General features: G+C 36.2%; 3 protein-coding genes across 7 annotated transcripts; all 3 read left to right on the plus strand.

Annotated features, from left to right (window-relative positions):
* Positions 1–32,132: 32,132 nt before the first annotated feature.
* LOC138692956 (uncharacterized) lies at positions 32,133–422,233 on the plus strand. Of its 4 annotated transcripts, XM_069816368.1 has the most exons (6): positions 32,133–32,280; positions 105,795–105,844; positions 220,224–220,415; positions 404,614–405,740; positions 414,190–414,472; positions 421,480–422,233. In XM_069816368.1, the coding sequence occupies exons 3-6, from the start codon at positions 220,226–220,228 to the stop codon at positions 421,638–421,640; spliced, it is 1,761 nt and encodes a 586-aa protein (XP_069672469.1). In that variant the 5' UTR covers positions 32,133–32,280; positions 105,795–105,844; positions 220,224–220,225; the 3' UTR covers positions 421,641–422,233. The 4 variants fall into 4 exon arrangements, with proteins under 4 accessions (XP_069672469.1, XP_069672470.1, XP_069672471.1 ...); XM_069816370.1 differs by lacking the exons at positions 32,133–32,280; positions 105,795–105,844; positions 220,224–220,415 and adding exons at positions 355,168–355,488; positions 359,033–359,633; XM_069816369.1 differs by lacking the exons at positions 32,133–32,280; positions 105,795–105,844; positions 220,224–220,415 and adding an exon at positions 313,000–313,133.
* An 18,208-nt stretch (positions 422,234–440,441) lies between these two features.
* exu (maternal protein exuperantia) lies at positions 440,442–452,929 on the plus strand. 2 transcript variants are annotated; one of them, XM_069816393.1, is made up of 4 exons: positions 440,442–440,621; positions 443,747–444,034; positions 446,881–447,207; positions 451,808–452,929. In XM_069816393.1, the coding sequence occupies exons 2-4, from the start codon at positions 443,762–443,764 to the stop codon at positions 452,459–452,461; spliced, it is 1,254 nt and encodes a 417-aa protein (XP_069672494.1). In that variant the 5' UTR covers positions 440,442–440,621; positions 443,747–443,761; the 3' UTR covers positions 452,462–452,929. The 2 variants fall into 2 exon arrangements, with proteins under 2 accessions (XP_069672494.1, XP_069672495.1); XM_069816394.1 differs by lacking the exon at positions 440,442–440,621 and adding an exon at positions 440,747–440,903.
* Positions 452,930–456,390: 3,461 nt separating this feature from the next.
* Positions 456,391–463,719, plus strand: galla-1 (cytosolic iron-sulfur assembly component galla-1). The gene is made up of 4 exons (XM_069817026.1): positions 456,391–456,877; positions 457,456–457,535; positions 458,499–458,682; positions 463,340–463,719. The coding sequence occupies exons 1-4, from the start codon at positions 456,682–456,684 to the stop codon at positions 463,435–463,437; spliced, it is 558 nt and encodes a 185-aa protein (XP_069673127.1). The 5' UTR covers positions 456,391–456,681; the 3' UTR covers positions 463,438–463,719.
* The last annotated feature ends 3,737 nt before the right edge of the window (positions 463,720–467,456 follow it).

A 467,456-nucleotide genomic window follows, 5' to 3' on the forward strand; every position in this document is an offset into this window, starting at 1 on the left:
ATTATCTTCAGAAACACATGGAGTTTCAAAAATTGTGTTCGACAAACTCAGTCAGGTATTACAGAAAAATTCCGGTTACAAAACACTGTGTCAAATTTCTAAAAAGCTTTCTGGTGAAGAAACAAGTATTGAAGAGGAATTCACCGAAGAATTGTGGTATTTTCACAAGTGCCTGTGACATCATGCGACGTCGAAAAAACATTTTCACTGTACAAATCATTCTTCCCTGACAGACGCAGGAGCTTCACACAGGAAAATCTCAGGATGACGTTCCTTGTATACTGCAACAGCCTTTAATAAGATAAGGGTTCTACGAAACAAGTAATTTATCATCATATTTCCGTGTATTCGTTTTTGCTTATTTTGGTGCTTATTTTCACCATTTTTCGTGCTTATTTGCTTGCTTATTTTACTGTTTGATTGTGCTTAGAAATCCGGGCTTTAATTATTATTATTATTATTATTATTATTATTATTATTATTATTATTATTATTATAAATAATCTGAACCCAAAAATACAGCCAACCATCCCAGAAGTTCAGTTGTTTGGGTTAACCAAGCGTTATTGACCTAGCATGGTAGGAATCGTTCAAGGTCTTCTTGAGCAATACGTTGGAGATTCTGTACTTCTCAACACACAGCCGAAACAATCAAAAGAATTGTCTTGGGAAAGTTTTTCTGCAAATACTTCGATTTCTTCTACAGTCTCTCAATAAATAGGTTGCCTCGTTACCTCCATATGGCTAATTCTATTGTGTGTAATAGAATCTGCAATTAAAAAGTAAGGGCCCCATCACTTCAGATTGCCGTCTTCGCCGGGTGCACTACTTTTCACCTCTCACTCTGTCAAGATGCACATGCTGAATTACCGATGCGCTGCACTCACTTCGTGACCGCTGGGGCGTGGAAACCGGGCAAGGCGCGCCCACATTCCGCAGTTCCTCGCTTTCTCGAGAGGGTCTCTGTTTCGAGGCCCGGTGCAATACGGAATCACAATTAGCCAGAGTTGAAACAATGACCCATCCAATGTCACCAACAAGATGCAGACTCATTGGAGCGAGAAATAGCACAAAGTAGGTTGTGTCGTGCGTAACGGCGTAGCTTCGGTACTCTTTGACGTACGACTTTTTGTCGTTATAGCCTATCTTATTTTGAAAATTAAATAGTCTACGAGTATGTACATAGTAAAATAGGAAAACTAAAAAAAAAAATACATAGCCGATTACTGAGACAAGAGGAATGAAAAGGAAATATTAGAGAAAGATCAGAAGAAAATAAAAATAAAGGCATCTATCTATCTGTCTGTTTGTCTGTCTGTATATATAAACAGAGTGTCCCATTTATCTTGTGCACCTATTATAACTTTTTCGTTTGGATAGGTATTAGAATTTTTGTTTTTGATAGTTATGTTAGAACGAGAGGCTAACATGAGTGCAGAGATTTGATGCATGTAACTACATTATGGTACCGAGATACATGTGACGTCATCAATTTTTCAAATATCTCTACATGCTTTAATCATGTTACATTGATTACACACATTAAGACGAGTTCAAAAATGTATCACGATGTCACCTTCCCAATCAATAACAACAACGAAATGAGAAATGAACGCCATCAGAATGTGCCGTTTGTTGTAGTGCCCCATTCATCTTGTGCATTAACTTACACAAAACGAAAGACGACTGACGTCCGTACATGTCGTCTGTTGTGTGTTTGCTGTCTTAACATGTAAACAAAGCACAACAACTGTTGACGCCAGTGGCCCGCACGTTCTCCGGACCTATCGTCACTCGACTTCTTCCTGTGTGGATCTGTAAAGGACAGTGTGTACCGGTACCAGAACATTCTGACAACACCAGACGACATGCGACAACGCATTCGATTGGCTTGTGTGTCCATTCAGGTCAGCAACATGCCGGGCAGTCATACTGTCTTTCGGGGAACGCCTTCGAATGTGCATTAATGTGAATGGTCACCATTTTGAACATCTGTGACTCTCAAAGCATAACATTATCACATTGGAAATACGTTTTTGTTTCGTTTTGTTGTTATTATTGATTAGAAAGGTGACATTGTGATACATTTTTGAACTCATCTTAATGTTTGTAATCAATGTAACGTGATTAAAGTATGTAGTGTTGTTTGGAAAATTGATGACGTCACATGTATCTTGTACCATAATGTAGTTGCATGCACCAAATCTCTACACTCATGTTAGCCCCTCGTTCTAACATAACGCTCAAAAACAAAAATTCCAATACCTATCCAAACAAAAAGTTATAATAGGTGCACAAGATAAATGGGACACCTTGTATATATATACAAGGTGAACCTTAAGTAATGCCATTAATTTCAGGTTACTCTTTGAGCTATTTAAAACAAAAAAGTTTAATAAGATTTTGCTCGTTTTTGCTTCCTTTTCGATATAAAAATTGTTGATGTAATTCGGAGATAATGCGATGACATTTTAGAGAGATGAGTCCAAGTTTTCGTCATATGATCGCCTGAGACTCACCTTACAGCTGACAAACTTCGCAAGAAAACCAGATAAACAGCATAAGCGATATTCGAACCTAGGCCCCAGCGCAGTCCCAAAGCACGACTTCAGTTCCCTTCCCCTAGGGCACAACACCTGTGGCCTTACCGTGTGAAGAAGCGAAATTGCCCCAATAGTCCGAATAAAAAAGTTCAGAATTCAAGCTATATTTTTGAAAATGTTTTTGTGACACTGTTCGTATTGTGAATTATTTCTTTAATTTCTGTTAAGATTCGTGCAGTACACGACTTTGCAAGAGGACCGTGATCTGTTGATTTTTGCAGAATTTGTCTATTGATTATGCCTCTACTTCACAGATAATTCTTAGGGTAACAAAACGCATATATATTGTCTTAAATGAAAGGACATCGCTTCTACTTGGCAAGATCACCAGCAGTAGTATTCCAACTTTCAAACACGCGTGTTGAATTCGGAACGCGATCTCTGCCCTTGAAGTGACTCACCCTACAGCAAGTGCCGATGCATCACTGTAGTGACTACAGCAGGTCAAATCACCATTTTCAAGTAACAAACAGAATTAATGATTCGCTTATCCTTTCATAATCATCCTCTCAAGCTTCTAATCAATATACAGAGTGATTCAAAAGTCCGGCGTCATAGACAAACGTTATTAGGAAAACCAAGAGGGAAAAGTTGTCAAAAATATGTAGTTTTCAGTATAATGTGCTTGAATTTTCAACGTAATACCACAGTCTAGTCTCTTGTATACACAGTCACGAAGCTTCAGTTGTGAGGGTACTAGGAACAATAGACTGTGCAGGTACTATTTCGAATTGTCTGTGATGAGGCGACAGTAGCGATCTTAGTGGTTAGCAACTATCTATGGATGCATATTTACTACGTATTGAGCTTCGTGACTGTATTTAGCCTACTAGACTGTGGTAGTACACTGTTGAGGCTGCACACTAGTACGACACAGCCGCCAGTCCCAATGCTTCCAAATTAGTGACTTTTCCACTAGTTCTACCGGATTTTAGATACTGTACGTATTATTTTACGGAGAAAAATGGTTGACATGCAGAATTTAGCAGTTATTTAATTTCTCACAGCATAAAGAAACATTTCTTTACATTGATAGCGTAAGAATTCAGGGAAATTTTAATATTGATTGGTGGTTTTCCCTAAACTTGTATTGGTAACACTGCTAATTATCGTCATCATTTCGTAATTTAGCCAGTACACTACGTATTTAAAACCCGGAAGAGCCACTAATTTGGCAACATTGGAACTGGCGGGTGTGTCGTACTAGTGTACAGCATCAACGGTCTATTCTGCGTTGAAAATTCAAGCACATTAGATCCAAAACCACATATTTCCAACACCTTTCCCCTCCTCTTTCCATTTTTCGCTATCTGCACTAATAACAGAGTTTGTCTATGTCAGCGGACTTTTGAATCTTGCTTACTTACTTACTTACTTACTTACTTACTTACTTATTTACTCACAAATGGCTTTTAAGGAACCCGGAGGTTCATTGCTGCCCTCACATAAGCACGTCATCAGCATCGGTCCCTATCCTGTGCAAGACTAATCCACTCTCTATCATCATATCCCATCTCCCTCAAATCCATTTTAATATTATCCTCCCAGCTACGTCTCAGCCTCCCCAAAAGTCTTTTTCCCTCCGATCTCCCAACTAACACTATATGCATTTCTGGATTCGTCCATACGTGCTACATGCCCTGCCCATCTCAAACGTCTGGATTTAATGTTCCTAATTATGTCAGGTGAAGAATACAATGCGTGCAATTCTGTGTTGTGTAACTTTCTCCATTCTCCTGTAATTTCATCCCTCTTAGCCCCAAATATTTGAATCACTCTGAATAGTTATGTCATGAATAGTCTTCAACAGTCAAACATATCTGAGAGCTATAATGGTACAATATGTAGGTACGTACGTACATATACAGATACATAGGCTTACATAAATACATATCAGAGCTATACCAAAACTGTTAAGTTGTGTGAGTTTGCACTATACAGTATCTCTACCGAATGAAAATAATAGCGTATCTCTCAATGTCAGTGAACCAAAACGAAGAACATGTACAGCCGGATGGTAAACAAACATGTGCTCCAATCGTCCACAGCCTTAAAAAAAAGAAAATAATAAACGTTTTTTTTAAGTAGATTATTTTACGACGCTTTATCAACAGCTTAGGTTATTTAGCATCTGAATGAGATGAAGGTGATAATGCCGGTGAAATGAGTCCGGGGTCCAGCACCGAAAGTTACCCAGCATTTGCTCATATTGGGTTGAGGGAAAACCCCGGAAAAAACCTCAACCAGGTAACTTGCCCCGACCGGGAATCGAACCCGGGCCACCTGGTTTCGCGGCCAGACGCGCTAGCCGTTACTCCACACGTGTGGACAATAATAAACGAATAATATGAAAAAACAATAATTTGTAATTATAAACTTCGTAATTCCAAAAATAAAATAATTTACCTCTACATATAAAAATAACATACAACGTATACAATTATAATTCTAGCCTCATTATAACAAATAACAATGAACATTTTCATTGTATCAAAAGAAATACTCTTTTCAGGTTCAGAAAAAAAGCAATATTTTTACTCTTAAAATATTCGTTCTACATCACAAGGCGTTACTGAAGAAAAGTGAAATATGATACAGTATATCTTACTATTATCAAGTGAACAACTACTTTGTGTGAATCTAATAGTGTATCTCATATGTGGGACATAATATTAAACCCATAATTGTATTCAAGAAAATGTTTCATTTCTATTATAAGGCAGCTAGGAAGTTCGTATCGTAATTCCGATGTTGAACTTGGAGTGTAACGCAACCGAATGCATAGCAGCACGAGACGTCAACATTTAACGAAGAATAATCGGGGAAAAATAAACTTGTTACAATACTCCTGTTTGCATAATTATTTAATAACAGATGAGTTTACTTTTTTGGAATCATGCATAATATTCTCATTACGTAAATAATATAATAACAGAATAGCTCACTTTGTTCAGAAAATAAAATAGTAATATAAATTAGCAATATTCTTCAAACTATTCACAATTCTACACAAGTCCACAGAATGTCACTATGCGTTGTTTATGTGTACATACTGTCTATCGCCTGTAGCGAAGGAAGGGGAACAGGGCGAGGCGCGGGTGACATCTATACTCCTCGGTGTATTCATCTGAAATCTACTGTTTTGGTACGATCTTCCTACCTTTGATACATACATACATACATACATACATACATACATACATACATACATACATACTTAGTTATTTACTTACACACAACACACTCAAGCGTATAAGGATCGATCAGGAATAAATGGGTAGCTTAATATCAAAGGCGGACATCTGACCTTCAGATGAAATTTAGATAATGTGGATTCTTATACATTTTTTCATGCTTTTTTTCAGTTATGGTGAAACTATATACAAACTCTAACACTACATTTATAAAAATAAATTGTGTTAAAATACTACAAAGAACACTGTGAAACAAAAAAGTGGCTCTAGATCAAAACTATGGAGACGACAGATGTCCGTCTTTGATATATTAAACTACTCAAATAGACTCTCGATATTGGTGGCCACCTGTTGCATTGTGTAATTAGTTTATTCATCCCTGAAAATGAACTAGCCTTCGCTACCGGATGTCAGCAACATTCCAACTGTAATTGAAATTCGCGTTTTGATTTGTAGTGTGCGTGAACTTTCTTTACGACCAAACTCTATTTAGACTTCACATTTTTTGATTGTATCATTCTTCCATTAATTCACTGATTAACCTGTGCTTTAATTATTAACTAGTTGATTAATTATTCTTAGTTTTTAGTTTCTGTACTTTTTGGTTCCATTCGCGTTTATTTTCTTCTGTGTAATGTATTTATTTCTCTTTATTCAATTCTTCATTTTATTTCCTTTTTACCTCTTCCATTTCCTTGGCTCTCAATCTCATTATGCGGGGACGGGAGTGTTGACCCTGGCAGATAATTAAAGTCGGTACCACGTGACAGGCGCGGTTCCCACCTCGGGGAAATTTGTGTGATGCAGAAAAAAAGATTAGCGCAGTAATTCAAGCTGACGGCTAGCTCTGCCCGACTACTTGACCGCTTCCTGGAGCGAGCGCTTTGAACGCTTGCAACAAATCGAATGTCTCCAATGAAGAGACGTTCACGATCGAAATAGAACTGATAAATGCTGCGTAAGGTTCGAAATTGTTTCGTAATGCACTGGTATTAAGTAATCTTACAACATATTTTATACCCATCTTTGTTCCGATATGTTACATTGATTTATCAATGTTTTTTTTTTTTCTAAAAGGCCGTCATAAACGTATCCTTTATTTTTTTGTTCAAATAGAGATAGTATAATTTAGCCTGACTGACGTTGATGTATTTTATACCCATCTTTGTCCCGATAAGTTGTATTGATTTATCAATTTTTTTTTTCTAAAAAACCGTCATAAACTTATCTATTAGTTTTATGTAACTTTATTTTTGTGTTCAAATAGAGATAGTATAATTTAGCCTGACTGACTTGATGAATTTTATACCCATTTTTGTTCGGATAAGTTGTATTGATTTATCAATGTTTTTTTTTCTAAAAGACAAGTTTATGACGGTCTTTCAGAAAAAAACATTGATAATTCTTACAATATCTTTTTTTTTTTCCCCTGTAATTGTCCCTTGTCTTGCACACAAAGAAATCAAACAGTTCTCAGCTCGTATCTTATGCTTCAATTAAATCAGTAGCAGTAATAGTAATGGTGTTAATAGTAAAAGTATTAGTAGGCCTAATAATAATAAAGCCACCGGCGTAGCTTGGCAGAGGCTCTTATCAGCTGATCCAGAGCTTCGCTCGGGCATGTGTTCGATTCCCACTTGGGCTGAGTACTACCTGGTTGAGTTAATTCTGAGGTTTTTCCCAACCGTACGACGAATGTCAGATAAAGTAGCCTATGATCAATCCGCGATCTCATCTCGCTAAAACAATCGCTATCACCATTTCATTGGCGCTAAATCTGTAGTGCTCGGGAAAAGTGACACAAGTCAGTTTCCACAAACCTTTTTTGATAATTTATTGACAACTTACGGAACATCTGTTCGCTTGGAAAAAAATACATAAGTATTCCTCCCATTACAGTAATTCATACAGAAAAAAATCAAATCGATATAAACCAGTGTAAGTTGCCAAATTATCAAAAAAGTTTTGTGAAAACTGACTTATGTCACTTTTCCCAAGCACTGCAGAAATAATATAGTTAGTTGATACATCGTCATTAAATAACCAACTAAAGACAGTAATAATAATAGTAATAGTAAGAGTAGTAATAATAGTAATAGTACTAATGGTAGTAATAGCAGTGGAGCTAAATAACAGATGTGAGCAGTATGGAATGAAGATAAATGCCAACAAGACCATGGTCATAGAAAGAAAAATAAAGAAGGTGAACTTGGGAATTCTAAATGAGGCTGTAGAGCAAGTGGACAGCTTCAAATGCTTGGAGTGTACTATAAGCAGTAACTTGAGTTGCTGCCAGGAAGTCAAAAGGAGGATAGCAATGGCCAAGGAAGCCTTTAATAGAAAAAGGAGCATCTTCTGCGGACCTCTGGAGAAAGAACTAAGGAAGAGACTAGTGAAGTGCTTTGTGTGGAGTGTAGCATTGTATGGGTAGAAACATGGACATTACGATGAAGCCTTTTGATTCACCTTATTCTCCTCTACTTCTTCCTTCTGTTGCTCCTACTTTCTTCGCCATCTTTCACGTTATTCTTCCATTCGTCCAGATAATTCTCCATTTTGTCATTTTCATATTAGTCGCTCTTTTTTTCGACCATGTGTTTCTCTTTATCATCCACCTCATTCTCCTTATCGTCCATGACATTCTTCTTGTTATCCATGTGCTTCTCTTTATTGCCCACTTCTTTGTCCTTTTGTCTACATCATTCTCAAACGCCCTCAACGTCTTTCTCTTCTTTCATGTATTTCTTCTTCACGTCAACTCCGTTTCTCTTCTCGTCCTTGTCGTCTCCCTTGTTTCTGTTATTCCACATATCACCTTATTCTCTGACACAAGAGACCAACATGAGCAATGGTCTAGTGGAGTGCAGAACCTACATCAGTCTTCTAGATCTAGACTGTGGGCTACTGATACAGTATTGAGTTTCTGAACCCTTCTCTTGCTTTATTCTTCTCAGAGAGCGTATTCCGAATCTCAGCGGTGAGCAATCTGATGGCATCACGGTGTTCCGAATTTCACCGATGGCGACACTGATGCTCCACCGGTGTCGCACCGGTGCCATCAGCTTGCAGAGGTGGTGACAGTCTCCATCAGCCGCCATCAGTGAATCTGATTGCTTCTTGTATAGGGCGGAAATTAGCAGACGAATGACATGGTGCACTGTTGTGTCATGGCGGTGTGTTCTGCTGTATTGTTTATAATGAGCACAAGGTAAAAACAGTACGTTAATGGCTTATGAGCGAACATGTCAACGGACCAGTTATTGCTACCGGTTCAAGAAATAAATTGTTTATGCTCTCTTTCCTTTGAACGAGATGGTAGTACGGAAATTTCGCAAAATTTTGCTAGCGTAGCACAGACAACAACTTATACCGTCCCCATGACAGCCATAGATCCTTCCAGCAGTTTTGTTCCTATTTCGCTGCAGCGTGACGTCATTGTTGTCCACCGGTCCGGTGAGATTCGGAATACGCTGAGAGCTTACCTGTAACAGTTGACAGTACCTACAAGGTAACTGAATAATTTTCATATCTGATTCCGTGTACTTTTCGTTGTATGTGACAACTCAAATTCCTCGTGTCTTTCTCGTAGTCATCATTTATGAGATATTTAATGATCTACTGCGATGTAATAGAATTTACTGCACGGCTCTGGTCTGTCACAAATTCGGCAGTGTTAATGTTTGTGTTTCCGTGCTGTGTGTAAATAATGACTCAACATAGGTTATAAGAGGGTACTGGCCTCTAAGTGAATCCTAGACTCTATGCCTCGGGGTTTCATCTTCTTATTGAGTGATATCTTCGAACATCGTCAAGTATAGTTGAACGTAAACTGATAGATTCTCGCCAAAAACGCAGGGATTTTATTTCCGGTATATTACGAGTATAATGGATATCATGATCATCGGATCTGGTTGCCTATCACAATTTTATTGCATAATTATTTATTATTTTATTTTCATATTATTTTGTGATATACGAGTATTTGGAGACGGACTTGTGTTTCACTGTATTCGACCACTATTGATCCATTATGCATATACATAACCTTCAGAATAGAGGAGAGAGATGAATAAAATGATACGCGAGTTTTTAGTCTAAAGATACAGCAGAATCTATATGATGATGATGATGATGATGATGATGATGATGAAATGTTAATGTTATGTTTTATTTAACGACGCTCGCAACTGCAGAGGTTATATCAGCGTCGCCGGATGTGCCGGAATTATGTCCCGCAGGAGTTCTTTTACATGCCAGTAAATCTACTGACATGAGCCTGTCGCATTTAAGCACACTTAAATGCCATCGACCTGGCCAGGGATCGAACCCGCAACTTTGGGCATAGAAGGCCAGCGCTATACCAACTCGCCAACCAGGTCGACGACGATGATGATGATGATGATGATGATGATGATGATGATGATAACTATTTGTAAGCAATGTCGGTCAAGTAGACCTTTCCTCTTAACCTACTGAGTCCTGAGATATTTGTTGTTTTATTTTTAAAGTTCAATATAATGCTATACTTAAAATAAAATCACTGACGAGGAAAACTGCTGAAAATTTTCTGTAGATTATAGTTAGGCCACAAATGCAGGTATATTATACTATACTTCGGGTCTCTGCACATACATCTTATATATCAGGGCTGGGCACCAAGAGCGGATTCTACTCGCTCACGGGGAGCCACATGACTTCTCTTCAACCCCTTTCTTCCCCGCCGAACACCGCGCAGCGTTGATGCCGTGACGGATGAATATTAAGCGTCCCCGTTTAGATTCCTGTTATATATCATAAACATGTATGAAATATATCATATGGTATAATATATTATGCTTTCAGGACTCAGGACGTTAAAATATGGTGTTGGGGTTGGTCTGCATTTCTAAGAGAAACTCTTAGGGCCATATTCATAGACATTCTTAGCGCGGGCTTCCGGTGGATGATCAGCGAACTAACGTTTTTCGTATTCATAAACCAGTGTTAGCGATATGATGTGATATGATATGATATATGATATGATATGATATGATATGATATGATATGATATGATATGATATGATATGATATGATATGATATGATATGAATCCTGTACAAGTAATCAGTCGATAGCCGGGGCTAGTTTAGCACGCTCGTAGCGCGGGCTAGCGAAATGTCTATGCATAGCACCCTTTAACATTAAATAAAGTATTTTAATATAGTTTACAGTCTTCATTACTGTGTCGATTTCAAAACAGATATCTCACACACACACATACACACGATCAGCTTTAGCAATTCGTCTTCAGATGGCAGCAGCAAGGCTCACGATCAGCTTTAGGAACTTGCCTTCAGATGGCAGCACCAAGGCGAGTGGTTCAGCTTCCGTAACCTTCTCTCAGATGGCAGCATTTCACTCGCAACGTTGGAAACTGACAGCACCTCTGGCGGCACTCACGTCAGAAGTCCGAATGATATAGATGCGTTCATAAATTTTCTCTCGCGATGTCGCCACTAGTTTATCAATTAATAGCCTTGCCGATTGTTAGAACAAGTGGCTACGTTCAGGGTTTCACTTATTCTCCTGTCAAGTTGGTAACTGATTTTTACCGGGGATAAGAGGTGATCGGAGGGTGGTGCCGACCACACCACCTCATTCTACTGTCAAAATCAAGAAAGCCTGGAACTCCACCTCCATGGCCCCAAGCGTTTGCATATCGTCCAAAAGGTCTCATCACTTTACGTTTTGTCTTTTCGATGGACTGATAAGTTTACCTTTGTTATTTAACGACACTGTATCAACTACTAGGTTATTTATCGTCGATGGGATTGGTGATAGCGAGATAGTATTTGGCGAGATGAAGCCTTAAATTACCTGGCATTCACCTTAAGGTTGAGGAAAACCTCGGAAAAATCCCAACGAGGTAATCAGCCCAAGTGGGAATCGAAGACTGATAAATTCTCAGCCTAGCATGGAAAAAGTAATTTTATCTCAAAGCAAACTTTTGTTTATTCAATACAATCCCCTTTTAATTCTGTTCACTTAAAACAACAATCATAGAGCAATACAGCATTGGTTACCCAGAACTGCAAATGAAAGAAGAAGAAGAAGAAGAAGAAGAAGAAACTTATTTGATTCTGAAACTGAAAGCAAAATTATTGTGACATTGCATTAAGATGATGATTATTGTGAAGAAACCAGGGAGAGAAAATATAGGCTAAAGGTTGGTAATACTGTTATACGAGTAATATTTTGATAGTTCTTTTTGAGAATTTATTACAATTTTACTGAGCGAGAGAAGGACCGGTTTTGTGCAGCAACTTATCCCGAACATTCCCTTAATACTTTGACGCAAAAACCAATCTTCCTCTCGCTAGTAAAATTATAACAAGTTCTCAAAAAGAACTATCACAATATTACAGTATTAACAACCTTTACCCTATTTGAAAATGAACTTGCGATCGATCTTGCAATTATATTTGGAGCTACGGAAAAGAAACTATGTAAGGTCTAAGCCGGGAGCTACTTGTCTCACTCCGTGGATCGCCGTTTCATTTAAGAAACTTAGAAAATTCTGAACATGAAAAGCAAAATATGAACATAACCCAATTATATTAGGTAACACGTTTTAGAGGTATATGTTGCAGAGCTACACCTAAGTTCGATTTTGCAACAGCAGAACCGGATAACCTGTAACCGTAACTAGGTAGTTGTGAGCATCAAAATCTCCACTAGTCATGAGAAACGTGCTCTTAGATTCATTGTGAGTGAATAAAGACTGAAATTATCTCGTCCAGAAGCCTTCGAAGGCACGCAAACCAATTCTTTGAGAACTGTAGACCTACTTGAACGAAAATGTTTATTATCTGATATCTTCTTCTGCCCCGAACTCTTCTTCCGTTCACAAATTTCATAAAATGCATAGCAATAGCAAAATTAAAAACTTTCTATAGATTGCGTTTCATATTTTTATAGTGATTATTAGGGCTAGGATTTTGATGAAATTGCATCTTTATTCTAGTAAACCAGAAACATAGCTGCTTTAGTATTTATATGTTATGTGATAAACTGAGTGTTTTAAAACATATTTGTTAGGGCAATTTTTTGCATTTTTCACCTCTTACAACTCGTAAGAGCATTTTTTGTTTTATTCGCTAATTTTTTAGGTATTTTCATTTAATTTTGGCCATAATCCCTATTATTAATGTAAAATATTATTTATTTCCTTTCATATTTTCTCTACATATTTTTTCAATTAATACCCATTATTTTGTATATTATTTTAATCGTTTTTCTACACAAATATTGTCATTTTAACGTAGTTCCACTCCACATAATGGATCAGTCCAACCACCCCTTCAATATAGACTCCTCTATGCCTGCTAGTTCCGGATGAGTGGCCTTGTGGTGAACTACATGGAACTACATCAGGTAAAATAATTAATTAAAATGTACTACTTAGAAAAATTGTGTAAAATTAAATAAACTAGAATGTTGGTACTAGAATTTAATTTAATTACTAGTCTAAATATTAAGATTCCTACTAAGTCAATTATGTAAGATCAATTTTTAGGGCATTTTTAAAGGCATTTTGAAAGATTTTTAGTTCATAAATTCATTGTTTTCAGGACATTTTTTCATGATTCATAGGTCATCAAAATCCTATCCCTAGTGATTATGTTCCGAAAAAGAATTAATTAGTGTTTTGAGACAAATAAAGAGGCAATTTACGTCCACTTTCGGCTTTCTCTTTCAAAATTCTCTAATGTTCATTGATAAGGAACGGCGAAAATCGAAGGTTTCGAATTCACTTAGACACTTCCTTTCAGGCCCAATTTCTCTTGCAAGGACGAGTTTCCGCGTAACCTTCAATTTTTTTTTCGTCCCATTTTCTACATTCATTTATTCACTGGAATTGAACGATGAAGCGCTCTTTGCTCAGAATATTGCTCAAAAGGATGTTCGTATTACACCTCTAATGAAAATTATACAAGAGCTTCTTAGAGTGTTATTTTCATTAAAATGTGCAACAAAACTATATTCTTCTTTGTTGGTGTGGGATACACTTGAAGAGCCATTACCTGAGTCCATACCCACATTTTTTATTTTGTAATTACGACGGACACATGGTGATCATAATCGTCGCATCAAGGTTTTGAATTGTTCTTTTGCGTGACACCGGAAGTCCAGGAGATTTATTTCGAACGTTGTTGGACACGTTATAATTTTAACTTAAAGCAACAGCCATACATAAAAAACTATGATCTAATTTGTAACGATATAATAATGAATACAGAGAGTAGGCCCAGCTAGACTCAGCGAGATTTGGGTTTCACTAAAAACTTACACACTAATGGGTCCTTGTGTAGGAACATAGAGAGATAGCTGACAGTGATCGGCGAGCTACAAATGAGGGACCATGTACTGTACACCTTCATTTAATCGTTAATCCAACGGTGAACATCTTATCGTCCTCTTCATAAACTTCATTATGGTTGTTGTTAATCGACTCTTGCTCTGCTTTTTTTGTGTAATGAAGTAAATATTTTACGTACTTTTAACATTGTATGCTTCTGCACTTAGGATGATTTGAAACTCGATTTAGTACATCTTGGTTTTTTGTTAGTAGTAAGGCTAGTAGTTTATTATACTAGTAGAGTCAAAAATTAACCGAACATGTGTATAAAACTGTTGCAGATGACATAACCATTTACACAACACCACCTTCAAAGTACGCCCCATTGGCAAGGACACACTTCTGCCAGCGTCCATACCACTTCTCGAAACATTGCTGCAGCACATCTTTGATCACTTTCACATCCACATCTGTGCGTCTGGCCGCGAAACCAGGCGACCCGGGTTCGATTCCCGGTCGGGACAAGTTATCTGGTTAAGGTTTTTTCCGGGGTTTTCCCTCAACCCAATATGAGCAACTGCTAGGTAACTGTTGGTGCTGGACCCGGACTCATTTCACTGGCATTATTGCCTTCATCTCATTCAAACGTTCAAACCTAGGATGTTGATAAAGCGTCGTAAAATAATCTACTAAAATAGGTCACTTCCCGCAGAGCGCGCGTCGCATGAATTTTCACCTCTTCGGCTAACGCAAACCGCTGTCACTTGACCTTTGGAAATAGGTAGAAATCTGCTGAACCAAGATCTGGAGAATGCGGTGGCTGTGGAAGGACATGTATTTTGTGTTGTGCGAGGAATTTGCTCACCAAGAGCGACCAAAGTGCTGGTGCACTGTCATGATGAAGAACCTAATTCTGTCCTTGCCACAAATTGAGTCTTTTTCGTCAAACTGCATCACGAAGACGTTGAGGAATCGCAAAATGCGTCTCCTTACTGACAGTTCGACCCTCAGGAATAAACTCGAAATTTACGAGACCGTATATATCGAAGAATACTTCAAGCATTATTTTCCCCTTTGATCGATCGGCTCACTGAACCTATACGCCTGCAGAGTAGGCCACATACCACATGGATATGACAGAGAAGTTGCCTATAGAGCATGGCGTTGCCACCCGAAGTTCGGGTACTTTCTGACTCTACTAATATTAAATTACTTTGACAAAGCATTATGATAAAATATTTTACCAAAAATTTTTGATAAAAGATAGGATTTAGAGTATAATATACTTACTTACTTACTTATGGTTTTTAAGGAACCCGGAGGTTCATTACCGCCCTCACATAAACTCGCCATCGGTCCCTATCCTGAGAAAGATTAATCCAGTCCCTATCATCATATCTCACCTCCCTCAAATCCATTTTAATATTATCCTCCCATTTACGTCTCGGCCTCCCCAAAGGTCTTATTACTATATAAAATATGTCATCAGCCTCTATTTATAGTAAAATAAAATATTTTTCAACACAGGTATGCATAAATAAATGAAGAATGGTACTAAGTTTGTTTAGCAGCAATTATTTCAAAATTTTACAATATTCGTATTGCTGAAAAAGAAGCAGAAAAGGAAACGCCTGTGAGTTAAACCGTAGATTGTAAGATGTGACAAGAAAAGTTTTCATCAAAACTTACTAAAAGAACTGTAGTGCGAGTACTTGAAAAGTTACATAAATTATTAGAGAATTGATGAAGATAATTTGTAATTTGTCCAGGTGCATCCTTCCTGTACAGCAGTTATAGTCTCTGTTATTTTGTATACACTTCTTGTCTTTTATTTATGTTTTTGTAGTCCATGTGCCTTGTGTTATAGTATAATATTTCATTTTCTTCATATTTTGATAACATTATTTTGGTCGTAGTAACAGTGCAAAAATATTTACATTCCGTCATATTAGTTTCAAGCTAGTCAGATCTATTGTAAAAGATTAGATTCACTTACATTTTACAAAAGATCTTTTATCAAATAAACTTTTGTGAAAGAAAATCCATACACTGTCACATATTTTATAATATATATTTTGTAAAAGTCTTTGACATATATCTTTGATAGTTTAATACCAGCCTAACATCCATATTTTCAAGGAATGATACATTGAAACCTGAATAATTTTACCTATTCATTTATAGTGTTACCAATGCATGTTTTGTGCCTAATTGGTTTCATCCCTTAAAAACAAGAAAAACTAACGATTTGTTCGTATAGAAGATGAAAAGATTACTTCTATCTTTGTTGTAATCATTGTTTATATTCGTACTTTGGCCAACACTGAAAAAAGTAATGCGATAGCAAACGTATTCTTCATCTGAACGTTTGAATATGCGTCAGCCTTATGCATGCGGCAACTTCTCTAACAGTTCACTGATGGGTTTAGACTACCTTCCAGAATATGCGTTGATAATCAACAGGGAAAGCACAAAAAGGAAAAGCCAAAGGCAGGCTTAATGACATTTACATAAATAGTCCCAAAATCCCAAAATTAACATTTTTTCTTATCGTGTCGAAATGTCCCTATACGACTCTAATTGAAATAAATGGAATATAATGAAGAAGAGAAAAGTGAAATGGGGAGGGAAGAAATAAAATGGAATAAATTGAAAGAAATGGAACAGTATAGAGAAGTGAGGAAAGAAATGGAATAAATTGAAAGAAATGGAATAGAATAGTGAAGTGAGGAAAGAAGTAGAGATAAATGGAATAAATTGAAATAAATTAAATAGAATGGAGAAGCGAGGAAAGAGATAAAGAGAAATGGAATAAATTGAGAGAAATGGAGTAAACTAGGGAAGTGAGAATAGAAATGGAGAGAAATGTAATAAATTGAAGGAAATGAAATAGAATGGAGAAGTGAGGAAAGAAATGGAGAGAAATGTAATAAATTGAAAGAAATAGAATAAAATCGAGAAGTGAGGAAAGAAATAAAAAGAAATGGAATAAATTGAAATAAATGGAATAGAATGGAGGAGTGAAGAAAGAAATGGAGAGAAATGGAATAAATTGAAAGAAATAGAATAAAATGGAGAAGTGAGGAAAGAAATGGAGAGAAATGTAATAAATTGAAAGAATTGAAATAGAATGGAGAAGTGAGGAAAAAAATGGAGAGAAATGGAATAAATTGAAAGAAATGGAATAAAATGGAGAAGTGAGGAAAGAAATGGAGAGAAATGTAATAAATTGAAAGAAATAGAATAAAATGGAGAAGTGAGGAAAGAAATGGAGAGAAATGTAATAAATTGAAAGAAATAGAATAAAATGGAGAAGTGAGGAAAGAAATTGAGAGAAATGTAATAAATTGAAAGAATTGAAATAGAATGGAGAAGTGAGGAAAGAAATGGAGAGAAATGGAATAAATTGAAAGAAATAGAATAAAATGGAGAAGTGAGGAAAGAAATTGAGAGAAATGTGATAAATTGAAAGAAATGAAATAGAATGGGGAAGTGAGGAAAGAAATAAAGATAAATGGAATCAATTGAAAGAAATGGAATAGAATGGATAAGTGAAGAAAGAAATGTAGAGAAATGGAATAAATTGAAAGAAATGGAATAGAATGGAGAAGTGAGGAAAGAAATGGAGAGAAATGTAATAAATTGAAAGAAATGAAATAGAACGGAGAAGTGAGGAAAGAAGTAAAGAGAGATGTAATAAATTGAAAACATAGAATAGAATGGAGAAGTGAAGGAAGAAATGGAGAGAAATGGAATAAATTGAAAGAAATAGAATAAAATGGAGAAGTGAGGAAAGAAATGGAGAGAAATGTAATAGATTGAAAGAAATGAAATAGAACGGAGAAGTGAGGAAAGAAGTAAAGAGAGATGTAATAAATTGAAAACATAGAATAGAATGGAGAAGTGAAGGAAGAAATGGAGAGAAATGGAATAAATTGAAAGAAATAGAATAAAATGGAGAAGTGAGGAAAGAAATGGAGAGAAATGTAATAAATTGAAAGAAATGAAATAGAATGGAGAAGTGAGGAAAGAAATAAAGATAAATGGAATAAATTGAAAGAAATGGAATAGAATGGAGAAGTGAAGAAAGAAATGGAGAGAAATTGAATAAATTGAAAGAAATGAAATAGAATGGAGAAGTGAGGAAAGAAATGGAGAGAAATGTAATAAATTGAAAGAAATGAAATAGAATGGAGAAGTGAGGAAAGAAATAAAGATAAATGGAATAAATTGAAAGAAATGGAATAGAATGGAGAAGTGAAGAAAGAAATGGAGAGAAATTGAATAAATTGAAAGAAATAGAATAAAATGGAGAAGTGAGGAAAGAAATGGAGAGAAATGTAATAAATTGAAGAAATAGAATAGAATGGAGAAGTGAGGAAAGAAATGGAGAGAAATGGAATAAATTGAAAGAAATGGAGTAAACTGGAGAAGTGAGGAAAGAAATGAAGATAAATGTAATAAATTGAAAGAAATGAAATAGAATGGAGAAGTGAGGAAAGAAGTAAAGAGAAATGGAATAAATTGAAATAAATGGAATAGAATGGAGAAGTGAAGAAAGAAATGGCGAGACATGGAATAAATTGAAAAAAAAATTAAATGATATGGAGAAGTGAGGAAAGAAATAAGGAGAAATGTAATAAATTGAAAGAAATGAAATAGAATGGAGAAGTGAGGAAAGAAATAAAGATAAATGGAATAAATTGAAAGAAATGGAATAGAATGGAGAAGTGAAGAAAGAAATGGAGAGAAATTGAATAAATTGAAAGAAATAGAATAAAATGGAGAAGTGAGGAAAGAAATGGAGAGAAATGTAATAAATTGAAAGAAATGAAATAGAATGGAGAAGTGAGGAAAGAAATAAAGATAAATGGAATAAATTGAAAGAAATGGAATAGAATGGAGAAGTGAAGAAAGAAATGGAGAGAAATTGAATAAATTGAAAGAAATAGAATAAAATGGAGAAGTGAGGAAAGAAATGGAGAGAAATGTAATAAATTGAAGAAATAGAATAGAATGGAGAAGTGAGGAAAGAAATGGAGAGAAATGGAATAAATTGAAAGAAATGGAGTAAACTGGAGAAGTGAGGAAAGAAATGAAGATAAATGTAATAAATTGAAAGAAATGAAATAGAATGGAGAAGTGAGGAAAGAAGTAAAGAGAAATGGAATAAATTGAAATAAATGGAATAGAATGGAGAAGTGAAGAAAGAAATGGCGAGACATGGAATAAATTGAAAAAAAAATTAAATGATATGGAGAAGTGAGGAAAGAAATAAGGAGAAATGGAATAAATTGAAAGAAATGAAATAGAATGAATGGAGAAGTGAGGAAAGGAATGGAATAAATTGAAAGAAATGAATTGGAATAGAAAAGTCAGCAAAGGAATGGAAATAAATGGAACGTATTGGGGAGGAAAGGAATGAAATGCAGGAAAAAAGAATGGAGAGGAAATGAATGTATTGGAGAAAATAAGGAATGAACGGAAATGATAGCGAAAGAAATATATGGGAAAGGAAAGGTAATGAAGAGAATGTAGTGTTTTATAATGAAATAGAAAGGAATGGAGATGAGTGAAAATAATAAGGTGAAATCGAGTGGGATGGAAAGCAATGGAATGTAAGGAATGTAAAAATGAGACATAATTAGAATCGAAATGAATAGACAGGTGAAATAAGTGCGGTATGAGAAGACAAGTCAAGTAAGGTGATGGAAATAATTAGTCACGCGATAAATAACAACCATAGCGATAAAGGAATATGTAGGCCTATGTTTTATATTGTCGTTTTTTCATTAGAGAAATCGTTATAATTATGCAAAACTTAATGTCTCCTTCCGCATATGAGGACAATATCTGAGGTGGAATGGCTTATTGAGCTTACATTGATGAAGATGAGGAGGAGGAGAAGGAGAAGGAGAAGGAGGAGTACGACGACGAAGACAAACTTATTTCAGCGTCCCGAATACCGAAGAAGTGGTTTTGAGGCATGAGGTCCTTCGAAATTTCTGAAATGTTTAGTGCCTTATTGTCTGCCTATGTTGAATACTGTATTCAAGCCCCTGTCAATCTGCAAATACAAGTCCACCGCCGCTAGCACATACGAGGGACGTTTTCACTCACGTTTTGTGTCACATGCAGAATTACAGATCGCACTCTGCTTCCTGTTGCGGTTCCTCGTGTGATCCGGTCGCCCACACTGAGATTGTTCCGTATCGCAGAGTTTGTCGCCCTCTACGATCGCACTTGTGACCTTATGCAGGGACTTCTGTTCCCTAACCACGTGACCAACGATTCACATCGTTTAAGGCAATGTTTTTCAGTCGAAGCTTTCTGGATTGGGCATAAAAACCGACGACGTTTCCTGGTCGTTAAGTCGACGACTAAAGCACAGGATTTCCGCGCTACAGATCCAAATTCAAATCCCAGGGGTGAAGCTGTAATTCTGACGAAAAAAAAAAAAAACAGATTTGAGACAGGTTTTACTCGGAATTCTATCGTTTACACTGCCGTGTTTGCAATATTTCTCCATCATAATCAACATTATTATTATCATATCATCATTATCATATTCTACAACCTACAGCATAGGCTCAAGGCCTGATTCAGCGTTTTCTGGGTCGTCCAATAGTTCTTGTTCCATACGGTTTATAATAATTGTTAGTTTGGTAAGACTTTCAATTGGCATTCTGTTTACATGTGACATCCAGTTTTATATCTGTTTACTTTATGGGCTGCTGATTCTGATTTTTAACACTGTAAGTGTTATTTTTATTATTATTATTATTATTATTATTATTGTTATTATTATTGTTATTATTATTATTATTATTATTATTATTATTATTATTATTATTATTTATTACTTATTTATTAGTGATATCAGGAAATATATAATTTTATTAGTGCATAATTGTTGGCATATTTTTAGGTTTTAAAGGCATATTTGCATGCATGTTTAGTAGGTTTTTAGAGCAGGAAGTTCCCGATCCTTATTATTATTATTATTATTATTATTATTATTATTATTATTATTATTATTATTATTATTATTGTTATTATTATTGTTATTATTATTATTATTTTTTTTTAATATTATTATTATTATTTATTACTTATTTATTAGTGATATCAGGAAATATATAATTTTATTAGTGCATAATTTTTGGCATATTTTTAGGTTTTAAAGGCATATTTGCATGCATGTTTAGTAGGCTTTTAGAGCAGGAAGTTCCCGATCCTTATTATTATTATTATTATTATTATTATTATTATTATTATTATCATCATCATCATCATCATCATTATCATCATTGTTAGCAATAATATTTGTATTGATTTTCTTTCCATTTGTTGTAGTTATTTTCTTCAGTAGTAGTTTTATATTTATACTTCTAATTATATTTATACTTGTATTTGTAACTTATTTTGTATTGAATTTCTTTTGATTCCTTGTAGATATTTTTACTGATTTTTATTTTATGTATGTATCTGTATTTGATTTGTATTTGTATCTTTGTGGGTGAAGATTTAAAACTACGATTTAAAGCTACACCATTATAAATAAATAAGTAAATAAATAAATAAATAAATAAAAAGTGAATATATCTTTGTATCTGAACTTAATCTCTTCTGATGACTCTCGCCGTCCGCAGAAATCTCATCTCTGGTGACTCTATTTTATCAATGCATTTCTTGCAATAAGTTTGTTTCATTCTCACATAGCATCTGTGGTATAGTCATAAGTTATAAAATCTCAGCTGGATGTCCTTTCTAGTTTTGGTTTTAAAGGTCATATTTATAGTCCCATATATATTTTTAAGTAGGTTATTTTACGACGCTTTATCAACATCTTAGGTTATTTAGCGTCTGAATGAGATGAAGGTGATAATACCGGTGAAATGAGTCCGGGGTCCGGCACCGAAAGTTACCCAGCATTTGCTCATATTGGGTTGAGGAAAACCCCGGAAAAAACCTCAACCAATTAATTTGCCCCAACCGGGAATCGAACCCGGGCCACCTGATTTCGCGGCCACACTAGTGCCGCATATACTAGCTATGAATCTATAAATTCGATTTGTAATCTCTGTGTCATTGGACTTTGTTATCTTACTATCCACATGTCTTAAGTGTCATACCTGTTATAAAACTTGATTTTTTTAATTATTTTGGCTCGAATATGATCTCGACCATTAAGAGCCATCAGTTCAGTTTTGTTTTATGATTTTAAAATTATACAGGGTGGAAGTGAAATAAGCCTTGCAGATATTTCTCCGTACTTCACACTTATTAGCCTGGATCATATGTTGACAAAGCACAATATTCACCGCTGGGTAAAGCCAAGTAACATAATATGGCCTTCTCTTTGTAGTATTTGGTCATCCCTGATCTATACTTAGCCAGACATTTCATCCTGTAGAAGTGATAATCTCTGTTCGTGGTGTACGTGACGCATACGGCTCGCAATTATCTCGTTGAGTGCGTCTGTAATACGAGTTCCTTATTCAATTGCCTAACACTGCTATCGGACTTTTATAAGATGTCTGATAGAAAAACACGCAAAACGAACTTGTTACATTATTTGTTATATATTAATTTTAAAAGATTTGTGTGTTAATACAAATATTATTTTAGGCCTATACAATGCTGGGTGAATAGATTGCAGACAAACCGCAAGCTAGCGATCCGTCTGTCAGCCAAGTCGCTCGCAGACTCCGATTATGAAGAGAGCTTTCTATCGGTAATAGGCACGAAATAACGCTAATTCGATACACGGCAACAATACAATTAATGTGCAGTATGTGTATTGGGTTATTTTACGACGCTGTATCAACATCTCAGGTTATTTAGCGTCTGAATGAAATGAAGGTGATAATGCCTGTGAGATGAGTTCGGGATCCAGCCCCGAAAGTTACCCAGCATTTGCTCATATTGGGTTGAGAGAAACCCCGGGAAAAATCCTCAACCAAGTAAATTGCCCCGACCGGGATTCGAACCCGGGTCACCTGGTTTCGCGGTCAGACGTGCTGGCCGCTACTTCACAGATTTGGACATGTGCAGTATTAGAGTATTATTAAATGTAAGTATCCAAATTAAGAAAGGAGATATCTGAACTGGACGTCTTCATGTTGTAAAGATATTTCACACCTGTTTGAGAAGTGATGCATCATTTGTCGAAGATGCCATTGAGAATTGGAGGCTATATTTTCCAGGATGGTATTTTTTAGTTCCTTATATTATTATTAAGTTATTATTATTATTATTATTATTATTATTAATTATTATTATTAATTATTTAAGTAATTTTCTAATTAACAGAACAGATTTTGTAAAAGATCTGGGAATATTCATTGATAGTAAATTGTATTTTCATAGTCACATTGATTACATTTACAATCACGCAATCAGAATGTTGGGAATAATATGATCAATAATTTATTCTTTTTGCACGCCTGATTCTCTCTTAATGCTCTACTATACATTGGTGAGATCGAAACTCGAATATGCATCTGTAGGTTGGAACTCGATTACAACTACAGATTCGGCTATATTAGAAAATATACAAAGAAATTTTATATCTTTATGTTCATTCAGATTTCTGCCCATTAATTCCGGGTACAGTTACGAGAGAAAATGCGAATATTTTAATTGTCAAAACCTACTCGTATATGCTACACTCCATGAGCTCGATTATCTGTTCTTTTGTAAGGTCGTCAAAGGTGATATATCCTGTGACTCCTTCTTGAACAATATTACTTTACGTATTCCGTCGAAAAATATGAGAGCCCACAAACTTTTCTATAATAGAAATTCAAAATTTCTTTCACCAGTCTCCAGATTCATTTAAAATGGCAACATTCATGGCTGAAAATTCGATCCTTTCAATGTATGGACTTAGTTTGCTCTTGGCAATGACTTATCACTTGTGTATTCTTTCAAAAATTATACTTGATTTTCATTGTGTCGTTTCTATTATTCTCATAGTATAATATATCATAGATTAGAGAAATAATTTTTCGTTCAACATTGTTTATTCTTATTTTATTCTTATTGTTATTTTTATTTATTTGGATCCAGTGATTAACATTGAAATTTAATTTACTTACTTTAATTTTATTATTATTATTATTATTATTTATTAATTAATTGTATTCAAAATTTAATTCTGTTTATTCTTTATTATTATTGTATCATTTGTGCTGGGCTATCATTGGCCCATTATTGTTAACCAGGACATTAATATAATAAATAGAATATTAGTCCACCCGCAGCCAAGTCCATCTATAATAATATGTTGGACCATAATAATAACAAACATGGCACCACTGTAGACTGAAGGTCTGAGCATTTTTACAATATATTTTCTTAATGATTTAATCGCATGTTGTTCAATAAACGGATATTAGTGCTATATCGAGCCGGGTAGTTACGCGGTCTAATGTGCTCTTCATAGGGTCATGGGTTTAATCCCTACTCGGGCATGGATATATGTTCCTTGTTATTGTTCTGTCCTGTGTGTGTCCCAGTGGAGGCTCCTACGCTCTTCTAACCCCAGACTATAGCAAGACCACAAATGTGTCGATGTCTAGTGTGTATACATAGATTCGTCCCCTGCTTCACAGGCATGTAACATTTTATATAAAATTCCTTTGCAGAACGAAAAGTTACACTTGTTCGGATCAAATTACTGCACATAGAAAGGACAAAACTGAAATTATTTCAATAATTTATTATCATAATACACTGTTCTCTTAAATTGATTGGTCATATTGAGAATTCAATCAACGGTTTTTCCCAAACAAGCTATGAAATGTTTCATATAAAAGAATTTTTTTTCCAAATCATAAGAAAACTTTATTACACAATTATGTACAATACAATTGTGCTTAAAATGATAAATACTGTGCTCTAAAAGCACACAAGAAACATGTATGGAGGTTGCAGTCTTATGACTGTCCTCTGGCAAAATGTGAAACAAAACAAAAATGTTAATCTTCAAACAACAGATCAGAGTGTCTTTTTCTTTTTAATCTTCTCATTTGGCGAGGCGGTGGAAGTTGTTCTGGGATGGTATTAAGGAGTTCATTTTGATGGTTAACCATTGAGTGATGAAGTCGTACGTAGGAGCTGCGCAGGGTGGATTCAACTGTAGACACGTTCAAGTCTTTGTGTAGGTTGTCATTGCGGATGTACCAGGGTGCATCCAAGATTAGACGAAGGACCCGGTTCTGTATTGTCTGAATTCGTCTGATTTGGGAATTGGATGCAGATCCCCATATGCCACAGCCATACATCCATATAGGTCTGATCAATGAGAAATATATAAGTCTTTTCAAGTGTAGCGGCAGTGGTGATGAACCCTTCAACAGATGTTTAACTTGATATAATTTATGTCGAAGTCTTTTCACTAGGTTGCTTATATGTGTATTACAAGTCAATTTTCTGTCCAAGTACAGACCTAGGTACCGCACTGACTCAGCATGTGATACTTCTTCTCCTTGTAGAGTAATGGACTGATTTTCAGTTTTTCTTTTATAGGTGAACTGAATAACATTGGATTTTCTAGGGTTCATTTTAACTTTCCATTTGTTACACCATATATCCACTAAATTTAAAAACTGTTGCAATTTATAAAATAATTTTGACCTCGAAAAAGAAGCAAAAACGAGCTAAGTTGTATTAAAATTTTTTGCGGGGCTTTCCCTTAACTTATTTCACCGCATTATCACCTTCACCTCACTCAGATGCTAGATAACTATAACAGTGGATACAGCGTCGTAAAATAACTAATTAAAACAAAATTTTAAAAAGTCTTGACGTCTTGACTGTGCACTGTTTGCAACTAATTCCACACGGTGTCTGGGTGAACAGGACCGAGCTGTAGTAATCACACACGCAGTATAACAAAACCCATTTTTAAGATGTTATAAACATATATCCCGTAAAAGATTTCAAAGTACAATTTTTGCGACATTATAGTAAGCTCGACATAGTCCGTAATGTGAGAAATAATATTTTTTGAAAATGCCGGTTGGTGGAATATATACCGGCTATGTTGCAAGTTTTCCGCGAGCTACCCGACTTGATGGCTTTTTTCTTGAGATTCTCTTTGCAGATCATGTCACACAGTTGGGATGTGTTCTATTTTCAAAACTTAACGGCAGGAGGCCCCTTAGCGTTGGTCGTGTCTCTCCACCGTACCGGACAGCGGCGGCCGATAAGGAAGGAAGCTCCACGCCCACACAAAACAGGGCATCCGCTAGGGACGAGAGCATATTCTAGTATCCCCGCTCATGTTGCAGTGTATCCCCGCTCATGTTGCAGTGTTATCGAGAACATCTACCGTAATATAAAATAACTCTGAGCTATTTTTGCTTTCACTGTATCCGAAAGTATAATATTTCGATGTGTTTACCACTGATGAAATAATTAACATAGTGAAAGATTGTTTGTCATTCTTATAGTAACTTACTTGATAGTATGTTAAAAGACCAGAGAATTCAGGTTCGAGTCAAGCGAGGAATGTAAAGTTTCATCTTCCTCCAACAAAGACCTTGAGTTTATATTCTTTTCTTGTTCTTTTTCTATGCTTTCGTTATAATGATAATTCAGTAGTATTAATGACCATGATAATGATGAAAATAATAATAGTAATAATAATAATAATAATAATAATAATAGTAATAATAATAAATGTTATTATATTATATTATTACAATAAAATTCTCTCATTAAAGGAACTAGCAGAATCGGAAAAAAGCTAACTATAATAGCGATAGTGGTATAGCCTTAATTTATTTTAACGAGGTAGACTAAACATGTAGACATTCAATGCTTCTCAAATAATTGTAAATAAGTTACCTATAAAGGAACTATTGTAATCAAGATTTTAAGCAATATTTAATAAGAAGGTGTAGGTACGAGGTTAAGAATTTGTCACCAGCCAGCGAGATGTGCTTGAAGTTAGGTTAACATGCAGAGAGGAGAAAGTCCCCTTTATCACATAAGAAACAGTTCAAGAAAAGCAATAAATCTCACGTGTTATATCAGAGGAAGAGTATAAAAACAAAAGAGATGTAGGAAAAGAAAAGGACGATTTTGAAGAGAAAATATGGAGTAGGAAGAGAGAGCAGGGAATAGGAAGCGAAAAAGAGGATTAGGAAGGGAATATGATAAGTTGGAAGAGAAAGTGAGGAGTAGAAAGAGAAAGGGGGGAGTAAAAAGAGAAAGAGAGGAGTAAAAAGAGAAAGAGAGGAGTAAAAAGAGAAATAGAGGAGTAGAAAGAGAAAGAGAGGAATAGAAAGAGAAAGAGGGGAGTAAAAAGAGAAAGAGAGGAGTGGGAAGAGAAAGAGTGGACTATGAAGAAAAAGAGAGGAGTAGAAAGAGAAATAGAGGGGTAGAAAGAGAAAGAGAGGAGTAAAAAAGATAAATAGAGGAGTAGAAAGAGAAATAGAGGAGTAGAAAGGGAAATAGAGGAGTAGAAAGAGAAATAGAGGAGTAGAACGAGAAATAGAGGGGTAGAAAGAGAAAGAGAGGAGAAAAAAGAGAAATAGAGGGGTAGAAAGAGAAAGAGAGGAGTAGAAAGAGAAAGAGAGGAGTAGAAAGAGAAAGAGAGGAGTAGAAAGAGAAATAGAGGGGTAGAAAGAGAAAGAGAGGAGTAAAAAGAGAAATAGGGGAGTAGAAAGAGAAAGGGAGGAGTAGAAAGGGAAATAGAGGAGTAGAAAGAGAAAGGGAGGAGTAGAAAGAGAAAGGGAGGAGTAAAAAGAGAAATAGAGGGGTAGAAAGAGAAAGAGAGGAGTAAAAAGAGAAATAGAGGGGTAGAAAGAGAAAGAGAGGAGTAAAAAGAGAAATATGGGAGTAGAAAGAGAAAGGGAGAGGTAGAAAGGGAAATAGAGGAGTAGAAAGAGAAAGGGAGGAGTAAAAAGAGCAATAGAGGGGTAGAAAGAGAAAGAGAGGAGTAAAAAGAGAAATAGAGGGGTAGAAAGAGAAAGAGAGGAGTAGAAAGAGAAATAGAGGAGTAGAAAGAGAAAGAGAGGAGTAAAAAGAGAAATAGAGGAGTAGAAAGAGAAAGGGAGGAGTAGAAAGAGAAATAGAGGAGTAGAAAGAGAAATAGAGGAGTAGAAAGAGAAATAGAGGAGTAGAACGAGAAATAGAGGAGTAGAAAGAGAAAGGGAGGAGTAGAAAGAGAAAGGGAGGAGTAGAAAGAGAAAGGGAGGAGTAGAAAGAGAAATAGAGGAGTAGAAAGAGAAAGGGAGGAGTAAAAAGAGAAATAGAGGGGTAGAAAGAGAAAGAGAGGAGTAAAATGAAAAAAGAGAGAACTGGACGAGAAAGAGAGGAGTGGGAAGAAGAAAAGGATGTACGGTATTGAGAAGTTAAAGACAGGATTGAGAATAGAAAAGGGAGTATTAGGAAGATAATGAGCAGGAGAAGAAAGTTTAAGAAGAAAATGTAAAGTGAAGAAGCGGAGAATAATACGAAATTATGACAACTGTATTTTGGGCAGTAGTTATTAAACAATTTGATTATTTTGAAATGATTTTTATTGATTACTTTTTTATATAATTTTATCATTCTATCGATCAGTTCTTTAATAAATTTATTAATTTTCGTCTGACCTAAATTTCTTTATTGTTGCCGTATCTATACTCACTACAGCTCAGCTCTACAATATTATCCTTCTCATTGTTGAAGCCGTTAGCTGCCCCTTAGTGGGAAGCGTCACGCAATGCACTCTCTCCCACGGACTGATGGTATCACCTGTGTTCGCCTTCACTGTCATTTCACGAACGTCCGTGTAGGACGTAGGTTGTTATGTGCAAGTAAAAGTGCTAATTATGTTGCAGAAATCTTGACAGCTGGTTAATTAGGGGTCAATGTCACGTGACCTGCAAAATGTCCCGTTCAGTTTGTAGGAACAAAACAGAGCTCTTCAGCAGCTAATTAAAATGAGGAAAGTGCAAGATTGACAGACACGTAACTCGCAACGTTTCAAGGTTCCAGAGAGGTGTTGTTGTGAGCAACTGCATCGTTTTATTGCTTACATCATCTAAAACTTATTCAGGGTCAATGATGTAGGACGAATACGAGTAAAATCTGTAATTAACACTGTAATTTTCTGGTTATATCATTTTATTACCGAGAGAAATAATATTATGATGATCACCAGACTTAGGGGTTCTTAAGCAGTTAGCATCAAGTTGTCTACACTTAAGCCATTACGACAGTACAAAGAAGTCAAAGAACGGGCATGTAATCAAGAAAAACAAGCAGCGAATGGTATGTACAGTCGAGTTAATAAACAACAGAAAAATAGTTGGGCTATTCCATATGAAATCGATCAGTAAAAAACCTCGCATTTTTTTATACTCTAATTTTTTCCCTGTTTATAGAAGGTGCTGAGGAGAGTGCATTTTCAAAAATATACTATCGAAAGTCAAACGGTTTTCGTATTATTGAGCGACAAATTTAGCTTATTTTATAAAAACAAGCCCGTTTCAGCGCTCAGAACTCTGGAACCATTTACTGCAGAACATTGAACTAGAGCTTATTTTGAAGCTGACATTTGGTAGGTTATGTTAAGAAGTAATCCTTATTTTTATTGTTCACAGGGAGACAGATAATCTGATTTTACTTACATTTAGGCTTTTTGCTAATTTGTAAAAATGTAAAAAATTATTGAGAAAAAAACCTTGCATTATTAAGAGGGATTCGGCATTGTTTGCTTAGTGGTACGGCAATAAGTTTCGAGGGTATTAAATAAATTATTATCACACGCCTAGACTTGAACGGCGCAGTATCGCACGCACTGGTCGAAGGCTGAAGATAAGCGAGCGTTGGGCGTCATTGTACTCCTGTGTTTATGAAAACCTGTGATAAAACTAGCACAGTCATAACTGCTAGACGACACATCACGTGTTTATGTCTCCTGGCCTTGCTTATCTCGGCTAGCTCCCGCCTCACAGTCAGGTGGTTAGTTCACGTGCGTATTATTTATTTCCTTTATTTGATATTTTCAATACTTTCTTATCAACGTGCCATCAGTAAAAAATATGTGTTTATTTGTACTTTCAATGCGGAATCTAACTATATATTTTTTCCTTGGCAAAAGCGTCTTAATGAGGAAAAATCTAAATTTCTCCATTTCCATAAAAACTAAGAAAATCTGTTTATATGTCAATATAAACTTTAATTTCTCAGCATCAAAATAAACCATGATTTTGATCATTGTGTGAAAGGGTTTCGGAGCTACAACAGTTTAAAGTTGCAAATTTTATGAAAATAAGATAAATTTAAATATTTTTAATTTAAACACTATGAAGTTCTGACGCCTCAAACTTTGCACAACGCATTGTATCACGTACAAAAAAGTTTTATTGTATTTAGAAATTGTAAGGTCAATTTTCTCTATATTTCGGTCGATTTGAGATGGAATAGCTCATTACTATCGACTATACTAAATATTATCACATCTTTACATAATTATTTGGTTTGAACTTATTTACAACATATTAGGCCTATGCAATATATAAGTTATAGACAATACATAAAAAATTTACAATATGTACAATATGAACAGTGTTGCATTATTAATAGACACTATATTTGCAGTAAGGATGAGACTAGTGAAGTGCTTTGTGTAGACTGTAGCATTGTATGAGGCAGAAACATGGACATTACGACGAAGTGAAGAGAAGTGAATAGAAGCATTTGAAATGTGGATATGGGGAAGGATGTAGCGTGTGAAATGGACAGAATAAGAAACGAAGCTGTGTTGGAAAGAGTGGATGAAGAAAGAATGATGCTGAAACTGATCAGAAAGAGGAAAAAGAATTGGCAGGATCACTGGTTGAGAAGAAACTGCCTACTGAAGGATGCACTGGAAGGAATGGTGAACAGGAGAGGAGTTCGGGGCAGAAGAAATGTGATAATAGACGACAGTAAGATATATGGACCATATGCGGAGACAAAAAGGAAGGCAGAAATAGGAAAGACTGGAGAATGCTGGGTTTGCAGTGAATGACCTGCTCTTGGGCAGAACACTATGACTGAATGAATATTTGCAGTATGAATACGTAAATATTTGTATCTTCCATTCATTCATATTATTATTATTATTATTATTATTATTATTATTATTATCATCATGATCAACAATGTGCAATTATTTAATGGATTTCACAATTAAGTACGCCTATTACGAATTCTAGTTTATATCTGTATGATACTCCATTCTAAACGTTTGAGTTGATTTTTCCAGTCGTAATAATTCTATAAAATATAAACGTATCTGACCGTTTGTCTCCTTTTGTGTGTTTATTTTGCGTTGTTAAGCGATGGTACTGTACCGTTACTTATTCATATATGAATGCTTAGAATTTTAGCAAGCAACTTCAACAGCACAATGCTTGTGGCTTGTAAATATTTCAGCATAATAATAATAATAATAATAATAATAATAATAATAATATGTTATATAACTTCGGGCATTCATTTTATTCACTCATATTATATATTTCAAACAACACTTTTACTGTTTATTTTCTTTCTCTTGCTTCATGTTAAAAGATGTTATTTTTCACCATTGTTAATCTGTAATTTCACCTGTCTTCATAAACATATCGTTGGAAATTTCTAACAGTCAACAATAATAATTTAATTACGTATAATTTAGTGCAAATCGGTGAAACTGAATTACTGTTCTACTTACGTTCCCAGACTGTCACTCATGTCTTAGCCACATTGAACAAAACACTCGACATTTTTTTCCCAGGGACGATGTTTTGTCTGGTGACAGTCATTATGAAAGTTGTGCGAGTGTTCGTATGTGAATACTTTACATGTTCTTTTTTTTTTAACTCATAAGATAAAATTCTTTGCTCTCTCATCATATCAACAAAGATTATTGTTGCATACGTCACACACACAGCTGATTTCAGCGGCGGAAATATTCGCTCACATTGTTCCGTTACGTCACGACGACAGGAGCGCATTCTAGCGACAGTTTGAGTGAGCTCAGTGAAGACGGGCGAGCCGCGCGCGCAGTGGATCGCAAACACAGTTGTGGAGCGGTTGTGAGAACGAATCAGGCGATTGTTGTGTTTTCAGGGTTACCAACTGCGTGTTACTGGAATACTACGTACTACTTACCGGTGAGTGACAACACTTCGTTATCAATAAAAGTCCGGGTTTGAGGTTAGGAGGTCATGTGTCAAGTCTAAACTAAAGAGTTTATCGGTGTATATAAATGTTTATACTTTATGTGTTTATAATGATGTGTCACTAAAGATGAACAACTTAGTTTGTGTTATCACTCCCGCCATTTTTTATTCACCTCCAAGAGGGACCAAGTATCAACATCTTGCTTTGTGTCAATTGGTTTTATCGTTTCTACAAACAAATATCTGGCTTTCTTTGAAGTTAAGTGTAGGTGTAATTTGTATACAAATTCGCAATTGGAACTGAAGGTCAGTAAGCATGTCTTGATTATTCAATTAGACCATGTCGAGCAGTGAACTGTATTATGCATTGTTGAATACGTGAATGAACGACGTGGAAAGAAAACTAACATGCTTGGATGGAAGTGAGAAATATAAAAACAATTAGAACGAAAGTTTTAAGGACATGTAAAGAATATATCCGGAATATTAATCACAGTATATATTCATGCAATATAACGTAATATTTGTAATGTATTTAATTAGTTGGTCTGCATGTGCAGAATGTGTTTTATGTATATGATGATGATGATAATGATGATGTTTATTTCCAGAAAAAAACATAATGCAAAGAAATTTGAAATATGCAAAATTCTAGCACCCCCTCGAAAGAGTGCTTATATAATAATAAATTGCATTGAATAATTTATTTGGAATAATCTTGTAACTTGTAAACATAAAGGGAATACTGCGTTAAGATTGTTAAAAATAAACTATAAACCTTATTACCGGTTTTATCAAAACAGAAGGAATTAAGATCGAAATGAGAATTAATGTGATCGCTCAAACTAAATTTATTAGACTTTATTTCATGTGTAAATGTAAATCATCAGTGAGTGTGAAATATAAAACCAGTTATAGCTTATAACCAAATGTTACATACATTTCTACTTTCTGTTATGATTGCGAAATTTAGATTGGAAATTCAAGTATGAAATTTAAATTCGTAGGTACATGTTACGTAGCTCCCTGAGCAGGCTGCTGCTGACCAAGAGGCCCTAGCATGTTGCGTCGTTTGACAATTTTATAAATACAAAACCGGAAAGGTTCGGAATGTTTATCTTGTACTTCACATACAACCAATTCACTGAAATGGATATTATTTTAAAGACATTTAATATACAAAAGTACAATGCGTCATGTACAGAACGTTTAAAGTGTAATTTTAATCGTATGTTAAAGACGATAATGTGCTCGATGCATGTCTGTCCGTTGTCACAGTGATGTCCTTTGTTACCTTCTTGATGACCGGACTCGACTTTGTGTATACCTGAAGTTACGGGATCAGTGTCATTTGCCCGTTTAAAATTTGCGTGGAGTGTTTACGAGTGTAGATAATGTACTAATTTTTATGCCAGTGCTGTCCGAGGATTCTAGTTCTTTATAAAGTATCAACTGAAGAAGAAAAAAAAAAATTGTTCCTTGTGAATGCGAACGGAAATGCTTCTGTACTTACACATACATAACTCATCCATTATGCTAACGCAACCCATAAGAATGTGCCATGGGTTACGGTTGGAGGTTGGAACGCGCTCACCTGCGCTATACCTCTTGCATGGGCCAATTGTGCGAGCTCTGACTTTTTACGTGGGCGAAAAAAGGAGTAGCAAATTATGCTTGGAGCTCTCTGTCAAAAACAGAGATTTTACGTGCCGTAAATCTACAACATGGGACCTGTTTTGCAACTGTGCTAAGGATTTTTATAATATTTAATATCCATTACTCTCAACCAGATTTAAACCCAGGAATATGTGCTCAATAGGGCTAGGATTTTGATGACCCATAAATCATGAAAAAAAATGTCCTAAAATAATGCATTTATGACCTAAAAATCTTTCAAAAATGCCCTTAAAATGCCCTAAAAATTGATCTTACATAATTGCCTTAGTAGGAAAAGAGGTTTTGTACTACTTAATTTTTAGACTAGTAATTAAATTAAATTTTACATAATTTTTTCTAAGCAGTACACTTTAATTATTTTATCTGATGTAGTTTCCATGTATGATCGTTCACCTCTGCGTCGGCATGTGGACGTGAGGTCAGCAGTCGGCTGGTGGTTTTGGCCCTTCATGGGCTGTAGCACTATGGCTTTACTTTAGTTTTAGTTTCCGTGTAGTCTACCACAAGGCCACTCTTATCTGGAATTACCATGTATAGAGGAGTCTATATTGAAGGGGTGGTTGGACTGATCCATTACGTGGGGTGTACTACGTTAAAATGGCAATATATTTTTTTTCGTTGTTGGTAACTATAACATCTATTAGAAGCGACAATATTTGTGTAGAAAAACGATTAAAATATTATACAAAATAATGAACATTAATGGACAAAATACGGTATGTAAAGAAAATATAAAAGGAAATATACATTATTTTACATTAATAATGGGGATTTATGGCCAAAATTAAATGAAAATGCCTAAAAAATGACCGAATAAAACAAAAGATGCTCTTATGAGTTAAAACAGGCAAAAAATGCAAAAAAAATGCCATAACAAATATGTCTTAAAACACTCAGTTTATCACATAACACATAAATACTAAAGCAGCTATGTTTCTGGCTTACTAGAAAAAAAGATGCAATTTCATCAAAATCCTAGCCCTAGTGATCAAATAGCATGCATTATAATTTATAACTGCCGGATCACCGAGAATGTCTGATCTATGGTTAAAGGGTTATATGAATAATGTATTTTCACTGATAATTGGAACTTCGATCTCGCTACGCACCACACATAGGCCTACCTAATTTTCGTTAGTTTTTTCACTGATGGCATGAGACTGAGAGATGGAGTATTTTCACAAATGAATCGGTTATTTTTTAAACCCCGCAAGCCAAGAATTGTAAACAAAAAAAAACAAGAAAAATTATAAACTGGGATGTGCTAGGATGGGTGAACATTATAGAGCAGAACAGGTTTCACGGTCTCGCGCGGCTTGAGTTCCCACTTCCGCGCACATAGCCAGCCGGCCGGCCGGCCGTGAAACCTGTTCTGCTCTATACTGGTCACCCAATATTTGTAAACATTTTTGCTTCTGGAAGTTAAATATTGAGTGAAGAAGTCACGGAAGCATGTCAGATGTTGTGACGTTAAGGGAAGATAAAGGATAGCGTTTGTGGAATATAACGCTGGAGATTGTAAGAAAAGTGGGAATCTCGGGGAAAAGAACCCCCCCCCACCTCGTCTTCCAAGAATTATAATCTCGCGACCTACCACCGAGCTACTAGAGAAAACAATGGTTTACTTACAGTGTTAGGTTTGACACTGCCTTTATAGTTATGTGTTTCTCATTACTCATTAGGTGAGGATGTTCGTCTGGAAGATTATTCTTGAGGCACAAGAGATTATCATAGCCAGACAAGCGGAGAAAGTTACATAATGATGAGCTTCACGGTTTTATACCACGTGGAACATTATTACAGTGGACGAGATACGAAGAGAAACAGGAATTTTGTATAGAATAAGAAAAGCGAGGGACGGTTGTGAAATTGAGTATAGTCCAGGTAGGGCTATAGACAAAACTACAAAGTGCAAATCTGGCTTTCAGGTAGTAGCTCCCTGTACACTCAAAGTTGGATTCTGGCGTCTTGTCAGCTCATTTGAGTTGTGCGGATATAAAGGAAGAATTGTGACGGTGTCGTGTATAGTTCAGTCGGAAGAGCATTCGTGTGCTAAGCGAAGGGTCCTGGGATCGATACCCGATCCCCGGAACAATTTTTCCTTGAAATTATTCAGAAGTATAAAGTGTTCAGGCTCCAGCTCCTTTTTTCAGGAACCACCACATTGTACCCACATATCCAATGAAAAAACATTCGAGCAAAGATACACATTTACTAAAATGTATTTTAATATATCATAACTAATTAATAAAACACATTAAACGCTTGAACTTCTTTCTGCGACTGCTTTTGTTAACATCATGTATTCAGTCGTAACGACACGAAAGAAATCGAAGTCTTAAATAAATTTATTGAATTAAATAAAAAAAAAAACATAGGCGCCATGACGATCTGGCATCCGGGATTTGTCTATCCCTGGTACGGCCTACTTGAAAATTCAATATTTAGAGTTTATTTTGCAGCAGAGAAGTCGGAATACGATGAGATAAAAACATTTGCGAAAATGTAGCATTATCCGAAAAGAACAGATGAACGGAACATAATGACCAAGTATAACAGTTCCGAACACGCAGAAACATGATTTGGGTAACCAGACTCCATCTTGACAATGTTTTCATGCTTTCTATCTTACTGAAATATGTTGTTGTTCTAGTGTGCTGCGTTTGACTCAAGCCATTAGCAGTCTTGCTCTCCAGTATTTTGTAACCAAGAATTTTCTCTTTCCACCGACTTCTAGTGTTCGTCCAATTCTTCACTGGGGTGGTTAAATTTTGCAGCTGCTGATTTGTGTGTGGTAGGCTATCTGGAATTTCTCTTGGATTATCTTATATAAGTTCCCATTTTTATTGGCTGCTGCTTTAATTCTTTAATAATCTAATTCTTATTGAAACGTGATTCCCACCAGATTGTTTTCGGCCTGGAATCGTATGTAAGTTCATTCTCAACGACGTGTTACCACAGTCTAGTATATACAGTCACGAAACTTAAGTTGTGAGGTTGCTAGGAACAATAGACTGTGCAGGTACTATTTCGCATTGTCTGTAATGAGGCGATAGTAGCGATCCTAGTGGTTAGCAACTATCTATGGATGCATATTTATTACCTATTGAGCTTCGTGACTGTATATACTAGACTGTGGTGTTACTTCATACGTTCTCTTAGATAGAACTTCTTCCCTGACGACATAGTAGTGTCAGAGTGCCATAATAAAAATAATTGAGCTATATAAGACATGAATCGTCAGTAAAGAATTTAATCTGTTGCGTAGCTGATGTTTCACTCCAAATATTTCTTGAAATAATCTTTCAGTGCACTTACGGGAAGGTCATTCCAATAATCAGTGGACGAAGTCTCATTTTTTACTACTGAACCTTTCTCTTCAGTACTTTATAAGATCTGAATTTAGGAACCCGCAATTCTGATGTCATTATTACCTACTAACAGTTCACCGTATGTGGGAACACTGCAGTGAATTTCAGAAGACCTGTATTTCATTTAATCTAGAAAGATTTGGTAAACATATATTGCAGATCTTCAGACACCGAATATTGAGATCTAAACTAAACAAAGTTACGAATTTGTTACAATCCTTCGTACAATCAAAATGAATTCTAGTGAGACACAGCAAATTTGCTTTGTAATGAATTTGAAGCAATAGCCGAAAATTATTATTGTTATAGTTGAATTTCGTTAAACTGATACGGAGATTTAAAAAATAGAATTTATAATATTTAAAAATTCGATAATAAAAAGTTTTCCTTTTCTATGTTGAGAATAGATTTGCTCCTATCTTAAGTCTGATTGTTGAAATATGTTACTTGTCAGCGATATTTTGCAATGGAGAGGGAAAGGAACTAGCCACCCTACCCCATTACTTCCTGGCTTAGTTGCCTCATGAGTGATGTCTTATTGAAGTCAGTTATGAGGTCCTAACCAGTCTTTGGACTGTTGACTAAACATAAATACATCTTCATTCATTTCAAATTAGTAAATTTTCGATTAAGATACAGAAATGTGTAACTCTTGCGTAATGAAAAGCATTGCTTGAATAACGGGATTGAAAATGACGCACTCAATTAGAAAACATAAAACAGATAAAACACAACACGTCACACTTTATTCGTTAAGTATATTCTTTTAATCACATAGCAGATCACTTTTTAAATAAAGTAGTTAGTAATTATTTTATTTTGCTTAGGGTTGGTTCTGATATTTTTATAAATACTCTTCTGTTGCTGAAAATTCTTCCATTAATATCCGAGAATTTGAATGGAACTGACAGCCAGAACTGTGTTTTTTTCTATTCTATTACTACCTACAAATAAAATAAAACGTAGTTATATAGCCAAAGAGGACTAGAGTAGAACTAACATTTACTCGACCAGCTCAAGTTGCGTGGGAATTACACAGCCCGTCCGATATGCCCCACACAAAAGGTTATTAATTTTTTATTTTTAAATTTGGCTACAGAGTACAGACACACAATTCAGTGACAAAAACTATGAGTAGCTGCAGGTTCGATAAAAACTCTTCCTAGTCTGCCTGGGCTGTTCCAATTTCAACGCAGGGATGTAATGTTAAGGGGACACTTCTGTGAGTTTTAAATCTTTTACAATTTTCATCCAAAATTTATTAATTTTAAACTACATAAACATACCTACAATACTATCATCTGTACAAAATTTGATGCCATTGGGGCTAATAGTTTTGAAATGATATTTTTAAATGTATTTTATATTGACGTCACCAAAAAGGCTCCTTGCATCACAATTTTCACATTTTTTTTATTCATTATCAGCTCAAAATCTTGAAAATAGTCATAGGAACATAAATTAATTAGCTTTTCGAGCTCTGTCTAAATAGAGAGCCACAATAAATTTTTAAAACGATTTTCTTAATTTTTCACCATTATTTCACCATAGTGTCCCCTTAATTTCTAACTAAAATAAATCATTGCAACGAATATATAATAATTGTCTTTTCTGGACTGTTTTTATATTTTCTGAACTGAAAAGTTCGCTATACAGGCATTTCTTGACATTAAAAATGGTAGGAAGGCCACCGGTGTATCACTGGGGCAGCGAGTGAGGTTTTTATTCCGAGACTGCGCTCTGGCTTGAGTTCGAATCCTGTTTGGGCTGATTACTTGGATATTTTCAAGGTTTTCACTAATTGTAAAACGAAAGTCGGGTAATTTCGTGGCGAATTCACTGTCTTAACTCGCCAAAGTAACGCCGTGCTATTACCGGCGCCAGATAACTCGTGATTGATACAACGTCGTTGAAATCAGTAAAATACGTTCGTAAAAGTGAAACATTTATTACTTGGGTACGCGCTGTAAAAACACTTCACTACATCGAGAACAGTGATTCTAAGTGTCTTAAATAGCTCTTTTTTTTGTACACCAGTTTTTATCATTAGTGAAAATCGTTCATAATATGTCACACTATTGTACCCGTGCCGTAAAATATTACCATGTCAACTAAAACGTCATGACTTCTATTATGACGAAATTGCTTGTGCCATAAAGTTTGTATTATGAAACGATTTGCCGTATAATAATATTTAATACACAATTATTGTCATAGCAACTCCTTTCTTCATAGACTATGATATCAAACTATCATTCCAAATTTGATATGTTATTTCGTTATTAATAAAGCTGTCGTACGAAAAAAAATAATGTATGAAACACGTTTATAGTGTTACACAGTTTCGCATTCGTCAAAACTAGGAAAATCGTTTCCTAAACATTGACTCATGCGGTAAAGTGTAACATTATAAACTTGTTTCATAATATACTACCAGGGGGAATACATAATTCACATCGTTGTAAGAAACTATCATTCACATGCATCAGTTTCTCTGCACTAATAGAACGATTTTGTGTTCGAATATTTCAAGTTTCTCCAGCGTATAAAGAATTAGTTGCGTACATTTAATTTTTAGTATTCTCTAGAAATAAAAGTGATGGGCCCAGTTTCTTGAACCTTTGTTAAAATGCACTTTACATAGAGTTAATTAATTGTAAGTTAAAAGTATAAATTGCTTTTAAAAATATTGCGTTTCTTCAACATAACATTTCACATTTTAACATTCTGCTTGTTAACTCTTTGTTAGGACCAGAGATTTTAGAGTTAACCATAACCTATAACCAAGTATGGGCTCAATTCTGTTTTCTGAACTCTGACAATTGCGATTCTCGCTTGTTTCCGTTGTTTGATTCAGAAAGGATAGAAGCATAGTCTAGTACATACAGTCACGAAGCTTGAGGTGATTTTTTGCACTTCTTACGATACAATGCTCCAAGCGATTAGCAACTGAGTGTACTAGGAACAATAGACTGTGCGATAGTAGTGATCCTAGTGGCTAGCAACTAAAGTTCAACTGTCATTGGATGCATATTCCCTATGCATTGAGCTTCATGACTGTATGTACTAGACTGTGATAGAAGTCTTTCTATCCTCTCAGGTTTAATTTATGCTTCTTTCCATAGTCTGTATCACAGTAGCGTGCAGCGGGATATTGGTATTGCTGTTGTGAAATGGAAATCACTGGAACAAGAAGAAATCGTGGGACTAATTCTCTTCGTTCGAGAGAAGCCTTCTGCTGAAAATAATTTCTGACTATAAACCAATTATTGAGAATAAACAAACAAACGGATCTATGTTGAAAGCGAAAAGTGAGGCTTGGCAGAAAATAGCCTATACCTTTGTATGAACTTCTGTTCTGTCAGATCACTGAAGTCATCTGCTCTGTTTTTGTATTAATAAATATCATATCCTAAACAATCAAGATATAAAAGTTCAACATCTAACACACCAGCCATATTGAATACTTCTATGCTAACAGAGAGTTAAATGATTTAACCGCACGAAATTGAGGAGTTAAATTAACATGGGTTTTAACAGCCTGTTAGTACTAACAGTAGTTGAAGAAATGCTTCAACTGTTTACAGTTAAAATGGAATAACACACTGTTATAATTTAAGCAAGGTTGAAGAAACCGGGACATATTATGTTAGGTCTGGGGGAACGAGTAGGCTATAACACCATGCTAATAATTCTACGGCAAAATGTATGAATGTTATATTAATAACATAGTACGTAAGTTTTAATCCGGCAAAACGCGGTTAAGTTCCTGGCAGTAGCGAGAGAAACCTGTCTCTGGTAGGCCGAAAGAAACACCAGGAACATTCACTGGGACTCACTGTAGCCCTATAATATACACTAGTGTAACAGATAATTAATTTCTAAAATCTCTTTCTAATCACAAATACTATTTAGAGACGATGAGATGATGATGCAATGTTAATTGCTCACTGCTGAACAGAAAGCTCAGGAAAAAGCTTGTCTCACTGCCGCTGCGTTTCCCATGTCTTACAAGATCTCACAGAAATCAATTCCTGACCTCATTTGTAAGAAACCGTCAGTTGACGAATTGCTGTGCAACTGCGCTGTAATTTCTATCTGCCAGTTGTAAACAGGGATAACAGCGAGGAAATTAATGCGGAGCTGGAAATGGAGGTGGAGTCCTTTCAAACTCTTGATAGTTATTGTTGTCCGCAAAGCTTGTTTGAAATTGCATCTGACAGCATTTAAAGGTAGTGAAAGGCATAGATTGTACCCATACACACCCTTCCGCCGGAAATGTTATAAACTAAGGTTATGTCGCCACTAAATGTATATCCTGATGATGAGGTTTCCAGTAATAAAAATTTCTATTTGGGATTTATATCTATTATTTAACGCTCTTTTGGTGACAGCAAGATGCTGTTTGAAAGGATCTTGTCGAGGACTCGCCATGGGTTTGTATAACAGTTGGAAAAAATCTCTTGGGGGTGGGGGCAAAAAAACGGGTAATCTGTCCAAGCGGGATTCGAACCCACGTCCAAGCGCAACTTCGGAGTACACTTCGAGTTCGTTAATATCATAGTTATGCCATATTATTGTTTTTTTTTAAGATGAAGTATTTGGTTTTTGTAGCCTTCTAAATGTTGGCATCTATTTAACTGATTCCCGAACACGAATGCTCGGGATTCACTGTATTTTAATGTGTGCATTTTTTTAAATAAATTATTATTGTATTATTATAAATGCAATAAATATAGTGTAAAGTGTGACGCATCTGACTTGTCTTCGTTAACTGAGATTAGAAAGGTTACTCAGGTACTAGTAATACGGAACATTTTACGTTAGTTCTATATTTCAACCTACTTTTTGAGTCTTTCAATTTGTATTCACAGATTGTGTTCTTTTACGTGATTTTGAAAGAGTGTTTCTTCCAGAAGATGTCTATGTAATAAATGTAGGCCTAATATAAGCAATCGTTGTTTTTAGTTGGTTATTTAACGACGCTATATCAACTATGAGGTTATTTAACATCGATGGGATTGGTGATATTGAAATGGTATTTGGCAATATGAGGCCTAGGATTCGCCATAGATTACCTGACATTCGCATTACGTTTGGGGAAAACCTCGGAAAAGCAGGTAACCAGCGAATCGAACCCGCGCCCGAGAGCAATTCCAGATCGGCAGGCGAGCTCCTTAGCCGACTGTGCTACACCGGTGGCAGTAATCGTATAATAACTATAGACCTATTGATAATAATGATGATAGCTAATGATAATGCAACTCCCTTCTGAAAGTCTGAGTGATTTTTAAAAGTTTACTCCACAATGTAAGAAATAGAATAAATATTCCTTCTTACTTACTTTTTGCCTTCAAAGTTTCGCCCTGATAGGCAGGACCGTAAAATTTAAATTACAGTCTTAAAACTAATGATATAATAAAAGAAATCACATTTCATTGACCCGATGAAAGCATGTAACTGAGGTCGAGACACTCCCGACAAGGCCAGGATAGGTAGAAAGTTGACACCATATAACCACAATAATTTCTTATTTGGATGGATTGAAATAAATGGCCGATAGTAGAATTCTCTGTGCCGAATTCCGAGTCGATTTCACTTAAAATTTACCTGGATCCGTCCTGGCACTTGCGCCACATCCTTAAGGAAGGAGGCAGTTTCAGATCGCCCTTCCTCGAAAATAATTGAAACTCATTTCCTTGAAACAAGGTGCTGTGCAGTGAAGCAGATTTGTAGAAACTGGAGTCGGAACACAAAGTTGTAATTTGATCATGGCGGAAAGGCTTGTTTATTACCTCTTATAACACGCTCTCAGAGGAAAATAATTGGGCACTTTCAGAAGAGCGTGTGGGCTTCATAATCAGGCACACAGATATTGTTTCAATATTCGTTATATTTTTACTATTATTTCTCTTGCATCTCTTTCTCATTTCTGTCTCACTTTCCTTTGTTTTGCATACCTACTTCGTTTCTCTGCTTTCCTTTTTGTGTTTTATTTCTCACATATTTTCTCCCTCTTTTATTTACTTTAAACTTCTCTCTTTCTCTACTTCTCTTTCTTTGTATCGTCGTTTCTTGCTTTGTTCGGCTTTGTTCTCTCTTTTCCTTCCAATTTTTTTCCATTATCTCTTCCTCTCGGTTTACCCCTTCTTTTTCTCTCATATCATACTCTCCATTTTCTGTTCCTCTTTGCTCGTTTCTATCTTTTTCCTGATTTCCTTTCATTTTTCTTCGTTTTCTCTTTTCATATATTTACTTTCATTTTCTCTTTAATTTGTCTTTTCTCTTTCTCTTGTTTTGATCTCTAATCCTTGCTTTTCAACCTTTCTCTTCATTTTCCCCCTTGTCCCGTGTTTTTCTCTCTTTACTCTATTTTCTCCCTTTCTGTTGATTTCTCTTCCTATTTTCTTTATTTTATCTTTTTTCCTTTTTGTTTTTATTTTTATGTTTTTGTCTTTTCCGTTTTTTCTCTTTTTCCCCTTGCTTTCTCTCCTTTTCATTTTTTCCCTATATTTTCGTCTTGATTTTGTCTCTCTCTTGTTTTCTCTCTTTTTTCCCTCTTTTCTTTGTTCTTGTTTGTAGATTATCCCTGTTTGTCTCTCTCTATCCCTTGTTTTTCTCTGTAAATTATCTCTTGATTTTTTCTGTATCCCTTGTTTTTCTTTGTATCTCTTGTTTTTCTCTGTATCTCCATTTGTCCCAACTTCCCTCTTTTTTGTTCTCAGTTCCCCTCGTTTGTCTCTGTTTCCCTAGTTTTTCTCTGTTTTCCTCGTTTGTCTCTGTTTCCATCGTTTGTCTTTGTTTCAATCGTTTCTCTTTATTTCCATCGTTTGTCTCTTTTTTCATAGTTTCTCTCTGTTTCCCTCGTTTGTCTCTGTTTCCCTCGTTTCTCAGTTTCCCTTATTTTTCTCAGTTCCCCTCGTTTATCTCAGTTTCTCTCGTCTTTCTCAGTTTCCCTCCTTTTCTTTCTTTTCTCCCTCTTTTCTTACTTTCTCCCTCTTCTCTTGTTTGTTCTCCTCATAATCTTGATTTTCTTTCTCTTCACGCGGTTTTTATACTTCCCTCTTTTTTTCATTACATTTCATCCCTTTTCCTTTAAGTCTTTCATTTTAACGTTTCACTTTTTTTTTCCGTATATCTGCTTTGTCTCTTCTTGCATTAACTGTGTCTTCTTTCTTCTCTCAGTACTTCTTGTCTCTTTCTTTTTTGTTTTTGATACTCCATGACTATTTATTAATCATTATACACGTCACACGTCAAATATTTAATATATTACAACGTTTGCTGTATAGAAGACGAATGGGATAGTGACATGTTACGAGTTCTTCTTTCAAAGTACAGGGTGAAGGTTAAAAGAAAACGAGAAATAAATTCTTCCAGGAGAATCTGTTCTCAGATATAAATCTGAACATGCCATACTATAAAGGAAGGTCATGAATAATTCCATTCAGAATAATGTCTCTACCAGGTCCAAAACCCTACACAAGATAGAGTAAAACATTGAGCTGCTCCAGTCAGGATGATAGCTTGATTTGAATGAATCATGTCACTGTATGGTTACGAAGAATATTTATGTCATATAAATATGTATTCGTTAGGTATCTGTACCGTTTAAGAATTTCCTGCGAAATATTAGTATGATATGATGAAAATGTATGAAACGAAAATAAGACTTCAGCAAATTTTGAAAATCTTAATGAATTAAAAATAAGAAATACTTTCTTCCAACAGCCAGAGGGAGATTTATTGGTTTACATGGGCTGCAAGAGACACTAAATCTATTGTAGATTATGTCCTTGCAAATGTCAAACAAGCTCTTCTAATAATAGATACGCGCGAGTATAGTGGATATGATAATATCAGGAACGTAAAGCAGGATTGAAATGGTCTTAAAAGAGTTAATAATAAAGATAGAAAATGAAATATTAGGAAAAAAGTGCTCTAAGAAAAACAGAGGAGTTCTTCCGGTTTGGAATGACATAATCATCGACTAAAAAGGCATATTTTAAAATATTTGCAAACCCAGAGAGAGCTAGAACAGAATACAAACGAAAATTTGCTATAGCTAAAAAGGAAGTAAGAAAAATTATTTAACCGGGAAAAACTGAGATAAACGAGGGGAACAGAGAAAAATGAGGGAAACAGAGACAAACGAGGAAATCACAGACAAACGAGGAAATCTAATATAGAATACGACGCCCATGTTATACAAAAAAGACATAGAAAATACTGAAGCACCTTAATAAATCTTAAAATAACCCAGTTTAGCTTAATAACATAACGAAAAAAGAGTGGCTTAAATATTATAAACATTTGGGATTAGAGCAGCTATAACTATTAAAACAACAATAGATGAAGAGTTTGCAAATATGAATCCAATAGAACTTTATGAATTAATTACAAGACCAAGAAATCTTTTAAATGGAAGAAAGCCGCAGGAATAAATATAGGGATGATTAAATATACCCCTCAGGAAATAAAATAAATGTTGCTAGATAATTAATATACTGGTACACACACAAAATATCATGTGAATGGGGAAGAGGAGTGACATGCCCAATTATTTAAGAAGGGAAACAGACGAGATTGCAACAGTTATAGAGGTATGTCTCTTGAATGTGGCATATAAAATATATGCAAAGATTAATAATTACTTGGAGAATCAACCTAATCATTGAATATATCTTAAGAGAATAACAATGCGGTTTCAGGAAGGGGCGTTTCTGCTCTGAGGTACAGTATATTTGTAGTACAATAACTAGTGGGAAAAGGAGAGAATATAATTTTTCAGTGTTTATATTGTTTGTAGATTATGGGAAGACTTTTACTAGGATAAACTGTTATAAAGTATGAACTATAATGTAAATGGACTGATATATAAAACATTTTAAAAGCAATACAAAGTCTCTACTCGAACACAAGAATAAAGTATTGACAAAGAATTAGCAGCAGTTAGCAGTACCATAAAAAGATGAACGAAGGTGTTAAAACAAGAATGCGCTCTGTCTCCAGCATTGTTTAACATTTATATTGACCATGCTGTTAGCAAATGGCAAGATGCTTTAGTTGAGGATTTAAAAATAAATCACATAGTTTTAAACACTAGTTTATTTGTTGACCAGGCTGTTCGTAGTACATGAGAAGATAATCTCCGAATAGTTGCATATAATTTAGAAAAGAATAAGTAAATAATGTATTCTTATTATATCATGTACAAAACAAAAGTAATGGCATTTCAAGGAAGATATAATCTCAGCTGCAAATTAATTATAAAGAACGATATTATTGAGCGAGTAAAATCCTTCAAATGTTTAGGCTTTAATATAGAATACTGCCAAAAGGAAGATGCAGTTATACTTCTGTAATTTTATAAGAACAAACATAAGAAACAAAGAGGGACAAAATACTCAACTTAAGTTTTATAAGGTTATGGCGATTTACATGAAAATGTATGGCAGTGAAAATTGAACTCTGACCCGAACGGATAAGAAGAAGATACAAGCATAAAAAATGAGATTCCTCCGACCAATTGCGCCATATACTCTTAAGGACCAGAAAACAAGTACAGAGATAAGAGAGCAGTGAAATATTTTTAAATTGAGTATAAAATTAAACAAACAAAGACAAAATTGGTACGAATAATTATTCAAAATGACAGATAATAGAATTCCGGGAATACTTTTCAATTCTACACCAATAGGATGATAGAATTCAGAAAATAATTTTAACTGTATTCTACACTAATAGGATGATAGAATTCAAAATACGTTTTAACTGTACACCAGTAGGATAATTCAGAATTAACTATGTAGGCCTATACACCAATAAGATGATAGAATTCCGAAAATAATTTTTAACTGTACACCAATAGGACGATAGATTTTGAGAGTGCTTTTTAACGATACACCAATAGAATGATAGAATTCAGAGAATACTTTTTAACTATACACCAATAAGATGATAGAATTCAGAGAATACTTTTTAATATAATTCAGACAATACTTTTTAACTATACAACAATAGGATGATAGAATTCAGAGATTACCGATGCATACCGATAGGATTTAGAAGACAAGCAAGACCAGTTACTAGATGGAAGAACTAATTCCCTTGAAGTGGAAACAGGCCTGAAAAGCTGAAAGGCCTAAGCCTTAATGTAAATGATGATGATGTTGATATTTTTATATTAAAAACATTCCTTCCATCACTGAGAGTAGCAGAGTTTATACACACAGTAAGAATGCTTCTTTATTCTCGTTTTAGCTACATTAACGTAGAGAGATCTGCATTTATTCCTAAAGATGTTGATATTAAACTGTAGGAATAATAAACTGTAACAAACAAGGAAGTATTAAAGTTCACAAAACCAGTGAAACACCGGACGGACCGTAACATATAAAGGAAGCTCAGCATGGTTTGTGGTCGAAGAATTAATACATACATACTGTATAACAGAGAAACGCTTTATAGGTGAGAGGGAGGAAATGAGCTGGGTTTAAAGGATTACAGGGAATGAAGCACGGAGTGTGCATTAACGAATAACGTCCAAAAATGAAAACGTGCTTAATTTCTTAAGTCCTTTTCGTAATATGTGCCAATCATTAAAGAGTGGCTCAATTTCGAACAAAATAAATGCCATTGTACCAACGTTCGCCGCATCATACTCGACTTGTATGCTTCGTATTTTACATCATTTTCTTTTTCTGCACTTCTCTTCTATTTAGTTCCCTTGTTTTGTTCACTTATCTCCATCACACTTTTTTTTCCACTTACATCCTCTTTTTTTCAACTTCTCATCTTTCCTCTTATCTCCTCTTCTTTGCACTTCTCTCTCCTTCTTTCCACTTATACTTCTTCTTTTGCACTTATTTCTTCTTCTCTCCTCTCATCTCCTTTTCTTTTCACTACCCTCCTCTTCTTTCTACGTCTTTCCTATTTCTATTTTCCATCTCTTCTTTGCAGTTCCATCCTCATACTCATCCTCTTTCACAATAGCCCTGCCAAGACTCTGGAATTCGTTACCTGCTAGCATCAGGGACTGTCGAAATAAAATTCAATTCAAACGCAAACTTACTAGGCACTTGGTCAGTAATTGAGACTCGTTCAGACATGGTTTCTTGTAAATAGTTCTTTTAATCTACCACAAAATATCTCAATATCCGGTAATTTCATCACTATAGAATTTTGTTATTGTAGGTTTAATTTGTAATTTAGTAAATACAAAAATATTCTTTGTTCTTAACTTCTATGATAAAATGTCTAGCTTTCATTAATCAGGTATTCTTGTCGTACTTTAATTTTTATTGTAATTGTAATTGTAATTGTAAATTTAATATTAATTGTAATCTTATTGTTCATGTTATAGTTGTAATCCCCTGGTAGAGGGGCAGAGAAGGCCTGACGGCCTTATCTCTACCAGGTTAAATAAATAAATCTAATCTAATCCTCTTCTTTCAATTTCCCTCTCCTTTCCACTTTCCTGCTCTTCTTTCCATTTTTCTTCTCTCTTTTTCCGATTCTTTCCTTTTTTTAATATTTCTGTCATCTTTCCACTTCTGTCGTCTTCTTTTTAGTTCTGCAATCTTCTCTCCATTTTCCTCCTCTTCTGCGCTTTTCTACTCTCGTCTCCTCTTCACTTCTCACCTCTTCTCTACACGTATCTCTCCGTTTCACCTATACTCTCCTCTTTCCTTTTGATTTCATTCTTTGCTTCGCTCTTGTCTCTTTTGATATTTTCTTCTCTATTTATGCTTTTCGTCTCTGGTGTCTCCTTTCCTCTCCTCAGCTCTTCTCTCTTTCTTTCTATTTTCTTTATTTTCCACGTTCTTATTCTCTCTCTCCTTTTCTTCCTTTTTCTCTCTTTTCCTCTCTCCTTTGTTCCTCTCTTCTCTCCTCTTCTCATCTTTCGCGACCTTCGCAGTTTTTGTGTTTCTCGTTTCCTTGTAATGGAATGGAATGAAATTTACGGGAGAGGGGCATTATGGCCCAGCTTTGCGACCTGTTACGTTCTATTGCGCTAACCGTCAAGCTAGGCGCATTCCCAAACCCACACCGGCTTACTATACTAAGGTTCGCTGCGTACCCTTGTTCCTAGACCAGCATTCGGGGCATGCTATGAAGTGATGACGAAATGGTGAAATGGTGACGGAATGAAGTATATGCCTAATATGGGGGGAAACGGGAGCACCCCGAGAAAAATCCCAACTGCGACCTAGTCCGCCACAAGTGTCGCTGGATTTTTCAATTAAAAATCCCAAACCTGACCGGGAATCGATCGACTGCACGACAGGCTTGAGGTGTGACCACTCAGCCACCGCAGGATTTTCCTTTCTTTAATTCTTATACTTTTTCGGCATTATACATTGGTAACAATCTGGTAAGTTCACAGAAAACTATTTTCAGGCTTCATCCAATTTCAAACGTGTACGTAGTGGAACTACTACGACGTAGGACCAACGCCAAAGAGAATAGAGAACATCACATTGCGAGAGATTTAAACCGAGGACTGTGACTTTCACGCAGTATTAAAACTGTTTTCACTAAACAGTTTGCTCTTCTGTTGTGAAGACACAAGTTTGAATCATGGTGAATCTCTAGATCTGGAAGTTATATTCGACAAAGACGATGTTGGGAAAGTTTTCCTGGGTTACATCCGCTTCCTTTGCTATGACTTCATTTTTTCCCATAACACGATACCATTTACTCATATCATCGACTGACAAAGAAGTAGAACTTTATTGCATTATATTTTATAATACCTATGTAAGTGCATGCAATTTTTTACAAAGTAGGTCTGCTTTTAGTAGGACAACAAATGCACAGAAATTCCTGAAGTTCGTCCCAATATGTACTTAAAAAAGAATATCATACAATATATTTCAAGAGTCATCCCGTTTGATTTCCATCTATAAAGCAAACAGATCCGAGTTTGGTTCCTGAGACAGTAGTGGAGATTCATCTCCCTCATTAAGTGCTTGTGGTGTTCTTGAACTCTATAATCTTTGTTGGTTTTGAACCATTCAGACCATATGACCACAGAGTCTGTCGACTTTGAATATCTAATATTATTGGTCCACTACGCTTTGGCTGTTCACACGGTTTGTTTTCTTCGAAGATTTGCCTAACTAAGGCAAAAGTCGGGTAATCCCATGACTAATACTCAGACTCGTCTCGCTAAAATGTCAACTCGTTATCACTAGTTTCACTGATGCTAGATAAACATGTGGTTAATACAGCGTCGTTAAATAATCTGTAAAAACATAATCATAATCGTCACTGAGATTCAAACGAGCTAAATCGCTTATATGTCAAAGGGATGATGATGATGATCGTCATCATCATCATCATCATCATCATCATCATCATGCAGAAATATTTATGTCACTGCAGTAAAACTCCCATAATGACAATGAAATAAGTATTTCCCCGAACTGAACTACGCTCCCCACAAGTCACATGTATTTCTGTGCAGCAAACAGGGATTGATAATCGTTTTACAGCCTAATTTGAATTTATATCTTGAGACTCTTTTAGTATAAACCTAAAATAAAATTAAGGCCATAAACATTTTCCCGAATTATATTGCACGAATATTAGATCCGCCACGTTGGTCTGTGGCCTCGCCCTACCACGCATATAGAAAACTGCTTGTATTGTCATTATTGCATCACTAAATTCTTCAGCGACGGATTTATGAGGTAATTCTTTTCATAAATCTGTCCTGAGGCTAAAACTCATAACCGAAACCTTTTTGAAGGATATACATACATAATGTGAAGCAAGTGAAGAATGTTTATTATTGTTTCATGGCTGGTCGTGATCCGATAGCTCTGACGATGGGAAACTGAATTCTCAGGCTTTAAAAGAAAAGTTTGTATACCATTATTACAATTATTGTTAATATGTGTATAGATCCTATTATTATAACTTGACCACTAAGTGAGTTCGTGTAACAGACAAGGGCGTTATTCTTATGGCAAATCGTATTTCGTGATCTGTGTGTATTTGTAGCCTTAAATCTTAGACAAAAAATGTCCAGTTGCCATACGCTAGGTGCCCTTCGGAAACTTCGGTTGATTCCGTGAGATCTTAAGGTACGGTCACACGTCGCTACTTTTGCAGCGATGCAGTACAAAAAACTGCGCAACTCTCTTACTCCTACGTGTGAACAACGGTGCAACCCGAAAAGTAGCGGCTGCCGAACCTGCTGCTCGCTACTTTTCCATGCTGCGCGCAGCTTAAAAGTAGCAACGTGTGAACAGGGTTCTCAGGTTGCAGCCGCAGCATTTTTGATATCGGTTTTGTTGAAACTTTTGCTGCGGTTGCGACCAGTGTTGCCACCCAAATGTGCCAATGATATTTTCATTGTTTGGATGTATTTTAATGTTAGATGTGATGAAAATAAATTATTTGTAACAGTTATTAAATGCACAACACAGTCTGAGCATATTTGCTGACGATATAATTCACTTTTTTAATTTTCTGTAGCGTAGTTTCAAACAGGAGGGTTGCCAACATTGATTACGTGAATACGCTGTTGGTTATCATTTAAGTATATAGGCGTTTTTAAAAGCTTTATAGTAAAAATAAAGCCAATTTCTGAATACTAGTTAGGACAGAAAAGCAAATAATAGATAAGTAAGCTTACGCATGAGTTTATTAATAATGCGAACATAACCACAAAATGTATATTGACAAGTCAACACGGAGACGGAAACCTGCAGCATGACTGCGGCTGCAAAAGTAGCGCCTTGTGTGTGAACAGACTCGCAACCTCCAGTTGCAACTTTTGCTGCACTCGGGTTGCGCAGCACGAAAAGTAGCGTGCAGCGCGCTACTTTTGGCTTACATGTGAACACGACACGCAACTTTTGCAGCTGCAGTACAAAAGTTGCGCAGCAAAAGTAGCGACGTGTGACCGTACCTTTAGGTTTGTTTATACGTCAATGAATTTCTTATGTACTTCTCCTGTTTGTTTTTTCTTTGTTTTGTTTGTTGCTTTTTCTGTCTGTTTATAGGTCAAGTGTTATTACTAATCTATAACAAAGATACATGTATTCAAGGGTAAATTAGGTGCAAAGTAAACATCCCTTGCCTAGTCGTGTGAACAGGCGCTGCCCAAAGCGGACTTCGACAAATTAACGCTACAGGAGATGTCATTTTTTGTGCCTAAAGCTGTACAAACAACATAAATAAGATAATTACACAGATTAGGATCTGTATTCATTTGCCGCTAATCTGTCCTTTCCAATGAGTGGCAGTCGAGATATTTCTATTGTGTAATTTCAGCCTCTTGGTCTAGCTAGTGGTTAGCGACACTGGTTCCTAACCAGAGGTTTCGCCTCGGGTTCGATTCCCGATTTTGCCAAGTGATTTTGACTTTGTTATGAATTTTTCTTGTTTCTTTCTTTTGTTACTTCAACTTCTGTTACTTTCTTTTACTACTTAAATCTATTCATTCCTTCGACTGCTCCAACTTGTTCCTTTCTCCTACTTCAATTTGTTTTTTTTTTCTTTTACAACTTCTGCCTTAGTTAATTCGCTTACGCTTATATTTGAATCAGGGCGAAATGAGTTTATTCGAGTTTCATGGACTGTTGATATATGGCTATCATTCCATGAAGAAACCACATAATATGTCAGTATAGCCGTCTCCATTTGGAGACCTGTGAAATCCTGGAAGCGCGCAGAAACAAATTATATCAAAGACATGTGCCGACACATTGGTTCCGATTCCAGACGGCAGACATCTACGACACAAGGATACAAAAATTGATCCCACTGAATGGCAAATGTCTCAATTCTGGTTGTGAATACGTTGAAAAATAACTCAACAATTGCTATATGTTCCAATAAAACTTTCCATGAAATTTTGTTCTCTTTCTGTAAACGGCCCCAGGGAAACTTATTTTTTATGGCCCTCGTAATTGCGCTCGAGTGGCCAAAATCTGTGTAAGTACTTCTTTTGACATTATTAAAATGATGGAAGAAAAAAGATTAATTTTTTTATCTGCCCCCACGAGAATGTTTGATTGTAGGCCTAAGTATAAAGGAGAATACCATATTTACATTCTTCATTGGTCTATCCAGACAAAATCGTGCCAATTCAAAGAGAAAAGCTTGACGATATACGCAAACTAATGCGTTACATACCACATGAATATCAAGAATTTTACAATAATATTCTACAGTGGCCTATTGTGGAAAAATAAATTCATTTATATGCTGAACTTATGTATTAAGTATTATTATGCATATATTATATCCTTAATTTGACAAATAAACTTCGGTTGAACTGAAATTATTGTACTACAATTTTGAATCATTGCAGAAACAGCACATGTCAAGGTAATATATATATATATATATATATATATATATATATATATATATATATTTCATTAACAATTCATTAGATTCCAATAAATTTGGTATAAAACGACACATCTATTAGACTTCTGTCTGAAGAACCCAGTACTATAACCAATGATGTGATCTACCACCAATAATACCGTTTTTTGTGTCTACTGAAAAAATTTAGTTTTCATGACATGTGCTGTTTCTGCAATCTCCGATTCATTTGTTACTTCTTCTGCACCGAATTTCTGCTTAAGTGTGTGCTTAATGGCGGACCCATTTCATACGCATGATTTCATCTTCGGTCGTAACTTTAATGGATCTTTAAGCTGCACGTTAGCTTTCGTATGCACTAATATAAATATTGAATAGTCAGATGTAATGTCAGCACTCTCTTATAAACACAATCATATTGATTCCCATTGCTTATGCGCAAGTGTTACATTTATCTATTCTTTCCAGGTATGTTACTACACCAAACAAAACAAACAAGTGTTTGTAAACTCAGCATCCTCGCTGTTACATAAGCGACTGGATCGTTGAACTGTTGAAGGTTGCGTACAGATTAGGGATTATATGGCTCCTTTATTACACCTACTCATGGGAATCCCGAACGACCAGACCGCACGTTTGAAAAGCTCGTTTTCCTCGATGGACGAGCAGAGTTGCGCGAGTTGTTCTTGAATTTCATGCTGTTATAGAATTTCATAATCACGTCATTAAATTTCGTAATTTATTTGCTTCTAAAGGCGTAGCCGTGACTTAGTAGATTACTGTTTCTCAAACTGGGGGCATATCTTGGTGACGGCATCGTTGCAACAAGCGTTGTTGGATGACGTGCTCTGAGACGAGCGGTGTTACAACCAAGCACGCGGCAAAAATGTGCACGAAGTGAATAATGAATACGTGTAGTCGTACGATCGCTTTGGTACTTCCGTCGATAGAAACATTGTCGCTTAGCGGTGTAGCGAACTTGAAACAAGAAGCAGGTTTCAGAAATAACTCAAGACTTGCATTTGAGTAGCATTTATTCTATAGGCTACTTCTGCAATACAATTGAGACAGCTCTCCATTATTTTTCTCTAATCGTTACATAACACTAAAAGTATAAAAATTATCAAAATATCGGAAGTAATCGACCATCCACTCACAAGTTTAAATAAGCCTATAAACTAGGTTGAAAGTTTATAAAATTCGAGCTCAACCTATCCTAGCCTGTAGGACTGAAGTATCGACTTTCTAAAAACAGATGGAAGATGTCTACAACTTTCGAAATGAGGTTTATGAGAAGCACAAAGTGATGCATGTAGCAGTTGTTTTATTTTTATTTATTTAGGCCTATTTTTTCCTGTAACCACTACAGGTTGCCATTGACAAAGAGTACATGATACAATAAATATAGAGTAAATGCCTTGAGGCTTAGAACATTGTTGTTACAGTAAAAAATGACAATTTGAAATAGATTGAAACACAAAATAATATACGAAGTAACGTCAAGAAGATGTGAATTAAAGACATGATCCATATGTATGATACCTGAAAATAGCTATTGATCCTTTGAGTGTTGCAATTGTTAGATCTCTTAAAATATCTTTATGCAGAAGTCGACTAGAAACCGGGGTACGGTCCCACGGGCTCCTATCATTAGTCCCGTAATGACGATGGATTCCAGATGGTATTTGTCCTTATAAAATTGATGGAAGGTTCATATATAGGCCTATTCCTTTTTTTTTCTCGTGTACTTCTTCTGGCTGATGTTCATGCTATTCAAATCTCACAGTAGGGTCTATGATGTAACCTTCAAGAGAGGGAGGTTTAAATGCAATTATGTCGAGTCTTCAATTACTGCCCTCACTGGATATGCCGTGTACTTCTTCATATCCTGAATAACCTTAGAAGAAGTTATTAGAATAACCAAAAGTTTAATCAGTCTTGAAGTACATACATAGTTACAGAAATAAATAGAAACCATATGTAGATAGAATGAATGTCAATCAAAACTGATCCTATGATATAGCCCCAAATGCCGTAGAAACCCATGTAGACCCAAAAAGAAGGTTAAAAAGGCTGTAACAGATCACTGAAGTTTAAATTATTTTCTGGTGGTGGTAGTGATCTAGATTTGTGGATTGAAGATAAACATTTTGCCTTCTATCTTATGATATTGAAGTATTATTGATAGAACGGTGTGGAATTTCAAACGTGTATGTTCGAGGTACAAGATAAAAAAAAATTGTAACGTTTTGTTTTGAAAAGTTTACTCTAATCATAGAAATATTAGGTTTATGCGTTATATATATTCGATGTGTTTTTTGGGGGTTATGAGACCTAGGGGTTTCACATTGTCATAAGAAATCTGGTGTGTAAAAACAGTGAAGAAATAAGTTAATCAGTGATCCATGTTTATAAATTAGCAGATTTTGACAATTTGTAAAACAAGATAACATCATTTATAGTTGCTAATTGAAGGGTTCAGAGCCATAGCGGGCCAAGCGCCATTATTAAAAACGGAGAAAGCAAGGATTAAAGTTAAGTAAATACCATGATTTAATGAAGATTAACATATCATTTAATTGTAATATGCATACTTTATCTTACTTGCTATATGTTTCGTTAAATTATGGTAATCACTTAATTTTAACTCTTGTTTTCTCCGTTTTTAATTAATGGCGCTTGGTCCACTATGGCTCTGAATCCTTCAATTATAAGTCAAAGCCTGATGTTCTCTTCTTTTGAAAATTGTCAAAGCTTCATAATTTGTGAACATGGTCTACTGATTAAGTTATTTCTTCATATTTTTATACGTAGGATTCTTATGGAAATATTAAATCCCCATGTCCTATACCAAGAAAAACAGACGGTATGTACAGAAATATAAAGTAAAATACTATGTGTTAAAGCACGTATACTCATACATATTTCACACAGCCTTTCTTTAAGCCCCTGTCAATTTTTACAAATAGGCTATATTTGAATGATAGTATAAAAACAATTGGTAGTAGATAGTCCTCTAGTTAAATTGCGAATCAAAAGTTACCAATCTACCTCTATCATGATGTAACATTCGATATAGCTTTATTAGCCTAACAATATTTGATAAACATGATGTGGGTCCGATAAGCAACTTTAAATTCCCATTTAATTAATTTATTAGCAATAAATATGAAGGTTTAAAGATATTGACAGGATAGAATATTTTACGTTTTGTTTCAAATCTATTTTTTCTGTCTTACATATCGTATTGGCAGCTCCGTTTCTTACGTCACTTTTTCTTTACACTATTCATCTGTGCACAAAACTTTTTGAATGAGGATTTCGGCCTGACGTTGCGTGTGTTTCCCTTATAAGGGAATGTAGCAAATAGGGGGCGAGTACAAATAAACGAATAGTCTGGAGTGTATCCGGAGATGGATAGCGACAGAGTGTATAAAAATAAACTCTGATTGAAAGGATATGACTATACTTCTGTTTAAAAAATGGAGTTAGTATAAACTTCTAACAATATTTAATATTGGGTTATGGACGACTGACTGAACTCTCTCTCTCCCCCACACAGTCTCTACTGTACCATCTCAGGTTCACTCTGCGTTGTTTTGGAATACTTTCAGATCTGTAGGAGTGAAGTTTCATCTCCAGATGTCTACATTAAAATACTGTAGTCCCCTTATTTTGGTGAATACAATACGGAAGTTGTAAACCCTCGTCGACGCACAGACAATGCTCCATTATGTCAGCGTTTCTCATTAAACAAACGGGAGTTTATCTGCTCCATGCGCAGCATTTCCCCCTGATTATTCACAGTTTGTGTCCCAAGTATTCTAACAATTTCTCTGATGGAAGTATACAGCCCGTATCAAAAGGAAGTGGCTGTGACGTCAAGAGTCACGCGTGTTGCATCACGACACCTTGAATAATTATTTTAGACAAGGAAGACCGAGCTGGAAATGGCAGGCAGTCTCTCTTCGTGATATGTCGGTATCCAGCGATCTCCACGGTTCTGGGGTAGTACAAGGCTCGGCTTGTGATCGTCCAGCTGATGCTCAAGAACTATGCGTGTCTCCAAGGTTGTTTTCTTGTATCATCATCATCATCATGTCCTTATCTTTGATCTTGTTAATTTTCTTTTTTGTTTAGAACTACACTATTATGATTTTAGTTGGTTATTTGGCGACGCTGTAACAACTATTAGGTTATTTAGCCTAGATGGAATTGGTTATAGATGGTATTTGCCGAGATGATGCCACACTATTATCTGACATCAACGTAAGGAAAGCCTCATAACAAATCCCATCACACGTAATCAGTCAAACTGGAAACTGAACCCACGCCCGAGCGCAGCTCCGAATTACCCTAGCAGCCTACCGCCTGAACTATGGCGGTGCATATTTTAAGTTAACTTTTCATCCTCGATAATAATCATTATACGAGTAATTACATCGATCGATCTTTGTCTTAATTTCATTTTTCAATATCTTCACTCTGTCTTCATTTTACTTCAGACTTCTTTTCATTTTTATTTCATTTCTTTTCTTCTCTGTTCTATTTTATTTTCATTTTCTTTAGTTTTCTTCATTCCACCATCGTCATCGTCGTGACCAGTCTTTTTTTTACAGTACTTCTCTCTGTTTAACCTTACTGCTGCTGTTACTACTACTATTACTACACACGTCTTATTCAAATCTGTTGCTTTTTGCTTATATTTCTTTTTCCTTTGCTTCTTCTACCAAAACTTCCATTAGTTTTATTCTTATTTCATCTCGTACTTACATTTGAATTTTTCCAACTTTTCTAATACTTTTACTAATAGTTCTTCTATTTTATATCTCTTATACTTTTCTTTCTAGCTTCTGTCTACACTTCCAGTTCATAGTCTATTTTGTACCGGCATTTCTTCTAAGTTTCTCTTTTTTGTAATACTGTACTTAAACTCTGTTTCTTTCTTGTATTCAATTGCTGTTTCTTTTTTTATTTAACTTCTGTTTCTTGTAAGTTACTTTAACTTCTGTTTCTTTCTTGTACTACACCTTCTGTCACTTGAACTACTTCAATTTCTGTTTCTTTTTTCTATTATTACAGCTTTTGTTTCTCTCTTGTACTACTTAAACTTGCTTAAACTTGTTTCATTCTTGTATTACCTCACTCCTTTTTTCTCTTGTACTACTCTAACTTCTGATTCTATATTATGCTATCTAACTTCTATTTCTTTTTTTACTGCCTGAACTGGTTCATTCTTGCACTAAGTTACCTCATCTGTTTTTATTGTACTACTTGAAGTTATGTTTATTTCTTGTACTACTTAATCTCTTTCTTGCATTACCTCACTTCTGTTTTGTCTTGTACTACACTAACTTCTGATTTTATATTATACTTCCTAGCTTCTGTCTCTTCCATAACCTAACTTCTATTTCTTGTATTACAAGTTCTTCAACTACTTCAAATTGTTTTCCTCTTGTACAACTGCAACTCGTTACTTTCTTCTGTTACATTCCAAGTTCTAACTCTAATATACTGTAGACCTACTTAAACTAATATTCGATTTTTTATTCTCCTTCTGCTTTTTTTACTTTTTTTTATACTTCTCTTGTTCTTCTACCTCTGCCTCTACCTCTACTTCTACTGCTTTGTCTTTTCCTCAGTCATTTACAAAATTCAGACCAGTTGTACCAATCCCTTTTCTCTGTCGTGATAGTGGCTCTCGTACTCAGTACCAGCTTTCGATCTCCGGTAGATTTTATGTAAATTGTATCAGACAGGGCCGTATTCATAAACATTCTTAGCGCGGGCTTCCGGTGGATGATCAGCGAACTAACGTTTTTCGTATTCATAAACCAGTGTTAGCGATATAATATGTTATGAATCCTATACAAGTAATCAGTCGATAGCCGGGGCTAGTTTAGCACGCTCGTAGCGCGGGCTAGCGAAATGTCTATAAATAGCACCCTAAGTGTCGGGCCGAAATCTCTCCGAATTTTTCGGTTTCTCATTCCATTCGCCTTCCATAATTAATTTTCTCACCGACAGTAATACCCTTTGTAACTGGAAGGTGTCTTTACATAAACTAAAGCAAAGGAAAACTTAATTATTTATTAAAGAATATTTCACACCTCGCTTAAAGCAATAATTGGGTTTTAGGAACCCCCAAGTGCTTTATTGTTTGACCACATAAGTACGATGACAACGCTTTCCTTCGAGATTTCACGTCGTCTTCGTCATCTAGTGGTTTTGCGGTCGTATTACAGCCACGTTACTCGCAATTTGTTTTTCCGTGCCACAAACTAATGCGTACAGCAGCGAGTCATTATAGTTGTACAATTCCATGAAGAAGTGCGCAGTCATAGCTCTGTTAGGGGTTCACGTTACAAGTAAGATTGATGGCGTGTTTATACCCTCTCATCGAACCTTATTCTCGACCACTTGAGAGTTACTAGTCCCCTCTTAGTGCTCAGATTTCATTCTTCATAGCTTCCCTCTCACTCGATCGTTTTATTTTTAAATTCATGTTCATGCACTGGATGAAGGCCTCACAGGATGCGTAACCGACTGTTTCAAACACAATTACGAATTATGAACTTCAAAACGTTATATATGGATGTGGCCTTCAAAGTAAGAGAGATGTAACCCAATGTCTGCTTTAAAGTTAAAAAAAAACTGCAGTCTGGGCTTTGTTTTATAACATTTATAGTTTTACAGGTGACAGAAATTGTCCAAAAAGTTGGCATATTGACAATTTTGTGTTTCATAATTTATCAAATCTTAGGCTGCATACTACTTCAGGAAACAGATAAAAGTTATTATTTATTGACAATCTACAAATATGTAGAATTGTTCTTACTGAACTGACAGATAATCATTCATATTCATTCATTCATTCATTCATACTGTTCTGCCCAAGAGCAGGTCTTTCACTGCACTTTCTCCAATATTTCCTATTTTCTGCCTTCCTTTTTGTCTCCGCCTATGATCCAAATATCTTAATGTCATCTATCATCTATCTTCTTCTGCCCCGAACTCTTCAGTAAGCAGTTTCTTCTCAACTAGTGACCCAACTAATTACTTTTCCTCTTCCTGATCAGTTTCAGCATCATTCTTTCTTTATCCACTCTTCCCCACGCAGCTTCATTTCTTATTCTGTCTGTCCACTTCATACGTTCCATTCTTCTCCATATTCACATTTCAAATGCTTCTATTCGCTTCGTCGTAATGTCCATGTTTCTGCTCTCCTACAATGCCACACTCCACACAAAACACTTCACTAGTCTCTTCCTTAGTTCTTTTTTCAGAGGGCCGCAGAAGATGCTCCTTTTTCTATAAAAAAAACTTTCTTGGTCATTGCTATCCTCCTTTTGACTTCCTGGCAGCAGCTCATGTTACTGCTTACAGTACAACCCAAGTATTTGAAGCTGTCCGCTTGCTCTACTGCCTCATTTATAATTCACTAGTCTACCTTCCTTATTTTTTATTCCTATGATCATGGTCTTCGTCTTATTTGCATTTATCTTCATCCCATACTGCTCACAGCTGTCATTTAGCTCCAGTAGCATATCCCTTAGTATCACCTCCTCTTCTGCTAACAACGCCATATCATCAGCGAATATTATGCACTTTATTTTTCTTCCTCTTACAATCACTCTTCCCATGTTCTGAAAACAGTTCACTAAATTCTCAAAGTAGATGTTGATCTAGCCAGTAATTTGTAATATGTATGTTACTTGGCAGTTTATTTTTGAGAATGTTATGTAGCCTAATTTAAAATACCTTGTTGATAATGAACACTATAATGCTTTTCACGCGACTTAGTTCATATGTCTCATATTCTTCGTGGCTATAATATTTTGTCTGGGCACATTATAATATTTAATTTAACGTAACTAACAGCGATTGAGTCTTAACAAAACAACTAGGCAACGTTGTTTAATCGCGAATGGCTCGTGTTCTGGGCATGAACTAAGTCGCATGAAAAGGAGTATACTAGCAGCATTAGTAGCAGTAGTGAGAGTGATGAAGAACTAGAAATGGGACCATACCGGAGTATTAGGCAACATATTAACCAAATCTTCAGTTTCAGTGACTTATGCTCAAAGAGAAATTTCGTATATTTCCAATGGCCTTTGCTTTTTCTGCCGTACTCTTTCAGGCTTCAGCTTTGCTCACGGCTGAGCTCGGAATAAAATTTACCAAAAAGCACATCCTTGTTCTCTCAAAGCAAGTTTAAAATCTTAATCTTAAGAAGATATTTGACATTCTTTGAACAAGGTTATAATAATTTCAGTTTTACCGCTTAATCACTTTACTTTCAACAATAATTAATCGATTGTTTGTGCATCACATTCAATATGATTCAGTGTTGAATTCAATTATCGAACGCGCGGTTTAGTGCCGTCTATAGCGTAATAAAGTAAAGTTCATTTAAATCTTTTCAGTGTCTATTCATTTACACGTGAAAATTAATGTTTTAAATGGGCTTCAACTGTCAATTTTACTGTGTTAATTTCGCATCTTTTTGCAACTTTGTGTTTTTAATAGTACCAAACAATATATAATATTTTGCTATAAAGTGTAGAAAAGTTAGTTTCATTGTATTGTACCAGTGCCAAGTTCTGTTAAGGTAAGAACTATTTTTTTTTTGTCTTCAGTGTAAAAAATTGAATTATCCAATTCTTGCATCAAGTAAGCATTTTATGACGATGACAAACTGTTTAATTAAACAAAGTTATTAATTTCTAAAGATTTATTTTCTTTAATGTGATGTAAATCTGCTCCAAATGGTTTAGGAACAAAGACATTTTTAATATTGAAGTAGGCTACTTCATATTTTCATATTTTGTCATAATAAATTTCATATTTGGCAACAATTCATACTTATTGTGCCGGTCTGTAGTTCTTCTTCTCTTTCCATACAGGCGTAACCACCTGTTTAGAGGTAAATCAAGACTTCCCTAATCTCCAATCTAATCTTTCCACCTTCTTTTAGGCCGATCTGGGCTTCTTTTTCCTCTTGGGATATTGTCCCTTGCAATGCGTACAGTTCTTTCAGCAGTCATCCTGGATACATGGTCATTCCATTATTTCTTTCTTATTTCTATCCAATCTGTCACAGGCCGGATCTTACATGTTTCCCTTCATTTCTGACTGTCATTCAATGTCTTTCCAGTTATTTTCCTTAATACTTTCATTTCTTACCTCTGATTGAGGTTCTGGCTGATATATTATCAGGCAGTACATCTCACATGACGGTATATGTCAGAGGAAGAACAATTGTTTGTATGCATCTGAAGTCTGACTAGTGTAATATGTAACTAGTAGGTGATGTATGCAATGGAAGGGGAAGGAACTGGCCACTCTACCCCATTATCTCCTGGCCTAGTTGTCTCATAAGTGGTGCCTTCTTGATACCACTTGTGGGGTTCAGACCTGTCTTCGGACAGTTCACTAAACAACAACTACTTTCATTTCAGATATTTCTAGCATTTGTCTTGTATTTATGATTTCTACACTTCAATTTCATGTTGAAGTTTGCCGATAAGCTATTAATGTTTGACTATAATTATATGTGTACAAAACCGCCTTTGCTTATCATAAAATAAATAAATTTTCATTAACGTTTTCGATACTTGTGTATCATCTTCAGATGTGAAATGTTAGATTAATATGATGAAAACCTTGCCTATTAGATGGAACTTAATGTGGTAATTTTCGGGTCATATTAATGTGATTGCTCGGACTTAACTTAGGTTGATTTATGATATACATGCTATGTTAGGTTAAATCACTACGAGTCATATGATATGATCTAAAATATAAAATAAAACTGTTTAAGGATTGTAACCACTATTAGCGTAGTTATTGAAATGTGAACACTTTGTATAAACACTTTAAAAGTTTAAATCACTTTGAACATGTGTTGGCTGTATTTGCCGATTTAAATCACTGCAAGTCTTGTGATATGATCTAAAATATATAAAAATTAAAACTGTTTAAGAATTGTAACCACTATTGGCGTAGTCATTGAATGTGAACACTTTGTAAAATCACTTTGAAAAAATATAATCACGTTGAACATATGTTGGCTGTATTTGCCGATTTAAAGTTCGTTGAATAGGGCAGTTTCTGTTGATCTTGATGTTTGACGTTGAACTAAAGCGCAGTGTCGTTTTGTCACTAACATGTTTATATTACCACATTAAGTTCCGTCTAATAGGCAAGGTTTTCATCATATTAATCTAACATTTCAAATCTGAAGATGATACACAAGTATCGAAAACGTTAATGAAAATTTATTTATTTTATGATAAGCAAAGGCGATTTTGTACACATATAATTATAGTCAAACATTTCTACACTTGTTTTCAAGGCTTAAGTCATTACTGGTCGGATAACTGCTTTATAGATCCTTACTTTTGTCTCTTTCCTCATATACGAATATGTATTTATCCATACCAAATCATTAATGCATCCTGATATTTTAGCTGTTTTTATAGGTGGTTTGGTGTTATGACCATTATTTTCTACTACACTGTAATTTTTCCTCTAAATTAAAATTTCTTACAATGAAAAAAAATGTCAAATTAGGAAATCTTTTTCCCTACACGAGCATGAGTGTAGTGTTAATCAGCCCTCGCTTTTCATCTTCGATAATAAATGATCAAACTGGCTATTTTCCTATAAAAAAAATAGCTTTAATAACATCAATCGGATAAGTGCAGATGTGATCCGGGCCCCCTTTCTCTTAAGCCTAAATTTAGAAATCAGAAAAACGTTCGTTTGTTCACGTCGCCAGATACTGCGGGCCACTCTCCCCTCCCTCCTAGTGGCGCCATGGTGTGCAGATGCACTTGCGGGAGCTGTAAGCCTCTTATTCCTGTCGTAAAACAAGGCCGGTATTATATCAAAACCCTCAGGCCTCCAACATAATAGCATGGAGCATCTAAAAATAACACTTTTTATCTTTCACATTCATGCGTGAGTTTATTTACGCACGCTGCGTCATCTGCAGAAGCTACTGTATTTTTTACAAGAGGTAGATTGAATGCCTTTTGAAGTAGCTACGGGGTAAAAAATTATTTGCGTGAAGAGAGGGGAAAAGAAAGAGGGACAGAGAGACAGGAAAACTAGTGAGGACAAAGAGTGTTTATTTATAGCTTTTCAGTCCATAACCTGTCCGTTAAAGAAGGTAAAGGAATAAAATACAGTTGAAGTACTTGAGTGTCAAAGGGCCTAATGCTACTGTAATCCCGTAGATTTTACCCTTATTTTATAATATGAAACGTAAACATATTCCCAAACAAGGAGATAACGTGATATGTAAAGAATTTGTCAATTTAAAATGGATATAAAAAGAGTTAAGCTAATATATTATGAAAAATGTGTAGCAAAAATTGTAATACATCATCATAGTGTATTTGGGATTTGCCAGGCCTCTGAAGAATAAGACAATATGCATTTCATTATTGTATTAAATATATGAAGTTTTCTATTTTTATTTATATGTTTATTTCAAATTATAGAGTTTAAGCCATTTATTGCTTTTCGGGATTGAGTGATCCGTTTTTTTTTTGTTTCTCTGTTATGCGTACCATCGCTATCCATTTTAAATCCCAAATATTTAAATTCAGAAACAAGTTTTATGCACCGCACTTTTTATCAACTATCCTAAATCCCATTTACAATATTCTTTCTTTACTTTACGTGCCATATTATTCAATGTTAACCTGTTCTTGGGCAATAATTGATCACCTGCAAAATGAAGAAAATTTGACACCCTTTCACCTTTTTCATTTCAAAATTGTTTGACTTCCTTCAATGCAAAGGCTGCAATCGGAGTGAGACAAGTGCGCTACCGGCTTGGAGGTGAAATAGATTCTTTACCACAGCCCCAGATCCCCTCGCAAGGATGCGCTCTTCATGTGCCCTTTAGTTGTTTTTCCCTACCTTTATCCTCATCTATAGCCTACATTCAATACATTCATAAGTATAAAAGAGATTAAGAACGCTGCTAACTTGGGTGAAATTCTCAAATGGAAATTATCATAAATTACGGACCTACAGATTACTTGCACAGAATTTCAACTTCACACCAATTATTTTATAAAAGTTAAATAATTACAATAATAATAATAATAATAATAATAATAATAATAATAATAATAATAATAATAATAACGTTGTATTAAAGGCTGTGGAGAATTTGAGTATTTGTGGGTTAGAATGGATAAAGAAGATAGACAAGAAGCTGATAATAGGAACAGAATTACTAAAGGCAGAACAGTAATAGCAATTTTTAATGGTATTCTATGGGACAGATATATAACAAGAGAAACTACATTTCAAATATTTATTTCAATAGTCAAAAGTACTGTTACATATGGTGCTGAAAGGTGAAAATTTAATAAAAAGTTAGCATCAAAACTTATGACAATGGAAATGGATTGTTTAAGATCAGCGAGACATTCGAAATTAGAAAAAATTAGAAACATAGTCATACGAGATGAAATGAATATCCAACATTCTGTTTTGGATTATGTGAGATATAGACTTGACCTGGTATGGGCATGTGAGAAGAATGCCAGACGAAAGGTTACCTAAAATGGTGCTGAATGTTGTCCGCCTGGGAGAAGAAGGAAAGGGAAACCTCGAAATTCGTGGTTACAAGAGATCAGAACAGGGATGAGAGACTGCAGACTGAACGACATGGATTGGATGGACAGAGAAGAGTGGAGAACAAGAATAAGAATTAGGACCATATTCATAGACATTCTTAGCGCGGGCTTCCGGTAGATGATCAGCGAACTAACGTTTTTCGTATTCATAAACCAGTGTTAGCGATATGATATGAATCCTCTACAAGTACCAGTCGATAGCCGGGGCTAGTTTAGCACGCTCGTAGCGCGGGCTAGCGAAATGTCTATGCATAGCACCCTAAGACTTTAGGCACAGAAAAATGTGTAAACATTAGAAATCTGTATGTAAAATGATAATAATAATAATAATAATAATAATAATAATAATAATAATAATAATAATAATAATAATAATGTAAAAAGGCAAGGCTGACTGCTGGTTTCATGTCCACATGCTTCAGCAGAGATGAACGATAATGTAGCCAGTACGGGGGTTAACATATGTTTACCACGATAATACCTATAGCTATCTCGCGGAATCCAACTCAATCTCTCCAAATCCACCACAATGTCGGGTGGATACCGGTTCCGTACACTGGCCGAAATTTCATTAGGAAATATTAGTAATTGTAAGTCGAATATATAGCAGTGGTAAATTTTACCGTGAATCATCAGGCTAGTCTTCAGTTTTGTAATCTATATAGGCTATAATTGTAAGTATACTGCTTTTTATAAGCATCTTCAAAAAGAAACTGTCAAAATACTGTTCTCCTATTTCAAATGGTTAAACGTGTTGCTGCAAGTATAACGATGCTGGCAGCTGACCTAGTAGCAACGTGTCAAAACGTAAGAACATTTTTAAATGCATATCGAGATCGGAGTCTGGAATCTACTTATATTTTCTCCGACTCCACCCAGAATTGCTTCAGAATTATAGGTTTGATTTGGAAATACAAAAAGACGATGGGCGGACGAATTGAACTTTGGCAGGCAATTGTCTAGAATAGTGAATTCTAGTGAAGAATGAAAGATCATCCTAACCTTTTCAATATCGCTATCCAGAAATTATATTTGTAAACCGTCTTACTTACTCGTAAGAATATGGAAGCAGAAATCAGAACTTCTAGGAACAGGATCGATCTTGTACATTGCCATTTAAAATTAATAATGTGTTAAGACGAATATTATAGCTACAATTTTTAGCTGGTAACATTGGCAACATACACATGAGCTTATTGTTTTCTTTCGCGTATATGTGTACTAATGGTCATACCTTTGGAAGTCATTCAACCCGATGCTGCACCAATTCACCGGACTTGAGATATTTTAGGACCAACAGCGGCGCCACTACATTCTAACTTAATGAAAACAAGGAGATTACGAACATCAGTTAGTGTTGGTGGGTGACTCACGATGTTGCACCGAATTCGCTAGTGGGGAGGCGATGGAGATACGTTGAGATTTTATTATAAAAAACAGCGGAAACCACATTTCTGGTCTGCTACCATTCCATACACATCTGCCTGTCTTTATATCGCCACTCTTTGATGATAAATGCTTCCTCTTGCTTACATTTTTAGACATAATGGAAGGGCAGCTAATTCACCACTCCAAATGATTTCTTCTTCTTACTCCACTTCTTCTTCTCCCTTCCTTTTAATGTGTGTACTAGGATATTTCATATTTCTGGTCGAAAGAGTGGGCATTTTCTCATAAATCAATAAGTGTGATGATAATGGTGTAAGTAAAAGAGTATTCCGAATGAAATCCGCTATCAGACACCGACTTTGAATACCACAAATATCACTTTGACTTGGAAAGACGACGCCCTAATCATTCAGAATGCATCACCTTTCAGATTATGTGATTTATCTATGACATTAATCTTCACAGACAAATAATGAAGATGATTAGAGACAGGATTTTAAAGGGAATCCCTTTTTTTATTTCAACACGAAACATGAAATAATTAATTACGATGTTCAAAACTATCTTATACCGATCAAATTATGAAGTTTTTACTTTCCTTTTTTCCCCTTTTTTAAGTCCATATTCCCTTTTTCCCCTTTTTAAGAATAGCTCTTATTTTAGTCCTTTTTTGACAGAATATCGCAAACATTTAGATAATTTTCCTATATTTTTCCGATAGGCCTATAATTTCCTGAGCAAGCGAAAATAAATATCGTTCTTCTTCTGATTCCAGACATTGAAAAACTAATAAAGTGTACTCATTTAGAGTTCAGGATAAAAAGAAAATTTTTACCTCTGCTTTCAGTTGATGTTGAGCGGTCATTTTCTGTTTATAAAGACATTCTGTATTCCAAGAGGCAGAATCGTATTGAACATATTGAAATGTTGAATGTGATCAAATACAACACTTTCCTTATGTTGTGAAGCGATAAATATAAGCTTGTGTGTGCTATGTATTTCCATGAATGTGCTGAAGTGTGTTTTCAATTAAAATAGCACCCTTTTGAGGGAGTAATATAGTCCTTTTTCACCTATATCAAATACAGCATTTTTCTTATGTTGTGAAGAGATAAATGTAATATTGTGTATGTAATGTACATCCATGAATGTGCTGAAATCTGTTTTGGGAAATAATGTAGTCCTTTATTCAAGTCCTTTTTTTTTTGCCATAACTTTCTCTTCTTATTCTTTTTTTTTTTTGTCCTTTTTAATAAAAAAATTTTCCCTTTAAAATCCGGTCTCTAGAGATGATACAGGACCTGTAATGTGTGTGCGGCCGTTAATAAATTTGCAACATTCAAAAGGTTAGTTACATAATATTTTTAATGCCTCACTTCTGTCCTAAAACTAATATCAGCTTGCACATTATAGGAAGTGTCAATTTGTTAAAGAGTTAATATCCTCAAAGAGTGTTATGGAGTAAAGGAAATTATAAAGTTCGTCAGTGGAACTGAATATACACTTCTGGATTAGAGAAATATTAGAATGGGCTTTAACATAGAATAATAGTTACTTACGATACAAGTGTAAAAGATGGCATTTTATTTTGTAAGTAGGGATGTTTGCGAAACGAGACCGCAGGCCGAGTGAAGAAACCCTATAAACAAAATAAAATAATTTCTAACAAAAGTGTGTTACATTATTTTTAGATAGGCCTATAAAACATTTCCCCCGACTTCTCCACTGCTGTATTCCCCTTCATTGTAATAGTGAAGCTTTATCACATTACTCATAAAATTAAGCGATTGTATATATCAGTAGAGCAATGGATTGAAGATTGATAGATCATACCCGGTTGTCCTCTAATTTTTATAATTACATAAATCATAATTGTTTCATACTTACTGGCTTTTAAGGAACCCGGAGGTTCATTGCCGCCCTCACATAAGCCCGCCATTGGTCCCTATCCTGAGCAAGATTAAACCAGTCTCTATCATCATATCCCACCTACCTCAGATCCATTTTAATAGTATCCTCCCATCTACGTCTCGGCCTCCCCAAAGGTCTTTTTCCTTCCGGCCTCCCAACTAATACTCTATATGCATTTCTGGATTCGCCCATACGTGCTACATGCCCTGCCCATCTCAAATGTCTGAATTTAATGTTTCTAATTATGTCAGGTGAAGAATACAATGCGTGCAGTTCTGTGTTGTGTAACTTCCTCCATTCTCCTGTAACTTCATCCCTCTTAGCCCCAAAATTGTTTCATACAGTAAAGAATAAAATAGTCGTTGAAGCAATTTATTTAATTTGTGTACCTTTCTTAACGAAAACAGCCATTTTTTAAAATAAGCCAGACAAGCTTTATAGATCATTATTGCTGTGAGTCATCGGGTAGGGAAACAAGAGACATTTAGTGCAAACACTCGAAAGTCAGAGATAAAAATAGTTTTCGCACTAATTTTAACCTACTTTTCACACGCTACAGTATAATAATTTGAAAGAAAGAAAGAAAGAAAGAAAGAGAGAAAGAAAAAGTTAGTATGAACAACTACTTTATGTATCTACTGTGGAGATTAAACATTGTGTGCAGTTTCAGGAGAGGTTTGGAAATGAGCTCATGAATAGTTCGCTACTTTGCCTTAATAGCCATTCGCTTTTATCTTTTGTGTTCTTCTTTTGACGTAGACAACTTACGTTATGTTCCCGCTGCAAATGGGGAACCAAATGTACTGAGTGTCACGAAATTAGAAAAGTTCAGAAACTCCTACTGTAAAAGGACTAATAGAGATATTCAAATAAACTAAATTGCACTTTAGAGTATAGGGACGAATGTTTCTGACACGCGAGGTCCAAGCTATGATTCATTGCTATAGGAGTAGACAAAATAAAGGGAGAAAACGTCACGTGCCATTAAACGGCCATAACTCGTGAACTACACATCATTCAGCGTTCGTTTTGGTGTCATTCAAATCAGAATTGCAAGTTCTATCAGAATAATAATTTCTGAAGCTTAGAGAAATGTGAAAGAAAATGAAATTGTCGAGATCTACTTTCAGTGAAAGGTGGATCATATCATGTAGGCCGATTTTCACCAGTGTGGAGCTTTTCAGTGATAAATAGGCCTAAAATCTTGTGAAAAACGTACACTGTAATCTCATTCTTCTATTTTAGCGATCTCATCAGATGTATTCTACGCGGAAGCATTCATAGCCCCTATTATTATTATTATTATTATTATTATTATTATTATTATTATTATTAGGCCTATTATTATCATTATTATTATTATTATTGTTATTATTATTATTATTATTATTATTATTATTATTATTATTATTATTATTATTATTATTATTATTATATTTAATACTTCTGAGTGAGACCACTCACTGCGAAGTAAAACAAATAGCCCGTAAATATATATTTGTGCGAGATCGTGCGTATTTGCTTGGTTTCCGCACAAAACCAATCCGCGGTAAGTCTAAAATTCCACATTCAGTATTCCCAACCTAACACACATAACAATTTCCCTCTTCTTACCGCTTAAGTGACATATTGATTTTACTGCTTTAGGCTTCTAACATATTATTTTTAGAGACGTTCAATATAGTAATAATTATAAACTGGAAACTTACCACTGCAATTTCCCTAAATTGCACTGTTAATTATTGTTTTTAAATATTTGCAAAAATTAAGTAAACTCTACAACTCCACTAAAGTTACTGCATTCGTGATGCAAGTAACATTAAGGAAGCCGTGAAAAAATCAACAAGATTCCAGGTGCCGATGTTATTACTGCAATATGTTATATAAATAATATTGTTAAAATATTAAAATGAAAAATAAATCATTACATAACTTACCGTTTGTTTTAAGTTCGCATTTATGGACTGGGTGGGGGGGGGGAAGACAGACGTATATCACGGCTTGCTGGAGTATAGTAAACACAGAAAACATTTTAAAGCAACAATGTTGAAGATAGATATTTTTGTTTTGCAAATTTGCCGTCAGTGAACAGAAACCAAGATGGAGATTTCATTGCAACTAATTAGAAATTCCTCTTTCAGATACGTAATAAACGATCTTCGCACAAAATAATGTACGATACACGAGCGGTATGTTTTCTTTCAATGCTCGGAAATTAAAAAAGCTCAACTACGTTTCGCTTTTTCAAACTTTTCCTCGAACATGAAAACTTCAACATACCGCTCTTGTAACGCATATTACTATTCTGCCTCTCTTTTCATTGATTGAATACTCCATTCGAGTGGGTACATATAGAAAGCTGCAGGTAATTAAGCAGTTGAAGTACTTACGTTTTCTATATGAAATATGCCTATATGCAATTTACTTCCTCTGAAAGCGTGTCATCTTTACATTCAACATGCTGCGACGTCATTAAATTTTGAATAAATGAAGTAATTGATATAATGAAGACACCGAGCTTGTTCAGGCACTACAGTCCCGTAACAAAGAGTAATCATTCTTTCAGTCACATTCACTGTCACGGCTTCCTACCTATCGTGTCGTTAAACAAAAGACTGTGGAGTAACGATTTTCCTGACATCTCGTCACGTGCTTCAAATAATTAAAGAACTTGTAATTTGTGATTTAATTAGCACTGCTCTCTTCTGCAAGCAATTAAAAAGTTTCTCAGAGATCCTTGTTAGAGAGAACTTTTACTTTGCCGGGCATTTATACGCCCTTTTCCCCTTTATTTCAGGCCCCAACGACGAGAGGTCTTCCCCTGCATTGCTTTATACCAACTAATTACTGTAACTCAAACGCAGGTTCAAAACAATTAGAATTAATAGGCAAAATTACGAAGATTTGTTCTATCAATGAGAGATACCTTAATAACGTAATGTCATGCCTGTTCACAACTCACTTTTCAACGTACTAGAATTTTAGAAAATGTTTTCAGTTTCACTATAATGACGAGTTCAAATTACTGACTTCTGCTTAAAATGGTGATGTGAAAAAAAAAACATTCGCGACAATTGAGACTTTTGTAAATACTGTACGTCATGAGAATTCTTGATTGTAATTCGAAATGGTTGAAGCACGGATCCCATCCGTTCTGATTTTTACGAGACAGTCCCGCCACGATGACAGCTAGGACACACTTTCATTGCCCCGAATTTTAGGACTATTTTAATTTAATTCACTGAAGTAATATTGCCTGTTTTGAATCACATGTAATTTATTGTAATATTTGGAAATTCTTCTGTATGGGTCACTTACTAATAAGAAGAAGCAACTCGCTCCAGTGTTACAAAATCATTAGAAAGATTTTTTTATGAAAATGTTATCCTTTTTCTTCAGAAGAACTTCGATTTCTCTGAAAACAACCTCTGCAGGAACTTGAATCATTATCATTAAAAGGAAACGGTAAACTTTATTTCAGAAACATTCTAGGAGCAGCTACTGTACTGCACACTTAGGCCCAATTGTATAAAACTCCCTGACTAAAGATCAATTTTGATCGAAGATCGGAAAGTGAACCGAGTTCAGACACTTCTTCTATTGTATAAAACTTTTCTGCGATCAAATTACCTTGGTTCAAATGCAATCTAAGTTCACGTGAAAAGGACTTGGCAACATCGCATAAACAGGTGAAGTATGTGATGCGCGGGCCATGTTGTTCAGTGTAACCAATTTAGCGACTTTAACTCTTTTTCGACGACAATTTCTTTTAACTTTTATATTGCTTAAATAGGGATTTTTAGCACCCCATAGTGACAAAATTTAATCTTTCTTTGTTGATAATAAGAAATCTAGCGACTTTCCAACTACTTTTTGGCGTCTTTCCGCACACACTGTCGGAGACACTGGTTTGTGTTGTGCGTTGTAAATAATGGCGGACAATAAGAAAAAGATTGACCGTTCTCCAAATTGTCATCATGTAATGGTGTTTGATACTGCTGAACATAATAAAGCTTTATAAAACGACAATTTTCGTTTAGTAATACAGTTAATTGAAAATTTATGAATGTACCTATCATATCCATGAATAATTAATGGTTGTTATAAACATAATATAATTATAGGTTATGTTATTTGATACTGCTGAACACGATAAAGCCTTATAAAATATAAGAATGTTTGTATATTAAGGCAAGAAATTGAAAAATTATATATATATATATATATATATATATATAAATGTATCTACCATATCTATTAATATAAATAATAATGGTTATTCTTTTTGTACAATCTGCCACTCGTATACTTCAAACAGAAAAGAAATAACTGAACTTGGATCATATAACTTAATCGGAGAAATTTCTTCAGTCAAAGTTGACTTTAGTTTAAGACAAATTAATCTCAGATTAGACTTTATACAACACAAAATTCCAAGTTCAGCTAGAACGAGGATCAATTTAACCTCTGATCTAAGATTAAATGGTTTATACAATCGGCCCTTAGTCAGTTTGGATGTTCTGTTTATAGATTATAGATAATCACCAAATATTACCTATATAAAGACAGGCAGATGTGTATGGAATGGTAACAGACGAGAAATGTGGTTTCCGATTCTTTTTTATAATGCAATATCTACTGTATATATTTCCACCGCCTCCCCGCTAGCGAATTTGGTAGAACATCGTGAGTAACGGATGTAATCTCCTACTTGTTTTGTTTCCATTAGGTTAGGACGATTAGTACATAGTGGCGCCGATGTTGGTCCCAAAATATCTCAAGTCCATTAACATAATCATTCAGGCCGCATTGTGGCCCTGAGGTTCACTCAAAGCCTTAACAGAAGTGAGTACCACAGGTATTTTCTTAGGGGCAAAGGCGACCAGCATGTAGGACATCCCTACTGCTACTCAGTGCCGATTTGTCTCTAATGGTATAGCTTTGTTTGTTTAATCTCGATTGATTTGACCACCTGTATTTAAAAATGTAATAAATGAAGTCTGTTGAAGCTGTTCTTTCATACGTAATTCCTTTTCCATACATATATATTACTCATAAATTGATTTCTGCCCATTATGCATTAATATTCTTATCTTTGTAAACACGCTTAAAATAGCATACTTTGAATATTTCTATTCTATAACGAATTATGGATTAATATTCTGGGGCAACTTACCTGGAGCTAAACATATTTCTGTTTTACAAAAAAAGCTAGCAGGTGTGCTTAATAATATTTTTCAAAATTTAGAAACACTGACCCTACCTTGTGAATACATTATTTCCGTAGCAGTGTTTTAAGTTAAAAACCAAGATACATTCAGTACTAGTCAGGACATTCATAATTTTAATACAAGACACAAATCAAGTCTCTATTTACACTCTGTTAGTCTCATTTGTTTAAAAAAGAAGAGTTCATTATTCATGTATTATGGTTTTCAATGCACTGCCTAATTGTCTTAAAACTTCGAAGGGTCAAGAGAAAAGAGTCAGAACAAAATGAAAAATATTCCTGGATACTCGTACCTTCTACTCAAGTGATGAATTGTTTATGCTTATAAATTCAAATTAATCAGCGTGCCGTGTATTGTACGAGTATATTTTTGTACAACTTTCGACTTGTCCCACATCTCAAAGCTATTACAATGCTAATGGAATACATTGAAAAAATAAATCCTCGGTCTCATGTGACTGAATGCACGGTTGCCACTTCTTCCTGTCACACATTTTGTTACCGATCTTTAATGAAATTACCACTGAACAACGTTAAACAAGAAACAAATAAAGAACACATTTTTTTTGTATTTGTTGTACAGAATCTCTCAATATCATCTCTCATTCCTGGAATACTCACAACAAAATTCAACTAAAAATGATACTTACCTCGAAACCCGTTCATACTAGGCCACAATGATATTACTCTTTTTTGTTTAACTCACTATTCTGACTCATGTCTCAAAAGGACCCTATTTAGTCCTCTTCCATCTAAATATTTCAGAAACGTAGACGGTAAGCTCTAACATATGGTGGAATACCAAAAAAGGTGTTTGTGATGCAATCAGAATATGAAAGCTTAAAATCTTATATGAAATTCTTCGTCTTCTTCTTCTTCTTAATTCAGCTATCCACTTTTCAGCGGTTGTTTCTAATTCCTGTCCGCCATAAGGATATATCATTTCACTGTCCATCTTCTAAGTCAAATTTAGTCATAACTTTTTTCACACTACCACACCAACTTAAACGAGTCCTTCCTCTTTTCCTTCTTCCTGTGGGGGACCAATGAATTCCGTCTGGGCCATCTATCCTCCTACATTCTTTGTACATGTCCGTACCACTGCAGTATCCGTTCCTCAATCCTGTTTACTCCAGTTTCTCCTGCTTACATCTCTGCTCTAATAAAATCATTTCTTACATGCTGCAACCGAGACACTTACACGAAATTACATTTTATTTTTGTATATAATCATATTTTAACGATGTTCAAGCTATTTTATTCTAACTTTTCAATTAACATTATGTTTTTTGATTGATTAATTAATTTAAAAATTTCGAAACGTGTTATCAAGGAAACGAAGAAAGAAATATCTGAGCTAGACAATGATGCATTGAACTGTACTTAGTGATTTCACATGCATATACGAGTAAATCCAATTCACACAATTATTAAAGTAAGTTCAGTCAGACTAAGGCGCAGATTGGAAGTCGTGAATGTCAACATTGTTAAAAGCGAACATTTATCTCTGGAAGATGCAGGATGCTATCCGCGTACATTTGCAGCCTCGTGTAACGCAGGATGTTAGGTCGCAGTGTAATAAAGTTTCCCCAGTCGGAGAAAAAATTGTTTGCCCCTAGAAGGGTGGTGAAATATTTCCAACATGGACGCATTTTCACTGCGTAATATAGCTAGGGGACCGCGTCGTGATGGTGCGTGGTGGAATAATTGAGGCGCCGCGCCGCCGCAAGGACATAAAAATTAAACAAAAAAAAATAAATTAATTTTTCATGTACTCGTTAACTTTGAAATGCTACCGTCGTAGTTCTAGGATAGCGAGCTAGACTCGTGTTCCAAAACTGTGACCTGACTTGGTTTCGAACCCCTGTTAGGCTTTTTACCAACTATAAGGCAAGTATGTTAATCTCATTGCAAAATCTCGGACTCATCTCTCCATAGATCATCTCTCTGTCCCAATTCCAAGGATCCTAGGTAACCCTGCAGTTGATGCAGAGACATTAAATAACCGACTAAAAAACTTCTGAATAGTCATTTCGAACATCAAGCAAGAGATTCCAGAAAATATAGAAGATTAAGTTCAGCTATTAAGACTGATAGGGAGTACGTATAGATCAATTTCCAGTTCACTGCAGGCTAAAGCAAGGAGATGCACTATCACCTTTGACATGAACATCCACAAACTATTAGGGAAAACACGGGAATTTTACTTGAAGCAAGTTAGGAGATTGGTTTGGAAGTATATCCCGAAATAAACGAAGTGTATGTTTATGTCCCGTGACCAGAACAAAGTATGAAATGGAAATATAAAAAATGGAAATTTATCCTTTGAAAAGATGGAAAAATTTAAAATTTAAGTACCTTTGAGCAACAGTAACAAAATTATAAATGAACTCGAGAGGAAATTAAACGCAGAATAACGCTGTTATTCGGTTGAGAAGTTTTGTTATCCAGTCTGCTCTAAAAAAACTGAAAGTTAGAATTTATAAAACAGTTATATTACAAGTTGTTCTGTATGGTTGTGGAACTTGGACTCTCACTTTATGAGAGGAAATGTGTTCGATAATAAAGTGCTTAGGAAAATATTTGTGGCTAAGAGAGATGAAGTTACAGGAGAATGGAGTAAGTTACGCAACACAGAACTGCACGTATTGTATTCTTCACTTAACATAATTAGGAACATTAAATCAAGACGTTTAACATTAGCAGGGTATGTAGCACATATGGGTGAATTCAGAAATGCATATAGAGTGTTAGTTGGAAGATCTGAGGGAAAAGACCTTTTGGAGAAGTCGAGACGTAGATGGGAGATGGATTTGAGGGAGGTGGGATATGATGCTAGGGACTGAATTAATCTTGCCCAGGATAGGAACCGATGGCGGGCTTATATGAGGGCGGCAATGAACATGCGGGTTCCTTAAAACCATTTGTAATTATGATAACATTGTTGTCTAGCTATTTTACATAACACATATATTTTCTTCTTTGCCTCTGTCTCAAATGATACATAAAAAGCAGTGTTATTTTACACTGGGATAATAGAAACAAGCTCATTGGCTTCAACGAAGTTACCGTATTTTGTAAAACACATTAAATAACGGTCAGTGCTGAGAGGCACTGTTTTTCAGAATAATGCTTAACTTTTAATTCAATTTAATTTAATGTCATGTATTATAATTACTTTTGTTTAATCAGTGATATTTCAGTGTTCTAATTGTATCATTGTGAGTGAATATATAATTTACCTCAAAATAAGAAGTAATTTCTCTTCAGGAGAAATGCAAGGACGTATATTCGTACCCGTTCCAGTTATTGATGATAACAAAGCATTAAAAGGATCATGAAAGATTTCACAGACATTCCTGCAAAGTTGACAAATTTATTTTCATATTTTCTTGCGCCTTTGCAAAATGCAGTAAATATTCCTTTGCCAACCATTCTTGCAGTAAAGTTTTTTTAAGGTAAAAATTTAAAAAATAAATTATTTACTGTACTGTACCCAGTATTTTCTCTTTTACTGTTTTGCAGACAAATCACTATGGCAACTCCACGTCCATTCCTCACTGCAGAATGTCGCATGTTGGTCAGTTCGTTTGGTCGCTTGATTTCTGGTCTCTTAGGGCCATATTCATAGACATTCTTAGCGCGGTGGATGATCAGCGAACTAACGTTTTTCGTATTCATAAACCAGTGACCAGTGTTAGCGATATGATATGATATGATATGATATGATATGATATGATATGATATGATATGATATGATATGATATGATATGATATGATATGATATGATATGATATGATATGATATGATATGATATGATATGATATGATATGATATGATATGATATGATATAGGCCTATGATATGATATGATATGATATGATATGATATGATATGATATGATATGAATCCTGTACAAGTAATCAGTCGATAGCCAGGGCTAGTTTAGCACGCTCGTAGCGCGGGCTAGCGAAATGTCTATGCATAGCACCCTTATCGACCAAGACAAATTTATTTTCATATTTTCTTGCGTCTTGGCAAAATGCAGTAAACATTCCTTTGTCAACCATTCTTGCAGTAAAGTTTTTTTAAGGTAAAAATTTAAAAAAGAAATTATTTATTGTACTCAGTATTTTCTTTTTTACTTTTCTGCAGACAAATCACTGTGGCATCTCCACCTCCATTCCTCTGAATGTCCTGCAGAATGTCGCATGTTGTCAATTCGTTCGGTCGCTTGATTTCTTGTCTCTTAGGGTCATATTCATAGACATTCTTAGCGCGGGCTTCCGGTGGATGATCAGCGAACTAACGTTTTTCGTATTCATAAACCAGTGTTAGCGATATGATATGAATCCTGTACAAGTAATCAGTCGATAGCCGGGGCTAGTTTAGCACGCTCGTAGCGCGGGCTAGCGAAATATCTATGCATAGTACCCTCGACCAAGTCGTGCGTGACTAGTCGACAGTGCTTAATAGCCCTTAGTATGTCCACATGCTGAAGATTAAACGATACAACATTCTTGTATAGAAAAGATCTGTAAAGCCTAACATCATCAATAACCTTGTAAGAAATTCAGTACAAGACAATCCAAGATGCTGGCTATCTTCTCACTCGTGCAATTTCACAAGAGATCCGCTGGTATAACCACGGAAAGAATCTCGTGTTGATTACGACCCGTGCCTTACTCGGAAGTTGGGGGCAGAGAAAGCTCCGTCCCAGGTGAGGAACAGGTTCTCAAAACAAAACACAGTTTTGAGGTCAACATACCGGCAGGCGCATCGATACCTAATTTGATGCAAGACTTACGGAGCAAGACTGGGCGAGGCGATGTCATCTCGCAGCTAAAGTATGCAAGTATGCGGCTTGTGATCTGTCACGAGCAGTTGTTCCATAGCGATATCAACCTCGTGACACTTGTCTGGTTTACGGACTATTTCCTTCTTAAAATACGTAGTGGTTCTAATTTGATCCGGACCTCAATTTGTGCTAGGATAAAATTAAATTTAAAAATCCGAGGTCCGGAGTAATGGAGTCCAATTTTTATTTATGCTCGACCATGCCGAAATGTAGTAATTATACACCTGATAGTAGCCCTTTAATGCACCTCATTAAAGTACACCTATTCATTATAGTTCAGTTGTTCAGCCAATGAGAAATCACCATTATAGCATTATAAAAGCGCAAGTATCGATTATTCTCGGATATGCAATCGAAAGACAACTAGCGAAACGTCACGGAGGGTGGAAATCCAATACTGTTGCAGAAGGTTATGTTCTGTTACTATAATAATTAGCGTTAATTGTAAATAATATTCAAATAAATTCAATTTGTCATCTCGTTTTTCAATTCTAAATCAATTTCTAGGTTATATAAAAATTAATGTTCATGTTATTATCTAGATTATATCAAGGTCAATGGCATTCGTTCCTCGGAAAAAATCAATACTTTCGCGTCTGCGCACATCTCACAATTTAGGTCAGTTCCGCTTCGCACTTACATAACCATAACATGAATACTTACGAATAATTTCAAGTTAGAAATATGGTCGAGCATAAAAAGTCGTATGAAACTTGCCTATAATGGTAATTAAGACGCTCGTATGAAAATTATGAAACTCGCTTGCGCTCGTTTCATAAACAAACATACACGCGTCTTAATTACTACCATTATAGGCTCGTTGCATAATATAGACTACTATTATGAATTTAAATTACAATAAAATGTGTATAGGAAATACCCGTATGAATAATTGAAGACCTCCCCGGAATAAAGGATGTAACACTAAATTAGTGAAATATATTGTGACTTAGATGGAAAAAGGTAATTTTGAAGCGTTCATTTATAACGACTATTTCGTTTATATGACGTCATTCGATTTTCGGCCAATGAAGTGTAATGAAATTTCGAAGGTGACTTACGCGACAGGTGCTTGCATTCCCAGTACAGTATTATGCATTGGAATACGTAAGCTTAGGTACCTGAGTTCGATACCACTGCAGTGTGTGTATTGCGACAGCAACACGGCTGCGATGATGTCTTCATGTTCCATGGTTTGGTGCTCGTAACGGTAAAAAAAATATAAAATGCTGATTCATGGGCCCATGTGTCATAGAATGTACCGTTACTTTACATTCTTTTCCGAGATGTCAAGTAAATGAATTATGCTATACAGTAAATTATGCTCCCGATGTACACTACAGTACTGCCTTCCCAAAATATGACACGTGTGTTAAAATTAATTCTCCATAAGAACGTATACCTGCGAGGCTCTCCACTGTAGGACAAAATAATGGTAACGTTTGCCGGATAACGTTCCAGTGAATCTGAGTTTGCTGACCGGCAGTCAAGTGGACATTCTTCTCTTTTCCGTATAGACAGTTTGTCTGTATCTTGTATTTGACTTGCACGAGAGCCAAAGAGTTCTTCTCGGTGATAAAGTAGTTACAGTTTAGTTCTTGGATCCGAGAATAGCGAGTTCAAACCCGACCGGGAACTCTTAATTAAAAAGAAAAAAGAGATAAAATCCTTACCATGGCAATGTTGTCTGTACTTGTAAATATTGAACACTAGGTGTAATTTTAAATGTCATTTGCTATTTCATCATTCTTATTATATTCCAACAAATTATAACCAGCAGATCTCCTCAAACATCTCATTTGTACAGCCGGAATTTCCTCGAATAGGAGTAAAATAGGTTCAGAGGGGGTAGATCTTAATGCTGATGGATTTTTACATTGAGTAGTAGTAGTACTTTATTTATTTATTTATTTATTTATATATATATTTATACTGTATTTATGTGTTGGACAACAGTTCTAGCTTAAAAAATAAACTAAAATTGCGCCTTTTCCATTAAGATTCTTTCAGCTATAAGCCCTTTTTCTGCGATAGTTTTGTAAATATATTTCTTTTCCTTCCTTTCCCCTTTTCTGTTCTCCTGATCACCAGATGAATTTATTATCATACCCCTTTTATTGTGGATTTTATTTAATTTTCGTATTTTTTTCTTCTTTTGTATTATTATTTTATTACATTCCCTTTTCTTACCTTCTTACGTTTTCCATATTAACTATTTGTACTAAATGAGTTGCTTTTATTATAGTCCAATGTATTTTACTTTCTTTTTTCTATTATGGTATTATCTTCATGTTGCTTAGTGTCGATTTTGTTATATTATTATTATTATTATTATTATTATTATTATTATTATTATTTTTGTAATGTCAGTATTCTGTTCTTTAACCTTTGTTAAATTTTCACTGCTTGTATACTTTGTGACCTGGTAGAGTGTAAGAGAAGACCCTATGGCCTTAACTCTGCCAGTATAAATAAATATATTATTGTTATTATTATTATTATTATTATTATTATTATTATTATTATTATTATTATTATTATTATTAACAGCCATTGGCTAATAAAAGTCCAGCACACTGATACAATTAATACAATAAAATGAACAACTATGGAACACATTAACTAAATAATTGAGATAATAACAACAAAATGAATAATAATAATAATAATAATAATAATAATAATAACATTGTGGAACCCCGTTTATCCGACTCAATCAGGACCGCGTATTGACCAGATGACAGAAAATCCGGCTAAATCGGTAAACTCAAACGCGTTCAACTGCATTGGGAGGGGGTATCTCTTGCCTACACCAAACATTTACAGACCAAATTAGAGCTATTTTTATTTTGTTGTTTAGTCAACTGTCCGAAGACAGGCCTGACCCTCACAGGTGATACCAAAAAGCATCACATTTGAGGCAATTAGGTCAGGAGATAATGGGATAGGGTGGCCAGCTCCTTTCCCCCCTCCATTGCATACATCGCCTATTAGCTACATGTTACACTACTCGTATATTTTATTTAGTTATTTATACTGCCAGAGTTAAGGCCATAAGGCCTTCTTTTACACTCCACAAATACACAATATGAAGTAGTCAATTCAAATTTAATTAGAATCAAGCAGTGACATTAAAAGAGAAGAGTACAAAAATGCTAATATATGGTATTACAAAATAATAATATAATTGAGATTATAGGAAATGAAAACAGTACTCCAATACAAAAAAATAAATAAAATACAAATCTGTAGACTGGAATATAACATAACTAACATAAGTAACTCAGTACGAACAGTTAAGAAGGAAAACAATGAGAAACACAAAAATGGAATGTAATAATTATTGGAATAATAAAAACAATAAAAATCTGGTGTACTGTACCAAGATGCATTAGCACATCGCTTTCGTCACTGTCTGTAGTCCCTATATCCAGATATATCATCATTTATTTGTCCTCCAGACCCTCGTCTATCGTAGTTGTGAAGGATTTTTGAAGTACTTGCATTTGTTCTGTTATATTAGATACACTGTTTTACTTTTTACATCGGAGTATTATTTTCATCCATTCGAACCGCTAGACACTACAGTTTATATCAGATAAACCTTTTGTAATTAACTTTGTTAAATTATTATTTTTCCGGGTCCTTTTTTGTGTATCTTACTTCATATAACTCAATTAACATTGTGCCGTGCCTTATCGACGACCAAATACAATAGTACACATAATTGATATTTAATTTTTGCATCCATCATTCAGCAATACACCTTTGGCACATCACAATGACAACACAATTTCACACATCTGTTACTTCTACGGATGATGTTGAATAAATTATAAAAACAAACCCCGATATTCTTCGTCTACCGCAAGTCTCAGACTCTCGGAGGTTTTATGTTGGATCCTCGACGTGAAAAGCTGACAATTCAACCTTCGATGAACGGTAATAGGGCGTTGAGTAGGGAATTACTGCTTACCTTACATTATCGTGCGGCGTAAAAAGTTCAAGGACCAGAACGATATGTTGAGAATCTTCCAGCCCGGATCTCAATTAAGAAATCAAAGATGGATTAGTTTGGAATGCGAGCCGGTTACGTCACACAACGACACTAGCATGACACAATTCGACAACAGGTTGTTCGGATGCACCTACATTCCGCGTGCCTTGACCCTGATTCCGCCTGCCCCTAACTCGTTCTTTACGTAACTGCGCCAAGGCCGGGTGTCTGGTCTATATTCGGGTTGTTTTGAGCAGGGACTCTGTGCCGGGCCCCAACGCAAAATACACGCGGTCTTACGCATAGTGGGTCACTGACTTTCCGTTGCTAAAACTCACATTAACTAGTTATTATCCAAATCTGCCACTGAAATACAGTAAGTGCAGTCTATTTTTGTATCAATGAAGATGTTGCGTATAGGCGGCTGCATACTTATGTAGTTGTACGCACATAGCTCCGAAAAAAATTTTGCGCCCCTCATCAATTAGCTTAAGTAAATCTTTGACATTTAATAGTTAAACTGTAAAAAAGTGGGATGTAACAACAATGTAATATATGCTACTATCTAAAGGAGGTATCTGCGAAGTAGGAAAATATCAAAAATCATTTTCAGCTCGATATTTTCCGTTCTAAAAATGTTGCCGCCCCTACAAATTAACTGTGACCTATTTAAATACGGACCTGTACATAGGCCTACTTGTGCGCACGTGTTTTTTTGTTCGTATTAATTTAAACCATGCCCATGAGATTGCTTCCATTAATTCTTCCGGTAAAGGCTTTATAGTCCATCTTATGATAGCTACAATTATGATATCTTTATAATGATTTTAACTCTTGGAGAACTACCTCGGTCGTGTTGGGCAAGCCTATGGTTTAGGCAACACAGTGTTTTCTCAAGATACTCTGGTCTTCTGTGACATCCCAGCAATCCTCATCGTCGTCATCATCATGATCATTACGAGTATAATAATAGGCTATAGACCTACCGCCTGTGATGTACTCTAGATAATCTCTGACGAACTAAGTGGTCTGCGCTTCTTGGCACCAGCGACAGAAATGAAAAATATATTACTTACCAAATTCTTCATGAATTGGACCGGTTCACCTCTTCCGTCTTCAAGAATTTGAAGCGCAAATTGGCCCTTTCAACGCATCTTGGGACGTCCTTGGATCGTCTGCCTGTTGGCTTGTAATTAATTATTTTGTTTGGGATTCTGTTTGGAGGGATTCTGTTTTATATGTTGAAACCAATCCGTCCGGGTTCTATCTTGAAGATTATGAGTAGTTTAAATGTCTTCAGAATGGAGTACTAATTCATCGCTGAGTAAATTTGGTATGGGGTTGCCATCTTGAGACCTGTAAGCATGCATCTGCTTTTCTGTCTGGGTTTGCTCCCATAGAGTCGATGGTTTCGATTTTAGAGAGCCGGATACTCGCTCTCGTCTTCTCTCGTCTGCTGTATATTTCAATTATATTTCAGATCCTAAACATGCATACAACCCCAACTATATTCACAATAACAATCGCAAATAGCATAAACGTTTCACACAATTATAGGAGTTCGATGAATTCCCTGTCATTTCTTAACTACCACTCACCGGCGTGGCTCAGTCGATTAAGGCGCTTGCCTGCCGGTCTGAAGTTACGCTCGGACGCGGGTTCGATCCTCACTTGGGCTGATTACCTGGTTGGGTTTTTTCCGAGGTTTTCCCCAACCGTAAAGTGAATGCCACGTAATCTATGGCGAATCCTCGGCCTCATCTCGCCAAATACTATCTCGCTATCACAAATCTCATTGACACTAAAAAAACCTAGTAGTTGATACAGCGTCGTTAAATAACCAACAAAAAAAATTCTTAACTACCGAAGCTATTCAGAGGTTACCATTCGATTATGTAGATGTAACGGTTGTAAAGTAGTAAAATACAGCAATGTTAAGAATTTCATAATGTCAGCCCGGAGTAGAATTGTCTCCTTTCGTGAGAAGGCTTGCTAACAATGTCAGAATTAAGTATCCTGGAACATGACATTTCGTATAGCCCAGCCAAGTTCCGATTACCGACGGCAAGTGTCCGAACTACTGAGGTCGTTGCATGTTTCCTGTTTGTAGCGATAGCAGCGACCTCATTTCCATCGGTAATAAGAAGTTGGTGAGCCTTTAACTATACTTATACAATTTCAATCATCGGGGCAGATATTATAGGTAAAACCAGATGGGTCGCTTACTCTGTTAGGCTTGTTACGCCAAGCTAATCCGAATACTTAAAAGCCTCATTCTAAGCACAGTCACCTTGAAATTCTAAAATAAAATTGTCACAAATTTTTTGAACCGACCTTTGTGTTGGATTGAATTGATTCCCAATTTATTAAGTTTTCTTTGAGAATAGTGTAGACGATTCTTTAATCAACTTTAAGCCAGGCGGATGGTCGTCTTGTGTAATTGCACAAGAGGCAAGAAGCAAATAAAGAAATATGTTAGAGGTATCTAATGTTTGGAGCTCTTGTGGTTTGAATTTTTTTAAGTTGTCAGTATCTTGGATGTCGTTAACCTATGCTGCAAACGATGTCGTTTACATGCACGCTAGTTTATGGCTATAGATCATTGCCCCAGATACCAAGACACGCCTTCACACGTCGTTCAAGTACATCTATGGATTAAAATAACGAAAAAATATATATATTGGATTCCATTTAGACGTTTTATCATAAAGAAGAAAGAAGTAGTACCCAACAGATAACAAAGATCCTTGTTTCGAAACAAAATTATATAGATTTTTGATTGTGTATGGATGTATGCGTAAATAATTATCTAGAATTTGAATATTCTCCTACAAGAACAGAACAGGAACATGTGCTGTAGCATACTTCGAGGAATTCTGACTATTCATAAGATCTAACCGGATCTTTATGATTATAACAGTTCTACAGCATCCTCTTAGTTTAGAACCATTTATTTCACACTTTTTCTTTCTCTCCTTTCTTGTCTCTACTTTTTCTATGTTTATTCACTCTTTAAATTTACTTTGTTCTTTCTTTCTCATTCTTGTTTAATTTTTCTTATGGTTCATTTTTACGTTTCTAGCTTCCTTTTCTTCTTTCTACTTTTTATTTCTGTAATTTAGTTTTCTCTTTACTGTTCTATTTTTTTATTTTTGTCTTCTTCATATTTTCCTTTCTTTCCCTCTTCTTTCTATTTTATTCGGCTTTTAATTACCGTAATCTTCCTTCCTAATCTAATGTAATCTCATCTAATCCATATTAAAAATCACCATCGATATATATCTTAACTTGCGTTATCTATTTATAATTTGCGTTCCTTTCCTTTTGTACTCTTTATGTTTTATTTTTATTTTTTTCCTTTCTTTTCTCTTCCTCCTTTTCTTTTCTATCCTTTCCTAATTTTTATATTTTTATTTTTCTCGCTTTTCCTTTCCTTAACGTTTCTTTTCATTTCATCCCTTTTCATTTTTTTCTTTCTTTCTCGATCATTTCCTTCTTTTTTTCATACATTTCATTTCTTACATTTAGTATATTTTCTGCCCTTTTCGATTTATGTTTCTTTCTTATTCTTTCTTTCTTTAATTTCCTTCCCTTATATTTTCTTTCATATCCTACCCACATCTATGGCGCTACAGCCCATGAAGGGCCAAGACCGACCAGCCGGCTGCTGGCCTCACGTCCACATACCGAAGCAGAGGTGGACGATCATCCAACAAGAATGGCGGTATCGTGTGGTTAGCACAATGATCCACCCAGCCGTTATAGCTGGTTTGCGAAACCAGATTTCCGCTACCTATCGTAGCTCCCCAAGTGCATAATAATGCTGGGTGGACACCGGTCCCATACACTGGCCGAAATTTCATGAGGAAATTTCTTCCCCCATTAGGACTCAAACCAGCGCGCATTCCGTAACGCGAGTCCTAGGCAGGATGCCTTAGACCACGACGCCACGGCGCGGATCTTTCATATCCTATACATTTATATATTTTATTTTGTTATCTTTCCTATGGTTTTCTTCTTTTTATTTTATTTTCTTTTCATTTAATTTCCTTACCTTCCGTTTCCTAGAAACATTTTCTTTCCTATCGTTTCCTTCTTTTTTACTTTTATTTTCTTTCCTTTTCTTTGCCTTTCTTTCATTTCTTTATCTTTTCTTTTCTTCTCTCATTTTTCTCATCTTTTCCTTTATTTTTATTTACTTTCTCTTCATTTTCTTATCTTTCCCTTCCTTTCCTATTCCTTCCTTTATCTTTCTTTTTACCTTCTCTTATCTTCTTTGTCAGCTATAAAATCTAAAATTTATCTTGTACTAACTCCTTAACTTGACCAAGATTAGATGGTAGAACTTCGACTTCGCGCGTTTCAGTTTGAGACAACACATAATATCACGTTCATAATCAATAGATAGACATCCATAACCTAGACAGGATTCAAACGATGTCGTCTTTTACGTTGCCTTTATTCGTGACCTGTCTTTCCAAAAATGACGTTTGGAGGAACTAGGTCCAGAAATCTTTATTATGATCTGCATAAGTAGAGTACAGTAGTGGAAAAAAACCGGACCGACCCTTGTAGCTGATTTCAGAGCCTTGATCACAGTGACAGCACGATAGACTGGTAACTAAGACTTTCATGGTTCGAATCCTGCCTGGGAAGGAAACATTTTTTTGTTCCTTATTCAAATTTATTCCCAATACTTTTCGATTGCTGGTAAAATTCATGTTCTGGGAATAATAAGTTAATTAAGTAGTAAAATATCGTTGCAATCGAAAAGTATTGGGAAAAAATTTGAATAAGAAATAAAAAAATGTTTCCTTCCCAGGCAGGATTCGAACCACGAAAGTCTTAGTTACCAGTCTATCGTGCTCTGGAGTGAACAAGGCTCTAAAAATCGGCTACAAGGGTCGGTCCGGTTTTTTTTGCCACTGCTGTACATAAAAGGAATAACATTTCTTCAAGTGTATCGTACTAGGTTATAAGTATGAAGGTCAATCTCAACGAGGTTTCCAAGGTCATTGGAATTTAATTTGTATTGTTATTCTTTTTATACCCATCATTTTCGACGGAAGCTTTGTGTTGCGGTGTTGAATATTACGTAAGTCAGAGGCGGAGAGTTCCGGGAAGAATCCGACGCGACAAATGTATCACCCCAACGAAGCGAAGGAAGTTCCTGGGAAACACAATTCGCAACCTTGGACGCAGTGCCCACTCGATGCGAGCGAGCGTTGCAGATTCTGATACATTGAATCATCGTGCTCCGCCGCGGGGCTGTTGTGCCCGTGCCAATGAGTGCACCTACCTAGGCGGGCGAGCAGACCTTGATTTTCAGGCTCGGATCGCTCCAAGTTGTACGTGTTCATTTCCTTATGGTTATAACATCACGGTCATGGGGTAGCGTGACTGCTTCGCATAGGGAAGGTCATGGATTCGGATCTCTACGCCGGTTCCGTCGCCTGAAAGTGTTTGTCAGCTTGGCAAAGTTCGAGATTTGCCTTTAGCTTGTCATGTTTGTAGAAACTTTGAAGATTCTACGTGATCATGGAAGACAAGATCGATATGAAGAGTTGTTCTTCATGAAAGGACAACGTTGAACTCTGTTAAAAGTATTACATCATATAATAATAGAGAATAAACACGAGAATTTTACTGGAAGCAAGTAAAGAGATAGGTTTGGAAGTAAATCCCGAAAAGACAAAGTATATGATTATGTCTCGTGACCAGAATATTGTACGAAATGGAAATATAAAAATTGGAAATTTATCTTTTGAAGACGTGGAGAAGTTCAAATATCTTGGAGCAACAGTAACAAATATAAATGATATTCGGGAGGAAATTAAACACAGAATAAATATGGGAAATGCCTGTTATTATTCGGTTGAGAAGCTTTTATCATCCAGTCTGCTGTCAAAAAATCTGAAAGTTAGAATTTATAAAACAGTTATATTACCGGTTCTTTATGGTTGTGAAACTTGGACTCTCACTTTGAGAGAGGAACATAGGTTAATGGTGTTTGAGAATAAGGTGCTTAGGAAAATATTTGGGGCTAAGAGGGATGAAGTTACAGGAGAATGGAGAAAGTTACACAACACAGAACTGCACGCATTGTATTCTTCACCTGACATAATTAGGAACATTAAATCCAGACGTTTGAAATGGGCAGGGCATGTAGCACGTACGGGCGAATCCAAAAATGCATATAGAGTGTTAGTTGGGAGGCCGGAGGGAAAAACCCTTGGGAAGGCCGAGACGTAGATGGGAGGATAATATTAAAATGGATTTGAGGGAGGTGGGATATGATGATAGAGAATGGATTAATCTTGCTCAGGATAGGGACCAATGGCGGGCTTATGTGAGGGCAGCAATGAACCTCCGGGTTCCTTAAAAGCCAGTAAGTAAGTAATAATAATATAGAATTGATTCTGTTACCGCATGAAGAAGAGAAACTCCCGAAACAGAATAGCGCATAAGAAATTATGCGGAGGTGTAAGTGAAAATAATAATTAAAAAAATGGTACATCTCTGTTCATAGTTAAGTCGAGATGTGAAGAGGAAGTCAATTTATCAACTTTGGCTTGCTGTAAGTTTTAATAAAATGTTAGAAGTCTCGTCGTGTTACAATAATGACTACATAGGATCATTCATTTCATTTAGTGTTCTGCCCAAGGGCAGGTCTTTCACTGCAAACCCAGCTTGCTCTAGTCTTTCATATTTTCTGCTTTCCTCTTTGTTTCCTCATATGATCCATATATCTTAATGTCGTCTATCATCTGATATCTCCTTCTACCCCGAACTCTTCTCCCGTTCACCATTCCTTCCAGTGCATCCTTCAGTAGGCCGTTTCGTCTCAGCCAATGACCCAACCAATTCCTTTTCCTTTTCCTGATCAGTTTCATCATCTTTCTTTCTTCACCCACTCTTTCCAACACAGCTTCATTTCTTATTCTGTCTGTCCACTTCACACGTTCCATTCTTCTCCAGCTACATAGCATAAGGAAAATATTTTAGATTTAACAAGGATTCACTAGTAAGTACGGTATTAAGATTATGAAGTACAGGAGGTAGGGACTCTATTTTTTGGTAATAGCGATACGAGCAAAATTTCCGTGATTATTTCCTTTGTTACAGTTACCCTTCAGATACCTAAAAAATATATATTTAAGTAAAGGAAACTCGTAAAATAACGCGAAATTTGGATCGGTGTGTGAAATATTTCAATAACCAAGAAATACACTTCGAAATCCGGTTGCGTAAGCCAGCTATAACGGCTGGGGGGATCATCGTGCTAACCACACAATACCTCCATTCTGGTTGGATGATCGTCCACCTCTGCTTCGGCTTGTGAACGTGAGGCCAGGAGCCGGCTGGTCGGTCTGAGCCCTTCAAGGGCTGTGGTGCCACGGATTAAGTATATTATTATTATGATTATTATTATTATTATTATGATTATTATTATTATCATCATCATCATCATCATCATCATCATAGTCAACGTCGTCGTCATCATCACCTCATGAAATTTGACGGTCGAATTTTTCTGCACACTCGATATAAATATTTCACATGCATAAATTAAATTGATGAGCATGCACCACTGTTTCCGACAGCCAGATTTCTTTAAATTTCTCTTTCGACATAAAGCGTTGTTCAATTTTTATGTCGCATGTTCTTTGGTGTGTTAAAATCATGTTTTTAATTTCACTACTAACTGAAAATCAATAGGGCGTGGCGTCTGATATACTTCGTAGGAAGTATCGAGCTAGTGGAACTCGACAGCTGTTCCTCATTAGACTGCGATCTAGCCGCTCTCAGTTCCGCAAGTTATACCATCAAATTCAGCTCTGTGTAAAGTGGCGCACATCCTCTGATATGCATCTGTGACCCCTGCGTTGTATAGTCTGTCTGAAGTCAACCTTCACTGGGATTCTGTTCTAAGTTGTTCTTAGAAACAAATTTCAACTCTATAGATTCGGTGATGGAATAATGACTGTATGAAAATTGGATAGAAGTTGATGTAGTACTCGAAAAAAAAAATATCCAGAGTCTGTGTCTAAGAATTAAGATTCAATGATAGATGGAAATAGATGTACTACTCTTGAAGGTACAAGTTTTCAAATTAATTATAAATATGATCCCATTACTTTATTTATATTTTTGGTTCCAAATAACCTCACGAATCACCGCTCTAAGCGAGGGAAGAACTTCGTAATTCACTCCGTATAAATGTTTATAACAATAATTGTCATACATCATAGGCGAAACTTCGGGGTGTGCCGAAGGTGCCTGGGCACCCCTAATGAACTTGTGAACCCCTGAAGAATATTTTAACTCTAAGGTACGCCTCGAAAATTTACCAAATTCGGACAAACTTGGCTTCACCCCCTCTGCTAATTAGACTGCTTTCCAATATGAATTTCATTCAGCAATCTCTCTTTACACCTGTGGAGTAACGGTTAGCGCGTCTGGCCGCGAAACCAGGTGGCCCGGGTTCGAATCCCGGTCGGGGCAAGTTACCTGGTTGAGGTTTTTTTCCTGGGTTTTCCCTCAACCCAATACGAGCAAATGCTGGGTAACTTTCCGTGCTGGACCCCGGACTCATTTCACTGGCATTATCACCTTCATTTCATTCAGACGCTAAATAACCTAGATATTGATACAGCGTCGTAAAATAACCCAATAAAAATCTTTCTTTATTTCCGCTTAATTAAAGTCAGATGTACGATAAGTAGGCCTATAATATTCAATCTCAGTGACAAATAGCGCATATGAAAGGGTGTTTTCAAAACTCATCATAGTAAAAAGCAAACTAAGAACAATCCAAAAACAAGAGAGGTTGGAAACATTGCTGCTTCTGAGTATGGAACAAGGATTGTGGCGCTCATCAGTGCAGATGAAGTCATTGATGAATTATTTAAGGACATAGTTCCTTTCCAGAGGTGTCTTTTTTGTTATAATGGCTCTTAGTAGTCTAACAAATAATTGTCAAAAAGTCTGGTGTTCTTGTTTTGTATATTTTATTTCTCTTAATCTTAATTTTTCAATCTATGTTTATCTCACGGTAGTATTTATCTAAATAGTTTAAAGAATACAACAGTCATTCCAATTTATAATTCAGGAGATAAAAACAACATGAATTTATTTTAGACCCAATTTTTCTTACATCAAACTTGGCTAAAATTCTAGAAAAATACATTAGGCCTGAACATAAGCTATAGTTCGTCCCAGGAATTTGTGAAGTAACTTCGTGCATATGGGGGCGAAGTCTATCTGTATCGGAGAGTATTGCGGGCAGCATCAGCTCGAGTCCGTTAAGAGATAAGATGATCGTGAGAGTAGAGTTCAGATAGAAATTATCCCCTCCTGCAAGCGATTGCTCGCTTCGTTCAAGCAATGCCTTGCTCGGAGGTCTTATTTCGTCTTTCTACTCCTCACATTCCTGGGACGGACCATAGTTAATTATTTACATAAACATAATATTTTATTAATATTTACAATTAATATTTGAGGAGAAAAACTCGCTCCGGCGCCATGTTTCAAATAACACAGACGATAAATGTACTAGATGCGGCAATAAATGTTCAGGTAGGCCTATAGCCTATGTTCTTTCAGTATAGAGATTGATGCTCTTATTATAGAGGTCTATTGCAAATATAAATATTTCCTTACTATGTTGGACATAAAAATGAGCAAATACAATATGCATACAGACAATTTTTTCCACGTCACAAAAGTTTCGGATCGAGGGGTCGGCCAACTCCCCAATGAAATTCTCTAACTTCGCCTACGTATGCAGAAAGAAATAACCAAGAAGCAATCATCAGGGAAAGCAAGAAAAGGGGGGTGTCGCTTTTGTAGTCATTACCAATCTTGATAGCCTACTCTTTATTCTTCTCCTGGGCAAGTATCATGATAGAAGGAATTCGCAGTCAAATGGGATTTCTACTGAAGGATAATTTCTGCCACCATTGAAGGTAACAAATTCCCATGCTCCAGGAAGAATTCGAATGATGCATTATCATTCATCAAATCTGTGACTCACTTGCGTGTACCACGCCCGGCACGTGTAAATTTCAGCCCATGAAATTAAAATTGCTTGCGTTAGAGAAGGATCATTGAGCAATCAAGAACAGCTGACGTTTTTATCACTTTCTAACGTTACCGGTCCACTCATTATACTGACGCGTGCAATCACAGTAATTTAGCTGGGGTAGTAATACTAGGAAGATTATGTGGGGAAGGGTTCCAGGAAAGCCACGTTTATTCCTTACCGTGTGTATTGCTTTCCCCCCTCTGATTCTGTGAAGCTGTCAGTATGTTTTGCAAGTTGTTCTTCCATACAGGAAGTCTGAAATCTCAGCCATGATGTTTTTGCTTGGTGATACCGAGAAATCCAAGCCTTTCAGACCTGTCAAATCTAAGACAATGATGCGGTAAAATTGCTCTCTCTCAAGTCGTTCTTCAGCTGTTAATTTTCCTTTCTGTCGTACACCTTGCTAAGTAAAGAATCCAGTTCATGTTGTACGATATTGCAGATCTCATTTCTATTCTATCTTTCATTCCTCGTTTTCATTGTCATCCATTTATACTTCGTGGTGTTTGTCTCCTGTCCATCACTACTTCGAGTAGTGTTCTTCTTTTTCTCCTATCTTCTGTTAATTTTATTTTTCGTTTCCTTTTCTCATTTTATACTATGTTAATCGCTTCTTTTTTCAATTACAAATTACTTATTTCCAGTTTTTATATTTTTTCCCCGCTTCCTTTTATTTCTATCATAATTTTTCTTGTACCATTCTCTTTCTTTCATTTATTTTCTTCTTCTGTTCTTCCTGTTGTGCTCTTTTTCTTAATCCTTTGTATTTATTTCTTGATCTATTCTACGTTTTCTTATCTTATTCACATTCTTATTCTGTTACTTTTCATCATTGAATTTTTCATTTACATTTCTATGCTTTCTCTTCTAGCTATTTTTCTCTGTCTTCTTTTCTTTCTCCTCTTCTGTTCTCCCTTCTCTTCTTCTATTCTCTTTTCCTCTGTTCTCCTTTCTCGTCTTCTCTTCTCCCTTCTCGTCTTCTGTTCTCCCATCTCGTCTTCTGTTCTTCAACCTTTTCTTTTCTCCCTTATCTTCTGTTCTTTCTTTTCGTCTTCTGTTCTCCCTTTTCGTTTTTTCCCTTATCGTCTTATATTCTCCCTTCTCATTTTTCTATTTCTCCCTTCTCTTTTTCTGTTCTCCCTTCTCATCTTCTGTTATTCCTTTTCGTCTTCTGTTCTTCCTTTTCGTTTTGTGTTCTTCCTTATCGTCTTATATTCTCCCTTCTCGTCGTCTGTTCTCTCCTCTAGTTTTCTGTTATTTCTTCTCTGTTCTTCCTTCTCGTCTTCTGTTCTCCCTTCTCGTCTTTTGTTCTCCCTTCTCATCTTTTGTTCTCCCTTCTCATCTTCTCTTCTCCCTTCTCGTCATCTGTTCTCCAGTCTTTTCTTCTTTTCTCCCTTCTCATCTTCTGTTCTTCCCTTTCGTCTTCTGTTCTCATTTTTCGTTTTGTATTTTCCCTTATCGTCTTATAATCTCCTTTCTCGTCGTCTGTTCTCCCTTCTCATCTTCTGTTCTCCCTTCTCGTCTTCTGTTCTCCAATCTTTTCTTCTTTTCTCCCTTCTCATCTTCTATTCTTCCCTTTCGTCTTCTGTTCTCCTTTTTCGTTTTGTATTTTCCCTTATCTTATATTCTCCTTCCTCGTCGTCTGTTCTCCCTTCTCCTCTTCTGTTCCCACTTCTCATCTTCTGTTCTCACTTCTCATCTTCTGTTCTCACTTCTCATCTTCTGTTCTCCCTTCTCATCTTCTGTTCCTTTTCGACTTCTCTTCGCCCTTATCGTTTTGTATTCTTCCTTATCGTCTTATATTCTCCTTTCTCGTCGTCTGTTCTCTCTTCTCGTCATCTGTTCTTCCTTCTCTTCTGTTCTCCCTTTTCATCTTCTGTCCTTCCTTTCGTCTTCTGTTCTCCTTTATCGTTTTGTGTTCTTCCTTATCGTCTTATATTCTCCTTTCCCGTCGTCTGTTCTCCCTTCTCGTCGTCTGTTCTCCCTTCTCTTCTTCTGTTCTCCCTTCTCATCTTCTCTTCTCCCTTCTCATCTTCTGTTCTTCCTATTCATCTTCTCTCCTCCCTTATCGTTTTGTGTTCTTCCTTATCGTCTTATATTCTCCTTTCTCTTCGTCTGTTCTCCCTTCTCATCTTCTGTTCTCCCTTCTCATCTTCTGTTCTTTCTTTTCGTCTTCTGTTCTCCCTTATCGTTTTGTGTTCTTCCTTATCGTCGTATATTCTCCCTTCTGTTCTTCCGTTCTCCCTTCTCGTCATCTGTTCTCCCTTCTCATCTTCTGTTCTTCCTTTTCGTCTTCTGTTCTCCCTTATCATTTTGTGTTCTTCCTTATCGTCTTATATTCTCCTTTTTCGTCGTCTGTTCTCCCGTTTCTTCTTCCGTTCTCCCGTCTCTTCTTCTGTTCTCCCTTCTCTTCTTCTGTTCTCCTTCTCATCTTCTGTTCTTCCTTTTCGTCTTCTGTTCTACTCTATCGTTTTGTGTTATTCCTTATCGTCTTATATTCTCCCTTCTCGTCGTCTGTTCTCCCTTCTCTTATCTTCTCCTTTCTCTTTTCTGTTCTCCCTTCTCATTTTCTGTTCTTCCTTTTCGTTTTCTGTTCTTCCTTATCGTCTTATATTCTCCCTTCTCGTCGTCTGTTCTCCCTTCTAGTTTTCTGTTATCTCTTCTCTGTTCTCCCTTCTCTTCTTTTGTTCTCCCTTCTCTTCTTCTGTTCTTTCTTTTCGTTTTCTGTTCTTCCTTATCGTCTTATATTCTCCCTTCTCGTCGTTTGTTCTCCCTTCTAATTCTCTGTTATCTCTTCTCTGTTTTCTCTTCTCTTCTTTTGTTCTCCCTTCTCTTCTTTTGTTCTCCCTTCTCTTCTTCTGTTCTCCTTCTCTTCTTGTTCTCCTTTCTCGTATTCTGATCTTCTTTCTCTTATTCTGTTGTAATAATTGTTTAGATTCTTTTTCCCTATTTTTCTCTCTTTCTTCAATTGTCCTCCTTCCTTTTTTTCTCCTTTCTTTCTTGCTTGCTTTTTCTCATTTCTTCCTTGCTTGCTTTTTCTTCATTTCCTACATGCTTTCCGTTTTCTCCATTTCGTTTCTTTGTCCTTTTATTGTTTACACTTATTACTGTTTTTATAATTTGCACTGTCTGCATTGGAACCTGCTTTGTTTTTTTTTTGTATGAAACTTATGAGTTGTATATAGTCGCACTTACGTAATACATGTATGTATGTATGTATGTATGTATATATGTATCTCGTATCTGTCGGTCTACCGGTGCATATATAATATATAAATGTGCCTGTATGTGTGTATATGGTATATATCGGTGGGAGGTTGGATGAGAGAGAAGGAAGTCTACTGAAATTCACTCACTCGTTGCTACATACATGGAAACAAAATATTTGTAATTAATTACTAATTAGTATAAAATTATTTGAATATTCCGTGATAGCGTTTCAGATATAAATATAGTAGGATACGTTGCACCGCTTTTTGCTACTCAGCCTTGCGTCTCATAACATAAAACACGCTGTCAAGTTCCCGACCCTCCAGAAAAAGCAGGCCCTACTTCCGCGGAAGACTTCAGCGTTAGAAAGTGCAACAAACAAATAGCGACTTTCATGTTGTAAATTGTTTGAACAAGCGCGACACAGGGAACAATGGCACCCTCTCGTGGGGAAGACTGCGGAAGCGACTGTCGTTTGTTTGTTGCCACGGAAACGCGTGTACTCACGCACCCAAGACGCATGCGACTGCCGTCTGTTTCAGGAATGCTAAACGCGCTGCGAAGTTAATGAAATGCTTTGTATTTCTAATAACGATAACATTCCTGTGAAGTGGTGTGCATTTCAAACTCATTTTAGTCGTCATTTTCAATGGCTTCGTCCCCCATGAGCAGAAGAGAGATCGGCTTGATTAATTGGCAACTGGAACAACCCTCCAAGCTTGTTCTTTGAGCGCGCAATATCTCCACAGTTGCGGTAGAGGAGGGTTTGGTGGATATTAATATTAAAGTTACTTGGAATTTTATGGTATACGCATTTCTTAATACCATATAGCTAGTATATACAGTATATTAGCTTGAATACAAAATGTTTCTGTGATAAGAAGAGGGGAAAGAATTATTAATATGGAAGGAAGTAAAGGAAGATGGAACTAAAAGAAAGGAATATGAAAGAAAGAAGAAAACTAAAGAAAGGAGAGAAGAAAAAGAAAGCAAATGAAAATATGAAAATGCAAGAAATCAAATAAAAACATGGAAGAAAGGAAAGATAGCAAGAAAATAAAGAAGAAAACGAAGCACAGAATAAATTAAAAAGAAGGCAAACAAGGAAAAAATGAAAGGAAAAGAGAAGAAAATAAAGAAAGAAGAAATTGAAAGAAAGTGAGAGGAAGGAAATGAAAGAAAGTAACAGGAACAAGAAATTGAAAGAAAGTGACGGGAAGAAAATTAAAGGAAGATAAAAATGAAAGAAATATGAAGAAGACGAAAGGAAATAACAGAAAGAATATAATGAAAGAAAGTGACATGAAGAATAAAATAGAGAAAGTATCAGGAAAAAGAAAATGAAAGAAAGTGAGAGAGAAAAAAATGAAAAAGTGATAGAAAAAATTAGAATGAAACTAAGTGACAAATAGGGAAGCTAAAGAATGTGACGGAAAGAAGAAAATGAAATAAAGTGACGGAAAAATAAAATAAAAGAAATTGCCAGGACAAAGAAAATGACGAATTGGAAGGGAGCAAAAAAGGAGAAAATAAAATGAAGATAGGAAAATGATAATAAAAGGTAAGAAAGGAAAGAGAGAAGAGAAAAGTAGTAGATAATTAAAGGAAGGAAAAACGAAGAAGAAAATGAAAAGAAGAACCTATGAGCACTCCATAAATTAAAATTGACGCGAAGTAACAGAGCAGGAAATAAGGCCCGTGAAATAAATACGTTGAAACGCCCACAAGTTCATAAAAGTCCCTGAGCTATAAAGATCAAACTCTGAAGCACAATCTTGTTTGCAAAAAAAGAAAAACAAACAAAAAACTGACAATTTCTAATGCAGAAAGAGCATTGGATGAATCATCAACTTCAAGATTTGTAAACATTCAGGGAATGCGGATGTGTTCTGTCTGCGAAGAGAATTGTTGTAGATATACATTTGTGTGTTTCTTGTGAATGTTGGGTGCCCGATGAATGTGTAGGTCTCACTGACTTCATATACCCAAATTGTGTTCAATACTTATCCTATATTCTTTATTGTGGGCCTTATTGTCTGTCATAGCAGGATATAAGGCCCAGTGACATGACGTTAATTTTCATTGCTCACAGCATTTATTTATTTATTTATTTATTTATTTATTTATTTATTTATTTATTTATTTATTTATTTATTTATTCTGATGTAGTTAAGACCATCAGGCCTTCTCTTCCACACCACCAGAGATACAAATACAATAACAGAAATAAAAAGGAAAAAAAAAAACAACACTGTAAACAAAGTAAAGTCACACAAAAATATACACAGGTTGCAGTCACACAAACTTTAAATGAGTGATTAAGTATAATTAAATGTGTCTGTTTGAATATTTATGTGAAATAAAATATTATAGGATAACTATAAAAGTATGCTATTCCATTATTTAAAAATTGCTAAACGTCTTCATTTCAAAGAAAGAACGTTCTACTCCGTAGGTAGGCCTTATTACCCCCGGTTACCTTATTAAAAAAAAGTCTGCCACGTCATATCTCCCAGCTTTACCCTATAGCTTACTATTTTTCTTCTACATTTTAAGAACAAAACAAATCGGTGGAGACAGATGGTAGGATTTTATTGCGATCATCCATCATTCCTACACGTAGCCTACGAAGTCTTTCTTGTTTCGCCCTTGTCCTCATTGAATATTGAGTGAAATCTTAATCAAGACAATTTTAACATCAGTTTGACGAAGACTTTTGCAACATATTGTAGCCTCGGGCGAGTCAACCTGGACGAGAAAATTTGCAATTGCGACTTTCTCATACATGTTCACTCTAGATTCGAACAGGGTTCCATGGGAAAGATATCTTGCTGTAAAAAGCACAACTACTATGTAACTGACTTGATAATTACATCTGCGGAATGTCACATTCTGACGAATGTAATAGAAATGGAATTTCTTTGATGTCACAGCATGATCATCACCACCGAATGCTTTGATTGCAGATTGAAACAATGCGTACGCATTCAGAATGCTGAGATCTACAATTTGATTCAGCTACAAGCGAACGCAGTTCAAATTATAACATGTGGAATCGCTTGTGGGCATGGATCCAATTTATACTCAAGTTACATACGTATTTGTATTATTATTGTGAGGAGCTTCCTTTCTTCAAGGCCATTGATGTAAGTCCACAGAGAATTTATTCTGCTCGTACACATGTTAGGCCACTCGTGACTTGGGATTGGCACTAAGCCGGGCATCTACCTAAGAAAAGCGTAGTATCACTTCCATTACAGACAGGTATTCTTTGCTGTAGGTGATATTCGAACTCACTATCCAAAATTTCCCTCTTTGTTTCACTATAATTTTCCCTTCTCATGCACTAATTTTCACTGTATTCCACTGTATTTATTTTTATTTTTTGTTTCTTATTTTTATTGTGTAATCGTGTTTATTCATCACTTAGCACCAATATGTATCCCACTGTGTTGTTTTTTTATTATTTTTTATTATCAGTATATTTTTTTATTGTGTAAATTTTATTCAGTTGTCGGTTTCTGGTTTAATTACGTGAATCCTACTTATTTGTAATCTAATACTAGTATGTATTCCAATGTATTTATTTTTATTTTTACTGTGTACATTTTTTATTGAATTATCGGCTTCTGTTTTTGTGTGATTCGTATTTGATTCTGACTACAATAATATGTATTCCACTATGTTTATTTTTATTTTATGAGGTAAATTTTTATGTAACTACCTCTTTTGATCTCATTATATACCTAAATCGTATCAGTATGTAATTACTTAATTCTGATCTAGTTGTATGTTCAATTATGTAAGCAAGTTTAATCCTGGTTGAGTGTAACAGAAGGCCCTTTGCCAGATTAAATAAAGCCATTATTATTATTATTATTATTATTATTATTATTATTATTATTATTATTATTAATTTCTCTTACGGTAATGTTGAACGTAGATATGTATCTATTAGTCCCCTTGAGGAAAGGGACACAGGCTGGGAATTGCTCTCGCACTTAGGCCGCTTGGATGAACCCATTGTACTACCCGGAATGGAATGATGTTCATACCCTAAGGCCCCTTGCGCTACAGATTGTATTGCGGACTGCCCCCGTACTCCCCTACAGCCTACAGAATCCTCCCCCTCATTTCCCTATAGCCTACAAAATCTCTTTACCTTTCCTTGTAGGCATCCCCGCGGTCCCTTAACCCCAGGTTCCACGAGAACTATGAGTCCCAGGGGATAGCCTACGTTACATAGCACTACCACCAACAACTAATGACCACATACCACGTTATCCAAGTTCGGTGGCGATCCTCTACCGACTGTACATCAAAGAAAGACTGAAATATGGGAAAGAAACGGATATGTTGAAACAGGGGAAGAGTAATTATGACGATGGAATAAGTCCAACGTCGAAAGTTGCCCAGTAATTTTGCTCAGTTGGTTCAGGGAAAATCTCGATGAAAACCTTAATCAGGTAACTTGTCACAAACAGGATTTGGATAACGGCCCGCTCGTTACACGATCAGACAGAAATGGACCGAATCTAGATTGCTGGATTCCGTTGTGGTACAAGAAGAGCAAATATATGTTGATGTTGTTAATCCACTCAAATAACAAAAATCTTACGCATAATGCTAATGCTGTTAATTTTACGGTTACATGACGTTTTCTGGCGATCGAGGGAATCATGCCAGAATAATGTATCAAAAAATCTGCAATTTTACATTCATTAATTCATTCATTCATAGTTTTCTGCCCAAAGGTAGGTCTTTCACTTCAAATCCAGTATTCTCCAATCTTTCCTATTTTCTGTCCCTTGTTTGTATCCGCATATGATTCATAGGCCTATACTTAATGTCGTCTATCATCTGATATCTTCTTCTACTCCGAACTCTTCTCCCGTTCACTATTCCTTCCAGTGCATCCTTCAGCAGACAGTTTCTTCTCAGCCAGTGACCCAACTTATTCCATTTTCTCTTCCTGATCAGTTTCAGCATCATTCTTTCTTCACCGACTCTTTCTAACACAGCTTCATTTCTTATTCTGTCTGTCCATTTCACACGTTCCACTTATTCTGTCTGTCCATTTCACACGTTCCATTAGAGCCATGAAAACATGGAATGGTTTTTTTCTTTTCTTGTCTACACAACAAGCTACTTTCTTTGATTTTTCCTTATGTCTATTGTAATACTCAAACGATGGTTTTCAAACATAAAAGGGTTCTATTACAAATACCTCTATCACAAAATTTGTTGATATGACCTCGATATGGAAATAATCTTAAGAATGATCAAATAAATTTCTTCAGATGAATGAAATGACCATGAAAGATGGTCCTTTATTAATATTGTCCTGTAAATGTTTTGAATTCTCTGTGGATTTTGATTAAGTTGTTCTATAGACAAAATTTGTTGTGAATTGATGTAATGAGAACCTTGTTAAAGTAATAGTAGACCACAATACAGCAGTTATATTTTCTAATGCACTTGGCTTGAAAGGATTCCGCCGACAACTCTTGTTATAATTGATATTTTCACTTACTGTCGCTGTCCAGGAATGAATTATTAAAATACGTTGTTGCCACTCCTATTCATTGCAATTTGCATTCAGTCTGTGTTCATTCATGTGATAATCAAGTGGCGACCGAGGGAAATAACATTGACAACACTGTCTTATGCATACCAATATAAAGAAGTTTACCCAGTTAACCTTGAGATCAGGCCAGATCAGTTTGTAATTAAAAGTATTTCTGTTTCCGATTATAGAATGTTACAGCACTCGAGGATATGAAAATTACAAATAGACCTACTGAAGTTGATTAATTATCTTATTACGTATAGTAGATCAATGGATAAAATTCTTCTTCTTCTTTTCCTTAGTTTAACCTCTTCCTTTTAGGTTCATTTACACGACCCACGCCATTCGGGCCTTACAGGGAGAGGAATTAATCTATGGATCACATACATACTTTTTTGACCACACAAGGACATGGAGGGCCTCCCCGGATGAGGGATCAGCTCAATGCCAGGGCCACCTCCGATACAACACCGATGCAAGATGCAAGAAGAAGAGACGATGCAAGGAGAAGAGAGGCGATGCAAGGAGAAGAGAGGCGATGCAAGGAGAAGAGAGACGATGAAAGGAGTAGAGGCGATGCGAGGAGAAGAGAGGCGATGCAAGGAGAAGAGAGACGATGCAAGGAGAAGAGAGATGATGCAAGAAGAAGAGAGACTAGGCAAGGAGAAGAGAGACGATGCAAGGAGAAGAGAGACGATGCAAGGAGAAGAGAGACTATGCAAGGAGAAGAGTGGCGATGCAAGGAGTAGAGGCGATGCAAGGAGAGAAGGGAATGCAAAGGAGAACAAGGAGAAGAGAAAAACAATTAAAACAAGATGGTTGCATTTTTATGTGACAGTCACTTCTCAAGTACCCAACTATACCAAACGAAGAAAGAGATGTAGTTCTACGTCAGAAAGTATAATCCTAGATCATATATGTCACATATATGATCTAGGGTATAATCATCAAAACTATCGGAGTCGAATTCGAGTCAGCTTAGTTTGTAGTCAACATGGTTACCCCTCGACTCGCAACGAAGAACACCAATAAACGCTCAGTAGTTACAATGTTTTAATGAATAATTTGCATGTGAAGTCTATAATTCTCTCGAAGTTATGCATATAATTCTGTCTGTAAGGTCGTTTTTCTCTTTAAAACGCTTTTAATATTCTTCCAGACAGCACAGGGCTGTCTCTCAGAACGAATAGCTTGTGTTTCTTATCTGTCTGCCTAGCAACGAGGTCGTCCTTGTGCTCATTAGTTCATAAGCCCTTCAATCATCTTGTCAGTAGGGAAAGATTCCCATCGTCGCGGTCGAGTGAATATATACGTATCTGTTTATTAACAAAGTTCTTAGCTTAACGCGTAATTAATTTTATTTATTACCTCGTTCAACTAAAAATATTATCTACGACTGAGAAATATCACTAATAAGTAATTAAGAAATGGTCTTCTAAATATCACATGCATGATATATCGTAATGCATTTCATGAAGGGGCGATTAGTAAACCTCATTAGCTATACCGGTCTTTTTTTATTTTTCTTCTGCATTTTTAATCTGATACTAGACACACAGACTGTAGGGTTACATGACGTGCTTGAAAGAATTCATAAAATAATACATGAAAATTTGTTTTAAAAAATTAATACTGCCTATAAAAACCATTCGTATTGATATGATGACAAGACGAGAAGTCGGAAAGGATAAAAACTACTCTAGTGGCTACATCTTCTCCAAACTTCTTATGTTGTGGTGGTAATGGTAGAGGTATTGATAGTAGTAGTGGTGTTGGTAGTGCATTAAATCAGAATATACTATTAAGAGGACAAGTAAAGAACTGTTTCTCAGCCACAGACAAGAAATGTTCAGTTAACTGATATACCATACAGCATGTCGCAGTAATATCGTCCATTTATTCAAGTTACAGTATACTGTAGTATACTCACATGGCTCACGTGTCAAGTTAGATAATTTTTAAGGAGTAACAAAAGTGTTGAAAGTTGTATTAAATTAAGATTTATTTTCTTTTTGATATTAAAAGTCATTAAATCAGCACATTTACCCATCCCTGGTGGCGTGATTTGAATTGCTATTTGAATAATGCGAATGGCGTTCCTGGGACACTCTGTATATAAGCACATGAGAATTTCGTAAATATTCTTATTGTTATTTATTCATCTGTATGTGAATAATGCCAACTCTGTATTAACTTTCAATGGTTAGACATGTATTGTGCACGCGTTTGTTTCGTGTTCGTGTTAAAGCACATATGATTTTTTCTACTGTACCTCCGAGTACGAGCAATGCTTATTCTGAAAGTACTATTGCTTTGTCTTTTTTGCTTTTACTGTTAGTTTTATTATTGAGTATTTGTATTTTAAAATTAATTTGTAATTTTAATAATATGAATATGAATATATATTACGAATGGGTAAATATGAATTACGAAGAAAATTAGTTACCATGAAATTGACTTGAAATAAATATTTTTCTAAACATTAAAATATATCGTTACCTATTTTTTAGTATATTTCAATCTGTCATTGATTATAATGGACTTCTCCAAGTAAATTATGTACAGTTCTATACCCATTTTCTTAAATACATTGCAACCCATCTTAGATTGTAATGAACTCTTCTAAATAGCTTATGTATACATGCGGATTCCCCTTGTATATAGGAATGGACTCGTTTTTAGTTTATCTGATGTGATGTAAAGATTTACATAGCGGCCGAAATTGAATGACGCCAATGTATTTTCCGTTCCACAAAATTCTTTTTCGTTTTTTTTTTTTTTTTTTTTTTAATTAATGTAGGTCGAGTATATATATATATATATATATATATATATATATACATTAAGTATGAAAAATCTCTACTGAGTTTCTAAATAAGGATCTTGCTAATAATTAAGTTAAGAGAGAAGCATTTTAAGTGAAGCGATCGATTTTTATATCATTGTCGAAAGTCGTGGGTCTGATCTACATATATGTGTAAGCCATACGGCCCGAGGACACTTTCCTGACTCTGAAACTTACCTTACTATCCAATGGGTAAGGGAAATTAATATGCAAGGTTCAAGGATATCTATAAGATGGTCACGAACAATTTGTTCAACATAACTTTATACAAATAAGTATTACTTACTGCACAATATGTGTTATAATAAATTATGTCACTTAACAATGTTTCTGTTTGATTCACATTCCAGATCTTCCTGGTCGTTTGGAGAGAAATTGCAGTCTTCTGTCTACAACACCGGTATGTAGGCTATCTTTGCAATTAAAACGTTTAACTCGATGTGCACTAGTATTTATTAATTATTCTGTTCAAGTGATATTACAGCTGCGATTAATAAATATCGTAAAAAGCAGAGCATGAAAACCTGTTAGTTTTAAAGTCGTTTAAACAAGAAACCTGTACATAATTCCATAAACAGAGAGTTAGAATTCCAGTCGCTGCAGAAAATATAATGATAACCTTTACACTTCTTAAATCATGCATTAAGCTTTAGGCTTGTAGTGTCCCACTAATGCTTTCTTTATTTTTCACTTGGTCTTAATACGGAATAAGGGAAAAAATGTAGACATTTTTAATTTTTAGGAGAAAGGAGTCAAACAAATTACTTAAGCCTATATTGTTTTACAGCCTTAGGTCCGAAGTGCTTTCATATAATACTGTGTTAAAATGTTTGTAGTGTGGGATTTATTTTACGATTACTAATAGCCACTGAAAGAGTGCTAATAATAATTGCTTCATTTTTTGGTACACTAGAGATGTTTCTAAAGTGCGGTCACCGATTTCGGTGTGAAGCTGTAAACAATTGTCACACATAATGTGATATCTGTTCATATGATGTCTGAAATATGAGCAAAAAATCATTTTCATCCCCTCACTTCTCTATCATTAAGTTATGTGTTCAATAAAATTTCGTGAAGATCCAACGTTGTTAGTTGTTGTGGCCTAGGAAACCAGCATAAAGAACCTACTTGACATACTTACTGTATATGTAAAGAAGCACTCAAAACCCATTGGTACCTAATAAAATGCTTCTCTTCATCCTGTTTATCACCTAAAAAATTGTCGCATATAGTTTCTTTTCACTCTTGGCATTGAAGTTTTATAAAATAGCTTACAGATATTGCCTCATAAATAACGTCAGTTTTGGAGCAGAATTTTAGGTGGAGTGTGTTGTGACAAGAAATTAATGTAATTTAAAAGTAATGTGCTTTAGATTCTATGTTCTTGAGTCATCTTTTAGCTAGGTTTGATATCCCGCGAAAGTACCAATTTATGACTTTGTATGCAAAGCATTCGGTGATATCCATTTCAACGACTTCCGAGTTTTGGAAATTTTTTCCACGCAGGAAATGGGCCATGGATCGAAGCAGATTGTAATCTGAAAACTCAAGATCAGGCCTATATTCCGGGTGTGGTAGGAGTTCGAATCCTTCCAACTCCTGGATTTCTTCCATGTTGGAATTCTCGCATTGTCCTGTTGCAAGAGAATTCTGTTTGAATTAACTAATGCCGGGTACCTCTCTCTCAAAACTTCATGAACTCGTTCCATCTATTGAGAATTAAGATCCGCATTGACTGCACTTTTGTTAAATAGAAACTCTCGGTGAATCACACTTTCAAAATTCCACCAACACATAACATTACTCTGATCCCGAATCAACCGATTTCCTTTAACGACGGCTTTGCCAGGCTGATGGGTATCGAGCCACTTTTTTGAGGTGTCAAGATTGCGGTAATATATTCATTTTACATCACATGTGACAATACTTACTTACTTACTTACAAATGGCTTTTAAGGAACCCGAAGGTTCATTGCCGCCCTCACATAAGCCCGCCAGCGGTCCCTATCCTGTGCAAGATTAATCCAGTCTCTATCATCATACCCCACCTCCCTCAAATCCATTTTAATATTATCCTCCCATCTACGTCTCGGCCTCCCTAAAGGTCTTTTTCCCTCCGGTCTCCCAACTAACACTCTATATGCATTTCTGGATTCGCCCATACGTGCTACATGCCCTGCCCATGTGACAATTCTCGTGATAAATCTATCGTCGTGGGATTAGCGATAAGCTGACGACAGATATCCACTCTGCGTTGAGTCTGTTCAGGAGTCAGTTCATGGGATACACTACAACTATTGTACGATTTTATAAGCATCTTAATGTGGCGATGTATTTTATGTTTTGAAGTGTCAAGTTCTTCTCACAACTTAAGATTATTTTTTGTGGATTTTTTCTTCAGTAGTCCTGAAAAGAACTGTAATCGAGGACCGTTTTTGCAAATTTGCTTTCTGTAAAAACTAAATTTTTACAGGAGACACAAAAAACTGAATGGAGACAAGTAGGTTATAGGTGCAAATTTTGATTTACACTTTAGCAAGTTTCACACTTTGATACACTACTATGAAGGCAATAATCAAATTTGGCTAAAACGCCTTTAACATCATGTAGGGTCTGCCTTATGTTAATTTATCTTAAACTTCATCGCCTTCATTTTATATTCTTTGCATTAACAATTGGCGACTGTCACATACAATACGCAGTAATAACCAGTGTGTCCTGTAAATTGCATTGCCCAACTAAAGAAAATTGTTAAAATCTTACAAAACACCAAATTTTTAAGTTATTTATGACACAACCTAATATTATTATTTATTTTGTTCGGATACATTTTATGATATGCGCGTCGTAGCGTCGTGATCTAAGGCATCGTGACTTGGACTTGGGTTACGAAATTAGCACTGATACGAGTCGTCATGAGTCTCATGATATTTCGGCCACTATGTAGGACCCAGCATCATGGTGAATTAGGGTAGTCGCGATATGTAGCGAAATCCAGTTTCGAAAACCAGATTAACGATTGGGAGGATCATCATATTGATGCCATGTTATCCTCTTACTGGTTGGATGATCGTTCACCTCTCCTCAGTCATGTGAACGTGAAGACAGTTGCCGTCTGGTCGGCCTAGATCCTTCATGGGTTATCGCACCACATATTACACGACATTACTATTTTTATAATACAGTTCATCGAAGCCTCCCACTGCCGCCGTTTCTGGTTGATATAGTCGTCATTTTATAAAACTTGAGCCCTTTGCATTATTGCAATACTCGTTTGAGTTTTGCACAACCAGATGTTTGTGTTGGCAATGCTGGACACCTTTCGCTGTCTTATCAGCCATTCCTTCTCTCCGGTTACACCGCGCGGGAGACAAACCAATATTTCTCTCCCACGGTTTCATTGACAGATCAGATAAACGCATGACCAGTGGGAAGAGAAACTGCACTGGCTTACCGGGAAAAGTTTCGTTGCGAAATGGACTCGTATTTTAAGGGTGTATTACCTGGAACTGTGACGCACACACATCAATAAATCTGCTACGGATACAGACACACTGTTCGTTCGCCCCTTGATTACATGTGGTCGGAAGCTTACAGACGGATTAATTTCATGCCAAATCAGTCATTCGTCAAATTCGGAGTAAATTGGATACCTTTTAGAACTAACGCACAACTTTTTGCAAGCATATGTTTTAATACCAAAGGGTAATCTAATCGATATTTAAAAATATGTACACTAACAATGATAATTATTTTTTAGTTATACAGTATTTTTATTTATTTTTTTACACATTTATGTTAGTAATAGTTGTAATTCATTGTATATTTCAGTGGCGTAATTTATTATTTATTTATTCATCATCCCCAATGATATCATTGTCAGTATTGCGATAATCGCCTTCATCGTTGTTACAATTATTAATAATGGCAATCATCACCATCATCATCATCGTCATCATATCGTAGTTTTCATCGTTATATCGTCATTTTCATTTTAGCCTCCTTCATTTTTGTCATCCTCATAGCTGTCTTCATTTTCATCATCGTACGCTCTTCATTATTGTCATCATCGTAGCCGTCTTCATTGTTGTCGTCATCGTAACTGGCTTTTCACTATTATCATCGTAACTTTCTTCATTGTTATCTTAGCTCTCTTCATAATTGTCATCATCGTAGTCGTCTTCGTTGTTGTCGCATTGTAGTTGTCTTCATTGTTATCATCGTAGCTGTCTTCATTGTTGTCATCATCGTAGCTGTCTTCATTGTTGTCATCATCGTAGCTGTCTTCATTGTTATCGTAGCTGTCTTCATTGTTGTCACCGTCGTAGCCATCTTAATTTTTGTCGTCATCGTAGCTGTCTTCGGTATTACCATCATCGTAGCTGTCTTCATTGTTATCGTAGCTGTCTTCATTGTTGTCACCGTCGTAGCCATCTTAATTTTTGTCGTCATCGTAGCTGTCTTCGGTATTACCATCATCGTAGCTGTCTTCATTGTTGTCATTGTAGCTGTCTTCGTTGTTATCATCGTAGCTGTCTTCGTTGTTGTCATCATCATCGTAGCTGTCTTCGTTGTTGTCATCGTAGCTGTCTTCGTTGTTGTCATCGTAGCTGTCTTCATTGTTGTCATCATCGTAGCTGTCTTCATTGTTGTCATTGTAGCTGTCTTCATTGTTGTAATCATCGTAGCTGTCTTCATTGTTGTCATCATCGTAGCTGTCTTCTTTGTTATCATCGTAGCTGTCTTCATTGTTGTCTTCATCGTAGCTGTCTTCATTGTTGTCATCACCGTATCTGCCCTAATTGTTATCATCGTATCTGTCATCATTTTTGTCATCATCGTTCTCTTCATTTCAGTGATTGTTGAAGTGTTTATTGACATCGTCTGCAACATTTTCGGCTTCATCTGGGTCTTCCATTATTTCTTGTTCCATACAGTTTATGGCTAGTTTGGGAAGACTTTTAAAATTGACATTATGCTTACAGGTGACATCTATTTAATTTTATATTTTTCTACGTTATGGACTGCCGATTTTATTATTTTTAACGTTGTAAATGTATGTATGCATTTATTTACACTGCAAGTGGGCAAACGCCCGGTGGCAATGGTAACTTAGTTACGTACAGTATTAGAATTAAAACACAATAAAACAATTATACACAATAAAACAACGTGTCTTCGTTTCTGAACATATTTCTTCTGGATCTGGTGCAGCCTTTCTTCACCCGAAGAAATCTCATCTCCCATACATCTACGTTAAGTCTTTCTTACTTTGAGCCCATGTTTCACTCTATAAAAGGGATGTGATATAACCATAACGTTATAAAATCTCAGCTGGGTGTCTTCAGGTTTTATTATTGAGCTATATTAAACCAGTTTGCTTTTACATCCTGAAGAGTAGTATTGAGTATAAATGTGTTAAATTTAACCCTAATTTATCTCATTGCACGAGAATTAAAAAAATTGCTACACATTTGTATCATAAGCTTCAATTTTACCAAGCGTAGAAAATACATAATCATGTTTTATATTTTTTTTTATTAGTCATTTATATATTCCTCCCTTCACTTACAGAATTTGTTCATTGCTGCTTCCAGTAAATGTGCCACATGCTATGTCTCTACACCTATGTATGCAAATGGCTACTTTCAGTAAAGTAACATTACGTCAACAGTCCAGATAGTTTCATGGCCACTCTGGAAATAGCGCGATTATTACTTTATGAGGATCGTTGACCACTTTATCTGCTCACCATTGCATAGTGCAGAACACAACAATTTGGCATGTTCAACTTCCATGTCGTTAATAGGTTTATTATCTTTGGAACTGTCAATGTCTTTACCACACAAGACCAATGAACTTGTGTACTTCTATGGTTCAAGTGTTTAAAGAACTACAGCCTAAAACCGACGGCTTTTGTTATTAGAGTAGTGCCAGCCGTTTCTTACACTGGTTCTTACCAAGTTCTATTTTCGGTGAATCCCTAAGAGAATTATAGCGGCCAAGGATTCGTCATAGATTACCTGACATTCGCCTCACGATTGGGGAAAACCTCGGAAAAACCCAACCAGGTAATCAGTCCAAACGGGAATCGACCCCATACCCAAGCACTGCTCGGATTGGCAGGCAGGCGCCTCATCTGGCTGATCTGCTCCAGTGGCTGGACGGTGGTAACATGATATGTGACAGAGGTGAAAGAGGGAATATTAAATTTAAAATATATGTCGTGGTATGGGGCCCTAAGCATAGAACGTCTGAAGAAGAGAAGACGGTGGAGGTTATGCAAATTTACAGGAGAGTATGTTACATTAGGCCTAAGTGTTCAAAGTTTTTGCCATTACCTTGATTACACAACTCAAGTCGTCTTCGAAAGGTGGCATACCAGTGTAAACAAATGAAAGTAGCTCTCTAAGTGCTTCGACAGCTGTTTAAACTCCAGGTGGATGGACAGTAATTTGGTATTGCATAGTGCCGAAATTACTTGTCGAGGACCCTATTTTCCGTTACATACGAGTATAATGTTGCTTACACCTAACCAGTCATCCCTAATATTTCGGAACTTATTCCTGAAACACCTTTTGTATAGAGTGGGCGAAAAGTCGTTTTTCCCAAACACTTCCTTACATTTAATTACATTCAATTTACATTTGATTACACACTCCTTTACAAATATTGTTTAAAATGGAGGCCTGTTTCTCGATACACAATTCACAATGTTTAGGCATTGATTTACAGATGCTAGAATATAACTGACGACTTTCATCGATTTTCACGAATGGCTGTTCGTCATCTATCGCAGCGGTCATCAGCACAGTGCATCTTCGGGCTAGCGTCTCTTAACCGCGGATAAGAGATGCACTAGCGTGCATCCGTGGCTGCTGGTGGGTATGTTTTCTCCCCCTTCCTTCTGGACTAAGGTGCATATTCCGATACACACCTTACCCTTTACTCATTTTAGCAAGTGCTGACGACCACTGATCTATCGAACTGATGCAGATCCTGCGGTTTCTAAGTAAAAACATCATTTTTCAAGATACCCCACAGAGAAAAATCACATGGCTTCAGGTCGCATGATCTGGGTGTCCATTCTGTTTTGTCACGACGGCAAATCCATTCATGGAATTGCTGGTTCAAGAAGTCCCTCACTCCACCAAAAATGAGGTGGTGCTCCATCCTGTTGCCATATCAACTGCGTATCGGCAAAACGAGGGCTGTTTTCAAGTTCAGGAATAATCACCTCTTCTAACATCTCTTATATCGGTAGATGATAATCGTTCCTTCAAAAAAAAAATGATCCTATGACACCAGCTATTTGTTAGTTCAAGTTATGACATCTGTAGGATGTGTATTTGTATGAAACCTAAGAACAAATATTGGGGAAAGCGACTTTTAACCCACTTTATCTATCTATGAGGAACAGCAGATCATCACCAGAGATATGGTACAGGGATTTAAAGGCTGGAAAGGAGTCCGTAGTATGGTGTATGTTGAGGCCGCAACATAATCAGCACCATAGGTAGGAAGTTCGTACCAAAATAGTAGATTTCAGTTGAGTACAGCGAGGAGTATAGATCTCACCAGCCTCTCTCTGCTTCCGCTCGCTACAGACGATAAACAGTTCACATAAACAACGCATAGTATCATTCTGTGGAGCTTGTACAGTCGTGAATAGTTTCAAGAATATTGTTAATTTATATTAATATTTTAGGTTCTGAAAAAAAGTGAGCTATTCTGTTATTATTGTATTATTTACGTAATGTTAATACTATGCCTGAGTTCAAAAAAGTAAACTCATCTGTTAATAAATAATTATGCAAACAGGAGTGTGTAACACGTTTATTTTTTCCAGATTATTTTCGTTAAATGTTGACGTCTCGTGCTGCTATGCATTCGGTTGCGTTACAGTCCAAGTTCAACATCGGAATTACGATACGAACTTCCTAGCTGTCATTACAATAGAAATGAACAATTTTCTTGAAAACAATTATAGGTTTAATATTATATGCCACATACGAGATATACTATTAGATTCACAAAGTAGTTGTTCACCTGATATAATAATAAATACTGTATCATATTTCAAATTTGCTCCAGTAACGCTTTGTAACGTAGAACTAACATGTTCAGAGTACAAATAAGCTTATTGTTTTTTTATTTTTTTCCGAACATAAAAGGACTATTTCTTTTGATAAAATGAAAATGTTCGTTGTTATTCGTTATAATGAGGCTATATTTCGTATGTTACTTTTTGTATGTAGGGGGATTTGAGGGAGGTGGGATATGATGATAGAGACTGGATTAATCTTGCTCAGGATAGGGACCAATGGCGGGCTTATGTGAGGGCGGCAATGAACCTCCGGGTTCCTTAAAAGCCAGTAAGTAAGTAAGTAAGTAAGTAAGTAAGTAAGTAAGTAAGGGGTCAATTATTTTAGATTGGGAGTTGCGAAGTTTATAATTACAAATTATTGTTTTTTTATATTATTTGAGATTATTTTCTTTTTCTAATGCCGTATATGATTGGAGCACATGTTTGGTTACCACCCGGTTGTACGTGTTTGTCGTTCTGCTTCATTGACATTGAGAGTTGCGTTAATACTTTTCATTCGGTAGAGATGTAGTCCAAGCTCACACAACTTCACAGTTTTGATACCAACTTCCTAGCTCTGATCAACACATAACTTAATTATTCTTTCCATCGCGACTGCACAAAAAGCTTCTTGGACTTACGTGAATAGCGATGCTTCATGTTCCACCTGAGAAGCACACCTCTACTTTTGTCTTATTGACTGTAAGAATAACAGTCAGTCGGAGGATAATAATAGTAACAACCGTGATAGGACAAAATCTTGGAAGAGTAATTCTTTCCGTTAGTGACTGTTTCATGTCTCTGTCGCGATTCATTGCAATTACAGTACATAGTTTTTTTTTTCTTCAAATTCGACCATTGCTTTACGGACATATGCATATACAGTAATTCCACCGCTGTTCCATTATCTTTAACTACCGATGCTTAAGTCTCTGCAGTTTAAAAGCGTCGTTGAATAACTGAACAACCTACACAGACCAGCTCGGGGAATCCCAGACTCATAGTCTGTGACATGTGAATTTATCACAAGTTGGCGAACCGGCCGTTTCTATAGCAACACACACACGCTACAACCAACGCCATTCACTGGTCATGGACCAGGGCGGTGTATAACACAAGACAAGCCCAAATTGTCACATGTCAGAAAGTAGGCGCGTTCACCCGGGCGGGATCGGGCGGAACGGGATGCGACCCTGGGAGCCCACAATGCTGGATCAAGGGGCGTGATGTTGTAACCTGATGGCGTAGAAGAAGAACTAGACTCTTCCAAAAACGACAGTATTGTTTCGTATTAACGGTAATAAATAAACGTTTTTTATGCACAACATGCGGGACTTATGGTACTAGTATACAAAAAGGCTCAGCTTTCATACTTTCCTATCTGCATTACAAGGAAATGGGTGGAAAGATAATCAAAATCTACCTTACTACTACTACTACTACTACTACTACTACTACTACTACTACTACTACTATTGTATTAACTATTATTACACTACATTAAGTTGTATAATTTATCAGACAGGTTATTGATAGCCTATTGGTATTGGTAATTATGGGTCAGGACAAGGAACACTCCTAAGCATTTCAACTCGGATAGGCTTTTTGTGCACATGTTATGTAATAGGTTGTTCTCCAATTGTGCTGCTAGGCTAAGCAGGTTTCTCCATCCGCTCCACCACGCATTCCTCTCAGGACAAGTAAGCCCTCACTCCTTCGGCCTCAAGTTTTATCCAGCGAGTTCTAGGTTTGCCAACACTCCTTCCTCTCAGCGTATAGTCGAGAATCGCTTACGATATGCCTGCTATTGGTGATCTTTCATGTTTTAAATGTGCTAGTACCAGTTTTATTTTTGATTTAATATTCTTTCAGTTATGTTAAACATGTTTAATTCATTCTATTATAATTCGGTCTTACTTACCAGTTAATATTTTACGTATAATTTAGTTAGCTTCATTTCAGTCTATTCTCTTATATAGAATTTTTAGAATGGAGAGGTGCTTATAATTCTACTGTCACTAATATTTATTCAGAAAATAAAACCTCTTGATACATTTGCTCACTGATTTCTGTGTTCTTAAAATTAGAGAGATATACTTCTTTATTAAACTTTGTACATAAAAATCGCAATAAATTCAAAATGTATCGTTATAAAAACGGAAACAGACTTAATATGACTGGAGGAGCCAATTTTTAGTGACTGAAACAAAATGTCGAGAACAGCTCACAACAATAAGGAATAATGAATAAACATCTGCGCATCTCGTGACAGGGAATCAAAACTCCAGCTTAATTTGACGTTAAAAACTGGTAATTAAATGAATTTCAAGCCGAATAAATAAAGAATTTTCAACATTTGCTATGGAGGTTAGTAACCCCCAAAAGACATTCTATATTTGAGGTATAAAAATTGTGACTAGCATCATTCGTTTTGAAATAAAAAAAGGAAGGTGTTAGTTCTACAGGGACATTATTTTATTTTTACTTCAATTTTTATTGTACCTGAGTTCTTGAATGTACTTCACTCCCACCTCCTCTACTAGTAAACTTCCAACAGTTTTCCACACAGAACCGAGGCCGCGTATGCAGTACTGAGTTGGTAAGTATAGTACGTTGCAGAAATATGTTCGCGTTTTCCAGTGAGGAAAGAGCTTTCAGTATTGAATCATATTTTCGCACAGGTACTGTCGTCCGTTTGCCTACGTTGCATCCCGGTTTCCCCCACCTGCTTCTGTTCGTCCCTCTGTAAAATCTAGTAGCTGGGCTGTCTTAGCTCTTTTCTGAAAACATGAATTTCTGTTAGGAATTGGACGTCTACGTAATATTATACAACTGTTAAAATTAACTTAAATAAAAGGGCCTCGTTAAGTAATTAACTGTCACGTGATTTCCCCCCTTGTCTACGACCCTGCGACAAAACCACCTGAACGGACAGTAGATAGCATGTCTAAGTAATTTTATCTTTTCGGATCGGGCAGAAGTGAAGATTAAATTTACAGTACGTAAGGTATATAGAAGTAGATATAGAATTATTTCAACATGAGTTACTCGTACGAAGGACGAAACTGGTAATTGGAATTAGGTACAATAGTCTATAGTGCGATAATATGCACAAAAGAACTGAAGCCTGTATCGAAATGAACGGCCACCATTTTCAAAAATGTGTTTAAATGTTCATGTTATGATTATTTTTCAATTTAACTTCATTCTCTATATTGTACGCTAATGTGCTGTAACAGTACAATATACTCGTACACTGCATAATTAATACGTCCGAATGGATAGCTCAATTCGTGAGTAAAAACATTAAGTGTTAATATAGTACTGTATTTTGATTAAACAAAAACCTAATGAAAATTATCAAACTCAAAATTGCGATATTTCCTAGTTTACATAAATGGATGAACTACTTTTCTTCCCTCTTATACCTAGTAAAGTGATTTGTATTTTACGCCAGTAACATCGAACTCCAGTCTTGGAAGGGGGAGCAAGCGGTGTTTCCGGTTCTAGACCTTTAATCCAAAGATATAGCCAAGTTAATATTAAAAATGTTAGTAAAAATAAAATGATGTCCCTGTATATAAATCACTCTGTATTATTTTTTCTATAATTTGTTGAATGATGAAGGCGTCGTCGCTGCATAATCGCCACTTTCTGAATACACATTGCTCTTTCTTTAGTTTGATTTTAGTATTTGTATTAAGGCACAGAGGTATTATTATTTATTTTGTTCTAATTTTACTATCTTCTGTTCATCCACACTGTTTTCTGGCACGCAGAAATTATTGTCCACCCTTTGACATAACCTAAACTGCTTATAAAATTGTCTAAGAATGTGTCAGTATAACGGACTTAACATTTATCTTGCATAACTGAAACTGTATGATCATAAGTTTTTTTTTTCCTGTAGGTATAGGACAAGAACTTTCATAGAGGTTTTTCCACGGATCATTGAGGTCTCGTAGCCTACAGTCTGAGAACCACTGGTCTGCATCAGCTCATTTTCATGTATAATACTGTGGCGTCAATGACACAGCAGAGCCGGACGGAAACACGTTGTCATGGAAACAGTGCTGTACCGCAATGTTTCGTATCACAGATGGCGCTGTCAGATCACTTTTCGACAACAAAATGGGAGGTAACGGGTTCGAAACCGTCCAGTTACATCACAGTTGTAATCTCCAATTCTTTAGAGTTACAAGCCGAAATTATGCTTGACTGCTGCTTCTAATCCACAAATCATTTGTTGACATCTCGGCATTAGTATCATGCGCGATGAGTGGGTTGTTCACAGCACATCCTGAGTTCACGTCCCACATTATAATGTTACAACGTCGGCTTTGGTGGTATAGCGGTTATTACGCTAGCCGTTGCTTCCGAGTTTTGCGAGTACATGCCCGGCCGAAGTGATAAAATTTTTAGTGTGACTTCTTCCGGTAAGAAAGGAAAGCAGGGAGACCCATGACAAAGATTTTCGATATGTAAGAGGACTGTTTCCTAATAGAAGACTGCAAACAACTTTTGTCGGTCATTTCTCACCCACGTTGAATTTAGACGTAGAATAAAATACACATGCAGTCGAAAAGTCGTTACATGGAATATTAAAGTTGTTGCTGCTACTATTACTATAGGCCTACAACTGGCAAAACTCCGTTGTAGGAGGTTACCAAACCTTACCGCTGTGCTGGAGGCGGAGTCTGGAGTTTCCCTCCATTAATCTGAACCATTGTCGCTACAGATTGACAAGTCATCTGACGCATCACTGTTATCAGTACGCGCTACTATTGGCTGACAATTAGGAAGGAGGGAGTGAATAGTATATTGTGTCACTCTTTAAGATTGACGCATGCGCAAACCAACGGAGTTTTGTAAGTTGTTCCCCTATAATATAATAGTATAATACAGCCGATTCTGCTCATATAAGCCTACCTGATTTAATAATAAAAAGAAACATGGGTGTGTGCTTAGTAATGTATATTAAAACTATTCTCTATCGTCATCATCATCATTGCTCTGTACGAATTTAGACCTGTTTGGTTTTGTCGCTACACGAATTTTGTCTGTCTATCTCTTCACAGCCAATTTTGTTGTGTTCCTTTATTACTTACAGTACAACAGTTATATTACTGGTTCTCCTGTATGGTTGTGAAACTTAGACTCTCACTTTGAGAGAGGAGAGATCTGGTAGAACGTCCACTGATGAGTTTAAACTTTATGATTTGCTGATGATTAAAGGAAAACCACATTCTTCTCACCGTGAAATAGAATCTATATTAGATGTCTCGAAAGCAACGGACTGAAGAATATTGCACAGTACTAAATATCACCTTTATAGAATCCAAATGTTGCAGGAGTTAATGGAAGACAGCTTTGATAGAGAGTTGCAGTTCTCACCATTAATTTATATATTCATTCATTCATAGTGTTCCGCCCAAGGGCACGTCTTTCACTGCAAACCCAGCATTCTCCAGTCTTTCCTATTTTCTGCCTTTCTCTTTACCGCCTCATATGATCCATATATCTTAATGTCGTCTATCATCTGATATCTTCTTGTCCCGAACTCTTCTCCCGTTCACCATTTCTTCCAGTGCATCTTTCAGTAGGCAGTTTCTCCTCAACCAGTGTCCCAAATAATTCCTTTTCCTCTTTCTGATCAGTTTCAGCATCATTCTTTCTTCACCCACTCTTTCCAACATAGCTTCATTACTTATTCTGTCTGTCCAGTTCACACGCTCCATCCTTCTCCACATCCACATTTCAAATGCATCTAGTCGCTTCTCTTCACTTCGTCGTAATGTCCACGTTTCTGTCCCATACAATGCTACACTCCATATAAAGTACTTCACTAGTCTCTTCCGTAGGTCTTTTTCCAGAGGTCTGCAGAAGATGCTCCTTTTTCTATTAAAATCTTCCTTTGCCATTGCTGTTCTCCTTTTGACTTCTTGGCAACAACTCATGTTACTGCTTACAGTACACCCCAATATTTGAAGCTGTCCACTTACTCTTCTGCCTCATTTAGAATTCGCAACCTTACCTTCTTTATTTTTATTCCTATGGTCATTGTCTTCGTCTTATTTCCTATTATTTTCATCCCATACTGCTCACAGCTGTCATTTAGCTCCAGTAGCATATCCCTTAGTTATCATCTCTTCTTATGCTAACAGCAAATCTTATGCACTTTATTCTTCTTTCTCCTGTCATCACTCCTCCCATGTTCTGAAAACAGTTCTTCAATGTATATAACATGAACTCAGAATAGCTTGAATTGGTGTTTATTTTAATTGTCATAGTAATAAGACAATAGTGAAAACAGGAGTTTCTGTGAAAATAGAATAATTTTTGCTGAGTTTTGAATAATCGCAAATTATCTCTGACAGTATATTCACACCAATTAGATTTTCTTAAAACTGCCATTAACATTATGACAATGATATAATAAAAATGGCACGTAGAACTGAAAAACGAAATTTGTGAAAAATATTTTGACCCACAGCCGCTTTTGCCAGTAGAAATATGACATGAACTGCCCATGGCCGAACTCCTGCTTCTTTGGTAAGACTGACCGTCAGGAACTAACCTCGAACTCACTTTGATGTTGGACATTTAAATAAGCCTTACTCCAAGCATTGCAGTTTTCTGGAAGTGACGTGCTTTCCTCTACAGAAAGAGTGCAGTTCAGTCCCAAGAAAAATGTTTACGTAGAACTGATTGTCAGCTTTGTAAAACGTAAACTCGAAGCTGTGGGTCGCAGATAATGACATGTTGGGTGAGGTCCCACGTGGGACGAAATGCAACCTTGGTGCTTCGCCCCCGAAATCGTCTCAGAAGGACATGTGTTATGTCGCGAGAGGGGCTCATCAACAGACCGCGACGGATCGGCGTGGAGACGAGAAGCGACTTGAGTAGCCCATGCCAGTGACTCATGCTCCGGAACCGCCCCGACTTCTCCGTGCAATAGTGGTTTAAATGCTCTTCTCTTAAGTTGCACTTTCTTAAACTGTTACATTGTTTTGTCACCATAATAGTAACCGCTCTAAAATTCCTAAATGACAACAGTTAGAAACACAAGAAATGTATGTACATATATTAGTTTCTTATTTTGTAGTTTTTTCTGAAGTTATGTAGATTCTTTTAACTAGAAAGCCTTGAATAAATTACAAAGGCGTAAATTATGGATACAAATAATTTCAGCCACGTGGGCATCTTATTTCTGCGCTCTTTACTTAAAACGTTTGAATGTCAATGCGAAATTTTTATAGCTATTGGTGATTTCGTGACGCAGTATTAATTTAAAGACTTGATACCAGTGGCGGCTCTTGAATAAAATAAGTATATGTTGTATAATGCATGTTATTAAAATGAAACTACCTATAATTTTATTTTTTAATGTATGTTACAATTTTTGTCCCTTTAAAATATCAAGTTATTCATGTGTGGGCTCTTGCAGATTTCCTTGGCACAACGGTCTTATTCATTTTTTCTGAAATACTAAGAATTGTAGCGATCAGTTATTAAGTAAAGCCAGTTTATTTTCACACAATTGAAGGGTTCAGAGCCATAGTGGGCCAAGCGCCATTTATTAAAAACGGAGAATGCAAGAATTAAATTTAAGCGAATACCATAGATTAATGAAGATTAATATATCATTTAGTTTTAATGTGCATACTTTATATTAGTTGATATATGTTTCATTGAATTATGCTATTCACTTAATTTTAGCCCTTGTTTTCTCCGTTTTTAATATATGGCTCTTGGCCCACTATGGCTCTGAACCCTTCAATTGCGGCCAGATTTTAAATTCATACCGGTATTAATCGCTTTTACGTAAATAAGTTCCAATCTTTTATGAATGAAATAGTGAAGCTTTTTAAACAGTGTTCCAACAAATTTAAGTTTATTTTAATAACACTGTACAGAATATTAAGATGGGCGGGCAACACAGATAGTAGAGCAACTGATACGGACTAGAATGTTCCGGGTTTAATCTCGGATGATGGCTGGTTTTTTCTCGTTGCCAAAATTTCCAGAACAGTCCCGAAGTTCACTCAGCCTCCTGTCAAATTGAATACCGGGCCTTTCGCGGAGATAAAAAGGCGGTCGGAGCGTATACCTACCACACACCACCTCATTCTAATGCCATGAAGGCATGGAGTTCTACTTCCATGCCACCAATGCGTCTTCATGGCGCCCAAAGGTGATAACATTTACCTTTGCATTACAAAATATTAAATATTAACCAACCTTAACATTAAGTGTGAAACATTCTACAAATTTATAAGAATTTAATGAATATAAGCGAGAGAGGAGAGCAGTTCGGAATTTAATAATTTTGACATCTCTAACTATAGGAAAATGATGCTATTTTAAAATAATTAAACGTAATATCACTTGAAAAAAATCAGAATTACGAAAACAATAAATTGTGTACAACATGTTTATCGAATGAACAATGGAAGAATCCTTCTACAAATATTGAATAATAAAATTCTACTGGTAGGAGACGACGTCTCAGACTAATGAAAAGACTAATACAGTAGATGAAACCCATACAGATCTATTTAGGTCATATTCGTGATGATTAATGATGATTATGATAATTAAATGTCTGTACGCACTTATTTCACGAAAGGACACTGTAGTTTCTCTCTAAAAATGCATTTACGAAAGTGATTTTCATCGGCATGACTTGATCTTAAATAATTTCACTGAGATTTGTTAAAAGAATATGAAGAAATTGTTCAAGATTCAAGGTTTTGTCGTTATTCTCAATAGTATATTAAACTGCTCGAAATTTAATCCATATTTTAAACCGTGCTCCATATTTTCAATAAATTATTTCTTAAACCTAAGTCTTGAGGTTTTGAATTTAAATTATTCAGTTGGTAATCTCGTATTTCTGATTAATTGTTAATTACTGAAATTATATGTTATTTTTAATAAATAATTTTTTTATCTTATTTTGTATTTAAGATCAATATTTTGCTTAATATCTTACAAATTAAATAATAATTATTGATTATATTCTTGTTATTGCATTATGACGATGCAGCAGTAGAACAAAAGACTGAGATCAGACAATTTCATTTCTTCGGTTGTAGGCATATGACTGGTTTGAAGTATAATTGTATTTAACAAAATGAAAAAACAAAAAACAAAAACAAATTGGCTAAAAATTCAGGGAAGGGGAATGCAAATTTATTTTAGAACTAGTAAAGGAAAGAAAGTACATTATAGAGAACAAAAAAAAAAACTGATTTGGTCACAACAAAAGAAAAAGAAGGGACATGGAAACATCTTGCTGAAAAGTTCAATTAAAAGAGTGTAATATGCAGAGATTAAAAGACTATTAGGAAGAAAATATAACATTAAAAAATACACGTAAAAAGTTCACTGAAGTAAAAATGTACATTTGAGAAGTTGATCATGGATCCTTACAGATTACGATCCAGGATTTGGAATTAAACTATTTATTGGGGTTGCAGGTGGACGGCGCCTAAACCTATTTAAAAACCCATTTTCATTCCCTTCTTGAAAATGACTTACTCTTGCCCTAAAAGTTCTTGCCTTGGGTAAAATATTATACCTTCATCTTCAATTTCATTAAAAGTTTCCCTGAATTCCTTCGCCACTAACAAATATTAGCAATATTTTTCTCCAATAAACAGTTTATTTTTGAGTTATACTAAGAAGTTTAACTATTTCGTATAGTTTAAACCAGCTATCATCAGCACAGAGCACCCTGGGGCTAGCGTCTCTCACCCGCGGAGAACACACTGCACTATGGTGCATTCATAGCTGCTAACGATTATGCTCTCTACCTCTTCCTGCTGCACGACGGGGCACACGGGACGGCTCCGCTTACTTTACCCATTTCAGCGAGTGCTGACGACTACTGGTTTAAACTTTCGAAATTGGTGGTTGAAACTGAATTAATGTTTAAACCAAGGAAGGCAGCTAAACTGAACTTGAGATTAGAGAATACCGTTTTTTGTTTAAAACACAGTTTAAATTTTAATTTAAAAGATGGTTAACATACTATTGAGATATGACCCCTAGAAGAATTTGATAAAATGTTTGAACTCAGTTTTTATATTTGAATTCAGATATGAGACATTTACATGCTGTACAGTCTTAGAAAAAAGTTTCGTCGCACAAATATGAAGTTTCAGAAATGAGGCAGTGCGCATGATCAAAAGACGAGCGATCTAGTTCTCAAGAGGACTAGTTGAGGTAATAAAATTCGTTCTGTTTCGTTGTATGTCTGATCATGCGCACTGCCACCTTTCTGGGACTTATAAAGTATCTGTGTGTAAAAACGTTTTTCTAAGAATGTACATAATATGATTTTTACGTGAGTGTACGAATTTTGATCGAAAACTTGGAATAATTTGAGGAGAAACAAACCACAGACTTGACCTTAAAATATTTTGAGGTTTCTCAACTCATAGAGAGTTAGTGTCATGTTACATCATCAGGATCCTATTCCCCAATACCTGCAAGCAATTTCGAAACATCTGATAAAAAGAGGAGGAAAGTCCCAACACGCTATATTGAAAACCGCAAATATTCTTCATTATCCAATTACCATGGTAACTTGAGAGATGTCTTCTGTCTGTGAACAATATCTGTGGCCCTGAAAAGAATTTGATGCTGCGGCACTGTGAATCACCCACTCCATTCTACTGTTATTGTGAGTAAATGGAAGATTACTGCTATTCTAATACCAGTAATAACGAACGCTTTACTCTCCAGTGTGGTAATGACTATACAATAACGGTGAATCATCGAGTTGCTAAGCTAAACTCTTCGACAGATATTACAGTGCAGATCCCAGTTCTACGACTTTGACAGAGAGATCTGTCTATCTGTGCAGGGTAAGAATTGATAGAAATTGTCCACCGCTTTGAAGTAACCGCATGCCTGACCGTGAAACGAGCGGGTTCGGGTTCAATTCCTGGTTGGGTCAAGTTACCTGGTTGAGGTTTTTTCCGGAGTTTTCCATCAAATCCAATAAGGGCAAATGCTGGTAACTTTCGGCGCTGGTTCCTGGACTCGTTTCGCCGGTATTATCACCTTCATAGATAACGATAGGAGTTTATGAAGCGTCGTAAAATAACCCACTTAAAAAAAGAGATAGCAGAAGATACGGGCTCTATAATGGTCAGGGCCGGGTATTTATGAAGATCGCGAAAATCACGACATAATAGATTACAATAGATTTTTACTAATCTTTACAAATTAATTCTTGATTCTGATTTATAATGTGCGGATAAAACAATCGCGACAAATCGCGAAAAAAGAGTTCTAATAGCGAAATATGAACACATTCACGAATTATTACTATTGCGTCGTTTTATAGCGAATTTCATATTCTGAGTTATTTTTTTTTCAGATTTTTTTTCCATTTAAATTTATTATATCCAAGTAGGCTACATTACATGGTGTTCCAGTTGTTCTGCTTACATTAGTGAACTCAAAAGACGGAGAATTCAACATTTCACTAATAATTTGAAAGTGTTAATTTGAGGACTGCAAGTTTTTTCGTATTTAATGAATGTATAATTAATTAATAATTTAAAAATCTTCTCACCATTCGTGAGCTGCCACAAGGGACAAAGAGTACTTAACCATATAAATGTTTACAAGTTCATTGAACCATTGATTTTGTTTTGACAAACTCCTACAAGTACATAGCTGCAAATACATCTTGAGATTAGTGGAAATATACCTAGTTTTAGAGAGGTAAGTGTTACAAAAAAGTTAGTTTCATTTCGAATAAAGGTGATGCTTCAGGAGAGCAATTGATCCTTTCAATGCAACTAATGTTACAATCGGAATAATAGATGTAGGTATTCCAAGCCTCTTAAACACATCTTTCATGAAGAGAGTAGCACTACTTCTTGCTCCAACCAGAAGTCCGATTACTTCAAGCTCTTTTAGCTGGTACTTTTGGAGGTAATAAGGAATGGTAGGATTGTAGATATTCTTTTTCCCTTATCCACTTCTGCTGGCTGTTCCTCACTCGTTTCGAAACGCACAGTGGGATCAATTATGAATCCAGATCTCCAGATCTTGTAGATTCCTTGAAAGCTGTTATATCTATGCACTGTGTACTGCCAGTGACCATGTACTTCTTCAAAGGTGTTGTAATCGGCAGCTTTAAGGGCAGTGGCTATAATTGATCGTACTTGGTGGTGTCTAGAGCTTCGCCGTGCGGACAGGATCCCAGGACGTGTGCAAGAGTTTATCTCGATGTGACAATGCCTACAACGGTTGTCCTGAGATCTTCCCGGTACGTACTGCAGCAATATTTCCAACCATTTTAGTGCCATTCGCTGTTGGAGAGTCCTTCGTGTTTACAAATCCATTTACAGTCTCAATCCAACAAGTGTTGTCTATTGGACATACCGCATCTTTACCAGAATCCAACGAACCTGTAATGTTAATTATTTGGAAAGTAATATTCATACTGAGTTAATACTCAAATTCCAAAATAATTGTATTTTCCAAAATTTCCATTAATCTCCGCCAAGAGTAAAAATCAATCTCCAACAATCTCCGTCGACACCAGTATTAAAAAACACAAATGATAAAATTAATCCCCATAAATACCTGTTCCTGATAATGAACATTTGAATAGGCTGGAATAAACAGTTTACAGTATAAACATCCTTTGTCAAATTCCTTATAAATAAACTTAATTTGATGGATGTTCCAGCCACCAGCGTAACTCAACTGGTATGTCTGTCTGCTTGCTTATCTGAAACTGCGCTTGGGCGTGGATTCGATTGCTGCTTGGGCTGATTGGTATTTTTTCGTGGTTTTAGGCGAATGCCAGGTAATCCATGGCGAATCCTCGGGCTCATCTCGTTATCAATTTCATCAACGCTAAATAACACGGTAGTTGGTACAGCATCGTTAAATAAGACCAAGAAAATAACATTGCCGGAGTTGATTTGGCGTGGATCAGAAGAAATTAGAAGAGAGAAGAATGTGGGTGCAGATCTTTGTCGCGTGATAGGTTACTGCACATTATAAAATTGAACTCCGGATCAAGTCACGCTACAAGATAGAAGACATTCCTGCAGGCACGTGGAAGTGAGAGAAAGATATTGGAACTGAGATGGAAATTGTTCCAGACGTAATAGACTATATAATCATTAACAACACATTTTATCACAGTAATTGCGAAGAGAGTTGATTTTTTTATTTACATGGAAAGAATCCGACATAATATTATGTTTCTTGCAATAATGTTATCCGCTAGAAGAAGGTTTGTCGAGGTAATTTATTGGTTACTTTTTCGTAAATTACTAGTAATTTACTTCGCTTAGAAAACAAGTTTTTTTTAAGTAAGGAACTAATTTTTTGTATTAATAATATGAAACTATTTAAATTATATTAAATTTAAAGCTTTAATTTTCTTATATAGGCCTATTTTAGCATAAAATCATTATTTTCTTAAAATTATTTATATAGCCACTTATTAACGGATTGTTCAATTTTTTAGCCTATACAAATCTGACTTTCAGGTATAGCTCCCTGTAAAGCTGACTTAAATAATTTTAAGGGTAAAAATTGTATACGCTACTGTTCGTTAACAGAAGACCACAAATTTAAGTCGCACAGAAAGTGTGCACTCAATGCTAGGCTCTGATGTTCTGTAAACGCACTAGAGGTATGTGGATATGAGAAGAATAATTGAGCCGGGTCTGGTACAGTTCCTGGGTAGCTCAGCCAAAGGTCTCGGTTCGATACCCGGCCCTGGAACAATTTTTCCCTTGAAATTATCCAAGTAATCTTTAATACCTGAAAGACAGATTCGGCCATCTATGGTCAAGAACAGCGAAAGACCGACAACAATGGAAACTAATCACAAAGTGACTTGCAACCCAAACAGTGACTAGTGAACAGTGGACTCTTCAGTGTTAATCCAAACAGCATCCCAAACTATTACATTACAAAAGTGACCATCATTCCAGGAGTGGCTAACCGGGAACTGCTTGATAAGCCACCCTGCAAAGTCAGGAGGCCCTGCCCTTCACGGGATTTCGTGGCTAATTCTTAATTCTTAATTCTTAATACGTACCTGAAAGTCAGATTTGTGTATTCGAATAGTTGTTCACGATTCGAGATCTATCTCGAGAACTTGCAAGAATCAAATAATCCGTATTTTTTTTATTCCTATACTCCCATCACTAGAATTTATTTTAGTTGCGTAACCTAGTATATGAATGCATTCAGATTTACTCATTTCAAAGGCATCTCCCGATTCCATTGTCAGTCAGCTGTAACTCTTTTCTCGGTAAATTGCAGACTTGTCATAGTCCTCGGGGGACAGTGCCTCACTTCCTGCTACTGCCTCACATTCCTCAAATTCACGGTCATCAGACCATTACCTTACCGCTACAGAAGCAATGCGCTTCACACAGTGCTAAGTGAATATATTGTGGCGGGAAGCACTGAACTGAATGATGAGACCAATGCAGATTGTGGGAGGACCGGCCCAGAGGCACCGTTCTCTCATTGAGGAAGCATTCCAATTCCCGGAAGATTCTGTGATATTGATGGTGCATAAAGCGGTTGTTGATGGATCGTAAGCAAACTTCCCACAATGTAATCTCATGTTAGATTCAGGAGACTACAAATGGAACTTCATCATCTTTATCCTTGTATGTCTTAAAAAAACCTTTTGGTCTGTTACGGTCTTTTTGGACGTATTTTTCAAGTGGTCTTCCATATATTTTTCATCACTTGCTTCGTAATTTAGGTGCTTTATACATGTTTCTCCAATTGAGTATTTATTAACATTTAAAATGTGAGTGGTTCTATCTTTAAATCTTGCAGCCTAAAAAGTTATGTTTTATTTAACGACGCTCGCAATTGCCGAGGTTATTTCAGCGTCGCCGATATACGGAATTTTGTCCTGCAGGAGTTCTTTTACATGCCAGTAAATCTACTGACATGAGCCTGTCGCATTTAAGCACACTTAAATGCCATCGACCTGGCCCGGGATCGAACCCGCAACCTCGGGCATAGAAGGCCATCGCTGTACCAACTAAGCCAACCAGGCAGACCTTAAAGCCTATCCGTATTAATTGTTATCTAATTGCTACTAAAATAATGTTAATGAATGCAAATCTAGTTTTTCAGATGAAGCTCCCTGAATAATTTCAAGGGAGAAATTGTTCCGAAGCCGGGTATCGAGAAATTAGATTTGCATAATATATACGTTACTGGAGGTACGTTAACAAGAAACCACAATTTCAAGTCACACAGACTTGTGTGCACTCGATGTGGCGTAGCAATATTTTGGCGGAATGCGATCATCAGCATATATCTACTATTTGCAATACTGTTTTATTTGTAAAATTACGGAAGTCAGTGACAACTGGAATATAACTCACAAATATGTATGTGTGTTTGTTTTGTTGCTATGTATGATATGTAAGGTATGTATATATGTATGTGTGTATGTATGTACGTATCGCAGTGCTTGGTTATAACCACATCACCTCCACTTGATTACGATGTCTAGAAAGAACCCTGTACACGGATATTTAATATACCTAGGCTCTATGCAATTTCTCAACCAAAGAATAGATAGCATGACCTCAGCGATGCTGTGTGTATTATTATCGTCAACAATGCATTGTTGTTTAGTCAACTGTCCAAATACTTTAATGGTACACTAGTGATACCAACAAGGCACCACTTATGAGACAACTATGCCAGGAGGTAATGGGGTAGGGTGGCCAGTTCCTTTCCCCCTCCATTGCATACATCGCCGGTTAGCTACATATTACACTAGTCAGACTTCAGATGCATACAAACAATTGTTCTTCCTCTGACACATATCGTCAAGTAAGATGTACTGCCTGATAACCAGGCTTCGGCCTAGAGACACTGAGTAACCAGTATGAGGTTTAGAGTACACGGAGTGTAAATGACGTCATGACCCGTGTGGGGTGACTGCAACAGCACAGGTGAGTCCGTAATGAGCATTACCGTTGTGTGTATTGCTGCTTGGCTGCGGTACGTGTAACAGGCTTCGGCGTAGGGACACCTGATTGAAGGTTACAACTCACGTTAATACTTTAATGGTAGACATTTATTGTCTACACTAGGAATGTCCTGTATATACTGCACCTGTACAGGGTGAAATATATTTTGTGCCGTACTATGACGGACTGTTTACATGTTGAGACACGAAGTAACGGCCCGCTCCATCTCCCACCCCACTCGACCAACAGAACACTGTCGTCCCTGCGTTCTGAACTTCATGCGTTTCTGTGCCCAGGACCGAAACCTGCTGATAATAGATGCACATATCAGCCAAAACCTCAATCTGAGGATAACAACGATATTAACATTGAAAAATTTGGATATTTCTATCTTCACTGCTTCAGTATTTCTTAACTATGCCAAGGCATTCACAAGCACATAGCTCTCCTTGGCTATGTGTTCAGGGTGACGATGAAGGAAAGGTATAGTTCAGGACAAATACATTACAAGGGACACATGCCCTGTATCTATGAACTTGGATAGGTCCTAAATTCGTATTTCTATGCAGGGAATTAAACTCATGTCCCAGATTGTAACCGGATATATGCTACCACTTCGATATGCAGTTTACTGCAATATGTGGTATGGCTTAAATTAACAGCTGGACTTAGGCATACTGAGGTGGATTCCTAGTACAGCAATTTTCGTAAACGAAGAGCGAAAAGATATTTCACTGAAAAGATTCTCGATGTTGACCATTCCAGGAACTGCGGTGATCTCTCTGCCCGGAATTCCCAGCCGAATTATGCCGGTTCTACAAGATCCTCATCTGAGGAGTAGATTAAGAATTTGTTAATGTTAGTGGGCTCAGAGAAATGAAAGAGAAGTTTCACAGTCCTTTCTTCTTTTTTTTTTCTGAAGAGGAGTGGCGCCCCCCACGTGCAGCGCAAGGCCGCCTGAAGGAAGGTGAGCGCGGCAGGTGGCCTTGTTACTTCACCTGCCCTCATCCGTCGTTTCCCGGGATATCAGAGAAGCGGCATTCAATAAAGTGGGAATTTAGCTCCGTGAAAAATTCCGAATCTCTTCCCCATGTGATTTGAATCTATAATGTATTATTTATACTGAAGTGTAGAAGTTATATTTGAAGATACATTTGCTTTTGTTTGAAGCTCAGAATTTGGATATTGGCACCGATTTGTCTGATTTCTTACGTAGCTTTTTGTTTTGCCATTATAAGAAATATATTGTGTTGTTATAAAAAAATCAATTTTGTTTGCATGAAAATAGGTATTTTAACTATATCTGGAAGCGAAAAAAATTGTCTTGAGCATATAATAATTTTTTCTTAGTTGTGATTTGTTCACATTCAGTACCTGTACGACTACACTATAGTAACCTAATCGCAGAAAAAGATTTTAATTATTGATGTCCACACCTGTGGAGTAACGGGTAGCGCGTCTGGCCGCGAAAGCAGGCGGCCCGGGTTCGATTCCCGGTCGGGGAAAGTTACCTGGTTGAATTTTTTCCGCAGTTTTCCCTTAACCCAATGTGAGCAAATGCTGGGTAACTTTCGGTGCTGGACCCCGGACTCATTTCACCGGCATTATCACCTTCATTACATTCAGACGCTAAATAACCTTAGATGTTGATAAAGCGTCGTAAAATAACCTACTAAAAACTACTAATTATTGATATGAATTTTATAATACATTAAAAATGTTTCGATTGTGCAAGAAGTGTGATGTGGTCGCTTTTAATGTTGTAACAAACATCTGAAGTATTTTAGTTGCTTTATGAAAAGTGTGAAATGATTTATTTGAAAATATGTTATGTTAATAATATTACGGTGTAAGTTTCGCTTTCTTTACAATGAATGAATTGAGAAGCCATGAATGAATAAAGATACACACACACACACACACACACACACAAAGAATGAAAGAAAGAATGAATATTTTGCTTTAATTACAACAATTTCATGTTAAAATACGTAATTTTTGCAGTTCCAGTGTTTTTGTAAAAGTGAATACCAGGACAGGGAAAAAAAATAATCTGGCGAAGGTAACGAGGCGGGAACCAATAGCCTACAGGATTGGAACCATTAAACAGCTGATATCTGTGAGGTTAAACCATTTGAAATTAAATGGACATGATATGTAAATTTGCTACTCACAATTTTGAGATACTAGCTTAATATTTCTATACTGTGTTCCATAATGTCTGACAGGCGACGTAAACATTGCCGGATGAGAAAGATAAAAAGATAATTGCTATTCAACCAATGACAGAGGTCACATAGCACGCTTATCTTGAAGTTGGGCTATCTCAAGTGTTTTACCTTCGTCCAACTTCAAGATAAGCCTGGAATGTGATTGGTTGAATAGCAATTACCTTTCTCTCTTCCTCTGTCGGCAATGTTTGCGTCGCCTGGCAGACATGCAGTACAGTGGCGAGGTGTGTTAGGAGGCCTGGATTTCAACTTTATCAAGAACTCTTTCCGCAGCGTCATCTTCCCGCTTGTTCAACTTCTGTCGTTGTTGCCCTGAAATGGCTACTACAAACATGACATTTTAATATGTATTAACATTAAAATATACGAGAAAAAGAGTGCTTTATTGAACTTATTTGTTCAGTTGGCTATACTATGTCACCTGTCCTTTAATGTTGCAGCTTGTATGTATAGTGCACGCACTGTGCATGTGATCGTAAATTACATTTTGAAATATGTATATATTTTTATCTGTTGTATAACGACGCTGTATCACCTGCGAGGTAATCCAGCGTTGGCAGGACTGGTGATGAGATAATATCCGTTGAGATGAGTCCGAAGAATCTCCATAGGATTTCCTGACATCTGTCTTACAGTTGGGAAGCTCTAGGAAAAACCCCACCAAGATAATCAGACCAAGCGAATCCAAACCCTTACCCGATTGCAGCCACGGATTACCTTAAATAAAATTCTTGAGACATACCTTGAAGTCTTTAGCCCCTAAAAATCTGTACTTAGCTATCATGAACTGAAGAAATAGTTGATAATTAATTTACTATAAGATAGTCTAGCAAGCATTATTTGCTTTCAGTTGCCTAATATTTCTCTTTTCCTTGAAATTCAACCGAAATTTTTTATCGATATTTTTTCACTTCTAATTCTACTCTGATTTGAAAAATACAGGCTTAATCAAAACTCTGGAAGCATCTTATTATATGTCTGATACTGTATGTTAAGAGAAAGAATATGTTCGTATTTATTATAACACCAATTAATCAACCAATTACATAACTATGACACTTCGCCATCTTCAAAGTCGCCATATTAGATACAACTTTGAAATTTCAAATGGAAAAATGGTCGTGAACTACTCTAAATTGTGTAAAATTTTATCATTAAACCAAATGACAAAATCGGTTTTACGATGCGTCAATACTTGTAGGCTAGAATAAGTTTTCCACAAATAAGAATACAACTTTGAAGTTCCAATGGAAAATAAATTATATGAAATGTTAACTTAAAACAAGCATTTTTTTCTACGGGAATTGACATAACCTTAAAATTGATTTTATCATTGGTTTTGTACCAAAGTTTTACACAATTTTGAGTTGTTACACACCACTTTTCCGTGTGAAATTTCGGAGTTTTATCCAATATGGCTGTTTTCTCAAAATGACGGAGTGTTACACTTGTGTAATTGGCTGGCTTTTTGGTGTTACAGGACCAATAAATGGAAACATCTGTATTCACCTAACATACAGTATCATACATATAATGTGGTTGGTTCCGGACCTCTGATTCATTTTGTAGAAAGGAAGCTAATAACTCGAATAAAATCTTCCCCATAGTAGCTTATTACAAATTGTGCCATATATTGTGAAGATTTACTCTTTTTTAATGATATCAAAAACCACCAACTGACTGAAGTATTGCTGCATAAAATAATGTGATAGGTATAAAAGGGAAATGAAATTGTATCTGGCATTACTACAAATTCCTCCTTAGTTTCGCCGTGATTTGAACCGCGGTCATCTGCTACTCGTAGTTTTCGCCTAGCGATGCGATTATAATTATTATTATTCTATTTGGCGGTAAAGATTGAGATGAGGACCGACCTCGGATCCTCACGGGAGCGTACAAGGCTGCTACAGTTGGCAGCTCCTCACAGAACTTCCGTGACAGTAAACTGGCCGGTAATTGCATTGGTGAGGGCATCTGCTTCCGTGGTAATCTTTCTTTTCAATCATACACCGGAAATCCGCCCGATTGAGCATCAAAACACTGCAAATCACTTCAGTGCTCTGCCGCAGTGAGTTATGTAAAAAAAAAAGTAACTATTAATGCAATCAGAATTATACTGTTATCAGTAAATGTATGGCCATAGGTCTAGCTCAGATGTAAGGAGCTGGACTCCTGATTCGAGGCTGCGCTCGGGAGTGCGGGATCCTTGACAATCCCGCAGATAATACAGCATCGTTAAATAACCGATTGAAACAAATATCACTTCAGCTGTGTTATTTAGAAAAATCTTCATTTATAAATGCGTAAATATGAAAAATACAAGGCAGACCAGCTGAGTGCTGGCCTCACGTACACACTCTTCAGCAGCGGTGAAAAAGAAATCATGTAACCAGTGAAGGAGTAACGTGTGATCAGCAGTAAGATTCCCCCCCCCCCCCAGCCGTTCCAGCTGGCGTACGAAAACGGGGTTACTCTACTTACTTTCCCAAATAGTTCATGCTTTTCGATGGGCAACTGTCGAAATTGCATTAGAAAATTCCTTCCCTCATCTCCCTTCCCCAATCCTCGAACCAATGCTTGTTCCGTGCGGTCAGTCCAATATAAATGTTCCGAAGTAAATATTACCACTGTCTAGGCACAGGAACAGCCAACGTTTCAGAGTCAGAGTGTGGAACTTGTTAATTTTTATGTTAAAGTTGGTAAACAGAATGGCGTCGCATCGAAATGCGCGATTAGGTGTTTGTTGAATTTTCTAGCATTTATTAAGTTTTCTGTTTAAGAAATATAATGAATTTAATAACTTTGAAATTAAATCAGTGATATAAGGGTTAAGGTAGAATATTTATTTTAATACAAAATTTCATAATTTTATTCAGAGTTATAACCTAAAATACATAGTCAACTCTGGATATAGTGAACATTCGGCTATAGTGAACCTAAATCGTTGGTTCCGACCCGCATACATTAAAAAGTACGTTAATATTTCCGTTTATAGTGAACACCCACTTCGGTTATAGTGAACTAAAACTAGAACTTCCCCAAGAAAATGTAATTTTAAAATGGCCAAAATGGTAATTTAGGAAACCCTTTCTCCTATAAACTTCCAAGAATATGTTCAGAACAAAATTTCAAACCTTTTTTCTATCCCTTAAGTGCATTGAAAGACAAAGGATTCGTTCAGCTTCCTAGACAGTTTGAAACATGTTAAAAAGAATAGTGTACGCAGTGAGGATAAAGGAAGGATTAGTTCTGACCCCTTTAAGAGAGGTTATTAGAAGAATAGAAGAGAAAGTGTTTTCTTTTGTAAAAGGGAGTAGAGTGGTGACCAAAGGGTAAATACAAGAAGGATTACAGTATAATGGCCTTCAACCCTTCCTCTCACATCTTTGTAAAAGTGAACCCAGGGAAATTCCAAGGCCGAGTAAATAGCAGCATACCTCTAGTGGGAAGAGGTGCGAAATCGGTCAGTGCCTACTACCTACATGGCCAGAATAGATGCAAGTTTCTGTGAACATCAGGATATCGAAGCGTAAAGCGTTTAAGTTGGAAGATAAAGCGAACATTAGTACTGATATTGAACGTGGTCTGTTCCAAGCGGGCATTAATATTGTATGTATAGCAACGTCAATAGTTATAAAAACAGACACTTCGGTTTTAGTGAACCTCGGATATAGTGAACGAAATATGCTGGTCCGCAGAGGTTCACTATAACCGAAGTTGACTGTACAGTAGAATTCTATTTATTCGGAGTAATTGAGGAATGGAACGGCCCAGATATACAGAAATCCGGATGATTGATTCAGCAGTGAAAAACACTCTAGCCACATGTTATTGTGAAAGTTGATTATTGCATGCATTAAAAAAATTACGAATATTTTAATAAAAAAAAAGTATTTTTAAAGCAATGAAACAGTAAAAGGAATTCTTAATATTGCGGGCGTGAAAACGTTCTGCAACGTATTGCGCAGTCATTTGGAGTAATTGACTGAATAAATAATTTATAGATTTAATGAAAATTGATCCGGATGTATGTTGTTCGAATGTTGGAGTTTTATTGTATTCGTACATATTACTGCCAGGTTTTATTTTCGAATATAATTGTCATTATAACATGATGTTGAATTATTCAATTTTATTTTGGATATCCGTCAGCTTCGTTCAAAGAATGATGGAAATCGGAGCTTTTTTTTTACGTACCAATCGCATTTTTGTACAGTATCTCTCTGTTTCTGCATATGGCTTTTAAAGAGGGTGTCGACCTGACGAAGTGCTAGTTTTTCTCTTCAGCTCACTGTTTACCAGACCTTCCAGGATCCCATGTGCCTCCAGGCTTATTACTAAAAACTATGTTAGCTGAATTATCATCAGACATCCTCCTTTGGAAAAGGATCGTTCCACAACAAAAACTGAAATTCTAATAGTAATAAATTACTGTAATTGCTAAACCACGTTAATTGATATGCAAGTACAAATTTCCGTCTTGTTTATGTTGTTGTAGCAAGTTTTTACAACGTTGCACTTCCCTATGTAAAGAGAATGACCTTTGATTCCGGGCCTGTACCAACAATTGTGCAAACTGTTATTGTATTTATGTGTTTCATAACAGATACGGTGAAATCATAGTCTGTTCCTGTGTGACATCAGGGCCACACCCTGACGGCCACGTGACGGCAGAAAAGTACGGTGACCGGCACTTCACATGCCTGGGACCCTGTTCGAGTCCGCGTGACTGACGTCAACTGCCACTGTTCTCAGTCGGTGGCGTTGGGCACATCCTTGAAACATTTTTGTGTAGGCTATATAAAGCAATGCTTCAGTTTTTACCTTGGGATTCTTGCAGCCTGTATTAGACATGGAGCAAGACAGGTGACATCTATGATTGTGATTTATTTCTAAGTCACCAGTTTTGAGGTGTCTGAAAAGGACATTTCTATGTTCGTTGTTCTTTCTTTAATATACAGTTACTAAATTAAAACGCCTAGGTATTCAGCAAGACTATTCGTAGGTACAAATGAATCCGCTGAAGCTTCATGCAAAATTATCTTAGGTTCATACACCGTCAGATTCCATGACATTCTTTACCCCCTAATAAATTCTCTCTTCATATAGATTTCCTCTACGTTCCTTCATATAGTTTTATATTAATTATTTTTAACGACACTGTGTGAAAGGTGAAGTTTTCTTGCTTTCGTGGAATTGATAATAGCGACATAGATATCCTGTTAGATCTAAGATATTAGTAAATGGAAACATTTTAGAACAAGTATCCCACTTCAGTTATCTAGGATGTGATATTAGTTTTAATTATGAGAAAGATATTGAGAAGAAAGTTAATAGATTTCAGATGATATGTGGAACAATTGGAAGAACTTTAGGAAGAAAAACTAGAAAATAAACTCAAATGCAATTTTATAAAGTTATGGCTGTACCTACTCTTATATATGGCTCTGAATCATGGACGATAAAAAAAAAAAAGAAGAATCACGTATACAATCAGCAGAGATGAAATTTATGAGATACGTAAGAAGATGCACTAAAGCCGATAAAATAAAAAATGAAACAATAAGATCAGACCTCAATATTTTCTCAGTACACGACATGGTAGAAAAAAATAAAACAAAATGGAAAGATCATGTTGACAGAATGGTAGAGAATAGGTTACCAAAGAAGGTAATGAATTATCGCCCGATCGGGAAAAGGGATCTGGGTAGACCTCGCAAGAGGTGGCTGGACGATAGAGACCGGAACAGGTGATATCACCTAATCCTTGAAGGGAGAAGAAGTAGAAGAAGCATTTTGTAAAAATAAAACAGAACCAGATAATTCGAGAGATTCGACCCCATGCTCGAGCGCAACCTCGAAAAGCGAGTCTCGCTTCCTATCCCTGCGAGAGTCGGTTGCTCCTTGTAGTAAATTTTCTCACATTTCCGTCGTAGAGGACAGAGTGATACAGATTTCCTGGTTTCTCATTTATATAGACCCTGTGAGGGGTAAAAGCTACCTCCCTCCCTTTCACAGTAGCTTTGCTCCCTTCTACACAGTGTTGCCAACACCGATTTATGGAAAGCCACCAAGAAACATTTTCATTTTTCATTTCATTTATTGTATTCCATAGACATTACATTAGCAATGAAGCTTTAAGATGTGAAACAAGTCAAAATTTTACAAGATTACATACAATTTTTATCATTTTTTTTTTTACAATTTCAATTTCAAATTTTTTACAATTTTTAGGCGAGATGTAGTGAGATGAGAAAAAAAACAGTATTCTGAATTCATATATTGTCAAATACTTTTACCTTCCTATTGAGCAAAAAATTCACTAAATTCCGATAGCAGCAATAATAAACTTTTACATATTCAATGCTAGATGAAAGCTGTAAACCCCCAGATTTGGTGGTAAACCCCTGTCGTTGGCAATACTCCTCCTGCTTACCACTAGAACTTATACAAAAGTAGGCAGTAAGAGTCATTAGTCGTCGCCCAACAAATAAAGAGATTCGGTGAAGGTTTATCAGTAGTTTGAGAGGCTGGAGTGGATGTTGCGAACAGGTTTTAGAAACCGATATAAATGAAATGAACTGACAAAAGAAACTGGTGGTAGAGCATAAATAACTGAAGAAAAAAGTCAAATAATGTTTTTCTTTAACTGCCGAGGTTTTCCCAGAAAATAATTTTTGAGTCCAACTTTTTTTAATGAGAATAAATAGTTATTATTTACTTTTCCCGATATATACGCTGAAGCAGTCGTTTGTTTATACTTATACTCTCTTGTATTGGTATGTGTTGGGCGCAAGGTCATTGGCAATTGCATTCACGTTCAGTCGAAATGTAAACAAACAACTACAGTATTACTATTATCAGCCTTAAAAACTTGGTGTTTTACAAATTAAAAATACAATTATAAGAAATAATTAAATTTGACTAGACATTTTGTTCAGTAAACCGATATGTACTGTCTATATAATTTTTACAGTTTGTATCGTTTACACCCTGTAGAGGGAAGAAATGTAAGTAGTTCAAGAACGGCTGGGCGAACTGTAGTACACATGAAAATGATCACTTTAAGCAAAACAGCCAGAGCACATTAATGAGAACACGAAACATATTCTGTTAAAATTTGTTAATAAAAATAGTCATAGTTTTTTGCTACACAAAATATAAGACAAAATACTAATAATAATAATAATAATAATAATAATAATAATAATAATAATAATAATAATAAATATTATGAAGCAAGTTAAGAAGTTAAGATATCTATAACACTTATTAGGAATTTAAACCAAATAAAAATGGAAACATTTAACTATTTGAATGAAACTATAAGAAGAACACTACAAAATAAAATGAAAGGCACTATATAAAATCAATGCCAAAGCTATTAAATGGTACTGAGAAAAATGAGGATGGAAAGGGACAGAAGAAACTCTAAACAAACGAAAATAAATATTTCAGGATAATATCAGAACACGAAAAATACGTAAAGAACTAAAATTGAAAATGACAAGATAATGAAATATACAAGTAAGTCTATGTGGATATCCAATGTCTAAAGAATGGATGTACAGATACATGCACGCACGCACGCACATACATACATACTAGTGTTCTGCCCAAGGACAGGTCTTTCACTGCAAACCCAGCATTCTCCAGTCTTTCCTATTTTCTGCCCTTTTGGCTTCTCATATGATCCATATTATCTTAATGTCGTCTATCATCTGATATCTTCTTCTGCCCCGAACTCTTCTCCCGTTCACCATTCCTTCCAATGCATCCTTCAAAAGTCAGTTTCTTCTCAACCAGTGACCCAGTCAATTCCTTTCCCTCTTTCTTCATCCACTGTTTCTAACACAGCTTCGTTTCTTATTGTCTGTCCATTTCACACGCTCCATCCTTCTCCATATCCACGCTCGCCTACTTAGGCCTAATACAGTAATATGAATTTTGTGAGAAAGGATTTGTGATAATTCACATCTTCATTCTGAATGCATCACGAATCTCGATTCATGATTTTACCACATTTCACTTCTATCTAAATTATCATAAATGATAAATATCTCGATAAGGAATTGCGAACTAATTTCTAGTGCGTCCATCAACACTAGCCAATAGAACACGTATGATTTGATAGGATGGTATAGGAGTTTGTGAGACTCCATCCTTTGTTTACCTGAATATTTTTCTTACATGTAATTCAGTATAGACCAAGAGACTAACTAAAGAATCGCTTCTGTCCTAAAAAAATATATATATCGACTAATAGAAGAAGTATCAGGCATCCAAGAAAACGATGTAGTATTGGTCATGATAGCTACAGGGAAAAATGTTAGCTAAGGGGAGAAGGATGATAATGTTGATGAAATTCTCTAGTTATCCAATTGAATAACAACAATTTTCATTAAATTCCACTTATTTAAGTTAAAGAATTTTCTATAGCAACTGTAAGAGAGAATATACAACGTCCTATTTACTATAAAGCAAACAATAAAATTGAGTCAATCGTAAATTCCATTAAACTGCAGCCGGAGATTCTCTGTGTGATGCATGTATATCGTGAGTTGGTCTGATTGCACGTGACGGCTATAAAAGCAAGGTACGAGCGGCCATAGCAAAGACGTTGGCCGTAGCTCTTCATTTGTCTTCTCTTTCTACAGTTCTGGACTGTATTGCAGGTGGCTGAGAGTCCCAAGGTCCTTTAATGGCCGTCATTTGTTTTTATCGCGGAAACAGAAGTGTCTTAGCCTGTCTGTTGCGTAACAATGTTGCTATGAAAACAAATTGTTATATCATTCTGTTATTTAGGAACTTATAAGGCATTTGCCACGGCATGTGTGACGTCGGCATTTGGAATGAATAGAATGTTAAGGAGTATTCGAATTCCTTACGAACTGTACGAGAGCCTACGTCAAAGGTATAAAACTATTAATGAATTTAGATGCTTGCGAATTGTTTTACTATTCGAGATCAATAATAATCCGTGGCGCTACAGCCCGTGAAGGGCCAGACCGACCAGCCGACCAGCCGGCTGCTGGCCTCACGCCCACATGCCGAAGCAGAGGTGGACGATCATCCAACCAGAATGGAGGTATCGTGTGGTTAGCACGATGATCCCCCCAGCCGTTATAGCTAGCTTTCGCAACCGGATTTTGCTACATATCGTAGCTCCCCAAGTGCATCACGATGCTGGGTGGGCACCGGTCCCATACAATGGCCGAAATTTCATGAGAAAATTTCTTCCCGTTCATTAACAATGTGTTGATGTTACGTGTTGTTAACCCAAATAGAGTGGATATATCAAAATTGGAAATGTATCTTATTTTTCTTTTGTGATTCTGTAGTATGTACGGAAGATTTTGAACTGAAATTTCTCTAGAAAACAAAGACGAGTACCGTCTTCGTAACATGAAGGACGTAAACAGTTTTGTATCAAGTGCTGATAAATTCTTGGAAATGGTTTGCGTACGTAAAGAGTAAGCTATCATAGCTATGTATATAAACGGTCTGCCCGGACATCCTTTCAAACTCTTTTATTAAATATCTACAACACAAATAATTAAACCTATCTAGTAATATCCGTGGGAGCGGTATGACCCATATACCATATACAATACAATGGACCTATTTTTAAATAAACACTAGTACAAAGCTATCATTATCATTATTATTATTATTATTATTATTATTATTATTATTATTATTATCATCATCATCATCACCATCATCATCATCTTACATTGTGGCACATCTATTTTACAAAACGCGTGCTAGCCTAGATCTCTGTTAAGAATGTGGAGTCGACCTGGTTGGCGAGTTGGTATAGCGCTGGCCTTCTATGCCTAAGGTTGCGGGTTGCGGGTTCGATCGCATTTAAGTGTGCTTAAATGCGACAGGCTCATGTCAGTAGATTTACTGGCATGTAAAAGAACTCCTGAGGAACAAAATTCCGGCACATCCGGCGACGCTGATATAACCACTGCAGTTGCGAGCGTCGTTAAATAAAACATAACATTTAAAGAATGTGGACTTCAAATGGTCCCAGTCGTTTCTCATCACTTCGTCACCAGTCCCATTAACGTATAATTGATACATTGATGTTATATAACTTACCTAAAATAGTACATTATGCAACGAGCCTATAATGAAGGTAATTAAGAAGTGAGTATGAATATTTATGAAACGAGCGCAAGCAAGTTTCATAATTTTCATACGAGCTTCTTAATTACCATTATAGGCGAGTTTCATACGACTTTTTATGCTCGACCATATTTCTAACTTGATATTATTAATTTTATTGTATCTGACCTGGAGCAATGTCCCGTATGTTGTGAGATGTGCGCAGACGCGAAAGTATTGGTTTTTCCGAGGAACAGATGTGCACATTGACCTTGTTAGGCCATAAGAACCTACAGAGATAACATTGAAATTAAATTAGACATTGAAAAACGAGATGACAAATTGAATTTATTTGAATATTATTTACAATTAACGCTAATTATTATAGTAACAGAACATAACCTTCTGCGACGGTATTGGATTTCCAGCCTCCGTGACTTTTCGCTAATTTTCTTTCGATTCCATATCCGAGAATAATCGATACTTGCGGTTTTATAACGGTAGAAAGCTGACCTGTCATTGGCTAAACAGTTGTAACCTGAGTCGTCATTGGCTGAAAGACCTGACCTTTAATGAGTAGGTGTACTTTAATGACATGCATTAAAGGTCTGCTGCCAGGTGTATAATTACTACATTTCGGCATGGTCGAGCATAAAGAAATATAAAAGACGAATTCTATTACCTCAAGCAGTTTTGATAACATTGAGAAGATAACATATTTGTCTTACGTGTAACTTTAGTCACAGAATAAACACAACTATCTGTGCACCTATTATTTAGGTTAAATTCAGGACTGGTCATGTTTGTTTCTTCTGTTCTTTTGGATTGGTAACAGATCAGGACTTTTAAACCTACGATTGTAAGAAAAGAATTTCCACTTAAGTGAGCATACATGTGTGCAACCCACTTGCGGTGACTGCCAATTTATCATTAGAGCACAGTTACATCTTTCCTTCACAGATACCTCGCGACCTACGATTGGGGTCAACTTTACGCTCTGTTCGTCTCAAAAACCCACTAACACCTATCAGGAAGTCCTACGCTCTGGCTTAAGTTTTAACATTTCCGGCTTTGAATCTGGGGATCCCTGGATCGATTCCCGAAAATTAAATGATAATTTCTCTCAATTCTATGATAACGAGTGTGTATACATTTTTCTATGTTATCTTATATTGTCTCAAATTATGAGCTTAGCCTTGGTAATCACTTTCTCAAGAAAATGCTTTACTTGTGAGAGTCTAGTGTCAGTTAATATTCTGAATAAATATGATTTTTAATCTTTTATTTATGAACTACTAGGTTATTTACCGTTCAATGGAATTGTTACCCATATGGTATTTAGAGAGAAGAGGTCGAGGATTCGCCAGAGATTGCTTTATATTCGCCTTACAGATGGGTAAAAGCTCGGAAAAAATTAAACTATGTGGTAAATTCGAATAATAATAATAATAATAATAATAATAATAATAATAATAATAGTAATAATAATAATAATAATATAATAATATTATTATTATTATTAGTATTAGTAGTAGTAGTAGTAGTAGTAGTATTATAATTATAATAATAATAATAATAATATTATTATTATTATTATTATTATTATTATTATTATTATTATTATTATTACTTACAAATGGCTTTTAAGAAACCCGAAGGTTCATTGCCGCCCTCACATAAGCCCGCCATCGGTCCCTATCCTGTGCAAGATTAATCCAGTCTCTATCATCATACCCCACCTCCCTCAAATCCATTTTAATATTATCCTCCCATCTACGTCTTGGCCTCCCTAAAGGTCTTTTTCCCTCCGGTCTCCCAACTAACACTCTATATGCATTATTATTATTATTATTATTATTATTATTATTATTATTATTATTATTATTATTGAAACGCGTTGCGATTTTTCTGCGTAGCACCCTGCAAGTAGGACCTTTAGGGAGGCCGAGACGTAGATGGGAGGATAATATTAAAATGGATTTGAGGGAGGTGGGGTATGATGATAGAGACTGGATTAGTCTTGCACAGGATAGGGACCGCTGGCGGGCTTATGTGGGGGCGGCAATGAACCTTCGGGTTCCTTAAAAGCCATTTGTAAGTAAGTTGTAAGTAAGTACCCTGGAAGTAGAAACATTCAAAGGCTAGTAGCTATATATCGATCCCGTCATCACTGAAGACAAAGATAGGACAACGGATCAAACAAAAAGGTTAGTCTCTTTTGCTTGCTTTCCTTTGACGATGGAATCGATGCGTAGCTCGTATTGGACGTCCATGATGATGATTAGGGCTAGGATTTTGATGAAATTGCATTTTTTTTTCTAATAAGCCAGAAACAGTGCTGCTTTAGTATTTATATGTTATGTGATAAACTGAGTGTTTTAAGGCATGTTTGTTAGGACATTTTCTTGCATTGTTTGCCTGTTTCAACTCATAAGAGCATTTTTTGTTTTATTCGGTCATTTTTAGGCATTTTCATTTAATTTTGGCCATAAATCTCCATTATTATTATAATGTAATGTTTATTTCTTTTGATATTTCCTCTAGGCCTACATATTTTTCCCATTAATACCATCATTTTGTATAATATTTTAATCGTTTTTCTACACAAATATTGTAATTTTAACTTAGTACACCCCATGTAATGGATCAGTCCAACCACCCCTTCAATATAGACTCCTCTATACCTGCTAGTTCCGGATAGGAGTGGCCTTGTGGTGGACTACATGAAAACTACATCAGATAAAATAATTACCGTAATTAAAGTGCCCTACTTAGAAAAAAATATTTTAAATTAAATAAACTTGAATGTTGGTACTAGAATTTAATTTAATTGCTAGTCTAAATAGTCAGTATAAAACCTCTTTTCCTACTAAGCCAATTATGTAAGATAAATTTTTAGGGCATTTTAAGGGCATTTTTTTTTAAAGATTTTTAGTTCATAAATGCATTGCTTTTAGGACATTTTTTCATGACTTATAGGTCATCAAAATCCTAGCCCTAATGATGATGATGTAGGTCTATACATCTGTGACTCATTGAAAAATCTTAAATTTCACACTTAGAAGACGAAAACTTAGCAAGTTTCTTTAAGAGTTGAGATGTTGAGATTCGTACTCTGCTGCTAAATTGATTAGCATTGTACTCTGAGAAAATATAAAAGATTAATTTCTTCTCGTGAATTCAACAAACTCGCCTCAAAGTGAGGATGGCAAGTTTGGAAGGAAGAGGAAGTGGCATGCTTCCATCTGAAACATCACCGGGTTCTTTCTGCTAGCCCGAGGCAAAGCCACAGGAAATTCACGTCCTGGAAGAAATTTGGACGTAGTATTCTGCTTCAGTTACAGAATTACTAAGAACAGAGTCATGTGGAGTTTAGTGAAAATACATATTAAAGATCAGCCTGTAGCCAGTCGAGACAGAAAGAGATTAGGAAATTTATTATTACGAATAGTTATTCTCTACAATTCTCAAGTAGTGACGCTCCTGAATATCAAACTGGAGACCTAGGTTTGATTCCGGTGAAAAACTCATGTTCCAACCTGTCTTCGGACAGTTGACTGAACAAGACTGCTATTATTGGAATAATAATAATAATAATAATAATAATAATAATAATAATAATAATTACTTACTTACTTACTGGCTTTTAAGGAATCCGGAGGTTCATTGCCGCCCTCACATAAGCCCGCCATTGGTCCCTATCCTGAGCAAAATTAATCCATTCTCCCTCAAATCCATTTTAATATTATCTTCCCATCTACGTCTCGGCCTCCCTAAAGGTCTTTTTCCCTCCGGCCTCCCAACTAACACTCTATATACATTTCTCGATTCGCCCATACGTGCTACATGCCCTGCCCATCTCAAAATAATAATAATAATACTTACTTACAAATGGCTTTTAAGGAACCCGAAGGTTCATTGCCGCCCTCACATAAGCCCGCCAGCGGTCCCTATCCTGTGCAAGATTAATCCAGTCTCTATCATCATACCCCACCTTCCTCAAATCCATTTTAATATTATCCTCCCATCTACGTCTCGGCCTCCCTAAAGGTCTTTTCCCCTTCGGCCTCCCAACTAACACTCTATATGCATTTCTGGATTCGCCCATACGTGCTACATGCCCTGCCCATCTCAAACGTCTGGATTTAATGTTCCTAATTATGTCAGGTGAAGAATACAATGCGTGCAGTTCTCTGTTGTGGAACTTTTTCCATTCTCCTGTAACTTCATCCCGCTTAGCCCCAAATATTTTCCTTAGCACCTTATTCTCAAACACCCTGAACCTATGTTCCTCTCTCAGAGTGAGAGTCCAAGTTTCACAACCATACAGAAGAACCGGTAATATAACTGTTTTATAAATTCTAACTTTCAGATTTTTCGACAGCAGACTGGATGATAAGAGCTTCTCAACCGAATAATAACACGCATTTCCCATATTTATTCTGCGTTTAATTTCCTCCCGAGTGTCATTTATATTTGTTACTGTTGCTCCAAGATATTTGAATTTTTCCACCTCTTCGAAGGATAAATCTCCAATTTTTATATTTCCATTTCGTACAATATTCTGGTCACGAGACATAATCATATACTTTGTCTTTTCGGGATTTACTTCCAAACCGATCGCTCTACTTGCTTCAAGTAAAATTTCCGTGTTTTCCCTAATCGTTTGTGTATTTTCTCCTAACATATTCACGTCATCCGCATAGACAAGAAGCTGATGTAACCCGTTCAATTCCAAACCCTGCCTGTTATCCTGAATTTTCCTAATGGCATATTCTAGAGCGAAGTTAAAAAGTAAAGGTGATAGTGCATCTCCCTGCTTTAGCTCGCAGTGAATTGGAAAAGCATCAGATAGAAACTATCTATACGGACTCTGCTGTATGTTTCACTGAGACACATTTTAATTAATCGAACTAGTTTCTTGGGAATACCAAATTCAATAAGAATATCATATAATACTTCCCTCTTAACCGAGTCATAAGCCTTTTTGAAATCTATGAATAACTGATGTACTGTACCCTTATACTCCCATTTTTTCTCCATTATCTGTCGAATACAAAAAATCTGATCAATAGTCGATCTATTACGCCGAAAACGCACTTATGATCCCCAATAATTTCATCTACTTACGGAGTTAATCTTCTCAAAAGAATATTGGACAAAATTTTGTACGACGTCAACAAAAGTGATATTCCTCGAAAGTTACCACAGTTGGTTTTGTCCCCCTTTTTAAAAATAGGTACAATTATGGACTCCTTCCATTGTTCTGGTACAATTTCCTTTTCCCAAATAGCAAGTACAAGTTTATAAATTTCGTTATATAATGCACTCCCACCCTCTTGTATTAATTCTGCTGGAATTTGATCGATACCTGGAGACTCGTACTTTTTCAGATTTTCTATCGCAATTTCGACTTCTGAAAGCGTAGGTTCGGGTATAAATGGCTCAGCAGTTTGTATTTCAATTCCGTCCCGATCATTTCTATTTGGCCTATGTACATTTAGTAGTTGCGCAAAATAGTTTTTCCATCTGTTTAGGATTGATGGAGAGTCTGCAAGCAAGTCACCATTCTCATCCTTGATCACGTTTACCCTTGGCTGATATCCGTTCTTAAATTCCTTTATACCCTTATATAAATCTCGAATGTTTTTATTCTTACTATTTGTTTCTACCTCATTCAGTTTTTCCTTCAAGTAACCTCTCTTTTTATTCCTAAGTGTACGACTTGCTTCCCGTCTTTCATTGAAATAATTATCTCTCTTCTCCTCAACTGGATCCTGTAAGAATTTCAATTTTGCCTGTTTCCTTCTTTCTACTACCATGCAACAATCATCAAACCTCGGTTTCTTTTTTTTAGTTTCATAATAACCTATGCTCTGCTCAGCTGCAATTTTGATACTATCTCTGATATTTTCCCACACGCTATTAACATCTAATTCTTTCTCAACTTCGTCGGAACTTTCTAAAGTGGCAAACCTATTCGAAATTTCGACCTGATAATTTTGCTTAGCTTCCTCGTCCTTTAATTTCAAAATATTGAATTTAGTAATATTAACTTGTTGCTCTACTCGCTTGGCTACTGATAATCTTTCTCTTAATTCTCCAATCACCAAATAATGGTCAGAATTACAGTCTGCACCCCTGAAAGTTCGAATATCTACTATACTAGTATGTCTCCGTTTATCTATCAAGATGTGATCTATTTGGTTGTGTGTCAATCCATCTGGAGAAGTCCAAGTATATTTATGTATATCCTATATAATGGATATAATGGCAACTGTTGGAATTAATAACTACTGCGAATTGTATTGTTCATTTTAAAAATCTGCCGTACATTCGTGATTTGTGCAGGCGAGTGTTAGGTGAACCTCTTACAACTTAATGGTTGTTTCGTTTGAGGAAAACAAACCTTATCCAGTTGAGTAAATTTGGAAGATCCGGCAGATAATGTCAAAAGGCGCCTTAACCCGATTCACAAGACACCTCGTCCTTAATGCGTCTCAGTCAGAGGCGGCTCTCTTATGACAGTGCTTCTAAGCCTCATTCCTCAGATGACTTAAACACCTAACGGCAGTTACTTCTTCTTCTTCTACATGCTCCTTTGTTTTGATAGTTGCCACGTTTCATTTGATCTGCGATGAGATGATGATAATGGAGCAATGACAATTCTTCAGTTTTTTACGTATAGAGAGCAACACTTGTAATCTGCAGTATGTTCATCTTCGATTGGAAGCGAAGAAACATTTCACAAAGGCATTTTCTTTACTCTTGAAATCATTTGAAACCAACCCAGATCTTCCAGAAGATGTAGAAGGTAAAAATCAGATTAATCTGTGCGTGTATTGATGAAGAAAAAACGTATTTGGAACATTATGAACTTCAGAATAAGATACTAATTTATTACAATGAAGATGAGTGCTAATACTACGTTAACTGACATTTTATTATATGTAAACAACTCATAGTAAATAACCTATTTATTACATTCAATCATTTTATTTTGAGACACATGTTCATTCATTTTTCTCGTTATAATATAAGTTAATATACAGTATGAAGTTCTCATTTCCGAAATTCATCCAATATTTACAGAAATATCGAAAACGCTAGTGAACTTTACCACGATACCTAAATATTTGTAGAAACATGTTTATATGATTTTTCCCTCGACTAAATGTAAGGGAGATGACTCCCGAAGTTCATGAGTATTACAGAATAATTTTACTATTTTTTTATTATGTCTGCGAGTTTAAATTTACTTTCTGATTAATTTTCATTTTATTTTTGTGCTTTACTGTCCTGTAAGTATGTTTTTTGGATGTATGAAGGAATTTTAATCACAAAAACGTTAAATATTTGCATATTGCAATGCTGACGAGACGCCACTGGATTAAATTAGTGGTTTCCCATGTCTCTCTTTACAAAGCGCGTGTAAATCAGTTCTGTGAATTCTCCCGCATTCCATTCTTCTCTTGTTACTCTGCTGTCATGACAACGGACTCGTCCGACAGATCTGTTTCTTATTATCAATCTGCCCATCACTTCCGGCCTCCGGTTTCAACACAGGCTTGCCAACTTTGTCCTACCGGAAAATTTGCATATAGAACTTCGCATTAACGTCTATTATAATTCTGTTGAGTCCAAATTAAAATTCTTGGCTGTAATACCTTTACTGTGCTTCCGATGTCGCATTCTATACTTTAGGCAATGTAATACTGGTAATTTCAAGTTTCTGAAGGTTATATTATTGCTAACTTCTTAGTGCTTACAGCTCATGTGATCAGTTTATACTCGTACGTAGAAGTAAAATCTCGTGGAGCATCATAATATGCTATCAGTTTTCGTAAAACATGTATGTATGTATGTATGTATGTTATATATATTATGTATGCTATATATATGTTATGTTAAGTGTGTATAGCATATTTATATATATACTGTAGCCTATATTATGTATGCTTTTATGTATATGTAAGTATTTGTGTATGTGATAGATAGGTAGATAGATAGGTAGGTAGGTAGATAAGTAGATAGATAGATAGATAGATAGATAGATAGATAGATAGATAGATAGATAGATAGATAGATAGATAGATAGATAGATAGATAGATAGATAGATAGATAGATAGATGGATGGATGGATGGATGGGTGGATGGGTGGATGGGTGGGTGGGTGGGTGGGTGGGTGGGTGGGTGGGTGGGTGGGTGGGTGGATGGATGGATGGATGGATGGATGGATGGATAGACGCAAGCCCATACTTGTGAGCGAACAATTTTTAAGTGACGGCCTTGAGAATAATAATTTTGCATAGAACTATTCATTTCTCGTACCCAGATCAGGACTGTGAATGCAACACGCAAAGCATTCGATTCCGACACTTCAAATAGAAGCCCTACGTATGTGTTATTTAGTGTCATGCAATGTTTGAACGTGAAAGAAGCAACCATGACATTAAAACTTTGTCTTATTTCATATGAAAAATTAATAGCAAGATCTGGTTAAAACCCTTAAGCTGTTAATCGACTTGAAACGAACGTAGCGCCTATAATGCACGACGCTAGTGGGTAATAGTAAACCTGTGTAATGGTAAATGGTTGTCATGGTACCACAATACACTTACGACCATCTTAATTACCTAGCTGCTTTTCATAATATAACATAAGAATAAATCTAATGAAAATAAATCATTTCTTAAAAGTACAGGAGTTAGTTACAAAAACTATTTCCACACCAATGCGTCACTTAACGTCTAGAACTCTGAGGCTGCCGACAGCTCTCTTAGTAGAAAAATGAATAAAAGAAATTTGTTCTTAAAAGAAACGGCAAAGTCGAGTTCGATACAGCTTTACATGATTATGAGTAAAGGTAGGAATTTATACTACAACATTAGGATATTAGGTTAATTGTGCTTAGACTGTCGTTACGTCATGAATGACGTGAAGCCTGAGGTATGGCTAGGTTACAACTGAAATGTGTTTTGTATCGCAGCAATTGAATGAGGATATGTTTCTCGTGCGTACAACGAACACTCTATGCATACCTAACCTTGTAGTCTCTGTGGGCAAATTCCTATATTTATGAGGTATTTCGTAAAGTCTACATGAATCTTGATATATATAAATCCTGAAGATCCGAATTCGATTTCCGAATGACATAAAAATTTATTTCCCTTTCTATATGACATGATTGTGTATTGTCTCCTTCGTTATGGGTTTGCTGTCAGCTGTTTTCCAGCTTCTGAGTTGCAGTGGTTTTAGTATTGGTCGTGGTACTGGTTGTGGTATTTTATTACTTAACGACGTTCTCAACTTTAGCTTTGTTTAGCATCGAAATTCAACGTGGGAGAGTAATAGTCAAATTTTTTTTCCTAGAGCCCTTTACCACGAACAGGATTATTATACGCGCCGTAAATCTAAGACACGGATACACAGCTTTACTTCCCTCCCAGAGGAAGCTATGCTAAAAGTTTTGACAATACACCCAGGGAGACTTTAAGCTCCTTATGCTATTCGTGAAAGTGTCATGCTAAGTAAGAATCTGAATATGCATATTCGACAGCGAAGCATTATTATTATTATTATTATTATTATTATTATTATTATTATTATTATTACTTTCATCATCATTATGATTTTATCATTATCATCCTTGTCGTATTCAGTGTTTTGATATCACGAAATGTTGAAAAATTTGTTTGCTTTCGTTTTGCAGAAAAATCTGTCTTCGCCTTCATTTCTGCTTTTATTACTTAAATTCTATCCCTTGTCCATTTATGTTTACATGTAACAGTCAATAATCATACTACTACCTTTCACTTGCTTGCTCTTTCATCTTTCACCACATCTCATTAACTCTAAATATCCACTGTAGTTAAAAAGAAAAGCTTCGACAATAAGCTCATAAAACAGAAAAGTATATGATTCCACTTTCTTGTTATTTATGTGTAGTAGATCTATAACTTTGTTTTGAATTAACTCATGTGTTCAGCAATAAAGATGAAAACAGGAAGATGTTTGGTGTTTCCTACGCGGTCCGCTCTGTTAACTTTTAGTGCTGGAAAGCGAAATTATTGCACATTATCACTTAACATGTTACACCGTCAAGAATCTTAAAGTGTACCGTTCCTTTCAGGTCATTTGCACTCAATTAACATACGCTTCACTTTCTTTTCCGACGCCGAATTACACGTAAAGAAATTGTAATGTTATCTTGTGTTCTTCCTCAATGCTCCACCATGAACAAAGCGTATGTGTTGTCATGGTTACAACGCTGTGCTCCGCTTTTCCACTGCTTTGATAAATGACGTTCCCGTTGGTAAATGAACGTTGAAAAAAAGAAAGTAATGTTGATTCAAAACAAAACCGGAAGTAGCTTATAAACAAATATCATAAGAAGCAATGTCAAGGCTGGATGAATGGATGGAAGGACGGACGGACGGACGGACAGACAGACAGACAGACAGACAGACAGACGCCCACTTTATAAGATCCATAGGAACCCATTGTCCAACTTTCATAGTTGAATACTTACGTTGACTATGAAGTGCTGGTTAATTTTGCGTGAAATCTAATCCAGGAAAAGTATTCATTTGCGTGTCATAAATCCATGACTTGAGCATCATAGTATGATATTGTTTTTATTGCCTATCATCCACACCCGGGTGTTAAACCGCGAACACCGATCTAGTGGTAAATATGATGAGTTTTATACAGTAAATAAAATAGTGGATAACAATCAGACTATGAACTTAACTATTTATTAATGGACTGAATAGCCATTATTTTTAGTTAATCATTTTCTGACAAAATACTTATTATGTTTTCGACTACCTCACAGTCATCAGGTCTACGAAGTAATACATGATTACATGATTAATACATGTCACATTCTACACATAACACTTCACTAGTTTCTTCCCTAGTTCTTTCCCCAGAGGTCCGCAGAATTTTCTATTAAAAGCTTCGCTTGCCATTGCTATCCTCCTTTTGACTTCCTAGCAGCAGCTCATGTTACTGCTTATAGTGTTGTCGTTTAGTCAACTGTCTGAAGACAGGTTTGAACCTCATAAGTGACACCAATAAGGCATCATTCATGATGCAACTAGGCGGAGATAATGGGGTAGGGTGGCCAGTTTCTTTTCCCCTCCAATGCATACATCGCCGATTAGCTACATATTCCACTAATCAGACTTCAGATGCATGCAAATAATTGTTCTTCCTCTAACACATATCTCAGGTGAGATGTACTGCCTGATAATAGATATACATATCAGCCAGAACTTCAATCAGAGGTGTACATCCCAAATATTTTAAGCTGTCCACTTCCTCTATTGCCTCGTTTCCAATTCGCATTTTTATCTTCTTTATTTTTCTTCCAATAACTATGGTCTTTGTCTTGTTTGCATTTATATTCATCCCATACTGCTCACAACTGACATGTAGTTCCAGTACCAGATCCCTTAATATCATCTCCTCTTCTGCTAACAACACCATATCATCAGCAAATCTTATGCACTTTATTCTTCTTCCTCCTACTATCACCCCTCCCATGTTCTGGAAACTGTTTTCACTAAATCCTCCAAGTAGATGTTGAACAAGGTAGGTGATAAAAGTCATCCAGTTGAGGACAGGCATAAACTAGACGATTATCTAGAGTCAATGGAATTGGTAATTGGTGAGATAAATTAAAACCGCTGTGGGATTATGCCTGGAAGTCTCTATAAAGTTGGGAGAAACCTCGGAAAAAGACCAGTTTGAGTGGGACGTAGCATGAGTCGCACTTACTACTGTTAAACTTCATGAATGAATATGGGAAATGGGATGATAAAGTTTTTCGCCCAGATATTTCTTTATTCGGTGATCCTATAAGTCTACATTGTGATATCGAACCTCAGCTAGGTCATCTGCAATTAGAGTTTTGTTAACTTCAATGTGATTCATCCAGCAACACATCTCAGGTTACTGGAGTTGACTTTTGAAAATTGCTGCGACCAGAATGTTACCCACTGCTGTTAAATTGGGCTGTCTTTGTCCATTTACGCAAGCACCCGTATATGCGAAGCTACATTTCATTCAGTGGCACATATAAAATCTAAGAATAGAAACAGACTTTCAGCTACCGTGTTATCATAATCACATACTTCGAATGTCAACCTCACAATTATATGCGGATTTTAAATCAATGCATTCTCATATTCAGAAAATACAGTGTTCTTATTAAAACGTGTGTTGAAGGATTTCAGTTAAACATTATGTTCCACAAGATTGTTATGCTTCTTTCTGCTGAAAGAGGAATAGTTTTGTCTATTAAACTACTATTTTCTGTTCAGTAATAACAAATTTCCATGCATCTGTTCTTTTAACTAAATTATATGCATTGTATGAACTTGTATTTTTCTTTATGCATTGATAAAACTAAACTTACAGCGTTATCTGGTCCTCCAGGAGTATTAAGTTGGCCATCCCGCTCCAGAGTACCGAGTTGGCATGCGAAAGCCAAGGCTCAGTTTTCAGAACAATTTAATTTGGAAAATGCAGACATTTACGTGTGTGTGCGCGCGCATGTACGTGTGAGTGCGCGCGAAGCAGTGGGAAAGTGATAGTGAGGGGAGAGAGGGGATGTAGATCCGTGGCTCTTCCCAGCGTTTGTTTCAGCGCCTTAGGAAAACCATGAAAATCCATAGGCAGTATGTGTGCCATACCACTCGATGACTCGAGAAAAGAGTTATTACTGAACACTATATCGTATCGTATCGTATCCTCCGACACAAAGACGGTTTTCGTATACCTTAAAATTTAAAAAGAGAATGAGAGACATCGAGCTCCATCATGAGGGACCACCATATCGATTCCTTGCACTTACAAGGAAAATTGCAATGAGGTTATCGTTGCGAAGTCCTTGAAACCAGGACGTTACTATACGGGTTTAGAAAGGTCGTGTCACTGCCTCCTAAAATGAACTACAGTACTTCCTCCCACAACCTTCCTGATAAGTCATATCTGGAAGGTTACGAGCATTTCATTGTCAGCGTACACTGTCGCTTTGTAAATAAACAGTTATTTAAAATAAATTGTATGTTATGATGGATATATACTCTCCCTGTTTTTCAATTTTTTGCAGTTTATTTAAATTCTAATAAGAGTTTTCATATGTTTTATTTGAGGTAGGTTTGTATTCTTGCTCTATATAGCCTACAACTATAAATTGTACATTTCATGCAGTAATTAAATTGATGTTTTACACAAGTTTATCTTAAATAAATTGTGTATTGTCTGAGAGATACATTTCTCTTCCTAAATTCACAAGTCTCTTATAATTTTTATACGGTTATTGTAGAAGGTTTGTTTCACTTCAAATAAATAAAATAATCGGCGTCTTATGAATGACACATATTTACTCTCTTACTGAAGATTTAGCATAAAATGAGTCAAATGAATTGTACGGAACAAAATATTTTCCAAATCTTTCTCTCGCAAATCACAACATCCCATAATCTTACCACAGTTAGGGCAAAATGATCACTTGAGTGGAAGGAAATAACAGAAAGTGACAGAAAATTTTTAAATCCTATTAATTGTTTGACTACCTATGTATTTATTTTTTGCTGTTATTATTTTATTAATTTATATTATCGGTATATATAATTTCAGTGAGATGATTATGTGGATTAATACATTGTTGTAGATTTATTTATTTTTTTATTAGGAATATTCCATTATATAATGGGTCTCTTTCAACCCAAATCAATCTGCTGACGCCAGAAGCACCTGTCCAACATATTCATGGTCTACTCCTTCCTCTTGTCCCTTCCGCCGTCGAATTTATTTTATGTATTTGTTTATTTGTTTATCTATTTTTATTATATTATATTATATTATATTGTATTATTATTACACAAATAATTGTATGTATGTATATACATACATACACACATACATACATACATACATACATACATACATACATATATACATACATACATATATTTCATATTCGCTGAAGTCTATTCAAGACTATATTTTCAGTATCCAATAATAATCCCATTTGTGTCTATACATCACATGGTCTAGTTTATTGATCCTTCTGTCATAGATATGGTAGAAGGCAAGCGAACACTTCATCACAATATGAGTCCGAGATGTAGAAATGAAGACCTGAATTGACAAACATCTCAAGTCCATTGAAGTAAACTTTCCAGGAGAATAAAGAAACCATACACACTTGCAATATAAGAGTATTGAAATCAATATTTGTATGGTTAAAAACACAGGCTTAGGAATATTATTTTTTACAGGATGGTAGCCTGTGCAAAACACGACATATTTCATGTAAAAAGTTAAATTCGGTAAACTTTGGACTTGGAATTTTTGTAAATTCAGATATTCAAATATAATACATAATAATTTCTGTGCAAAAGTCTTCTTTTGTGCACTGGATTCAACCCTTTCCGTTTGTCATTTTACTTCATGGAAGTAGAAACATTAAGGAGGATATGGCGTGAGGGAATTCTTATTAATTTGTTCTTCTGTGTAATTTGTCACTAAAAACTGATTAATTTTTAGTAAAAGTGAGTTTAGAAAGAAAAACTTCATTAATTAAAGTCGTCTGGTAGACATCACAGGTGACCATAAAAGATCCAGAAAAAAATATGCAATATAAAAATACCGCTTTAAAGAAATAAAACATAATATCTACGCAAATGACAAGATTTGAAAGACAAAATTTTAAAATAATAATAATAATAATAATAATAATAATAATAATAATAATAACAATAAAAGAAAATCTACAAGATTGAAGAATAATTAAAAAATTCTAAGTACAGTACATAGAAAGGATTATGTAACACACACAAGGAATCATGAAAGATATGTGTATAAATTTTAACAGTGATTTCGTTTGAAATGCCGAAAAATTATTTGTGAATTTAAAGCTAGTACCTCGAGCGCCAAAAGGAGACCCTTTACTCTGCAATTACAGATAAGTTGTAACTCTCACTAAGGTGAAGGATTCATGAGAGAAATATGATCTCCTTCTCTGCACTCACTGTATAGCTTGATCACCATTCTCATCAAAAAGAAATGCTGGGTCAAGAGGTCTCGTGGCTACTATATCAGCTTGGCGATGACTTCCATCTATATCCGAAGCAGTGTACTTCTTCATATATTTTCCAGTCTTATTTTCTAGGGCTGTGACAATGGCTGATCAGACTTTGTGATGACGAGAATTTCTTAACAACTCTGTCTTTTTGCATTGCCCAAAGTCTTCTGTTCTTCACAACTCGGATTTCTACACAGTGATGTATCCTTACTTCTTCCGGGTATAGACCTAACCCTGATGTGTTACAGCACATTTTCATGGCATAATTCCCTGACGAATTGACTCGTAGATATTATTTATTAACAATAATTTAGGAAGAAACTCCGTAGATAGTCGTGCTCAGAGACACTTCCTCATTAATCAGGAATCTACACAAGCTCGAAATATAATTTCGACAGCATCACAATATTTTCTCTATATACTTCTTAGGTGTCGGATTTCCTTGTTTGTTAAAGCAATTTCAAAGAGTCTAAAGTGGGGTACCTGATATATTCTTCACAAATGCACCCATTTAGCCTCTAGATATTCTGTCATATTTCTATAATTGACAATTATCCTCATCACCAGTGCAGAAAGCAACGGGAAACTATTGTACCGTAGCATGTTCTTACGAGGCCATCTCAACGATTTTTTACGGACATTGTTTCACGGAAAGTAACCGTATTATCTGTTTACTTAGTGTTTTATTTCACGACTCTTTCAACTTCAGAGCTTATTCAGTGTTCAAATTCAACGTGGACGTGCCTGTAGCCCTCTATCAGGAACAAAGTTCTTTAAATCTACGACACGACCCTCCTAGCTTTACTTCTCTCTCGGAGGATAGCGTAGTAAGGGTTTTATATTCGTTTTAAAATCGTCATCGTCATCGTCTGGGTTTTAATCAGTGAACTCCGTAACAAGCTCCTGGCATTGAAAGTGTACCAGACCACCAAGGACTACTTACTTGTGTACGTCTATCTGTCTCTCGGTTCCTTTCTGTATTTGCCTGTCTCTCTCTAATTTATAATTTAGTTAGTATTACAACCGTGCGCCGAAATTGTTTTACTGTTTCTCGATTCGTCAGTAGTATTGAAAAAGGAAACTGATTACTCGGAAAGGTAGTCTACTGTGTTAAATTTCTTATGTTCTGACATCCTGGCAAACACTCATACACTGAGTTCTATTCACTGTATTTTTAATCGAATCGGTTATTGTTAAAAGGCATAGAGTCAATTTTGACGGCTTGGACATTTTGTTGGAGTTCTTAATTTTTTTCTGCATTTAATAGAGAATGAAACAAACAATTATTAGACTTCGTTGAATTGCCACACGCACCATGCAATCAGGTTGCCGATGTACGATAGTATAGAGGAGGTGAGCGACCGCCCGGTCTCGTAGTATCAGCAATTCATGTTAAGAGATGTAACCGGTCCAAATAGAGCAGCTACAGCTAATGTATACCTATGTAAGCATTTTTTTTTTCATTACTGTAGTTGGAATAGTCAAAGCTTAACATTTGTTCAGTGCAGACAAGAATTCAATCAAACATACCACATTGAGAGTGTTGCTGTTCCAAACAATTGCCCCTGGAATACTCTTACCCCCTCAGCCAATCTTGACCCGTTGGAAAACGTGGTTGGATGCTGTTAATTATTATGCAGAATATTACGGCAAAATAATGGAGGTAATTGATGCATTGGATAGCACAGACAGTTCCGCTGTTGCAGCTGTAAAATCATTGCCTTCTGAACAGCTATTGGAAGATATTTTGTTCATTGATTCTAATTTTAAAATCGTGTCCAAAAGCATCATCCTGTTTGAATCGTCTAAACTACAACTCTCAGAAGCCCTTAATATAGTGGATAAAGTATCATAAACCCTTATCCAAAATAACAATTCACTAATTTCAGAAAAAGTGAAATGTAAGATGAGAAACATAATTGCTAAAAATTCTGCCTATTTACAATTTCGTGTTATAAATGATGTACAATCAGGTCACGACAAGACGTCTGAAATTGGTGTACTAAAAAGTAGTGACTTCCCGTTCTTCAAATATGCACCTATTACATCGTCTGATGTTGAACGTACATTTTCCCAATACAAAAACTGTTTGAGTGACCATCGGAGGAGGTTCACTTTGCAGTCGCTCAAAATGTACGTAACTCTTCACTGCACATATTCAAGGATGATGTGAGTATATTACATTAAATTTTAAGAGTTAATATATATCACTGTAAAATAATTGTGTATTTACATGTTTAGACCTTTCCTACTTCAATGATCATTCAATATATTTCTTGAATGCAGGGTACAGGTTTTATTGTGACCGCAATGTACTGCTCAGTGTTTACATCAGAGACATACTCCATCCTTTGCACGTCCCCTTCTCATACAATCTATACCGCGTGCGCAGTAAACCTTGCGATTCTCGTGGCAATTCCACGAAGTCTACTAATTATACTCCAAGAGTATGTTTAAACACAACACAAATATAACTTTACAATTCTTCGATTATCTGAATACTGAAAAAAATGACTGAGTGCCTTTTAGCAATAACCCATTCAATCTTGATATCAACATATAGCCTACACGTGTATTGAGCAGCCAAGAGACGAACAGTACCGGAATCAGGTTGCTACTGTAGATTTATTGTCTTTTTGTGTTAAATTACAGACCTACCAACTTTCATGCATAATGCGTAAGTCGCCCGCAATTACCTCACGGTTTCCGCTCTGCCGCAATGACATGATAATCACCGGGATTTGAGAGATGATCGCATAACTTTCGTGTTTAATGTTACGTCCCATTTGCTACTGTATTATTATTATTATTATTATTATTATTATTATTATTATTATTATTATTATTATTTAGTAAACTGTTCGAAGACAGATCTGAACCTCACAAGATACGAACGAGACAACTAGGCCAGGAGATAATAGAATAGGTTGGCCAGTTTCTTTCACCCTATTATTATTATTATTATTATTATTATTATTATTATTATTATTATTATTATTGTTTAGTCAACTGTTCGAAGACAGGTCTGAACCTCACAAAATACCAACGAGAGAACTAGGCCAGGAGATAATAGAATAGGGTGGCCAGTTTCTTTCGCCCTATTATTATTATTATTATTATTATTATTATTATTATTCCAGAACGTTCAGTTATCTGAAAGACTGAAACTTCGATGCCAGATAAGGACGAAGAATGCAGTTCTCTTGTCTGCTTCAGTAGTTGTCTTTGAACTTATGAGTACGTATTGTCGGGGCTGACCTTGTTTCATTCATTGACACCAACTCCACCCCAACACAGCCCTCTTCCCCCTCCCCCTTCCCCCCCCCCCCCGCTGGACGCTCCAGAGAGAGAAGTGAGTCATGAGGCTGTGGGCGCCCTGATAATCCGGGATCTGCCCTCATGGAACGCGAGCCACTGACTGCGACCCGGAAAAAGAAAGCGGTCACGTGACCCACACAGAATGCTTCATTGCGTCCTAATGAGCAGAAGTATGGTCACCTGACTGTTCTAGTGGAAACGTTCCTATGAAATGCGATGCAATGTATTGTTACATAATTTACGGTAAAACAAATTCTTCCTTCTTTTTTACTGTTTGTTTGAAGACAGCGACTTGTTTCGAGCTCAAAGGAAGGTCGCGGAGTATACTTCAACGCACATAAGTTATAGGAGAAAGTAATCAGACGTTTTTTGAATAATGATAATAGAAATATGTAGTGACATCTAACTCAACGCGCGGCAACTCCATAACGAACCAAATGTGAAACGTTTTCGCGACGTTGTCAGCTCGCTCAGGCTCAATTGGCAGCGGCCGTTTATATCTCGTTTGATGTGATGTTCCTTCCTCTATCAGTGGTATTTGCACTATTATTCTGTCTTTTGATTTTCAAGCTGTAACGGCGAGAGGGGGTTTAATTTTTATGTGGCGCTCAATTTCCAAGGTATCTCCCTCCATATCAAGGAGGAGAAAGACGTAGTCCAATGTAAAAATAAATGCTTTGCCATTGTTACATTTCTTGACTACACATCAGCTGTAACTTGTACTCCATAAACTACTCTAGTCGATGGATTATGCCGCAGATTAGTAAGCATGAGTTTCTGTGGTCGAATCTTCATCATTGTTCTGAAGTGGAAGGGTGAATTCCTACTAACGCTACGTCTGTTACACTACCTTCGTCTAGACCAGCGGTCATCAGCACAGAGCACTCTGGGGCTAGCGTCTCTTCCCGCGGAGAACATACTGTACCATGGTGCACTCGTAGCTGTTAGCGGGTATGTTCTCTACCTCTTCCTGCTGCATGCGGGGCACACGGGACGGCTCCGCTTACCCTTTACCCATTACAGCGAGTGCTGACGACCACTGGTCTAGACGCATTATCACACATACCAAATGAGTGTCGTAAAAAGTTTCGCTATGCGTCTAAGTTTCATGCAGGCTTCCCCACATGTCCCTAGTTCAGTCCCTTCCGTGAGTCACCAACTAATGTTCGGAGAAACGTTATGAATATGAGAATGGAATAGAAATCTGGCGGGTGATGTTCAATGCCTATCATGGAGGAATGGTAGAACGCCGAGAAAAATCCCAATTACGGCCATGTCACTATGGATTTATCAATTATAAATCCCATGCCTGACCAAGACTTGATTCCAAACCACTTACATGACAGACTGATAGTTTTTTTTTTGGCGAGTTATTTTACGACGCTTTATCAACACCTTAGATTATTTAGCGTCTGAATGAGATGAAGATAATAATGCCGGTGAAATGAGTCCTACAGTTACCCAGCATTTGCTCATATTGGGTTGAGGGAAAACCCCGGAAAAAAACCTCAACCAGGTAACTTGCCCCGACCAGGAATCGAACCCGGTCCACCTGATTTCGCGGCCAGACGCGTTAACCGTTACTCCACACAGACATGGTACTGACCGCGTAACCACTGTAGGGATTATCGTATTTCCATACCTACAGTAAATAGTTTTCCGTTTTCTTTCTTTTTGTGGTTTGTTTTTACTCTTAAATGAATTTATTTATACTACCGAAGCATCATTTCTTTAATTGGCTAATGTTCTGAAGCTAAAAATGTGTTGTTAATTGCTTTGTATAGATTTTGTTTTTCAATTTTTAACTAAAATTACATAATTCTTAATTCTTACGCATTTATAACAAAAATTGTTACAAGTCATACGACTTTAGGAACTTGGTTCTTTACAGTTTAATTATGCATCCTAATGTACAGTCTTAAATAATTTACAAGAGTGGAGTGATTTGTAACAATTGTTGTAATAAAGGCGTAAGAAAAATATTATTTTGTAGTTAAAAATCAGAAAAAAAAAAATCTGTACGAAGCAACTATGGAATTCACAACACGTTTTTAGCTTCAGAATATTTGCTACGAGTAATTAAAGAAATGATATTTCTGAATAGTTCATTCTTTATCTGTAATATTTTTTTTACCCTTAAAACTAAAGAATAATGTGTGTGTGTGCGTGCGTGCCTACATGTAGCGATTTAAGACTTCAATATACTCATAGGAATTCAGGAGCGTTTGCTGAACATATTTTTCCATTTTATGTTTTTATAATAAAATTATGCCACTGATACCTGGCCATAATATCAGAATATTCATTGTAATTTCGGCTAAACGAAGTTCGGGTTAAACGAAACTCGGTTTCTAAATATAAATCAAATTTGGTATGTTGTTGCAAACTGCTTTACGTTTCGTGGACGAGAGAGAAAATTATTCATCGGTAGATGTACTAATAAACATAGAAACAAAAGGAAAACTTGAAAATAAATAGAAACCAAAATTTTCGACTGAAAATATGTATAGCATAATTTGCAATTTCTTAATTTTTCATTGGATATATTTGAAATGAAACATATATGTTATAAATACTGGTTTTTAAAAGACCTATAAATGCTTTTGCTTATTCGGAATCGCTTTAGTCTCCATTGTTTTGGATATGCGAGGTTGTATTCGTACTGCACCTATCACACAGTCATACGAGTAACATTCTATATACACTCTGGCACAAAAAAAAAAACCGGACACTTCTATATTTGCCTGTATTTTGTTGCCAATTATTTCAATATGAAACAAATCCCATTTAAACAAAATAATGTTTCATTTAGCACCTTATACGACAACATTTGAAAAAAAAGTCTCTGATGAGAAAATTTATAAAAAATTACAAAGGGCGTATAACTATGGCATCGTTTGGTCTGTTTTTTCATTTTATGGTGCCTTAAACATTAAAAACTGTTTTTAGTAACGGGTATTACCCCCTCTGGCTTGAATAACTGCATCCATACGTCTTGGCATGCTCTCAATTTGGTTAGCAATGTCTTCTTGAGGAATAGGTTCCCATTCTTCGCCAAGTGCTCGCCTCAACTCTTGTAACGATTCTGATCTCGGTCGTCTATTCTTAACACGCCGTCCCAGCATGTCCCACACGTGTTCAATTGGGTTTATGTCTGGACTCCTTGCTGGCCATGGAAGAACATGGATTCCCACTTCTTGGAGATAATCTCCGACCGCATGGGCAATATGCGGCCGTGCATTATCATGCATTAAAACAAAATTATCGCCTACAAATTGGCCAAATGGCACAACATGATCAGCCAAACATTCATTTATATACCTATCAGCTGTTAGTCTTCCATTTTCAACAAAAACCAACTCTGTACGACCATCCGTACACGCTCCTGCCCAAACCATCACTCCACCACCTACATACGGCACATTTTCGGAAATGCAAAACTGTGAAAATCGTTCTCCCCTCCTTCTCCAAACTCCTTCACGTCCATCAGGTGAGCACAGATTGAAACGGGACTCATCGGTAAACAGAACACAGCTCCACTGTCCATTTCTCCAATCCCTGTGATCATTTGCAAAACGCAGTCGTTCAACTCGATGCATCCTGAGAAGTCTGGGACCAGTTGCAGGTCTACTTGATATCAGTCCACTTGCTTTCAACCTCCTTCTAACTGTTTTGGCCGAAATTGGGCGTCTATGCATGTTAACAAATTGCTGGGCTACACTAGTAGCTGGCAGGTTGCGCTCCCTAAGAACTCTCAACACCATATACCTGTCTTCATTTGGATTTGTAGCTCTTGGACGACCCGAACCTGGTCTTCTGGTATATTCTAGGGCCTCTCTATACCGTTTTATGGCATCATGGGTTGTGCTTCTAGCCATATTCATAACTTATGCAATGTAACGTACACTGCGTCCATCATCGTAAAGGGCTACAGCTCGAGCCACATCTTCAGGTCGCATCTTGTTTTAAGACAAATGTTACAACCCCACTTAAACTCAGAAAATGTAAAAATAAAGAAATAACGAATGATAACGATAATGAAACACAAAATGGTTGAGACAAAATTGTTATAGTTGAGACTCCGAAAGCAAAATTGGAATATTTGGTTGTAATGGATTGTTTATAAAACAAAAAACAATCAACAATGTATACACGTCTCCTTAACAACAGATGGCTACCATAATATTGTATGAGAAGATAATGTTTTGCAAAATACCAGCAAATATTAAAGTGTCCATTTTTTTTTTTTTTCTTCCCCCCCTGAGTGTATAATACAGCTTTCGAGGGCAGCTTATTGGATGTGTTTTAAGAGTATATGAGCTCTTTAATGTTCTATATAAATTAAATTGTCCCAATGATGTTTGTTAGCCGGAACATTTACACGCACGAGACACGGTTCGTGTGGAATGTATCATGAACACAAACTTTTGAGGTATGTTTTCTGGGTGTAATTCCGTTTTCTCCGTTATCGTCATTTCAACAAGGGGAAATTAATGCACCATACCATTCAAAGAGATTTTCATGGCGACTGTTCCACCTTAGCATCAATCTTAAGAATGTCCATAGCTTATGCTGAAGTTTGATTGTACCGACATTGCACTATGACAGGATTGCTGTTGTTTGTCAATATTCAGAAACTAAGTCCACGGATCGTATCTTCTCAAGACCTTAGGGATGCTGCGTAGGTTCGAACGATCATGCAGGATCAAAAGAGATCCTTGCCATTACACGCAGTTTCACCCTCTTCTTATCAACCCCTACACATGTTCACCCCGTTGGGAGCCGCAAATAACTTTTCTCCCCACTTAAGAAGTTTTTCCTTTCTAGATTAAAAGTCTGTTTCATTGTAGGACCCCCCCTAGGGATGGGGGCCAACTATGGGCTTCACAGCAACAGTGAACTAAGTACGTAAATGGGCATGTCTATGCAGATGCCACGCCCTAGATTGCGTCTGCTACTATCATTACTACTACTGCTATTATTAGTTTTTGTTAAGGTTGTTGCTATTCCTATGCCTCAGATTTGTTTAACATGTTACATATATGTTTCTATTCGTATTAGGGAAAACACCGGAATTTTACTCAAAGCAAGTAATGAAAGTAAATCCTGAAGAAACGTATATGATTATGTCTCATGACCAGAACATAGTACGAAGTGAAAATACAAAAATTGGAAATCTTGGAGCAACAGTAACAAATATAAATTACACTCGAGAGGAAATTAAACGGAGAATAAATATGGGAAATGCATGCTATTATTCGGTTGTGAAACCTTTGTCATGCAGTCTGCTTTCAAAAAAACTGAAAGGTAGTTAGGCCTATATTATATTGGGAAACTTTGACTCTCACTTTGACAGAGGAACAGAGGTTAAGGAAAATATTTGGATAAAGTTACAGGAGAATGAACGAAGTTACACAACGCAGAACTGCACGCATTGTATTCTTCTCCTAACGTGATTAGGAACATTAAATCCAGACATTTTAGAGTAACAGGGCGTGTAGCACGTATGGGTGATTCCAGAAGTGCTTATAGAGTGTTAGTTTGAAGACCTGAGGAAAAAAGATCTTTTGGGAGATCGAGACGTAGATGGGAGGATAATATTAAAATGTAGTTGAGGGAGGTGGGATATGATGGTAGGGACTGGATATATGTTGCTCAGGATAGGGATCGATAGTGGGTTTATGTGAAGGAGGAAATGAATTTCCGGGTTCTTTAAAAGCCATTTTGTATACTAAGTTAATTTATGTTTTTTTTCCTTACCTCGGTTTCAATGTTTAAGATAATTTATACTAGATATAAACTTTTTGGTTGAGTGAAAGATAAAACCTTCCGGCCTTAACTCCGCCAGGAAAAGTAAAGAGTTTTTGTCGTTATTATTATTATTATTATTATTATTATTATTATTATTATTATTAAATTATTGATAGCTTAACTTTATAAGGCTTACAAATGCATATTTTGATATCTCGGTCATATTTGTCAAATTTTGCAACACGAAACTAATTTGATAATATTTAGCAATATTTCCATAAGAACAAACATCTGAATAATGATTAAGACCGGCCACCGGGTATAAAAGGGGAGATGCATCACATAATAGCATTAGCACAAGGAACTCCGAACGATGTAAAAAGCCTGCACATTGAAGGGTACCGACAGTGCGAGTGGAAATAAAGTAAATTCGCCCATGTACCGAAGGCAATATAAGAAATCCATGGCTCCTAATTCGCAGGCTTTAATTTGGGAAAATGCCGATATTTTTGTGGGAAGAGGGATCTGAATCCATGGTCCATTTCCTTCAGGGCTCATTCCGACATTTGTCTTAGCATCTTAGGAAAACCATGGAAAACCCACAGGCAGCATGACTATGAAAATCGCGGAGGCACATTACATTGAGAACTGAGCGAGACGGACCGCGTAGAAAACTATTTATACTTCTGTTTCCATGGTACCACTAGTAACGTCAGAGTAAACTTTTGATATCGAAACGTTACACTTTTTTAAATTTTGTAGCTACCTCGAACATAGACATTTCGCGTCGAATGTTTCGGAATACATAAATTATAAAAATTAATGTTTGAAAGAACTGCGATATAGGTCTACATTAACTCTTCCTTTCCTTCTTCCCCATCATCATCATGACATGCCTTTAAAGCCTGACTAGATTCGTCCTTATTTTTAGGAGGGTTCTGTACCAACATTAGAGATTCACACGTAGCTAATAGAACTCCTTGCCATAAGGTCAATATGTCGGAAGATTAGTGCTGAAGGTAAATGTGATATTATTTCAGATATTTACGATAACTCTCAAATATATAGGAAGTCTCATTCTCTTTATAGTCGAAGGTTGGACTTTATCTGCACGGAGGAGATGCTAGTCTTCTGTTGTAGAAGCGACAGATAAATTCTAGCCCGGAGATGCTAGATCCCCAATACAGACCTTACGAGGGGAGTATAACGTAGCTCTTGGTTCGGCGTAGTGCTCAGTGCACGGAGATCCTAGATCCTATAACACAGATGTTGCGCTTGAAGACCCTGGGAGAGGGACGACTGTTGGGGCTCATTCAGTTCTGTCGCGGTCGCGTTCGTATCGCGATAAAATAGTGTAATACAAGTAAAGGTAATGTAATTTTATGAGCAATAATGAAATTACTTTTTTAGTTTTAGTGCCACCCTAGATCATATGTCATCTCTATGTTAAAATCGTTTGCGCACTTTGAAGAGAACAACCGCCAGGATCGCTACCCCTCCGCCGTAAACGAACACGAGATGGCAGTACAGTCGCTAATGCAATTCAAATGGGAATTATGACGTGACTCCTTATGTAACAACTAGATGACAGCGTAGTAAACCTGACAAAAGTTGTTAACTTCAAAAGCTATAAGGCCGACCTATCTGTCTATATATGATCTAGGGTACCACGCATGACAAACTATAATCAAATAGCCCCGGACAAATTCTAGGCCACGAGACGCCACTGCATTTAGTTCAATTGGATCTACATTTCCGTCCTCTTATTTGTGACTGGAAGGGAACCTTATCGTTTGAGCCACAGCAAGAAACATAAATTAATTTTTACTGACTTTTTTATTTGAAAATCTGGATAATTTATTTTTTTTTATTATCCAATTTAATAAACCCTATTTCACCCTGAGGTGTATTAGGGTTATAGTTGGCATCAAAATACATATTTTATAAGCAATAAACAATAATAAAATTATAATACAAAATTGTGGCCAAGGTTACAATTCACATCAATTATGTACAAGAATGCACCTTAATGAAAGAATGGATCGTTTCATAAAGCCTCAAGGCATGTCTCTATATTTATATCTAATGGTTATAGCAAGAAATATATATATATATATATATATATATATATATATATATATAAACTAGCTATTAAACATGTTATTTTAGAAGCAATAAATAGCTATACTAAGAGATGGCTTAAAATTTACGAATTAAATACATTATTTAGTAACAACAATTGACAATAATCAGGTATTACAAGAAATGGCTCAAAATTAGAAATCAAATGCCTAATTAAAATAAAAATTAAAACCAATAGTACAATATTATAGTATGCGAAATTGAAGACTTACAGTTTCATTATAGTTGATTAGAACTAATACGATTTTTTTCCCGGAATAATTTAACATTTTACAGTTTCACGAATATTCTATTCAAGAAGGACATGAAATACTTATATGATTTGGAGTTGGTAAGTATATTGGTTAACGGTTTGGTAAATATATAATTTAAAGTGTTCAGTAACAACTCAAGCTCGTATCTTTCACGGCAAAAGACTGGACAATCATATAATACATGTTTGACATCTTGAGATTCCTGTCCACAAATGCAAGTTGCATCGTCTTTAATATGGAATCTATTTAAGTATTCCCCGAATTTTCCATGCCCAGTCAAAAACTGTGTCAGTACGAAATTTGGCGTTATTAAATACATTTATTACGATCATAGACCGTTGGAAATTATTCACACTGGTTTAGTGGTCTCTATATAAAATTGAATCAAGCTAAAAAATTCTTCCTGTAAATTATTGCTGAAGTGTTCTGTCTTCCTACACATACAAACAGGAGAGAGGAGGATAAGTTCGGATTGGTTCATTAATACAGCCTTCACTATCGCCAGCCCTTGCATGACGAACGCTGACACATTGGAATGCAAGAATCATCGGCATCCACATCGGTATCCGCTGCCGAACTGGTGACTGGGTGACGCAATGATTCACCGCAGACGGCGATGAATGTAGATGGGAAATAACAACTACGCATTAATTACACAATTCGGCCAAGATGAGGTAAAAGAAATGGAGTGGAACCTCGTTCAAGGCGCCATCCTGTTTCCTGTTTTATGAATTAACTTGAACTGGTTCCCACACGAAATACAGCTTCGATCATAATTATGTACAGTAGCAGCAGGGGTGTAGTCTTGCCAGGGCGCCGCCCCGGTACTTTTTTCTGCAACCTGGGAGCGCCCTGCTTCTTTATTTTTACTTTTTAAAATAATAGTCTTACTTGCGTCTTACTCAACTTTGTATTTTATAAGTATGGATTAGTAGTACTGTATGTAAAGGGTGCGTCAGAAAGAACGGATGGATTTCAAACTATCGATACGCAACGAGGAGAGAGATATAGTGAGGGGGACCACGACTGTTGGGTCAGCCATAGAATGCAGTTTCAGTTGAGAATATGGTGTTGGTCTGGTGTACAACGTGCTTTCATCGTAGAGACATTTTTGAAAATGAAGAGTCTGTGATCGCCACTCAGGACTCATTTCGACATCGGATGTCACGCTAGGATTCCAACTCGGAATACAATTTTGCTGTGGGTGGCTTCATTTCGTATCACAGGTTCAACATTAAAGAAGAAATCACCTGGACGAAATTCTATTGCACTGAGATTGTCCGGGGCTACGGTAAGATCTCGCGCCCTGCGACTTCTTTCTTTGGGACCATTTGAAGGCGTAAGTTTGTAAACATCGATCACATACACTGGACGAACTGAAGACAGCTATTCGTGAAGAAATCGTGGCAATTGCACCAGCTATGACTGTGAAAGTGATGGCGAACATCAGAAAACGCCTCGATGCCTGTATTGAAAGCCAAGGACATCATATGGATTATGTTGTTTTACATAAATAAACTGCATGTTTTGGTGAATATGTTGATAACCAGGGAACGGATTTATATGGACTAAAAATATATGAAATATGTAAATATATATGTAGTTATTTTTACCAAAATATGGAATTAAATATGGATTTTTACCAAAATATGGAATTAAATATGGACTTAAAATTATAAAAAAATGACTATGTACGTTAAATATTGGTACATTTTAATCAAACTAAACAAAAAATATAATGGACGTACCTTATCTTCCAATGTAGTTTCAACAAAACACAATTTTTATTGTCTGTTACCATAACAATAGGTTACAAACATTTCTTTCAAGTGCTGAAAAGTGAATCTTCTTCTATTGTCTCTGAGGATAGATTTATACTGACTAAAAGAGCGTTCGACGTCACAAGAAGTAACTGGTACATAATTCAATTTCACAATGTCTGCTGGAGATAAGTCCAAGTTAATCTTCACTGTTGATTCACCACTCATCACAGCAACAACCTTTTGTAGTTCTTCATATCCAGGGTTTTTTGAAAGTACAGTGTCCACCTTAGCTCTTACTGCATCTGCAACTTTACCTCTACCACGATTCAGTTGTTCCACAGTACTATTTATAATTTCAAAACTTTCAGATAGTGAAAGGTGCCTATTTTGGAGACTTTTGAGCGTTTTTATGATGCATGAAAATGTATGCTGAATGTGAGCTAAGTCATTCTTCACACTTATGTCACAGGTAACTGTTTTCGCAGTATCAATTGAGACTGCATCTTCAGAGTCCAATGCAAGGAGAACATTGTTAATAGAGTCTATATGTTCGGCATAATATTCAACTGCTTCTAGCCATGTACCCCATCTAGTTAAAATTGGCTTTGGTGGCAATGGAATTTCAGGGTACATTTCTTTCAACACGTTAACTCTACTGGGAGCTTTGAGAAATACTTTTTTCACTGATGAAATCAACAAATCTACTTTAGGGAAATTGTCTCTGACCACTTCTGCCACACGATGAAATGCATGCGCCACACAAGTAAAATGAGTCAATTTAGGATATACAACAGATAATGCTTGTCCAGCTTTGACCATATAAGGGGCAGCATCGCTAATAAAGAATAACACATTATCGTACATAATACCCTTTGGCCACAGGATACCCATAGCTTCGTTGAACAGTTTAACTATAGTTTTGTTATTGCACTTTTCTAGAACATCACAATGTAAAAGAATTCGTTCAGAATATTGTTCACTTAACAAACCGATAACTACATTACCAACAAGTCTACCTTCTTTGTCGGGAGTCTCATCAATGGAAACCCAAATTGAACTATCTTTAATTTCATCTCTTATCTTCTGTATTGTCTCATCGTAGATGGATGGAGCATACGTCTTCCTAAGTGTTGATTGTATGTTGAGTATATTTTTCAAGGAATTCCCTGAAGACCTTATTCTTTAGTTTGTAGAGAGGAATATCAGCAGAGATGAGAGAACGGCACAGGTCGATGTTAAACTCAGATCTTACATTCGATGTTGTTGGTTGTGTTAAAAACAATTGTCTCTGCTTGGAATTTAGTTGTTTGTTGGCCTGATGTTTACTAGTTGTAATGTGTTGTTGCACCAGGAACTTTTGTGTAGATGATACTGCACACTGACACAAATTACAAAATAATATTTTATTGTCAGTTGATAAACCATCTTCTTTAAATTCTGAAATGTAACTTGTTAGTTTTGATTTTAAATTGACTGAATGACGTACTTTTGGCATATTTACCGTCTTTATAGTATGATTTACAAAACTGAACCTATGTGTACTCTGACTGGCATTTAACTGTTGAGCTGCACAACTGAAGTCTGTTAAAAATTTTAAATTAAATTAATACAGTTTTGTAACTTACTTTCCCATTGTTGATAGGACTGCTAATTTTCAAATAACTCTGATGTTAAAGGGATTACTGAACATGTGTTTAAATCTCTATTGTTGAAATGTATTTTTAAAAGTTAATGGAATTTTGTTTTGTTTTATTGTTAAACCTAATATAATATGGACTGTTTTATATGAAATATGGAAAATATATGGAAATTAACGAAAATATGTACTAAACTCTAAAATATGGAAAAATATGGAAAATAAAAGTAGGATTTTTCAACCCTACACATTGTGAAACATAAAGATAATGCAAAATATAAATTATATTAGCTTTATAAGTAAATATGTATTTACATATAAATCCTTTCCCTGTTGATAACAATAAATTTTTGATTTGATGAATCTTTACGATTTTCTTGCCATGTGAAATCCATCCGTTCTTTCTGACGCACCCTGTATAATAGTAGCGGCATTACTACTACTACTAATGATGATAATAATAATAATGATATATGAATATTATTATTATCATCATCATCATCATCATCATCATCATCACTAACTTCCTCTGTTTTCAATTCTGAACTAACCTGTAAATATTTTAACTGTTCTAGGCTGGTATTCATAGTCGACACTTTCGATTAAAGTGTCCTTTGGAAGACGCAAAGTATCACTTTTCCGTTGCACAGTCGACACTTTGGTGCAAAGGAACACTTTGAATGAAAGTGTAGTTCCGACCACACTTTGAGCCGAAAGTGGCACTTTGTATAAAAATGGCGGACGTCTTGGAAGTTGTCGAATTATTAGAACGTGCGGAAGAGATGGCACAATTAGTGGACAATGTACAAATTAGAGATAGGCCTAAAGACAATCCCGTGGAATTTTATAATGATATAGAATTAAAAAAAAACGGTTCCGATTTGATAAAGAAACTTATTGAGATTGCTTATATTTTCGATGACTGGTTGACAAAAACGAATAATAGAGGTTTGCCAGTGCCTCCAATAATACAGTTATTGACTGCATTAAAATTCTATGCTACAGATATGTACCATACATTTATATATATATATATATATATATATATATATATATATATATATATATATATATAATATTATAGTTCAGGTATTTCTGTAGTAACATTCGTATATTTATAACCTCAATTCGATGAAGTGATATGTAGGTAGATATGCCTATATAACCTACTTTCTATTACTGAAACGAATTTTTTAACTTAAATAATATTAAACTAACTTCAATCTAATGTAGGCATAATTATTTTAAATTAGCATTGAGAGACCTCACGTGCCTGCCTTCTAAGCAGATTCCATAATTATATTGGGTTTAAAATGATTTTGATTTTTGTTGACTACCTGTATTTTGAGATAAGATTTATCTTGATGTTGATATAATCATTACTGTTTTGATACCGGTAATATATATTTTCACGCCGGTAATCAATACATCTACTGTCTCTAGTTCATGTGGTCATAACCTCACCATGAAAAGAGATCTCATACTATTAGGCCTATTTTGTTTTGCATTATAGGAACATTTGGCATTCAAAATATTCCTGAAGAGCAGGCAATAATGGAAACGAGAGAGAGAAAATAGTAGTAGTAATAATAATAATAATAGCAGTAGTAATGTGTTTATCTCATTCTTTTTTTACTTCTATTCACTATTCACGAAAAAGACAAAAATGAAAATAACGGAAATAACACGATATATCAATGAAGCAGATACGTATAAAACCTAACCTAACGATATAAATTTAATGATTTTTTATATATATATAAACTTAACCTACTCAGTCCAACTTAACCTAACTATATAAACTAATAGAAGATATGTAGGCTACAAAATCTAACCGAACTGTATAAATCAGTGGAATGGATACATACAAAATCTAACTTAGCGACATAAATCAATGAAAAAGATATGTACAGAACCTAATCTAACTATATAAATTAATGGATCAGTTATGTACTGTACAAAACCTAACCTAATTTCACCAGCAGTATCACTAACTATTTAATAAAATGTTATATATCTGAACTGACTGAAATAATCTGAACTATCGGCAACAAAAACTAGAAACTGAAATAAAACAACTTTAAATATATATTTTCTTCCTCGCGCAATCAATAGGCTCCCAATTCAAATCACAAGCATTGTAATTTGTAGGTTATACGTCATTAATTTGTTATTGTTTGTTAACTTGTTTTGAAAGGCATTGTGGGACTTCTATTACCAACCAAATTGTAACTCTACACTTTGCTGGCGTAAAGTGACACTTTGTGAAGTGCACTTCTTCAATCGTCTATGAATACCACTAATATGAAAGAGCCACTTTCGTCAAAAGTGTCACTTTGCAAAGTGGTGATATAAAGTGTCGACTATGAATACCAGCCCTAGTCTTTATGCCAGACGTCTGGATCTTGATTACTTATTCTTTTCTAATGCTATAAAGAGTGACATTCTTTGTAAAACCATCATAAGTAATATCTACCTTCGGATTCCTTCTAAAGGATTAAGATTTCAAAAACTTTTTTATACCAGTAAGTCTAAATTTCTTCCACATAAAACTTGCCAATTTATATGGTATGGAATTGGATCTTTTTAATATATAGTTTGAAAATTTTGTTGTTTTAATATTGGATTCAACTTTAACACATGTTTTGTTACTATTATTTCAATTGAGTTATTCTTCATTTTCACATCTATCAATGAACGTCTATTCATGTACATTTATTTCAGTTATTGTCATTATTTTTAATTATTGTCATTATTTGTCATTTTTGTCATTAATTGTAATTTTTGTTATTATTTGTAATTTTTATCATTTGTGCTGAACTATTATTGGCCTCTGGCTGTTGTACAGCACACAATATTAGTAAATAAATAAGTAAATTTGGGAGGCCGGAGGGAAAAAGACCTTTGGGGAGGCCGAGACGTACATAGGAAGATAATATTAAAATGGATTTGAGGGAGGAGATATATGATGGTAGAGACTGGATTAATCTTGCTCAGGATAGGGACCAATGGCGGGCTTATGTGAGGGCGGCAGCAAATCTCCGGGTTCCATAAAAGCCAATAAGTAAGTAAGTAGGTAAACAAATAAATTACATTAGTAATAAACTTTTCGCGAAACGCTCTTATATTATTTTATTTACGACTATGCTCTTGGCTAATAGTAACTGTCTTCATTTATTAACTAGGAAACGATTCAGTTTTCTTATCTTTTGCTATAGCCATTGATGATGTGTATACAGCATACAGAATATTTCAAAAGTGATGGTAAAATTTAGGGATGAGAAGTAAAAACGAAAATAAGCAAAAAAGTTCCTGTAAACATTAGTCCGCAAATCGTTTACGAGATAATGCCATTTTGTGCAGGTTGGGGCCCGCTGGATACTAAATATTAATTCCAACAAATGCAGTGACAATTTTATTAATTTATCAATCACGAGACAGTAAAATTCGTAATTTTGGCTTCAACACTACATAAACATGATTCAACATACATAAAAGAAACTTTTTGTTTGAAGAACAGTAAAGTTTGTGGATAAACTAGGTACAGTACAGTATGAGCATGTTAACTGAAGAATTTTACAGCAGGTGTTTGAAATGATGACCATGCACTTGAATGCATCTGTCTAGTCTTCTCCGCAAAGACCCAAGAATGCGCTCGAGTAATCCTGGGTTATTCTTCATTTGCTGGAAGGCATCTACAATCCGATGCTGCAGTTCTTGAGACGCTGTATATATGTTGTGTAAACTAGACTTTTTACATATTCTCAGGTCCTCCTCTACCTATCAATAGAAAATAAACAGAAAAATGCGTCACTGAAGTGACCTTGGAATTTTTCGCAGTAATAGAGCGGACATCATCCCTATCATTAGCGGGATTCGAACCCATGACATGACTTTCACCTTGTCCGTTATGTACATCACAGAAGGCATAGTTTGCAAGGGTACTTAAGTGAATATTATAGTCGGATGCTATCACATTGTTGACATTGATAACTTGGACAAAGGCACTTACATCACTTCGACACGCAGGCCCTAGTGAGAGATAGGGTCACTACCCTGTGTCTTGGGGATGTGGTACTTCGCTACATCGCCGTCTAGTGTAGAGGGTCCGCACCCTCGACGCAGCCTCCCCCTCACGTCGCAACTATAATCGTAAAACTCTGCCGCATGAAGAGGAGATCCAGCGATAAATCGATAACTGGCTCTAGTCTGATTCAATCGATTAATCGCGTACACCTCGCAGTGATTTTGTTCATTTGTAATCTTTAAATAAATCTTCCTATTGATCGATACTTCTAATAGTTTTCTCTTACAAAATGGAATGTTATAGGCCTACTCGTAGCTACAAAGTGAATCTCTCGCTAGAAGTCCCAAGACTATATTACAGTATATACTGGGTGTTCAGTTCAAAATGTGTCATGGCTCGCTGTATGCCGTCATGTGGCTAGCCGATGAGCCTAGAGAATTCAATCTTCCTACACTTCCGCAGAGGTGCATAACCTAAGAGGCAGAGAAGTTGCCTAGCAAGTACGGCGTTCATTCTGAAGAGTACATACCGATACGTACGGTAACGCCGGTAGTGGCAGGAATGTGAACTGTTTGGAAATATGTACTGTCGGGATATGGGGAGAGGGTTAAGACGATTACTTACGTATTTGTTGACATTAACTTCGACGGTGAACATGGACACGGAGCATTTGATTTGTGTTGTGGAATGTTACCGTACGCAACCGATGATAACAAATACCCTGCGTACGACTTGCCGGCGCAAAACACAGTTCGAAAGAGGTTATGGTAGCACCCAGACCGTACAGACCGCCATCTGTTGCTACGACGTTCAAGTTATACCGTACACGTTCTCAAGTTCAGATTGAAGAACGCCTTAAATAATAGGCAACTTCTCTAACATATAAGCTGAAACTCGCTTCAAATCGGTGACCCAACAACAGTGACGTCATGACACACTTTGAAATGAACACCTAGTAGTATTATATTACAGTATACAGTATGCAGATATTTAATTCGAGCAAAAGTAACATTATAAAATTTCTTTGCAGCAGTGTATTATGATAATAAATTAGTGAAAGAATTTCAGTTTTGTCCTTTAAATGCGCAAAAATTTGATCGGAAGAAATGTAACATTTTAAAATTCCTTTGCAGAACGAAAACTTGTATTTATTCGGATAACATTTCTACACATTTAAAGGACAAAGCTAAAATCCTTTAATTCATTTATTAAACCATAATGCTCTGCTCTCTTAAATTGACTGAACATATTCGTAATTAAATCAATAGCTTTTCCAAAACACGCTATGAAATATTTCATATAAAATAATTTTTATCTCGGAAAGGAATAAAAAACGAGCAAAATTGTATTAAACTTTTTTGTTTGAAAAATTCAAAGAATAACACCCTGAAATTAATGATATTATTTACGGTTTACTCTATATATGTATGGATAGATGGAAAGAGAGAGAGTTATTTGCTTCCTAAAGACCACAAAGCTGTATTTTATTTAATGTAATATAGAGCGGCGTCCTATTGGTGTTCCTGGATATTTTACGTTACCTGTTGACTGGTATGGACATTCCTGAATCATCTCTTCGGTATTTTCGGGGCTGTAACGTCACCCTTTCCATTCATCTTACTCCTACTTCCTGGGGATTGTATGCACAATGGATTTACATGAGCGGTTTAAATGCCCAAGTACTTTCTTGTACCCGCTGAGTACACGCACTCACAAACTGTGTATCATGCTATTTTATAGCAGCCTACACGCAAGATAATATTACACTAAATTATACTATAATAGTCTTATTAATTGCAATGTAATTTACGTAGCGTATATTTGAGTAAATTATACTGGTATTTGTTCTTGCATACATCCTGGCTGTAATTTAAAGTTTGTTTCCTTTTTCGGAACGCTCCCTATTAAACATAAAAACAAAATTTATTAATAGAATTTAATGAGTTGGTCGCTGTTGACTCGGGTTTCAAATGTAGTCATGTTGCCTGATTTCTGGTGAGCTCAGTGATTTGTAAAGAGCCTGTAGCAATGAGTTAATAAACGGCAGGAAATGAGCGGTTCGATTATAGGCCAGCTATCGAGTTGCTGCTGCGATTAATCGCTAACAAGTTGTGTGGCTAATGACTCGTCAGTAATGCAGTAACCACAGCCAACCACTTCAATGGCTTTGACCGCAGTCTTGAATATTTCTCGACAATGTTGCGTGCTATTCTTTAGCTCTGATAAACCGCCCTGAGTGCGCGTGATCGATATTGCAAGATCGTATCTATAACTGGATCTATGTCCGTTATATTTACTTGTAGAGCGAGTTACCCGACCTTGAAATCCAGAGTTCGATCCTCGCTATCGATTATTATGAATTAGATCCTGGATGTCACTTAATAAAGACTTTTCAATAAATTGTAGCTGTCAGGCCAAGTATACAAATCATGTCTAGTAGATAGATAGATAGAAACAGATCACATAACAGTCGAGTATAAAGAAACAGCTACACAGTGTGTCTGTACAATGCTCCGACAAACTTCGGAAGGTAATTCTACATATAAAAATAATGAAAAAAGAAGTTAGATGTTGAAACTCCCATTCAGAGCAATGTCGCCATTTTACACAAAGGCCTTCCTGCTTTCTCGACTATGCTTCATAGGATATAGTGTATTACCGGTAGGCCTACATCACACAATGGAATGCATGGGATCGAAGTATCACATTTTATTTTTTTGTTTTTACTTCAATTATTGTTCAGTGCTTATTAATTTTTATCGGTTATTTAACGGCTCGGTGTAAACTGTAAGATAACTTAATCTAGTATCGGTGGCAACTAAATAGAGGAATATTCGACCAAACAAAGAAAGCCAATAGAATCATTAACTACTCTGGAATATTGGAGATACGTGTTCAAACAAGTGCGAATCTATAATTATTTTGGAATATTAGAGACGTGTACTTTAGTATCACATAGAGAGAAATTTATCATTTGAGAGTACGAGGTTCCTGTATTTGCGGAGAAATTTACAAATGCAAATTTTAAGATTTTTACAGAGCATATATTCTGCAAATAAGTTTCACTAGAAACATTTTCTGTCTAATAAATAATTTTAATGCACCGAACCAATGCGATAGAATGACAGACACTATTGTGCGGTCACTCGCTGCTTTTACTGGCGAAGGTGGCGTAAGTGCCAATGACATATTGCATCAATCTGCGCGATATCCGCTCTCAAATTGTAAATGGGTATCTCCGTACTTCGGAGGATATCTGTGTACTTCGGAATATTCGAAACATTTTAACTTGCGTGAGTCAACAACAGCTGCTTTAGAATATTCGATACATGTGTTTAAACATAATTATATTACTCAAGAACTACTTCAGAGTATTTTAGACGTGCTGAAGGATATGTGAATCAATAACTACTTTGAAATATTCTCGACATGTGTAAATCAATAACTACTTTGGAATATTCGAGACATTTTAACTTGTGTGAGTCAACAATAGCTGCTTTGGAATATTCGATACATGTGTTTAAACATAATTATATTAATCAAGAACTACTTCGGAGTATTTTAGACCTGCTGAAGGATATGTGAATCAATAACTACTTTGAAATATTCGACATGTGTAAATCAATAACTACTTTGGGATATTTGAGATATGTGTTAAACATGTGTCAATCAATAACTACTTTGGAATATTCGAAACATTTTAACTTGTGTGAGTCAACAACAGCTGCTTTGGAATATTCGATAATGTGTTTAAACATAATTATATTAATCAAGAACTACTTCGGAGTATTTTAGACGTGCTGAAGGATATGTGAATCACTAACTACTTTGAAATATTCTAGACATGTGTCAATCAATAACTACTTTGGAATATTCGAGACATGTGTTAAACATATGTGAATCAATAACTACTTTGGAATATTCGAGATTTAGGTTTATCATATGTGTATCAATAACCACTTTGGAATATTCTGGACATGTGTTTAAACATGTGTGAATCAGTAACTACTTTGGAATCTTCGAGACGTGTCAAACATGTGTAAATCAATAACTACTTTGGAATATTCGAGACATATGTTAAACATGTGTGAATCAATAACTACTTTGGAATATTCGAGATGTAGGTTTATCATTTATGTGTATCAATAACTACTTTGGAATATTCTGGACATGTGTTAAACATGTGTGAATCAATAATTACTTTGGAATATTCGAGACGTGTTTAAACATATCTGAATCAATAACTACTTTGGGATATTCGAGACGTATGTTTAATCATATGTGTATCAATAACTACTTTGGAATATTCTGGACATGTGTTAAACATGTGTGAATCAATAATTACTTTGGAATATTCGAGACGTGTTTAAACATATGTGAATCAATAACTACTTTGGAATATTCGAGACGTATCTTTAAACATGTATGAATCAATAACTACATACAATATTCCGAGACGTGGTTGAACTTGTTTGAATCATTTACTCTTTGGAATATTGGAGAGTTGTTTCAGCGTATATAAATCAATAAAGTAACAGGAACATAATGTTTATACAAAGGTAATTGAAGAGTGAATAAACTAAAAAGCGTATGACATAATTAGAAATATGGGATTCGATGCTAGGATCTCGCGTATGGCAGTCTGTGTTATATTCAACCTAAGTATTTTCTTGTCTATAACCTAGATGTGTTGGAATTTATTCTTCAAGCGCTACAACGTGATAGGGTTTCATTGAAGTATAAAGCTTTCTATTGCAATTTTTTTCATTTGCCAGTCTTGTGCAATCTTATTTCCAATGCGGTTGTATCTTCACAATCGGTGTAGTTTGAACCTGTGGTTACATGAAAACATCAGCTTCAGGAACAAATTCCGGCCTTCTGAAACGTTCCTGTTGTTGCCTCATGGCTGACTCATATATCGGCACGCGGATCCATGAATGGAAGCTTGTTTTGATCGAACACATAATTCGTCTGCCTATAACTCATATCGTTGTCTAAAAATTGCTCACTACCTTGCCTTCTATGTCCAACGCCGAAACGTCGTGATCAAAGGCATCATCGCGTTACGGAATGAGCTTTGGTTCGAGTTCTTATGGGGAAGGAATTTTCTCATGAAATTTCGATCAGCGTATAGGACCGGTGTCCACCCAGCAAGGTAATGAATTTGGGGAGTACGATGGGTATTGAAATCCTGTTTCGAAAACCAGCTAAAACAACTGCGTGGGGAAGGGGAGTAGGCCTAATCATCGTGCTAACGACACGATACTTCCATTACGGTTGGATGATCGTTAACCCCTGCTGAGACATTGGACCTGAGGTCAGCAGTCGGCTGATTGGCCTGCCCTTCATGGGCTGTCGCGCCACGGATTACTTACTTACCTTGTCTTCTATGTTCTCTGACGTAATCTGCAGCATTTTTTTTTTTATTTTAAGCTCGTTTTCAAAGTGTAGGGTCCCTTAACTTAATAGTGTATATCGTCATTATTATTATTATTATTATTATTATTATTATTATTATTATTATAAAATACTTTAATTTCGAAATAAAATTGTGTTTTGATAGAAAAATTTTACAAATATGATTAAAACATTTGCATTGTAATCTGTCGTTAAAACTATTTATTTATTGGTACTAACTGCCGTTAGAAGGCATTAAAGAAATTACACCAATTACAGGATTATGAAGATGAAAATTTACAAGAAAGGAAAAATCCAAAATGGTATAGGCTAATTAGAGAAAAAATGACATTTTTGTGCCTATATATTATACTGTACTTAACAATTAAACTGACATGGGCATGAAAAAAGGAGAGTACCAAAGTGGGCATGGAGAGTACCAAAGTAATTTTGGAATGATATTCGAAGGAGAGAAAAACTATTAAAAAAAGAAACATATAGCCTACGAATATGAAAAAATAAAAATCGAATTTCCAAGAACATCACAAGAAACTGGTTTTGATGCTGAAAATGGTAGGACTTTATTATAATCATTAAAATTTATCTTTAAATGGTGGTGGTGGTGGTGGTGGTGGTGGTGGTGGTGGTGGTGATATTGTTGTTACAGTGGAATATTGAAAGTTTCAGTAACTAACTGGAAAACAATGCAGACTAGAGGATAATCTAGCAAGTGTTTTTTTTTCATATTAATTAATTTGTTTGTTTGTTTGTCTGTTTGTTTATTTATTTGTTTATTTCTTTATTTCCTTATTTATTTATTTGTTTATTTATTTGTTTATTTATTTACTTATTTATTTATTTATTTACTTATTTATTTATTTGTTTATCTATTTATCTATTTATTTATTTAAACTGACAGGATTAAGGCCTTAAGGGCTTCTCTTCTATCCTACCATATAAAACATACGAATAGGCTGTAACAAATACAGTGACAGTAAATAATGCAAATTACATTATTAAAGTCCAATGGGTGATGAACAGGATCACAAGAGAATACAAAAGAATACATATAAGCAAATAGAAAAAAAAAAAATAATAATAATAATATAGTAATAATGATATTACACATTTTAAGGGTAAAACTGTTGACATGGACATTTTTATCAATGCTCATTGCTGGATTTCTCGAAACGTAACAATTTAACGGACACGTAGCGAGAGTCCATGATTTGAGGTCAGCACTACGTCGGACCTCCGCTTAATACAAGACACCATATTTGCAACCAGAATACATCAACATCTGAGGCTGGATTCTAACCCATGATCTTGATTTCTGCGTAACTTTAAATCTATACCTTAGTCTTAGCCCATACGTACTAATGGACGTTAAATAAATAAATGTTGCAGTGTTATTAATTTGTCTCATTTGATTCAAGTTCGGAAAACATCGTGTGAATTTATAATTCGATTTCTTGTTCACATTTTTGTGTTTGCACGTCAGTCGTTTATATAAGGCTATAGTGAATTCCTAGCTAGGTTTGGGCAGATCGCTACCGTATTAAGACCAGGAAATGAAGTTGCCAATTCTCAGGGGTTGATATCTCTTGTATTACAATTTCCTGGCAGAGTAGAAGCACTTGAATACCGGCTAAGCGCCGACTTCTGAAAGTCCGTCACGTTAGCCGAGCGGACATTAAGAAGTGTTAATTACGTCGGATCTTATCGACGCCTTCCTTTGTCCAAAAACTCTGCAGACTCTCTCCTAAGAGAGGGTAGCATCCCCCGATGTGAATTTCAAGTAAGGCGCATCCCCTGCAATGGAGGGAGGGGATATTCTGCTATGGAGGAATCCGCCCTCGTATAGAAGACAGGGGTTGCTTTGTGAGGGGAATATTAGTGTTGCCCGAGGGGTAGATGCTGGGTTAATTTCACCCGAGTTACATCGATTTATTTTTCTCAGAAGCAGAACATTTGCGTCATTTCCTTGATCTGGAAACCGCAGAATCATCTGCGAGATGAGACGCCGGCAGTCACATTCCTCCGGTTTTGATGACTTAGTCTGTTGGTAACACTGGCGCCGACGCTTGGCGAACGCGTGGGAGTTGTCTGTGGAAATCACTTCTGAACTTCCTTGAAAATCCCCTCTTGGGCTTTGCATTTCCCCAAACCACAGTTTCGTATGCTCATACCATATTTTCTGCACCCTCCCCTCAGAACGAAGTAATACTAGAAATTAGGGGGACTCAAGGTATGTTCACTCACATCAGAGCGACCAGTTGAAGCATTCTCATCCAGGGAACCGGGTTTTGATTCCCGACAGATCTTCTGAGATTTCTGATAGACGAGACTAAAGTGAAGCAGTAAGGCTTTTATTTCTTCTATCCTTTTAAGATTTTCTCCGTCTTTTATTGATGTACTGTTTTCTTGCCATCTCATCTATTTTCAATAACATTTATCACTTAACATTTCTTATGAAAAGGATCAGCATTCGATTTTGATGTACCTTTTACGGTTTATAGTTAACAAATTAAAGGTGTTATTACTACTACTGAAATTTTTTTCCAGCCTTATTCACGAGGAGTTAACGCCACTTACGGAATTTATTTCTGAAGACATCCTGAGCAAAATCTGTCATATAAACATGTGTCCTGTTCTCAATATTTTCAGTTACACCAATTTGAATTTGTTAAAATAATATACCTTTTTTTATTTAATTTTAGCTTCAGAATATTAGTTAATTAAGGAAAGTATAATTCTGAATAGTTCATTCTCTAATTGTAACATTCTTTTGCCCTTAAAACTAAAGAAAAAAAAAGGTATTTTTTTAACAATTTCAAATTATTGTAACTCTGAAAATATTGAGAATAGGATCGATGTTTATGTGACTTTTTTACTCAGAACGTCTTAGGAAATATGCTCCGTTAGTGGCGGTAACTACTCATGAATCACTCTGTATAATTTAAGGGATGAGAATGATATAGTCCTAAGCCACACATATATTTTACAGGAGAGCGTATTGAAAGTTTGGAATCTATTGCTATTAGGTACGGTATCGTAATTTCTTCAGCTTATATTTACGTCATTTGTTGAGTAAAGTATGTAATATTTTGCTAGTAGCTTCCCCATATGTGCAAGAAATGAACTCGCACAAAAAACTATTTTTGTTATAGGCCTAAGTGTGGCTTTGCAATGTTTCATTCTCACCCCTTCAGTTAACCATTATGTCATTAAAATGGCTGCTCTAGCCCTTACATAATTTATAAAAAAAATCAACTAAAAACTACACTTTCAGCCAGCGCAATGGATAATTGGAGAAAGAAAACACTCCGTAGTCTGTACACTCCCCTTACGGGCCAACCACACGGGGAGGTAAAGAACTTGTGACCTCGAGGAACTGTTTACATTTTCCAGATACCCATTGCACTGGCTTTACACACGAGCCTGTAAGGCCATTCGTGCTATAACTATGCACACTTTAAAAGAGATACAAAAAAAGTCACCGTGAAACAAAAGAAAATTAGCCCCTAATAGGCTCTGGAATAGGCTATATGTACTTTGCGGTAGAGGCGAGACTTCGCACCATATTTTGTTAGTGTGTTCAGCCACAGAAACTCTCAGGAAACAATACCTCTCAGATTCCTTCACTAAATAAAGTACTGGTAATGCCATATGTTATTACAAAGTGCTTAGGAGTTTTTTATGCAGAAAAAGAAGACATTTCGTTATTACCACCAAAACATGTCCTGACAACTTGAAAAAGAGGGTATGTTCAGGGGCAGGGCATGGCTGCACCCCACGGTCAGGTAAGATGCAGCAGATAAAAAGGGTCCCTGTTTTGTAGGCATAGTTGCGCCTCCTTCCCATCAGGTAGAGAAAAAGGGCATGGCATAGTTGCGCCCCGATGAAATAATAAGACATACCGTGAAGACTCCGTTTCTTAAACCACGTGATCGAGGAATTCAGAAGAGGTTAAATGGACAAATACATGTTCTTAAAAAATGCAGCTACTACTATAATATTTTTAAGTAATGTATTTATTTTATGACAATCACTTTTGTGTGTACTATGCTCTCTCCATTATGCTACCTGATTTCAATGCAGCTACAGTACAGTACCACTATAATATTTTTAAGTAATTTACTTTATGACAATCACTTTCGTGTGTACTATGCCCATCGGGGCACAACTATGCCATGTCCATTCTGCTACCTGATTTCTTCGGAACGCAACTATGCCATGCCTAGGCCTCCCAATTGACCACGGGGCGTAACTATGCCATACCGAGTCTAGGGAAATGAGAACATTATGTAATCCTAGTCGAGTATAACTTAACGTATGCCGCTTCTGCAGGCATTTGGGCATGGGGAAGTGAGTGGCATTGTTGCAGACGTCACGTGGAGACGACTTGGAGTGTCAACTCGTACTTCCTGTGAGATGTGCCGCCATATTTAGCGCTAAGGAGGGACCGGGAGGAGCGAGCGGAATAATTCATGCGTCTCCAGCACGCATAGAGAAATGCATTCATGCCGGCCCGCGACTAAAAACCGTAGGAATACGATACATCACAATCCATTACTCAACTTTACGACTTCCATCCGTGGTCCTGCGCGTGGCGTAAACAAACACGGCGCGAGTGTCCTCTCCTATCACGGTCCAGGCTGCTGGAGTTAGTATGGCAAATGGAAAATGCATACGGACGGATACATTAATCGCTCATGTTGGGGGTGTCCACTGAACTGCCACTGATGATTCGTAAACAGTCTCTCCCTTTATAAACTTTTAGTTTTTCGTCTCTCCTCCTCAATGAGATATTGGGGAGGAGGTAAGCTTATTTAGGTATATTTCTTTATCGTAGTTAGGACCTACAGCTTTTTTTTGTACGCAGCTCTGTTAGTCTTTTATATGTACAAAACTATTATCTATTTATATTCGGTTGTCGAATTTTTATTTCCATCAAGGTAATGTCTTGTCAATTAAACCACTTCTCTTCTTTCGTTTACTCTTTTCACTTCTTGACCCTGAAGTTTGCGCCACTAACATAAGTCAATATTCAGGACTTTTTCTTTCGATATAATATGGAGGCATAGTCTACAGAAAAACTTTCACGACAAAACGTTACAACTTTTTTCTCCTTGTAGGTCAAGTGTAGACGTTACACGTCGAAAGGAATATGTTACCTTCAACTTCTTATACAAAGCGACAAACTCTGTGAATGTGATTTAGATACATACATACATGTTTTTTTTTTATTTTAGTTGGTTATTTAACGACGCTGTATCAACTACTAGGTTATTTAGCATCGATGAGATTAGTGATAGCGAGATGATATTTGGAGAGATGATGCCGAGGATTCGCCATAGACTACCTTGCATTCACATTACGGTTGGGGAAAACCTCGGAAAAAACCCAACCAGGTAATCAGCCCAAGTGGGGATCGAACCCGCGCCCGAACGCTACTTCAGACCGGCAGGCAAGCGCCTTAACCGACTGAGCCACGCCGGTAGCTTACATACATATACATGCATGCATGCATACATACATACACACACACATACATACATACATACATACATACATACATACATACATACATACATACATACATACATACATACATACATACATACATACATACATACATACATACATAGGCTACATAGATATTGTTTTGCCCAAGAGCAGGTCTTTCACTCAAACCCAACATTCTCCAATATTTCCTATTTTTTGCCTTCGTTTAGTCTCCGTACAGGTAATGATCCATATTTATCTTAATGTCGTCTATCATCTGATATTTGCTTATGCCCCAAACTCTTCTTCCTTCACAAATGTGACTCGAATTACTGTAATTTATATTACGTAGGGTAATGAAATAAACATATCCGTACAGAGTTCTTTAAATTATAGGGTGCTATTAACAGACATTTTGCTAGCCCGGGCTACGAGCGTGCTAAACAGGATTCATATCATATGATATCGCTGACACTGGTTTATGAATACAAAAAACGTTAGTTCGTTGATCATCCACCGAAAGCCCGCGCTAACAATATCTGTGAATACGGCCCTAAATGTTTTACTGTCGGTATTTCGACGTTCATGTAACTAAAATTGTAGCAGCAGACCATCTGGCCATAACTATAACTAAAGATAACAAGAGAGCCCTCGTGTCTAGTTGTTCGAGCAACCGGATGTGACGTATGAATGCTTCTTCAGATCTTGAACAATATGACCCTGACAATGGGATCTGTAATAGTAGCTTCAAAACTTCTAATATGATAATTTCAAATTAAAGGCCTGACTTGACAAACCTCCCAAGTCCAAAATTAACCGAATTTTACTTTCCACCTGAAATATGTTGTGTTTGCATGGGCTACTATTCCGTAAAAAGGAATATTCCAAGTTCGACTCTAAGTTTGTGTTTTTAATCATACAGCTATTTATTTCAATGCTATTTATATCGTAAGCCTAGCCTATATGAGAAGAAAACTTTCAAAACCTAACATGTCGCTTTTCAGAAAACGCTACAAATATGAGTCTCTGTAATAAACCAATTTTTTATATGGTGAAATTTGATAATTTGTAGCAAAATATATATTATTAATCCTATAGATTCAAAATCCCCTATATCACTTTTACAAATTGAAGGATTTTGACAGTAACTGGTTCCAAATAGAGAGAATTTTGAACCTAACAGTGACTTTTAACAAACCTTTTGCTTTAAATTTAGTAGCTTTTTGAATTGAAACTATATAAATCATTAGAATTCATTCTTAGAAATCAATATGTGGGCATAACTCAATTATGAACAAAATGGTCTTTAGATGCTTCTGAATATAGAGGATTCATATACTGTATAGTCTACATTTAATATTTCACCACAGAAAATATTTTGTTCACTACAGAGATGTAAGTTTTTGGCATCTGAAGTGTATTTTCTAAAAATGGACATGTCAGGTTTTAAAAGTTTGCCCCTCGTATAGTTTCTTTGCTCTCCTGAAAAATGTACATCAATGAACTCGGGATGTTTGTCAATTAGGGTCTTCATCTATTCTTCACAGCACAAGCTCCGCAAAGTCTAAAATCTCATACCAAGGCAGCATGCGTTTCTGTTATTAATACTCACGAATTAGTGATAGACGCAGAATTTATAACAGAACAGTCTTGAGTCCTTGGATTATGGTCCTCTGTTGTACTGTAAGGTTTGTTAACCCCTCGTTCAGTCTTGCTGTACAGTTGGCATTGTGTGCGCTATATAAGGACGTAATTGATGGTTTTGTATGGACGCAGTTATTAGGTTAATGTTTTAATATTCCGCTTTGCAGCCTGCATGCTTGTCATACCTGTGCTCGGAGCGTAGGACGTGCATCCCAGTACGGGTGTAAGTATTTGCAGATGTCATTCCTGGCGAAGGAAGCTGCCGGGCCTTCGCCTCCGGCTACCCCACGCTCTAGTGCCTCTGCAGGAAACCCTCGCGTTTGTTCTTACGAGACCTCGTTTTTATCCACTGAAGAATTCTCCCGATTGTCGCACGTAACGATCAGTTTGATAATTTTAGTAGATGAACTGCGAAGGCAATGCAAAAAACACCTGCTTCTGCAAGCATGCAGAGTTCGATTCCTGCTACAAGCGTGCATGTAATTTTCTTTGTTGATTTACGGTAGTTTTTAATATCCACGTCCGCCGCCAGTCGGTGGTAGCGTGCAGCCACGTGTTCGCTTTCCGATGAGGGAAGTAGATATTTATCTCCTTGCCTACGGGTGTTCGTCCCTAGCCTTATCATTATTTTGTACGTCACAGGATAATCTTATACAGAGACGTCATTACAATTTCCACAATAATACGAGTAGTTAACCCATTGGTAACGGTATTCAGTTTTAGGAATGACCCGTCCGTTGATTGGTTATTCTGTGGTGTTTGGATAAAGGGAGATAAGTCATAAACATAAGTTTGGAGAAAAATGAAAATTAAACTTCGAACCCTTATTGCAAATAATTTTCTACACAAATAAAGCACATCAACTGTTGGTATTCTTTGATTTTTGCACACTCACTTGTATAATTTAACTTGTGTGTTCATCTGGGAAACAAAATTTCATCTGGACAAAAAAATGACTTATCCCCCTTTACCCGAACACCACAGATATTATATCATTAGAAATCCTATTTTACAGTGAATAAAATCTTTAATTTCGGTAGATATAAACATTTTGGTGATTTCAGTGGTATTTCGCATTTAAGAAATATAACTTTTTGACTTTCGACGTGCAAAAATACATTATTGTATATTCCTAGAAAGAACAGAGCTCTGTATCATCAAAGGAATTGTAAGGTTCTTTGAATATACAATGTGAACAATACTTAGGCTTACTGTTTTCTATCGGCACTTACCTGTTGTATAGAGAAGTTTGTTTAACAGTCTCCCATACTGTGTGAATAATATAAACTGATTAGACACCACAAAACATTTAAGCTGTTTCTACTTTATTTTGAAAATAAAGTCACTTGAATTACGGTTTGAATATTATAATAATAATAAATAATTTATTTCCTTTCGATTATAAAACTAGTACACCGCCGAAGGAGCAAAGTTTGTGCTCGGATGCAGTTCAGTTATAATATTTGTATAATACAAGTGAAGTATCAAGACATATTACAGTGCATACAAAATGAATTAGAAACAATACAAGGATAATAATCAAGGTATAATATAATACTGTATAATATATAAAATACAGTATAAAAGTAAAAATTGAATATAAAAATCCGCCGTCGTCGTTCAGTTGGTAGCGCGCCTGCTCGCAGATACGTCGCGCGGGCCTGACTCCCTCTTGGGCCGATCACTTGGTTGGGCTCTCTCTGGGGTCTTCTCGAACCGCAAAAAGACAGTCGGGCAAACCGCGGCGAACCCACGGTCTCATCTCGCCATCACCAAATCCATCAATACCAAATAACTCGGTAGTTGACACAGAGTCGTTAAAAAACCAAGTAAAAACAATATAAAGAAGTGAACAAATACAACATATACGAACTTTATCAGAGACAACACAAAGATAACAGTGAAGATATTGAAGATATGATGACAATATACAAAATACAGTATAAAAAAGTGAGCAACATAGAATATGAATAGGCTACTTGAATTAATGTCAATCACAATAAACAGAAAAATAAATAATATTTAAAAATACCAAATTATGTTACTTATAATATGTTTAAAGAAATTATAATATAGATTAATAATTATAAGTTTTAATCAGTTCGAGTATTTTCTTTTTAAATATTTTGTTATTCAATAACTTCATATCCGGATTTGACTTAATAAAATTATTATACAGCCTTCTATTAGATTCAGAATTCTGTATTGAAATAGGATCTGTAATATATTAAATTCAAAACTTTTGTACATAAATATCATTATACTTCAATTACAATTTTTAACAAAATTACGCTATATAAATAATAGTAATAATAATAATATAATAATAATAATAATCTTTGACGCTATAACCCTTTAAGGACACAGATCGACCAGACGGTTGCTGGCCTCATGTCCATATGCCGAAGCAGAGGTGGACGATCATCCAACCAGAACGGGGGATATCGTGTGGTTAGCACGATGATCCCACTAGCTGTTATAACTGGCTCTTATAACCGGATTTCGCTGCCTATCGTACCTTTCTAAGTGCAGCACGATGCTAGGTGGGCACCGGTCCCATATAAGCTTACTGGCCCAGATGTCGTAAGAAAATTTTTTTCCGCCATGAGGTCTCGAACCAGCGCACATTCCTAACGCGAGTCCTAAGCAGGATGTCTTAGATCACGACGCCACGGCGCGGAACTGATTGTACTGCATAATACCTTTACTATACATAGTACTGTAGTCTATTGCTAATCCTTTGATGTATTTTTATTTATTTATTTATTTATTTATTTATTTATTTATTTATTTATTTATTTATTTAACCTGGTAGAGATAAGGCCATCAGGCCTTCTCTTCCCCTATACCAGGGGATTACAACTACAATATTAGCAATCTATAGCTTCCCACTGCTTCTAGAAATTTCTTTCCTGAAGATTAAATTTTCTTCATAGTGTGATCCATATAACAATGTTGGAATTGCCTTAATATTATTCAATTTGATTTGGTTACCTTTTATTATTTTATTAGTTACGTTGTTCTTATGGTTTCGCAGATGCATTGAATGTCTTAGTCTCACGTATAGGCGAAAGAATAAATTTTTAAACTTCATCTGTTTGTTTGTTATCAATGATAATACGAACTCTAATGTGATTTGTTATCTAAAAGCCATTACTTTCGTATTAGTGTTCGAAATCTTCATTTTGAATTTTGATGATGTTACATTTCAATTCATTATTCTGAAGCAGTTTTTTCCAATCATTTGTCTTTCGTTCCCCTTAACTAGGCTTTTACTGAAACTGTAGGCCTACACCAAACTCTCTCCTCCCACACCATTTTTACCACACCGCTTACATAAGATATAGGCTAATATAACGATTTTGTATAACTAGGTTAGTTTTTTTTTTTTTTAGTTTAAAATGATAGAAACCAATATTTATTTTACTATTATCTGAAAATAATATATAATGACAACCAATAACTCTGATAGTTATTTCATTGACATGTGTTTATAATATTATTCTATCAGACACAAATTTGACAAAATAATGTAGTAACAAAATAAAAAGATTATAATTACGAAACATATTTAAAATAATTTCAGACTTATCTTTATTTGTATCATCAGGTATTGCATGGCACGAGGCAACAAGATGTATTGTCTGCAATTATCAATAATTATCTTTGGCGTACCCCTAAGTTTCCCGACGCGTACCCGCAAGTGGTCCGAGTACCTCAGGTTGGGAACCGTTTTTGTAATGGAAGGATTCATTAATTATAATGTACACATGGTATCATATTCATATTCCGTAAGCATCCTCTAATACCCAAGATACGAAGTAGGCCTATTGCTTTACGACTGCAAGCACCAGGAAACCAGAAGCTTCAAGGTTCAAACACGGAGCTGCGCGGCGGTTCAAGTTCGCGTTGCTGCGGTTGGTTCAGACAAGTCTGGCCAAGCGTGCGGCTCTTATTATCGACTTAATAAACAACAGTTGACAGCTGCAAGAGCTATATGACTAATGCGGCGGAGTGCGAAATACTTTCATTATAGATAACGGGCCAGATGTCCACTGCATAAATAAGCACCGATCTTCAACAGTCGTATTCAAGACAGAAGTCCTCGACCCCGGGTCAAATTTCTGCTTACTACAAAGTAATAGCCTATGAATTTGCTTGTTTTAAAACTGGATTAGAGAGCTCTTGAATTATGGCTCTCTTCTGACCCTGTTACTATTCATTTACCGTCTCTCATCCCTCTGTTTCTTGTCCTTGTCATCCTGCTCTTTCTTGTCCTGGTTCTGCATCTTTTTGCTTCTTTATCTCTTCATCTTTATATTCCTATCCCATCTCGTGTCCATACTCCTGTTTCTTCTCGTTGTCATCTTTTCACTCTTCTTAATCCTTATGAATGTTCTCTTCATCCTTGTCTTTCTTCCTCTAAATTTCACTTCTTCTTGTTTTTCTTCTTGTCTTCATTCTTTTGCTCCTTTTCTTCTTCATTCTTCTGCTCCTCGTATTCTTCTGTTTCTTCTCGTATTCACTCCTCTACTTTTCTTCATTCTTCTGCTCCTTTTTATCTTCATTCTTTTACTCCTCATCCTCCTACACCTCATCTTCAGTTGTCTTAGTTTTCTAGTCTTTATTCTTTTGCTCTTCCTGTTCTTCATTCTTCTGCTCCTCATTTCCATTCTTTTACTTCTTGTCTTCATTCTTCTACTTCTTCTCATTCTCCTACGCCTCGTCTTCATTCTTCTGAGCCTTTTCGTCTTCATTCTTCTGCCTCCTTCTAGTCGTTTTACACTTCCGTCTTCACCATTCTAATCCTGCTCGTCTTCATTCTTCTGCTCCTCGTCTTTTATCCTTCTGTTCCTTTTCGTGTTGATCCTTCTGTTTCATTTAGTCTTCATCATTCTGCTCCTTCTCGTCTTCGTTCTTCTCGTTTTCAACATTCTGCTTCTCGTTTCGTTCTTCCGCTCCTCTTCTTCATTCTTCTGCTCCTCTTCTTCCTTCTTCTGCTCCTCGTATTCTTCCTTCTGTTTCCTCTCGTCTTTATTTTTATGTCCCTTTGCTTCCTCTCATCTTCATCCTTCTGCTCCTTCTCGTCTTCATCCTTTTGCTCTCTCTCGACTTCATTCTTCTGCTCCTTTTAGTCTTCATCCTTCCGCTTCCTCTCGTCTTGATCCTTTTGCTCTCTCTCGACTTCATTCTTCTGCTCCTTTTAGTCTTCATCCTTCCGCTTCCTCTCGTCTTCATCCTTTTGTTCTCTCTCGACTTCATTCTTCTGCTCCTTTTAGTCTTCATCCTTCTGCTTCCTCTCGTCTTCATCCTTTTGCTCCCTCTCGACTTCATTCTTCTGCTCCTTTTAGTCTTCATCCTTCCGCTTCCTCTCGTCTTCATCCTTCTGCTCCTTCTCGTCTTCATCCTTTTGCTCCCTCTCGACTTCATTCTTCTGCTCTTTTTAGTCGTCATCCTTCCACTTCCTCTCGTCTTCATCCTTCTGCTCTTTCTCGTCTTCATCCTTTTGCTCTCTCTCGACTTCATTCTTCTGCTCCTTTTAGTCGTCATCCTTCCACTTCCTCTCGTCTTCATCCTTCTGCTCTTTCTCGTCTTCATCCTTTTGCTCCCTCTCGTCTTCATCCTTTTGCTCCCTCTCGACTTCATTCTTCTGCTCCTTCTAGTCGTCATCCTTCCACTTCCTCTCGTCTTCATCCTTCTGTTCCGTCTTCATCCTTCCGCTTCTTCTCGTCTTCATTCTTCTGCTCCATCTCATCTTTATTCTTCTGCTTCTTTTCGTCTTCATCCTTCTGTTCTTTTACGTTTTCATCATTCTGTTACTTCTCGTTTTCATTCTCCTGCTTCCTCTAGTTTTTCATCTGCTCCTTCCCGTTTTTATATTTTTTCTTATCCTCGGATTCATTCTTCTCTCCATTCCTTTTATTATCTCTCTTCTTATCCTCCTCATGTTTAGTCTTCTCCTAATTTTTTTCTTCTCTTTTCGTCTTCTCTACAGTCATCCTATTATCTTCCTCTTATGTTTCGTTCTCGCTTTTTTCTTTCTAGCAATACGTTATTTCCCGCTTCATATTTCCTACTTTGAGTTTCACCGCTGCAGCAGAGTGATCTCACAGCTACTTCTTTCCATTGTGATGTATTTTTCGTTAGCATTTCATTTCCAAGAACAGAAAACGGATTCTATAATCAGAGGAAAAAAAAAACAGTTGTTTGCCTTAACTACACACTTAACACAATTAATGAAACTGTGTTAAGTTGGTGCTATTAGCCTGCAGTTACCTCAGTATCACGTTAAAATCGGCGTAAAAACAGCGACCAAGGAGATCGACTAACAGTATCATCAGCCCCGGCTGACACACAAACTTGTCACACACATGAACGTCGGTCGGGTGCCTTGGTGATCGGTGATTGTTTCGTGTCAGTAACTGCATCCGTTATTCCTATTGCAAAACTGCTTGCATGACCATCTTGCTGACTGGCATATGAGTAGATAATTATCTACATGCGATATCAAGTTTATTAGTTCATTTAGCAACGATTTATAAAGTATTCACTATTGTAAAAGTTTTGCGCTCGTTGCAAGCATAATGTAGTAATTGGAATTATTATTGTTATTGTTGCCAAGAATCAAAAGGAGAATAGCAATGGCAAAGGAAACTTTTAATTGAAGAAGGAGTGTCTTCTACCAACCTCTGGAGAAAGAACTAAGGAAGAGACCAGTGAAGTGCTTTGTGTGGAGTGTAGCATTGTATGGGATAGAAACATGGAAATTAAATTAAATTATTGTTTATTTAACGACGTTCGCAACTGCAGAGGTTATATCAGCGTCGCCGGTGTGCCGGAATTTTGTCCCGCACGAGTTCTTTTACATGCCAGTAAATCTACTGATATGAGCCTGTCGCATTTAAACACTTAAATGCCATCGACCTGGGCTGGGATCGAACCCGTAACCTCGAGCACAGAAGGCCAGCGCTATACCGACTACGCTACCGAGGCCGACCAGAAACATGGACATTACGACGAAGTGAAGAGAAGCGAATAGAAGCATTTTAAATGTGGATATGGAGAAGGATGGAGCGTGTGAAATGGACAGAGTAAGAAACGAAGTTGTGTTGGAAAGAATGGATGAAGAAAGAATGATGCTGGAATTGATCAGAAATAGGAAAAGGAATTGGCTGGTTGAGAAAAAACTGCCTACTGAAGGATGCACTGGAAGGAATGATAAACGGGAGAAGAGTTCGGGGCAGAAGAAGATATCAGGCGATAGACGGCATTAAAATATATGGATCATATGCGAATACAAAGAGGAAGGTAGAAAATAGGAAAGACTGGAGAATGCTGGGTTTGCAGTGAAAGACCTGCCCTTGGGCAGAACACTATGAATGAATTATTGTTAGTATTATCATTATTATTATTATCATCATCATCATCATCATCGTTAGTGGATACTATGAAAATGTCACAAGAACTAGAATTATGCAGAGAAACCCTATCTCTTGGCCGCTTCGTCCACCACTGATATCTCAGAATCCACAGGGCACTACAGAAGTATTTGTCAGTGATGTGATGTCCAACAATTACAGAGAATATGTAATATGTTTGTGGAAGGGAATAGGAGACATTCGCCTGTTTGTGGAGATAGAATGTGCTTTATTATTGTAACTTTAGATACGTTTATCTTAATAGCGTAGTAATGGTTTTTCAGTATTGATAGTTTGTTTTTTGCTTCGGATCGCGTTGACGCGTTGTAGTGGGTTTACGAAGCAAGAAGACATTCTTGTGGTCTTCACAACGGAACGACGAATTCAGGGCAGTACGAATTCAATGCAATAATGACTTAAATACCGGTACCTCCAGTTAACGTATAATACAGTATTTTAGATATAGGAAATATATTTTTCCAAGGTAAATTACGGTAAGAAGCTAAAATATGATAATGATGATGTGATGATATTGAGATGATATTGATACGATACAGCTCGAATTTCTGTGACTGTATTTTTTTTTCTGATTTCCGTTCCTATGTTTAAGTAATTTATATGTAGCCTATAGAAAAGTAGATAATACTAAGGGATTGCTGCTGGAGTTAAATGACAGCTGTGAGCAGTATGGGATGAAGATAAATGCAAACAAGACGAAGACCATGCTTGTCACAAGAAAAATAAAGAAAGAAAAATTTGCGAATTCTAAATGAGGCAGTAGAGCAAGTGTACAACTTCAGATACTTGGGGAGGGAGGGGGGTTTAAGGTTTACTATAAGCAGTAACATGAACTGCTACCAGGAAGTGAAAAGGAGGATAGCAATGGCCAAAGAAGTTTTAGTAGATGAAAGGAGCATCATCTGCGGACCTCTGGAAAAAGAACCACGTAAGATACTAGTGAAGTGCTTTGTGTGGAATGTGCCATTGTATGCAGCAGAAACTTGGACATTACGACGAAGTGAATAGAAGCGAATAGAAGCATTTGTAATGTGGATATGGAGAAGAATGGAGCGTGTGAAATGGGCAGTTATAATAAGAAATGAAGCTGTGTTGGAAAGAGTGGGTGAAGAAAGAATGTTGCTGAAACTGATCAGGAAGAGAAAAAGTAATTGGTTGAGTCTGTGGCTGAGAAGAAACTGTCTACTGAAGGATGCACGTTGGTGAACGAATAACTGAATCTAGATTAAATAAAATACATGTTTTTCTTTTTATTTATTTATTTATTTATTTATTTATTTATTTATTTATTTATTTATTTATTTATTTATTTATTTATTTATTTATTTATTTATTTATTTATTTATTTATGTGCATAACCGAGTGGATATGTGAAAAGGAATGAGTTGACGAGAGATAAAGAATGGCTATTTATATGATAAATGAGAAAATGAGTGGATGAGTAAGTGAATGACTGGATGACTAATTTGAAGAACAATGAGTGGATGAGTGAATGAATGAGTTAATGATTGAGTTTAAGAATGAGTGGATGAGTAAGTAAATGACTGGATGACTGATTTGAAGAACAATGAGTGGATGAATGAATGTATGAATGAATGAGTTAATGACTGAGTTTAAGAATGAGTGGATGAGTAAGTGCATGACTGAATGACTGATTTGAATAACAATGAGTGGATGAATGAATGAATGAATGAATGAGTGGATGAATGAATGAGCGGATGGATGAATGAGTTAATGATTGAGTTTAAGTATGAGTGGATGAGTAAGTGCATGACTGAATGACTGATTTGAAGAACAATGAGTGGATGAATGAATGAATGAGTGGATGAACGAATGTATGAATGAATGAGTTAATGACTGAGTTTAAGAATGAGTGGATGAGTAAGTGCATGACTGAATGATTTGAAGAACAATGAGTGGATGAGTGAATGAATGAGTTAGTGACTGAGTTTAAGAATGAGTGGATGAGGAAGTGCATGACTGGATGATTGAGTTGAAGAACAATGAGTGGATGAATTAATGAGTTAATGACTGAGTTTAAGAATGACTGGATTACTGATTTGAAGAACAATGAGTGGATGAGTGAATTAATGAGTTAATGACTGAGTTTAAGAATGAATGGATTACTGATTTGAAGAACAGTGAGTGGATGAGTGAATGAATGAGTTAATGACTGAGTTTAAGGATGAGTGAATGAGTAAGTACATGACTGGATGACTGATTTGAAGAACAATGAATGAATGAGTGATTGAGTTAATGAATGAGTTAATGACTGAGTTTAAGAATGAGTGGATGATTAAGTGGCTGAATAAGTGGATGACTGGATGGATGAATGAATGAGTGAATGAATTGTTGACTGAGAGCAAAAACTGGATGAACTAGTGGAAGAATTTGTAGATGTGTAAGTGATTGGAAGACTGAGTGGATGACGTGATGAACGGAAGAATGAGTGGATGGAGAAGTGAATGATTTGTTAAGGGGATGGTTGGATGAAAGTGCTCGTATGTGTAAATAAATAGGAATTTGATTTCAAATATCCCGTATGCTCACGTGAAATGGATTCCCTGGCAGATGTTACAATGCATAATTACCTGTTACGAAATATGTTGTACCAGTGGGAATAACACCACCGTAATTACATAGGGGACACGGCGATAAGATACCCGCTATTTTCTACAGCAATCAGTGACGGCAGTCGCGTTATGTAACGTGACTGCTGGCGTGGAGAAATAATAGAGCCCATCAAGACATTTCACCAACGACATCACATTCTGAATATGGATGAGAAATATCCAACTTAATATGCCGTCAATATGGCGCCCACTCTTCTTAATCTGTTGTGATTAATGGGACGATAGGTCAAACCTTCAAGTGGCGAGCGGTGCATTTCTATTAAGGCTCATCGTAACAGACATAGCCTTGATTGAAGCAGTCGGTGTACTGTACCACGACGAAGCTGTTCCTCGTAATGGCGACTTTTCTTCTCCTTCGAGAGTTGTCATACTCATGATGGGATTTTATTTAACCTTCCACATCAGGCTGAGCTTCCATTTTAAATTAGCACATAGTAAATATTGTTAAGTGGAAAGTGATCTACAAGAGTATAGCTATCAGTGCAAACTGTGAAACATTAGAAATTGGTTTAAAGCAAAGCGTAAAATATTACATTTTATTAGTAATTAAGTAACCTTCCTAAGCTCAGTTGGTAGAGCAGCTGGCTACGGACTGGAAGGTCCGGGGTTCGATCCCAGGTGGTGACAGGATTTTTTCTCGTTGCCAAACTTTCAGAACGGCCCCGAGGTTCACTCAGCCTCCTATAAAATTGAGTACCGGGTCTTTCCCGGGGGTAAAAGGCGGCCAGAGCGTGGTGCCGACCACACCACCTCATTCTAGTGCCGAGGTCATGGAAAGCATGGGGCTCTACCTCCATGCCCCCCAAGTGCCTTCATGGCATGTTACGGGGATACATTTACCTTTTTTACCTTACCTACTTGTCGCTAGCGAAGGCGCACACGTACGGAGGGGTTAGACGGAGATTGGTGTAACTTGTACTAGACTGCTGTAGAACAGCGCTTAGAACCGGTTTATATTCGACCAGTCGGAGAACAACCGGCGAGGTTAAACATCCGACCGAATATCTGATTTCAAGCGGTTGCGCCTGTTTTGCAGGGTAGAGAGAACACCAGGCGCACTTCACCATCCAAGAACTCTGATGACCAGGGAACGGATTTATATGGACTAAAAATATATGAAATATGTAAATATATATGTAGTTATTTTTACCAAAATATGGAATTAAATATGGATTTTTACCAAAATATGGAATTAAATATGGACTTAAAATTATAAAAAAATGACTATGTACGTTAAATATTGGTACATTTTAATCAAACTAAACAAAAAATATAATGGACGTACCTTATCTTCCAATGTAGTTTCAACAAAACACAATTTTTATTGTCTGTTACCATAACAATAGGTTACAAACATTTCTTTCAAGTGCTGAAAAGTGAATCTTCTTCTATTGTCTCTGAGGATAGATTTATACTGACTAAAAGAGCGTTCGACGTCACAAGAAGTAACTGGTACATAATTCAATTTCACAATGTCTGCTGGGGATAAGTCCAAGTTAATCTTCACTGTTGATTCACCACTCATCACAGCAACAACCTTTTGTAGTTCTTCATATCCAGGGTTTTTTGAAAGTACAGTGTCCACCTTAGCTCTTACTGCATCTGCAACTTTACCTCTACCACGATTCAGTTGTTCCACAGTACTATTTATAATTTCAAAACTTTCAGATAGTGAAAGGTGCCTATTTTGGAGACTTTTGAGCGTTTTTATGATGCATGAAAATGTATGCTGAATGTGAGCTAAGTCATTCTTCACACTTATGTCACAGGTAACTGTTTTCGCAGTATCAATTGAGACTGCATCTTCAGAGTCCAATGCAAGGAGAACATTGTTAATAGAGTCTATATGTTCGGCATAATATTCAACTGCTTCTAGCCATGTACCCCATCTAGTTAAAATTGGCTTTGGTGGCAATGGAATTTCAGGGTACATTTCTTTCAACACGTTAACTCTACTGGGAGCTTTGAGAAATACTTTTTTCACTGATGAAATCAACAAATCTACTTTAGGGAAATTGTCTCTGACCACTTCTGCCACACGATGAAATGCATGCGCCACACAAGTAAAATGAGTCAATTTAGGATATACAACAGATAATGCTTGTCCAGCTTTGACCATATAAGGGGCAGCATCGCTAATAAAGAATAACACATTATCGTACATAATACCCTTTGGCCACAGGATACCCATAGCTTCGTTGAACAGTTTAACTATAGTTTTGTTATTGCACTTTTCTAGAACATCACAATGTAAAAGAATTCGTTCAGAATATTGTTCACTTAACAAACCGATAACTACATTACCAACAAGTCTACCTTCTTTGTCGGGAGTCTCATCAATGGAAACCCAAATTGAACTATCTTTAATTTCATCTCTTATCTTCTGTATTGTCTCATCGTAGATGGATGGAGCATACGTCTTCCTAAGTGTTGACTCATCCGGGATTGTATGTTGAGTATATTTTTCAAGGAATTCCCTGAAGACCTTATTCTTTAGTTTGTAGAGAGGAATATCAGCAGAGATGAGAGAACGGCACAGGTCGATGTTAAACTCAGATCTTACATTCGATGTTGTTGGTTGTGTTAAAAACAATTGTCTCTGCTTGGAATTTAGTTGTTTGTTGGCCTGATGTTTACTAGTTGTAATGTGTTGTTGCACCAGGAACTTTTGTGTAGATGATACTGCACACTGACACAAATTACAAAATAATATTTTATTGTCAGTTGATAAACCATCTTCTTTAAATTCTGAAATGTAACTTGTTAGTTTTGATTTTAAATTGACTGAATGACGTACTTTTGGCATATTTACCGTCTTTATAGTATGATTAAAAAACTGAACCTATGTGTACTCTGACTGGCATTTAACTGTTGAGCTGCACAACTGAAGTCTGTTAAAAATGTTAAATTAAATTAATACAGTTTTGTAACTTACTTTCCCATTGTTGATAGGACTGCTAATTTTCAAATAACTCTGATGTTAAAGGGATTACTGAACATGTGTTTAAATCTCTATTGTTGAAATGTATTTTTAAAAGTTAATGGAATTTTGTTTTGTTTTATTGTTAAACCTAATATAATATGGACTGTTTTATATGAAATATGGAAAATATATGGAAATTAACGAAAATATGTACTAAACTCTAAAATATGGAAAAATATGGAAAATAAAAGTAGGATTTTTCAACCCTACACATTGTGAAACATAAAGATAATGCAAAATATAAATTATATTAGCTTTATAAGTAAATATGTATTTACATATAAATCCTTTCCCTGCTGATGACATTTTCTGACTACACAAATGAAGTAACAATTGAAGGATAATTTAATTTTCCTAATTAAAAGTAGTGTTAGCTTGAAATGGGCTTATAATTATTCATATTAATTATTCATGTTATATTCATAACAATGTATGTTATATTCATAGCAATGTAGTAATTTTCTATCATACTGGTTGAGTGGAAGAGAAGGCCGAATGGCCTTAACTCTGCCAGTTAAAATAAATTATTATTATTATTATTATTATTATTATTATTATTATTATTATTATTGATGGATACTTTGGTACATTTATCTTCATGACTAATATATAGGTCCACACCTATAGAGTAATGGTCAGCGCGTCTGGCCGAGAAACCAGGTGGCCCGGGTTCGAATCCCGGTCGGGGCAAGTTACCTGGGTGAGTTTTTTTCCGGGGTTTTCCCTCAACCCAATACGAGCAAATGCTGGGTAACTTTCGGTGGTGGACCCAGGACTCATTTCACTGGCATTATCACCTTCATTTCATTCAGACTCTAAATAACCTAGATGTTGATACAGCGTCGTAAAATAACAAAAAAAAATATATAAATCAACTAATGGACCGGTAACAACAAATAAAATAAGCGTAATGCATACATAAAATATGACATGTAAACAAATGCAAGAATAAAATAAAGTACAATTACTTACAAAATAGAAACGCAACTGACGATACCTAACTGCAATACCTGAATGAATTAATGAATGAATGAATGAATGAATGAATGAATGAATGAATGAAGAGAGAGAAGGAAATATCAATTGAAAGGTACACGATGATAATCGCGTCATTGCAACCATTTCTGAAACTTCTGGATGGTTCAATGTCGTCTGTCTTTCATGATCCAGAGTCGTCCAACCGGAAAAGACTCGGGCATCTTTCTGTTATAACTAATATAACATCGGTTATGAAATACGACCGTACGACCGTTTTTCATGCTGCTAAAGCGTAATATCTATAAAACTATCTTGACATATTTGCTTACAAAGGAAATGTATAATTGGTAGCAACATTAAGTGGAACATTTTGAATTCACATCAGTGTTTCGTTAGAAGACTATTATTTCTGGCAAACTGAACAGAAAACATGGAACTCGCCTATGCAAGCAGAAAATTTCAATGTAAACCTGTTAGCAGTTGTGGTAGAAATTCAGGGGTCGTTTACTATATTTTTTATAAGAGAGGAAGGTAACGTGCACTGCTTGCCGATCGCAAACATGGCCAAGAACAAACATGTGGGCTCCAAGAGACTTCTGTGTTTAAGGAACAAATTAAACAGGCAGAAAGTTCGCGCTTCTACGGAGCGTTGAATCGGCTTCTAAGAAATTTATGTAGCGTCAAGGTAGAAGAATTTTGTCTCGACACAGAAGAGCTTTCATTCAAAGTACGGACACACAAGTCATGACGTAAATAATAAATGCTCTAAAAATATAAGGGGAACTTTTGTTGGTTGGTTCCGCGAGCTTCGCAACTGAGTTTTTGGTTCTTAATTGATTTTAGTGGGGGAGGGGACGTTACGACCCATTACTTAGTCCAGCAGTCATCAGAACAGTACACCCTCGGGCTAGCGTCTCTTACCGGCAGATAAGACATTGCACTAGCGTGCATCCGTGACTGCTGTTGGGTGTGTTTGATCTCTCTCCTTTCTGCACGACGGTGCATATTGCGATACACTTCTTACCCGTTACTCATTTCAGTGCTTATTTATATTTGGGAAAAGGTGATAACCTGGAGAAAAGTACAGTCTTGTCCATCATTAAGTGCCACTATACATATCTATATATTTCAAATATTTTTTCAATTAGATATCACAGGATTGTTCAGCACCCAAAGTCTGACCTCCTGCGGAAGAGGTTTTTAGTCTATCTTTCTGAGTCCTGAGAGTATAATATACTCTACTTCATACATGATTATGATATAAAATCTATGTGCAGAGACCCGAAGTCTAGTGTAATATACCTACATTTGTGCACAAACTGTAACCTGAAATATTTTTTCAGCATTTTTCCCATGTCAGTGACTTCTTATTGAAATGTAGAATTAAGTTGATCTTTAAAAATAAAACAAGAAATATCTCAGGACTCGGGAGGCTGTGTTTCTCATCCGTCTGTAAACGCATATATTTTAAAAAATAATATTATTCAGTTGTGCTTTGACATGGACGCAAAACAGACTAGTATACGATACCCGTACATGCGAACTATAGAAAGTTAATACAAGCTTGGCATTACTCACATACGTTATATATGGTTAAATATCAATAACAATATTTAAGGGGTATTCTCATATGCTTATGTAGGGAAAAGGTAATATAATATCTGATAGTTCTTTTTGATAATTTATCACAATTTTACTGAGCGAGAGGAAGATCGGGTTTTTGGATCAACATATTAAGAGAATGTTCGTGGACAAGTTTCTGCACAAAACCGGTCCTTCTTTCGCTCAGTAAAATTGTAATAAATTCTCAAAAAGAACTATCACAATGTGACCAACCTTTACCCTACAGTATAAATTAATTGTCTGTGCTTTAAAAATAGTTCTTTACTTGTCCTCTTAATAGTACATTCTGCATTATTATTATTATTATTATTATTATTATTATTATTATTATTATTATTATTATTATTATCTTCATCGTCGTCGTCATAGCTACCGCTCTTCTGGAGGATTTACAATAAATTATTTAACTGCAATAGGGAAATAGGTCCGATGTTCAATTCCCGGTGTGGATAATGAAAGAAATTATCTCCCGTCCACAGGACTGGGTGTTTGTCTATTGTCTTGTGATTGTGATGTCTCTAAGGTGCCCTAAGCCATGCTAATTCCATGACCAGTGAGGCCCCAAGTAGAAAAAAACTATGAACTTTCTACCAATATATTATAGTTTTTTGTTACATACAACATGAACTATTCACTGTGGAAATCTGCAAAATTATTTCACTTCCATCCTGTATACTTAACCTACTTGGTAGAGTTTATTAAAATCCATAGGGAGTTGCATTATATTTTTAAAAACATTATTCAGTTGTGCTTCGACTTGGACAAGAAACAAGCGCGTTAACTGTGGAAAGGTAATACAAGCTTGGCATTTCTCGCATACAGATGGAGGACTGACTGTTATTCATAGCTTATTTGATTTATATAAAATATGTGTCCATTAGACACATTTAAAATGTTGTAGCAAATTGTAGCTACGTATTTATCCTAATTCCATTACTCTAATTCCTATATAGACTTTACACACAGTCATAGATACTGTACTTACTTACTTACTTACTTACTTTTAAGGAACCCGGAGGTTCATTACCGCCCTCACATAAGCCCGCCATAGGTCCCTATCCTGAGCAAGATTAATTCAATCTCTATCATCATATCCCACCTCCCTCAAATCCATTTTAATATTATCTTCCCATCTACGTCTCGGCCTCCCCAAAGGTCTTTTCCCCTCCGGCCTCCCAACTAACACTCTATATGCATTTCTGGATTCGCCCAAGAATACTGTATTTCTTAAAATTCCCTATTACTTTTTTTGCACTCCGTATAACATGAAGCACATTAAAATATATTGATTTATACTGATTTTGTCGCTAATTGACATTTCTCAATAGTGACTCTTTACCCGCAAGTTGACCACTGCTGGTAGTTTCACTGTCATCTCAAAGTTAATTGGTCCGTCCTGTGTATGCAGATATTATTAGTTTTAATTATTATTCCTCTGTACCGGAAGGCAAATAGATCTCTATGGCAACCATTCAGGTGGCAAGTGGTAGCCGTGACTAATATTTGCTGTAAAGGAGGCCATGACGAACTAATCCTTAGGTACATGGGACGCTGCATGAAATTGCTTTCGGTTCAGTTAAGCCCAGGTAAATACATAGTCACGAGGCGGGGATAAAGTAGGACGAAAACTTGGCTTCTTGCTGCTTGCCGGGTCGTTATTTCTCCCGCATCAGTTTGATTACAGAAAAAGAGGCGATAACCTGCAGACGTCGTTAAGAGGGCGGTGGTCTTCATTAGTGAGGTCAAACAGAAAAACATGCGACGAAGAAAGCGTCGTTACATTCTCAACTTTCGGGGCTTATAATACTTAATATAGTTTTTAATTTTTTCTCGAAGTGAAGTGCGTGTAACTTTCGCAACGTGGGGACATTGTGAAGTTGGTATTATTCTTGTAGTAATCATATATCTTTAATTTTCCGGCTGCGGTGTACGCAACAGTTACGGCGCAGTTTTAACGCTGCCTGAAAGTCACAGTTTGTGTTGGAGTTCCTTTTGTATAATGTACGTTGTTAATGAGAGCTTGCCTTAGGTGGAGACACGGCGGTGTGCAGATTCAAAAATAAAGTTAGTCCCACTGTGTAGGCCTAGGCCTGCTCTAATGTTATGATCCAGAAAAATTCAGATGTGGACTTGAACCAAGTCCCAAATTGGGATAGCAGTTTCTATGACGGAAATTTTACGATCCGACGACATGAAAACATATTGCGCAAGTTCAAAGTTCAAAATCATACTTAAGGGGAAAGGATGGTATTTTTTTTTTAACTTTTTTCCTATTTGATGTAAAATATTAATTTTTTGTATGTAGAGAGCTCATAGCTGTGGCAACTCAACCAAATAAAATATTTAAAAAAAATTATTTTAGGGCCCAAATTTGAAATGTTGTATCTCTCTGTATTGTGGCAATGATCGAATGATATAAATTCAGTTTGATATTTATGGTACAAATTCAAAATTGTGTACATATAAATTTGTTTGATAAAACTTTAAATTCTTTGTATATAATATGAGTTGGATAATCAAGTTTTCTTCTTAAACTTATTTTAATAATTATTTTTGTAATAGGCCTAATATTAATGGGCGAAAAAAGTAAATTAATGATTTAATTTTTTAAGTAGACCTACCTATTAGGTTGATGCAAAAATGTGTTGCTTTTTTATTAAATCCAGTTTTATTTTACATAAATAAAATACATAAACTAATCAATAATATATTCTCTTGCATTGTTTATGATTCACTCCCAACGTTCTGGCCGAATAAATCCGGTGATTTTTAGTTTAAAATACGTAAGCCAATTTTCAAAAGCACCTTCGTTATTAAAGGGGATTCCCCAGACATTTTTGAATGCAGATCGGAAAAGATTAAAATCTGATGCAGTAAGATCAGAAGAATAAGGTGATGTGGAATAAACTCCCAACCGATTTCTTGGATTACAGCTTTTGTTATCTTAGCAACATGCGGACGGGCAATGAAAGAAAATACAGTATCTTAATTTATTGGAATAAATAATAATAATAATAATAATAATAATAATAATAAATACGTGAAAAGGTTAGGTTACAGTGTACATGTAAAATGCAAGTTCATTAGATGTTAAAGCCTGTATAAATAACCTTAATAAAAATGCTATGACATTAATTATATCTCACAAAACCAAACAAATTTCTTACAAAAGCCCTATTCCTTTGGAAAACAAAAGCGCCACGAACTTATGTATCAGCCTGTTATTTCTTTTTTGCATACTTTTATGAACATTTACTGGATTTATTTTCAAACTTTGTCTACCTACCTACTTACCTATTAATGTACAGTACATGCGTGTAGGGTTGTATTCCACTTTGGTTGATTATCTGGTTGGGTTTTTTTCGAGGTTTTACCCAACTGTAATTTGTAGGTAATCCCATGGCGAATTTTCGGACTGTCAGCGCTGTCGCCAATTCTGCCGATGTTAGATAAGGGTATTGTTTATACATCTTTTTTAAATAACCGATAAGAGAGTCTGCATTGATAACCTCTTGACTAATAATTCACACTTCTACCGAGGTTTATCTTTAACTCATTTTGAGCATTCTATACCTTTAAATTAAGAATTACACGAAGGGTCTCCGTGACGTGGAACGGCATGATGCAGGGTTCTCCATTTCAGCCATCACGGGAGATCTCATTAACATTTAACATCCATTTATTAGGCATGATTTGAACTTGTGGTAAACGCGGCCTTTGCACAGTTCCAAAGTGATGCTTTAATCGCTGCCCACCCCAGGAACGGCCGACTGAGGAATACTGGATTAAAATAACCGAGAACAGTAACAAGCAAAGGGGACTTTGAAGACCAGTACGAAGCGCTGATGGGCGTGGCAGACTTACCTACGTAGGGTAAAGCCGAACAACATGAGACGTTCGGAATCAAATAGGGAAGCGTAAGACCACCCTAATGAAGAAATACTGGTAGCTCTAACACGGGAAGCCTCCGGCGCTATCGATTGGGAAAGAAAGGAAGTAGCAGTTTCGAGACTGAATCGTGGGGATATGTGACAACATGAAATCAAATGTTATAAGATCTTACCTGAATCGAATTGTATGTGGATCATCTCAGTCATTCTACATCAACTTCAGGCTCAGTCGTAGCTCAGTCATCTGATGACCTTCCACTAATGGAACTCGATTTGAATCCGGGCTGTACCTGTAATACCGTATCTGTCATGGCACAAGAGTCGTAGAAAACACTGTCCGAGTAAGCTTATATCGATTTTTCTTGTCATTTTCTTTTATTCCTTAGGTTCCACATAAATCGAGTTGAAGCACTGTAAATAAATGGCTAATTGATGGATGGACAGATGGATGGAGTGATAACTGCATGGGTGAATGAGTGATCTAGTAGATAGATAGATGGACTAGTGTGTGGGTGGATGGATGGATAGATGGATGGGTAGAATAATAACTACGGATAATGAATCGATATACTGACATGAGATTCGTCGACAAACTGATGGTTGTGTATCGATGGTAGAATATTTTAATTTGTGGACTATTGTTTAAAAATCATCGGACCGAAAGATAGATAAAAAAATTATGATTGGGTAGTTATATACACAGATGTATATTGCTGATTCTAACTCAGAGGAGTTTTACTTTATGTTCATATAGTGGGAGGTGGAAAGAAAAAACAGAATTAATATAATGCGCCACGGGTAAATGGGTCAGCATATGGACTGTTAGATTGGCTGACGGATTGACGGGTAGATTGTTCGACGGACTGGCGAGTAGACTGGTGAACGAACTGACGGGTAAGTTGGTCGTCTGGACTGACGGGTGGATTGATCGTCGGATTGGGAGATAGGTTATTCATCAGATAGGCGGGTAGTTAGGTAGTCGCACTGACGGGTAGTTAGGTAGTCGAACTGGCGGGTAGATTGGTTGTCGGATAGACGGTAGATTGGTCATTAGATTGGCGGGTATATTGGTATTTGGACTGGCGGGTGGATTTGGTATTCGGAGTGGAGGGTAAATTGGTATTTGGACTGACGTGTAGATTGGTATTTGGACTGGCGGGTAAATTGATATTTGGACTGGCGACTAGATTGGTATTCGGGCTGGCAAATAGATTGGTATTTGGACTGACGGGTAGATTTATATTCGAACTGGCGGATAGATTGTTATTGGGGCTCCCGAATAGATTGTTATTTGGATTGGCGAGTAGATTGATATTTTTACTGGCGAGGAGATTGATTTTTGGACTGGCGGGTAGATTGATATTCGGACTGGCGGATAGATTGGTATTTGGACTGGCGGATAGATTATTTGGATTGGCGGGTAGATTAGTATTTTTACTGACGGGAAGATTGGCATTTAGACTGGCGGGTAGATTGGTATTAGGACTGGCTTGTAGATTGGTATTTGGACTAGTGGGCAGATTGGTATTTGGACTGGCGGGTAATACCAATGAATATATGTATGAATTTCTGGAGTATTGGATTTGTGCATAGAAGAATATTGGTGGGTGGATAGTTGGAGGAAGGGATCCTACGTGTAGAAGAGTTCTTCTTTGAGTCCATGTAGTCTCATGTCAGAATCTCAGGAATTCCTACAAACATCATGGAATAGTAATGGTAATTGAAAAGATAAAATAACTGTACTTACAGCGGCATCAATTTCATATTCAGCGAGGCTATGAATTAACCATCAGTTGTTGAAAGTGAATAAAAGTAACTGAACTGTCAACAGGACATGGTGTCGATATTACAGAAAGCTGTATTACAGAACTTGGAGCACTGGACTGCGACCTTGCGCAGTATTTCTCACGTTTTAGGCGAGCGAGACACAAAAACAAGTGAGCGGTCATCGCCTCTGCCCGTGAGCTCAAGAAGGGCACAAGGCACTGAAATTGCCTTGGTCACAGCAGCGTGGCGACGTCATTGGAATCCCTGATGCGCTGTTCGTTTCAATCGATAGTATTTCGCTATACGTTAACTTTAACGGTTTGTTTTATGTGGCCGTTTGCTACGTGAGCATCGGAAAAGCGAATTTATCGGATTTGTAGATATAAAATATTTATAAAACCAGAGCCATTGCACGCGTCTGATAGTGTGGACGGGTGATTCAAAATTGCATTAATACGAAGCTGCAAGAAGATTAGCATCGAAGATGACGGTGGACTTTTTGAACATGTTCCGTAAAGAAAAGTACACAATTAAATAGAACATGAGGTAACAATACGATGAAAGAGTAATGGAACGGAGAAAAATTATCTCCGGCGCCGGGATTTGAACCCGGGTTTTCAGCTCTACGTGCTGATGCTTTATCCACTAAGCCACACCGGATACCATCCCGACGTCGGACAGAATCGTCTCAGATTAAGTTCCAACTCTTGGGTTCCCTCTAGTGGCCGCCCTCTGCACTACGTCATAGATGTCTATGAACGTAGGACCGAAGTCCACACATGTGCTGAGGTGCACTCGTTATGAGTGACTAGTTGGCCGGGATCCGACGGAATAAGCGCCGTCTTAAATCACGAAGTGATTTACGCATATCATATATATTATTTTAATGTACCGAAGTACATTATATTTTTCTCCGTTCCATTACTCTTTCATCGTATGATGACGCAGAATATATGCATGGAAATATCATATGTACTTCGGTACATTAAAATAATATATATGAGGTAACAATGTTTTAATTGACTATCACCTACGCTTTTCCCGTTCCCTTCTCCGAAACCGTTAAGAACAGGATATATGTTTATATAAACTTTTTGTTCAGAATCAGCAATATTATCACCCCTGAAACCATGTACCATTCCTCCTGACTCACCTTCTATGTACATATTTTCTGAATTTTAGCCAGTTGAATGAACCTGTATAAAAATTGACTTAGTATTCATCTGTGACAGACATTTTTTAATTTCTTCCGGAAAATACTAAAAAAGAGCTGTTGTTTAGAATCGTGCAAATTGAATAGCATGTTTGCAAAAGAAATTCACTATTTGTCGTAGCACACGTAGCTAAATTTTCCAAGAGTTCTTTAATGCACTGAAATGCATCATATTCCTTTTTGTCAAGTGATGTCGACCAGAAATCAAGTTTCTTTATACATTTTTTGATTTGGCTATTATTATGTTAACATCTTGACCTTTTAAATTAGTACTATTCAAGATATTTAAGTGTCCGAAATTACCAGCAAAATAGGCTACTAAAATTATGTTCATGTAATATTTCGACATCAACTTTTGATCAGATATTTTGTATTCGACAGATAATGGAGAAAAAATGGAAGTATAAGGGTACAGTGCATCACTTATTCATAGATTTCAAAAAGGCATATGACTCGGTTAAGAGAGAAGTTTTATATGATATTCTTATTGAATTTGGTATTCCCAAGAAACTAGTTCGATTAATTAAAATGTTTCAGTGAAACGTACAGCAGAGTCCGTATAGGTCAGTTTTTGTCAGATGCGTTTCCAATTCACTGTGGGCTAAAGCAAGGAGATGCACTATCACCTTTACTTTTTAACTTTGCTCTAGAGTATGCCATTAGGAAAGTCCAGGATAACAGAGAGGGTTTGTAATTGAAAGAGTTACATCAGCTGCTTGTCTATGCGGATGACGTGAATATGTTAGGAGAAAATCCATAAACGATTAGGGAAAATACGGAAAGTTTACTTGAAGCAAGTAAAGAGATAGGTTTGGAAGCAAATCCCGAAAAGACAAAGTATATGATTAATCTCTCGTGACGAGAATATTGTATGAAATGGAAATATAAAAATTGGAAATTTATCCTTTGAAGAGGTGGAAAAATTCAAATACATGGGAGCAACAGTAACAAATATAAATGATACTCGAGAGGAAATTAAACACAGAATAAATATGAGAAATGCCTGTTATTATTCGGTTGAGAAGCTTTTATCATCCAGTCTGCTGTCAAAAAATCTGAAAGTTAGAATTCATAAAACAGTTATATTACCGGTTGTTCTTTATGGTTGTGAAACTTAGACTCTCACTTTGAGAGAGGAATATAGGTTAAGGGTGTTTGACAATAAGGTGCTTAGGAAAATATTTGGGGCTAAGAGAGATGAAGTTACAGGAGAATGGAGAAAGTTACACAACACAGAACTGCACGCATTGTATTCCTTACCTGACATAATTAGGAACATTAAATCCAGACGTTTGAGATGGACAGTGCATGAAGCACGTACGGGCGAATCCTGAAATGCATATAGAGTGTTAGTTGGGAGTCCGGAAGGAAAAAGACCTTTGGGGAGGCCGAGACGTAGATGGGAAGATAATATTTAAATGGGTTTGAGGGAGGTGGGATATGATGGTAGAGACTGGATTAATCTTGCTCAGGAAAGGGACCAATGGCGGGCTTATGTGAGGGCGGCAATGAACCTCCGGGTTCCTTAAAAGCCAGTAAGTAAGTAAGTACTCGTAATATTTGATGTCATTGTTGCGTTCTGTTCTTCTGCTTTGGTCGCTCTTTGGGTGGTATCCACTGATTTTGAGTAAAATTGTCGTTGTTTTCGATTTTACAGGGATTTGAATTTTCGAATGGGGTTAAGTACCTTATCAGTTCGGTAGTGGAGGTTGCGTGCAGAAATCTCGTCCAAAAGTGAGTCGTGCCTTCAAAACGTTTGGGAACCACAGATTTAAGCACTAAGCCAAACATTGAATGTACAATATGTCTAAATATTCTGGCAAATAAATAAATACTTGGTTGCTAGACAAACATAGGCAGTAGCCGAGCCATAATTTCAGTAGTACCTGTCTTTGCGCGTACCCTACTATTCCATTGATTCCAACTATCATCTCAAAAAGTTGGTTTATGTAGTTTTTCTTCACTTTGTAGTTAATTAAAGGACGTCATAATCCAGAATATTTTAAGATGTGAGAGATGTTTTGACGCCTCTGCAGGAGATAGTAGAAAACGGAACATCGTTAGCTTCAAGTAACGACAAAAAATTAATTGCGCCATAAAGCACAGGCACTGTCCAATCGACAAGAAAAAAAGCCGGGGTCGCAAGAAGCTACATCGGGGTGTCGGGCGAGGCCACATTTCCATCCCAGAGCATGCTAACCGCTCGATTTCACAACCCCGCTTCCACACGTGCATGCTCCGCATACCATATACGAAGTACGCCACGCTTCAAAAATACCAGAACTCTTTGATCAAAACCACATGGCAGTATGTGGTCTTCTTTCTTGATCATTTGATTTTTGTTATTAGCCTACAGTTGTGTAGGAAGGCCTACTGTTACAGGAATTATATTAGTAATAAAATTGTTGATTATGATCATTATTATGACGACTATCATCATTCATGATTATCGTCAAGAATAGGTCTCATCAGATCATTCCACCTCCAAGAGAAATGTTTAAAACTTATCTTTCGAACGTTTGGATGGTCTTCTTGATCTCATACCTTCGGGTTTGAGCTATATGAATAGGTACAGTATAATGCGATATCTTTCTGATTTTATCCTCGTCACCAAAATCCTACTATCTCAATTGATAATCATCTGTCCTCTTTCTTTCTTTCGTTCGTTCTTTATTTCTTTCCTTCCTTCGTTTTTTCGTTTTTCTTTCCTTTCTTCTTTATTTCTTTGTTTTATCATTTTACACTAATGCGGTGTAGGGAAGGGTATACAGAGTGTCTCTAAACTAGACCGACAAAATTAAGTAGCAGATAACCTTCGTGGAAGCATATTTTGTTAAGGAACCCATGGGCTGCGACGCTTCGTTTCAGTGCAAGAAGGAATTACAGGTAGGATAAAGTAAGTAGGTATGTGCAAATAACAAGCGATTCTGTGTCACGTGATTCTGTGTGTTAATCCAAACAAAGAAAAAATACGTACAGAAAAACGAAAGGAAAACACTCGCTTAGTGTTCAATAATGGATGCAGTTTAACAAAGTACTTCTGTGTGTATACCAAGAAAAAATACTGTCCTAAAAACGAAAGAAAAACACGGCACTTGGTGTTTCAATGTACGTACAGTGTGTTCCAGCACTTGTTGCTGTGATGAGACAATACAGTACTATACGTATATTAAAACACCAAGTGCGTGTTTTTCTTTCGTTTTTCTGTACACACAGATAACAAGAGATCTACCAATGGAAGTAAACAAACTGGGCTCCGGACGTAAACAAACCGAATGATAGTAGTAATGACACACCCCTCTTGGACTGATAAGAGTGATTATCCTTTCCCCCTTCTTACAATGAAACGAAGCGTCGCAGCCCATGGGTTCCTTAAAAAAATATGCTTCAACGAAGATTATCTATCTGCTCCCTAATTTTGTCGGTCTAATTAGGGACACCCTGTTTAATTTTACAAACACAAGACAAATTCACATAGCGGGCCCATAGGTCGTGGGGTTGGCACTACACCGTACCATCGCGGAGACATTACAGGACAAACAAGACAAGGGACAAGCACCCAGTCCCTTGGAAATGGAAATAAATCGCCGCATCCGTCCGCAGTCGGGACTGCTTGGTTTGAAAAGACGTGCGATATCTACATAGCTACAGTGACAGATGATCATGTAGCTTATTCAGTGAATTAAAAATAAGCAGCAATGATAATAAACGAGTTGCATGCCAGTTATGAGTACCCAGCGGGCTGGTTCCGCTGTCCGCCACATCTCGGTTCCTCTCTACCTGCATCTTTTAGCCTCTGCGTCGTCTAGAACCGCCATCAGTGTCATCTACCGATCTTTGAATATAACATGAGGACACTCTTCCTCGTGTTATGGCGGGCGAATGAACACACAAAGAAAGGCCTCATATTTTTTTATTTCTAGTATTTAATACTCCATATAATACAAAACAAATACATATTATGGCTGTAGCGCACACCCGTTTGAGCAAGTAACCATAAAAGATAATAAGAAGAAATATAGAGGAAATTTTTCTGGTATGAAAAAGGTAAAAAAAAATATATAAAAAATATTAGCTTTGTCTTTCACGAATGCCATTTGGCCCGAATCGGGGATTGACCCAGGCTCGCTTGTTTGGCAGCAAGGAAAGCGGAGCTTTCTTCCAGAAGAACTAACCATTACCGCTTTTATTCTCATGTATACATTGAAAAATTTTATGATATCCAGTGGCTGTTCCTCCATGGAACAGAGGGAACAGGCTGTTCCCTTCCCTTCCTCCCTGCCCCCTGAATTGAGATTGAGAGATATATTTTATACTTCATTCTAAAAGATAGGCCTACTTGCAGTTTTCGAAAAGCGAAAACAGCTATCGTTAGCAGGTTTATTGCAGTGAAGTGAAAACGACTCAAGCCCTTCTCGCCTGCTGTGCGTGGGAGTCGCAAGCAATGTTTTCTCCGAAGCAGGCTCGAGCGGACACGAACTTACCCGAGTATCGCTGGAAGCTGTAAAGTTACCTCTTCCCTCGCGGAGTATTGAGAAGTGTGGAATATACTGTTTCATCAAGCTAGTTTATTTATATAGTGATAATTCGGAAAACAATTAAGTTCGAAGAGTTTTTCGTCTGACATGATATAGTGTGTGAAATCATACAATAAGTCTTAAAAAATCCGTACGATTTACGCATTCACGGCCTGAGGGAAATCTGACGAAATAATGGCAATGGAACAGGTGACTCCTGCCTGTTCCAACTTCAACGAGACCGAGCGCAAGCGCCCTGATGCGAACCAAGACAGCGAGTGTTGTGTTATCGATCAGCTGAAGTCGAGAGCGTTTAGTTCGACCAATTTTGTTGAGAAAAGCGCGGTTGTTTTGAATGGCAAACCTACACGTCTTTTTACAGAATTTAAAACTAAAACAAAATCTTATACAAGACATTTTCAAAGTAGTTACTATAATTCTGTGAAATGGTAAAGTGGGTGCTCGTCAAGCGGTAAATTGTAGGTTTAATTTAGGTTTATTTATTTTTAGATAACGGTATTATATGTTTAGGCCTAATAATAACAATAATATTATATGATTAATTTGTTTTATATTAACATATTCTTTTTCTGATTAAGTTGTAAATGACGTAAAATAAAAAAGGAATTGGTAATGGTGCTAAATCATAATACATACTAATATTATTGTTAATATTAGGCCTATTATTATTATTATTATTATTATTATTATTATTATTATTATTTCTGACCTGTTCCCCATCGAGAAGTAGCACCGCACGCCACTGATGATATCTACTGTATGTCTTCAAGGTACAATGATACATGGGAATCTAAACAAATTGATTAAATTTGTTCTGTTGTTCTTCTTAGTATAAGTTACCCAGACATCACCATACAAGTCACACACACATGGCAATCATTGGTTCTTAGAATGACTTGTTGCAGCATATTCTGTGATGGAATCCAATGAGTCTGGTCGTTAGGTGACGGAGTTCGTGTCCTGTTCCTTTCCACTCGTCAATCAGCAGTGCGATGAATTCTTGCCACTTTCGTTCTTTTGTTTTCTGTTTCTCAGTACTGAAGTTCATAGAAATACAGGACATGTTCCACAACCTTTCCACAATACTTATTGATGTCGAGCGCCTGCAACAGTATTTAGACGTCCCGCTCAACACACATGGTGGAGAAGTTGCGTTGTAGTTTGGAGAACCTTGTACAAAACTGTGGGAGAACCTGAAGTGTCAATTTACGAATAAAATACGTGATTGTAATATGAATGTGAAGTCAGAGGTCAGAATTACGAGTATAAATATATTGTATATAAGGCTTTACTAATAACCAAAAATGTATTTAAAAATAGGCCTAGGACTTTACTAATAGACGGTAAGTATATTATACATACTATTTAAAGGTTGTATTGATATTTTGTTATTTGAAGTATTGTATCAGTGAAGAAGTGTGTTGTGTCAGTGAAGCGTGAAGTGTGTTTCTGTCAGTGAAGTTTTATAGTTTATAGTGGCAGTGCAAAGTATTTGAACAGCGGAATGTTTTTGAAGTGTTAGTGAAATCAGGATAGAATCAGATAAATATGTCGTAGTTCCAGTGCAGTGAGTGAGTTGTCGGCGAAATGAGTGTAACGCTGAAAGGTACTTGTGCAGGTATGAACATATACTCGTGGGTTTTAGTTCGAACTCAGGGTTAAGATACAAATTAGATTTACTTTAAATGTTATTTTGCGTGATCGTGCTTCATTTAATTTAGGATGCTCCCTGTATTATTGCTATTATTATTATTATTATTATTATTATTATTATTATTATTAATTATATTAATTGTATTTTTATTAATTGTGTTTTTATTGTCATTATTGAGTGTAATTGGTTACCTCTGCCACCTGGTATAGGTATACCCATTTGCAGTGTGAATAATCATGCATACTTCTACTCCGAACTATCTGTTATCGCGCTTTCAATTTTTTACTACTCTTCGAAACCGGCATCACGCACTTCTTTCTATTCCTCATCATAGAAAGTCTTTATACTCATCCTCCTATACTGTAGAAATACCTCGCCTCTGGAATTCGTTACCTAATGACGTCAGGGACTGCCGGACTTTATCACAATTCAAAATTAAATTGGAAAATTTTGTCTTATTTAATGTTTTTTAGGTATTTCTAGAAGTGTTTATTTGTATGTTTTTTTTTTACTCTAGATTAAAATTGCAAGTTTCTTGTTTAGGCCTATTTAGGTCAAAATGTCATCAATTCTTACTTTACAGATTAATTGCTGTTTAATATTGTTGCTTATAATGAAACTAACATCTGTCCATTCTTATTATTATCATTAATTTCTCTTAATAGATTTACAAAACCTCTAATGGCAATTACATTAATATTCTAATTATAGAAATATAAATATATATATATATATATATATATATATATATATATATATATATATATATATATATCCCTGTAGCATAGTCCTAGTAAGCTTATATTAAATTAATTTTCATCATTTTACTAGCTATCTCAAATCTTAAATTAATTATAATTGATTGAATTAAATTAGCTCATAAATTAAGTTACTACTTTACCTTATAGGCTTATCTAAATTTAAATAAATATGTAGTCTACTAGTGGTTAAAACTTAACTTAAGAATATTGCTGGAGAACCTTTTAAGTGTAGTGTAAATATTTGTAATTTAAATATGTATTGTATTGATTAAGGCTGGTTGAGTGGAAGAGAAGGCCTTATGGCCTTAACTCTGCCAGCGAAAATAAAACATCATTATTATTATTATTATTATTATTATTATTATTATTATTATTATTATGTTAATTAATTAGTTAGGATACAATTAATTATGATACTTATTCACTCATTTAAAGTTTGTGTGACTGCAACCTGTGTATATTTTTGTGTGGCTTTATTTTGTTTATAGTGTTTTTTTCTTTCCTTTTTATTTCTATTATTGTATTTGTATTTCCGGTGGTGTGGAAGACAAGGCCTGATGGCCTTAACTACACCAGAATAAATGTATAGGTATTAATAATAAATCTATAGCCGAAATTTTTCTGGTGATTTTCGATTTTCCAAAAATAATTGGTCCTAACATATATAATTAACCACCCTGAAACCGAAAATCGCTTTTTTGAAATTTTTGTTTGTATGTCTGTCTGTCTGTCTGTCTGTCTGTCTGTCTGTCTGTCTGTCTGTCTGTTTGTTACCTTTTCACGCGATAATGGCTTGAACGGATTTCGATGAAAATTGGAATATAAATTAAGTTCGTTGTAACTTAGATTTTAGGCTATATGGCATTCAAAATACATTATTTAAAAGGGGGGTTATAAGGGAGCCTGAATTAAATAAATCGAAATATCTCGCTTATTATTGATTTTTGTGAAAAATGTTACATAACAAACGTTTCTTTAAAACTAATTTGCGATAAGTTTTATTCCTTCAAAAATTTTGATAGGACTGATATTTAATGAGATAAATGAGTTTCAAAATTAAAATAACTGTCGTCTAAGGCCGTGTAATGAATTAAAAAACAAATGACTTCGTCTATAAGGGGCCTTGGACAGCAACAATCGAAAGCTATGAAAGATAGCCTACAGAGAATGTTTCTGTGTTTGTATGAAGTAATATCGGAAGCTAAATTAACCGATTTGTATAATTAATTATTATTTCACCAGTGGAAAGTGTAGTTTCTCTAGATGGACATAATGCTATAATGTTATTACAGTAACTTCTGATATAATATAATATAATATAATATATATGTAATGTAATATTATATAATATAATTTAAGTTATTTGAAGGGTTCAGAACCATGGTGGGCCAAGCGCCATTTACTGAATACGTAGAAAACAAGGGTTAAAATTAAGTTATTACCATAATTCAATGGAAACCTATAACAAGTAAAATGTCCACACCTGTGGAGTAACGGTTAGCACTTCTAGCCGCGAAACCAGGTGGCCCGGGTTCGATTCCCAGTCGGGGCAAGTTACCTGGTTGAGGTTTTTTCTGGGGTTTTCCCTCAACCCAATATGAGCAAATGCTGGGTAACTTTCGGTGTTGGACCCCGGACTCATTTCACCGGCATTATCACCTTCATCTCATTCAGACCTAAATAACCTAAGATGTTAATAAAGCGTCGTAAAATAACCTACTAAAATAAAAAAAAGTAAAATAAAATATACACATTAAATCTAAATTATGTCAATCTTCATTAAGCTGTGGTTGCATGTAATAAAAATTAAGAAACATGTTAAAAGAATTGTCATTGCACCCAAATGAGTGTCTCTGGACCAAAATGATCGCATTTTAATTATTTGGATGCAATTTAAATTAAGTAACATATTAAACGATTTATCCTTCTATCAAACACGAATATTCCCTGGATCAAATGTCCTATTTTAATTATGTAATTACTTTATATTTATTTCTAACGGGTGCAGCGGAGCGCACGGGTACGTCTAGTAAATAAATAAATAAAAAATAAATACATACATTGTAGGTTTTCATGCATGAACTTCAGGATTATAATATCCACTATACCAAGGAGAAGACAGACCGTTTAAGGTAATAGGAGATAATATAAAACAAGAAACACAAACCGAGCTCACTGAATAGGAGATAAATCTCCATTTCCCTATCTGAAATCGAACACATGTCCACCAGGATTGTGGTTATAACCGCTATAACTTGAACCAGAGCGAAGGCCTGCAGAAACTGGATGTTTGTGTACAATAAACCATGTGCTCTGCTGTTCCAGGCATGGTGCTGTTCCGGGTGTCGGAGCGGCCCCTCACGGCGCTGGACAATGGAGCGCCGCGCCTCCTGCGCATGGCGCCCCTGCGCCACAGCTTGCGCGTCTCCTCGCAGCTCGACGCCCAAGACTGCGACGACACGACGTCCACACTGTCAGCACCGGGCTACGGAGAGGAGCACGACGCCGCCAGCAAGGGTGAGTACACGTGTTCAGTGCCAGGAATATTCTCGCGGTCTTTCGGAATGTAACCGATATCTGTTTCTCCCATACGGTTGTGTGGTGTATTGTTTATGTAGACTGTGCAATTAGAAAATATTTTAAGGGGCGATTGTGAAGCTATATACTATTGTCTCTTATTTGTAACTTTTCAGGACACGTGCATTCGTAACACATATCAATGTTAAATAATTTATTTGATATGTAATGTTGTATAGCAGAGAATTACTTTTTATGGAATATTATAAGCACTCTAAACTGGATTTCGGCGCAATTTGTTATCGTTTTATTCTTATAGTATACATATTTTTGACGCGTGTTAATTGTTGTATAATAATACATTTCCACAATTTGATTAGTACAAAGATGTGAGAATTTTTAAAATATTTTCATTTTCAAGGGAGTGCTAGAATTGTGTGTATTTTTCTAGCAATAAATTTCCTAACAATAAATAAAAAAGTCACACTGACATTTTAAGCATAAGTTTTCGTTTTATTCTTACAGTAGATATATTTTTGACGCGTGTTAATTGTTGTATAATCATACATTTTCATAATTTGATCCGTACAAAGATGTGAGAATTTTTAAACTATTTACATTTTCAAGGGAGTGCTAGAATTGTGTATATTTTTCTAGCAATAAACTTCCTAACAATAAATAAAAAAAGTCACACTGACATTTAAAGCATAAATTATCGTTTTATTCTTACAGTAGATATATTTTTGACGCGTGTTAATTGTTGTATAATAATACATTTCCACAATTTGATTAGTATAAAGATGTGAGAATTTTTTAATTATTTTCATTTTCAAGGGAGTGCTAGAATTTTGTATATTTTTCTAGCAATAAACTTTCTAACAATAAATATAAAAAGTCACACTGACATTTTAAGCATAAGTTTACTAAAATTCAAAGTTTAATTATTAAATATCCTGAATTAATGTTGTCCTGGAATTTGGTACAGTGATTAGACAACACTTCTAAATTAATACACAATGTTTAAAATGAAATATATTTTTTTTTGTTATAGATAATTATATTTTTAAATTGGGAGTGCAGTATATGAAAGGAAATGTGGTTTACCTTATACCTTGTACAATTTTTAATTTTTTTTTTTTCAATTTTATTCATCACGAGTGTGTTGACAAATCCTGCCCTCAGTTGAATACATAAATAAGAAATTTGTTTATGATTTTTTTGACATGAATTGTAAAATTTATCTTTTTAAATGAAGAATTGTTAATGATAAAAGAACTTGAAATGATAAAACAGCTTCCCGATTTAAAGAGTCGTTAAATAAAATCTACTACTACATCAATTTTTAGGCGTTCACGGTGAATGTGATCAGAAATAGACTATACTTTTGCGTATTTCACTGTGTCCTAAAATTTAGCATCTCCAAAGTTTCAGAACTACTGTAGATACAGTTCCACAATCAGGGCAGATTCGAATGACCAGAGGGGTCGCCTGCTCTGTTGGGTTCGTTATGTCTGGCTCATTTGTTTGGAGCAGTCATACAGTATATAACGAGCTCAGCGGAGTAGGAAACCACCCCTCTGGTCATACCTGTTTACCTATTTACCCTGATAATGGAAGGTGTATGTAGTTCCGAAACGTTCGAAATGTTAAGTTCGTGGACACGGTCAAATACTGTATTCAAAAGTTTCTCTCACTACTACTACTACTACTACTACTACTACTACTACTACTACTACTACTACTACTACTACTACTACTACCACCACCAGCACTACTACTACAGCTACTACTACAGCTACTACTACTACTACTACTATTGTCCGACCAAGTAGTTACGTCGCATCTCGATTTCCTCCACCCGTTTCTGCTGACCTCTCTGTAAAGTCTAGTGGCTGGGTTGTTAGACTCTTGCCGGAAAATATTTGCTGTTCGGAATTAGAAGTCTACGTAATTCTACGTAATATACAACCGTTTAAAATAATTTAAAGAAAAGGATCCTGTAAAATAAGTAACTGTCACATGTCTTCCCTCGTTTCTCCGACCCTGCGACATAACCACTTGGTCGGACAATACTACTACTACTACTACTACTGCTACCACTACTACTACCACCACCACTACTATCACTGCTACCACCACCACTACTACCACTACTATTACCGCTACTACTACTAGTACTACCACTACTACTACTGCTACTACCAACACCACTACTACCACTAATACTATCACCACCACTACTACTGCTACCACTACTACTACTACCACCGCTACTACTACTAGTACTACCACTACTACTACTACCACCACCACAAATACTACCACTACCACCACTACTGATACTACTACCACCATCTACTACTACTAGTACTACTACCGCTACTACTACTACTAGTAGTACTACCATTACTATTACTAGTAGTATTACCATTACTATTACTAGTAGTGCTACTACCGCTATTACTACTTCTACTACTACTACTGCTACTACTACTACTACTACTAATAATAATAATAATAATAATAATAATACCACTACAACTATTACTAATACTACTACTACTACTATTATTACTACTGCTACCTACTACTAATACTAAAATCACTACCACTACTATTACTACCACTACTACTACTCGTAGTACTACCATTACTATTACTAGTAGTACTACTACCACTATTACTACTTCTACTACTACTACTACTACTAGTAATAATAATACCACTACAACTATTACTAATACTACTACTACTACTAAAATCACTACTACTACTGCTACTACTACTACTGCTACTACTACTACTACTACTACTACTATTACTACTAGTTCTACCACTGCTACTACTATTACTACTACTGCTGCAACTGGTACTGATATTGCCACTACTACTATTTTCCTCTTTCATATTATTTATCTTCCCTCCCACCTGCTTCTTTTCTTTACATTTTTCGTCTTTTTCCTCATCCTCTTCTACCTACACTTCTTACTGACGCGGGTAAGGATATTATCTGATCTCATACGCCTTTAAAACCTGTACGGGATCAGCCTGTACTTTTATTCCTAGTATTTTATTGTGGATTGCGCCGACCCATCACTGTTTGCAATATGCATAGAGAGCCCGAGAGATGTGGTGAAAGTACACAATGCTTTGTGTACCCAAATATGGAGGAAGGGCGCTCCCACGGGGAGGCGTGGTGTTTAGCATTTGCATTTATCTTGCGTGGAAGTCCTCTTCCTTGAGAAAAATCTGAACGCATACATTATATGGTCATCATTGCATTCCTTGTGAAGATAGGTAGGTAGTTATTTTGTATTGACCCTTTGAAACTATAAAAACATTTCGTATAGGATTGGTGAAATTATTGTGCTTGGAGAGAATCTATTCGATATTTAGTTCATCCACAATAAATCACACTATGTCGAAGATCGAATTCCTACCCTCTTCGGTCAGACTGCTGCGATCGTTTAAACTAGCATATTACCCTAACATTTTATTGATATAAATTCAAAAGTGTTGAAGAAGAAAAAGAAGAAGAAGCACTAGATGATGGATACAACAGTTCTAAATTGTTGCTTGAAAGTGGAACATAGTTTTTCTTCATTTACTTCTCATACCCCTGTCGACAATTTGTCCTATGCCCATATTTGGATTTTTTCGATCTGACCAGTGATTCTCAACATTTTTTTTTTCAATTCATGTTCCTTTGTATATCAACAAGGTAATTTGTTCCAACCAGAATTTGAAACCGGAGCCCGTTAGTTTCACAGTCAGACGTGCTAACCGTTACTCCACAGCGGTGGACGGAGAAACTTGTTGGAAATGGGTAGTTTTCAATCTAATGTGCTTTAATTTTCAACGTAGAATATACCGTTGAGGCTGTACACTCGTACGGTACACCTATCAATCCCAATGCTGCCAAATTAGTGGTTTTTGCGCTAGTTCCAGCTGATTTTAGATGCGTGTTATTTAATAGTGAAAAATAATCTATATGCAGAGATTAGCGAGTGCAAAGACACATTTCTTTACATTATTAGCATAAGAATTCAGAGTAATTTCATTTTTGCATGATGGTTTTCCCAGAATTTGTATTGGCAACACTGCTAATTATCGTCATAATTTCGTAATTTATCCAATATACTATGATAATTGCGATAACGTACGTAAATGCCCCCTTTAAGGACGAAGCATGTGGTGACAGATATTTTCCATTCTCATTAAGGCTCGTACCAGTGCACAATTTCAACGATGCATTCTACGTTGAAAAGTCAAGCACATTAGATTCAAAACTACCTATTTCAACTTTCCCCTGTTTCAATTTTTCGCTATCTGCGCTAATAACTGAGTTTGTCTATGTCGCCGGACTTTTGAATCACTCTGTATTATTTCTTCTGATTTTCATATGCATTCCCATGACTTCGCTACTTCTGATTACCTTCCAGCCTTCTCCCCTGTAGACGATATACTATGGGATTCTGTGACGTCTTATGCAGTTCTTCTAACGCAACATTAAATATGAATATATACAGAGTGAACTGTAAGTAGTGTAATTAATTTTAGTGGGTTATTCTTTGAGGTATTTCAAACAAAAAAGTTCAGTAGGCCTACAATTTTTCTTCTTTTTTTTCCTTCCTCTTCGAGATAAAAATTGTTTTATATGAAACATTTCATATCGTGTTTTGGGAAAACCATTCAGTGAATTTCCAATATGCTCAATCAGTTTAAGGAAGCATTGTGTTACTGTATGATAATATTATATGATTGAAAGAATTGTATTTTTGTCCTTTAAATGTGCAGAAATTTAATCCAAACAAATGTAACTTTTTGTTCTCCAAAGGAATTCTTCAAGGTTATATTTGTTCGGACCAAATTTCTGTATCCTGTATCCTGTTTTCTGTATCCTGTATCCTGTTTTTTGTAAAGCGTCAAAGATTATCTGAAACGAAACGTTCTAATAAAAAATATCAATTTTTCCCTCGAAATTATTCAAATCAACTTTACAGGGAGTTATACCTGATGATTTGCATAATATACATTACTGTTCGTTAACAGAAAACCACAATTTAAGTCAGAGTTAGTGTACACTCAATGTTGGTTGCTTGACTGTTGTCAGCCCACTTTGAGGTCTGTGGATATAGAGGGAAAAATTGGATCGGTGTCTGGTAGAGATCCCGGGTAGCTCAGTTGGTAGAGCGTTGGTACGTTTAACCAAAGGTCCCGGGTTCGATACTCGGCCCCGGAACAATTTTCCCCTCGAAATTATTCAAATCAACTTTACCTGAAAGTTTGATTTGCATAATACACGTTACTATTCGTTAACAGAAAACCACAATTTAAGTTAGTGTGCACTCAATGTTGGTTGCTTGACGGTTGTCAGCCCACTTTGAGGTATGCGGATATAGAGGGAAAAATTGGATCGGTGTCTGGTAGAGATCCCGGGTAGCTCAGTTGGTAGAGCATTGGTACGTTTAACCATAGGTCCCGGGTTCGATACCCGGCCCCGGAACAGTTTTTCCCTCGAAATTATTCAAAAATATCTTGTCGTTCTGATACTAGTCGTTGGATTCGGAATTCACGAAGGCGCGTATTTTGTAGGACATTGGGTCTCCTGTCATAGGTCTATGGTTTGTACGGAAAGAATCTGACCAGTGATGGAAGGCTACACGAAAAATGTGTCTGCCATTCCTCGGCCACGTTGAATTTCGACACAGAATAACCTCTCCAGTTGAAAACTCCGTTAAATAAAATACCAAAACTCTTCATAGATTGTAAAAAGTAAGGAAGAAATTGATCACAAAGGATCCGCTCATACATCGTCTATAAAGAAAGAAAATCAATAGGACTGTTAGAAAATACAAACGTAGATTATAACCGCTTGAGTTTTGGCATACGTTTGAATGGAATACCACAATAGTCTCTCTCTTCTTTTCTTTATTTTTCTTTTCCAATTCACAAAATCTCTTGTGAGCAGTTCCAGCTGAAGGGGTAGTGTGGAAGGTTCAGGTGAATAAACCGTTGGCTGTGAATTATAAAGAGCTGGGGCACCTGATCCTCAAAGTTCCCACCCCCACTTGAGTGTAGCGAACGCCCATCAGCGTGAAGCGATAGTAGTCTCAAGGGCCGAGCCTATGGGTAGAGGCGGTGCAGCAGAGTCGAATTTCAGAGCCACCGTTGAGAAGTGAACATTCCACGTGTTCCCATGGAAACAAGCGCATAAACCTGCAAGGCTGTTGGTATAGGAAAGATGCCTGGAAATTTAATGTCGATATATCAAAACACTATAGGCTAAGCCACATTCGTAATAATTATTATCTGATTTAAGAAAACTGACTCCATACTATATAGTCAACATTTCCAAACATCTTTATACCAGTAGCTTTGCAGGTTTATCTGCTTGTTTACATAGGAACACGTGGAAAGTTCTCTTCTCAAATTCTGTGGATTATCTTCTAAATTAGGATAATCGAACGAAATTTAAGTAATGATAAATAATGGAAAATTTCAAGATTCTACAAGTTATATCGATATCTGGGATTATCTAATTTAAAGAAAACTCACTCCGTAATGTATGCAGTAAGTATTCTTTCAATCAGATATTTGTCAGTTATTGATGTAGCTTATAGGTTTTTGAAATTTTACTAAATCTCATAAGTACTTAAAATTAGTTGATTTGGGCATCCTAATCTACAGCAGTGGTATTCAATCTTTTTTGTTAGCGTACCCCCAAAATACATTTTTCTTACCTTCATATCCATAAACTCCATTGCAGTTATATATCAAATAACAAAGGACTATGATTTATATTCTATGCAAAATAATATATTATTATTATTATTATTATTATTATTATTATTATTATTATTATTATTATTACTTATCATTGTCTCATAGTATTCTTAGTTATGTATTTTAAAGTCATCCATTTTTTATCCATTCATCGTCATTATTGTAATTAATTGTAATTGTATTTATGTGTAATAATTATTTTTGTATTATGTTTTTGTTATATTCTTTGTGCTGAATTGTAATTGGCCACTGGCTGTTGTACAGCACATTAAATATAATTAAATAAAATATAAATAAATAAAATAAATAAAATTACCATTATTATTATTATTACTATTATTATTATTACTATTATTATTATTATTATTATTATTATTATTATTATTATTATTAATTATCATTGTCTCATAGTATTCTTAGTTATGTATTTTAAAGTCATCCATTTTTTATCCATTCATCGTCATTATTGTAATTAATGTAATTGTATTTATGTGTAATAATTATTTTTGTATTATGTTTTTGTTATATTCTTTGTGCTGAATTGTAATTGGCCATTGGCTGTTGTACAGCACATTAAATATAATTAAATAAAATATAAATAAATAAAATAAATAAATAAAATTACCATTATTATTATTATTACTATTATTATTATTATTATTATTACTATTATTATTATTATTATTATTATTATTATTACTATTATTATTATTATTATTATTAATTATCATTGTCTCATAGTATTCTTAGTTATGTATTTTAAAGTCATCCATTTTTTATCCATTAATCGTCATTATTGTAATTAATGTAATTGTATTTATGTGTAATAATTATTTTTGTATTATGTTTTTGTTATATTCTTTGTGCTGAATTGTAATTGGCCATTGGCTGTTGTACAGCACATTAAATATAATTAAATAAAATATAAATAAATAAAATAAATAAAATTACCATTATTCTTATTATTACTATTACCATTATTACTATTATTATTATTATTATTATTATTATTATTATTATTATTATTATTATATGCAGTAGTTATTGATACAATAATAATAGTAAAGAATTTTATAAAATGCTATTGAAGCAAAGAAATATAAGAGTTGATGTATGAAAAGCATGTAAACTGCAATAATTATCAACAAATATAATAAAATAAATGTCAGCATTTTTGCAAATCTAGTCAGTGGGATGCGTATCCCTTCACACAACCCCGCGGACCCCCATGGATTGGGTACCATAGATTGAATGCCACTGATCTAGAGAATAATCCTTACTTACTCAATTACTTACTTACTTATTTGCTTTTAAGGAACCCGGAGGTTCATTGCCGCCCTCACATAAGCCCGCCATTGGTGCCTATCCTGAGCAAGATTAATCCAGTCTCTATCATCATATCCCACCTTCCTCATATCCATTTTAACATTATCTTCCCATCTACGTCTCGGCCTCCCCAAAGGTATTTTTTCCTCCAGTCTCCCAACTAACACTCTATATGCATTTCTGAATTCGCCCATACGTGCTAAATGCCCTGCCCATCTCAAACGTCTGGATTTTAATGTCCCTAATTATGTCAGGTGAAGAATACAATGCGTGCAGTTCTGTGTTGTGTAACTTTATCCATTCTCCTGTAACTTTATCCCTCTTAGCCCCAAATATTTTCCTAAGCACCTTATTCTCAAACACCTACCTATGTTCCTCTCTCAAAATGAGAGTCCAAGTTTCACGACAGAGAATAATCCACAGAGGAGGAAATAATCACTTTACTGAACTTCAGATAGATAAATGTGTTCTTGCAAATAGTAGAAGAAAGATGGCTTACATTATTTATTTCAGTCCATTCTAAGACTTGTTTTATAGTCTGTCAGTTTGTCTGGTCTTTCTTATTTCTGTTGGGGAAGTTTAACTTCAACGCGCATTTTCAAAATCCATAATAGAAAGGCGTGTAAACGGCCGTTTAGAGCATTGTAATATTTTCAGCTTATCTTGATCTATTGCATCTGATCGCGCGTGTCTTTGAAGTGAGCAGATTTTTATGTAAGTAGTGTAATTGTATCTTGACATGTAATGTTTCTTATCCATCTTCGTGTGGCGTGGCTGCACATGGGCTGACCACTTGCTTACAGTATTGTCACGGCCTCCTGACGTGACCGAACTGCTAGATCAATATCACTCTGATCTCTGATGCATCAGGCCTTTCAGTTCTGCAACCAGAAGCAATTGTCTTGCTGCAGTGCTCACTATGAGGGCTTTGAACTTTGTGGAATGAAATTCTTCGAATGTGTAACTCAAACTAAAGGATGGCCAACCAGCTAATGTCTCTGGTAGGTTAATGTTGTCGGCAAGCACGTGTTCTTAACTCGACCCCAACTTAACTGAGCGAATGGGAAAGAAATTACCTAATTTCTCCAACAAAGATTGCATCAGTTTGGGTTGCGACAATTACTTAACGCGTTGCCGAATTTATATGAACTTTGAATCAATTTCTATGAAGTCAGATACATTCCCTGGCTTACTGAAGTCTGATTATAATTTTCCATGAAATACTATTAATGATTGATTTATAACTTGAAATTATACAGAAATGTTTGGAAAAATTTAAATATAACGTCAGATAGATATGAACGAATCGTTAAATCTCAATATTTGTACTTTATGGATTGCTGACGAGGTGAGGGGAGGAACATGAAGTGCACATCCAAAACGCCATTTTACCTGTCTTCTAACATTTCTAAATGCGCCAGGTTTATACATATTATAATCGCCAGCAGACATTCTACATCCTCCTGACATAATGAACAACGTAATGGAGCATATGCGACATCTGGCCAGTGGCCCCTCTGGCAGCGCAGTATCTTTCTTGTTTTAGACCTACAGCTGACCTGCTGACGTTTGCTGCATAGAGTTCATCTTTTCCAAAACAACGAATGGAGTCGAATCTTTCCACTGACACCTCAAATCAAATTTTTATTCGCCCCATACATCAGTTTTCACGTAATTATATTCATCCAAAAACACATGCAGTAAGAAACCTATTGGAAATTAAACAGAACTTCAAAAGAACAAAATCTCATAAACTTTTGGGGGGGGGGGAATACATATGGACCAGTAATGAACAGTTTTCCCAAGACAGGGAGTTCTTAAAATTTTTTTAATGTATGACACTGCAACATTCACTTGCTAACCTGCAAAATTAATATTTTATCTACTGAAGATATTTCCCTATATGAAGAGGTGGATTCCAAACTAGCCTAAGTCCAAATGACAAAGTTATGAGAAAACTGATAAAATAAGTTTGACGCCCTTAGATCCGTTTGATAAATATATGCAGACACTAAGTCAAGACTTGGAGAATCTGTTAAATTAACTTACACAGTTATACATAGGTCTGAAAGGAATAAATTAAAACCTGAATAGAGCAAATTAAATTCTTTAAAAAAGGACTTAGAACAGTTTGGAATCCAGCTCTTGATATATGGTAATTACATTTTTAACCACACCTGAAGCTCATACACAGCCATTTCTAAGTCTGGAAATACTGTAGTTGGGAATAGAATATTGTGTAATTTTTAACACCGGTGGTTTTGATATAGCCTATCTAAACTGGCGCTTTCAATGCACTAAATCCGACGCTTCTAGTATGCCACAATGATGAAATTAGTGCTTTCGAAAAACACCGCTCACTTGTGCTCATTCTGCTACCTTAAAATTTTGATGTGGACAAGAAATGGTCGGTAAATTTCGTCCGGAGCCTTCTTATTCATGGACAGGATTCTTTTTGCGTCGTTACGACACGTTCAGTGAGTTTTTTAATATCCAGGATGACCTTTATGTACTAGGATCGTTTAGTAAATGATTATCTTGCTTACAAGTGTCTGTTATGTTACATGTTGTCTCTAGAGTCATAGCGTCGTGTTAGTATTTCACTATTTGTCCTGCTTAGTCTAAGAGACTGTGAAGTTATTTTATAATTAATCTAGACGTCATTTAGGACAGAATTCTTAAATTGAAGAGGAGAAAGTGTTCTTGAAAAAGTCCAGTGAATCATGAAATGATTTACGAAACACCTGGAGCTTTTTCTCTTGACCGCATACCAAAACTTTGTCATCACAGCCTAACTATGTGAAACATTTGACATAGATCGTGTATCTGTTTCCATCTTCAGCAATAAAACGTTGATTGATCTGTAAATAGTTTGCATACCCCTTGATTTATGATACTAAAACCCATAGGTTATCGTTATTGTTTCGTTATTCAATTGTTATGTTAACGGCTACTTGGTTACCCCCCGGCCCTTGACACAATAAATCAATTTATACTCCTCACTGGATTTATTGTGAGCGATGCGCCACATACAATAACAGCGGTGATTAACAACTGGTTGTAGAACAAGGCTAGGTCGCTTCAGCCAATGAAGATACAGGGACACAGAATCTAAACGTTGTTTTATTGCAACGATGATCTGTATATTAAAGGTTTTTCTACTCGTTTACCTTTAACACATTTTTGGACTTTCCAAATTCAGAGTGAACGGTCACGTCAAACTACTCTCGTGACTTGGGGTCAGCATGACTCCGGGCCTCCACGGGATGTCCGTCGTATTGACGACAGACAAACAGCCGTACTATAGTTGAGATTCGATCCTGCGACGTTTAGAGCTGTGCGCTTTAGGCTTTGCTTACACCGCGGTCAGTATGACAGTCACTATATCATCATGATGCCATATTTTTACCACTATCGTCGTATTCTTTTTATTTTTACTCAAGTATTTAACGGCGGTGTATCAACTGCTAGGTTATTTATGATAGCGACATAGTACAGTATCCTTGCTAGAGATATACATAAATAACACCTTATTATGCGAGAAATATTTGCGATATTTTCTCAAGCGGAAATCGAACCCGCGTCCGATAGCAACTCCGGATCGGAAGGCAAGCGCCCTAGTCGGCTGAGCTACGCCGAAGGCTCTTAAGTAGTTCAAGAATGTAAATAAATGTAAATAATGAATGTAGATAATATGGAAAACGGTAAACGATACCGATAGATATCAAGTTCATTATCGTCTTGATTTGACTTCGCATATTCCAAGATCCCTGTTTCAAAATGTTCTGTACTGTCTATTGTTAACATATGCGTACCTTACGTACACGGAATCCTTATTTCAGTTGTTTTCATTAAGAAAATTAATACCTCTAATTGAGGTTTTGGCTGATATGTGTATCTATAATCAGGTAGTACAGCCCGATTATTTAGTCCTGATAGCTCAGCGACGCGAAAGAGGGGAAGTAATAGGAGTAGTGGGGAGAGTTCCGGAGTAGAGATAAGGACGAGCGGTCGGTGAAGGAATGAAGTACAGCTCAATTGTACTGGAAAAACAACGCTATACCGCATGTGAGACATCCGATCGCTTTGACTGCAGGCAACACACTAACCTGAACATCCCTTGGCGTAACTAAATGGACTCGCCTGACCCAGGCGCAGATCGTCGGCGACTGTCAGGACTAAATGATTGTACTATTATACATGTCACTTGACGATATGTAGAAAAATTGTTTGTAGACATACGAAGTCTGATTAGTGTAATATGTTACTAGTTAGCGATGTATACAATGGAGGGGAAAGGAACTGTCCATTATCTCCTGGCTTAGTTGCCTCATTAGTGATGCCTTATTGGTGTCAATTTTGAGGTCCAAATCTGACTTCGGACAGTTGACTAAACAACAATAAAATTAGCATTCCGTAATTATTTGACATGTAGAGAAAGAAAAGAACTGAATTTTCAGTGCTATTGTTTTTTAAAATACCTGGTGCGTACTTTTTACAACCATTCCACCTCCCAAGAGATCTTACTGTTAACGTGGCGTAGTGTAAAAATGAATAAAACGAACAAAAATTACAAACGTCGAGTGATTTGAACTATATATGAGACTATACAATACAGCATAATGTGTGTGACGTATTATATTTTTATGATTATTTTATCGACGACTTGGTTTCAACTATATACTGTATTGTATAGGACAGTATAATGTGACTCTATACTCAATGAATAGTGTGGATAATGCCAAGAATAATTCCGTGTTACGCCACTGAGTTTCGTGAAAAACTGATTTGGTTGATTCGAATCTTGTATAGTTAGATTTTTTTTTAGATTCTCTTTGAAGTTTGATTTAAAAAGATTCTACTGTATTTTATCTTTTTGTGCATTATTCTTCAAAGTGGTTTTAGTAATCCTTCCATTCTTGCGCTTCCTTTGAGGTATCCATTCTAAAACAATTTTTGGTATTCTGTCGTCTTGCATCCTTTTTAATTGACTGTACCATCTGAACAGTTTAAAAAATTGTAGATTTTACTCCTATCATTTGTCTAATTGTGTTGTTCTTAATTTTACCTTTTCTTGAAACTCGAGCTACTACGCTAAAAATTTATTTCAGTTGCAAATAGTTTAGACTGAGTTGCCCGTTCAAGTGGCCAAATGTTTGCCTTTGAAAGTTACACTTTTAATGGTAGTGTGACAAATGTTCATCATTTTTTTATCTTTCACTTACGTTTATAATAATAATAATAATAATAATAATAATAATAATAATAATAATAACTTAATAATCATCATCATCGCACCGACCCAGGATAATTTTTGTAGTTAATTGATATATAATGTGGTTAAACGTCAGTCTTATGTCAGCCGTTACAGATGTAGTTGAATGAAATCCGACTGTCACAACAGCAAATCCAGGTCTCATAGAATAACCTACAAGTGTCTATCTCATTGATTTTTCTGGTTCCCTCTCGTGGCAATTTCGCGAAACTCCCATCTTTGTTTGCATTGCAGGTGAAGCGTGACTGATTCGTGGCACGCGGCCAGACTGGCCCTCCCCCCAGTCTTGGGTTCAAAACCCCTCGCAGCTATGAGCCCCACAACCGCACATCGCGTGAATACTGGGAGCACTGATTGGTCTAATTGGCGCAGATTGTCGCTGCCGTCTTTATATAATAGGAGAACAAGTGTCCCTTGAGGCCGTTCTTTGAACAGCGAGTTCAGCATTAGGCCTATCCATTATGGGATTAGTGTAATAAATATATATGTCGTGGCGTACGCAAAGGTCACCACGCGCAGCCTTAACATTGCATGGAAGTTAAGATGCCGGATTCGATCCCGAAAAATTTCAGACAAGTGCTATGAAGCGCGTCGAGAACTATGATCCCATCTAGAGCATAGGCCTAGGTGTTTCTTCCGTTATATACTAAGGGAAGTCTGAGTCGTGCTGACCTCATATGGTATGAGTTTCGCAGTGAGTCTTCTGAAATAGTATAGGGTTTGAAAGATCCACACTTCGTAAACATACTGGGTGGATGGTAACCCCTGCACCAAAGAGATGATTCTACATGTTAAATACACTTTTATTACACTTTTCCTTCTTTGAAACACCGTTAAGCAGGAAAATAATAGTCTTTGCCCAATATTTGCAGCGCTGTAGTGTGGTAATGGCCTGAGAGAAATAGCTGATTGCTGTATTTGTTTATTTATTTATTTATTTATTTATCGGTTTATCTATTTATCTATTTATTTATTTATCTATCTATTTATTTATCTATTTATTTATTTATGTATTTATTTATCTATTTATTTATATATCTATTTATCTATCTATTTATTTATCTATTTATTTATCTATTTATTTATTTATTTATTTATTTATTTATTTATCTATTTATTTATTTATCTATTTATTTATCTATCTATTTATATATTTATCTATTTATTTATCTATCTATCTATCTATCTATCTATCTATCTATCTATCTATCTATCTATCTATCTATCTATCTATCTATCTATCTATCTATCTATCTATCTATCTATCTATCTATCTATCTATCTATATATATATATATATATATATATATATATATATATATATCTATTTTGCTAATAATTGTAACATAAAATATAATATGTACAGAAAAACTTAAGCTCGTCCCTGAAAGAGTAGAACTCGTGTCCAGAGGCGAATTCCTGAATTGAAATTAAGAAGTATATAATACAATTTGTCTTATGTCTACTACGCAATAAGAATATATAAATTTAAATTTACAATTTTTCTATTTTTATAAAATCCATACATAAGTTTTTAAATTGAATACTAGAACTATTAGAATTGACAAGATTAGGATATTTAAATATAAATTTGTTATATATTCTTGGGCCTAAATTATTACTATGATTAAATACTGTAGCAGTGTTGCATTTTGGTTCAAACAATCTTAAAGAATTCATACCTTTTGTTTCATAACTACGAGAATACAATTCAAAATTATTTCGATTTTTATGTATGAATATAATAAATTTGTCTTATTTTAAGAACATTAAAGTCTAAAAACAATTTTTGAGATGGAAAATCAATAGGTTTATGAAGACATATTTTGATTATTTTCTTCTGTAATAAATAAATTGGATTAAAATTGGTTTTAAATAAGCTACCCCATCCTATAATTCCATACATAATTACCGATTGAAATAAAGTTAAGTATATTGTGCGTAATCGGACATTTACACTGTATAAAGGCAACAATTAAAATTATGTAATTTAATACTTAATATAGATGTAGGAGGTTTGTTACATTTTTCAGATAATGAGAATGGAATAATTATGGTTTTATTTTCGTTTTTATTAATTTAAGTCCATTATTTATTATTTAATATAAACAAATAGGTAAAAATAATCTGAACAGTTAATGACTTGAATCTTTTTTTGCAAATTAAACCGTTTAACCATGAATTTGAATTGAATAATAGCGAAAATCGTTGAAATAAATCTTGCAACGCAGCGCACATCGCGTGTGATTGAGTACAGCAGAGGAAGAGGGCAAGGAGTGCAGACCGCGATTGCTTAGAGTTATTGCAGCAGCCGTGATATTGCCAAATGCTTCATAGCAACATAACGATTTCCTCTAAAACGGTGAATGTTAGAGAAAAAACTTATTGCGATTTTTCAAATCTCTCTTCATGATCTATTACCAGTTTTATTTTTGTGTATAGGTTTCCATCCACTCTGTATTTCTCTTACTTATTGAAGGATCATACAGAATATTAGGTTTATTTTAAGGATGAATTTTATTGTCAGCGATTTTTGACTTCGCTGAGAATGGACAGTGGCTTGATTCTGGCATGACTCAGACCCGCCGCATTCACTTTCTGTGCCTATATGGAAAAACACATCACATCATAAAAGCCGACCAGTTCACTTCAGATATTGGAACTCTACTCTCCCTCGGATTCATTTTGATGCTTGCCTTTCTTCTGCTCTTACTAGCTAGCGGAGTTCTTGTCGGTAAGCCTGAGGGGAGGAAGGCCATTAGAGAGCCCGAAACGCAGATGGGAGGGTAATAACGGCATGGTTCTGAGATATGCTGGAGGCGAGGCCTAGAACTGCACACTGTAGGTTCGTACGAAATGTGAGGCAGGTTCCCTTCGAATACTTGGACTTTCCCTACCATTTTTATTCCATGATTGCTTTCTAGTTTCAGTATAATTATGTATCTGGGGAAGAACTATAGCTGAAACGTAGCATTACTTTATTATTTGAGGTGTGAGATTATTACGAACCAGTATTGCCGTCTATTTTATAAAGCTATTGTGCTTACCATCCAGCTAGGCGCATTTCCAACCCTCACCAGTTGACTACATTAAGGTTCACTGAGCATCCAGGTTTCCAGCAAGGTACCCCACTCATATCTTTACAAACTACCTCCATTCTAGGTCATTCAGCCACCGCAGAAACAAGGTAACATCAGATAAATGAAGACTCGTATTCGTAATTTATTTGCTATAACTTTCAGAACGTTTCGGATATTAATCAACATCCCATACAACTGAGTACCGGATTTTTTTCTGTAGGTACTGGCTCACGTCTCCCTTCGGTATCACCGATGCTCGTACAGATACGGAATTAAAATTGGTGCTAGTTTTGAGTCTACCTGTACAGTATGTAAGAACAATTTCACACAAGTGTCCACTAATAGCATATATACAGGGGCTCTTATTTAATGCACATGCGCAGTGTCTTGTAAGCGAAAACATTTTTGTCTCGGAAAAAAAAAGAACAAAATTATATTTAACTTTTTTGTTTGAAATAGCTCAAAGAATAACACCCTGAAATTAATGACATTACTTACGGTTCACCTTGTATATAATCGGTTACGGTTCCAGATTACTCGATATCTCATGGAATGGACTGCCTTCATGGGATCTTGACACAAGAGATTATGGTACGAATGGTGTTACGGATATAGAAGGCTGGAGAGGAATGCGTGATCCTCCGAATCGATGAACCAGTTGATGAACTCGTACCAGGCTGATTAACATACTACTTTTTACTTACAAGAGATCTGACATATTCAAAATTGACATAAAAATTTTAATATTTTTATATAAAATAGGTTATATGTGAAATTACTTTGCCAAATAGCAGTAGGTAAAGTGCTATGTCAATCCACCCGGAATCGATGAACTACATAGGTGCACACAGTTTACATGCAACTGAATTCACATGTGTACAATAAGCCTACTTAGCTACCGGAGTACCTTAGTCGGTTAAGGCGCTTGTCTACCGATTTGGAATTGCGCTTGAGCGCGGGTTTAATTCCCACTTGGGCTGATTAACTGGTTTGGTTTTTCCTAGGCTTCCCCAACCGTAAGGCGAATGTAATCTGTGGCGAAACTTCGGCCTCATATCGCCAAATACCTCCTTGCTATCACCAATCCCATCGACGCTAAATAATATAGTAGTTGATAAGTTTTTAAAAAGTACATCCTTTAATACATTCTTTAAATCTTCATGACAAACAACACATTCTTGTATATACTTCGAAAGTTGTGCATAGCTTTCCGCAATAAAGTGGGATCAGTGGCTCTAGTTTCATTGGATATGCTCACTTTTAACTCCAGGAAGGTGTAAGGTCTATTACTGTACACTTTACTTTTCAAATATCAGCACAGGAAGTAGTCGGGTGCCATGAGATCAGGAGATCTTGGCGGCCAGTCGACGTATCTAAATCGTGAACTGATGAGTTTACAGATAATTCCTGCAACGAATAATGAGCCTTTCACTACATTCTTCTTCTTCTTCCTATCACGTATTATTATTATTATTATTATTATTATTATTATTATTATTATTATTATTATTATTATTATTATCACGTATTAAGCCTGGTGGCCGTTACAGTCTAACTCCATCGTTTCAGCGGACGGCCCAAAGATCTTATTCCTAAAGGGCAGTAACTTAGTGCTTGGCGTAGCTTTCAGTAATAGAAGAAATTTCGTACCTTGAAGTTCATATACAGTATACAATAGTGCTTGCTTCCTTACCCACACAAAAACGCTAAAAACAGCTGCGTTCTAAAAACTGTCATTCCATTGCCCTGCCCGGTATTATCAAGTAAAAATATATGCAGTGTGTGATCATTGTGATGAAAATATCCTGAGATCATTTCTTAACTCTGTGGAGTGAACGGGGCTGTTGGACGAATTGCCATCCGATGCAACTGCCACGTGTACTGAGCTTGGAATCTGATCGAGGTTTGATCTACGGTCTCCTGCGCATGTAATTGACGCTTGTTTACTCTAGCTCCCGTTTCGTGAATCACCAGCAGATGTGAATACTGAATACAGAGCCTTCTAGTGACTCACAGCTATCGTATTGCAAGCAATCAAAATTAAGGGTAAACGTTGGCCACACAACCAGCTTGTTTATGCAGGCGTGTCACCGGAGAGACAATAATCTCTCAATTAACACAATCTCCTGTAACGGTAGTGTATTATGTGACTTAACGCCTTCGAATGCCAAGGTAATGTCGATTCCTATTATTATTATTATTATTATTATTATTATTATTATTATTATTATTATTATTATTATTATTATTATTATTATAATCATTGTCATGATCGTCATAATAATTATCTTCATTTAGGGTTTCCTACTTTGGGTCTGTGAATTCCAGGACAACTTATACGAGGCACAGATAAAAGAAAGTTCTTAAAGAAAAATCGATCGTGCGAAAATCTATTTGAATGAAGATGTTGACCGTCACAATTAGTTTACTCGTATATGACATATTTTAATTAACATGTTGATTATCTAAAACTACATGCTAATCATAGTTCAAATTTTATTTTAAGTGAATCTAATTTTTTCACTTATTTGTCACAATTGGTAATCAACAAATTAAGAGTTAACATGCTGACAGACATAGCTGGCAGATATCGCAGTAGAATTTTTGTACATTCATTGTTTTGAGATTTGATTCTCTTTACCACAAATGCCATACTTTTAACATAATCATAGAATTCAGTATATAACATGTTTAAATTTAATTTCACCTGGATTTCTGAGTATCACTTTTTTGTGGTGTCTTTAGACTAAAACAAAAAAATCCTTTTACATTAGGCATAAGCATTCAAAACAGACACTAATAAAACAAAAAATAATAGTTTTAAAAGTTACTTATATTCTCGATTTTAAGGCATTTCTTTATTGGCCTACATCATGTTCATTGAGAGTTCCTAGTGAAATTTTAAGAATACAAGTAGTATCATTATACAAATTAACTACATGGATATTGATCTGAAGACCATAATCAAGATTTCTATGTCACTCCACGTGAGTAGAGTTTTTAAAGACAAAACAGATATTAAAAAGAAGAGAAAAAGGAAGAAAGTTGATAATTCAATGGTACATCAATTTTAAAGATACCGGTATTGTAAACCTTTGTCAAAAAGAAAATATGCTATTCACTCGAACTTTCTACATCACTCATGCCCTCCGGGACATAGCATACGGTTCGTGGTCAATCCTGACGAATTCTGGACTGTTGGGAACCCTGTATCAATTATTATTATTATTATTATTATTATTATTATTATTATTATTATTATTATTATTATTATTAGACTATTATCACCGGCGTAGTTTCAACATACCCATTCTTTAACCTCTTCCCTTACTAGGCCTATATATTTTTACCAGTTTTGTGAAAAAAAAGTGTCATATTCTTTCATTTTTGTAAAGAGGTCATTTAATATTGCAGAATCACTGTACATCACTAATTTTCTTACATACCTAAAAAATCACTATGAAATAGACATACATTCATACCTGAATTATTATCCCGAGTTATCTCGTGCACCTTGATTCCAGCTCTAGTAGTTGTCCCACTTTGATTTTCTCCTGAACTATTTACCAACTTATGTTTTTTTTTTTATGGATTAATTTATGAGGTACAATACCAGTGCTGTTATCAAGGCATTAAATGTTGCTTGTCGTGTGATAGACTCGAAAGCAGCGTATTACGCACAGTGGCACATTGCATTCCGGACAGTAGTATCTGCTCTCCTATATGAGAGCGTTTTGGGAAGAATGGTGTAGCAGTCATTGAATATTTGTACCAGTACATCTGTTCTTCAGGTTTGTGAATAATGTTCTGCAGTATCACTATGCCCAAAAGTACACCTATTTCAGAGTCTGTACTAGGCCGCCACGAATTATTTTCAGCATTCTGTGAACACTTATTGGCATGCCGAATCGTCTCCTCGAATATCATGTTGATGAGGTCATTATTAAAGAATAATTTAAAAAATTGAGAATTATCGTTATCAGAAACAATGTTAAAATTTCAGAGAATGGGAACTCCGGAGGTGCAGAAGAAATGGTGCCAGATGTCTTCTATTCAAACCACTGTCGAAAAGACGCGACATCAACTGATGTTTGTTGGTCTATAACTTCGTCTTCTGATACCGATGTTTCATTTCCTAATCTTCTACAGGAATATATTCCTGATCAAAAGTTTCGGAATCACTAACTTGACCCATCTTTACACAAAACAGCACAAAAAACACTAAACACAAACAGAAATCGCCAAAACTATCTAGCATCTACTCACTACTGTGTGTGAATGCTATATGAGCATAGAATTCCACTGGCAAGGAAGAAGTACAAAAAACACCATCAGATATAGCAATATCATTAACTTCCGTAGCCATCTAGTGAGGAAAAGGTTAATGAAAGAATGGAATCGTATATATTCGGGATATAATCCTTAGCAGCGAAAATAGGACTCAAACGAGTTAACTCGGGTTAATAAATTTTGACATAAGTCAGCAACCCGAGTTAACTCGGGTTAATCAGGGAAGTGGTTAAATTTCGGCGGTCTGATAGCAGTTGAACCTGCGTTCCTCCATTGCTAAAACTAAGCTCATTTGACTCTCTTAAGAATGAGTAGTGATAATGGATAGTTCAGTATTAATTTATTTTAAAAATCTTTCCGGCAATTTTAAATCATCAACATTCAACCTGTCACCATAACTTCATAATACAGAAAACATCACCAGCTTCTGTGACTGCGAACCCTCTTGTCTCTTGTTTGTATAGATGTTCTTTTGTTAAGATCCCTGTAGCTAAGGAGAGGCTGTTAGGCAAGTTGCTACTTCCGGTGGAGTGGCATTTGTTTTCGGCAGCTGCATGGAACAGGTGAACAAAGTGTACATCGTCAGATGAGAATGTTTTTGTCTCGTTTTTGTCAGAATACACCTGGGAACACTACAAATTAAATTAATTCCTAATCATGTAATGCAGTGCCTTTCATGAAGTATTCTTCAGAAGAAGTATGAACAAATGTACAGCCTTAGACAAAAGAAGAGGAGCGCTCCTTTAAGTGCAAATATAGTCAAGTTCAAGCGGGATCCACAGTAGGAAATACCTGACTGGAAATCCACAACTCCCGGACTACTTATACCATAATGTGATATACACACAGTAGTCTATATTCGCTGTCAGTTGAATGCCTTTTGGTGTTTTATTTATTTTACCTACTTCATGATTTCCGTAACAATGCACTCTTTTACTTCATCATCTATAGGCCTACTTGCTGTTTTTCTATTTTACCATTTTTGTAATTCGTATGAGTATTTTGTTAGGAATGTGGACACAAAATATGTTTAGTAATTGATATAGTGTCGTTAAATAACTAAAAAAACTAATACAGGTTGTTTTACTTGAATGAACTTCAATAGTTGGTGTATAAATTTAAATTTTATATTAGGCCTATATTTTACATAACATAATTTTAAGGTATAAGAAGTGTACATGCCCCCTTAATTAATTCAATCGTATTTCGTATCTTATAACCAGGGAAAGGATTTATATGTAAATACATATTTACTTATAAAGCTAATATAATTTATATTTTGCATTATCTTTATGTTTCACAATGTGTAGGGTTGAAAAATCCTACTTTTATTTTCCATATTTTTCCATATTTTAGAGTTTAGTACATATTTTCGTTAATTTCCATATATTTTCCATATTTCATATAAAACAGTCCATATTATATTAGGTTTAACAATAAAACAAAACAAAATTCCATTAACTTTTAAAAATACATTTCAACAATAGAGATTTAAACACATGTTCAGTAATCCCTTTAACATCAGAGTTATTTGAAAATTAGCAGTCCTATCAACAATGGGAAAGTAAGTTACAAAACTGTATTAATTTAATTTAAAATTTTTAACAGACTTCAGTTGTGCAGCTCAACAGTTAAATGCCAGTCAGAGTACACATAGGTTCAGTTTTGTAAATCATACTATAAAGACGGTAAATATGCCAAAAGTACGTCATTCAGTCAATTTAAAATCAAAACTAACAAGTTACATTTCAGAATTTAAAGAAGATGGTTTATCAACTGACAATAAAATATTATTTTGTAATTTGTGTCAGTGTGCAGTATCATCTACACAAAAGTTCCTGGTGCAACAACACATTACAACTAGTAAACATCAGGCCAACAAACAACTAAATTCCAAGCAGAGACAATTGTTTTTAACACAACCAACAACATCGAATGTAAGATCTGAGTTTAACATCGACCTGTGCCGTTCTCTCATCTCTGCTGATATTCCTCTCTACAAACTAAAGAATAAGGTCTTCAGGGAATTCCTTGAAAAATATACTCAACATACAATCCCGGATGAGTCAACACTTAGGAAGACGTATGCTCCATCCATCTACGATGAGACAATACAGAAGATAAGAGATGAAATTAAAGATAGTTCAATTTGGGTTTCCATTGATGAGACTCCCGACAAAGAAGGTAGACTTGTTGGTAATGTAGTTATCGGTTTGTTAAGTGAACAATATTCTGAACGAATTCTTTTACATTGTGATGTTCTAGAAAAGTGCAATAACAAAACTATAGTTAAACTGTTCAACGAAGCTATGGGTATCCTGTGGCCAAAGGGTATTATGTACGATAATGTGTTATTCTTTATTAGCGATGCTGCCCCTTATATGGTCAAAGCTGGACAAGCATTATCTGTTGTATATCCTAAATTGACTCATTTTACTTGTGTGGCGCATGCATTTCATCGTGTGGCAGAAGTGGTCAGAGACAATTTCCCTAAAGTAGATTTGTTGATTTCATCAGTGAAAAAAGTATTTCTCAAAGCTCCCAGTAGAGTTAACGTGTTGAAAGAAATGTACCCTGAAATTCCATTGCCACCAAAGCCAATTTTAACTAGGTGGGGTACATGGCTAGAAGCAGTTGAATATTATGCCGAACATATAGACTCTATTAACAATGTTCTCCTTGCATTGGACTCTGAAGATGCAGTCTCAATTGATACTGCGAAAACAGTTACCTGTGACATAAGTGTGAAGAATGACTTAGCTCACATTCAGCATACATTTTCATGCATCATAAAAACGCTCAAAAGTCTCCAAAATAGGCACCTTTCACTATCTGAAAGTTTTGAAATTATAAATAGTACTGTGGAACAACTGAATCGTGGTAGAGGTAAAGTTGCAGATGCAGTAAGAGCTAAGGTGGACACTGTACTTTCAAAAAACCCTGGATATGAAGAACTACAAAAGGTTGTTGCTGTGATGAGTGGTGAATCAACAGTGAAGATTAACTTGGACTTATCCCCAGCAGACATTGTGAAATTGAATTATGTACCAGTTACTTCTTGTGACGTCGAACGCTCTTTTAGTCAGTATAAATCTATCCTCAGAGACAATAGAAGAAGATTGACTTTTCAGCACTTGAAAGAAATGTTTGTAACCTATTGTTATGGTAACAGACAATAAAAATTGTGTTTTGTTGAAACTACATTGGAAGATAAGGTACGTCCATTATATTTTTTGTTTAGTTTGATTAAAATGTACCAATATTTAACGTACATAGTCATTTTTTTATAATTTTAAGTCCATATTTAATTCCATATTTTGGTAAAAATCCATATTTAATTCCATATTTTGGTAAAAATAACTACATATATATTTACATATTTCATATATTTTTAGTCCATATAAATCCGTTCCCTGCTTATAACGTTCCTTAGGCCTACAGAAAATTTGCATCGAATCAGCAACTAAAGTGCCAAGAAACAAATATATTCTTTTGTGCTTTAATATGATTTTCGTGTTATTAAAAATGATGTAAAAGGGATACATTTATCCATGACTGGTATCTAAACTGGTCTTTATTTCACCGTCCTTAGCAATGCTTAAAAGTTTTCTAACTTACAGCAGTGAATTAAATGTTTTTAAATCACTCTCTACATGACAACCAACATATTAGCATTAATTAAAATTTATGTAATATGAACTTCTTCGCCAACAACACATTACAAAGAAAAGACCTATAATTTAAAATTAAATTTACATACCAGTTATGAATGAAATATTGTATCGCACACTAAAGTAAACATATTTTATGCGCTCGTGGAAATTATCACCCAAGGCGAAGAGGATAAAATCTAATTTTACTCTCTTGTACTATAAATTGCTGTTCAATGATCCCCGTTCTTGTAAATGCACATGTCAGTGCTTTTGACCCACTCAGCTTGTACTGCGTGTAGTGTCTGGACAGGGAATCGAGCACATACAACGTTGAAAGTGGCAAAAGTCCCTAATTTCAATGATGAACTCTTCCAAGTAGATTATATTTGTGCTGATTTCCCTTGTGTATAGAAATGGATTCGTTCACATTGTTAAACTTATCGGATATGACGTAAGCATTTTCATGGCAACCGAAGTCGAATGACGTCAATGTAATTGCCGTTCCACAAAATCCTTCCATTTTTTCTGTTAATGTAGGCCTAAGTCGGATAAAGACACCACACGTCAAAAGGTACTCGAATGCAGATTTTACGCTATTTTGAAAACGATTCTTTGTAACTAACGATTTGTACAGGCGGCTAACTTTTGTATTTAAATTTAATAAGCAGTACCTACACGTACTCTGCTTTCCTCTGGAGACATGTTTATGAATGACTGTTACACTTTTACTACGTCACACTACTTTTGACCAATAAAACGGTACGAAAGGACGTCTTTCAACCAATCATGGCTGCTCATCGCACAATTTTATCGCGTCCCTAGCATTTGTTTAATTTTATCACGTCCCTAGCATTTGTTTATTTTTATCACTACCCTAGCATTTGTTTCTTTGTTTGCCAACATTTCAAACTGCACTCGTCTGGACGTCAAAAAACAGAAAATTACAAACCACTCCAATCGATGCACAGCACTTTCAAATATGACTCACATTGGCATTCAAGAACAAGAATTAATAAAGATCACTGGTCATAGCTATGCATCTTCCCTGAAACCCTATTTACAAATAAATGAAGAGCACCATTCGGAAATCCTGAATAAGTTGAGGGATACACCATGTAGCCTACATCAACGAGTTCACTTCTTTTACGCACACGTCCAATATAACATCAACTGAACCACCAACCACTAAAACATTCAAATTTGAAAATTGTACTTTCAATAATTGTTTCTTTCAAAATTATTCGTGTTTATTTTTTATTTCATCATCGTTAATTAAAACGTTTCTCGTTTATTTCATCATTCCTAATTAAAACTTTTCTAACACTTGTTTATATTATTTAGGTTATGTTTGTTATAGCTTCTGCTATATGATATTATGGATAGTCACGTATCACAGATTGTTTAATACTAAGATTTATTGATAATCTTTATATACTTCCTTCTAATCGTGTAATAGTCAATTAAATCCCACTCGAGTTTTGATTTTCTCTAGATAAATCAAAACCTCTGGTGAGATTACTGTTGATAAAATACTCATTTTGTTATTGTAAAATTTCATTTTGCAGCGGAGTAGATAATGTCGGGTTCACTATTCTCACACAATGAGAATAGAATTGGTCGAAGCACCAATCCTTCGGTGATAGTGCAAATTATAATCTGCACAACGATGGATTTCTGACCGAGATATCGTACATTGAAATACAGAACGCATTTATCCTTTCCCTTTGGCTCCCTTTCTCACATGGCTTCAAGACTTATGTTCTACACCACATTTACACCAAGACTGGATTGCCTCGCTATGAATATGGATTGCCTCAAGGGTCCGGATTTCAACTTACTTGAGCTAGTGTCCCTGTTGCACAAACTTGAGCCAGAGGTGTGAACCCGACCTGTTACAACGTGGGCTCTCCCATGAATCACGTGACTAGGGGGTGTCTCCCCACGGCATGTCTCGGGGACACATAAAATATATACACAGCCCAAGGGAGAATGCAACGCAATGTCTGTCTGCTTGCAGGTCTTCAGCATGGAAGTCGTTTGTAAGATGCTTGTTGCCGAGGTCCAGAATGTTGTTCGTGAACCTGCTGTGTTGAGATTGGACTCAACCTTCTGACATAGAAAAACCCCACATTGAATATCGAATAGTAATGGTAGTGCACCAGATTCTCGCTAATCCGCTCTCAGTAATCCGGCCTCTCAATTACCTAGCCTCTTCCTAACACTTCTATTGTAATAGTTTTCTGGGAAATTTACACTGGTGTTATGTGTTATACTGAATTACTTATACAGTACAGTAGCGGCAAAAAAACCGGACCGACCCTTGCAGCTGATTTCAGAGCCTTGTTCACTCCAGAGCACGATAGACTGGTAACTAAGACTTTCGTGGTTCGAATCCTGCCTGGGAAGGAAACTTTTTTTTTTGTTCCTTATTCAAATTTATTCCCAATACTTTTCGATTGTATGTTCTGGGAATAATAAGTTAATTAAGTAGTAAAATATTACTGCAATCGAAAAGTATTGGGAATAAATTTGAATAAGGAACAAAAAAAAAAGTTTCCTTCCCAGGCAGGATTCGAACCACGAAAGTCTTAGTTATCAGTCTATCGTGCTCTGGAGAGAACAAGGCTCTGAAATCAACTACAAGGGTCGGTCCGGTTTTTTTGCCACTACACCCGCCGGCCACGTGTGGAATGTTTCTAGTTTCGATTTAGAATTGAAAGTAGTGTGGTTGGCGCAGCTTATAACATTAAATTTAATCAATTTTAAGGACTCTCAGTAATCCGACACCCCTCTGTGCAAGGAATGGCCGGATTAGCAAGAGTCTACTGTCCTATCTATGAAGCACGCGGCTGGTAAGGTGAAGTTTCAACGTTGTTTGAAAGCCACGAAGCCTGTGATTTAACGTTGATATCCATATGTTAGAATATACTTGTCGGGATTATTTCTAGAACGAATGGACGGTGTTACATCAATGTTGACGATATTTGTAAATCTAATGGAGTCAATTTTTGCACCATTTTGTACTGTAATACAATATTTCAACTTCATTACAGTTCTACAACAGTGATTAAATGCAGTGCAACTGCCTTTTTTTCTAGTGTATTCCGTAGTAAATCATGTCTCATATTTTCGAATGCCTTAATATAATCTTTAAATAATATTTTAAAACCTAAATTGACAAACATCCCAAATCCGTTGAAGTAAATTGTTCAGGAGGGCAAGAAAACTAGACAGACTTGCAATATAAGGGTATTGAAATAAATGTTTGTAATAATCAAAAAAACACAGGCCTAGAGTCAGAATTGGGGTCTTCTTTTGTTACAGTATATAATATAGTGTTTATATAATTTTGGCAATTTATATCGTTTGCACTGTGTATGTAAATATATACTTTGCAATTTTTTTTGCCATTTTTATACTCGGCTGCGTTCAATACTAAGTATATTTTCTTATTTTTCTAGTAAGTGGAATGGAAACTCTTAAGAACAAGTTTTGTTTCTGAGAATTTGACAGATGTGTAGACAAAATTTCTGATAAAAATGTTTTAATTTGTGGAAAGAGTATTAGTTTTTCAAAATGTGATCTAATTTACAAAAATATTAATAATTCTTAGGTTTTTTAACCAAATTAGATGAAACATTGTGCAGAGACCATTTATATGCAGCGTAATAACTATACAAATATTCAAGTCTCTAGTTCGAATAGTTTAGAAAATTGAAATTTCGCCTCAGAGTATCCTTAAAGACTGTATTATGAATATAATAGTTATGATATAACATGTTGCAATACGCTGTAATGCAGGCAGGATTAATAATGAATGAAGCCTCTGAGAATGGTTGAGAGACTGCGATAATCTGTGAATCAAGGCAGACCCCATTGCTGGGAACACGACACGCAAGTCGGCTATGCCTGCGAAAAGATCCATTCACGAAATAGCGTTTCGAAAGTAAAAACGTTGCACCCGTGACTGAAACTTGGCGGAACGTCTGCTGCTACTGCTTGTTGACAAAACCAGGGACTCGTGACCATTCCACCTACTGTGTTAAAATTTGTTATACCTCCACCACAACTACCAACACAAATCGGAAATTAGCTCTAATTTGTTGATCTTTACTCAACGTCTGATACGATCAAGAGGAGCTGGTAGGATGGCGATACAATGATAATGGACCAGAAGTGATATGGGAACGGTAAGATAGTTCGAAGTTTCTGTAGAAAATTTGTTTCGAAGCCGATTTGTCGACTTCTGATTTGACGAAATCTGCTTGATTCGAACTCGAGACTTTTTCGTTCAGAAGCAGACTAACAGAGTTATGAATGGATTTATTTTTATCCCGGGATTTGTAATTGAGAATTATTTATTGATCCAGACGTTTGAGATGGGCAGGGCATGTAGCACGTATGGGCGAATCCAGAAATGCATATAGAGTGTTAGTTGGGAGACCGGAGGGAAAAAGACCTTTAGGGAGGCCGAGACGTAGATGGGAGGATAATATTAAAATGGATTTGAGGGAGGTGGGGTATGATGATAGAGACTGGATTAATCTTGCACAGGATAGGGACCGCTGGCGGGCTTATGTGAGGGCGGCAATGAACCTTCGGGTTCCTTAAAAGCCATTTGTAAGTAAGTAAGTAAGAATTATTTATTGAACACTCCTTTTGAAGTGCAAAAGTATTTGACATATGAGTGATAATCAGGGAAAGGAAGTTAATGCCGTAAAAACCTGAAGAATATGTATGCATTTATGCCGTAAAATAGGTAAATATGCTACAAAATATGCATTATCAGTCTGAGATTATTTTAACAGAATAATAAGGTAGGCCTATACGTAACTTGCCTCATTGCCGACTGCTCCATTTATGCTGTTACAGTTCACAACTGAGCAGTGACGTATGTTTTCTGTTGTCATTCTTCGCCTGTTGTCTCTCAGCATAGCTTTGCAGTGCGAAAAACTTCGTTCTACGTCACAAGAAGTAAGAGGGGCTTGCACAAAAGCTATGAGCTGTTCTATAGAAAATTTTGTTGGTTTTTGGGGTGTTTTTCCTTCGAGAATATCTTTAATTTCTTTAAGTTGATAATAGCCAGGGTTTTTGGAAAAAAATATTGCTGTTTTATTTTTCACTCTATCTCCTACATTTCCTCCTAGATGTTGATACAGCGTCGTAAAATAACCCAATAAAAAATACATTTCCTGGAACTGATGTCAAACTGGATATTGTTCTATCGAAATCTGCTAAAGACTGCGGCAAATGAATACCAATTGCTAACTTGAGAGGCTCCCTATGAGGGCGTCATCGTTACGTTCAAAATTCATAAACATAAATTAGTCGTGTTTACGAGGTTACACACTTTTAAAAATGAGGAAAAGACAAATAAACATACATAAATGTTAAAATATGACACTTTTATAAATAAAGGCAAAATATGCATTTTTATGCACAATAAAAATAATATCACTGTATTCAGAAATTTGTGATTCATGTAGATAATCTTTCAGCATATTCACACAACGATACAGAACAAATAGGCCTATGCAAATGCATGAACTTCCTTTCCCTAGTGATAATATAGCAGTGTCCTCTGATTGAGGTTCTGGCTGATATGTACATCTATTATCAGGTAGTACATCTCACTTGACGATATGTCAGAGAAAGTACAATTGTTTGTATGCATCTGAAGTCTGATTAGTGTAATATGTAGCTAGTCGGCGATGTATACAATGGAGGGGGAAAGGAACTGGCCACCCTACCCCATTATCTCCTGGCCTAGTTGCCTCATAAGTGGTGGCTTCTTGGTATCACTTGTGAGGTTCATACCTGTCTTCGGACAGTTGACTAAACAACAACAACAATATAGCAATGAGAAGTAATAATAAAATTAAAGTGGTAGATAAACAATGTAAAGGAATGTCTGAAATATTCTTTTAATCGAGGGGGAGGGGGATTAGCGTGTACATATACGTGCATATTTCATGTTTTGCAAATGAACGTTTTATCATTTTTACCTCATAAATGCATGGATATTTAGGTGACTTTTAGTGCATGTATATTCGTTCCCTGTTCATCATCATAGCGGCGTGGTTTAAGTCATCATGCCTGCGTTACGGAATGAGTCCTCATAGGGAAGTAATTTTCTCATGAAATTTCGGTCAGTATATGGGACCGGTGCCCACCCAGTATCGTGATGAATTGGGGGAGCTATGCTAGGTAGCGAAATTGGTTTCGAAAACCAGCTGTAACGGTTGGAAGGGTTATTGTGCTGACTAGACGATACCTCCTTATTGGTTGAATGATCATTCATTTCTGCTGAGATATGTGGACGTGTCGCCATCTATTGACTGGTCGGCCTTTGCCCTTCGTGGGCTGTCGCGCCACGAAATTTTATTTTTCTATCTGTCTTCTTCTTACGATTATGAGAGGCTTGTTACACTTCACTTTTATCAGTTAGGAAACTTTGAGTCTGATACGAAGTTCGCAAGATTTACACCCACGATACCACATGTGTGCATGACCCTTTGTCAGAAGAAAGTTGAGCATATTGTTTTATTATATCATATAGTAGACATCCAGATCTAATCTCTGTTTGTGTACACCCTGTGGGACCCGCACCACCACAACAATGACAAGACGTCCCGTTGCAGCGACACTTGTTACCGTTACGTCAATTGTTCTGTATCAAGTTCCTAGTGGTTTGCGGTAAAATTACTTCATCTTGTTCGTTTATTTTAAATGTTGTGTCAGCATCTTGCTTTACACAGCTGAAAAGTTTACCGGTGTAAGAATTAATACAGTTTGTTGTGCTTATGAAAAATTTCTAGCGCTGTGAAGTAGTACAGACAGATAAAGAATGTTTAAAGTTAGAGAATTACTCTGAATGGCTATCTTACGTTAGCTTCCTGAAGTAAAGCGAACTTTATTCTGAAGATCTCCCCCCCTTTCGCATTCCACTACGTTTTTCCAGTAAAGCTGGTTTCATTTTTTTTCTCACTGTCGGCAAGTTCGTATAACACTCACTATTCATAGTATAACTATCTTCTAAAAACACATTATAAACTAACCATGTAATATCTTTTTATACAGTGATTGCAACCTTTTGAGCGTTACAGACCCCTTGAAGCCCATGATTACTTCATTTTGTTGGATCCATAAATTACTTTCTGTAATTAGAGACGTCAAAATTCGTGACTCGCGAAATCGCGAAAAACCTAAAAACCAAATAAGCATAGTTTAAATTTTAAAACATAGTTCACATATAAAATATATAATTACACATATATTATTATAATGTACCGAAGTACATATGATATTTCCATTACTCTTTCATCGTATGATGACGCAGAATATCTGCATGGAAATATCATATGTACTTCGGTACATTATAATAATATATATGATATGCGTAAATCACTCCGTGATTTAAGACAGCGCTTATTCCGTCGGATCCCGGCCAACCAGTCACTCTTTACGAGTGCACCTCAGCACATGTGTGGACTTCGGTCCTAGGTTCATAGACATCTATGACGTAGTGCAGAGGGCGGCCACTAGAGGGAACCCAAGAGTTGGAACTTAAAACTGAGACGATTCTTCCGACGCCGGGGTGGAATCCGGTGTGGCTTAGTGGATAAAGCGTCAGCACGTAGAGCTGAAAACCCGGGTTCAAATCCCGGCGCCGGAGAGAATTTTTCTCCGTTCCATTACTCTTTCATCATATAATTACACGTTTCAACTCGCGAAAAATCGCAAAAAAATCCTATGACTCGCGAATTTAGCATATTTTCTGTCGTTATTCTCGAAGAGACGCAATTTTTCAGCAATTAATACATTATCTAAATTTGGAAATTTTAGAAGTTTTGTTTAAAAAGTGCACATAGTTAAAAATAGTCCTGGGCTTTCAGTGCGAGAAGGTTTGCGTTACGTGAAGATCATAGTGATTTTGTGGACGGAGCACTCCAAGCTATATGGGTTCCAGTTTCTAATGTTGGCTGTGAACGTTTTTTTCACAGTTCTCGTGTGTGCTAATAAATAGAAGAACGAACCTTACAATGACAAATTTAGAACTGTTGTCTGCGTACAACTTTGAATGTGAAATAATGTTAAGTATCTTAGAATTGTTGTCAACGTAAAACTTTGAATATATAATTATAATTGTCAATTATCTTAAGCAACATAATAATTTAATAAAACAGGGTGAAAATTTCAGGTTTACTCAAGAAATTTTCGTTTCCACTCAAGAATTTTTATCCTTTTTAACCAAGAATTTTAACCCCTTTTATTCAATAATTTTGACTGACTCTATCTATAATTTAGGCTGGTAATTATGTTCTACTTATTAGACATTTGCATAATGTAATGAATTAAAAACTATTAATAAATTGGCAGCAATATTAAATTTCATTTTTAGCTTTTGAATATAATTGGAAAATACATATTAATACAAAGTTATTTTATGTTATATCTGTTTTTGCTGTGAAAAATGAATATGTTTTTTTTTATATACTTTCAAAGATATCGGACGAGAATTCATTATCATTTGTCGCTACAAAGTCTCCGCAATTAATAAGTGAAACGAATTCTCGACCATAAGTTTAATTTCTTTATCGTTGCTTCAGTCTTAAAGCTGGTCCACAATAAACCGGGAACGGAAACGAGAACGAGAACGAGAACGGAAATATTGTTAAAATAAATGTATTGAAATATGAGCATTCACAATTAACTATCCACAGTTGTTGTTGTTTCCGTTCCCGGTTTATTGTGAACCAGTCTTTATCCTAAACGGTGAACACGAAGTTGGACTCTGAAGATTTGAATTAAAAAAAAACTATAAATATCGGATGGGTGTGCAAGACTTGCAAACCAGGAGAATGTCTCTGAGGTGTACTTATTCTCGTTAAACTATTACACGATTAGAAGACAGTATATAAAGATTAGAAGAAAGAAAGTACTCTGATACAATAACATATTAATATTGACTTAATAAAATATGTACTAAATCGTCTTCAAAATGTATTGTATACCATCTCATCATTACAAATATTTAGTTAGATGGCAGTAGTGTGTTATGATCTGCTGTGCCAAGTATACAATCTTCATTGAACTCTGTGGACGAATACTAGTCAAGAAGACTTTTTTGATTCAGTTTCATTTTTATTAAAACAGTTGCATTCCACTTCAATTATCAATATATATTAAACAATCTCTGATACGTGACTATCCATAATCTCATACAGTAGAAACTATAACATACGTTAAATGATATACTAAACAAGATAAATTATAGAAAAGTTTTAATTAAAGATGATGAAATAAACATGAATCATTTTAAAGGGAATAATTATTGAAAGTACAATGTTGGCAAACAAAGAAACAAATGCTAGAGCGGTGATAAAAACAAACAAATGCTAGGAAGGTGATATAAAGCAAATGCTAGGGAGATGATAAAAATTGTAAAACAAGCAGCCATGATAGGTCGAAACACGTTATTCCGTACCGTTTTATTGGTAAAAAGTAGTATGACGTAGTAGAAGTGTAGTAGTCCATATAATAACTTCATAAATATAATGTAGATTCCTATCTTATAAACTTCGGTGCCACTTACAATAGTGGAATACACATTATAATCTCTATTTCCTTTGAATTTCTTGTTGAGTAGGTAGAATGTTCCCTTCCTGAAGAATAAGGGAAAGTGGGAATGAATAGATTGAAAAATTATAGAGGCTTTGTTGCACTTGTTACCACGAGCTTCACTTTCCTTGTAGAATATGTAAAGCAAGCTCAATTAACATTGCAAAACACATACCATATAATTTTTTGTATACGTGTTCAGAAAAAGGATAAATCCAGCGTGCGGTGAACAATACAAAGTAAAATGTGTTTTGTATAGGCCTATAAGCACGCGCAGCTCATATTTCAGGATGCAGTGAGAAAGAGATCAGTAAACAATGAGGGTCTTTACGAATCTGGCGGCCGGCGCGGCGCGGCGGTGTGGGACCCGTGGGAGGAACTCTTTTTAAGCGAAGCCCGCCAACAATAAAATCCCGAAGCACGGCCCTTCCGTACCTAAAAGGGGAACAACAGCTAAGTCATCCCTACTGATGAGCTTTTTTGCTTCCTCATCTCACGTTGTATAGAGAGAATTGCGCTGCTAGATAAATTATCTTTCAATATTTTGTCGGATATGCACGTTTTCAGCTTTCCTGATACCGAAGCAGTTGTTTATGACACTGAGATAAACTTTATTGGGTTAAAAAATCTGATTGTGTTTAATTATTTTACAGAATTTGTGTGACTCTAGTCGTTTATGCCGAGGAGTAAGAATGATCATAAGTACCAAATCACATTGCTGAATGAATTTATTACATTACGAATGGGAAGATACCCACCCGATGGTAATTTTATTACAAAAGAAATGAAAACACAGTTTACACTAAAAACGAATACAAAATACAATACAAAGAATACAACAAAATTCAAATACTAAACAAAATACAAAATAGCACTTCAATACAAAACAAATGAAATACCACAATTACAAAACAGTAATGGGTGTCCATCATGAACCTGACACATTTTAAATTGCTATATAATTCATACTGCTTGGGGTAAAAAAAAAGAATGCATGCAATATCAAGAGTAACTCGCCAAGTTTTATTAAAAAAATCAGTACACCTCAACCTGAGATCCTCTCGTTGCACGAAGAACATCTAGCCTGAATTCAATTTCCTGCCAGGTCTTCTGAAGCATCTCGGGCGTAACGGAATTGACGGCATCTCTTATGCGGCCGCGTAGCTGTTGAAGATCACGAATTTTGTGGCTGTATTCAGTTTGTTCTTGACATATCCCCACAAGAAAAAGTCTAGAGGGGTAATATCCGGTGATCGAGGTGGCCATCTTGTCGGTCCATCACGCCCAATCCAGCGACCGGGAAATTGTGTGTCGAGAAATTCTCGAACGATCAGGCTCCAATGTGGTGGGGCGCCGTCCTGTTGAAAGATGACGTTCGGCTGCAAATGCATTAACTGAGGCACAACAAATTGATCCAACATGTCGAGGTAGGTATTGCGCGTAACTGTTTGTTCTGCAAAGAAAAAGGGGCCGATGATCAAATTGTGCATCAATCCGCACCACACATTTAATTTCGGGCTGTCACGAATGTGTTCCACAATGCAGCGTGGGTTTTCTGACCCCCAAATACGCGCATTATGTGTGTTGACTTTGCCCGATAAATGAAAAGTGGCCTTATCAGAAAAAGCAATGCGAGTTAAAAATGTTGGGTCTTCATCAATGTGCTGTAACATGTCGATAGCAAATGCCTGCATCTTATTACCGTCATCTGGTTTCAGTTCATGAACCAACTGCAATTTGTAGGCATGAAACCCAAGAGAGGGATGCAGTATCTTATGTACCGTGGACTTCGGCATCTGCAGTTCTCGTCCCGCTCGTCGAACTGACTTGCGTGGACTTCGTTCATAGCCTGTCTCACTGCTGCTACACGCGCACATTGCCGCCACCATGCAATGTCACCACACTTCCCGTTGCCAAAAAGTGCTGTTTCCATGTCTTAATGGTGTTCCGTGATGGTGGGTCCTTCTGGAACACGCGCCGAAAGTTTTGTTGCACTTGAATCACCGAATTTGTTTCAGCATACCACCAGATCGCTTGTGCTCGCTCTTGCGCTGTCGCCATTTTGACTTAAGCTACCAGCGCCACGTACAACCTCTCGCGCGGGTTTTTAAAAATAGCCAACGAAATTTCCACAGTTTCTCTACATATTGCAATGCATGTTACGAACGTATTTCCATTAATTGATTTTTGGCAGCCAAATGAAATGTGTCAGGTTCATGGTGGACACACTGTACAATAACACATACAAAACAACACAAATACAGAATCACAACATGGACACAACTCACAACACAAATCATCTTTAGCACTAAACTGAAGAATGTACTAAACGCTGCAATTTTTACTCACATCTTTACCCATTTGAACACTTCGAACACTTACATTGCACTTATTTATTTCCAAAACCTTTCGCAGCACTAAACACGTCCAATAAATACAAACGAATCAGCAATATAGAAAACACAAAACAGAAAACTAAATATAGTCTAAGGCTTGTATATTTTCCACCTGGAGGCGTAGAACAAATATTTCCTATTTTTTAATTCATTTTTATGGTGAAACATTATCAATATGTCCTTTTAATAAAGTAAACGCTATTAGGACCCAAAAATGTTTGTTCGTACAGGCTATACTCTATATACAAATAGGATATAAAAAGAGCCTTCTACTAATGCGTTCTTTTATTTCTTGAGTAGGCGTACAGCCTTATTGTTAGACAAAAAATGATCGATCTCCTGTAGCGTGAATTTGTCGAAGTCCACTTCGGGCAACGCCTGGTTCACATGGCTAGAGAAAAGATGTTTATTTTGCACCTAATTTACACCTTGGGTATATCTGTGTTATAGATTGATATGATATGATTTTTATTCCCCAGCTTTATTATTCCCAGGTTGTGATGTGTTATAGATCAGTTACAACACTTGATCTGTGAACAGAAAAAAAAAAAGCAGACAAAACAAAGGAAGTCGTGCATAAGAAATTCGTTCACGTGTGAACGTAAGCTCTTACGGAATTAATCGAATTCTCCCGGACAGAACTTCGCATATGGCAGTCATTTTTTTTTCTTTTATCTAAGATTATACATCCGGAAATGATTTACTTTCTGTGTTTTAAAATCAGTTCATGAATAACAGTAGCAGCAGTAGTATATTATTTAACGATAATAGTCTGAGAGAACCTGACCAACACAAGTTACACAGAAAAGTAGGGGAATCTGTTTGAATTACGCACATACCGTGGTGAGAATTCGTCACGTGACTGAGCTATGGCCGGATCTTAACCTCAATATGAAGTATAACAGTGCTGTGCAGTACAATTTCCTCGTGCTACTGCATTATATGCAGTCTTTTACATTACGTGAACTTGTAATGAAGCGTTGTTAAAAGAACTGCAGTATGGCACAATAAACAAGCGGTTCAGAATGCAACTCACATAGCTTTTAATAGAGCAATTCATGGGCGAAATGCCGTTACATGTTGAGGTTATGTTGGCACGTAAAGAACCAGGAGAAGAACGACCGAATTAATGCAGAAACATCAAATCCGTTAGCAACAATAAAATACACACGTAATGCTCCCTTATTATACGTAATACTGTGTACATCAGCGTTCTTAATGTTGAAATCAGCAGCTTCAGTGGAAACGGTAAAGAAACACTCGCGAGGCGGAGGATACAGGGGTGGCGTTTTCAGATGCAAATCCAGCGGAGCCGAGTTTGATTTCCGCCTGGTAGGCACTAAACAAATGATTAGAGAAAACATGGGGATTTTACTTGAAACAAGTAAGGAGATAGGTTTGGAAGTAAACCCCCCAAAAAATCAAATATATGATTATTTTGGAAGTAAACTCCGAAAAAATCAAGTATATGATTGTCTCGTGACCAGAACTTAGTACGAAATGGAAATATAAACATTGAAAATTTATGCTTTGAAAAGGTGGAAAAATTCAAGTACCTTGGAACAACAGAAACAAATATAAATGACACTCGAGAGGAAATTAAATGCAGAATAAATATGGGAAATTCCTGTTATTATTCGGTTGAGAAGCTTTTATCATCTAGTTTGTTCTTGAAAAATCTGAAAGTTAGAATTTATAAAACACTTGTATTACTGGTTATTCTGTATGGTTGTGAAACTTGGACTCTCACTTTGAGATAGGAACAGATATTAAGGGTGTTCGAGAATAAGGTGCTTAGGAAAATATTTGGGTTTAAGAAAGTTACACAACGCAGAACTGCATGCATTGTAGCCTACTCTTCACCTAATATAATTAGGAACATTAAATCCAGACGTTTGAGATGGGCAGGGCATGTAGCACGCATAAGTGAATCTATAAATGCATGTAGTGTTAGTTGGAAGACTTGAGGGAAAAAGATCTTTGGGGAGGCCGAGACGTAGACGGGAGGATAATATTAAAATAGATCCGAGGGAGGTGGGATAGGGTAGGGACAGGATTAATCTTGCTCTGGATAGGGACCGATGGCGGGCTTATGTGAGGACAGCAATGAACCTGCGGATTTCTTAAAAGCCATTTGTAAGTAAGGCCCTGAAGGCATACGATTCACTTACAATACTCGTAAATTTCTCCATGTAACGCCTTCCCTCAGTTACTTTCATGGATGCGTTTGAAGGAACGAAAAAAATACATTCACTGTCTTTTCTATTTAAAATCATAGGATATCCCTCATCACAACTTTTTTATACTCATCCTCCTACGCACACTGTAGAAATACTTCGCCTTTGCAATTCTTTCCCTAATGACATCAGAGATTGCCCGACATCACAATTCAAAGTCAAATTTAAAATTGTGTTTTTTTTTCATGGTATTTACGTATTTACTCGAAAATAAGACTCCATCGATTATAAGACTCTCAATTTTTTAAACTATTGTTTCATAAAAAATATTTTGTATGCGAATATTAGACGTATAAGAAAATACCGGTAATAGAATTCTAGTACCGTATTCTAAGTGAGACAGAAACTGTAAGTTTTTCAGAAAATCTTTGTGAAGAGAATACAATATATCCCTAAGTCAATACCATTAGGTCCAGCCCAGTGACAGACTTCACCCTCTTTCAGTAACTTTTAGCGAAAACAATTAGATCGCAGGAGAGTGGAAGCTGCCCGTTCCATTTATCCTTTCTACCTGATTATCCCTTTCAGTATTGCAGCTAATAAAATCGTCATAAACATCTAAATATCTTTAGACTTAGTTTGTTAGTATAATAAAATAATCTTCACTTAGTTACAATGTAAGTCCTCAAATTGAATTTTCATGTTTCTATATACTCGATTTTAACACCCGATGCGAATATAAGACCCTCCCAAATTTAAATATAAAAATATGGTAAAAAATGGGAGTCTTATTTTACAGTAAATACAGTAAGCATTACTACATGTGTTGATTTCTGTTTATTCTTTAGATTTAAAATTGCAAGTTTCTTGTTTATGTTCGTTAATATACGAGATATGATCCTTAAATTCCGAGACCTGTCCCATAAATGGAAATAAAATTACGCGAATTATGTTTGGCTGCCATCGCCTTCAAAGTAGTCCCTTGGGAAGCTATACACTGATCCCAGCGCGTCTCCTGATGCCTCCTGGAAGTCGCGTTCTTGAAGCCTGTCAAACACATTTTGCTATTCGCGTTGGATCTCCTCCACAGTGCCAAAACGGCGACCCTTTAGCTTGAATTTCATCTTCGGAAACAAAAGTCGCAGGGGGCCAAATCTTGTGAATACGGGGGGGGGGGGGGTGAGGAACGATGACCATCTTGTTACGGGTGCATAACTGGCGTGTTGCGAGAACTCTGTGAGCTGGCGCATTGCCGTCATGGAGCATCCATTTGGATGTGGACGTGAGGATCATTTGAACTTCCCCATATGACATGTTGACAATGTCAGCAATTTCTCTGATGGTGATGCGTCGATCACCATGCACAATTTGTCGAATTTTTTCGACATTTTCGGCAGTGTTGCACGTGTGTGGTCAACCTGGCTTCTCGTCGTCCTCCAGCGATGTTCTGCCATTCTGAAACGCGAATGCCACTCAAAACACGTCGACCGACTCACTGCTTCATTCCTGTAGGCTTGCTTCAACATTCCATGGGTTTTGGTTGCCGATTTCCCGAAGAATTTTATGTTGGCTCTCAGCTCCAGTTTCGAGTATATCGTGATTTCGCAAATGCACGTGCTAACAAAACCTTGTATAACACAGGTCTCAATGAAGATAGCGCTTTGAAACTTTGTGTCGCGTCTCTTCAAGGTCGTATAGCGTCACACAGTCTCGAAATTTAATGATCACACCTCGTATTAGCTCTGTTAATTAACTAGGATATAATTATGGTATTAATAAATTTATCCCCACTCATTTAAAGTTTGTGTGACTGTTGCCTGTAATACATTTTCATTAAGTGGGTATGTGGATGGATGGATGGATGGATGGATGGAGTTAGTTAATGGGGTTTAAAAAGGGCGCGTCAGCTACTATGGCTATTTGCGACTTATGGATGGATGGATGGATGGAAATTAGCTTGTATCTTCTGAGTGTCTGCTCTAAGTCACTCTTTTACACAATGTCCTATGCAGAGATCTAACAATGTGGCCAGTTTGAAGGGAGGTTTCGACATGACCTCATTAACAGCTCCATTGTAATGTATGGACCTCTCTGTACAGAGAGAGAGAGAGAGAGGCCACCATACAAACGACTGAAGTGAGAAGAGTTTTTATGATTTTGTCGTTTCATCCTTGGAGAAGAGTGTAGGGGTTGTGAACAGAAATCCTCAGAGTGGAACATTACCGCCGTGCCTACGAATATGCAATCTGGTCAAGAAGCGTGGAGAGCAGCCCTGCTCTGTTTGCGTGTTTATGGGAAACTCTGTGATTGAAGAGATGCAATTGAGCCGAGGATGAACATTAAGTGGAAAGTTTTTACAGCTCCGCCGTGTATGTTTAACTTCCGTGAGAGTAAACAAGTGAGAATCAAGACTCTTGTCTCCTCTCACAACAAGAGCAGCACAAGTGACTCGACAAATGACGTTCCTGCGCACACGAGAAAGAATGAGCGCGTGTTGTAACTCATTTTACGACTACACTGCTTCACTTTTTTCTATTTATTTTTAAACTGTCGGATGACTCTGTTTAGAGAGATCAGTTTCGTTTCGTGCAAGAATATCAATTAATCAGTTTTTTATGAAGAGATGTTCCTCTTTTCACACTTAGAGCAATAACGATGTAAGGAAAAAACACAGCGTCCTCCACTGTGGCTCCAAGTTACAAATACAGCAACGCCGGGTTCGTTTCCTGGTGGGGAAGTAGGGCTGTAGTCATACGATCTGAAGAAATTTTGGAGTCTGAAGCAAATTTCAAGTCGAAGCACGAGTTGGAATCTTGGAATCGACAGTTTTCTTATGGAATCGAATGATGGGGTCAAACGCAATTATGGATAGTCGTGGATTCGAAATCAATGTTTGAAAAGGCTGGAGTCTCGAGTCGGCAGAAACTTAGCATGGAATCAGAAGCAATTTTGGATGAATTGGAATCATGGAATCAGAATAAATTTTCCATGGAGTCAGAGGCGTGGAGTTAAAAGTAATTTTAGATAGAGTCGGAAGCAATTTTGGATAGAGTCTGAAACGGTTTTGGGTGCAGTTGGAAGGAACTTTTGGTGAATTGGAAAGAAATTTTGAATGGAGTCTAAAACAATTTGCAGTCTGTAGCAGATTTGGATGAATTCGAATCGTGGAATGAGAAGCAATTTTCGATGGTGTTAATTTTACTTGGAGCCGGAATACGTTTTTGATGCAGTTGGTAGCAATTCTGCATGGAGTCGGAAGCACTTTTGTATATAATCGGAAGCAAATTTTTATGTAGTTGAAACCAGTTTTGCATATAGTGAGAAGTGGTGTTCGATGCAATCGGAAGCAGTTTCGAATGCAGTTGGAAGACATTTTGGATGTACCTAGTCAGAATCAGTTTTGGATATAGTCGGAAGTAGTTTTGGATTAATTCGGAAGCACTTTCGTCTGCAGTCGGATGCAGTTTTGGATGCAGTTGGGAGACATTTTGGATGTACCTAGTCAGAATCAGTTTTGGATATAGTCGGAAGCAGTTTTGGATTAATTCGGAAGCACTTTCGTCTGCAGTCGGAAGCAGTTTCAGATGCAGTTGGAAGACTTTTGGATGTACCTAGTCAGAATCAGTTTTGGATATAGTCGGAAGCAGTTTTGGGTTAATTCGGAAGCACTTTCGTCTGCAGTCGGAAGAAGTTTTGGATGCAGGCGAAATTAATTTTGGACGGATGTCGGAAGCAGTCTTGTAAGTCCGAAAAAGTCTTGGGTGGAGTTGGAAGCAGTTCTGAGTGGGATTGGAAGCAGTTCTGGGTGGAGTCAGAGTCGTACATTCAGAATCAGTTTTGAATGTAACGCTTTTCGTATAATTAAAATAAATACTGTATACATATGTCAACATGTATGACATGAATGACGCGCACTTAGAGCACTGTTATGAATCCGTTGCACGTACTATCTCAAATTTCGACGAGGGCAAAAATTATCGATAAAATGTATGTTCTCTGAAGCCTTCTCTCAGGAACAGAGTCCTTTTACATGCCGTAAATCCACGAAACGGAATCCACAGTTTTACTTCCCTCCCGGAGGAATCCATGCTAAGGAATTAATAGTCCTTTAAAATCCATTTCCTCCGCTGTGCTTGAAGTCGCGAAGCTCGGATCCAACGATTAGTACAATGACTCCTAAACCTCCATGGACGACCTTGGCTTGGCTTTACGTTTAGGCACATTTTGGCCCATTGTGCGTCTTATATATGCGATGATTGTCAAAGTCCGCCAGGTGACCCGAGTGGCACTCGTGAATCCGAACCTGACAGGTGGGCCATCTTGCCTCAGCCTCAGATAGAGCCAGTCCACCTGCTAGTAGCTTGATAGGGCCCGGAGCCCCAATCCCTTCCTATGTCATCGGGAATCCGTACTACCCCCCTCCCCCCAAGGCCTCACTCCAGCCTATTTTTACTATTGAAAATGATAGATGAAATTAGGAGGTGGAGTATGTTGGTATAATGATAGAGGAAACGGAAATATCCCGAGAAGAACCCTCTACAACGTCTCCTTTGTCCACAAATTCCATCGCGATCTGCCGGGGATCGAACCCGGGCCACCTGGATGGAAGACGAGCGCGCTAGCACTTGGGACACAGATGCGGCACATGCTTACCTTTGAGGCCAGGTTAATAATTTATTTATCCACTATTTAACTCGTTGCAATTCCATCTGTGACGCCACGGCTTAAACGGCGATTACAGAAAAAGATCTCTTAAAATGCTTTGCTTCAAACGCACCGCTCACCCTTGTTCACATTTAACTTTAAAGATGTTTTGAACCGACTATAATTTTGAATTTTTCTGTTTGGCCATCCTTGCAATAGGAGTTATCTTGTGTGAAATAAGCAGATAAGGCACAGTGATTCTGTTTCCCAGCTAAATACATTGTTAGAGCTTCTGTCTATTCTTTTGACATTCGTATCTCTCCGCATTTACGCATGCTTTGTTCCTGTCTTCCATTGGTACGGAGGATCTCGATGTTCTCCAAAACTAACAGGCAATAAAACACTACAACAACAATGCGGCAGGTTTCTTCGTCAGTGATAAAAAGAAAGGAACTGGAAAAACTACATGAGGCGATGAAGCCAGTTTTGGAAGGATTCCAATATATTCGCCGCGTAAACACAAACAATGCACTTGAGTGTATGGGGCTGTAAGAGCTGCAGTGTTTTGTTGCAGATCAACGGAGCGTGTAACAGGGGTGGGTTAAATGTGGCCTCCAGTGTTGAGCCTACTCAGCATGTGCGTGCTGGAATATATTACAGGGGTAGGGTGGGGGGGTAGGCAAACTTTTTTGCTGTCACATTACACTAAGACCAGATAAAGTATACAGGTAATTTTAATTTTCTTTAGTTGCTAATTTCTCCATGAGTAGGACTACATGGTTTTCCTCAGCATAAAGATACAGATTAATAAAACTTTAAATCTAACAAAATTGTACACACATAAGTAGTTTTCATGGCGTGAAATAAATTAGAAGTTTTACAACGAGGGTTATAATAATAATAATAATAATAATAATAATAATAATAATAATAATAATAATAATAATAATAATAATAATAATAAAGGAGAATGTGGTAATATGGGACAGTCTTTTTCCACAGCCTCTAATTTGAAAACTAAGTTAAAAGTGGGATTTGAGGTGCTTCCTTGTAGGAATATCATTTCTCCGTATGTGTGCAAAGTCACAACATGATTATATCAAGGAATCAGGTGTTATGTTTTAGGAAGTGCTCATGCCGCATAATTGGACTTCCAGAAAATAAGGTTGCAATATGGGACAGACAAACTGTCTGCGCAAATTCTGAAAATTAAGCCTGGAATCACATACAATGCTTAAAACATGAACACTGGTAACACATTAGACACAGAATTCATGTGGAATCTGTATCTTGATAGTTATATAAAAAACATGAAGTTCTTCGTTTTCCATAGGTGAAGGCCCTAGTTTTGTCCTCAACACCTTTCATGCGCGTTTATCAGTACCTTACACACAAATTAGAAGGTTCTAAGACTAATTTTGTCCTGAACATCTATTTTTATTACAGGAATAATAATGTTGTAATATTATGGGATAACCCTGTCCCATAATATCACCACTCATACCATAACATAAAACCTTGGATAAATTTAATTTTCAATAGCATTTGATTTTCATGATGCTGGGCAACGACACACAAATTCATGCTGCAGGAGGGCGACCATTTTCCGTGTCATGAAAAATTTCGAGAAAAAAATATCGAACCCGGGACGTTTCATTGAGCGCGCCCACGCTCTACCGACAGAGCTATCCAAGAACTCTACCAGACTCGGACTCAGTTATTTAGTGCTGGGTCTTTGACGTCTTGTCAACCCACTTGAGGTATGTGGGTATAAAAGGGAATAACTGAGCAGTGATCTGGTAGAGTTCCAGGGTAGTTCAGTCGGTAGAGCGGGTTCGATACCCGGTCCCGGAACAATTTTTCCCGTGAAATTATTCAAGTCAGCTTTACAGGGATCTATTCCTGAGAAGTCAGGTTTGTGATGTACCTTCGTCTTCAGGTGAAATGCTAGAACGAGGATATTCTGTTCATTGGTGTCGTTACAAATAGCTAAATCCGAATGCCGAATACAGTGAATCCCAGCGAACGTTCCCGGTGTTTCTGTGGGCATGTCCTTCCCCGCTCCACTCTGCTCGCCATAGCTTGCATCTGTCGCGAGTTTTCAATTTTTTTTTTAATCCCATGGAAACGCACCGCGTTGAAAACACTTTTTTTTTCTCCCATTTGAGGATTCGTTGATGAGTCGAAATGAACATCGCGACCCGGACTAAGTTAATTAAGCATTCCAGAGTTGACGCCAATTACGAAGGTAGCAGAAATGTCTCGGATATTTGTGTACAATTTAATCTCGCCGCCGGTGTTGAATTTTCCTCCAGCTATCTAGTTTTTACTGCTCTCGGTTGTGTCAGTCGAAACAGCTGAATATGCGACCTACGAGGTGATGTCTGTCACTTAATACAGCAATCAGCCGCTAGGTGAGAAATAGCGCCGTCACCGCGTGACCACGGAGTCGGGTTTCCATTGCATTCGGTTCTATTATTTACAGCTGTGAGTGGTTCGAAATCACACTGACCTGTCTTCGTTGTTTCCCACTCTGCTAACATACTGACTAGCCAGATTGACACTAAATCTGCGAAGTGCATAGGTTCGCAATGTAATCAAAACAGTCACTGAATAAACTAACACTAGGCAACGTATAGGCCTACAGGAATAAAGCGATATATTATGTGTTTGTATTTTTTCAATAATTAATGTACTCTAAAAAAAAGAGAGACAAATAGTAAGTGAATAGAACGAAAGAAATATAAAAGTAAAGCAAAATTGAAGAAAGGGATGAATAAATAATAAAAATGAATGGTGAAAGAAAGAAAAAGAGAGAAAGAGAAAAAAGGAAAAGGATAGTTCAAAGAAAGTGAAGATGAAGAGAGATACTGAGAGAAAATAAGAAAGCTCGCAAGAAAGAAAAGGAAAATGAAATATGGAAAGCAGAGAAGAAATAAAGGAAGAAATTTGTAAAGGCAAAGTTGTAGAAAGAATAAAAAGATTAAGAAAGGGAATGAAATAAATGCGCGAGAGTTAAATGAAGGACTCGAGAAATTATGCAAGGAAAAAGAAAGAAAAATTATTAAAAGAAAGGGAAAATGAAAGCAAAAACTGAAAGTTAAAAAGAGAAGTGGAGTAAATGAAATTAAAAATCAAAAGTAGCACAAAATAAAGTAAAAACGAAAGGTAACATAAATGATAAAGGTAGAAAAAAACAAAATGTGTACAAAAGAAACAATAAAACAAACCAAAAGGTAGTCAAAAAGAAAGTTACAAGTAGTCAAAAACGAAAGGTATCCAGAAAGAAACAAGAATGGAAAATAAAGGCAGCCAGAAATGAAAATAAAGGAAAAACGAATGGTAGCGAGATATAAACGGAAAGCATGAACGAAGGTAGTCAAAGAGATAAAGTAAAAAGTAAAGGAAGCCAAAAATTAAACAAAAACGGGAATTGACCAAAAAGGAAAGAAAATAACAAAATAAAAAGAAAGGAGAAGGTATGTAAGCCAAGAAGTAAACTAATACGAAAGTTAGGTAAAAAAAAGAAAAACTGTAATAAAAATAAGCAAAAAGAAAAAGGAAGTAAAGATTAAGCCAAAAAAAGTAAATAAAAATGGAAGTTAGCCATAAATAAAGTAACAACGAAAGCAATTTCAAAATTAAACAAAAGCGAAAGTTAAAGTAATAGCAAATGTAACCAAAAACAAAAAAAGTTAAAAGAAAGGAATCCAAAAATAAATAAATCGTAAAATAGCAATAAAGAAAGTAAAAACGAAAGTAAGGCTGTAAACTAACAAGAACGAAAGTTAGCCTAAAGGGAAACAAATTCTAATAAAAATATTAACCAAAAAGAAAAGAAAAGTAAAAGGAAAGAAACTCCAAAAATAAGTAGGAAATTAGCAATAATGAAAGTAAAAACGAAAGTAAGCCCGATAGTAAAGAAAAGCGAAATTTCGCCAAAAATAAAAACATAATAATAATAATAATAATAATAATAATAATAATAATAATAATAATAATAATAAAGTTACCAAAAAGAAAAAAAGGAAGGTAAAAAGGAAGGAACCGAAGAAGTACATAAATCGGAAATTATCCACAAAGAAAGTAGAAACGAAAGCAAGTCTAAAAGTAACCAGAGAGAAAGATGCCCAAAAAGAAAAATAAATAAAGTATGAAAAAATTACCGAAAGAAAATGGAAGTCAAAAGGAAGGAAGTGAAGATATAAACAAAAGCAGCCATAAAGTAAACAAACACGTAAGGTGGCCAGTAAAAGTGAACGAAAGAAAGAGGAAGGAAACTAAAGTTACGCGTAAAGAAAGTACAAACGAAAGCAAGACTAAAAGTAAAAAAAAAATAATATCAAAGTAAGAACAAAAGTAAACAAAAATTGAAGTTAGGCGTAAAGAAAATAAAAACGAAATCAACCTAAAATTAAACAAAAATGAAGAGGCCAAAAAAAAAGAAAGTAAAAACGTAATGAATCAATAAGAAAAAGCTAAAACAAAGGGGGGGGGGAATGAAGAAAGAGATAGAAAAGGGGTTAAGAAGAAAAGGGTTAGAGAATTAAGGCGGGGGGAGGGAGAATAAAGCAAGAAAAGTAGTAGAAAGACAACAAAATGTAAATAGAAATAATAGAAACAAACAAACTGTTAAATGGGCGAAAAATAAATAAAGAATAAAAAAGGAAATATAAGAAGGAAAAATGACTAGATTTCTGGCATAAGCTGTAGGTATCGTCTCCGTCACAAATTTCTTGATCATCCGCAATTTTTGATACTGAAGACATGCTGTCTTTTCCTCTGAGGATTACCTTCATCTCTGCAATTGCTCAACACGCCGGGTTGCTCTGAAGGATGTCATAGATCGCAATGACTTAAAACAAAGCGGTGCGATAAACGTCTCAACATTGTTGCGATTCACTGACTGGAAAAAATGAATAAGATGGCGAAATTAGTAATTACGTCACTGTTAGATTAGTTCAATCATAGAAGTTATGGTAGGCTGGACATGTAGCTCGGATGGTGGGAAAAGACGTGCATAACGAATTGGGAGGCAAATGTGGGAGGTTATATTTTAATAGAAATGACGGTAATGTTTGCGAAGGCGGGGACTGGATTCAACTAGTTCAGGGTTTGTTTGTATCCTTTGTGTTTAACCTTGCCACTTTTGCTACGCAGCTTTCATAAACAAATAAACAACTCATTCTTAGAAAATTAAGAATTTATTAAGCATATCCCTCCCCGTTTGTTCTAAGTGGTGGCGTTACAAGAATCAAAACCAGCAGACGTTTGTTCGATTTCCGACAGAGAAGTGAAAATTTATTTTTTAAATCGAGAATGAATGTATAACACTTGTATTGTATAAAGCTGTATTTGTGTGAACTTTGTATCTGTGTTGTCTCAAGCGTTGATAGATGATGAAACATAAAATACGAGTCATGTGACATTCAGTAAATTCCTCGTTATGTGTTATTATCGAAAAACCAGAGTACCAATACCACCATTTCTACGACCATTTCTACCATAGAACACCCGATTTTCTTATTATACCAAAACTACCCGATCGGTTTCTACATTTCATCGATATTCAAGGAACATATATTCGTAAAAGGAAAATCCCCACTGACTTGCACTTTGCTGAAAGAGTCTCTTGGCAGAATTCTGGAGCCATCTCTACAAAAGTATACTATTTTAAAATTGTCCTTGGATGTGAGGTGCAACAAAGTCGAGTCAATACAGAATCTGAGTTGTTGTCGCAGTGTGGAATAAACAGTGCAGTAATTATTAATTGAATATACGAGGCTGAGTCAAAAAGTAAGTTTATATCTTCCCCTTTTCAAACAAATAAAAACAAAAATATTAAAATCAGGTATGATATTACCACAATCTAGTATATACAGTCACGAAGCTCAATACGTAGTAAATATGCATCCATAGATAATTGCTAACCACTAGGATCGCTACTATCGCCTCATTACAGACAATGCGAAATAGTAGGCCTACCTGCACAGTCTATTGTTCCTAGTACCCTCATAAACTCAAGCTTCGTGACTGTATACACTAGACTGTGGTATTACGATATACAGTAGATCAGTAGTGTCAGAGTTGTAAGCTCCGAAACCGGTTGTGGTGCTAGAGACGTCCAGTCGGAGCGTGAACTTGCTTATGTCTGTGGAAGCACCGGAGCTCGCAACGAGTTATAGTGGAGCGCTCCGCTCCGTTTAGGCTGTGTCTGACAACGCTGCAGTAGATACTCACGTAGCATGCTGATGACTTGCGCATGTACACTGAACAATTAACACTGCAAAAACCTCCTACCAGATTTTCACATTAACACAAATCCTTTTAGATTTTGACATAAGTATAGGCGGAAAGAATATCAACAAATACCAGAAAAGCTAGAAATATATACATATTCAGAAAAGGTTGTGGTTCGACGTGGTTTGTAGATGAATGCTTGTTTCATATATTGGTGACATAAGGCTTCAATTGCTTATTCTTCTGTAGTTCATATGAGAATTATTATTGTTCCTAGTAGATTAATAACTTTAAGTTATTGGCGGTTTTGTGGTAACATTGTTGAATACTATTGTAAGACTGACTGTCTGACTTTGTTGTAAATTTTCAAAACGATGCTAGTGTCATGGGTTTTCGAAAATGAAAGCTTTTCTAATGTTTACTTTATCGCTCATTTTCTCGGAAGTTCAAAATTCACAACATACATACCTTTTCCTCAGAAACTAAGAGAGCTAGAAGCATGAAGTATCTCCAGTATTACAGTTCTTATATTTTATCTCTGCCTCGGTGCAACGTCACATTTGCGGTGGGGAGGAGATAAGATGGCTGAAAAGTTGTAATGATTTTTAATACGCTGACGCACACGACTAAGATAAACCATTAGGAATTTAACGGTCACTGACCGGCAGAAATAAAATGTAGGATCTGTACATTGATTGCAGAGCTATAGTTTCGGATCATTCGGATAAAAACTTTGTTGTTCATGAATATTAATGTAATTTCAATTTTCTTAAAAAGGTGTCGGTTATATAGAGAAAATCATTATTTATAATTTTCACAAAGTTCACTTACTAAACAAGAGCTCAGCAATTTTACGTTAATAAAGAATCTGTAGTAACATTTTAATAGAGATGGCTGTAATACTCTCCAAGATAAAGGGACTTATTAGGTGATAAATTTAACACGGTAATATAGGACCTCTGATTTCTTCTCACTTCCCTGTCACTTTTTACTGTGACAGGGCTTATGATGCGAAGAGATCATTTCACCTTCACCCTGCGTGATACTGCTTTCTTTCCGCGAAACATTAGTCGCTCTGTTTTTGCTTCGCTATTTTGTGCATCAACAACTTTTTCTACACTGTTGATACTTCCGTGTGTATAGAAGGAAAAGAAGTATAGTGACATCTAGCGGTGCATAATGCTCACTACATAAATGCCAAGTATTTATTCTCAGCAGTCAGTAATAGCATTTACCGCAAGATGGGAGTAGTAGCTGTGTTCGTCGGAGCATGTTCGAAGATTGCGTTGCGTGTAACTTTTATTTCTGAGAATGAAATAAATTAATTTATTACTTTTTAGTTACACTGTAAATGTGAACGTGTTGGTAAACATCAAGGCCTTATTATTTATATTATATACCTAAACTATTATAAGATCTTTAGGTTGTAGGCCTAATTCTGTGCTTAGGCCTGTTAAGGCTTACACTTTCACATTATACGATGCTACAAAGAATCGAATATTTCTACATTTCATGAAGATACCTGTACAGTATGCCTGATATCGGATGAGTCTAGATGGATAAACTGTAAATTATCATAAAGAGTAGACTAAACGCACAGCAAACTATAACACTACACGCCGTTCACATATCCAAAAGTAAAGGAGGCTGCTAATGAAAAGTCAGAACTGGAAACGCGGATCGAAAAATGTTGCTAAAAATGTAATATCGGAAATGGAAACGCGACTAAATTGCCGATATAATTCGCTGGGTGGCCAGCTTCTGGGTTGTAAATTTAAAACTGTGCTGTTATCAATAGAGAACAGTAGTATTATATCATTATAAAGTTGGGAACAGAAATGTTGAAGTTGATATTTCTCCCTTGGTAGTTCATTTGGCAGAGTACTAGCTTATGACTGTGGACCTGAGTTCGAATCTCTGCGATAACAGAGTCGTATTTGTGTTAGGCAAATCCAAGCTTCTTGAGGGTTTCTCTCGAGGTTCTCCAGTTTCCCTCCATTGCTCCACCGTCACTTCCTTATTTCAAAATTTCACCATCATCATCATTATTATTTTAATATTGTTACTAGAGTTGCGGCTTGTAGAATATTAGTTCGGTAGTTTTGGCAGAGTACGAAAATCGAGTCGCCCTCGGTTGCGCAGTTGGTGTAGCACTAGCCTTATATGCTTGAGGTTGCGGGTTCGATCCCTGCCGAGGTGGATGGCATTTAAGTGTGTTTAAATGCGACAGGCATATGTCAGTAGATTTACTGGCATGTAAAAGAACTCCTGCGCGACAAAATTCCGGCACACCGGCGACGTTGGTATAACCTCGGCAGTTGCGAGCGTCGTTAAATAAACCATAATTATAAATTATACGAAAATCGAGTAGGCTATTCTGCGGTAGAAATGGTCGTGGTAGTATTGGTCAGAAAGAAACTTGAATGCATGTGTAGGAATCTAAGTTTTTTTAACTAAGGATTACAGAATCATATAAAAAGCAACGAAATATCATTGGATGATATTGAAATAGGGTTCTCAGCTGGTTATGAGTGTTATAATAATGATGTGAATGGTTATTCGGACGTATATGTAAGAGGTAACATAACAAATATATATGACACTAGAGAGGGAATTAAATAGAGAGTAAATATGGGAAATGCGTTTGTTATTCGGTTGAGAAACTTTCATCATCCATTCTGCTCTCGAAAAGCTAAAAGTTAGAATTTATAAAACAGTTACTTTACCGGTTGTTCTGTATGGTTGTGGAACTTGGACTCCCAGTTTGAGAGAGAAACAGAGGTTAAGGGTGTTCGAGAATAAGGTGCTTAGGAAAATATTTGGGTCTAAGAGGGATGAAGTTACAGGAGAATGGAGAAAATTACACAACCCAGAACTATAAGCGTTGTATTCTTCATCTGACATAATCGGGAATATTAAATACATGTAGCACGTATGGGTGAATACAGAAATGCCTACACAGTGTTAATTGGAAGACCTGAGCGGAAAAGATCTTTGGGAGAGCAAGACGTAGATGGGAGGATAATATTAAAATGGATTTGAGGGAGGTGGAATATGATGGTAGGGACTGGATTAATCTTGCTCAGGATAGGAACCGATGACGGGCTTCTGTAAGGGCGGCAATGTACTTCCGGGTTCTCTAAAAGCTATTTGTAAGTAAGTAAGTGCTGTTTACTTTGCGGTTTGTACTTTTTTCAGTAATTAATTTTATTTTCATTTGTGCGATGAATTGAAAAATGATTTGAATCAAACTAAATGGATAATGAAGAGTTGTCGGTACTAGATGCAATTGGAAGCAAGTGAGATACTGAAAGTGATAGTAAAGGAAAAACAATTAAAGTAATTAATTATGTTATGGTTATGTTATAACTGGGTTTAATTTTGTTTTAAGTAACTCCTCAAGTGATAATCTATTTTTTTATGTGTGCAGATTATAATGCGATTATTAATAAAACATCATAAACAGTAACATATGAAAACAGAATAGAATATAAACTTTTATGTCCTTTTTCAAAGCATTATTGTAATTATTTATAATGAATATTGATAGAGAATTGTTAAATTTGTGTAACAAGTGAAAGTAATAAGCAAATAATTATTTTAATGTACACTGACTATATTTCCATGTGAAATATTTTAACATTTTCAGTGGACAAGTGAAGCAAGGCCATGGTTTATTTGACATTATTTAATTTTAGCCATACATTTTGTTTAGGTATTTATATTCCTATGGTATATGCAAAAAGGTATTTCGTGTTTATAAATAAATGTACATTGGATGAAAAATTGTTCTACTGATTTTTGTGCTCAATTTTTTTATAAACCAAAAAAATATCTCGCTAATAGTTTCTGTGGACTTGCACCACTTTGCCTACCTCATTTGTAAGTCCTGAATCTCTCTCCCGGTTATTTGCTACATGTTATATCAGTGTTGCCACAACCTATTCGCGAATATCAGGAGAAAACAATCGAAAAAAAACAGGAGATTACAGTAGATTAATTAAACATTAATTTTCTCTTCTTGTAATATTAATTACAAAAGAGTGTATACTGTAAGAATGATGATACTGTTTTATTATTATATAGCACATCCCTAACCAATGAAATGGAACAATTTTGCTAAATATTACTACTGTCATCTTTATTCAGCGTATGTAAGTAAGACATGCAATTTTGTTTTTACACGGTAATGTCTCGCTGACAATGTTTCCCATTAAAATATATTAATCAGGAGTTTTTTTTTTTTTTTGTATATTAAACTATTTTCTATAGAACGAGATTTATTTTAAAGATGATATTAAAGACAGTATTGCATTAGCTGCGATTATAACAGACGAAAAATTATTCCTTTTCCTGTTTTTGCATAACTACCCTTTAAATTGTTCATAATTTTCCCACTCTGATTTATAATTCTGGGAAGGAGTATTTATTTTTTTCTTTCTTGCTGGGACATTTTCACTCATTTTAAAGATCACTGTGCACGATATGTAACACAAAAATGTCATTACCTACACTTTACCCTCTCACTGTTTCACGTGTTCTTGCGTCTTTAAGCATCATTGTGGGGACGCGTTATGAGCAGGGAGACACAACGAGCTAGAAGAATATCCTTACTTCTTGCTCGTTGGGGGACAAATGAAAACATTGTTTGACTTGTGTATAAGATGCAAAAGTAAGACATGGTGACATAATATAATATGTAATAAATTGAAAATCCGAGCATAGAACTAAGTGACTGCAGCATGCCAAAAACGAAGGAGAAATTCGGACTTTTTACAAAGAAAGAAGTAGAGTAGTAGATTCAATGGAAAAACAGGAAATCTCCTGCTTAATCAGTAGCTATGGCAACATTGTGTTATATATGTATATTGTTTACATCTTCATAGTCACGAAATGATAATAAAAACTTATATATTTCTACAATTACATCAGACGAAGATAATATGAACTGTCAGTCACCGTTGTAATCTGAACCTTGATAGGTAGAGAGTCTGTGATGTGAATTGCCATTAGGAGCTTTGAATAAGCACTCCTTCCGCTTTTCGCTTGTCATCTGTTTTGAACTATTGTCACTTGTCTTCGGCACAAGACGCGATGCTGCTGACCTCTGACTGTCAGATACGTCGACCCCATCACGTGACCTTGTCCCACAAAACAATCGCCGGAAAGCTCTCGCATTGTCATCTCTTCATTTTAATGAAGTCCCGGAGGGGAATCACAATGGTTTGCAGGCCGGCGTCTTTCCTTTGTTTTGTCACGAAATTGAAAATCAAGTTCCCGCGCCCGTTGGTGCGTATCGACTCGATCAGTTCGATTAAAATTTATAAAGCTCTCTCGTCTACTTCAATTACCTGACGCAGACAAATATAAGCTCATCCCTGCATCCCACTCTATTCAAGTGCTTCCTCTGTGTTCTTCGTGTACTATTTCCAAACTCCTACTTGATTTTGTAATATTAAATAAATACCCATAACTAAGGTAATATATAGCCGCGGCGCTGTTATTTCCGGCGTGGTTCCTTCTCTTTATTTACGTCTTAAGCTGCCCGCTTTGTTGCATATTCTATAATAAGTTACCTGCTTGCCGCCGAGCAAGACAGTACTTATATTAATTAGCAGATGTTTACCGAATGTGGCAGTAGTGGAAGTGCATAACGTCATCAGCGGCCTATGAAAGATGTGCACGTTTAAATGTAGCTGAGCTGCAACGTGATTGGCTGCCGGAAATAACATAGTTTATTATAGGCTAATTCTTCTTGCGTTCTTCCATTCTTTAACTTTTCATTCAGCGAATAAATTTTGAATTATTTTACGTCTCGTCCCCTTATTTGATGGTGCATATAGTACAGCATTTCATTGCTGTTTAATGTATCACTTCTCCATATTTATTGTTTTCCCCCATGTATTTCTTAACTTTCTTGTCCACGTCTCTGATTACCTTGGATCCGGGGTTCAGCGGTTCAAACCCTGCCAAAGACGATGCATTTTAAAAGGACAAAAAAAAAACCTTTAGCATGGTTTTCTCCGGGAGGGGAAGGAAGTGGGTTCCATGTCCTACGTTTATATTTAACACGACATGACAGAGACACAATGTCAGCCAATTTTTGCCCATGTTCAAGTAGTTTAAAACTTCGTTAAATTAAATACTATTACTGCTAACAACGTCTGCGGCTCGCGATAGCGAGTCGAAAGGTCGCGGGTTCGATTCCAGATGTGATCATGGGTTTTCTCCATTGATCTAATCCAGGAATGTCAAAGCACCTGAACTGCGTGCTCTCAAGAACACACTCATCATTTTCTTCAAGGCGATTTTTGTACTTTATCTTACTAAAATGTGAATCTTGTTGGATTTGTACTGCTTGAAGTATGTGCACTTAATACAGGCGCTTTGACAATCCTGATGTAATTATTCTGACCACACTTTGGCCCTGGGGTTTACTCAGTCCCTAACAGCATTGTGTATCAGGAGTATTTTCTCGGGAGTAAAGCATGTAGGACTGACATCCCTATTACTACTATAGTCCCGTCGCTCTAATTTCCGGCAGCCAATCGCGTTGCAGGTCGGCTACATTTAAACGTGTGCGTCTTGTGATTCGCTGAGGAAGACGTTATTCATTTCTTAAGGCTCGATAAATACTTAATATAATCGCTCTTTCGTTGGCGTTCGCAGAAAGCACACGAAGACGTTATTTGCCGCTCAATTATTCAGGGTTCAGACAGTTCATACAGACAAGCAAAAATTAATCAGGTATTTGCTGAATTACAGCGCGTTTGATTTATTATCATAGGAGCTACTACATGACATTGTTTAACGGTGTTGCAAATAGATTCCTCGTATGGTAGCTCGGTACCGAAAGAGCAAAAATGGCGAACGATACTACGTACCTAGACTTTATAGAGCTTTTCACTTCCTAAGACGTAAGCAAAGAGGAGGAGTCACGCCGGGAATAACAGCATCGCGACCATAAGAGCGATTGTCTAGAGAAAGTTGAAGAAGCTTTGACCTCCCGCTATCCTTAGGGTCTTTGTAGTCTGTAAGAAGGATACTTCTACTGTAGCCTATCTTTTACTAACCACCCGTCACATATATAGAGAAGTATTCACTGAGAGATTAGTCTTATGTCTCAACTTATTACGTAACTTCACATGAAGACATTCGCGATCCTTTTAATATAAAAACAGGATTAATGCCATTTTCTAAATTTATTCACTAATCTTGTTTTTTTTTTATTTCAATTTATCACAATTTTTCTGAGAATTTTATGTAGAGCCTATAATGTCGAAATGCATTAATATATTTACATTAGTCTTTTGCTTACTTTGTTATCTATTTCAAAATTTCCTTTTTATTCCCATTTTTAAAACAAGTTATGTATAATTTTAGTGTCCGTATGTATGTATTTTTAGTACAATTTCACGTTGTAATTCTCTTACACGTTTAGTATATTATCGCAGCTCACAAATAGTATGCTTGTATTAATATTTCCCAGTTGTCTCTTTGTAACGTTATTGCATCGCACGTATTGTTAGATTTATTTTAGTCATGTCTATGCTGTTCTCATATATTATGCTGCGCCTCATGTATCTAATTAAAGCTAGAAACTTGTTCTAAAACCTGGATAATTAATTAATACTGTGCTACATGCTGAATATGCATTACACATACATTTATAGCCGGTGTTCAGTATGTTAAATAGATTCAATAAAAGAGAATTATGATTATTAACCCACATACTGAAAACTGATAGTTGCTTCAGGCTACAATTCTACCGGCAAGCACACCTGTAAACATTCGTAGCGTGTATGTAATTTGATGGATGTAACCGTCACGAGGCGTGCAGGAACTTTCTTCAGAGTGACCCAAAGGTCAGAACTCACAGGGGGCGCGACGCGAACCTCAGGTTTCGGGATCCCAAGTCTGAAAATCAAGGCCGGATTTGAAAGGAGAGTCTGTTAAATGAAAACAGCTGTTAATCAGTGATTGTTACATCTTCCGATCGTGATTTGACATCACGCTGTATAAATGTCATGGCCGAGTTACGAACTTTTTCACATCGTTCCATAGGTTGAGAGCTCTTCCTTTGGCGCTACATAAGAGTTCGTACGTAAACTAATATCGTTTGAGATAACGTGACATTGCTGAATAGTGATTGCCAGGTAATTGTAGCATAAAGTATTTTACTTATTACTATAACATAACAGTGCCTCTGCGGTGGCTGAATGGTCAGACTGTCACGCAGGCGGCCTGGGTTCGGTTCCCAGTCAGGTCTGGGATTTTTTCATTGAAAAAATCAATAGTGACACTTGTGGCGGACAAGGTCGCAGTTGGGGTATTTCCCGGGGTTCTCCCGTTTTTCTCCAAATTAGGCATTTACATCATTCTGTCACCCATTTCTCCATCTCGTTATCATTCCGTAGCATTCCCCGAACGCGGTTGGCAGCGCATGGAGTGTGCTGGCCTAGGGACGAGTGGGGTTCCTGGGCACACAGAGAACCTTAGTGTGGTCAGCCGGTGTGGGTTTGGGAATGCATCACCAGAGGGTCAGCGCAATAGATCTTAACAGGTCGCAGTGCTGGGTCATAGTAACCCCCTCCGTTAAGTTCAATTCAAATAACATAACAGTTTAGTGTATGAAAAGTAAGTCCTTTCGAACACTTTGAGATAAAGTTACTTAACCGCACACTTAACCTGGTTGAGTGTTAGACTTCCTGGTTGAGTGTTAGAGACGGCCGTATGGCCTTAACTCTGCCAGGTTAAATAAATCATTATTATTATTATTATTATTATTATTATTATTATTATTATTATTATTATTATTATAACCTGCTCCATTATATTCGTATCCTCCCTCTTTTAGATCAATATTATATCACTTGTCGCCATAGAAAGAAAGTAGAATAGTTGTTTGTAACGATCCCGACGAGTAGGCTAACCTTCTAACCCCTTCTTTGTTTCACATGACTAAGTTCTCTTTATTATTATTATTATTATTATTATTATTATTATTATTATTATTATTATTATTATTAACTTTGCCCTAGAATATGCCATTCGGAAAGTTCAGGAAAACAGAGAGGATTTGGAATTTAACGTGTTATATCAGTTGTTTGTTTATACGGATTACGTGAATAAGGAGAAAATCCACAAACTATTAGGGAAAATAGTAGACATGTTTATGTTATTTAGTCATAATTCAACATTGTTTTTCATTAAATTATTAAAGTGTACATAGTATTAAAATATAACAACATTAAGAAACACTGATATTAAATGGCTAAAAAAATGTGTATAGGTTATGTAAGACAGAATAATTTGCAGATAGATTTGGGATAACACTATAAAATATTTGATTCAGAGAACCTCCAATCAGACATTTCAGTTTCACAGACATGACGTTCGTGAACAGGAAAGCGGTGATCAACTGTACATTCTTGAAATGGAAGATAATTTTGTGAAACACCCAGTGTGTGTCGAAACAATGAACAAAGACCAATTAGGTGTTGCTTGGGTATCATTTTCTGCATGGCTTGAAACGCAGGATGCTAGTGTCTTGGACAATTTAGAATAAGCTAGAGGAAGACCAACTTATTAATGTTAACATCAGTAACATAACGTTAGTAAAATTTCTTGGTAGTGGTGTTATCAGTATGTTGGTAATTACATCAAGTTTTTCGGTTAGTTGACTCAGAATTTTTATTTCTTTTTGTCTGATGATTCATCGTTCATTATTTAATGTCCTTTTCATTTATGAAGTCTGTTCAGGAATGGTGAGATGATAACATGGCCATATTGCAGTAACCGTACGATGAAAATGTCGGAGAATACTGAAATATTCAGATAATTTTTAGTCTGTTATTTATCGACAATATATCAAATACACAATTATCTAGCGTCGATGGGATTAGTGTTAGCGACATGTTATTTGGTTAGTTCAGTCCGAGAATTCGCCATACTATTTGTGCAATGTACCGGGCAGATGACCGGTCTGTCAAGTAAGATGTATGATGATAAATAGAGTGGAATGGTTAAGAGAAGGATGTTGATGAAATGTCATTTTTCGTTTAACTTTAAAACGATGCCCTGTAGTACAGATACGGAATTAAAAAATGGGCCGAGTCTTGGTAGCAGTCCTCCTTTGTGTAGGCAACAAGCTTCGCAAGACTGTCCACAAGTAGCATACATTTAAGCGTCCTTGTTTACTGCACATGCGCAATGCATTGTATCTGGATCTTAGTATAATTAGATGGCTCAAATTTTGTTTCTGTGTCTGTACAGTAATTCATTTTATGTTATAAGTTATAACAAAACGAAATAATTATGATGGATTTTTTGCCATTTTTGTACGATACATCATTTTTTGTATTTTTGGAACAATTAAAAATCATTTTCTCCAACTCTGATTGATTTTTATAGCATTTTTTTAAATTCTATTTTATTTTCCAGCAATCTTTCATAGAATTCATAGTTTCTACTTTTCTACTGCTTAATATTTTTCACTACTAAAGAAACTGACCTTCAGTCGGCGGTCACAGTGATAAGATAAGCCGACAAAAAATATGGCGAGGATAGATTTTATTTGGAAATAACAATGTTTACTGTACTTTGTTACTATTGTTCAGCTCTCGCCAGCAAGCGCGTGAAACCTCAGAACTGATAGTTCAAAATTTCCTGTAGTGGTAGGGGAAAGTATAATAATGAATAAAAAAAAAGATTATTTTTTATCTCATCGATTGAAAATAGACCATCATAATAATTTAAGTAATAGAAACATTAATGCATTACATGTATGATAATATGTTGTACATGCATTTATCGAATACAGTTTATATTCAAAAGCAAACAATTTTATTATTGAAACCATCAATGAAATTACAAGTTACACCACAGTAAACTGTGGCACTCTGCAGTTCAAAATCGTTTAGAGCATGATTTTTGTTCCATAGCTTCCATATATTACTCCAGAGTCTAAAGGAAGAAATAAAAGCTTTTATAGCAAATTTTGTTATTTTCCTTACCATGAATAAATGTCGGTTTTACTTTAGTTTAAAAATCATACTTTATTTTGTGTTGCAGTATACAATTATGACCATCCGTGAGAGTTTGTATAAATTGAGAATTACTTAATATAAGAAAAACAGAAACAAGGAACCAATTTTCATTTCTTTTAAAAACCATCCGCGCTTTAATATTTATTACTTACACACACAGTACCCTGCCTTTACTCTATTAACTTTAAGATTTTTGATTTGTTAACTTTTAGGACTTTTTATGTAAATTCAAGGGCATTTTTCTCGTCTTTTTTTTTAGCTGTTTTTAAGTCATTAACATCTGCTCCTAGTAATGATGAAGGGTATAGGATTGGGTGGGAACCTTCGCAGTGGTTTATGGTGAAGCGTGGGCTAAGCCAGGGTACCTGAATTTATAATTTTGTTGGGCAAACCCGTGGTCCAGACAACACAGACATTTTCTTCGGGTACTCCGGTTCCCTTGTGACATCCCAACAATTCTCCATCATCATCATCATCATCATCATCATCATCATCATTCATTCATTCATTCATTCATTTTTTTGCGAGTGTAATGTAGATGTAGATGGGGTGCACACTGAATGGTCTCTGATGAACTAAGAGGTCTACGGTACTCGGTTAGGCTAGGTTAGATTAGGTTAGGTCACGGTGGCTACGGACGATTTAGGACGACCCTTTGCACGTCGGCCATACTGAGGCCTATTGTGTACCCCGAATTGTATTGGATGAATGAGGATGAGGGTGAACCAGCCCACCGGCCGCATGTGACCCCTCACCCACTCACCCAATGGGGGGGCTCCTACCCTCCCCCGTACTAAGATCATACCGCCAAGGTGACCAACCAGCAGAGGATCCATTTCAACGGCCCTTCTAAGGTGTCGAATCACCCTTGGAAGCGATCTTAAGGAATGAATCTTGGCAGATATATTGGTAGGCCTACTATCCCCGCCATTGCCTACAGGGACTTGAAAAACCACGAAAAATAGAAGTTTAAGATAGCCAGCCGGTCCTTCGGATCGAATTCCGCGTCACTCAAGTATAAGCCAAACACGATACCACCGTGCTCGGTGTGTACGAGTGTGACATACTTCATTTCCACATAGGATAGGCCTATACTCTTACAGTATATTAAAGTAGACTAATGATGGTGATGGTAAGTAGTAACAATGATAATAATAATAATAATAATAATAATAATAATAATAATGATAATAATGATGATGATGATGATGATTTCACATGGTAGTAAGAGAGAAAATATAATTTCGGTCTAAGGTAGCCACATTTTTCGGAGTGAGCGGCATTCTCTTTTCTTTGCACAATAAAATTCTATTACCCGCAGAATTCCAACTGTTCTCACGGAAATATTCTTTACTGAAGAGCGTGACAAGATACGTAAATGTGTACCGCAATTAGCTGAATAATATTGCTTGCGAACTGGTCGGGGCACCTGTTACATTGTCTTGAACCATTACTAAGTTAGGTACATACTGTAGAATCTTCTGCATTCCTGTGAACCCTACACGCATTGCCTTCTGGACTAGCTGGAAGTAGCTTCAAGAATAGAACAGAAGTGTTGGCAGATTTTTTAAAAGGTGATTTAGGGATACCGGTTCCTGGGCTAGATGAAGGACCTGTTGGCTGTGAAGCTGACGGTGTAGTATGTGTTGCAGGAAGGTCCTCCGCTGTTGCTGTTTTTTCCTTTTCTTTTCCATATTCTTATACTTTCCTATTTCCTTACCTATCTTCTACTGTTCATGTTTATTTATTTCTTTTCGTCGGTCTTCATTAATTGTTTTGCTTGCTCATCATCTTTTTTCTTCCATTCTTTTTCTGCTCTTATTACTTTTATTCTCTTTTCCTTTGTTTCTTTGTTGCCGCTTTCTGTCTTTCTTTTTCTCCCTTTGCCTATTTTTTAATTAATTCTTTCCTTTTTTCTCTCGAGTCGCCCCACATCTCTCCTATCCTTTGTTTTTTTTTTTTTTTGTTTTTACTTAGTTATTTAACTATGCTGTATCAACTACTCGGTTATTTAGCATCGATTAAATTGATGAAAGCGAAATGGTATTTGGCGAGATGAAGCCGAGGATTCACCATAGATTACCTGATATTCGTCTTACGGTCAGAGAAAATTTCGGAAAAAACCGAATCAGGTAATCAGCCCAAGCCGGAATCGAACCCGCGCCCGAGCGCAGTTCTCGATCGGTAGGCAAGTGCCTTAGCCGACTGAGCTACGCCGGTAGCTTCGTTTTTTTCTGTAATACAATGTTTGCATGGATTTCCAAGTGTTGAAATAGATCCTGAAGGTCTAAATATTGATACGGAAAGGAACAGAGAGGAGAAGATTGACGAATTTACCATTTTTATTCCATCCTCACAAATATCTTTTCAGTAATTGTTGTTACCGTTTGCTTCGTTGGTAATCGTTACTTCATAATAAAATTCACTACCTCCTAACCAATCTTCGGAAGTTAATTCTGCAATTTACCCTGACTCTTCAGAGAGCTGCGTCGGTTTCGCACAACACCCGTGGTCAGTAGTTGGCAGCCAGGCTGTGCCTGACCCAGTCCGTCACTCGCGCATTCTTGTGGTCTCCCCCGTTTAGCGCGAAATGTGAAGGCTGCTACTCCCACATTACAGTAGCCCGTGTAATGTAACAAGCGTGAGAGCACCCGACCACCTGGTCGAAGGTAACCAAGGAGTACAAGCCAGAAATTGTCAAGTTCACTGCTGTGAAACAGAGTAGCGTTTCTACGATTTTTTTGTTTCTACAAATCGCTTTCGTCTCTTTCATATTTTCTTTCATGCTTTCGTTCATTTCCCCATTTATTTTCTTGTTTGTTCCATTTTTCTTTCTTTTCCTTGTATAGTTCTTTCCTTTCGCTTTTCCCTTCATCTCCGTTTCTTTCTCCCCTAATTTTCTTCTTTTCCCCCTAATTTTCTTCTTTTCCTTTCTTTTTCCCTGTCCTTTTTTGTTTTCATTTCTCTTCTGTCCTTTGGTTCTTCTTGTTCTTTGGTTCTTCCTTTCATTTGATTCTTCCTGTTTTTCTTTTCTCCTACTCTTTGGGTTTTCCTGTCCTTTGTTCTTTCCTTGTTTGTTTGTTGATATGCGGAGTCTTCTTGTATAGAATGAAGAATAGGTGTCAACTTGAAGCTCTACCAAAATCCCTACAAACATGTACGCATGTGGGTCACTTCTGGCGAATTCGTTATTAGCGCAGTTGCTGATAATATTGTAGGAAAATGATCACCAAAAGCTGTGTCGCGACACATGCCCCTGCCTCCATTTAAGCTTAACCATGGTATCATACCCCCACCCTCTGTTTACAGCCATCACTTCAGTATAAGACAAGCCATTTATCAGCAGCGGACATACACATGTAATGTTACAAGTGTGTAGGATAATATGATTCGATGTCTTTTCCAAAACAGAAAACAGATAGTATGTAAACACTTAATTTTAAGGAGCATGGGAGTAAAAGTATTTCTATTGTGCAGATGGCAAAAATATAAGAGAATTTGTTGTAAAATTTTAAATTAATTATAAAACAACAATACGTTGTCATTAGTCTTCTTGATACAAAGACTATTACGCCCTTACCTGCAATTTGAATATTTCATTAATAAACAAACAATAAAAAGTATTGGATTCTATATCATAATCGGAGTAAAATTCTTCAACGTTTTTTTTAAGTATGTAGTGTAATTTACAATTTCGTGACCAGCCTGGTACGTTTTTCTAATTTAAAGTATCTGCTGATGTAGAGTACACGTTCTTTTTATGGTAAATAAGAAAATATATTTTATTTTATTAATAATACAAAAATAATGAATAGGAGGATGAAAGTTAACACGGAAAAAAATGTGTGTAGTTAATAAGTAGAAGAATATTATATTGTTTTTGTTTTCTGGTCACAGTCCGTCTCTCCACTGTTATTCCCTGCATTAATACCTGAGAAGATACTCCACCCCTCTCCCTGCGATAGTGGTGTGCGGGTTGCATTTCTATTACGTCACACTTTCGTGATGTTTGGCAACCACTGTTCTAGGAGTTTGGACATTGCTTTTACCTACCCGATTATTAAGCTCACAGAACCCCTTGGAGTTTACATCCGTCCGTACAAAGAAATCCAAACTTGGTCTTCGAAGCCGGATCTGTGAGTTGAGAAAGCCGATGCGATAGTTATTCGGACAAGGGCGCTGTTAGATGAATTACTGTAATAACAAGGGTTTTAAGTTAAAAAGCTAGGAGGGAGCATTTGGACCCGGTCGTGATCCGATGACTTTGAAGGCCGCGCTGCAGGTCGAAGACATCGCGTGAGATGGGGCATCCGGCTTCACTTCCGGCCAGGTGCCGCCGTCTGCATTCTCGTCAACCAGATAACGCACTCTCAGCCAACTCATCCCTGCCTGGTGCCAGGCTTCCACTGATTCCTTCAGTACCTAACTGGGAACCTGCAAACGATTAAGCTAATATTCAGTCAACTGCGACAATTACAACATTGTTAGTTGACGCCCAGTCTACGTAGAATAACTATACTGCTTTCGCTGTAAGAAAAATCCTAATGTAAACATAAACACGTTCCTGTCATACCCGTGATTGGCTCCCAGTCGAAACACTCACATGACGCAGGAAAATATAGTTCGTATTTGGAAACCACAATCTTGTATTATTTGAAAATAAAAAGTTGAATTCTAGTTGTTAAACACGATGAAATATTTAACTTCACTCATGTGTAAAACGCTATGTAAAAGAAAAGCTGCTTTTATATTTTGTTATGTGCTTTGAACGCGTATGAATACCAACAGTAATACCGAGGTAGTCTGTTCTTGTAACAAGCTGGTGTCACTTGAGCTCGTAGTTGTTCACGTAAGCACGTGGTACTGAAGTATGGCTTCGGTATCCTCAACTGTCCACTGTGAAGACATAAGACTTAAAAATAATTTAATTGCAGTAATTATAAAGTAAATGTTTCCTAAGCAAACGAATGCAGAGTAGTGAAGTTAGGCCTACTTGATGAGTAACGGGAATTGTTTAACATGAAACAGAATGGACAACTGTAGGCGGGAACACGTACTGAGAATCTATGGCGCCAAACAATGGCCAATGAAGCCTCACTTCAGTCACGTGCTATTGTTTACATTAGGATTTTTCTTACAGCGAAAATATTATATAGAGAAGTGTGTGCATGCATGTGTTTCTTACGTCTGTTTCATGAAGTCCATGAATATATCAACATGGTTATATCATTTCAACTTTCTCATTACATAAAATATTGGAGTTCTTCAAAAATATTTTTCAATATTTTCGCAGAGATACAAGTTCTCAGGATCACTCAGGCCAAATTGTGGTTTAGAGTATGCCATGTGTTTATCTGGATGTCCGCCCTTCTTTATACAGATATTTCTCCTCAAATTCGGGACGAATTTCGTTCAGAATCAGTAGACCTATCTACTAGTCATTTATCCGGGAATGAGCATGTCCTTTATCTCCTAACAGGAGTACAGGTCGTCCACAAAGCCTCTGCATCGGATTCTATTCTGTGCCAACTTCATCTCCTTCCGTATTTTCCATTCCTTCGTAATTTCCTCAATAACTTTCGTCTCCATGTTTGTTTTGGTCTTTCTATTCCTCTATTCTCTTGAGAATTCCAGTCTAAAGCCATCTTTTCATAGATCAATTTACCTTCCTTTAATGTATTTCATATCCATTCCATTTTCGTTGCATTATTTCTAATTTAATTTCTTTTTGGCCTGTTTTTCCCTGTACGGTATATCTTCATTTGAGATTTTTTCTAAATATCTGATACTTAATATATTTCGTAAACATCTGTCTAGTCCACCTCTGTGGAGTGACGGTTAGCGTGTCTGACCGAGAAACGAAAGGTCTCGGGTTCAAATCCTGGTTGGGATTTTTTCCGGGGAGTTTTCTCTCAACCAATTGAAGCAGAATTGTTAGGTAACTTTCAGTGTAGAACCTCGGACTCGTTTCGCCATAATTAATTCACATATCACCACCATCCATTCCGCCCGGGTTAAGTTCACGTTGCGGCATTCTGTAGGCCTACTTGTGCAAGAGCGCGGCCGTTCGGCTACTCAATTATTTACAGAATAGGAGTGGTAAGCACAATAAGCCTCAGGCTGCAGTGCAAGTCTTCGTGTCCCTCCTGCGTACAAGAGAGAGAAAAAAAACAACTATCTGTTCGTAAATACTTGCAATTCATTTTCTATAATTTGACTTGTCTTCCATGTTTTACGTCCATAGTAAAACTGAGTTGACGTTACTATTGAAGATATTCTCTTTAGTACGCCTTGATATGGAACTTTATTTACAGATAGGACACTAATCGACAAAGGCACTATTAGTTTTTTTTGTTTCATTTATAATATTCAGAATGGCTCCATCGTCTATGATAATTAATTACATTTTTCAAATATATGAATTCCTCGGTTCTTGCTTGTCGCTTACTTTTCTTTTGTTCTTCCATGACGAGCTCCGCAAAAAGTATGTGAGTGTCACATGGAAATTTTTTAAGATTTCTATCAGAATATATATATTGGGGTGAGGAGATGAAAGAATCCTGTTTATTTTTTAATGGAATCCTTCGCAACAGTTCGTAGTTCTTGATAATGATGGCGTAAATTCGGCCCAAATTGAAGGTGGAAATGTAGATGTAGAAAGGATGTAGTTGTCTCTCAAATAATCCATCACTTATTCCAGGCGATAGCCATGTGCTTGGTTGGCAAGCAAATAAAAAACGAAGCAATCTTCTACCTCATAAGGGGACAGGTAATAAAGACCGAAAAGTGATTTTAGAAATTCACTGAGATGAGAATCTTTGTAAATTTTAGTTAGACCAAGGTTTTGTATATTTCTGAAGCAAGTTTGAGGGCCGCAATATACGTACCTTGCCGTTTAATTGCGGCCGCAATTTACGCTTTGCCGGTTGTTTACCTGCTAGTGGGCCCGCAATATACGTGAAATCGAAAGACTTAAATGTAATAAGAAATTGATAAGAGATGAAGGTAGGAGTAGGAGTAGTGAATGTAAAGGGAAGTAGTTTTAGTAATATGGAGATATTGGTACAAAGGAAATAGATGAGTTGATTGGAGAGAGGGAAGTGGTAAGGATGAGAATTAATAGTAATAAGAGTGAGGGACGAAATTGGTCACGTAACGCATAAAAAATGTTAAAAGTAATGTAAAGAAAGGAAATGCTGGCTCGTATATAGGAATGTGATGAGGAACTAAGTGAGTTGTGGACAGTAAATCATATATCAATTCCAAGTACTGGTCCCAATGGACAACTGCTTGGTTATGCGGTCAGCATGCTTCAAGGTTGCCCGTTGAGACAACACAGAATAAATACAAGACAGGGGCACGCCCACTCCGTATGGGAATGAGATAAATCTCCACTTCCCAGTCAGGAATCTGCCGAATTTGGAATTGATACGCCTCACCACTTGAGATGGTTATCAAGACATCGGTGTTGTTGAGCAGTGGTGGCCTGGGGCTATTAGCACGCAGCCAGTGCTTCTGTGCGATCATTATGCGTCGGAGGCGAGTGGAGGTCGCTCCGGTCAGTAGAGCGTGGCGCAGGAGGCTCTGGGCGTATCGTCCGACTCCTATGAATCATTCCCAGGACCGTGTCTGCCATCCTTTACTTTACTAAAGGGTTACACCGATGATTTTACCTCCCCTCTGCTCTGACTTGATCACAGAGGAAAGGCTTTTGATGGAGCATTTTTTGCTACTTCTCTTACAAGGTATCCGCCCTCTGGAACAAAATGATTAGAAGTTTAAAAGAGCTCCAAATTTCCATATAAATAAAGAAGAGGGAAAGGTGACTGCCTAAGTTGCTTTCTGCTTGGGCGCGATGTATAGTGTTAGGAAGTCAGGAATGTGCTGCATGATCTCTTAAAGCTCATTCACAATGAAAATTAAACATAACGTAAGCGTTAACTTAACGTTACAGTAAAATCAAGAAGTCATACCATCATTCACGATGGGAACATAAACATAACAGCAAACATACTTGGTAACCATGGAAACATAACAACGACGCCATTTCCTCATATTCTGTCGTATGCTTCAGCGCTCCACGATTGTGTTCTGTTTGCAAATCACGTAAGCATAAGCATGAAAGTTTGGAGTTTGCAAACTTTCATGTTAACGTCTTACGGTAATGTTTATGTCAATGCTTATGTGAATCATTGTGAATGATCCCATTTGGTAGCCTGGGCGCAAACTGCCGTGTTTATGTTACGGTTATGTTTAATTTTCATTGTGAATGGGCCTTTAACATTGGCGTTGCCTTAGGGCAGTGGTTCCAACCTTTTTTGACTGACGACACACTTTACTGAACGCCCATGATATCGCGACACACTTATTTGATTTTAATAATAATAATAATAATAATAATAATAATAATAATAATAATAATAATAATAATAGTAATAATAATAATAATAATAATAATAATAATAATAATAATAATTTTCTGGAGAAAAAAGTGGTGGAACTTGTGTAGAATATTTTATAGCGGACGGGGAGATAACTGTTCACTGCACGGGAATTTTGTCGTTTTTAACCTCCTTTTCGTCCAACTAAGACTTTCTAGATCTAAGCGGAATTCAAAGAAAAATTATATTAAAAACATAGTGTTGTTCACACATATTTCGGCTCCATGATGAAAAATGCAACAGAAAGGTGCCGGAACGCCGTTCCAGCGCGTTCCGCCGCCAGAAAAAAACACTGATAACTTCTATATAGTTTCATATATCCAGTGTTGTAGATAGGTTGGTGTTAACACGCAATCGAAAATTGTAAAAGAACAAGCGGCGTTAGAAAAAAAAACAAAGGTATGTGTCAAAAATCCCAACCTATCTATGTGGATGTTCGATAAAAAAATTTATTATCGTTTCTGAAAATTCGCCTATTTAAATTAATGTGACGTCTGCGCTTGGTGAGTTGCACAGACTTTCTCTATACGTGCCCTTATGATTGAAAACTGAACTGAGCATTGGTGCAGTTCACGTTTCATTGGTAAAATCTATTTCAAAATAAAATGTATCATATCAAAGACTTCATTGCAAATAAAAATGCGTTGTAAAGGGACTTTCTGGATCGCATAAAATTTATTTTTGAATTCCAAAATTTCGCGACACATTCCATGGAGCTGCGCGCGACACACCGGTTGGGAACCTCTGCCTTAGAGGATTTTCTTTTCACAATTCTTCAGATTTTGTTCTTAGATAATCTGTACTATAGCGTAGGCCTACATAATTTTATTATTTTACTGAATCTATTTTTCCTTATTAATGTCTGATGATGTATGTACAGTATGTATTTATTAACACTACAATTGGGTATATACCCGGTGGCAGTGATATATAATATACAATAATTACAATTACATGAAATAAAATAAACGTAAATGAAATAAAATAAAATAAACGTAAATATACAGTATAAATAGTAGATGCAATGAACCTAGGACTATAAATAAAAACTATTCTATAATAACGCCTACGATAAGCAAAGTAAATCATAAGTACTTCTATTTCACCCAACTATTACCAATTTAAGTAATTACACAACACCTTAATTAATTACATACCAACTTAATTACATATCATCTTAATTAATTAAATATCACCTTAATTTATATACATATCAACTAAATTACATATAATCTTAATTAATTACATATCAACTTAATTATTTATATATCAACTCAATTAATTACATGACACAACTTAAATAATTACATTGCACCTCCAATTACATTTTCAGTCTAATCTTCTCAACCTCTCCTTAAATGTATTCATTTTAAGAGGACCACCCTGAAAGATTGCCGCAGGTAAGCTGTTCCAGTCTATTATTGTGCGGTTAACAAAGGAAAATTTTGCCACGTCCGTTCTTTGTTTTCTACATTTAAACTTCCTAATATGATCAGCTCTTCCTAAGTATGATGGTGTTGCTAATCTAGCATTGATATCGGCCCATGCTTTGTGTCCCATTTGCGCCTTAAACAATGCGGTGAGTCTGGTTTTTCGTCGCCTTGATTTGAGAAGTTCCTACCCTAAGTCTTTTACTATCTCCTCACCATGTCCCTTCCCCATTTTGACATATTTTGCTGCCTTGCGTTGGATCTTTTCTATTGAATCGATTTGGTTTTGTCTGTACGGATCCCAACCTACTGCTCCATATTCCATAATTGGGCGAACACGGGTTTTCTACGTTAATTCTTTTGACTTTCGGTTAGATTTCTTGAGAATACGCATAGAGATGATGGAGTGATCATTATCATTATAATCATCATCATCCATGTATTAGGCATCTTCTGTCTATAACAACTACACTTGATCTCTCCAACGTTTTACTCGTCTTTCCATGTCCCTCTTGCCAATCTGGTCGTAATTCCAAAACTGCAGTGAAAGTCTGATGTCCACCCTAAATCCTATGGACACAGAAAACCTGACTTAAATCTTTCAAGTTATATCGGACCGTCGAACTTCGAGTACCTTTACTTAGAAACCGCGAGCTGATTGACTCTGGTTGGACCAAAACAATGGGAAAACTTCGATATCCGAAATCTGGCACACGAATATGCGGGATTGGGATTGATATTCAGCTGCGAGTTGCGGAAGCTACGCGTGCCAAGCTCTGGGAATCGAACCCCGGTTAATTAGTATGGCGCGGGTGCTCCAGCAGGTCATGACCCCACTGCGTGCCTAAATGCGTGTGCAGCACTTGACCGCAATAGTGGAGTAAGTGGACTTCACTTAGTCCTCAACTACTGTTCAAATTTTGAATCTCAAACTTGGCATTCGTCTGGTAGTACCAAGGAGGTCTTGATTATTTTAGGTTTTCTGGACCAATAATTTTTTTAATCCTAGTCGTGCAGAGTATCATCAACATTGTTTTCATTCCCAAAAGTAGACCTATTAATACCATATATTATATGTTTCAGCCTATACAACAACAAAGATTTTATTTTCACCGCTTTGTATGAATATAAATTGTTGATTATAAAACGAATTTTGAAATCTTGAAAATGTAAGTTTAGGTATCTCTCTCTCTCTCTCTCTCTCTCTCTCTCTTTCTCTCAACACACACATATATATTATATATCGTACATACACACATACGCAATATTAGTGAGAATGAACTCCAGCGAGTATCCGCAAGACTGTGGTGCCGAGAGACGGCAGGAGTGCTCATCCCTTAAGTTAACTCGCTTTATATTCATTCATTCATAGTTTTCTGCCCAAGGACAGGCTTTTCACTGAAAACCCAGCATTCTCAAGTCTTTCCTATTTCTTACCTTCCTCTTTGTCTCCTCATATAATCCATATATCTTAATGTCGTCAATCATCTGATATCTTCTTCTGCCCCTAACTCTTCTCCCGTTCACCATTCCTTCAAGTGCATCCTTCAGAAGACAGTTTCTTCTCTACGAGTGACCCAACCAATTCCTTCTCTTCCTGATCAGTTTCAGCATCATTCTTTCTTCATCCACTCTTTCCAACACAGTTTCGTTTCTTATTCTGTCTGTCCACTTCACACGCTCTATTCTTCTCCATATGCATATTCCAAATTCTTCTAGTCGCTTCTCTTCACTTCGTCGTAATGTCCATGTTTCTGCCCCAAACAATGCTACACTCCACAAGCGAAAAAAATTTCCCTGAATCAGCTACAGTGAGGTTAGAATAGCCGTGCAGAGAGACAGCCATTTGACCATTTCTTGGGTAGATGTACGTTTTTAGTGGGTTATTTTACGACGCTGTATCAACATCTCAGGTTATTTAGCGCATGAATGAAAATGCCGGTGAAATGAGTCCAGGTTCCAGCACCGAAAGTTGCCCAGCATTTGCTCATATTGGGTTGAAGGAAAGCCCCTTAACAAACCCTAATCAAGTAACTTTCCCCGACCGGGATTCGAACCCGGCCCAGCGTCGTAAAATAACCCAATAAAAACAAAACATAATTGTTGAAAATGAGAAATGCATTTAGGCTACGTAGATACTTGAATGAAAATAATTTCTTAATCAAGATGCTGAAGGTGCCTTTTTTTAAACATTTCTTTAGAGTCATCCCTAATTGCACTTACTATTATAATTTCCTCTATATCTACCTCATGTTCTTAAAAAAAACTGCTAGATCCATGTTATCAGCCATCTTGGCTTAAAACGACGAAATGACATTCTGTTATAAAAACCATTGAACGCGATATACCGCAAGGGTCAGCAGAATTTCACGCACAGTACGTCGGATCCGTGGCTCTTGAAAACACCGCTTTAATGTTCGGTCCATGTTGCCGAATCTGTAGAACCGAAATTCGCTCTGCGGAAGCAGGTCTGTCATGTTTGTTCAATCTTTCCTCTTATGTTCGGTGCCTGTCTCCTTAGTTCTTCCCCTCCCGCTCCTTTTTGCTTAGCTGGATAAGAATATCAGGCACCTATCTTGCGAAGTTTCGCATAGTGATGACCTGACGAGTATAGCTACCTAGTTTTTGTTATTGGTATATGTACGTGAACGACCACAAATATTATCAGAAAATGCAGGCTTTAAATTTCTAAAATTTCGTAAGAAAATGAACTCTCAATTGGACAAAAATTACAAGGTACCACAACAAGACTTATTAGAACTTAAATATCTGATAAAAGTATTTAAAAAAGTTACTAATAATATTTTTAATTTTTTTTTTACTTTAAATTAAATTTTTCAACATTTGAAAATTTTCACACATTATTTCATAACTCCACAACCATTAGAGATAGAATTCTGAAATTTTGTACACTGATTTAACATGCATTTATGCAAAATACAGCCTATAATAATGCCCATATCTTTGAAAATAGAAAAATTAGATCACAAAACATTATGTAAATTTCAATATATTTTATATAGGACAAATAAAAAATTAATTGTATTGAAATAAACAATTCTACAGTCTGAGAGTAGTCTACTTTTCAGAAATAAGTGTTTATTACATGCACAAAAAATATTAAAGATGTAAGAGAGACCATAACAATGTTATGGTTACCAAATGATGTAACTGCAGAATTGAGGACCGTTTTTGCAAAACTTGCTAACTGCAAACTTTGCAAAATTGAGATTTTGGTGGATTCGTTAACATAAAGCAGGCCTCTACACGATGTTAAAGTTACCTTAGTAAAATTGAATTATTTATCTTCATTATAGTGTGTCAAAGTTTGATGGTTGCACCTATAACCTATTTGTCTTCATTCAGTTTTTTGTCTCTCCTGTAAAATTTAGTTTTTCAGTTAGCAAGTTTTGCAAAAACGGTCCTAAATTCTTTTGTTTTTTTTCATACTTTGATAAAACTGGTTTAAAAATATTATTAGAAACCTTTTTTATACTTTTATCAGAGATTTTAGTTCTAATAAGTCTTGTTGTGAGACCTTGTAATTTTTGTCCAATTGTGAGTTCATTTTCTTATAAAATTTTAGAAATTTAGAGCTTACATTTTCTGATAATATTTTTTTGTGATCGTTCACGTACATATACCCTTAATATGACTGAATATTCATAAACATATTATAAATTTACGTAGGCCTATAAGTAAATAGGATAAAAAAAGATATCGTGACTTAATTATATTATGTACATTTCTGTGGATATTTAAACACATTTTTAACAAAAATTATCTATACTAAAACATTACAAAATTTGTTATAAATTCCTTACACAGCTAAAGCATGAAGGGTGAAGAGGGGAGGATAGGGCAACAAATTTGAAGGAGCAAGTTTGAACGAACATGACGGACCTGCTTCTCCAAAGCAAACTTCGGGTTTTTGTCATACTCGAGAAACTTGAACCGAACATGGCCTGTAATGCACAACGCTATTACAGCCACAGTCTGACTTACAATAGTCCATCCGGAATTGACGCATGAGTCACAATGTGATCACAGTGCATGTCACGTGCTTGTCTTAGAATGTTACTAACGTGGACTTGGTAAGGAATAAGTACTTCAGTGAATACTCGAGTTGTTCATTTAGCTAAGTTCTTTACATATCAAAGTGTGTATAAAACGCTGATAGCGTGCGTTGTTTTCCAGTGTGAACCTATGCCGAAATGAGCGCATTGTGTCTGTCATGTAAGCCTATATCTAGTCGCAGAATTTCTCGTGGCTTCAGGTTGGTAAATTAAGCTTAGAAATCACACTGGCTTGCGTATTGTAAACTGGTGCCGACTCTGGGGGGAAATGAAAATACACCCTACCCTTGCGGGATTCCAGTTTCCCAACAGCTTTACCTGCAACATGTTTCCACAATTATCCCACATCTAAAGTATTGAGGTTACACGCTTCTCTAGCCTTATTATACATACAAGTACATTTGTATGGCACCCGAGTAAGTAGGCAACTTATTTGACATTCATGTACCGCGTGTAGTCTAAACAAGCAGTGGAAATGGTTACTCAAAGTACAGTATGTTCTTGTACTATAATAATAGTTATTTGTTTGCCGTTACACAGGTACAGTGTGTGTACATTAAAATTGAAATAAATAACATTATCATTAATAGTATCCTTACATTAACTCGGGTTTTACAATGAACAATTACACGAAATAATAAAATGTATACAGAGATAGAATATAGGCCTAGGTGTTGGACTGCGAGATTACAAAGTAGTTTTCTCATGTTTGTATCGATTTTATTTAGTTGATTAAGTGATCAGTGCGTTATATTAGAATACTGACATTACGGTAAAATGTTCGTTATATTTAAGGTAAAAAATTGTTTGTTTTTCTCATGTTTATATCAATTTTACTTACTGTTGTCACGCCAGGAGAAGGCGGCTGAAGTACTTAGACGGGGCGGAGGGGAAACAATCGCGCATTCGCACCGCGCTGTTCACTGCAATATTCCTGTTTCACAAACATCTACTGCACGTGTCTATGAATCTTTGCGACTTTGTGAAAATAATAGTGGGGTTTTTACTGTAGTGTTTTATTAGTTTCAACAAGACAATTGTTTTCAGTATACCACAAATCTTTTATTGCTTTAGTTATCCTTTGCTTTTCGTGTTAATAGTGTTGATAATAATACAGTTAATAGAATTTATGTTATTGTATACTGTTATTTAGGTTTATAGCAGTTTTTTGTTTATTGTAAATATGTCGAGAAAGAGGAAACAAGGATTGACAATCTATAGCGAAGAAAGGAATATTATTAGAAGTGCAAAATAATTCTGTGATGAAGAAAAACAACAACAGTGCCTTTGCATTCCTCTTACGAAACCTACAGCAAAGGTAGAAAAGTACTCTAATCTATCCACAAGAACAATACAGCGTATAAGGAATGAAATGAAAGACTGCACAGAAGAAAGTGCGTTGTCGACACCTGAGGGAGAAAAAAAATGTAAACGTCCAGACTACCGAAACGCAAATGTAGATGACTTCGACGGGAGATTGACAAAAAAAGATATAATTGAGAATTTTTATTTGAAAAAGAAAGAGGGCCACCGGCGTAGCTCAGGAGGTAGCGCGTTTGCCTGCTGATCTGCAGTTGTGCTCGGGAGTGAGTTCGATTCCCGTTTGCGCTGACTACCTGGTTGGGTTTTTTCCGAGGTTTTGCCAAGCGGAAGGCGAATGTCAGGTAATCTATGGCGAATCCTTGGTTTCATTTCGCCAAATACCATCTCGCCATCATCAATTCAATCGACACTGAAGAAGCTAGTAGTTATTACAGTGTCGTTAAATAACAAGTAACAAAATAGTACCAAGCTGCAACAAACGTCTACCCTTTTACAAGAGAAAACTGATTTGAAATGAAAGACAACATTAAGACGAATACTGAAGAAAAAGGATTTCAGGTGGAAGAAGTGAGCAGCAAAAAAAATTGAGGAAAACACTGTAAATTAGAATACGTGAAGATATCTACAGCAAATAAGAAAGCTTAGGAAAGTGGAAAAACCGATTTTGTATCTGGACGAAATGCGGATAGATAGGCCTACCAATTTAACGTTTCCCAAGTTCTGGCACGATAAAAATGTTACGGGAGTTTTGACTACCATAAATGTGTCCAGAACACTCATTGTTGTCCATCAGGATGGGGGCGGTGGGGCTAATGGTTTGTTGAGAGATTCGAATTAATATACACGGCTGGAACATAAACAGACGATTATCATGGACAGATCATACTCCAGAAATTTTGAAAAATGTGATAATGATAGTCATAGCGACAGCACCGAAGATGCGGAATCTTTTATGTCTGACTCCGTTCCCGTGTAGCCAAGTAAGTGGACGAAGTTTTCAGGTCAGAGTGTAGCGTAAAGTTCCCCCGTCCCGCCTATCTACTCCCCGCGCCAACTCGTAGCGCGAAGACAGTAGTTGATTAAGTGATCAGTGCATTATATTAGAATACTGACATTACGGTAAAACCTTCTTTATATTTAAGGTAAAGAATTGTTTCTTTTTCTCATGATTATATCGATTTTACTTAGTTGATTAAGTGATCAGTGCATTATATTAGAATACTGACATTACGGTAAAATGTTCGTTATATTTAAGGTAAAAAATTGTTTGTTTTTCTCATGATTATATCGATTTTACTTAGTTGATTAAGTGATCAGTGCATTATATTAGAATACTGACATTACGGTAAAACGTTCGTTATATTTAAGGTAAAGAATTGTTTGTTTTTCTCATGTTTATATCGATTTTACTTAGTTGATTAAGTGATTAGTGCATTATATTAGAATATTGGCATTGCGGTAAAATTTTCGTTAGGCCTATATTTAAGGTAAAGAATTGTTTGTTTTTCTCATGTTTATATCGATTTTACTTAGTCGATTAAGTGATTAGTGCATTATATTAGGATACTGACATTACGGTAAAATTTTCGTTATATTTAAGGTAAAGAATTGTTTGTTTCTTACAGTAAGTTTTAGAAGAGAAGCCAGTTTCAGTGAACTCTGAATGTATAGTTGGCTGCCTCTTTTATCCACCGATGTCATACACAACATGTGAAATCCTTCTAATTTTGCTGTTTACTTCATTCGATCATGAAAAACTTTTGCTGTGTGACAGACTCCGTAGGGACATCCGTAAACGAAGCTGGAAACTTGGGCAAGGTAATTACAATTTTTTCTGAAGACATATCTATCGACATGGCTCTTTTACGTTATGTGATTTACGAAACATGAACTTCCTCACTTCATGCTATGACTATTTGTCATTTTTTAAGAACTCGTCACCCTCGACCACTTTTGAATCCTTTAATATCGTTTACATTGGTGGAAATTATTAACTGGAAATCATTCAGAACGTCAGCATTCGGCCTCTAAAATATAAAAATCTTTGTTTAAATAGGTAATGATTGTACTAGTACATCAAAAGTTTACTTATTTGTTTGCGACCTTCTTTGTCTCCGAAAGGAAAAAGACTTCTAAAGTTGTGTTTTTCTTCTATCTTATCATCCCTCAGAATTTGTGAAAGTCGTTTTTCCGCACTCTGTGTAATATGTTTGCACTAGTGAGAAGCATGGTCAGAATGCTCTAAAGCGAGATTCTGTGCTTGAAAGGTGGTTGGAAATCTTCCAAGGATTTTCGGCAGCGCAAAATTGGGTCCTTTAATGCCCGTCCAGCTCTATCAGCTTTCATTGATCGTCTGTATAGCAGACGAGTGAATCTTTTCTATAGTGAGTCGGTCCACCGTCCCCGAAGATCATTAGCTCAGTCCGCACAACAAATTGGTAATAATAATGATTTTTTTTTCTAATGCCACCGGGTTGTCTTTTAGACATTTCTGAGCTTCTCTCCTAGCTTAGGTGTAGCATAACCCACTTCTGAGGTTAGGGCGCCAGAAAAACGTAGGTATATTACCCCGTAATAATAATAATAATAATAATAATAATAATAATAATAATAATAATAATAATAATAAAATAATGGTGATCCATCAGACCTTCTCTTCTCCTCAACCAGGTTGAAGGCAAATACAGAAAAATTCATATGCTAGTATTAACTTAAGAAAAAAGATTGAATACACATGAATACAATGACAAAATTAATGAAAAAGCACAATTTGTATAATCAGTATGGATTATAATGTATTCGAACAAAAGTCGGACTGGTTGGCGCAGTCGGTAGAGTGCTAGCTTTCTGTGCCTGAGGTTGCGGGTTCGATCCCGACCCACGTCGATGGCATTTATGTGTGCTTAAATGCGACAGGATCATGTCAGTAGATTTTCTGGCATGTAAAGAAATTCCTGTGGGACAAAATTTCGGCATACCGGCGACGTTGATATAATCTCGGCGTCGTTAAAGAAAACCTAATTTAAAATCTATATTCGAACAGTGGCATTTAGGAAGCAATCAGAGTTAATGAATATAATAATTTAATAATAATAATAATAATAATAATAATAATAATAATAATAATAATAATAATAATACTTACTTACAAATGGCTTTTAAGGAACCCGCATGTTCATTGCCGCCCTCACATAAACCCGCCATCGGTCCCTATCCTGTGCAAGATTAATCCACTCTCTATCATTATATTCCACCTCCCTCAAATCCATTTTAATATTATCCTCCCATCTACTCTCGGCCTTCCCAAAGGTCTTTTTCCCTCCGGTCTCCCAACTAACACTCTATACGCATTTCTGGATTCGCCCATAATAATAATAATAATAATAATAATAATAATAATAATAATAATATGTAGCTAGCCGGCATTGTATGCAGTGGAAAGGGAAAGGAACTGGCCAACCTACCCCATTTTCTCCCTACCTAGTTGCCTCATAAGTGGTACCTTGTTGGTATCACTTATGAGGTACAGACATGACTTCGGACAGTTTTATAAACAAATAATAATATAATCCGTGGTACTACAGCCCTTTAAGGGCCCAGACAGACCAGCCTCACGTTCACATGTCGAAGGAGAGGTAGACGATCATCCAACCAGAATGGAAGTATCGTGTAGTTAGTCCAGTGATCCCCCCCTCCAGCTGTTATAGCTGGCTTTCGTGATCGGATTTCCCTACCTATCGTAGCTTCCTATGTGCATCACGATGCTGGGTGGACACCGGTCCCATACACTGGCCGAAATTTCATCAGAATTTCTTCCCCCATGAGGAGCCGAACCAGCGCGCATTCAGTAACGCGAATCCTAGTCGGTATGAGTTACACAATGGCGCGGGACAGAGTTAATGAATACAACAGAGTAATAATAACTATACATTAAACATTCTGGCTGCATAAAAATAAACTAATTCTGTGTATTAAAAATAATTTTAAATAACCTAGATTTAAAGGACTGAGGACTAAAACTACCCTTGATGTTTAGCGGTAGCAAATTCCACGAGCTGGCCGTGGCTGTCGAGGAAGAACTTTAGTACGGAGATGTTTGATGATGTGATTGATAGCAACAGATTGTGCTGTGAACGAGTATTACGATTAGGGTAGACGAAGGTAATTGTAAACAGGGGGTAACTGTAAACAAATGCTGTGAGAAGTACAAAACTGTCAATATAAAAATTTTAATTCGGGGGAATATTTAAATTAACATGTTGGCTAACCTACAAAGCAGTTTGGCGCCAAATAGGAGTAACTGCTTAGTTGTGAACGAATGTTTTGTAAGTCTACAAAAAACGTTGAGAAAGAATTTTGCTTCACCTTCATTTTTGGCATTGTACGTAAACGTACAGTGTTATTTTTTAAGAATATTTTGTTTTTATGAGTAATGTATAGTAGTTAACATGTTTACAATGGTTTTGAGATCTCCCATAACCTCGGTTCATTAAATTATGACGTGTTTACATTTGCCCCATAGTTTTAATTGCTTGGGGGTAATTGTAAACATGTTTTACAGTGGTTACATTTCGTACTTTTCAGTAATCAAAGAGATCCCCACCCAACTACACTGTAGAGCAGCGCCGGGCATGAGAGCGGCTCCGTATAGCCGACCAGAACTGCTCTCGCTCAACAAGCCTCTTCAATTCCAAGCCGGAGCAGAACGCTCACGCAGTGGCGGACTTACATTACAGCTATCTTCCCTGCATTAATATAACAAGAGCCACGGTTGTTCTATTCATTCATTCTCTCAGTAGATAATAGTTTATAAGGATATTACATCAATCCATTGTAGTCTACAGTACAGACTTTATAACACTCTTATTAATTTAATGAAATAAACATCGCTCTACACATACACACACAAACACGCATGCACACACACAAATCATTAGGCTTATTTACACAATATATATATATATGCATAGTGCTTTACAATTACATAATGGTATTAATAATATAAACTTATCTAATAAAGGATTTTAATCAGAAACAAAAGAAGAACATTTATTAATAATAAACATTCTCTTACACTTTTTTTGCATGAATAAACTATTGTAAAATATCGTACTTCTATCAGTCTGAAATCAATAAATATTTTCTATTGAAACAAAACCTTTTGAAACTTAGTAATCAAAATAACTACGTGTTTGTTTTCCGAGACTTATGAGGTTGTGTCATTCGCAGAAGTCATTCAATGCTTGGAACATATGAATTAGCTATGTTCAATCTCAAAATATAATTTAGGTTTTCGTCTGACATGCAATTTCTCAGGCGGGTGCACCTTCAAAGTTCGCCATCCTACTGCAAAGTCACCACTGGAATGACAGCGAGTGACGAACAGTATGCAAGCATCACACCGCTCGGGAGAGTTGCTCTTCAAAGTAAACAGCGCTCATTTCTCAGAATCACGTAATGTGCCCACCCCTGCTGTAGAGTATTTAGAGAGGGTTGTCACAGATGTGAAAAATAGGAACTAGAGTTATCGTGAAGCTCAAGAGAGGTACTGAGTTCCTATATCGTCATATGTCATAGATTAAAGGAACGAAATGTACCAGTGACCAAAATTGGAATTGGTAGGAGTAGAGCCCCTCTCAAAGGGGTAAATGTAAACAGGTGGGGTAAATGTAAACTAGCAATTAAACGGCGAAAAAAGTCAACCTTATTATTTTAAATCCATTTTCAGGGAAAAGAAAATCTAAAAATGACACAATGTTTCTTTGTCATGTTTACCGTTACTGGGGGCTGTGTAATGTGGAAATATATTTGAAATCAGTGAAAAATGTTTGCAATTACGCTGGTCCACCCTATGATGTTAAATTAGAGACGCAGATCCAGAGGCGAGATAGTTGGGTGTGGAATTATATTCGATATAGCAGGCAAAGAATATACTTGACCAGCGTTTCTCAAATTATGGTCCGCGGACCACCTGTGGTCCTCGAGGTCTGCCCTTGTGGTCCTTCAAAAAGGACAGAAGAAAAAATAAAATTCAAACGAATTGCGTATCACACCATAGCTGAAAATCTCAGAGTTTGGAAATGACACATGGTAATCACTTTTCAATTTTTCTCTCAGTATTGATATTTTATGAAATTTATTACCGCACCTGTTTACCGACTTCCCACTCTACTCTCAGCAACAAATGAGGGATTTAAAGCACTATGAACGTGGTGTTTCTCGTCATCTTTTCCCTGCATATCAGCTGATGACATGTGGCTAAGTACATTGGCATATCTTTCAGATGTATTCTCAAAAATAAACGAACTAAATCTCTCTCTACAAGGTAATTCTTTCACTGTTCTCAGTGCGCATGAGAAAATAAAGGTGTTCGAAAGGAAACTTGGTTTGTGAGTCAGATCCGTAAAACAGAGGATTTTTTCACTATTTCCAAACCTAGAGACTTTTTTGGTTGAAAATGATCTCGTTATTGGAAAAGAACTATGCAATGACATATGTTCGCATCTCGAAACTCTGAGGTCACAATTTGAAACTTATTTTCCAAGTAAATATGACGAATTTTCATGGGTTCGTGATCACTTTCATTGCAATATTGAATCTAACAAACTTTCATTGAGTGAAAGAGAACAGTTAATTGAACTCTCGAATGACACCGAAAAATGAAATTCCAAGCGGATGGTATGGTTAATTTCTGGATCTCATCACAAGTGAAAAGAGAATGTTGTGAACTGTACAATGGTGCTTTTTTAGAGATTATAATTCAGTTTGCTTTCATGTATCTGTGTGAGAAAGGGTTTTCATCACTAACTCTAATAAAAACAAAGTACAGAAATCGACTCGATCTATGTGACGATCTCCGACTTAAGTTTACCAGCATACGTCCAAATATAAAACAACTGTGGAAGAATGTGAGTACCAACTTTTTTTTTTATTTTGTTTAGTTAGTAAGTTAAATATTACCCGAACTCTAACAGCCTTGATTTATTAAGAAACGAAAATGATTTTTTTCTATTAACATTAACTTAATTAGTTAATACTAATATAAAATTAAATGAATTAAATCAATTTTAAATAATATAAATAGGCTATACCTACTGGTATTAAAATATGCTACAAAAATGATAAATTTACTTTCGATGGGAACAAGAGTAAGGTGGTCCGCGGAACTGTTGTGGCTTAAAGAAGTGGTCACCACTTCAAAAAAGTTTGAGAAACGCTGTGCTAGACTGTACACGTCAGTCTTGCAAGCGGAGCCAGAAGAGCATGATCATGTCGGCGGATATTGAAAATAAAGCAGACGCTTTTGCCGATATATTTCATTTTACAGATAATATGAAGTTGTGGCAGTGTAGGTCTAAATGGAAGTCCCTAGAAAAAATCCACCTCAACACTATATTTGACCACCACAAAACCGACTTGCATATTTCAATATTGAAATACGATATCGATGTGGAAAAGCGACGCCCTAGCCGTTGCGTATTAGTGAGCCGCTTGTGATGTTTCCGATGTAGCAAAATTAGCTTTTCTTTGTTTACTTCTTTCGTCTGTTATAGATTTCAGATACTTAATGCTCCGTTAAGACACTGTTGCACGAATGCTCTCCTGCACCGTTGCATGGCAACACATCGGTATTAGGGGAGGCTATGAGGCTGTCCCTCGAAGGGAGAAGATATTTTTGAACGGCACATGTGCTCGCCATTATTATGTGTGGTCATGTATTCGCATTCCGTTAGATCAGCAATTATGACAGTGCTGCCAAACACCAATAACTAAATCCCGTTACATTAAGAATTACTAATCCTCTATTAACTCAACAAGAAAGAGGACGGAAATGTATATTTAAGACCCAACATTGAGTCATGTGGATGCAGTGTGCGAACAAGATGGACGATCATATACAGGATGAACCGTAAGTAATGTCATTAAGTTCAGGGAGTTATTCCTTGAGATATTTCAAACAAAGAAGTTTAATACAATTTTGCTTGTTTTTGCTTCCTTTTCGAGATAAGAATTGTTTTATTTGAAACATTTCATAGCGTGTTTTGGGAAAGTCACTGATTTAATTACCAATATGCTCAGTCAATTAAGAGAGCAGTGTATTATGATAGTAAATGATTATAAGAATTTTAGTTTTGTCCTTTGTGTGCAGAAATTTTATCCGAACAAATGTGATATTTTAAAATTCCTTTTAGAACGAAAAGTTACATTTGTTCATATTTAAAGGACAAATGTAGATCTTTCAATCACTCATTATCATAATACACTGCTCTCTTAAATTGACTGAGTATAGCCTATTGGAAATTAAATTAATGGCTTTTCTAAAAGTAACTATGAAATGTTTCATATAAAACAGTTTTTATCTCGAAAAGGAAGCAAAAACTAACAAAATTGTATTAAACTTTTTTGTTTGAAATATCTCAAAGAATAGCCCCATGAAATTAATGGCATTACTTACAGGTCACTCTGTACATCATACTATTCTGGTTTCTTACTCGAAAATTTATAACTTTTTTAAGTTTTTCGGAAATTCTAACTATCTACAGCAAAAGTTCCAAAATCCAGGTTCCAGAAAACTGGATCACCCTAGGCACCGAACTTTTGGAAACTCTTCAATCTCTTTTTTTAATATAGCGAAATTTTGTGTATAATGTGTGCCTACGTGACTTCTGTTTTCGGCTGTATACCTTTTTTTATATTGTTCATTTTCGAACACAGTTTCAAGCATTACACCCTTTTTGTAGTGAAAATGTTATGCTATTTTATCTTTGTCAGATGTTGGCTTTATTTTTCTCTAAAATTACTCCTTTTTTATAAATGAAGTGCGCCTTATTTGCTAATAAATAAACTTCATAGTCATCACTTTTTTACTTCATCTTACATTTTAGTTTTAAAATTACTGTTTGAACATTCGGAAAATGCGAAAATTCTTATTGATATAGCTCCCGAGAAGTCCAGATTTCCGCTGTACTCCTGTACTCACATATCTCTTCAAATATTAGGACTAATTCGACCTTCTACGAATTTCATCGTTCTACCCAACTCTTTCTTGAAAAAATTATGGTTTGTTTAAGGACGCTCGCAACTGTCGAGGTTATAACAGCGTCGCCGGTGTGGCGGAATTTTGTTCCGCAGGAATTCTTTTACATTCCAGTTAATCTACTGACATGATCCTATCGCATTTAAGCACATTTAAATGCCATCAACCTTGGTGGGGATCAAACCCGCAACCTCGAGCACAGAAGGCCAGCGCTATACCGACTACGCTACCCAGGCCGACTCCTTTCTTGATCTTCAGCGTTTGTTCTACGTCGGTGTTGTTTAATAAAGGTTTTGTTGTTTTCACATAGATCATGTCAGTTCATGTGCTTTTGAGCAGTTATTTCGTTAATATCAATACGAGTAATTACCCGATTTTGTAGCTTTATTTCCCAAACTAACTCCTAAAGCCGGAGCTACAAAATTAATGTGTCCTTCCTCGTTTTATCTTTCAAGGAATTATTGAGTAATTGTATTGTCTTCTCCAAACATTTATAATTTTAATTTAGTTTTATACATCTTCAGTTTACCTCTTTTCTGTTCGTTTCTTTCAGACTAATCTCTTCCTTTACATTATCTGTTCGCGTTTTCTATGCAAAAACTTTTATTCTTTACATTTATTTCCAGTTCAAAATTGGTTTAGTTACTTTTTGTACTAAATTGACAAATTTTATAAAGATTAACAAAAAGTATGATAAGGATGTCTTCTTTGCCCTATTTTATTTAAAATGTATAATACAAACATCATCATATTGAAATGGAAACATAAAGGATGTTAATATTTCAGGAAATAAAGAAATTCAGACCATTTTATTCGTAAATAACCAAGTTATAATAGCAGAGTCGAAGATATATTACAAAGGTCAATACACAAATTAGAAACATTAACATATAGCTATGGTTTAAACATTTCTATTTCTAAATCAAAATAAATAGCTTTCAAAGGAAAGGATTCAATTAGAAGTAAAACAAAGTGCAATAAGTAATAAAATAATTCATCGAATAAATACTTTTAACTACATTGGATATACAATTTCATACCAAAAAGAAAAAGTTATGGACAGAAAAATTGCCAAGTTTGTCTAAATAACAGATAGCATTAACAAAATTCTACTAGCAAACCATCCCATATTCAGAAACTTCCATATTGAACAAATACAACACTTTGGCTGTATCTGCACTTGTATATGGATGTGAGGTTTGGGCAATAAAATAACAAGATAAAGATAAGATAGGAGCAGTAGAAATGGAGTTTTTAAGAAAAACTGCAAAATATACAATAGGCTGCATGGCAAGACTCCAAAACAAATCAATTTCATCAGAACTCCGTCAACTCTTTTTGAACAGAAGAAGATCATCACATTTAATCCTGAAATACTATCCCTTTGGAAGAAGTTAAGATCGACCTGTCAAGAGACTTCTAAACTGACGTGTATGGGATCGTAACAGGCCTTGGGACCTACTACATCTCCGATTGCATGAAGATGATGATGATGATGATGATGATCTTGTGTTTCATTCTTTAATGTTAGAGTCCAATATAGGGCATTGTAGATTACTGGAACTTGATATTTAATTGAAGGAGATAATCTTCTGTTCATCCTTAAGAAGTTTGTTTGAATTTGACTGCTTCTTGTCTATATAAATCATTCGGTCCTTCTCTTGCATGTTTAAATGTTATATCAAAACAACGGCTGAACATACATGGTCGCTCTTGAATCCATAGTACTTGATAACTAAAAACGTCTGTGATTATTATGTACCAATTGTACCATATAGAATAAGGCATGTTCAATGTTTTCTTTTTTGTTTTTTTTTTCTTTAATATTATTTTATGAACGCATCGTTAGTCGAACAGCTAGAGCGTTGGCTTTCCATGCTGGTAAGCAAAGTTCGAATCTTAGCGGATTCAAGTGGAATTTATGGTGAATAAAGAAGGTGCTTAGTGGTAAGTTTTCGCTGGGTACTCACGTTTCCCCTACCGGAATTCCACCATTGCTCCATTATTGATCATGAGATGATATGTAGTTCGCCTCCCATGGTGCAGAAAGAGCAACACTGAAGCGGTCGTAGAAATAACTACAACTTCGGTACGTCACTCTTAGATGAGGACGCTTAGGTAAAGTACCCGTCTTCCAAACGCCGTCAGATGAGACCCCATGATCCGTAAGAATTACTGTAGTCGATAAAATATTGAGTAATAGAATGAAAGTGTGTCCTTCTGCATATTGTAGGGAATTCATATCTGATCAGCCACATGAGTTTAAAATGAATAGAGAATTAAATGGAATTTGGCAGAAATAGAATTGAAGTATATTTAGAACAAATAGAGGATTTTATTGGAATAAAATTTGAATAAAATAGAATAGATTTGTAGAAGAATACTACATTAGAATTGAATAGAGTTAGAAAATAGTAGCACAAAATAGGGCAACATGATTACAGCAAGATAGAATATAATCGAATTAAAATACGTAGAATGGAATACTATATACGTATGATACAATATAATTTATTAGAGCAGAATGGCCATGCAACTTGAGATTTGTTTGCGAACTTGCCGTGCGTCGCGCCTGTGTGAACCGGCCTTAAGGTGCAGTCTCTGTATTGTTTTAATTGCACCGCGCCCTGTGGGGCCGATAGGGGAAAGAGGCCCAGGCATGTGGAACAGGAAGGGTTGGGACTGCGAGTCCAACTGCAATTACCGAGCTACAAGACCCCGCGGGACGGGGTGCGGACCCGCAACGAGATGAACAACTGCAGCTACCGGGGTACGCGAGCCCACGGGACGAGGAAACTTGTGCCAGCCAGCCCTGCTGAAACAATTGCGATTATTACACGAGCAGCGGGCGAGCCCAGCGGGGCGTGGGAGGAGTCGGAGTGTGCACTACTCAGTCAGGAAGAACTGCAGTGGCTATTGACAAATAGCTGGGTCAGAATGGCTGGCTGGCTGACTGACTATAGATGTACTGACTGACCGACTGATTTAAGCGTATTGGCTAATTGACTGACTGATTTGCTGGAATGCTGGTCATGGACTGAATGACTGACTGACTGACTGACTGACTGACTGACTGACTGACTGACCGACTGACTGACTGACTGACTGACTGACTGACTGACTGACTGACTGACTGACTGACTGACTGACTGACTGACTGACTGACTGACTGACTGACTGACCGACCGACCGACCGGCTGACTGGATGGGTGATTGACTGACTGATTGACTGACTGACTGACTGACCGACTGGATGGGTGATTGACAGACTAACTGATTGACTGACTGACTGACTGACCGACTGGCTGACTGGATGGGTGATTGACTGACTGACTGACTGACTAGATGGGTGATTGACAGACTGACTGACTGACTGACTGACCAACTGGATGGGTGATTGACAGACTAACTGACTGACTGACTGACTGGATGGGTGATTGACAGACTAACTGACTGACTGATTGACTGACTGACTGGCTGACTGGATGGGTGATTGACAGACTAACTGACTGACCGACCGACCGACCGACCGACCGACTGACTGGCTGACTGGATGGGTGATTGGCAGACTGACTGATTGACTGACTGACTGATTCAGTGACGTACTAGACTCGACGACTGACTGATCGACTGACTCACTAACCGACTAATTGACTGTGCGACTGACTGGTCGACTGATTGACTGACTAATTGACTTAGTGACTGATTTATGTAATTTACTAGACGACTGATTGACTGCGCAACTGGCCGACTGAATGATTGATTGATCAGGCTACTAACAGAATGATTGACTGGCTGATCATGTGACTAGGCGACTGGCTGACCTGATTGATCAGGCGATTGGACGACTGAGTGATTTATCAGGCGACTGGGCGACTGACTGATTGACTAGTTGACTGACCGATCAGGATACTGACTGTTTGACTGATTGATTAACAAACCGATCAGGCGATTGATTGTCTGAACTGACTGAATGATTGATTGATCAGGCTACTAACAGAATGATTGACTGGCTGATCATGTGACTGGCGACTGGCTGACCTGATTGTTCAGGCGTTTGGACGACTGAGTGATTGATCAGGCGACTGGGCGACTGACTAGTTCACTGACCGATCAGGATACTGACTGTTTGACTGACTGATTGACAGACCGATCAGGGGATTGATTGTCTGAACCGATTGACCAGGCGACTGTTTGAATGACTGACTGACGGACTTACTGATCAGACTGACTGATTGATTGATCAGGCGACTGGGCGACTGGTTGAATGACTTGAGGTACTTATCTACCTTTGGAAAAATTTGTAATTTTTATCCACTTTTTAAAAACTCTTTTCTCCCTGATTACTTGACACAATATTAAGTATTTTCACACAAAATAAACCTCTCAAGTGTTTTTGTGTGAGCAAGGGGGTAATTTTTTAAAGCGAAAATTGAAATTTGTTTGTTTTAGTCCTTAGTCCACAGTTTTTATGTTAGAACAGAATTTCTTTCGCTGTCTTATTCCTAGAAGAACACAGAATAACTTATGAAAACAGATTTTCCCCATCTCATCCCTTTGAGGGAAAATGTCATTTTATTTTTTGAAATTTTCAAACAAAAATAAAAATATAAGATATTGGAGTTTTAAATTAACTTTCTTAAGCAGTAGAACACTGCTTGTAGTTTGGCACTTAGCTACATTAATTAGCTTCATTTTGGTGCAATAATGATGAAAATGTCTCAATCCTAAGTGCACTTTGTGTTAACGTTAGTGTAGTAAAATGCTGTAAAGTTGAACATGGAGTAAAATCATCTACATCCTGAGTGTATGAAAAATTGTAAGAAACAAACACACAGCTTTCTGACTGTATGAAAAATGATACAGTCAAACTTTACTGCCAAATTCGAATTGTTATTACACGAAATATAAAATTGGCAGAATGTGGCGGATTGACACTTGCAGAACTGCACTTCCGGTTTAAAGAAAGGGTGTTCCCGGTCAATAAAAACTCAGGTAATTAATCAACCAAACATCATAGAGACAAACTAATAAATGTTTTAAAACTAGAAAGTTCAATCTTCCAGATAACATAAAAATAAAAAAGAAAATCAAATTTGTTAAGTAAAATTAAAAATTAAGGGTAGATGAGTACCTTGACTGCTCAGATGACTGATATGACTGATCAGGCGACTAACTGGCCGATCGATCGACCGACCGACCAGGCAACTCACTGGTTTACTTTATGAAAATAGTAAAAGTTTGCAGTTGATGAAATTATACCGGTATTATGAAATTATATTATGCGAAAGAGCGTTAAAAGCTGAGCTTTTATCTATACACTCGATTGACAGCTGTAATTAAAGAACACAGACATACTATAGTTTCATTCAACATACTCAAAAATGTCGGAGACAAGATTTCCAAAGTTAATACTGAAGTCTGAAACCAAAGGAAAAATGTATAGTTCTGTATAAACAGATCCATGGAAGGATGTACTCAGCAATTTTGAAGACGTAACAGGCTAATGCTTAATCCTTGATAAATCGAGATGATGACAACTTGAAGTTAAGGAGACCCAGACGTGAGTTTTCTACATTTTCAACATATACCTATAAGTTATATACTCTATATACGTTTTATTTTTTTCTCTCTGGAAATATCAAAGATATCTCCATGAAATGTTTCATGTAAATTTACTATAGTATAATAAATATATATTCAAAAGTACATTGAAATTGTTTACATAGTTTGATCACACTACAAATTTTAAAATACAGTGGAAGCTCTTAAGTTCGACAGAAATCAAGTTCGACATCCTATAGCTCGACTGCTTACGTAGGAGAATTAGACACGTCCCTATACGGGCACTAAGAAATGGGTTTGCCATTTGAATGGAAATTGGTCCTGTGTCTTGTAGTGATAGTTTTGTTAAAGGAAAACAGAATATTTTATTGATTAGAACATCCATATTGATCACTGATTTTTAATTAATGAACTGTTCTTTTTCTATTTGAGAATTGTGCCGTTTGTGAGACGGAACTGTCGAAACCCACTGTGGTACTAGAAGCGCATACACAAGTCTCGGGGCGGACAGGAAATGCAAGTATAGTAGCCTACTACTGTATTCGTTGATGCATAACCAATAAGAATTTGTATTCATTTCACCTGCCACACCCACTACCCTTATTGGTCATAACTTTCAATTCTGTTCTGTCGAACTTAGGAGAGTCCACTGTATACACAGAAATTGAAATAACGTTACATTAAAGTACTAATATCTATTAAACTCGTGGAATTAAAGCTATAAAATTTTGCATGACATTTGGAATTGATTATATCTTCATTTTTTGCCAGTTTTACATAAGGTAGATGGAAAAACTTGCATTCAGGAAATAATTTTTATTGAATAAATTGATTAATTTATAATTATAAATTTTCCTTAATTGATTTTTCATGTGAAATGATTTCAGTAGTAGCAACTGTAAGGCATACAATAATTTCCTCCTTATTCTTGATGCAAGGAAACGAGCAATTCTTCCATGTGATTCATATATCCAGAGATAATGCTACTTTAATGCAACATTGTTTTATTTTCTTTATCCAGAATTAAGATTTGTATTGTGATAAAACTAATTAACCAATTTCAGTGTAATTTTGGATATTTATTAATTGTGCTATGGCAAAGTTACTTGCAATATTTCATGTAGATATCATATATGTTGAAAATGTATAAAACGCACGTCTGGGCCCCCTTAAGGAGAGAGGATGGTATTTTTTGGTGAAAAATGAGTAAATTTTAAAAATCTTTAAAATACCCTGTGATATGTGTGGAATGCATAGCATAACATTTTGTGGGTATTTGTGCCCTAATCGGATGTTGAGTCGCCATTTTTAAACTTCCTGCGTTAGGGATTTTTAAATCACTCGCCCACTTTTATTGTTGTTTCCGGTAAATTAAATTTTCAAAATTTCTTTTTTCTTTAAAATACTCTTTGATATGTGTGGAATGCATTGCATAACATTTTGTGGGTATTTATGCCCTTATCGGATGTTGAGACTTCATTTTTAAACTTCCTTCGCTATGGATTTTTAAATCACACGTCCGCTTTTATCGGTTTGCAGTAACTTCATTTTTTTTTTTTTTTTGCTACATTGCCAGACAAAAATGGATATAATTTCTGAATTATTAAAGATACACCCATGAAATTTAGAAAACATATTCTTCAGACTCTTAGGAAACTTTTCTCTGTAACAGAATTTTGTTAATTTCATTTTAAAATTACGTCCGTTTGTTTCCAAGAAATGAAATCAGAAATATGTTATTAAATTTTAATTGTTTATTTTACAAACGTAGGGACTAATATCAAAATTCTGTTATAGACAGTTTGTAGAACATGCTTTAGCAAATACATTGCAAAAAACTGTGTGAATCTATCTTTAAAAACGGTTTAGATATATCGGTTTTAGTACAATCCTGCATTGAGTATATATATATATTTTTTTTCAAATTTGGGCCCCCAGATATTTTTTTTTTTTTCAAAATATTTTTATTTGGTTGAGTTGCAACAGCTATGAGCTCTCTACATACAAAAAAAATAATATTTTACACCAAATAGGAAAATAGTTTTAAAAAATACCATCCTCTCCCCTTAAACATTGAGCTGAGCTACTGTTGGCAGCATAAATTTTGGTACGGTACGGTGCGTTGGGTTAGGGCCCCGCCTTCCTAGTGTGCGGTGCCGCCCATCCTTGAGAGGTCAGACGGGTGACAATGTAGCGGAGCGTGCAGTGTGCTCCTTGCCGCCATGGTGTGCGGGTGCTGTCAGTGGCCGCGGGCATCCAGGCACTCCCGAGGAGACGAACACAACATGCTGTGTGACGTGTGCGACATCGGTAAGTCCGCCTCAGCTTGATAGTGTCACTGTCGGCTCCTCTTGTGTGGAAACTGGGCCACATCGCCTGGCGAACGCGTTGTTGTCTTATTTGTGCCCAATAACTTCGACTTTTTCAGGTGATTTCAATGCAAACACACAAGACTAACCCAGTGAACGTCCACTTTTGATATGCTCTGACTTCGGTCGCCCTCGGTTATCTACTGGTTAGATTATCTACCATAGAATCCGAGGTTCACGGGTTGAAACCGGGGTGAGAGTTATGGATATTCACTGCAGAGGATCCTTAGCTTAGCTTCCTCCTGAAGGAAAATAAGCTGAGGTTCCATTGTTGTAGAATTACGGCAAATAAGAAACTCTGTCCAATCAAAATTTTCCAACTACGAGTATTTCCCATCCATGTTAAAATATGAACATGCTGTTTTCGCCACGTTATAACGCCCACAATCCCTGGACGACGAACTTTAGCATTTCTTATCGCACTAGCCAACAAAGAATTTGTATAGCCTATCTGTCTGGGTTGTTATTTAGTGGACTCCAGTCTGCGTATAACTGATTTGCTCTGATGCTATAGAGATTGCACACAATAGTGAATAGTTTAAAGCTACTATAGGCTATATCAAATTTGTTCAGCCCTAGGTTAGATGTTGCACCAAGCGAAGAAGCTGACGAATAATCGTATCCTTTTTCCGAGATAATTCCGGTCAAGAAATCTTATTTTGTTTAAATAGTCATGTCAAAATAACGTTTCTTAAATATTATAGGCCTACTGCTTAGGTGCCGAACCATTGTAGCCTAGTTTTTTTTTTTTCTTTTCATTTCGTTTATTGTATTCCATACGAGTAGATCTTACATCAGCATCGAAGCTTTAAGATGTGAGACAAGTCAAAAGTTACATAATTTTTAAGTTGATTATTTAACGTCGATGAATTTGGTGATAGCGAGACGATATTTAGCCTCACGATTCTCCATTTGATCTACGTTTGGAGAAAACCTCGGTAAAAACCAAACCAGGTAGGTAGTCAGTCCAAGCGGGAATCTAATCCAAGCCCGAGCTCTGCTTCGGATCAGCAGCGCCTCTGCCGACTGAGCTACGCCGGTGGCTCTATAAATACAATACATAGAAAGCAAATCAATTCAATTTACAACATAAACATTTCATCAGTTGAGTAGAAAATTTTTTATTTTTATTTTATCAACAGCTTTATCAGCAGCTTAGGTTATTTAGCGTCTGAATGAGATGAAGGTGATAATGCCGGTGAAATGAGTCCAGGGTCCAGCACCGAAAGTTACCTAGCATTTGCTCATATTGGGTTGAGGGAAAACCCCGGAAAAAACCTCAACCAGGTAACTTGCCCCGACCGGGCCACCTGGTTTGGCGGCCAGACGCGCTAACCGTTACTCCACAGGTGTGGACTGAGTAGAAGATAGAAGTAGAAAGTTTGTTAAGCTCGTTCTAAAACTCTTCCCTTAGGCCTTCATAGCTTCAAGACAAGTTAGTATGCAGTGAATTGAAGAACGCTATTAATAAATAGGGAACATCTTTATTATAACAATTGACTGAGAGAGGGTAGTTGGAGAAAATTTTAATGTTTTGTGTCTTTTATTAAAATTGTGTTGTGCTTTGTACTAAATACGTTCATTCGTTCATAGTGTTCTGTCCATGGGCAGGTATTTCACTGCAAACTCAGCTTTCTCGAATCTTTCCTATTTCCTGCCTTTCTCTTAATCTCCGCATATGATTCATATACATATTAGGCCTAATGTCCTCTATTATCTGATATCTCATTCTGCCCCTAAGTCTTCTCCCGTTCATCACTTCTTCCAATACACCCTTCAGGAGGCAGTTTCTTACCAGCCAGTGACCCAGCCAATTCCTTTTTCTCTTCCTGATCAGTTTCAGCATCATTCTTTCTTCTCCCACTCTTTCCAACGACATCGTTTCTTATTGTCTGTCCATTTCACACGCTTCATGCTCCATATCCACATTTCAAATAGTTCTAGTAGTTTCCCTTCACTTCTTCGTAATGTTCGTGTTTCTGACTCATACAATGCCACGCTCCACACAAAGCATTTCACTAGTCTCTTCCTTAGTTCTTTTTCCAGAGGTCCGCAAAAGATGTTCCTTTTTCTATTAATATTTTAATATAAATTTAAGCTGTTAGAAACGTGGTAACGCTGATGTTAAAATCACAACAAACGATGTGTTATATAAAGTCCTGAACGTCTCATTACATAGCACAGACTAGCACAATTTGCTTAAATCATTATGCCAGCTGTGCGAAGAGTTGTGCCTTTCTTAATTCATAACAAAATCTTTTGACTTCAGAATCATTAGTTTTCTTTTATTGCCATCGCAATAAAATAATTAGAAACAATGTGACTTCTTCTAGAATTATAATTTTAATGTGGAAGTCTTCATTCTTCTTGTGGTCCCATTTAGTGTATCCTGCCATTCTTCCCATAAATCTCATCTCAGCCGCGGTTATTCGGGTCTCATCTCTTTTTCTAATTGTCCATGCTTCGTAACCGCAAGTCAGAACTGGTATATCATCCTAGGCCTATCATCATCATGATCATCATCATCATCATCATCATCATCATCATCATCATCATCATCATCATCATTCCAAGTTCTAAATTCAGCGAACCCAACTTCGATATTCTACAGGCACCTGGAAATGTATCTCCCCATCGCTGTCATTGGGCATATATTTATTGTCTTGTATGTGTGCGGTGTTGTCTTAAACGATTACTTTGCACTGTGCTAACCACATATTAGGGATTCCCATTTGTGAACATCTGTTGCGTTTCATTTATGGTCATAAAAGTGACTAGATTAGCGAAATGGTTCAATAATAAAATAAGTATATATAAATTTCAATCATAAGACACATCTGTTTTGCAAATGTTTATTTGCTATATGAATATGGAATATATTTACGTTTTCGCCTTATTGGACATCATCAGATATAATAAAATATGTAATCTGAACCTTGATCAAATTGAGCAAATTGAGCAAATAACAAATGGTTCAATGCTTGAAGATTTACTATTATTATTATTATTATTATTATTATTATTATTATTATTATTATTATTATATATTACTACTATGTTTTATTTTATTTCTTCCTTACATTTCTACGAAATGGTTCGATATTTCAGTACGTATATTACAATAAACTACTATAGAGTCTGCCGTGTATGAAGAAATCGCCATACAAGGAAGGTGTGGAGGATGACACATTGCTGGATTGTTTACGCTAATTGCTTAATGTTTAGAGAGTTAGTTGCCCGATGAGGGTGTCTGGAATATATATATATATATATATATATATATATATTAGTTTACTAGCAGCTTGTTGGTAATGAGGTCAGTTTTCTGATCTCTTCTACTAGCTTGATTTTTTTTTTTTCATTTATTTATTTTATTCCATAGATCTTACATGAGCAATGAAGCTTTAAGATGTGGAACAAGTCAAAATTTTACAATATTACAATTACAATTTTTACAAATTTTTATAATTTTACAATTTAGTAATTTTCTACAATTTTTACAATTTTGTGCAATTTTTTACAATATTTGGCGAGATGTAGTGAGATGAGGTGAGGTCCGAGGATTCGCCAAAATATTTCCCGGCATTTGCCTTTTGGTTTGGGGAAAACCTCGGAAAAACCGAACCAGGTAATCAAATCAAAGGGGGGCAATCTAATCAAAGGGGTTGATGCCAAGGACTCGCCATACACCATCCGGGATATGCGGATTCTACATTATTGCTTAATGGCTTTTCCACATTTAATATGGAGACCACTTTTGGTCGGTTGCATTCAGTAGTGTATTCCATCTGTCTGCAATGACTGCATATTATTTTTCTATTTTTATCTCTCTGTCACGATACAGTAGGCTACAACTTAAACTGTTCATTTTCGAGGACATCTTTTGTCGTGTTCATACTATTGTGTTATCATTACATAGTCTGACATGATAGGCAATCTTTTCATGCACAACCTCGAGGTATGAATCGGGTTGCCACAATTCCTTAGCAGATGACAGCAAATATACTTTTACAATAGCCTACACATATATCTATATGTTTGGAACAAAGTGTGAAAATGGTCATTCGTCGTTTATTTTGGCCAAGCCTAGGTTTGGACGTCTAATATTTGCCAGAGCCCGAAATACAACTTTTATTGGTACTTTGGACTGGTCAATATGGTCAAACCTAGGCCTGTGCAAGCGGGGAATGTCCAGTGTTGGTTCCACTTTTAACACTAATATCTATTGAAAGGCATTACCAAACTTTTGTTTTAATATTTTCATTAGAATGAAGCTATATTACTTTGAAATTTTACGAACGCTTAACAAATTTTGTGAAACAAAAAATAGAACGAATAAGAATACTTTTCAAGAAAACACTGACGTGCCAGTGTTAATATTTGCTAACAAGTTATTACTGTCCAAAACATTTAATTTATCAACTTTATATTATTTAAGTTATTAAAATATCTCACGATCTTCTACATCGAATTAAACTTAGCTCTTCATGAACAAACTCCTAATTACTAGGAAACTTAATGAATAATTATTACTTAATAATTTTATTTATGCGTGTGGCAACGATGCCAGTATACTCAAGAGGTCACGTCGATTACTGAGTCATAGCTTAAGATAGAGCAACGCCGGTATAGTCTACTTAGAGTATACAGTAAAAGTAAAGTAATCCGTGGCGCTACAGCCCATGAAGGGCAAAGACCGACCAGCCGGCTGCTGGCCTCACGTCCAAATGCCGAAACAGAGGTGGACGATCATCCAACCAGAATGAAGGTATCGTCTGGTTAGCACGATGATCCCCCTAGCCGTTATAGCTGGTTTTCGAAACCAGATTTTCGCTACCTATTGTAGCTCTTCAAGTGCACCACGATGCTGAGTGGGCATCGGTCCCATACACTGACCGAAATTTCATGAGAAAATTTCTTCCTCCATGAGGACTCAAACCTGTGCGCATCCCGTAACGCGAGTCCTAGGCAAGATCCTTAGACCACGACGCCACGGCGCGGGACAACTTATACAGTGGCAGCATTATAATAGTCTATTTTATTACGAACTTCCTTATTACACCTTGCACATTTGACAATAGGCTTCTGGACTACTCGTAGAGAGAGGGATGAGAGATGAGATGCTGATTGACAAATTAATTGTTTCATGAAGAGGTAAGAGATTCTCTTTCCATCTTTTCATATGTTTTTTGGGAACTTATACAGTGCATTTATTTTGCTAGGGCCCGCTCACGGAAGCACAATACATGCGACATTGAAGAACGCAGCTACCCACACGCGAGTGTGAGTCAAGGACACGCGTGATAAACCGTTTTACGGACAGTTTTTACAATTTCAAATTGAAAAAAAAACTTGCATTTTCACAGATTATATTGAAAGTGATACCCACTTGCTGCGAGGGAGGCATTAAACACATTATGATTCATACATTGCAGCTTTGCTTCCGAAATGTTGGTTATTTCTCTCGTATGTTGTTCTGTGACGTCTTCGATTTGATTTCTTGTCCAATACTGATCCCGTAGTTTTAAATTTGTTCGCTATTTTATGAACTGTTCTCATATTATATTAATCAATCCCAGAAAATCGTTCCTGAAATTTTCTACGACACTGGGCAAGTGATTCGTCTTCTAAAAAGTTAAACAAAGGAAAATTATTTTTTCTGTAGTAAATCTTAGAACCAGGTGGCAAACATTAGACACACACAGAAAACTAAAACCTCTCTGCACACGTCTCTCAAGACAACTGACTTACGCGTCATGCCGCCTATCGCTACCTGCTTACTAGGCTTGTGCTAACGTAATTTCCGCGTCCGTATTCTATATACGAGTAGTAGCGAGCCCAAGCAAACTAAATGCAGTATACTTTAGGTTGGTCCCAATCATACGTTGCACTCAGTATAAAATGTAACTGGTACGCTTGATTGCCAATGTATTCATCATATTTTTTTGATAAAGGAGTAGGTACCAGTAAATAACACTCTTATTACCTGAAACCTTTCATTCATTCAATATAAAATAAGTATAGGCTAAATTCCGTCGAGGTATGACAGTCATTTACATTTACAGAGTCAAAGGCAGCGGGTTGACATGTAAAAATTTTATCTTCTCATTCAAAACGGTTTGAAATAACCCCAATCGGAGGTTGAAATCTCGATCTATAATATACGGGGCGCTTTACCCTCCATTTAATGGATCCTATTGTTGTACGGGGATTAAATAGCATTCCAGATCTTAGCGTGGGCGTCACAATGTGCGATCCTGTGGGGAATGGCCTGTAAATGAGGCATGGAAGAGAGGTCTGCAGGTCTGTATTGTCTTCGTAAATTGGCAGACTAGAAGGAGTGAATAGGGATGAACCCATAAATATAAGAAAGTGCTGAAATTCTGGGCATAAATTGCGCTTCTACACATAGGTAGTTGTATCATAAATTCTAATTACGCAGAACTCTGTAGCAAAATACTATCCAAGTGTAGTAAACTCGGTCGGTAGAGATTCTGAGTGAGGGCAACCAGAGGTTAACGCTGCGGAGGAAGTAAATGTTGCTATATTTTATACAGACCCGCGAAAGACAACTACACTGCTACAATAGTAATATGCGTTACAAGAGCGGTATGTTGAAGTTTTCATGTTCGAGGAAAAGTTTGAAAAAGCGAAACGTAGTTGAGCTTTTTTAATTTCCGAGAATTGAAAGAAAACATACCGCTCGTGTATCGTACATTATTTTGTGCGAAGATCGTTTATTACATACCTGAAAGAGGAATTTCTAATTAGTTGCAATGAAATCTCCATCTTGGTTTCTGTTCAATGACGGCAAATTTGCAAAACAAAAATATCTATCTTCAACATTGTTGCTTTAAAATGTTTTCTGTGTTTACTATACTCCAGCAGGCCGTGATATACATCTGTCTTTTTTTTCCCCAGTCTATAAATGCGAACTTAAAACAAACGGTAAGGTATGTAATGATTTATTTTTCATTTTAATATTTTAACAATATTATTTATATAACATATTGCAGTAATAACATCGGCAAGTTTAATTTTGCCGGTCAAGGAGATGTTTAGAAATGGAAAATATCTTTGACATCTAATTCTGCACATTGAAATTAATTGTTACGTTTGTGCAGTTATTCAGAGTCACTGGAGCACCACCACCAGTTTGTTCTATTGTGAAACAGTTAACAGTGCAATTTAGGTGAAATTTCAGTGGTAAGTTTCTAATTTATAATTATTACTATATTGAACGTCTCTAAAAATAATATGTTAAAAGCCTAAAGTAGTAAAATCAATATGTCACTTAAGCGGTAAGAAGAGGGAAATTGTTATGTGTGTTAGGTTGGAAATACTGAATGTGAAATTTTAGACTTCCCGCGGATTGGTTTTGTGCGGAAACCAAGCAAATACGCATGATCTCGCACAAAATATTTTGTTGTAAACGATGTTCCTCCGTTCCAATGCATTTGTCCAAGTAGTTGTTGCTTGGCTACTAATTGTGACATACTGTATACATATGACTGCTACAAACAAAATATACACACAGTTGTGTATTCTTCAATATGCGGCCCTCTTTTAAATTGAATGCATTGTATAATGCTAATTAAAGTCAACTTATAGATAGATCACCGTGAAAATAATCTTGTAATTACAAACAAGCGCTCTAAACGGGTTGGTCAGAGGATTTATTTTTGTTCATATATCCGTACAGTCAACTCTCGTTTATCTATGACAATGATGCAGACAGAGGTCGAGGTTAAAACGGAATCACAGCTAATCCCAGCGTATTTTTAACTGTTGCAGATGATGGATGAAATGAGGGAAAGGTAGTGTGTTAGTTGAATGATAGAGGGCTGCGAGAGTGCCCAAAGAAAAATCCTCTGCAAAGTATGCTTCATTTATCACAAATTCCGGGGGTCGATTCCAGCTGCCCTTTATGCAAGACCAGCGCGTTACCGCTTAAGCCACAGTTATTTATTTATTTATTTATTCATTCATTCATTCAATTATTTGTTTTATTTATTTATTCATTCATTTATTTGTTTTATTTATTTATTCATTCATTCATTTACTTGTTTTATTTATTTATTCATTTATTTGTTTTATTTATTTATTTATTTATTTATTCATTTATTCATTCATTTGTTTTATTTATTTATTTATTTATTTATTCATTCATTCATTTGTTTTATTTATTTATTTATTTATTTATTTATATTCACTCGGTACCGTCGTGATTAAAATGTTGCATTACAGGTCGGAAGGTCGCTGTTTCGATTCTCGATGGCGTCATGAATTCTCGCAATTGATCTAATCCTTTCGGCTGCATTATGTCTCTGGGGTTAATTTAGTCTCTAACAGAAATGAGTACCAATGGCATTTCCTTCGGGGAAAAGTCTACAACCTCGGAGGACTGACATCCCTACTACTATTAATGTCGATTGTGTAGAAAAGTTGAGAACCTTAACCTCCCGTTACCGTATAGGTCTTCATGGCGTCTAGTGAGCAACTTCACTATGCGTTTATGTTTGCCCAATATACCGCGTATTATTAATTTTTATTGTAATTTAACATCATGCAGCGCTTATTAAACAATGTTACGGCTAATTACTTGTTATTTTTTTTTAAACCATTTCTAAAAATTTCGGTCTGAACCCCATTGGAAGTTTAAACTTACAAGAATTTTATTTAAAGTTTTTCCTCATCTTTTCAAGGAATGATCGTAATTTTGCGAAGTTGACTAAAGTTTCCTATAAATCCCTCCGCCGCCCCGTTCTGATTAACAGAAATTTCGGACGTTTGGGGTTGGAATTTGAGATTTATAATCTACTGAATAAAGGTGAAACTCTTTCCGAATGGTTCTGCATTATACCATAGTTCAATTTTGGAGGACAGTCCTTAGTAACAGATCCAACAGTTATGTTGCCTTTTCTTTGTCTTTTCTGATAATGCACGTCAAGCTATACCTAAAGCATATTTCGTCATCTATAACATAGTGCAAAAAAAAACCTCTCAGATATTGTCACAGTAAAAGTTGTATTGAAACTTCTGTATCCTGCCGCAAACGACATTCACCTCTGATTTGCGTTATTTCATGATCAAATGAAGTTCAGAGATGGAATAACTTCACAAATATACACACGGCACAAATTAAGCATAGCCTATATAGCATTTCTCATATACCTACTACAACTTCGCAATTCTACTCAAGAATATTTCATATAACTGTTACATTTTGAACAGTTGTGACTATACGTTACTTACTTACAAATGGCTTTTAAGGAACCCGCAGGTTCATTGCCGCCCTCACATAAGCCCGCCATCGGTCCCTATTCTGTGCAAAATTAATCCACTCTCTATCATCATATCCCACCTCCCTCAAATCCATTTTAATATTATCCTCCCATCTACGTCTCGGCCTCCCCAAAGGTCTTTTTACCTCCGGCCTCCCAACTAACACTCTATATGCATTTCTGGATTCGCCTATACGTGCTACATGCCCTGCCCATCGCAAACGTCTGGATTTAATGTTCCTAATTATGTCGGGTAAAGAATACAATACGTGCAGTTCTGTGTTGTGTAACTTTCTCCATTCCCCTGTAACTTCATCCCTCTTAGCCCCAAATATTTTCCTAACAACCTTATTCTCAAAAACCCTTAATCTCTGTTTAATCTCTGTTAAAGTGAGAGTCCAAGTTTCACAGCCATACAGAACAATCGGTAATATAACTGTTCTATAAATTGTAACTTTCAGATTTTTTGACAGCAGATTAGATAACAAAAGCTTCTCAATCGAATAATAACATGTATTTCGCATATTTATTTTGCGTTTAATTTCCTCCCGAGTATCATTTATATTTGTTACTGTTGCTCCAAGATAGGCCCATTTGAATTTTTCCACCTCTTCGAAGGATAAATCTCCAATTTTTATGTTTCCATATCGTACAATATTCTGGTCACGAGACATAATCATATACCATACTCCGCAGAGAAACCTTGAAACGCGTACCGTAGTGCTACCAGTATCTGAAATTATAAATAAGCTAGTTTTCGTCAGATCGAGGATCAGTGACAGGTTAGGTTTGGTTTGTTCAGGCATGTCGTATGCCTTGCATATACGCTTTTCGGCAGATAGACAATAAAAAGCTGTACCATGAACCATAATGAAGAAAGAAATATTTACCCTAGACCATAGCGTAGATAAAGGAGTGTTTTCTTAAGATGCTATGATTATCAGAGATGTACCCTAGAACACTGCAAAGAAAGAAGTGCAACATCATGTTGTGTAACTGGAATCCACCATCATTTTGTGTTAAAATGTCTGACAAAATCATTAGTTGGGGTATAAGAAAGAACGGAAGGTTTTTATAGCGGGTTGAGTGGATTTGTAGCTTTCGCAGTCAAATCTTGTATCAAGTATGGTTTGTTACAATTTAGAGCTTATTTGCAATGGTTTAAGTGCGAGTAACTTTTTTCTTCCTGTTTCGTACGGCGAAGTATCAAAGTTGTATGTCATTTTAATATAGAAAAATTCTCTGATTGCGGTTCTGGCTGATATGTACATACCTATATTATCAGGCAGAGGAAGAACAATTGTTTGTATGCATCTGAAGTCTGACTAGTGTAATATGTAGGTAGTCGGTGATGTATGCAATGAAGGAGGAAAGGAATTGGCCACCCTACCCCATTATCTCCTGGCCTAATTGCCTCATAAGTAGTGCCTTCTTGGTATCACTTGGTGAGTTTCAGATCTGTTTTCGGACAGTTGACTAAACAACAATATAGAAAAGTTTAACATAACATAAAACAAAATAGGAAACATGGACTATAAATTAAGACTACCTATCATACGAAAAGATCTAACTGATCTTGCTTACAATAAAATATATAATCTAATATCGTGAACTTTTATATATGAGAGGAATTTGTATTCTTCACTTTCCGTACAGCTGGATACGAGAAGTGCCGCACCTGTTGTTTGAATAATATTTTACGATTTGTAATGTTTCCAACGAAGCGTGTAAACTGTTCCAAGTTATCTTATTTGCTCTTCGCGATAGCTGTCTCGATCTAAAGAAGTCCGACTTTTTTTAAGCCATTGCTCACACATTTTCTTGTGCTGCAGTGCATGTTGTCTCATCTATTGTGACGTAATGCACAGACAGTTGAATCATGCTCCCATAGTTCCATTGTTTGCTGCTGCTCGTCTCCTTTTGTTTTCGCGGTGAGAAACGGTCTCAAAATGGCCTTCACATAGCCACAACATGGCCAGTTTGAAGCAGGTAACTGTGTACAGTTATGTCTTCGGCATTATACGCTGATGATTCACGAAACAGTAAGTTTCTGCTGTTTCTTTTATGAGATGCATCATCGGTTTTCGAAGTTGGGTCTCCTTTTTTATTGACAAGAAAATAAAAAGTCTTAGCCTAGTATTCACTTTAATTAACGTATCCCAGGATTTACTTTTGCGTTTGTTTATAGGATAAGTAGCTACTTTTGGAATTTCTTCATTAATTTAATATATTATATTAACTTAAGGCAGTGGTACTAAACTTTTTATAAGCGAAAGGCAAATTGTGATCACCCAGACGACCGCATAATTCCTGTGGAAGGTATTCTAAATGAGTCTGATTTTTAATAAAAAAAAACCTATCATTTAAAATATACATTACTACGAACCTGGATAAAAAGCTTAAATTTCTCTTTGTACGTGCGAACTTACTTACTTACTTACTTACTTACTTACTTACTTACTTACTTACTTACTTACTTACTTACTTACTTACTTACTTACTTACTTACTTACTGGCTTTTAAGGAACCCGGAGGTTCATTGCCGCCCTCACATAAGCCTGCCATTGGTTCCTACATGCGAACACAGGACATTTTTTGCAATTCCAAAAAGTCATAATTAATATATCTCAAAAGTACGGTTTAGTAAGAAGAAAAGAGTAATTAATTATATGATTCACGTAAGATAAGTATTCATAGGTTATATTGTAATTATTTCTAATGGTATTTTTGTGTTTGGAAAAATAGTTTTCAGTCCACGTTTTCATCATCATTTACATTCACGAAGTAAGCTTTAGTGTAGACCCAATCCAATCGCGTCCAGTAGTCGTTTTATATATCTTTCTGGTCGTCCACTTGTTCCAAAGTTCTATTAGTAAACCTATTATTTTACTTCTTAATGGGTGTTCATCAATGAAAGCCATTACTTCAGATGTTCTGGTAATATTTCCATTCTGAAATCCTTTGCTATGATTTACATTTTAAAAATCTCCCTTTGTAAATTGTCTTCTCAATTTGCGAAAAGAAGATGATCATCATCAATGTTATAATAATAATAATAATAATAATAATAATAATAATAATAATAATAATAATAATCCGTGGCGCTAAAGCCGGTGAAGGGCCTAGACCGACCAGCCGGATACTGGCCTCACCGCCACATGTCGAAGCAGAGGTGGACGATCATCCAACCAGAATGGAGGTATCGTGTGGTTAGCACGATGATCCCCCCCAGCCGTTGTAGCTGGCAATCGCAACCGGATTTCGCTACCTAGCGTAGCTCCCCAAGTGCATCACGATGCTGGGTAGACACCGGTCCCATACACTGGCCGAAATTTCATGAGAAAATTTCTTCCTCCATGAGGACTCGAACCAGCGCGCATTCCGTAACGCGAGTCCTAGGCAGGATGTCTTAGACCACGACGCCACGGCGCGGGACCATCATCGTTGGCTTTGTAAAAAATGTTCTTTTAATTATATCATACAGTATTAAACTTTTCTTTAAATTTTATTTCTTTTTATTGGCTACTTAACGACGCTGTATCAACTGGATAGTAGGTTATTTAGCGTCGGTGGGATTTGTGATAGCGAGATGAGGTCGAAGATTGGCCATGGATCGCCAGACATTCGCCTTACACTTGGGTAAAGTCTCGGAGGAACGAAACCCAACCAGATAATCAGCTCAAGCAGAAATCGAATATACACTCGAATGCAACTCCGGATCAGAAGACAAACGTACAGTAGAGAAGGCAAGACCTGTCCTGTGACATTATCATGTGCCGTGGCTGTATCACCAATGGGTATGGAGGTGGAAGATGAGTTTTAGTCTGAGATGTCGGTAGATTCGTATAATATTAACCATCATGAAACAAATTCTCTTTCTGATATCCCATTCTTCCCTTTCTCGCATAGCTCACATGCCAGGTCTGGCCTCCTCAACTGTACTTACCGTATTTGCTCGCATAATTTGCGCACTTTTTAATCTACTTTGGCTGTTTGAAAAACTGGGGTGCGTAAAATATGCGAATTTTTAAAATTAGACTTTTTGATCTGAGTTTTATTCAAGTATATAGTAATTAAGAATACAGTAATTTCGTCACTTATGACTACTGGTAATCTTAAATTATAAATAATAACTAAATCAGTATTATGACAATCATAATGAATGCAAAGTATATAATAGACGTAGCATTCTCAACAAAATTAGTCTTTAATTGAGTACATTGTGCGAGTTTATAGGATTATAGGTGGTTGATCGATGAATTCTTCACGTTACGGTGACAACTGCACGATACCTATTAAACAGTAAAACTTGTCACAGTCACCGCCCTTAGGGGTAATTTACAAGGACAAGCATCAGTGTTGAAGTAACGTTATGTAGGGTTTCTTTGTGAAGCAGGTAGTTGATTTGGGTACTCGTCAATGAACAATGCCGTGGAATGCATGTATTGGCAATGGAATTTAGGAAAGGAAAATTCATACTACACTGAAAAAAAAAAGTACGTAAAATGTGTGCGGAAAATACACGGAGCAAAATTAAAGTTCATAATAATTCTTTAAAAATTAGGGTGCGTAAAATATGTGGTGGCGCAAAGTACGCGAGCAAATACGGTACTACTTGCGCTACGTCGATGGTTAATTAGATCATTAAATTTAAAATATAGCCAAGGATTTGAAATCACTGACCTGTCCTACAGGAACGCCTGCTATTACTACTTTTGCTCCTGTCGAATGTTTTTCTATGAATGCTTGTAATATACGAAACAAAGTAGATAACATTAGGACGGGCACAATGTCATTAGGTTGCATGTATCCGGAACTGAAGGCGAACGAATCTTGAAGAAAGAAAAATAGATTGCCTCTTTTTAAAAACAATCTCTTTCTCTTGAAGATATTATAATTGACCTGGATATGAACAGCCTCAGCCTTGAACATTACGAATACAAATCAGTAGTCCTAACTCCCAAATAGCCATATGAAGCCAGCTCATATAATTTGTACCCGGTTACCTCCTTATAGATGCCAGGTCGCTAAAGTAGCGATTCCGGTTCTGTAGTAAGAGGAGGGGGGAGCGGATATGCCCCCGGCCTCACCTCCAGGGCTTAACCAGTGCGATCACCCCTGCCACGACCTCTTTGAGTTTGCGTAACAATGGCATCGTTTCCAGGAAACGGGCGATCACGTCTTGAGAATGTGTGGTACAATAAAAGAATATTACACTCTTGTGAGCAGTTCAGCAGCAGAGCACAAGGGGCGAAGTGCCTTGTTACGCATAGATCACGCTTATTTCAGGGAGGTTACGGTGCACTGCGTGTGAGGATAAGGGACAAATACCGAATTTTGCAGATGACACCCCGGCGAGTATATGGCGTGAAGATCCACAGCGATATGAGAGGGGAGTGAAATTCCACCAGGTGACTCATAATGCAATAATGAGCATGGGGGGGGATCTTTGATGCATTCCTGCCCACTGTGCGATGTGGAGTAAGTGATAATCATCATTCTGCGACCACTTCACCGTCACTAAAGTGCCCGTTTGCGGAACTTGGGGGGAATGATGGCAGAAATATTTCGATTTAGATCTGACTGTAAATCTATAACCTTTTCAACCTCCATTTCGGATATCTAATCTCAGTTTCGGAAATAGTTAATTCATATTAAAAAGAATAAACTTAATTCCGGAAAAGCTAACCTCAATTTCGGAAATTCTAAATGCAATATCGGAAGTGATACCAATCTCGGAAAAGAATTAAGTCAATTTAGGATTTTGAGGGTTTTCTCATATTTTCAGCTTTATAGTAACACTGTACAGATACGGAATTAAAATTTGGAGCAAGTCTTGTTGGGAGTCCACTTGTATGTAGGCAACAGTTTCACACGACTGTAGCATATACAGAGTGATTCACGAGGATTTACCGTCCTTTACGGAGCTTATTTCTGAAGACATTCTGAGCAAAAAATGTCATGTAAACATAGTTCCTATTCTCAATATTTTCAGAGTTACACTAATTTATGTTTGTAAAATACGTTTTTTCTTTAGTTTGAAGGTAAAAGCATAATACAAATAGAGAATGAACCGTTCAGAAGTATCATTTCTTTAATTGGCAAGTATTATGAAGCTAAAAATGTGCTGTGAACTCCTTAGGTGCTTCATACAGACATCTTTTTCTATTTTTAACTAGAAAATTACATTATTCTTACGCACTTATCACAATAATTATTAACAAATCACACCACTTCCATTGACTTAATTATTTGCAGTTCAATTTTGCATCCTAATTTACAGTCTTGGAAAGTTTACAACACATTTTAAAAAATGTCGCCGTCCGCTTGAGTACACTTGGCCGCACACTTGTGAACTGCACTCGTCGCTCTACGTAACTGTATACGGCTATCTTTGATTTCCGTAGCGCTCGCGCTGGCTGCTGACTGCACGCTGACCAAGATCACGCGTTCACAGCAATGCGTTCCAATAACGAAACGCAACTCTGTAAATATTGAGAATAGGACCCATGTTATATGACACTTTTTTCTCAGAATGTCTTCGGAAATAAGCTCCGTAAAGGACGGTAAATCCTCGTGAATCACCTGTATAAGCCTACAGGGGCTCTTTTACTGCACATGTACAGTATGTTGTAAGCGATACTTACAGAATAAAGGAGCTGCAAATTTTATTTTCGTATCTGTACATACAGGATAAAAGTGATATACTTGCGCATTCGAAAAGTAATGGCAACATAGTTACTGCTTAACAATAAATTTATTTAGGTTACTTTTGACATTACATATTTCAAATATAGTCTTCTGCCATGTCAACAATACGTTGCCAAATTCTTGGAAGACGGCGGACTCCATCTGCAGCAGAATTTCTGGATCTCACTGATCAATCTAAAGCTCTTCGGATGTCAACTCTTGATTGAAAGCGAATGCCTTGCTTCCACCAAACTTGCAATAATTCAGTATGGTAGGACTTCCCTCCCACAGGCTTCTTGTAATGTCCTAAAGCACTGAGTTGTATGTTTTTCTCTTGCAACTTGGATTTTTATGAAGCATCTTGGTTCGTACATGTAGGACTGTATTGTTTAGTACAAATCAGAAACAACCACTATATTTACAAAATATGGCTACTTCGAGACTTTCAATGTTGCAAATTTATGAAACAATCGCTGCTCTATTACGAAGTACAAGATTTCTATAGTGATATAAATAATATTAATGCATCCAGAAATTAGATTTATCTTTTCCGAAATTGAATTTCCTTTTTCTGAAATTAACTTTTACATCTTCCGTCCGATCTTTACTTATATTATTATTTCCGAAACTGAAATTACTTTCTCCAAAATTGTATACACTTTTCAGATACACTTTTCAGAATATAATAATTGAACATTTTCCGACGTTGAGATTGGAAACTTATAGACTTCATTAAACAAATAAACCAGTGGTCCAGATAGTAAGGCTTTTCTCCAAGTTTTCCGTTTCCCATTGACATTGCAACAATTTTCCAACACCATTATTATCATCATCATCATCATCATCATCTGCAATGGCATATTTGATTTAACTTGTAATAACTTTAAACTTTCACATCTTTGCACAGCCTCTTACATCATTCTTAGATAAAGAAGTGATCCGTTATTAAACTGGATTGATACCGTATCTGTGCGTTTTAACGCACAAGCTTAAAGACGAGTGACGACAGGCTCAACGGTAACAACAAAAGATGCTATTCATGAGAGGAAGTGAGTTATACAGCCCCTTGTAACACGAGCCATCCTTGGCCCGCCTTCTCCTTCCCACGGGTTTCACATCCTGCAAATCTGAAGGTTTAGAACTAGTTTCGATGTCTAATAATAATGACGGTGAATTTTCACTTTAGAATAGAAGAATATGCATTGTCTCACCAGTTTTACATTCATTCCATGGACGTCACAAGAAACGTTTTTAAGGAGGAGGGACATATGTACACATACACACACACTGTATATATGAAGTGTTTGACCCAGCCTGTTCTTCGAAAATAGTGTGTAATAGAGAAAGACTCTAAAAGACCAAAAACGTTCCATTTGAAGGACTACTCAGGAAAATTACTGGTTTCTTTCTCAGTTCATCGTGGTTTACGGACCATCACCATTGAATGGTGTAGACGGAAAAATATTGCAATTAATTGTACAGGGTAAACATAAAGTCTTGCCCTGATTATAAACATTTATTTATGAAATCTACGCTGCATACAGCGACGCGGTTTTGAGGGGAGTGGAAATTTATATAAGTTGTCCCCCGAAAATCTCAAGGCTTAAAAAAATCTCTGATAGCAACTTTTATTAAGCACACTTATATAGCCTATCTAGAGAGTGAGTCGTAAATAATGCCATTAATTTCAGGGAGTTATTCTTTGAGATATTTCAAACAAAAATGTTACATACACTTTTGCTCGTGTTTGCTTCCTTTTCGAGATAAAAAATGTTTTATATCAAATATTTCATAGCGTGTTTTGGGAGAACCATCGATTTAATTCCCAATATGCTCAGCCAATTCAAGTGAGCATTATGTTATGATAATAAATAATTGAAATAATTTTAATTTTGTCCCTTAAATGTGCAGAAATTTGATCCGAATAAATGTAACGTTTCGTTCTACAAAGGAATTTTACATAGTTACATTTGTTCGTATCAAATTTCTACACTTTAAAGGACAAAACTAAAATTCTTCCAATCATTTATTATCATAATGGATCTCTCTCTTAAACTGACTGAGCATATTGGAAATTAAATCCATGGCTTTTCCAGAACACACTGTGAAATGTTTATCTCGAAAAGGAAACAAAAACGAGCAAAATTGTATTAAACTTTTATTTGAAATACCTCAAAGAATAACTCCTTGAAATTAATGACATTACTTAAGATTAACTCCGTATATTCTGCTAGAAATATTTTTTTTACCTGTTTTTATATTTGATTGTATAAAATAATTTTTACTTAGCTCTTGAGGAATAATCTGAAATAAGTAACTAGCACATTATGTTTCAGTGAGTTTGAAAGGTATGTGGTCCACCGCTGTAGAGTAGCGTCTAGCATGTCTGACGTGAAACGAGCGGGCCCGGGTTCAAATTCTGGTCAGGACAAGCTATTTGATTGAGGTATTTTTCCGGGGTTTTCCCTGAACCATTAAGATCAAATGCTGGGTAACTTTCTGCGCTGGACCCTGGAGTCATTTCGCTGGCATTATCATCTTCATTTCACTCAGGCGATAGATAACCATTGCAATTGATAAAACGTCGTAAAATTAACCAATAAAAAAAAGCCATGGACTATGTAGCAAAGTTTCAGGCAAAACTTTTGAAACTTGGGAGTCGTGATTTTTTTAAATACAATTCACTTATACAAAAATGTTAGTAAATCATATAATTTTGAACCAAATGAGACGAAACTTTGCACAAGGGCTATATACAGCATGATATCTGTACAGATTTTCAAAGATGCAGCTCAAACGTTTAAGAAGATTAAGATTTCACCTTAGTGCATCCTTAAAGTGAGGACAGTTAATTAAAATCAATGAAAACCGTAAAATATATTAATACAGTAAAACCTGTCTGAAAGACCACCCCTATTGAGAGACCACTCCTCCTAAAGACCGATTTTTTAAAGAACCGAATTAAACATCCATAAAACCAATGTAAATCACACCCCTTTTAAGACACCACCTCTATCCCCGACCACCGACCACTGATTGAATAGCCATTTTCTTAATTTTACCCCTTTTAAAAGACCATACTCTTTGTTATTTTAATTTACAATTTAGTATTTTATTACATTACTGTAGCCTAAATAAACTCCAAGAAATTCGTTACAGTACTAGAAGTTAAAATGAAGTTTGGCAAAGTTATTAAGTGGTGCCGTATTCATGTTGAAGCCCATCTTTGTCCTTAATCCCTTAAGGAATGTTGGGTATATATTGCTAGGAAAAAAAGATGCAATGACCGCTTGCAAACGGCTTCCGAGGTATGACAAAGGGTTATTTGCACCGCTGTTTAACAGTTTTTTGGGAGATAAGATTTCTCATGCAGTATGACGGTTTTACTTTTCATTTAGTACAAGAAAAATCAAATCGTTACTTGTTAATTACAGTACAGTACAGTGATCATACCACCGATGACGAGGTTAAAGTCAAGAGAGAATTTCAATTGAAAAAATTGTCACTAGAAGAAGCCTTATGTAATATTGAGCTAATTCAACAATCGGCACCACTGAAAGACTGCATGATTGGAGAACATATAAATGAACTTTTTTAACGCGTTAAAGGATAGTTTTGAAAATTAGGTTGTAAAAACGAAATCGAAAAAAAAAAAAAAATTAAGGAGAGTTCAATTTATGATTTTGTGAAGCAGAGTTGGCCTATGTAATGAAGCAATATTCCCACGTTTTTTGTCATTAACATAGAAACATTTTAACTAATTATTTGTGTAAAAGAAACTCCCACTATTGAGAGACCACCCCTTTGAAAGACCAATTTTTCATGGAACCAGCAGTACTTGTTTAATACAGGTTTTACTGTAGGTTAAATATCTTTATGCTCGACCATGCCGAAATGTAGTAATTATACACCTGGTAGCAGTCCTTTAATGCATATCATTAAAGTACACCTATTCATTAAAGTTCAGGTTTTCGATTATTCTCGGATATGCAATCGAAAGACGAGGGAAACGTCACGGAGGCTGGAAATCCAATACTGTCGCAGAAGGTTATGTTCTGTTACTATAATAATTAGCGTTAATTGTAAATAATATTCAAATAAATTCAATTTATCTCGTTTTTCAATTCTAAATCAATTTCCAAGTTATACATTCTCTGCATTACATCAAGGTCAATGACATTATTGTTCCTCGGAAAAAATCAATACTTTCGCGTCTGCGCACATCTCACAATTCAAGAGCTATGAACAAGGTCACTTCCGATCTTCTGTCAGATACAAATAAAATGTATACTTCTGAATAATTTAAAGTTAGAAATATGGTCGAGCATAAAAAGTCGTATGAAACTTGTCTATAATGGTAATTAAGACGCTCGTATGAAAATTATGAAACTCGCTTGCGCTCGTTTCATAAACAAACATACTTGCGTCTTAATTACTATCATTATAGGCTCGTTGCATAATGTACTATACTCTGGGATATAAAAGAACACCAATTCAAGAAACCAAAGTTAATTTTATTATTTAATATAGCCTGTGTGTGTGTCTTTTGAATTTTAGTTGAACCAAATAAGCAACATGATTTGCAACATGATAAAGGAAGGAATTGCTGCGAAACATAAGAACTATGAGAAAGTGCTGTGTGTATGGTCTTCATTACACTAATTTATTTTACGCTTCATGTACTCTGAATAGACTCCATAGTTCAAAAGCTTCGTTAAATACCAGAATAATTTCTATAAAGGCCTAAGTTTGTTCAGCCCTGACGTACTGCCACGAATTATACAGTCTTACTTGTCTCCATTATACCTCATTGTTTCTTTTTGTACGTCTTCTGAGAAGTTAGATCTGAACGTTGATTTCTCTGACGGCAGGCGATTGTCTCGCTACACTGCTGCACTCTGTCAGCCAACTCTGAAAGCGGCAGTGGTTTTCCCACCAGACTCCAGTTCCAGAGCGACTCTCGGTCGAGTCAGCTGTATTTCGGACAGGCCACGTGGTATACGATAGCGTGAGAGTGAATCAAATTCCTGAAAACGCGTAGCGCTACACAGCTGCGCCTTTTGGCTCCGCGCCCGGACCGATCAACCCCCGCGGGATCTGAATGGAAGAAGTGCGGCTCCATTGTGTGGGCAGAGTCGGGCTGCTTTCACACGACAATTGTCCGACAAGGGCACGACTTTGAACCGTTTTCTTTTATCTTATTCTTTTCTCTTTTCTTTGTTTTTCTAGCACATACTCTTATTTGCCTCTCTTCTTTCACATTCTCTCATTTTTGTGTAATCTAGCCCGTGTTTCTTTTCACCTTTCCCCGGTTTCTTTTCACTCTTCTTTTGATTTCTTTCACCTCTTCGTTTCTTTTCATCTAATTCCCTTCGTTTCTTTTCACCCTTTTCGTCGTTTCTTTTCACCTTTCTCCCGTTTTGTTTTCTTCATCCTTTTCTTCGTTTCATCTCATTCTTCTCTTCGTTTCTTTTCACCTTCGCTTCGTTTCTTTTCACCATTTTCGTCGTTTCTTTTCACCTTTCTCCTCGTTTCTTTTTAATTTTCTCTTCGTTTTATATCATTCTTTTCTTTGTTTCATTTCAATCTTCTCTTCGTTTCTTTTCACCTTTCTCTTCGGTTCCTATCACCTTTCTCTTCGTTTCTTTTCACCTTTCTCGTTTTGTTTTCTTCATCCTTTTCTTCGTTTCATCTCATTCTTCTCTTGGTTTCATTTCACCTTTCTCTTCGTCTCTTTTCACCATTTTCGTCGTTTCTTTTCACTTTTCTCCTCGTTTCTTTTTATTTTCTCTTCGTTTTATATCATTCCTTTCTTCATTTCATTTCAATCTTCTCTTCGTTTCTTTTCACCTTTCTCTTCGTTTCTTTCACCTTTCTCTTCATTTATTTCACCTTTCTCTTCGTTTCTTTTCACCTTTCTCTTCTTTTCTTTTCAGCTTTCTCTTCCTTTCTTTTCAACTTTCTCTTCGTTTCTTTTCACCTTTATCTTCGTTTCTTTTCACTCTTGTCTTCGTTTCTTTTCACCTTTATCTTCGTTTCTTTCCACTCTTCTCTTCCTTTTATATCATTCTTTTCTTCGTTTCTTTTCACCCTTCTCTTCGATTCTTTTCACATTCCTCTTCGCTTCTCTCATCTCTTTGTTCATTTTACTCTTTCCTTCGTTTATTTTCACATTTCTCTTAATTTCTTTTCGTTAGTCTCTTCGTTTTTAGTTATTCTCTTAGTTTCTTTTTGTTCCTGTCTTAGTATCTTTTCATTCTTCGCGTTTCTTTTCATTCGTCTCTTTGGTTCTTTTCACCCTTTCTTCCTTTCTTTTCATTCTTCTCTCACTTCTTCTCACCTCTCCCTTCGTTTCTTTTCACCCTCCTTCGTTTCTTTTCACCCTCCTCTTCGTTTCTTTTCTTCGTTTTTTCACTTTTTAGTTTATTTTCACCCTTCTCTTCGTTTTTTCATTATTTTCTTCGTTGTTTCTTTTCGCTCTTTCCGTTTCTTTCCACTCCTCTCTTCGTTTCTTTTCACTCTTCTCTTCCTTTCTTTTCACTCTGTTCGTTTCATTTCACTCTCTGTTCTCTTCTCCATTTTCCTTCACTCTTTGTTACCCTTTATTCCTTTTTCTTCTCTTCTGTTTTCTTCTCTCCCGATCCTTCTCTTTCCTTTTTATTTCCTTGTTCTCATTTTTTCTTTTCCTCCCTTTCTTTTCTTCTTCCCCTACATTCTTCTCTACTGTCTTTTATCCCCTCCTACTTTTTTTTTGTTCTATCCTCCACTCCTTTTCTTTTCGTTACATTTATTTCTTTTTGCTGTAGGCTATTTTTATTTGCTCTTCATCTCTCTACATTGCTTCTTTTTCTTTCTTATGGAAAATAAGTCCCCGACTTTCTCATTGTGCGTTAATAACTCTAATAACTCAGACCGCAGGACTTGATGTGACTCCCTGAGGACTGACGTCGCCAGGATTACAGACGAGCACTCATTACGAAGGGATTGCTGGGAAAGACAGATTTCTGACCCTTCTCGCACAGAACACAATGGCGGGCTACTTTAGGGAAGGAATTGTACTATGCTCTTCCTGCCTTAGAATTGTGTCTGAGAAGACTTTTCATATGTGCACGCACATCCAGATCCTTTGTAAGCTCTCGCTTTGCCCCCTTATTCTACGATATAACCGGCCAGAATGAACACAATTTAATCTTGTTTTCTAATGTGGGTGACATTATTCATATTTAAATAATAAAGTCAAGTATTATGCTTATGTAGCATTGTCATGTAAGCTTCAACGCAGAGAACCTGACATTCTTCCAAAAAGATGATGACATTAGGCCTAAGTCATGCATAGCCCATTTAAATATAATTTCATGTTTATTCTGAGAGAGACGAGAGTAAAAGTGGATGACGGGTAGTAAGCCATCTCCAAATCAAAACTGTGTTCTTCCTAGCTTTTGTATTCTTCTGCCGTGTGAGAAAAGAATTAAACTTACGCCCTTATTCAACGAAACATTGTAGCATTTGTCCAAACTACTTATTGGCAGATCTTAAACTCCATAAAAATTTAATAAAATGAGTATTAGTAATAGCATTAATAATGTTTATTGTATTATCTGAATGGGAGAAGAGTTCGGGGCAGAAGAAAATATCAGGTGATAGACGACATTAAGTTATGGATCATATGAGGAAACAAAGAGGAAGGCAGAATGTATCGTCTTTTAACCCACATTTTGATATCTTCATTTCCTTCATGTCCCTATTCTTTCCGTAATTTTTCTTATTTTTTTCTCGTGTTCATTTCTCCATTTTTTTTCTCATTTTTACTTCCTCCTTATTTTTCTTATTTCATATTTGTAATTTCTGTTCTCTCCTGATCTCTATTACTCTTTCTTCTTCCTCGTGTTTCCCACTTTTTAGTCTCCATACTCCTTTCCTCTTCTAAGCATGCTCTACCATCTGTTTCAACAAGTCACTATCACCATCATCATCATCATCAATCATCATTAATCATCATCTTCGACTGGTCTCGTATGGAATCCTCTGTTTCTGATACTTAGCACGAAATTTAGTCAGTTATGTTATCAATAGCAGAACTTTTCGTTTAGAAGAAAGTGACCACTTTCCTAAAACTGTATCGCATGTAATATTGTTCTTTCATCTTAATGCACTTAATTGAAAACAATTCAAATTTAACTGGGTATCCTATCTATATCTTTATTTGCTAAATCTGGCAATTCTATCATGGGAAATCCGTCAAACATAGGAGATCAGTATGCACAATTTTATTTCTCAGGGGAATACTCACAAATAAAATCGATTCTTCAGATATGTTGAAATTAATTCCCTTTTATAACTCTTTCGTTTTTACGTTTTATTTATTTGATATATTTTATTTATTTGTATACTGTATATGCAAGATGATTCACGAGGATTTACTGTCACTTAAGGAACTTATTTCCCAAGACATTCTGAGCAAAAATATGTCATATAAACATGTGTCCTAATCTCACTATTTTCAGAGTTACACTAATTTCAACAGTTTTTTCCTTTGGTTTTAAGGGTAAAGAAATATTACAAATAGAGAATTAAGTAATCAGAAGTATCACTTATTTAATTGACTACTGTTCTGAAGCTAAAAATGTGTTGTCAATTGCTTTGTACAGATTTTGTTTTTCAATTTTTAACTAAAAATTACAGTAAGAAAAACGTAATTTTGCATTTAAAAATCGAATATATATATACACGTAGCAACTATGGAATTCACAACACATTTTTAGCTTCAGAATACAAGCTAATTAAAGAAATAATACTCCTAAATAGTTCATTCTTTATCTGTAATATTATTTTGTGCGAGATCATGCGTATTTGCTTGGTTTCCGCACAAAACCAATCCGCGGAAAGTCTAAAATTCCACATTCAGTATTCCCAACCGGACACACATAACAATTTCCCTCTTCTTACCGCTTAAGTGATATATTGATTTTACTGCTTTAGGCTTTTAACATATTATTTTTAGAGACGTTCAATATAGTAATAATTATAAATTGGAAACTTACCACTGCAATTTCACCTAAATTGCACTGTTAATTATTGTTTTTAAATATTTGCAAAAATTAAGTAAACTCTACAACTCCACTAACGTTACTGCATTCGTGATGCAAGTAACATTAAGGAAGCCGTGAAAAAATCAACAAGATTCCAGACTCATCATAGACTGGGGGGGGGGGAAGACAGACGTATATCACGGCCTGCTGGAGTATAGTAAACACAGAAAACATTTTAAAGCAACAATGTTGAAGATAGATATTTTTGTTTTGCAAATTTGCCGTCATTGAACAGAAAGCAAGATGGAGATTTCATTGCAACTAATTAGAAATTCTTCTTTCAGGTATGTAATAAACGATCTTCGCACAAAATAATGTACGATACACGAGCGGTATGTTGTCTTTCAATTCTTGGAAATTAAAAAAGCTCAACTACGTTTCGCTTTTTCAAACTTTTCCTCGAACATGAAAACTTCAACATACCGCTCTTGTAACGCTTATTACTATTACTCTTAAAACAAAAGAATAATGGTATTTTACAAACAACTTCAAATTAGTGTAACTCTGAAAATATTGAGATTAGGACACATGTTTACATGACATTCTTTCTTCAGAGTGTCTTCGGAAATAAGCTCCGTTAGTGGCGGTAAATCCTCGTGAATCATTCTGTATATAGGATGTATTACAGGACATATAATACAGAGTAATACATCAGACTACAGAATATAATTACAACACTAGAAATAGAAATAAAATAATACATCAATATGAAAAGAGGATACAATGATATTAACCAAATTTGATGACCGAATGAGCAGTGCTCGTGTTCGGTCGCAGTTCAGATATGTTATTTATAGACTATAAGAGGAATATTGTATATAAATAAAATAAATACGTAAAAAGTACTTTTGCATATTCCTAGATCAAAGACAGTGAGTTATAAAAATTCGCCCCTAATCAGAATGTTGTCCCTTTATAATAAGTTAAATACTCCGAATGATATTGATTTATTTTCAGGAACAGATCATATATTTAAAAAAACGCATTTATGCAAATTTGGTTAATTAAGTGGCTATTTCTCTCTCTTTTATTATATTCGGAATATTCACTTCACTCGTATATGTTATAATACTCTGCTGCAAATATAAATTTATTTTACATTAGTAACTATTTTCTTCTTTTTTCTTGTAAAATAAAAATGTTACGAAGGTGCTTTAATGGGCAGTAATGCCTGTGTACTTTCAAATAAATAAATTGGCAGACAACCGCGCGCAAAATTTGCAATATTTACGGCTTCCTTCAGAATCAACAGTCAGACCCTCAATCTAAAAGAGACGATAAATAAAGAATAGCCAATAATAATGTTACTTAAACGACGGAATATGGCATCTGCGTGTTCGTCCCTGTTACTGACAGTAACTTTCTCTTGTGTAACACTGATAAAATGAACTCGTAGTGATGAAGAAGAACGCTGCTGCAGCAGGAAGACCTCCTCCTGCCTACGAAGTCATCAAGTTTCTTCCGCATGGCTTAGCTCTCTGATCTCTTCCACTTGTTTGGGTTTCTGAATCTCTTCCATCTTTCCGGTCTGCGTGGCCAGTGCGTGGAACTGCTTCCCAACGCACGTCCGTCTGTCTGCCAGCTGATCGTGGCCGCTGATCTGCTCGCTCTGCACCCACAACTGAGGGCTCTTGTGTTCGTGACCACTATTCGGAAACGGACAGTTTCACACGGTCCAAATAGTATCTCTCGCTAGAGTACTCCCGGTACGGATTGTCCAGTTACGCGCACTCTAGTAAAGCAACAGATTACCCTCCCTCTCGTTAAATTTGTGGAAATGCATGTATCATTAATAGTTCCGAAGATGTGTAACTTTATGTATGAGAATAAAAAAAAATGAAGTTACGAGAAATTACAGTCAAAGTTTAGTGTCATTTATTAACCCTGTACACCAGAGCTTTAAAATGATGTCATAACAGTCTACAAAGCCATAAATGGGCATTAAATTCGATATAATATGTTTTTCGCATATCAAAGAGTAGCCTATTAGAAAGGAAAAAAAAATGGAACATTTATTGACTTTTCACCATCTGTATTTAAGCATCCTCTAACCTTGAATTTCTGTATACTACATGATTCGACATTGTGAATGCTGAAGAGTCGGTAACATACTTATTTCTGTAAGTACGATAATAAAGTTTTTCACATTTTTTTTTTCTTCCAAGATATTGACTGGTGGGAAAGGGAGAAGAGCGATACACACATCTGTAAACAATAGCGTTGGTCATTCCGCCGTTGCTCTTACCTGCGGTCAATCACTGAATTAGTATGAAATCTGGTAACTAACAACAATCCTTTTCTGTCCCACTGCCTGTCGATTACCATGAAGTCTATTAATAGACTTTGAATTCTTGGAAGTGTTATTAAGACTATGGAACTGTGAAATTTATAACTTCTACATTTTTAAATCAATTAATCTGAAACTTTTACCACATATTTCTCACAATGTTGACTTGCAACACATCAATTTTCACTTTGATAATCCATTTAGTTTACTTATAATTAATTTTTGTTGATTTTTAACACTGAATTAGGCCTATAATTATCCCAATTTTCAAAGTTTACATAATTATTATTTTAATTTATATTTAATTTATTTCTGATGTATGAAAAATATGACACATACTTTTCACATTTTTCCAATTACTTTTTGAGGGAAAAAATATTTATCCTTTTAGTTTTTAATTTTGCAAATTTTTTAAAAACTTATCACATCCTAAACACATGGTGATTTGAATACTTTCAATAGCAGAAGGAAACACATGTGTCAGTTTACTTCACATGCTTTTGTGGACTTCTGTGAAAAATTTCACTGATATTGGAGAAAAACTGCATTCATTAGACCATTTTGGAAAGTTGAAAAAAAAAAAAAAAAAAAAAACGAGTATCAAAGTACAGCATGTATATTATATATAGACTATCCATATCCTTCCTTCCTATACAGGTCTACCATACACATTTTTCTCCTACATAACAGCGCGAAAGATAAACTGAATGAAAAGTAATGTTAGTTACAATGAAGAACAAAGTCTGCCAGAATGGCAGCTGAGTGTCAGTTTAAAGGGCTGCAGTTCCACGCACGCTCTAGTTCTCCTGAGGGGCTTCAGATTATCATAGGGTCAGAATAAGCACAGATTTAGAAAACTGAAACATTATTTTATTTGTATTTGTATTTTTTTTCCCCCCGATCCATAGCTTTAACCGAGATTACTACGGAATACTTTGGTATTTTCTCTAGAAATCCAGGTTAGACACTACGTTTCTGCGACTGTGACACGGTGCAAAAGCCGAAACATCTCGCACTACTGCTACTGTATCTTAAGGAGCAGAAGAATATAGGAGAATTTCGTGAATGTCAAATAATAATTAATATGGTGATGGATAGTTACGAAATGAGATGGACGCTAAGCGACTATTGTACTCCTTATGGAAAGTTGTCGAGGTGGAAGACCTAAACAATAGGTTCAAGTACAGCTCATTGCGTGAAGGTCGTGGGATCCGATCGGTTGAATGAATTGGACGGTCTGTCGCGTCGATTGGCTTGCTGCCCAGTATCTTGACGCGTCATTTTCGTTCTTTTATTACAGTTTGCTGCACTCGCCGCACCGTAGTTAATTCACGGTATTTAAACTTTGCTTGAAGCTATATAAAAATACCTACATTACAATAGTTCTGTTGAATCAGTTATATTTACTGTTTTAATTAAGAAGAGTTACGGGGAATACCAGAGATACAATAGCACATGTTCGGCTTTAAAATATATGTGTCTTTCTGCACCTATGTGTGTATGTACTGCACTATGTATGTAGTCTATGTATGTATGTATGTATGTATGTATGTATGTATGTATGTATGTATGTGTGTATGTATGTATGTATGTATGTATGTATGTATGTATGTATTATTTATACTGGTGGAGTTAAGGTCATGGGGTCTTCTCTCACACTCCACCAGGTCACAAAAGACACAACAGTGAAATTTAACAAAAAGTGAAAAGAACAAAATACTAACATATTGCAAAAAAAACTAATAGCATAACAAAATTGGCACTATACAAAATGAAAATAATAACATAATAGAAAAAAAATAAAATGCAGCCCTAAAGATTGGAATATAATATAAACAACTCAATTAGTACAAATAGTTTAGAGGGAAAACGTAAGGAAGAATACAATAAATGGAATGTGATAAAATAAAAAACGAAATTTAAATAAAAGCTACAATAAAAAGTTTATGATAAGAAATTCATCTGATGATCGAGGGAGTGTAGTGTTGGTGAAATTATTTACAAAGTTGTTGTAGAGAAAAAGGGCTTATAATTGAAGGGACCTTTAATTGAAGAAGTGTAATTTTAGTTTATTTTTTAAACATGATAATGTCCGACATCCTCTGACATGCTTTGGTACAGAGTTCCAAAGATGAGCTGCAGAGACTGTGAAAGATGAAGAGTAGGAGGATGTTCTGTGTTTAGAAATGGAGAGCGTGATATGATGATGTGAGCGAGTATCTATTGTGTGATATGAGGACATATTTTGAAAAGGAGAAGCTAAATAGCTAGGGTTAAAGTTCTGAAGAATATTGAAGAATAAGATGAGATAGTGACCCAGGACAGCATATTTAGTGAAGATGAGATACGGTCACATCTAAGGAAGTAGAAAATAAATAGAATATATGCATTATGAACGCGCTGTGTATGTATGTATGTATGTATGTATGTATGCATGTATGTATCCATCCTAAATAACCTAGCCATCTTATATAGCCTACTTAAATCTATGTCTCTGCATATCTCATTTATATAATCTACCACTTTTACTATATAAATGATCTTAATCTTGATATTATCTAGTATACTATCTGACCATTTATCTAATGTGTAACCTAATTATGGATAATATGAATCCGTGATAGTGACCTGCTTCTGAGCCGTTGCACATAACAGGACCGACCAACGATTTGAAGAGCTATAAAATGTTACTGCTTGCTTCATGAGGGAAGTAAAGTTGTTCCTCCCATTCAATACATTTATTTTTATCCTAATCTGTATTCAGTTGGAGTAGCTGGAACCCCTATTCTGTGCCAATTGGCTAGGTCTAGCGCTCCCTCATGTTGCCACGGCATGGGAATAGTGAAGTTTGGTGGAATTACAAACATAGCTCTTCAGGATGAACCTTCCTATGTCAATTTAAAAGAAAAAAATAAATTTGAACTATCTCGTGTTATAGTTTTGGGATGAAAAGCAACTAGACTTTGGTGTAATTATTACTGTATTAATTGGTGAAGAAGAAGAAGATCATGATGACAATGACGTCGACGACTTGTGTGCTAAGCTATCGCATAGTAGATTTCGCGAGATTTGTTAACATGGGTAGGGCAAAGGCCAGCATCAATATTCTTCCGCTTCATCTGTAAGACAAACAAAACACTACATATTATTATTATTATTATTATTATTATTATTATTATTATTATTATTATTATTATTATTATTTACCTTATATTAAGGTAGTTCTACACTGGCCCCAGAAACTCGTGTAATCTTGGGAAGATAAATTTTCTTTATCCTTCTTAAGGAATACTATAGAAACAATGAAATTTTCTATAATTTTTTTCGATACAGCTTTCATTTTTGGTACACATAATATGTATCTTGGCAACCTAATAAAGATGTCATAATTTAACTTTCGTCATAAACTTATTTTTTCTGTTATTCAATTTTCAAAATTCTACTCCTCGAACAAATTTCATTCAATCAGTCTGAATATATGTATTTGTACATCACCACTGTTATGCTATAGGAAGAGAACTAGTCTTTTTTTAATTATCTCAGATTAAAGAGAAAAAAATAATTAGTAAAATAACAACTTTTTAAAATTCTTTTGTTAATGTTACATACATTCTTTTTCTTTTAAAAGTTGAAAAGGTGTGAAAAAAATGCAGGCATAAAATTGTTAAGTGTGGTATAGGGAATATATAGAACAAATTCAGACTTTTAGGTATAAAATTGAAGATCTCTCCGGAATACGGATGTAACCAACAAAACTGAATTCATGTTTCAGGAAAAAAATAATAATTTCAGGGGAATATTTAATTAGGCCTATATTTACTGTCACAACCATTCGACTAAACAGGATAAAAGTTTATTCAGCCATTGAACGCAGTAATTAATTATTATAAATAAATGGTTTAAAATTATTTTTTCCACCTACATAACACATTTCAAGAATCTGATGTTACATCCCTTTTCCGGGGAGATCTTCAAATGTGGAAGCCTTAGTGATTTGGATGAAGAGAAATGTACAAAATATTACAACGGAGAAAAATGACTGAAGTTAGCACTTAAAGAGCGGCTACCTGTACGGTCCTTTCATATGATGACATTAGGAGGGTTTCCAATCGTCTTCGCACTTGAAACCTGTAGAATAGGAGATTAGGAACTATTTAAGAAAAAAAAAGTTTTTTTTTTTTTCAAAAATATCGTATTTTCTCTATAGTCCTCACTTAAGTAACTAATAAAATAGTAGTAGTAGTAAGTAGTAATTAGTAGTAGTCTGCTAGACTGAAAAACAGTAAGACACTTGCCACATAACAGTGAATAATGTACTATACGCATCATGGACTTAATTATTTGATAAAGCCTGAAATGCGGCCCAAAAAGGAACCTTATAATACAACTTTAGTTTGCAAACGAAGTTAATTAATGGAGATAATGGAAAGGAAATTAAAACGCTGGAATTGCAGCTTTCATTGCTCAGTATCGATAAAATTGGAACGACTATATAGCAACAATGAATTCTAAAAGAATGCCAAAATTGATTCTAAAATATCAGCCAAATGGAAAAATAAATGTAGGAAAACGCCTAAAAAATTGGATTTTCTAATGTAATAGGTATACTCAACAAATCATCTTTATAGGCCACCTTAATGCATCTCCCGTGAATGTATTTAATAATTACACCTCCCCTCCTTCCTGAAGTTAGCTTGAGTAGCAATTAAATAATTAACATACCGCTCACATTGCTCACATTGTTAGGTCTTTACAGCAAATAGACAATACAAAAAATTAGCTGTCCGAACTAATTATAAAGTTTCGAAATTGAAGCTTAAAAAAAGCTAAATAACTGAGTAGGTAATCCTCGGGCATTAGTAGTTAGTGCTTACTCAGCTGGTAAAGTGCATTGAGTGCACAAGGTCATCTCGCATATCACGTGGTAGCCTGGGCATTCACGGAGGATGACAGCTCAACTACTCTCTCCAAGTGCTCGCCGTTATTTCTTAATACAAGATATCAAGTAAATTTTCACACTCTTAGAGTTTGTATCGAGCTGTTTCATATTTGTCTGTGTGGTGTGGTGATCAGTTGTTACCGTTTCTGATCAATGAGAGCATAACATTGGAAATACTGTAGTTGTAGTCGTAGTTTCATTACCAAACAACGATAAAAATCTGTTAAAATATAAATGCAAAAATATACAAATTACGAGTATAAATACATAAAACGATGTTTAATAATATATCAGTCCGAGATAAGTGAGCTTGAACAATCCTGTTAGGGGTACCAATATAAATTCTCCCACAAACACAAAGATCATAATATTCAATTTGAAGTTTATACTAACTCCCAAAGAGAAATTAAAACTCATTAAAATGGTAAAGGTGTATATGAATCGCCCTGTATAAATCAATTTTATACAATTCATGTGTATGTAATTAAAGGTGGGATAAACATGTTTCTTCTTTATGTAACAGACTTCGTAAAACAATTTATGAATTTGTAATTCTTCGCTCTTACGTCCGTACAAATATTCTGCGAATAGTTTATTTAAATTTGGTACAATCTGTCATCCAGTATAGTATAATCGAATAGGGATGAGCAACAAAATTTAGGCCTACACTGTCACTGTTCATATTTCTTCAAAAGCGGATAATTAAAATTTTCTTAAACAAGTCAATTGTTTATCCATCAAAAATTATTTATTCCGATTTTAATGTTTTCCAAATTGAACAAATATATAAATATACGTTATTAAAATATTATCATAAAAATCGTCTGGAATATAAAGAACAACATGTTTATCCTGCCAGAAGAAATTTCACATGTCCTTTAGCTCAATCTAAATTTTACACTACCACTGGAATAAATCATAGCCAGAGTTACGGGCCAAGGTTATACAACTCTATATTGATAATAAATCCTGACATAGCTTATTTGGAGTTTAATAAATTTAAGAAAAAAATTAAGCAAATTATTTAGTATTCATGCCCCCTTTTCCCTTGTTTTCCCCCTTAATTTCAATATACTATTTATTCATTCCAACTTATATTCTGTTCTTGACTTGATTCTCTGCTTTTATCTTCGTATTTATCCCAGTCTTGTAATAATTGTATTGGTTTTGTAATGTTATTGAATCTTTATATTCCATTTAGTAAAAAATAGTTATTTATAGAAGCTTGCTCAAACGGGTGTGCGCTACGTAAATAATATGTATTTATTTTGTATTATATGTAGCAACAAATACTAAATATTAAATGCAGTTTTGCCAGGACCTGTGCTTAATTACGTACAAATCAGAGCTAAGTATAATTTGGTTAGGTATAACCCCTGATCACATAGCCTGTGTATCAGATTGGCCATTCCTATGTTATGAAATGGTAACATATAAAAGAGAACAACCACTAGGATCTCCACTGTCCAAATGAATTGTTTGATAACGACCGCTAGATGGAAGTACAGGTGCAACCTATTACCACGGTCTAGTATATACTGGGTGTTCATTTCAAAGTGTGTCATGACGTCACTGTTGTTGGGTCACCGATTTGAAGCGAGTTTCAGCTTATATGTCAGAGAAGTTGCCTATTATTTAAGGCGTTCTTCAATCTGAACTTGAGAACGTGTACGGTATAACTTGAACGTCGTAGCAACAGATGGCGGTCTGTACGGTCTGTGTGCTACCATAACCTCTTTCGAACTGTGTTTTGCGCCGGCAAGTCGTATGCAGGGTATTTGTTATCATCGGTTTCATATGGTAACATTCCACAACACAAATCAAATGCTCCGTGTCCATGTTGACCGTCGAAGTTATTGGCTGCGTTCAGCCGGGATAGCGCTGGGATAGCGATTCACTTTTGCTGAGTTACAGCAGCTGTTAGTGGCTGAACGACCAGACTGCAAAATGTCCGCTGTGTTTACAAACAAACACGCCATTGTTCTGTCTACTCCGGCACCATTGGTTGAAGTCTACCCCCTCCACTTTCGCTGGCTAGCAGCAGACTTGCAGCGAAAAAAATTTTGCTACGAAAAATGGCGGCCGCTATTCCAGCGCTGTCGGCCAGCAAGGCGTTCAGTGCTGTCGCTATCTCCAGTTCACATTCCTGCCACTACCGGCGTTACCGTACGTATCGGTACGTACTCTTCAGAATGAACGCCGTACTTGCTAGGCAACTTCTCTGCCTCATAGGTTATACACCTCTGCGGAAGTGTAGGAAGATTGAATTTTCTAGACTCATCGGCTAGCCACATGACGGCATACAGCGAGCCATGACACACTTTGAACTGAACACCCAGTAGTCACGAAGCTCAATACGTAGTTTTTTATTTTATTTTATTGGGTTATTTTACGACGCTTTATCAACATCTAGGTTATTTAGCGTCTGAATGAAGTGAAGGTGATAATGCCGGTGAAATGAGTCCGGGGTCCAGCACCGAAAGTTATCCAGCATTTGCTCGTATTGGGTTGAGGGAAAACCCCAGAAAAAACCTCAACTAAGTAACTTGCCCCGACCGGGATTTGAACCCGGGCCACCTGGTTTCGCGGCCAGACGCGCTGACCGTTTCTCCAGAGGTGTGGACCAATACGTAGTAAATATGCATCCATAGATAATTGCTAACCACTAGGATCGCTAATATCGCCCATTATAGACAATGCGAAATAGTACTGGCACAGTCTATTGTTCCTAGCACCCTCACAACTCAAGCTTCGTGACATACATACTAGACTGTGCTATTACTCAGTGCAATTCCATCAGGGTTATAACGTGACTTCTTTTGCAGTCGCTAGATGGCAGTATAGTGAAATTTATAAAAGTTTCTTGAAAGTTTATTAGGCTGATCAATCTGTTATATATGATCAGGGCTATAACCCAAGTTCTACTGTATTAATTGTCCAAAGATAGTACAAGTTAACTCATATGTTTACTTGCAAAATAATAAACACACAATTATGTTTTTGGAAAAATAATAGTATAAATATAAACTGATATCGTTTAATGTGCATATTCTAATATCGTTGTCGTCTCTAACCCATAAATTTCCATCACAATGTTAATGAACCTGTCAGGACGGTTTTAATCCAAAACAAAAGTGTGTGACGTCGCTGAGTGACATTCAGCGTGGCGGTTCAAGAGTGTGGGAACGGAATAGCGAAGTGTGTCCACGGCGACGCTTTGTTCAGTGCACGAGCTGGCTTGTATGGTCGTCTGAAGGTTAAAGCCCCATTATTATTCACCAACTTGGTATCACTTGTTATCGTGACCGTCGTCGCCACGGTAACGGTTTGGCGCTGTCGACGCCCGACGGACACTCTGACGTAGCATATTAAATTCACAGCAGGCTTCATCTGTCACATTTGTTTTCAGGTTTGGATTGGTAGTTAAGTGCACGTATCCTTGAGCATGGAAAACACGGCCTCCTTGTATTGATCGCGCTATCTATGTATCTCATTTATATCTGAGTGGGTGGAACCATTAATTTATCCCTGAACATATCCAGTCTTATTTACCAATCTCTGACACTATACTGTTGTCCTCTCTAGAAATATATAAAATCAATGCTCGATAAATACTGTTAAATCGGTGGTGAACTAAGGACTGTAGAAAATATTTTTTCTAATTAGTTTGATTTTTCCTTCTTTATTAGTCTTTATTGAATTTGTGTGAATGAAAATATAAAAACTGGAAATTTATCTTTTGAAGAGGTGGAAAATTTCAAATATCTTAGAGCAACAGTAACAAATATAGGCTAAATGACACTCGAGAGGAAATTAAACGCAGAATAAATATGGCCTCCTATTATTTGGTTGAGACGCTTTTGTTATCCAGTCTGCTTTCAAAACAACTGAAATTTAGAATTTATAAAACATTTATATTACCGGTTATTCTGTACGGTTGTGAAACTTAAACTCTCACTTCGAGAGAGGAACAGAAGTTCGAGAATAAGGTGCTTAGGAAAATATTTGGGGCTAAGAGGGATGAAGTTACACAACACAGAACTGCACGCATTGTATTCTTTACCTAACATAATTAGGAACATTAAATCCAGACGTTTGAGATGGGCAGGGCATGTAGCACGTATGGGCGAATCCAGAAATGTGTATAGTGTGCTTCGCGTATCTACCCATTTGCTCACTTACATACGTACCTACTCATTTGCTTACATACGTATATGCTCATTTACTTAGTTACTCACTGATTTATTTACTTAGTTAACTTACCTGCTCATTTACATAGCTACTCATTCACTTATTGACTCACTTACTCATTTATTTACTCGGATACTCAATTGTTTACTCATACTTGTTTATTTATCTACCTATCCATTCAGTTATTTACTTAGCTGTTTAAGTACTCATTAACTCATTTATTTACTTATTCAGTGGAATACGCAGAATTTTGTCAAGGGGGTCATTATTAAAATTGTTTACAATTTACATGATCGGTATTCCAAATTTTCTGTATTATTATTATTATTATTATTATTATTATTATTATTATGTTATGGTATATTTATTAATATTATTATATATTTTATTAAAAATATGAACTGTCAAATGCACGAAACATTAAACGAACATTTCACAATAAATTTTAACATCTGCACTGCAGTAGTGTCAAAACAACCTTTTCATTATACAGTATTTCAAAAGTTAAATTTCTTATTGTGTCGGCTTCATTTTATTACTAGGCGATAGATCTCTATAATAAAGATAGCACTGTTATAATTCGAACGTGCCGCAGTACCAAGCATAGAGATTATATTGAAGGTGGGGTGAAAAGACAATGTCTTATATCGATGTAGATTTTGTTACTCTGACAGTGAAAAATTAGAGGGCCAACGATTATGGATTAAAAACACTCAAATCTAAGTATGTAATTTTTTTTAAGTTCAAGGGGGGGGGTTCAAAACTGGTTAACCCTCCCCCCCTTTGCATACGCCCCAGAACTTATTTATCTGTTCTTCACTTACTCTTAATTCATTTTCCTATCTGTTTATTTGTTGATTCGCTTACTCAATCACGTATTGAATTAGTTATGGACTTGCTCACCTATTTCACTTACCCAGTTCGGGGTTTAGTAAAATAAGTACTTACTATAAAGTTTCATGTTATCAGATACCTTCTTATCAGACGCAGTTCTTGAAAAGAATGCACAACGTTACATAATATATTTTTCTTTTCAAAGTTTGTGTACTGAAGTGCACATGTTCTATATTTTTTTTCACACAGTCAGTAATTTAATCTAAGCATTTCCATATATCTTTGTTGCCTTTGTCTCTGAAGGATAATAAAGTCTTCTTTCGTTTCCGTGCAACTACATCATTAAATCAGGAACTTCCCGCAGCACTCCGTTTCTGCAGATGGTGTGAGAATCAAGATGGAGTTGCACCAGTTTGCGAGACGAGGGAAGTATTTCCACATACCAATCGTTTTCCCGTGGGGGAAAGATCTCTCGATTATGGGGAAGCTGAATTGCTACCAGAATCTTTCTCAAAAAGTGGGGAAAGAAGAAAAATCATTTTCCCTACTGGGAATTGGGCTTCATCTGTCTTGCTCTTCGTCGACCGCTTTACCAGTTGCTCTACCAATTCTCTGTTCTTATGGATTCCTATCCGAATTCACAGTAAGGCTTTTATACAAGTTTCCAGAAGAAAATATGTTTTTACGAGAGTTCCCGAACTCTTCAAATTTTGTGCTCGTCGACTTATGTTTCATCTTAAAGATGTTGCTGTAATATTACTTAAGTTTTGTGCAAAGAACTGACAAATATAAGAAGTCTTTCACACAATATGTACTATTTTGATAGTTAGGCTATATACAGGTGCGCACACAAACCATATTACATATAAATGGACAAGAAAAACAGCCCTTGTTCATTTCTTCAAACTTTCTTAGCAATCCCGTATGATTCATATAGCATCTTTTTATTTATGTGGATTTAAAAATATGGATTTATACTTAAGTTTTCCAACTTCATCGATACTCATGACTGTCGCTCTGATCGTTGATCCATGCATTTAAATTTGTCTCCAGAATTTACGAGGAAACTTGACGACGAATTTACTTTTCCAAGCATACATACATGATGTTCTACCCAAGGACAAGTTTTTCACTGCAAACCCAGCATTCTCCAATATTTCCTATTTTCTGCCTTCCTCTTTGTCTCCGCATAATTATGACCCATATATTTTAACGCCGTCTCTCATCTAATATCTCCTCTTGTCCTGTTCACCATTCCTTCCAGTACGTCCTTCAGTAGGCAGTTTCTTCTGAGCCAATGACGCAACCATTCCTTTTTCTCTTTCTGATCAGTTTCACCATCAGTCTTTCTTCACCCACTCTTTCCAACACACCTTCATTTCTTATTCTGTGTGTCCATTTTACATGCTCCATTCTTCTCCATATCCACATTTCAAATGCTAGTCGCTTCTCTTCCTTTCGTCGTAATGTCCATGTCTCTGCCGCATACAGTGCCATACTTCACATTCAGTATTTCACTAGTCTCTTTCTTAGTTCTTTTTCAAGAGGTCCGTAGAAGATGCTCCTTTTTCTATTAAAAGCTTCATTTGCAATTGCTATTCTCCTTTCCACTGTTGTAATATATTTGAATTTTCTCATAGGCAACCTTCACTATTAGAATCAATGTAACTAGTTCGCCATATCCATCTTCGAGAGGAAAGTAAAGCTTTGGGTCTAATATCATAGATTTACGGAACGTAAAAGAACCGTGTCCCTGATAGGTTATATCTGTATGGCTCCAGGTAAAATACGTCGGCCATTTTTTCGGCCAGGTAGAATTTTAATACTGAATGAACTCTGAAATTGAAGGTATCGTTACATAAGCCTTCAGTTTTCTAGAGCGAAGTAGGAATTCATCTTTCTCCTCTTGGAACTATGTATATGTCTTGTCTTGGTGTTTTTGTAGTTGGTTATTTAACGACGCTGTATCAATTACGAGGTTATTTAGCGTCGATGAGATTGGTGATAGTGAGATGGTATTTGGCGAGATGAGGCCGAGGATTCGCCATAGATTACCTGGCATTCACCTTACGGTTGGGGAAAACCTCGGAAAAAACCCAACCAGGTAATCCGCCCAAGCGGGGATCGAACTCGCACCCGAGCGCAACTTCAGACCGGCAGGCAAGCGCCTTAACCGACTGAGCCACGCCGGTGGCTATCTTGGTGTTCTATCTGTATTATATTAAGAGGTAACTGTTGTCCAGTAAGTTTCGCTGTTTGTGGCAAAGAGGCTAATCCTTAAAGGTGTATTGTTGTTGTTTAGTCAACTGTCTGAAGACAGGTCTGAACCTCACACGTGATATCAAGAAGGCACCACTTAAGAAAAGGTGTATTATTATTATTTAGGAAGCATGTTTTTGCTGCTGAAGTTTCTGGCCATATTCTTATTATTCTCCAAGGTCACCGCGTATGGAATCACAACACACACAAAACAAGAATCACACATTAATACGACAAAGAAAAAACAAGACTGATCAGAAACACGCATGGAAGATGAAGAAAGCACAAAAAACAGGCAAGAAACGTACAAACGACAGGAAGAAACGCACACTAGATAGGAAAGGAACACACACCACAGGCGAGGAAAGCACACAGAGCAGGCGAGGAAAGCACATACTACAGACGAGAAAATTACACACGATAGGAGAGGGAAGTACATATGACAGACGAGGAAAGCACACAAATAATGCGAAAAACGTAAACAAGTCAGACGAGTAAAACACAGCGAGGGACGAGAAAAACACATACCATATGCGAGAAAGCACACACGATAGGCGAGGAAAGCACACACTACAGGTTAGAAAAATACACACGACAGGCTAGGAAAGCTCACACGACAAGCGAGAAAATCACACAGGATAGGCGAAGATAGTACACACTACAGGCAAGGGAAGCACACACTACAGGTTAGAAAAATACACACGACAGGCTAGGAAAGCTCACACGACAAGCGAGGAAATCATACAGGATAGGCGAAGATAGTAGGAAAATCAAAGCACACACTACAGGCAAGGAAAGTACACACTACAGGCGAGGAAAGCACACACTACAGGTTAGAAAAATACACACGACAGGCTAGGAAAGCTCACACGACAAGCGAGGAAATCGCACAGGATAGGCGAAGATAGTAGGAAAATCAAAGCACACACTACAGGCAAGGAAAGGACACACTACAGGCGAGGAAAGCACATACTACAGGTTAGAAAAATACACACGACAGGCTAGGAAAGCTCACACGACAAGCGAGAAAATCACACAGGATAGGCGAAGATAGTACGAATATCAAAGTACACACTACAGGCAAAGGGAAGCACACACTACAGGTTAGAAAAATACACACGACAGGCTAGAAAAGCTCACACGACAAGCGAGGAAATCGCACAGGATAGGCGAAGATAGTAGGAAAATCAAAGCACACACTACAGGCAAGGAAAGGACACACTACAGGCAAGGGAAGCACATACTACAGGTTAGAAAAATACACACGACAGGCTAGGAAAGCTCACACGACAAGCGAGAAAATCATACAGGATAGGCGAAGATAGTACGAATATCAAAGTACACACTACAGGCAAGGGAAGGGCACGCTGCAGGCTAGGAAAGCACATACTACAGGTTAGAAAAATACACACGACAGGCTAGGAAAGCTCACACGACAAGCGAGAAAATAACACAGGATAGACGAAGATAGTACGAATATCAAAGTACACACTACAGGCAAGGGAAGGGCACGCTACAGGCTAGGAAAGCACACACTACAGGTTAGAAAAATACACACGACAGGCTAGGAAAGCTCACACGACAAGCGAGGAAATAACACAGGATAGGCTAATATAGTACGAAAATTAAAGCACACACTACAGGCAAGGGAAGGACACACTACAGGCTAGGAAAGCACACACTACAGGTTAGAAAAATACACACGACAGGCTAGGAAAGCTCACACGACAAGCGAGGAAATCGCACAGGATAGGCGAAGATAGTAGGAAAATCAAAGCACACACTACAGGCAAGGGAAGGACACACTACAGGCTAGGAAAGCACATACTACAGGTTAGAAAAATACACACGACAGGCTAGGAAAGCTCACACGACAAGCGAGGAAATCACACAGGATAGGCGAAGTTAGTACGATAATCAAATGCTGCAAATCCTCTCAATTTGTAGCTATAAACGATACAACGTAGAGTAAACGATATATTTATCTCTGCGTAACTAGGCCTAGGTATCGAAAGTTTTCGGAATTCTATTCCTATTAATTATTATAGCAATATGATTTTTTGATTGTCAACATGCGGTACTTCCTTATGACCTGGACCAGTGCAACAGGAAAGGACGAATTTTTATTCGAACAAGTTATTGTTGTCTTCCATTTATGTTTTTCCCTTCACATATAAAAAGAGAGACACGACTTTGCCATTCCTCTTAATGACAGTGAAAGGAAATGATTTTCACACTTATGACTTGCCAAATATGTAAACGCCAGGATTGTGTTGATGAGCATTTCATTAAGAAAGAAGGGGCGGAACCGGAAGAAGATTCTGCAATTAGTTCCGGCGCCTTCCCCACCCCGCTCTTGGATCGTGCAAGACTGTTGTGGCGTACTGTAGCTATACAGTTACAAGAAGACAGCGCCCATCTTCAGGCGGCCAGTACGCGCCGAGGGCCTGCCTGCCACTGTCAACCGTTTATCAACTTGCTCGAATTATCTACGCTCGCTAAATGTGAGCACGGAGTTTATTCCAGATTCAAGCGTGCGACGACGGAGTTGTCTATCAGTTTCAACTTTAATCGCGTGTGTGATATTATGTTCCAATAAGTGCGTGTGTTCGAGTGCTACGTTTAACAGTTAAATATACGGCAACATGAAAGTGTTTTAAATGTTTTTATGGTCTTCGAGTTACTCTTTAATGAAATTCCGATGTGTAGCTGTGGTGTTTCAGGTTTGTGGACTTTTTGGAAAGGGGAAAAACTACTGGCTGCATCATAATACAGAGTAGAATTAGGGCGCAGTGTGAAATCTGATGAAGTCTACCATTTTAAACTCAGCGCGTGAAAGGTCTAACATATGATTGATTTATGTCCAACAATTAAGATGTAATCCGTGGTTGTATATTTACAAGATAAACCCGACCTGTTTCATATCGTGTTGACCACACGTTACAGGCATTCAGCCTAGTGCGCAAGCCGAAACATACATAAAATTGGTTTAAGGGGAAAATTCCAGTATACGGATTCCTCAGTGACAATTATATGAGCCGTTCAGAGCAAAAGTGGTGTAAGTCAAAATTGGGTAACGAGGTTTAAAGTAAAAATTCTGTAAAATACAGCGCAAAGTAGCAGTTAACGTGTCCTTCGTGCTATCCACTGACTACTAATAGTTTAAATAAATTGAATATTAATGGATACTTTGCGCTGTATTTTACAGAATGTTTACTTTAATCCTCATTACCCATTTTTGACTTACACCACTTCTACTCTGAATAGCTCATATCTTAAAATGCTAAAAAGAGCAGATTTGTCTGTGTTTGTCGAATGCGCATCATTATGCTTACGAAAAGGCACTTTTCAGTACCAATAATTTATTTTGTGTACACAAGGTTGGAATTTTGAAGTAAGAGGGAAAGGAAGGAATCCGTGTTCTGAAATTTATCTTAAAATTGTTATTATTGTAACTATTCCTAAATTTTATCTCTGAACGGAACCTTCACTCGAAAAATCCCCTTCGAAGTTTATACATATACGAAATTTAAAAAATGGGCCGAGTCTTGATAACAGTCCTCCTCTATGTAGGCAACAAGCTTCGCAAGACTGCCCACAACTAGCATACATTTAGGCGCTCTTGTTTCCCGCACATGCGCAATGATTGTATCTGGAACTTAGTAAAATTAGGTGGCCCATATTTTGTTTCTGGTCTGTATGAGTACATAAGTAGGCCTATATACTGTAAAAATTTAGTAGCAAAATTATTAAACAAGAAAAATTAGTTAGAAAAATAGTGTAAAATGTTCAATTCTACTAGTATTTTAGTAATCTTTATACTCTTGACGAAGGCGCAATATCTCTCTCCCCCCCCCCCCCGGATCCTCCTCTCTCTCTCTCTGTTCCGAACGCACCACTAAAGCCCAAAATATTTTTGTACTTAGTGGAATTGTAACAGTGAGATGTCCGAGGATTCGTCATAGAATTATCTGATATTCGCCTTACAGTTGGGAACCAGGTAATCAGACCAAGCGGAATTCTAACGCAGTCTCAGACCTTGAGTCCAAATCACTACCATCTGAGCTAGAAGCACAGCTTACACCACACTAGAGCGGAGCGGTATAATTTCCAAATTACAATTTAACTAGAAAAGTGCCTGCTACTATGAACTGTGTGCTGTACAGTCGTTGAACACTAGTGAGAAATAGTACACTCTGTCCAGTATGATAAAGTCGAAGAAAGAATGTTTGTGTTTGGTATACAGGCGGAATAACGGAGAGAGCAGATACAAGCGCATGTATTCTAGATGTTTTAACGAAAACTAATCAAATTCAGATTTGGGCTATTTGTAAAAGCTGTTTTAATTCCATGATTTTATATTGTATTCAAGATGTCCTTCGCATTACCTATCTGTGTGCTACTTCACACGGAGGTTTCGATCTGATGATTCTGAAATATTTCCTTATTCATAATAATCGTATGTCGTAATTACAGATGATTTATTTTAGCACAGCTAACTAAAGTTTCTGTAAATTAGTTTGAGAATTAGTTAAAACATGTGCAGAATCTTATTTTTTCTATAGAAGTTAAATACGTCCGTGTACTTGCCATTTAGCCGTGCAGAAAACAAAGAGATACAGCTCCCATTTTTTCTTAACCTCGGCACTAAATTGAGATGATTTGATTAGCACCACGCTGTGGCCGTCTTTTACCCCTCCCGAAAAAGACGCGGTATTCAATTTTATAGCACGGTAAGTGGACAACGAAACGTTCTGGAGATTACAACGGACCGGAAATCTCACTTTCACTGGGTCTCGAACCTGGGCTTTTGCAATATGTGGTCTATCGTTCACCGATAAAACCAACTGACTCCTCCAATTCCCAGTTTTTTACACGTCTGCTTTAGTTTTACATTATTTTCCGCCATTACAGTATAAACGGTTATAGGAATCGTCACTTCTACTTGGTCAAACTGTACAGTTTGAAATTCTGTGAAGGACAAAGGATTTACTACCCTTGCCAAGGAAGAAGACGGAAAAAGCTAATTCGTTGAAAAGAAGGGAGGATTAAGAAGGTAGTTCGTGTACCGTTATGCGCGTCCATAGGTTTCATGTTGTTTGGTTGAGTTATTATTGCCAATACTTCAGGTATGGTAAATTAAAACCTTTCATGAGCTTCTAGCCTCGCACTACAGGGCGTTTCAGTTATGAATATGACTTTCCTTAAGTGTACACGATCTACCTTAACTGCGATTTCTCTGTAGCAGAGTTGAATTTTGTCGGAAACGAGAAATAATAGGTAAATTTTACCTGGAGCCCCCTCATTCAGGGACATTTCTTTCAAGTGTCGTAAATCTAAGGCACGAGATCCTATAATCTTTTCGCGGTAAGAAAAATCCTAATATAAACAATAGCACGTGACTGAAGTGAGGCTTCATTGGCCGCTGTTTGGGGGCCATAGATTCCCAGTACGTGTTCCTGCCTACTGTTGTACATTCTGTTTCATGTTAAACATTTCCCCTTACTCGTCAAATAGGTCTAACCTTACTACTATGCATTCGTTTGCTCTGGAAACATTTGCTTTATAATTACTATAATTAAAACTCACTTAACTTATTATAATATACATTTAAGACTATTTGTTTTTCTCCGCTTTTGAGAAGGTTTCCACTCTTGTGACTAATAACCACACACACCGAGGATGCAGAAGCTATACTTCAGTACCACGTGCTTACGTGAACAACTACAAGCTCAAGTGACGCCAGTTTGTTACAAGAACAGACTACCTGGGTATTGCTGTTGGTATTCATCCGCGTTCATACTACATAACAAAATATAAAAGTAGCTTTTCTTTTACATAGCGTTTTACATATGAGTGAAGTTAAATGTTTCATCGTATTTAACAACTAGAATTCAATTTTTTATTTTCAAATAATACAAGATTATGGTTTCCAAATACGAACTGTATTTTCCTGCGTCATGTGAGTGTTTCGACTGGGAGCCAATCACAGGTATGACAGCAACGTCCTTGTGTTTACATTAGGATTTTTCTTACAGCGAAAACAGTATAGCATTACTTTCTCTCCGAAAGACCACAAGCTAAGAATTTTGAAATCGATCTCCATGGCTGGATTCGAACCCGCGAACTTCAGATCTAACCATAATCGGTAACCACCTGGCTACCTAGGACAGCACATCCTATTGTTGTAAAAATGTCCCCCATTGAATTAAATCTGCTGTGGAGACTGCCTCATTGTTGATTTATCTCTCGTGTTTCATACGACAGGATCGTGTTTTACGAGGGGCTGCCGTACTCTAGTGTACTTTTTGGACCTGGCGCCTGCTGACAAGTTGCTGTAGCAGACGGGGAACACCACTTTGCAATAACTGTCCCAGCTTGATCACAACTCGGAGACACGTTTTATGACGAGGAGACCTGACGGCTCATAAAGCAGACAACCGCGAGTTGGAGGATGGCTACACTGCGTTTCAGAAACCAAGAACCAACTACGGAAATAATTACCGCTCTCAAAATATGCCAGGAAAACTAAATTCACCGTCCTATAATCGCGCAACCGAAGTTTCCTCGTAAATCCTCGAAACAAACTTAACTGCATGGTTCAATGATCCGAGTGGCAGTGATAAGTCTTGGTAAAGTGGATTCCTACTCGTCAAACATTGTTTACGATTTCCTACAAAGGCTGTGTTTGTGTCTGCGAACTGTATCAAAACTTGTTATTATTAGAGAAGAAAATGAAATGTGTTGTGTGGTGGACATGTCATCAAGAACAGTTACTTCTGCTCTAGTATTGAGTAGTGCCTTCAAGAGTGTGTGGAGTCCATGATTGTCGATTTCTTCGTCCTTTTCAACATGTCTTTCTTCAGCTGTAAGTAACAAAGCTGTTAAATTACTGATTTTAATGAGCGATTTTTCACTTAAGATCCTTTCGAAAAACAGATACAGTTCATAGATGACTTAGGATATGTACAGTAGAAGGCAAAAAGATTGCCCGACTAGAATATTTCTAAGTCGAATTAAGACGAGTTTGTACTTCTATATTTTACAATGTTAAATTCCTCAATTTTGGGTACATTTTTCTCAGAAGTTACAAAAGATACAAATGCAGAAAAAATAGAGCATATGTAACATACCTTTATGTATACAACTAAATAAACTTAAAATTTCACTGAGCTGTTGGCAAGAAAAAAAAAATTCATTGACTATTACACTTTTACTGCGTCATACTACTTTTGACCAAGAAAACGGTACGAAAAGACGTTCAACCAGTCGTGGCTGCTTATTGCACAATTTTATCGCTTCCCTAGCATTTGTTTAATTTTATTCTTCCCTAGCATTTTTTCTTTGTTCGCCAACATTTCTAACTGCAAATTCGTTACGGTACTATAAAACATACTTTGCGATTGTAATTTGTTTCCCGCATAGATAGTCGACTGAAAATGGTGAAGGTAACATGAGTGAAATAGAATTTTAGTAAGTCAATTAATATCTATTTTATTGTATTAGAATACTTTATTTCTTCTAATCTTTATACACTTTTGTTATGTTTTTATCACCTCCCTACCATTTGTTTCTTTGTTTTCCAACATTTCAAACTGCAAATTCTTTACGGTACTGTAAAACATGCTTTGCGATCGTCATTTGTTTACAGCATAGACAGTCAACTGAAAATGGCTGCTCCGTTCAAACGTTTTGGTGAAGCTAACATTAGTGAAATATAATTTTAGTAAGTTAATTAATATTTTATTGTATTAGAGTACTTCATTTTTTCTAATCTTTATATAGGCCTACTTTCTTCTAACCGTGGTAATAGTCAAATCCCACTCGAGTTTTGATTTTCTCTAGATAAATCAAAACCTCTAGTGAGATTACTGTTGATAGCATTTTTTGCATTAAGAATTACTACAATATTTTTGCTGAAGATAGGGCTAAAAGCTGACAATTAGAAGAAATAAAATCATATCATTTTACACATATTAAACTACCGAAAAACGATGAAAACCAAAATTTCATTTTTTTTTTTGTCAAAATTCGGTGTACTGACTCCCCTTAAGCATCGCTCATGCCCAGCATCAAAAACGCCTGTTCACAAAATTTTGCAACAAGATGTCCGTTTCCACGTAGAGACTAGAGTTCGAATCGTGAAGGAATCCTTTTTTTTATTTGTGTTCTTTAAGCTATTCAGTGTCATCTGTTTTTCTCAATGTTCCCAATATTACGATAATACGGAGCAATGCGATTTATAGCAGCCGTGTAACATTTTCTTATTAGCCTAAATATATCTCATATTTTTATTTGCATCCAATGGACTGTAAAGTAATAGTTGCATGTCCTGAGATGGCTGAGTGGTCAGACCTTCGGCCTGTCACGCAGGCAGCCCGGATTCGAGTCCCATCGGGTCTGGGATTTTATCAACTTGGACATCTGACTCTTATGTAGTAGACTCTTCGTTCATACCGTTTATAGTATAGTTTATCTCCACTCCAACATGTGCCCATCTTTAAATGATGTTGGAGTTATGATGGAAGTGTTAAAACTAACCACTGTTACTGTAGATCTACGATAAGTGCTTCAGAATTAAGTTTCATATGTGCAAAGATTTCTAGAACGCTTCCGTATTCTCTTCCGGCACTCCATTTCTCCACCATATCTTTATCATTATCGCATTCTGTGAAGTGTTGAGTGTTTCCAGCGAGCATTGTATAACACATCAGCGAGACCAGTCACTTGAAATAGAAAAAGATATGACAATTTTTAACGTAGAATTATGTATATTTCCTCAATAGATATAAGGAATTGAACGTCACATAAAATATAACCTTATTTTCCTTGTATTCCCCTTGTTCTCCCTGTATTTTCCTTGTTCTCCTTTCCTTCCCCTTGTTCTCCTTGTCTTCGCCTTGTTTTCCATGTCTTCCCTTTGTTCTTCTTGTCTTCACCTTGTTATCCTTGTCTTCTCCTTCTTCTCTTCATCTTCTCCTTGTTTTCACATTGTTCTCCTTGTCTTTGCTTTGTTCTCCCTGTCGTCACCTTGTTCTCCTTTTGTTTTCTTTGTTCTTCTTTTGTTTTCTTTGTTTTCCTTTTGTTTTCTTTGTTCTCCCTTTGTTTTATTTGTTCTCCTTTCGTTTTCTTTGTTCTTCTTTTGTTTTCTTTGTACTCCCTTTTTCTTTGCTCTCCTTTTGTTTTCTTTGTTATCCTTTTGTTTTCTTTGTTCTCCTTTTGTTTTCTTTGTTCTCCTTTTGTTTTCTTTGTTCTCCTTTTGTTTTCTTTGTTCTCCTTTTGTTTTCTTTGTTCCCCTTTTGTTTTCTTTGCTCTCCTTTTGTTTTCTTTGTTCTCCTTTTGTTTTCTTTGTTCTCCTTTTGTTTTCTTTGCTCTCCTATTGTTTTCTTTGTTCTCCTTTTGTTTTCTTTGTTCTCCTTTTGTTTTCTTTGTTCTCCTTTTGTTTTCTTTGCTCTCCTTTTGTTTTCTTTGCTCTCCTTTTGTTTTCTTTGTTCTCCTTTTGTTTTCTTTGTTCTCCTTTTGTTTTCTTTGTTCTCCTTTTGTTTTCTTTGTTCTCCTTTTGTTTTCTTTGTTCCCCTTGTGTTTCCCTTGTTCCCTTTGTGTTCCCCTTGTTTTCTTTGTGTTTTTTCCTTTTTCTTTTTGTATTATCATTGTTCTCCATGTATTCCTCTTGTTCTATTTGCGATCTCCTTGTTCGCTTTGTGTTCTCCTTGTCTTCACTTTGTCCTCCTTATCTTCACTTTGTTCTCTCAATCTTCCTCTTATCCTTCTCGTCTTCACCTTTCTCTTCTTGTCTTACCTTTGTTCTCGCTTTCCCATTGTTTTCCTTGCGTTTCCCTTGTTCTCTTGTATTCCCCTAGTTCTCCTTGAATTCCCCTCTTCCCCGGCCCTTGTTCTTGTATTCACCTTGTTCTCGTATTCCCGTTGTCCTTATATTCTCTTTTCATTTCTCGCACCACTCACACTTAGTTCTACGCAAAGTTATGCAGCACAGTATAGCTATAGATCTGTTGATTTTTTTTTTTTTTTTTTGTAAATCTGACGTTCATAAAATAATTGGAATAAATGTAGATCTATAGAAATAAAAGGAAATCGCGGATATTTTAAGGATATAATAGTCGAAAGTATAGTTTTATGTTGACCTTTTTAGTACAAGCACTATATTCAGAAAGAGATTAGGCTAATACAATACTGTAAGTTACGGTTTGTAAGGTATCTACCAGTGGCTGTTCGTGGTATAATTTATAGACTGTTGCAGTTAATGTATGTATATCTATAGCCTAAATTTTACGTTTAAAAAACGGCCTTCAAATCATACAACACAGGTTTAACCCTAACAGGAATAAATAAAATAAATAACGAAATATGGAGAAGGGATTTTCTTTTTACAATGAAATTACGAATAAAACAACTATATGTAGGATCAACTGTTATTGAACGCTGCTACGATCATTCGTAATACATAGCTTAACTACTCCGTTTGTGAAATTGCTGCGCCAGATATGCGCACACGAAATTAGTGCGGATTTCGATCGTCAGCTGAGTGGCAGAACAACAATCGCACACTTCGTTGGACTGAATGAAACGAATATTGTGTCGCTGTTAAACGAATAGCAGTTGAGAAAAAAAATTAATTGAAATGTTATTGAAAGAACTAACAATTCAATTCCGATTAAGTTAAAAGAATAAATAATGAAGTGATGATAAAGGTGGTGGTTGCGTAAACCTGCAATTAAGCCAGGAACCGCCACTGGCATCTTCAATAGCAAATTGTTTTCAAATACTGACGTTTAAGAGTACAGATGTTGGAAATTACGGGGGAAAACGACCTTCGTTCTTCGAAGTATCCGTAGAGAATTGGCAAATCTTGTTTGAACAGTGAAACGCAAGATAAGGTTTTTATACATACACACCCTTTATACATCCATCATCACATATACATTTCAATCGATAGATTAGCGTCAAAAGCATGAGCTGCAAAAGGTATCTTCCCCCACCCCCATAGAAGAGAAAGATAAGTTTAAATACATCATATTTTTTTTTTCAATTTACGCTGCACTCTAAACGTCTAAACTAAATAATAATTTTTGTTATTGTTTAGTCAGCTGTCCGAAGACAAGTTGAAACCTCGTGACACCAATAAAATAAGGCATCACTGAGGCAACTAAGTTGAGAGAAATGAGGTAGGGTGGCTAATTCCTTTCCTCTCCATTGCATACATCCTTTACTAGTAACATATTTTACTAATCAGACTTAAGACATATACAAACAGTTGTTCTTCCTGGTACACATATCAAGTGAGATGTACTATCTGATAATGTAATATGTAGGCTTACATATCAGCCAGAACCTCAATCAGAGGTAAAAATAATTATTAGAGATACAAATTGACAAATTACTTCATGATCAGTGGTTATGGCTTAGCTACAGTATGTGTACAATCCGTAGACTGGTATTAGTAACGCGGTGTGTATTTGGAAAGCTCGTCGGACACGCCCGATTGGCGAGACTATCAGATATTCATTCATTATTAGCACTACAGCCCATGAAGGGCCTGGGCTTCCTTATTCAGTAGAAACCATTCATCTCTATCTTGAGTCCGTTATCTCCATCTCTTGCATCTATCTCTCCGCAGATCATCCTCCACATCCTGAAGTCACCTCAACCTTGGTCTTCCTCTCTTCCTTAATCCTCCTGGGTGTCCATATAATGCCTGTTTAGGTAGTCGGTCTTCTGGCATACGTTCAAGATGTCCCAATCATCTAAGTCTGCCTTTCTTAATGAAGGAAACTATACTCGGTCTAGCAGATATACGAGGATATTTAAATAAAATGTTAGGGTTTTTAAGGATCTGTGTGAGCCATCCTTATGGTTTCAATCATCTCACACTTTTTCTGATAGATTTATGAAAATAGATCTATTGATCGCAGTGCAGGACTTTGTCTCTTTTTCCATAGTTAAAATACTTTTTTGTCGACTTGTGATAAAGATGATAATGGTGTCTGTCTGGACACTTCACCTCGTTTCTGTCTCGCTGTTTTGCAAGAATATGTACCAACACTACTAAAAGGAAGAAATATATATACCGTATCACGAGTTCCTCGAAGCCAGTGAATGGAAGGAAGTGAAATCGAGACTGGATAATGATTATGATGACAATGACAACGACAATGATGATGATGATGATGATGATGATGGTGTCTACCTTCAGTAGTTGGGCATTTCGGCTCGTTTCTATCTAGCTGTTTTGCGAGAATATGTACCAACACTACAAAAAAAATAGAAGTACATAATTTCAAGGAAAAATTGTTCCGGGGCCGGATATCGATCTCGGGACCCCGATTGTGACGCTAAGCTTAGGGTCCCGGGATCGATACCCGGCCTCGGAACAATTTTTCCTTGAAATTATTCAAACCTGCTTTACAGAGAGCTACTATCTGAAAGCCAGATTTGCATAATATATTTCGTTACTGGAGGTACGTTAACAGGAAGCCACAATTTAAGTCACACAGCATTTGTGAGCACTCAAAGTTGGGTCTGGCGTCATGTCAGCCCATTTGAGTTATGTGGATATAAAGGAAAAATTGTGACGGTGTCGTGTATAGTTCCTGGAGTAGCTCAGTCGAGAGAGCATTCGTGCGCTAAGCGAAGGGTCCCGGGATAGATACCCGACTCCGGAACAATTTTTCCTTGAAATTATTCAAACCTGCTTTACAAGGAGCTACTACCTGAAAGCCAGATTTACATAGAAGTACATAGTATATTGGGATTTCCTCGACGCCAGTGAATGGAAGTGAAATCGAGACTGGATGATAACGATGTTGATGACGACGACGGAAATGTCTTACATTTTTTCGCTATAACATCTTCAAAACGCAAACATTACGTGGAATTTTCGACTTGTCTTTCTGGCTTACACAACACTTATTTGGCATATTAATGCCCATTCTTAGCATTTCTTGATGCCATTTGTTTTTATTCTCTTGTAATAAGTAATTGTTGTATCTGTGTATTTCGTCCAAAATCAGTTTTTTTTATTTGAAGTTAATGCAAAATCCTCCGAAGTGTTATGGAGAGCCACATGCCATGTGCTATACAGTTTACCCTCTTCACGTTATTTTCATTTCTGGTTACCTCAGTAACAAATTTGTGCCACTTGCCTATGGCTACGAACCCACATAGTAAATCCCTTCAGTCCTAATCCCTACAACAATCTAACTTATGGACACAATCTGTGTTTTATGGCCGCCATGGCTTATCCCTCGACAACAACCTTCACTTGTTTTTCTGCTCGGAGGTTGTCAAGAGCAGAATGAAGGCAAAACCGCGTAGAGAAGGCACTCTACGACCATTTGTTTGTCAGATTGCTATTTTTAACACTTATACAGTGCAACAGAATTAAAACAAACAACCCGTGTTTCTGTTTTTCATTTCAGTTCTTCATGTTCCTGATTTAACAAGAATCAGTTAAAATTCCGTACTACTCTTGCATAACCATATAATTACCCATTGGCAATACAAGTAGAATTGCCAATAGGACAAGATAGAGTTGTCACATGCTGCTTGAGAACTGGAGACAACTGGATCATGAGGCAATAATGTTTTAATTAACCCTATCCTGCTGGCAGATACAATGTGGATTCCACTAATGTTCGTTAGAATTTGCTTAACGGACGTCATATTAATTGAATTTTTTAAAGTTTCCTTACTTATCTACTCTTGGGAGATAAATTTGCAATTTTTATCAACTCTTTTTTCGTTGATTGCTTGACTGAAAATTAAGGATTTTCACACAAAATAAATCCGTCAAATATTTTTGGGATGCGGGGGGGGGGGGCAATTTTTAAAGCGAAATCTGGAATTTATTTGTTCTAGTCCTTAGTCCACAGTTTTTATGTTAGAACAAAATTTCTTTCACTGTCTTATTCCTAAGAGAACACAATAAGCTGTGAAAACAGTATTTTCCTATCCTATCCCATTAAGGAAAAATCTCTCTTTTTTTTTTTTTTTTTTTTTTTTTTTTTTTGAAAATTAGAAACATAAAAATAAAAATTTAAAATCTTGGAGTTTTAAATTAACTCTCTTAAGCAGTAGGACACTATTTGTAGTGTGGACAATGCGAAGGACTTTTCTGCATACACGAAAATACTCACAGACTGCCGCACAAATATTCGTGCGGACAATGTACTGATATGTATGTATGTATGTATGTATGTATGTATTTATTAACACTATAATTGGGTATACACCGGTGGCAGTGACATATAATATACAATAACACCATTACAGTTATACAATAATTACAGCAATAAAAGAAAATTAAAATAAAATAAACCTAAATTTATTTCTAACTATAAATGAATAGATGCAATAAATCTAAGACTATAAAAAAAACTATAAAATACATTAAAGGTGACATGTTTCAGTTGTATGAACACTAATAAGTACAATAAGATTATTGAAGATGTTAGTCAATAATCTTATTGTAGGCCTACTTATTAGTGTTCATACAACTGAAACATATTACCTTTAATGTATTTTATCAAATCAATGAACACTGTATTATTGACGACCTAACATGTGTGTTTTATCTTTAAATATAAAAATAAAAACTACTCTATAATAACGCCTACAATAAGCAAAAGTAAACCTAACATATAAGTACTTCTATTTCACCCAACTATTACCAATTTAAGTAATTACATATCACCTTAATTACAAATCAACTTAAATACATATCATCTTAATAAATTATTACATATCACCTTAATTTATTTACATATCAACTAAATTACATATCATCTTAATTAATTACATATCAACTTAATTAATTACATGACACAACTTAGGTAATTACACTGCTCCTACAATTACATTTTCAGTCTAATCTTCTCAACCTTTCCTTAAATATATTGATTTTGAGAACACCACCCTGAAAGATTGCCGCAGGTGTAAGAAAAGTTAAATAAAGTAACAGAAATTATTATATTAAACATAACATAATAAATTAATTGACAACTTATTTCAAGAAATATCGACCGAACTAGTGACAAATTTAACACCAAAATCAACCATTTTATTTCGCCAAAATGTACGGTCCTTAAGTATTAGATAACCACTATTGAAATCAGATTTCCGACGTTCATAAGGAGTGAATTGCTTATGCGTTACCTAACTCATCTCTAGGTCTCTTAGAGGCCTACAGTTCTACCAATCTCTTGCCCCACGGCATCATTATATTGCTCTTCATTACATTTGAATAAATTCAGCTTTCTCCGTGAAGTAGTTAATGATAATTATTTTTTTCGGGGTCTGTTGTTACAGCTGCAAAAATTGTATCCGAGAGCAAAAACTGTGCACAGAGTGAGACGACTGTTGCCCCACGCTCGTGCGGACGCGCTCGGCTTGCTATCCGTGTCGCCCATGCTCCGGTCCGAGGATCACATCCCGAGTTCTGGTGACCTCACTCGACCTGTCAGGTCAGTGCGGCTGGATGACGCGTCCGAGTCTTAATAATTCATTCGAGTGGTTTAATGGGAAGATAAGGGGTCACAAGATCGATGTTGACACTTACTCGGTGTAGGAAGTTGCGAACTTCCTTCATATTGTCAGTTTCGAAACGCGACGTTGCTAAGATGCAATAAAATGTGGATGTTGTGAAAATAACGACATGAGACATTCTGCAAGCTTCGTAACAGTTGCTCGAGCTTCGTGGTGGATGAGATTAATTTGTGAAATACACAACGGCTGAGAATGTTCCGTCGTGATGCAAGTGGTAGCATTTTTAGTCACAAACCCAGTGGACTCTGCTTCCATTTTTATTACATCGTGTAATCACAGACATTCAAACGGATACGAGGAGTTTCCTGTACATTTCTGTGTTTCATTCACGTACTGAAGGCAAGCAGTGGCGGTATCATGTCGCTCTACAAACTCTGTCTCTACAAGTAGTAAGAGGTAGTTTCGTAAAGAATTAGAAGGAGAACTTTTTTGTTATTCTGTCGGACAAAATGTAATATGTTTACTTTGCTCAACGGTTCAATTAGGAGTATATAGAAACATTAATTGCCACGCTGAATAATGTATTATTATTGTCACGAGTATTATTATTATTATTATTATTATTATTATTATTATTATTATTGACCGCTGCGTAGGCCTATGTGTTTCTATAATTCTTCTGTACGTACATGAATATTGATATTTTTAGATCCTTCTCCCTAGAAGGATAAAATTATTAGGTTTTATGTCAATTTTAATCTTCTTAATCTTTAGATGAGGGTAACTATTTATTAGTTATTCATTTAATAATAATATTGTACAAAAACTGATTCTATATTACGTGCCAACGAACTGTTAAACGCCAGGAATTGACATGTCTTAAATCATAGCCAGGAAAAGAAAGACGACATAAATAAATGTAAGGATGTCAGCTACCTAATGGGGTTTGAAATATCTCGTGCTCTAAAGCTTTTTAATAGAGTAGAATTTATCATAAGTGTAATGATTAAAAAAGCTTAAATAACTTGTTCAAAAGAAGTTTTTAATTTTGAAAAACTACGAATTTCTCGACCAAGTATCGAGAGAAGAATTCAAAAAATTTGTAATTATATTCGTGAGAAAGTTAAAAAAGAAGCAAGAAAAATCCTATATTATTCACTGGCTCTTGATGACAGCAGTGACATTACTGATACAGCAAAGCTTGAGATTTTTATCCGGGGGATTGATCAAGATGTTAGTACAGGAACCGCCATTGGTTGTAGTTTTCCTGCCAACTACCTTTCCCCCGTCTCTCTACGTCATAGGTTGTCTGTCGCATGTAATCACTGCAGTTGGAGTTTTGGACACCACTGGCATAAGGTTTAGTTCTTGACTTTCGATTAGTGTCGTAAGTAGTGATTTTGAGCAGTGCTAACAACAGGATCAAGGAGTACTGCTTCTTATATTATTTTGAAAGGCATGTTGGTCCGACAAGCCAGACCTGAAGATGCTATCTTAATAGCGAAAGCGCTAGTCGCATGTGTTTTATGTATGTAACCTAATGTAATCTTTTGTATTATGCATTAGGTTTATAAAAATAGACAGTTATTGAAGGACCTTTGATATTTATTTTCACCTTCTTATATTATGCCGACATTAGGATTTGTCGGACGCTATCGTCTTTCAAAATTAAAATACACAAAAATTACCTAATCCAACAGGCGTAGTAAATTACATTCGCGCGTTAAATATAAAATTCACAACTTTATAAGCAATATTTAAAAATGTGAGCTTTGTTCTAAAACCAGTTTACCGAATTCATTTCCTCTTAATATCTTAAACAGTGATTATACTGGAATTTGAATATCTAAATAATTTTACTTTATAAATTATAGTTCTAAGTAATTGTTTTTACATTTCTAATGTTTTAGACTCACTAGTAACTTTGATAACTATCCAGTGTTGGGATATTAGTGAGGCTACCATCTTCAATTCGGTTTGTCCATAACTGTATCATTTTAATCAATGCCACAATCTGATCTTCAACGTAAATATTCGTATATAAATTGTCTTGAATATTAGTGCTGAGATTTCAAATATATGCGAAAATATTGCTGAGTAATTTACCATACACAAAACATGTAAAATGTGTTCACCTGCTCACATAGAAATTTTGTATTTATCTGAAAAAAAGATTTTTCACCACCTAGCTCAGAAATATTGCTTCAATATTTTTTTCCCTTAAACGCCAAAGCACTTCTGTGATTTTTCCGATGTCTTACTTAAGAATACTGTTAATATTACTACCGAAGTCTTTTTCTTTATGAAGACTGCAGGAATTGTGCGCATATAGAAAGATAGAAAATCTTTTCACACCTATTGTGTTAATGCAAAAGATTCCAATTCTTAGAAGAAATTACGAGTAGTTTCTTTGTGAATTGTACTCGTATCATAGACCTCTAGTGAACCGATTGGGAACTACTATCTTAGACAAAACTGTAGAACTCAGCACTATGCTTCAGTATAAACTCAATGCTTTAAAGTAAATGAAGATAAAATATCTCCACCCACAATTATCTGTTACTCGTGTGACCTGAAAAATTCGTCAAATCTTGAACGTCCGGGCTGGACTCTTCATTACAGTACTTCGATGTAGGCCACTGTGAGTGGAAGGGACTTTCTTCGCTTGTTCTTGTGTTGAAATCGCCGCAATTAAACACGGATCCTGCTTATCACTTGTTTCCCTTGCATGTAATATTGCGTCATGGCAGCAGATGGCGACACTGTAAACACCTGCCTGCTTTATCCGCCAAGGATTTGTCGTGCTCCCCGGAAGTGAATCATAAGCCGTGTATGAGGGGCAGACCTTCCGGCTGTTATCAGCGCAGTGCTAACACCAATCTGACAACATTATTTTCCTATAAACACAGAATTACGTGGAAGAATGTTTTTAAGACATCCATTGCTGCGAATTCTGCAGCTTGTGAATTTTATTATATATGTGTACTTATTTGTTCATTTGTACGTCCAGCGATCTTAGTGACGTCTTGCTGTTTTTCTTCTTCCATTTATCTTATAGAAGGTTACTTACTTCCTTGCTTAGTCTGCTATCCTCCATTCGATATAGGTGTCATAGTCATGTTATTCTAATTGTTTTTTTGACGCCTGAGTCTTTGTGTAGAGCATATAATTCTTGGTTATACCAAATTCAACATCGTTCTGAATTTTGTACAGAACCAAATATTTTCCTCAGGGGCTTTCTTTTGAAAATGGGTAGCTTATGCTCAAATAATTTCCTGAGCTTGCAGCTTTCTTCACTATACATAGGCCTAATAATAATTGTTGGTCTGATCAAAGTTTTAGAAGGTTTGATCTTGTTAATGCTGAGAAGGTGGTATTTCAACTGTCGTTTCAGCCGTAGTAACTCTTCTGATGTAAATTAACGTACAAGACTAACTGCAGTAATTTTCGAGGAATGTCACTTTTGTTGACGTCGTACAAAATTTTGTCCAATATTCTTTTGAGGAGATTAACTCCATATGTAGATGAAATTATTGGGGATCATCAGTGTGGTTTTAGGCGTAATAGATCAACTATTGACCAGATATTTTGTACTCGACAGATAATGGAGAAAAATGGGAGTATAAGGGTACAGTATATCAGTTATTCATAGATTTCAAAAAGGCATATGACTCGGTTAAGAGAGAAGTTTTATGTGATATTCTTATTGAATTTGGTATTTCCAAGAAACTAGTTCGATTAATTAAAATGTGTCTCAGTGAAACGTATAGCAGAGTTCGTATAGGTCAGTTTCTGTCAGATGCGTTTCCAATTCACTGTGGGCTAAAGCAAGGAGATGCACTATCACCTTTACTTTTTAACTTTGCTCTAGAGTATGCCATTAGGAAAGTCCAGGATAACAGAGAGGGTTTGGAATTGAACGGGTTACGTCAGCTGCTTGTCTATGCGGATGACATGAATATGTTAGGAGAAAATCCACAAACGATTAGGGAAAACACGGGAACTTTACTGGAAGCAACTAAAGAGATAGGTTTGGAAGTAAATCCCGAAAAGACAAAGTATATGATTATGTCTCGTGACGAGAATATTGTACGAAATGGGAATATAAAAATTGGAAATTTATCTTTTGAAGAGGTGGAGGAGTTCAAATATCTTGGAGCACCAGTAACAAATATAAATGATACTCGGGAGGAAATTAAACACAGAATAAATATGGGAAATGCCTGTTATTATTCGGTTGAGAAGCTTTTATCATCCGGTCTGCTGTCCAAAAATCTGAAAGTTAGAATTTATAAAACAGTTATATTACCGGTTGTTTTTATGGTTGTGAAACTTGGACTCTCACTTTGAGAGAGGAACATAGGTTAAGGGTGTTTGAGAATAAGGTGCTTAAGAAAATATTTGGGGCTAAAAGAGATGAAGTTACAGGAGAATGGAGAAAGTTACACAACACAGAACTGCACGCATTGTATTCTTCACCTGACATAATTAGGAACATTAAATCCAGACGTTTGAGATGGGCAGGGCATGTAGCACGTATGGGCGAATCCAGGAATGCATATAGAGTGTTAGTTGGGAGGCCGGAGGGAAAAATACCTTTAGGGAGGCCGAGACGTAGATGGGAAGATAATATTAAAATGGATTTGAGGGAGGTGGGATATGATGATAGAGACTGGATTAATCTTGCTCAGGATAGGGACCAATGGCGGGCTTATGTTAGGGCGGCAATGAACCTCCGGGTTCCTTAAAAGCCAGTAAGTAAGTTGTGCAAAGAATGTGGAAGAAATACAGAAAATATACAAGAAACGGGAAATCATAAGAAAATAAGCAGAAATACGGGAAAAATGAACTCTGATACCTGGACGTCATCGCGTCGTCTCTGAGCGGCATCTCTAATTCCTAAAAGTTTGATAAATAGTTACTGATTTCCTCAATATGACTTTATAATTGGCTTAATTTCCTTTACATGACTTCATAGTAATAAATTATTATTGCCAATGAAGTAAAAGTGTATTTGGTGACCTGGTGGAGTGTAAGAGACCTTTACTGCGCCAGTATAAATAAATAATAAACAAGAAAGATGTTACTAACGGAGTTTCCCAGGGTTGTTATTATCACCAACCTTCTTTAAAATGAAATTATACCCAAATGACAGTGACTTAACAAATTCTACTATATTAAAGAACCTACTTTTTGCCGTTGTTCAAGTGATCATTGATAATGTGGAGACTAACGAAAAGGTACGTTTGTTTTGCAGTATATCTAAAAAGATTTTGGAGTGAAAATTTTAGGTCCAGTGTTTAGAGCAAGTATCAAACTTCAAATGTCTCCGATGTGATATACTATTACACGAAAGAGAAAAAGATGTAGGCTACTTACGTAACTCGCACTGCGAAAGGATAAGTAGCTTTTAATGTGCGGAGTTAACACCTTCCGACGTTTCTTCTTCCGATCCTGTAGTCAGCTCCTCGAACTCTTTCCCCCCCTCCTCGCGTATGTGGTAGCTAATAGGTTACGTCCATTTTCGGTTTTTTTCCCCTTCAAAATTTTCTAGAGCTCCTTCAGTGGAGCAGTGAAACCCGGAGTGAGACAAGTGGCCAACAGGCTTGGAGCTCACATAATCAGTTTTTCTCAGCCCCGAAAGTCCCTTGCAGGACGCGTTTTCGCATACCTTTTAAAGTTTCTCCTCCCGTTTCCCTCTCTTTCAATTTAATTCAAAACAAAATTACAAAGTTCTCACAAATTTTAGAAATAATAAATAATATTCTGAAGTCTAATTTAGTACAAAACTCCTCTCGAATCAAAATATATAACACGCTAGTCCTTCTTATAGTTTTATAGTGAAGCGAAAGTTTGACCCTGAAACAGAGATCAGAAAAGTTTGCAAACCACTGAAATTAAATTTGTCAGAAGAACAGCTTGATATACTACTGGATGGGGCCGAAACAGATCTGCGAATCGTGATGCATGATAATGATATGATATGATATATGATATGATATGATATGATATGATATGATATGATATGATATGATATATGATATGATATGATATGATATGATATGATATGATATGATATGATATGATATGATATGATATGATATGTATTGGAATATACACTCTACGGTATATACAGTAGGCCTATTATTTTTAAGCAAGAGAATATCTAGAATTTATCTTCCTATAGTACCGGTATTTCTCTGAATAAACACGTATTTATTTACACATGCGTCATTGTAATTAATGAAAGTATTCCATAACGGAACGTATTGTATAATGGACTTTTTATTCCCCCACACAAAGCAAAACATTCATGTACGACCTTCCTCACCGGATAACGCATTATTGACGCAGCAGTTCACTTCCTTGGGAATTATTTAAATTGGAAGCTAATGCAATGCAAGTCACGTGCTGTGACTATTGTATCTCCGCTTGCTATGTGTTTGTTTTCACCTCTCTATCGAGTCCATCAAGATGTTTACAAACCCTTATTGCTATGGAATACCGACAGAGAGCAGTGATGTAGCGATAGTTTTTTGTTTTACATCGGCACGCGATATTGTTTATTTTTTACGAGCACTGTTTTGTATAAATTTTCGATGGAGGCGCCACTGTCTGTGCCAACTGTCATGACCTTCTTTGTTACGGACGAGACCTGTCTCTCGCATTATCTCCCCCGCGCAGGGGAGCCACCCGCGGTGATGTGTCAAACTAGCGAGTGGGGTCAGGGCTCTGCCAGTAGAACAACAGATAGGTACGGTACAGTCATCTACCTGTAACAGTGGGTCGGATCATTTCTTTCTACCATATAATATTATACTTCAGAACTGTTATTTCTGGCGCCTGTCAGCAAATTGGTCTACTCTAGCCAACAGTGAAGTTGTCAAAGAATTTAGGGCTTGTCCTATTCCCTTCACTGCCGTTACTGTTCTCCACCTGTACTGTTTTCGCTGTAAGAAAAATCCTAATGTAAACATAAGCACGTTGCTGTCATACCCGTGATTGGCTCCCAGTCGAAACACTCACATGACGCAGGAAAATATAGTTCGTATTTGGAAACCACAATCTTGTATTATTTGAAAATAAAAAATTGAATTCTAGTTGTTAAACACGATGAAACATTTAACTTCACTCATGTGTAAAACGCTATGTAAAAGAAAAGCTACTTTTATATTTTGTTATGTACTATGAACGCGGATGAACACAAACGGTAATACCGAGGTAGTCTGTTCTTGTAACAAGCTGGCGTCACTTGAGTTCGTAGTTGTTCACGTAAGCACGTGGTACTGAAGTATGGCTTCTGTATCCTCAACTGTCCAATTTGAAGACATAAGAATTAAAACTAATTTAATTGCAGTAATTATAAAGTAAATGTTTCCTAAGCAAACGAATGCATAGTAGTGAGGCTAGGCCTACTTGACGAGTTACGGGAAATGTTTAACATGAAACAGAATGTACAACAGTAGGCGGGAACACGTACTGAGAATCTATGGCGCCAAACAGTGGCCAATGAAGCCTCACCAGTCACGTGCTATTATTTACATTAGGATTTTTCTTACAGCGAAAAGATTATATGCTTCTTACTTTCTTACTAGTCGAAGTAAAAAGGAAGTACTGTATTGCATTGCTGCGAAAAATCGATTTCGACAGTTACATAGAACTGCACGTTTTCAGAAACCGTGATAATGAAAAAGTGGTTTTGAGCACGTTGCATTCTCTGTCTAAGTACAGTAATTGATTCCTCTCATTGGTTGTTTTGTTTGTGAGTAAGAAATATGTTAGCCTACAGTGCTTGTAGCATTTCTATTTTTAATTTTATGAATAAACTCTGTGTACAAAAGTTATAGAGGATGAAAAGAGAATTCAAAAACTTTTTCCTCCCGTTTATAAAGTGTGTGCCAAGGAGTTTTTTTTTTTTTTTTTTTTTTAAGCTTCAACTGTATTTATTCTTCCATTTGTGGTTCATTCACGTTTCAAAACTTAAAAGTTACGAAAACATTTTCTTATAAATAGACTTCGTTGAATTGCCACACGCAGCATGCAATCAGGTTGCCGATGTACGGTAGTATAGAGGTGGTGAGCGACCTACCGGTCCCGTAGTATAAGCAGTTCATGTTAAGAGATGTGCCCTGTCCAAATAGAGCAGCTACAGCTAATGTATACCTATGTAAGTACTTGTTTTTGCACAACTGTGGTTGGAATAGTCAAAGCTTAACATTTGTTCAGTGCAGACAAGAATTCAATCAAACATACTACAATGACAGTGTTGCTGTTCCAAACAATTGCCCCTGGAATACCCTTACCCCCGCAGCCAGTCTTGACCCGTTGGGGAACGTGGTTGGATGCTGTTAATTATTATGCAGAACATTACGGCAAAATAATGGACGTAATTGATGCATTGGATAGCACAGACAGTTCCGCTGTTGCAGCTGTAAAATCATTGCCTTCTGAACAGCTATTGGAAGATATTCTGTTCATTGATTCTGATTTTAAAATCGTGTCCAAAAGCATCACCCTGTTAGAATCGTCTAAACTACAACTCTCAGAAGCCCTTAATATAGTGGATAAAGTATCACAAACCGTTATCCAAAATAATAATTCACTAATTTCAGAAAAAGTGAAATGTGAGTTGAGAAACATTATTGCTAAAAATTCTGCCTATTCACAATTTCGTATTATAAACGATGTACTATCAGGTCACGACAAGACGTCTGAAGTTGGTGTACTAAAAGTAGTGACTTTCCGTTCTTAAAATTTGCACCAATTACATCGTGTGTTGTCGAATGTACATTTTCCCAATATAAAAACTGTTTAAGTGACCATCGGAGGAGGTTCACTTTGCAGTCGCTCAAAATGTACGTAACTCTTTACTGCAATGCACATATTCAAGAATGATGTGAGTATATTACATTAAATTTTAAGAGTTAATATATCTCACTACAAAATAATTGTGTATTTACATGTTTAGACATTTCCTATTTCAAGGATCATTCATTATATTTCTTGAATGCAGGATACAGGTTTTATTGTAACCGCAGTATACTGCTCAGTGTTTACATCAGAGGCATACTCCACCCATTGCACGCCCCCTTCTCATACAGTCTATACCGCGTGCGCAGTAAACCTTACGATTCTCGTGGCAATTCCACGAAGTCTACTTATAATTAATAAGAAACACATTGATGTCTTAGAAAATGGATATGCACCATTAAAGTTTAACTATAATATTAATACAAGGCATAGAATTAAAAAAGGATATATATATATATATATATATATATATATATATATATATATATATATATTAAAAACAATTTAACAATATTCTAATTGTGTCACGTGCTAACAATATTCTACAAACAATGCAGGAGTCTATCTTGGCAGTTTTGTAATGTTTTTTTTCATCAACACTGTAGGATTGATATGTTGTATCTCATCCATCCTAATAGACCCTCCATTTAAATAGCCCCACAAGAAAGAATCAATGGGATTGAGTTCTTGGGGGTCTATTCAAGAGTCGTAGTTATTCAATTGTTTTAGAGTACGCTAGCTTTTGTTTATGATTATTCTATTCGTTGCCCCCATATTCTTAATAATGATAAATAGAAGTACTGAAACATTTCATTTTTTTTTATTTATTCGTACATATATATTGGTCTCCGAGCCTGACGCTATTACGATTCCTGGAAGCGGACTTGCGCGAGGAATGGACGGATGTACGACATATCTGTCTAAAAACAAATCCTTACATTGCTGAAATTAAAAACATCTGCTCACTGTCACTGTCAGACTCAATTACTTTACCATAAAAGGGGATCAGGTGAGTAGCTGATGTTTTCAGTTTTAACATACACACGTAACAATCCGCACTAAAGCATCATTTTATTTGTTTCACCTTATCTCGCTCTCCTTTCTCTTTGACATACGCCAGACTTTGGAGATATTTTGTGTCCATTGTAGGGGCATAATATGCTGTTAACTCTCGTTTCAAAGATATTTTCTGGTGAAGTATTGTTGTTTTGATTAACTTATTAACTGAGAGTATATTGTATTTTTCTGGTGAATTATTGTTGTTTTGATTAACTTATTAACTGATAGTATATTGTAGTTTATTGCCACTGTGTTAAAATTTGAACAGCCAATGGCTGTAATGTCATTATTAATTAATTTTTACTGCACTCTCTACACACGCCAAATAATAATAATAATAATAATAATAATAATAATAATAATAATAATAATAATAATAGTAATAAAGTCCATTCCGAGATTATCTAGCTTATGTGGAATTTAAGAGTATGAGATGTATTGGTAAGATGAGTAAATGCATGATGGATGATTTCCATTGTAGAAAATACAATGGGACGGTTGATTTGTTGTAGGCCTAACTATCACGTCTTCCCTGTTTTCTAACATTATCCTATTGTCGTTTTAATCGGTTATTTTACGACAGTATACCAACTGCAAGGTTATATGTGATATGATTAAATGCGTGACGGATGAAACCCGTTTTATTATTATTATTATTATTATTATTATTATTATTATTATCATTATCATCATCATCATCATCATCATTTTAATCGGTTATTTTACGATTCTATACAAACTGCAAGGTTGTAGCTATGTGATATGAATAAATGCGTGACGGATGAAACCCGTTTTACGAATACTGTACAATGAAATCATGGTTCACATGATTATTATTATTATTATTATTATTATTATTATTATTATTATTATTATTATTATTATTATTATTGAGACAATTTATTCTTTGGTACATACAGACAGACTACAGGGCTTGTATAACCTAACCAGCCACTTGAGGTTAGAGACATAAGAACTGAAAATTCTTAGAAATTGCGAGTGTCGTGGGTTGCAGAAAGTTTCTCTGGAATGTCTTAAAATAGGACATTGCGGTAATTGAATTTGCCCAGTCGCTTATGACACTCATGCCCAAGGTTTTGCCGCTTTCAGGAATTGTATTTGGAATTGCCACAGCGGGAGCTTTAATCCATTGCGATCATTAGAAAAGCTCAACTACAGTATGCTTCAAAACAAACTTGCCGATTTGCTGGGCTAGCAAGGCCGTGAGTTGTTAGGGACCAATCAGTGACACGTGTATCTTGGTAATCGCATAACTTATTCATAGGGATTCAGCGATTATTACTGCAAGGAGGTGTTACTTTTGTTAGTTTTCAGTCACTTTTATGTGTAGTTTAATAGGTTTAGATTATTGTATTTACTCACGTAATTTCCCCCTACCGTTTCTCAAAATTACGAAGCAAAAAATCGAGAGGAAGGAATTACGCGATGGGTATAAAATTTCGGAAATTAACTTGCTGATCATAAATAACACTAAACATTACATGTACAAATCAAATTGTTTGATACTAAATAACTTATAAATATGTCCTACAGTTTGAATCATTGTGGACAGTTTTCGATTTTCCTTTGCACCGCAATATTTAAATTCTAATTCCGGTAGCCAGACCTTGACTAACCTTCGCGTAAAATACAAGAGGCAAACAATACTTTTTCGGACTGTCCTGAATGTAGGCAGCACACAGGATATAGGAAACGGAGAAGTTGTCTAGAACCAGGGAAATTCCAGGAATCTATACTAATTGCATCACTTGAATGGCAGAGAAGAATAGTAGCCATAAGGCGTAAATGGATAATTCCAGGAAAAATCGCAATAGGTCCTTGACATGTTTGCACAAAATCACATTAGAAGCTCAGTTCTTAAAAACAATCTGACGCTGTTTGATAGACCGACTCAACAGGCATGGAAGCAATGACCTTCAGTGACACGCACATGTATGTTTAACGGTACAAAAACAAGTGCAGTTCGGAAATATATTATGTTGTATGTGTAAAAAATTAACCTATTAATTACACAATGGAAACAAGCGTATATGTATTTTACACTTCACTAAAATTCGTCGCACAATAAATTCAGATTAGCTTCCTTGATGTCGGAGAAATCTCAGCGTTTATTTTGTTTTATTTTTTATTTTTTGTAATAGGAATGATAGATGGCTTTTCCAAATGTATTTTTACTGTATTTGAAATCTTTACGAAAGATAATTTTGACGGGAAAAGTGATGTCCCATTTCTTTAATTTGAGACGGGAAAATTACGCGAGTAAATACGGTATAAGTTCGTATGTTTTTTTTACAGAAGAGTATTATTTTATTGTTATTATATACAGTGCGTTCATAGAAACATTCCGTGATTATAAACTGCTATAATTTTGTAACTATGCGTGTTATGAAATTATACCGGTGCCAATAGAAAGAACTGCTCAAGGAATTTTAGGGAATGTATCATTGTAATTGTTAGTGGAAAGCAATAGATGGCATCATTAGAAAAAAAAAGATGCTGTTCCCACTCTTTCGCTTGTCTTTGTTGGATAGAAGCAAATTGTGTTAAATGATGTGAATGTTTACATTTCTACTCAGTGTGAATTCCGCAGCATTTAGAGAGTTATGGCGAACCCACAGGAATGTAGTTGATGTGTATTGGAATACCATAGCACACGGAGAGTAGTGAGAGTTCAGTATATGCATGTAAGCATACATACATACATACATACATACATACATACATACATACATACATACATACATACATACATACATACATAGAGGTGACGCAAGAAGAGCTTGCCACGGAAAGCTGCGCGAACTTTCGGAAACGTTCGGGTGCACTCGACCTCGCTTCGATTCGATTGGTAGTTCTCAGTCGTCTGCTGGCTTGATGTTTCGAGTGAGATTTATCACAGCGCATGTAACGTAACCTAAACCTTGTTGCAGAGTAACTAGTAACATAACATTGTTGAAAATACAGAAGCACGAATTTTTTTTACACAAAATCACTGAATGAAATGACAAAGATGTTATAAGAAATATGTAATCGTGTAATAATTGATATTTGACGTTGTACTAAAACACTAATACTATGTGATTTTATTAAAATGTTCCGATAACTAGGGTACTATGGTCGGTTTATTTTTATCTGTATATATTCCTTATGTTGCGAGCGGAGCCTGTTTCGTTTTTCATAAATTTATGAACGTTATAAATAATTCCCTAGTGTGGAACGTTTTATTAGCACTTCCTAATTTAGAGCGAAACAGGGGCATTGTTAAGTACATAGAATGTTATACAGAACTCTGTTATTTAACAAACACACTTAGAACTACATAAAACTACTGATATCAGGGATAAAACGCAGAAAATGTAACGCACACGCTGGCTTCTACCCGCTCTGCACAATACACTCCACGATACGAACAGCTCAAGACCGCGCTTTCGAATGCGCCCTGTAATCAGCATTAGGTGATTCATAGCAGCCCTGTAACGAGCATGGCGGCACGAGGACCGAATATCGTTCTCTGCGCATAAATCAAATGGGCAAGCTTTCTTTGCGCTTCCTCTACATACATACACACACACACACACACACACACACACACACACACACACACGTACATACACACACAGGTTGATAGTTATACACAGGCCTGCAGAACTCGCAAAGTAGGGGAACTATAACGTCAGCCTCACTCCACTTCTATTGGAGATGATCGACTTCCGCCCCGAGAATGAATGTTGATGCAGCCGAGCGTAACTAGAACGCCGTGGCCGCACAGGTAGAAAAGGTGGGTGGGGTAAAAGAGGGGAGGAAAGCAGTCGCTCTCAAGAGCTACAGTTCTGCAGGCCTGGTTATACAGGATAGATTTCATAGTTGATGAAAAAAAGAGTATAAGTAGGAAAATAATTGGAACTATCAGAAGAGTGTCTTGTCTTTTGTAGCACTTTGCACTTCAAATTTGACAGATTTTAGCTGGAATTAAATTAGGGTTCTTTTTGCCAGTTTGTCCGTTATATTTTAGTTGTGTCTAGAGCTTTTTTCTTGTTCGTGCCACTATACCGTGGCGCTTAGTCACCATGTAACAACTTCGTCTTTTTGTATCGAGTACAGAATTCGAACACTGCACTCCTCCTTTCGTTTGTGTTTAGGTGATAGATTTTACAGAACTTGTTTCCGAACACAAAACTAAAATCAGTGTCTGCCGTTGCCCAAAGACAACATAGATTTCGGATTATTACGATTTTATTCCTGTCTTGTTTGCGCCTGAGTAGACTGCAACATTCGTATGCCGTAGCTATTCTACATGTCCTTGAGGCTCGCAAAACAATCAGTCCGATTTGTGGAAGTTTCGCAAGAACACGCTTCGAAGGTATTTAGATGCAAGGCTATGAAGAAACTGTTTATAGCATTCGCGGTTTATATACTGAGGCCAGCCAGTTTCTTTTCTGCGACTTTCAGTGTTAAGGAGGAAAATGGTTTAGTTATTCTGTGGTATTGAGAATTCCTAAGTAAGCTAACTAGTACCATCTCACCGGAAGTAAGCGCATAACGACAAATGTAATATATAATATCAATTTATAGCGACTGTGCACTTTAAAATAAATTGAATGTGAAAAAATGAAATGAAATTGGAAGTAAGCTAACTAACCGAAACAAATTGCTAGCTTTAACTCGAATATAGCAGGTATCAATTTTTACAGTCATTTAAGGAATTCATGAAGTAAGAATGTTATTTATAAAATTGGTCGACAATCCTGACTTGGAGTTTTTCGTGTTTCCCAATTGTCTCCGCAGATAAGTGGTGGGATAGTGTAACTTATAAAGAGTCGCGACCCGCTTCCTTCCCTATCCTATAACTTTTAATCATAACACTCCACATGTCATCAGCCATCTTCTGCTATAGACCAGCCATCTGTCCGGTAAGGGATCACTAAATGGTCCTTTACCGGGAGATATGAGAGGTAATTGTGACAACCATGCGGAATACCTGAAAACACCAAATATTATTATAATCATTATTATTATTAGTAGTAACAGTAACAAATATAAATAACACTCAGGAGGAAATTAAACGCAGAATAAATATGGGAAATGCCTGTTATTATTCGGTTGAGAAGCTTTTGTCATCTAGTCTGCTGTCAAAAAATCTGAAAGAATTTATAAAACAGTTATATTACCGGTTCTATATGGTTGTGAGGCTTGGACTCTCACTTTGAGAGAGGAACAGAGATTAAGGATGAGAGAGGAACAGAGATTAAGGATGTTTGAGAATAAGGTTCTTAGGAAAATATTTGGGGCTAAGAGGGATGACGTTACAGGAGAATGGAGAAAGTTACACAACGCAGAGCTGCACGCATTGTATTCTTCACCTGACATAATTAGGAACATTACATCCAGACGCTTGAGATGGGCAGGGCATGTAGCACGTATGGGCGAATCCAGAAATGCATATAGAGTGTTAGTTGGGAGCCCAGCGGGAAAAAGACATTTGGGGAGGCCGAGACGTAGATGGGAAGATAATATTAAAATGGATTTGAGGGAGGTGGGATATGATGGTAGAGACTGGATTAATCTTGCTCTGGATAGGGCTCAATGGCGGGCTTATGTGAGGGCGGCAATGAACCTCCGGGTTCCTTAAAAGCCAATAAGTAAGTAAGTAGCAGTAGTAGTAGTAGTAGTAGCAGCAGCAGCAGCAGTAGTAGTAGCACAAATATACAGTCAACTCCGGTTATAGTGAACTTCTGCGGACCAGCATATTTCGTCCATTATATCAGAGGTTCACTAAAACCGAAGAGTCTGTTTTTATACTACTGACGTTGCTATACATACAGTATTAATGCCCGTTTGGGTTCAGACTAATGTTCGCTTTATCTTCCAACTTAAACACCTTACGCTTCGACATTCTGATGTTCACAGTTCGAAACTTGAATCTAATATAGCCATGTAGGTGTAAGCACTGATCGATTTCGCACCTCTTCCGACTAGAACTGGAGGTATGTTGGAATTACCCCGGGTTCACTTTTACAAAGATGCGGGAGGAAGGGTTGAGGACCATTATACTCTAATCCTTCTTGTATTTACCACTTGGTCATCACTCTTCTCCCATTTACAAAAGAAAACACTTTTTCTTCCTATTCTTCTAGTAACTTCTTTTAAAGGTGTCAGAACTAATCCTTTCTCTATCCCTCACTGCGTACATTATTCTCTTTAACATGTTTCAAGCTTTCCAGGAAGGTTAACAAATCCTTTGTCTTTCAATGCACTTAAGGAGTAAAAGATTCGAGATTTTGTTCTGAATATATTCTTGGAAGTTTATAGGAGAAAGGGTTTCCTGAATTACTATTTTGGCCATTTTCAAATTACATTTTCTTGGGGACGTTCTAGTTTTAGGTTCACTATAACCCAACCAAGGGTTCACTATAAACGGAAATATTAATGTACTTTTTAATGTATGCGGGTCGGGACCAACGATTTAGGTTCACTATAGCCGAATGTTCACTATAACCGAGTTCACTATATCCAGAGCTGACTGTACTACTACCAGTGCCCCAATGGCCAAAGGATCGGCTTTCCACGCAAGTGAGCCAGGTTCGAATCCTGGCGGGTTCAATTAGAATTTGTGGTAGACATAGATGGTGTTTGATAGTAGGTTTTCGCGAAGTACTTCTGTTTCCCTTACCGGCATTCCATCGTTGCTCTATTTATGCGGTGCTATGTAGTTGTCCACACCTGTAGAGTAACGGTCAGCGCGTCTGGCCGCGAAACCAGGTGGCCCAGGTTCGAATCCCGGTCGGGGCAAGTTACCTGGTTGATGTTTTTTCCGGGGTTTTCCCTCAACCCAATACGAGCAAATGCTGGGTAACTTTCGGTGCTGGACCCCGGACTCATTTTTCACCGGCATTATCACCTTCATTTCATTCAGACGCTAAATAACCTACCTAGATGTTGATACAGCGTCGTAAAATAACCCAATAAAGAACCTATGTAGTTCGCCTCACAGAATGTACTGAGAGCAACGCTAAACCGGCGGTAAAAAGAACTACAACTTTGGCACGTCACTCCTAGATAGGGACGCGTGGTATTCGTTAATCCGATACTGACAGACGAGCCATTACGTCACAGTCTTGACAGCCTCAGCTCCTATCCCCAGCTTAATATCTGATAAATGAATAGGCTGATTTTACTCATTATTTGACTATTAATTTATTTTTATTTTTATTGTTATTATTATTATTATTATTATTATTATTATTATTATTATTATTATTGCGACATTATTAGTCATCTCCATTGTAAAGGAAATACGTGTACTAATATGTCTACAAACATGGGGCAATGAACAGTTACCGCACACATGAATATTCTCTGTCCTGTTACGTACTTACTGGGTTTTAAGGAACCCGGAGGTTCCTTGCCGCCCTCACATAAGCCCGCCATTGGTCCCTATCCTAAGCAAGATTAATCCAGTCTCTACCATCATATCCCACCTCCCTCAAATCCATTTTAATATTATCTTCCCACCTATGTCTCGGCCTCCCCAAAGGTCTTTTTCCCTCCGGCCTCCCAACTAACACTCTGTATGCATTTCTGGATTCGCCCATACGTGCTACATGTCCTGCCCATCTCAAACGTCTGGATTTCATGTTCCTAATTATGTCAGGTGAAGAATACAATGCGTGCAGCTCTGCGTTGTGTAATTTTCTCCATTCTCCTGTAACTTCATCCCTCTTAGCCCCAAATATTTTCCTAAGAACCTTATTCTCAAAGACCCTTAATCTCTGTTCCTCTCTCAAAGTGAGAGTCCAAGTTTCACAACCATACAGAACAACCGGTAATATAACTTTTTTATAAATTCTAACTTTCAGATTTTTTGACAGAAGACTAGATTCTCTGTCCTGTACCAATAAAAAAGAAACTTGTAATGGAATTCGGATCTTAACAAAAAGGAAACTTAAAGTAACTCTGTCATAGCTTATTTTAACATTTGCTTGGAATATAAATGCAGGCAAATGCCACACAAGAAATTCACTCCGTGTGTGGATTGGTTATAGCGTTCTGCTTTGTGAACACCCGGTGAGACATTCTTAAAATTCACTGTGGTGACAAGTCATGTAATGCGACGAGTCGAAGGAAGACTGACAAATAGTGATTGACAATGACGTCAGAAACATGTGTCCCATGCCAAGCGCAGTGACCTGCAGTGTTAGAAGATTATTCAGCTGTTCGAAATAGTCTTTGGACAGCGATGTGCTTTTTAGTGACTTGCATTAGACGTCGACAGAATAAGAAATTATGTTCGTTTACTACAGAAAAATGTGTGAAGCTGACCACTCCTACAACGTAACCACCAGTGGCGTAGCGTTAATATAAGCTAAAAAGCTCAGCTTCCCCAGTTAATAATAATTGCATAATAAACCTGCAGTCTATGGACATAATTATTTATTAATTTTAATAGAATTTATATTTACGCGTTAAATATTGTGATGCGGCAGGTCAGGATGATTTGTGATGCAGCAGTAAACAAGAAGCCTGCACACACCAGCTTCTAAGCAGACTGGTTTCTTACACTCATTCTTCTGTGTAACCCACCCCGCAGCTTTTTCATCCCTTTCTAACTAAACTACCCTGGTCGCAAGGCCCGCAGGAAGCTAGCTTTGACATTGAAAATAAGTAGTTTCAGAGTTATCCCTTTTCGTCAGTTGTGTTCAGTTGAAGTGTTAGTGTGCATTGTGGCTGATATAATAAATAATGAGTGAAATAACAGTTTCTGATACCAATTTACTTGAATTTTTAGGACAATTCTATTATCAAGACTGACTTACGAACAAAAGTGTGATCTAAAATACAAATGACCGACTCCCTTGCTGTGAATGAAGGACACACTCAAAATACAGACGCTTACTTACGTAATAATAATAATACTGTATCATTCTATTGACCGTTAATATTGTGATTTATCTAAGTATGACAGGGCGTGAGCGAATGTTATACGTATACGTGTCTATTTGTTAGAGATATGTGTAAACCGTGAAATCATATTTTACTATGTACCATTTGAGGTCATGCCTTATTGGTGTTACTTACGAGGTTCCAACCAATCTTTGACTGCTGACTTGACATTGACTACTATTTATTTTAAGACTATATTTTTGTAATACGTTTTCTCATATTGCATGAAAGACAACTTGAGTTAGCTTCCCCTGCTCAAAATTTCATGCTACGCCACTGATAACCACCTGCTTTATTTATCCCGACGGCGACGGTTCCAAATTTATTATACAGTATATCGTCGTTGTTCCTGCAAGAACTTCCTATGTCCAAAATATAAAATTTTTCAGTAGGAAGAAAAAGCACATTTACTCATTCTATGGCAGCCGTACAAAGGAGACTGTGAATTGTTACATTTTCGAAACGAAGAAATATAATTACATATAGGATATTTTAATATTTGCTGTACCACTATTTAAGTTATTTAATAGAGAAAAAATCTGAAAATCGATAAATATGTCACATAGGAGTTATTACAGGAACAACGACTATATACGCATTTGTCTGTAAGTTTACTAACTCGTTAACTTGAATATCCGCATCTGTGGCTCAAGTTCTAGTGTGCGGCTCGGGTTCGATGCCCCACTAGATCGTGAGAGAATTTGTGGTGAAGAAAGATGTTGCACAAGGTTTTTCTCGGTGTAGGCTACTTCCGTTTTCCTCTGTTATTCCATCACCACTCATCACCTTTTCCTCGTTTCATCTTATCATCTGCAGTAGTTAAAAAAAAAAAAAGGCTCGAATGAGGTCTGTGAAGATTTCCATGTTGATATAGAAAGGGCTTGGGACCTCGGATTTCTCAAGTACTCGTATGAGGATGGAATATGACTCGGGACTGAGGCAGAATGGGCCATCTGTCAGCATCGAATTCACGATTGCCACCTAGGTCGTCTATCGGATTTGGACAATCATTGCGTCTACCGGGAGAGAGAGGACAGAATAGGAGCCTTTTGAGAGATGAATCAGGGAGGGGAGTTAAACATAAAAAGTCTACTGTAATTGTAGTTCAGTAAAACCTAACGCGTCACAGAGAGACATTAGTGGCTGTACATTTCCTCCTTCCCGCTCTAATTTTTCTTCCGACTTGCTTCTATCGTCATTGAATGCACAGTTTACACGTCTTCCTGTGACATTTTGCGATACCGATCTTCAATGAAATTATGGCCAAAACGTCAATGTTACGCAACAATCTATCTAAAGGATGCATTTGTGGTATATTTGCTTTACAAACTCCCCTCTCGTCAAATACCTTACTATAAAAATACAGCTGCTAGCAGCATTGACGTGAGTGCGAAATATCGCGGACTTGACATCTAGTGGAGCGGCGTGGAATTACGTCCACAAATACAAATATTAACATAGCGGGATTCGGACTATTGTTTAAAACGTGAGTTACTATTGTGGAATAATATATGAAACACTTAAGAAATATTGAATAGTATTTAATGTAAAATTATTATCTTATATCAAAGCTGCATATTATGAGAAATATTGCATACTTCATATTACTTTCCGTAATTAATTGTTACATATTTTTTCTTTGGTTTAGTGAGACATTAAGAATGAATTTACCTTCATATACGCATTCCTGACAACTGCAAAGATAAAATTGGTACCGGTAGTAATCTGATGTTTGTAATAATTAGTAAAAGAATGTGGACAACAATAAAACTTAATTTGATAAAACCTTAAAATTTCAAATCTATTTTAACTTCTAATTATTCATTAGGCCTAAATTAAAAAGCTAATTTTTATTTTTCTATCAACACAAAGACGAGGGAATTAAGCCTACCAAGGAATGTTGTTGACTCACGTTTTATGATCCCTCGGAAATCGAAAGTACGATTTGGAGCAGTTTGTAATGCTGTAATTTTATTGTAGCAATTATAAATAGCACATATACACCCTGACATTTTAACACAGCACTAATTAATAAAACTATTAACTAGCCCAGCAACAATATACATTGCAGTTGATTACAGCTTGTTTCGCGAGTATATCCACACCGGGCGCCTAGGTAGCAGCACAAGCGTCGTTCGCGCGCAGAACTGCTAGCTGTCCGGTATTATTATTATTATTATTATTATTATTATTATTATTATTATTATTATTATAGTAAGGTATTTGCTGTCGTTTTCTTGAAATACGGACTCCAAAATTAAACTAGAAATGCTACTGATATTAGACTTTTATGATTAACTCCATACCTTGTTTCATCTCTGAAGGGATCCAATTACACTAGTCTAAACTTTATAATATATAATAGTGATTCCTACACTTTCATAATGAAGTTAACCTCTTATAGGCCATGCGAGTCTATCTGATAGCGGGAGATAAGACTCCCATCTTTTGTAGATAAATCGATATTAGTAGCAGTAGGGATGTCATAAGTCTTACGTGCTTACCATTTTTATAGCCAAGGAAAACTTATTTCTGTTAGAAACTGAGTCTACCCCAAGACCATAAGGTATAAACATTTGATAGACTACCGCTATTGATCGGATGTGCAAACTGTGGAAAAGACATACTTCACCTGTACATCTATGCAGGTGGAGTATCTTATGTCTGATAACCAGAAACCGGAAGTTTAGGCATTATGAATCATTAAAATAGGCAGGCAAAAAGACATCATAAATAGCTCAAATAGGCAGGCAAAAAGGCATCATAAATAGCTAAAATACGCAATAAAAGGCAATTACAAAAACCTTGCACTAGACCTACAACCTTGCACTTTCCACAAAGGGATTTTGGCAGCAAGAAAAGCTTTACATCAGTCGAATGCAAATTGAGATTTTCGACTCGATGTTGCAATTACTGTTGGAAGCAAAGAAATCTTTCCAGTAGCCTTGGAAAGTGCATTTTTGTGTTTGGTTGTACTGATATGGTGCGATATGAAATATTTAGCTAGCTACAACAACGTAGCAATGAAAAATGAAAGAAAAATAACCGTTAAAAATAATATTAGACCCACACTCATTGTTGCCTTGTCAAATAAAAACAAGCGATAATTAAAACGCTTACTGTTATACATTTTTGCACGGCAGCACTCATTGTTGCAAAGAGAATATAAACTGACTGAAAGACAATAATATACATTCGATGAAGTCACTTTCATTGTAGCGGTTATAGAAATAAATTAAAATATAAGTACCTGTAGGCAATTTCAATAATAGATTAATAAATAATAGATAAATAATCAAATAAAGGCAAAAAAGGATTTATTTTGTAAATTAGGCATTTATATTAAAAAAGGCAGAAAAGGACAACATAAAACTTTGACGTTTCAATGACAAAGGTTTAATTCTTACAGATTTACTTTCAAAATGAAGATAGATTTAACATATTTAAAAAGGCATTCTGCCAAATTTCCTGTCTCTGTTGATAACTTTCCTGGAGATTCCTACCGTGTCGAAAATAGAGTAGTTGAGTTTTTCCGAGCCAGAAGTGACTTTAGCAATGAACAAGTAGCTTTGTATTAAATAATAGCCATTCCTATACTCACATACAGTAGCGTGCAAATTAATCCGAACAACGTAATTACTTATGCAAAAACACTCAAACGGGATAAAAAAAAAAGGGTCTAAGACATACCTCAGTAATCTATGTAGCCTCCCTTGTTCCTAATAACAGCTCTGAGGCGATTTGGCATGGATTCCACTAATTTCTCACAAATATTCTTCATTTCTTCATCTCGAAACCATACACCAATGAGGGCAGAATTCATCTTCTCCTTTGTAGAACAATCCATTTTTTGCATTCTTCTTTTGCAAATTGACCACAAGTTCTCGATGGGGTTGATGTCGGGTGAGTTGCCTGGCCAGGGGAGTACCTGAATATTCTTCTTGTTGAAGAATTCTGTAGTTTTTCGAGACATATGGCATGGTGCCAGGTCTTGTTGGAACACACCTCTGCCATCCGGAAATGATTTTTGCAGCTGGGATACGATTCTGGTTTCCAATAAGTGAATATATTTGTCAGAATTCATCATTCCCTTGATAGGTATTAATGCTCTAGGCCCTTCATGTGTAAAACAACCCCAAAACATTACTTTAGGGGGGTATTTGGGTGCTTGTTGGAGATGAGCTGCTGTTACTTTTTCGGATCCTTTCCGTACGTAAGAAACGCGGTGGCCGTGGACCTCGAAATGAGACTCATCGGAAAAAAGTACATTCTTCCAGTCATTCACTGTCCAGTGTTGATATAATTTTGCCCACATTAAGCGTTTTTTGCACATAACAGGGGTTAGCAGTTGCTTCTTAATAGGCTTACGAGCCCTTCGTCCAGCTTCCAAAAGCCTACGCCGCACTGTTTTGACGTGAATATTCGCCCCAGTGGTAGCCATTAACTCGCGGGTTAAGTCGACAGCAGTTAGTCTAGGATTTAATTTACTTTTCCTGACAATTAAACGATCATCTGCAGGTGAAGTGTTCCTTTTCCGGCCACAGTTTCCTTTTTTCTGGGGTGTGATGGATCCAGTCTCCCTGTATCGTTTTATGATCGAATTAACAGTAACCAAACCGATGTGACATTCTGCAGCAATTTGCCTCTGTGTTATAGAAGAATGCTCTGCTAATGTTATAATTTTAGACCGTTTTCGTGGAGTTGTATCCATATGTGAAGACGACAGAATGTACACAGGATTGCAGTATTAAGTCTTCAACACAACTGAAATGCTTATAAGTACAAAACGACAGGCAAAATGTCACATATTATAAAAAAAAATAATAACAGACCTTCAACAATGGAATTACACGTAATACAGATGTCAATTATAGCGGTATGAGCAGCTGTGAAGCCAACAATGACAGAAAATTTAAAAATATGTCGTGTTCGGATTAATTTGGACGCTACTGTATGAAGTTAACCTCTTATAGGCCATGCGAGGCTACCGGATAGCGGGAGATAAGACTCCCATCGTTTGTAGATAAATCGATATTAGTAGCAGTAGAGATGTCATAAGTCTTACGTGCTTACCATTTTTATAGCCAAGGAAAACTTATTCCTGTTAGAAACTGAGTCGACCCCAAGAGCATAAGACATAAACATTTGATATCGCTATTGATCGAACTGTGCAAACTGGAAAAGACATACTTCACCTGTACAAGTATGTCAATTACAGGTGGAGTATCTTATGTCTGATAACTTTTCTGGAGGTTCCTACTGTTTCGAAAATAGAATAGTTTAGTTTCTCCAAGCGAGAAGTGACTTCAGCCGTACGTTGCCAAGAAAAGCACAGAGAATGTAATCTAGCGTTGTATTAAAACAACGTACGCTGATCTGCTTCCGTGCGCTTAAACCGTTGCTTAAAAATAAGAATTCGATTTTATAGTAACGAAATTTGAACCCAATGACTTCTGAACGAATTAAAATATATTTTGTTTGCACTTTCTTCAGTATGTGATTACTGTCTTTCTGATAAATATGTACAGTGTATTCAGATGAGATTATTTCGGAAGACTCAAGTTTTACTAATGAACCTACCTATATTCGGCTGCGCTCCAGTACGGTGATATACTGTACATGTCCATACAAGCCTCGTTTAACGCCTGGCTGTTAGATAACTGTCTTGCTCGTTTGCATAGTGGGTTGCGAATAGCTAGGCGGTAATTTTTATTAAAACCACAGTCTTATGGTTTTGTATTTTTTTTAAGATCTACTTATGTTTATTCAAAGATAGTTTTTAAAACGTTGCCAGTCCAGATCGTTCCACACATGCGACGTCACAGCGTTAACTGTAGAATTCTTTGAAAAATGCTTCAATTCTTTTTTTATACTGCTAATGCTAATATTCTCGCTAAAATTTTATTCCTCTTTGCTCACTGATTTCGTAGATTAAACTTTTGATAGTGTTCTAGAGAAAAAAATCAAGGTCTGGGGAGCGTGGTGATCAGTCTGTAGAATCTGTTCTTTAGGTCCATTTTTCAGGATGTCGTTGACCCATATGCGATGCTTTTATGGACATGCAGCGTAGTACAGCAGCGCCGAGTTCATTGGTGAAACATCTTTCGCCATCTCCTATCACTCCTCGAAATTTGTAACAAATTCATTCGACCAGTCTGTATAAAATTCTCGATTAAATGTTTAGCACATCGCCGCTACTACGTAGCAACATCATATCGTATTTTTTGTTCCAGGGAAAACACTGTTTTACAAAATCTCTCGTAAACAATAAGAATATTTTCGTAAAAGACAAATGTTTTTCCTGGGCCAAGAATATAATACATAGTTGCTACGAAGTTGCAGAGGTGAGTGTTTTCGTAAAAGACGACTATTTTCCCTCTGCTCGTATAATATGGCGTTGCTACAAAGTGTTGGTGATGTACTGAAAATGTGCCTATTTTCAGCGAGAAAAGATGTATTTAAAAAAGACTAGTATCATTCTGTCACGGAATATGATCGTGCAGAAGAGTACATAAATTTTGTTACCACTGTACGAGTATGTGATTCAAAATATACTCGCCGTCAAATTCTATTATTATTATTATTATTATTATTATTATTATTATTATTATTATTATTATTATTATTATTATTATTATTATTGATGGGTGGTCATAAACCCACAAGCATTTCATGGGTTCATCGTGCCTCCCCTTTAAGAATTGACATTGTTGAGAAATGACCAGTAGCTAAATTCTGCCTAGACATCTCTCGCTCAGAAACACAATTCTTTTAGTTAACATAAATTTACGACACTTATTCTCCAGCTTTATTTCCATGCTAATGATTTGTATCTCCTCGACCAGATTTGAAGCCTCGAATCTCGAAGACATTGTCAAAAATAGTAACCATCGACTACAGATGACTATAATAGTAATATGCGTTACAAGAGCGGTATGTTGAAGTTTTCATCTTCGAGGAAAAGTTTGAAAAAGCGAAACGTAGTTGAGCTTTTTTAATTTCCGAGAATTGAAAGAAAACATACCGCTCGTGTATCGTACATTATTTTGTGCGAAGATCGTTTATTACATACCTGAAAGACGAATTTCTAATTAGTTGCAATGAAATCTCCATCTTGTTTCTGTTCAATGACGGCAAACTTGCAAAATAAAAATATCTGTCTTCAACATTGTTGCTTTAAAATGTTTTCTGTGTTTACTATACTCCAGCAGGCCGTGATATACGTCTGTCTTTTTTTCCCCCAGTCTATAAATGCGAACTTAAAACAAACGGTAAGGTTATGTAATGATTTATTTTTCATTTTAATATTTTAACAATATTATTTATATAACATATTGCAGTAATAGCATCGGCAAGTTGATTTGTTGATTTTTTCACGGCTTCCTTAATGTTACTTGCATCACGAATGTAGGTGGAGTTGTAGAGTTTACTTAATTTTTGCAAATATTTAAAAACAATAATTAACAGTGCAATTTAGGTGAAATTGCAGTGGTAAGTTTCCAATTTATAATTATTAATATATTGAACGTCTCTAAAAATAATATGTTAAAAGCCTAAAGCAGTAAAATCGATATGTCACTTAAGCGGTAAGAAGAGGGAAATTGTTATGTGTGTTAGGCTGGGAATACTGAATGTGGAATTTTAGACTTACCGCGGATTGGTTTTGTGCGGAAACCAAGCAAATACGCACGATCTCGCACAAAATATTGTTACTGGGGTAGGTATGCAGCAAATCGCATTTTATTTCCCCAAGGACAACAGTATTTATGCTGCCCGCGTTGCCATGACAGCAGATGAGCATGTAAACACGCAAACGTCATAATGTGCACGTTCTGAAACAGTGCACCCCAGACAGTGCCTCTTCTTCATCTGAGTCATTCAGGTGATAAAACTCCCCTCCACTTCCGGTGTGAGCTGCACCTGGTACCGGAAACAACTGCCTTCTCTCGGCCGAGTGTTGTACTAATTATTGGAGGGAATTCCTAGCACCGGGAGGTTCGCACAGTATTGCAGACGGACACGTGAATGCAGCCAGTGCGGTGATAGTGCTGCTGAATTTGCAGATAGTGTCGTGAAGCCGTGACCCACTTTAGGGCACTTCGATTGCGATATTATTTTGTGCAACACCGCACAAAAAATTCATGTATTATCGTTAGCTATTCGCAGCAGGTGGTGTTAAATGGCTGGTGAATTGTGACTGAAAATTAGAAGTTCAGTGAAAAAAATATATATTAATTTGTGTGATACTATGAATTTATTGACATGAGTTAAAGTTCCAAGAAAACAAAGTGCACAGTGCCATCACAGGGATTATTTCGGACATACAGATGGTATGTATAATGTATACAGTGAAATTTTAGAGCTTTTAAACCATTACGAGACCCAAAATTTAAAATTGGTTCCACGCTCTGTAGTTTACTACTATACGGGCTTATACTGTTATTTTATGCATTCTCGGTACTTGTTCTTCGAGATTTACACACGTTTCTTTGTTTATAATTATTGTTCTGTTTTCCCAATTATTTCGTTTTTAGTTTCATCCTTTCGTCTATCACAAGACATGCTGTTGGTCTGAGAAATTTCATTTGTTGGGATTCACGTGTTTTTTACTTCCATTTCGTAGAATATAGTTTCCAGAGCTAAAAAAAAAATGTTGCTTAGACGTAATTGTATTATTTTAATAAATAGACCTACATTTGTTCAATCAGAATAAATTTGTAGGCGGTGCGATTTTGTCCCAGTATTTGTACTATAAAATATATTAAATGTAAGTCACAGAGCTACAAAGGAACCGAACTTCACATTTGTGTCATTTTTGCATGAAGCTCTTGTCATTAACATCTCATCAAACCCTACCTATCCTTATTACAGATAGTGAGGCTACTTGTCACAAATATATTTTCTTATCAAACTCTATTACAGACAGTGAGCTACTTGTCGCTAATATGTTTCCATCAAATCCTACCTAACCTTACTACAGACAGTGGTGCTGTTGTCACTAATATATTTCCTTATCAAATCCTGCTCAACCTTATGATTTTATCACTGATACAGGACTACTCGTCACTATTGAATCTCATCACAAAATGCTACTTAGGCCTAACGTTATCACTGACCTTATTACAGGCAGTGGGGCTATTTGTCACTAATATATGTCCTTGTCAAAACCTACCTCATCATAGACTACTTGTCACTAATGTCTCCTCATCAAACCCTGTTTAACGTTATCACTGACTTCAGCTACTCGTCACTAATATATTTCCTTATCAAACTCTAATTACCTAACCATATTACTGACAGTGAGACTACTTCTCAATAATCTATCGTTTCATCAAACTCTATCAAATCTTACTTCAGACAGTGGAGCTACTTGTCACTAATGTATTCATCAAAATCTACCTGACCTTATCACTGATGGGACTACTTGTCACTATCTCTCTAACCTCATTACTGGTATGAGGATACTAGTCACTAATCTTATCAAACCCTACCTAATCTTATTACTGACAGCGGGGCTACTTGTCACTTATCTATCGCCTTATCGAACTCTATCAAACATTATTCCAGACAGCGGAGCTACTTGTCACTAATCTATCCATCAAACCCTACCAAATCGTACCACTGACGCGAGGCTACTCGTCACTAATCTCATATTCTCTTAAAACCCTATATAATCTTGTCACTGACAGCGGGGCTATTTGTCGCTTATCTATCGCCTTATCAAACTCTATCAAACATTATTCCAGGCAGCGGAGCTACTTGTTACTAATTTATCCATCAAAACCTACCAAATCGTACCACTGACGCGAGGATACTTGTCACTAATCTTATCTCCTCACCAAACCCTACCTAACCTTGCCATTGACAGCGGGGCTACTTGTCACTCGCCTATCGCCTTATCAAATTCTATCAAACATTCCAGACAGCGGAACTACTTGTCACTAATCTATCCATCAAACCCTACCAAATCGTACCATAGACGCGAGACTACTCGTCACTAATCTTATCTTCTATTAAAATCCTACCTAACCTTGTCACTGACAGCGGAGCTACTTGTCACTTATCTATCGCCTTATCGAACTCTATCAAACATTATTCCAGACAGCGGAGCTACTTGTTACTATCCATCAAACCCTACCAAATCGTATCACTGACGCGAGGCTACTCGTCACTAATCTTATCTTCTCTTAAAACCCTACCTAATCTTATTACTGACAGTGGGGCTACTTGTCACTTATCTATCGCCTTATCGAACTCTGTCAAACATCATTCCAGACAGCGGAGCTACTTGTTGACAGCGGAGCTACTTGTTACTAATCTATCCATCAAACCCTACCAAATCGTACCACAGACGCGAGACTACTCGTCACTAATCTCATCTTCTCTTAAAACCCTACCTAACCTTGTAACTGACAGCGGGGCTACTTGTCACCTATCGCCTTATCAAACTCTATCAAACATTATTCCAGACAGCGCAGCTACTTGTTACTAATCTATCCATCAAAACCTACCAAATCGTACCACAGACGCGAGACTACTCGTCACTAATCTTATCTCCTCATCAAACCCTACCTAACCTTGTCACTGACAGCGGGGCTACTTGTCACTTATCTATCGCCTTATCGAACTCTATCACACATTATTCCAGACAGCGGAGCTACTTGTTACTAATCTATCCATCAAATCGTACCACTGACGCTAGGCTACTCGTCACTAATCTTATCTCCTCATCAAACTCTACCTAACTTTGTCACTGACACTGAGGCTGCTTGTCACAGATACTAGGGCTACTTATAGCTAAGTGTGACGACGGAGGAATAGAGCAGAACTGCACGAGTGAACGTCATGAGTGGACGTCAGGCCCATTATCCTTCCGTTCGAATGCTGTTTATCGATGCCAAGCAGAGAGCGAGCGAACCAATTCCCTCTCTGGTAAAGTCGTACATTTCATTTGTTGACACAGCTACGCTAAAATATCTGTCAGGAATGTCATTCACTCTGTTGTGGTTTTTCATAATTCGTATCACGTGTTCCAGCTCCTGATATTGTATTGTCGAGGTATTTGAATGCAGTATCTGTCCCCTTATTTGTCCATTGATCATTATTTTTGTAACTTTAGATGGTTGACAAAAACATTAATATCTCCCCTCTTACTTTACACAGCCGACCGTGATATTGACACTGATGACCATAATATTGATCGTGCGAGTCCCTTTTATTGTACTGCCCTCTCTCCAAGCCCTGAACCACAGATTGTCAATGTACTTCCTTTTACTGCATGTCCCACGTAATAGGGTTTTATACTTTAATAGCGGTTTAGATTATGACGAATAATTAGGAATTATCAACTATACCGTGAGGTTTATCCCCAATGTTTCGGAAATACTACTTATGATAAAACTGAAAGTAGTTTTGAAATTTCGGAAATAGTAAATCTCAAAATACGATTGATAATAAAATTTAAAACTATGGCTCTATTATCAGACATCGCTTCAGCCAGTATTGTTATTCAAAAGTTGGTCATTTGTAGATATAAATCGTTTGATTGCTGACCAGTTGCTATTTTATATAACAACGATTTCTTTTCATTAGGCTAACACACTTTCATTGTCGCTTGAAGTGAAGGTTAGTATAAAGCTATTTATATCGTTTTAAGTGATTGTGAAAGGTGCCTGACAACATAACTGCAGGCATCTATATTGACTGAACTAACATGTATAGGAAGTACCGCTAAGCACACGAGTTGAATGTAATAATCAATCGGGAGTAAGAGGGGCTTGACTGGCTTTAGATTTAAGAGGGCTCGACCCAGGACGGTCCGGACACTTAGGCATGCTTTGACCCTTTGTGCGTCGTATATTCTATTGTGGGACTTAGTGTGGTGGTTACCAACCATAAGGAGCAGAATTTGATGCCTGGTGTTAAGATATTTCTATCTCCCTCCCGTAGGAACTCGATGTGTTCTTTGCTTTTAAGTTGCAATTCCTTATTGTATGTATGTCTTTATTCACACTGCAATGGGTATATACCCGGTGGCAGTGGTAACTAATTTCACTCAATAATGACAATAATAAACTTATTAATAAAAATACAATTAATAATAATACTAATAATTAATACTAACAATAATTTATAATAATAATAATAATAATAATAATAATAATAATAATAATAATAATAACAGGGAATATCCTAAATTAAAAATTTGTATCTTAAACCTAAGTTCGAACTAAAACTCACGAGTATGATATGTTCATATCTGCACAAGTACTTTTCAACATTACACTTATTTCGCTGTCAACTCACTCACTGCACTGGAACTACGACACATTTCACTGATTCTATCCTGATTTCACTAACACTTCAAAAACATTTCACTGTTCAAATACTTTGCACTGCCACTATAAACTATAAAGCTTCACTGACAGGAACACGTTTCACTGACACTACACGTTTCACTGACACAACATAATTGTTCACTGATACAACACTTCAATAACAAAATATCATTTACACCCTTTAAATACTGTGTATAATTACCGTCTATTAGTAAAGTCCTTAAGCCTATTTTTAAATACATTTTTGGTTGTTAGTAAAGCCTTTAGTAAGTCTGCAGGTAAAGCATTCCAGTCCCTGATAGTACGATTGAGAAAAGAAAACTTCCCTTGGACGTCCCTTTATCTACAGAGATGATACGTCAATAATTAAGCGCTTCTTGCAGGTTTGGATGATGCGAGATTTATGACAGATTTTCTCCTTCATTTTCAAATCAATATTACTCTATTACTGTTGTGTAATCAATTCTTTTAATCATTTATGAATAGTCTGTTATTGGTAAAAAAAGTTAGAATGATTTATTGTTAAATATCGCTAAACGAACAAAAGTCCTTATTTGGAAGGCTTAGAAAAAAGCACCAAGATTAGGTCCACGTATATTCCACAATACAATCACTTCTGTGTCATTTAGTAAAGTTTAATTCATAGTCTCAAATTGTTGGTGACGTTTGTGATTACAGTAACCAGAAGCTATATGGTGGTCTCTGGATGCCCTGTAACAATTTGTTTGTCTCGGCTATTTTTAGCCCAATGTTTAACACGTTTCGATTAGCCCAATGTTTAACACGTTTCGACCTTGTAACTTGAAGCGAATTTTAAACTTCTGTCCATACATGATTCACACCAAATATTTACAAGGCGATAAGAATTAGCTCATACTGTACAGTTGACTATACATGTCTAAATATATAGGTTGAGATGCGTTATTGCTTGATAAGCAAATTTCAAGACAGTTCTTCCGTTCTTTTAAGTCGAGTTTAGGGGATCTCGAATTGTTGAGCGGTATTGCATCTGTTTTTGAAGAATTCCAAAATCCTTTTGACTTTCTTTTTAGATCATCCAATAGCAATATATATTAAATTACATTATACGCATATATAGCAGGCGTAAATCGAATAAAGAAATCTCTCTCTCTCTCTCTCTCTCTCTCTCTCTATATATATATATATATATATATATATATATATATATATATATATATATATATATATATATATGGTAAAGGCTGGCAATATTGTGATATTAATAATATTATGATAGTTCTTTTTGAGAATTTTTTTACAATTTTACTCAGCGAGAGGAAGATCGTTTTTTTATTGCGTTAACGTATTAAGGGAATGTTCGTGGGCAAGTTTCTGCACAAAACCGGTCCTTCTCTCGCTCAGTAAAATTGTAAAAAAAATTCCCAAAAAGAACTGTCATAATATTAGCACAGTCTAGTATAATACAGTCACGAAGCTTAGTTGTGAGGTTGCTAGGAACAATAGACTATGCCGGTACTATTTCGCATCGTCTGTAATGAGGCGGTAGTAGCGATCCTAGTGGTTAGCAACTATCTATGGATGCATATTTACTACGTATTGAGCTTCGTGACTGTATGTACTAGACTTTTATATATATATATATATCTATATATATATATATATATATATATATATATATATATATATATAAGGTACTGATACTAGAGAGTCTCCACAAATTGCGAATACTTGAAGTTCGTTCATAGTCATATTAACCTATCAATAGAGCAGAACGAGCTTGAAGGCCCAGGTTTTTTTTTTAGTGGTGTTGGTGGTGGTAGTAATGACAGTGACAGTGCTTATGATATTACGGCGTTGATGTGTTGCCTTTAAATTTTCGTACATTTAAACTGTTGTCCCATGATCTGGCGATTATGCTCTCCGTTGGATCTTAGGTACGCGGGTTCATACCAAGGACGATAAAATTCTCACTATGGCTTCTTTAAAATGACAAGATGTTCTTGGTTGTTGTTGGAGACCTGTAGGCAAAATTTATTGGCAATTCCTCTTCGATGATGAATTTCAACGCTGAATAATCTTTGCAGTAGAAAAATGTCGTTATGCTCGCCGTTGGATCTTAGGTACGCGGGTTCATACCAAGGACGATAAAATTCTCACTATGGCTTCTTTAAAATGACAAGGAGATGTTCTTGGTTCTTGTTGGAGACCTGCAGGCAAAATTTAGTGGCAATTCCTCTTCGATGAATTTCAACGCTGAATAATCTTTGCAGTAGAAAATGTCGTTAAATAAAATGTACCGTGTACATAAAAACTGTAATAAAAATTCAAAATATCTAATAAGATAATCATAATAATTTAATTCTCTTTTTGTGAGGTATTAACAGAAGTGGGAGATTTTATGGATTGGCAGTAACCTGGCATTGTTGTGTGTGTCTTTTTTTTTTTTTTTTAATGTCGAGTAGGCAACAAAACTCTCCCTGTGTAGAGTGGCTAATTGAGACAAATTCCACAGTTCAGGCCCAACGAAATTTCAGGAGCAGTGTTGCCAATTTTGCGACTTGTTGCTAAATCTGGCGACTTCTGACAATGTTTCGACGACATTTTCTTTTAACTTTTCTACTGCTTAAATATGGATTTAGCAACTTTTCAGCACTCTCTAGCGACAAACATAAAAGTTTCTCTATTGATAATAAGGAATTAAGGACTTTTGAACTCTAGTTTGCCGACTTTCTGGACATTTCACTTGGCAACGCTGTTCAGCAGAGTCTACAATACATGACATCTCCTAGAAGTGATATTAGGTATAGCCTAGTATGAGTGGTTTATGGAAAGCGTAGGAAAGACGTCACGCGCAAAAAGACCCAGTGTACCCGAAGCTCAAGTTGCAGCAGTACGGAAGCTTTCCAATACAGCCCACAAAGTCCGTTTGTCGTGTATCACAAGAATTTCAGATTTCCACATCCAATCATCCACAAAGTTCTTCGGAAGCATCTTAAAGTCTCTATACAAGTGAAAATTCTACAGTAATTAAAAACAGGGAGAAAGGAAAGAGAATAAGTGTTGACGTGAATATCTTGAACGGAATGGACCAAGACAACAATTTCTTCCAAAACATGTTGATCAGCGACATTTCTTGACCCTCGCGTTCACCAGACTTAACTTCGCTATGTGGGGCAATGTAAAGGACAATTCCTACAGAACGTCTGTAAGAAATCTTTAAAAGTCTTACGTGAAAGACATCAGGGATGCAATATCAATAAAAAAAAAAGATTCGGACCGAAATTCATTATAGATTAGATATCATCAGAGCGTGCATATGGAAACCGTGTAACACATGTTTATCATACAAAAACAAAAATAATAAAAATATGATGTTTCCTAAGATATTACTGTAGTCTATATTTTTATTACATTTGTATGCATATTATGTACTACATGGAATAAAACAAATTACAATATGTCGTGTTTTCGAATAGAAATGCTTAGAGTATTTCTACATTAGATTTTCGCTTATGTTGAATATAATTACCAGAGAGCCCGCTATTATGAATTTTGGACGTTAATCATAACAGTATCAATAGACAGTTCTTGATACTGGTGGTGGTGGTGGTGGTGATGGTGGTGGTGGTGGTTTAAGTGATGGTTGTGATAACGATGTTTATTATAGTGCCAGTGCTTTTGATGTGATAATATGTAGGCCTACATTTTACATCAGTGAAAGAACTCCGATAGATAGTCGGCCATGAAAAGATTCCAGTGTCTTTTTGTTGTATGTGCCGCGTATGCTTTACGACGAATTTCAACTTTATTTGTAATTCAGCTTCGTGTTGGTTAGTCCTAGACGTATCTTCATCTTACAAGCAAACTTGTAAGTGCCTTGGAGCGCACTAATAGAATTGCATGTTGATTCCTACACTGCAGTGACGTCTTCGAAGTCATTTACGCTGGATTTCCCCGGCACAAGAAGACAAGGCATGTAATTTAAAAGATCCGTGTTGTGCTTGACATGAGGCGGCTCAAATTAGTGAATCACTCTCTGGTTTGAACGTTGACTTCAACTTCAACACGTTACATTAACCGAACATGTCAATCTTAAAGACGGCATATTTAGTGTCTACCTTTCACGCAAGTTTGAGCCGAGGATGTAATTTTAATGTTGTAGTCCACGAAATGTGCCATCAAAATTCTCTTCTCTTCTCTTCTCTTCTCTTCTCTTCTCTTCTCTTCTCTTCTCTTCTCTTCTCTTCTCTTCTCTTCTCTTCTCTTCTCTTCTCTTCTCTTCTCTTCTCTTCTCTTCTCCCCCTCATATCTTCTGTCTTATACTCTTACATATTCCCTCCTCTTCTCTTACCTCTTCCCTCTTTTCCTGTAACTTATCTTTCTTACCTCTTCTCTCTTCTTCTCTTACCACTTCTCTCCTCTTCTCTTACCACTTCTCTCTTCTTCTCTTACCACTTCTCTCCTCTTCTCTTACCACTTCTCTCTTCTTTTCTTACCACTTCTCTCCTCGTCTCTTTTTCCTCTTCTCTTACCACTTCTTTCTTCTTCTCTTTCTATTTCTCTCTTCTTCTCTTATCACTTCTCTCTTCTTCTCTTACCACTTCTTTATTCTTCTCTTACTACTTCTCTCTTCTTCTATTATCATTTCTCTCTTCTTCTCTTACTACTTCTCTCTTCTTCTCTTGTTATTTCTCTCTTCCTCTTACTACTTCTCTCTTCTTCTCTTATCACTTCTCTCCTCTTCTTATCATTTCTCTTCTCTTCTCTTCTCTTCTCTTCTCTTCTCTTCTCTTCTCTTCTCTTCTCTTCTCTTCTCTTCTCTTCTCTTCTCTTCTCTTCTCTTCTCTCCCTCTCCCTCTCCTCTCCTTGAGAGGACCAAATTCAGTTTTAAGCATTGATGAGCATTATTAGATCCATTTTGATCTTTGTTCATAGAAATTAAACATGTTTCCAATATCCGATATCCTAACTATCGTTCATTTATATTGATTACAGTACTTGAAAAGTTTGTTTTTATCAGAATTTTATTTAAAATGGAAAATTCAGTGTTATTGGTGTAGATTGTAGATGAACAGTATAGTCATATTCATAGTTCGCTTTAGTGCCTTCTTGCTCAGTCTTGTCCGAAGAAGGATTCTTCTCCTTCATCACCGTTATGTAGCCAGATCGTAACACTGCTGCATTGCCGTGTTTCAGATCTCGCGGTGCTCAACAAAAGCATCTCGCAGCGCTGGAGACGCCTGCGTCGCCGGTGTTCCTCTTTCACGACTCCGTCCCCGGGGCCCTGCGCCTCGTCCACGCCGACTCACCAGTGTGAGCGCCTGCTGCTGAGCACCGACCACGCCGTGGTGGTGAGCATGCCCCCCACGGCACCTCCGCGCGATGGGCCCACCACGCCGCTCCGTAGCAGCGCCAGCAGCCACCACATCTTCCCAGAGATGCAGCAGATGCTGCGCTCCAAGCTGAACCGTCTGCACGCCGGTCTGCGCAAGCGCCGCGCCGTCTCCGTCCACGAGATGTCGACGTCCTCCAAAACCAACCAACCGACGTTCTACGTCCCGTCTCCTCTTGCAAAGACATCTGAAAATCTCCACGCGCCGGACGAACAAGACGAACTGTATCGAGATGAATTTTCTAGCCAGTCCGGTCCCTTGTCCCTTCCTCCCTACGGCTTCCGGGACTCGGATTCGAGGGGTTCTTCTGAAAACAGGCAGAGGAAGCTTTCCAGCACTTGCTCCTCCGGCAGGGGTACTGCGACGCCGCCGACGGAGGACCTCGACGGCAGAAGCACCGATAGCAACAGGTCTACATCGTCATCGACGACGTCGTCGACCCGACTGCCACGCTTCTGCAAACGTGACGACGTGAGGCTAAGGAGGAAGTCTTGCTCCCCCTCCCCGCCGCACGGGGACGGCTGGGACCACGGCTACCACAGCATCGAGGCGCAGGGCGACGCCCCTGCGCAACAGCGGCGGAGCAGGGCCGACGACCAGGGCCACAGGAGGTGGTCAGTGGCGGATCCACCCGTCGAGCAGCGCAGCTTTGTGATCGGTGGCAGTGTGACGTGTTCCAACGGTTACGACACTGCGACCGATTCGGGCCCAACCTCACTACCATACTCTGGTCCGCTGGACACTACCCAGGAGGAAGAGCCTGAGGAAAACGTGGAATTGCGAGACAAGCAGAGGGAGCTTATAAGGCAGCTGCAAGAGGCACTGGGAGAGAAGAAGAAGCAGAAACAGCTGATGAACGGTGTGCGGCGCAGTCATCGGAGTAGTGGAGACCTCGTGCCACAGCGGCAGGAGTTGACATGGCGGACTAAGGTACGTCTAGCTTATTCCCTTTATCCTGATGTAGTTGTTAATAAAGTCCTGAATGATACAGGAGTTCGCGCACGCGCAGTAGCTGAAGTACTCACACGCAGAATTGTTTTTATGCAGATGAAATTTTATGACGAAAACACTTCTTTCAAAAGAGCCACGCAGCTCTACTCAAAACAATAGGCGTATATTGTGAGGTAGAAAGATAAAAAAAATGAATGGCACTTCAATGCTACCAACATTGAGCCCAAAATATTAATGTTACTGAATAAATGTTCATGGCTTAAAAAAGTGATATAATCGAAATGGCAACTTCACATACAACTCGCTATATAAAGGGATAATAATTATATTTCCACAACTTATTGTGTAAAATATATAGCCTACACAATAAATTTATAAATTTAATCTAGAATACCTTGCCTCGTCCGGTTAATATCTCAAATTGTGCCAACGGAACACTAACTATCGTGATATCTGTAACATGCGTATATTCGAGGAAGTGTTGCTAGTAGTGAAATGAACCTATGAACTAGAAAATCACTAAATTTAAACAGGTGATCAAGTATGGGGGGAAAATTGTTGAAGTTGCAACTTAGTAACTTAATACCGCACGTTACATTATACCGACTATACAGAGTGGAAGTGAAATAACCTTGCAGATTGAAAGGGACGATGAGGTACACGTAAATGAATGGAAAACTTATGTTATATTTTGTGATTAAATGCACGGTTCATTAGAAAATTAAATTTGAAGTTTTAGCAGTCCGGCAACATTGCCGCTATCACACTCTACTCGTGATACAGATGTAAGAGGTCAACAAACTCGGTGTGTCTCAGTAGGTGAGCTGCTCTCTGCCTGCTCGCATCGTGCAGTGGCTTGAAATTGCAGGAAGTGTTTATAGACTTCTTTGCACCCGCTAAACTCGAATTTCCCCGCCTGTCAACAATATAGGCCCGATAATGGAATTTACTTGCCGACGTGACAAATCAGAATATTTCGTTGTTTGTGGTGACAAGTCAGAGAAAATACGATAGTATGTAAAGTGGATTGTATTTTAGAATAGCTTAGCCTCAAGAAAATCATAATTTTAAATTAGTTTTATCAACGATACCGAACGAAAAATGTGCCAGAAGTGTACTGCTTAAGAAATGGGTTCAAGGACACGCAACTTTAACAACTAATGGTATCTGAGTATTCTTATGTATAACAGAAAAGCCGTCAATATTATAGACTCGTCGCTCTTATTTCCGGCAGCCAATCACGTTGCAGGTCGGCTACATTTAAACGTGTGCGTCTTGTGATTCGCTGCTGATGACGTTACGCACTTCCCAAGGCTCAATAAACACTTAATATTTTTTTGTTCTTTAATTGGCGTTCGCAGAAAGCACACGAGGACATTATTTGCTCAATTACAGTGCGTTTGATTTATTATCATAGGAGTTATGACATGATAATGTTTAACGGTGCGGCAAATAGATTCTTTTTCTGGTAACTCGGCAAAGAAAGAACAAAAATGGCGAACGATACTACCTACCTAGACTTTATAGAGACTTCACTTCTCAAGGCGTAAGCAAAGAGGAGGAGCCGCGCCGGAAATAACAGCGACACGATTTGCTTAAAATAAAATAAGTTCTTTTTTATTTTAACAGTGCATATGTTATTTTAGTGCATATATCCTGGCTTTTAAGTCATACGTGCAAGTATATTTTGCCACTTTAGTGCATATGAATCCGACCCCTACTTATGAGGTTCCAACCAGTCTTCGGACGACTGACTAAACATGCAACTTGGTGTAGGCCTTACTATGATTTAGGCTAATTATATTTCACCAGTTGGATCAGGCACACGAATAGTCTCTTTTCTGCAGAAAGTATATTTAAGAAAGGGAATTAAAGAAACGCGAAGTAGACTATGTATCAAAATAACATATCGTCGGAAATTTGTTAATGAAGTTTTCTGATTCGAGAAGTAATCGTGTGATAGTCTTCAAGATGGTCTGCCTGTATCACATCATGAATGTCATTCATTAGACGTGTGTAGACCTTGAAACTGCAGAATACTTCTCTACTTTCGTTTTGTGGTTTGCTTTGCTAGCTTACGCAACGTTTCCGCGGAGTCATTGGATGCAGGTAGTGATTTGTTTGTTGGAGTGTGACGCATATACGCTAATTAACTTGCCGTAGTGCTGTAACACTGCTTCGGCGCACGAGTGGAGTGTTCGTTGCCCGTGTTCGAGAGTAATTATAGCAAATAATGAGTGTTAATATCTGTTGAGTACAATATTGTTGTCCTATGATGAGGCGCTCGAAACTTCGCTTTTCACTTCGAATACTATCTTATTAACTCGTTGATTCAGGTTTCTTTTCTCTGTCGAAATGTAACGATTTTCTGACAGTTCTCACATTCTCACATTTTGATTCTTCTGCAATAATTATGTATTAAATCTCCCCGATATTTGGCTACTGCTAATCAAAAGCGAAGTCACTAAACGTCAGGAGTCTGAAGAACCCCGTCTTCCATTGATTAATTCGTAATGTCCGTGTTTCTGCCCCATACAGTGCCACAGTCCATACAAAGCACTTCATTAGTACTTTTCAAGAGGTCCGCAGAAGACTGTCCTTTTTCTGTTAAAAGCTTCCTTTGCCATTGCTGTCCTCCTTTGGACTCCCTGGCAGCAACTCATGTTACTACACAGTAGGCCTATCTTATAATTAAATTTATTTAACTAGCTAGCTAGCTAGCTAGCTAGTGAGTACAAATTAAAATTATAAAACAAAAATGTTTCTAGCCACTACCGTAAGAGCCACGCGTGTACGGTGTGGTCGTAGCCAATAATATAACATAAAATTTACAAGGACAGTTTACTGAATATAGTAAGTAACATACTTCAAACCAATAAATAACACACAAGAGCAAAAAAAAAAAAAAAACAGAAAACACATTTAATATATTGATAATCAGACAGAAGTCAGTGATATTCAATAAAAACATGAATACAGTCGACAGAAATAAAAGGTAAAAAAATACATTTGTTAATACTCGTATTATATGTCATGAATAATTTTATAAATTTCTTTTTTAAAAGCTTCAATTTTAAAATATTTCAAATTTGGAAAATGGTTTGTAATTTTATTATAAAGTCTTGGACCGAAACTAGCACCATGTTTAAGAGCTGCACTTGTATGACTTTAGGCTCAATGGGAAAGTAGTCTTTCGTCTTCGAGTACGATATTCATGTCGATTAGATTTATGTTTTATTTGATTTCTGTGGTAGGTAGTAAGTTAGTAAACCATATTTATAAATTTCTTCAATAATTGATACTTTAAAATCTGTATAAATTAAGTTTGTTGGGCAATCAATATTTTTGCTCAGACAAATTTTTATTAGTCCTCTGTGTAATAAAATTAATGGATTAAGTACAGATGATGCTACTCCACCCCAATTTATTATACTATATTGTGTTAATGATTGTACTAAAACTAAAAGTATTATTCTCAATGCCTCCTTAGTGATAAAATATGACTTTATAAATTGTCTTTCTTATACTTGTACACATCAAATCAGTTTGTTTATCCCAACGTAAATGATGATCTATATTAATTCCTAAATATTTGACTTGTGTGGAAGGTGATAGATATGGACAATTACAATAATTATTTGTTATTCATTACATGAAATATTGTGTATTACTAAGTGATAATTATGCTTAGGTGGAGGTAAACTTTCCGTTGTTAAAGAAAATGGAATATAGGTACTTTTATTAATACCCCAAGTATTTGAAGCTGTCCACTTGTTCTACTGTCTCATTTCGAATTCGCACGTTTACCTTCTTCATTTTCATTCAGTAATCATGATTTTCGTCTTGTTTGAATATATCGGCATTCCATACTGCTCACAGCTGTCATTTCGCTTCAGTGGCATACTATCTCTTCTGCTAACAAAACCATAACCGCAAATGTTACAGGCTACACTTTATTCTTTTTCCTTGTACAATAACCTCTCCCATGTTCTGAAAATAGTTTTTCATTAAAACTCTTGGTAGTTTACAATATTGTGAGTGCAAAATTTACTGCAAGTATTGTATTGCTAATTGTGGAGTTAGAAAAGTATTGCGACACTGCCCTTGTAAGATTTATGATATACTTACTGTTAATAATAATAGTCTTTATTAAACACAGTGTGTACAGCTTTGTCATTTGCTTTTATTTGTTCTGGGTCTGGCTCGGGATCTCGCAGAGTGAGAGTGATTGTAGAATGTTGCTAGAATGATGATAATGGTGAAGGGAAAAAGGCAGAATCCCCAGAAAAATCCCTCGCGCCTGCTTTCTCCATCGTAAATTCCTTCCTGACTCAGACGGAGATCGAACTCAGATCACACAGTGGAAGGCCACAAGCGAGGTTAGGCCACAGTCTGTCGTTAACTGAAAATTCTCCATAGTTCTTGGTAACGAACCAAACAGATAAATTGCCCATTCTTTTGTCTTCTCTTATGTTGGAACAGACGCTTAAACATCATTGATTAAAGTTCTCGTTAACACTTTGTTAAAAACATAAAATTTACTTTGTCATACGTTAAAAGTGTTAAAATTGTTAAAAAAAAAAAGGTATATACCTTCGGCAGACGGCCCATTTCGACGCTATGTGTCGTCGTCCTCAGTGTCTCTTGAGCCATTGGTGATCTTGACTCTGCGATGTGCAGTTGTCGATGGTAGGGGTGGGGGTATGTTGCTCCTATGGTAGGGGTTGGCTGTTTGTATGTTATGATTTATTATGACGCCATATAATGTGTGCGTATCGAACTGCAGTTCAGTTGTGTGTTAAGTATATATTGTGGGTATGCTATTGTATTCTTATATATTTCGTACTGTTCTAGGATGTTTAACTGTGAACTTTTTGGTGTGATGTGTAAAATTTCCATATCTGTTTCTATATTATTGTAGTCATGATTATTGTTGATAATGTGATCTGCATAATTTGATGTGATGTAGGGTTTGGTTATAGCTTTAATATGTTCATTATATTTGTGTGCAAGGATCTTCCTGTCTGTCCTATGTAAAAATGTGGGCAACTATTGCATTTTAATTTGTAAACTCCAGTTGAATTATATTTATTTGAATGTTTAATGTGGTTATTTAAGTATTTCTGTATTGTATTATTGTTTTGTATGCAATTTTGTACTTTAGTTTTCTGAATGAAGTTGCAATTTTGTAGGTATTGGTATTGTGATATGTTAATGTTATGTATTTATTCTCGCGTGCTGTTTGTGTTGGTTTGTTCTGTTTTTGTTTTGCCTTTTTTATTAGTGTGTCTATTATGTTAGGGTTGTATCCATTGTCTTGTGCTATATATTTTATTGTGTTTAATTCTTCAGTGTATTTGTCATTGTTCATTGGTATATTAATTAATCTGTGTGTCATCAGTGACACATGTAAAAAGTCAAACCTCACACCTGGTAATATTTCTAGATCTCTGGTAACATGACGAATTTGAGTCGTTTCGCTTTAATTTTATAACTATCTTGACATTCCGATATAAATTATACTTTTATTACCACTTACCACGCACAAATTACTTTTTGGTGTCGTAAACTCGGAACTGTGATGTAGAAGCTTCATATTTGACAGACGCCTGGGAAAACAAATTAATTATTCACAACGCCACGATTTTCATGTGCAGTTTATACAAGCAGTCATAGGCCTAATGCATCTTCCAAACGGTAACCACACTTCCACCACCTGAAATAACGTATCTCGGAATTACGTCCGCCCTCAACCACGTTTTGACGCTTCAGTTCATCTTTCCGGTTATTACCTTCCTTTCCTGCCCCTTGAGGTCGTCTCCCCTGACAACCTATTTCAAGAAGGAAGGCCACGTTGCACAAACTGCTCCTCCATTGTTTCTCCGCTCAGGAGCAACGTTTCGTCCAAAGTGTAATAACTATAACAGTTGGTTAGACCCCAATTGTGGTGTAACGTTATTTCTTTCGGCTCTCCCCTCGGATTTCTCTACCAAATTTGACGTCTCCAATGGCTCGGAAGATATTGCCATAGCACATTTTGTTCCTGCGAAACCATTGCTGTTATGTGTTCCATAACGTTCGCTTCTTTTCTTCCAACGGTGAAAGTATTTGTGAAAAATTTCGCGCGCATCGCTATTACCAAAAAATGCGTTCCTAGTAATTAGTAGAACGTAATAATTTACGCTATTTTCTCAAAGCGATTTTTATGTCTCACAATTTATATGGCGATCGCATAGCTCGGTCGGTAGAGTAGCTGGTGGCTACGGCTAGGAAGGTTCGGGGTTCGATCCCCGGTAATGACGAGATTTTCTCGTTACCAAACTTCCAGAACGGCCTCGAGATTCACTCAGCCTCCTATCAAATTGAGTACCGGATCTTTCTCGGGTGTAAAAAGGCGGTCGGAGCGTGGTGCCGACCACACCACCTCATACTAGTGCCGAAATCATGCTCTATCTCCATGCCCCCATGTGCCTCATGGCATGTATGAGAGTATCTCTACCTTTACCTTTAGGCAGCAATGTTTTTGTATGTCACTTATTATTAGAGCCCGAGTGTTAGGCAAAATGCCTTTTTTAAACTGAGTGTTTGTATGAAAGACCTATTAGAGATAAACACGTTTCCACACATTTGGGGACGATAGACCCAATTTTTATTTTGCCTCTTAAGGTGAAATGCCTTTTTTAGCCTTTTTACGTCGTTATTGTACATTTTCTATATTTTAATGCATTTAAAATAAACCGCACTTAAATTATATAAAAAAACAAAGAAAAAAGAACGGTTGTACAAATTAAAAATATATATTCACCTCACACAAATATTTGCTGAGAATCTTATTCTTCAGCAACATTATGTCTCCAAGAAGTCGTAAACTTTTCTCCCCTACCGATTCCATCTTTTATGTCACTTACAAAGATGTTTGAACAGTATAACCCTCAGTGCTCAGGTCACTTCAGGGTTTACCAGTGAAAGAAAGGGGATGAGGGAAGTATTAAAAGCAAGTCTCCTGGTCCCGTTACTGTTGTCGCTTGCACGCACAAGTCACGCGTACTTTGAAGTCTCTAATCCCTTCTCACACCCCTCTTTTTGAGACAATGCACAGTCGGTTTCTCCCGATCTCTGAAAGAAAGTAGAGACAGAAAGATATAGTCTCTTTTAAGTTTGCTCCAATCACTTCTGTAGAAGTAGAAAGATCTTTTTCCACCATGAGAAACGTTCTCTCTGACAGGCGGCTCACTGTGACAGTTGACAACTTAAAAAAGCATCTTGTTGTGACATGGAACCAAGGAAAATGAGTACCGTATGGGATAGTTTATTAAGTATTTGTCTACTTTTTGTTTGTTTCCATGATTAATAAATGCCTATTTCACTGCCTATTTTTACTATTTTAGTGCCTATATGCCTGGCTATTTTAACCAAAATAAATGCCTAAACATCCGGGCTCTACTTATTATTTACACCCTGATGAAGGTTTTCATTTAAAGCGCAGGTATGGCCATGAGTTCAAATCCCTCCACCCAGGGCATTATCGAAGAACTGATTACTAAAAAGACATTCAAAATCAATAGCATTGTCTTGCGGCTAGGTTTCATCCATTAGCAAGGCAGTGAGTGAGGAGATTTGGCACGCTCCACAAGGCTGCAGAAATGGTTGAAGAGGACGACACTAAACTACGAACGGAACCAAACTCTTACAACCCGTCACAGAAGTACGATAAAGTATATTGCCCACATGACGTTGATTTGTTGTGGGAGTGACTCATGAGCCTTTCATTGCAATGGCTTTGAAAGACCGTCAAGTGAGGACAGGATGCCGTAAATCAGACTTAGGGAATTGACGCGGCTCTTCTGGGCTCTTTTTAAAATGCAAATTAAATTGAGGATGTTTCGTTCTTGCAAGAACGGGCGGAAGGTTTTCATAAAAGCATTGGGTGTACCCATTTAATGTTCTACTCTGCAAAAAATAAGCCTATTCAAAATTATGTTATCGTCATTATCTATCTATCTATCTATCTATCTATCTATCTATCTATCTATCTATCTATCTATCTATCTATCTATCTATCTATCTATCTATCTATCTATCTATCTATCTATCTATCTATCTATCTATCTATCTATCTATCTATCTGCCTGAATTGTGCCGTTATTACATTTACTTACCTCTATTAGCTTGTATACAAAGAGAAGTGAGAAGTTTTACACAACAGAATATCGTTTTTACTTTTTTTAAATATAGATAACGAAGGAAATGAAATTCTTGAAATATTTCAGTAATGCTACTCACAATCAGTACTAGCTTGAGTACACAATTACATGTTACCAGCGTTTTTTTTTTTTCGCGTTGAGAAGGCTCTGATGAATCACAGTGTGTTAATGCTATGTAATTGATGATTCATTTACTGAACCTTACAACTTGTTTATCTCTTTAGGCAGCAGAGCGGACTGATCCCGTCGACTCGTCAGCAGAGGATGAAGAGGAAGAGGAGGAAGAAGATGATGAAGAGAGCAAGTTTTGCACATTGCCGCGGAACGGCGCTGGACGAAGTGCTGCTTTCACGATTTTGTCAGTAGCCTTCACCAAAGGACCAGGCCAAAAAGGCTTAGGTTTCAGCATTGTTGGCGGTCGGGACTCCCCGAAAGGCAACATGGGCATCTATGTGAAAACTGTATTTCCTCACGGACAAGCTGCGGAGAGCGGCAGACTCAAAGAGGGTGGGTTAGAATGCATCTTCCTAATAAGGATAAGTTCGTCAACAATAATGCATACTCTGTCAGTTTCTATTTTTTTATTTCACTTGTTTCTTTTTTAAGTTGTAGCACAGTCTAGTATATTGTCACGAAGCTCAATACGTAATAAATATGCATCCATAGATAGTTGCTGACCACTAGGATCGCTACTATCGCCTCAATACAGACAATGCGAAATAGTACCTGCACAGTCTATTGTTCCTAGTACCCTCATAAACTCAAGCTTCGTGACTGTATAATATACTAGACTGTAGTTGTAGCTATAACAGGCCATGGAGACTAGGCTTACCAACTCTTTCGGAAGTGTGTCAAATCCGCTTTTTAATTTTATTTGTCTCTCAAACGAAAAGTGAGAATACTTGATTTCCAGTAATTTTTCCAGCTTTTTTGTGTTACCATTTGCATGCATTAGTGTTGTTATAAGTTGATATTAGAGTAATTATACATACTTTAGTCATTTGCTTTTCATAATTTGTTGGGATTTATTTATTTTTTTATGAAGTTTAAGTTTCTCTGTTGAAATGCCGAAATTAAAATGACTGTGTTTATATACAATGCTTCCACTCAATGTTAACGTCATTCTTACCTAGGAGTAAATCTGGAGAGAAACTGACAGCCGTTTGTTACCGGTGGTAACTTTTTCCCCACTCTTGGACATTAACAATAAATTTGGATAAAATAAATTACAGCCTAATTTAATAGCCCTAAATGTAATGTAACATACTATGTTGTGTAGAATATGTACTAGTTAATGTCAAATCTTTTCGGGACGGGTTCCTAACAACAAAACACGGAAAAACTTTCATATAAACGTGGTCCTGAAAATACTTCGTTTTAAAGTTAGTAAGGAGTTTGTCGTTTCATTGACTTCTGAAGAGCAGTCAACTCAAATTTATTGCTTTCATGTTGTAACTTCTTTTAGAACAGCCCATTAGATTTGTTTTCCTTTATTTGATCGTCATCTTATTGATTCCAATTTCTTGCATCAGACAGGAGTCAGATAGGCCTATCAGCGGTTTCTCTGAGACGAATTGCACCATTTAATGAATAATGTAACCTCTGGACGTTATCCGCCGAATGTGGTACTTGCATGATGGCGCTGCAGCTCACTTTAGCCTAGGAATTCGTCGTCATTTGAATCGCCGATTTCGGCAAAGATGGATTGGTCGAGGAGAATCCATTCAGTGGTCTGTCCGATCGCCAGATTTAAATCCAAAGAATTTTTATCTCTGGGAACATTTTAACTCCATAGTTTATGTAATTCCTACACCTAATGTTGACGTTCTGAGAACTAGTAATAGTTCATGTAATTCCTATCCCTAATGTTGACGTTCTGAGAACGCGTAAATAAGTTCCTTAGTATCACTTGTACTATGAGCTTGTTACCAATAAAGTAGTGTAACTCTGAAACTAAGCTTTTTCAGGACCATATTTATATGAACAATTTTCAATGTTTTATTGTTAAGAATGTGTTCCCAAAATATCTGACACTAATTTGCATACATCCCATATAATATTTATCAAAATTCTTAATCTAATGATACTTTTAAAAGTTGGACGCGTTTCTCCTCAGTCAAAGCCTAAAGAGGAGCCAAGAAATCTCCCAGAATCCTGTATTCAGGAATTGAAAAGTCTAATAGAGACCCACAGGGTAGTGGCACTTAAGGCTTCCACCTTTGTAGGCAGTCGGTATTAGTAGCAGTTAGGATATCATTCTGTGTGTTTGCTGCCTTCACTCCGAAGGAAATAGCCCTGATGCTCCTTTCTGTTAGACGCTGAATAAGTACCAGGGCCATTATGCGACCAGAAGCATTAGTAGGTCGTCTCGTAAGTCAAAAACCCTGATAGAACTGATATTTTTGTAACTCTTGCGGTGAATTTCGGTGAAGTCCGGAGGGCCTAATTAGTCAAATTCACTCTCCTCACCTCCACGCTGGGGCTCCCTGGGATTTTTTAAGATGCGAAAGAGATACTATTTGCGGAAAGCAAAAGGAAGCTACCGCATTTATCTTTCCCAAGAAAAACTGCAAATAGACCTATGGATGTGGGTATCTTCGTTTCTGATTGAAAATTTGAGACTACACAATCGCAGTTCGAGTACTTCTGCTTTTCTTTTGAAAAAAAAAAGAGTTCAAAATAAATAAGTGAAGTGGAAGGTGAAGGTGTGATCAGTAATAGGACGGCATTAAACTGCTCTAAGCGATTCAGTGATGAAGACCTAATCATCGAAAATAAACCTCGCTTGGAAAGTCCAGATATTCTAGAGAATAAAGCTATATCCACCGAAATGGAAGAGCAAGCTACTCGCAAGTAACAGTGAATGTCAACGATTCTTGTTTTAAAGCTCATAGTCTGCTGCTACCTTCTCCAATTTGCATTATGTGTATGCGTCGAAGATTAGATTAGTAGGTTATTTAAACCGTTTAAACGTAACCTTTGTAGGGGAAAAAACTGCTGAGTAGTAAACTTCACATCTATAACTATTTTTGCCTGCTAAGAAGTAAATGTGAATAGACCATAGAAATCAATAACAGCAGGGAGTTTATCAATTGCGCTCACGGAATGTTTTTACCTGAATTTTGTGCATCGTTTGCGCGCAGTGATTACTAGTGAGTACTCATCAGTTGCGCACAGTCATGATATTTTCGCAACATTTTCCTTCCCATTTTATAGAGACTAGGACTCTCTGTACGTTATTAGGAGGTATGGTTAAAAATGTTTGATTCAATCGTATCATGAAATTGGTTCGTCAAAGGAATAAAAGTAATCGTACCATGAAGTTGGTACCCGTCAAAGGAAATAAGATTTTGTATTCATGTTCTCTTATAGTACGAAACGCTCTTTAAAAAATCACTTCTACTAATGTTTCTGAGGAGTTCTTCAATATACTGTTTCCGTTTTCTATATATAGGATGCATTCTGGGAATATTATCCCTGTTATTCATTCTAATACACGTACTAGTTTGAGTCTGAATGATAGCATCAACGAATTTATAAATATGTGGATGTGCAGAGTTAAAATTAAGACAGAATTCCTTGTGAAACGCTTCCCAAGCATTTGTGGTTCTGTTAGAAGTAATTGTATCCGAAACCCAAATCTCGGGAAGAAATAATGACTCAGATGCAATGAAATGATTTACTAAATAATCAGATTAGTGTCACCAAAATATTCAACAAAAACTCTCAAACTAGTCGATATTACAGCTCCAGTATCGATCTGATTAATGTTGCCAGCATATTCAATGAACACTTTCGAACTGTTTCGACGTTACCACCCAACTATAACTGATTCATTAATACGAAAGTCTCCACGCGCAACTCATGTGCCTACATGGAGAATGCTCGCGCCCAACTGATTTGTTACGTCGATATTCACCCAAACAGCATACTTCCTAATCGTATGATTAGTATGGCACACTATCACTTAAAAAACGCAACTCACTGGCGTAGCGCAGACGGTAACGCGTTTGGTTGCTGATCCGGAGCTGCGTTTGGGCTGATTACGTAGTTGAGTTTTTCCAGGTTTTCCTCAACTGTAAGATGAATGGCAGGTAATCCCTGGTTAATGCTCGGTCTCATCCCGCAAGATACTATTTCGCCATCACCAATTCCATTGGCGCTAAATAACGGAATAAAAAGAGAAACAACGCAGGGAAAACTAAAAACAAAGAACACATCCACTCCATGTAAAAGAAAGGTAAATCTTCATTTCCTTCCTTTAGTAGAACCCGGATTCGCTAGCGTAGTTGCTGAAAATACTGGAACTTGTTTTTTCATTTCATTTATTATATTCCATAGATCTTACAATAGCAATGAAGCTTTAAGATGTGGAACAAGTCAAAATTTTACAAAATTACAATTACAATTTTTACTATTTTCTTTTACAATTTCAATTTCTTACAATTTTTTGGCGAGATGTAGTGAGATGAGGTGAAGCCGAGGATTCTCCAACAGATCACCTGGCATTTGCCTTATGATTGGGGAAAACCTCGGAAAACCCCAACCAAGTAATCAGACCAAACGAGGATGAAGTGAAGTGAGGCCGAGGACTCGCCATAGACCACCCGATATCAGTCCCTCGGAAAACCTCGGAAGAAACCAATCAATCACACCATATAGGGGATCCAAACCAAGCCCGAGCACAGCTCCGGACCAGCAGGCCAGTGAGTCTGCCGACTGAGCTACATTGATGGCTCTACTAAAAATTTACAGTACATAGCCAATCAGATTATTAAATTTACAAACCCAAACGATTATTCATCAGCTGAGCTGAGTTACACTTTTTCGTTCCTCTATAGATTATTCGCTTAAATTTTATGACTTAGAGCTTTATCACCCTTCCCAGTAAAACAAAACTGGTTCTCTTAAGGAATAGATATGAATCAATTTGGAACACGAGAACGCAGTAAAACTGATCAGATAAATGTGTGACGTCATGCGGTACAATGGCTTGTTGCTGCTTCCGGTTCCTGTACACTCCTTGTTAGGCGACAGGTTTGTTTATTGACAACAAGTGAACTGCCGGAAAGAAGCGTAGATACTGCTTAGAATGCAGGAAACTCACCCACAAGTGACGGTTGCGTCGCGTCGTAGTCTTCCGTGATTTGCATTCTTCCGTCATAGCCGCAAGGTGACTCAGGCATATGACTTATCCTTGTGGCCTTTGCGTAGCCAGCGACGACATCAGGAAAAGGATTTGTTTGAACTTCACATTGTACGGATCTTACTATAGGTGACCATTACCATTAACGACCTAATGAATTGAATAGAATTTATGAGGGGGGGGGGGCTAAAACAGCCCTAGCACTGCGCCCTGAAAGATCTATTGCGCATCCCCGTTATAATATCCTATCAGTCCAATAGATTGATGTTCTTAATGAACTAAATCAAAGTGCGAACTGGGACAGTCGATAGCTGATCAAGGTTTGAAAATGTTTTCCAAAGAATTAACGACCTAAAGAAAGGAGCGTAATTGGTACCAGATAAAATTATAAGGACTTTCCATGGATGACCATTACATGCCAATGTATGCACAAACTACAACATTGGAGAGTGCTCTGAGAGGCCAGCTGAAGTTAAATCAATTCAAAAAGCTTGTTCGAATTCGTATTTTCCATTTGAACAGTAGAGAGCCAACTTCAGATTTTGAATTTTTGCGAGCTGAATTTAAATTGAAAGATGAAGACAGAAGACTGAAGAAGAGTTATTTTGTCTAATAACAGTGGAATTATGATGATGAAAGTTTGTGATTGTTGTTCAATGATATACCGAAAAATTGGACAAAGGCACCTTGGTCATTTTTTAATATTTAAAAAATCTACTGTTTCTTGAGGAATACTGTAGTGAAGATTTTATCGCAGTATCTCCAGTCCAAGTTAGAGATCCCTAATATAAACAACAACCAAATCCTTGGCTTACAAATCGATGTGTTACATTGGAAAAATGATATTAAAGAAATTACCTCTAAACTAAATTCAGTATGTTTTGCTATTAGATCTATGCAAGAGATAATAAATATCAATACCTTAAAAACAATATACAGAGTGAATCAAAAGTCTGGAACCATATAAATATCTTCCATATGCTTGATTTTCGATTACTATAGGTGTTACCAGTATTTGTAAGACTATGCTTTACCAGTGACACTTTCGATTCTAGCCTTCAGCTATATACCGTATTGGTCCGAATATAAGCCGCACTTTTTATTCAAATTTCAAACTCGAAAAGTTGGGGTGCGGCTTATTTGCGCGGCCGATAAATTTAAACTTGAAATGTGGCGCATGTTGCTACCGGTAATTTTATCATTTTGAAATGGAGCAACAATGCCACGCGCTCGTGTTTGAAATTGTCAGCAGTCGTATGGTATATGACGCAACAATGTACCAGTCTTCATATTACAGTGATCGTACTCTTTTGTATGATAGGACAGATTAAAACAGTTTGTACGTAGCTACGGGTTCAGCCATGAGCGGAAACGTAGAAAGAAAAGCTTCAACAAGCTTGGGAATTCGGCGCAGTTATGACGCTAGTTTCAAACTTGCAGTTATTCGTCATACTAGGAGTACGTCTAATAGAGAAGCCGGCAAAAAGTTTAGTGTGGATGAGTCTAATGTGCGCTGGATGGCAGTGAGGACGACGTACTTTGGGCGGAGAGTGATGAACAAAGTGACAGTGATGAAACAAATACCGGTACCGGTAGTAGTGAAGTCAGCAGTGACATTGGAGAAGACGGTGATTAGTTGTACCGGTATTTTTGGTGATTTACCCACGTAATACCGTAATTGAAGAAAAAGTGTTTAAATAGTGTAAACAGTTTTGTAACTGGATAATGTGACAGGTAAATTTCACTGCACTCAATTTTCCTTTTTTTCTCATTCTGCACTCAATTTTTCTTTTTTTTTTTCTCCTTTCCCCCTAAAATTAAGGGTGCGGCTTATACTCGGGTGCGGCTTACACTCGGGCCAATACGGTATATACACTAGAATTGTATAAAAATACCTTTTCCAAAGCCTCCTTAGTACTGTACCGTGTTACAAAATATCTGTAGATGCAGTAACTAATGTTTGTGTCATTATGACAGTTATCTTTAAATAACTTGAAAACGATTAGAGATATCTCAAAACAGATTGCATTATTGTCCCCCCCCCCCAGAAAATTTCACATGATTTTGAGTACCTACATGACCTCCTTTCCATTTAAAATTTCAAAAACATTGTGCAACTTTCTCCATTCTCCTGTAACTTCATCCCTCTTAGCTCCAAATATTTTCTTAAGCACCTTATCTCAAACACCCTTAGCATAATTCAAAACAGGGAGTCTAAATTCGGAACTGTCCTGTAAAAATTGGGATGGATAGTCAATTTATTAAAAAAATAACTTTTCATATTCTAAAGAAATAATAAACTGCTCTTTCACGCAATATTCCAAAGAGATTAAACTTCCTACTGATGTTGTATGTATTTGTGTTGCAGGAGATGAAATTCTGGCAGTGAACGGGAAGGCTCTCCACGGACTCAGCCACCAAGAAGCCATCACAGTCTTCAAAGAGTTTAAGTCAGGCCAGATAGTGCTGCATATAGGCCGTAGAGTGCCCAAACGAAGGAGAGAACCTCTCCCACGGCCACAAGTTTAGCGTAATCCTGCAGTCTCTTTTCTATTATTCTCTGCAGATATACCATACCATGTACTTCTCTCTTTTTAATACGTATTTCAGATTATCAACACTATATGCACTTATTACAAAATTTCTTGATATGTCTGTTGCTACAGACAACCTTTGAAATTCAGATGTTCCCTCTAGCTTAAAAACATTTCCTAGCTATGTAAATCTTTTCTTCAGCTCCTGAGAGATCCGTTGTATTTTTGGAAATTCGGCTTTCCATCCATCCATTTTGGATCTCTGTAACTTTCTTCTTGATCTTCTAGAGAAGAGGAGGTTTAGACGCTTCCCACAAAAGCATAAACTCATAAATACGAGAAGAAAATTCTCATGGAGTAGAGGGTTGTGGAGGAAAGTGTTTGAATGTTCTCTTTGAATACTTAGAGACTGCAGAATGCTGCTATCACCATTTTATGCTGTGGGTGTGAAGTTTGTATATTGTAGACTTTCAGTTTTGAGTGAGACAGTGTGTCAAGTATTAAGACTGAAATGTAGCTCCCATGTAAATGTTGTCGGTATTTATTGTGTATTCAATAAAAACTGTAATTAAAATCCGCAATTTAAAATCCTTACATTTCTTTTATACCATACCACGTAAGGTACGTTGCGTCATTTTTTCATTTCCAGCATAGACTGTATTGAATCCTTAATAACACATCTTCTTCATAACAGACTATTATTTTCTTCTTCTTCTTCTTCTTTGGTTCTACAGCCGAGTTCCAGCCTTGACCGTCCCAACGATGCTTTTCCATGTCCTTCGATCTAACACCTTTGTTTTCCATCCTCTAACACCTGATGCTATTATATCCTTCTCCTCTTCATCCAGCCATCTTAGCTGAGGTCTCCCTACTTTTCTGGTGCCAAAAGGTATAGTGAGAGTCAATTTCTTGCAAGGATCATTTTCATCCTTCCTACAGATATGGCCCAGCCACCTGACTCTCCTAGCTTTAATTTCTCTGCAAACATATGGTTCTTTAAAAAGTTGGTATAATTCATAGTTATATCTTTTCCTCCAACTGCCCTTATCATTTACTGGTCCGTATATCGTCCTCAGAACCTTTCTCTGAAATATACTCAGCCTACAATTGTCGGCACTGCCAACTGCCCAGGTTTCAGATCCATAAAGCAAGACTGGTCTTATTAAAGTTTTATATAATTTGCACTTAGTGTTGAGGCTGATATCACATGATCTTAACTCTTTTTGGAGTCCATGATTGCATCTATTTGCTGTGAGGAGTTTATGTTGGATTTCTGCACTTACATTATTATCTGAGATAACTAGTAAACGTAGGTACTTAAATTCGGTAACTTTTCCAAATTTGTATCCTCCTACTTCAAGATACTCCATTTCTGAAGGATTGATTGATACCTCCATATACTTGGTTTTACCCTCATTTACTTTGAGGCCCATTTGCTGTGCTGCAGTATCTAGGTTGATGAATACATCTTTGATAGCTCTTTCTGATCTCCCAACAATGTCAATATCATCAGCATAAGCCAATATTTGCACCGATTTGTGGAATATTGTATCCCTCCTTTCAATTCCTGAGCTTCGGATAACCTTTTCCAAAGCAATATTGAACAACAGACTTGCAAGTGTGTCACCTTGTCTAAGATCCTTCTGTGTATAGAAAGGTTCTGAAAGTCCTCCCTGTAGTTTAACTCTGCAATTAACCCTACAGACTATTATTTACCTTCAACAAACATAGCACTCTCTAAAAACATTTGAATGTCGTTCTGCACAAAGCTGTTGTTCCAGATCTAAAATGTTTGATACTTTGTATCTCATATTGAGAGTTTTGTAGTTAAGTTCTTGTTCTAGAGAACCCTTCAATTGAAACTTCTTTACAAATTACTAAAGATTATTATTGTTTTTACAATGGCAGTTGACTTAATAAAATGTCAACATACATGCTCAACTTGGAGTCAGGCCACAAAGGGAAAAACACTGAAGGAGGGGAGTTCGATCCGGTGCTGTGGATTGAGCTTCAGCGTAGCTTAATGCTGAGAGCGCTTGGTATGTAGAACCAAGGACCCAGGTTCGATCCCCGGCGCCAGAGCGAATTTTTCTCCTCTAATATTAATTCTTTACAAATGTCATCGATTGGTGCCTATTGCATATCTTCTGTTTCCTATAGTGTTCAGTTTGCCAGTAAATTGTAACCTGCAGTCGAAATGATCACTATCTGTGTGTTATGTTCACACCTTTTGGATATCATTATTTGGCCCTCACCTCTTTGAGGTCAACTGTCTAGGCCGCCATAGACGTCTACTCCCTTGGGGTTCATAGAAGATTATATATTTTGTAATTTTAAACTATGTTGTTGTTGTCTATTGGTGATTATCAGTGGCGTAGCATGAAATTTTGAGCAGGGGAAGCTAACTCAAGTTGTCTTTCATGCAATATGAGAAAACGTATTACAAAAATACAGTCTTAAAATAAATAGTAGTCAATTTCAAATCAGCAGTCGAAGATTGGTTGGAACCTCGTAAGTAACACCAATAAGGCATGACCTCAAATGATACGTAGTAAAATATGATTTCAAGGTTTACACATATCTCTTAACAAATAGACACGTATACGTATAACACTAGCTCACTCCCTGTCATACTTAGAGAAATCACAATATTAGTATCATTACGTAAGTATGCGTCTGTCTTTTGGTTGTGTCCTTCATTGACAGCAAGGGAGTCGGTCATTTGTTTTTTAAATCACACTTTTGTTCGTAAGTCGGTCTTGATAATACAATTATCCTAAAAAAAATTCAAGTAAATTGGTGTCAGGAACTGTTATTTCGCTCATTATTTATTATATCAGCCAAATGCACACTAACACTTCAACTGAACACAACTGACAAAAAGGGATAACTCGGAAACTACTTATTTTAAATGTTAAAGCTAGCTTCTTTGCGAGCCTTGCGACTAGGGTAGCTTAGTTAGAAAGGGATGGAAAATCTGAGGAGTGGATTACACAGAAGAAACCGGTCTGCTTGGAAGCTGGTGTGTGCAGGCTTCTTGTTTACTGCTGCATCACAAATCATCCTGAGCTGCCGCATCGCAATATTTAACGCGTAAATATAAATTCTATTAAAATTAATAAATAATTTTCTCCATAAACTGCAGGTTTATTATGAAATTATTATTAACTGGGGAAGCTAAGCTTTTTAGCTTACATTGACGCTACGCCACTGGTGATTATCAGTGTGGATTCTGTCGGTGTAGATCTACTAACAATCAAATTTTTACAATACGACAGTTACTTGAAAAGTGCAATGAGTTTGGAATCGAGACCCATCATCTTTTTGTTGACTTTCGAGCAGCCTATGACACCATAAATAGAGAAAGACTCTATGCTGCAATGGAGGAATTGAGGATCCCTAAAAAATTGATCTCTCTGGTGAAAGCTACGATGACAAATACCAAGTGCATAGTTAAAATTCAAAACATGATGTCTAACCCTGTTTCTACTAGGTGTGGTGTCCGACAAGGAGATTCACTAGCTTGTCTCCTTTTTAATATAGCACTGGAGAAAGTCATGAGGGATTCACGTATTAATACTAGGGGAACTATTTTCTATAAGTCGATTCAGGTTCTGGCTTACGCTGACGTCTTAGATATCATAGGAAGAAGTCAGGCAACAATGAAAGAGGCCTTTATTAAGCTGGAAAAGGCAGCATCATTTACAAATTAATGAAGAAAAAACGAAGTATATGCCAGTCACGAGAGCTAATATAAATGGATCCCCTTACCTGGAAATAGGCTCTTTTAAATTTGAAACTGTCCATAGTTTATCTATCTTGGCTCTGAAATTAACAAAAAAAAATAATGTTGGTTCTGAAATAAAAAAACGAATATTATCTGCCAATAGATGCTTTTATGGTCTTAGAAGACATATGAAATCTCAAATTATATTTAGGAGTACAAAAATTATGATGTATAAAACTCTTATAAGGTCTGTACTATCTTACGCATCTGAGACTTGGCCATTGTCAAAGTCAGATGCGACATTATTATGTACATTTGAAAGAAAGATTCTTAGGCAAATCTTTGGACCAGTTAGAGAAAACGGAACATGGAGAAGAAGATATAATTTCGAACTGTACAGATTATATAATGAGCTGGACATTGTTAAATTCATAAAAATAAGAAGATTGGATTGGGCCGGGCATGTTGTGAGAATGCAAGATGATAGAGTTGCGAAGAGAGTTTTTAAATTTATTCCGATGGAAAGAAGGAAGGTTGGGAGACCGAGATTGAGATGGGAAGACTGTGTGATGGATGACATCAAGATTTTGGGTGTTAGAAATTGGAGAAGTTTGGCAATGGATAGGGAGGAATGGCGAAAACTTCTGAAGAAGGCCAGGGCCCATGAAGGGCTGTCATGCCATTGATGATGATGATGATGATGATGATGATGATGATGATGATGATGATGATGATGATGATGATGATGATGTTGTTGTCTAATGCCAGGCATTTGACAATAAAGTCATTTGACCTCTTGCACTCCAATATTTTTCAAAGATATTGTCATGGTCAGCCACTGACACACAGATTTTGAGGTGTTCCGAATCCATTTCTTGCCTTGAGTTGCACAATGGGCAGTTAGGGGACTGATATTTCCCAATTCTATGCAGGTGTTTGGCCAAACAGTCATGGCCTATTACCCATCTAAATGCAGCTACAGACGATTTGCGTGGTAAGTCGGGAATTAACTGAATTATGATACAAAGAGTTCCATTTTTTACCTTGAGATTGTGTTATCAAATTTTGTTTCTTGAAGTCTAAGTATGTAGATTTAATAAATCTTTTCACAGAGTAATATTGTGCTGCCCTTCTTTGCTAAAGCATCCGCATTCTCGTTTGCCAGGATTCCACAATGTGATGGCATCCATTGGAATACAATTATTTTATTGAGTGTTATTGAGAAAGCATTTCAGTTATTTCTGCTGCTTGAAATGAAGGTGTGTGTCTAGAGACTATTGATAGAATAGCTGCTTTGGAGTCTGACAATTTAACTGCATTTTTTAATTTATTGATGTGGCATAGAAGATTCCTGAGACTTTCACGTATTGCAATTATTTATCCATAAAAACTTGTTGTTCCATACCCAAGAGATCTATAAAGTGAGAAGAGACAGCACGTAACACCTGCACCTGCACCTTGTTCCCCTTTAGATCAAGGATCCATCGGTGTATAAATGAAGCCAGTTTTATGGAGGGTACCTAATATTAATTGTCTCTAAAAACAATTGTTTCATTATTTCAGCGTTTACTTCTGATTTCAGTATTTCTTCTGTTAAATTTAGATTATACTCCATATTTAATAGAGTTAAAGGGTTTGGTTTAATTTGTAAGTTTTCTTTTAAATTCAAGATGTTGATTTTCTGTTTTAATTCTTGGACCATGGATATGAAACTTTCTTGAGTTTTTAATCTACAGATTGCCAATTGTTTCCTGGTAATGTGATAAGTTTTCCATATTGGATCAGTGCTTTTTCTCTATTGTCATTTTGATGCTGTTGATATAGTGAGGTCCACACCTGTGGAGTAACGGTCAGCGTGTCTGGCTGCGAAACCAGGTGGCCCGGGTTCGAATCCCGGTTGGGGCAAGTTACCTGGTTGAGGTTTTTTCCGGGGTTTTCCCTCAACCCAATACGAGCAAATGCTGGGTAACTTTCGGTGCTGGACCCCGGACTCATTTCACCGGCATTATCACCTTCATTTCATTCAGACGCTAAATAACCTAGATGTTGATACAGCGTCGTAAAATAACCCAATAAAATAAAAAATATAGTGAGGAATCTCATAGAATCTATTGCAGTTGTTTTGATTCCACCAGTAATTAGCCTGAGAGTTTGGTTTTAACATGTTCTATTTCGTTTATGAAAGGTGAAGTAACTAAAATCTCTCCACAGTATGTCAGCACTGGCTGTATAAACATTTTGTATGTAGTGTTCAAAGTATTTCTAGAGCATCCCCATTTCTTTCCTGCTAGTCTTTTCAGAAGAGAGAATCTTTTACGAGCTTTTTCAGAAATATATTTCAAATTGTTGCTCCATGTTAACTTACTGTCGAAAATAACTCCAAGATATTTGGATTCATAAGTCCTAGGGAAGTGTTGGCCATTATAATGGATATTGAATTCTCTTTCTTTTTTACCAAGTGAAAATATTTGGTAGTTACTTTTGCTTAAATTGAGTGTCATCATATTTGATGTGTTCCATTCATGTAGTTGATTTAGAGCTTTAAGAGCAGAATTTTTAATTTTGTCTCTCTGTCTGTGAGATCCGGAAATCCACAAAACTATATCATCTGCAAATAGTACTGTTTTCATGTTTGATTCCTCTAATAGAGAGGGTAAGTCATTTATATAAATATTGAATAAAGTTGTGCTGAGGACAGCGCCCTGAGGTAGACCTCGATATGTTTGTAACTAGAAAGTGAGTTATTGAATTTAGTAGCAATGAATCTTTGAGTAAGGAATTCTGATACCCATCTGAACATATTGCTGGAGATACCTAATTTCTGGAGTTTTAGTATAATTTATTTCTCCAAACAGAGTCATGTGCTAATTGAAAGTCAATAAATATTGCCAAGGTATCTTCTTTCTTGTTAAAACTGTCTTTTATTTCTTGGCCGAGGCGTATGACTTGTTCATTAGTAGAGTGTAGTTGCCGAAAGCCGGTTTGTCTTGGTGATAAATGTTTTGGGATTCTAAATACCAAGTTAATCTGTTGGAGATCATTGAGTCCATAGTTTTTGCTATCATGCTTAATAGTGCTATTGGTCGATAACTGTTAACATCATGAGCAGGTTTCCCTTTTTTGTGAATTGGTACAATGATTGCTTTTTTTCCAAGCTGCAGGAATTTAGATGTTCCATGGTAAATTGAAAATGGATAAAAGTACAGATTTGGCTTTTCCCCCCAGATGTTTCAGAAATTCTGAATGAATGTTGCAGAGACCAGGAGATTTCTTGGTTTTTAAATTTTGTATAGCTATACTTAATTCTTCGAAAGTAAAATTTTGATGAAATACTACACCGCCACTAACCACACTGCAAATGTGACATAGGTACTGTGTGCGGGATTTGGAATTTGAAAACGGAATACTTGGTGTACGGTTCAACATTCACACCGTACGCGGAATAAAAAGAGCTAAAACCGTATTGTTCTGGGTAAAACCGTACATCTGGCAACCCTAGGTTTCAACTACTTTTCCTAGAAGTGAGATCCATTGCAAAATTGAAACACAACTTATTCCTGAATATTGGAAAAAGCAGTTACATCGTAAATCTTCGTTTGACATAAAAAATCACAATATTTAATATGAGATACGTCTGAACATAACCACGGAATAATTACCAGTACACAACAATTTTATTAGTGATTTGAAATGGGTGTAAGTTTCCCCTAAGAAACTACTTTTTTTTTGTTCCAATGGCAGGCCCTTAACTTGCAGTTATTCACTCTAACTCTACCTCATCGATGTTGCTAGTGCCAAGAAGCATAGACCACTTATTTTTATACCATTAAGTACGAGAAAAATTCGTACCGGCACCGGAAATCGAACCCAGGACCTCTCAGCTGTGCGCGCTGAGTGCTCTCTAACCAACTGAGCTATGCCGGGACCCGATTCACGACGCCGGCCGAACTCCCCTCATAGTATCATGTTACGGCCTTACTGCCTGCATTTAAGACGATACACGTCATATATGTACAGGAGCGCATATTACATGACTTTATGGCCATATTCAACAACAGTTTCTTAAAACTGTTAACATCATATATGTATCGAATATGAATCATGCAGGCAGTAAGGCTGTAACATGATACTACGAGGGGAGTTCGGCCGGCGTCGTGAATCGGGTCCCGGCATAGCTCAGTTGGTTAGAGAGCACTCAGCGTGCACAGCTGAGAGGTCCTGGGTTCGATTCCCGGTGCCGGTACGAATTTTTCTCGTACTTAATGGTATAAAAACAAACTGACTAGTCATACTAGTCGTGTAAAATGTAATGACCTCATTCATATTCGATACATATATGATGTTAACAGTTTTAAGAAACTGTTGTTGAATATGGCCATAAAGTCATTTAATATGCGCTCCTGTACATATATGACGTGTATCGTCTTAAATGCAGGCAGTAAGGCCGTAACATGATACTATGAGGGGAGTTCGGCCGGCGTCGTGAATCGGGTCCCGGCATAGCTCAGTTGGTTAGAGAGCACTCAGAGCGCACAGCTGAGAGGTCCTGGGTTCGATTCCCGGTGCCGGTACGAATTTTTCTCGTACTTAATGGTATAAAAACAAACTGACTAGTCATACTAGTCGTGTAAAATGTAATGAGGTGGGCGAGACCTCATTCATATTCGATACACATAGACCACTTAGTCGCCACAGACTGTCCAGAATGCATCACAGCCGATGAGTCTACATTCGTAATGATGATGATGATGGAGAAATTGTTGAAATGTCAGAGGAGAACTGGAGTATCCAGAGAAAATCCCTGTATTGCCTGAACCACGGGCTTGCCCAACACAAATTATAAATTTAGGTTGGAATGGGATTTGAACCCAGGCTCTCTTGCTTATAAGCCCAGTTCGCTAGCATTGAGCCACCATTGTGGTAGGTGTTATTGTTCACATTAATGTGCATGGTCACCCATTCTTCCGAAAGAGTTATTCCAAACGGCTATTTTTCCGAATAAGATTTTTTTCAGAATCCGTTTTTTTAGAAAGTTTGTTTCTGAATTGATGTAAAGCGAAATCACATTGTTTTCCGAATTGGACAAATTTCCTAATAAAGAAACCTGTATGCAGTTGTTCCTGAGCAACAACAATATTAACATAGTTAATAATAATTTATTTCTATGGATGTATAATATTGTTACTGTCACTACGGATATCTGAATATGTAATTCTAGTTGTATCATTAGTATTTTTTTTTAAGTATCTCTGTTTCAATTTCACCGTAATCAATATGCAGAAGTAGGAGTCTGTAATACTGGAATCTGGAAGAGGATGATGAAATTATTACTGAACAGGTATGTACTGTCTATTATAAATAGGGCTCGAATTTCTATGACGTCATATTTTTATCCTGGTCTCTTTTCACAAACCTAAGTTAAATTAAACACTTCGCTAGCTTTTCTGAACACAATGCCATGGTTTTTATTGGTTATATAAATGCATATTTTACCATAATGCAGTAACAATTTCAAAGGCATGTTGGGTCCAATAAGTATACTGCTGTATACTTGGTTATTTTAGATTATTTAGGAATGCAGTTATATTGTCAGACTCCAAAGCAGCTATTCTATCAATAGTCTCTAAACACACACCTTCATCTCAAACAGCAGAAATAACTAAAATGCTCTCTCAATTAATATCACTCAACAAAAGAATTGTATTCCAATGGATACCATCCCATTGTGGAATCCTGCGAAATGAGAATGTGGATGCTTTAGCAAGGAAGGGCAGCACTGCTACTTACAGACCTGTTACTAAATCTACGTATTACTCTGTGAAGAGATTTATTAAATCTACATACTTAGACTTCAACAAACAAAATTTAATAACACAATCCCAAGGGAAAAAATGGAACTCTCTGCATCAAAATCCACAGTTAATTCCCGATTTACCACGAAAATCGTCTGTAGCTGCATTTAGATTGGCAACAGGCCATGATTGTTTGGCCAAACACCTGCATAGAATTGGAATATATCAATCCCTAACTGTCCATTGTGCAACTCAAACCAAGAAATGGATTCGGAACATCTCAAAATCTGTGCTTCAATGGCTGGTCATGATAATATCTTTGAAAAATATTGGAGTGCAAGAGGTCAAATGACTTCATTGTCAAATGCCTGGCATTAGAAAACAACAACAACATTTTAGATTATGTTGTCACGCATGCATTCATAACCATATATGTTTGTATTGGTTACCATTTTAACATTGTTTGCCCAGACATACATATACGCTAATCATTGTATACATACCAGAGATATAAGTGTTCATCTTTTGTTTCCGTCACCATGAGACCTGAAGATGCCATACTTATGGCGAAAACGTTCGTCTTTCACTATGTATTATCTTATGTCATAATTTAATGACTTGAATGATTGTTCTTGATAAGTAACTTTGACGATAATAAACCCATATATATTTAAAATTGTAATAATGTATTAAGTCATATTTGACCAAAAAAATTATATAAAATTATATAAAAGCATATTTTTGGTCATATTACAATTGTTTTAACAGTTCTTCAAGTATTATTGTATCAGTAATGGCAAGGGATTTTGTTTGTGTTTTAGTTATTTATTTTGAATTTCTTTTCCTTAGAAATATTTTGTGGTTAAATTTAGTTTAAGGGTAATGGGATTCACCAGCAGTAAGTTGTCAAAACACAAAGGACAAAAGAATGTTAATATGGCCAGTTTGTTGCTGGTTGGTCTTGCCTTCACCCCTCCCATATATTTGAGGATTAAGTGTTTCCAACCCCACTGTTGCGAGATAGTTATTTATAAATGGTCAATCATCCTGCTAAGATAAATATAAAATCATTAGTCCCCTCTTGACAAAGCTTAACAGTTAGTTTGATTTACAAAATTATTAACAGATTAATTTATATAAAGATATCAATAACAAAGGTATAATGATCAAGATTGTTGGAATGAGCGAAAATGTTACAGAAGACAATAAAAATGTATATAATAAATATTTTCGGAAGATAGAAGTTGGTTTTGTAGTTAATGAGAGTATAAATAATTTTTTCTTAGCCTATATTTATTTATTTATTTATGCGAATGACAGGTACATAGATAACTTATCTTTTACCTAAACACAACCTCAAGATTAAAACAATTAACTTAATACAACTTAAAATTAAATCTGATGCAGGAACTAAACAAAATCCTTAAAGAACTAAAAACTAAGAACTAAACAGAGGGATGAGGCTTCTCGCTTCCCAGTATTTGGCACATTCAGTCAGTGATTTTAGAGCTGGGCAGCGTTGGAGATGATCCCTATTCATCGCTTCTTGAAGGTCACAAAGGGTACAGGTTGGATGTTGATAAATACCGAAACGGTGGAGATGCTGCACCAAGCAGTCATGACCAGTTGCAAGGCGGAAATGCGCAACTGCCAATCTTCTTGGTCCATTAGGTATTGATAGAAGGTCCCTTCTCCAGTGTTTGCCATATGTTCTTTCTGCAATCTCATGGGAGTGGATGTTGTGGGCAACTTCTTTGATGTATAATTTTATTGTCTGGAAGGGTGTTGGTTTAGGAAATGTTTGTAAAGTTTTAGCACCTTTTTTTACCAAGGCATCGGCCTGCTCATTGCCAAATAAGTTGCAGTGCCCAGGGACCCGCTGTAGTACCACGATTTTGTGTTTTGCTTGTAATAGTTGTATGGCATTTTGACAGTCTTGGATTGATGAAGACTCAGGGTCTGAGGAACCTACAGATTCTATAGCTGCTTTGGAGTCTGACAGGATGACGACATTCTTGAATTTAGTTTGATGACATATCAGTTGAGCTAAGGCTACCCTGATAGCTTCAATTTCACCGTCATAAGCTGACCTATGAGTGCCTACCGCCGTATAGGAGGCAAAGATATCGCTGTATACACCGGCACCAACATTAATATCATCCTCCGATTTGGATCCATCTGTATAAACACGAAGCCACTCAGTTTCTGGATACTTGAGATTAATTGTTTCAAGAGCCAGGGATCTTAATATATCTATTGGTGTTTCTTTTTTACAAACATCATCTTCCAAATCTATGGAGAATAAGATGGAGTTAGAAAGTATTGGATTTAAAAATTGAGGAAGAGATTCTGGAGTGTTACAAATCTGATATATTTCCCTCAATTCCATTACTCTTTGTATAAATCCGTGCTGTGTTTTCAACCTTCTTTCGACATTATGATAAGATTGCCAGAATTGGTCTCCTGGAATTCTCAGTAGCTTTTCGTATAGAACTAGTGCCTTCTCTTCAATTAATCTATGAATTGGTTTAAATCCTGTTAAGAGGAGCATGGCATTAATTGGAGTGGTTTTGACTCCACCAGTGAGGAGGCATAGGGCTTGGTTTTGCACTTAATTGATTTTATCTAATACTGTCTCCGAAGCTGTTATTAGGGGTTCACAACAGTACAATATTTGAGGTAGTATATACATTTTATATACTGTTTGTAGGATAGTGTAGTCACAACCCCATTTTGAGCCTGCAATTCGTTTAATTCCATTTAACCGTGTGGATGATGAGGATATAATTTTTTCTGCCTGGTGAGACCATTTTAGTTTCCTATCAAAGGACACTCCTAAATACGTAAATACATCTGTTTGATGAAGTGGAATATCTTTATATCTTAGGTTAAGGTGTATGGCTTGATGACTTAACCCATTTATGCCCACTGGGTCGTTAACTACCTAGTGATTATAATTTGTATAAAATATCCCGGTAGTGTTATATTGTGACTTCTATAAATTAGGTTGGCAACTGAGAGTGTTGTCTTGAGTTATAAACATCTGTGTTTGATTAGTGCTGCACCATTCACATTTTATTTGAAACTATCTCTCAGCTTGCGTAATTGACTAGAATTCTGCAGCACATAGCTAATAATTTCTATTTGTTGGCATGGAGTGTGGCTCATTGCCAAGCTTCTGAATACGAATCTAAACATCAAAATGTAAGTAATACAATATATCCTGATAGCATTGTAACAGTTATAGTAATATAGCAACAATGACAATAGTTTTTAGAGTGGGTCGTTAACGACCCAGTGGGAAAATGAGAGGTACCATTTTGTCACTTAGTAATATTTCTGTTTATATGATTCTTTTTCGTTAGTTATAGTTTATTTTTGTTTTGATATACTAGGAAGGGACTGAAAACTCACGAAATAATATCTGAACTTGAAGCAAAGACATGAGGAGCATATCTGGAGAAATTGATATTTATATTGTACCACCTGTACATGGAGAAAGCAATGGGGATTCTGGAGATGAGGAGTGTAATAATCCTTGACGAGGACATTGTTGGAAGTAGAAGCTGAGGTAAGGTTTTCAAATGAAACAAGAGATGAGGAAAATGATTCCCCTGAGTCTACATTGGAGGCTACGGTATTGGGGGAAGTAGAAGCTGAGGTAGAGACTACAACTAAAACAAGAGGGGATAAAAACTATAATCCAAGATCTGTACTGAATACAAAATATATTCCGCAGTGGAAGAAGGGTCAGATCCTCCCTAATTTTCCACCAGTTTATAATCCTGTCCAGTCGAGTCATCTATTATCACTTTCTAAAGACAGTCATCCAGTTGAATATTTTGACAGTTGTTTCAAATGAGTTCGGCATGCAGCCTATAGGAACAGCAGATCGGTACTCAGCCAAAGAAAAGAAGAGGATATCCATTACACAATCCATTTCAACAAGAAATACAATAGTTTTATGGGAGGTGTTGATCAGATGGACCAAAACATAGCAGCATACAGAATTAGAATAAGAGGGAAAAAATGGTATGTTCCAATTCTTTTGTGAATGTTTGATGTCGCCATGAATAATGCATGGTTAACAGCAAGATCAAAAGGAATTTCCTTGGATAATTTGTCATTCAGACGGACAACTGTAATCGCTATGATGCAGAAATATGGAACACCAGTATCTTCACCGGGGCCCAAAAAAGCATCTGAATGTGGGAAATATGGTCGCAGGTCCAGCACTTCGCAATGCTGGACACTTGCTGGCGGTTGGTCAGCCACGTCACCTATGCGCTGTCTGCAAAAACAAGACTACTAAAGGCTGTTACAAACCTTCATGCCCAGCTCTGCTTCATGACAAGTGCATCAGAGAGTTTCATACATAACATGGTAATTATGTGTTTGGATAATATTGAGTCATTTATATTTTACTATACGCATTTTTATGATTAAACTTTATGTGAATATTTACTTGTGCACTGTAAAATTATAAATATTACATTTAAAACATTAATAATATGTTGATTCAATAACACAAAGAAATAATATTCACAATTACTGTCGTTACATGTAGTAATTTAGATATAAATAAAAAGAAAGAAAAAGCGTATTATCAGATTTTCCCACTGGGTCGTTAACGACCCACCCTAAAAAAGGACCTAAATGTAAAGATTCATCTGTGTTTGCTCATTTACAATTAAAAATGTATAAAAACAAAAAATGTGTGACATTCACAACATTTGGACAAAAATTAAGTTATGGGCATAAATGGGTTAAAGAGAAGTTTTGGAATTTTTTCTTATATTTAGAGAGCCTCTAAGGGCTAATATTGATATGTTTAGCATAATTGTAGTTGGAATATTTAGTTTCTTGCACATATCAACAAAGAATTTAGGGATTATCCCTCTAGCACTGATTAGAAGACCATGTCATGAGTATGATACTTTTGTTTGTATGATACTTGTAATTGGTTGGTAGATAGCTTTCTTTTCCTTGTCAACTTCCATGGGTTGATCTAAGTATCCATCTCGAATCTATGTTGGATGCTTTTTCACTGGCTGTTTTGTAGGCAATATAGATAATATCAATTCTTTAGCGGGATTGTCCTGACTTCTCCCAGGCACAGCTCGTACTGGAGATGTGTTGCATACGATTTTAATTCCTTTCTCTCCTTTCCGATGTGGAAAGTTTTTCATGCTGCCAAATCCATTCATTTGTAGGTGTGTACTCTGTATAAAACGACTCCTTTACTTTTATGTCGTAATGCACACCAAGAATCAAATTCACGATTTCGCAGTATAGATCTGATTTTTCTAGTGTTAAAATTGTTATTCTTTGGATTTTTGGAGATTGGAATAGTTATTTGTAGGTCCTGTATGCATTTATCACTCTCATAATCTATATTTCTTGTTGATTGGATAGGCATGTATATATCTGAGTGTGTTTCAATTGTCTCAATTCATTTGGTTGTATAAGAATGGCTTCTCTAAGCTTTAAAAAATCCTAAATTTCTAAATTTTCTAGCGGAATATATAATAGAATCTGGCTGTGGTAGTTGTACTATTTCTTTGAATGTGTCTTTTAACATTTTATCAGTATCACATAAGAATTTGAAAGGGATTTTCTTCATGGGCATTGTCTCAAATTGTAGATTAAAGATGGACAGATTGAAGAATTAATTATATGCAATTCCTGGTCATGATGCAGAAGGTTGCTAACAGGTCTTATTTATTTTCAAATCGTTCAATATACTTTATGGATTGCATACTGGGATATCAGGAAAGTTGACACCTACAGTAAATACCGAATACTTTAATTAGGTGATACACCAATACAGTGCATTCTGAGCAATTAAAACAGTATTGTCTGCAAAACTAAGAACTGTTAGTGGTTGTAAACCTGATACAGTGCCAAACGCCGTGGCTAGTGAGTTTCATTCATTCATTCATTCATTTATTTTATTCCATAGATCTTACATGAGCAATGAAGCTTTAAGATGTGGAACAAGTCAACATTTTACAATATTACAATTACAATTTTTACAAATTTTTATAGTTTTACAATTTAGTAATTTTCTACAATTTTTACAATTTTGTGCAATTTTTTACATTTTGGCGAGATGTAGTGAGATGAGATGAGGTCCGAGGATTCGCCAAAATATTACCCGGCATTTGCCTTATTACCCGGCATTTCACATAATTCACATTCACATAATTAATTTAATATATGATCTGTAACCATATTATATAATGTGGATAAAAAGTGGAGAGCCTTGCATTACTATTATTCGAATAATTTTATTTTGTTGAACCTGAAGATGGTGAATGTTGGTTTCACTGGTTGTGTTCCATTTTTTATTTGGTTATTTAATGGCGGCTTTGTCCCTTGGAGCTGCATAATGTGATAGATGGTCTTATAAGAGCTTGTGCATTCCAAATTAACGTTTATCAAATATGAGGCCAAGATATTTTCTATTGACTCACTGGAAGGTATCCATAATAATATAGAGGAGGGTGATTGTGATGATGACTATAAGGTGTTAAGGATAAAATTTTAGCCTTAGCCTTATTACTTGTATTAAGTGATATATTCCATGTGAAATATCATTGAAATAATTTAGTTCATGATGCTTCACGAGTGCTAATAGCGGTGTGCAAGCCTGAATAAGCGTGAAAGAGAACAGTACCGGTATCATCCATTAACATACAGAGCTATGAAAAGCTGATTTAAAATTACCTCTCCCGTAGCTCCTATCGATAGTGACTACGACTGCGATACATATCTTCTGTTTATAACAGATGGCAGTACAGTCAGGTACATTGAATATCTTCAATCCTTTCTCTCTCTCAAAGATTATATTATTGTCGCGAATTAATTCTACATTATTCCTAATAGGTGGCAGTAGTAGTTTACAACAATCAGAAACATCGAGTTCATAGGTTATCTAACAAGTTTAAAAAATGTTTTTTTTTCCTTACGACTATCAGTTTGTACCAATTAATTTCAACCAGTTCCGTAGTCGTGATATAAACATATCGTTCTACATATATATTTTCTTGTATAGGAGTTAATTTAGAAATACTTCAAACAATTGCTATATGATACACGTTATATTATTTTGTACATTTCTGTAAAAATATTTTATCCGATTTCGTACTAGATCACGTCATTCTACACGGACTTAATTTGAACGTGACGTTTATTTGTTTATGAGGTAAGTCGTTTGAAAGTATTATTTAATGAGTTAAGTAAGATAACATATTCATCATTCAGAAGTTTTGTGAAGAATTGAATTTACAATGAGTAAGTGCCAGTAGGTACATATATCTTGGAAAAAGAGAAGGATATCTGGAGATAATTGTTAAGATTATTTTGGGTCGAAGAATAGTTAAAGATAAAAAAAGAAATTAAGAAAAATAATGACTTATAAAGCTTAAGAGTGTATAAACCCAGAAATAAAATGTGGGCCAACTAATTTTACATAGTTTCAGACACAACGCATTGCGCATGTACAGTAAACAAGAGCTCCTAAAATGTATGCTACTTATGGACAGTCTTGCGAAGCTTGTTGCCTACATAGAGGAGGACTGCTGTAAGACTCGACCCATTTTTTAATTCCGTATCTATACAATATCTACAATGAATTTATTGCTTCGAGGGGCAATCACTACTTGCTCCACTAATAGTAAAAAAATTCAAAGAGGGAATAGCGAACTACTCGAAATAGCCTTTATGCCAACTAACAGGATAGCTTTCACCATAAAAAGTTAAGCTATAGAACTTTTGGATTATCAAAAGTTATGTTTTAAATTCATTATTAGCATATTAAAAATTTCATGTTAATCATATCACTATCTGGTGCTTTATTATCCTATTTTTTTTTATTCTTAAAAATTCTGCATTAAAACTTTGTTTTTCGCTGTTGTCAGTGGCGGCTCGTGAATTTCACTCATGGAGGAGTTGAACAATAATTAAATGTCAAAATATGTTGGAATTTTAGAATGATCAATCATTTGCAATGAAAGCATGGACTTATACTACTTAATTTGATTGTTACTTGATTCAAAAAGCGTCATAACTTAAGTTATATTATTTTCACAAGAATGCGGCAGAACCTCTCTTCGGGAGTTGCGAAAGGGCACTGATAATCAAGTAAAATCTTCGGATGAAAGTATTTGAATGAAGGTAAGTACCGGTACAAGTACAAACTGATTGTTGTTTGTCATCCTAGTCTTTTGGAATCATTCTTTGTTTCACTTTTTAGACCAAGGATATGTGGGCCTCTCTCTACAAATTATATCTCCAATGTTTAGATGAGGTTAAGCACTGTGAATTTATTACTTCTTTTCAATTCTTCGAGTCTACATACCAATACTGATTGTAGTGAAACGTTTCAGTATAGTAAAGGAACAGCAGTTTCCACTTAGAACATTAGTTTGTGAGAATGTTTATTACCTATTAAAATAATTTCTGCGTGGCGAAAAATAATAATAATAATAATAATAATAATAATAATAGTTTATGTGAGGGCGGCAATGAACCTTCGGGTTCCTTAAAAGCCATTTGTAAGTAAGTAAGTATAATAATAATAATAATAATAATAATAATAATAATAATAATAATAATAATAATAATAATAATAATGACCTGACATAATTAGGAATATTAAATACAGACGTTTGAGATGGGCAGGGCATGTAGTACGTATGAGCGAATTCAGAAATGCATGTAGAGTGTTAGTTGAGAGGCCGGAGGGAAAAAGACCTTTGGAGATGCCGAGACGTAGATAGGAGGATAATATAAAAATGGATTTGAGGGAGGTAGGCTATGATGGAGAGACTGGATAGGGACAGATGGTAGGCTTATGTGAGGGCGGCAATGAACCTCCGGGTTCCTTAAAAGCCATTTGTAAGTAGTAGTAGTAGTAATAATAATAATAATAATAATAATAATAATAATAATAATAATAATAATAATATCGATATATAACTCAACGTCTTTGTGAAATATTTTATACAATACCAAATACAGAACTTTGTCACAACGAATCTTATTCAGGTGTTTTCAGAAACTGTTGTGCTTGTTGACATACAGAACCAGAATTATTAATATAAAAAGAATTTAATACTGAAATGAATATACTACTTTAAAAGAAACATATTATTGTTTCTGGTCAATGCTTTTAATTTATTCTGCCCAGAAAGTGTATTATTGTTTCATTATCTGTGATTTATGAACGTTTCTGATGACGTAATAAACTCTACGTATCTATAACAACAGGATTCGATGTGTGTATCGTGTAGTCAAGACTTGAGGCCTCGACCTTTTTACTGTCCTCCACGTGCAAACCATTCTGGCGTTGACGTAAAGAGATTTTTTTTGTAGAGACAGAAGACTGGTTGGATAAGTGGCAACAATTTTCGTAAAACTGAATCGTACTTTAATAGATATTTGAAAAACATAGGTGAGTTTCTTCTAGTTGTTGCACAATAAGTAGGACATAAGCTTACTAATTCTGTTGTGCATTAAGGGGCGGGGCAGCGATGCATTCGCTAAGAATAGATTCTGAGTAATAACACAGAATGACTTGTGTTCGATGTAGTTAATGTTTTTCTTGTGAAGGCACCATACTATTACAATTAATATTACTGTACATATGTTTAAATATTACTGAAATAGTAAAGCTAGGTCTTCTCCAAGGTCATTTTTGTACTACGCCACTGGCAAGTACTGGAGAAAACACGTGGTAGGTATGGTAACTACGTTTTGGCATTTCATTCAGGATTTGTATTTTCAGGTTGTAGATTATAGCGTAGTTCATTTCGATTTTTCGGAGTTTTGTAATTTCCTTCCTCATTATAGTACATTTTGAGTCTGTAATATGAAGGTGACGTATTTATGGAAGTAAAATGTGGTCTATGGTTATTGTATTACTTTCATGCAGCTTAATTTAAATTAATGTGTTATTTTAGTTAATTGAGGTTAGGTTAGGTGTATTCTTCAACTGCAGTGATCTCTCTCCATACCAATAGGCTGCGATTTGGATTTTGCTTGCTTGCAGGTCCATAGGCCCTACTTGTTATTCACCCTCATACTTTTTAGGATATTGGTTTCCTTTGCTCAATCAAGGTTGCAAATATTTTCTACCACATTATGAGATACTGCGGTATTGGAGGGACGTATGTTGTAGTGCCTTAATACGCACTATGAAATTTGTTAATCTGATGAAACATTCAGTCCCTTAACAGTTACTTGTTGAGTTCATTTACTTTATATTCTGCTCATTAAGCTTACCTATTGTTAGTGCGTGGAAAAATGTTGAAGTAAAAGTAGTAAGGCCTAATATCTTAAATGTGACTTTCATAAAAGAAGTTTTGGTAACCGAAGTTTCAGTGTTATCATGATATCATGAACATTACAGTTTTAATTTAGAAATTGCAAACACACTGGGAAATTATTTGCAGAATGTCTTCCAGAAACTTCATTCGTGAGGAAGGTTGTAACTTCATCCGCCTTGGTTAGTTAGGTATTGTTTTTTATATATTGGATAAACTCATTAAACATATGTTACACATTCCTGTTACACTATATGTAAAAATTACGCGGAAAAGCATGGTGAACATGTTACTAAAAACGCTACGTGTCTTAAAACATAGGTTTGTAAGTTTTAATAATGCATTGAACCACGTATTTCTTGGTTATGGTGGCAAAGATATTGCAACGCTCTACACACTTTAAGTATAACCATTAGATTAGGATTGATGAATTAGCTCTCCTTTCGATGTGTAGTAAATTAGTACTTTCGTACTGAGTGAAAAATATATTCTAGCACTTCAGTTTGCCAAAATTGATTTTTACTAGTGATTAGTCAAGTTAATGATAGGGCCTACACTGTAAGTCTTTGAGAGGGAAATTATTTTTGGTAAAAGAATGGAAAATTTAATGTGAAAGAAAATGTACTTTATGAGCTTGGTGGTTGTAGAGTTACAGTGTTACTTAGAAGAAAGAAAATATTATGTTGCTTACTCATTACTTTATCGCCGATCTCAAAGCAATAACTGTTGCATTTATATTTGTGATTATTATTTATTATTTTTTTTAGTTCATTATCTGGCATTCAGGACTTGGTGTCGTCTGGCATACCTACCATATTGTAGGTCCTTTGACATGTTCAACATAGAGTATTATTGTTATTGGAAGATTTGATTTCCTTTCAAGAGTTTTATTTTCCTTTTATATGACCTTTAAAGAAAAATCCAAGAATATTTGTTAAGCTATTGAAAATGGAAAGAATTATGACATAGCAAAGTAAAAATGTATTAAGTAACGTTCACTTTATTCTGCAAAGTACAATTGTTGGCATAGCCTACTTCTTTTATAATAGAAATCATTGCTTTATATAATGGAAATAATTGCTACAAGCTTTTATATTATCATGAATTGCGTTGATATATCTCGGAACATTATTAACATTAAAATAAAGCCTCACAATGCAATACTAACCTGACGCAGTCTAACCTTACTATGAAATTATATTCATTATCACTTCATTAGATATGCAAACATCAATTACATTGCAATTTATGGACACTAAAAATGAAATGGTCCAATAATTACAATGAAATTGATGCCAGCTTCTCTTCTTTTTGTTTTTTTCCCTCCTCCCCTCACCAGAAAGCTGAAGTAATAAGTCTTCAGTATTATTTAATATTATGATATGAAGTGAATTTTCTGTGAATATGTTTGAAGATGAGACATTAAATTATAAATATTCAGAAATAAACAACCTTTGTAATAGAAATGGCTTTCTTTGGAAAGAATGTAAACAAGGGTATCTTGATTTTTCGAACAATGATTTGCTATTGAAATTTATACGGTAGACCTATGCTTTTCTGGGTAGGTATAGGACACAGGGATTTAGCATAGCTAATTATAACAGGCCTGTGTATAAAAACAATGACAAAAATAACCTAATCAGTGAGCCATGTTTAAAAATTAGCAGGTTTGACAATTTGTAAAACAAGTGAATGTGCTTTGACTTAGCAATTGTAAATGATGTTCTGTTGTTTTACACATTGCCAAAGCCTGCTAATTTCTAAATATGGCCCACTAAGTTATTTCTCGTAGATGGGAGGATAATATTAAAATAATATTAAAATGAATTTGAGGAATTTGGGATGTGATGCTGGAGACTGGATTAATCTTACTCAGGATAGGGACCAATGGCGTGCTTATGTGAGGGTGACAATGAACCTCCAGGTTCTCTAAGAACCATTTGTAAGTAAGATTAAGTTATTTCTTAATTGGTTTTTATAAGAGATTTCTTATGACAATGTTAATTCCCTATGTCCTATACCGAGAAAAACACGCGGTATAAATTGTAGTAGTAAAGATGTGTGTGTGTGTGTGTGTTGTTATGCTTAATGAATTAATTATTACTAAACAAGTGTTCTACATTTTTATATTGTAACAGAATGGGAATATTTCATTAGATAATGCCTGTGAAAGAAATCCAGTTACGAGTGTTTTATTAATGCAAACATTATCAGCCATATGATCCTTTAATTTGAATGTTATTACATGTTGCAGGTTAAGTGAAAGAAAATGGTTTCCACGACAGTAAAGGAAAATGGTGTTCAGGGTGAAGAGTTGGGTCTTCCACCCGGTGACTATCGGTTGGTGGGTTGGGATTTGGACACGACAGGAAGACGACTGATTGATGAAATATGTCAGATTGCAGCATTTTCTCCAACACTTAATTTTTCCCAGTATGTGATGCCATTTCGTGATATGAATCCTGCAGCTAGACGCAGGCATAACATCAGAGTAGTTACTGTTGGACGTTATCGTATGCTTAAGGATTCTAAGACTGGAAAGGTTTGTTCTGTCTTCAAGTTTGCGTTACGTCTGTTATAACCAAATGCTAATATAATAACATAATAAGAAAATAGGTAGTTGTTAAGGGAGGAATGTAAACTTTTTAATCTTCTGCTTGTTGTTATTGTTCTCCTGCACATCCTTTTTCATGTTCCTCCTCTTCTTACCCCTACTTTCTCTTGTTTCTTCTCACCTTCCTCTTCACCCTCCTCTTTTCTCTCTAGTTTCTGTTCTTCGTTTTCTCTCTCTTCTAGTTCTTGTCTTTTCTATCTCTTCCTTATCTTGTTTTTCTCCACCTCCACCTCTTCCTGTTAAATGTGTTGGTCCAGGCCTGTTCTCATATAACAAATAATTGTACCATATTTTCAAACTTTACCTTTTTATGTCTTACCATTTTTTACATTTTGAAGCCTGTACATTTTCCCACTTTCAACATCAAATTGCAAGTTCATTGTGTAGAAATGACTGTAATTCTACATAACTAACAGTTACATACTACTATAGATTGACAAATCGAACTGAAACCCTGACCGAGTTACTACATGAGTGCTGGGTGTCTTGGGGAGAGCAAGTGAGAAAGCATGGGGGAAGGGAGAGAGCACTATGCAGTATGTACTTGCAGGTCCACTCACAGTTTGTCAAACCTGCTAACAAAAGCATTAAAAGGTTGACTAGTTACCTGCAGTGCTAGCATAATGGAACCTTCTTAGCCGACAGTCGAGGCAAAAATGAAGAATCCGTTATTGTGGTAATACTGGAGAGTGGTTCTTCTATTGGTCGCGATGCCCACACACACCCTCTCAGATATTTATGTGGTGATTGGTGACTGAATGACGAGGAGCGAGGGAGAGAGAAGAAAGAAAGAGAGAGATTCCAGAAGTTGGCGTGTTTTACGGGGTTTCACTTGAAGTTGTCAAACTATAGTAGTACAGAGTACTAAGCACCTAATACTTTCCACAGAATAACTTAGATCTATTAACCTCTTTTGTATGTATAATGAATGATTTATCACTGCTATAATGGAATCTGCTGTTGAGATACGTAATTTAAGTACTTAAGTTTGCTTGAGAGGTCCAGGTGCAAATTTCTTGACAGTGGGTGTTTGGACTACACTAACAAGAAAGCATTTTTATTTTATTATTACTTGGTTATTTAACGATGTTTTATCAGCTACTGAGTTATTTAGCATTGTTGGAATTGGTGATAATGAGATGATATTTGGTGATATGAGGCCGAGGATTCGTCAGAAATTACATGACATTCACCTTGCAGTTGAGGAAAACCTCTGAAAAAACCTAACCAGATAATCAGCCCAAACGGGAACTGAACCCACATCCGAGCGCTATTTCCTGAGCTATGCTGGTGACTAGAAAGCATTTTTAATGTCAGGTGTAGACAGAGATTATTGTTGAAGGAAGTTATATTTCGACATAATTAATATTTTATATTTAAATGGTGTTTCGTTTGCTTTTGACATCTGATGTAGACAATATGGCGGCAATACATCTATTCATTACTATGTACAACAGGTGAATAGTTCTAGGATATTCTTTCGGAAATATTGGGTGCCAGAAAATAAAACTACATGCTTAGTAAGTTGTATACTATTCGTAGTAGGCAACTGTTGAAGGGAAAAAATGTTACTTACCCTCTTTTGTCTAGTTTCTCTGTAGAGTTAACGAAATGATTGCTGTCAAACATATTTGTCAAAATTATTTTGGTTATACTTACTGCTTAATGATAGTATGTAAGTTACTGTATGTGCTCTGTGTATGTATGTGTCGTGTGCCTCATTTTTCATCCTTTCAACCATACGAACCTAGATATGATTTCTGGTGCTGGTTTTTCAAGTCTTAACTTTAAAAGTCAAAGTATTTGACAGAATACTAGGAAGACCTTTAAAGAGATGGCTTGAGACTGTAATGGGCCATTAGGCCCAATATTTGTTAGGATGATGATGATGATGATGAAACTTTAAAAATATTTGAGACCAGCCTCACATCTTGTATGTTTGACTTATTTCAGTTTATAAAAGTTCTAGAATTAATTCAATAAAATCAAGGCTACATATTTGCCGCTTATTAGACATTACTGCGTCACTATCACGTAATAAAGGTTACAGGTAGAATCTGGATTTATATGCGAGATGCATGTTGAATACAAAATATTATGAAATACATGCAGAATAGTTTTAAAAAAATCGATTTTACAAGTCTCTGATTATGCATGTAAGTGTATAGCCTATATAAATTGAAATTATATGCCTACTTACTTTTCATATTTCAGCAACAGACTTCTACTGACATTTGCCCTTTTTAAAACGCAAACTTGAGAGAACCTAATTTTCCTGGGGGAAAAATTCGTGTTCGTGTTAGTACTTTGTAACTTAAGTAAATTTTACCAACCTTATGCTTTTCTGTATCAGTATTACATGGGTACTGGTAATGGTTTGTGATTTAGGGAGAATGCTTTCACTGTGTAACAGTTTTCAGAAAAAGGTATAAAAATTTCTCCAAAGAAGATCTTGAGACTTTTGTTTTAGGCCTAGACATATACTGCAACACCTAATAAAATAAATTCATTAGCAAGATGTTTGATTTATGCTTATTTTAAATTATTATTATTTATTATGCATATTTTAATAAATTATGTGTATATTTCAATATTTGTCTTTGCTTACACATTCAGGCTGTAGTTACAAAACATAGTCTATAGCTGTATAATCAAATAATGTCAAAATATCTACAAGGAACTTGAAATCTTATAAAAGAGAGAAGCTTTTTTAATTGAGAAGTACTGTGTTATACTTCAGTGAATCTAAAGAGTTTTTTTTTTAATTGTTTCAGGTGCTAAAGACTAAAAGTGAGATTTCTGGGTTATCAGACTTTATTAATTGGCTAGAAACTGTAAAAGGTAACTCAGATGGTGTAATTCTTTTAAGTCATGAACAACGGAAGGTGGCAGCACCACTGCTTTTGGAAGCTTTACAAAAGTACAACCTTCTAGAAAAATTTTCTGCTGTAGTCAAAGGATTTGCCAATGGATATGCAATGGCAGAAGTAAAGTGTGCCAAAACTGTGCGCATGTTTTCACTGCGCACCCTGTCCCGTGTATTACTGAATAATGATGAAGATCTAGATAATGCCGCAGATAGAGCACGTTTAACTTATCAGGTGAGCCTGATTTTTGTTTAAAGAGATTCACTTTTAATTTCGAACTTTGAAGGCAGAGTATGCTTGTGTATGGATAACTGTAAGTGTCCACTTGAAATAGAGACTGCATTTCTTGTAATCCGAGTGATTCATTAGGCTTTGAAAGGTGTCACTTGTTTGGTATTAAAATTTCGAATCGGATAATACTGCCAAAAGAAAAATGTGAGTTTTTGACTAAAGTTTCAGGGCTATTAAATTAACTCCGTCCCTATGTATTAAATAGGAATGTGGGTATAATGAACTGGGACTGAGTATTGGAGGTAATAATAACTCATTCTTATTTATATTGTCTTCGTAATTTCAAACTTAGATTGTATAACAACTTTTCAGAAACTTCTGAATAGAATAAATATAATTTGCAATTATTGTTTTACATTCCTGAAATAATGGGTATTTTATGATTAATTTTAGAGAATTTACAAGAATATGTCACAGTTCTTTTTTTCTTACCAATACCTTTCTTTAAGGGGGAATGGAATTGGATTTCGGGTCAAATTTGATTTTAATTTTTCCAATACTTGGTTTCCCCTATTTAAAATGGTGTATTACATATGACTATACTAAAATTGTTTTGATTTTCTGACAAGGATATAGAAGCTTTACTTTTAATGCTCATTCTTCATAAATTTACGGTCTTTGGGTGGAAAATTATATGTTTTGTTTTTTCAATTTATTCTTTGATTTTTCTTTTTAAAATGGAATATCACATATGATTATACTAAAATTACTTCCATGTTAACTTCTCGTTTTTCTGAGGAGGGGAATGGTAATGTATGTCTTACTTTAACGCTGATTTTCTGTAAGTTTAGTTTTCCCATACAAAACAAACCCCCTCTCAGTTTCTATTTAATATAGAAAGCTGAAATTTTCAGAGATTGTTACTTCAGCAGTAAGTAAATTTGTGTGTTCATGAGCTGTGAAATATCAGCTGTCTAGCTTCAACAGTTTTTGAGAAAAAGTTCCTTATGTGAGACATAATTTAACATTGTCAGGTTGGCAATTCAGTGTTCCCATAAAATATTTAAATATGATTTTCGTTTGTAATTTTCTTTCTTAAGCATCTTGAATTGTTGTGATGAAATAATTTATTTCAAAATCAATGGATTGGATTGTCTGTGTTTGTTTCTTCTGCTAGAAACAACAGTATAATTCGATCGTGTTAGGGGACAAGGTCATAACCCTCAGTTTAAAAACTTCTCAGGAGAGCCAAAAAATAATTATTTTATTCTATTTTTTATGAGTAAGCCACATGACTTCACAGTGTAACTGCCTTATTGTCATTATTAATAGAAATCAAGATTCGGGAAAATGCTAACCCAATGCTCAGAGGGGTACAGCATTTTACCTACCTACATATTACTCGTAAAAATGATGGTTACAAATTCTAAGAATTGTTAATTATATGTGTTTAGTCAACAGTCCGAAGAATGACTGGAATCTCATCTCTTGAAGTATCTGTTTCAGTTTATTAACTGTAACAATTTCTCCTTCGTTATTTCTTATATTGTATTATCTTTTATTATTACAAAGTTTTACAAACTGTTGGGACTTTATGTTGCTGAATATGTTTGGTCAGATTCTTAATATCATTCACAAATAGTAAAACTCTTAGAACATATGATTAACATGGCCCAAGACCATTTTCAGGACAACATAAAATAAGAAACACACATCAAATCCCAAACAGATAATGTATTTTCAGTATTCTTCAGGAAATTGAATTTGGTTCTGCTGGATTCATAGCTGGAGGGAGATGACTGCAACTTAAACGGCAGTTTTAGATTTAAGTTGAGTTTTTTTTAATTAACCGAACTGTTAAATACAGAGTGATTCACGAAGATTATACCATACTCTAGGATCTGATTTCTGACATCATTGTGATGAAAAAAGTTACGTCATATTTTTTTAAATTGAGTTACACCCTCCTTAATGAACGTGGAAATTATGAAGATTTAAGCATTTAAATTATTTACGAGAATGGTACAGAGTGTATTATAAATTCATTAAAGAACATTCATATCATTATTCACTTGCAAAATTTGTGTTAAACCCGGTTTTCAAAGACCCCACTTTCTGCAACAATACACGAAGTCACCAGAGTGTAAACTGTGTGTGCTGTATTCCTTAACTTACGTTGTTCGGAAGCTAGATAGATTATGTTGGACCTGTATTGCCTTATCGTCCCGCGCCGTGGCGTCGTGGTCTAAGGCATCCTGCCTGGGACTTGTATTACGGAATGTGCGCTGGTTCGAGTCCTCATGGGGGAAGAAATTTTCTCATGAAATTTCGGCCAGTGTATGGGACTGGTGGCCACCCAGCATCGTGATGCACTTAGGGACCTACGATAGGTAGCGAAATCTGGTTACGCAAACCAGCTATAACGGCTGGGGGGCTCATCGTGCTAACTGCACGATAGCTCCATTCTGGTTGGATGATCGTCCACCTCTGCTTCGGCATGTGGCCATGAGGCCAGCAGCCGGCTGGTCGGTCTTGGCCCTTCGTGGGCTGTAGTGCCATGGATGATGATGATGATGTATTGCCTTATCTCTAACATTGACCCTGATGTTACGAGATTTTGTATTGCTGCTGTGAGCTGTACTGTAACACACAACTCCAGACATCCAAAGCGAGAGAGAGAGAGAGGGAGAGAGAGAGGGAGGGAGAGAGAGAGAAGTCCACAAGGATATATGTTATGGAAAGAAGAACCGTGATTTTATTTAAAACTATTCAAAAAGTGTGTGTGCATGGGGGGTTGTGTGTGTGCGCGTGCGCGCGGTTTTTTTTCCCCCCTCTCTCGATGATGTGTATTATCGTAGAGTATGGCACAATTTTCGGGAATTGCTCTGTATATTAATACGAAATGGTTATTATAAAATAACTAACATAATTGAAATGTATATAATTTCTAATAAATTAAGCACTAAAAATGAATCAAGCAGCTATGGAATATGTGAAGAAAGTAATTTACTTATTCTTTGCTAGAACAATTATTGCTTCCTTTGTTATAAGGTAACAAACTTTGAAAAATAAACAATTTTTTTTTAGCCATTTTCCAAGTTTTGAAAGATGGTTTTATATCTTCAAACAAGAATTGGTTTGGTGCAGTGTTGTTATGAACGTGGTAGAAACTTCACTGCAAGATAAATCAGATTAGGAAGATTTCAGACAAAAATACATCGGACAGAAGGCCCTTGTACCTTGAGTCCTTACTGTGCATTGATTAAGAAGGTTGATGAAACTGGTTCAGTTCATGATAAAATGAAATCAGATAGACCAAGAATTAGTGATATTCAGATTGCGAGGATTTTCGTGAAAACCAAAACCCAGCTTTAGAAAATCCTTACCAGTATTTTAATTAATGTTGAAATTCTAGAATTTAAATATTGTACTGAGACAACAAGCTAAAGAAATGTTATTACAGTGTCCCCACAAAGAAGGAAATAATCCTTCAACAGTAGTCTACTTCTGAAAATATATCCTTATAAATTGCAATTAATATTTGAATTGAAGGAAGCTGATTATGAAAAGAGATAAAACTTTGTATATATTAGCAAAGATGGAAATTGAACCGCAGTGGTAATCTGTAGTGTTGTGGACAGATGAAGCCCACTTTACTCTCATTGGCGAAGTCAATACAACTACTGTGTCGAATAAGGACAATAGACAATCCACGTCACAGACTAAATTCCATTTTTAGCACATCCCATAACCACTTAGTTAATCTTGTTTGCTTAATTTGTTGACAATTATCTTAATTTGAACTATTTCTAATAACCCTGTATTTCATTACGAGTTCTCTGATAAAGAGTCTGAGTAAATTGGTCATTAGGATTCTGCGAAAAATCTATTTGAAGAATTTTGCAGAAACGTGCTGAAATTTAGTCTAAATTGCGACTATTTTATCTGCATTAATACTATTCACATAAAGACCTAGGATAGTCATAGTTTATGCCTAATTATTACGTTCAAAGCTAACTTTTCAGAAACAAAAGTTCGAGGTATGCACAGTGTGTGAAGTAATGAAAGAAATTCTTTAGATCGGTCATAATAAGATTATTTCCTTTATATAATGAAATGACTATTGAGTTCATGCTGTACCGAAGTACGATAAGATATGTTTTGATAAGGAGGTATCAGAAGCCTGCACCTGCTGATTTAGAAAAACTTTATTTATTGCTTGCTTACCTTTGTTCCATAGATATATATAGTAGTGATTTATTATTGTGCGTGTATAAAAACAAGGAGATAATACATTACTTACTTAATACCTTGCCTTAGTGCAGTGTTGTCACATTCTACACTGACTCAGTTGTTGCCTGTTTTATAAAGTTCTTCTATTCATTTTTTCCTTCCATTTTTATTTTTCTTTCTTTCTCTTCTTTTATTTTTCCTTTTGCCTTCCCTTTCTTCTTTCTTCATCCTCTTCTTCCTATCTCTTTCTCCATTTCCTCCATTTTTCTTTTTTTTATCGGCCTTTTTCTTCCATTTGTTTTGTTCTTCCTTTACTAGAAAATTAATTATAATGTTTCGTGACTGAGATGTTCTGTGACATATTTCACAGGTGATGCAACAGCTTTGTGCAGGTGAAGATCGCCCAGAAAATAATCAAGGTAGTGGAGATGGAGGAGATGCGACTGATCATGGACTTGTAGAATCTGTACGTGATTATGCGCACACAGTTACCAAAGAAGAAATGGAGCTTGCTGGCCTTAAGGTTGTGTTGGAGCGCCAAAACTCCCTGCGTCCCATATTTAATTCCATGCTCCGTATCAACAGACGTGAGAGGCAACGTGCAACTAATCTGCGTAGAATTCTTGCAGAGGCAGGAATTGATTATGAGATGCTTACAGCAACATATTCTAAAGATGGAAAGGAAGGCATTGCCGAGTTGCTGGCATCTAAATTAACGAAAGCAAAACCAAAAGAAATAGAAGATTTGAGAGAGCTGTTAGTGGGTCACTTCGATCCAGAATCAAAACCTAAAACTGAAAATAAGGTCGAATCAAATAAAGAAGCCAAGCCAGGGGCTGGAGATGCAAGCGGGTCTAGCACTCCAGACACCACAACCAGCTCTCCTGTCAAAGCTCCCAGCTCATCGGGTGAAACCAACACTAACTCTACCAATTCCCCCCAAAGTAATGCCACATCTCCCCGAAAACGCTCTGTGTCTGCTGGACCTGTGGTGACCAGTTCACCAGAGTCCACAGCATCCTAAACTTGAACATGCCAGTATGCTTGATCATCTTGTAGAGGATGTTGTGAGTGCCTTACCAAGGACGAGTTTTCGTTTGAAGCCAGTGTTGCCTTTGTTTATAATAATGAATTCTTTTGTTAAAACATTCAAATGGTATGAATGATTAAAAAATTGTTATTTTATTTTGATTTGCTATTGCCCAAGAGTATGTTGTTTGTTTTATTAAATATTTTTCTCTTGTGATATGAGGCACAAATAATTTTCTTTATTTTATTTGTTCTTTACCAATATTTGTTGCATTTTGGGCATTTCAAGTGCCACTGGAAACTTGATACCATAGTTCCACAGGCTGTTCTTTCTGGAACATTCCTGATTGATAAACAAAGAGCAATGAGAAAATTTAGTTCTGTATGTACACGGTCATTCTAAATAATTGTTCAGATCTCATTGTAAAAATGCGAAATAAAGAATGATTTGTGTAATTAATAATTTTGTGTATTTTAAAATATTTTATTTATTATCTCAGTCCAGTTATTAAATAGGCATTCTTAGCATTTAGAAAATAGCAGAAAATATTGTAATAATGAAATTTTGGAGAACGAGGATTCTGGTGGGTTGTATTGGGTGAGTAGACAGGGTGACCAAATTTTGAAAGTAAAAAATTGGGACACCTGGATACGATATGGATCAAACAAAAATTGTACAAACTAAAATTCAGGCAATTACATCAGCAAATTTATGCTGTTATGATAGAAGAACTAAGAATAAGTATTATTTTTGCTGATAATTTTAATGCTAATGCAACAGCAGCAATACATATAACTTTTTTTTACATTAAAAATATTAAGTTGATAACCCTTTAACAAAAGAGATTAAAATGAATTTTAACAGTGTTGCTGTAACTATATTTAGGGAAGCATAGTTATTTTCATCAGTGCAACAAATGTTCATAAGGCTGAAAATACGTTCCAGGCTTGCATTGCTTTATGGCAGACACAACAAAAACTCAGCAAATAATTAAATGTACAAAGCAACAAAGTTTTCTTTACATTTTTTGTACATTATAATTCCACATATCAGCCACAGTTGTTTCTTTCAGATACCATTCACTTGGCCTAATATCTACAGTTTCTTCTAATTCAGTGAATTCATCAAACAACAAACTTTCATTGAAATTTTCTGATAATACTTTACACTTTGCCAATAAAATGCTTATACTATTTTGTATTTAATCTCAAGCTAATTTCTTCTCGAGTGATCCATTCAAATAATTTGAACTTATCATGTTGGGTCCATCTTGATGTTTTCCTTATTTTAAAATGTATAACAAAAACACATCAGATGGAAAAGACGCTTTGCTTTTCTAACGTAGTTTTAAATCAAGTCAACCATGTTCTAACGGTTGCTATGAATTTTGGAACCTAAATGGATCTGCCAATATACTTTCAGTGAATCACATCACATTTCGTGAGGAAATAAAACTGCTCTCAAAATGTTTTCATCAGTGCAAGAAAACTGAACATGTTCAACTTGTGCATGGAAGTCAGGGCATTTTGGCATCCCGAGAAAATTTTTCAGGACAAAGTACCAAATACCAGGACTGTTCCAGTAAACCTGGAATGTCTGGTCACCTTGTAATTAATTGATTGTTTTATCATGCAATGACAACTTGGTTGTCTGCCACTGTGCTTCCACAGCACAGAAAAGAGAGGTGGGGAGGGGGAATGTATTTTATTGGTAAGTACAACATTGCTATCAGAAATTGCATTGCTGCCTCGGTTTACCTTAGTCTTAATGGAAGTTAAAATGAGATTGGGTCATGTGTTGGTGTTCATAATTTTCAGCTTAAATTGCTACATGGACATTATATGATATGACATATTTGCCCGCCAACTTTACAATTTTAGTTAGTGTGAACCTTCATATTTCGGTTTTTGATCCACCATCATTTTAACATACACATACCATTCTCATCCATTGTTTCATTTACATTCTAGCTCATTCCCTCCTCTTCCATCCTATATAATCGTCTGTCATGAATATTACATTGATTAGTGTGTGTTTATGTCCGATAATTACGTGCTCACAAATTTGACTTTTAAAATTCGAAGATTATATCAGACAAGATTCTCTGGTGTTAATGTTCCAAGTTGTACAGCGATCTATAAACTTGTGAATAAATTCCAGACAATGGAAAATGTTTGATAAATGCAGAAGTGTATGTACTGTCTTCATCCAGGAAAATTTTGAGGACATTGGAAATCACTTGTAAAATTTCCCTAAAAATAGCTCTGTAGTTTTGTGCAAAATGCTACAAAAACTACAGATGGCGTGACAAATTAGGTCCTCCTTTAATTTGGCCTTAAATAATTTTATGTTTTGAGTTTGATTTTTTTTATATCTGTAAGAAAGCTACTAAAAATTTTTACTGCCATATAACACACTCCTTTTTGTTAGTATGACAGACTTGCCAATGGAGTATGGTCATTTTTTTATGCATATTTATGCTATGAATGTTGAATTAGTTACAGAGTTCTCACGATTATATACTAGGAAGTTTATTAATGAAAAAATATACTAACAAGCCATGGGCATTATTTGTAGTTTTTTGAAAATGGTCCTACACAATTCTGTAGATTTGGCATCTACTATTATTCTAATTACTTTTTTTTTTAAGTAGGAATATACTGTTACTATCTTTAGAATTTCCCCAGAATATTATTCCAAAATTTGTAAACGAGTGAAAGTATGCAAAGTATATTATTTTTAAGGTATTAACATTTGCCATTTCTTTCATAGAGATCTAATAGTAAAACATGCTGAATTTAGTTTGGGATCAATTTCTTTAATATGATTTTTCCAATGTAACACATTATCGTTTGTAAGCCAAGAAATTTGGTGGTTGTTTCTATTTGGGACCTATTAATTATTGCGCTTGAAATTTGCGAGGTTGAATTTGGGTAGGATTTTTTTTAATATGTTTTGTTACAATTTAACTTAATACTAATTTATTGGCTGAGAACCAATTACTTATTTTGAAGAGAATTGCCTCTGTTGAAGATTGTAATGTGTTGGAGTTATTGGCTGTAATTACTGCACTTGTGTCATCTGCAAATAATATGGAATGACCTACATCTTGCGCTGATGACATATGAGGGGTCAGAAGCAAAGGGGTACGTGTGACATTCTACGAACATGAGTTACGTGCATCTGGAGCAAGCTAGAACATTAAAAATTTTACATCTTAAAATTTTAGTGGCAAAAGGATACATCTTCTATCCACATCACACACTAAAATTGAAATAAGAGAGTTCACGGAATTTACGAAATCTTGAGTACTTTCAACCACATTTTCTCACAAATAAGTGCACTATACCCCTTTGCTTTCGACCCCCTCATATGATATAGATACCGTACCGGTATGTGATCAGGAATTTTCAGTACCTACAGTATGCCCGTATTTATTTTATTTTCTGATTGTAAGACGAATCATTATAAAACAAATTTATATACTCAGGGTTTATTATTATTTTTTTTTAATTTCTCTAGCCCAAGCAATATTTCAATTTCAGTAGATATCAAACAAGGTTGCCAGACGTAACAAAATTTCCATGACTTATATTTAAATTATAGAATTTCAGCATTCATTAAAATGTTGGCGAATGGGAAGGGCCCTTCAGTTTTTCGGAGCAAAAATCCACCATAGGAAGCCTAAAATTAAATTAGAATATTTTTGGGTGTACTTGAAATTCCCGAAATTTTGGGGATTTCCAAAGACATTTTATAGTCACTGGGATTTCCCTCACAGTTTACCCCTTGAATTTTTATTCAAGGATAATGTACAGCGAAGAAATGATTTTACTCTTTCCTTCCTTCTATCCTTGTTTAGATTAAATGCTGTACTCTGAGAAATTGACTAACATTAGGTAGGCGAAATAGTAGGTAAAAACAAGTTTTCAAAGTATATCTGACGTCTTCTGCTGCTGTGTGAAATATTTGGACTTTCAGTGACCTCCGTAGCTGTAAATAGCACAAGAGGTTATGTTTTCAATTTGTGCTGCAATCATCGGGCAGAGTAAACCCATGTTCATGTATCTATTTTTTTGTGGTTAGAATAGAATGTCTGTTTAGTTGTTGAAGTAGTTTGTCAAGTATCTTGAGTTGGCAAATAATGGTAGTGCAATGAAATTAAAGGTATAGAAAAGGGACTCAGCGAGAAAATTAAAATACAAGAAGCAGTAATGTTACTTTCTTTACTTCAAAAGTCCAAGACTCTCTTAGGCGTGAAAACAGAAAGTAGTACACCAGAAAATGTAGTACAAAATGACACTTCTATTGAACCGTCTCTGGAAGCAACTATTTTAAATAAGGTACCTCCAATAATTGATGAGGAAGAATTATTAAGAAGAGATGAGGAATTAAAGGAGACCATATATGGTAAAGTATTGATTCATTAACATGTAATATAATTGAACTAAAAAGTTGGGTGTTCGAGTTAGCACAAACATATCGAATGAAAATGTTCACCTTTTCATACTTGGTTAAGACATATAGGAATTTTGGGCAATCTCACCCTAATGAAAGGGGAAAATTTCAGTATACGGATTCCTCACTGATAATTATATCTTAAAATACCAAAAAGAGCAGATTTATCTGTGTTTGTCGAATGCGCATCATCATTCTTACGAAAGGGCACTTTTCAGTGCTAAAAATTTATTTTGTGTGCACAAGGTTGGAATTTTGAAGTAAGAGGGAAAGGAAGGAATCCGTGTTCTGAAATTTATCCCTAATTGGTTCTCGTGTGATGTATTTCCATGTAGGCCTATATCAACTCATTGCATACTTCCACCATATAGTCTACAAAACAATATAATCTCAGAGAGATTAGCTTTTCATTAATGTGATTACTGGTACCGGTATCTGTACTTATGCAGTAGGCCTACTGCATTACCTCGTATTTTTATACATAAAATAAAAATTATCTGTCATTTTCTGATTATCTGGAATTTTTTCAGATTATATTAGGAATATTCGTGATCCAGAAAAACCAGCCACACTGGAAGATCTCAACGTTGTTTATGAAGATGGAGTAATGGTTAGTATATTTGTATGTGAATCAGATCTATATATGTAAAGCCAGATTGTTATTACAGGCCTAATATTATGTTAAAAAAAATCATAAATGTTACCTTAATTTTGAAAATAAATATTTACCATAGCATTCATCACTTGTGTACACTCGGACACTTTTGACAATATAGGTCTAGGCTACTGTTTGTAATTCTCTTCATTTTGCGTGAAATTGTTTGTCACAATCAAATTAATGCACTTTTATATATACACCGATACAAAACCATTGGATGTAGTTCTATGATTTGGTTTTTCATCATTAAAAAATTGGACTTCTAACTTGAATCAGAAATAAGTCTTGAGTTGGACTGTTATGTTTTCTATGGTAACAACCAAGCACTATTGTCTGGAATCGGACTCATTGTCAAATTGAGAATAAAATATTACATGATTACCACAATTTTAGGAATCCTTACGAAAAAGAGAAGTATTGGTATCTTTAATGTAAGGTTACCAAATTTTTTTGCAATTTCCTGGGACAGATATCGGCATATGAAAAACTACTTTTAACATTTTTGTTAGTTTGCTATTCGCTTCAGAAAAAAAAAAGTATAAGTAAGAAACATATATGAAAGAAGTTTTACTACTATTATCCATCATAATGAAAATACATTTGGAAGGACTGTAGTCATTACCATAAGTGAAATATTAGAAATCAATCTCTATCAGCATAAAAGTAAACTTAATGTGTTTTGAGCTGTGCTTGTTGAATGATAATTTTTATACGGATTGTGTTTCTTCTCTATCCTAATATCTTTATATTCAGAATGGTTTCACACCCTTTTTCTCAACCAAAAATAATCTCACAGATTTTTGTTTGCGGATTCTGGAACACTTTACTGCATTTGGCACTGAAATAATTCAATCAATGTAACATGAAGTTTAAAGAATGTATGGCTGTTTCATTTTGTATTGTTTTTTTATACAGATCAAACAATCAACAGAAGACGATGTACGTGTGTTGAGAATTGAATTTAACCCGACTGTTCCTCATTGCTCTTTGGCTACTCTAATAGGTCTTTGTATACGGATAAAGCTGGAAAGAAGTCTAGTGGACAAGTTCAAATTGGACATATACATTAAAAAAGGAACGCATTCTACAGAAGAAGAGAGTAAGTAACAGAGACCTGCAAGAGAGCGATGCTTAACGATATCTGAGATCGGTTTTACCGAATGCACTTCGTGTGTAATCGCTCGAGCTCGGGTTTGGCCTGCGCTCGCTCGAGCTCGCCCGGGGGATCGCTCCCCTGTCGGAACGAGCGCTCGCTTCAACCACTGTACGCGAAGCAGTATGCTACAGTACTACGTAGTACAGCATTGGTAAAAATCGAATGCATTCATTTGATTATCAAAACCATTCGAAATAATAGAAATATTCACAATATCACTTGATTATTCATTGATTTTGCTTACCACCACAACAAGCCGTATGAAGTTACACAAAATATGTACTCGCATAACAGAATATGTTCCATTTTAAGATAATGATAAGAGCTTCGAGTTCAGAATCATATGACGCAACAATAGAATGATAAGCTTCGAATGTTCTGTGTGGTTGTAGCGTACTGACTCTTCTAACAGCCCCAGTATCTGACCCTGATCTTTATTAAATTAAACACCTGACCTACATGGTGATAAGAAAAAAGAGCGCTGCTCTCAGGCTATAGGCCTACGTATAGAATGACTAATCAACATACTGCAATGTTATTGAACAATTCATTCATGCATTCGAATGATTTAATCCTACAATGGAGTAATCATAGAAATCATTCGATTGTTTTCAACAATTATATATTTTAGTGGAAATTTAATTAATTACACATTTTTCTTTGTTTAGATTGAAACAGCCTGAAATGATTTTCTGTATAAATATATTTCATTCCTACTCAGTTTAACATTTAACTTCAAAAACAAACTGAGACACAAATTTAATCGTGATAATATTGTAAATGCAAATGAAATGTTTGGTTATATTACTATAAAATGTATATAAAACCGAGAAATTACATTTAATACGTGACAACTAAAAATGCCTATCGAAGTATGAAATGCAAATAATAAATTAGTAGCGATATATTTTGTTTCATCTCGAACGTAATATGAACTTTACTCATTAACTTGGGAATATTTTTATTTTAGTAGGTTATTTTACGACGCTTTATCAACAGCTTAGGTTATTTAGCGTCTGAATGAAATGAAAGTGATAATGCCGGTGAAATGAGTCTGGGGTCCAGCACCGAAAGTTACCCAGCATTTGCTCGTATTGGGTTGAGGGAAAACCCCGGAAAAAACGTTAACCAGGTAACTTGCCCCGACCGGGATTCGAACCCGGGCCACCTGGTTTCACGCTGACCGTTACTCCACAGGTGTGGACAATCCTATGTACTTTAAGGTATTCTTATCGCTTACTTCTCCGAATTTAGTCCAAGCAGAGCTAGTAGGTAACTGCTTTCCCTTTTCTTCCACTACTCTGACTCTGCTGATTTAACTTTATTTTCGGCATATACTTTTGACTTCGTGTCTTGTAATCTTTTACCATCAACAGAGACGGTGTCCGAGCCTCTGCTTGAGATCGACGTCGATACTATTGAATCATCTTCAACATTCGTTTTGATGAAACGTACTGATTAGACAAGCCTACAATTCACCTACTGCTTACTGCTACCGGAAGAGCACTCATGAACACCGAGCGCTCGTCGTCAGACCCGATCGCTCGGTGTGTTGCCTTACTTCGTGATTTATCGGAACTATTCGTATATGATCGCTATTCATTCAGTCAGTGCCTTCCTGGACTGATAACGATATCCCGCGCTCGCTCTCTTGCAGGTCTCTGGTAAGTAAATAAAAGTTTTTTTTTGGGGGGGGGGAGGTAAGGTCAGGTATCAGTTGGGATGAATATATGGTGGGTTGGGGTAATTTGGGTATAAAAAACAATCTTTTTTTAAGTTTAGAGACCGTGATATAATTTTCCAGTCACTTTTTTATGTGTTCTAGAATGATTCTATTGCATTCTTCTTATAATAATAACCTTAGATTTAACTATACTCAATTTACCCCAGGGATGGAAAAATTTAGATGTGTGTGTTATTGAAGGAAAACATGCTTTAAAGCAGGGTTTAAGCTAGAAAATAAATAATTGTCGCAAAAATGCAAATTGCGAAAAGCTTATTCAATATTCAGAAAATAAAATTAATAAGGTTTGTAGAAACAAAAAGTTATGTAATTTGTTTTCTTGGAGTTTTATTACTTTCAATCCATCTTACGACACTCTAGATATAATTATGTAAGTAAATCATTATACGTAGGTATGTTTAGAATCAATTACTGCTGAATTTACATCACATTAAAATACGTTATTTTATGGGCACTCTAAACATTGAAATTCTTTACGAGTATAGACCCTTGAATATTTATTATTAGCAGAATGCTAACTCTTTTTCTGAAAGATGGTTTCTAAATTACAGTTTTTACAAGATTCGTGCAACTAAATCATAGCTCACAATTTACAGTGTGCGATGGAATTGTATAAATCAATTAGAAGAAATTGTTCACTCAACTTGTTAACTTACATTAATTGCTTTGAAATCCGTTCCTCAACATCTATTGCTCAATACCTTCTTGAACATTGCCTGTACAATTAGCATTTCATTTAAATTCAGATTAGTTCATACACATCTGTGATTTCATTTTCTCTATTACCATCTTCGTTTCAGAAGTCCAATGTGTTGTTACATTTTTGCACATTTACATTCAAAGTCTGTTGCATTTTTAGAAGTCTAGTAGCAAAATGCGACTGTGGCTTAAAACCTGCTTTAAAGTCCTTATAAAATCAAATTATGCCAACCATAGGTTAGTGTATGTATCCTAGAACAAAATGCAGAGGTTAAATACGCATTTAAAAATTTTGATTAGATCTAACAAGATAAAAAATTTCAACCAGTACTGAAGTTCTTGATAAGATTTATTTTGTAAACTTAAAATATCTCGCATTAAAATCAGGGACAAACACTTCGGATATTTATTTGTATTTTACCAATCCATAATTTGTGTACAAGGCTTAATCTGGAACGAAAACTAGGTTAGTTACCAATTAACCTATAATTATAACCAAATTACCCCGCATTTGTAGAGTGTAATTTACTAACAAATTATATATTACTACATTTATTAAAACCATGTTCTAAAGATGTGTAATGCACACATGCATGAATTTGGTTACTGTATCACAGCTGGTTCCCCAACAGTATTGCTTTGAATATGATGTATCATTTCATACACTGGTAAATAAAAAAACAACTTTTTTTACCAGGCACTATCACTGTGATCAACACAAACACTCTTGTAGAGTCTCACCGAGATGGACAATTGTGAAATAGACGATATATATTAAATTATCATATTTGGCGTATGTTTGAAGGTATCAGTACGAACACTGTTTCATCTCATAATGGTTTCGTCTCCTATAACGTTGCGTGACAGAATAGTACATTATGCAACGAGCCTATAATGGTAGTAATTAAGACGCGAGTATGTTTGTTTATGAAACGAGCACAAGCGAGTTTCATAATTTTCATATGAGCGACTTAATTACCATTATAGGCAAGTTTCATACGACTTTTTATGCTCGACCATATTTCTAACTTGAAATTATTCATAAGTATTCATGTTATGGTTACGTAAGTGAGGAGTGGAACTGACCTGAATTGTGAGATGTGCGCAGACGCGAAAGTATTGATTTTTTCCGAGGCACGAATGTCATTGACCTTGATATAACATGAAGATTAGTCTTGATATAACCTGGAAATTGATTTAGAATTGAAAAACGAGATGACAAATTGAATTTATTTGAATATTATTTACAATTAATGCTAATTATTATAGTAACAGAACATAACTTTCTGCGACAATATTGGATTTCCAGCCTCCGTGACTTTTCGCTAATTGTCTTTCGATTGCATATCCGAGAATAATCGATACTTGCAGTTTTATAATGGTACAATGGTAATTTCTCATTGGCTGAACAACTGAATTATAATGAATAGGTGTACTTTAATGAGGTGCATTAAAGGGCTACTACCAGGTGTATTATTACTACATTTTGGCATGGTCGAGCATAAAAATATTATCATCCTTATTTGCATAATGCTTCAGAAGCTCCGAACAGATATCTTTCTGGACCAGTTTTTGCTCATTTGTCAAAATTTTCGGTTCCCACTAGGAGCAAATTTTTCTGTAATCAAGATCCTTAATGATGGTTATCAAAGCTGGTTTTCCTATGCTTACTGCGTCACACAGTTCATGTGTTGTGATATAATGGTTTTCTTTGATGAGTGGTTCGATTCTACCCTTGTTGCATTCTGTCATTGCCGTGGCTGGTCGACCACTTAGAGGCTTGTCAATGATGTTTGTCTCTCCGCTCTTGAAGAGTGTCACCCAGTATCTAACTATACTGATATCTAGAGTACTGCCACAATCATTTCATAGAAGAGTGTGAGCTCAATTGGACTAATTTTCTCGACAGTGAGGAATTCAGTCACAGCCCTTTGTTCTTTATGGATATTGGTAACCATTTTAAACAGCTATTGTTTTTCTTTCATGTGGCATATTGCATTGTTGTCCCTTGTGGTAAAACTAGAGACATCTTGTGGTCACTAAATGAAGTTCGCAACATTATGGGTAATCGGGTTTAAAAAAAAAAAAAACATGTAAAATTATTTGTCTTGTTAAGTTCATTACAAATTAATACACTTTTAATTATTTTATTTCCAGTCAACAAACAAATCAATGACAAAGAAAGGATAGCAGCTGCAATGGAAAATCCAGACCTGCGAGATTTGGTTGAAGGTTGCATCCAAGAGGGAGACTGAATTTAAGTGGACTAATACATATACAGGAAATTAATTGCAATATATATTTTTATGCAGTGTTGCTTACTTGGAAATATTGTATAGGCCTATATAAAGAAGTATGTGATAGTTTGTATATAGGAATGTGTGAAATTAATTGGTAAGATTTTTTAACATTGTAGAATGGTTTCATTTTCGTGAACAAATGTAGAATACCAGTAGCAATTTGTAGAGATTCAATCTGTTAGTTTGTTTTATTAAAGCGTATAATAAATATGTGTATTTCACAATTATTAAAAACTACCTACTTTTATTTATTTGTAAATGTACTGATTGCAACTTATTTCTTCTTCTTCTTCTTTTTTCTGTATCAAGGTTTAGGCCTTACAGTCATGTTCCCATGATTAAAATTGCTCACTCCGTCATCTATGATTTCATTTTATGTCTGTCTCTTCATCTTATTAGTAGATAAAATAAAGCTATTCGTAGAACTGTTATTGGTGACATTCTTCTATTTTTTAATAGTTTTCTATCTGTCCTATACAGGGTCTCTGAGAATAACTTAAATGGTGAGGTTTCATGAGGTTATTGTAAAGTATATATGACGAGTATTATATGTAATAAATTGAAAGTGCTTTCATTTAATCCAGTAACTCAAAATGATTCCGAACAACACAAGATTTGTAATGTTTTTACTGTGAACCTTATTTTTGACACAGCTCCAGAGGAAGAAGCCTGATGGGGTAAGAATAGGACTTCTTGTGGGCCACAGGATGCATTTCTGCTAATCCACCACTCTGAAAATTGATTATTCAACTCTTTTGCACAAGATTCGCAAAGTGTGGTGGTGCTCCATCTTGTTGAAAGATGATTTGAAACCCAGTGCCTTAAATTTGCTTGATTGAGGAAACAGGGAGTTCTTTAGCATGTTCATATACGCAGTGTTGATGTTGGTTTCAGCAAAGATAAAGAGCCGAAAAATCTGATTATGCATTAGGCTGCACCTTTCATTCTCGGGGATTCTGTATGGAATGTGTAAAAGAAATTTGGAAGTAAATATGAATATTCCATAGCAGAAAAAATTGCATTGGTATGGCCATTTGAAGAGGATGCTGAATGAGAGACTATTAAAATTGGTAAAGAATTGGATATTAAAGGAAACAAGAAATCTTTAAAACAAAACATTGTTAGGAAGGATCGAAGAATCCATGAATTCCAGAATAATGTAGAAAGACAACAGTGTATGGATCGACAAGAATAAAGTTGGGACATCAAAAGCTGGTAATAGTTCCTGAAGTAACTATAATGATTAATGATTTGTATCAAACTAATGTCACAAAAAGAAGTCCACACCTGTGGAGTAATTGGTTAGTGCATCTCGCTCCAAAACCAGGTGACCCGGGTTCGATTCCCGGTTGGGACAGGCAGCGCCACTTTCTCGTGCACTGTATAGCTTGGCAACGGATCATATTTTAAATGAGTTGTTGGAGCATACCATAAGTGACCAATATGGGTACAGTTTACAAGAAAATTTGCCTAAACTCAGTGTATTAGGCTTTACAGGTGACAGTTTTAATTGCAAACAAATTAAATAGTGCTTTAGCCCTATTTACTACGGCAAGAACTAAATTTCAGGATAAGAAAAATTAAAGATTATATATTACAGTTATATGAACACTAATAAATATAATATAATTATTAAAGAAATTAGTAATAGACATGTTTCAGAGATGCTTCTCCATCTTCAGTGACTATTTACCACGACGGATGGTTCAGGTGATTGAACCGCGTTGTTGCTTGGCTTAAAGGAGACTGACATTTTAAGATGCACGTCATAGTAAAAAATTGACCAATTTTTCTTCACTAACTTTTTTCATATTTAAAGATAAAACACACATGTTGGGTCAATTAATGTTTCTTATCAAATCTATGAACACTGTATAATTGACCCAACATGTGTGTTTTATCTTTAAATATAAATTTCAGGAAATTGGCTTAAATTTAAATGTTCGAAAAACTAAATATTTGTAATGGGAAACTAACAAAAGTACACTTGGAACCTGACTTCAATATGTTGTTGTTTTCTAATGCCAGGTGTTTGACAATAAAGTCATTTGACCTCTTGCATTCCAATATTTTTCGAAGATATTATCATGGTCAGCCACTGAAGCACAGATTTTGAGGTGTTCCGAATCCATTTCTTGGTTTGAGTTGCACAATGGGCAGTTAGGGGACTGATATATTCCAATTCTATGCAGATGTTTGGCCAAACAATCGTGGCCTGTTGCCAATCTAAATGCAGCTACAGACGATTTTCGTGGTAAATCGGGAATTAACTGTGGATTTATGATGCAGAGAGTTCCATTTTTTTTCCCTTGAGATTGTGCTATCAATCAATATTGACTTCAATATTGAATTGATAAACGAAATAGAAAACATTAAATATTTAGGAATTACTTACAATGATGAAATAATTTTAGATACAAATTCGATAATGAAAATTTTTTAAGAACGATTACAGAGATTAGTTTCTTCTCCTTTACTTCAAGCAGATCAAAAATTAAACATAATTAATTATTCAGTATGGCCCTCACTTATTTATTTAATGCAATCGACGCCCATGAATAAGATGTCTAAAGTATTTTTAAAGGATACTGATATGCTCCTGAAATCATCTTTGAAACAAATTTTAGATCACATGATATATAGTTCCCCTAAAGTTAAAGGCTTGGGATTATTTCGAGCTACGTGGGAAGCATACATTCAACGGTATAATAACTACCTTATGTTGCAAACCATTAATAACTGTCATATTAATGCATCAAGGAATCTAGAAGCTGAGAGTAATAACTGTCTTAATAAATTGGGCATAAAAAGAGAACAATTGCTTGCAGAGACTACAAAAATAACTAGTACAATGCTGATAAATATATTAAGAGATGAAGGATACAGGAAATGGTGCACACTCAAGCAGAAAGGCAGAAGTGTGGGATTATTTCAGGAATACACGCCAGCTAACTGTTGGATAACAATAAGGGTTGATCTCTCTGTAACCAAGTGGAAGGAGGCAATTAAAATGATAGGACAAATGTCAAACGTGCATGCTATGCCAGGTCATTCTCAGGATGGCTCCCAGTGCAGACGTTGCACTGAGATAGAAACCTTACCCCACATCTTGGGATTTTGCTAACTCTCATCTGGAATACTACACACCATGCAATATGAGAACTTATTGTTAAAAGTCTTCCTTCCTTCTACGAGGTTCACCAAGAAGTCCACTGCCTTGCGAAAGATGAAAGTTCTCAATGAGTTGACATCATTGCCATTGATAGAGGAAATGAACAGAGCAATTATTTAGCGATTATTATCGTATACAAGGACAGATTGAAGTCTTTGGACTATTGTTCGGAGCAAGGGGATCAATTCCAAAATTTTCAGTTGAATGTTTTAAGTCTTTTGGAATTCCTTTAAAAATTTTGAAAATTATTGCTATAGACGTAATGAAATATTCTGTTCAGATTTTATGTAATCTGTACCACCTAAATTACTTTATATTGTATCTAATTATTAATAATTATTGAATAAACGTACCTTCCCAAGAATAGCTTCCTTTTGAAAATAATATTCATAATACTAATATTACAAATGTTTATTTTTATTTGTTTAATATGCTGTGTCCTTTGGCAACCCTTATTGAAGGGCAGCTACCCTTGTGGGATTTATATATAAGTGGTTAGTGAATTTTTAATTGTAATACCATTTGCTGGCTGTATTTAGGGTGACCAGATACATTTAAAAATGAATATGTATTGCACTACATACGGGTGCTCTTTTTCCCCAGTACAAGGCAGTGTTTCGCGATAATCATCAGTCATTTGTGATGGACAACTTGACGATGAATCTCATTGTGTACTGTAATTCTTCAGCAGTTGGCGACACAGCCTAATTTATACTAGTGAGTACTGGTACTGCATATTGTTTATATTCACATTAAATGATTGAAATGAAATAAATTTTCTTTTTTGTCGCACCTAAAAAAT

This window comes from Periplaneta americana, chromosome 17, assembly GCF_040183065.1.
Source record: "Periplaneta americana isolate PAMFEO1 chromosome 17, P.americana_PAMFEO1_priV1, whole genome shotgun sequence".
NCBI classification, from domain to species: domain Eukaryota; kingdom Metazoa; phylum Arthropoda; class Insecta; order Blattodea; family Blattidae; genus Periplaneta; species Periplaneta americana.

What these genes read in the sequence shown, in the direction of transcription:
- LOC138692956 (XM_069816368.1), top strand. Translation starts at nt 220,226, where the DNA reads ATGGTGCTGTTCCGGGTGTCGGAGCGGCCCCTCACGGCGCTGGACAAT. An exon ending in GCACGACGCCGCCAGCAAGG is followed by an intron (nt 220,416 to 404,613) that starts GTGAGTACACGT and finishes GCCGTGTTTCAG; the next exon opens with ATCTCGCGGTGCTCAACAAA. An exon ending in GAGCGGCAGACTCAAAGAGG is followed by an intron (nt 414,473 to 421,479) that starts GTGGGTTAGAAT and finishes TTTGTGTTGCAG; the next exon opens with GAGATGAAATTCTGGCAGTG.
- exu (XM_069816393.1), top strand. Translation starts at nt 443,762, where the DNA reads ATGGTTTCCACGACAGTAAAGGAAAATGGTGTTCAGGGTGAAGAGTTG. An exon ending in AGGATTCTAAGACTGGAAAG is followed by an intron (nt 444,035 to 446,880) that starts GTTTGTTCTGTC and finishes TAATTGTTTCAG; the next exon opens with GTGCTAAAGACTAAAAGTGA. An exon ending in GAGCACGTTTAACTTATCAG is followed by an intron (nt 447,208 to 451,807) that starts GTGAGCCTGATT and finishes CATATTTCACAG; the next exon opens with GTGATGCAACAGCTTTGTGC.
- galla-1 (XM_069817026.1), top strand. Translation starts at nt 456,682, where the DNA reads ATGTTACTTTCTTTACTTCAAAAGTCCAAGACTCTCTTAGGCGTGAAA. An exon ending in ATTAAAGGAGACCATATATG is followed by an intron (nt 456,878 to 457,455) that starts GTAAAGTATTGA and finishes GAATTTTTTCAG; the next exon opens with ATTATATTAGGAATATTCGT. An exon ending in GCATTCTACAGAAGAAGAGA is followed by an intron (nt 458,683 to 463,339) that starts GTAAGTAACAGA and finishes TTTTATTTCCAG; the next exon opens with TCAACAAACAAATCAATGAC.